The 576,716-nt window shown below is 43.4% G+C and overlaps 3 protein-coding genes across 6 annotated transcripts; 2 read left to right on the top strand and 1 right to left on the bottom strand.

The window, feature by feature from the left end:
- Nucleotides 1–119,698: 119,698 nt before the first annotated feature.
- LOC141110759 (prolactin-like) lies at nt 119,699–155,471 on the top strand. Its single transcript, XM_073602351.1, has 5 exons — nt 119,699–119,769; nt 122,366–122,547; nt 137,346–137,453; nt 150,575–150,736; nt 154,666–155,471. The coding sequence occupies exons 1-5, from the start codon at nt 119,739–119,741 to the stop codon at nt 154,849–154,851; spliced, it is 669 nt and encodes a 222-aa protein (XP_073458452.1). The 5' UTR covers nt 119,699–119,738; the 3' UTR covers nt 154,852–155,471.
- Nucleotides 155,472–189,203: 33,732 nt separating this feature from the next.
- On the bottom strand, nt 189,204–244,669 carry PIH1D1 (PIH1 domain containing 1). 3 transcript variants are annotated; one of them, XM_073602350.1, is made up of 11 exons: nt 244,379–244,669; nt 238,101–238,207; nt 230,039–230,105; nt 228,914–229,099; nt 224,935–224,996; nt 215,008–215,089; nt 210,771–210,867; nt 206,900–206,947; nt 204,493–204,583; nt 191,907–192,050; nt 189,204–189,418 (listed from the first exon to the last, which is right to left on the bottom strand). In XM_073602350.1, the coding sequence occupies exons 2-11, from the start codon at nt 238,179–238,181 to the stop codon at nt 189,383–189,385; spliced, it is 894 nt and encodes a 297-aa protein (XP_073458451.1). In that variant the 5' UTR covers nt 238,182–238,207; nt 244,379–244,669; the 3' UTR covers nt 189,204–189,382. The 3 variants fall into 3 exon arrangements, with proteins under 3 accessions (XP_073458451.1, XP_073458450.1, XP_073458449.1); XM_073602349.1 differs by having other exon boundaries at nt 238,101–238,188; XM_073602348.1 differs by having other exon boundaries at nt 238,101–238,188; nt 244,598–244,641.
- Nucleotides 244,670–244,675: 6 nt separating this feature from the next.
- On the top strand, nt 244,676–528,977 carry ALDH16A1 (aldehyde dehydrogenase 16 family member A1). Of its 2 annotated transcripts, none has more exons than XM_073602345.1 (17): nt 244,676–244,839; nt 262,162–262,264; nt 276,944–277,070; nt 292,910–293,088; nt 293,178–293,255; nt 305,582–305,766; nt 329,738–329,890; nt 334,264–334,461; nt 338,903–339,001; nt 340,721–340,857; nt 357,512–357,617; nt 363,913–364,082; nt 401,438–401,605; nt 416,881–417,085; nt 433,596–433,781; nt 447,294–447,419; nt 528,630–528,977. In XM_073602345.1, the coding sequence occupies exons 1-17, from the start codon at nt 244,744–244,746 to the stop codon at nt 528,801–528,803; spliced, it is 2,490 nt and encodes an 829-aa protein (XP_073458446.1). In that variant the 5' UTR covers nt 244,676–244,743; the 3' UTR covers nt 528,804–528,977. The 2 variants fall into 2 exon arrangements, with proteins under 2 accessions (XP_073458446.1, XP_073458447.1); XM_073602346.1 differs by lacking the exon at nt 528,630–528,977 and adding an exon at nt 466,568–466,707.
- The last annotated feature ends 47,739 nt before the right edge of the window (nt 528,978–576,716 follow it).

Here is a 576,716-nt window from a genome sequence, read left to right as displayed (position 1 = left end):
TCTCCTCCAGCTCTTCCCCCTTCATGGTCACATGACCTGTCACCTGACCTGTTCATTTTTTCCGTTCCAAGTTTAAAAGGAGACTGACCAGACGGCCACGGAGAACGGCACCGTCACAAGGAGCAGCTCAGCTGCAGAGTGGGGACCCGGGACTCTGGCAGGAAGAAATGTGGCCGTCTCCGTAGAGTCGGCCGTGGAGGTGGCCACAGAGAGGCCGGGCGGCGCCGGATGAGCAGGGCCGGCCCAAGCAGCTGAGAGTCGGGACGGGAGACGTGACATGCTGCCCGGCAGCCCCCGGCCCATCGGGCACATGCCCGGTGTGCTCTAAGGCCAGTCCGGGCCTACAGCAAGCTATTGTTCACTGACATGCTGGTTGTATAAGGCCTCATTCACATGGCCGTAATGCACCTATGAAAATTTTACTGATCAATAAGGCAAGGAACAAACGTTCCTGTTTAATGATCAGTAAATAGATACATTTTTTAATGCATACAAATTGTCATGTTCTTTTTCTCAATGGTATATGTGTATACGCATGTCCTCAGATGCAGATTTTTGGTTATGGATCTCAATGCAATGCATGTTTACCCACCTGTGTGAATGTCTCCATTGAAAATAATGCAGCTGTATTTAGATCTTTAAATAAAAAATGGTTGTAACTGTGTTTTTCATGGCAGTGTGAATGAGGCAGAATGCTTGTAAATTACCACTTAACAGAAAAGATCACAGACCCCGGATTATATATTTGCTGTATGCACAGCACCATCTAGTGGCTGATGGGTAGTCACACACACTATTCAAACTGGATCATCAACAACAGAAGAAGGGCTTCAGATTTACATATCTTTGGATATAGGATTCTTTGTATAGATGTTTGTTATTTATTTTATATTTTATATTGGTTAAACTAGATAGACGTGTGTCTTTTCAGCCTGACTATGTAACTATGTACGATAACTATAAATAAACAGACTTTCAGACAGCACTTACACTCAACACAAATAAGAAAAATGTATCAAATAAATTCTGTAATAAACAATGTAATCTATGTTGGCAACAGTTATAAAGAGAAACAAACACAATCACTCACACAGAGCACACAGTGTTGCACAGAACGGTTGGCACCTGAGGGGCAGTGAATGTGGATAGGAATGATGAAGAAAGGAAACAAAGGTGCTAGGTAACATCAGGGTCCCGGGCTATGTACACCACAATGGGTCCTGGTATACACAGCTAGAACTGCCAGAGAAAAAACATAAAGAGCTCTTCTCCTTATATGCAGCCTAATTCTGACATGTTTTGATTGGCAGATGCCAATCTTTATTAGGGATGGGCTGGTTCACAGCAGAACTCCCGAAAAGGGGAAATGTTCTAACCCGAACGGCAAACAACATTGAAGTCTACCAGAGCCAAACAGGAAAAATCAAAAGTGCCCATTTTGAAGGCTTATATGCAAGTACTTGGCCATAAAAGGGGTATAGGGGTCTGGGAACTGCCCCGGGGGGACATGTATCAATAATTTTTTCTTTTTTCTTTAAAATCATTTTTTTCAGGAGCAGTGATTTTAACCACTTCCCCCTTGGGCACTTAAACCCTCTTCCTAACCACACCAATTTTTGGCTTTCAGTGCTCTCACACTTTTGAATGACAATTACTCAGTCATGCAACACTGTACCCATATGACATTTTTGTCCTTTTTTTCACACAAATAGAGCCTTCTTTTGGTGGTATTTATTCACCGCTGGGTTTTTCTTTTTTGCACTATAAATGAAAAAATACTGAAAAATACATTTTTTTTCGTTTCTGTTATAAAATTTTGCAAATTAGTAATTTTTCTTCATACATTTTGGGCAAAATTTATACTGCTACATATCTTTGGTAAAAATAATCCAAATCAGTGTATATTATTTGGTCTGTGTGAAAGTTATAGAGTCCACAAGCTATGGTGCCAATCACTGAAAATTGATCACACCTGAAGTACTGATGGCCTATCTCTTTTCTTGAGACCCTAAGGCTCGGTTCACATAGGGGCGACTTGTCAGGCGACCTAGTCGCCTGACAAGTCGCCTCCCGTTCTGTGCTACGGAACCGTTCTAATAGGAGCGACGCAAGTCGCTCCGACTTAGAAAAAGGTTCCTGTACTACTTTGGGGGCGACTTGGGGCGACTTGCATAGACTTCTATACAGAAGTCGTTTTGCAAGTCGCCTCAGAAGTCGTTTGCAGGTCGCCTCGCTGAGGCGACCTGCAAGTCGTGCCGCCCCTGTGTGAACCGGCACTAAGCCTCGGTTCACACTGGGACGACTTGTCAGGCGACCTAGGTCGCCTGACAAGTAGCGTCCCGTTCAGTACAATGGAACCGTTCTAATCGGAGCGACGCAAGGTTCCTGTACGACTTTGGGGGCGACTTGGGGCGACTTGCATAGACTTCTATACAGAAGTCGTTTTGCAAGTCGCTCCGGCAGTCGTGCGCAGGTCGCCTCGGTGAGGCGACCTGCAAGTCGTGCCGCCTCTGGTGTGAACCGAGGCTAACAAGCAAGGACAAAATGACCCCTTTTTGGAAAGTAGAAATTCCAAGGTATTTAGTAAGAGGCATGGTGAGTTTTTTGAAGTTGTAATTTTCCCCACAATTCTTTGCAAAATCAAGTTTTTTTTTCAGTTTTTTTTTCCACAAAATTGTCATATTAGCAGGTAATTTCTCACACACAGCATATGCATACCACAAATTACACCCCAAAATACATTCTACTACTCCTCCTGAGTATGGCCATACCACATGTATGAGACTTTTACACAGCCTGGCCACATACAGAGGCCCAACATGCAGGAAGCACCGTCAGGCGTTCTAGGAGCATATTTTACACATATAATTTCTTGACTACCTCTTGCAAATTTGAAAGCCCTGGAGTGCCAGAATGTTGGAAATGCCCAAAAAATGACCCCATTTTGGAAAGAAAACACCAACGTATAATCTATGAGGCATAATGAGTCTTTTAAACATGTCATTTTTTTCTACAAATTTTGGAAAATGTGGAAAGAGAATTAAAACGCATTTTCTTTTACACAAAGTTGTCCATTTATACAATATTTTTAACACATAGCATGTACATAGCAAAAATTACACCCCAAAATAGATTCTCCTACTCCTCCTGACTGAGTATGGCGATATCACATGTGAGACTTTTACACAGCCTGTCCACATACAGAGGCCCAACATACAGGGAGCACCATCAGCCATTCTAGGGCCTAGAGGCATACATTTCAAATCAAATTTGACTACCTATTACACTTTGAGGCACTGTAGTGGCACTGATAGGCTGGTTGAGCCATGAATGTGGATAGCTGAGTATGGCTGGGTATGGCTGAGTATGGATAGGTTGGCTGAGTATGGCTGGGTGGGTATGGCTGGGTATGGATGGGATGGCTGGGTATGGCTGAGTATGGCTGGCTGAGTATGGCTGGGTGGATATGGCTGGGTATGGCTGAGTAGGGATGGGTGGGCATGGCTGAGTATGGCTGGTTATGGCTGAGTATGCCTGGGTATGGCTGAATATGGCTGAGTATGGCTGAGTATGCCTGAATATGGCTGAGTATGGCTGAGTATGGCTGAGTATGGCTGGGGATGGCTGAGTGTGGATGGGATAGCCGGGTATGGCTGAGTATGGCTGGGTATGGATGGGGTGGCTGGATATGGCTAAGTATGGCTGGGTGGGTATGGCTGGGTATGGTTCAGTAGGGCTGAGTATGGCTGAGTGTGGATGGGATGGCTGGGTATGGCTGGGTATGGCTGAGTGTGGGTGGGATGGCTGGGTATGGCTGGGTATGGTTGAGTATGGCTGAGTATGGCTGGGTATAGCTGAGTATAGCTGGGTATGGCTGGGTATGGCTGAGTATAGATGGGTATGGCTGAGTATAGCTGGATATGGCTGAGTATGGCTGAATATGGCTGGGTGTGGTTGAGTATTGCTGAGTATGGCTGGGTATAGCTGGGTATGGCTGGGTATGGCTGAGTATGTATGAGTATGTATGAGTATGGATGAATGAGTATTGCTGAGCATGGATGGCTGAGTATGGATGGATGGATGAGTATTGCTGAGCATGGATGGATGGATGAGTATTGCTGAGCATGGATGGATGGATGAGTATTGCTGAGCATGGATGAGTATGGATGGAATAGTTGGGTGTAGATGGATGGATAAGTGCTGGAATGGGCACAGTTCAGCGCTGTAGGCACTACACATCCAGCCCACAGCACTGCTGCACCCAATCACTCCCCTCTCCCCTCGCACTGTACAGATCGGTACGGGGAGGGGAGAGATGAACTGGACATGATGCATCATCCATCATTTAACGGTGCGATCACGTAGTAAACGGCCGCTGTCAGCAACCATTTACCATGACCTGTGATGCGCCGGGTTCTCTGATATTCCCAGGCGCGCGCCCCCAGGGGATGCCCTCCCAGAATAAGCCAACCGCACTGCAGCCGTCTTTCAGCTATGGCCCGGTCGGCAAGTGGTTAATTATGCTTAAAAGGAATGGATACTGCACACCGAGGTGGTGATGAATCTCTTTATTGTAAAATCCGTAACATGAATAACACCACAGGACAGGCAAACAGGTACAGGTAGACATGTTTCACATGCACGTTTTTGTTGAGTTCCAGTCCATTTTTGCTGCGTTTATGATGCAGTCCAGTGCATTTTTATCCCCCTCTTTTTTTCTTAACCTTAAGTAAGGACATGTGTGTTTCAGTGCGTTTGTGGTGCATTTAGGTCTGTTCTTGTGCGTTCCAGTGCATTACATTGCATTTTTGATGCGTTTGACAGCGTTACTGTACAGTCCAGTGCAGGAAAAATGCAGCATGCTCTACTTTTTTTTCTGGAACTGAAACGCACTGGAACTGCAAGCACTGCAAGCACTTGTTTTCAATGCCATTGAAAACAATATAACCTACTTTCCATGTGTTTTTGATGCAGAAAAAAATGCACTGGACTGCATGTGGTGTGAACTGGCTCTTAAATTAAATGTTTTACATTTTTTTCCTCTATTAGTTGAGTGTTTTTTCAGCCTCACTATGAATATCAGAGGGGTAGTAAAAACAGGCAATTTGATCAGCATTTTTCCACCCCGGGACTGCCCAGAGCAAGTTAAAGTGATTGTAAAATCTCCAGGTTTTTCACCTTAATGCATTCTATGGCCTAATAGTATACAAAAAAAATAGGTAACCATAATAAGAATGAAATACGTGTGTCAGATGTAAGGATATTATACTACATAATGGTGACTGGTTGCATATATTATCCAGTTGGAATTAACTGTAGTGTGGTTTGAGCTGGCTTCCTGAGACATGCTAGGTTGGCTAATTATGTTTCTATGAGGTGATATGGTGGTTATGTTTTCCATGTGACAGGAATCAGAGGGTAAAGATGACTTATGGTTAGAGGTGACCCCCCCCTCCAGAGGTGACCCCCCTCCCTTTTTCTTACATGAGCCCGATTCGATCCAGCGATGTGCACAAGCCCAGCAGCTCCAGCCGCTATGTCTATCCTCATTGGACAGATTGATAGTAGCAGGAGCTATTGGCTCCCTGCTGCTGTCAATCAAATCTTGAGACACTGGAGCGGAGGGCGGGGCCGAGTCAATGGACGCAGCAGCAGGACTCGAGAGCGAGCCCGCATGGGTGCCCCCATGTAAAGAAGCTTTCCGCAGGGGCACCCGATGAAGGGGAGGAGCCAGGGCTGCTCTGTGCAAAACCCTTGCACAGAGCAAGTAAGTATAACATGTTTGTTATTTTTATTAAAAAAAAAAACCTTTACAAACACTTTAACATTGCTGGTGGACATGTCTGTTCATATTGCCATGGGTGAATTTTATACATAAATCCTCATCCTCATGCTACATACTTGTGGGCGGGGCTTAGCGTTCAATATGGGGGCCCTTCGTGAACACACTTGCTAATGCCCTAGAAAAATGGGCTCAGTGCCGCAGTTAAGCTAAGGTGGCATCTCAACTCAGAAGCAAGCCATTCACCCTGCACAGTTCACCTGTAGAGCTTGGCTATTCAACATTTTCAGCCCTCTTTCCATGATACTGTACACTTCTACACCGAATGCAACAGTTAATGAGGGGGTGTGTCCCGCTCACCAGCACAGATGTTGTTTCCCACCATCCAGTGACAATAGGAGCTCCCATCAGCTTCTAAGTGCAAAACTCTGGGGAGAAATGTATACCTGAGAAGGAGTGCGACAATGACCATTCAGGGCACCATCCCTTAGGGATATATTGCAGCCAATCATGTGATAATGGAACTCTAATTTGTGCCTCAAAATGGTGAACCACACCGTTAAAAAGTTAACAAAGCTATATTCCATCATTAAAAACACCATCAATGTGGTGATCATTTAAAACCAATATACAACACTTATCATTGCAGAGGTAATTACATCAAACAATTATCTTGTAACAAGCATAGAAGCAAGTTGATGTCAAGGTCAACGCATTTAGCGGAATTCCCCACTTTTTCAGGACCAAAGTGACCTCAATTGATCAAGATTCACATCGAGCAACTATAAATGCAAAAGCATAGTTTAAATATATATATCTAAACCATAAATAAATATATATTATCCATATAAATTACCTCTGATTTTAAGCTAAAAACTCCTCCAGCACGTGGGGAGGGAAAATCCAAACCATCAAGGAACAAGCAAAGGGACCTCACTAGGTGTAGGATAGTAAGCTGTATGTTAAACAATAACAATGATTTTTTTTATATAAAATACTGTCCTTTTAGGGGCAGTTGAGTCAATAGCCCAAAAATAAAGATAATGATCTTAGCCACAGCTTAAAAAAGTCTAACGCATCAGAATGCGGTCTTAAGGTCAAAAAAGAAAATATACAAATAAAGACCAAAAGAAAATCTATGCCAGTATAGAAAGATCTACACAATCTATAAATTAAAAATTTTTTGAATTGTTTGTAATTTTAAAAGCCGTGAAGGTTCTGAACTGTAAATGTTGAAATGTTACATGATAGTTAATGAATGATATTTTATAGTATTTATGTAGATTGTAAGCTATCTTGGAGACAGTAAGTAGGAATTCATGGAGGGACAGTGATATCTATTCATTTGATTGAATTTTGATTATAAAATATAATATAATACTTCCCCCCCTTTTTTTATATAAATTTATTATATTTTATTTTTATTATTTTTATTTTATTTTATTTTATTGGGGGTGGTTGGGCGATCTGTCCTGCAGTGTTTCCGTCAAAGTGTACTTCATGGTGGAGCGCATCTGGAACTTCCGGGATGGCTTCATGGTGACGTATACTTGTGTCACTTCCAGTCCGCCGTCAGGTCGATAGGTGGGGTGAGCGAGCCTGGTGGCATGGCCCAGCAGTTTCCTGGCCGCAGCGTCCCATGGACATTGGGGGGGGGGGGGGGGGCATAATAGGAGAGGGGGAGGAATCCCCCCACATACCCCAGGCCATATATGGACTGGATGTCTGGGTTTTGTCCATGACATGCGGATGGACTCAGGGAGGAGTGGCTGATACATCCCAAGGAGGGTATATATAGGGAGGCCAAATCGTAGACTATGTTTTTGCATCTATAGTTGCTCAATATGAATTTTGCTAAATTGAGGTCACTTCGGTCTTGAGAAAGGGAGAAATCCCACGAAATGCATCGACTTTGCCATCAACTTGCTTCTGTGCTCATTAATTATTTGATGTAATAACCTTTGCAATGCTAAGTGTTATATATTGCTTTTAAATGACCACCACATTGATAGTGTTTTTAGGGGGCTACAGTTCATTGAGGGAACCATGAATGCCAACATGTACTGTGACATTCTGAAGCAGAGCATGAGCCCATCCCTTCAGAAACTGGGTCGCAGGGCAGTAGTCCAACATGATAACAACCCCAGACACACCTCCAAGACGACCACTGTCTTGCTAAAGAAGCTGAGGGTAAAGGTGATGGACTGGCCAAGCATGTCTCCAGACCTAAACCCTATTGAGCATCTGTGGGGCACTTTTGTGAGATACTTTATATAGTATATAGTCTTTCAGGCACAGATACCAAATCCAGTGAGGTAGTGACAAGCAGTGCAGTGTCTATTTGTGATATGTACAGGTGCTGTACAGGGTTCCAGAAAAACAAATAGGAACAAAAATAGCCAAACAAAAACCTAGCCGTGTCTCGGCACTAACTATACAATATTTACAGGTCCTAACTAGGGATGAGCTTTATGTTCGGGTCGAACGTAAGTTCGACTCGAACATTGGCTGTTCGAGCGTTCGTTGAAATACGAACATTATGGGGCGTTCGCACCAAATTCAAGCGGCGCGTCACGCCCCATAATGCACTGCGACATCGCAGTGCATTGCTGTCTGATGATTGGCCAAGCACGCACTATGACCCGCATGCTTTGGCCAATCACAGCGCCGTCAGCAAAGAGAGCCATAAGTGGCCAAAGGCAGGGTGCCTTTGGCCAATTATGGCTCAGGGGGTTAAGTCCATGCCCCACACTATATAAGGCCGCCTGCACGTCGGCCCTGTGTAGTGTGTTGCTGATGTTGACCGAGAGAGTGTCATTTCATTTAGATTGAGCAGGCAGGCGATTCAGTTAGCTGCAGTGTATTTAATATAAATATACAGTCAGTCTCGTATATATATATATATATATATATATATATATATATATATATATATATATATATATATCCACTGTATCCAGTTTAGCTAGATCTGACTACAGTCCAGTATTTAATATATATATATATATATATATATATATATATATATATATAGTATATATATCCACTGTATCCAGTTTAGCTAGATCTGACTGCAGTCCATTCCTGTTGTACTGTTTCTAATATACTTCAGGCAGGCAGGTGATTCAGCTAGCTGCAGTGCATTTAATATATATATATAAATATATATATATATATATACAGTCTTGTGTGTGTATATATACATACACACATCCACTGTATCCAGTGTAGCTAGATCTGACTGCTGGCTGTTCCTGGTGTACTTTTTCTAATATACTGTCAGGCAGGCAGGTGATTCAGTGAGCTGCAGTGCATAAAATATATATACAGTCTCCTACATATATATATTCACTGCATTCCAGTCTAGCCAAGCCTATATCTGACTGCAGGCCATTCCTGGTGTATGTTTTCAAATATACTTTCAGGCAGGCAGGTGATTCAGTGAGCTGCAGTGCATAAAATATATATATATATATACAGTCTCCCACATATATATATCCACTGCATTCCAGTCTAGCCAAGCCTATATCTGACTGCAGGCCATTCCTGGTGTACGTTTTCAAATACACTTTCAGGCAGGCAGGTGATTCAGTGATCTGCAGTGCATTAAATATATATACAGTCTCCTACATATATATATCCACTGAATTCTAGTCTAGCCAAGCCAATATCTGACTGCAGGCCATTCCTGGTGTACGTTTTCAAATACACTTTCAGGCAGGCAGGCAGGTGATTCAGTGATCTGCAGTGCATTAAATATATATATACAGTCTCCTACATATATATATCCACTGCATTCTAGTCTAGCCAAGCCTATATCTGACTGCAGGCCATTCCTGGTGTACATTTTCTAGTAAACTTCAGGCGTTGTTTTGCTAATAAAATTTTACAGCATGTCTGGAAGGCCACCAAGGAGAGGCAGACGCTCACAGGCCACTAAAAGAGGGCAAGCAGGCTCTGTGTCTACAGCCAACAGTGCTGGTCGTGGACATGGTGCATCCTCAGCACGTGGCCGTGGGGCACACTTGTCCTTTTTTTCGGCAGCTGGCTGTGTTGATCCACAACATGCAGAAGAGTTGGTAGAGTGGATAACTAAGCGTCCCTCATCCTCCTCATCCTCTATCACCCAGGCTCAGAGTAGTTTGCCTGCCAATGCAGCTGCCAAAGTGGCCTATTCAATCGGCTCAATGTCATCAGTCACTCCTTCCCTAGCCCCACCATCATGCATGGAGGAGTCCCCCGAACTGTTCAAACACAGTGTCGGGTACATGCTGCAGGAGGATGCGCAGCGTTTTGAAGGCTCCGATGATGGTACCCAGGTTGAGGAAGGCAGTAACGTGATCCCAGAGAGAGGGGGTGCCCAAGAAGGACAAGAAACTGGCAGTCATGTTCCCCCAGCTGCAGCATACTGCCAGGTTTGCTCCAGTGACGAGGAGGGAGGGGATGATGAGGTCACTGACTCTATGTGGGTGCCTGATAGAAGAGAGGTGGAGGAGGAGGCACATCACCAACGAGGCAGGATGCCCTCCAGGGGCCAGCTTAAGGGCAGCCACCCGACTGCATCACACCGCAGATCTCCGCATGTGCAGGGCGCTGCTGACTCCCTGCGTATTTTGAAAAGTTCTTTGGTGTGGGCCTTTTTTGATACGTGTGCAGCAGATCGCACCGTTGCTGTCTGCAACATATGTCTGAAGCGTATCAAGCGTGGCCAAAACAGCAGCCGCTTGGGCACCACATGCTTGACCAGACAAATGTCGACCTCCTGTGCAGTCCGTTGGCAACAGTACTTAAAAGACCCAAACCAAAGAACAAGGCGGACCTCTCCTTGCTCCTCATCAGCTGGGATCCCCAACCCCACTATACCGTCAGTCCTCTCAGAAACCTGCACTGAGAGGAATGAAGGTGTAGAATTAGGTGTGCCAAGTACTTGCGGGCAATCTGCTATTGCTACACCAACATGTGATTGTAGCAGGCAAATTTCCCTACCCCAGTTGCTAGACCGTGGAAATTCAGTCCCAGCCATCCACATGCTCAGCGGCTGAATGCTAGCTTGGCTAAATTTCTAGCACTCCAACTGCTGCCTTTTCAGTTGGTAGGCTCTGCACCCTTTCGTGAATTTGTGGAATGTGCGGTACCTCAGTGGCAGGTTCCCAAACGCCATTTCTTTTCACTCTCTACCAGCATGTGGAAGGCAATGTCTTGGCCTTGTTGGACAGGGTGGTCAGTTATAAGGTGCATATTACCACTTACTCATGGTCCAGCAGGCAGGCATGGACAGGGACGTTACCTTTCTTTTCACAGTGCACTGTGTAACTCTGCTGGCAGCTGGGACGGATGCAGGACAGGATGCAGTACTGTTTTAGCTTGTTCTGCCACCATGCCTCCAAAATGCTAGTAGTGGTGATTCTGCCACACCTCTCTCCTCCACCCCCTTCTCTTCTTCTTCCTCTATGGCCTCTTCCTCTGCAGATTTCTCCTCTCAACCAGCGGTGCTCCGTAGGCATTCAAGGGGCTACGCAAGCACTCAGGCAAAAAGATGCCATGCGGTGCTTGAGTTGGTCTGCTTAGGGGACAGGAGCCACGCTGGGGCAGAGATTCTGTCAGATCTGCAGGGGCAGACTCAGAGGTGGTTGACGCCACGCCAGTTTCATCCAGAAATGGTGGTTTGTGACAATGGCACCAACCTCCTCTCCACCCTCCGACAGAGACACTTGACCCATGTTCCCTGTTTGGCTCACGTCCTTAATTTGGTGGTGCATTGGTTCTTGTGCAGGTACCCGGGCTTATAGGATCTCCTGAGGCAGGCCAGAAAAGTCTGTGGGCATTTCCGTCGGTCATATAATGCCAGTGCTCGGCTGGCTGACCTTCAAAAGGAATGCAACCTGTCTAAGAACCGCCTCATTTATGACATGCCCACCAGGTGGAACTCAACGTTGGCAATGCTGCAGCGGCTGCACACGCAGCAGAGGGCCATCAATGAGTACCTGTGTGAGAGTATGGCACCAGGACAGGGTCAGGGAAGCTTGGCTTTTTTTTGCCATGCCAGTGGCTACTGATCAAGGATGCATGCACTGTCCTGTCACCATTTGAGGAGGCCACGAAGATGGTGAGCAGTGACAGTGCATGCATCAGTGATACTGTCCGTCTTGTCTTCCTGTTGGAGCACACGCTTCGTGGAATAATGGACAGGGGCACTTGAAGCGGAACAGAGAGAGGAAGAGGAGGACTTCCTTAGCTCTCAAGGCCCCCTTTATCCAGACAGTATTCCTGCGGGCCTGCCGATCACACAGGAAGAGGAGGAGGAGGATGAGGATTGTGTTAGTATGGAGGTGGAGCCTAGCACTCAGCATCAGCAGCAGTCTTCAAGGGATCGTTTTCAGTTCCCAGAAACCCATGGACTTGTACGTGGTTGGGAGGAGGTGGCTGTGGATCATGTCATCCTTAGTGACCCGGATCGAATGCCTCAGCAAATCTTCACTGCATGGCCTCCCTGATCCTGCAAAGCCTGCGAAATGACCCTCGGATTCGTGGTATCAAGGAGAGGGATCATTAATGGCTGGCAACCCTTCTTGATCCATGTTACAAGGGTACAGTTGCGGAATTTATCCAGCCTTCTGAGCAGAGGATGAAACATCTTTGGGAGGCCTTGCAGAAAGGTTTGTGTATTGTGTTTCCAGAGCGGTTACAAGTTCCTGGTCCTCCTGGACAACATGTTGCTGAGACTTCGGTCAGTCACAGAAGGAGCGGTGGAGAAGGTTGCCGTCTGACCAATGCGTTCAGACAATTCTTTAGTCCGCAGCCCCTGATCGTTTCCAGCAACCATCGCCAGAGTCAACCGAAAATCCACTGGGTTACTGGGTCTTAAGGATGGATCACTGGCCAGAGCTTGCACAATATGCAATTGAGCTACTGGCCTGTCCTGCATCCAGCGTTCTTTCTGAACGCACATTCACTGCTGCTGGAGGCTTTGTAAACGATCACAGAGTGCACCTGTCCACAGACTCAGTTGATCGGCTTACCTTCATAAAAATGAATCAGTCTTGGATCACCAGCTACCAAGCACCTGACGCTGATGTAACCGATTCATTTTTCTATGAATGTGAGATCCCTTGAAGACTGCCTATGCTGAGTGACTATCCTGTTATGCTGAGTGACTATCCTATTTCTGCTCAATGTTCATGTTCATAGATTCTAAGAACATTTTTGTTTCAGGGCACCACCACTAGGGATGAGCCGAACACCCCCCAGTTCGGTTCGCACCAGAACCTGCGAACGGACCGAACATTTGCACGAACGTTAGAAACCCATTAACATCTATGGGACTCGAACGTTCGAAATCAAAAGTGCTCATTTTAAAGGTTAATTTGCATGGTATTGTCCTAAAAAGGGTTTGGGGACCTGGGTCCTGCCCCGGGGGGACATGTATTAATGCAAAAAAAAACGTTTAAAAACGGCCGTTTTTTCGGGAGCAGTGATTTTAATGATGCTTAAAGTAAAAAAAAAGTGAAATATTCCTTTAAATATCATACCTGGGGGGTGTCTATAGTATGCCTGTAAAGTGGCTCGTGTTTCCGTGCTTAGAACAGTCCCTGCACAAAATATCATTTTTAAACGAAAAAAAGTAATTTAAACCTGCTTGTGGCTTTAATGTAATGTCGGGTCCTGGCAATATGGATGAAAATCAGTGAGACAAATGGCATGGGTTACCCCCCAGTCCATTACCAGGCCCTTTGGGTCTTGTATGGATATTAAGGGGAACCCTGCACCCAAATTAAAAAAGGAAAGGTGTGGGGCCCCCAGGCCCTATATACTCTGAACAGCAGTATACAGGCGGTGCAAACAAGACAGGGACTGTAGGTTTGTTGTTAAGTAGAATATGTTTGTAATTTTGAACTTGTACATTTTTAACGTGTTTAGCTCCAGCCAAAAAATCTATTTTAAGCTTTTTGGAAAACATAGGGAAGGGTTATAACCCCTGTGACATTTGTTTTGCTGTCTGTGCTCCTCTTCAGAAGATTTCACCTCATTTTTTGTCCCAATGACAAATGTTTTTTGAAAATTTGGGTTTTTTTGTGAAACAAGGATTGGTGATAAAACATCAGTGGAAAGAAGAAAAGTTTTTCCCATATTAACTCTTACCGGAGAGAATTTCCCTTCCTAGGGGTAGATTTAATCTCACTTCCTGTTGTTTCCTTCCGTTTGCAAGTAGGAGTCATTTGTAAGTTGGATGTTTGAAAGTAGGGGCCTGCCCTATATACTCAGGAGAAATTTGGGCCTTAGGTGTTGTTGTGGCCACAACACTGTAAGCCCTCACAGGGCCCTGCTGTGAAATATTAGATCAAGAATTGTAATTACATGCCCCTGTTGAACAGGGGCAGAAAAACTGGGCCTTTGGTGGTGGTGGTGGTGCTGGTGCCAAAACACTGTAAGTCCTCACAGATACTCTTGGTGGGCGCAGAAATGGGCCCTGCTGTGAAATATTAGATCAAGAATTCTAATTACATGTCCCTGTTGAACAGGGGCTAAAAAAATTGGGCCTTAGGCACTGGTGCTGGTGCCACAACACTGGAACCCCTCACAGATACTCTAGTTGGAGCGCAGGAACTAGCCCTGCTGCAAAGAATTGCATCAAAAAATGTAATTACATGGCCCTGTTAAACAGGGGCTGCAAAATTGGGCCTTAGGCACTGGTGCTGGTGCCACAACACTGCAACCCCTCACAGATACTCTAGTTGGAGCACAGGAACTAGCCCTGCTGCAAAGAATTGCATCAAAAATTGTAATTACACACCCCTGTTAAACAGGGCTGCAAAATTGGGCCTTAGGCACTGGTGCTGGTGCCACAACACTGCAACCCCTCACAGGTACTCTAGTTGGAGCACAGGAACTAGCCCTGCTGCAAAGAATTGCATCAAAAATTGTAATTACATGGCCCTGTTAAACAGGGGCTGAAAAATTGGGTCTTAAGCACTGGTGCTGGTGCCACAACACTGCAGCCCCTCACAGATACTCTAGTTGGAGCGCAGGAACTAGCCCTGCTGCAAAGAATTGCATCAAAAATTGTAATTACACGCCCCTGTTAAACAGGGGCTAAAAAATTGGGACTTAGGCACTGGTGCTGGTGCCACAACACTGCAACCCCTCACAGATACTCTAGTTGGAGTGCAGGAACTAGCCCTGCTCCAAAGAATTGCATCAAAAATTGTAATTGCATGCCCCTGTTAAACAGGGGCTGAAAAATTGGGCCTTAGGCACTGGTGCTGGTGCCGCAACACTGCAACCCCTCACAGATACTCTAGCTGGAGTGCAGGAACTAGCCCTGCTGCAAAGAATTGCATCAAAAATTGTAATTACACGCTCCTGTTAAACAGGGGCTGAAAAATTGGGCCTTAGGCACTGGTGCTGGTGCCACAACACTGCAACCCCTCACAGATACTCTAGTTGGAGCGCAGGAACTAGCCCTGCTGCAAAGAATTGCATGAAAAATTGTAATTACATTCCTCTGTTAAACAGGGGCTGAAAAATTGGGCCTTAGGCACTGGTGGCGGGACTGCGGCTCCCAGAACCAAAAATGTTCTTACAAGCTATCATCATGTTCATTGAGGAGGAAGAGGATAATTACTCAGTATAACAGGATAGTCACGCAGCATCAGCATAGGCAGTCTTTGAAGGGATCTGACATTTCAAAAAAATGTATTCGGTTACATCAGCATCAGGTGCTTGGTAGCTGGTGGTGATCCAAGACTGATTCATTTTTATGAAGGTCAGTCGATCGACCGAGTCGGTGGACAGACGCACCCTGTGATCGGTTACAAAGCCTCCAGCAGCACTGAATGTGCATTCCGAAAGAACGCTAGATGCAGGACAGGCCAGTAGCTCAATTGCATACTGTGCAAGCTCTGGCCAGTGATCCATCCTCAAGACCCAGTAACCCAGAGGATTTTCGGTGGGAAAGGTGTCCAAGTCAGATCTTGCCCCTAGGTATTCCTGCACCATGTAAAACAGACACTGGCAATGGTTGCTGGAACTGATCATACCTTAGGGCTGCGGACTAAAAAATTGTCTGAACGCATCGGTCAGACGGCCTCCTTCTCCACCGCTCCTTCTTTGACTGACCGAAGCCTCAGCAACACGTTGTCCAAAAACAGGCGTTTGTAACCTCCCAGTCTCTTGGAGCGCATTGCACAGACCTTTCTGCAAGGCCTCCCGAAGATGTTTCATCCTCTGCTCCCTCTGCGATGGCAAGATAAGGTCCGCAACCTTACCCTTGTAACGTGGATCAAGGAGGGTTGCGAGCCAGTATTGGTCCTTCTCCTTGATACCATGAATACGAGGATCCTTCTGCAGGCTTTGCAGGATTAGGGAGGCCATGCAGCGTAGGTTTGCTGAGGCATTCGGTCCGGAGTCCTCTGGGTCACTAAGGATGACATGATCCGCAGCCACCTCCTCCCAGCCACTTACAAGTCCATGTGTTTTTTGGGACTGTAAATTATCCCTTAAAGACTGCTGCTGATGCTGAGTGCCAGGCTCCACCTCCATACTGACACAATCCTCCTCCTCCTCTTCCTGTGTGATTGGCGGGCACGTAGGAACACTGTCTGGATAAAGGGGGCCTTGAGAGCTAAGGAAGTCCTCCTCCTTCCTGCCACTGTTCTGCCTCAAGTGCCCTGTCCATTATTCCACACAGCGTGTTCTCCAACAGGTGGACAAGGGGGACAGTGTCACTGATGCATGCATTGTTACTGCTCACCATCCTCGTGGCCTCCTCAAATGGTGACAGGACAGTGCATGCATCCCTGATCATGGCCCACTGGTGTGGGAACAAGCTCCCCTGACCCTGTCCTGGTACCATAGTCGCACAGGTACTCATTGATGGCCCTCTGCTGCGTGTGTAGCCACTGCAGCATGGCCAACGTTGAGTTCCACCTGGTGGGCATGTCACAGATTAGGCGGTTCTTGGGCAGGTTAAATTCCTTTTGGAGGTCTGCCAGTCGAGCACTGGCATTATATGACCGGCGGAAATGCACACAGACTTTCCTGGCCTGCCTCAGGACATCCTGTAAGCCCAAGAACCGCTGCACCACCAAGTTAAGGACGTGAACCAAACAGGGCACATGGGTCATTTGTCCCTGTCGGAGGGCAGAGAGGAGGTTGGTGCCATTGTCGCAAACCACCATTCCTGCCTTAAATTGGCATGGTGTCAACCACCTCTGAACCTGCTCCTGCAGAGCTGACAGAACCTCTGCCCCAGTGTGGCTCCTGTCCCCCAAGCACACCAGCTCAAGCACCGCATGGCATCTTTTGGCCTGCATACTTGAGTAGCCCCTTGAACGCCTATGGAGCACCGCTGGTTCCGAGGACAAAGCACAGGAAGATGCCATGAAGGAAGAGGAGGGGGTGGAGGAGAGAGGTGTGTCAGAATCATTAGTAGTGGCATTTTGGAGGCATGGTGGCGGAACAACCTCCAACACTACTGCACCTTGTCCTGCATCCTTCCCAGCTGCCAGCAGAGTCACCCAATGCGCCGTGAAACTTAGGTAATGTCCCTGTCCATGCCTGCTGGACCATGAGTCAGCGGTAATATGCACCTTACCGCTGACCGCCCTGTCCAGCGAGGCATGGACATTGCCTTCCACATGCCGGTAGAGAGCCGGAATCGCCTTCCGTGACAAAAAGTGGCATTTGGGTACCTGCCACTGAGGAACCGCACATTCCACAAACTCGCGGAAGGGGGCAGAGTCTACCAACTGAAAAGGTAGCAGTTGAAGTGCTAGCAATTTTGCCAAGCTAGCATTCAACCGCTGGGCATGTGGATGGCCGGGAGCGATCTTCTTTCGGCGGTGCAGCAGATGGGGCAGGGAAATTTGCCTGGTACAATCTGACGTCAGTGTACCGAAAGCAGATTGTCCACAAGTACTTGGCTGTGACACACCTAATTCTACACCTTCATTCCTCTCAGTACAGGTCTCAGAGAGGACTGAAGGTATAGTGGGGTTGGAGATCTCAGCTGATGAGGAGCAAGGAGAGGTCCTCTTTGTTCTTTGGTGTGGGTCTTGTAGATATGCTTGCCAACGAACTGCATGGCAGGTCAACATATGTCTGGTCAAGCATGTGGTGCCCAAGCGGGAGATGTTTTGGCCACGCGAGATACGCTTGAGACATATGTTGCAAATAGCAGCGGTGCGATCTGATGCACTCGTCTCAAAAAAGGCCCACACCAAAGAACTTTTGGAATAAAGCGCAGAGACAGCAGCGCCCTGCACATGCGGAGCTTTGGGGTGTTATGCAGTCAGTGTGCTGCCCTTAGGCTGGCCCCTGGAGGGCATCCTGCCTCGTTGGTGATGTGCCTCCTCCTCTCTCCTATCAGGCACCCACGTTAAGTCAGTGACCTCATCATCCCCTCCCTCCTCATCACTGGAGCAAACCTGGCAGTATGCTGCAGCAGGGGGAGCATGACTGCCAGATTGCTGTCCTTCTTGGGCACTCCCTCTGTCCGTGCTCACGTTATTGCCTTCATCTAGCTCAGTATCATCATCAGAGCTTTCTAAATGCTGGGCATCCTCCTGGAGTATGTACCCAACACTGTGGTGAAACAGTTCGAGGGACTCTTCAGGAGGACATGGTGGGGCTAGGGAAGGAGTCACTGATGCCATTGAGCCGAGGGAATAGGCCCCGTTGGCAGCTGCTTTGCCAGACAAAGTACCCTGAGCATGGGTGAGAGAGGATGAGGAGTATGAGGACGGCTTGGTCATCCACTCGACCAAGTCTTCCACATGTTGCGGCTCAACATGACCAGCTGCCGAAAAAAAGGCCAAGCGTGTCCCACGCCCACGTGCTGATGAGGACGCACCGTCTCCACGACCAGCACTGTTGCCTCTAGACACAGAGCCTGCTTGCTCTCTTTTATTGGCTTGTGACTGTCTGCCTCTCCTTGTTGGCCTTCCAGACATACTAAGGGCCTGCAGTGAGATGTAGCTGCACTAAGCTGGGATATATATATATATATATATATATATATATATATATATATATATTTATACTGATACTGCAGCTAGCAAAATCAACTGCCTGCCTGTAGTATGAGAACACCAACAATCTTCTACAGGTAGCTTTAGATGAACACTGTGCAGAGTTCGCACTACACTAACTTGTAGCTTTAGCTGAACACTGTGCAGAGGACGCACTACACCAAAGTTAAAATAATGTGGGGGCGTGGCTGAGCTGGCGGCCTGAACGGACGTGTGTGAGAGGAGCTCCGCTCCCACCTGCCTAAAATATCCGTACATTAATCGTCTATCTGACCAACAGACACTGGAAGATACTAGGGCATGAGAAGAAGTAAATCGGGCCCGGGTAGGAAGGCTACACAAGCTCCTAAAACATCCCAGCAGCTGCAACCACGGCCCGCCATAGACTGTGCGCACGTGGCATCTCAAACCAACATGGCGGACTCAGCGACGGCAGAAGAGGATCGCTTCCAGGCCTTAATGCAGGCGATCGCTGGATGCCAGACGACCCTAACAGCGAAAATCGATACCCTCCAGACTGAGTTCGGGCTGTTACGGAGAGACATGGATAAGATGAGGGGACGAATGGGAGAAGCTGAACGTAGGGTTGGTGAGACGGAAGACTCCATCCGGGATCAGAGGGCCTCCATTCATACCCTGCAGGTTAAGGTGAAGGCCTTGGAGTCTAGGGCGGAAGATAGCGAGAATAGGAGCCGACGGAACAATTTGAGGATCGTGGGACTGCCAGAAGGTGCTGAGGGCCAGGATCCCACGGCCTTCACAGAGCACCTGCTCCGCACCCTGCTTCCGCAAGCCCAGTTCTCCCCGCACTTCGTTATAGAGAGAGCTCATAGAATGCCTCCTGTGCGAGGCCCTCCGGGATCCCCTCCGCGTACCTTCATATTTAGACTCTTGAATTTTCGGGACCGAGACCTGGCACTACGCGAAACCCGCAAGGTTGCCGAACTACGCTTTGACAACACGAGGCTAATGCTATTTCCGGACTATTCTATTGATACGCAAAGACTAAGAAGAACTTTTGACCAAGTTAAAGCACAGCTCCGTACAAAAGGGCTCAAGTATAGCATGCTTTTCCCGGCCCGCCTTCGGGTTATTGACGGCGAAACTACTCGCTACTTCACCTCCTCAGAAGATGCCTCTCAGTGGCTGGACGGCCTCCCTCGGGCCCGGTAATGTATGTGCACTTTACTACCAACCCAGTATAGACGGGCTTCTTTCTCTGTCCCCCCCTCCTCGGACATCCTCCATTTTCCCAGATCTTATTGCACGGGAGGGAGAGGGAGCACTTTGACCGCAGTCTTTGCCTGTTGGCAACTTCTCCTTCTACATGCTGACCAATCTTCCCCTTCTGTTTCGGATCAGATGACAATAACTTAAGTTTATCAGCATGTTGAGGGACTGCGACCGTGGTTTATATCCTACTCTCTGCTCTTATATTAATGAGGAGACATTTATATACAGGAATGTACTTGGAAGCGAGGACTCAATTAACCCCCTCCCTAATATATTGTGAAAGGCAGCTGTGTGGAAACCTCCTACCTAAGGTAATGCTGTGAGAATAATACTGCTCTTCTCATATCTGGAACAGAGGGGCTGCTTGATTCCTACGGGAGCGATTCCGGATCACACTAGCTGCTCCTGTTTTTCTTTTTTATTATGATTTTCTCTCCCTCAAAAAAACCCTTTTTTTTTTTTTCTTCTTTTCCCCTTTTTTTTCTACTTGAAAGTCTGTGTCATACCCCATGCTCAATGATGCTGGCTGACTGGAACTGACATTGACTTCCTGTCCCTGGTGATACCTCCAGCATGAGGAAAAACTCATGAGCGGGACAGTAATATACTTTGCTATGCTGCAGCAGTTAACCCCATCCGTATTACATTACTCTAAAGCAGCTATGTGGAAAACCCATACCTACAGGGGTGATATGTGGAAACGCTGCTCCTCTCCTATCTGGAACAGATAAGCTGCTTAATACCAATGAGAGCGATTCCGATCACACCAGCTGCTCTTATCCTGGGTTTCCTCTCTTATTATAACTTATGCTTTACCCAAAGATCCATGATGCTGGAGGATTGTGCTTGATATTGACTTCCTATTCCTGGTTGATGTTTCCAGCATGAGGGGGGGAGGAGGGAGGAACTTCATAAGTGGGAACAGATCTGCTGGGTCACTACAAGGCAGATCTGAGGGAATTACATACCCGTGCCACTGTTAGGAGGTTAAATTGTTTCCTCATGTCTGAGAAGGTTAAATTGGTTAGATGACTAAGTATGTGCCCCTAGTTCATACTAGGTGTTTTTTTATTCTTACTAACAACTTTGCCTTGCAGATTATGCATTAGACAGGTTTAAACGTAAAATACTACTCTGCGAGAGTTTGTTTCCTTGTTTTTTCTTTTTAATTTTTCCATTTTTATATTGATATGCTGTAGGCGTGGGAGCGGAGATCTCCAATCTCGTGGGAGGAAGTGACATCTGAGTAAGGGAAGGCCGCCTGCCTCACCATTACTCTCACAGGAGACTTTCCTACATTCTAATGGGATCAGTTTGGGGTACAGGCACTCCGAGTTCCCCTTTTGTTTTTCCTCTTTGTTTTCCCTTTTGTTTTCCTTTTTGTTCTGGTTCTATTCAGAGTGATATGATTTTAAGCAGTGGTATACATAAGTCACCTTTTTTGGCCCTTGGCTTAACCTGGGGCCTGCTGACCAAGAGGTTACAAATGAATTCCTGTATTTTGGGGGGTGTGCGCCCTACTCCGGATCAGTCCTTTCGATACTTCCATCCTAAAGTATTGATATTTCTACGGTTATGGCGCCTATGAGACTTATATCGTGGAACGTTAGGGGATTAAATGACAAAATAAAAAGAACCCTATTTATGACATATCTGAAAAAATATAGCCCACACATCTGTATACTCCAAGAGACCCACCTGGTGGGCAGAAAAGTCCTAGGTCTTAAAAAACCATGGATAGGGCACTACTACCACTCATCATATTCAGGTTATGCCAGAGGGGTTAGCATGTTAATACACAAATCCCTGTCTTTTACCCTGCTTGCCGTTAGGACTGATCCGGAGGGCAGATTTGTCCTATTGCATGCTGTGATAGATACTGTTGAGATGCTAATTGTGGGCTTGTACGTACCTCCTCCGGCCACCATATCTCTCCTTAAATATCTGACCCCTATACTTGCTTCCTACTCCACGGATAACCTCATTATAGCTGGGGATTTTAATATGGCTCCGAACCCATCCGTGGATAGGTTAACTCCAGGGGTGGGCTCTGATTCTCCCCTCAACAAATGGGCTACTCTATATGGCTTGATTGATGTATGGAGGTGGAAACTTCCACATGACAGGGTGTTTACTTGCCAATCTGCTTCATACCGTACATTATCTAGGGTTGACCTGATTTACACCAGTGGAGGGTTGCTCTCTCGTGTGATGGAGGTGAAAATGCTCCCTAGGGGTATTTCAGATCACGCCCCCATGCTTCTCACTTTTCAAACACAGACCCCTCCCTCAGAGAGACTATGGAGGTTGTCCCGTTACTGGGTTTCAGAGGAAAATGTTGCGACAAAGATAGATACTGCAACCACAGACTTTTGGGCATATAACGCTAGCTCCTCGGTGATGCCTATTAGGTGGGACGCCTTTAAGGCATACACCCGGGGAATCTATCAGACCGCGATCTCCCTTGCCAAACACGACGCCAGGGTTACCATTGAGGAGGCTGAGAGTAGGGCACAAGACCTTGAATCCCAATACATCCAGACTCAAAACCCAATTACCCTGTCTGACATGCAGGCTGCAAATCGCGAGCTGACGCTCCTCCGAGTAGAGGGGGCTAAAAAACAACAACTAACACAGACACAACGTATATTTGAACAAGGGGAGAAAACGGGACACCTGCTGGCATGGCTGGCGAGGGAACAGCAGCCCACGTCCACCATTGCCCATATTAGAACTGAAGATGGGAATCTAGTGACTGACCCAGTTGCTATTAACGCCTGTTTTGTCACATACTACAAATCTCTATACTCATCTAAGGCGGGTTACTCTGAGGGGGAGCTGGACTCCTTCCTTAACCAGCTCGACTTCCCTACACTTACTGTAGAGACTCGAAACTGTCTAGACGCACCCATTTCGTTGGCGGAGGTGAAACAGGCCATAGGTGAACTCCAGACGGGGAAGACTCCGGGTTCGGATAGCCTTCCCCCTGAATTTTATAAACAACACGGGGAACAACTGATACCCAAAGTGCACGAGATGATCAAGGGAACCCTGAAAGACTCTATACTTCCGCCATCCATATCAGAGGCAATAATAGTGGTCATACCTAAGCCAGGTAAAGATCCTGAGCTTTGCACCTCCTACCGCCCCATATCCCTACTTAACACGGACGCCAAGATACTTGCCAAGATCCTAGCAAAAAGACTTAATGGAGTTATACATAATTTGATTCATGAAGACCAAACTGGCTTTATGCCGGGTAAGGGGATAGACATTAACCTTCGCAGATTATATACGGTTATAGGTGCCAAGGAACATCTGACAGAATTCGACGCAATGGCCTCCCTGGATGCTGAGAAAGCATTCGACTCAGTAGAGTGGTGTTATCTATGGGAGGTCCTGCGTCGATTCGGCCTTGGTCCTAAATTCATATCCTGGGTGCAAAACCTTTATAAATCCCCACAGGCCAGGGTACGTAGGGGGGTGACACTGTCGCCACCCTTCTACCTACATAGAGGTACCAGGCAGGGCTGCCCATTGTCCCCTGCCCTATTCGTCCTAGCCATAGAACCGATGGCAATCCTCCTTCGATCCTCTCCTTTAGTCACTGGTATCATGATTGGCACGGTCCATGAAAAGATATCCCTATATGAAGATGACACTCTATTGTACCTTAGGAATGACAGTGACTCTTTAGGAGCTGCCTTATCACTTATTGATATCTTTGGTGGATTCTCTTGCGTCTGTGTTAACTGGAGCAAATCGGTAATTTTTGCGTTGCACCCGGGGGAAGCCTCGATACCAGCAAACACTCCCCTGAAAAAGGTCTCCCAATTTAGATAATTAGGAGTAGGAATACACAGAGACTTTGCACAGTTTATCCCTCTTAACTTGTCTCCTATAATGTCTACTCTGACACAGAAATGCACCATTTGGAAAACGTTGCCCTTGACCCTAGTAGGTAGGGTCAACCTGATAAAAATGTCCATGCTGCCTAAATTTCTTTATATCTTTAGACAGACCCCTGTTCACATACCAAATGTCTTCTTTAAAAAACTTGACACCATAATTACTGCGTTTGTATGGAACGGTAGCATACCTAGAATCTCTAAATCTACTCTGCAACTACCTCTTTCACTAGGGGGCCTTGCTTAACCGTGTTTCCAAAAGTATTACTGGGCGGCGGTGTTGGTTACCCTCCGTTGGTGGATGTCAGAGGAACCAGCGAATCCTGCTTCCACTTTGGAGGCGGCTTTGCTGGGCTCCTACTCAGAATTGAGAAATCTGATGCACAGAGGGCCCAGATCTAACCCTAACATTACTACCTCTATGAAAACCACCCTGAGGGTCTGGGAGACTGTTAGAGACAAAACTAGGGGAGTGGACAGCTGGTCCCCCCGCACACCCCTTTGGGGGAATCCGCGGCTACCGCACTTCCAAACCATCCCGGACCCAGTGATATGGGCCCGCTACGGAATAACCACCGTGGCGGACATAGTCTCATGTGAAGGCCTAATTCCCTTTGACATCCTAAAACAACAAAAAAGACTACCCAATAATATGTTCTTCAGATACCTACAGCTCAGACACGCGTATCACTCCCAGTTTCCCACACCCCCGGAACTTATAACTACTGGACTTGAGCGGCTGTTGGGCGGGGAGGGTGAGGGGAAAGTCCTATCTAATCTATACACGGCTCTAGCGGGATTGGACACTTCTAAGGTCTCACAGTTGTTTTCGGTCTGGCAGAAAGATATACCGTCACTGGCTGATGACGATTGGGAAGAGGGTATTCAGCAATATTTGCCCCTGATGGTCTCTGCCAGGGACAGATTCATCCAGCTAAAATTTTTACACAGGGCCTACTTTTCTCCTCAGCGTCTAGCCAAAATATACCCCGCTAATAACCCGGTGTTACCAAATGCGCAGCAGAAGAGGGTTCCTTCTTCCATGTGGTTTGGTCTTGCCGATATATACAGACGTTCTGGAGGGGAGTGGTCAGCACGATAAATCGTGTTGGCAAATTAAAGGTTCCATGCGACCCAATACCCTTACTGCTTGGAATAGTTGATACATTAGAGGCTTCCCGAGCTAAAAGACTCTTTATATTTTACGCAGCTTTCTATGCCAGAAAGGCGATTTTGTTGCACTGGAAGGGATCTGTTCCCCCAGCGATAAGTCTTTGGAAAAAACTCATTAATAAAGCACTACCGATATATAAATTAACGTATCTTGGCCGTAACTGCCCAAAAAAATTTGGGAAAATTTGGGATCCTTGGATATGTGCGGAACACCTAGACTTAGAATAGGGAATTAACCCACAGGTGTGGCATCCTTTCTTATACGCAATGGGACTGTCGAATCAGACTTATGCAAGCCAAAAACCATGCAACGTGTACAATACCCATTACAGTAAGAAACTCCAATGTGTGGGGAAATTTTTCCTTTCCCACCTCTCCCCCCTCCCACTTACATTATGATCCTACTGGAGTGATGAGTCATGCTATTCTACTTTGTGTGCTCCAGGATGAGTCATCTGTGAATTAATGAATCTCCCTATATCTCTAGAGTACCTAGCTATACAGGGTATGAAGAAGTAGCCATTAGCCTACTATTAAAGATTTGAGGTTGAGGTTCTAGAAGGGTTGTAACTACAGTATTCCTTGTTCATATATCCCTCCCCCCCATCAATGTCCCCCTAGATCTAACCCTGTTGATTATATATAAGTGACTTAAGGATGAGTTATGCAACATCTACTATAATGTATCTGCGTAACGTATAACGTAACCACTGCACATTGTTTTAACTGTATACTCTTTATGTTTTTGTTTCCCCTTTTTTCTTCAATAAATAAAAAACTTTATGTTAAAAAAAAAAAAAAAAGTTAAAATAATGTAGCTGCCTGCGGTAGTGATAGGATCAGGAAAACACCACCAACCTTCTACAGGTAGCTTTAGCTGAACACTGTGAGGAGGACGCACTACACTAACGTTAAAATAATGTAGCTGCCTGCAGTAGTGATAGGATCAGGAAAACACCACCAACCTACAGATAGCTTTAGCTGAACACTGTGCAGAGGACGCACTACACTAACGTTAAAATAATGTAGCTGCCTGCGGTAGTGATAGGATCAGGAAAACACCACCAACCTTCTACAGGTAGCTTTAGCTGAACACTGTGCAGAGGTTGCACTACACTAAAGTGTAAATAATGTAGCTGCCTGCGGTAGTGATAGGATCAGGAAAACACCCCCAACCTTCTACAGATAGCTTTAGCTGAACACTGTGCAGAGGACGCACTACACTAAGGTTAAAATAATGTAGCTGCCTGCGGTAGTGATAGGATCAGGAAAACACCACCAACCTTCTACAGGTAGCTTTAGCTGAACACTGTGCAGAGGTCGCACTACAATAACGTGTAAATAATGTAGCTGCCTGCGGTAGTGATAGGGTCAGGAAAACACCATCAACCTTCTACAGGTAGCTTTAGCTGAACACTGTGCAGAGGTCGCACTACACTAACGTGTAAATAATGTAGCTGCCTGCGGTAGTGATAGGATCAGGAAAACACCACCAACCTTCTACAGGTAGCTTTAGCTGAACACTGTGCAGAGGACGCACTGCACTAGCGTTATAATATTGTAGCTGCCTGCGGTAGTGATAGGATCAGGAAAACACCACCAACCTTCTACAGGTAGCTTTAGCTGAACACTGTGCAGAGGTCGCACTACACTAACGTGTAAATAATGTAGCTGCCTGCAGTAGTGATAGGATCAGGAAAACACCACCAACCTTCTACAGTAGCTTTAGCTGAACACTGTGCAGAGGTTGCACTACACTAACGTGTAAATAATGTAGCTGCCTGCGGTAGTGATAGGATCAGAAAAACACCACCAACCTTCTACAGGCAGCTTTAGTTGAACACTGTACAGAGGTCGCGCTACACTAACGTGTAAATAATGTAGCTGCCTGCGGTAGTGATGGGATCAGGAAAACACCACCAACCTTCTACAGGTAGCTTTAGCTGAACACTGTGAAGAGGACGCACTACACTAATGTTAAAATAATGTAGCTGCCTGCGGTAGTGATAGGATCAGGAAAACACCACCAACCTTCTACAGGTAGCTTTAGCTGAACACTGTGCAAAGGACGCACTACACTAACGTGTAAATAATGTAGCTGCCTGCAGTAGTGATAGGATCAGGAAAACACCACCAACCTTCTACAGGTAGCTTTAGCTGAACACTGTGCAGAGGTCGCACTACACTAACGTGTAAATAATGTAGCTGCCTGTGGTAGTGATACGATCAGGAAAGCACCACCAACCTTCTACAGGTAGCTTTAGCTGAACACTGTGAAGAGGACGCACTACACTAATGTTAAAATAATGTAGCTGCCTGCAGTAGTGATAGGATCAGGAAAACACCACCAACTTTCTACAGGTAGCTTTAGCTGAACGCTGTGCAGAGAACACACTACACTAACGTGTAAATAATGTAGCTGCCTGCGATAGTGATAGGATCAGGAAAACACCACCAACCTTCTACAGGTAGCTTTAGCTGAACACTGTGCAGAGGTCGCACTACACTAACTTGTACCTTTAGCTGAACACTGTTCAGAGGACGCACTACACTAACTTGTAGCTTTAGCTGAACACTGTTTAGAGGACGCGCTACACTAACTTGTAGCTTTAGCTGAGCACTGTGAGGAGGACGCACTACACTAACTTGTAACTTTAGCTGAACACTGTGCACTACACTAACTTGTAGCTTTAGCTGAACACTGTGAGGAGGACGCACTACACTAACTTGTAACTTTAGATGAACACTGTGCACTACACTAACTTGTAGCTTTAGCTGAACACTGTTCAGAGGACGCACTACACTAACTTGTAGCTTTAGCTGAACACTGTGCAGAGGTCACACTAAACTAACTTGTAGCTTTGGCTGAACACTGTGAGGAGGACGCACTACACTAACTTGTCGCTTTAGCTGAACACTGTGCACTACACTTACTTGTAGCTTTAGCTGAACACTGTTCAGAGGACGCACTACACTACAGCTAACTGACTGACTGTCCTGCCTAATCTATCTAACTTAAATCAAATGACACTGTCTCTCTGTCTCTCAATGCCAGAACACACTACACAGGGCTGCCGTGCAGGCGGCCTTATATAGTGTGGGGTGTGTACTAAACCCCCTTAGCCATAATTGGCCAAAGCCACCCTGGCTTTGGCCAATTACAGCTCTCTCTACAGACGGCGCTGTGATTGGCCAAGCATGTGGGTCATAGTGCATGCTTGGCCAATCATCAGCCAGCAATGCACTGCGATGCCACAGTGAATTATGGGCCGTGACGCTCCACACGAATTTGGCGCGAATGGCCCATATCGTTCGCAATTCGGCAAACGGGCGAACATGGGTTCGACTCGAACACGAAGCTCATCCCTAACCACCACCAGTGCCTAAGGCCCAATTTTTCTGCCCGTTTAACCGGGGCATATAAGTATAATTTTTGCTGTAATATTTTGCAGCAGGGCTCATTCTTGCGCTCAACTAGAGTATCTGTGAGGGGTTGCAGTGTTGTGGCACCACCACCAGTGCCTAAGGCCCAATTTTTCTGCCCCTGTTTAACAGGGGTGTATAAGTATAATTTTTGCTGTAATATTTCACAGCAGGGCTCATTCTTGCGCTCAACTAGAGTATCTGTGAGGGGTTGCAGTGTTGTGGCACCACCACCAGTGCCTAAGGCCCAATTTTTCTGCCCCTGTTTAACAGGGATGTATAAGTATAATTTTTGCTGTAATATTTCACAGTAGGGCTCATTCTTGCACTCAACTAGAGTATCTGTGTTGTGGCACCACCACCAGTGCCTAAGGCCCAATTTTTCTGCCCCTGTTTAATAGGGGTGTATAAGTATAATTTTTGCTGTAATATTTCACAGCAGGGCTCGTTCTTGCACTCAACTAGAGTATCTGTGAGGGGTTGCAGTGTTGTGGCACCACCACCAGTGCCTAAGGCCCAATTTTTCTGCCCCTGTTTAACAGGGTCCTGTAATTACAATATTTGCTCTAATATTTCACAGCAGGGCCCATTCCTGCACTCCACAAGAGTAACTGTGAGGCTTTACAGTGTTGTGCCACCACCACCATCACTGCCTAAGGCCCAATTTTTCTGCCCCTGTTTAACAGGGACATGTAATTACAATAGTTGCTCCAATATTTCATAGCAGGGCTCGTTCCTGTGTTTAACAGAATCTGTAAGGGGTTACAGTGTTGTGCCACCACCACCACCACCACCTAAGGCCCAATGTTTCTGCCTCTGTTAAACAGGGGCGTATAATTACAATTTTTTCTGTAATATTTCACAGCAGGACTTGTTCCTGCGCTCAACTAGAGTATCTGTGAGGGGTTGCAGTGTTGTGGCACCACCACCAGTGCCTAAGGCCTAATTTTTCTGCCCCTGTTCAACAGGGGCATGTAATTACAATTTTTTCTGTAATATTTCACAGCAGGGCCCGTTCCTGCTCCCACCAAGAGTAACTGTGAGGGCTTACAGTGTTGTGGTACCACCACCAAAGGCCCAATTTTTCTGCCCCTGTTCAACAGGGGCATGTAATTACAATTCTTGATATAATATTTCACAGCAGGGCCTGTTCCAGCGCCCAAGAGTAAATTTGAGGGCTTACAGTGTTCCAGTACCTCCAACACCTAAGGTCCAATTTTCTGCAGAGCATATAGGGCAGGCCATATAGTATATACTAGGGATGCACCGAAATTTCAGCCGCCGAAATATATCGGATGAAAATGGCCTGTTCAGCAATTTGCCGAAAGAGAAAAAAGGCCGATAATGGAGGCAAAAATGGGGCGGGGGCCTGGGCGTGGCTGGGCCCTGCCCCCCGCCCCTGGTGTCGCCCATTACGGGGGTGTCGTATAGCGCAAAAGATACAGGAGAGCTGCCCCCTGGTTGATTAGAGCGCCGGGAACATCACAGCTTTCATTTCAATAGCTGTGTGTTCCCCACCGTGCGCCGTCACATACAGCCCCCCCGTCCAGGCTTTTTGATAGACAGATCACCCGTTCAATCTTGGGATGGGTGATCTGTCTATCAAAGTTCCCCGAATAAGGGGGAGGGGCTGTATGTGACGGCGCGTGGCGGGGAACACACAGCTATTGAAATGAAAGCTGTGATGTTCCTGGCACTCTAATCAACCTGGCGGCGGCTCTCCTCTCTCTTCCCCTGCACAGGTAGGCTGCACTGGGGACACACAGGCAAGGCTGCACTGGGGACACACAAGCAAGACTGCACTGGGGACACACAAGCAAGGCTGCATCTGACGGGCACTGGTGAGGCTACATTGATCTCTAATATCATGTCTGCAGTCTCTGACCAGCTCCTGTACCATGTCTGCAGTCTCTGAACATCTCCTGTACTATGTCTGCAGTCTCTGACCATCTCCTGTATCATGTCTACAGTCTCTCACCATCTCCTGTACTATGTCTGCAGTCTCTGGCCATCTCCTGTACTATGTCTGCAGTCTCTGACCATCTCCTGTACTATGTCTGCACTCTCTGACCATCTCCTGTACCATGTCCCCCCTCTCTGAATATGTCCTGTACCATGTCTGCAGTCTCTGACCATCTCCTGTACCATGTCCGCAGTCTCTGACCATCTCCTGTACCATGTCTGTAGTCTCTGACTATCTCCTGTATCATGTCTGCAGTCTGACTATCTCCTGTACCACGTCTGCAGTCTCTGAACATCTCCTGTACTATGTCTTCAGTCTCTGACCATCTCCTGTATCATGTCTACAGTCTCTCACCATCTCCTGTACTATGTCTGCAGTCTCTGGCCATCTCCTGTACTATGTCTGCAGTCTCTGACCATCTCCTTTACCATGTCCCCAGTCTCTGACCATCTCCTGTACCATGTCTGCAGTCTCTCACCATCTCCTGTTCATGTCTGCAGTCTCTGACAATCTCCTGTACCATGTCTGCAGTCTCTGACCATCTCCTGTACCATGTCTGCAGTCTCTGACCATCTCCTGTACCATGTCTGCAGTCTCTGACCATCTCCTGTACCATGTCTGCAGTCTCTGACCAGCTCCTGTACCACGTCTGCAGTCTCTGAACATCTCCTGTACTATGTCTGCAGTCTCTGACCATCTCCTGTATCATGTCTACAGTCTCTCACCATCTCCTGTACTATGTCTGCAGTCTCTGACCATCTCCTGTACTATGTCTGCACTCTCTGACCATCTCCTGTACCATGTCCCCCGTCTCTGAATATGTCCTGTACCATGCCTGCAGTCTCTGACCATCTCCTGTACCATGTCCGCAGTCTCTGACCATCTCCTGTACCATGTCTGTAGTCTCTGACCATCTCCTGTATCATGTCTGCAGTCTGACTATCTCCTGTACCACGTCTGCAGTCTCTGAACATCTCCTGTACTATGTCTTCAGTTTCTGACCATCTCCTGTATCATGTCTACAGTCTCTCACCATCTCCTGTACTATGTCTGCAGTCTCTGGCCATCTCCTGTACTATGTCTGCAGTCTCTGACCATCTCCTTTACCATGTCCCCAGTCTCTGACCATCTCCTGTACCATGTCTGCAGTCTCTGACCATCTCCTGTACCATGTCTGCAGTCTCTGCCCATCTCCTGTACCATGTCTGCAGTCTCTGACCATCTCTTGTACCATGTCCGCAGTCTCTGACCATCTCCTGTACCATGTCTCCGGTCTCTGACCATCTCCCGTATAAAAATATTTTTTAAAAACAGTCATTTTCGGTATCGGTCATTTTCGGTATCGGTTTTGGTTTTCGATCTAGTGTATTTTTTATTTTCGGTATCGGTTTTGGCACCAAAAAACCCATTCGATGCACCCCTAGTATATACAGGCGGTCCCTACTTTCAAACATCCGACTTACAAACGGCTCCTACTTACAAACGGAGGGAGACAACAAGTGAGAGGAAATCTACCCCTAGGAAGGGAAATTCTCTGCTGTAAGAGCTAATATGGGAAAAAGGTGTCTCCACTGCTGCTTTATCACCAATCCTTGTTTCCCTAATAACCCCAAATTTTCAAAATCTAATTGTCATTGGGACAGAAAGTAAGGTGAAACCTTCTGAAACAGGGGCACAGACAGCAAAACAAATGTTACAGGGGTGATAACCCTTCCCTATGTTTTCCAAAAAGTTTAAATATTTATTTTTTTGGCTGGAGCTACACTTACAAAATGTACCTGTTCCAAGTTACAAACAGATTCAACTTAAGAACAGACCTACAGTCCCTGTCTTGTTTGGACTGCATGTATACTGCTGTTCTGAGTATATAGGGCCTGGGGGCCCCACACCTTTTCTTTTTTTAATTTGGGTGCGGGGTTCCCCTTAATATCCATACAAGACCCAAAGGGCCTGGTAGTGGGCTGGTGGTGGTGGGGGGGGGGTACCCATGCCATTTTTCTCAATAATTTTCATCCATATTGCCGGGACCCAACATTACTATACAGCCACAAGCAGTTTTAAATTACTTTTATTCCTTTAGAAATGTAATTTTGTGCAGGGACTGTTCTAAACACAGGAAACAGGCGCCACTTTACAGGCATACTATAGTCACCCCCCAGGTACGATATTTAAAGGAATGTTTCACTTTTATTTTTTCACTTTAAGCATTATTAAAATCACTGCTCCTGAAAAAAACGTCCTTTTTTTGCATTGATACATGTCCCCTGGGGCAGGACCCGGGGTCCCCAAACACTTTTTAGGGCAATAACTTGCATATTAGCGTTTAAAACTTTTGATTTTTCACGTTCGGATCCCATAGACTTTAACGGTGTTCTCGCAAACTTTCGGTCCGTTCGCATGATCTGCTGCAAACCAAACCGGGGGGGTGTTCGGCTCATCCCTAGTCCTAACTACCAGACCGAGCAAGCCTACAGCTTGTCAGATTCCACATACACAGCTTAATAGCTTTTACCAAACTTTTGCACTCTTAAAGGCCCGTACACACGATCTGACGTTTTGACAACAAACATGCAAATTAGCTGTTTTGGAGCAACATCCGACCGTGTGTACGCTCCATCGGACAAACTTTTTCTGTTTCCATCGGACTTTTGCTGGCTGTGTGAACGGACAAACTTTCCGGCAACAAAAGTCCGATGGAGCAAAGTCCGATTGTGTGTACCCAAAAGCATCGGACTTTTGTACAAACTACAGTACGCGGCCGTTAAAATGTTTGCAGCGCGAAACCATCGCACTGGTTCTCGGCGACAGGGTACTGTACATCTCTCGCTGGCTACAATAGGAAAAACACATTTTCCTATTGTGGCAAGCGTGAGAGGGAATTCCCCTCTGGGGACATACCGGGCCCTTAGGTCTGGTATGGGTTTTAAGGGGAACCCCCTACGCCAAAAAAACGGCATGGGGGTCCCCCAAAATCCATACCAGACCCTTATCCGAGCACGCAGCCCGGCCGCTCAGGAAAGGGGGTGGGGACGAGCAAGCGCCCCCCCTCCTGAGCCATACCAGGCCGCATGCCCTCAATATGGGGGGTGGGTGCTTTGGGGGAGGAGGCGCCCTGCGGCCCCGCAGCCCAAAGCACCTTGTCTCCATGTTAATGAGGACAAGGGCCTCTTCCCGACAACCCTGGCCGTTGGTTGTCGGGGTCTGCAGGGGGGGCTTATCGGAATCCGGGAGCCCCCTTTAATAAGGGGGCCCCCAGATCCCGGCCCCCCACCCAATGTGAATGAGTATGGGGTACATGGTACCCCTACCCATTCACCTGGGGAAAAAAAGTGTCAATAAAAAAAACACACTACACAGGTTTTAAAAGTAATTTATTAGGCAGCTCCAGGGGTCTTCTTCCGACTTCGGGGGTCTTCTGCCGACTTTGGGGGTCTCTCAGGCCTCTTCTCCCTCTCTCTGGTGTCGTCTCTGTGCTCTCTCGTTCTTCTCCGGTGCCTTCTTCCTTCTGCCGGACTCCTCCGCTATCTTCTGCTCTTTTGCCGCTCTTTTGCTAGTGGAGGAGCCCGGTCTTTTCAGACGTCCTCTTCCCTCTTCTCTTACAGAGATGTTGACATGACGCTCTCTCTGGCTGTAATGCTGTCTGTGCGCTCTGCTATGACTTATATAGGCGGTGACCCCGCCCCCATGACATCACAGTCCTGGGGCATGCTGGGACTGTGAGGTCATAAGGGGGCGTGGTCATAAGATGGCATGACCATGCCCACTTATGACCTCACAGTCCCAGCATGCCCCGGGACTGTGATGTCATAGGGAGGCAGGGTCACTGCATATATAAGTCATAGCAGAGCGCAAAGACAGCATTACAGCCAGAGAGAGCGTCGTGTCAACATCTCTGGAAGAGAAAAGGGAAGAAGACGATCCAGATGTCCGGGCCACCGCTAGCAAAAAAGCGGCAGAAGATAGCGGAGGAGCCGGAAGAGATCCCAGAAGATCCTGACACCGGGAGAAGACGCCGGAGAGACCCCCGTTTTTTCAGCGTAGGGGGTTCCCCTTACAATCCATAGCAGATCTAAGGGCCTGGTATGCCCCTGGAGGGGAACCAATGCCGGTTTTTTACTTAAAATTTGGCGTGGAGTTCCCCCTCAAGATTCATACCAAACACAGTGCCTGGCATTGGCGGGGATCCAAGTTGGATCCCCGCACCAGTGTGAACCCGGCTCGCAAGGTGTCAATCTCGCCAATAAAAGCGGCGAGAATAACACAATATCAGACAATACAGAAGTTGACCAAAGGGTGGTGGTAAAGAGCTGAAAAACCACGTGATTTGGTGAAAGTTGGCTGGAAAAGTCCTGCCGTCTGTATGCAATACAAAATTATGGCCAACTCCCTTTGTACAAAAATCCAAGGGAAAGTTTGTACAAAGTCCTATCGTGTGTATGGGGCTTTAGACAGAAGTTGTCTGAGGTTCCCAGGCCAAGAGCACTGGTTGTCTGTCTCAGGTGAGTTTAAATTGGCCTGGGGGGAGAGGACCAAGATCCGAACCGGACCATGGATCAGAAATCCCTGAATGTGTATGAGAGGAGCCTGGGAGACGTATAAACCCCGAACAGGACTTTTCCTGGATTTCTCTGGGGCTCTCTGCTACAATATATATATATATATATATATATATATATATATATTGGCCCAAAGTGTCAATATTTTGTGTGGCCACCATTATTTTCCAGCACTGCCTTGGAGTTCACCAGAGCTTCACAGGTTGCCACTGGAGTCCATTTCCACTCCTCCATGACAACATCACGATGCTGGTGGATGTTGGAGACCTTGAACTCCTCCACCTTCCATTTGAGGATGCCCCACATATGCTCAATAGGGTTTAGGTCTGGAGACATGCTTGGCCAGTCCATCACCTTTACCCTCAGCTTCTTTAGCCAGGCAGTGGTCATCTTGGAGGTGTGTTTGGGGTCATTATCATGTTGGAATACTGCCCTGCGACCCTGTCTCCGAATGGAGGGGATCATGCCCTGCTTCAGTATGTCATAGTACATGTTGGCATTCATGGTTCCCTCAATGAACCGTAGCTCCCCAGTGCCAGCAGCACTCATGCAGCCCCAGACCAAGACACTCCCATCACCATGCTTGACTGTAGGCAAGACACACTTGTCTTTGTACTCCTCACCTGGTTGCCGCCACACGCTTGCCAACATCTGAACCAAATAAATTTATCTTGGTCTCATCAGACCACATGACATAGTTCCAGTAACCCATGTCCTTAGCCTGCTTGTCTTCAGCAAACTGCGGGCTTTTTTGTACACCATCTTTAGAAGAGGCTTCCTTCTGGGATGACAGCCATGCAGATCAATTTGATGCAGTGTGCGGCGTATGGTCTGAGCACTGACAGGCCGACCCCCCACCCCTTTAACCTCTGCAGCAATGCTGGCAGCACTCATATGTCTATTTTGCAAAGACAACCTCTGGATATGATGCTGAGCACATGCACTCAACTTCCTTGATTGACCATGATGAGGCCAGCTCTGAGTGGAACCTGTCCTGTTAAACCACTGTATGTTCTTGGCCACCATGCTGCACCTCAGTTTCGGGGTCTTGGCAATCTTCTTATAGCCTAAGCCATCTTTATGTGGAGCAAAAATTATTTTTTTCAGATCCTCAGTGAGTTCTTTGCCATGAGGTGTCATGTTGAACTTCCAGTGACCAGTATGAGAGAGTGAGAGTGATAACACCAAATTTAACACACTTGTTCCCCATTCACACATGAGACCTTGTAACACTAGCGAGTCACATGACACCGGGAAGGGAAAATGGTTAATTGGGCCCAATTTGGACATTTTCACTTAGGGATGTACTCACTTTTGTTGCCAGTGGTTTAGACATTAATGGTTGAGTTATTTTGAGGGGACAGCAAATTGACACTGTTATACAAGCTGTACACTCCCTACTTTACATTGTAGCAAAGTGTCATTTCTTCAGTGTTGTCACATGAAAAGATATAATAAAATATTTACAAAAATGTTTTGTGAGATACTGTATATATATAGATATATATATATAGAGATCTATATATATAGATATATATATATATCTCTATATATATATATCTATATATATAGATATATATATATATATACTGTACTGTATTTAAGGTATCAAATACGCACTCCCAGTAGCGATGCAGTTTAGGACATTGACACATCATATGCATAAGTGTACCTGTATTAGTAGTACACCTTGGACAGTTTGGTGTATCTGCTTTACCCCAAGAGTAATTTTAAAGGTGTGTAGTGGGCTCTGTGAATGATGAACAACTGAGTGAAACATTGTGAGGAGGATAAGGATACCTCAAATAAATTCTTCAAGGCTTGTTCCCATTCCTCATTACTAAGTGTGTCTAATGCCCCGATGGAAAATGTGTGATAGGACTTTGTTGTCAGAAATTCCGACCGTTTGTAGGCTCCATCACACATTTTCCATCGGATTTTCCGACACACAAAGTTTGAGAGCAGGATATAAAATTTTCCGACAACAAAATCCGTTGTTGGAAATTACGATCGTGTGTACACAAATCCGACGGACAAAGTGCCACGCATGCTCAGAATAAATAAAGAGATGAAAGCTATTGGCCACTGCCCCGTTTATAGTCCCGACGTACGTGTTTTACGTCACCGCGTTCAGAACGATCGGATTTTCTGACAACTTTGTGTGACCGTGTGTGTGCAAGACAAGTTTGAGCCAACATCCGTCAGAAAAAATCCTAGGATTTTGTTGTCGGATGGTCCGAACAAAGTCCGACCGTGTGTACGGGGCATAAGTCTTTGCGCCATTGCCCAAAACTAGCCTCTTGTAGATTGTTTCCAACTAATATTTGTAAAGAAGAATATATATTCCCTATAAGTCCCTGTTTAGAGCATTTTACAGTCACTGCCGAGGCTAAAATTGGTGAAGGATTATATTTTAATAGGAAAGTCTTTGCTTGACTCTGCAAAGCATGCCGTATCTGTAAGTATTGAGAAAAAAAATTTTTAAGACAAAAATGTGTTTTTAGACAAATGGTATTTCTCTGTCAACTTATCAAATGGATACAAAGTCTCATTATCAAAACGTTGACAAAGAAACTAAATGCCAGCTCTCTTCCATATGTCAAAATCTTCAAGCCTTCCCAGCTCAGGTAATTGCAGGTTATTCCATATGAGTGTATATTGACTATACCACTCATGTTGAGTATCTTGTTGAATAGTGATCCAGATTTTATGTATTAAATTAAAAGTTGGATACGTTTACTATAGAAATGTTAGGCTACTATTTACTGCACTGGTGGTTCCATAGGCAGTTGAGAATATATTATTTGCTGTATAGGATCCTCATGAACTATAGCATTCCATCTATTTAATTGCTGCAATTGGGATGTCAGATAATACAATCTGGCATTAGGAACAGCCAGGCTTCCTTCATCTTTAGGCAATTGCAAAATTTCCAGTAAGTTCCATAATCCGAGGATTTTTATGTTTCTAAATAAGGTCTCTAACCAAAGTATCTACCGTATTTATCGGTGTGACGGACCTGGCCGGGACAGAGGCTGTTGGAGAGGACTGGGTGCGGGCCTGTTGCCTTTTGATTATGGGCCCTAGCATTTGGGGGAATGGTGCTCTCTATGAGCTGTATGCCTGGGGACCCTGGGGTTGGTGTTACTTTGGATTCAGCTCCATGTCCCCCCAAAAACACACAGACTCTGGGAACCCTTTATATGCCATATTAGAATGTTGACTGATTTATACCGTTGGGACTCGTACTGTTAAATGCTAATGTCATCAATTCTGCTATAATGGGTTTATTGTAAATAAGTCTAGTGTGGCTCTAAGAGTCTTTTCACCCATTGTTGTTTGTGTTAATTAACTGTGTGAAGCTCGGTGACCACAAGTCTGGGCGAAAGGTCATGTCTCAGTCACCTAGGCTGTATAAAGGATTAGATAATTAGCTCATGTTAATTAAGTTACAGTTGTATTGTTAGAGGAGGTTCCAACGGCATATAAAGTCTTGTAACTTTGATTCATGAAAAACAGTCCATGTTAACAGTGAAGCAAGTGTCGCCTTGTTTTCTGCTCAGAGAGGTTGGAATATCTGATATCTGTATACAGACTGGGAGGAAGTGGTATATGACGGAAGCACTCAAGCGGAGAGTGGGACGTTCCGTGACATTGGTGGCAAGCAGTGGGAAAGCTTCCCGAAGTCTGGGACATCCAAACCTCCAACTGGATCCAAGATCAGCATAGCAGACTTCAGTCACCCCAGCGGAGATATGGACCTGGCATCAGAGTTCCCGGGGCTGCTGCGAATCATCCTTTCAACATACACCAGGACTGTGTCTGAGGATGAACACCTGGAGCTTAGGCAGCAAATTCGGGTGGAGCTCTGGATTGCAGCCCTCCGTCTCGCTGGTATAAAACAGGGCAAGTGCTTTCCAACCCAAGAGCAACGGGCCAGTGACCAACGGGCATTGCGGATGGCATTCCTGGGAGAGCGGCCCCAGGAGCAATGGGTGACTGAGTTGGACAGGTTGGTCCAGCAGGAGATAGAGCTGGACAATCATTATCGGGCTCTGCAATGGCACGCAGAGGAGGGATATTTAGGGGAGACAACAGAATGCTCTCCGGAGGGATATGACTTTGGCGGCCCTGGATTGCTGTGGGAGAACCTTACAGATCTTTTTATGTTTGGCGATGAAGGGGAACCTGACCTTGAGGACCTGAGAGACTATAGAGAGTCTATGCTCGGTCTTGCAGGGGTCTCAGAGCTCAAACCTGATCTGGACCATTTGCTAAGGAAGGAACAGCATCTGGAAAGGGCATACAGGAAACTGCTAGAACAAGTTCAGCAGCATGCCAGAGAATCGGCAGTGGAAAATCCGGAGATTGCCGTCCCCAAACCTGAAGTGCTGACAACAGGGCAGAGCTCTGCTAACCTCTTCCCAGAAAGGATAGCATCTTCTGGGTTCCATGGACAGGAGATGATGAACCTCTATCCCCAGACATCAGTTGCAGAGACATGGGATTTGATAGACTTTTCTGCTGAGGAAGAACAACCTGATGAGCCTCCAGCAGAAGAGCTGCTATCAGGGCCAAAGTTCACTGTGTTCTGCCCAGCACCAACAGTGGCTTCGGCCTTCTTGAGAGAAGAGGTAGTCGGCCTTTCTCCCACAACACTGACAGGGACATGTGATTTTCTGCCAGCAGCATCTATGGAGTTAAAACAAACTTCTCCAGCTGAAGATCTGGTAACTGAACAGAGGGTCCAAGACCTCTGTCCCACACTTTTACCAATTACAGAGACTGGGGATTTAATAGACGTTTCTGTAGAGGAGGAACCACCTGGCAAACCCCCAGCAGAAGTGCTGCCAACTGGACAGAGGGTCCAAGACCTCTGCCCCATACCTGCAGCAATTGTGGAGGCTCAGGGTGAGAAGATGGCAATCACTTCCCAGCAGCAGATACAGGGGGAGAAGGGAGAGGAGGTGTGTGTTGTCCCTCCCAAACAGTTGGCCAGGGTGGAGGAAGCGGGCTTTCCTCCCCAGCAAAGATCCATGCACCTGGGAGACAGTACCATCGACATGTCGTCCCAGCAGCCAGATGAGGGAATGGAAAAGGAAGCAGCCGGCTCACCTCCCCAATGGCAGCTACACAGTTTGGGAGTGGAGGAAGCCAGCCTCCTGCCCCAACGGTTAGCCGGAGCGGAGGATGCGGAGTCCCCAGCAGAATTGCTGGCAACAGGGCAGAGTGCTACCAACCTCTGCCCAGCACCGGCAACAACTACAGAGTTCCAGGGAGGCGGGGCATTCGGCCTCCCTCTCCAACAGTTAGCCGGAACAAATGGTGTGGGGTTTCCAGCAGAAGGGCTGGCAACAGGGCCGAGGACTGCTGGACTCTGCCCTCAACTAACAGAGGATGGATTTCCTGTGAAGGTGGATGGGACTTCAGTCTCCACCTGTATACCCCAGGGATGCTGGGCAGTGGGCCCAGATCCCCAACAGCATGACAGAGTGAGCCCAGACACCCTGTCTTCTCTCCAGCGGCAGAAAGGATTCCAGGGAGAAGGGCCAGTCCAGGCCTCTCCCCAGCGGCAGATATGTTCTCTGAGAGAGGCAGAGGTTGGCTGGGTGAGTAATACTCTGTTTGGAATAATTTATTTGGGGTACTGTGTGGGTACAGGCAGTAGAGGACTGGAACTATGGACTAACTTCAGAGTCAACCCGTCTGGGGTCTTCTCCTGTGTTAGTCTCCTGCCGAAAGGGGAGAAATGTGACGGACCTGGCCGGGACAGAGGCTGTTGGAGAGGACTGGGTGCGGGCCTGTTGCCTTTTGATTATGGGCCCTAGCATTTGGGGGAATGGTGCTCTCTATGAGCTGTATGCCTGGGGTTGGTGTTACTTTGGATTCAGCTCCATGTCCCCCCAAAAACACACAGACTCTGGGAACCCTTTATATGCCATATTAGAATGGTGACTGATTTATACCATTGGGACTCGTACTGTTAAATGCTAATGTCATCAATTCTGCTATAATGGGTTTATTGTAAATAAGTCTAGTGTGGCTCTAAGAGTCTTTTCACCCATTGTTGTTTGTGTTAATTAACTGTGTGAAGCTCGGTGACCACAAGTCTGGGCGAAAGGTCATGTCTCAGTCACCTAGGCTGTATAAAGGATTAGATAATTAGCTCATGTTAATTAAGTTACAGTTGTATTGTTAGAGGAGGTTCCAACGGCATATAAAGTCTTGTAACTTTGATTCATGAAAAACAGTCCATGTTAACAGTGAAGCAAGTGTCGCCTTGTTTTCTGCTCAGAGAGGTTGGAATATCTGATATCTGTACACAGACTGGGAGGAAGTGGTATATGACGGAAGCACTCAAGCGGAGTGTGGGACGTTCCGTGACAATCGGCGTATAACACGCGCCGGCGTATAACACGCACCCCAAGTTTAGGAGGGAATTTTAAGGAAAAAAACTTTTAGGAGTAAAGTTTAAGGAAAAAAAACTTACATTAAAATGCCCATCAATGCAGCGTTATCTGTCCATCTGCAGCCTTTTCAGTGTCAGTGCAGCCTTGCCTCAGTGTCCATTGCAGCCATGTCAGTGCAGCTTTGCCCCAGTGCAGCCTTGTCAGTGCAGCTTTGCCCCATTGCACCCATGTCAGTGCAGCTTTGCCCCAGTGCAGCCTTGTCAGTGCAGCTTTGCCCCATTGCAGCCATGTCAGTGCAGCCTTAACAGTGCTGCTTTGCCCCAGTGCAGCCTTGTTAGTGCAGGTTTGTGTGATCTGTGTGATCGCCGCGATCGCCGCCGACATACACAGCCGTGTGTAGATTCAAATATGGCGAGGAGACTGCAGAGATTAGGCGGAGCCGAGATACACATAGCCGAGTGTTCTCGGCTATTTTCGGCTATTCTCAGCTATTCTCGGCGCCGCTCACTGTCACGCCCAGTCCCGCCCTATGATAGACATAACACAGGTCCAATGGCGGGACTGGGCGTGACTGTGAGTGGCGGCGAGAATAGCCGAGAACACTCGGCTATGTGTATCTCGGCTCCGCCGAGTCCCTTCAGTCTCGGCGCCATATTTGAATCTACACACGGCTGTGTATGTCGGCGGTGATCGCGGCGATTGCCGCGAGCGCCGCCGATCAAACAAAATTGGCGGGGATCGGCGTATAACATGCACCCACGATTTTCCCCTGATTTTAAGGGGAAAAAAGTGCGTGTTATACGCCGATAAATACGGTATTTGTTTAAAAAATTTCCGAGGGAGCCATATAGGGCAATTATGCAACAAATATAATTGTGGCATCCATATCATCTTTATTACATTAGCTCTACCTATTATCGTTAAAGGTGTTTTACTCCAAATTTTCCCCACTTGCTTAAATCGTTTAAATAGTGACGTTAAATTCCACTCCACATATGTATTCACCTGTGTTGTAACTTGTACGCCCAAGTATTTACATTTAGAAGCTACAACTATTTGGGAAGCAGATATTGTCAGGTTGGTCGCCAGGGGGCCCACAGGTAGAAGAACTGATTTATCCCAATTGATTTTAACCACTTGCCACTTTAACCACTTGTGGCAGATCGGCACGTCGTTCCCTTTACATGGCATAGCAGGCGCACGCGTGCCGCCACACAGCGGGGGTAGCTTCTAAATTTAAATACTTGGGCGTACAAGTGGTCGTGATGATCGCCGGCCACAAGCGATCGCGGGCACGAGAGGCAGAACAGGGACATGTGTATGTAAACAAATCCCTGTTCTGTGAGCTGAGGAGAGAGAGATTGTGAGTTCCTACGAGCTGGGAACCACGAACTCTCATCTCCTTTATCCCACCTTCCATGCCAGCCAGCGGGACAGCCAAGATAGCGCCGGCGGCCACTACCTCCTCCATGCGGTCTCCACCACGGCCAGGCTCCCAAACCCCAGTCCTCCAGTGGAGCTCACCCGCCTGGATGGGAACCGGGCCATCACCTCCACCATTGGTCGCAGTGAGTGATTCCACAAATTTTACCTCCCAGGGGGAGGCCTCCTATGGACCTCAGCCTGTCCCACTAGGCCTCACTGAGGCCTCATACACACAATGTACAGACGTCTACCCACGCTTGCTGCACATGGCCTCGGATCCCGGCCTGTCCACAGGGGGTCCCAGCTCACCAGCTCCCTCGGAGGAGGCAGAGGACTTCCCCCCCTACCTGATCCCACTCACATACGGGACGCTGAGCACCTCCATACAGGGCACCAGAACAGAGCCACACCACAGCAGGCCTGCCCTCCACTCCCTGCTCCCCCAAAGCACAGAGACAATCCCGCTACAGGGATCCCGGCATCACCAACTGGGAGGCAAGTCAGGCCACTTATGCCCAGGCAGTTAGCTCCTCAACGTAGTCAGTGGGATTCCCCGGCTTCAGGACTCGGACCTCCTTTTCCTCAACGCACCTATTACAGATGAGGAACCATAGGTGTGCGCAGCCTATTGCATTAGGGTGTGCACCCTTAGGCTCAAACACACATACGTGTGCGGGTGTCCACATATATATGACCCCAGCACATTGATCTCCCTGCCGGAACAGTGAAAGAAAAGAGCATAAACACTTCTCTTATGGCAGAGCCGGTAAGAGGGAGATCTTTCCCCTGTTTCTGCTGCTACACAGAGCAATAACACTAATGTGCACAGGGTGATTAGGGTGTGCCTGGGCACACCCGGCACACCCTGTGCGCACGCCTATGTGAGGAACTTACATCCACCATTAAAACCTTTCCATCACGTAAATCCCCGGGTCCAGATGGCCTCCCCTATGAATACTATAAATCCTTCCTCCCTGTCCTCCTACCACATATGTGTAAACTCTTTAACACCTTCCTCCAGCAGACCCCTATTCCCTCGGATATGCAAAGATCGTCCCTTGCACTGATCTCAAAACTGGAAAAAAGATCCCTACCTCTGTGCCAGTTATAGGCCAATAGCACTCTTGAACGCAGATCTAAAAATTTTTACCAAGCTCTTATCGATACGACTAAACACGATATTACCTTCCCTAATTCACAAGGACCAGGTGGGCTTCGTCCCACTCTGCCAAGCGGGGGATAATACAAGAAGGATCATAGACTTAATAGATGTGGCAAATAGGGATGGCCTGGAGTCACTTGTCCTAGGGCTAGATGCGGAAAAGGCCTTCGATCGCCTTAGCTGGCCTTTCCTGTTTGCCACACTGAGACACATGGGATTCCGTGGTCCCTTCCTGCGGGCCATCCAACACCTGTACACTAACCCTATCTCCCAAGTTAAGACTCCTTTCGCTCTATCTCCCTCCTTTCTGGTAGTGAATGGGACCCAACAGGGGTGTCCGCTCTCACCTCTACTGTTTGTACTGTGCGTTAAGCCCCTGGTGGCGTCCATTTGTAAAAATCCAGACATTCGAGGTATCACGGCCCGAGGAAGGGAGTTTATACTGCTGTTGTTTGCAGACGACATAATACTCACCCTCACCCAACCTAGGATCTCACTACCCAACTTGCACGCAGAACTGGATGTCTATAGGTCCCTCTCAGGCTACAAAATAAACGCAACCAAATCAGAGGCCCTCCCAATTAACATCCCAGCCGCGGAAGTCCAGCAACTTCAGCAGTGCTTCCCATATAACTGGAAAACATCAGCCCTGAAATAAGTCCAGATCACACTGTTCTTGACCTCCCTATATCAGGCAAATCCCCCCCCCTCCTTCCGCTCCATAAGAGACCTTATTCAGAAATGGAAAGTCCATCACATATCCCTCTTGGGAAGAGTGGCCTCACTAAAGATGACCATTCTTCCCAAACTCTTGTATTAATTTCAGACATTGCCTATCCCAGTGCCTTACGTGCAGCTAAGAAAGCTTCAAGCGGACCTGGTGCACTTTGTCTGGAATTACAAAAGACATAGAATAGCCCGCTCAGTCCTCCTGGCTTCCCGCTCTGATGGGGGACTAGCATTCCCCGATTTAGTGAAATACTATCAAGCGACACAACTACATGCCCTGGTTACCCCAACTGTCATATAACAAATGGACGGAAATCAAGAAAATTTGGCTAGCACTCACCCATCCAAACAGCCTACTCTGGAGTGCGAATGCAGAGGTAGAACCGGAGAGGCTTTTGGGATCTATGACGCTACTTAGATCACTTTGGCGCAAACTCTCCAGCGCCCATGGGCTCAGCTCCGAGAAGTCGCTGCTGACCTCTTTCCTATATAACCCCGAGATGCCTGCTGGTCCCCCTCGCCAGATGTCATTACCCTGGGCGACACGAAATTTGTTCCACTTCAGCCACCTGGTGGACCCTAGATCACGCAAACTACTATCATTTACCGAGCTTCAGAGAAAACATGACTTACCCCGCCAGGTGTTTTATGGATATTTGCAAATGCGCCACTATGCCCAATCTTTTACCCCTAGTCTTCAATTTTCAGCGCCATCCGCATTATATTGGAGGCCTGATCTCTGACATACTCAGTGCTTACTCCATCTCGAACCAGGGCAAGCATGCGTACAGGCTTCGCTGGGAAAAAGCATTAGGAGAAAATATTCCGGAAGCAACATGGTGGACAATCTGGTCTCAGGCGGCTAAAAGCTCCTTCTGCGCGCTCTACAAGGAGAACGCATATAAAATTCTCTACTTCTGGTACCTGACACCAGATGTCCTCCACACTATCTATCCCTCCTGCTCAGATAGGTGCTGGCGCTGTCAGAGAGAACTGCCCAAAGATTGTACCATACTGGATGGAGACACAGTCCCTGTTGTCTCGCCTCCTGGGGGTACAGGTCCCCATGTCCCCAAAACTACTCCTCCTAGGGGTTTCACCCCTACAAATTTCCAAACCATCCAAAAGATTGCTTAGACACATCCTAACAGCTGCAAGATGCCTGGTGGCCCTCCACTGGAAATGGCACTCTCCACCCTCCCAAGAAGACCTGTATGCCAGAATCAAAGATGTAGAACTTATGGAAAAAATGACAGCTAGGCTACAAGACAGACTAGAAATGCACGATAAGGTCTGGGAACAATGGCACCGACAGGAAGATCCACCCGAGTCGAGGGTTGAGCCCCTCATTCTTAACTTTCACCCCCTCCCTCTTGTCCTATCTCCTTAATCCCCTCTCCCCCCTCTCTGCAACTCTTCTCCCCTTCCCTTTCCTTCTATCTTTCTTTGGCCTAGTAAAGGCCTATGGCAGATGCTATCTACTGTTTGACAGCACACATAATGTGTCTACTGCATATACCTACAACATAATATTTTGTTCATTGCTCTTTTTTTTTTTTTTTTGTAATTCTTTATTTTAATAGAAAGTGTGTTTAACAATCAGCATAGCCAGCATAGGTATATAACATAAGTTGGACAGAAAATTCAAACAAGGTTATAGGATGAGGTCAATACATCAGATTCTCTGGCATTGCACAGTAAGTACAGTACATGAGGAAAAAACCCTGGTATAGCAATAAGATCAGTGTGCCAGGCCGTGGAAGCATCCTGACAGTTACTTGCATGACCTGGAACTGGTAATAGCACATACAAAGTTATGTAACACAACAACATTATGTATATTTTATAGTTGTTTGGGGAGCTAAGTAACCCACAGATCAGGTGGGCCTAAACATGCGACACCTGAGAAAGTAATGCGTTCATTGCTCTTATATATGCACTGGCTCTTTTCTCTTAGTGCTACCTGCACATTACTGCATTTGACTCATGTTCATTTACCTGTTGAAATGACCCATAAAAATTGTTATTTGAAAAAAATTAAAATGCCATAAATCTATCCCCTATTTTGTAGACGATATAACTTTTTTCGCAAACCAATCAATATATGCTTTTTGTGATTTTTATTACCAAAAATATGTAGAAGAATACTAAACTAAGGAAAAAATTTACTTTAAAAAAAAAATGGGGCTATTTATTACAGCAAAAAGTACAAAATATTGTGCTTTTTTCAAAATTGTCGCTCTTTTTTTGTTTATAGCGCAAAAAATAAAAATAGCAGAGATGATCAAATACCACCAAAAGAAAGCTCTATTTGTGGGAAAAAAAGGACGTCAATTTTGTTTGGGTACAGCATCGCACGACCGCACAATTGTCAGTTAAAGCGACGCAATGCCGTATCGCAAAAAATGGACTGGTCATTGAGCAGCCAATTCTTCCGAGGCTGAAGTGGTTAAAACCTGATAAATAGCCATATATATTAATTAAAGACATCACTGCCTCCAAGGAGGATGATGTATCACCAACAAAATAACAATGAATTGTCAGCATATAAAGCTATCTTATCCTCTCCTAATGATCCACGAAACCCAACAATATTAGGTGACTGACTACAGGGCCATCTTTAAGGCAGGGCAAAAGGGGCAGCTGCCCTGGGCCCTGTCATTGTTGTGGGGCCCAAAGCAGCTGCCTCATACTTTCCAACTATTCCAGTTTAAATTCTCTTGTCCCTTGAACTTTAAGTCCTGTGCTGTGTCCCGATATCTCAGCGTGAAGTGCTGGTACTAACGCTGCCCAGCTCTGCCCTATTGTTGTGTACAGATGACTCACCTGCAGACCCTGTGTTTACATGTAAATAACCGACAGTATTAAGTATATAGCTGCGGCCAGCGGCATTGATATGTAAATAAAGGCAGCATTCATATGTATATCATGCTCCCCTGCAGTGAGGAGATGATGTGCTGTAACCTCTAGCAACTAATCAGTGAGCTGTAATGTGTGCTGTAACCTCTAGCAACCAGTCAGTAAGCAGTAATGATATGCTGTAATTGCTGACAACCAATCACAATTGCTGCCTGATCTGATACAGTAAACTGATTTTAAGTCTAGCTGCTATTTATTGTATGTCTTAGAGCAGGTGGAGAGTGAAATTGCATGGGGGGGCAAGAAAATTTTTGCCCAGGGTCCAATCAATATTAAAGACGTCCCTGACTGACGACCAGGCACTTTAACAGTTGGAACTTTTACTGAAGAACTTTGAAGCAAATGCAGACATTTCAACACCATCTCTCACAGATATTTTGCAGCATAAATCTCTCCTCTCTTTAGCCCGAGGCTGCCAGTCCATAACTCTAAGCATGATAAGTTCAGTGAGTGCATAATATTCACTTTATCTTCTGTGGGACCCCACCTGGGTGCCCACAAAGGGGTGCTCTCCTTGAAAGTGTTAGCTACATAAAACTTTGGCTCAGCTTGCCTCCCCTCCCATGTGCTCCAGCCGGCCCAGAACAATGTCATTCACCTTTTTATAGTAACAGAGGGCAGAGCCCAAAAAGAGCAGGAAAACACAAGGCTGCTAAAAACACAGAGCCCATGTTAACAGTTAACCCCTTATTAACCCCCTGGTAGCCAGCTAGTTGAGCACAATATACATAACCCACAGTAATATGAGTTTAGCAATAAGCAGTGGTCTGGCAACATAATAAAAAAAAAATGTATTTGACCTCACACTGTAAGCAGCAGACTTCAAACTGCTTACATACTCTGTATCCAGGAGAAAAGACAGTCTATGTGTAAAAATGTTCCTATGCACACAAAATCTTCTGCAGCTATCCCAAGCTTGGTCCAAACAAACTATTTAAAATGACAGGAAACATAGAAATCAGCTTTAAGTAACGTATTTTTCACTTTTTAAACCTATTTAATTTACTGTCACTTATGTGTGGTTTGCAATATCTTTTCTGTAAATTATTTTCTCCACCGTTATTATTTTTTTCATTAACCACTTCAATACCAGCCACTTTCGCCCCTTCCTGCCCAGGACAATTTTGAGCTTTCAGTGCTGTTGCACCTTGAATGACAATTGCGCGGTCATACAACACTGTACCCAAACAAAATTTTTATAATTTTCTTTCCACAAATAGAGCTTTCTTTTGGTGGTATTTGATCACCTCTGTGTTTTTTATTTTTTGCTAAACAAACTAAAAAAGGTTGACATTTTTGAAAAAAAAACTTTTATTTTTTCATTTTTGTTATAAAATTTTGTTTTCTCTTTCACTGACGGGCACTGATGAGGCGGCACCGATGGGCACTGATGAGTTGGCACTGATAAGGGGGCACCGATGAGCACTGATGAGAAGGCACTGATATGTAGAATCGATGGGCATTGATATGCAGCACTGATGGGCACCGATAGGTGGCACTGATATGTAGCACTGATGGGCACTGACAGGCGGCACTGATGGGTGCTGACAGGAGGCACTGATGGGCACTGACAGGCGGTACTGATTGGCACTGACAGGTGGCATTGATGGACACTAATAGATGGCACTGATGAGCAGCACTGATTGGGCGGGTACTGACAGGTATTAATGCTGGGCACTGATTGGCACTGTGATGGACACTGATTGGCACTGTGGTGGGCTCTGATTGGCACTGTGATGGGCACTGGCAGACTTTATTATTGGGGCACTGTTGGGCACTGATTGGCAGCTGATTGGCACATCTGATGGGGCTGTGCTGATAATCAGTGTGCTGATTATAAGTACAGACCCCCCCCCTGACAAGGTGAGCCGCTGATCGGCTCTCCCTGTCAACGCGAACCAAGGAATGCCGTTTACCGGCACTTCCTTGTTCTCACGATGATCAGCTGTGATTGGTCACAGCTGATCATGTGGTAAGAAGCCTCTGACAGAGGCTTTTTATCACGATCGGAGATGCGACGTGTCAGACTGACACGCCGCACGCGCGATCGCCGCACACGCGATCGCCGCGCTGTGCGCCGGCATGTTATCCTGCTGGGCGTCATATGAACCATATGAACCACTTCCCGGCCGTCATTCTGTTATAGGCTGGGCGGGAAGTGGTTAAAATGATATTTAAAAAATCACTGAATGCTCTAACTCAGGGGTGTTGCTAAGATTGTGAAAGGCCTGGGGCACCCCTGGACGCCCTGACAAAATGTATGTGTGCCATGGCAGATGGTAGGTGTGAACTAATTGCTCCAACAATTGGAATATAGTTAAAATTAAAATTGAGCCTACTCACTGTATAAAATAATTGCAGCAATCATTGGGGAATTGGGACAGGACAGGTATCTTAAAGCCAAGAATCTATCAAAAAGCAGCTATTAACATTAAAGGCTTTTGAGAGACATGTGGCTTGCAAGTCACAGGTTGGGTATCACTCCACCAAACTTTAGCGGGATATTCTAAAGTGTATATCCATTTCCACATGGAAATTCAAATTACTCCTATTAATTGGGACAATCTTGAAGATTGTACACTTTGTGAGGAATCCCCCACATTTACTTACTTCTGCAACACATATTCACGGTTTCACACATTTCCAAGAGCCTGCCTTTTGATTTACAGAGTTGCTTAGATGAGAGAAGAAAGTCAGTACAGGAATCGCAGCTACAATGCAGCAAGGTGCTACAGTATGTAACATGTAGTCCTTAGAATTTGAATTGCTCTTAAAATGCTTATGGTATAAAATGTGAGTGCAAGCTTTGATTGTGGAACTTCTTTTAAAAATGTGACCAAATATGACATTATACATACATATAGAAATCAGACATATGTTGTCTTCAACAATATTAACATTCATTAAAAGTGACTTTGCTATTCATGAATTACTCTTCAAATTAATCTTGACATAAACCAGGATTAAATAAACTGACCAGACAGTGCACTTTGAAATATTTATGTATTCATTGTATGACTTTACTACATGGTTTATTTAATTACCAGCCAAGAATTAGTTTTGTATGAATAATGTCAGCACTGTTGGATAAGTAAAGGATGTGGCAAAACCAATAAATGAACCAACTGTTCACTTGAAGAAAAGTGGAAAACAATTGTCTGTGGTGCCTTTTGAAAAATTGATGGGTTATCTGACTGAAAAAATAACTGCATTTTTTTTAAAAGCATGGTAAATTAAAGAATTATTACAATCCCTTGCATTATCGATTTTTCTTTCCTGCCTCTTATCTTGGCTTTCTTTATTCACCCATCTTTTCAGGTTTTTGTCTCCACGCTGTATTTTTCTCTCTTTTTATTTTTGAAAACATCAATAAATCTTATTACAACTATCAGCGGAATTTTCATTAGCTAGTGTGGTACTTTTATTAGGTAAGAGCATGTAGCGCACCCCATGTAGGAGCCACAGTGAAAATGGGATCCCTCACCATACACAGCTAGGCACACTGAAATTCCACAGGCACACTAGAGTCAGGAAACAGTCCAGCAACTTTTTTTTTTTCTCGTTTTATTAGGGGTTAATAAACTTGAATTGGGATAGCGGTATTATGGGATGCTCACTTGACTTTAACAAAGAAACTCTTCGGGGACAAAAACTATTTACAATCCATATATACACTCCTCTTCTGTCTCCTGCACAAAATCTTGCTTGCAGATCTCCCTCTGGTGTCACCCTTGAAAAATGTAGTAGCAATGGCCCTTTACAGGCAACGAACGCGGGCCCCTATACTTGATAATGGTGGGGTGACACGAAAAGCACTTTCACTGCATTTCCTGTCTGGGGTCACTGAGCCCAGCACCACCTCTTCAGGCTCTGCCACACTGCCTGGCTGCAGCACCCCCTTTCTCTAGCTCTCCTGGCTGACTCTACAGCTATCCCAGACCCTCACAGACCAGTACTCTTAGGCTGCCTCTCAGTCCTCCCAGGCTGCCACTCAGGAGATCTCCTGGATGGGCTTGCTGGCTTCTGCTGTACTCACTCTGCTCCCATGCCTCTGGCCAGGACTCCCCCCATGTGTTGTAGAGGATCCCCCAAGCACCTGAGCTCCTAGGCCTGAGGGCCCCAGTCTAGGGGTCTCCCTCAAAGGCCTCCGACAGCCTCCTCAGCACCCCATCTCCACTCCTGACACCACTGCCCCTGCTGATCTGACTCTGAGTATTTAAGAGGTGCCTGTCCCCTTCCAGACTCTCTGGGGATTGGCTTGGGCCCTCATGAATACTCTCAGCAGCTCCTCCTAGTCCACACCAAGCAGCTTATGGAAAGTTCTCCAAGTTTCCAGCAAGCAGGGAGAGTCACCAGAAATGCTGCTGATGCGTCACCCAGCCTCCCTGAGTCACCCAACCCTGACCAGGATAAAACCCAGGCTTGGCTTCCAGCCAAAAAAAGAAAATAAGGGGTAGCGCTAATACTGATATGACATAATAAATAATTTACAGTGAAGAAGAATTCATATAGTGATCATAGATGAAAATAATCAATGTGCAAAAACATTTAGGTGATAATAAAAAACCATTAAATAAAACATCCATAAAGTGTCTTAAAAAGTCCAAATCACCAACAAAGTACAAAAAAAGTCCAAGTGATGATAATAAAATTCTGTGACAACAAGGGAAGGTCCACCACCAGGAATGGAAGGGGTTACTCCTTACCAGAAGGCCATGACCCCCCACCACAGAGGATCACAGCAAGCAAAAGCCTTTAAAAGCCAAGAAATGGAAACTGCCAACGGTGTCCACCAGGGGTCATCTCATCATCAGCAACTCCACCAGCCCAGGGCATAGATACAACTGCAAGCAATCTCTTATAGGAGATCACAAGTGCTTCTGGCTTATTACCTAGCCCAGGCCTCTGATTCACACTGCCAAGATTCCAGCGTTTTCACAGGAAGTATAGCTCCTATAGGTGTGCATTGCCAGATGTTTCACCCAATAAGACCATTGGTCTTTTACTATCCGATCCGTGGTACTATCCCAGATACAAGGATAACTTGCCACACATTCGTGTCAGTATTGAGGAGACAACACAAGCTCTGATTGCCTTATGCTTTAGCCTCAGCGTAATGAGGGTGGTGTAGTTATATGCATTTTCTGGCCTGGGATGCTGGTTATAAAGGCTTTACTTTAATTAAAATAACATTATTGGGTGAAACATCTGGCAATGCACACCTATAGGAGCTATACTTCCTGTGAAAACGCTGGAATCTTGGCAGTGTGAATCAGAGACCTGGGCTAGGTAATAAGCCAGAAGCACTTGTGATCTCCTATAAGAGATTGCTTGCAGTTGTATCTACGCCCTGGGCTGGTGGAGTTGCTGATGATGAGATGACCCCTGGTGGACACCATTGGCAGTTTCCATTTCTTGGCTTTTAAAGGCTTTTGCTTGCTGTGATCCTCTGTGGTGGGGGGTCATGGCCTTCTGGTAAGGAGTAACCCCTTCCATTCCTGGTGGTGGACCTTCCCTTGTTGTCACAGAATTTTATTATCATCACTTGGACTTTTTTTGTACTTTGTTGGTGATTTGGACTTTTTAAGACACTTTATGGATGTTTTATTTAATGTTTTTTTATTATCACCTAAATGTTTTTGCCCATTGATTATTTTCATCTATGATCACTATATGAATTCTTCTTCACTGTAAATTATTTATTATGTCATATCAGTATTAGCGCTACCCCTTATTTTCTTTTTATGCCTTTTACAATTGATGTTTTTGTGGGGATTGCTGCTTTTCACAATATTTGATTTTTTGGTTGCTAGCGCAGTTTTTTTCACCATTTTTCTATATTCACTTGGCTTCCAGCCAAGCCTAACAAATTACCTACACTACAAAAATACCTATGTACAACCTAGCACTCTACACTAGAGGTTGCTGCATGCATAAGGGTGCTCTAATACTGTCTGAAAAATCACCCCTTTACACTGTACTTGGAAGGACTAATCTCTGTCTAATTCCTAATGTGACTTTTTTGTTTCTGAAAAAACTAATGTGTCTGTAAAATAATCTTCTGTATCAAATACACAAGATCAAAGTCAATGCATGGCTTTGTAGTTTTAAAGTAGGACTAGGCAAAGGCAACATTTTTATTTTTTAAATTTTTTTCACCAGAAGTAGTGCCCCATTAGATGATTCCTCTCCCTCCTTAATGGGGGTAAAGGCAGCCATAAGAACCTGAGCCTACTCCCCTTATAGACAACATATAATTAGCACCCTCTACTTAAGTAGGAGCTAAAAGTCAGATTTAATGCATTGCTGTCGGGTGGAAGAACTGAGGATGGAGTGCTATGATGTCAGGGCCTTTGAGGCTGCTCCCTAGTCTGAGGGGGTGACCTTGGGTCTGGGGCTCAAGTGCAGGAAGGACCCATTCAAGAACGCATGAAGGCTCTGGACAGGAGGCACAGAGAGGAGTCAAGGAGGACAGCAGGGGCTAGTACTTCTGGGCAAGTCTTCAGCAGGGATCCACCGGTGTGTGTGAGGCCAGGAGGGCCGGGGAGTGGCAGGCACAGTCAGGAGAACTGGGGAGGCAAGCCTGAGAGGACTGGGAGTGTGCAATCTGGGGTGGGTGCAGAGCCAGCGGTAAGGATGTGATGTCACAGGCAGTGGAGTCAGACAGCTGCAGCCAGGAGGACTGGTAGGGCCTGAAGAGGGATCACTGGGAACAATTACTCCCGTTTAATGTACAAGCTAAGGTCTGTCAGAATGGACCAAAGGGTGAGTACCTGGATTGAAAACTGGCTAGTTGGCTACTGAGCTACTGGCGAGTTCAGAGGGTAGTGATAAATGGAGAGTACTCGGAATGGTCCAATGTGGTAAGTAGGGTCCCTCAGGGTTCTGTCCTGGGACCAATCCTATTTAATTTATTCATAAATGATCTGAAGGATGGGATAAACAGCTCAATCTCAGTATTTGCAGACTATACTAAGCTAAGCAGGGCAATAGCTTCTCCGCAGGATGTGGAAACCTTGCAAGAAGATCAAATCAATGGGGTGGGCAACTATATGGCAAATGAGGTTTAATGTAGAAAAATTTTAAATGATGCATTTAGGTGGCAAAACATGAATGCAATCTACTCACTAGGGGGAGAACCTCTGGGGAAATCTAGGATGGAAAAGGACAAATGACAGATGACAGGATCAGCAATGGCATGCAATGCCAAGCTGCTGCAAACAAAGCCAATAGAATACTGGCATGCATTAAAAAGGGAATAAACTCCAGAGATAAAACGATAATTCTCCCACTCTACAAGACTCTGGTCTGGCCGCACCTGGAATATGCCGTCCAGTTCTGGGTTCTAGTCCTCAGGAATGATGTGCTGGAAATGGGGAGTACAGAGAAGGGCAACAAAGCTAATAAAGGGACTGGAGGATCTTAGTTATGAGGAAAGATTACAAGCACTGAACTTATTCTCTCTGGAGAACAGACGCTTGAGAGGGGATATGATTTCAATGTACAAACACCTTACTGGTGACTAGGGATGGGCGAACGGTTTGGTCCAAGCATAAGTTTGGGCCGAACTTTCGTTGATCGGCCATTCAGCCCCCCGAACCGACCACAATGCATTGCGGCGCTGAACAGTGCATTGCAAGCCCTGATTGGCCGAAGCAGTGAAAGAACAGGGCTCTGTTCAGTGCTATTAGTTAGTGTGCTATACTGTGCTATTTTGCTTCAATTGTCAGTGTAGAATATTAGTTTAGTGTCAGTCTAGGGATAGTGTGAGTGTAGTGAGGAGGACCATCATTCAGCTTTGCATAGTGTGCAGCTAGAGTAGGTACAGCTCAGATAGTTTCAGTGTAGTGTAGTGAGACCTTGTCAGTAATCTTTACATTAGTGTATAGTTAGAGTAGGGACAGTTCAGATAGCGTCAGTGTAGTGACGGTTAAACACCGTCTATTTGATTGCATTACTGTCAGTTTAACGCCATATAGTTTTGAGTGTGTTACTGCCAGTTTAACGACATATAGTCTTTTGTGAGTTACTGCCAGTTTAGCACCATATAGTTCTGTGTGCATTACTGCCAGTTTAATGCCATTTACTTCTGTGTGCGTTACTGCCAGTTTAACGCCATATAGTTTTGTGTGCAGTAGACCCCTTTCACACCGAGGGCGTTTTGCAGGTGCTATAGCGTTAAAAATAGCGCCTGCAATCCGCCCTCAAACAGCTGCAGCATTGTCTCCAGTGTGAAAGCCCAAGGGCTTTCACACCAGAGCGCTGCGCTGGCAGGAGGGGAAAAAAAGTCCTGCCAGCAGCTTCTTTGGAGCAGTGAAGGAGCGGTGTGTTTACCGCTCCTCCACCGCTGCTCCCCATTGAAATCAATGGGGCAGCGCTGGGATACCGCCGGCAAAACGCCGCTATTGCGGCGCATTGCGGGCGATTTTAACCCTTTCTCGGCCGCTAGCGGGGGGTAAAAGCGCCCCGCTAGCGGCCAAAATGCGCCGCTAATCCGACGGTAAAACGCTGCTAAAAATAGCGGCGTTTTACCGCCGACGCCATGGGCAGCCCGGTGTGAAAGGGCTCTTACTGCCAGTTTAACGCTATATAGTTCTGTGTGCATTACTGACAGTGCAACACCATTTACTTTTGTGTGCGTTACTGCAAGTTTAATACTATATAGTTCTGTGCATCACTGTACGTTTGGCACATTATATTGCAGTATATTATAGTGTATCCGTGGAGTGTGTCTGTGTAGCGTGAGTACTCAAATTAAAGTGCACCAAACACCACTTTACATTGATTAAAGTGCATCTACGTATAGATTTCCACTTCTTCTTTACATTTGCTTATAAGCACCGCCCCCTCCCTCCCAATAATGTCTGGGAGGACAACAATGAGAGGCAGACGTTCCTTCGGCACTGTAAGGGGGCCAACAAATGTGTCCACAGCAAAGGTGGACATGGTGGTCAGCCCTCAGACAGTGCATTATTTCCTCTGTTTAGTGAGTTTGCCCGTGCTATTCAGCCACAGCATGCAGAGGAGGTGATGGAATGGCTTACTAAACCTTCCTCATTCTCCTCATCCTCTGTCACGCAAGCAGAGACAAGTGTACAGTCCCCTGCAGTTGCCAGAGTGAATAAACCTGCCTCCTTGTCCACATCTATTCCTGCCATAGCCCCAACATCAGCCATGGAGGAGTCAGCTGAGTTATTTGACCACAGTGCCAGCCACTTGCTCCTTGATGATGCCCAGCCATTACTGGATTCAGATGTTAGTTCTGAGGTTGAGGATGACAGGAACATGAGCCTAAAGAGAGGGGAGAAGACAAATTGGCATTCATGTTCCCCCAGCCGCAGAGTATTGCCAAGTTGTCTCCAGTGGTAATGATGAAGATGAAGATAGAGATGATTATGATTATGAGGTCACAGATGCGATTTGGGTGCCAGATAGAGCAGAGAAGGAAACTGATGGTGAGGCGGCACAATCCCAAGGAGGCTGACATCAAGAAAGAGTAGAGCGCAGCCACCCTATTCCATCACATTCTGCAGCTGTTATCTCCCGGCCCACTCCCCAAAGCTCAGCTGTCTGGGCCTTTTTCAGCACATCTGCAGCAGATCACACTGTTGCTATCTGCAAACTGTGTCTCAGGCACATCAAATGTGGCCAAAATCACCAGCCATTTGGGTACCACTTAACAATGCTTAACAAGGCATTTAATGTCCAAGCGCTCAGCCCATTGGCAAGAGCACCTAAAATCCACACAAAAGGGGCACAAATCAGTCACTCCTCCTCCTCCTTACCCACTTCAGTCTGCCCCTGTAATACCGAATCATTACCTCTCAGCAGCCTCCACTGACAGGGATGATGGTAAACCACAGGGTGTCCCAGGTCCTAGCAGCACATCTGCCAGCAGCACACCACCAGCTGTACACTGTGGCCGGCAAATTTCTCTGCCCCATCTGCTGCAGTGGAAAAAAAAAAACAGTCTCTGTCACCCACATGCCCAGCGTCTAAATGTAAGCTTGTCAAAGCTGTTGGCTCTCCAACTTCAGCCTTTCAGCCTGGTGGATTTTGCCCCCTTCCGTGAATTTGCACAATGTGCTGTACCACAATGGTAGGTTCCCAGTCGCTACTACTTTCACGTAAGGCCGTTCCATCTCTCTACCATCACGTGGAAGGAAATGTTCTGGCATCGCTGGGCAAGGCAGTCAGACGTAAAATCCACCATACTGCTGACACATAGTCCAGCAAGCATGGGCAGGGACAATATATTTCGTTCACAGCACACTGGGTAACGCTGCTTGCAACTCAAAGGGATGCAGGATAGGGCTTGGTGCTGTAGCTTGTTGTGCCCCCACATCTCTAAACAGCTGGTGGTTATGATGCCAGACCTGTGAGCTCTACCCCCTACTCCTCCTCCTCAGAAATGTCCTATGAACATCAAGTACCCCCTAAGCGTTCAAAGGGCTATTCCATGAGTCAGGCTAAAAGGTGCCATGCAGTGCTTCCACTGGTGTGTTTAGGGGACAGGAACCACACTGGAGCAGAGATTCTTGCAGCTCTGCAGGGACAAGCCCAGAGGTGGTTCACACCACCCCAGCTGGAGCCAGGAATGACGGTGTGCGATAATGGCTCAAACCTCCTGTCCGCCCTTAGACAGGGAAAGTTGACACATGTGCCATGCCTGACACATGTCCTCTTTTGGTAGTGCAGTGTTTCCTAAATACGTACCCAGTGTTGCAAGATGTGCTAAAGCTGGCCAGAAGAGTCTGTAGCCATTTCAGGCAGTCATACACAGCCAGTGCTCGGTTGGCTGAAATTCAGCGGGAATTCCACCTGCCCGTAAACTGCCTGATTTGTGACATGCCCACCAGGTGGAACTTGACTTTGGCAATGCTGCAGCGGCTATACATTCAGCAGAAGGCCGTCAACGAGTACCTGTGTGAGTACAGCAGGACGACAGGCTCAGGCCGCCTCTGCTTTTTTTCCCCACGCCAATGGCTGATCATTAAGGATGCATGCACTGTACTGTCACCATTTGAGGAGGCCACAAGGATGGTGACATTGCATGCATCAGTGACACAATCAATGTTGTGTTCCGACTCTGTGTGGCATTATGGACAGGACACTGGAGGCAGAGCAGCAAGAGGAAGAGGAGTTCCTTTCCTCTCAAGGCCCACTTTATCCAGACACCATCATTCCTATGTCACAGAACACACAGGAGGAGAGAAGGGAGGAGGATGAGGAGGATTCTGGAACTTTCAGAGGCTTCAAAAAAGAGGAAGACATGCGTCAATCTGTAAGCAATGGCTTTCCAACCCCAGGACTAGGGATGAGCTGAACACCCCCTGGTTCAGTTCGCACCAGAACCTGCGAACGGACCGAAAATTCGCACCAACTTTAGAACCCCATTGATGTCTATGGGACTCGAACGTTCGAAATCAAAAGTGCTCATTTTAAAGGCTAATTTGCATGGTATTGTCCTAAAAAGGGTTTGGGGACCCGGGTCCTGCCCCAGGGGACATGTATCAATGCAAAAAAAACTTTTAAAAACGGCCATTTTTTCGGGAGCAGTGATTTAAATGATACTTAAAGTAAAAAAAAAAAAAAGTGAAATATTCCTTTAAATATCATACCTGGGAGGTGTTTATAGCATGCCTGTAAAGTGGCGCGTGTTTCCCGTGCTTAGAATAGTCCCTGCACAAAATGTCATTTTTAAAGGAAAAAAAGCATTTAAAACTGCTTGCGGCTTTAATGTAATGTTGGGTCCTGGTAATATGGATGACAAATCAGTGAGGAAAACGGCATGGTTAACCCCCAGTCCATTACCAGGCCCTTTGGGTCTTGTATGGATATTAAGGGGAACAGGCTCTGTACTCTGAACAGCAGTAGGTGGTGCAAACAAGACAGAGACTGTAGGTTTGTTGTTAAGTAGAATCTGTTTGTAATTTTGAACTGGTACATTTTTAACGTGTTTAGCTCCAGCCAAAAAATCTATTTTAACCTTTTTGGAAAACATTTGTTTTGCTGTCTGTGCTCCTCTTCAGAAGATTTCACCTCACTTTTTGTCCCAATGACAAATGTTTTTTGAAAATTTGGGTTTTTTTGTGAAACAAGGATTGGTGATAAAGCATCAGTGGAAAGGAGAAATGTTTTTCCCATATTAACTCTTACAGGAGAGAATTTCCCTTCCTAGGGGTAGATTTCAACTCACTTCCTGTTGTCTCCTTCCGTTTGCAAGTAGGAGTCGTTTGTAAGTTGGATGTTTGAAAGTAGAGGCCTGCCCTATATACTCAGCAGAAATTTGGGCCTTAGGTGTTGTTGTGGCCACAACACTGTAAGCCCTCACAGGGCCCTGCTGTGAAATATTAGATCAAGAATTGTAATTACATGCCCCTGTTGAACAGGGGCTGAAAAATTGGGCCTTAGGCACTGGTGCTGGTGCCACAACACTGCAACCCCTCACAGATACTCTAGTTGGAAGGCAGGAACGAGCCCTGTTGCAAAGTATTGCATCAAAAATTGTAATTACACACCCCTGTTAAACAGGGGCTGAAAAATTGGGCCTTAGGCACTGGTGCTGGTGCCACAACACTGCAACCCCTCACAGATACTCTAGTTGGAACGCAGGAACGAGCCTTGCTGCAAAGTATTGCATCAAAAATTGTAATTACACGCCCCTGTTAAACAGGGGCTGAAAAATTGGGCCTTAGGCACTGGTGCTGGTGCCACAACACTGCAACCCCTCACAGATACTCTAGTTGGAACGCAGGAACGAGCCCTGCTGCAAAGTATTGCATCAAAAATTGTAATTACACGCCCCTGTTAAACAGGGGCAGAAAAATTGGGCCTTAGGCACTGGTGCTGGTGCCACAACACTGCAACCCCTCACAGATACTCTAGTTGGAATGCAGAAATGAGCCCTGCTGCAAAGTATTGCATCAAAAATTGTAATTACACGCCCCTGTTAACCGGTTCCCGACCGGCGCACGCTGATGTATGTCGGCAGAATGGCACAGCTGGGCAAATGGGCGTACCTGTACGTCCATTTGAATTCCCTGCCGTGCCATTGCTTGCACGCCGGCCAGGAGCTCCGTGAGTCGGGTCGCGGGTCCCGCGGACTCGATCGCCGCGGGGATACCCGCGATCGCCTCATGGAGAGGACGAACGGGGAGATGCTGATGTAAACAGCATCTCCCCGTTCTGCCTAGTGTCACTCGATCTCTGCTCCCTGTCATTGGGAGCAGAGATCAGTGACGTCACACACCAGCCCATCCCCCTGACAGTTAGTAATCACGCCCCTAGGACACACTTAACCCCTCCCCGCCCCCTAGTGGTTAACCCCTTCACTGCCAGTGTCATTTACACAGTAATCAATGCATTTTTAATCGCACTGATCGCTGTATAAATGACAATGGTCCCAAAAATGTGTAAAAAATGTTCGACATGTCCGCCATAACGTTGCAGTCACAATAAAAATCGCTGATCACCGCCATTACTTGTAAAAAAAAAATTTTTTATATAAATGCTATAAAACTATCCCCTATTTAGTAAACGCTATAACTTTTGCGCAAACCAATCAATCAACGCTTATTGCGATTTTTTTTTACCAAAACTATGTAGAAGAATACGATCGGCCTAAACTGAGGAAAAAAAAAATTTTTTTATATATTTTTGGGGGATATTTATTATAGCAAAATAAAGTAAAAAATAATGCGTTTTTTTCCAAATTGTTGCTCTTATATTGTTTATAGCGCAAAAAATAAAAATCGCAGAGGCGATCAAATACCACTAAAAAAAAGCTCTATTTGTGGGGAAAAAAGGACGTCAATTTTGTTTGGGAGCCACGTCGCACGACCGCACAATTGTCAGTTAAAGCGACGCAATGCCGAATCGCAAAAGACGCTCTGGTCAGGAAGGGGGTAAAAACTTCCGGGGTTGAAGCGTTTAAACAGGGGCTGAAAAATTAGGCCTTAGGCACTGGTGCTGGTGCCAAAACACTGCAACCCCTCACAGATACTCTAGTTGGAACGCAGGAACGAGCCCTGATGCAAAGTATTGCAGCAAAAATTGTAATTGCACGCCCCTGTTAAACAGGGGCTGAAAAATTGGGCCTTAGGCACTGGTGGCGGCACCCAGAACCAAAAATGTTCTTACAAGCTATCAGCGTGATCATTGAGGAGGAAGAGAATAATTACTCAGGATAGTCACGCAGCATCAGCATAGGCAGTCTTTGAAGGGATCTGAGATTTCAAAAAAAATTATTCAGTTACATCAGCATTAGGTGCTTGGTAGCTGGTGGTGATCCAAGACTGATTCATTTTTATGAAGGTCAGTCGATCGACCGGTGGACAGACGCACCCTGTGATCGGTTACAAAGCCTCCAGTAGCACTGAATATGCGTTCCGAAAGAACGCTGGATGCAGGACAGGCCAGTAGCTCAATTGCATATTGTGTAAGCTCTGGCCAGTGATCCATCCTCAAAACCCAGTAACCCAGAGGATTTTCGGTGGGAAAGGTGTCCAAGTCAGATCTTGCCCCTAGGTATTCCTGCACCATGTAAAACAGACGCTGCCAATGGTTGCTGGAACCGATCATACCTTGGGGCTGCGGACTAAAAAATTGTCTGAACGCATCGGTCAGACGGCCACCTTCTCCACCGCTCCTTCTTTGACTGACCGAAACCTCAGCAACACGTTGTCCAGGAACAGGAGTTTGTAACCTCCCAGTCTCTGGGAACGTGTTGCACAGACCTTTCTGCAAGGCCTCCCAAAGATGTTTCATCCTCTGCTCCCTCTGCGACGGCAAGATAAGGTCCGCAACCTTACCCTTGTAACGTGGATCAAGGAGGGTTGCCAGCCAGTATTGGTCCTTCTCCTTGATACCACGAATACGAGGATCCTTACGTAGGCTTTGCAGGATCAGGGAGGCCATGCAGCGTAGGTTTGCTGAGGCATTCGGTTCGGGGTCCTCTGGGTCACTAAGGACAACATGGTCCGCAGCCACCTCCTCCCAGCCACGTACAAGTCCATGTGTTTCTTGGGACTGATCCCTTAAAGACTGCTGCTGATGCTGAGTGCCAGGCTCCACCTCCATACTGACACAATCCTCCTCCTCCTCCGCCACCTCTTCCTGTGTGATCGGAGGGCACGCAGGAACACTGTCTGGATAAAGGGGGCCTTGAGAGCTAAGGAAGTCCTCCTCTTCCTGCCTCTGTTCTGCCTCAAGTGCCCTGTCCATTATTCCACGCAGCGTGTGCTCCAACAGGTGGACAAGGGGGACAGTGTCACTGATGCATGCACTGTCACTGCTCACCATCCTCGTGGCCTCCTCAAATGGTGACAGGACAGTGCATGCATCCCTGATCATGGCCCACTGGCGTGGGGAAAAAAAAAACAAGCTCCCCTGACCCTGTCCTGGTGCCATAGTCGCACATGTACTCATTGATGTCCCTCTGCTGCATGTGCAGCCGCTGCAGCATGGCCAACGTTGAGTTCCACCTGATGGGCATGTCACAGATTAGGCGGTTCTTGGGCAGGTTAAACTCCTTTTGGAAGTCTGCCAGCCAAGCACTGGCATTATATGACCGGCGGAAATGCACACAGACTTTCCTGGCCTGCCTCAGGACATCCTGTAAGCCCGGGTACCTGCCCAAGAACTGCTGCACCAACAAGTTAAGGACGTGAGCCAAACAGGGCACATGGCTCATTTGTCCCTGTCGGAGGGCAGAGAGGAGGTTGGTGCCATTGTCGCAAACCACCATTCCTGCCTTTAAGTTGGTGTGGCTTCAACCACCTCTGAACCTGTCCCTGCAGAGCTGACAGAACCTCTGCCCCAGTGTGGCTCCTGTCCCCGAAGCACACCAGCTCAAGCACCGCATGGCATCTTTTGGCCTGCATACTTGCGTAGCCCCTTGAAGGGCTACGGAGCACCGCTGGTTCCGAGGACAAAGCACAGGAAGAGGCCATGGAGGAAGAAGAAGAGGAGGGGGTGGAGGAGAGAGGTTTGTCACAATCATTAGTAGTGGCATTTTGGAGGCGTGGTGGCGGAACAACCTCCAACACTACTGCACCTTGTCCTGCATCCTTCCCAGCTGCCAGCAGAGTCACCCAATGCGCAGTGAAACTTAGGTAACATCCCTGTCCATGCCTGCTGGACCATGAGTCAGCGGTAAGGTACCTTACCGCTGACCGCCCTGTCCAGCGAGGCATGGACATTGCCTTCCACATGCCGGTAGAGAGCCGGAATAGCCTTCCGTGAGAAAAAGTGGCATTTGGGTACCTGCCACTGAGGAATCGCACGTTCCACAAACTCACGGAAGGGGGCAGAGTTTACCAACTGAAAATGCAGCAGTTGAAGTGCTAGCAATTTTGCCAAGCTAACATTCAACCGGTGGGCATGTGGATGGCTGGGAGCGAACTTCTTTCGGCGGTGCAGCAGCTGGGGCAGGGAAATTTGCCTTGTACAATCTGACGTCGGTGTACCGAAAGCAGATTGCCCACAAGTACTTGGCTGTGACACACCTAATTCTACACCTTCATTCCTCTCAGTGCAGGTCTCAGAGAGGACTGAAGGTATAGTGGGGTTGGAGATCTCAGCTGATGAGGAGCAAGGAGAGGTCCTCTTTGTTCTTTGGTGTGGGTCTTTTAGATACGCTTGCCAGTGAACTGCATGGCAGGTCAACATATGTCTGGTCAAGCATGTGGTGCCCAAGCAGGAGATGTTTTGGCCACGTGAGATACACTTGAGACATATGTTTCAAATAGCAGTGGTGCGATCTGATGCACTCGTCTCAAAAAAGGCCCCACACCAAAGAACTTTTGGAATAATGCGCAGAGACAGCAGCACCCTGCAAATGCGGAGCTTTGGGGTGTGATGCAGTCAGTGTGCTGCCCTTAGGCTGGGCCCTGGAGGGCATCCTGCCTCGTTGGTGATGTGCCTCCTCCTCCTCCCCCTCTCTCCTATCAGGCACCCACGTTGAGTCAGTGACCTCATCATCCCTTCCCTCCTCATCACTGGAGCAAACCTGGCAGTATGCTGCAGTAGGGGGAGCATGACTGCCAGATTACTGTCCTTCTTGGGCATCCCCTCTGTCCATGCTCACGTTACTGCCTTCATCTAGCTCAGTATCATCATCAGATGATAAATGCTGGGCATCCTCCTGGAGCATGTACCCAACACTGTGGTCAAACAGTTCGAGGGACTCCTCAGGAGGACATGGTGGGGCTGGGGAAGGAGTCACTGATGCCATTGAGCTGCTTTGCCAGACAAAGTACCCTGAGCATATGTGAGAGAGGATGAGGAGGATGAGGACGGCTTGGTCATCCACTCGACCAAGTCTTCCGCATGTTGCGGCTCAACACGGCCAGCTGCCGAAAAAAAGGCCAAGCGTGTCCCACGGCCACGTGCTGATGAGGATGCACCATCTCCACAACCAGCACTGTTGCCTCTAGACACAGAGCCTGCTTGCCCTCTTTTATTGGCTTGTGACTGTCTGCCTCTCCTTGTTGGCCTTCCAGACGTACTAATGGCCTGTAGCTGCACTAAGCTGGGATATATATATATATATATATATATATATATATATATATATATATATATATATACTGATACTGCAGCTAGCAAAATCAACTGCCTGCCTGTAGTATGAGAACACCACCAACCTTCTACAGGTAGCTTTAGCTGAACACTGTGCAGAGCTCGCAAAAAAATAACTTGTAGCTTATTTAGCTGCCTGCGGTAGTGATAGGATCAGGAAAACACCACCAACCTTCTACAGGTAGCTTTAGGTGAACACTGTGCAGAGCTCGCAAAAAACTAACTTGTAGCTTATTTAGCTGCCTGCGGTAGTGATAGGATCAGGAAAACACCACCAACCTTCTACAGGTAGCTTTAGCTGAACACTGTGCAGAGCTCGCACTACACTAACTTGTAGCTTTAGCTGAACACTGTGCAGAGGTCGCACTACACTAACTTGTAGTTTTAGCTGAACACTGTGAGGAGGACGCACTACACTAACTTGTAGCTTTAGCTGAACACTGTGCAGAGGTCGCACTACACTAACTTGTAGTTTTAGCTGAACACTGTGAGGAGGACGCACTACACTAACTTGTAGCTTTAGCTGAACACTGTGCAGAGGTCGCACTACACTAACTTGTAGTTTTAGCTGAACACTGTGAGGAGGACGCACTACACTAACTTGTAGCTTTAGCTGAACACTGTGCAGAGATCGCACTACACTAACTTGTAGTTTTAGCTGAACACTGTGAGGAGGACGCACTACACTAACTTGTAGCTTTAGCTGAACACTGTGAGGAGGACGCACTACTCTAACTTGTAGCTTTAGCTGAACACTGTGCAGAGGTCACACTAAACTAACTTGTAGCTTTAGCTGAACACTGTGAGGAGGACGCAGTACACTAACTTGTAGTTTTAGCTGAACACTGTGCAGAGATCACACTAAACTAACTTGTAGCTTTAACTGAACACTGTGAGGAGGACGCACTACACTAACTGTAAATAGGCGATCTGCCTGACTGTGGTACTAATAGGATCAAAAGAACACCAGCAATTTTCTTCAGGTAGCTGTAAATACTGTAACAAGACAAGCCTGCCTGTCAGTAGGAAGATAACAGGAACAGATCTAGCTAAACTGAATACAGTGTATAAATATATATATATATATATATATATATATATATATATATATATACACACAAAACCTGGGATGCATATATATATATATATATATATATATATATATATATATATATATATATATATATATATATATATATATATATATATACACAATACACTGTAAGTGCAGCTAACTCACTGACTGTCCTGCCTAATCTATCTAACTTAAATCAAATGACACTGTCTCTCTGTCTATCTATCTATCTATCTCAACGCCGGAACACACACTACACAGGCCGCCGTGCAGGGGGCCTTATATAGTGTGGGGCGTGTACTAAATCCCCTGAGCCATAATTGGCCAAAGCCTCTTTGGCTTTGGCCAATTATGGCTCTCTGTTAAGACGGCGCTGTGATTGGCCAAGCACGCGGGTCATAGTGCATGCTTGGCCAATCATCAGCCAGCAATGCACTGCGATGCCGCAGTGAATTATGGGCCGTGACGCGCCACAGGAATTTGGCGTGAACGGCCCATATCGTTCGCAATTCGACGAACGGCCGAACAGAGGATGTTCGAGTCGAACATGGGTTCGACTCGAACAAGAAGCTCATCCCTACCCAGGACCCTTGGGAGTAGTACGTGGCTGGGAGGAGGAAGTTCCAGATGCTGTCATCCTGAGTGACCCAGAGGAGTCTGCTTCTCAAGCCTCGGCAAATTTGAGGCGCATAGGAAACCTCATGCTTCAAAGCCTGCTAGGAATATGTGGCATAAAGGAGAAGGATGATTACTGGTTGGCAAACCTTCTTGACCACTGCTATAAGGGGAAGGTCTCAGAACTCATCCCATCCCCACCAGAGAGTGCAGAAGATAAAATCTCTTGAGGACACATTAAAGAGGATTTTATTGAACGTTTTTCCTGACTCCGGTAGGTTACAGTGTCGTAGAAAACATCGTTTTGAGTCTTATGTTGGCCAAGAGAGGAGCGTTGGAGAAGGAATCCACCTAAGTGAGGCATTTCAGAATTTTTTTTTTATGCCGCCCAGGGCTGTCAGCTTCCACATCCCATCAGCAGCGTCTGCATCACATGGTGGTTGGTGGACGATTACCTCGGGGCCAAAATAGAGATGGAGAGCTTTCCAGCTGACGATCCACTGACTTACTTTATCATGAGAACAGACTACTGGCCAGAACTTGCCCAGTATGCTATTGAGTTGTTGGGCTGCCCTGTGTCATGGTTATGCAATAGAGTTTGTCGATCAGCATACCTGTCTCCATGTGTTCATCTCTAGAGACCAGCTGACCCTCACCTGACTGCTTTTGTAACCTCTCCTCTAAGCATGGCCCCACCCCAGGCCCTATCAGGGAACCCTATATTAACCTGTGCACTGCAAGCCAGCAGTGCTGATCAACCATTGTGTGTTAGCCTCTGTGTGTACTTGCTGTGTTTCCTACATCTGATTCCTGTTACCGACTTTGGCCTGTTCTTAACTATTCCTGTCTGCTCGTGACCCTGACCTTTGGCATGTTCTCGACCATCCCTGTTTGCCTGTGACCCTGAACCTTGGCGTGTACTCTGTTGTCCTTGTCTGCTTGTGGCCCCGACCTTGGCTTGTCCCTTACTTTCCTTGTTGTTCCAGCCTGCTGCCTCCTTCCTCTTCTCCTGTAGTCTACCGTGAGCGTGAGCTGTGAGACCCTGGGGGCCGCGACCTGGAGCCAGACTGCAGCGCAGTCCATCCTTACCATTAAAGGTGAACACCTGCTGGCTCTTATACTCCGCGCGCCCGGGGAATCTATGCTCTAGCTCCCAGTGGGATCTGTGTCAGTGATCCAGTAGACCTGCTTCCTGAACCTCCCAGGGATCAATCCGCAGCAGTCAGCCGTAGGGTCCACTACCTTGCGGTGCACTCCTGATCCCAATGGTTTGCATCTGTCACCCAGCCTCTAGGTGACCTGACACCCTGCACCCAGCGTGCTTTCAGAACGGGCATTCAGTGCTACAGGAGGTTTTGTTACTGATTATAGAACGCGTCTGTCCACAGACTCCATGGACCGTTTGACTTTTATAAAAATTAATCACTCCTGGATTACCAGCTATGAAGCCTCTGATGCCGACGTCACTAAAGTCTTTTTGGGATGTGGAATCTCTGCAGGACTTCAAGGCTGCCTAGCTTTGAGGGTGTTCAATCATTTCATCTGGAAGAATGTATTTGGTATAGGTTTCATGGGCACAATTAACACCCAAAGACCAATTTTTCTGCACCTGTTTGACAGGTGCATATCATTGCATTTATTTTGCTTTCATCTAGAGCACCTCTATAGGGTTACAGTGGGAAGGTGCCCCCGACACCCAAAGAGTAATTTTTCTGCACCTGTTTGACAGGTGCATATCATTGCATTTTTTTACAGCAAGGCCAATTCTTGCTTTCATCAAGAGTACCTCTATAGGGTTATGGTGGGAAGGCGCCACCGACACCCAAAGAACACATTTTCTGCACCTGTTTGACAGGTGCATATCATTGCAATTTTTTACAGCAAGGCCAATTCTTGCATTCCCCAAGAGTACCTCTATAGGGTTATGGTGGGAAGGGACCACCGACACCCAAAAACCAATTTTTCTGCACCGGTTTGACAGGTGCCTATCATTGCAATATTTTACAGCACGGCCAATTCTTTCTTTAATCAAGAGTACCTCTATAGGGTTATGGTGGGAGGGTGCCACCGACACCCAAAGACCAATTTTTCTGCACCTGTTTGACAGGTGCATATCATTGCAATTTTTAACAGCATGGCCAATTCTTGCTTTCATCAAGAGTACCTCTATAGGGTTAGGGTGGGAAGGCACCACCTACACCCAAAGACCAAAGTCAATCCAAAGTCAAAGTGATACCAGAATGTATCCAAAAAATCTCTAATCTTGTTCCCAGTGCACTACATTGTGGCCTCATCATACACACTGGCTCTCCAGCTATTGCTGAGCAAAATAAAAGCAGCTTGCAGGGAAAATGTCATTTATTTTTGCTTTATAAATGCAATTATTGCTGCAGCAGATTCTAGACATGGTACAGATCTGCCCCTTTACAGGTAGACTAAGGGACCCCCCAGGCACTATATTGGAAGGATTTTTTCATTTTTATGCTTTCACTTTAAAAACAAAAAAATCACTGCTCATTTAACCACTTCAGCCCCGGAGGATTTGGCTGCTCAATGACTGGAGCACTTTTTACAATTTGGCACTGTGCTGCTTTAACTGGTAATTGCGCGGTCATGTAATGTTGTACCCAAATGAAATTTGCGTCCTTTTTTTCTCACAAATGGAGCTTTCTTTTGATGGCATTTGATTGCCTCTGCGATTTTTATTTTTTGAGATATAAACGGAAAAAGACAGAAAATTTTGAAAAAAAATGATATTTTCTACTTTTTGTTATAAAAAAAAATTAATAAACTCAATTTTAGTCATACATTTAAGCCAAAATGTATCCAGCCACATGTTTTTAGTAAAAAATATGTCAATAAGCGTATATTTATTGGTTTGCGCAAAAGTTATAGCATCTACAAACTAGGGTACATTTTCTGGAATTTACGCAGCTTTTAGTTTATGCCACAAGTTTCGAGAAAATTGGTATCCCGTACACAGGAGAAGCAGCAGAATGTATTTTGGGGTTTTAGGGTGTAATTCCACATATAACCTTGCCATGTTTGAGCAATATATCATTTAGTGACAGCTTTGTGTAAAAAAAAAAAATGTGTAATTTTCCTGAAACTTGTGGCAAAATATCAAATATTCTATTGACATAACATGCCTCTCAGCAAAAAGCTTGAAGTGTCTTCTTTCTAAAATGGGGTCATTTGTTGGGGTTTTGTGCTATCTTGACATTTCAGGGCCTCTGAAACTGTGATAGGTAGTGAGGAAGTGAAATCACGATTTTACGCCCTTAGAAAGCCTGAAAATGGTGATTTGTTTTCGGGGTCCCGTACACGGCTAAGCTCCAAAAAAGTCTCACACATGTGGTATTCTCGTACTCAGGAGAAGTAGCAGAATGTATTTTGAGGTGTCATTTCACATATGCCCATGGCATAGTTACATAGTAGGTGAGGTTGAAAAAAGACACAAGTCCATCAAGTCCAACCTATATATGTGATTATATGTCAGTATTACATTGTATATCCCTGTATGTTGCGGTCATTCAGGTGCTTATCTAATAGCTTCTTGAAACTATTAATGCCCCCCGCTGAGACCACCTGTGGAAGGGAATTCCACTTTCTTGCCGCTCTTACAGTAAAGAACCCTCTATGTAGTTTAAGGGTTAACCTCTTTTCTTCTAATTTTAATGAGTGGTCTTGTCAAACTCTCTTCTGTGAAAAAGTTTTATTCCTATTGTGGGGTCACCAGTACGGTATTTGTATATTGAAATCATATCCCCTCTCAAGCGTCTCTTCTCCAGAGAGAATAAGTTCAGTGCTCGCAACCTTTCCTCATAACTAATATCCTCCAGACCCTTTATTAGCTTTGTTGCCCGTCTTTGTACTCGCTCCATTTCCAGTACATCCTTCCTGAGGCCCAGAACTGGACAGCATACTCTAGGTGCGGCCGGACCAGAGTCTTGTCGAGCGGGAGAATTATCATTTTATCTCTGGAGTTGATCCCCTTTTTAATGCATGCCAATATTCTGTTTGCTTTGTTAACAGCAGCTTGGCATTGCATGCCATTGCTGAGCCTATCATCTACTAGGACCCCAGGTCCTTTTCCATCCTAGATTCCCCCAGAGATTCTCCCCCCAGTGTATAGATTGCATCCATATTTTTGCCACCCAAATGCATTATTTTACATTTTTCTACATTGAACCTCATTTGCCATGTAGTTGCCCACCCCATTAAATTGTTCAAATCTTTTTGTAAGGATTCCACATCCTGCGGAGAAGTTATGGCCCTGCTTAGCTTAGTATCGTCTGCAAATACAGAGATTGAACTGTTTACCTCATCCTCCAGGTCGTTTATTAACAAATTAAATAGGATTGGTCCCAGCACAGAATCCTGGGGGACCCCACTACCTACCCTTGACCATTCCAAGTACTCCCCATTTATCACCACCCTCTGGTGATGTGCAATAGATGTGCATGTTTGAGCAATAAAAACAAGGAAAGGGGCGCCACTGAGTATGTATCATAAAAACAATCTATTAAACAACAATATCCACTCACATGGAGGAAAGGAGAGTTGCATTTAGGTTCGTTTGCTGGGCTGAAGAGATGGGATGGAACTGCAGGTCACAGCAGATCCTGTAAAGCTGGCACCACATCAGATCCAGGCAGGAAAGGGTGGGATGGATCACAGCATGGTCACCTTCAGCAATCAAGACTAGTTATATCACAGTCAGATGGAGTCAAACAGGGTCCATCGGACAAGGATGAAGGTTCCAAAGGTAATTAATGGTGGAGGACAGACGCCAGTGCTGCTGGCTAGCCGCACCGCGGCTCCACGATGTTCCGTCGGCCTCAGTAGTGTGGAGAAAGACAGGGCCGTGTGATCAGGATCAGAACGAGGCTTGGGGAGGGCGGGGCTAGAGCATACATAGGAAAAAAGTCAGCAATTTTAAAAGGAAATGAGCGTTAAAAGACACATCAAAAGACACAATGCCGGAGAATAAAACACACTATAAAAAAATTAATTAATGAATGATACAGAAGAAATTCATGCAAAAATAGTTATAATAAATCAATCAGTTAAAGACGATGAAACTGAATAATAAGAAAAAAATAGCAAATTAAAAAACACCATGCATTTAAAGAGAATAATGGGATGTAGGTTAATACCATTATAAAATAAGTCAGATTAATATCTAAGACATACTAATGAATTTCAAATTAAATAATACATGATAGATAAGGGAAATTCATATTAAAAAATGATGAATAACTATAATAGATCAATCAATTAGATCATAAAGCTAAATAGTAAAAATAGAAAATAGGTCAAATACTGTAAATATCTCAAATCGTAGTAACGGGTCTCAAATTAAATTGATCAAATTCATATTAGATCCAATTAATGCTACGTATATAGATTATCAATGAATAAGTATCTATGTTAAATCAATAGATCCAACATAATAAATCTCAAATGGGGTATGGGAGGAGAGGGGGGGGGAGAGAGGGTAGAAGGCGGGGGGAGGAAATGGGGGAAGAGTGGGGGAAGAGGAGGAGGGGGACTATGAAGTGCAAAGGAACCAGACTAAAAACTGGGAATGACATAATGCTGGAAATATGTGAAAATGTCCTTCGTGCTAATCTGAGTAGATAAAAATTGTGTCAAATAACAAAGGTGTGTAATTATAATGTGCAAGACCTGCAGCAAAACCTCAAAGTGTTCACAATACACAAAGATATAAATGGATAATAAAGTGATCTTGCGCGGTCCTATAAAATCACCCATAAACAATCTAAACCACAAACAATTCCTCAATGTGTGAATACATAAAGTGCAAATAAAAACACAATGTGAAGTGTACAATATACAGGCATAATAAATCAAAAATAAAGTGCAAAGTGGAATATCTCCAAGAGGATATGCACCCTTATAAGAAAGTCACTACAACTGTTAGGGTGAACTGCAAAGAGATTAAATCAAAGGGCAATGAATGGGGACAATGAAAAATAGTCCTTCCAGGAGAATAAAGTTAAAAAAAGGAGGGTGTATAAAAGGTGGCTACGTGCAGAGATGGTAAAAAAAGAAAAGTTCATGGGCAACTCTGCAGGTGGTCTCCTAATGGCAGTGGTCTCACAAAACTCTCACCTCATATATATGAAGAAATCAGCATCAATAGATATCTCCTAGCAAGTTGGTCTTTCTACAGCATCCAGTCCAATGGAGACATGAGGACAGTAACATGGAGAAAAACAGAGATTGAGGAGAAGTCGCTAGAGTCATGGTTAATGTATGAGAATCTGACTGGGTTCTATCTGGATGCTGTAGAAAGACCAACTTACCGGGAGATATCTATTGGGTTGTGTTGATCAATTCGGAGTTTGCTCGGGGCGATTTTATATTTAATACTGGGGGGTTTGCGGTAGGTGATTCTAGGTACAGGTGGGAGAATTGTTTTAAGGAGGGGGTCCTGTTGTAAAATATTCTAGTGTCTATTCAGTATCTTTTCCATTTTTTTGTACTGGAAATTGAAAGCAGTAATAAATCTCGTGGAATGGTCTATTTTTTCTTTTTCTTTTTTGGCCGGTTTGCCTTTTGAGTAGTAGTCGCATGCTTGATCTACCAATTCTTTTGGATATTTCTTATCAGCAAATTTCTTTTTTAATGATGTACTTAATGTATTGTAATCAGAGTCTAGGGAGCAGTTTTGTCGTAAGCGACAAAACTGACCTTTAGGTATGTTTTGTGTCCATTTTGGGTAATGATAACTCTTATGCCCCATACACACGGTCGGATTTTCTGATGGAAAATGTCCGATCGGAGCGTGTTGTCGGAAATTACGACCGTGTGTGGGCTCCATCGGACATTTACCATCGGATTTTCCAACACACAAAGTTTGAGAGCAGGCTATAAAATTTTCCTACAACAAAATCCGATCGCGTCAATTCCGACCGTGTGTGGCCTGTTCCGACGCACAAAGTGCCACGCATGCTCAGAAGAAATTCCAACACGGAACAGCTCGGTCTGGTAAACTTAGCGTTCGCAATGGATACAGCACTTTCGTCACGGTGCAATGTAAAAAATGGTTTAATACAGCGCACTCTCTTCTTCTTTATAATGTGAGAAGAATTAAGTAGTTTTGCTGCTCATATTCACACACACTTCTCACAAACATATTTCTTTATTATTTATCAGGATTCCCTTAATATATTTTGATTTGTCACATCTGACAAAAATATGTTTGTGTTGTTTTTTTTTTTTTTTTTTTTTTAAAGGCAGATTTATTTTTTATTTTAGGTTTGTATTTTTTCAAAGGCTGATCTTTGTTTTATTTTATTTTTAGTTTAGGGCTCTTTCTCACGGGGCGGATCAGTGATGATCCGCCCCGTGAACACCCGCTTGCTCAGCGGGGATCGCTCCGCCGATCCCCGCTGAGCAGGAAGATGACAGGTCCATTGCTGCACGCTGTGCAGCTACGGACCTGTCAGAGCGCCGCTCTCCCCTATGGGGGGATCGGATGATGACGGACCGTAGTGTCCGTCGTCACCCGATCCGATCCGAAAACGGATGGAAAAGTAGGTTTTTCCTCCGTTACACTTTTCGGATCGGAGCGGGGTCGGATGTCAGCGGACATGTCACTGCTGACATCCGACGCTCCATAGGGATGAATGTATGTCCGTTTTTCATCCGAAAACGGAAGGATGAAAAACGGACATACGGATCCCTCGTGTGAAAGAGGCCTAACTCCAGAATATTTTTGTGTGTGTTTTGTGTGTCAAGTTACCACAACACTATTATTATCTTGTATTATTTAATCTCAAGGAGATTGTTTGGTGTTGGTGTCCCTTGTTAATTTCACATTGTATTTTTGAAATGTACCTGAATCCTCACAAACAAACTGTCCTTTTAGAAGGAAAACACACATAGGCAAGTATAATTGAAACCAAAAATCCTTTATTAAGGGATCACAACCACACAAAGAGGGAGGCAACGCTGGATAAACAGGAGAAATTAGCGAAGCCTTGGACCCCCAGGGCAGACATCAATTCTTGAACATCAAAATTGGTGGCCTGAGGAGTCCATATGTAAGGGAGTGCAGTCTGGTCCAGAAGTCCCAGAGATCCGGAAAGCAGCAGATGACATCTGTGTCCCCAGGCTGTGGTACCACAAGAGGCTGCATCTTTTGGCCAACCAGACTGAACCCATGGCCATCACTTTCTGGTCTTCCTTCCACGCTTCCTTCCTGGCTGTGGCTCTGCTGTTGGAGATGTGGCAGGAGGAGGAGTAGGACCTGGAGGAGGAGGAGGAGGACTAGTAGGACCTGGAGGAGAAGGAGGAGGAGAAGGAGGAGGAGGAGAAGGAGGAGGAGGAGGAGGAGGAGGAGGAGGAGAAGGAGGAGGAGGAGGAGAAGGAGGAGGAGGAGAAGGAGGAGGAGGACCTGGAGGAGGAGGACCATGTGTGAGGTCACAAAGGTGGGTATCAGATGTTATTTGGGCCCTCAACCCCTTATTGAGAGCCTCCAAAATTAATGACTCACACATGAGTTGTTGGCCCTCCTCCATCCGCTGCATTTTACAGGTAATTATGCCAGCAAAGTCCTCCTCCACAGTGTGTGGTGCTCCCAGGGCCTCTGTAGCCTTCCAAAAGAGGCCTATGGCAGCCTCCTCTAGGGTACTCCTCTTCCTGCCACTTTCTCTTTGCGGGTGTAGGGGAGGGACCTGCATATCAGACAGCCTGCTCGGCCCGGCCACCTCCTGGCTGAGACTTCCCTGTGTATGAAAAAGGGACATGGTTTAATGTTTTGCATCATCAATCACAATCATAAATTAGTACTCCAAACTAACATCTAGTTAACATCATTGATTGGACAACCTGAAATATTTAGAGGAATGCTATACCTGGCAAAATCTGGGCTCCTCCACATGTTGTTGCCTGGAAGGCCCAGGTTGGGTGTCAGAAGCCTCAGCTGGGGGGGAAGGAAGCGTGGAAGGAAGACTGGAGAGTGATGGCCTGGGTTCAGTCTGACCTGCCAGAAAATGCAGCCTGTCATAGTACCACATCCTGGGGACATAAATATCATCTGCTGCTCCGGATCTCTGTGAATCCTGGACTTTCTGGCACTCCCTTACATATGTGCTCCTCAGGCCACCAATTAGGATCTTCAAATATGTGATGTCTGCCTTGGGGATCACCTGCTTCACAATTTCCAACAATTGATCCAGCGCTGCCTTCCTCTTTGTTTGGTTCCTATAATGTGGGTGGTTGATCTCCCACAGGCAAGGCAGCTCCCTGAACATGTCAATGAATATTGCCATGAAGTCTGTACAATTCAAGATATCCATTTTAACTGCAAGACACAACACAAGACAAACCCTAATGTCAGGCAAAACTCTCCTAATCTTGTTACAATATATGCCTCAATCTAGAAGCAGTATAGGCCCAAGTTTGTCTCTTACCTTCGTTATTACGATCGGCGCCTCCAATGCTCCTTCCCTGCTCACAGATCGTATGTAATACGCACGTGTGTTACGCTTTATACACACTGCGCATGCGTGTAACTCCACCCGCCCCTGACGTTCTTTCTAGTCTATTCCCCGCCCCTTTTCGTTCGGCGCAGTGGGTGAAGAGCACATGGCAGAGTCAGAGCAGATGCGTGCTAATTATAGCAACGAGGAGGAGGAAAGCCCGGATCCGGAAACGTTCCGATCCAGAAGGAGACGATTTAAGGCCACAAATATGTCCTTTGGTGAGATGTTGGAGATGGTGGACATCCTGAAGAAGGCTGACTATGACGGGAAGTATGGACCTTACCCCAACCCCAGAAAGGCCAAGATCATGGCGAAAGTGGTCAAAAGTCTGCACCGGAATTTCGGGATACGACGATCGAAAGATCAGCTCAGGAAGCGGTGGTCGGACCTGAAATTAAGAGAGCCCGAGCAGTACAGAAAGATCCGGAGAGTGCTGCAAAAAAGTAAGTAGTTGTGCTGTGTTCCTATTCTTTTTGTCTTTATTACGTTTGTGCTGCCCCATATGCTTTTCTTAAGTGTTGTACAGTTTAAAATGGCAAATTTAATGTTCATGGGCCCATTATTTGTTCGTATCAAACATTTTTCTTTCGGCCTATAAAACACCATTGTTTAGGCCATATGCATTTGCCAACATTTTTTAGGGCCTACTTGTATGAAAAATATTTGGTTGTGTAGATGGGTTTGTTACTAGAATGAAATGCAAACTAGATTCTGTGTAAGGAGAGGACACTCAGCAGCTGTTTAGACATCTGGACGCTGGAGCACTAGTGTGGGACACCAGAAAACACCCTTTTTATTAGGGGGCCCACACAGGTGCTCCAGTGTATACTATAGGGGTGTCTCCATCTGTGAAGCTTGTACAAGACAGGTAAAGTATTGAAGCTTGACAAAGGACAATAAAAATGCTACATCTTGGAACTCTGCCCAAATAGACAATTGTACCCCACTTCCAAGCAATGTTTCATCTTTAGATTTCGGCCATCAAATATCTGTGTGCTAATTATACCATTTTTGTTTTACATAGGGGAGAAAAGACTCGGAGGACACCCCTCATCCGAGGAGACCACAGACCCCCCACCTCTGGAAGAAGGGGAAATACCCCCAACCCAAGCTGAGCAGGAGGAGGAAGAAGACGTGGTGGAAATTGACACCACAACAGGTGAGTGTCTGCGACCACAGACTCAGGTAAGAGATGGATGCTGGCAGATTTTTGATACCTGTTTTTGTTTGGTTTCTCTCTTTTTAGGTGATCGTGATGTTGTGGATCGAGATCCTTTCACATCAGAAAGTGCCCAGATCCTGATCGGGGAGATCATGGGGTGTAATTTAGAATTGGAAAACCTCAAGAAAAAAATCAATGATGTTATTCAATAAAATAATAACATCATTGATGTTTTGGGGCGAATTTAAAACCCCACAAAATCACTTTGTTTTTTTGTGTGCTACAATCTTAAAAATGTTTTAGCGATGTTTAGAAAAGCCAAGGATTGTTGTCGAGGTTTGTCTGGCGTGGCAAAAAGCCACGAATAGCTCACTCAGTTTTGATTAGGGGGAAAAATAAAGGAGGCCTGGCTTTTCCAGACCTAAATAGATATTACACTGCAGTAGTATTGTCACGGGTGGTTGAATGGACAAAGGAGGTTTCAGATAGGAGGTGGGTGAATATAGAACATAGTTTAAGTCGCACTGATCTGGGTCATGTAATTTGGAACCCGTTGAAATTTAGGACACTTAGTATTTATACAGCATCACTTACACGAAACACGCTTAAATTATGGGACCAGGTACATAAACGTAATAATTGGAGTTATAACTCACCTTTGATTTATATCAAAGATAATAATTTTTTTGAACCAGGGACGCGGGAGGTGGAAGGGAATTGGATTAAGAAAAATGGTGCACAATTGAAAGATATTATTAAAGAGGGGAAGTTGCACCCCTATTTGGAATTGAAAGCAGAGACAGACCTGATGGTGGTCAATGCTTGGAGGTATGTGCAGTTGTCGCTCTTCATTGAGAAACTACCAAAACCAATCAGAGGAGAAGACGAATACAGGCCATTGGAGCTGTTATGTGTGAGTGGCAGATCCGACAATGTTATTTCGCGCCTTTACAAGGTTCTCTCTGCGGAGGGAGAACTGGACGTGCCTCCATATATTAAAAAATGGGAAAGGGAGTTGGGGACACATTGTAGCCCATTCACAATGGAAAGGATTTTGAAAATGGTACACGGCTCTGCGGCCGATATTATGCGGTCGGAGACCAATTTTAAATGTTTAGCACGATGGTATGCCATGCCAGACAGACTCAGTAAACTATATCCAGAGGCTCTGGACAGATGTTGGAGGGGGTGCTCAAATTTGAGAACAATGGCACACATATGGTGGGAATGCCCGGTTATTAAAGGATACTGGAAGAAAATTATATTATTAATTAATAAAATAACTAAACAATCGTTAGTAGAAGATCCGTGGATTTGTTTATTCCACGGAATTAATAAACCGATTAAGCAGTATCAATCATCACTTGTTCCAATACTATTAGATGTAGCAAAGAAACAGATAACAAGATCATGGTTGCAGCCGGAGTGCCCAAGCCCACGGGATTGGCTATTCCGTATTAATGAAATATATAAGGAGAGAGGAGGAGATATGGAACCTGGTCAGTTCAGTTGTAATCACCTGCAGGTGGGGGGGGGGGGGAGGCGGTAGGGTAATAAAAATGTCGGGAGATTTTTGTATTTATCCTTATGATAATGTTTTGTAATTCATGGGTTGGTAATAATTTTTGTATTACTTTTTTTTGTATGGAAAAAAATTTATAAATAAAGAATTAAAAAAAAAAAGAAAAGCCAAATTTGGAGGATGCACACAGTGTGCCAACATGTGCTATCTGCCATCATGGGAGATCAATGGACGCGTTTTGGGGGTGCAACCCCTTCCTCAATAATAAAGTAGCTGTGAGGAAGGGGTTGCTCCCCCAAAACACGTCCCTTGATCTCCCGTGATGGCAGCTAGCACACGTTGACATTCGTAAATTGGTGTGCATCTTCCAAATTTGGCTTTTCAAGGGGTGACTTCACCCCATCTGAACGCAATATCAAACACAGTTCCTAAATACTCATGTCTGATATTGCCTTCAAGTTTTACCATATGTGAACTTTGTAAGTTCAAGATTTTTGTCTTTCTTGTTGGTTTTACACAGGCCTGTTTTATCATAAATGGACATTTCTATTTTTGATAATGCCACCTCAAAAATTGTTATACAATAAACATGTTGGTTTGTTTTAAAAACCTTTTCTAAATGCACATGTGATTGTGCAGGTATTAAAAAGATTGTTAATCAAGAATGTGTGGATTATTGTTTCAAAGCTACAACACTTTTGTGGTGATGTAATTGCTGTTTTCTGTGAAAATGGGGGTTATTTCCTAAGGGCAAATCCTCTTTGCACTACAAGTGCATTTTCAGTGCAGTTTCAAGTGCACTTGTAGTGCAAAGTGTCTACGCCTTTAGTAAATAACACCCAACAGTGCTTTGTATAAGGTTACACAATCACGCCATTTTCAGGACTCCCCACATTGCTGTCAGGGTCAGCTAAAACAAACACAAGCAGTAAATGTCACCAAAGATTAGCTTTTTTTTTTATTTGATAAAGGCTTCACAAATTGTCTGGCATATTGATGGCCCCCCTACCCGCAAAGAACTCAAGGTATCTTAACCGGACATCACGGGCACTCAGGGAGGGCAAGCCAGGACGGCCACTTTCAAGCGCCGTCAGGGTTGTTTCATGTAGAATTCCGGCCTCAGGCCCAACTGAGCCTGCATAGTTGGCAGAATGTTGGCATAAAAAGTTATGTAGAACACTGCACGCCAGGATTATATGATTACGTTTATACTCCGCCATAAGGATGGGTGTCAGAAATAGGCGGAACCGGCTGGCCATGATTCCAAATGTGTTCTCCACCACTCTTCTGGCTCTGGCCAGCCGGTAATTAAAAACCCTCTGTTCTGGGGTGAGGGTCCTCATCGGGAATGGCCGCATAAGATGGTCCCCCAGCGCAAATGCTTCATCCGCAACGAAGACGAATGGGAGTCCTTCCACATTGTCTTCTGGAGGTGGCAAGTCCAAGCTGCCATTCTGGAGACGCCTGTAAAACTCCATCTGGGCGATGACTCCACCATCGGACATCCGGCCATTCTTCCCCACGTCCACATACAAGAAGTCGTAATTAGCCGACACCACCGCCAACATCACAATACTATTGAACCCCTTGTAATTATAATAGTACGACCCCGAGTTGGGTGGTGGGATGATGTGGACATGTTTCCCATCAATTGCCCTTCCGCAGTTAGGAAAGTCCCACCGCTGGGCAAAGTGGGAGGCCACAGTCTGCCATTCCTGTGGCGTGGAAGGAAACTGTTGAGGAAAACAAAAAAAATTAGTATTTTTGCACATAAACGTGGCAAGCAGATTAGACACAAACATTCTTGGCCAACCTCCAGATGACATTTATTAAGGGGAATTTTACAACACCAAAGTATAAGGTACACCTATCATATCCCCCCCCCTCATGGGCCGATTCTAACATTATAGGGGGGATCTTGGACAGGTAACCCTCTCCACTTCATTGAGAGATGAATGCCTAAATACAGGGTATTACTTGTAACAGCCCCTCCTTAGTTACACTATTGGCAGCCCACTGGACAGGTAAGAAGTGTCATAATACAAAGATATAAATACACACTGTACACATTTGAGCACATTTGGACATTCTGCTATTACCTATCAAGATAATAATAGGATACAAAAACTTTCAACAGTACCATTTGAAAGTATACAGGGAGGCCCTTGCACTACATGCTTTGGGTAATTCGTCCATACATCTGACCACAAAAGAGATGGGTATAGTGTGTATGGGTTTGGCAAAGTCAGCAGATAGATGATTGAGGATAGATAGAGAATTGGGATCAGCTGACTTAGCAGTTGGGGGAGGGTTGGTTAATAAAAATGATTTGGGGACACCACAAAAAAAATGCCTCTGGCACTCTGCCTGAATTTAAAGCACAAATCACATTTCAAAACATTTTAGGGGGTGTTTGGGGTAAAGCACTACTATGAAGCTGACAAAATACATTGTTAAGTGACTACATGAGGTGAATATAGGGCAGGAGAGCATGCTGGGGAGGTTAGTGAAGGCAAATATGTATGAAGGACAAAAAAAATAATTACATAAAAATCCAGCATGCATGAAAACAAAGGGGACATTCACAGCATATTACAATCATGGTAATTAGGGAATGAGGAGAGAAATACAAGATATTAGCAAACATTATATACAATAAAATGTGATATTAAAGGATAAAAATCTTACCTTCATATACTCCTTCTGCAAGACCTGGATGATGGCAGAACAGGTCTGTGGGATAATGATTCCCAGAGCCTGGGGGGAGATGCCTGTCGAGAACTTCAAGTCCTGCAGGCTTCTCCCTGTCGCCAAGTACCGCAGGGTAGCGACGAGCCTCTGCTCCGCAGTGATGGCTTGCCTCATGCAGGTATCCTGCCTGCTGATATAGGGGGTCAGCAAAGCCAGCAGACGGTGAAATACGGGGTCCGTCATCCGGAGAAAGTTCCTGAAATCATCAGGATTATTCTCACGGATCTCACGGAGCAAAGGCATATGAGAGAACTGGTCACGCTGAAGCAACCAATTCTTGGTCCATGAACTTCTCCCCACCCTATTCATGGACTGGACTTGTGTCAAGGTCAGGACCCCAACACCAAGCCCCCACACAGCACGAACTCTACGAGGAGTATGTATATGCAACATGGCTAGAAAACGGTCGGCTGCTCAGAACGAAGTAACAGAACGCACTGAAGAACAGCAAGGCCTGTGAAGAGCGACCTGAAAAACAGTAACGAACGAACAAGAACACAATGACTAAGTCACGCGGAACTTGCTTGCACGCACTGAAGAGCAGATACAAACCCACAAGCACAAACTGAACCGCAGAAAACGATCTGAAAGCCACGTGTCTGAAAAAGCGCAAATCGTCTCTCACCAAACTTTTACTAACACGAGATTAGCAAAAGGAGCCCAAAGGGTGCCGCGCTTGGTTCTGAACCGGCCTTTTCTAGTCTCGGCGTACGTGGTTGATGTCACCGCGTTGTTGGCGATCGGAAATTCCGACAACTTTGTGCGACCGTGTGTACGCAAAACAAGTTTGAGCCAACATCCGTCGAAAAAAATCCTAGGATTTTGTTGTCGGAATGTCCGATCAATGTCCGACCGTGTGTACGGGGCATTATAGTGCAGGAAAGAGTTGCCAGCTGTAGTTTTGGTGTAATTCTTGGTGACAATGGTCTCACCTACGTGGCCTAGTTCTACATCTAGAAAGGCCAGGCTGGTGGAATCAGAGGCATGAGTAAAAGATAAGCCATAAGGATTATTGTTAAAATGATCCACAAATGAAGGGATCAAGTCAGGGGAACCATCCCAGATGACAATTAGGTTGTCCATATAGCGACCAAAAAATACAATGTTGGCAGAGTGGGGATTGTTTTGCGAGATATAAGCCCATGGCTAAATTGGCATAAGATGGGGCAAAGTTAAGTCATCGAGCAAATTCCTAAATCGTTGACAGAGGCCGAACGTTTTAAGAAATTAAGCACCAGAGAGACATTCTGGATTTATTGTCTTGATGTTCTCTCGCCTGGTGGCCTCAACGAAGGGATAGAGATAGCTACCGTATTATAGTGATTTATGCTAGACAGTATATTCAACATTTTTATTAATGACATGATTTTTTATGGTATTACTTTTTTATTCATCTAAATTTATATATATTTTTGTCATTTTTTTTACTGCAGGTCTCTTTATATTTTATCTCTCTCTTTTTTATATATGGGGTGGCGGGTTTGTTCGCTTTATTCAGTAAGTATTGGTAATTTCAGAGGTAGCATTATGTCATTCCCAGTTTTTAGTCTGGTTCCTTTGCTCTTCATAGTCCGTCCCCCCCCCCCTTTTCCCCCCTCGCCCCCCTCCCCTCTCCTACCATACCCCATTTAAGATTTATTATGTTGGATCTATTGATTTAATATAGATATTTATTCATTGATAATCTATATACGTAGCATTAATTAACTAATTAATTAATTGATTAATATGAATTTGATCAATTTCATTTGAGACCCATTAGTATGATTTGAGACATATATTTGACCTATTTTCTATTTTTATTATTTAGCTTTATTATCTAATTGATTGATCTATTATAGTTATTCATCATTTTTTACTATGAATTTCCCTTATCTTTCATGTATTATTTAATTTGAAATTCATTAGTATGTCTTAGATATTAATCTGACTTATTTTATAATGGTATTAACTTATATCCCATTATTCTCTTTAAATGCATGGTGTTTTTTATTTGCTAATTTTTTCTTATCATTCAGTTTCATCGTATTTAACTGATTGATTTATTATAACTATTTTCATATGAATTTGTTCTGTATCATTCATTAATTAATTTTTTATAAATAGTGTGTTTTATTCTCCGGCATTGTGTCTTTTGATGTGTCTTTTAACGCTCATTTCCTTTTAATATTGCTGACTTTCTCCCTATGTATGCTCTGGCCCCGCCCCCTGTCAGACTATAAAAGTTTCCCCTTGTGTCCATACACCTTATGCTATTCCTCCACCAATCGCATGCTAGTTCTGAAACACGTTGAATACCTGTGACGTCATTGCCGGGTGCCGCGCTGTGTTTGCTCCCCAAGCCTCGTTCTGATCCTGATCACACGACCGTGTCTTTCTCCACACTACTGAGGCCGAATGAACATCATGGAGCCGCGGCGCGGCTAGTCAGCAGCACTGGCGTCTGTCCTCCACCATTAATTACTTTTGGAACCTTTATCCTTGTCCGATGGACCCTGTTTGACTCCATCTGACTGTGATATGAACTAGTCTGGATTACTGAAGGTGACCGCGCTGTGCTCAGCCATCCCACCCTTTCCTGCCTGGATCTGATATGGTGCCAGCTTTACAGGATCTGCTGTGACCTGTAGTCCAATCTCATCTCTTCAGCCCAGCAAACGGACCTGAATGCAACTATGCAACTCTCCTTTCCTCCATGTGAGTGGATATTGTTGTTTAATAAATTGTTTTTATGATACATACTGAGAGGCGCCCCTTTCCTTGTTTTTATTCTAGCCTATTGGAACCCGCTTCTGGCTTTCTTGGTGGCCGCGCTGACTGACTCACTGCCATATATATTTACGTGTGTATATATGTTTACATACACACACCCTTCTATCTCTGCCCTTGGACTATTGGGTACTACTATTTGAGGTATCTGTGCATTGCACATGTTTGAGCAATAGATCATTTAGTAACAACTTTGTGCAAATTTTTTTTTTTTTTTAATTTTCCCGCAACTTGTGGCAAAATATAAAATATTCCATGGACTCCACATGCCTCTCATCAAATAGCTTGGGGTGTCTACTTTCCAAAATGGGATCATTTAGGGGGGGGGGGGTTGTGCTATCTTGTCATTTTATGGCCTTCAAAACTGTGATAGGTAGTGAGGAGTGAAATCAAAAATTTACACCCTTAGAAATCCTGAAGGTGGTGCTTGGTTTTCGGGGTCAGGTACGCGGCTAGGCTCCCAAAAAGTCTCACACATGAGGTATCCCTGTACTCAGGAGAAGCAGCAGAATGTATTTTGGGGTGTAATTCCACATATAACCATGCCATGTTTGAACAATATATCATTTAGTAACAACTTTGTGCAAAAAAAAAAAAGTGTAATTTTCCCGAAACTTGTGGCAAAATATAAAATATTCCATGGACTCAACATACCTATCAGCAAATAGTTTGGGGTGTCTACTTTCCAAGAATGGGCCATTTGGGGGGGGGGGGGTTGAACTATCCTAGCATTTTATGCACAACATTTAGAAGCTTATGTCACACATCACCCACTCTTCTAACCACTTGAAGACAAAGCCCTTTCTGACACTTTTTGTTTAGATGAAGAAATATTTTTTTGCATTATATATTTTTTTATTATTTTTAAAAAAATTACTTTGAACCCCCAAACATTATATTTTTTTTTACCGCAAAGGCCCAACAGATTAAAATGGTGGGTGTTGCAATTTTTTTTCACACGGTATTTACGCAGCGATTTTTCAAACGCAATTTTTTTGGAAAAAAAACACTTTTTTTATTTTAATGCACTAAAACACACTATATTGCTCAAATGTTTGATGAAATAAAAAAGATGATCTTATGCTGAGTACATATATACCAAACACGACATGCTTTAAAATTGCGCACAAACGTGCAGCACCGACAAACTACATACATTTTTAAAAGCCTTTAAAAGCCTTTACAGGTTACCATTTTAGATTTACAGAGAAGGTCTACTGCTAAAATTACTGCTCTCAATTGCTGTTTACATAGGACACCAGACCAACGCTTATGTTCGCCTTTCTGCATGAGCAAGGGGGGACAGGGGTGTTTTTTTTTTTTCAATTATTTATTTTGCTTTTTTATTATATTTTTAAACTGTTCCTTTCATTTTTTTTTGTTAACATTTTTATTGTTATCTCAGGGAATGTAAATATCCCCTATGATAGCAATAGGTAGTGACAGGTACTCTTTTTTGAAAAAATTGGGGTCTATTAGACCCTAGATCTCTCCTCTGCCTTCAAAGCATCTGACCACACCAAGATCGATGTGATAAAATGCTTTGCCAATTTCCCAATGGCGCTGTTTATATCCGGCGAAACCTAAGTCATGGAAGGCTCGTAGCTTCTGGTTTCTTATGCCATAGAGATGATTGGAGCCATTCTGGTCTCTGATCAGCTCTATGGCCAGCTGGCGGAACCACCGGCTGCATTCTCGGGTTCCCTGTTGGGACAGGAGAGCCCGAGAAAACCATGGAAGACGGTGGAAGGGGGGAGGGATGTTCCCTCCGACTGCTTATTAAAGCAGTCTACAGGCTATTTAGCTGCTAGGATTGCTTTTACATGAAAGCTGACCGCTGGCTGAAAAGAATGATACCAAGATGATAACTAAACCTGCAGGCATCATTCTGGTATAACCACTCAAAGTCCAGCAACATACCAGTATGTTGCTGGTCCTTGTTGGGCATACATTGTAATGTTATTTTTTTCATGCAGCCTATGGGCTACATGAAAAAAAGAGATTGATCGGTGAGTATGCGCACCATTAGAATACTGCCCTTCATCCACCCACTTCTAATGATGAGCATACATGCACCAATTGTTTTTTAACTGTGGTGGTGAAATCACCTCCTACAGCGCTGGAGTCGCTGATTTACGTATCGTGGAAGCAAACGCTGTTGCTGTCAAGATAAATAAATCAGTGCTGCAGCTGAACCTGCTAAGCAAATGATGGTTAACAATAAAACAAAGTAGCATTACAGTATAACAGTAATGCCGCGTACACACGGTCGGACTTTTCGTCTACAAAAGTCCGACAGCCTGTCCGACAGACTTCCGACGTACTTTCGGCGGACTTGCGGCAGACTTTCTTACGAACGGACTTGCACACACACGACCACACAAAAGTACGACAGCCTAGTACGCGGTGACGTACACCAAGTCCGACGAGACTATAAAACGGAAGTTCAATAGCCCGTACGACACCCTTTGGGCTCCTTCTGCTAATCTCGTGTTTATCTCGTGTTAGTAGAAGTTTGGTGAGAGACGATTCGCGCTTGTGAGACTCGTATTTTTCAGTTCGTTTTAACTGTTGTTCAGTCTGTGCTTGTGAGGTTTGTATCTGCTTTTCAGTGCGTTTGGTCAGTTGGCATTGAGAAATCTTTGTTTTATTGGCCGCTCGTTCCTGATTTTCAGGTCGTTCTTCACAGGCCTTGCTGTTCTTCAGTGCGTTCTGTTTAGTGCGTTCTGACCAGCCGACCGTTTTGAAGCCATGTTACCTGTACGTACTCGTCGTAGAGCTCGTGCATTGTATGTGCTTGGTGCTGTAGTTTATTCTTCAGCCCAAGACCAGTCCATGAACAGGGCGAGGAGGAGTTCATGGACCAAGAATTGGTTGCTTCAGCGTGACCAGTTCTGTCACATGCCTTTGCTCCGTGAGATCCGTGAGAATAATCCTGAGGATTTCAGGAACTTTCTCCGGATGACGGACCCCGTTTTTGACCGTTTGTTGGCTTTGCTGACCCCCCTATATCAGCAGGCAGGATACCTGCATGAGGCAAGCCATCACTCCGGAGCAGAGGCTGGTCGCTACCTTGCGGTATTTGGCCACAGGGAGAAGCCTGCAGGACCTTAAGTTCTCGACAGGCATCTCCCCCCAGGCTCTGGGGATCATTATCCCAGAGACCTGTTCTGCCATCATACAGGTCCTGCAGAAGGACTATATTAAGGTAAGATATTTTTCTTTTATTAGCATCACATGTTCTTTTATGTAATCTTTGATAATGTGATGTATTTCTTGCTTCAAACACTACTTACCATCATTGCAATATAGTGTGAATGTCCCCTTTTTATCCTCACACATGCTGGAATTTTTTACTGTTATTTTTTGTCATGCATGTATATTTTCCTTCAATAACCTTCCCAGCATGAAGTGATGGGAACATATCCACCTAGTCTACTCATTTGGAATGTATTTTGTTTGAGTGTATTTAGTGTGCTGCTAATGAGCAATTATCTAGATTTCACAACCCCCCCACCCCCCCCCCCCACCACCTAAACTCACTCCAAATAGTGTGCTGCTAATGAGCAATTATCTAGATTTCACAACCCCCCCCACCCCCCCCCCCCCCCCCACCACCTAAACTCACTCCAAATAGTGTGCTGCTACATACAAGTGCATTTGTTCCAGTGCTTTAGTAAATGAGCAGAAGCTCTGCTGATTTCCATCATCAAATCATATGCAAGCCTCAAAGTGTTTTCATTAATTGCCCTTGCATGTGATTGTGTACTCCTTGCAACATGAATGCCTTTTTACATTACCTCATTTACTGTAAGCTGGTTAGCAACTGCACCTGCAGAGTGCGACAACTGCAGTCTTGTAGCCTTTTTAGTCCCTAAATTCCTGCGTGTCCTAAAAGTAATTTTTTTTAGGGATTTCACAACCCCCTAAAATGTAATCAATGTTCCATCAGAGGGGGTGAGCAATCTGATAAGTGTGCCTTTCCATATTAGTTATTCCAGAACAATTAAATTATTGAATGTTATACTGATGCTGGGGAATAATGTTTTTAATTGTCTAATTTTCTTGCAATGTTAGCTTCAAAATTAATTGATTTTGGTTTTCTTGTTTGATTTCCCAGTTTCCTTCAACGCCACAGGAATGGCAGACTGTGGCATCCCATTTTGCCAGCCGTTGGGACTTTCCCAATTGTGGAGGGGCTATAGATGGGAAACATGTCCACATTGTGCCACCACCCCATTCGGGGTCATATTATTTTAATTATAAGGGGTTCCACAGTATTGTTTTAATGGCGGTGGTGTCGGCACACTATGATTTTTTATATGTGGACGTGGGGAAGAATGGCCGGATGTCGGATGGAGGAGTATTTGCCCAGACGGAGTTCTGCCAGCGTCTCCAGAGTGGTGGCCTGGGATTGCCACCTGATGAGGATAACGTGGAAGGACTCCCCTTTGTCTTCATTGCCGATGAAGCCTTCGCTCTCAGCAAGCACCTCATGAGGCCATTCCCCCAAAGAACCCTCACCCCGGAGAGGAGGGTTTTTAATTACCGGCTGGCCAGAGCTAGAAGAGTGGTTGAGAATGCGTTTGGAATTCTGGCCAGCCGGTTCCGCCTGTTTCAAACAGCCATTAATTTGGCGGAATACAAACTTAATTTTATCGTTTTATCGTGCTGCATTCTGCACAACTTTTTAAATAAGCATTCTACAAATTATATAGGCACAGTTGGGCCTGAGGCCGGACAAATAGAAGCCAACCTTACAGGCCTGGATACTGTCCGTACTGGCTTGGCCCCCCAAAGTGCCCGTCAAGTTAGACAGCAATATGTTAATTATTTTATGGGTAGGGGGGCCATTGCAATGGGCCAGGATATATAATTTTTGACAATAAAAAAATTATTGATGAAATCTTGCATTATATTTATTGCTTGCCTTTCTTTTGGGCTGTCTCCTAGGTTATGGTCGAGCAGTTGTAGTGCCAACTGTATTGTAATTTTAAATGTCTAAATAAGCTCCATTGCCACTGTAAACAACTTTTTTACAATTATAACTAAAATGATACTGAGCCTTGAAATAACAAACCACACATTTATTTAATTCCTATAAGGAGATGTTTTTATTAATGGTTGTTATGCATTCCGTTCTGCATTTAGTATAAAATGTTCATAGACAAAAATAGAATGATATCTTAATAATGTAGCAAAATATAATTATATCTAAATATTTATACCTAATCCACAAAAAAATATTTTTGGCTTTTTGATTTTCACAAACAGGCTTTTTTTTTTGTTTTGGGAAAATCAAGTTTTGTTTTTTTTGTTTTTTTTTTTAAAGCAATTTTTTTGTTTATGTTTTTTTTTTTATCAAGTTATTTTTGTTTTTATTATTTTTTTTTAATAAAGTTTGTATATTAATTTTTTTTGCTTTTTTAAAATCAAGTTTTTTATTTTTTTGGGTTTTTTAAAATCAAGTTTTTTATTTTTTTTGGTTTTTTAAAATCAAGTTTTTTATTTTTTTTGGTTTTTTAAAATCAAGTTTTTTATTTTTTTTGGTTTTTTAAAATCAAGTTTTTTATTTTTTTTGGTTTTTGAAAATCAAGTTTTTTATTTTTTTTGGTTTTTTAAAATCAAGTTTTTTTTTTTTTTTTTGGTTTTTGAAAATCAAGTTTTTTATTTTTTTTGGTTTTTTAAAATCAAGTTTTTTATTTTTTTTTGGTTTTTTAAAATCAAGTTTTTTATTTTTTTTGGTTTTTTAAAATCAAGTTTTTTTTTTTTTTTTTTGTGTTTTTTTGAAAATCAATTTTTATTTTTTTGTGGATTTTTGAGGTATTTACGAGAAACAGCCCTCCTTTTTTACATTAGGTTAAACAGCCATTTATGTTCTGCCAAAAAAAAAAAAGAGAAGGCCCAGAATGGGGTCAGCAAAACAGGAAATGAAGGACATGATTGATGTTTTGGGGTTTAAAAAAGGGCATTTAGATTCGACCCAAAACATCAATCATGTCCTTCATTTCCTGCTGCATACGATCCAGCCGATTCCGCATTTGATCGATCTCCCCATTCCAGGCCATGATTTGAGCAATTAGCCGTTGGGCACTGTCTGTGGTGAAATAGTCACTTGGACCTAAAGTGGAATGAAAAAAAAAATATGTTTAGAAATATGCACACATAAGTTTACCTTACCATAAAGCTGGTGTCTCAAACACTGACCTGGTGGGGTGCCCATGTCGCATACTTCATGAACATCCTCGGGGGTGGCGCTGTTGCTTGACTCAAGCACAACCAGATCACCTAAAATAGAGTAGAAAAATTACATAAAATAAAAGGCAGCCATGCATAGATTACCGTAAGCTGGTGTGTCAGACACTCACCTGGTGGGGTGCCCATGTCGCCCGCCTCTCCTTCCTCCACATCCTCAATGGGACTTGGGCTTATTTCCCAATCATGTTTTGCTTGGGGTGGACTGTCTTCTGGTTGTTGGCTGAGTGATTTTTCCCCTATGTGAAACAAAAAATTAATAATCTAATTAGCACACAGATATTTTAGTACATAGTAATTTTCCAACATTTGTAATGAAGTGGTTTGTGTAGAGTTCCTATTTTACCTCAATATTTAAAATTAGAAAGACATATCGGATAGATAGATATCAATATCTCAAAATATAGTTAATAATCTTTTGATCTCTCTCTATATCTGGAACAAAATCTCTAAATATCTAACTAAATGTAAAGCCAAAAAATTAAGATAACTTCAAATCTTCAAAAAGAATGTTTTACATTTCTATATCTATCTATCTACCTATCTCTATATTTCTCTCTCTCTCTATATATTTCTCTCTCTCTCTCTCTCTCTCTCTCTCTATATCTCTATATCTATATCTATCTCTCAATATATATATATATATCTATATATATATATATATCTCTCTATAGTTATATATATATATATATATATATATATATATATATATATATATATATATATATATATATATATATATAGTTATATATATATATATATTTATATATATATAGTTATATATATATATATTTATATATATATATATATAGTTATATATATATATAGTTATATATATATATATAGTTATATATATATAGTTATATATATATATATAGTTATATATATATGTATATATATATATATGTATGTATATGTATATATATATATGTATGTATATATATGTGTATATGTATATATAGATATATATCTATAGATATGTAACGAGGTTTCTTAAAAGATCGTTTAAAACGATGAACAAAAAATCGGATAGGAAGGAAAAGCACATGGAGCAGTATACAAGGTAATAAACACAAGAGAAAAACACGACAAGTACTTACTTTTTTTAAGAACTTTCCGGATACGTCGGTATTGATCCGGCTCCCTGAGTTTCAGGTCAGACCATCTTTTTCGCAGTTGATCTTTGGAGCGCTGGACCCCAAAAGATGCCTGCAAAGTCTCCACGACCTTCGCCATGATTTTGGCCTTGCGCAAATTTGGCCGTGCGTACGGCCCATAATTGCCATCATAGTCGTCTTTGTGAAGAATGGCCACCATCTCCACCATCTCTTTAAAACTCATATTAGAGGCCTTAAATCTAGGCCTCATAGATTTTGCAGACGTTCCAGCCTCCGGGCTGTCTCCACTACCTGAGGTCGTCAACATTTCAGGTGTCTCCGCCATTCTTTAACTCCACTACGCGCCGTAACAAAAAATGGGCGGAGAACATGAGTTAAAATCGAACGTCAGGGGCGGGCGACGCAGGCGGAGTTTCACACATGCGTAGTGTATAAAGAGGGGCCTTGCGCACGTGTCGTACGTACGTTCTGTGCGTCGAATTAGGGGGCGGAGAACATGAGTTAATTTCGAACGTCAGGGGCGGGCGACGCAGGCGGAGTTTCACACATGCGTAGTGTATGAAGAGGGCCCTTGCGCACGTGTCGTACGAACGTTCTGTGCGTAGGTGATAGTGGACCAGGACGTTACAAAACGAAGGTAATTTTAAATATATTTTTTTGGGGTTTTATGGTCATGACTTTGTAGCAAGCGGCCTATATGGCTTGATAGATTGATGAGGCCTACATAGGGAGAAGATGATGAGGGGTTAGCCGAAACCTATAATAAAAGTGTTTTTTGTCTTGTGACTTCATCTTTTCCAGATATAATGAATCCCCTATTTAAGGATCCAGAGTTCCTTACATCTTTTATTTCCAAATATCGAGAGATGAGGAATTTGTGGGAGGTGAAACACCCTCAGTATTATGCTAAGCATGTGAGGAAGTCAACGCTGGAGAGACTTCTGGCCTTTGTCCAGGCGACCATCCCGGAAGCAACAATGGAGACATTGCTCAAGAAAATTGGGGGCTTGAGGAACATGTATAAGAGGGAGCATAAGAAGATCCAGGAATCAAGGAGATCAGGAGCATCAGCAGATGATGTTTATGTACCCAGGCTGTGGTACTATAATCAACTACGTTTTCTGGATGACCAGAATGAAGCCAGGCCATCACTTTCAACCCTTCCCTCCACCCTTCCCTCCACCCCAGCAGAGGCTGATGAGGAGCAAGCTGGGTCTTCCATCCTGGATGAACCAGATATGACCATCTGGAGTCAGGTAAATTATTTTAACAAATATTTACTGTACTAATATTAATGATGTTAACTGGATGTTATAATTGTCTAAAATAATTTGGCACTCAAAATTGGGTATACATATCAATTGACAGTAGTGGCTAAATATGTTTGGCACCTGCTTGAAATAATTAGGGTGTCTGATTAGACTCTTTTATTAAAGAGAAGTATTCACATTGAATTTGCTATTCATGAGAAGCAAACTGTGTGTCATTGATGAACCCAAAAAAATATACTCAAACTATTGTCCTTTTTTTATACACAGGATGAGTCCATCCAGGAGGAATGTGGGGAAAGTGGCAGGCAGGAGGAGACCAGGCCCATGGACAGCCTGGAGGAGGCCGGATTCACCATCATCCTGGAGGAGGCTGGGCCCAGTGTCAGGCAGGAGGTGGCTGCTCCCAGTGAGGTGGCTGCTCCCAGTGAGGTGGCTGCTCCCAGTGAGGTGGCTGGGCCAAGTGAGGTGGCTGGGCCCAGTAGGAGCCTGACCGAATCCCAAGTGCCTCCCCTCCACCTTCCCAAAAAAAGGGCCAGGAAGGGGATGGTCACACAGGACGCATCCCTGCGCCTCATGCAAGAGGCCACCCGTTTTTTAAGGAGCCCCCCCGAAGCGGAAGAATCCTATGGCTGCTACTTAGCCAGCAGGCTTCTTCAGATGAATAGGGAGCAGCGCCTCATTTGTGAGCGCCTATTTGGGGAAACAATCCATAAGGGGCTGCAGGGCACGCTAACACAAAACACCCAACTACATGAGGCAGCCCCCCCTCCTCCTCCTCCTCCTCCTGCCACAACTGAAACACCAGAGCCACAGCCTCAAAAGAAGGCTACAGGGAAGGCTGCAGGGCAGCGTGGAGGAAAGGCTGCAGGGAAGAGAAGAAAATGATGACCTGGGTTCAGTCTGGTCTGACAGAAGACGCAGGCTGTTGTAGGACCACAGTCTGGGGACATCTAGATCATCTGCTGGTGCTGTTGATCTCTGGGATTCTTGGACCAGATTGTGCTCCCTCTTATATGGACTCCGCAAGATCCCAATTTTCTGGTACACCGACTTTTTCCAGCGTTGACTTCCTCTTTATTTTATTTTGACCATGAATAAATGGATCATTTTTTGAGTTTAGCAAAAGACTTTTTATGTTTTTTCTTTGAAATCATTGATTTTACACACAATGTTAAATTAACAAGGGACAACAATCTCATTGAGTTAGAAAAAAAACACACCAAAAATACATTACTAATGTTAATAATGTTCAAGTGGTAAGTCTTGAAAATCCAAAAATTTACGTAACCAAAAACGGTGCTTTGGGTTAACTTTATCTAAAAACTAAAAAATAATCACTATAAAAAAAAAAAAAACAGAATAATGGGTTCTTTGTGGTAACTTTACAAACCTAAAAAAAAAAAAGGGGAAAAAGTATTATTAGTATGGAAACATTGTTTTTAAAATGCATACTATATCATTCATGAGATCAAAGAGAAAAAGAATCCAGAAATCAGTTTGGGAGAACTCTGATTATGAACAGCAAAACACCTTCGTTCTTTATAGAGCCTTCGTAAAGAAGAAATAAAATGCGCTGCATTCAACGATCACAGATTTTGCAGCGTGATGAATGTGCTACCTACAATACGAACACTAGTTTTACTAGACCGAGTGCTTCCGTTTAGTTTTTGCTTATGAGCATGCGTCGTTTTTTTGTCCGTCGGACTAGCATACAGACGAGCGGACTTCGGGGTCCGTCGTACTTACGACGTAAAGATTTGAAGCATGCTTCAAATCTAAAGTCCGTCGGATTTGAGGCTAAAAAAGTCCGTTGAAAGTCCGGAGAAGCCCACACACGATCGGATTACCAGCCAGCTTTAGTCCGTCAGCGTCCGTTGGACTTTTGTAGACGAAAAGTCCGACCGTGTGTACGCGGCATAAGACTTACCATACCTGCAAAGCAAATACAATAAAACATAGTAAAAATAAAACATTGCAATCTGTGCCTAAAAAATATATGCCGAAGCATGGGGGCAATCTGCCCCTAATGTTAGGAGCATATCGCTCCTCCACCCCTGCCCCCATGCTTCGGCATATATGCTCTTTTTTATAACTGTGGTGGTGAAATCACCTCCGACAGTGCTGGAGTCACGGCTTTACGTATCTTGGGAGCAAACGCTGTTGCTGTCAAGATAAATAAACCCGTGCTGCAGCTGAATGGCGTACCTGCTAAGCAAATGATGGTTAACCATAAAACAAAGTAACATTACAGTATAACAGTAATGCCGCGTACACACGGTCGGACTTTTCAGCTACAAAAGTCCGACAGCCCGTCCGACAGACTTTCGACGGACTTTTGGCTGACTTTCAATGGACTTTCTAACGACCGGACTTGCCTACACATGATCACACCAAAGTCTGACGGATTTGTACATGATGACGTACACCGGACTAAAATAAGGAAGTTGATAGCCAGTAGCCAATAGCTGCCCTAGCATTGGTTTTTGTCCGTCAGACTAGCATACAGACGAGCGGATTTCTGGGTCCGGCAGAGTTACGACATAAAAATTTGAAGCATGTTCCAAATCTAAAGTCCGGCAGATTTGCGACTGGAAAAGTCAGCTGAAGGTCCGGTGAAGCCCACACACGATCGGATTGTTTGCCGGATTTGGTCCGTCGGCGTCCGTCAGACAAGTCCGGTCGAAAAGTCCGACCATGTGTACGCGGCATAAGACTTACCATACCTGCAAAGCAAATACAATAAAACATAGTAAAAATAAAACATTGCAATCTGTGCCTAAAAAAATATATGCCGAAGCATGGGGGCAATCTGCCCCTAATGTTAGGAGCAAATCGCTCCTCCACCCCTGCCCCAATGCTTCGGCGTATATGCTCTTTTTTTTTTAACTGTGGTGGTGAAATCACCTCTGACAGTGCTGAAGTCACGGCTTTATGTATCGTGGGAGCAAACGCTGTTGCTGTCAGAATAAATAAACCCATGCTGCAGCTGAATGGCATACCTGCTAAGCAAATGATGGTTAACAATAAAACAAACATTACAATATAACATACCATACCTGCAAAGCAAATACAATAAAACATAATAAAAATAAAACAGAGAGAACAATAGATATAGAACAATAGTGAGCGAACAGTAGAGCGGACAGTAGAGAGCGAACATAAGAGAGAGAACAATAGAGAGAGAGAAGAAAAATACAATCACAACTATTATTGGATTTTTTATTTTATATTTTTTTGTGTTTTTGTGTGTGTGTGTTTTTTTTTCACTTTTTTCACTTTTATAAAAACTGTAACAAAAACTGTAAACTGAACGTTGCAGATTAGGGTCTCTTAAAATATGATGGCATTCACACCTTCGATACCCTGTGTACGTGTGCCTAGGACTGTGTGGTGCTGTACCCTACACTAATACTCAATTAGTGTGTGGTAGCGTTTGAAACAGTCACCGATGCAGAGACCAGGTTGGTCTGGACACTAAGGACAAAAAAAGCAGTTGTCACGCCTAAATCTACGTTTTCTGCAGACACGACTTCTTCTTTGGGGTGTTCTTTACCAGGGAGGACATATGGAAAATGCCTCTCATGCAGCTGGCTCACTGCATTTGCACTGGGAAGGTGGGACAAAGAACCGTCTGGAAGCAGAAGGGCTGTGACGATCTCTTCCTGGAATTTAAGGAAGGATCCTGTCCGTCCTAAAGCTTTGTATAGCACAAAAGTGTTCAGCAGAGCCAATTGAAATATACAGACACTTTTTTGTATCAGTGTCTTGCCTTACGGGCAATTAGGTATGGCGCCAACAAGTGGTCGTTGTGGTCCACCCCTCCCATATTAAGAGTGTATTCTTGGACACAGAGGGGTTTCTCCACAACACCAGTCGCCGTAGGAATTTGTACCGCCGTGTCTGCGTGAAGCAAGTACAGAATGAAAACATTCCGTGAATCCCTCCACTTCACTGCTAAGAAATGATTACACTTCAAGCAGGCTCTCTCCCCCCCGTCAGTCGGGATTCTACAAGCCGTTGGGGGCAAATCAAGTGACGTAAAATCAACTGTTTCCACCTGAATTCTGGGTTGGCCAGGGAATGGGGGAAGTACGGGTGCTGCAGAAGTGGTGGGTTCCCAATTAGGATTGGTGAATGCAGCAGGAAGGGCACTATGGATTAGACGGGCCTGTGTTTGTCTTCTTCTTTGTGGCAGTGGAACACTACTCGTGCTAGCTACCTCATCAGCTTGAACTGCACTTATGTGACTCACCACATCACCAAGTGTTACTGCAGTGCTGGATGTATGACCAGGATGTACTAGGCCGCTGGTGCTTGCCAGTTCACCAGAAGGATGAGCGGCGCTAGTACTGGCTGTCTGCTCTATACAAGAGCCCCGTGGTTCTTGCACCTCAACGACAGCAGAAGAACCGGGTCTGGTACACCTGACCTTGGCAGGGACCACAACTCTATCGTCAGAGCTATCTGTCAGGGTGCCACTGCTGTCTACAGGTTCGTATTCTGAGTCTGAATCTGACAGATGAGTGACTTCCTCTTCACTATCTGTCATGCTCAGAAATGCGTAGGCCTCTTCACTAGTGTACCTTCGATTTGACATTTTGGTCTCTAAATTTACTAGTACACTAGTGAGACTTACAAGAAAAAAAGCACCTGACTGTCAGCGACTGCTTCAAACACTGCAAAAAAACCTGTTAGCGTTCGCAGGGATCAGGCCTGACTCTGCGAACGCTGCACTTTATGTGTTTTGTGTTTTTGTAAGTGACAGTGATCGATTGATACTGCACTTGGGTGGGCTGGGCTGGGCGGAAGGTCTAAACGCAGGTGCTAGCAGGTATCTGGGCTGATCCCGCTAACACTGCGTTTTTGGGAACCCTAAACTGCTGGGGACGCTAGTATAGATCTGATCAGATCAGTTATCAATCCGTTCAGACACTATACTACTAAGGGAGGTGTATGATGCATGTGTGGGTGTTAGCGCTACTGGCACTAATCTGACGCTGCCTGGGGCGACGCAGACCCTATCTGACACTAAAACCTAACTTTGATCACCCACCGGGTGATCAGGGGCTTAAACATTTACTTAGGTAAAATACGGCGGGTGCCCTGACGCTATAAAAAATAAACTAGCTAACCTGCATCACCCGTGACACTTATACGGTGATCACTGGTGACAGGGGGTGATCAAGGTGTTAAACCTTTACTAGGGCGGGTTAGGGGGGTCCCTAGACTTATCTGGGCCTAATACTAATTACCCCAACGCTGATTTTTGTCATTAATGACACCAGTACAGCGATCAAAAAAAAAACTGAATGCTGCACTGGGTGACACAATGACAGGGGGTGAAGGGGTTAACTGGGGGGGTGATTGGGGAGTGATTGGATGTTGGCAAGTGTACCTACGTGGACTGGTGTCAGTGTAGTGTTGGTGCACTTACTAATAAAGGACAGACATGAGGAGAGATTATATCACTTCCCCTGTCAGTGTTTACAGTTACAAACACAGGGGAAGGATCTCATTCGCCAGGACCAATCACCAGGTCCAGGCCAGATTTCATTGGCCTGGGCCTGGAGATTGATCGGTTCTGGATCGAATCCGATCGTCGAATCCGGCTGGGGGGCGCACGCGTATGCCCCCCTGCCGGCCGCACGAGCGACATATAGCTACGATGCTTTACGCAGCCGGACCAACCTGCCGCAGTATAACTGCGGCGGCTGGTCCGGAACCAGTTAAAAATTACGTTTTTCACAAACTTTTTTTTTATTGATACATGTCCCCCAAAAAAGAACTCACAGCCATTCACTAAAATCAGAGGAAAAGCAATTTAACCAGAAACTGCGTAGAGGATTCTTTACGGTAAGAGCAGTAAGAATGTGGAATTCTCTTTCAGCAGGAAGCATAGATAACTTCAAAAAACTAATAGATAGGCACCTAAACGACCACAACATACAGGGGTATACAATGTAATATTGACATAAAAGCGTGCACACACACACAGGTTGGACTTGATGGAATCTTTTTTTCAACCTTACCAACTATGTAACTATGTAAGTAGTCCATCATAGGACAGCTAGCACCAAAGACTTTCAATTCTATTTTTTGCTACACTGAAAGGGACCCACGGTCCCTGCCTGCAAATTGCAATTTCTAAGGCATAGACACAGATAGGGTATATAGCCCAGCATTACAGATGGTGCTACGGCACTGGCAGCACCCCCCCCCGCACGCTCACGGCACCACTGACATCACACCCCTCACTCGCTCACGGCACTGACAGCAAAAATACCACTAGCTTTGACAGCATCCCCCCCTTGTGGCACTGACAGCAAAAAAAATTACCAGACTGTGAAGAGGATCCTCCTGTCACTGTGTCTCCACTCTCCTCCATTCCTCCACAGTGCGGGCAGCAATGGCGGCAGAGATGTCCGCTCCTCATGCTTCTTCCGCTTGCCAAAGCGTCGCTAGGCACCCAATAGGATTGTCTGGCACTTTGGCCAATTGGGAAACAGGTCTCACTGACCTGCCTCCTGATTTGTGGGGAGGCACTGTAGTGTGAAAATACTGAAAATTCATTTGCTATGGTCACACAATTGGGTGGGATCAGGGCACACTCTCTGCCTCTGGCTCTAATCAGGTGCTATAATATAGCTCAGTGCAGAGTATATAGTTCAGTGCAGTCTGAATAACAGTGTAGTGCAGTTTATATAGTATAGTGTGAATAACAGTGTTGTGGAGCAACTGAAGCGTTGGTGTGTACAACACTTCTGTGTCACCACTGATCACATTTTTTTTTTTTGCAGTATCTGCAGTAATGTTGCTGCATTATTAGTACTCCCCCTTATGTATTGCAGGTGTTATTCCTTCTGTGTCAGCACAGCAGTGGTATACTTTTTTTATTTTTTTCAGTCCCCCCTTCTGTGAAGCAGTTGTTTCTCTTTCTGCGTCCGCAGTGGTTCCCTTTTTTTTTGGGGGGGGGGCGTTTTGAACTCATTTTTTTTTTCCGGAAGCAGCAAAAAAAAACATGTCTCCATAATTGCTGTTCCTTATTCTGAGTCACAGGTGGTCTTCCTTCTGCATCACCACTGTTCGTTTTTTTGGCCTTTTTTATTTTTTTTTTTTACATTTATTTTTGTTTTTTTGTAGCAGCAATGGAAACAAATTCTCCACAATTGCTGCGACCTTATTTTCTTTATTAAAAAAACTATAATAATACAGTTTGTAATGCACCAAGCACAAAAGTATTGCACCCAAGCACCACCTTCCCTCGCTCTATAATAAAGAGTTACAAAAATCCCCCCAAAAATCCCCATTAGTCCGAAAGGCCAACAAGGAGAGGTGGATGCTCACAGGCCACTAAAAGAGGGAAAGCAGCCTCTGTGTCTACAGTGAAATGTGGTGGTTGCGGAAATAGTGCATCCTCTGCAGGCGGGCATGCGTGTCATTTTTTACCGCTTCTGGCCATGTTATTGAGCCACAACATGCCGCAGAGTTGGTGGAGTGGATAACTACGTTTTTCTCATCCTCCTCATCCTCTGTCGCCAAGGCTCATACTAGCTTGCCTTCCACCGCAGCTGCCAAAGCAGTCTATTCCACCGACTCTTTATCCACAACTACTGCTTCCGTAGCCCCACCATCATGCATGGAGGAGTCACCTGAATTATAGTGTCGGTTACATGCTGCTGGAAGATGCGCAGCAATTTGAATGCTGCGATGTTGGTTCCCTGGTTGAAGAAGGGAGTAATGTGAGCCTAGAGAGAAGGGTGCCACAGAAGGACAAGATAAAATGGGTATGCTTTAAGAGCATATTAAATAAGGGTAATAGCTAGTGCATCCCAATGGGAAATAAATTTAAAAGAGCTAATAAAAGTCCTGGGTGGCTTAACTCTAAAGTAAAAATGCATATAAAAGCAAAGGAGAAGGCCTTCAAAAAATGCAAGGCTGAGGGATCATCGTCAACATTACAACTTTACAAAGAATGCAACAAGAAATGTAAGGGTGCAATCAGGGCGGCTAAGATAGAACACGAAAGGCACATAGCGGAGGAGAGTAAAACATTTCCCAAGAAATTCTTAAAGTACATAAGTAGTAAGAAAGGGAGGAGGGAGGTCAGATCATATTGGTCCCATAAAGAATGATGAAGGGAATATGGTTACTAAGGATGGAGATATGGCGAAGGTATTGAATTTATTCTTCTCCTCGGTCTTCACGAGGGAATCGGGGGGCTTCAGTAACCAAAACTGCAATGTTTATCCTCATGACACGTCACAGGAAGCACCCTCATGGCTTACAGAGAACAGAATTAGAAATAGACTTGAAAAACGTAACATTAATAAGTCACCGGGACCAGATTGCTTGCACCCGAGGGTCCTTAAGGAACCTCAAGTAATTGCCAGACCATTGTTTCTAATTTATACGAACAGTCTACCGGCTGGAAAGCCAATATAGCACCGATATTTAAAAAAGGGTCAAGATACATTTGTTGGAATTACAGACCAGTTAGCCTAACATCAATAGTATGCAAGCTATTGGAGGGGATGATAAGGGACTATATACAATATTTTAGCAATGACAATGGTATCATTAGCAGTAATCAACATGGATTCATAAAAAATTGTTCTTGCCAAACCAATCTATTAATCTTCTATGAGGAGGTGAGCTACCATCTAGATAAAGGAAGGCCCATAGACATGGTGTATCTGGATTTTGCAAAAGCATTTGATACAGTTCCCCATAAATGTTTACTGTACAAAGTAAGATCTGTTGGCATGGACCATAGGGTGAGTACATAGATTGAAAACTGGGAACAGGGGCGAGTTCAGAGGGTAGTGATAAATGGGGAGTGGAAAGTGGGGTCCCCCATGGTTCTGTCCTGGGACCAATCTTATTTAATTTATTCATAAACAACCCGAAGGATGGAATAAACAGCTCAATCTCAGTATTTGCGGACGATACTAAGCTAAGCAGGATGTGAAAACCTTGCATAAAGATCTGAACAAATTAATGGGGTGGGCAACTACATGGCAAATGAGGTTTAATGTAGAAAAATATAAAATAATGCATTTGGGTGGCAAAAATATGAATGCAATCTACTCACTAGGGGGAGAACCTCAGGGGGAATCTAGGATGGAAAAGGACCTGGGGGTCCTAGTAGTTATGAGGAAAGGTTACGAGCACTAAACTTGTTCTCTCTGGAGAAGAGACACTTGAGAGGGGATAGGATTTCAATGTACAAATACCGTACTGGTGACCCCTTAATAGAGATAAAACTTTTCCACAAAAGAGAATTTAATAGTACACATGGCCATCTATTTAAATTAGAAGAAAAACGGTTTAACCTTAAATTGCGTAGAGGGTCCCTACTGTAAGAGCGGGATAGATGTGGAATTCTCTTCCACAGGCAGTGGTTTCAGCAGGGAGTATCGATATTTTCAAAAAACTATTAGATAAGCACCTGAACGACCACAACATACAGGGATATACAATGTAATACTAACATAAAAGCACACACTGTCAGAAACCATGAATCAGACTGAGACAGAAGCACAGTTAAATCACACTTGTTTAATAATAATAAAAAAAGGTAAACAGAGTAAACGTAGTCAACACATACACAGAGTTCAGGAACTGGAATGTATAGTCAGACAAGCCAAAATGCCAGGCAGCCAGAGATGAGCGTAGAACAGCAAGCAGGATCTGGAGCCAGAAGGAATGTCAGCCAAGCAAGTCATTAACAGGAACACAGTAGAGCGTCTCAAGGTGAAGGCAGAGATCATCTGGGCTTAAGTAGGCAGGACTGACGAGCAGGATATCATCAACAGGTGAGTCACTGTGGAGAAATAGGAGCTGGCAATTAGCCGACAGCTGAGCGGCAAGCTTAGAGAAGGACAGTACCCCCTCCTTAATATACCCCTCCCCTTCAGAGGACCACTGGGCTTGAGGGGAAAGCGTCTATGGAAGGAGGAGGACAGGGGCATGTACGTCGGAGGATGAGACCCAAGAGTGTTGCTCCGGACCGTACCCTTTCCTATGCACCAGGTACTGTATGCGCCCGTGGAACCTACGGGAGTCAACAATGGACTGTACTTCATACAGCTCATGGTTCTTAACCTGTACAGGGTAAGGACGAGGCACCGAGGTGGTAAAGCGGTTGCAGACCAAAGGTTTTAATAAGGAGACATGAAATACATTCGAGATACGCATATTAGAAGGAAGGTCTAATGCATAAGCCGCTGGGTTAATCCTGCGAAGAATACGGAAAGGCCCAATAAACCCAGGTGCGAACTTTAGAGAGAGAACACGAAGTCGGAGGTTGTGAGATGACATCTAGACCCTGTCCCCAACCTGGTAGGAAGGCGCAGGCAGGCGTCTACATGCAGGCAGCATGTAGACTAGGGCACCAGAATTGTTGGAAAATGGCCCAAAAGAGTTGATTCTTCCCAGGGTGGCCAGCAGCCTCGGTAAGTCTGAAGCATGGCAGTACGGAGACTCTCTGGGACAAAGCAGCGGTCACAAGGTTTCTCAGGAGGAGCATGGACCTGAGCAGCAAGAATTTTGTCACCCAAAGGAGAATGTATTTGAAACTAGACAAGAAAAGAGCCCATCGCGCCCTTCTGGGAGAGAGGTGTTTAGCCTCAGACAAGAATGTGAGATTCTTATGGTCAGTAAGAATGAGAACCAACACAGTGGTACCTTTGAGGAGATGTCTCCATTCTTTCAGGGCTAAAATGATCGCTAACAGCTCTCTGTCACCAATCTCATAATTGCACTCCGGAGGTGACAATTTCTTGGAAAAGTAGCCACAAGAATGCATAGTGCTCTCAAAGGTAGGACGTTGAGACAGAAGGGCGCCAACTCCAGTCTCAGAAGCTTTAACCTCAAGGATAAAAGGTAACGTAGGATAAGGATGTGCTAACACAGGATCAGAAACAAAGGCAGCCTTGAGACTCTCAAAGCCTTAATGGACTCTGGATACCAACTCTGTGGGTTACCGTCCTTTCTGGTCATATCAGTCAGGGGCTTGACCAGAGATGAGACGTTACGAATAAACTTCGGATAATAGTTGGCAAAGCCAAGAAAACGCTGCAGAGGATGTAAACCCATGGGTCGGGCCACTGTAGGACTGCTGAAAGTTTCTCTGGGTCCATCGAAAAACCAGCAGTGGAAATGACATAACCCAGGAATTTAACCTGTTCACGATGGAATTTGCACTTCTCCAATTTACAATAGAGATTGTTCTCTCTTACTTTCTGAAGCACACGACAAACATCTGTGTGGTGGCTCTCCAGGGACTTGGAAAATATGAGGATATTGTCGAGATAAACCACCACACATAACTGCAACAAATCTCAGAGGACATCGTTAATAAATTCCTGGAAAACTGCCGAGGCATTACAAAGGCCAAAAGGCATTACGAGGTACTCATAATGGCCTGTTCTGGTTTTAAAAGCAATTTTCCACTCGTCGCCCTCCTTAATCCCCATGAGATTGTATGCCCCTCTCAAATCAACCTTCGTGAAAACCGTTGTTCCCTTGAGGTAGTCAAATAACTCCGTAATCAACGGAATCGGATAGGCATTCTTAATCGTGAAACGATTGAGACCCCTATAATCAATACAAGGTCTCAGTTCACCACTCTTCTTCACAAAGAAGAAACCAGCACCAGCAAGAGATGAGGATTTGCGGATGAAACCTTGAGAAAGTGTGTCTGCAACATACTCCTCCATGGCCTTATCCTCTAAGACGGACAAAGGGTAAACCTAGCCATGAGGGGGTATGGCACCAGGTTGAAGGTCAATTGCGCTATCATACGACTGGTGTGGAGGCAAACTACCGGCTTGACCTTTGTCAAAGACATTGCTAAAATCGCGGTACTCCTCCAGCAGGGAGGAGAGTGAAGAGGTGCACAGGACCTTGGCTACCTTCTGGAGGCATGCCTTACTGCATTGTGGTGACCAGGAAAGAACCTCAGCACGGAGCCAATCAAAAGAGGGGTTGTGCCTCTGTAACCAAGGATAACCAATAACCAGTGGAAATTTAGGTGAGAAAATAACTTGGAATTGGATTATCTCATGGTGAAGAGCCCCTATGGCCATGGACAACAGAACAGTCTCATGAGTCACATGAAACAAAGAGAAGCACACTGCTCCAGACAAAATCAGGTGCAGGATGGATCACAGATGCAGACCTTGGCTCACCACCGTGGAAGTCCAACAAGACAAGGGATTGGTCGCACACTGGAACTCCAAATTATCTCAATGTCATCTTTATTGTCAAAAGGGTCAGACAAATACAGGCAATGGTAAAAGCCATTGGCTGTATCTGTCTGACCCTTTTGACAATAAAGATGACAACGAGAAGAGCCCCGTCAAGAGCCTCAATGGCAAGTAGAGTGTCACGCAGCTGCAGCGGAATCGAGTGCTTTGATACGAAGGCAGCATCAATGAAAAGGCCTGCAGCCCCAGAGTCGATTAGAGACTGTATCTCGACGGACGACTCAGCCCAAGAAAGGGTAACCAAAACCAGGAGCTTATCCTTCTGGATAACTGGGAAAGAAACAATGCCATCTAAGGTCTGTCTGTGATAGGACCTCAAGGTTTGAGCATTCCATGGACAGGTAGGACAAGAGTTCAAAAAGTGACCTGCCTGGCCACAATAAAGGCACAATCTCTCCATCCTCCTAAGGGTTCTCTCATCTGCAGAAAGATACGTGAAGCCCAAGTGCATGGGTTCATCTTCACAGACTGACTTTGTACCAGGAGGCATGGGAGGTGAGGGAGACAAGGGTGGGACTGCAAAGTTCGGAGACAAATGTACAAGAATCTTTTGCAAGCGCTCCTTAAAAGGAGTCTCTGAGTCTAGAGTCAATTAGGATGGCAAACGTGACTTCTCCAGCTCAATGGATATATCTCGGGCTGCTATCTCATCCTTGATGGTATCCGCAAGACCATGAGAAAAAGCAGCCATGAGGGCCTCATTGTTCCAAGCAACCTCTGCTGCCAGAGTACAGAATTCAATAGCGTAGTTGGCAACAGTTCTCGTACTCTGTTTGATGGACATGAGGCACTTGGCAGCAGAAGCGGAGCGTGCGGGAATGTCAAATACCCTTTTAAAGGAGACCACAAACTCAGGGTAACTCAAGACAACAGGTTTTTGCGTCTCCCATAGTGGGTTTTCCCAGGCCAAGGCTCTCTCAGAAAGCAAAGATATCACGAGACCTACTTTGCTTCTGTCCGTGGGAAATGCCTGGGGCAGCATCTCAAAGCATATCTCAACCTGGTTGAGAAACCCTCTGCATTTACCTAGATCGCCCCCAAATCACTGGGGAAGCGGAGCGGAACCAGACATACCTCTTATAGAGGTAATACTCGAGGTGGGTGCCTGCACAGAGACTGGCGCAGCAGCAGAGACGGCCTGCAACTCAGGTTGTACTGGAGCAGCCACAGTGGGAGATTCCAGGTGAGCCGTGTGACTCAGGAGCATTTGTAATGCCATGGCAAACTGATCCATGCGGTGATCTTGCTCATCCAATCTGGAAAAAATATTACCAACAAGTGGATTGACTGTATCTTCTGAATTCATGGCCTTCGCCTACTGTCAGAAACCATGAAATCAGACCGAGAAAGAAGTACAGTTAAATCACACTTGTTTAATAATAAAAGTAAATAGAACAAACGTAGTCAAAACATAGCCAGAGTTCAGGAACCGGAACGGATAGTCAGACAAGCCAAACGTCCGGGAGCTGGAGATGAGCGTAGTAAAACAGCAAGCAGGATCTGGAGCCAGAAGGGATTTCAGCCAAGCAAGTCTTTTAACAGGAATGCAGAAGAGCATCTATGTGATGTTGACTAAGGCGAAGGCAGAGATAGTCTGGGCTGGATGGCTTAAGTAGGCAGGAAAGACGAGCAGAATATCATCAACAGCTGAGTAACTGTGGAGAGATAGGAGCTGGCAATTAGCCAACAGCTGAGCAGCCAGCTCAGAGAAGGAAGGGCTGAGCCCAGCCCTGACAGCAGCACAGTGGCTAAGTGGTTAGCACTTCCACCCAGCAGCACTAGGGTCGCTGGTTCAAATCCCAGCCATGACACTACTTGCCTAGAGTTTGCAGTTCACTTGCACTTGCACTTCAAAGACATACTGGTAGGTTGATTGGATCCTGTCTAAATTGACCCTAGCTCCTTGAAGGCAGGGGCTGATTTGAATGTACAATATATATATGTGCAAAGCAATGTGTAAATTGATGGCACTATATAAGAACCAGTAATAAATAAAAATAAATAAATCCAATTGGTCAAGTTGCTGCAGACTTGATTGGTGAAAACGCAACAAAGTGTAGTTTATAAATGCTGCTAATCGGTTGATCAGTGTCAAATGATAAGACCATGTGGATAAGTCTGAAGGGTCCCAGAACAATGTTTTGTGGATGGATGAGACTAAAATAAAATGAATAACATTATGTTTGGTGAAAAACAAACACTGCATTCTAGCATAAGAAACTTATTCCATCTATGAAATGTGGTACTACCATGCTTTGGGCCTGTTTTTCTCCCTATCATGGATGGTTTGCTATCGCTGACGAAACTATGAATTCTGAAAATGCAGCAAATTATCCAGGAAAATGTCAGGGTATTCATCTGAGAACGGAAGCACAAAAAAGAGTGGGTCATACAGCAAGGCAATGACCCTAATCACACATAAATAGTTAAAGCAAAAGAAAATGTGTTTAAATGTGTTTAAGTGTATAAAAAGGCATTTTTATTCTGCATTAATTGCCCTCTGTGTCCTCGCTGGGAAGATTCCCCCTCTCTTTTTTTCTCCTGGTAACTATTGACACTGAGACAGACTGTGATGGGAAATCCAAAATTTTAGAATTGTGATCAAAGCAAGAAGTGAGGGAAAATTCAACAATTGGGACACCTGCTTCTTTTGACCACTCTCTAAAAATTCTTTTACTTTAGAGAGATTTCTTCTTATTTCCTTTTGCATCTCTAGACCAGGAAGTGAAGTGAAATCTCCCCATCCGGAAATAGGAAACAAAAAACAACCATTCCCTACTCTAGCCAAAACAAAAAAACAATTATTAAATAAAAAAGGTTTTGGTTTGCATACACTTCAATTTAGCTCTCATTAGCTAGTTTTACAGTCGGACTGTAAAAAACATATTCCAGGTCCTATTTGCGGAAATATTGAAAACTCAAAATGGTTCACAAACTTTAAAGCGCCACTGTACATACAAAAGAAACCAACAATGTACACAATTTCACTTTTTCAAAAAAGAAGTATTTTCCATTATAAAACAATTGTGTAACATTAAAATAATAAGAAGTTCATGAGTTCACAGTGTATACAGTATAACCCATCAGATAATTTAAGCATAAATCAGCTGTATTTGTTACTATTCATAAACTGTTCCTTTTGCAAAAGTAGAAAGAGTAATAATGAATCCAACGTTCAGTTTTCTGAGCTGGTCACATACGGCAGACACTGCAGGTCAAATACGAATATTCATATGTGTAGCATTCTGCTCTTATACCAAGCTCTCTTCCTCATTACTAGCCAGCATTTGAATTTGTATTAATAATGAGGAGTCTGAATATATAACAACTTGTAATGCCAATTTGCAATAAACTTGTTTTCATCTAAAGCACAAACTGTCACAGGTAATCCTAAAGCCAAATGCATTATTTAGCTAGAGAACATTTCTTCACTGCATGGAAAAGCTGAGAATGCTGCTCATTAGTGTTTAAATGGCTAAAGTGTAACAGTGACATGTTTTAAAGTGTGTCACTGCCAAGTGTCTCTGAATTTCGGGTCAGCTGTAGCTTTTGGAGATTTGCACCTAGTGATGGACCGAAACATCTGCAGGCCTTGATGCAAGTATAACTTTGAGACTCCTTCAAAAAAATTGTCTGTGTTTTTAAAAACAACCCTAGGAAATAAGTTACAGCTAAAGAAAAAAAGAGTAAATAAATGAAGAATGATAATAAATGTGTGTGACTATGCTGTGCACATTGGATAATAAGCTTCACTGGTGGAGAAACTGATGTACATAGTTCAGTATTCTCTGTACTGTGAAATATGTCAGAGCTATATAGATTAACAATAACAGATCTATATAAATGTATAATATTAATAATACTCAGCGCTGGCCCAAGACACTGTGCTGCCTGGGTACAAGAATGAAATGCTGCCCCCACCCTCCATAAAACAATAAATAAATAAAAAATCACGCCCACCAAAAGACCCCACATACATTATTTTATATCATGATAATTCAAACTAAAATTAAATTTATCAGAAAGTCAAGTTTACATGCAACAGCACCTTATCTATATGCAAAATTATGACATACCATTATGTTCAGTTCCAAGGGACAGACTAGGGTAGTATAGGGGAAGGCTAGGGTAGTATAGGGGCAGGCTAGCGTAGTATATGGACAGGCTAGGGCAGTATATGGACGGCTAGGCTAGTGTAGCGGCAGGCTAGGATAGTATATAGACAGGCTAGGGTAGTATATGGACAGGCTAGGGTAGTATATGGACAGGCTAGGATAGTATATGGACAGGCTAGGATAGTATATGGACAGGCTATGATAATATAGGGACAGGCTAGGATAGTATATGGAACTATGTAACTATGTAACAGGCTAGAGTAATATATGGATAAGCTAGGGCAGTGTAGGGGCAGGCTAGGGTAGTATAGTATATAGACCGGCTAGGGTAGTATATTGCCAGGCTAGGGTAGTACAGGGGCAGGGTAGCGTAGTATAATGACAAGCTAGGGCTGTAAAGTGATTTTTGAGCATGACAGGTTATGCAACATTTGGCCATCCAGCAGATCAGCAGCCACTACTAGAAAAAAATTATGGACACCCTTTGTGTCCTGTCACACCGAACTAATTTATATTACCTCTCTCTTGCTCCCTCTCAGTGCTCCCACAGTCTTTTGTGCCTAGCTTCACGCATGCACCAGAGCAGAAGAAGGCGGGCCAGGTGCAAGGCCGGCCGCACCCCTTCCTCCAGTTCCACCCACTAGAAATGCAAGCCTCGCAAGCTGCGCCCGAAAATCTGCTACTGGTGGAGCCAGTGGGGAAGGGATCTTTCATTGCTCTCTGTCTCCTGTGGGTACCCTGCCCACGGCAGCACACACACCTGAGCTCACTTTTCTATGACCAACAGGGGACCAGTGGACAGATCCCCTGCTGATCAAACGGAGACTACCCCATGTGAAAGGGGCCTTAGCTTCCCTGCTGTGTGAGCAGAGCAGGATCTGTGTGAAATTAACACCCCCCCCTCCTCTCGGCAATGGACTTGAGCCAATTGGAGTGCAGGAGCATTTGAGCCAATGGGAGCTTCAGAGAGGGGACTTGCTGTGCAACAGTGGATCATGGGATATTTAGTCCTAAAAGGGGCACTGCTCCATACAAGTGAATAGAGACTAATGGTTGCAGAACTACTGGAACATAATTCCCTGCATACAGAAGAGGAGAGATACAGTGTTTTTACCAGGCAAAATTAGCTGAGCTTGGAAAGACTAGTGTGGAGAGTGAACAGAGGCAGACTTGTGCTGGGGATTGTGTCTAGCATCTGTGGAGACCGAGCCTGCCAGGGCAAGAGAGAGAATAAACCACAGAGAGAGTTGCTGTGCCTTGAAACCCAGGCTGGGGAGACCTTTTCCCACCACCCCACAGAGGATTGCTTGTGAGGATCTAACCATGAGGGGCTGATCATGTGGACTGAGACTTCTGGGACAACTGATCACTAAGCAGACTAGACATGATCTGTTGCATACTGTGAGTGGTGAGCGTGGCTATCAAAACTAACTCCTTATGGCCCCCAGTTAATGCCCACTGAGACTGACTCTATTTAAAGCCCATCAACAATTCTTTGCGTACAGTCTTAAAGGGACAGCTTCATATGCACTGCTGACAGAAGGGCCCCAACAAAAGATGGCCAACATTGACAACTGGATGCCAGATATATTACAGTCACCTCCGGGGGTAGCCCTTTGCCAGTAACATATACACCCATCCACTGTTGAGGCTGTATGTATAAAGTGCACTCAGGGACACATTTTGGGTAGCTAATGCTGAGATTTTCAGGGAGATTTTTCTTCCATTTATGCTTTCATGGTTGATACTGGTATTGCTGATGTTCTGTGGAATACTGTAATGGGGTTTAGCCTTACTGTGGCCGTAGGTGAGGGTAACCTGCCTGTCAGTCAATCTAACATTCTTTTTCCTGTTTATTTGTTCTATGCATTGCATTTGCTCACTCTTCAGTAATACACTCACTAATTACTTCCTAAGTTGCTTGTAGACCATATTTTCTGGGCGCTACCATAGAGTGATAGGATATTAACAATTCAGCTACATAGTTGTGTTGGTGGGGACTGAGCAGGTAAAGAGTTGTGGCAGTGAACAGAGGGCCCATCATTAGAAGCAGCTCCTGTGGGGGTAGAGCTACAGAGGGAAATCTTTTTAGGATGCTTCAGAGCAGGAAAGCGAGAAGGTAGAACAAAGCCCTAGTGGGAGGAAGAAATCACCTTGGGCAGAAAAGCAGCCCTGGGATTCAAAACAACCTTTTTTCTTGTGAAGAACAAGAAAGGGTTCTTTACAGTTTAAGGCTCAGAGACCCACCTCCCAGAAGTGATGGCATTAACTGCTTGCCGACCAGACGCCGCAGTTGTACTGCGGCAGGTTGGCCCGGTTGCGCGAATTGCCGTCATTGTACGACAGGTGTGTACACGCCAATCGGTGGGCGCGCGCATACCCATACGCTAGTGGGGGAGCCAACCAGTGGGTTCGGCAGACTCAATGTCTGCCAGCCACCTGCAATCGCTCCAGAGAGAGGCAGAACAGGGATCTGTCAGTGTAAATAAACAGATCCCCGTTCTGTCAGGGGAGTAGAGTGAGATCCACTGTTCCTAGTAATTAGGAACAGCGATCTCCCTCCTCCTCCAGTCAGCCCACCCCCTATACAGTTAGAAACACCTCCCAGGGAACACATTTAACCCCTTGATCACCACTGTTAACCCCTTCCCTGCCAGTGTCATTTATACAGTAATCAGTACATTTTTATCGCTGTATAAATGTCACTGGTCCCAAAAGAGTGTCAAACGTGTCCGATCTGTCCGCCGCAATGTCGCAGTCCTGCTAAAAATCGCAGGTCACCACCATTACTAGTAAAAAAAAAAAATAATAGTTTAATAATAATAATTTTAATAATAACTGTAACAGTATATAGTCAAGTGATCAACAACTGAGATTTAAGAGCATTAGAGCTCTCAATCCTATATTCAAGCTGCTTTCAGGGGATTCCAAACCTGAGAATGTCCCCAAGAAGAGACAGAGGCACACTTTAATAGTAAATAAAGCACAATATGGCACTTCAAATTAAGATTGGTTACCTCTACTCAGATTGGCTCTATGAGTCCAGGCAGGAGGAGAGCAGAGGAATGACTCCCTTTGTGTCAGACCTCTCTCTACTGTCCCCTGACACCACAGGCCCAACTTTACACACCTATTCAAGTCAGCAAGTAATGGCTTAACTTTATAGATGAACTGTCCCACACACTCAATACATATGCAGAGCCCTGAATATGTGTGTGCAGATCCGCATGGCCCTGACAGCTTCAGTCCTTTTTGAAGAAAAGATAAGCTTTGGTGTCTTCAGCTAGCCACTTTTTGTTGGTGCATTTTAACTCCTGGGTAGCAGGGCAAACAATATAACTGGCCCAGATTATCAAGTGAAAGAGACAGGATTTTGTTCAACAAGGTGAGAGGACAATAGTGTCTGCATACAATGTCCCAGAAATGGATAACCTTATCCTTTATCTCTGTATTACTACAAGTGTCAGCAAGATGACTACCGGCAATGATGTTTGTATACAGTGTTCAAATAACTCTTCCTGTAGTGCAGCGTCTCTGTTCCCTGCAGATGGGCAGAAATGCCCTCTCACTAAATCCTGTGATCAAGGCCCAAGCGAACGTCCTGGAACAGGCAGGCTTTCATGGCGACCCAACCAGTCGCCCCGAACTGGAACGGTTCACGCGGATATGCACCTCAATATTCACCTGGGATCCCCCTCTCTCAGGCTGGACGTCTCGATTGGCAGCTCAGAGGCCTGAATCACGCAGGGAGATCATCTGAGAGACAGCACCCCTCTCTCAGGTCTGGTCTTTTTACTCCCTAATGGCTGACTGAACTACCTCAGTACACAAAATGGAGTAATTTACTTTCCTGTCAGCAAAGCCTGCTGGGATTTGTATTTCTCCCTGAATACCAGTCTATGGGGCCGTTTTGTGTGGGAACTGCATGTCCCAGAATCCATTGCAGCTCTCCCTGCAGTTCAGTACAATCTCTTCAATTGGCTGTTGTAACTGTGCCCTTAATTGGTTTTCCTCTTCTGGCCAATAGGAGCATAAGAGAGGCCACTGAATGCAGGGCTCTGTGTGTGTCAGCTCATATTACATTAACTCAGTCAGTGAAAACAGAAAGAAGGAGGGGGATGAAAAATCCCCCTTACAACTGCTAGCAGGCAGCTCTCCCTAACTCAAGCTGGAAAGCCTGTATACATCATTCCGCCCAGCTTGGTGGCATTGCGAGTTATAGAGTGAGACACCCGCTACAGTGGTTAATAAAGGCAAACTTGCAAGGGAAAATAAAGGAAAATCCATAGGAGGTTTTTGAAGAACCAACAGGATAAGGTTTCCATGTAGACACTGGGGAACTCATATGTGAGGGACACCCTGTACAAAGGCCTTCACTAATGAGTGAGAGGAAAGCGTTCTCTAAAAAAATAACTGTTAAGATCAAGATATGACCCTTAAGGGTACTTAAGGCCAAACATTGATCCAGACCAAGCTGAAGAAAAGGCAGGATCCAGCCAACATAAAACTGCCTGGGATAGAAATAGAACACAAGAAAACGCATCCCTCAGGATCTGGGATTTTTAAGGTGCCAATAACCCAGTTTCATAGACACATAATAAAATTCATAATCTTTTATTTTGTTTGTTTAAAAATGTAGACAGGGCGGGGAAACTGGGGCACAGACGTGGCTTACAAATAACAGCACAAGACCTGTTGAGGATCTGTCCTCCACCTAAATTAAATCAATCCAGTGTATCTATAGGGGACTGAGGATCCCTCAGTTGAAGCCTAAAAATATTCTGGCAGTGGCAACGGATCTGCTTGTCCTGAGGCCAGCACAAGAATGCCCCAACCCACATCCACTTGGTGTGTGCTTTTCTTTATGTTTGCTGAAAATTCAAACATAGATCTTTTGGACATTACTTCTTTTAGATAAGTACACCTATCAATGGTGAACAGCGGTGTGATCATTAATATCCCTTGAAGAATCCAAATTTATTGGCAAAACATGTCGGGATTAGCACCACACTTTTACTACTAACCGATAATATTTGTCAACTTCTGCAACAACTTGATCCAGTAACTTTATGCATCCTCATGTATATATGTGTATACAGTGGGGTTTATTTATTATAGCACAAATTTGCAAATGCGCAAATAAATGGTCGCAAAATGGCTAAAACCAAGCAAATTAGTGCAAAAATTAATTCACTTTAGTGCTCGGGAAAAAAATCATCACAATCAAATTCATTATAAGTCACAGACAATAGAGACCGTCTAAATCAGTAGTCGTGATTGAAACACAGGAATTGCACATGGAAATAATGTTTAGAGCATGATATGATAGCCTAAATGGTTCTTAAATATGTGGTATATTGTTTAAAGATAATCTGCTTTTAAAATGCTGAAAAAAAATTGATGTATAAACTGAAATATCATTGAAAGTCTGAGAGAAGATAAATTCCCCCTCTTTCAGTGTTGCCAACCATCAGTATTTTTACAGCCAGCCAGTAAAAAACAGGCAATTTTCTCCTGCCAGTAAATGCCAGTAAAAGAAAAGGTTGCCAGTAAAAAATATGGCTGTGGCGCTCGGCCCGGAGCCAGCCAAGACCATACGAGTGCCTGTTACAGTGTGTTCGGGCAGCTCTGGTGGAGGCGGTGCCTGAGCATGTCCTGGGATGTCATGGTGCAAGGGAGCCAAGCAGAGCGGCCAGAGCCTTGTGTATGGGTCTGCGCAATGGGAGCAAGGCAGGCCAGGAGCGGGACCATCAGTGCTGTTTGGACTGGAGGGACCACCTGCCTTAGAGAGAGACCGTCACTGTGACTCAGAAGGGGACGTGTCCAGTCGGTAATCTGTAGTGCTACACACTGCTGTCAGTATCACTGTGAGAGTAAATTTCATGTGTGTGTCGCCCATTCTAATTTCTTGCCCTCCTGAGTCCTGTCCCTGAGCTACTTACTATATCAAAAATAAAATAAGAAATATGTTTTTTACCTTATTATCTACCTTAAATCACACTGCTAATCACATATTGTACTTGTTTGTAGCCTAAATAGTGAAATTTGTACTTAAAACTGTAATTTTGTAACTTTTTTAAATGTCAGTAAAAACTTGGCTGTGCCAGTAAATTTTGGGTGTCGTGTCAGTAAATTTCAATCTGTTAGGTTGGCAACACTGCCCTCTTTCTACAACTATGTACCAGCACAAGTGCGCATGATTAGACATGCAAAAACAGTCACAATTTAACTCCCATTCATTTTTTACAGAGCGCTATAGTAATTTTGTGGGTGGCTAAAAAGCATTTGTGAATGTAAAAATGTGCGTTATATAGCCAAATGCAAGTTTCAACCATTGATTATAATTGTACAATTGTTACTTCCACAAAAAATACATTTTAATTTTGAGGTGAACTGTTTATTTCTCTAAAATAAATTGTCCTTGCTGGGTTTTTATGTTGCTTCTTCTTCATATTTTTTTTTTTTAAGAATGCTAAAATGCTCAAATAGATTTTTCTCTGTTTCTCTCACTTGTTGCTCTCCATCTCACAAAAATCGAATCCGAAAATCCTACAGGTGTCTTCACAAACCACAAACAATACCATTGCTGATGCAAATTTTAAACAAGTCACAATTTTGCGTGTTTAGTATTTCCAAATGATCAGAATTTGACCCCAAAAAATGTGATATGTGTACCAACACCAGAAATCAAAATGTCATTCCCAAAATTCAGAGGGTAACATAACTATTTTACACTCACACGCCAAGAACCACCAAATATCACAGAATAAATGAAGAAGCATTACTCCTGACTAATGTCATTCCATCACTTATAGGTATATGTCCAAATAAATGCAGTATTTATGTGTAGAAGGGTTCCACCACCATTGTAAATCATGTCATATGTTTTCCATGGGCAAGGACAATAATCAGCCTTCAGATTTCCCCACCAGCACTAATTGCAGCCTCTTACCAAGCAAAAAGCAACACAATTTGAGATGGTTTAGCATGCTGACAGTAATCAGCCATACCCAGCCTTCAAAACAGATGGTATATGCCAGAAACAGGTGTTTCAATGGTTCTCCGGCCTTCCACAGTACATCTGCATTGATTTATTTATTGCACCCTTGGGACTTAGGACTGTTGGACACCACAGAGATGCAGCCTCCATCCATATGGCAGCACAGTGGCTAATGGGTTAGGACTTTTACTTAGCAGCGCTGGGGTTGTTTGTTCAAATCCCAAAAATGCCACTTCATGTAGAGAAGTTGTCTGTTCTCCCTATTTTGTTGTCATGTCCTTACAAAAATGTAGTATTTATGTGTAGGAGGGTTCCACCACCATTGCAAATTGTGCCATATGTTTTCCATGGGCAAGGACAATAATCAGCCTTAAAGGGGTTTTTTCATCTTAATGCATCCTATGCATTAAGGTGAAAAAACTTCTGGCAGCGACCGGCCCCCCAGCCCCCCGTTTTACTTACCTGAGCCCCGTATTTGCCTCGGTGTAGATGTGCTGTCCCTCTCTTCACGGGGTCCCAGCTCTTGATTGGCTATATTGATAGCGAGCTGCACAGTGGAGGTAAGTATGACATGTTTGTTATTTAAAAAAAAAACAAGCCTTTACAATCACTTTAAGAATTCCCCACCAGCACTAAGTGTAGCCTCTTACCAAGCAAAAAGCAACAAAATTAGAGATGGTTATCTAGCAGCATGCTGACAGTAATCAGCCATACCCAGCCTTCAAAACAGATGGCATATCGCGGAAACAGGTTGTTCAATGGCTCTCCAGCCTTCCATAGTACATCTGCATTGATTAACTTATTACACCCCTGGGACTTAGAACTGTTTGACACCACGGAGATGCAGACTCCACCCATGTGGCAGCACAGTGGCTAACTGGTTAGCACTTTTGCTTAGCAGCACTGTGGTTGTTGGTTCGAATTCCAAATATGCTGCTACCTGGCTAGAGGTTTGTATGTTCTTCCTCTGTTGTGGTGTTAAAGTTTATTTTTCACCAGTGATTACATTTTTGATGGGTTTCACATAATGGAAACCCAAGAAATGTCATTATAGATCAAGCGAGCGTGGGTTTGCACCAAATCTATAACTGTGTGTTTTGGGCCAAATATGGATGTATAAGTCTGGTGCGATCCTGCACACATATTTTAATGTTGTATGCTGATGATGAATGACAAATGCACTTTATCAACAATTTGTGTGAAGCAGCCCTCACAAAGTTGTAATTTCCTGTTTTGTACCTGCCAGGTGCCTAACAGCGTACGAGTTTCATTTTTAGATTTTTGGTATCCCTGATTATGGCCAGAGCCTTGGACATTTGTTATTTTTAGGTTTGCCCTGCACAGATATATATATATGCTGTTGCATTCTTTCATTTGTAAAGAGTGTGTGTTCCTGATGAATAAGTGTGAGCACTCGAGGCATACATGAGGAGACAGAATCAATTACACTGGTGGGTGTGTCCTTTACTGGGTGAGTTTAGGTAATGCTAGCAATCCTAGCTAGATTATATAAAGGCCTGCAGTTGTGGCGATTGTTTGGCCTGAGAAGAGGCCAGAATCTTTGTTTGCAGTGCTTTTATTGGTTTACAAATAGGTTTCCAAATTGTGTCTTTGTCCAGTCTGACCATGGGCTCATTGTTTGTGAGCCTCAGCAGACCTCTATCTTGTTCTAGTTACTTCTAAATCTCACATATTAGACTTACAACTGCTACTGTTAATCTAGTCTATGTGTTTAGATGAAAAGGAAGTTTCCTGCTAATTCAAAACATAAGTGTGTGTGTCGATTTTCTTTGTGCACTGCCTTTTTGGATTTTGTATTCATTTTGTCTGTTTTTGCTAACGATAATCCTGCAATTTAACTTTTTAGGGGTTTGGGGCGAGGAGTTCTGATCACCAAAAAGGTTTGTCATGGTTATTAGCGTGATTTGTTTCCCTGCTTTTCTAATGTGATTTTTAACGTGTCTAATTTTTTGTGTCCTACCCTTCTATCTCTTTTGAGTGCAAACTATTCATACCCCTTCAAATCCATATTACATCTAGTTGCATACAAAAGTATTTGGTTATGCACACATGCAAGTCCTTGAGTAGAAAGTGTAAAGGGGGGAAGGGAAAAAAAATCCCTTCTCAAATGCTGAATTTCAGGGCTCTGTTAATTCTTTTGTGGACTAGGTAAACCATGAAATATGTCAACTAAATGTAAATTCTCTCTAAGCACCAAATAAAATAGAAAACAACATTTAAAAAAAAAAATTGGCGTCTGGCCCTTTGGGTCTGGCATAGATTTGAAGAGGAACTCCACAGCAAAATTAAAAAAAAAAAAATGACGTGGCCCCTTTTCCCCGAAATCCATACCAGGCCCCTTGGGTCTGGCATAGATTTTAAGGGGAACTCCACGCCAAAAAAAAAAAGGGGGGCCCCCCCAAAAATCTATACCAGACCCTTATCCGAGCATGCAGCCCGGAAGGTCAGGATGGGAGGAGCAAGAGCCCCTCCTCCTCTCCTGAATTGTACCAGGCCACATGCAGTCAACATGGGGGGGGTGGGTGCTTTGGGGCAGGGGGGCTCTGCGCTACAGCAGCTGCAGATGGAAAAGGAAAGATCATTTTAATAACATTAAATTACAATATGGCTTGTGTAGTAATTGTATATGCTAGATTCTGTATTTGTTTTATATATGTTTTGCTCCTAATTGTAATTTGGCCCTTCTACCTAAGAGTATACATGATATATTAATGATAAAATGTTGGGTAATTAAAGTCATTAAGTTTTACAAATCCCTTAAGCTTAGGAGAAAATTAATTAAAACACAGTTGATCCAGTGTGGTGAAGCTCCTTAATATGAATGTAGGGAAGACAAAGGTTCCATGTTTCTGATTAGCACAGTGATTATTACATCAAATAACCTATAAGGGAGGAGGAGCCAGTCAAATGTATATAAACTACATCTGTCAAAATGCTGATAATAGGCTGATAATTCCAAATTAGATAGAAAGTCAACACAACCATGATTACCTCAAGAAAAACTTCATTTACAGGTATGAGCATGTTTTAGAGTTATTCCTCTGTTACTGCAAGTTTTTTTGTCATAAAAAAACAAACAGCATTGTTTTCTTTTAAAACCCAAATCCCTACTTACATCAGTTTCACAATGAAATGTATTTATTGGGTTTCATAGAACAGAGGTCTACAGATAAAAGTGACACTAGCAATGCCACATGTCACTCAAATCTGGTAACCAGTAAATACCATGTTAAATATGGTCACACATCAGTTTTAGGTAAAAAAAGGTTAGGCCCAGGTGTCTTCACAGATGTACATGTGAGACACAATGAAAATAGCTTAGAATAACTTATTTAACTTAAATAGAATAAATTAAAGTATATTTAAAGTTTTTAACCTTATTTTTAGTTTAGGAAAGAGTAGGAAAGGGTTAGAACACCTTTCATGTATTGATTGCGGTAGGTGTCCCCAATGGGAAGATTTTCCTTGTTTGCCCTATGACTATGGTCAATACATAAATTGAGGGAAAATCCAGAACTGTCAAAGTTGAAACTACTCCTCGTGCTTGTGTTTCGGATTTCCTGTCCAACAGGGAACAAGAAAGCAATCTGACAGCAGTCCTAGCCCCTACGACTGTATCATGATTTGTTTTATCTTAGCTGTAGATTTACTTTAAACTATCCAGATGTTTCTCAAGGATTCTGCTGGTGAGATTGCTCTTCTTTGCTGCAATAGCTATGTGGGAATCCCACTCTGCGTGTTAGATTGTTACATTAGAATAGTTACTGCTATGTCATGAAGAAGGCATCAGAAGAAATGGTGACATCTGGGATCACCCAACTGTCTTAGGAATAAGAATTCAAGCTGAAAGAAGACACAGCCAGGAACTATAATGGGATCTCCCCAGGGCCAGTGCAAAGATGTTTGTCTACTTAGGCAAAGGTGCAAGATGAGGTTGTACTGAGTAAATCGATACCCATGTCAAACCCTAAAATTTGCGTGTGCCCGCAACATTTTAAAAGCCTCTACAGGTCATCAGTTTAGCGTTACGAAGGAGCACTAGTGTTAAACATATTCCTCTCACTCTGGTGTGCATGCTGATATAACATGTGTAGGACAATCGTTGTTTTCAAACTGTATTTATGTGCCCCAATTCATAGATTTTTTTTGTAAGTGTGGGTGTGTAGAGGGGGCTCAAATTTTTATACATTTAAAAAAAAATGTATCTCTCCTTATATACTTAAAACATTTTTGGTTTATTATTTATTTGTACATAACTTTTATTGATATCACATGGGGGGCCAATAGCTCCCTATGTGAAAGCATATAGGTGACAGGTTCCCTTTATGGAGACACCCAGGGTATATTAGACCCTGGATGTCCCTTCTCTAATCCACTGCAGCTGATAGAACACAGACCGTGCTCCATCAGCTACGTCCCCCAGTACTGATCCCGGAGAATTACAGCTCCGGTCCAGAAAGTGACGTTATACACGTCACTTCCCGGTCTGTGTACAGGAGCGAAGCTGAGCAGATGGAGATCTGCTAAGCTCCTGCTGCCCTTTCCAGCGACACCTGCCATGACAACACTGTGCCCGCAGGTGGGACAGCGGAGCCTGGTGAACATGGCAGGGGGTCGCACAGATGAAAACGGCAGCATATCGCAGCAGTGGTGGAAGTGATAGGTGGCTTCACAGCTGCTTGTATCACTTCCACATGAAACCCGACAGTCAGCTTTACTAAAGTACACACACTCCCAGCCGTTATAGGGGCTGGGAGTGTGTAAAAAAACATGGGAGTGTGTAAAAAAAAAAATTAGAATCCCCAGCACGTGGCTGGGGAACCAGATTTTACCCCCTCCCTATCCTTACGCCCTAAGGTGGCTGCTTAAGCTTCTTATGGTAGCACTGGCCCTGGACCTCCCCCATGGAATTCCCAAACGATATAAGAGGTAGAGGGTATCCAGGCCTACCCGATTTCCTTCTGTAACCAAAATATTACTTTTGAATGGACTGCTCTTTCTGATTTGTAACAATAACAATACTTGTACAGAAAGACTAGTAAATATCATACAGTATTTACCTTCACTTTGCAGCTTCTTGTTCTGTGTTGTCATATATCATAAAGGAGGCTTACAAGTAGCAGTTGGCATTATTCTGCCATGGCAATATAGGTTAGGAAGGCATTTGTGTATTTGGGAGGAAAACATTTCCTCCCAAATTACCACATTATTTTATATTATATATATATATTATAATATTTTATATTATAATTTGATAAAATGTTTAATGATATAGGTTCCTCCATAGAAAATGGTTGATGGTTTTATATTTAAAGTAGTTTTCCTCTTTCAAAAAGTAAGTTGGGAACCATCCATAGTGAGTTTTCAACTAAGAAGCTTTGTCTTTCTCTAATGCAATAGCGAGGTAACAGGGGCCACAGCAGTTGCATCTGCTAATGGGTTCCTGCTCGAGAGGAGTCTTCCCTCTACGACCCTCAAACTAACATTTACTGTATAATACAGTCAAACACAAAAATCTTACATCAAAGTACAGATTATAGATTGAAAATTACTGTGGTTCAGTACTATGAATATATTAATAATGATAGTTATGTTTTGTTTTTGCTATAGGAAAGTTGTTCTTTGCACTTCTAGTCTCTAATTTGGTTTTGGTGAGAAAACTGGTCTTGTCCAACCCAATCTGCACCCCGGGAAGCCTCCAATGCCAGGTCCTACTCAGTGATCTTTTTGACAGGGCAATCAGAATCTCACATTATATCCATTTACTCTCCACTGAAATCTTTGAAGACTTTGTAAGTATTTAGAAGATGTAAAAGTTGTAAATGTTTATATACTTATATGCGTTTTCTTTGCTGCGCGAGCTCGCGGGGATGGGGGCGCTTTAAATTTTTTTTTTTTTTTTCTTATTTATTTTATTTATTTTTAAATTCATAAATTGTGTTTAAAAAAAAAATGTTTTGATGACTTTTATTGCTGTCACAAGGAAACATCCCTTGTGACAGTAATAGGTGGTGACAGGTACTCTTTATGGAGAGATCAGGGGGTCTAAAAGACCCCCCATCCCTCCTTTACACTTCAAAGTATTCAGATCGCCGAAAACGGCGATTCTGAATACTGTGTACTTTTTAAAAACCGGCGCCATTAGCAGCCGAGTAAACGGGGAGTGACGTCATGACGTCGCTTCCGCGTTTACAATTTGAAGGCTGGAACGAAGCCGCCCACAGCTTCGTTCCAGCCCGCCCCCAGCCGCCGGAGGCATCGGATTGGTCACCGAGCCTCTGGATTGACCGGGAGGCTAAGTAAGAGCGGCGGGAGGGGGGGGAGTCCCCTCCCGTTGCTCCGGTATAACAGCCGAGCGGCTTTTAGCCGCATCGGTTGTTATACACGGGTAGCCAATCGCCAGCTCTAAACAATGGTACCGGGATGATGCCTGCAGCTGCGGGGTAAGGGGTTAAGTGTAACACATGCAAATATTTATTACCTCTCACAGAGATCACAGGACTCCCTTTGATAATACCTTCATCTACTTTTTTCATCAGAAGGATGGCAACATCTTTATTCAGGCATTACCTAGGGTCAGTACCTACTTCATGGACTGAGATTCTGACTCAGAGCTGTGTCCTATACTGTATATCTCCCAGTACTCGGGAAGTTCACAAATGTCTGACACAGATCAGCACTTGCTGAAGCCTTTCAATTTGTGACTTTCTACACAATTTTAGGGTCTCGTCACACATGTGTTGTGGTAAACTTCATCGGTTCATAGCTCTATAAATATTGCAGTGCCATTAATTGTGTTGCACATACCATGTGTTATGACAGGCTGTGGTGCATCAGAAAAAATGGCACATCTCCAATAATTTGACCATTGAGGTATGTTGCAATGCACCATAGAAATGTGATTAGGCCCTCAGCAGTGATGTATTGTGGGTTCTAAACGCCCAGGCAAGGCAAGTAATTTGCGCCCCCTAACCTGTGGACTTTTAGATACCCCCACCCTGATCAAACTCTTAGATAACCCCCCCCCTACTCTGATCAAACCTTCTAGCTACCCCACCCTGATCATACCCCCTAGCTACCCCCACCCCCCAACTTTGATCACACACCACCAGATAATCTACAAAATTCCTCCACTCTGATCATACCCCCAGATCCCCCCCCCCCCCCCCCATTCCTCCACTCTGATCACACCCCAAAATTTCTTCCACTCTGATCACGGTGTCCGTTTATGAAGCAGTGATCAGCGGTGATCCCAAGGATCACCGCTGATCACAGTCCATAAACAGTTTATGAAACAGAGATAATCGGGGAGGGGAGAAGTGTTTGAACATGTTCTCCCGACGATGATCTCCGCACACCGAGAATCCTCATTGAATGACACAGTAATGGGCAGTTTATGAAGCTGCGATCTCAGCGATTCACTGGTGATCTGAGTCAGAATTCACACTCCCCGATTCACCAGCTCAGAGGTGGAGAATCAGGGAGTGAAGAGGGAATCTCAGGGGATCTGAGGGGGAAGGAGGAAGATTTTTAACTTCCTTATGCCTTGTTCAGACCCCCCCAACATTGTAAGCATGTCCCACTGTCATATTTATGTATATATATATATATATATATATATATATATATAATGTGTGTATATATGCATGTATATATAATATGTGTGTGTGTATATGTGTATATATATATATATATATATATATATATATATATATATATATATATATAATGTGTATATATATATATATATATATATATATATATATATATATATATATATATATATATATATATAATGTAGGGGGACTCCTTATTTTATTAACATTAACCATGCCATCTGTCAGTGTATTGAGCGGTGATAATTTATCACTGCTTAATAAACTGACATTTCTGTGTTTTAGTGAATTTCTGGTACTGTAATCTCGTAAATTCTCACGAGATTCCAGTATTAGGGGGCGTCAGAAGCATGTTTGAAGCGTTTGTAGATCGCTTCACTCCTCCAAAGGTGAAGCGATCTACTCCGCTTCATAAACTGGCACACAGAGGAGAACGATCTCCACTGTGAATGCCTGAGAATGAAGCAGTGAATAGATTTCACTGCTTCATAAAAGGACACCCACATCCACAGATTCCCTCCACTCTGATCACACCCCCAGATCCCCCCCATCCCTCCACTGTAATCGTACCTCCAGATCCCCCCCATCCCTCCACCCCGATCACGCCCCCAGATACCCCACCAGATCCCTCTACTCTGATCACACCCCCAGATACTCCCCCAGATTCCTCCACTCTGATCACAGCCCAAGATTTCCTCCACTCAGATCCCCCACCAGATCCCTCCACTCTGATCACACCTCCAGATCCCCCCATCCTTTCACTGTGATCGTACCTCCAGATCCCCCCATCCCTTCACTCTGATCACCCTTTCCCAATTCCTCCACTCTGATCACACCCCAAGATTTCCTCCACTCAGATCCCCTACCAGATCCCTCCACTCTGATCACACCTCCAGATCCCCCCCATCCCTCCACTGTGATCGTACCTCCAGATCCCCCCCATCCCTCCACTCTGATCACACCTCCAGATACCCCACCAGATCCCTCTACTCTGATCACATCCCCAGATCCCCCACCAGATTCCTCCACTCTGAACACACCCCCTTATCCCCTCTCATCCCTCCACTGTGACCGTACCTTCAGATCCCCCCCATCCCTCCACTCTGATCACACCTCCAGATACAGCACCAGATCCCTCCATTGTGATCACACCCCCAGATCCCTCCACTGTGATCACACCCCCCAGATATCCCCATCCCCATTACACGTACAATCCCCCCACATCTCACCAGTCCTGCAGCACCAGAGACAGGAGAGTTGGCTTTATCCTGCCCAGGAAGGAGAATATGTCCAGCAGGGCTTCCAGTGGCTGCGGCAGCAACCACCGGGGAGCCTCTTCCACCCTGGCCCCCCCCCCCGCTGGCACCCTCAGCCTGACCCCCCTTGCACAGAGTGGCGCTCACTGCCTGCACGCACTCAGGATCCCCCCACCGCTCCGCCCTCCTCTGCATGCCCTGACCTGTTCTCCCTGTTTTCTCAGTGACAGCAGATAAGCAGCAGGTAAAGTAAAATCTGCGCCCTTTCTCCTACTGGGAATTAAATGTTGTGCCCGGGGCGCCCCTTCATGCTACGCCACTGTCCCTCAGTGTTGCAGCATGATCAATGGTTGGAGAGGAGAGTCAAAAAATGCTTCTTAGCTTAGTTAGTGTCAGTTGACAGAAGCTCAATGACTGTTAATGATAAAACATACAGCCTTTTAGAAAGCATTTTACTGTTTCTGTATATTGTGACACATCAGAAATGTGTTCAACCAGACTTGTAAAGTTAATGAAAGGTCTGCTTAAAAATAATTAATATAGAGGAATATTAAATATGCTTTGGTGTCCCCTGCTTGGAGACATCAAGTCTTGACTGACTAATATAGCAGCACAATTACCTTGACACACCATGACTTTGCTGTGATCACATGCCACATACTTAAAGCGGTTGTATACCCTCAGGAAAATAAAATGTTAAAAAAAACCCCAAAAAAACCCTGTAAGGCAAAGGCATAATGAGCTAGTATGCACCGCATACTAGCTCATTATGAAATACTTACCTTAGAATGAGGAACCCATATTGCAGGCACAGCGGGGGAGCTGACATTTTGCCCTCTGTGTGTCTTCCCAATCCATAGACTTACCTGTAGGTAAAAATTTAAAAAGTGGGTATACAACCACTTTAACTTAATAAGGCACTGCTGCTGAGCTGGAGTTCCTAACGTCATTGTCAATTTTAAATATAAAATTTTGATTAGTGATTTGAAGAACAGAATTTCTTACACAAGTAGGGCACGTAGCCAGGAAAATAATCACAAACTAAGACTTAGGGCTCTTTCTCATGGGGCGGATCAGTGATGATCCGCCCAGTGAACATCCGCTTGCTCAGCCAGGAAAATTACAATGACAGGTCCGTCGCTGCACACTGTGCAGTGACGGACCTGTCAGAGCGCCGCTCTCCCCTATGGGGGATCGGTGATGACGGACCGTAGAGTCCGTCGTCACCCGATCCGATCCGAAAACGGATGGAAAAGTAGGTTTTTCCTCCATTACACTTTTTCGGATTGGAGCGGGTCGGATGTCAGCGGACATGTCACCGCTGACATCCGACGCTCTATAGACCTCCATGGAGTGTCCGTTCAGGTCTGCCTAAAAAACTGACAGGCGGACCTGAACGGACAGTCTGTGTGAAAGAGGCCTTAGAGGGACATGTCTTAAAAACCAGCACCCTTATAGTTTCTTCCCTCAGATGAGGGTTAATGAGTCTTCACAGGCTCCTAGCTGTTTCTGTCAGCTGCAAGGTAATGGGTCCGGTCAGCATCCCCCGGTTGGATTGGTCCTCAGCAAAACTTAGCTGGTCCAACAAATGATTCACTTCATTAACATGTAGCAGCTGTGAGCACTGTATAAACTATATGTAGCCACAGCTACACATACAGTATACAGTGCAGTGTTCCAGCAGTGGGATAGAAACTTCACACCCTGCTCCCGAAACAAAATATAATCAGACTGAGCACTGCTCAGTCATTCACAGGGAGCTTTGTATTCTATGTTTATGTGACGTCACAGCCTCAGCCAATCATAGAAAGCTTTGTTTTCATTATTAGAATACAAGCTCCCTGTGAATGGTTAAATAGCACTCTGTCAAACTTGATTTTGTTCCAGGAGCAGGACAAAAAGTTCACATTTCACTCCCAGAAAGAAGTGCTGTATACTGTATGTAGTTGAGGCTACATACAGTTTATACAGCACTTGCAACTGCTGCATCTGTTAGTGAAGTAAATAGTTCTGTGCAAACAAACTATGTAACGTTTCCTAAAACCTGGAGATCAGTTTTAAACCCCATCAGCCTATGCTTGTGAGAGCTCCCCGGCAGGAAGGGCTAAAAGCCCTATTGGGCCATTTTTGCTGTCTCTATCCCGTTAGGGAGCGTCACCTTCACTTCCTGTCCTGGAGATGCAACAGGAAATCTACTAAAGTAAGGAAAATCCTCATCCTAAACAGTTGTCACCGTAAACTGTGTCCTCATTGGAATTTACTCCCTTTTCCTGATGACCACTCCAAATATGTTACTCACTCTTTGTCCACTAGCAATGGTCACCAGAACAAAAAAGAGAGATTAAGTCTACTCAGCAAGGACCTACTCCATCCAAAACTAAGATAAAAGGTTTTGCCTTTACTTTATAAACCTTCAATAAATGTCAGGGGTGGCATATGTGGCTTAATTCTAAACAGGTTGGCAACCTGGCTGTTATGTTAATTCTCAGGTTTCAACACATTTTGAGTTACTGAACTGAAACAGGGTTGCAGATGAGCAAAACTTGAGAAAAGCTTTAGCACTTTTAGATGGAGAAGTCAGTGATGGCACCCTCCATTGGTCTGTTATGATGGTTTCATTTTATATCACATAATATAAGCGGACCACAAATTCTGTTCATCTATATTCTCCATATGTGTACCAAAGTGGAATGGCTATTGTTTTAAACTTTGGTCAATAAACAATTGTCACCTGTATTATAAAGGGTATAAAAGAGTGAGTGTTTCTCAACTAAACTATAGCTGTATCATTACTAGCTGTTACTGTACAGGACCTGATACAAAATCTTAGTACATCCCTTAGCATACCCTTTACATTGGCTGGAGATTGCCCTTAAAAAAATGTCAGCATTTAATTAGTACACTGGCATTTTTCAAAATGGGCATACAACTTATATCAGCAAACACATTGTGTGCAATTTATTAAAGGAGAAGTATGGGTTTCGGGTTTTTTCCCCATCATACTTAGCTAGGTGGATGCAGCATCGGTCTGAAGCTGCATCTGTCCCCAGCGTCTCTGCACTGAGAATCAAGCCATCGAATAGCTCGGTTCTCTAGGCTCCCTGAGTAGAGAGCTGCCGACTGTCAATCAGCAGCTCTCCTACTCTGCTACACTCACTGGAGCACTGAACTGTGGACGGGCAGGGAGCAGGTGTCTCAGTGGCTCACTGAGAGGCTGAGACAGCCATCAGTCCAGGCACCTGGTGGATCCAGACTTCCAGCGTCAGGATGACACAGTGCCTGGAATGATTCCAGTGATGTCAGCAGACGGGTCACAGGAGTGCAAAACAAACTGCACTCCTGTGACCCATAGGAGAAGCCCAGCCGAATGAGCTCAGGCTGGACTTTTCCTTTAAACCTGGAGCACTTGTGCATAGCAACCAACCAGCTTAATTTTTAGCTTGTTCAGTTAAGCTTTGAAAAAAAGATAGAAGCTGACTGGTTGCCATGCAGAACTGTTGTAGCTGCTATCTCCTCCAGTTTTGATGAATCCCCTTTTCTGTCTGTTTGTTATGGCACTATGCTGTCCATGTCACAGGCTTATGACCCTAGAGAGCATATTTTGTCAAAAGTCTGCCCTGGTTGTACAGTTAATACAGAGTTCCTTTGTATACCACCTGTAGTAATTAGGTAGGTAGACAATCAGTGGTATGTATACATCTCATTCTTGCATTTCATGAACTACCATAAAGTATAACTAAAGCCAAAACTTTTTTTTAGTTTTGGATAGAGCGAGGGCAGAGTTTGAACCACTGTCAAGCTTTTTGTTGTCTCTGTTCCTGTTAGGGGGATTAGCGCTCACTAATTGTTCTGATCACCAGTGTCATTGGGAATGAAAGTGAGGGTGAATTCAAAGTTTTGAGTTGCCACCAAAACAGGAATAGAGGGGAACACTTCCAACTGGACCACTTTGTTCTGTATAAAAGCGGATATTCCTAACATTGGAAAGGTATCCTCTCACTTCCTGTTGGGTCTAAGGACAGGAAATCTAGCTGAGACAGATATGGCTAACTATATAAACACAGCCGTTTTAACTTTCCCGGCTCCATCCAAATTGAAAAACAAACAGTTTTGGCCTTAGATATACTTTAAAGGAAAACTCGACTTTTACCAAAAGTATACAACACGTGCTACCACACTTGCTTTGTAATGTCATATTATTATTATCTACTTTTCTACTATTTCTACTTCCATTTGCAGCTTGTGGGAGTTTTTAGAACTATTAAACAAGTCCAATGTCACAGCATGGGGCCTTCTGTAAATTACAATAATACAGAACTCCTTCACATGTTATTTCCTGCGTGAGTGATTTGCTTTCTTCTTTTACTAGAATTTTTCAAAGGGTTCATTTATAGGAATTTCTGTGGACTAGGTGTCTTATTTTGGGCTAGATATTGTTTAGGACCCATCCACACATAACCTCTAATTCTGGGCTTTCTAACAAGCAGTGGTGACCCATCCATTAGGGGCGCAGCGGCGCCACACCCACTAACCATTGCGCCGACCCCTAATCTCCATGCAGGGCACTGGACGCATGGATTTCAATGTGTTTTTTTTTTTTTTTAAGCACGTGATTAGAGACGGAGGCTCTAATTGGCTTTAAAATGGGTGGGCTCGGGGCACAGAGCACTGTGCCCCAAGCCCACCCACTTGAATGACATTAGAGAATTAATATTCACTAATGTCTTCCTGCATCTCCTCCCAGCCAATCAGGAAGGGGGTCCAGAGACCTGATTGGCTGGGAGTCTTAGAACTCCCAGTCAATCGGGTCTCAGGACCCATCTCCTGTTTAGCCGGAAGGAGAAGCAATGGCCCCTGCGGCAGCGACAGGCTCTTCCAGGAGCCCAGATTCAGCAGTGCACCACCACGTCATCCTCCTCCCCACACCTCTACCGGAGTATAAGGTAAGGCCACGGATCACATGCGCGCGGGGGTGTGTGTTTTGGAGGTAGTGCGATTGAGTCGGCGCGAGTGGATTGAGAGCCATGGGAGGGGTGGCAGTAGTGCAAGTGGATCGCCATGAGTGGATCGAGAGCCTCCCCAAAATATTGATCACCAGCCACCACTGCTAACAAGATATCTCCAATCCCAGCAACACTAACTCACTTATGAATTGTCTATCGCTACTCCATTTACTACTCTATGGGACAGGGAGGGTTTGTCTCTCTCTTCTTACACATTAGGCAGTATGTGTTTTCAGAATGGAGCTGGAAATAACTGATCAAATTGCATACTCTTTAAACCAAATAGGCAAATTTACAGAAAAAATGTAATCAGCAGACTGCTGGCTGAACATATTCAATTTCATATTTACCGGAAAAAATAAATAAAAATAAAAAAAATAAATAAAAATAATTATTATATATAATAATACAAAATAATTGTAAATGGTTAATCTAGAGCAGTGTTTCTCAACCTTTTAGTCAATGCACCCTTTAAAAAACAGAGTTAGGTACCTGGTAACTCTTTTTCTAAGAAGTCTTCCAGGGCAGCATCCGAGAGATAGGCTCCTCCTCCCTAAAACAGGAAACACATTAGTCCACCATTATAAATTTCACACTCTTACCTGTGTGCCTCAGTTATGTTAAAGCACCGAAGGAATTCCCTGTAAGCTGCAAGCTCCCCCTCTGTACCTGGTTTTTGTTGTTTCAAGGGTGGGAACTAGTGCTGCCCTGGAAGACTTCTTAGAAAAAGAGTTACCAGGTACCTAACTCTGTTTTCTCGAATCGTCTTCCAGGGCAGCATCCGAGAGGATATATCAAGCAATACTTACTAGGGTGGGGTTAGAGACTGGAGCACTTTACGACCAAATGCTTGGTCTTGGTCAGACAGCTGGTCTATGCGGTAGTGCTTAGCGAAAGTACTGAAGCTCGACCATGTCGCTGCCCTGCAGATCTGCTCCGGAGTTGCCCCTGCTTTCTCTGCGGCCGAGGTTGCCCAGGCTCTAGTTGAGTGCGCTCTGATTTCACTAGGTGGAGTGAGATTCTGTGCCTTATAGGTAATCTGTATGGCCATCCTTATCCATCTGCTGATGGTGCTTTTTGAAGCTTGTTTCCCTCTGTTGATTCCTGCATAGAGGATGAAGAGGGAGGTCGTTCTACGCCATTCTTTTGTTCTTTCGAGATACGCTATGAGCGTGTTCCTTACATCAAGTTTGCTGTAAATGTTTCTTTTCCTACTATCCATGGTTGTTGGAAGTGAGGGTATGACGATGTTTTGGGTTCTGTGAAATGTAGAAGAGACCTTGGGTAGAAAGGCCGGATCTGGAGAGAGAATTATCTTGTCCAGATGTATTAGACAGTATGGTTCTATTGAAGATAGAGCTTGGATCTCACTCACTCTTCTGGCGGATACTAAGGCCAGAAGGAGCGCAGTTTTTAACGTGAGGTTTTTGTCTGAGCTGTCCTCGATAGGTTCAAACGGAGGGGAAAGAAAGCCCTTAATTACTGTGCCCATGTCCCAGGTGGGAGTTTTGTACAATTTGGCTGGTTTGGATCTTTTAAGAGCTATGAGGAATCGTCTTATCAGCGGGTCTTCCGCTAGTCTAGTATCCATGACCGAGGAAAGTGCTGCAACCTGTACTTTCAGGGTACTTGGTGATATGTTTTTGTCTGCACCATCTTGTAGGAAGTCCAAAACTATTGGAATTATCCCACCGTTGGAGATTGGTCTGTCTTCGTACCAAGAAGCAAATTTTTTCCTTATTTTCTCATAGATGGCTCTCGTTACCGGCTTTCTGCTGTTTAAGATGGTGTTGATTACTCTGTCTGACAGGCCTTTGTTCTGGAGTTTTACCCTCTCAGTAACCAAGCCGAGAGCTTCAAGATTTTGTGGTTCGGATGGTTGACTGGGCCTTGTGACAGTAGATCCGGGCGGTCCGTCAGTGTCAGCTGAGGTTGTATGCTGAGATTTTTTAAATGACTGAACCATGCTCTCTGGGGCCAGTGTGGTGCTATTAGTATCACTGTTTTCTCTGCCTTGATTTTTTTGGATTACTTTTGGAATTATGGCAGTTGGAGGGAATGCATAGCACAGATGCCATTTCCAGTTTTGGTTGAAGGCATCCACCCCGCTGTTGCCATCTGTAGGGTCCAGGGAGAAAAATATCGGAGATTTTGCGTTCGCCCTGGAAGCAAATAGGTCTACTTCGGGTATTCCCCACTTCTGGGTGATTTGAGTGAAGGTTGTTTGGTTTAGCGACCATTCCGTGTGTTTTATCGTTTTCCGGCTCAGCAAATCTGCCACTGTATTGTCTGTTCCTTTTAGATGAATACCGGATATCGATCTTATGTTCACTTCTGTCCACAGTAGGATAGATTGTGTCAGTCTCATCAGTTTTTGGGATTTTGTGCCCCCTTGTCTGTTTAGGTATGCGACTGTCGCTGCGTTGTCTGATTGTATCTTTACATCCTTCCCCTGTAATGCTGGCTTGAAGGTTTTTAGCGCTTCCCCCACAGCTTTCAGCTCTCTCAAGTTTGAGGAGGCTTGTGCCCATTTGGGTGTCCATTTCCCTTGCGAGAACCGCCCTTCCATGTGGGCTCCCCATCCTAGGGCGCTTGCATCGGTGGTGATGCTGACTGGATTGACTTGAGCCCATCTGCGCCCCTCGATGACCCGAAGTGGGTTGAGCCACCAGTAGAGTGTTTGTTTGACTGTGGCGGGGACGGGAATGGATTTTTCTAGGGATGCTTGCCTGCCATCCCTTTGGGACAGAATGTAGTTCTGTAAGGGTCGCATGTGAATTTGTGCCCAGGTGATGGCTGGAATGGAAGACGTCATCAGTCCTAGTACGGACATTCCGTGCCTGATCGTTGTGGAATGGTTCCTTAGCAGGGACGTAATTGCTTGTGTCATTTTTACGTCTTTTTCCTTTGTTAGGAAAATTTTTGACAGTCTGGAGTCCAGCACGTATCCCAGGTACACTACTCTCTGGCTTGGGATCATTTGCGATTTCTCTGCGTTTATTAACCATCCCAGGTTTTGCAGATAGATCATACTCTTGCGCAGGTTGTTTTCTAGGATTGCTGCTGAGTCCGCAAAGAACAGGAGGTCGTCTAAGTATGGTATTATTCCAATACCCTCCTGTCTTAGACCTTTTAGCGCTTCCGCCATTATTTTTGAGAATATTCTTGGAGCTGAGGAGATTCCGAAGGGGAGAGCTGTGTACTGTAGGTGCAGCGTAGCTGCTGGCCCCTGGATTGCGAACCTTGGAAACTTTTGGTGATCCTTTCTTATGGGGACATGTAGGTAGGCATCCTGTAAATCTAGTGTTGCCATGAATGTCTCCTGCGGTAGGATGTTCCTAATTGAATAGATAGATTCCATTCTGAATCTCTTGTATCTTATTCCTCGGTTGAGTGGTTTGAGGTTTAGTATCAGCCTTAGTTTGCCTGATGGTTTTCTTTTTGCGAAGATGTGTGAGTAGAAGCCCTTTTGTTCCTCCTCTTGGGGAACGTGACAAATCACCTTCTGATCTAATAGTTTCTGTAGGGATTCTAGAAACACCTTTGCTTGATTGCTGTCCTTGGGTAGCATGGTCGCTAAGTATTTGGTTGGGGGGCGGTTGGAGAATTCTATTGCGTAACCGTCCGCTATGGTGCGCAGTATGAATTTGTTTTCTGTTATCTCCTCCCATTGGTGGGAGAAAGCCGCCAATCTGCCCCCCACCTGAAGGCAGTCATTGTTTTTTGTTCTTTTGGGTATTAGGCTTGAGGATGAATTCACCTTTGCCTTTCTTGTTTTGTTGACCCCAGTGCTTTTTTGCCCCTGGCTTATTGAATTTCTTGAAATGCCGAAAGGGCGCCTTCCCTTGTCTCTTCTTGGTTTGAGGGAACCCCTTATTTTTTGCTGCAGTCCTATCCAGGACTGTTTCTAGTTCGGGACCAAACAGTAGGTCTCCAGTGAATGGTATGCCACATAAACGGTTCTTGGAAGGTGCATCCCCCCCCCCAGGATTTTAACCACAGGGCTCTGCGGGCCGAGTTTAGTAGTGCCGTGGTCCTAGAGGATATTCTGACAGTTTCTGCTGAAGCATCTGCCAAGAAAGCTGCCGCTCTAGTTAGTGTGGGGATGGTTTTAATTAGTTCCTCCCTGGGTGTGTCGTTCTCCAATAGATCTTGCAGCTGGGTTAGCCAGATTAGCAAGGTTCGGGCTGTGCAGGTGGAAGCAATAGCCGGATTTAGGTTTGCCGCCCCTGCTTCCCATGCCCTTCCTCCTTTGAGTCTGAACAGATACCGTCTTCTGATTCAGATTGTTCAGATTCATCTGAATCCACCTCTTGTTCTGCCTGTACCTTGTTCTCCCTCTGGTAGATGGGATACTGGCCTGAGCGACACTTGCTGGCGTTTCTAATTTCTCTATAGCTGAGCGTAGTGGTGCCATGGTGCTCTGAATTTCTTTCTTAAAAGAATTGAGCAGGTCTTTCAAAAATCCCTGTGATTCTTTTGCCACCATTTTGTCTAAGCATTTCTGACACAGGGGCTTTTTCCAATCTGGGGAAAGCCTGTGGCTGCATGAGGCACATGTTTTGCCTTTAGCCTTCCTTTCCTCAGGGGTCTTTGCCTGCAAGCGAGCATAGAGAACAAAAAAACCCCGTGAGTTTAGGTGGTCAAAGGAACTGCCTGTAGATAGGCAGTAAAGAGGTTAAGACAGAGATAATTCAAGAATATTCTGGCTTACCTTGGAGCTGTCCTGATTTGCAGGATCTGCAGGGCAGGGTGGGGAAGCGTCAGACATGATCAGCCACCAGGATCCTCTGCTTAGAGGCCTTTTTATCTGCTTCCTGCATAAGCTCCGGCCCCGCCCCCGGCTGACCCCGTGCAGGTTGGTGGACACACCTGCACATGCCGCTGTATTGTAGAGTAACTGTGCTGGTAGTGAAGGGTAGCATTGAACAAATTTGCTATTTGTATTCTGTTTTCTTTCTCTTTTTTTTTTTTTTTTTTTTAAACTTCCCGCCCCTAGGTGTCCCTGCTCTATCTCCGCAGTAGATAGACTACGGGAAAATGGCCGCCAACCCGGAAGCGGAACTTCCTCGGCGCCATCTTGGTACACCCCCGACTCCCTGTAGCGGCCTGTGGCGGTGAGGACGCTGCTGCGCCGCCCGGAGAGCGGTGGATTCGTTTGGGGGGACAGCCGCAGCCACCAGGGACCTAATTTAGAAGGTGCAAAACCCTCCCTGCTAGAACCTCTGCTGCTGAGGTTTTCGGCAGCGGTCGGCGGCGGTGGCGGCGGCGGGGGGGGCGCCCATCTATGCATGTATCCATCCCCCCTGGCGGGCTCCAGATTCTGCGGAAAGCCAGAGGGGGGTGCTTGCGGAAGCATACACAGGCCTAACAGCGGCATGGGGTGGGGATGACAGAGTCCTCCTGCAGCCTGGGGGGATGATTGCAGACCCCTCAGTAGGGGCGAAATCTCAGGCTTTGAGCAATGTTGCCCAGTGCTGCGCCTGCTCGCCCTCCCAAAGCCCCTTGGGCTGTATGGGATGCTGGCAGGGGGTCTCCTGCAACAAGCACAGAGACAGGTGAAAATAAAATAACAAACGTTCTTGCAGCTCCTGTGGGTCCGGAGGAAACACAAACAACTGAGGCACACAGGTAAGAGTGTGAAATTTATAATGGTGGACTAATGTGTTTCCTGTTTTAGGGAGGAGGAGCCTATCTCTCGGATGCTGCCCTGGAAGACGATTCGAGAAAGTTATGTACAACATCAAGGCACTCCATTCTAAAATGTAAACAACAAAACTATTAGTTTTATATAATGCATTCATACACATAGAACACCCAACGTTAGAGGTGTTTTATTCGCAAATACAGCAGGGGAGGGGGCAAACAAGGATGTTGTGCATGTGCCTGATGTCCTCCTTATCAACTGATGAAATCATTGGTTATTTGAACACTGGCAGCTAGAAGATTGTAATGGTGCACAACAGTGGCGGACCTTCCATAGGGGGTGCATGGGCACCGCCTCCCCTATCCATGCGTCCCAACCCCTGATCTACATATCAGTGGCGCCGGACCATGGATTCCAATGTGGGGTGGGTGTTTTTTTGAAGCATCTGATTAGAGCCAGAGGCTCTAATAGGCTTCAAAAAAGGGAGCACTCGGAGCATTGCGCTCCGAACCCACCCAGTTGTGTGACCATAGCAAATTAATTTTCGCTATTATCACGCTAAAGTTCCTCCCTGCCAATCAGGAGGCAGGTCTGTGAGACCTGTTTCCCAATGGGCCAAAGCATCAGGGTATCCTATTGGATGCCTAGCTCTTTGGCGGAAGGGGAGACACACAGCTGGAGGAGTGGACACCAAAGCTGCCACGGCCACTTCCTGCACTCCAGGAGAGGACACCACAGCCCTGGCACATAAGCGGGTAAGTGCCGGACCACCCGCGGGGGGGGTTATGTTTTAGTGCCAAGCCACCGGAAGGGGGGGTGTTGTTTGTTTGCCGCCCCCCGAAAGAAGAACCCACCAGCAGCCACTGGTGCACAATGAAAACCTGTGGCTTTGTGTAACTAAAAGGGAGGCTTGATCCACCTGCTGACTTGTATACAACTTTTAGGCATTTTTTAGGCATTTTGCCAAGGTACATAACATACAGTACAAAACACTGCACATTTGCTTTAAAACTAGGGTTTCTTCAATGTATAAATTGGATAAGAAATATTTGTTTTACTCTATTACAGGACCAACAGTATTCTCAGGGAAGGCATTTACTGGGAAATGTTTTGAACAACTGTCACACTTCCACTCTTAATACCCCAGAAGACAAGGAACAGGCATTACAGTTGCAAGTAAGTTGATGCAGTCAAAAAGATCTGTACCCACTAGACTATATTATTTTTTAGTCTTTCTTTATCCAATATTCACTTTATTTCCTATAAAATAACACTCATTTAGATCAGAATGAATACCAGAAAACAATGGGGGATCATCTAAAGACTTTAAAGGCTAAAGCAGGCCATAGATGATGCAATTTTCTTTCCTGCAATCACGGGTTGCAGGAAAGGAAATTCCTCGATTTAGTGATTGTTGATGGGGGTATCCCTTCTGGGGAGCTATTGCGTTCTCACGGAGGGGGGAGCCATCACTGCTGGGAGGATACGCAGTGATTTTTGTCTTTTTTTGTTTTTTATTAAAGGTAACTTTATTGTACATAAAGAGATAAGTGCAAGTGTAACATAATAGTCACACAAAAAAAATCCAATTGAGGATGCCCCACAGATGCTCAACAGGGTTTAGGTCTAAGGACATGCTTGGTGAGTCCATCACCTTTACCCTCAGCTTCTTTAGCAAGGCAGTGGTCATCTTGGAGGTGTGTTTGGGGTCCTTATCATGTTGGAATACTGCCCTCCGGCCCAGTCTCTGAGGGGAGGGGATCCTGCTCTTCTTCAGTATGTCACAGTACATGTTGGCATTCATGGTTCACTCAATCAACTGTAGCTCCCCAGTGCCAGCAGCACTCATGCAGCCCTAGATCATGACACTCCCACCACCATGCTTGACTGTAGGCAAGACACATTTGTTTTTGTACTCCTCACCTGGTTGCCACCACACACGCTTGACACCATCTGAACCAAATAAGTTTATCTTCGTCTCATCAGACAACAGGACATGGTTCCAGTAATCCATGTCCTTAGTCTGCTTGTTTTCAGCAAACTGTTTGCGGGCTCTTGTGCATCATCTTCCTTGTGGGACGACAGCCATGCAAACCAATTTGATGCAGTATGCAGCGTATGGTCTGAGCACTGACAGGCTGACCCCCCACCCCTTCAACTTCTGCAGCAATGTTGGCAGCACTCATATGTCTATTTCCCAAATTCAACCTCTGGATATGATTCTGAGCACATGCACTCAACTTTTAGTCGACCATGGCGAGGCCAGTTCTGAGTGGAACCTGTCCTGGTAAACCACTGTATGGTCTTGGCCACCGTGCTGCAGCTCAATTTCAGGGTCTTGGCACTCTTCTTTTAGTCTAGGCCATCTTTATGTAGAGCAACAATTCTTTTTTTTCAGATCCTCAGAGAGTTCTTTGCCAAGAGGTACCATGTTGAACTTCCAGTGACCAGTATGAGAGAGTGAGAGCGATAATTCAACACACCTGCTCCCCATTCACACCTGAGACCTTTTAACACTAATGAGTCACATGACACCGGGGAGGGAAAATGGCTAATTGGGCCCAATTTGAAAATTTTCAGTTAGGGGTGTACTCACTTTTGTTGCCATCAGTTTAGACATTAATGGCTGTGTGTTGAGTTATTTTGAGGGGACAGCAAATTTACACTGTTATACAAGCTGTACACTCACTCAAAAATTTACAAAAATGTGAGGGGTGTACTCACTTTTGTGAGATACTGTATATAGAAACATGAGCCTGGATGAAATGTCAGCACCACATCATTATGTAACTGCAAGAAACCAAAATATAGAAAGGTGTGACTTTACAGGTGCTGAAAAACCTCCTCTCAGAATAAATATCAAACATATATCAAGATAAAAACGATTTTATTACAAAATAGGATATAAATAGACAAAGTAGGGGATGTTATGCCATTAAAAACATGAATTGTCTCCACATATTATGCGCCAACCAATACACCCCTGAAGATAGAGGTCCTTCACTATCTGTATACCATACTTATATATATATAATTATAGCGTATATATCATATTATTGTGAAAATACACATATCAGAATACGAGGGGATGACTCAAACTGATGTGTTTCGCCTGGGCGGCTTCTTCAAGGGCTCAGGGGAGTGCATGGTTAGAAAAACTAGAAACATGAAAAGAGAAAAAAAAAAATTATATATATATATATATATATATATATTATACAGCCGATACAAAATAGTCAATTACATTTTATGTGACATGATCTTGCTTAGAGTTCTTTCAACTGACTTACGATCAGTGTGAAAACAGGTTATCTCAGGAGACCAACCCCAGATATGGGCAGTAGACGGAGATGAGTGATTGGTTGCTACGTTTATCAAAACTGTAAGAAAAAGGTGGGTTGGTCTCAGCCCTGGGGTGGGGCTCTCTGGCCCATCTGTCCATCCGTCTCTGTACGCCATCAGTTTGTCTGGCTGTGTTGGTGGGGAATATATGTGCATCTTGTAAAGAATACCCAATCAGGTGCAAGGAGAAAAAAAAAACAGCATTTTTTCTTGCACATGATTGGATGATGGAAATCAGCAGAGCTTTAACCCATTCTCTAAGCCCCAGGGAAAATGAGTGCAACTGCACTTGCAAAGTGCACAGTCTATTTGCTTTTAGTAAATCCACCCCATTGTCTACAATAATAGACAGGGGTCAGTACACATGTGAGTGTGTCAGTAAGAGATGTAAGTGTAGCTTACAGTATACATTTTCTGCAATGTTCAAGACTCTGTCGAGCTTTAGCTGTCTGTAAAATAAATTCCACACCCAGGTCTGCAGTCTAAGTGAATCATTCCTCCAATAGTGTGGGTGACTGGTAGTCTTTTGCATCTAGTACCATGTGGACTGAGGCCCAGGTGGGCTTGTCTAGTCAAAGCCTGTTACATACAGTGCCTTGAAAAAGTATTCATACCCCTTGCAGTATTCCACATTTTGTCATGTTACAACCAAAAACGTTAATGTATTTTACTGGGATTTTATGTGATAGACCAACACAAAGTGGCACATAACATTTTTTACAAATAATTATCTGAAAATTGTGGTGTGCATTTGTATTCAGCCCCCTTTACTCTGATACCCCTAATTAAAATCTAGTGGAATCAATTGCCTTCAGAAGTCACCTAATTAGTAAATAGAAAAGGGATGGTGAACCCGCGCAGTGGAAGTAAAGGCTTATTTGGTGAAGTTTGGAACTGCTGCCTCCCAACAAGCAGTCACCCTAAATGGGGACAGCTAAGATATATTGAAAATAATAGAAGGGTTTGGCGCTGTTCCTTTTGGTTGGGTAGTTCCCTACCTTCATATAGGTTACTAAATGCAAATTAAAAATATATTAAAAATATAAATTCCTAGGTGCACCGTGCATCTGTCAAATAAATATTCTACTGCAGTATTGTACAATCATAAGTGATACATAGACATTGGATATATAACTTAAATATATGTGGTATTGAATAAGGGGGGGGGGGGAGGGGGAAAGGGGGGGGGGGAGAAGGAAGGTGGATGGAGGGTGAAAGTGAGGGGAGGGGGAGGTGTAGGAGATCTGCTCCTGAGGAAAAAATTGGCAATATCAGAAACGCGTAGGGCGTGGCCTAATCTGTGCTTCCCAAACATCACCTCCGGTACCAGCGCTGAAGGACATTTGTGACGTTTTTGACGTTTTTTACCATTACGCTTGATTTTCATTGTAAAAGTGTGAGTACCCTTCTATTTTGTGTAATAAAACTTTTTAAAGCAATTTTACGCTATGGGCACTCCCTCTCTCTTTACATATGATATACCACGATCCTGAGCCCGCCAGCGATCGCTGTACAGTGGCGCAAAAACTGTAACTGCCTACTACCCCCGCAGGGGTGAAGTGATCTGGTGAGTGGCTGCACTTTCAGAGCAAGGATATATTATAAGTGAAGGATTATCACCGTAACAGCACAAGAAATTGCATAAGAGACATACTAAAGAATTTGACAACAAATGTATCACATATAAGGAATTTTTTTGAATTTCACTAGCACGTTTGCACTTTATTCTGATATTGCCAATTTTTTCCTCAGGAGCAGATCTCCTACACCTCCCCCTCCCCTCACTTTCACCCTCCATCCACCTTCCTTCTCCCCCCCCCTTTCCCCCTCCCCCCCCCCCCCCTTCTTCAATACCACATATATTTAAGTTATATATCCAATGTCTATGTATCACTTATGATTGTACAATACTGCAGTAGAATATTTATTTGACAGATGCACGGTGCACCTAGGAATTTATATTTTTAATATATTTTTAATTTGCATTTAGTAACCTATATGAAGGTAGGGAACTACCCAACCAAAAGGAACAGCGCCAAACCCTTCTATTATTTTCAATTAGTAAATAGAGTCCACCTGTGTGTAATTTAATCTCAGTATAAATACAGCTGTTCTGTGAAGCCCCCAGAGGTTTGTTAGAGAACCTTAGTGAACAAACAGCATCATGAAGACCAAGGCACAGACAGGTCATGGATACAGTTGTGAAGAAGTTTAAAGCAGGGTTAGGTTATAAAAAAAATCCTGAGCTTTGAACCTCTCACGGTGCATGGTTCAATCCATCATCTGAAAATGGAAAGAGTATGGCACAACTGCAAACCTACCAAGACATGGCCGTCCACCTCAACTGACAGTCCGGACAAGGAGAGCATTAATCAGAGAAGCAGCCAAGAGGCCCATGGTAACTCTGGAGGAGCTGCAGAGATCCAAAGCTCAGGTGGAAGAATCTGTCCACAGGACAAATATTAGTCGTGCACACTGGTGAAGCTAGACATTCTTTCACCCGGGGCAAAGACTCCGTTTGGCGCCCCCTAGTTCTGGGACAAGAGGTCACTCAGTGCCCAGGGTAAAGATTCCAAACTGCATCCCCCACCAACCGGTGGAGCTCCTGGTAAAGACTAATGTGCAACCCAACTACAACCCTCCACCCCCCCCCCACCCAACATTCCTTTTTTTTCGTTTATCAACTATTTTTATTAAATTATTATACAGATATAAAACCTTACATGTCATTCCAAAAACATATATACAAATCATTCAAAAACACAAAAAACACAAGAATGGATCTCTCCTAGAATATATCATCCTCAAAAATGTCAAAGTTCTTAGAAAAAGTACAAATTTGAAAAAAGGGCCCATATTCCATTAACTCACTCCGTTTACGTCCCCTCCCCCATCTCCCCCCTCAGCCCCCCCTACAACCCCCCCCCCCCCCATTTCCTATTACATAATGTGGAAAAAAATAAATATATTTTTTCCACTGTTGTGTACAGTAGGTCGTTCCCCTTATTCCTTCCAACCAAATTTTCTATTCCCAATCTCCCTTACTAAACCGTGAATTACAGTGTATATCAAAAATGTGATTATAGTTTAATGTTTTATATATATATATATATATATATATATATATATATATATATATATATATATATTGTAATAGTCCCTGTCACTGGGAAAAGGGATGGGATCTCTAACCCTGTGTCCATGTCTTATGGAGAGCCAGCAGGTTGTGTGCCCAGGTGCACACAGCCCATATAACGAGGGGCTAGTGAGAGCAGAGGGTGGAGGAAGGTGGAGTGTGTTTAGCTTGTTGCTACTGCTGTGTGAAGACAGACCTGTGTCTGGAGAGTGGTCTGCCCTGTGGGAGTCTGCAGCCTATGTAAAGGGGATTCTTTGCCCAGGGACTGGGAAAGGCTGGCCAGCCTTGAGAGTCGGGGAGACTGAGGAAGCCAGTGAGTCCAGGGGGCTGTAAAGAATTGGCAAATCTTTTGAGAGCAAGCAGAGGAACTGCTGACAAGAGAGCCAGGTGGCTTGGTATGTTTTCCTTATTTTTGGAGTGCTTAATGAAGTTAAACCCCTGCGTGGGAATCCTGAATGGACCTTTTTGCTTTTGTTTTTCGGTTTAATAAACGTGGGCTACCAGGCCCTTAACTATAATGCCTGTCTGATGTGGACTCACTGCACTAAAACGCATTTATCGCTTGAGCTAAATACCCCAAACATTACAAGTGGTGTTCGAATGCGGGCACACAGACGGTGAAGTCCGGGTCTCTGCGCCAGTAGTGAGTCATTTCAGGAATTGCTGCTAGCGGTGTGTGGCAGCCAGGCAAACTGCATTGCGCAGAAGTTAAATTGATGAACTGTGTTTGTGTGCATGAGACAGCACAATCTGTGTGTGCACTGTGCAGGTGAGGAAAGCTTGCATGAAGTGAAAAGCAACTTGCTTTAAAGTAACAGTGCTTCATTTTTTGCTGGAAAGCGCAAAAGTGTGGTGGAGTGACTGCAGAGATGAAGCAAGAGTTTGAGCCTGCCGGAGAATATTGCAGACTGTTTTTTGCTACACTTAAAGGGGAAGTGCATGCTGTTGCCCCTGGCAACGCTGGTGCAAGCAGGCCAGCTATTAAGGTGCAAAGTCCCAAGCTTACAAGAGGATGCAATTTGGGAAGCCCTGTCAAGGCTCTGAAGCAAGAGCGCTGTTTTCGGTGCAGAGAGTGGGGGCATGTTATCTCCAAGTGCCCTTTGTCTCAGTCTCCAATACAAGGCGACACGGCCAGACAGAGGTCTGCAACAATGTTTAGAAAGCCTGATTTAAGTCCCAGGAGTGTCCAAAAGGCTTATCAGAAGTTTGACAAGTATGTGGTTGCCCGTAGCAACGGCAGTGATGTCAAGTCTGTGGTCTACGCGAGAAACGTATTGCCGACAGAGGATCGTGGCATGTTTAAAGCAACAATGCTTCAAGGAGCGCAAAGTCGCTGCTTTTGGGAGAGTCAGCAAAGTACAGCTGGAAGAGTGCCATCTCCCTTAGCAACAAGGGATCGGGTGTTAACCGGAAGGAGGAGATACAGTGGAGATGTGGAGCGGCATCCCATTAAAGATATGTGTAAAAATGTACCATGCCTGGAATGTGGTCAACTGGGGCATGAAATTTTTTCTTGTCCCAGGTTATGGAACATGCCTGGAGATGTGGTTACTGGGCAGAAGTCTTTGTCTGCAAGCCCAGATTTTTGTGCAAACCTATTTTCAGTCACCTCTGGCAACAGTGAGGAAGTACCTGTTGTGCCTGCAGGGGGTGCTAAGGAGTCAGAAGTGGCTGCTGCAGTTTCATCCCATGGCCACCAGGGAGAGTTAGTCAGTAAAAGTGCGATAAAGGATAGACAACGTACTCAAATGAAGCCAGAGTTACCTGCTACAGATTATGGTAAGACTGTTGCAGTTTGCGGGACTGATCCCAGTGAAGTGGGAGTATATCCGGCTGGGAGATCAGCAGAAGTGGTAAAAATGGACTTGCTGCAGTTTGCTACCCCAAGTAGTGGGGAGACACAGGTTGAAGCTCAACCTGCAGCAAGGTTAAGAACTCAAAAAGACTGGACTCTGTATGTACCTGGTGTAATCCACCAGAGTGCTGGAAGTGGTAACCTAGGGGTGACCAATACCGTTTGTGTGCCAGGTTCCCTAGTGACAGGTGCTACAGAGATGCCCAGGGAAACCTCCCAGGAGCCCGCAGTGGTGAGGCACATGGTTTCCCAGGACAACTGTGGAGCCGCCCTAGTGGGCAAAAGAATGCCTTTGGAGAGGAAGGGTGGTGTGCTGAGCGTTACACGGGGTGCTGTGTGTTCTGACCAAAAACAGCCTGTTAAAGCTTATAACACTGCTATGTCTATGGCTGATGATACATGTACTTATTGTGATGTATTCAAAAGTAATGATGATGTTGAAAAGTGTATTACTGACAATGTTGATGGTTTGGTGTCTCCCATGGTAACCACAGGTAGTGCAGCAGAGTTGTCCCAGGAAATCTCAGGAGGACTCCCAGTGTTGGAGCCGGCGGGGCTCCAGGACAGCTCTGATACTGCTCAGGTGGAAAACAATGGGAAAATAGCTCAAATGAGGGAGTATGTATTATCACAATCTGATGTGGTTGACAGTGACTGGTGCAGATTGTCTGCTGCTAAACCACTCTGTCCACCTGTGTCTCCATGGGCAGAGGGAGCAGTACTACAGAGTGCTGATGACTGGAGCACAGATAGGATAGACTGGGATAGTCTCGCCATTAAGGTGATAGCGTGGTGGAAAGAAATTTCTGAAGGTAATAGTAAGCTGGACACTATTGCTGCTGTGACAAATGGAGAGGCTGCAAAGCCAGTAGACACAGGTGCGTTGGCTGTTGCAGAACTTAACCCCCTCCAGGCGGAAGGATCGGAAAAGGGCGCATATATAGCAGAAGTTTTGTCCACAGCAAAAGAGATGAGTCATGTTGAGTGTCAGGATGATGGGATAATGGATAGGGACATGGAAGAGCTCAGTGTTGCTGAAAATGAGAGGATGAGTGTGACACATGCGATTTGCAGTGCTCATGGGGAGCCGCAAGTTTTGTCAGTGGCCTCTGAGGTGGAGGTCTCTTTGAGTGTCTCAGCCTCTCAAGCCTTAGCAAATGAGCCCCTCCACGTCGTTAGTAAGGGAAAAGTCCCTAGAGTTCTGTGTTTAGATGTGGCATGTCTAGAAATAACTGAGATGTTGTTGGAATTGGTGAAAATCTTTCCGCTGTATACCTGCATGTATCCACCGCAGATGGGCGACCTGGTACTGCGTAGTACCAATCAGTGGAGACACGTGGTACAGGCGATGTTAAGCAATGTTGATAAAAATTGGTTACTGCAATGTTGGTTACTTTTGCAGAAAGTGGTCTTGCAGTTCTCTGCGAGAATGCTTCCAGCGACAGTTATGTGCGGAAGGCGTTCAGGGGAACTGCTAAAGGAATCAGAAATGATAGACATAGTAGAAGTCTCTCCGTATGCTGGTGCGATCCGAGGTGCAGCTGAGCAGTGGTTGGTACATGGCGCGTGTGCTGTCTCACCCGCTAGACCTCGTGAAAGGGAAGGGCCCGGAAAAGACGCAGCAGTAGTGGGAATTCAATCCATCACTCGCAGGGAGGTGCAGTTTGAGGTACCCGGAGACACTTTGACAGGAAATGGCAGTGTTGGTAACTGTAATGAAAAAGTGTATGAGAAGCACTGTAGAGCACTGTCGGACAACTCAGAGGTATTGGTTGAGGTACCAATGGACACAGAAATGGTTAAAGAGATTGGTGTGGAAAAATGTGGCGCAAAATGTGTGTTGGTAGGACAGTCGCTATTGGAGTGTTGGACAACCGGGAGCGATGTGAAACTGTGGGAATGTCCCATAGGGAGTAACTGCTTGCCTGTAGATGGTCCCTCCCTAGACCCTGTCCTAGCAAACCAGGTGACAAGAGGTCTTGATGATGATGATAATATTGAATTAAATAACCCCTTGTGGAACATTGCTATCGAGGTTAAACAGAATGATTTGGTTGCCAAGGGTAACCACACAGGGGTTAGTGAACCTGATAAACAGATGTTGTTGGTTAGTGTTGCGTCAGGTAGTGAGAGGGGTCAGTCCCTGACAGATTTCATGGAAATGGGTCCCCAACAGTCCCAGGAGAGTAGGTCTGTGGGAGGGAAAAGGAGGATCCCGTGGCCAGAAGGTGGAAGGGATAGAGAGATTAGTGGGAGCCCATGGTTCAAGGTGAAGTGCTGGTGGAAACATACCCGGAAAAAGAAATGGGCCTACGCAGCGAATGGCTGGCACAGAGGTGTCCCATTCTTAGTGACTGGTTTATGTGTTCCTCCCTCCGGTGCGAAACAAGGGGGGAGTATAGGGAAATATAGGACCCTGTTAAGATCCAGGGTGGGACGTACCTGGAAGCGCACCCGAAAAAAAGGTTGGGCCTACGTGGCTGACAGCCAGCACAGAGGTGTCCCAACCATGATGGGTGCTGGTGTTCCTCCCTCCGGATCGAAACAAAGGGGGGGGATATGTAATAGTCCCTGTCACTGGGAAAAGGGATGGGATCTCTAACCCTGTGTCCATGTCTTATGGAGAGCCAGCAGGTTGTGTGCCCAGGTGCACACAGCCCATATAACGAGGGGCTAGTGAGAGCAGAGGGTGGAGGAAGGTGGAGTGTGTTTAGCTTGTTGCTACTGCTGTGTGAAGACAGACCTGTGTCTGGAGAGTGGTCTGCCCTGTGGGAGTCTGCAGCCTATGTAAAGGGGATTCTTTGCCCAGGGACTGGGAAAGGCTGGCCAGCCTTGAGAGTCGGGGAGACTGAGGAAGCCAGTGAGTCCAGGGGGCTGTAAAGAATTGGCAAATCTTTTGAGAGCAAGCAGAGGAACTGCTGACAAGAGAGCCAGGTGGCTTGGTATGTTTTCCTTATTTTTGGAGTGCTTAATGAAGTTAAACCCCTGCGTGGGAATCCTGAATGGACCTTTTTGCTTTTGTTTTTCGGTTTAATAAACGTGGGCTACCAGGCCCTTAACTATAATGCCTGTCTGATGTGGACTCACTGCACTAAAACGCATTTATCGCTTGAGCTAAATACCCCAAACATTACAATATATAAATAAAACTATCCTCCCCCTAGATTCCATCCAAAGAAAAAAAAGGGGGGGATGAGGGGGGATAGGGGAGGAGGGGGAAACAGAGGGAAGGACTCTAAGTAATGCCCTCACTACCCATGTAACTCAAGCAAATCAAGGTGTGTTGGAATTACAACCAACTCTTCCAGGTCCTATAGAATCTTACTTCAGAGTAATTTTGTAAGTATATTAATTCCATTAACTTCCATTAGCCTAGTTTTATCTACTTCCCTAAACCAATCCTTTGTCGTTGGTATTTTCTTTGATTTCAATTTCTTTGGGATTAATGCCTTCGCTGCATTTAACAGAAATGGGGTGATTGCTGCTCTATAATTTTTCCTTGAGTCAACCATCACATGGAACAAACATTGCCAAGGGTCTTGCCCAATTTCAGCTCTGCCGATCTTCTTAATTAAGTATAATACTTCCTCCCAATATGGCCCAATATGGCTGGATCAAAGGGCATTGCCACCATATATGAGCATGGGATTCCACCACCCCGCATCCCTCCAACACAGAGGCGAAATATCAGGATTGATTTTATGCAATTTTGATGGAACATAATACCACTTAGTTATTAATTTATAATTCATTTATTTTGTGCTTGTGTCCATTGAAGTGGAATGTATGCAATCAATAACTTTATGTTTCAGTGTTTCTGGCAACGGCTGATTCAATTCCATTTTCCAACTCTCCAAAAGACACATGGACTCAGAATCTGGGGGGTCTGTCAACATATTATATATACTAGAAATCCCCTGTCTATTTATTCCCCCTTGGTCAACAAGTCTTTCCCATGGGCTTAAACTGCTGACCGGGCAGATGGGTTTTGGGAGAGACTCCATAAAATGTTGGAGTTGTCTTTATCTCCAAACATCCCATGGTGTTGTGCCATATCTTTCTCGCAATTACAGTAATGAACAAAGAACATTTCCTTTCAGAACATCTTTTAGTCTCAGACAGTCCAAAAGGGTCCATTTTAAGTACAGCTTGCTCTCTTTCCCTGGAGGGAAGTAGTTCGTATTTGAGAGGCATCAAAGTACTGTTATGTTGCCATGATATACTTTTTATACTTATACTTTAGCTTATCCCATAATCTTAAAGTTTCTATTGTAATTGGTGCCATTTCTCTAGAGCCCTCTATATTGCCTTGGGATCCAGATAATCTGGCCCAAAACTAATTTACTTATATTTTCCTCCAGTGACACCATTTTTTTTTATCGGAGGTGCTATGAACCCAGTCCATTATTCTCCGCAGTACTGCTGCCCCATGGTACTTCTCAAAGTCTGCCCTATGAGACTTGTTCTTTTATTTCAAAATGAAGAAATCTCGCTATTACGTCCCTCACAATGTCTGTTGGTGACTTAGTTATTTTTTGTATTCTATGGACTCTTTCGAAGTGCATAGGAGATGATACTTCTTTTTTCAATATTTTATTGAACACCTCTTGGACCGTATTTTCTAGGTCGCTATCTTTAAACGGACTCTGGTAGTCCGCGAGTCCTTAAGTTATTCCATCTGTTTCGATTATCCTGATCTTCAAGCCTATATCTAACCAGTCCAGTTCAGCCCTCTCTCGCAGTTCCATAATGGCCTTTTTACGTTCATCTAAATGTTCTTCAGATTCTTCTACTCATAATACATTCTGTATGTCCATTCTGGTAGCGTTCAATTCACCTATAATCATGCATTCTAGATGGGACAGCATCTCTGCCATATCTTGCTTTGTACGGAGTGCTTGTAGAGTAGGCTAAGCTGGCTGGCAGCCAAGTGCCAACCTGACAGTCATCTGATCAATTTGTCTCCCAGGAGTGCGTGGCGCCCACCCAAAGTTGGTGCCCAGGGCACATGTCCCCCTGCCCCCACCCCTTGTTTCAGGCTTTGGCCGTGTACTCCACAAATCTAGCCTTTATGGAAGCTTGGCAAGAAGAAAGCCATTGTAGAAAGGAAGCCAGAAGAAGTCCTGTTTTGCAGTTTGCGAGAAGCCATGTGGGGGACTCAGCAAACGTGAAAGAAGGTGCCCTGGTCAGATCAGACCAAAATTGAACTTTTTGGCTTAAAAGCAAAACACTATGTGCGGCGGAAAACTAACACTGCATATTACCCTGAACACACCATTCCCACTGTGAAACATGGTGGTGGCAGCATCATGTTGTGGGGATGTTTTTCTTCAGCAGGGACAGACAAAAGACTTGCGACTGTGGCAGAGGTTCGCCTTTCAGCAGGACAACGACCCTAAACATACAGCCAGAGCTACAATGGAATGGTTTAGATCAAAGCATATTCATGTGTTAGAATGGCCCAGTCAAAGTCCAGACCTGAATTCAATTGAGAATCTGTGGCAAGACTTGAAAATTGCTGTTCACAGATGGTCTCCATCCAATCTGATAGAGCTTGAGCTATTTTGTAAAGAAGAATGGGCAAAAATGTCACTCTCTAGATGTGCAAAGCTGGTAGAGACTTCCCTAAAAAGACTTGCAGCTATAATTGCAGTGAAAGGTGGTTCTACAAAGTATTGACTCAGGGGGCTGAATACAAATGCACCCCACACTTTTCACATATTTATTTGGAAACAATTTTGAAAAACATTTAGCATTTTCCTTTCACTTCACAATTATGTGCCACTTTGTGTTGGTCTAGCACATAAAAATACATTTACGTTTTTTGGTTGTAACATGACAAAATGTGGAAAATTTCAATGGCTATAAATACTTTTTCAAGGCACTGTAAGTAACATTATTTTCTAGGTATTTGTAAACACACCTTTTTATATGTTTACTAGATTTCTTGCATTTTTACCACAGCACAATGACTTGCTAAGCCTTGTACACCAGTTACTACGATCATGGAACCAACCACTACAGCACTTGACTACAGGGGCTCCAGATCACATGATCAAGAAGTTAAAAGAGGCTGAGGAACATACACAAGTGCTGCAAGGCGGAATAGACAGAATCTCTGGAAGGGTAAGTAGCTGTATTACTATACCGTAATAGGGAAAACTACACTACAAAAATAGCAGGCAGAAATTATTTTGATGTACTTTTATGAAGCTAGACATCTAACAAACTTCCATAATGTATGTACGATACTTTACATAGGTTGAAAAAAAAAAGACACATGTCTAATTCAACTATTGTGTTGCAGAATTGTAACTACTATCCTGAATAGTCTTAAGCCTCGTACACACGATCAGATTTTCAGATGGGAATTGTGTGATGACAGGCTGTTGGCGTAAAATCCCACCGTTTGTACGTTCCATCGGACAAATGTTGTCGGCTTTGCCGCGGAAAAAATGTTGGATGGCAGGCTTTAAAATTTTCTGCGGACAAATGTCTGTTGTCAGATTTTCCGAGCGTGTATACACAAGTCCGTCAGACAAAAGTCCAAAGTACAAACAGGCATGCTTGGAAGCAAGGACGAGCCAGAAGCGGTCGGTCTTGTAAACTAGCATTCGTAATGGAGAATTCACTTTCGAGAAGCGGCAAATTATGAAATTTCGAAATTCAGCGAATACTCTTCTTTAATGGGATAATAATGAAGCTGCTTTGCTGGTGATACTGATGGAATTATTGCAAACAAATTTTCAAAAGCTTTTTTTTTCTAGTGATATCAAGGATAATATTATTATGCTTATGTGCAAGTTACCACAAAATAAAAGAAACCAAAGTAGATATGGTGCTGTTCTAATATCAGATGTTTTTGTTTGGAGGGTTAATTAAGACCACTGCCTTTACCAATTAGTGGAGTAAGTTAATAATAGGGAGAAAAAAAGGTAGATTACAATTAGTGCTACTCTACTGAGTACCTGCTGGTACGTGCTGCTAGTTAAACCCCAAATAAGGGTAAGCAAAAGTGCCTGCTTAAAGACAGCTTAATCTCCCAATTTATCCTGCAAACGTGAAAATTACATAAACTGAAAATAAAACTAAAAACTAAAATAAATGGAATCGATATGGTAATTCTAATAAGTTAATTGAAAATCTAAGTGTATATAATACAAATCCATGAACTGAAAAAGTGGTATCTATGCGTGTTTAGATACTTTGTGTACTGTGAACACAATTCACCTTACCCTGTTTACCTTAAATAAAATGAAAATAATAATATATAATAAGAAATAAGATAACAATAAAACCAATCTAAAACAAATGATTATGTAAAAAACGTATACAAAGCTGAAAAATCCCCCTGCCTATAAACTTTCAGATTGCCAATAATGGCTAAAATAACACAATAGTGCAAATTTATATAAACTCAATAAAGTGCTATGTGCTGCTGAAAACCAACTATACTGATATTAATTATTAAAAACCAATAGTCCAAAATCATTTATAATCAATAAAGTGCTCTTTTGCCAGTGAAAAAATCCACATTTGATCTAATTCACTTCCCCATGGGTGATCACACCATGCGTGCCTTATTCGTGCTCCTATTATGGCTGCACTCACCAGACACTTCTCCCCCTCCTGGGGTCTAATGCCCTGTACACACGGTCGGATTTTCCGACGGAAAATGTGTGACAGGACCTTGTTGTCGGAAATTCCGACCGTGTGTGGGCTCCATCACACATTTTCCATCGGATATTCCGACACACAAAGTTTGAGAGCAGGCTATAAAATTTTCCGACAACAAAATCCGTTGTCGGAATTTCCGATCGTGTGTACACAAATCCGACGCACAAAGTGCCACGCATGCTCAGAATAAATAAAGAAATGAAAGCTATTGGCTACTGCCCCGTTTATAGTCCCGTCGTACGAGTTTTACGTCACCGCGTTCAGAATGATCAGATTTTCCGACAACTTTGTGTGACCGTGTGTATGCAAGACAAGTTTGAGCCAACATCCGTCGGAAAAAATCCTAGGATTTTGTTGTCGGAATGTCCGATCAATGTCCAACCGTGTACGGGGCATTAGGCATCCACAGTATATGCCACTGTGTAGCAATTTAGGGTATATCTCGTCCTTCTTGTTGGTTACGAAGCGATCCCATCATATACCAATCATAATAAAAAGAGAGAGGGAGCCCAATAGCGTAATACTGTAGCAAACTGTTTATTGTACAAATAGTGAAAAGGTGCTCACATTCAATTGGAATAAAACAAGCATATATTGCTGACATCAGCGCCTGTAGCCGGAAATGATGCAAGGACACATGCCAACTCCGCCCCACGCGTCTTGTCACTCTGACGTCATCATGAGCAGGTCCCCACACAGTAAATCTTCAGCCTCAAGAGATACCCACCAGGGTAGCGTGTGCCCTGGTGGGTATCTCTTGAGGCTGAAGATTTACTGTTGGGGACCTGCTCATGATGACGTTAGAGTGACGAGACGCGTGGGGCAGAGTTGCACTAATTGTAATACACTTTTTTTCTCCATATTATTAATTTACTCCACTAATTGGTAACGGCAGTGGTCTTAATTAACCCTCCAAACAAAAACATCTGATATTAGAACAGCGCCATATCTACTTTGGTTTCTTTTATTTTCTCATTTACTCCACCTAGTGGTAGTAATTTGGTAGAGGCAGCAGTTCCATTAAATAGTTCCAACACTTGAGCTGGTACTTATTCCTTTGTGCGGATACATTTCTTTTTCATTGAAAGTTACCACAACACCATTATTCCATAGTTCTTAAGATCAAAGATACAACTATGTTGGTGTCCCAACATAGTTGTATTTTTTAAAATGTAACTGCCTACTCCCCTACTCCCAAACTGTCATTTGAAGTAAAACACATAGCCAAGTATTATTCTACACAATTTTTTATTGTGCATTAAAAAAAGAAAAACAAATAAAATTAGACATGTTATCTGCCAAAAGAACTTAACTAAAAAGTGCATTCTATGCATCCAAAAATATAGAAAATATACCAAATCAAATCATTATTCAACCAAAAAATAAAATAAAAGCCTCATGCAACTGTCCTGCTTCTTAATATAGGGGTTCAACAATGCCAAGAGTTGGTGAAAGCAGGGGTCCATCATCCGGAGATAATTTCAAAAATCATCTGGATAATTCTTCTGGAGCTCCAGCAGCAAAGGCATATGACATAATTGTTTAATAAAACAACCAATTTTTGGTCCAAGAAATCCTCCTCCTCCTGTTCCTGGACTGGACATGGGTCAAAGCAATAACTCCAAGGCCAATAATAAATAACACATTATCTCCTCCGATTCCGCAACATGGCTGGTTGACGAACAGCCATTCAGAAACGAATTGAAAGGTGCAACATGAAAAGCACAAAATGAAAAGCGCAAATCAACACTCACTTAACTTCTACTAACACAAAATTAGCAGATGAGCTAAAAAACCACGTAGTACGTCACTACGTTTGTGCTTGTTGGCCGACAATTCCTTGCCGATATACCCTCCTCCGATTCGTGAACCCACTCGGTGTCTCCCCACCCGCTAAGGGCACCTCCCTCTTCCTGCATTTCCCAGCACAGGGGCGTAGCCAAACTTACTCCACCACTCGGCCAGCACTATTCAGTGAAGTGCAGGGGGGGTTCTCTTACCTGCATCTCAAATGCCTGTATGTCTGACTTCCTATCCAGTTTTTGCTGGGATGAAGGAATGACTGGTTCTGTTTGATATGACCATGAGAAAACTCAGACACAAAACTATGCATAGCCTCCTAGACCACTGACATGATTTTATAACCATAAAATTCTCAATCTCTAGTAAATTTGTAAAAATACAATTTTGAAACCATTTTACCAGGAAGTCAGATTTGTCCACATGCCTTTTTTATAGTAGCATCTTGAGCCAGAATAACCTTTGTAATGAGAATGTGAGTAATGATCTTGAAAAGGGAATGTCATTAACTGAAAGCTGAAGTATAAGGCAATTTAGAGTTCCACAAGGTTAAAGAAAAACCATTTCTTCCATTACAGATGCTGACTGATCTGGATGACTTTTACCCACCATGGTTTGGTCCCATAGATGCTGCAGTGCCACTGAGAGAGTCTCAGATGTTTGCTATCTATCATTTGCTGCACTGTTTCCGTAGAGACTCTCACAAGATTGACAACTATCTGAAAATCCTGAGATGTCGCATGATACATGCCAACAACTGCTAGGGAAAGTACTATGCCTCTTATAGCTGAACCCTGGGATGAAACACAAAAATACCCTTGCAGTGGGACTTTTGCACTGCAAAAGTTAAATGTACATTATTTTTAGGAGGTAGTGGAAGATGATCTATTATGTACCCTATTCCCCATTCCAGCAGGCCCCAGCGCTGTCCTCTCCCGGAAGCTCCCTGTGGAAGCCTGCTGGAGGGCAGAATAAGGTAAGTACTTCAGCTTTTTCCAGCACCTCTAGACATAAGGAACAGTGTGGGGGTGGGGGGGAATACCACAGCAAGGGTTATTTTTTTTCCACTTGGAGTTAAGCTTTAAGTTTTATGTGTCTGCTATTATCTCAACTATAGCTCAATTTACCATTATGCCATGCTAGGAAAGAAAACAGCATGGGGCTCATAGTAACCTTGCTGTATAATAATGTGCTAAATCTCACAATAATGAGTCAGCAGGCTTATTCTTTTTTTTTAAAGCAGATCATTTTTATTGAAAAAGAATTTTCTTTTTACTACAAACTTAACTTAATGTTGGGAAGACACAAGCTTATACATTGGTATAACCAGCCAGTTCCAGTACAAAACAATATTCCATGTAAAATAAAGAAACATATTATAAACATGTACCTGAGTCTATGTTTTTGTGCTACAACATAGGTTGAGTGTCCTCATTTATATCCTATCCTCTCGCTCCGCTCTCCAGAGCCTGGCAGGCCTACAGAGTGGGACAGGAGTTCCATGCACCCCTAAAAAACGGAGTGAGTGTCACAGTATTCATAGATATACCCTTCGAATGAAAAAGAAAACACAAATAATACTTAAAAAACAAAAATCTAACACAGTTAACCTCTGCAAGTCAAGGTACCATATTAAATACATTGCTTCAGACTGAACTGTAAATTGAGCTCCAGTATCTACTGAGACGATAATGTCCTGCCACCCAGAATTCTGTTCTGAACCAACTGTAAAGGAGCTAAACCTAGATCCTCCAACCAAGCATCCCATATATTTTCTAATTTTGTTAGGTTACCTTTATGTTTATATGTTAATTGTTCCCTTAAGAGGGTCTCATATATTCCAGTGACCCACTCCACATATGTAGGAGGTAAGGCAGAGAGGCATTTCCTGGCTATAAGTTTTCCAGCAATAAACAGGACTCTAAGAATAGCGGTATGGGGTGTATACAGCTCCTCATCTAACCAGCCAAGTAGGCAAAGTTTCGCACCTACTGCAAGCGTGAGGTTCCAAATTCTGTTAATAGAGCCTATCACTACTAACCAATATCTCATCAACTTGGGACATTTCCAGAGCATGTGTATAAGTGTACCATTGTTCACCTCGCATTGGGGACATAACGGACTGTCTCTTCTATGCCATTTAAGTAATTTATATGGGATATGATAAGTGCAGTGGATAATAAACAATTGGGTAAGTTTTTGGGAAGAGAGTGATACCCTAAGTACATTATCCAGTATAGTGGACCATTCCTCATCTGAAATTTGACCTATATCCTCCTCCCAGCCAGCTCTACAGTTGAGTGACATAGCCTTGGATATCTAACACATTAATGAACCATATAGTGAAGAAATCTGCCCCTTCCGAGATGATGGCTATACTATGCGTAAGCCCGGTAGGAGTAGTTAATACCAAATTAGTTATGGTAGACTGCGCTGAAATGGCGTGCCTAAGTTGCAGGTATTGGAAAAATAGGTTATTTGGCAAACCATATTCCATTTGCAGAAACTGAAATTTTTTTAAGAGGTTTCCTTGGTATAACTGAGGGATATACAATAGACCATGCTCAGACCAAGCGGAGAAGCCCTGCAGCTTTTCCAGCTCGGAGTAGTTCCCATTGTTCTAAATACGGGAACAGTTAGTATATCCCGTATAATGGAAGTGCTGCTTGGTCTTACCCCATATTCTGTCTAAGTACTAATGTGGCTCAGGGTTTAGCCGTCCCGTTAAATGCTGCAATTGTGCTGCTAAGTAGTAATAATATGGGTTTGATACTGCCAGTCCACCCAAGTCATTAGTTGCCAGCAAGGTATCCAACTTGATACGAGGGACCTGTTTCCTCCATATCAGCGTGGGGAATATGGTGGTGAACTTTTTGAATACATGAATAGGGACCCAGACGGGTGCATTGTGGAACGCATATAAGAGCTGCGGATTCCAGATCATTTTTATCAGATTGCAGCACTCTACTACTGATAAAGGTAATTTGATCCCGCTAGCAGTTTTTTCTTGAAATTTTTGGAGCAATGGATTAATATTAAGTTGAACATACAAGTCTAAATTGGGACAAATGACTATGCCCAGATACCGAAAGGTATCAACTATTTTAATCTGCCTTGCTAGCTAGGGTACGGGTGCAGTGAGAGGATCCAATGGCAATAATGTGGATTTATCCCAATTTATTTTGAAGCTAGGAAAAGCTCCAAACCTTTGTATTAACGCCATGAGATACGCCAGAGAGTCAGAGGTGTCCCCCAGAAATAGGGTGCATCATTGGCATATAATGCCAATGTGTCCTCCAGCTCTCCCTGTTTAAATTCACAAATGTTAGGTTCTCCTCTGATTGTAGCAGCCAGGGGTTCTATGGCCAAGGCAAATAGCAGTGGGGAAAGTGGGCATCCCTGTCTCGTACCCTTATGCTAATCAAAGGGGGAAGACAAAGTATTGTTTATCCTAATGCAAGCCTTCTGGGCCTTATAAAGCAGTTTAATCCATGAAATAATGGTTTTCCCCAGGTTGAATTTCTCCAACACCTGCCATAGATAGTGCCACTCCACACTATCAAACGCCTTAGCGGCATCGAGAGAGAGAATAGCTCTGCTTCCCTCATTATCTGTTAGAACTTGCATATTCAAGTACAACCGACGAAGATTATTTGCCGTGGATCAGTTAGGTATGAATCCGGATTGGTCTGGCTGGACAATTTTAGTTACCACTTTCGAGAGTCTTATGGCTGTGACCTTAGTGAGCAAATTCAGGTCACCATTCAGGAGGGAAATGGGTCAATAGGACTCAGGGAGATCAGGATCCTTCACTGGCTTCAATAAGACCACAACCACCACTTCATACATGGATCCTGACAAAGTATCCTGATCATGTGCATCTATAATTGTATGGAGTAACTCCGGTAAGAGAATTTCGCTAAATTTTTTATACAACTCTATTGGTAAGCCATCATTATTCGGGGCCTTAGAATTGGGAAATATGGCTAGTGCAGTTTGTAACTCCTCTAGGGAAATGGGCGCATTCAAAAGTGCTTTGTCTTCTCCCTTGAGCTTTGGGAGTTGGACCCCATCTAGGAAATCAGTCAATTCCGTGGTAGGATAGGAAACCCTCGAGGAATAAACAGCCATAAAAAAAAATGCAAAACCCTTTCATAACTGAGGGAGTGTCCGTGACAACCTGATTGGGGGAAACATTCAACGTATAACCCGAGGGTAGCTGCTGTGACTTAGCTATCATATGGCCAGTTTTCTCTCCTTCTTCAAAGTACGTTTGGGAGGTAAATAATAATTTGTTATCTGCCTGCTGGTGTTGTATAGTGCGATAAAACTTTTGTGCATCTATCCATACCTAGTGTGCACAGAATGGTACTGTATTGGACATTTTGAGTAACGCAATAAATTGGTGGTGTTATTAGTGAGACGAGTCTCCTGTAAACAGAAAGAGAAATGTAAAAATGGCAGTTCTCTTTTTAGGGTCATGAAGGCCTCTCACATTCCTGGAGAGGATTGAATCTGTATGACTACTCATTTAATTGTATGGTTATTAACCACTTCTGGACTGCCGTACGCCGATATACGTCCTTACTTTGAAGGGGGATATCGTTATGGCAGCAGCTAGCTGCCATAACCTCAGTATCTTCTTGTTCGGCCGGCGGTCCGCTTCAAGATAAAGGTGGTCCCTGTGGCGGAATTGCCGCAAGATCACTTTTATCGGCAGTGGGAGAGGGGCCCCACTCCCGCTGCGCTGCCCTCTGCCGCTTACCGGAGCAGTCGGCGGCGAACGGATGCTGTCACTAGCTGGGCATGGAGACGAGTGAGGGAAAGGATGGCCCCAACCTGTTTCCATGACATTGCAGGGTGGAAGCGATGTCAAAAAGTCACTTCCGCCCATAGCTCTTAAAGGACCATTTTTTTTTTTAATTCTTTTTTTAAATGACAATTTTTTTTTTATTGCATTTTAGTGTAAATATGAGATCTGAGGTCTTTTTGACCCCAGATCTCATATTTAAGAGGTCCTGTCATGTTTTTTTTCTATTACAAGGGATGTTTACATTCTTTGTAATAGGAATAAAAGTGACACTATTTTTCTTTAAAAAGTGTAAAAATAAAAAGTAAAACAAATAAGAAATTTTTTTTTATTTTTAACCACTTGCCGCCCGCCATATAGCAGAATGACGGCGGCAAAGTGGTTTCAATACCCTGACTGGGCGTCATATGACGTCCACAGGATATTGAGCCGCTGCGCGCCCCCGGGGCGCGCATTGCGGCGTTCGTTGTTGTGGGGTGACCGCAACACCGATCTAGGTAAAGAGTCTCTGACGGAGACTCTTTACCACATGATCAGCCGTATCCAATCACGGCTGATCACGATGTAAATAGGAAGAGCCGGTGATCGGCTTTTCCTCACTCGCGTCTGACAGACGTGAGTAGAGGAGAGCTGATCGGCTGCTCTCCTGACAGGGGGGGTCTGTGCTGATTGTTTATCAGCACAGCCCCCCTCGGATCCTACCCAGGACCACCAGGGAAGCCGCCCAGGACCACCAGGGAAACCAGCCACACTGGACCACCAGGTATGCCCCCTAGACCCCCAGGGAAATACTAATCAGTGCAAAGGCAGCTGCCAATCAATGCCCAGGCAGCTGCCAATCAGTGCCCACTCCAATGCCTACCACTGCCACCAGGGATGCCTATCAGTGCCGCGTATCAGTGCCCATCAGTGCCACGTATCAGTGCCCATCAGTGCCGCCTATCAGTGCCACCCATAAGAACCCATCTTTGCAGCCTTTCAGTGCCCATCAGTGTTGCCTATCAGTGCCCACCTGTGCCACCCAGTGCCACCCATGAGTGCCCATCAGTGCCGCCTATCAATGCCCATCAGTGCTGCATATCAGTGCCGCCTACCAGTGCCCATCAGTGCCGCATATCAGTGCCCATCGTCAGTGCCTGCTCATTGGTGCCACCTCATCGCTGCTGCCTTATCAGTGCCCATCAGTGAAAGAGAAAACTTACTTATTTACAAAATTTTTAAACAGAAACAGAAACAAAAGCAAAACGTTTATTTTTTTCAAAATTTTCGGTCTTTTTTTATTTGTTTCGCAAAAAATAAAAACCGCAGAGGTGATCAAATACCCCCAAAAGAAAGCTCTATTTGTGGGAACAAAATGATAAAAATGTAGTTTGGGTACAGTGTTGTATGACCGCGCAATTGTCATTCAAACTGCGACAGCACTGAAAGCTGAAAATTGGTCTAGGCAGGAAGGTGTCTAAGTGCCCTGTGTTGAAGTGGTTAAAAGTACAGAAGCGAACGCATACGCGAGTAGCGCCCGCATATGAAAACAGTGTTCAAACCACACATGTGAGGTACTGCCGCCATTGGTAGAGTGAGAGCAATAATTCTAGCCCTAGACCTCCTCGGTAACTCAAAACATGCAACCTGTAGAATTTTTTAAACGTCTCCTATGAAGATTTTTAAGGGTAAAAGTCTGTCGCCATTCCACAAGCAGGTGCAATTTTTAAGCGTGACATGTTGGGTATCAATTTACTCAGCGTAACATTATCTTTCACAGTATAAAAAAAATTGGCCTAACTTTACTGCTGTCTTATTTTTTAATTCAAAAAAGTGTATTTTTTCCAAAAAAAGTGTGCTTGTAAGACTGCTGCGCAAATATGGTGTGACAGAAAGTATTGCAACGACCGCCATTTTATTCTCTAGGGTGTTAGGAAAAAAAATGTATAATGTTTGGGGGTTCTAAGTAATTTTCTAGCAAGAAAACCTGTATTTAACTTGTAAACAACACATCTAAAAAAGAGGCTCGGTCCTTAAGTGGTTAAAGTATTAATCCAGTATTGGGTCATCAGGTAGCAGTTCATCCAGCTGGCCGAGATAGTTAGCTCACCATGTCAGTCCAGGCACCAGAAGTAATCAGTGTAGCTTGTGTAATTTATCCAATTCCGATTAGTAGTAATGTGTGGTAGTTTGTGACAACTTGGTGACTTGCAGAGGTAGTGCCCCACCAACCACGGCTTGAAAACCAAAAGAAAAATAAGAAGTCTTGTAACCATGGAAAGCCTTCCAGTCATACCCCACAGGGCTAAATGAGGGGGGGGGTATAGTTGAACATCAAATCCAAATGTGTTCCTCTCCAAGCTCCATTATTTATAAAGGTGAGCAATTAACAGTAGAAAACAACAGGGTCATGTAAGTTTAGACCGGTTCAACATCTCAAGCAGCCACCCTCAGGGGCCTTTCTTGGCGATCCAGTTAGTAGCCATAACTGGATTTTTGAAAAAGTGCACAGAGCCATCCGCTACAACGCATAGTTTGACAGGATAAATCTTGCAGTAAACAACTGGTATAGCACGCAGTCGTTTTTTAACTTCTGTGAATTTTGCCTAGCCAAGCAAAGGATAATATCTCTATCCTTATAATGTAAAGAGCTTCAGCAAGAATGGTCTGCATTGCCCCCTGGTGGAGGTGCCCGGGGAGGCACTCTATGAGCTCGTTCCACAGAAAGAAAATGGAGTAAGATTATGTCTGCCAAAGGTATCTGTTAACCATGTTTCAACAAGTTCTACTGGGTTTTTCCCTTCAGACTTTTTAGGCATGCCAACAATGCATATGTTACTATGACGTAGCCTATTCTCCATATCCTCGACTCTAGCCACAGCGTCAGATGCTGTAGCTGATGTCATTTGAACATCCTGGATAGGTGGTGTTAATTCATCTTTCAGGGAGCTCACCCTACCCTCCAGTGCAGTAGCCCTTTCTCAGATTGTTTTCATGTCATGTCTGATGTGCAGTATACCTTCCTTTATACCTTTAACTTCAGCTGAAAGTTCTGTAAGAGAGGATCCATAGGTATGGACCACATTAAGGATTTCCTGCAAAGTGGGTTCTTTGTTCTCCATATCATAGGGAACTGCACTGTCATGTGGAGGGAGAAGGATTACCCACTGTGAGGCTAGCAGCCGTGGACGCCATATTCCTCTCAGATCGAGCCATGTGTTGAGACTGCACACAGGAGATATCCTGTGTTGCCAGCTTTAGAGAGGAGGTACAGGGCTTCTGTGCTGAGCCGTGGCCGCCCGGTTCATGGGCAAATCTCCCCAGCTTATATCCCACGGAGCTTTGGCAGTCTTTTTCGGCAGGCTGTTGCAGTGGGGATCCCCCATGTTGAATCGCCCACTCGGCGGGTATGTTCTCCCCTGTTCGTTTTGTCATCTTTGCCCTGGAAGTTTGGTATCCGGCGATAGCAGCTCCACACTGAGAGCAGAGAGTCTGGTCTATTTTGGAGGAGGTTGAAGTTCACAGCAGGACAAATATGATCAGGATGTAGGAGCCGATGTGAGGCACGTCTTCTCACATGAATGGCCAAGCCACACCCCCCCAGCAGGCATCCTGATTAGTTACTGAACTGACTGCTCTTTAACTTACTGAATGAGGGAATAAATGTTTCATTGTTAAAAGCACTTTATTGCAATGCATCTATGTAATGATTTTTACTTTTTGTAAGTGATTTACAGTATATTGACACTGGCAAGTATTATATAGCTGCTATGCAATAAACTGCATATATATTAATTCAATATTTTAACTTTGAATTTACTCAACTATTAAGCAGTAGTATAATATGTAAATATGACAACTGTCTTAATTATGAGGGCTTGAACAAGATTAAAGCAAAACATTATCCAAAAATTTTAAATGATTTTTGATACAAATAAAACATTTTTCAACAACTTGGGATGCATGGTCCATGAAACAAGACTTTTGAATGGATATGCAGACAGATTACACTCACAAGGTTCCTAAAATTCAACTGACCTCAACACTATAGTGGCTAGTGTGACAGGTAGATCTGAAGTAAAAGTGCTAAACTATGGATCAGTCATCATAGCTGAAAGCAATGTTTCCATGGTGTGAGCAAAATAGCAGAATGTAATCATGATTAGCTGCACGCAGTGATGGCTGCTATCTATTTTGCTGTTCACTAAAGGAAACCACACTTGATATCAAACTTTTGTTGTTTACCCTGGGATTACAATATTAATTTCCATTATGCAGATAGTGTGACTACAGACACTCATACAGCACATATTTTTTTCCCCTACAGTGATATGTAACCATTTTGTCTCACAACCAATGGGTTATCATCCATGTGTGCAATGTGTGCAGTGCACATGGGCCCTGAGGGGGGTAGGGTCCAGTGTGCTCCACCACATCTTACACACATGGAGGAGCTGCCACCATTGCACCTGTGCTCCAAAATCCATCCCCTTTGCTATGTGCCCCCCTTCCCCCAGAACTGCCCCCCTGCAGCTGTCAGCTTCTCCTCTCTCCTCCTGCCGGCTTCCAGTGCTGCAGGGGAGGCACAGGGGCTCAAAGTCCAAAAACAGCTCCCCCCCACTTCTTTGACCCACCCACTTCTGCTCCTCCACCCCACTGATCCCCTGTGTCCCCCTCCCTGCAGCACTGCTGGTCTGCTTCCCCCCACCCTCCTGCCAGCTGCAGCTGGGGAGGGAGATCGGTACAATTTTTAGAATGGATAGCGAGGGAAGGGGGATGTCTAAAAAGAAAAAAAAAAAGACATCAGGTGACTGTTTAGACCCCTGATGTTTCAACAAAGTCCCCCCCCCCCAAAACAATCCAAATTAAAATAATTATTAGCCCACAAACACAACATAAAACTTACAAACTCCCTGTTAAACTACTACTAAGACCTCATTCACATGGAGGAAACTAAAGTGTATGCCCGTTTGAGGGCTGGTTTTATGTGCAAGAGTATGCACAGGTGTTACATGCATTCCTGTGTAGGCATATCTATTGGGAGCAACTACTGTGTCTGTGCAGCCACTGTGTCCCAATTGACATGAATGAGACTGCTGGCACGGGATGCATGGAACATCTGTGCATCCCCATGCGCATAAACACGACCCTCACACAAGCGTGCACTTTAGTACACCCCATGTGAATGAGGCCTTAGTAGGAATTTAACAGGAATTTTGTAAGTTATGTTGTGCTTATGTGTGCTAATAAACAATGATTTGATAAACATTTGCGCAACTATTGCTTGGATTGTATTAGGGACAGATTGACCTGTTGGGGAGAATATACTGGGGGGGGGGGTGTGGACCTGGGGGGGGATTATACTAAGGAACAGTCTGACTTGAGGGGAAGTATACTGGGGACAGAGTAACCCGGGGGGATGGATTGTACTGGGGACAGGCTAATCTGGGGGAAATGGATTATACTGGGGGTTTAGAATGACTTGTGGGGATTGTATTGGAGGACAGACTGACCTAGGAGATAAAGTAACATGGGGGGAAGGACTGTACTGGGGGACCTTGATGGACACCCAGAGGAGTTTGATAAAGTTTTGAAAGGATTGTCACAACAGCTCGTATAGTCCTTTAAAAGATTTTATTTTGCAACAGCCTATGCTTTTCACGGTTTCAGAGGTTCAGCACTCCCCCTTCATCATAGCTAAAAACTAGACAAGAGAAAAAAAAAATCTTTAAGATGTGTTAAAAGCTATATACAGTGGGGACAGAAAGTATTCAGACCCCTTAAATGTTTCACTCTTTTTCCTCATTATTGTTCACACAGCACCCCACATTGGTCTACACAATCTTTTTATTTGAGAATTTCTTGTACAAAAGGTTTTTATTGAAAATATATATCAACAAAAAAAGAATACAAAACAGTGATGGATACATCATGAATTAACTGGTATTCTGGCGTAACGGTATGATATCAGTACGTAATAATATGATTGCAAACATACATGGATAACTAAAAGTTACAATGCGAAATGTTGTTGCAATACATAACTTTAGATGAAGAAATATATATATATATATATATATATACATACATACATATACATATATACACATACCTACATATACATACATACGCATACATACACACACACATACATACACACACATACACATACATACACATATACATACATACACACACATAAAAAAAGGCAAAATAAAAATTTATAAAAAAACAGTATTAAATTCAGATTAAATGGAATAACCTGAGAGAGGATGAAATACCTCTGAATGCAATAAAATTGTTTGTTATGGTAATTTTCTGATCATTGTAGAATTAAGCCCGAGGGCCTGAATAAAGAGAAGGAGAAGGAAATTGAAAGTAGAAAAGGAGGGGGGAAGAAAGAAGAGAAGGGAAGGGAAGGAAGGACCCTGGGGTGGAGGGAACGAAGGCTTATTATAAGGAGAGGAGCGTTAGGTCAAATCTTGATGGGCGACTGTAAGTCACCCAGGGTTGCCATATCCTGACGAACTTATCGTGTTTGTCCAGCAATATGGCCGTAAGTTTCTCATTTACCATGATATCATTCACGGTATTTTTAACTGCTTCAAAACTAAGGTTCGGGGTTTTCCAGGCTCTTGCTATGGTAAGTTTAGTTGCAGTGAAGATCTGTGCTGCTAGCTGACGTTCAGGACGAAGAAGTTCTGCAATTGGTTTCCATAAAAGGGCTTCAAAAGGATCCCGCTTTATGTTAGTATTAAAAAGATTACGTAATAGTGCATATACTCTAACCCATAGTCTGCAGACCCTGGGACAGGTCCACCAAATATGCGCCATCGTGCCCTCCTGTGAGCACCCGCGAAAACATAGGGGGGAGTAAGATGGGATGAAACTTGCTAATTTAACCGGAGTATAATACCATCTGTAGAAGACTTTATACGCATTCTCTAAAAAGAGAACATTCTTGGAACACTTAGATAGCGCAGTAGTCATACTATGCCAGTCCTCCGGGTCTAATTGTTTCCCAAACTCAGCCTCCCATTGGAGTTGGTAAGGTCTCAATGATGTTGTCTTAGAATTAATTATTGCGGTATATATTAGAGAAATCAAACCCGAGGTTTGGGGGCGTGATCTACACAGGCTTTCAAATAGTGTCATGACAAAGGGGGTAGAATGGGATATTGTAAATTGTCTGAGAAAATGTCTAATTTGCAAATAACTGTAATGTTCCCTAAGGGGGATATCATGTGAAGAACGTAAGGCCGCGAAAGAGATAATCTTGGTTGGGGTAAAAAATGAATGGATATCTATGAAGCCATTATCCGACCACCACTTAAATTGCAGCGGATTATCACAACCTGGTTGAAATAAAGTACAGTGGAGGAGACGGAGTAACGGGAGATGAGGAGAAATTAGGCCTGCTGAGTATTTAACCCCATCCCATAATTTGAGAGAATGAGCCAAACAGGGACCTATGGTAGGGGGGCGATGAGCTTTAGGAAGCCATGGAAGAGAAGCTAAAGGTGTTGGGTGTGCGTTGACCAGATCAATGGTGGCCCATAGTGGCATTTGTTGCTTTGCATGAAGGTGAGATAATGGGGCAATGCCCGCTGCTATATAGTATGCTTGCAAGTTAGGAACTGAAAGGCCACCATTGACTCTGCGCGCGTAAAGGATTTGTCTCTTAATCCTGGGCCTTTTGTGGCCCCAAATAAATTGCATAATTTTACGTTGGTGTATTCGAATAATGTGGGGAGGCACTTGAACTGGCAAAACTCTAAAATAATAGAGCAATTTAGGGAGGTATGTCATGCGTACCGACGCTATTCTGCCGAACCACGAAATCGGGAGTGTGGACCAAGAGGCCAGCATAGCATCCAGCTTTCGGAAAAGCAGAGGAAAATTCGCCTGATATAATCCCGAATATTTTGGGGTAAGTTTAATACCCAAATAGGGTAAAGAGGATAACCACTGAAACGAAAATGCCGACTGCAAGGCTTCTACTACCGGGGGCCGCAGATTAATAGACATTGCTTTAGATTTAGCAGGATTAACTGAAAGGCCCGAAAACGAGGCGAAAGTGTCTAAGAGAGAGAATAAATTGGGGAGGGAGATTCTGGGTTGAGTAATGGTTAATAAAATGTCGTCCGCAAACATGGACAACTTGTGTGCAGTGCCTGCTATTTCTACTCCTGAGATATCTGGGTGAGAACGTATGGCCTCCGCCAGGGGTTCAAGTGCTAGTATAAATAGGAGAGGGGAGAGTGGGCACCCTTGCCGTGTTCCCCTTTTAATCGGGAAAGTAGGCGACTCATAACCATAATACCGCACTTTAGCCTGAGGGGATTGATATATTGCTGAGACTCAACCCAAAAAAGAGGTGCCAAAACCATAATGTGTAAGGACCTGTGTCAAGTAGGGCCAGGATAAGGTGTCGAAAGCTTTGTTAACATCTAATGAGAGAAACATTGTACCCAGGGACCTTTCATGCACTATGTGTTGGATCTGGAGAAGTCGTCGAATGGCGTCACTTGCCTGTCTACGGGGAACAAATCCCACCTGATCTTTTTTTATTAGGCGCGGTAGGAAGGAATTCAAACGATTGGCCAGAATTTTCGTCAATATCTTCATATCAATGTTGATTAAAGAGATTGGCCGAACAGCACCCCACATTGACAGAAAAACACAGAATTGTTGACATTTTTGCAGATTTATTAAAAAAAAGAAAAACTGAAATATCACATGGTCCTAAGTATTCAGACCCTTTGCTGTGACACTCATATATTTAACTCAGGTGCTGTGCATTTCTTCTGATCATCCTTGAGATGGTTCTACACCTTCATTTGAGTCCAGCTGTGTTTGATTATACTGATTGGACTTGATTAGGAAAGCCACACACCTGTCTATATAAGACCTTACAGCGCACAGTGCATGTCAGAGCAAATGAGAATCATGAGGTCAAAGGAACTGCCTGAAGAGTTCCGAGACAGAATTGTGGCAAGGCACAGATCTGACCAAGGTTACAAAAAAATTTCTGCTGCACTTAAGGTTCCTAAGAGCACAGTGGCCTCCATAATCCTTAAATGGAAGACGTTTGGGATGACCAGAACCCTTCCTAGAGCTGGCCGTCTGGCCAAACTGAGCTATCGGGGGAGAAGAGCCTTGGTGAGAGAGGTAAAGAAGAACCCAAAGATCACTGTGGCTGAGCTCCAGAAATGCAGTCGGCAGATGGGAGAAAGTTGTAGAAAGTCAACCATCACTGCAGCCCTCCACCAGTCGGGGCTGTATGGCAGAGTGGCCCGATGGAAGCCTCTCCTCAGTGCAAGACACATGAAAGCCCACATGGAGTTTGCTAAAAAAAACACCTGAAGGACTCCAAGATGGTGAGAAACAAGATTATTTGGTCTGATGAGACCAAGATAGAACTTTTTGGCCTTAATTCTAAGCGGTATGTGTGGAGAAAACCAGGCACTGCTCATCACCTGTCCAATACAGTCCCAACAGTGAAGTATTGCGGGTGGCAGCATCATGCTGTGGGGGTGTTTTTCAGCTGCAGGGACAGGACGACTAGTTGCAATCGAGGGAAAGATTAATGCGGCCAAGTTACAGGGATATCCTGGACGAAAACCTTCTCCAGAGTGCTCAGGACCTCAGACTGGGCCGAAGGTTTACCTTCCAACAAGACAATGACCCTAAGCACACAGCTAAAATAACGAAGGAGTGGCTTCACAACAACTCTGTGACTGTTCTTGAATGGCCCAGCCAGAGCCCTGACTTAAACCGAATTGAGCATCTCTGGAGAGACCTAAAAATGGCTGTCCACCAACGTTTACCATCCAACCTGACAGAACTGGAGAGGATCTGCTAGGAGGAATGGCAGAGGATCCCCAAATCCAGGTGTGAAAAACTTGTTGCATCTTTCCCAAAAAGACTCATGGCTGTATTAGATCAAAAGGGTGCTTCTACCAAATACTGAGCAAAGGGTCTGAATACTTAGGAGCATGTGATTTTTCAGTTTTTCTTTTTTAAGAAATCTGCAAAAATGTCAACAATTCTGTGTTTTTCTGTCAATATGGGGTGCTGTGTGTACATTAATGAGGAAAAAAATTAACTTAAATGATTTTAGCAAATGGCTGCAATATAACAAAGAGTGAAAAATTTAAGGGGGTCTGAATACTTTCCATCCCCACTGCATACACACACACACACACATATATATATTATATAGTTACATGGTTAGTCAGGTTGAAAAAAAGTCCATCCAGTTCAACCTTAACCAATTCAATACCAGGCACTTAGACACCTTCCCGCCCAGGCCAATTTTCAGCTTTCAGCGCTGTCGCAATTTGAATGACAATTGCACGGTCATGCTACACTGTACCCAAACAAATTTTTTATCATTTTGTTCCCACAAATAGAGCTTTCTTTTGGTGGTATTTAATCACCTCTGCGGTTTTTATTTTTTGCGCAACAAATAAAAAAAGACCGAAAATTTCGAAAAAAAAACAAGTTTTTCTTTGTTTGTTAAAATTTTTTGTAAATAAGTACGTTTTCTACTTCAATGACGGGCACTGACACGGCGGCACTGATGGGCACCGATGAGGTGGCACTGATGATGGGCACTGATAGGTTGCACTGGTATGCGGCACTGATGGGCACTCATAGGCGGCACTGATGGGCACTCGTACACGGCATTGATTGGTACATATGGGTGGCACTGATGGGTACTTATGGGTGGCACTGACAGGTGGCACCGATGGGCAATGACAGGTGGCACTGAACACACTGATTGGTGGCACTGATAAAACTTATTGGTGGCATTGCTGGGCAGAACTGAAACATAATGGTGCCAATCAGTGCCCATTTGTGGGCACTGATTGGCACAGTTTGGGGACATTGGGCACATGTGGATGGCCATGGGGTACATACCTGGCCATCCACATGTTGCCCCTTCCCTGGTGGTCCTAGTGGCAATCCCTGGTGGTCCAGTGTGGTGATCTGAGGGGGGGCTGCGCTGATTGTCAGCGATCAACGGCTCTTCCTATTGACATCGTGATTGGACACGGCTGATCACGTGGTAAAGAGCCTCCGCCGGAGGCTCTTTACCAAGATCGGTGGAGCGGTGTGTTAGGCTGACACACCGCTCCACTGATCGCCGCGATGCGCGCCCCCGCGGGCACGCGGCGGCATGTTATCCTGCAGGACGTCATATGAAGCCCAGTCAGGATAACTGAACCACCGCCCGGCCGTCATCTGCTATGGGCCGGGCGGGAAGTGGTTAAAAACAATAAATAAATAAAATAAAAAATATGGTACAATCCAATATACCCAATTTTATACCCTCAGTTGATCCAGAGGAAGGCAAAAAAACCCCAGCAGAGCATGCTCCAATTTGCTACAGCAGGGGAAAAAATTCCTTCCTGATCCCCCAAGAGGCAATCGGATTTTCCCTGGATCAACTTTACCTATAAATGTTAGTACCCAGTTATATTATGTACATTGAGGAAAGTATCCAGGCCTTTCTTAAAGCAATCTACTGAGCTGGCCAGAACCACCTCTGGCGGGAGTCTATTCCACATTTTCACAGCTCTTACTGTGAAGAAACCTTTGCGTATATGGAGATGAAATCTCTTTTCCTCTAGACGTAAAGAGTGCCCTCGTGTCCTCCGGGTTGACTGTAAAGAGAATAACTCAACACCAAGTTCACTATATGGACCCCTTATATATTTGAACATGTTGATCATATCCCCCCTTATTCTCCTCTTCTCAAGAGTGAATAAATTCAGTTCCTCTAATCTCTCCTCATAGCTGAGCTCCTCCATGCCTCTTATCAGTTTGGTTGCCCTTCTCTGCACTTTCTCCAGTTCCCCGATATCCTTTTTGAGAACTGGTGCCCAAAACTGAACTGCATATTCCAGATGAGGTCTTACTAATGATTTGAACAGGGGCAAAATTATATCTCTCTCTCTGGAGTCCATACCTCTCTTAATACAAGAAAGGACTTTGCTCGCTTTGAAAACCGCAGCTTGGCATTGCATGCTATTATTGAGCTTATGATCTACCAAAACCCCAAGATCCTTCTCCACCATGGATTCCCCCAGTTGTACTCCCCCTAGCATGTATGATGCATGCATATTCTTAGCCCCCAAGTGCACAACTTTACATTCCTCAACATTAAACCTCATCTGCCACATAGCTGCCCAATTAGACAATGCATTGAGGTCGGCTTGTAAATTGGAGACATCCTGTAAGGACGTTATTCCACTGCATAGCTTGGTGTCATCTGCAAAGACAGAAATGTTACTTTCGATCCCAGACCCAATATTATTTATAAAGGTATTAAAAAGTAAGGGTCCCAGCACTGAACCTTGTGGTACACCACTGATAACCTTAGGCCATTCAGAGTAAGAATCATTAACCACTACTCTCTGAATTCTGTCTTTTATCCAGTTTTTTATACATTTACAAACTGATATTTCCAAGCCTGTAGACTTTACCTTACACATGAGTCGCATGTGGGGAACTGTGTCGAACGCTTTTGCAAAATCCAAGTATACCACGTCCACAGCCTACCCTCTGTCCAGGGTTTTACTTACCTCTTCATAAAAAGAAATCAGGTTTGTCTGACAACTTCTGTCTTTCATGAATCCATGCTGTCTGTTGCTTAAAATGTTTTTTTCCAGCAAGAACTCGTCTATGTGGTCTTTAATTAAACGCTCCAGTATCTTCCCGACTATAGAAGTTAAACTAACAGGTCTATAGTTACTTGGTAAAGACTTTGATCCCTTTTTAAATATAGGCACCACGTTCGCCCTGCGCCAATCCAGTGGTACTATTCCCATCATTAATGAGTCTCTAAAAATTAGATACAATGGCTTTGAAATTACAGAGCTCAATTCTTTTAGGATCCATGGGTGGATGCCATCAGGTCCAGGTGCTTTATCGACCTTTATTCTGTCTAAATATTTCTGGACCATATCACTTTTGAGCCATTGTGGATTATTCGGGGCTGTGTCACTACCACCCCCATTATGGACATGAGCTCCCCCCTGCTCTTTTGTATACACAGAGCTGAAGAAAGTATTTAAAAAATGTGCCTTCTCTTTGTCCCCAGTCACCCACGCTAGATTATTTTGTAAAGGGCCTACATGCTCAGACCTGGCCTTTTTACTATTAATATATTTAAAGAACTTTTTGGGGTTTGTCCTACTATCTTTTGCAATCTGTCGTACATTTTGAATTTATGCATCCTTGATTTCCTTTTTACATATTCAGTTAAATTCTTTGTAACATTTAAACGACACTAGTGTTCCTTCATTTTTATATTTTTTAAAAGCTCTTTTCTTATTGTTTATAGCTTCTTTAACTTTGGCCTTGAGCCACATAGGTTTTGTTTTTAGCCTTTTAAACTTATTGCCCATGGGAATATACTTTGCAGTGAGGTCCCAAACAGTCTTTTTGAAGAATTCCCATTTCTCTTCTGTGTTTATCAATGCAAATATTCCCTCCCAGTCTAAATCCTGGAGAGCAGCCCTTTGGAAAACTTGCTCTCTTGAAGTTAAGTGTTATTATCTTTCTCGTATGTATTTCTTGTTTACAGCTAACATCAAATGAAATCATGTTATGATCACTGCTACCCAGGTGTTCCTTTATCTGGACATTAGTAATAAGCTCTGCATGGTTTGAGATTACCAGGTCCAACAGAGCTTCATTCCTAGTTGGGGCCTCAATAAACTGTACCATAAAATTGTCCTGTAATAGGTTTATACATTTTTGCCCTTTAACTGTTCCAGCAGTGCCATTACTCCAGTCAATTTCTGAGTAGTTAAAATCCCCCATTATTATCACTTTCCTAGCCCTTTCCATCTGTGCAAGGAGTTGAGTCTCCACCTCCTCATTAACATTGGGTGGTCTATAACAAACTCCAATGATTAACTTTGAACTACGCCCATCTATGTGCAGTTCCACCCATAATGCTTCAGACTCATCACACTCTCCATCAAGCAGGTCCTCTTTCACACTTTCTTTGAGATCACTTCTCACATAGAGACAGACCCCGCCACCTTTCCTTTTTACCCTGTCTATCCGAAAGAGTGCATAGCCAGGAATATTAATAGCCCAGTCATGTGAGGATTGAAGCCAGTCAAGATTGAAGTTCTGGCATTGGTATACATACACTTTAATGCATTATTACATTTTGTTCTGGTGTTTTTCATATAATTTGTAGTAGTACAAATGGCACTATAGTTTCCAATGGCTGTTTGCAACATGGGAAATTTCTTGTCACCTGCCATAACCCCTCCCCCCATCTATCCCCATTCCACCCCTCCATGTCTGACCCCTAACTGACCTGTCTGCCGATGTAATTCTAGTTCACCCTCCCCCCTCAATCCTAGTTTAAATACTCCTCCAGCCTTCACATAAACCTCTCCCCCAGCACAGCAGACCCCCTTCCATTCAAGTGCAAACCGTCTTTAGCATATAAAAAAGTCAGCCCAGTGCTCTAAAAACCCAAATCCCTCCTCCCTACACCAGGTCTTTAGCCATGCATTCAGCTCTCTAATCACCCCATGTCTTTCCTGTGTTGCGCATGGCACAGGCAATATTTCAGAGAATATTGTTGTAATATGTTCGCCAATTTATGTGGGATACTATATTATTATATATATGTACACATACAGTACAATACTGACCTAGCAGAAACTCCCTCCCAGGGTACTAATATATCAAAGGGGACTTGTTGATGTTAATATGTAAGAATACAGATTAGGAATGTAGGTATTGCAAGACTCAAAAGGGTGTTCAGGTGATATCTGTTAATCTAATCTAATTACACATATCAAAGGGGACTTGTTGATGTTGATATGCGGGAGTGCAGATTGGGGCGGTTTATGACTGCGGCTGTTCACGGTTGGGGATTGTTGTCTGTCTGAAAGACTAAAAGCATATCAAAGACCTAAATGGAAACGGCCAATCAAATTGCTCAGCCATTCAGTGTCTAGTGAATATAACATGGCGTTCAGTCTATAGTTTAGTATAGTCCTGTCTGTGTATCACTATGAAGGCGCAAATCTAGGAAAAATGGGACTCTAAATTATATTTTCTCTGTCGGATTTTTGTCATCTGTGGACTTTGGACCTTGTTCTGTGTTGGAAGTCAATAAAGTGCATCTCTCTGGAAGAATTGGGTTGCTGTGGAAAAGTACTTACATCATCTTTATAATAACTACTAATTAATTATCTACACCACTACATAATATCACTACATTGGTGCCGTTCAAGTGACCAGAAGAGCATTTTTGGATTTAGTAACAGAAGTCGGTGGTGACAACAATCCTGTGAGGTGGACAGAAGTCTGATGAAGAACCAAGAGCTGTGCTGTGACTCTAATGTCTGGTTGTGACATAAGAGAGTCTTATCTACAAAATTAAACAAGTTGGGAACCCCAGAATTATTCTCTGGAGACTGGAAACAACAAAAAAAGGACTGTGTCGTGTACCAGAAGACCTGAACTGGAAGCTGAAGGAGTAATTAATGCGGAGAGTAAAATATTTCCTTTTCTTTTAATTATTAGTAATATAGTCAAAATGCTTACTCAGTGTGAAGCTAGTGTCAGTTCTGATAAAGTAAACAGATGGGTATTAAAATGTATTAAGCGGTCCTTATGAAATTCCAGAAAAATGTAAGCAGACGTGGACTATGATGAAGGAATTTTTAGAGAAAAATGTTTTTGATAGCAAAATTTCAGAAAGTAAAAGAAAAGGTTGTATTAGGCAGGGCTTGTTCTCTTGTGGTTTAACAATGGAAAGTTCTTTGAATGGTAAGGTTGAGGAAATTAGCCAGTTATAGAAGGCAGTTTATAATAGCAACAGTGTTTGTGAGAGGTTACAAAACCATCAGACACTGAGACAGTAAATTTAAAATTGCATGCAGTTACCATTGGGGGAGTTTTGCTTGAGAAATCGAAATGTTGTGATGAATTATCAGAGGAAAATGAGAGATTAAAATTAAGAATTATGGAATTAGAGAAGAGATCTCAAGAATGCAGATATGCATCAAATCTTGGATTCAGCAATCTGCAGCAAAATACAGACACAAACTTTCTATCAAATGAAACAGAACCTCATATTAAATCTGATAATTCATTGCCAGCCGCACCCACTGTGACCACCACAGTTTATAACAATAATAATAATACAGGTGAAGTTCAGCTTGTAATGAAGCCTTTGAAACCAAAAGAATTAGACACAATTCTTAAAGAAATAGGAATGATTCCCTGCCATGATTTAAACAGATTTTTAAAATGGTTTTGTGATGTGCAGCAGGTCAGAGATATGTACAATCTCAACCCATCTGACTTAGAAAGAGTTTTGCAACATTCTATAGGAAGTGGTGTTTGGATGAGAATTAAACAGATCTGTATTCAGCCTCTGAGGACAAGGGACATATTACTGGAATTATTATGTGTTTTGTATGGTGTACGTTCTGATGTTACTATCCATGGGAGGATCCAAAAAAATGCAAAATGAATCTCCCTATGAATTGTCACACAGGATAGCAACTATTATGGAATTATTGGTCGGTAATAATCTTGCATTTGAGCGTGGGGGCTTGATACATATGAGTATGTTTTTAGATGCGTTGCATGAAGATATCAAACAAAATATTTTATTAGTTACCCCAAATCCTCATGATTTAAAAGACATATTGTTGAGAGCAGACCATTTATGGGGAAAGTCAAATGAGCAGGCTGTCAAAATTGATTTAGCCACATTGTTTAGGACAAATACTGAACCTAAAGATCAAAAGATAATATCTTATGATAACACCCAGAGAGGAGACACTGGGTCAAATATAGGTGATATTAATATGAAAAACAGAGCTGACCAAAATATAATAAGAAAAGGTCCAAAACCTGGATACCGTTTTCTCAGTTAAAACAGAAATATGACCACCTGAAGATTGAGTATGACAAGATGAAAGCGGAACGTGATAAATTATTAGAGCAGTTGAAGGGGGTACAAGATGTACATTCTCCAGATCTGTTTTTGAATGCAAATGACACTTCTCTAGCAGTGGGGGCGAATTAGCTTCAAACTGTAAACATGTAAATAGTGCTTTGTTTTAACTTCAAACAACGTTTAAGGACCTTGCTAATGAGTTTTTGTTGGAGAGTTTTTGTCTTTCAGATATTTGTCTGGAGATGCTCGATTGCATGTGAATAGCAGAAGCACTAGAAGTATCTGACATTGCTGGCTAGTGGGGGAGAAACGCTGAATAGACAATATATCACTATTCAAGAAATCATAAAGAATTCATAGACTCTCTCAATATTCATCAAGCAATGGACCCTTTTTTTTTGAACATTCAAAAAAAAAAATTTTTTCTCATTTTTTTATTTTCTTTTTGCTCTTAATTTTTTATTTTCTTTATGTTTTATTTCTTGAACTTTATCTTAAAACCAAAGAGAATCATTTAAACCTAAAATAATTTTCATAACATCTGTACATATTACATAATACGTATTCATCAATATATTTGACATCTAAGGTGAGATGCAGCACAATGGCTTGGCATAGCGTAAATTATAGTATGTTGGGTGGTTTTCCTAAATTTATAAGAGGGGTGAGTGAAATTCATCACTTCAGTCATGATTTGAAACTTTGTTGAATCAGTTGTTTATAATATGCTAAAGGCTATGACATATGGATGAAAAAGACCTTTCTACCTTTCATGGTGAGGATACTGGCAAAAATTTCCACTGCCGCTTTGTCTGGATAGAAGATCTGATAAACACTGATGTCAAGCTGATTCTATCTGAACCATCGTGTGGGGGTATATGTATATGTTGGTATACCATTCAGGTGTAATTATGGACTGAATGATCCAAGTAACTGCTCTATTGAAGGCAACGAGGGGTCGGCCTACAGCAAATTACAAAAGCAAATTGTGGCTGGCAATCAACAAATTCTGGTACTTGACAGGTACACAACCGGTCATCATTGTTCAAATAGGAAATGGAAAGAAGCAGATGTGAATTGTAAAATGCTTGCAAGATGGACTCATGAATGTCAAATGCAAGGAAATAGTTTGCAGTACAGTTTTTACTGCCGTATCCAAACCTTTTGACCTTGAAAGTGAGTGCTGGTACATTGATGTTCTTCTTACTATAAAGATGAAAGTAGAATGTTTGTGTAAAAGCATCTTTAAAAATGAAAAGCTTGAGCCTGGAGATGAGAGAATCCTGGACTTATGTGGATTGGAGCTCCCAGAGCATACCAAGTTTACTTTTAGTGAGATGGTGAGAGATATGATGAAGTCAGACCGAAGAATGAACTGTGTCATCAGCTCGTCTTTGCGCAATATTTAAGATCTTGATGTGATATAATAAGGCCTAACAGCTATTAAGGACCAAGACAGCTGGGTCATGCCCAGCCCCTCCCAGTAATTTATCCACCCGGTCCACCACATGCTGAACCCTAGCACCAGGGAGACAGCAAACCATTCGGTTGAGGCGATCCTGGTGACAAATTATTCTATCAGTCCTTCTGATTATAGAATCCCCTATAACCACCAACTATCTAGGCCTACCTGAACTCTCCTCATCACTTCTACTAGATGGGCTGCTCTCCCGGCTGTTAGGGGTAGCAGTGACATCTAGGATTATATATTACACACACACACACACACACACACACACACACACACACACACACATGAATACACCCCTCACATTTTTGTAAAGATTTTATTATATCTTTTCATGTGACAACACTGAAGAAATGACACTTTGCTACAATGTAAAGTAGTGAGTGTACAGCTTGTATAACAATGTAAATTTGCTGTCCCCTCAAAACAACTCAATACACAGCCATTAATGGCTAAGCCGCCAGCAACAAAAGTGAGTACACCCCTAAATGAAAATGTCAAAATTGGGCCCAATCAGCCATTTTCCCTCCCCGGTGTCACCATATAAGCATGGTCCAGAAGCCTTACGGCCAGAGGATTCCAGAGAGGTTCCCAACAATAATGGGCCATCCCCTGGGCCCTACCATATCCATATAGTGGAATATTATACATCCTATATAGGTTCAAAGAAGGAAGGACCAATTAGAAACTAAGGGGTAGTTGGGTAGGGGGTTGCGCACCCATCAGGTGAAGAAGTAAAGAAAAGCCAGAGTAGACTAGGGGAGAAGGGAGGCCAGGTGAATAGGAAATAAGAGGTCTGGAGCATTGAAGCCGCCCGTCATAAGCGACCTAGGCTGGCTGGGCAGAGTCGGGAAGGCATATGGCAGCCACAGTTCCCAGATCTTGGGGAAGTTAGCATGGAAGCGTGCTGCTCCCATACTTTCAAAACTTTAGAATCTACTTCCTGGAATGCTTAGGAGCATGAGAATCAGTCCATACTAATTACTGCGTATGCAGCCTGACTGCAATACAAATATAAAAAAGGGGTTCAAATGGACTTTAATGATATAGATTTTAGATTTGATTTAATGCTACTACTTTGTGAATTTTAACGTCAGCAATATACAGGAACGATGAACAATTCAGCGCTGTCATACTTTGGATGACAATTAGTCATGTAACACTATATCTGATTTTTTTTTTTTTTAAGACAGATTTCTTTTGGAGGCATTTGATCATCATTGGGTTTTTTATTTGTTGCTATATAAATGATTAATATGATAAAAATTATGGAAATTTTGAAAAAACATGTTTTTCTTGCAAATAATCTTTCTTCATACATTTAGGCCAAAATGCATTCTGCTACATTTCTTTGTTAAAAAATAATCCAAATCAGTGTATATTATTTGGCTTGTGTGAAAGTTAGAGGCTACAAACTATGGTATATATATTTGAAAAGTGATCAATCCTGATGTAATATAAAATATAAATACCCTGCGTCATCAAAAAACACAATATATAAACACAAACTATCACCCTATGGAACCATAGGGCAGCTCACACCTCTGTGGTATCACAGAAACACAGCAAAGTATTGTGAAAATAAATCATTTGTGCATACAGTATAATAAATATCAATAAACTTTTCAAAATAATACCAAAAATCGTATGCATATATCATGTGACATATGTGAATATAAATAATGATCCAGGTAAAATGCATTAAATTGGGACTTTGTTTCCAATAGCTTTATTGGCAGATTTCAGGTAATGCATACTGTATCAAACAGATACAAATGTTTAATAGAGTTATTATCCATCTAATGCCGTGTACACACGGGCGGACTTTTCGACTAGTCTGGTCAGACGGAACTAATCCGTCGGACAATCCGACCGTGTGTGGGCTTCATTGGACCTGCAGCGGACTTTTTCGGTCGAAAAGCAGACGGACTTTAGATTTGGAACATGTTTCAAATCTTTCCGATGGACTCGCGTCTGGTCGAAAAATCCGCTCGTCTGTATGCTAGTCCGACGGACGAATACCGACGCTAGGGCAGCTATGGGCTACTGACTATCAACTTCCTTATTTTAGTCCGGTCGTACGTCATCACGTACAAATCCATCTGACTTTGTTGTGATCGCGAGTAGGCAAGTCTGTTCGTAAGTCCATCAAAAGTCCGTCGGACCTATGATCCCGAAAAGTCCGCCCGTGTGTACACGGCATAAGTCTAACAAGGATAACATACAAAACAGGAGGAGGCCTGGAAATAGGTCTTTACATTTACCCCCCCTTAATGCGGAGTTCCACCCAAAAATGGAACTTCCGCTTATCCGGTCCCCCTCCGGTGTCACATTTGGCACCTTTCAGGGGGGAGAGGGAAGCAGATACCAGTCTCCACCCGGAGGGATGGGTCAGCTTCAGGTGAGGACATCGCGGGCACCCTGGACAGGCAAGTGTCCTTATTTTAAACGTATTTGTTGCTGCTGACTTTTATTTTTTTTTTTGCAGGCGGAACTGCGCTTTAAGTAGAATTCCTAGACTCCCGATAAATAGTCTGTTTATCATGATCAGGGATGGGCTATGTCCGGGGGACACGCTGTCCCCGATTGCCATGCTGTGCTCTCCTGCGGGTGCGCGCTAGCGGGTTATCCCGAAAGACGAAATGTGACGTCTAGTGGGGCTAAAGGAAACCCCGCCGGGCCATCATTCTGCTATAGGCCGGACGGGAAGTGGTTAAGTGGCAACTTTCTGTAAAAAGAAAACAAGAATAATATTTAACCCTTTCATGACTAAGCCCATTTTTGAAATGTGGTGTTTACAAGTTAAAATCTGTATTTTTTGCTAGAAAATTACTTTAGAACCCCCAAACAGTATATATATATATTTTTTTTAGCAGAGAATCTAGAGAATAAAATGGAGATTGTTACAATATTTTATATCACACGGTATTTGTGCAGCGGTGTTTTAAAACGCAAATTTTTGGGAAAAGGGACACTTTCATGAATTTTAAAAAATCCAAACAGTAAAGTTACCCAATTTTTTTGTATAATGTGAAAGATGATGTTACGCCGAGTAAATAGATACCAAACATGTCACGCTTTATAATTGCACGCACTCGTGGAATGGCGACAAACTACGGTACCTAAGAATTTCCATAGGCGACGCTTTAAATTTTTTTTACGGTTACCAGGTTAGAGTTACAGAGTAGATCTAGTGCTAGAATTATTGCTCTTGCTCTGATGATTGCGGCGATACCTCACATGTGTGATTTGAACACCGTTTACATATGCGGGCGCGACTTCTGTATGCGTTTTCTTTGCTGCGCGAGCTCGCGGGGACGGGGGCGCTTTAAAAAAAAAATATTTTTTTCCTTATTTATTTTATTTAATTATATATTTAAAAAAAAAACATTTTGATGACTTTTATTGCTGTCACAAGGAATGTAAACATCCCTTGTGACAGTAATGACCCTTTTTTGGAAAGTAGACACCCCATGGTATATGCTTAGAGGCATGTTGAGTCCATGGAATATTTTATGTTTTGCCACAAGTGTCTGGAAAATTTAATCCCTTCCCGCCACGCGTACGCAGAAGGGTCATTTGGGAGGTGTTTGAACTGTCCTCGCATTTTATGCCCAAACATTAGAAGCTTATGCCACACATTACCGACTTATCTAATCACATGAAAGCCAAGACTTTTCTGAAACCTACATGAAAAAATAAATTTTTTTCTAGAAAATTACTTTGAACCCCCAAACATTATATATATTTTTAAAGCACAGGCCCTACAGAATAAAATGGTGGATGCAATTTTTTTTGTCACATAGCGTTTGGAAAATCGCTGTGCAAAAAATGCTATTTTTTTTTTTTTTTTAAATACACTTTTTTAGAATGTGAATGCACAAAAACATAATATATTGCTCAATTGTTTGGTAAAATATAGAGTACACAGATACCAAACACGACATGCTTTCATATTGCGCACACCCGTGCAGCGGCAACAAACTATGTACATATTTAAAAGTCTTTAAAAACCTTTACAGGTTACCACTTTAGAATTACAGAGGAGATTTAGTGGTAGAATAACTGCCCTCGATCATGCATGGTGCAATTGCTGTTTACATACGACACAAGACAGATGCTTGCGTCCGCCTTTGCGCGAGTACAGGGATGGGGGGGGGTGTTAATTTATTTTTTAATTAATTATTTTGCTTTTTTAATTTTATTTTATTTTTACACTGTCCCTATGATAGCAATAGGTAGTGACAGGTACTTTTTTTTGGGGGTCTATTAGACACTAGATCTCTCCTCTGCCCTTAAAGCATCTGACCACAACAAGATCGGTGTGATAAGATGCTTTCCCAAGTTAAAAATGGCGCTGTTTATATCCGGCAAACCTGAAGTAATGAAATGCTCGTAGCTTCCGGTTTCTTAGGCCATAGAGATGATTGGAACTGTTCCAGGCCCTAATCAGCTCTATGGTCAGCTGGCGGAATCACCCCAGTGGGAAAGCAGAGCATGAGAAAACCGTGTAAGGCGGCGGGGGTCGTTGAGAATGCCCCCTTTCACCGCTTGTAAAAGCAGCCTAGGGGCTAAGCCCCTAGGCTTGCTTTTACATGAAAGCTGATTTCCGGCTGAAAAAAATGATACCAAGATGATGCCTACACCTGCAGGCATCATCCCGGTATAACCACTCAAAGTCCAGTGACGTACCAGTACGTTGCTGGTCCTTGTTGGGCTTATATTGTAATGTTCTTTTTTTTCATGCAGTCTGTGGGCTGAACAAAAAAAGAGAATCTAACAGATTTCCCCATTCACATCGATGTGGATGAAGAAATCTCTGCCAGAAAAAAAAAAAAGTGTAAAGTGTGTGGTATGCCCACTATTAGAATATACCACCCTGCATCCACCAACGTCTAATGATGAGCATACATTGGGCTGAGCGAAAAAAAAAAAAAAAAAAGAACAGATTTCTTCATTCACATTGATCAATATGGATGAAGAAAGCTCTGCCAAGAAAGTGAAAAAAAACATATGCCAAAGCTTTTTTTCCTGTTGCTTTCCCCCAGTATCCTGTTTCCCCCCCCCCTTTTTTTTTCTCTTTCTCTTCTGGTTTTTCCCTCTCTCCCCCCCCCCCCTTCTCCCCCCCCCTTTTCCTCCACCATCCTCTACCCTGACCTCATGCACCTGGGTGGTTCCCTTATTCAAAGAACCCAGAGTTTACAATTTTTTATACCTTATTTTCTATTTTTTTCACAATAGTATCACCTTAAGTGCCCCCCTGGCCTGCCCCTGGGGGAACGCCTGTTGTGGGCGTCTCACGGTGTCGCTCTAGCCCCTTGTGGGCATAGGTTGGTGAGTACAACTTCAAACAGAGATTATCCTCTCCAATATTAATATTGTGTTTATATACATATATGTTTTTTTCATTCTAGGTATGTTTTGTAATGTTGATATTATACTTTTCTCATTTTGTAGAATATGTACTAAGACGCCTCCTGAAGAAGCGGCTTGACCGCGAAACTGTAGAGGTCACGTCTGCAAGTACCATATAACCTGCCTTCATTTTTCTGTGTGGGCATTATCAATATAATTCGCTTGTCAACATTGCTGTAAACAATTATTTTGTGATTGTGTTATTATGTTACGGTTTATATTGTGTCCTTTGCTGGACTTTTTAATATCTTATCTCTGAATAAACTAAATAACTTTTATAATACCCTTGTCTATATACCTTTGGTACCGCAATAGTCCTAACACTTCTGAAAGAGGCAGGACCCAAATTGGAGAGGTCCTTGCTATTCCCAAAGCTTAGGGGCGATCCACCCACTGTCCACCCCAGCCCCCAAGGCTTTGGCATATACATTTTTTTTTTTTTTAACAGCAGTGGTGAAATCACCTCCTACAGCGCTGCAATCAGTTATTAATCAGTTAATGAGTTATGTATTCTGAAAGCAAACCCTGTCGCTGTCAGAATAAAACAGATCAGTGTTGCAGCTGAATGGCGTACCTGCAGAGCAAACAATGGTTAACAATAAAACACAGCAACAATAAAACATTACAGTATAGCATACAGTACAGTAAAACCATAACAACAGAACATTAACTCAATAAAACGACAACTATTTTGGGCTTTATTTTACTTTTTTATGTTTTATTTTAACTTTTATTTACACTTTTTTTGTAACTGTAAAACAGCTTTAAACGTTCCAAGCTAGGCTCTAAAAATGTGATCCAGTTTCCTATCTAACATCTTTCGAGACCCTGTGTGAATGCGTGCCCTAGACTGTGCCGTGCTGTACCCTATGCTAATACTCCACTAGTGTGTGGTAGCGAGGGAAACCGTCTTGGATGCAGAGACCAGGTTGGCTAGGACAGGAAGGACAAAAATAGTGGGTGTCACACCTATATCCGCACTTACTACAGACACATCTTTTTTAGGGTGCTTTTTGGGTAGGAGTATCAGGAAGGACATCCAGAAAAGGCCTCTCATGCAGCCGGCTCATTGCATCTGGATTGGGAAATTGGGCCATAGCACCTTCTGGAAACAAAAGAGCTGTAATGATCTCTTCCTGAAATTTTAGGAAGCATCCACTTCTTCCTGGGGCTTTGTATAGTACATAAGCATTGAACACGGCCAATTGGAATAAATATACAGACACTTACCAGCGTCTGGCCTTTACGGGAAATTAAGCAAGGCCCCATTATCTGGTCATTGAAGTCCACACCTCCCATGTTAAGGTTGTTGTCGTGGACAGAGAGGAGTGTCTCAACAACACCAGTCACCGTTGCAATTTGGACTGTTGTATCTGCGTGAATGGAAGATCGGACAAAAACATCCAGTTTGTCCTTTCACTTCACTGCAAGCAATTCATTGTTTCTCCCCCCTCCCCACCCCCCTGTCTAAGTGGGGCATTTACAATCAGTTGGGGGAAGCCCCGGCGATTAGGTCCTTGGTGCCACATGCGGCAATTCCAAATTCAAAAAGGTGTCTAAAAAGTGGCACGCTTGTGTAATAATTGTCCACGTACAAGTCATACCCCTTTCAGAATAAGGGTGACACCAAGTCCCAAACAATCTTGCCACTGCTTTCTGTTGTCACAGCCCCTACCGTGACATGCAGACGGCCAGGCGTGGTCACACCCCAAGTGGCTCAAAGAGGTATTGAACCTATGACTGCCCGTTTAGTGCTCCTGTTACTTTGCCTCTGAGCCACACCTCAGTTCCTTTCAGCCTGCTTTCCAGCTTTGCCTAGTTCTGCATGAAATACTAGGGTCATTCTCTGGATCTTGTTGCAATTAGTACCTGTCACTCCTGGTTCAGCTGAGGCAGTTTATCCAATCAGCTGGGTCACTGCCTCATTCTGAGGGCTTGATCAGTTCATTGTTTCCTGTTTTGCCAAAGGTTCCAGTGTTCCAGTATTCCTGTGTTATAGTTAGTGTTCCAAGCCTGACTCCGGCTTCTGACCCTGCTTATCGTTTATTCTGACTTCTGGAATCCCTGACTACAGCTTTACCTCAACTATCCTTTGGCAAATTCCTGTCAAGCCCCCGTGCACAGATTCACAGCCCAGGTAGCTTATTACCTTGTTACCGTGAGCTGTGTGTATTTGCAAGGGTGAGCATACATCTCTGCACCATGGACTCCAACTTAGGTAAGCCCTTACACCTGTGTAGTTTGGGCAGTCACGCTGCTATCTTTTCCCTCGAATATCAGGAAAGTCCATGTATAGCCTGTTGCCCTCTCACAGAGCTTATACATTTTGACCCCATATCTGGCACGCTTCCTGGGGAGAAACCGTTTGAAAGCAGGGCAGCCAGAAAACGTAATGAGGGACTCATCTACGCAAACAGCTTGTTGGGGAGTATACAAGTCTGCAAATTTTTTGTTCAAGCGATTTACGAGGGGCCGAATTTTGTGGAGCTGACCATTTGCAGGGTCACCCCGAGGACTACAGTGTTCATTGTCATTGAAGTACATAAACCACATGATATGCTCGTATCTACTCCTGGTCATGGCAGCAGAGAACACGGGCATATGATGAATTGGGTCTGTGGACCAATATGACCGCAACTCATTGTTTTTAGTAATGACCATGTTGAGGGTTAGGCCCAAAAACGTCCTAAATTCGGAAACCGTGATACTGTATGTTTCCATGCAAATTGTCTGGCAAGGATCGAATTTGGGTTTGCGGTGATAAATTGATTGGCATATGAATTGCTTTGGTCCACAATAGATCTGTAAAGTTCTGTGAAAAACAGTAAATGGGGGGCGGGGGGAGTACGGGAGCTGCAGAATCTGTGGGCTTCCAATCAGGACGTGCAAGCACAGCGGGAAGGGCACTATGGGCTCTATGGGCCTGTTTGAATTCTTGATGGCTGCGAGACACTATTTGTGCTAGCCTCCGCACCAGCTTGAACTGCACTTATGGGATTTGCCATGTCGCCAAGTGTTACTGCAGTGCTGGTTTGTCTACGACCAGGATGTACTAGGCCGCTGGTGTTCGCCGGTTCACCAGAAGTTAGAGTGGCACTAGTACTGGCACTCTACAGCATACAGGAATTATCATGCAATTGTAGAACCTGAGCAACTGGGGAACAAGGTCGGGTATGCCTGATCTTATCAGGGACATCTTCTCCATCGTCTGAGCTATCTGTCAAGGTGCCACTGCTCTCTACAGGATCGTATACTGAGCCTAATTCCTAATTCAGTGAGTATTCCCCATCACTCATCTGTCATGCCCAGTATCTTGTAGGCCTCTTCACTAGTGTACCTTTCGTTTCACATTTTGGGCACAAAAACGAACAGCAATGGCCCCAGTGTGAAAGGGGTCTTACTGGTGTTTGGGGTTGTTGTCTTCTTGAAAACACCCATTTCAAGGGCATTTCCTCTTTGGCATAAGGCAACATCACCTCTAAGTATTTTGATATATTCAAACTGATCCATAATTCCTGGTATGTGATAAATAGGCCCAACACCATAGTATGAGAAACGTCCCCATACCATGATGCTTGCACCACCATGCTTTGCTGTCTTCACAGCGTACTGTGGCTTGAATTCACTGTTTGGGGGTCATCTGACAAACTGTCTGTGGCCCCAGACCCAAAAAGAACAATCTTGCTTTCATCGGTCCACAAAATGTTGCATCTATTCTCTTTAGGCCAGGCAATGTGTTCTTTGGCAAATTGTAACCTCTTCAGCACATTTTTTCAACAATGGGACTTTGTGAGGGCTTCTTGCTGATGGCTTGGCTTTACATAGGCGTCTTCTACTGTAATTGTTACAGTACTCACAGGTAACTATAGACCTTCTTCGATCACCCTGGAGCTGATCATTGGCATTTTGGCCATTCTTTGATCCATTCAAATGGTAGTTTTCTGTTTTCTTCTGTTTGGCTGTACGTCTCTTGTGGATCACAGTGTGAAGTCATTAGTGTAGTTCGTTCTGCACTCATGTGACCCGTTTTTCAGCAGACAGAGGGCTGAAGTCTGCTGATGTCACAGAGGCGGTCCAGGCTCGGACAAGATCGCGACAATGGAGTTGGGATCCACTCACATGTCTGGACCAACACCTGGCTCAGCCTCTCAGCGAGCTGCTGAGAGCCTGAGCATGCCGCTCCCGCCCTCTCCACAGCCCAGCTCTCCAGTGAGCATTGGGGGGCAGAGCTCCATCAGAATTCTGCTCAGGGGTGTTCGATCGCTCAGTTCTCAGTGTTGAAGGTGCCAGGTGACCAATGCTGCATCCACCTAAGTATGAATCTGAAACCCCCCCCTCCAAAAAAAAAAAAAAATACATACATCTCTTTTAAAGCATTTGAGATCATTTTAGCTGAGCAGATCAGTTTCTGCACTTCTTTATATGTTTTCCCCTCTCCAATCAACTTTTTAATCAAAGTACGCTGTTCTTCTGAACAATGTCTGTAACAATCCATTTTACTCAGATTTTCAGAGAAATGCACTATATCCAGCATGCACAACATTTGTTGCCTTCCTCCTTAAATAAGGGCCACCTGTTTGACACCTGTTTTTTCACAGACTGAATAACCTCACTAATTTAATTCCACACCTCTATATTACGTTGAACACGCCCCTTTCAATTAATGATTCAATTACACAGAATCAGCAGCATGCATGTCATGACTGTTGGGTCTGTTGGTTTTCTATTACTCTACTACACCTACTAGTAAATTATTTGCAATGTAGAAATATAATAAAATTATAATATTATAATAAAATTTATACCAAAAAAATATTATTATTTTATTATTTACTATTATTTTGAACACAACAACTATAGTTGCCCAAGTAAATAGCACATTGAGGTTGGCTTGTAAGTTGGAGTCATCCTGTAAAGGATGTTTTTCCACTGCACAGTTTGGTGTCATCTGCAAAGACTGAAATGGTACTTTTAATCCCTGACTCTATATCATTTATATTAAAAAGTAATGGTCCCAACACTGAACTTTGGGGTACACCACTAATAATCTTAGATCATTCAAAGTATGAATCATTAACCTCTACTCTCTGAACACAATCTTTTAGCCAGTTTTCTATTTACAAACTGATTTTTCCAAGCCTTTAGATTTTACCTTACACATTAGCTGTATGTGAAACGGTGTCAAATGCTTTTGCAAATATCCAAGTACACTTATCCACAGCCACTCCTTTGTCTAACTATTTGCTTACCTTCTCATGAAAAGAAATCAGATTTGTTTGACAACATACCAATATGTTCTCCCAGAACTAGACAACATCCGCCTCACCGTTTAACTTCATTGGCTGGGCTGAAAGTGGTTAAGAAAGATATACTTCCAGTGACAAAGAGCAATGTGTTTTGTGAACTAAGCCACCTTCATCAGTGATGTTCCGTGTAGAATCGCTCTGCAGTTCCAAAAAGAGAACAAAAATAGTCTAGCTCTCTTGAATGGGTACACTGGGAGCGGTTATGCTGTCTCTAGGTTGCTGTCAGACTGTATCCATCCAGAAGAGCTACACGGTTTTCTCTTCCAATAAAGACTATTCCTGAATACCACCTCTATCCTGGACCACAGTCCATAGCAGTCATTGGGCTTGACTAGCTGGTGAAATTAAGTGGATTAGTGGAAGTGTACCTTTAGTGCATCATTCTTGTGGTGCTATCATCCCTTCTATGTACACATATATACACAGATAATACCTGAAGTTCTGCTTTCTGACTGATACCTCTAGACCAGCCTTTTTCAACCAGGGTTCCCAGTCACCATGGGGTGCCTCGAGGTTTCTTCAGTGGGGCCTTGGCAAAATGCCTAAAAATTGTATACAAGCCGGCGTGTGGATGAAGGCTGCCTTTAGATTTACACTAAGTGAAAGGATTTTTTGTGCACCATTACAACCTTCTAGCTGCTGACGTCCTAAAGACCAATGGCATCATCAGTTAATAAGGAGGATGTCAGTCACCTGCACAGCATCCTTGTTTGACCCTCCCTTGCCCTTCTCCATCAGCACTGAGATCACATTAGCTGAATGTTAGAGAAAAACCTGAGGTAGAAGAGAAACATTCTAGTCGGTACAAGTTTGCAAAAGTTGCAAAAGTGTATTTGCTTTAAAAGTATAAACTACCTCTAACGCTGGGTGTCCTACTTGGACTTGTGGATGCTGCTGCATTATGTAAAACTATTAGAATAGCTTTTACATTTTAGAATGGTGTGTCTCGAGCCTGTCCATGATTTTTAAAGGGTGTCCCGAGATTGTCCATAATTTTTAAAGGGTGCCTTGACTGAAAAAAGGTTGAGAAACACTGATCTAGACCATGACCTGCCTACCTACATCCATTTGGGAGGGGAATCCTTAAATACACACATAACAATACTGTGTTTTTGTTCAGCGTAAGACACCTATGTTTTAAAAAAATAAGGATATATTTATGATGACAAGTTACTGAGAGGTTTGCGGTAAATAACATTTATTTACAATATTGCTGATGCATTTAACTTTAGGTCCAAACTGACTCAAAGCTGAAGAACATTTTGCAAAATAGGGATGTAGAGTCCAAAATCTCCAATTTGGATCCACTGGATCAATAATAGAGACTGATTTTAAGAGCTAAGTCTTCCACCGCTTCTTGCTATGCTGATTGAACTGGCATCGTAATTGTCAGCACCTGAAATACAGCCACAAACAGTTTTTCAGTAATCAGCTATATAGCATGGCACTTTAAAAGTTCATCTTGAGAAATATGTATTAACAGCAGGTGTGTGCTGTCATGTTGATTTACTTGTTAAATATAATTAACAGTCAAATAACAACAGTCAAAAATAACACTTGTCAATAGCAGATGTAATTGTGAAAAAGCAGACGGTAGATAACATACTTATCTTTTGCAGAGTTTAAATCTTTATTGCATTTAAAGCATGACCCTACAGTTCTACTTAAAGTGTATATATAGGCAAAACTTTAACTTTGTTTTGCAAATAGTACAGAAAATGAGAGGAATTCTCACTAAAGTGAGGTGAATTGGCATCTTAGATGGTTGTCACTGTAATATTTGTGCTCGTTAGACGAATTATCACCAGCTCTTGCCCTGGTGACAGCCCTAAAATTTTGAAGATCCCATCACTTTCTGTTTTAGTGACGAACAATCACCAGAACACAGTTTGAATTAAAACCTGAAAAAAGGTCTGACCCTTGCCTCTCAAATCGAAAAATAAAAATTGCTTTTACATAAACTTTAATCTTAGCTCCTATCCTGTATACTTGCTACCATGGCCATACTAGGAGGATAGCTTATGACATGTGTTAGGCATAGTTCCTGCATAATCATATGCATAAAAGATTAAAGAGGATAGTATTGGTGTGTGACGTATCCACCCAAAACTATGATATTATTATTTGGTAGATATGAAGAGTTAAGCCATCTGGACACTTCCTAATATCTCTCAGGTACTTGGGCGTGAAAATGTGCAAAGTGTTATCCAAGTCTTAGATCAGCATTATCAGGGTTAGTATGCCTGGAGGCAACTATTAAGCTTACCAGAATCTCAAATTCATGGATAGAGGCAGACACTGCATGTGTAACAAGCCCAGGGATAGATGAGTCTCTACTTCTGTTTGTCAATAACACTGCAGCTTGAATCAGAACAGCTCTTGTTCCAGTGGTCCTTCAATAGAATCCTTGTCTTGCTGGTTATGTGCCAATCGGTAACGTAATACCCAAATAAGGCAAAGAGAGTCCTCTCATAGTGTAGTACTAAAAAGCTTTATCAAAAAGTATATACTGTACATACAACACCAAATCAAACAGCTAAAAAACACTTACAAGCCACCACTACCTGGCTAAACAGCAGCATGTCTCATCAGTAAGCTGCATTGTCTGCCTCCATCCATGAGGTAGAGCAAGGATATGCAATTAGCGGACATCCAGCTGTTGCAAAACTACAAGTCCCATCATGCCTCTGCCTCTGGGTGTCATGCTTGTGGTTGTCAGAGTCTTGCTTTGCCTCATGGGACTTGTGGTTCTGCAACAGCTGGAGGTCCCCTAATTGCATATTCCCGAGGTAGAGGTTCTGGTTAAACTGAATACTTACCTCAAGGTGTTCGGCATGTGATCCCCGATAACTACAGATCTAAGACTTGGATGTCACATTGTCTATTTGTCTGGGGGATAACACTTTGCACTTTATTTATTAACGCTTTGATGGACACGCTTTCTGTTTGCGCATGGGATTATTCATTTATCCGATGGTGGATGTTATATGATTATTTCAGGTGCTGCATTTATGTGTTTTATGTTTCTGTTGATTCATTTGCACCTTATTTTTAGTGCTATCTATGCATATAGAATTTCTTTGACACACTGAAATCTGGATTTCGAGTTTTGGCGACACAGTTTTTTCACAGATCCAAGACATATAATAAACCCGTTCAGCCCACCAGGTTCCACCTGTAAACAGCATTTCACTTATGGGTGGACAGATCTTTTATTTAACTTCCAAAGCATCAACAGCAGTGTCTATCATCCTGACCAACCTACTTTACTGTGCAGAGAGCGCTTTAAGAAAAAAATTGATAGATGCATTTAGAGAGTTATATTTAGACACATGAAGGTGGACTCAAGTGCAACCTCTGATAGCAGCATATTATATTCAGTGGACTGCAGATATGCAACATTAGTTGGTCAAAGACAAAAGACGTGTTACAAGAGATGGTCAGACAGCAGACTTGGTGCAAGAGATAAGAGATTATAGAACTTGTTGGAGACTGAGGACATGCTACAGGAGACAATCTTAGATTGAAGACACATTACATAAAACTCATAGGGAACACAGCTATTGCCTTTAGCTAATTAAATGCTTCCACATTTTTGCTTCCTACAGTGCCATTAAAATCATTGCAATGATTAAGCACAGCAGTGTGAAACGTGTCTGCTGACTTTCCATGAGCTGTACGTGTATTTCTTTCCCTCGATTTTAATGGATTTTCAATAAAGATATACATTTTTTTTTTATGCTTGGAGTGCTGCCACCTTTCCTTCCTTTGCACTAGAGAGTTGGTTGCAGACAAAGGCAGGCACCCCACTTCCACATAGCAGCACAGGATCTCACGGGTCACCTGGAGCAGTGCACCCCTTCTGTCATTTCTTGCTCGCTCACCTTTGTTTCTTTGTTAAACTGAGCACCGCTTTCCTCCTGGATAATATTGTAGGGAATGAAGATATCCATAAGATACAAGTCAGGACGTCCCAATAATACAATCCGATCTTCACCAAGGTCTAGTACAAGAGATCGGATAGAAGACTGCAAAGAGAAAATCAGCATTTATAGGACTCCTTTTGGAGAAAGGAGCACATGGCTTTAGTAACATAAAATTACAGTACAGTAGTCATCATGGAGGTTACTTGTCACCTTTTTTCCATTTTTATTTTTGATATGATCTTGATAAGGTGTTGATACCATTGTTTTAGGGAGCTCATACCTCATTAGGAGGGGACTTCAATGTTCCCCTGCAAACTCTCATGGATTTCTCGATGGGTACTTACACACTGCCCTATCGGGCCCTACGTGAGATTAATGTACAGTTTCAGAATCTCAGATTGCATGACACTGGCGCATATTAAATCCTAAAGATAAAGACTATACTTTATTCTCGGTGTCCCAGTTCGGCTATAATAGAGCTCATGGTTCTCTCAGATCATCATCCCATAACGCTCACTTTGCACTCTCCCAAATTGATTTCTAGAAGTAAAATCTGTAGACGTAAACCCTCCCTCTCTAAAGACAAGGCCAATGTGGATAAACTTTGGGCCATCCTGCAAGAATTCTTTGTCATCAATGACACCCCCGATGTTAACTCCCTGTGGGAGGCTCAGAAATGCGATATCAGGGCAGAATTTTTATCGCTGTCCGCCACTGCCAAAAAGACACAACAGGCTTTAGTGCACTCTCTACTCACATGCATTTGTTCTTTGGAAACAATACAGAAATGCACCAATGCTGTGGCTGCCTTTCAGGATCAAATGGCGGCAACTCCTGGAGGAATTAGGCAAAAGAACTAGGTGACAGTACGTATTGAATCAAAAAGTGTTTTATGAGCAAGGCAATAAAAGCGGCCAGTAATTAGCTAAGGCAGTTGAAGCTAAAAGGGCAAATCATCAGTTCAATGTATTAGAGACACCCTGGGAGATAAACATAGCCATAGCTAAGCAATTTGAAGAGTTCTATAGATCCTTATACAACCTCTCGGATTCACCTCTGCCTTTCTTGGCTATTTCTCTGGATTCCTTTTCCATTTCTCTGGCAACAAAACACAATGAAGATTTCCTATGAAAATACAGTACTGCTCCCATCTACTGTGAAGAGGATCTGAAACTTGAGGTCTGCATCATCGGAGATGAACTGGACAAAGCCTTGAAAGAAATGAAGCCAGGCAAAAGTCCTGGCCCAGATGGCCTGACTCTTCAATACTACAAGACCTTCCTGGATATTTCAAAGCCGTGATTTTGGGCCTTTTGCTCCTTGACATCCTTCCCTCCCCGTACTCCCCACCTCTTGGAGGCACACATTGCTGTGCTACCTAAAGATGGGAAGGATGACACCCTTGTTGCTAATTATCTTCCTATTTCACTTTTGAATGTGGACATTTGGCTTTATGTGAAAATCCTGGCTGTCTGCTGCCCTTTCTACCTTCTCTGATTTCTCGGGATTTGGGATCTAGTAGGATCTGTACCAGGACTAGAAGCCCGCAACAACACTATAAAGGCCCTGATTCTCCATCACTGGTTGACCTCACAGAAAAGGCGTGGCTTCGTTCTCTCACTCGACGCTGAGGAGGCCTTCGACAGGGTTAAGATTATCTAGCAGCAACCCTTAACGCTATTGGCCTATTACCTAAGATGCTTGGCAATATTCAGGTGCTTTACTCTATTCTGTCAGAGTATGTGTGAATGGTCACCTTTCAGATATTTTCTCTTTGAGAAATGACATGAGGCAGGGCTGCCCTTTCTCCTCTTTTATATGTCCTCTCCCTTGAGCCATTCTTGAATAGAGTGCGGTCCAACCCCACAATTCATGGAAATATACAGCAACATGTATAAAGTAGCCGCCTTTGCGGATGAGATGTTGCTCTTTTTGTCAGAACCTGTCAGGGCTGGGCTCAGCCCTTCCTTCTCTGAGCTGGCCGCTCAGCTGTCGGCTAATTGCCAGCTCCTAGCTCCACAGTTACTCAGCTGTTGATGATATCCTTCTAGTCAGTTCTGCCTACTTAAGCCATCCAGCCCATCTCTGCCTTAGTCAACATCAGTGACTATCTCCTGTATTCCTGTTAAAAAAGACTTGCTTGGCTGACATCCCTTCTGGCTCCAGATCCTGCTTACTGTTTTACTACGCTCATCTCCGGCTCCCTGACGTTTGGCTTGTCTGACTATCCATTCCGGTTCCTGAACCCTGGCTATGTTTTGACTAAATTTGTTCTATTTATTTTTATTATTAAACAAGTGTGATTTAACTGTACTTCGACAACAGAAAAATGGGGTTCCCCTGAGTTGATTTTCCCGGCACTTGCACAAAAATTGTATACAGTAAGAGTGTAAACTCATATAAAGAATAAAAAAGTATTTTTATTTAATGAGGAAATTCATTCTTTAAAAACATTGTGGGCGTCATGAATAACAAACAGATTACATAATAAACATGATTGGTATCAATCCGTTAACAATGATATAGTGTACAGAAAAAAATCTCTTTTCAAACCCTATGCGTTTCGGGATACAAATATATCAGTCCTTCTTCAGGGGCATAATTGAAAGGAGGGATTCATCTGAATGAATTGAAAAGCATATACGTGATAAGTCAGTTAATTAATGTAAAGAGTTATCAATAGAAATCTGTTTATCGGTAAAATGATCAATTGATCACTTACCTGAACATGTTATCATTGGTTACTCTGAGAGGGAATTTTTTAAAAACCACATGAAAAAGCGAGGCATATTGAGGGATGGTAGCCAAGTATATAAATGTAGATACAGGTGCTGTTCCTTAAATAAAGTAAATTCAATTGAATGTTGATAGACCATAAGTCTCCACAAGAAGGCACCCGGTTTTACCTATCCCTGTCCCTCCCGGACGCGTGCAGGCCAGAGCTATATGCTGGGGCCAAAGAGGCAACCCTGTAGACAAAGAATTAAATAAGTATCGGGTGTATAGGAGTATTATGAAAATATTGGGGCAATTAGGGGGGCAAGCTGGTATGAAAAATGTGTCAAATACATATTAAAATTTATATAACATAATACAATTAGCCTGCATTATATAATAGATTTATAGTTTTATTTTATATATATTTTTAAAATAAAATATATATAGGGATATACAAAATATATATATGATGTATACAGGTAGTGTAAAACTTTCACAATTTATATGTTATTAATGATACAATAATATGTATAGGGAGATACCAAATATATATGATGTGTACAGGTAGTGTAAAACTTACACAATTTATATATTATTAATGATGCAATAATCTTCACTGCTTCACAAGAATAGATCTAGTGCTATGATTGTGTATTCACGACCTCAATTATAAGAGGGACTAAGTCAAGGGAAAAAAAGCAATGGAACAAGTTGTATATTCCCAAATGAAACTTGCCAAAGGGGAAAGAAGAGCACAGCCATGTCCCAAATTATTGTAACAAAAGAAGTAAATAAATACCTTGATTTAATAGTGTATAAATGTAGCTGACCCCGCGCATCCAAGCGTACGGCAGGTAAAGCACCTTAGCTAGGAATGAGTGGGGCTGATCTATATAGTGGACGAGCTCCAATCAGCTGACGCTAGCAATCGCGCACAGCTGTGTAGTGGAGCCCGTCAGCTGGGAAGCCTAAGTAACAGCCCCCTGAGACGGGGATGCGCGGCGCCGCCCCTGCCGCGCATGCGAGCGCAATGACGTTGGGGCGACGTCGCGCACACCCATCCCACCGGCACGGACATGCCTATCCGGCGGACTGAGCATGTCCACCGGAGTGGCAATATGGAGGCAAGGGGCGTGGATGTTCGGTCGCCCTGGAAACCTCCTGTAATGCCGCCCAGGTAAGAACGCTGGGCGGCTTTCCGTGCCGGGCAATCGCTCGGGCCACACGCACCCGGGGGGGGGGCAAAACGAGAGGCAACCAGGGTGGAATAGTGGTTATATTGGGACATAGTACACGAGCTGGATGGCAATGTTTGTGGATAGTACCATATTTAAAGATACTGTTGAGTTGTATTGCTCAGTACTAAAACGGTCAATATGGAACAGCAAAAGGAAAACCTGGATATTCAATACAGTTATATACTTGACAGTGCTTGTTATAAATGATCGACTTGTGAAAAGGTAAAAACAGGTTTACAGTATAAAGGAAGGGCTAAAAAGTAGCATACATGGTCACAATAATTGAATATGGTATACAGTTCGTTGATGTATCAAAAAAGGTTTTTTACATTGAACTTATTTTAATCTAATACAAAGACTATGTTTATCAATATTTTCGATGTAATCCATGAATGTAATGATTGTTATGCCTCTTTGTATTAGATTAAAGTAAGTTCAATGTAAAAAACCTTTTTTGATACATCAACGAACTGTATACCATATTCAATTATTGTGACCATGTATGCTACTTCTTAGCCCTTCCTTTATACTGTAAACCTGTTTTTGCCTTTTCACAAGTCGATCATTTATAACAAGCACTGTCAAGTATATAACTGTATTGAATATCCAGGTTTTCCTTTTGCTGTTCCATATTGACCTTTTTAGTACTGAGCAATACAACTCAACAGTTTCTTTAAATATGGTACTATCCACAAACATTGCCATCCAGCTCGTGTACTATGTCCCAATATAACCACTATTCCACCCTGGTTGCCTCTCCCCCCCCCGTTTCATTTGGGAATAAACAACTTGTTCCATTGCTTTTTTTTTTCCCTTGAGACTTTAACATTAGTCCCTCTTATAATTGAGGTCGTGAATACACAATCATAGCACTAGATCTATTCTTGTGAAGCAGTGCTAACAAAGCAGTGAAGATTATTGCATCATTAATAATATATAAATTGTGTAAGTTTTACACTACCTGTACACATCATATATATTTGGTATCTCCCTATACATATTATTGTATCATTAATAACATATAAATTGTGTAAGTTTTACACTACCTGTATACATCATATATATATTTTGTATCTCCCTATATATATTTTATTTTAAAAATATATATAAAATAAAACTATAAATCTATTATATAATGCAGGCTAATTGTATTATGTTATATAAATTTTAATATGTATTTGACAAATTTTTCATACCAGCTTGCCCCCCTAATTGCCCCAATATTTTCATAATACTCCTATACACCCGATACTTATTTAATTCTTTGTCTACAGGGTTGCCTCTTTGGCCCCAGCATATAGCTCTGGCCTGCACGCGTCCGGGAGGGACAGGGATAGGTAAAACCGGGTGCCTTCTTGTGGAGACTTATGGTCTATCAACATTCAATTGAATTTACTTTATTTAAGGAACAGCACCTGTATCTACATTTATATACTTGGCTACCATCCCTCTTAATATGCCTCGCTTTTTCATGTGGTTTTTAAAAAATTCCCTCTCAGAGTAACCAATGATAACATGTTCAGGTAAGTGATCAATTGATCATTTTACCGATAAACAGATTTCTATTGATAACTCTTTATATTAATTAACTGACTTATCACGTATATGCTTTTCAATTCATTCAGATGAATCCCTCCTTTCAATTATGCCTCTGAAGGACTGATATATTTGTATCCCGAAACGCATAGGGTTTGAAAAGAGATTTTTTTCTGTACACTATATCATTGTTAACGGATTGATACCAATCATGTTTATTATGTAATCTGTTTGTTATTCATGACGCCCACAATGTTTTTAAAGAATGAATTTCCTCATTAAATAAAAATACTTTCTTATTCTTTATATGAGTTTACACTCTATTACTGTATACAATTTTTGTGCAAGTGCCGGGAAAATCCACTCAGGGGAACCCCATTTTTCTGTTGTCTATGTTTATTGGATGTGGCACGGCCCCCCTTTTTCTCTTCCTAGGAGAGTTGGTCGCTTTTTTCCTATGATTTAACTGTACTTCTGTCTCGGCCCGATTTCATGGTTTCTGACAGAACTTCACTTATCCCTACCAAATTTGCTTTGGGATTTGGAACAGTTCAGATCTCTTTCCAATCTCAAGAGCAATCATGTTAAATTGCTTTGAACATCAGGAGGCAGAGTGCAGCTAGTCTAATTTTCCTTTCTCCTGGTGGTCTGGGGCCTTGACGTACTTGGGCATCCAAATACCCTGTCTCCTCTTGGAGCTCTTCTGCCACCACTAAGCATTCCACCAAGGATATGTGAGCCTGGAAACCCCTAATGTGTCCTGGTTTGGTAGGGCGGCGCTGGTGAAAAATGTCTCTCTTTTCTTGCATTTTATAGATTATGCAAATAGTTCAGCTAATGGCCCCTCACACATTCTTCTCCACTTATAAGAGAGTGCACCTCTTCATCTGGTGTCACAGACATCAGAGGATTAAATATACCTGTCTGACCAGGTTAAAACATAAGGGTGGCATAGGTTTGCCAGATCTCCACAGCTACTACAGGGCATGCTTATTATCCCATCTGGTGGACTGGAATGTTCACGTTCCTTTTAAGGACTGGGTCTCTCTTGAGTGCTCTCTGATTTTGATCTACCATTGCATCTTTTGCCATGGTTGCATCCGACCCAGATTCCTAATGAGGCCAAAGAGCACCTACTGATTGGTCCGTCTCTTCAAATCTTCTATCGAACCTTCCTACCTACAGCCCATGTTGGCCCTATGACCCCGCTATGCTTTAATCCTTCCTTCCCACCTGGCATGTCCACTTTCTTTCTACGACGGCAGGGGGCACATTTGCAACTGGGGCTCTTTCTAAAAGTGGGGCTATTTCTATAAGTGGGAGCACTTGCATGCATATATATCACCCTCACTTCTGTCCTCTCCTTATTACTGCACCCACCAACTCCTGCTAATTCTAAATCCACACACACTAAAAATCTCCAAGACCCTGGGGCATGTCCCTTCATTTAAATCCCACTCCCATATTACCTCCCTCACCCTCCTGCTTCCCCTAACCTCTGGGGATATATCCCCAAACCCTGGGCCTCCATCATTTAACTGTACCCCATGCACCCATCACCTTGCACCCTCTTGCAGCAGCCGCAATCAACACAATTTAGTTCCCATTTCTATTCTTCCCAAGACCAGACTCCCTTTCTCTTTGGCCCTTTGGAACTCCTGCTCTGTCTGCAACAAACTCACCTCTCTCCATGAGCTCTTTATCGCCAACTCATTTAACCTACTAGCCATTACCAAAACCTGGCTCCACAAATCCGACACTGCATCTTCTGCTGCCCTATCCCATGGTGGTCTTCTCTGGACTCACTCCCCCAGATCCAGTGGATGTAAGGGAGGAGGGTGTCAGAATCCTTCTAGCTCCACATAGCACCTTTCAGGTACTTCTATACATCCCTAATACTAACACTTCTGCCACTTCCAAACTTCTCAGCCTAACCTCCTCCTTTGACCTGAAGCAGTGGATACATGCTCCTACTCACTCCAAAGGCAATACCCTTGACCTAGTTTTCTCTCACCTTTGCACTCCATGCAACCTCTCTAACTATCCATTCCCTCTCTCTGATCACCACCTTATTACTTTCACTCACTCCCTCTCCTCCACCTCCCCTCCCTCCAACCGCCTAAAAGTTACCCGCAGAAACCTACGTCATCTCAACCCTTCTCTTCTCCACTCTGCTATCAACAACCTCTACAACAAAATTTCACCCCTATCCTGCACCAACCTAGCAACTTCTGTCTACAACGCTTCACTTCTAGCCTCACTGGACTCACTGGCCCCCCTCACTACACACAGAATCAGGCCCCGACCCTTTCAACCTTGGCAAACAGATGATACTAGAAGTCTGAAAAAACGTGCTCATGAGTGCCTGTGGCGTAAGACTAATGCCGGCCATACACGGTTCGAATTTCGTAAGAATTTTCTTTCGAAAATCGTATGAAAGAATTTTCGTATGAATTTCGCACCATTAGTGGGCTGCAACAACAGCCGATTTTCGTGTGGCAATCAAATTTGAGGAATCGGACATGTTGGAAATTTTTAGAAAAACGAACGATTTTCTAATCAATGATGGGAGAATCGTGCGAGAAATGTAATAAGAAAAGAAAATTTACGGAGAGAAAAGAAAAGAAGATTCCCGGCCAAGAAAATTCTTTTCTGTAGCAACATGCGGTGAAATTGAAGGCTTGGTCGGCCGAATTTCGAAAATCAATGGTGGCATCATCAGATCACAAAAAAAAAAAAAAACGAACTTTCTGATTTTGAAAGAAAATTCGTTCGAAATTCGACCATGTATGGCCTGCTTAAGTCTCAGAGATTTCAACCAATATAAATCTGCCCTCGAAAAATACAATTCCAGCCTCCTCTCTGCCAAGCAGACCTATTTTATCAGTCTCATTAGCAACTTATCATCCTCTTCTCTATCTTCAACTCTCTACTTCGTCCTCCACCGCCTCCACCCGCCAACTTACACACTGCCCAGGAGATCGCCAAACTTCAAACAGAAGATTGATACAATTCGTGAGGAGATCTCTACTGTTCCGATACCCTCCAAGCTTTACATTTCATGCCTATAGGCACAATCATTACTTCCCTCTTTCAACCCCAACACTATAGACGAGGTTGATAAACTACTTGCTAATGTCCACCTTACCACCTGCAATCTGGATCCTGTTCCCTCACAAATGCTACGTTCACCCTCTGGCTCTATGCTACACTCTCTAACCCACATCTTCAATCTCTCCCTCTCTTCTGGCATCTTCCCCAACTCTCTAAAACATGTACTTGTCAGACCCATACTTAAAAAGCCCTCACTGGACCCATCCAATCTTAACCTATGCCCCATCTCCTTGCTCCCCTTCTTATCCAAACTCCCCGAACGTCTGGTCTACAACCAACTGAGCGTCCACCTCGCTGATAATAGCCCTCTTGATCCCCTTCAGTCTGGATTACATCCTAAACACTCCACAGAAACTGCTCTCCTAAAACAAACTATCTACTAACGGCCAAAACCAATGGACACTATTCTGTACTCCTACTCCTGGACTTCTCTGCTGCTTTTGATACGGTTGACCACCCCCACCTCCTCAAAAAACTCCACGCCTTTGGTCTCCGTGACTGTACTCTTCACTGGTTCTCTTCCTACTTATCCAACCGCACCTTCAGCGTTTCTTACAACTCTACTTCCTCCTCTCCCTTTCTCAGTTGGGGTCCCCCAAGGTTCTGTTCTTGGACCTTTCCTATTTTCAATCTACACCTTCCTGGGTCAGCTGATAGCCTCCATGGCTTCAAACACCACCTCTACGCTTACAACACCCAAATCTATTTCTTTACCCCTCAGCTCACTCCCTCCGTCTCCTCACGTATCACTAATTTACTATCAGATATATCAGTCTAGATACAAAGAAAGTGGAAAATGGGGTGAATGGCGCTCCCTAGTTAAAAATGAGGTGAACTAAATGTGTAACAAAAGTGCAAAAAATCCACTGTAATAACATACACTTTAGGTAATAACCCTAATAAAATGTTAATAAAAACTCAGTGATATGAACAATAGTGTATCAATCTGTACCAAATGTGCATCATATCAAGTCCAGTATAGTGAATATATATATATATATATATATATATATATATATATATATATATATATAAAAAACGTAAAATTAGACACCAAAAAAAATCCAAAAAATTATGAGCACTGAAATGTTGCAAAATGGTGTCACGCCCACCTTGATGTCTCCCTAAAGGAACGCCTTTGGCCGGACTTACCCCCAAAGAAAAACCAACCCCCCCCCCTTTTTTTGGATATGGTGGTAGAGGCTGTGATGTGTGACTGATCGATCTGGACGTCCTGCTTGAGTGGAGACACAGACCATTGGCACAGGTACCACAGGAGACTATCCACGAAAACAAACTCTGATGTTCCTTAATGCCTGTTACCCCTGCGGGGGTATTTTTTTTTGCAACACCGTTTTGCAACATTTCAGTGCTTATAATTTTTTTCGGTGTCTAATTTTACACACACACACACACACACACACACATACATATATATATATATATATATATATATATATATATATATATATATATATATATATATATATATATATATATATTCACTATACTGGACTTGATATGATGCACATTTGGTACAGATTGATACACTATTGTTCATATCACTGCGTTCTATATGACATTTTATTAGGGTTATTACCTAAAGTGCATATTATTACAGTGGATTTTTTGTACTTTTGTTACACATTTAGTTCACCTCATTTTTAACTAGGGAGCGCCATTCACCCTGATTTACACTTTCTTTATATCTATTAGCCCTCTTGGGGGTTTATTAGGGGAGGCTGCATACCTTCTTTTCTTTCCTAAGCGCGGAGATTTTGTATTGTTTTATATCAGTCTGGATGTCACACCACTTCCTCAAACTCAAACTATCCAAAAACAAACTTATAATTTTTCCTCCCCCATATGCCCCTTCCCCTGATCTCTGTCAAAATTGATGGCACAACTATAAGCCCATCCCCACATGCCAAGGTTCTAGGTGTAGTCCTGGACTCTGAACTCTCTTTTAAGCAACACGTCCAATCACTGTCCAAATCCTGCCGCCTCAACCTCCGCAACATCTCCAAAATACGCCCCTTTCTAACCAATGACACAACAAAGCTCTTAATTCACTCGCTGGTCATCTCTTGCCTCGACTACTGCAACTCACTTCTCATTGGCTTGCCTCTACATAGTCTATCACCTCTTCAATCCATCATGAATGCTGCTGCCAGACTCATCCACCTTACCAATCGCTCTATGTCTGCTACTCCTCTCTGTCAATCCCTCCACTGGCTTCCGCTCGGCCAAAGAATTCAATTCAAAATACTAACAACTACGTACAAAGCCATCCACAATTTAGCCCCCAGCTACATCACTAGCCTAGTCTCCAAACACCAACCTACTCGTTCTCTTCGTTCCTCTCAAGACCTTCTGCTCTCTAGCTCCCTCGTCACCTCCTCCCATGCTCGCCTCCAGGACTTTTCCAAAGCCTCTCCAATCCTATGGAATGCCTTACCTCAATCTGTCCGCTTATCTCCTACTTAGCTTTTAGACAATCCCTGAAAACCCTTCTCTTAAGAGAAGCCTACCCTATCCACACCTAACTGTTTTTTCATTTTCTCCATCAGCTCACTTCCCACAGTTATTACCTTTTTGTTTCGACTTGACCCTCCCTTCTAGATTGTAAGCTCTAACGAGCAGGGCCCTCTGATCCCTCCTGTATTGATTTGTATTGTAAGTGTACTGTCTGCCCTCATGTTAAGCACTGCGCAAACTGTTGGCACTATATAAATCCTGTATAAAAATAATAATAATAATAATAATAAGACAGAGTTGGCCACACAAGGATGTTCTCAATGCTAAGATGGCACCATTGAGCTCTCGGTGTTCCCATTTCCAAAATTATCATTTTCTGACCACTCGGGCTCCAACTTGGACATTTCTCTCTTTGAAGAAGCCTGCGAGACCATTTGCACATGCATCCACAAGGGCTTGTTGAATGTGTCCATACAGGAAAATGGGTATCCTTCAGTTTCCTGTTTGCGATGTGGGGAGGCTGTTGGTTCAATGCGCCACATATGGTGGACATGCACCCGTTTACAGCCATTCTGGATTCAGGTCCACAACATTATTACTAAAGTTACATCTTTGAAGTTGGACTTTGTCCGACACAAGTTAATGCGGCTAAATTATGTATACCTTGTCTTTGGTGTTCTACCACTGTCCCCACAATGAGGGAATGGTTCCGCAGGATCAATAGCATGGAGCTATTGATATATATTGCACAAGATAGGATATCTAGGTTTACCACCACCTGGGCTTGTTGGCTGGGTTTTAAGACGTCTGCCGAATTCAATTCCTAATTGTAGAATTTTTATAGCTACCTCTACTACCAGTTAGCAATTTTTTGTACTTGTTTTTTTTTTTTTCTTTAACCTTACTGGATCTCGGGAGTCTAGTGAAAACTCTCTCTCACCCCTCCTCAAATTTGGGAGATGGGGGGCAGGAGAAGCTTGAGGACGGCTTATGCTGGATTTGGACCCCCCCTTTCCTTCTACCACCATCCCCCCCAAATAGTTTTTTCCTTTCTCCTCACTGCCTCTCCTCTTGGTCCTACTGTATCTGTTTCTACTTCTTTTTTGCTGTTCTTGATCCCTATTCGACAAACCAGAGCCTGCTTTAAATGGGAGCAACTAACAAAGGGAATGACAAACATGCTCTCCTATTGTTATTATTGCTTTAGATTTCATGGGTCCACTGGTGTATTGTTTTCTTAAGACTATCGGTATAGGCATGTCCCCTGACCTATTATTATGGTCCTATCTGTATGCTCCATGCAGGTTTCTTCTTTTGATTTTCAATTTTTTACAGCTGTCTTTAATATTGTATGTTGTGCAACTTTAAGAAAAAGTTTATGAAACAAAAAAAATAAATAAAAATTAAGGCCTATAGGGACCTTCAGAATCTGTAGTATAGCTAAAACAAAAATCACTCACCACTTTAGGCAAAGATATTTCAGCCACAAGAAAAGTTGGGTGCCCTTCCAAAGGCTCTGCAATTATTGTATATTCTGGTACCTCTGGTGAGCTGAGAATTAAATCATATAGCAATAAATTTATAAATACAGATCCATTTAACATAAGCTAACAAAATCTGGTCTTGTGCTGGTGATACACATGACATTTTTCTTAGTTTGGAATAAAATTGGAAGAGTTAGAACCACTGGGGAGATTTATTTTTATTATTTGTCTCACTGAGACTCTTGTAACAGCAGGACAAGATGTAGGGAAATAAGCGTTATAGGGGGATATATATATATATATACACATACACACACATATATACACACACACACACACACACACACACACAACAGTACATGTAAACATACACTATAAACAGCGCTAATGTTGAGCAAAAGATATATATATATATCATGCGGCCAACTTCACACGAAAGTCTTTAAAAAAGTAGTGCAGAGTCTGAGGTGATTAGGAAAATGTTCATAAGTGATAATACAGCTGGATCAGTGTGCACCTTCCACCGGTCAGTTGGGCTTCACCCTGTGTTTATATATATATATATATATATATACACACACGGGTTATAATATAACTCTCCTTTATTCGATCCAAAATGAAAAAAAAAAGTTCTGTCTTATCTTAAATTGATAGTAAAGTTTCCTTTAAAAAAAATAAAAATAACAAACACGTCATACTTCCCTGCTCTATTGCAGTGGATTTGCACAGAGCAGCCTAGATCCTCCTCTTCGCTGCTCCTGGCCTCTCCCTCCTGTCGAGTGCCCCCACAGCAAGCAGCTTGCTATGGGGGCACCCGAGCCGAGCTGCAGCTCCATGTGTCCATTCAGACACAGAGCTGCCATTCTGCCCCGCCCCCTCTCTCTCTCCTGATTGGCTAACTGACTTTTAGTGACAGCTGTGGGAGCCAATCAGGAGGGAGAGTCTCGGACAACTGAGGGACTTGCGGACATCGCTGGACAGAGATGGGGCTCAGGTAAATATTAGGGGATGCTGGGAGGCTTCTGCACATAGAAGACTTTTTACCTTAATGCATTAAGATAAAAAACTTTCTGCCTTTACAGCTCATTTAAACATTACAAAGCAGGAGAGCATGCAAGGATTTTTAAGCAAGTACACAGCATACAGTATTTATTAGTTACCTGTTTAGAGGAGAAGTATAGCCAAAGCTATTTTTACTATACCTCTTCTATGAATCACAGGAGTGCAGTTATTTCTGCACTACTGTGACCCTTTTTAAAGTGGTTGTAAACCCTTACAGACCACTTTGACCTACAGGTAAGCCTAGATTACGGCTTACCTGTAGGTCCAAGAAATAGCTCCTAAACCTACACGGTTTAGGAGATATTTGCAAAAAGACAGGCACTGCTGTCTACGGCGCATGCGATATGCCATTAGTGGCGGCTCCCGTGCGCATGCGCGGGAGTGACGTCATCGCGGCTCCGGCCAATCACAGCGCCGGAGCCACGATATCCGGAAAGAAGATGGACGCTCCGTAGCATAGCATAGGGGACAGCAGTGACATTGCAGGCTCCTGTGTCAGGTAAGTGACACATTATGCTTTACCTTTGCAGGGAAACAAAGAGGAAGTAAACCCATCGGGGTTTACTTCCTCTTTAAGCCTACAGCAGGCTGAAAAAGAGCAGAGAGCTGGAAACTGACAGTCCCTGGCTCGTAGAATGCTGAGAACTGTGCGATCAGCAGTGTTTGATTGCTCAGTTCTTGGTGCAGAGCCTGCGGGGAACAGATTCAGCATTGGATCAATGCCGCACTTCTCTTAAAGCGGAGTTCCACACAAAAAAGGAACTTCTGCTTTTCGGAACCCTCCCCCCCTCCGGTGTCACATTTGGCACCTTTCAGGGGGGAGGGGGGTGCAGATACCTGTCCAAGACAGGTATTTGCACCCACTTCCGGCATAGATGGGAGTCTATGCCTCTTCCTGTCCCTCCGCGCTGTCTCCTGGGAAACACATAGCTCCCAGGAGATAGCGGGGACCAGTTACGATGCACAGCGCGAATTGCGCATGCGCAGTAGGGAACCGGGAAGTGAAGCCGCAATGCTTCACTTCCTGATTCCCTCACCCAGGATGGCGGCGGCAGCTGCCGAGAACCGAGCGGGTTCTCGGCGTCGCCTGCCGACATCGCTGGACCCTGGGACAGGTAAGTGGCCATTTATTAAAAGTCAGCAGCTGCAGTATTTGTAGCTGCTGGCTTTTAATATTTTTTATTTTTTTTTGGTGATTTAGGTGGACCCCCGCTTTAAGTTATGTTATGTTAATAGGAACATGTACCAAATATAAAATAGGGGTCATCTCAATTTGGCTACAAAAAGTGGAAATACACTTTAAGGATGTTAAAAAACAAACCTTGTGACTTCAGAAATAAGAGTTTTGCTTGCAACTGGTTGCGAGGACCTACAGATAAGAAACAAGGGAATTATTGCTATGCCCAAAATGTTATATGTTTTACTAAAATTAAACTGGTTTGTAAGAGAGTCATTTGCCAGATATTTTATGTGGTAAAGCGGCTTCCGCTTTCTCAGAAAAACAGTTTAAACCCTAACTAAAAACTAAGAATGTAAAACTATAACAAAAACTAGAAAAGGTACAATTTCTGGGGAAATTGTGAAAGTGTTCTTGCCTCTACAACTGGAGTGGGCGGAGTAACTGGGTGGGGTGGAGTGGCTTGAGTAACTGTGAAAAGTGTTAAAAAGCTTAATATTTTAAAAAGTATAAATAGTAGTAAAAAAGTTCCATCATTCGCTGAAAGAGCTGAACATTTTTTTCAAAAGTAATTTTTTTTTTTCAAAAATGAATTTTTTTATTTCAAAAATAATTTTTTTTTCGAAATTATTATTTTTTTTAAAGTATTTTTTTTTTCAAAAATAATTTTTTTTTTTCAAAAATATTTTTTTTTTTCAAATATATTTTTTTTTCCAAAATAATTTTTTTTTAAAAGAAATTTTTTTTTCAAAAATATTTTTTTTTTTCAAAAATATTATTTTTTTTCAAAAATATTATTTTTTTTTTCAAAAATGATTTTTTTACTTTTTTCAAAAATAATTTTTTTTTTCAAAAATATTTTTTTTTTTACATGGGGCGGTCATAATGTTTTGGGTGATCATGGGGTGGTCATAATGTTTTGGCTGATCATGGGGTTGTCAGCTTTTGTCACTTCCCACTCTAGTTTTGAACATTTCGCCATTCATTCCTATGGGACCAATTTCGCCGCAAAAACGTCATTTCGTGGACCATTCGGCAAAACATTCCACAAAGTAATAACACACCAATCGGGAACAATCCGCTCGTTTCGGTATATTATTTGTCTCTGTAGTGTAAAAACTGTGGGAGGAGTCTACAAGCATTATCAAGTCTAGCAGATGAAGTCACATGCATTTGGAGTGTCTCAGCATCTTGTGTTTACAACCACTGTTTCCTAGCAACGCTCATGCCCTGTTTATGCTTCCCAAATACTGCTTCATCAAAACTGCCCCATCAGAATTACCCCATCAAAACTGCCCCATCATATTCCTCTATTATAAATCAGTACATGGTGTGTCTGTCCCCTCCCCCGGGCTCTGTAATCAGCTGAGATGCTCCAGCCACCTCCCCCCTGTGTATAACAGAAGCTTTGGTAACCATGGCAACAAAACAAACACTAACAGTACACTCTGATTAATGGCTAAAATTTCCTGAAATGACCTCTAAACAAATGGCCGTATTTTAAAAACTATACATCCTACAGCGAAGATCTTTATATTGTGAGAATCACAAGACCCAGACCTAGATTTTGATGTATAGTATGTCTCTGAAATATTAAAAATGGAGGCACAGTCGCAGTTTAGAAATTGCCCTTCAAATTTGGAGGGGGCTAGAGGGTAGTTTTAATGAATGTCAATGGACGGTGTGAGTTGCAAACAAATGGTCATATTGTGAAAACTATCAGGACTATGGCTTAGCCGTGGACATGTTTAGTGGCAGCAGGGATAGCTGAACGTTTTGATATAAGATTTGTGTAGGTGGGCTTGAAAATGAGGGAGTGGCGGCAGTTTAGAAATCATGTTCTGATTTTCCAGCTTTTGTCACCTCCCACTCTAGTTTCCCCATTCATTCCTATGGGACCAATTTCGCCGCAAAAACGACGATATTTCGTGAACCATTCGGCGAAACGTTCCACAAAGTAATAGCACACCATTCGGGAACAATCTGCACGTTTCGGTATATTACTTGTCTATGTAGTGTAAAAACTGTGGGAGGAGTTAGGGTGGTAAATTTGGCTATAATAATAAGAATAATATATATGTGCGATAACAGTAAGTGGTCTTGCTATGCAAGAACACTTAATAAGCACACATTTGTACCACACTAAAATCCACATTAAAACATTTTAAATAAGAACCATTCTACTAACTTAAAGTATCGGGGGGGGGGTGAGCAATGAGACGGCAGCGCAGCAAATGTGTTCACCTGACAGGAAGGGATTGGACTGTCAGTTTCACATACACAATCCCCATTGCTGCAGCCACCACAATTATGGGTGGACCCTTGTACGGATATGGCAGCGGAAGGATTAATCCAACAGCAGTATGGACACAGCTGAGGAATTGCAAAGCACAAAGTGATCCAACCACAGTATGCAGTTTTCCATTACATATTTCATTCAGAAGTTGCCAAAGGGTCAATAAGCATTTAGTTGCAATTCAAATGAGTATCCAAGCCAGGAGATACAGCCACAGTAAGCCATGCATAGAAAGCATTTATTCTCTGCAAAACCAGAACATTATAAGTCAGTGGATTCCATTCACAGCACTTAGGCTCCTTTCACACTGAGGCGCTTTGCAGGCGCTAAAGTGCTAAAAATAGCGCCTGCAAAGCGCCCCGAAAGAGCTGCTCAATGCACTCCAGTGTGAAAGCCCCGAGGGCTTTCACACTGGAGCGGTGCGTTTGCAGGGCGGTCATAAAAGTCCTGCAAGTCGCATCTTTGGAGCGCATTAGGGGCGGTGTAATTACCGCTCCTAAAGCGCCCCTTCCCATTGAAAACAATGGGGCAGCGCTGCAAACCCGCCCGCAAAGCGCTGCTGCAGCGGCGCTTTGCGGGCGGTTTTAACCCTTTTTCGGCTGCTCCATAAACAAGTTTATGGAGCACCTTCTCTAAACACAAAAAAAAGCTAGTCCGAGGAAGATAAGGCTACTTTCACACTGAGGCGTGTGGGCACCAGCGGTACAGCGGCGCTAAATATAGCGCCGCTTTACCGTCGTTTTAGCAGTGCTAGCGGGGCAGTTTTACCCCCCCCGCTAGAACGACGGTAAAGCGGCGCTATATTTAGCACCGCTGGTGCCCACACGCCTCAGTGTGAAAGTAGCCTTATAAGCATTCCTCGGACTAGCTTTTTTTTTGTGTTTAGAGAAGGTGCTCCATAAACTTGTTTGGTAGAGAACACTGGCATTTACATATATATCTTATCAGCACTTCCACCACACAAATCATTAGCTATATTCACGCTGTCCAGTGCTGATGGCTTCTGAAGCAGAGTTATCTGTTGTTCTCCTGTTATCTGTTTTACATTTCTCTCTTTTAAACTGATATGACAGGGGCTGCCTGTGTAATACCATGAGGGGCTTTCCACAGCATGGGAAAAGATGGAAACAGGAGGATCACAAGACTACTTCCACATGAACAAGCTCTGCTCATTCCCCTGCTCTGGGGGTGGGACATATTACTGCAGGGTGTGAGCAGGGGAAGGAAGAGAAGAAGTGCTATGAATCATGGGACACAGGAAGTCCAGTGAAAGGAGACTGTTAAATGTACTGCCTGAGGAGGTACATATACAGTAGAGAATGTTTTGCAGCTCTTAAATTATAGAAAACCGGAACTAGCATCTTTTGCAGGAACCAAAGTATATGAAAGAATATGGACATTTTTTTTAAAGGTGAACTAACCCTTTAAGTTATTGGGTACATTACATTAATACAGTATTTTCTCTCTAATCTTTAACATAAAGTTTTCATTTCTTTGAGTTGATTTTTTTTTAATCTTTTGTAAACAATTTTACAATTGTAATTTTCTTTCAAGATCTAATCAATATTATTTTGATCAGTTGTCGCAGGGCCCTTACACGATGTGAGGACCATAGGTCAGTACCTACTATGCCTATTTGGGAATTCGACATTAATTGCTTCTATGAATTGTAACCCTTAACATGCAGTATCAATTAATATAAGCATTTTAGGAGCCTACTTTGGATCCATCTCTTGAATCATAGGTTTGGAAGTTGTTCTTATATTTTGATCGAATATGGATCCCATGAACTTTCGATTTTTCAGCATTCGCCATTCTGTAAGAGACAGGGGAAGGTTTTTATTTATTTTTATATTTTAATAGAACACATCACAGGAATCAATAGATCACTTGGTAGCATTACCGAACAACATTATTACTTTGAAGAAAAAGAAACGTTGCTTTCCTGAGGAAAAAATGAAACAATATAAATGGCAAGCTATACAGAGAAACATAGGTTTTAAAACTCATACTAATATCCACGTAACGCTATAGATCTTCTTTCAGAAGCCTCAAATGTGTATCATTCATTCAACTTGCTCATGTGAATATATTACATTTCTGCTTTGGTCTCACATTCTTTGATGACACAATGAAAACTTACTAAAACTTGAGTGCAAAAATCTGGTGTACAGTGCCTTAAAAAGGTATTCATGCCCCTTGAACTTTTCCACATTTTTTTTAGCCCATTCTTCTTTGCAAAATGGCTCAAACTCTGTCAGATTGGATAGAGAGCGTCTGAACAGCAATTTTCAAGTCTTGCCACAGATTCTCCGCCCCAGTCTCAAGTCTTTTACAGACTCTAATAGGTTTTCTTCTAAGATTGCCCTGTATTTAGCTCCATCCACCTTCCCATCAACTCTGACCAGCTTCCCTGTCCCTGCTGAAGAAAAGCATCCCCACAACATGATGCTGCCACCACCATGTTTCACAGTGGGGATGGTGTGTTCAGGGTGATGTGCAGTGTTAGTTTTCCGTCACACATACCGTTTTGCTTTTAGGCCAAAATGTTCAATTTTGGTCTCATCTGACCAGAGCACCTTCTTCCACATGTTTGCTGTGTCCCGCACATGGCTTCTCGCAAACTTCAAACGGGACTTATTATGGCTTTCTTTCAACAATGGCTTTCTTCTTGCCACTTCCATAAAGGCCAGATTTGTGGAGTGCACGACTAATAGTTGTCTTGTGGACAGATTCTCCCACCTGAGCTGTGGATCTCTGCAGCTTCTCCAGAGTTACCATGGGCCTCTTGGCTGCTTCTCTGAATAATGCTCTCCTTGCCCGGCCTGTCCGTTCAGGTGGATGGCCATGTCTTGGTAGTTTTGCAGCTGTGCCATACTCTTTCCACTTTCGGATGATGGATTGAACAGTGCTCCATGAGATGTTCAAAGCTTAGGATATATTTTTATAACCTAATCCTGCTTTAAACATCTCCACAACTTTATCCCTGACCTGTCTGGTGTGTTCCTCGGCTTTCATGATCCTGTTTATTCACTAAGGTTCTCTAACAAATCTGAGGACTTCACAGAACAGCTGTATTTATACTGAGATTAAATTACACATAGGTAGACTCTATTTACTAATTGGGTGACTTCTGAAGGCAATTGGTGACACTAGATTTTAGTTTTAGGGGTATCAGAGTAAAGGGGGCTGAATACAAATGTATGTCACACTTTTCAGGTATTTATTTGTAAAACATTTTGAAAAATATTTACTATTTTCCTTCCACTTCACAATTATGTTGGTCTATCACATAAAATACATTTATGTTTTTGGTTGTAACATGACAAAATGTGCAAAAGTTTCAAGGGGTGTGAATACTTTTTCAAGGCACTGCAACTCTGCATAGACACTAATCAGCTTCCAGGTTTTATTGCCAAAGCCCAATTGAACAAGCTGAACTTAGAAGCTGACTGGCAACCATACACAGCTTAGTAAATCTACCCCCAGTGTCTGTCCTCCATTGTCATAGCAATAAGTGAGACGAAAGCAACATTGTTGGTTTCAATGGTATTATTTCTAGTTCAGACATCCTGGTTATGACTGCATGACACATCTTTCTTGCTAGAGAATGATCACTATCATATTTTTGTTCTGGTACTGTCTGATTAGGACACTGTCATACCTCTGTATATTTTACAGTGCTATCCCACAGTGATATTCCAACATTAGCCATTGCTCCCAATTTGACAAGCGTCTGGGTCCCCAAACTCACACTGTCTGCATTCAGGGACATGGGGCTCAATTCACTAAAAAAATATTGCATGCAATATTTGGATCACATGACTCATTTGATCCAAATATTGCATGCCATATTGAAAAAGTGAATTTACCTGTGAACACATGTGCATCCTATACGGGCAAACACAGCACTTCTGAACAGATGTATACTTACGCATTTGTGTGAATGAGGTCTTACTCTCACACCGCTGTCAGTATGAGCCCCTATGTCCTGTATGCACTCTTCCCCTTCCTACTTTTGGAGTGTGGAGGGTAAGGAAGTAATTTGTTTTTGTGTAAAGTTTTTATCTAGCTTGTTTTTTTGTGTCTATTATTTGCTACATAGAAAACTGGAGTAGACTTTATTTCCAATATTCTTCCAGGACAGGACACGAGAGACAAAGGCTACCCCCCTACAGTACAGTAAACATGTTGCAAAAAATTTAAAAAAGGAAGTTCTTTTGCAGTACTGGTCAGTAAAAAATGAGAACTGAAAGACGTATATCAAGAAAATGGGTGAAGGAGGCAAAGCAAGATGCCATGGCCTTTAGGGTGAAGGTACAGTTTACACAAAACATGAGCATCCTCCACAACAACTGACCAGTGCACAAGAAAAGACTATTTTTGTTTGACTGTGTTCTTACACTGTTTACTCTCAGAAGATTTATACAATTTCAACCCACAAATTAATTTGAGTTTAAGTGTTACTAAACCCAGGATCCTGCATTCACTATATATGGTCTCCCACAGTACACAGAACATGGAAATGCAATTATTTTAGTAAATATGAACTGCTAAATACCTTTTCTGCTCAGCAGTTACAGCAGTCTTGTGACTTCTAACAGGTTCTGGTTAAAGCCTGTAGGAGGAGTTTTCATTCTCTACTGATTGACCTATGAGGCTGCAGGACCCCTGACCCTCTGTCTGGACAGTGCTGATTGGCCCTGTGCTGATCACATGCACTCTCCCAAAAAACAAAACAAAAAAAACTCTCTAGTAATATACACCAAACTGAGAATGTGCAGCTTGCCACCAATGCTCTGTTCTATCAGAAGATGGTTTGGGGAGTATCGCAGAAGACAGGATCAAACAGCCTTTTACACAATGCTGAGGATTAACCCCTTAGGTTCCACAGTGAGTAAACCAAGCATGCTTTACTGCATACACAGACTGATTTTACTGTTGTGGGTTTAGTAACTCCACTAGTAAGGCCAACTCCACCCTTCTGAGCACGTTTCATGTTACACCGATTTTTAAGGGCATCTCATTTTCTTGGGCATCTCATTTAAGAATTTCTACTGAAAAGAGGAATAGGAGTGTTGCAGGTACTTGCTGCTTAAAGCAAATAGCCCTTGGCTGTTACTACTGCATTAGCAAAAAGGGTCAATCACAGACTTAGAAACCAAAGCGGTCAAGAAATTATGAGGAAGGACACTGCTTTTCCAATATAAGAAGCCCGTGGTGATGATCCGAACATACACAAACATTGCCAGGGAAGCTCCAGCTCAAGATAAAATTCAACATGCAGCATACTCTACTGCTGACTTAAAAAAGAAAAAGTCTAATTTTTCCTTAAAATCCTTCAGGTAGAAGTAACGACTGGAATAGGGAGATCAGCTTCCCCATAATGCTGCTCCTTTAAATTCTTTAAGCCCTTTTCACACTGGAGCGGTTTTCAGGCGGTATTGCGCTAAAAATACCGCCTGAAAACCGCCCCTAAACAGCCTCCGCTGTTTGTTCAGTGTGAAAGCCCGAGGGCTTTCACACTGAAGCAGTGCGCTCGCAGGACGGTAAAAAAAGTCCTGCGAGCCGCTTCTTTGGAGCGGGGAAGGAGCGGTGTATTCACCGCTCCTAAACCGCTCCTGCCCATTGAAATCAATGGGACAGCGCGGCTATACCGCGGTAATACCGCGGCTATAGCCACGCTGTACGAGCGGATTTAACCCTTTTTCGGCCGCCAGCGGGGGTTAAAACCGAACCGCTAGCGGCCGAATACCGCTGCAAGAACGACGGTACAGCAGCGCTAAAAATAGCGATGTTGTACCGCCGACGCCCCCACCGCCCCAGTGTGAAAGGGGCCTTACTTGTACCAAAAATATTGCTAATTTTGAGCTTGTTCTATTTTTATTAAACTATTATGTATCATAAATAAAGATGAGGTAGATTACATAAGAAAGACAAGAGTTCAGTTTATTACCTCTAGAAAGTTCCAGTGCATATTTGTTTTCTAAACCTTCCATTGCCACTGTGATGAAGAATTCCCTGAAAAGTTCATTATTCTGAAAAAAAAAGAAGAAATGCAGATAATCAAATTCCAAAAAAGGTCACATGGACTTTTAAGGTGCCCCAAAAATTAACACACAAAAGAATACATAATTAAACACTGCGAGGAGAATAACTCATATTACACTTTATTAATACCACTGATTAACCGCTTGCCAACCAGCTGCCGTCATTATGCTGCGGCGGGTCAGCGCGAGCCGTCATAACTATACGTCAGCTTGCGGGATTGGGATAGCATGCATGCGCGTGCCCATGCTCGTGGCCATTGGTCGCAATGACCGGCGGGCACGAGAGGCAGAACAGGGCCATGTGAGTATGTAAACACACTAATCCCTGTTCTGTGAGGAGTGACAGATTGCGAGTTCCTAATAGCTAGGAACCACGATCTGTCATTTCCTCTAGGTCAGTCCCCTCCCCCTACAGTTAGAAACACACACAGGGAACACAGGTAACCCCTTGATCGCCCCCTAGTGTTAACCCCTTCCCTGCCAGTGACATTTTTACAGTAATCAGTGCATTTTTATAGCACTGATCGCTGTATAAATGCCAATGTTCCCAAAAATGTGTCAAAAGTGTCCGACATAATGTCGCAGTCCCAAAAAAAAAAAAAAAAAAAAATAATAATATATCGCAGATCGCCGCCATTACTAGTAAAAAACAAAAATAATAAAAATGCTATAAATCTATCCCCTATTTTGTAGACGCTATCACTTTTGTGCAAACCAATCAATATACGCTTATTGCGATATTTTTTTAACCCAAAATTATGTAGCAGAATACATATCAGCCTAAACTGAGAAAAAAAAAAAGTGTTTTTTTTTTTTTAAAAAAAAAGGGGGATATTTATTATAGCAAAAAAGTACAAAATATTGTGTTGTTTTCAAAATTGTCGCTCTTTTTTTGTTTATAGCGCAAAAAATAAAAACCACAGAGGCGATCAAATACCACCAAAAGAAAGCTCTATTTGTGGGGGAAAAAAAGGACGTCAATTTTATTGGGGTATAATGTTGCACGACCGTGCAATTGTCAGTTAAAAAATGGCCCAGCCATTTTGCAGCCAAATCTTCCAGGGCTGAAGTGGTTAAAAACTAGACACAGTCCACCTAAAATACATAAAGAAATTTGTTATGTGGCAAGGCCCACTGTGTGGCACATTACTTATAATTAGAGATGGGCCGAACACCCCTCGGATCGGTTCGCACCAGAACTCCCAAACATAGCAAAAGTTCGGACCCGAACATCGAACCCTATTGAAGTCTATGGGACCTGAACGTGAAAAATTAAAAGTTCCCATTGTGAAGGCTTATATGCAAGTTATTGGCCATACAAAAGGGTATGGGGGCCCAGGTACTACCCTGGGGGACATATACCAATGCAAAAAAAAAAACTTTAAAAAAAAAAAAAAAAAAGATTAAAACGTTTTTAAAGGAGCAGTGATTTTAATGCTGCTTAAAGTGAAACAATAAAAATGAAAAACTCCTTCAAATATAGTGCCTGGGGAATCCCCTTAGTCTGCCTGTAAAGTGGCACATCTGTACCATGTGTACAACTTACTGCAGCAAAACTGACATTTATAAAGAAAAAAAAATTACATTTAAAATTACCGGCAGTAGAAAAATCTGAAAAAACAAAAAAAAAACAAACAAAACGGCGTGGGGTCCCCCCCTAATCCACACAAGGTCCTTCAGGTCTGGTATGGATTTTTTTTGTTTTTTGTTTTCAAACGGTTTTTATTTTAGAACAAAAGTAAAACAAATATAAATCCAAGACAGTCAGAGCAATGAGTACAAAAAGTGGAGGGATCAAAAAAATTGTTTGCAAAGACTAAGTATATAAATATACTGCTGAGTTACATATATCTATTAAAACAATCAACAGAGTCTGAAAGTCTAAACTTAGCCAAGTGAATAATACATGGCTAGATACAAATTCGAAGAGAAAATAAAGCAGCTAAACAGGAGGATAAAAGATACAAAATGTAAACTAAAAGGAGAAAAGAAATGTAAATCGGTCAGGTTTGGAGCCTAAATAAAAACCAAGGATTCCAGATAGCATCATACTGAGAGATAGTGTCGTGTAGGGTGTGATAAATCTTGTCGGCCAACATCATGTGATCCATTCTTGCAATAACTTGTGTATATGGAACTGAAGATGACTTCCAATGCAGAGCAATCACCCAATGCATAGCTACACAGATAGAATGAATCAGTTTAACCAATGGTTTAGGGGAGTCTGGAGGAGATTGAAACAACAGGCAATGTTGGAAGGAAATGTTAAGGGGTTTGCCTGACAATTTGTCTATTACTTTCAGGATCTCATTCCAGGTGGGACGTAATTTCTCGCATTCCCAAAAGGTATGGAGAAATGAGCCTTGTTGTATGCAACCTCTAAAGCAGAGATGGGAGGATTGTGGGTAGATCTTGTGAATACGCATTGGGGTGTAGTACCAGCGTGTCATCAGTTTGATGGCCGTTTCACGAACCATAATGGATTTGGTACACTTGCATAAATTTTGCCAGCCCTTCACCCAGTCTATATCAATGTCCTCCAAATCTAATTCTAATTCCCATTGAGATCTATATTTTAGGGTTGGGACCTCAGTGCTAGCCTCTTAATCGATGTAGACTAGTGAAATTAGGCCTTTTTGGCGAGGTGAAACATGGCAAATGTCCTCAAACAGAGTCGTGGAGGTCGAGAAAGGGCCCGAATAATGCTTTTGAAAGAAGTGTCGTATTTGTAAAAAATGATAAAATTAATTGGTTTGCAACTGAGAAAACAAAATGAATTTTGAATTTAGGAGGAATTTATCTAATGTAGTCAATTTTAAATCAATCCAGAGTTGGAAGGAAGAGGGTCTATCAAAGGCCAAGGGGAATCTAGAATCTCCTAGGAATGAGGCACCCAGAGGTACAGCAGAAACGAGATTGTATGTTTTTTTATATGCGTTCCAGAGTTGAAGGCCTGCCTGCGTGATCAAATTTTTAGAACCCATTTCTGATCTAGCCAGATTGTTTGACCACATAAGGCCTGGGAGAAATAAAGGGGCGATGGACTCGCATTCAAACTGCACCCAAGGGACTCTGGAGTTATGAATGTTCCACTGTGCCTGTTGAGTGTATCTACTGGCTAGGTAATAAAACCATATTTGAGGAACCCCTAGACCACCCCTCTTAGAGGAGCGGTACAAGACCTCCTTGGCGAAGCGTGGAGGTTTGTCCTTCCAAATGAATTTATTAAAAAACACCTGAATAGTGTGTAGGTAGGTTTTAGATATTTTAAGTGGCAGGGATCTAAAAAGGTAGAGAAGTTTGGGGAGAATTGTCATCTTAAATGCAGTGATTCTACCAAGAAATGAAATGTGTAAGTGTGACCACTGTTTAAGGATACCTTTCAGTTTAGAAACCATGGGTGGGAAATTTGCTTCAAAGAGTCTACAGAAATCTTTAGTCAGGTTAATACCTAGGTAAGGGAGGTGAGAGTCTGCCCAAATAAAAGTATAGACTGATTGAAGATGATGTAGTTCTCCAGGAGTGTAGCCTATTGGGAGGGCGCTCGATTTTGCCATGTTTATGGATAGGCCTGAAATAAGTTCGGCAGAGAAACAAGGGGATTGGTGAGAAACATCAATACGTCATCAGCATACATCCCAAATTTGTATGTCGAGTGGCCCTTCAGATAACCAGAGATATTAGGGTTTTGGAGTATAGCAATGGCTAGAGGTTCGAGAGCTAATGCAAAAATTAAAAGGTGACAACGGGCAACCTTGTCTTGTACCTCTGCCCAGGCTAAAAAACATAGAATTACAGCCAGGGAGCCTGATCCTAGTTTTCGGGTTACGATAGAGGGCCAAGAATGCTTGTAGGAATGCTCCCTGGAAACCCATACGTTGTAGGAGTGTAGTGATGTATGCCCATGAGACACTATCAAATGCCTTCTGTATGTCTAGGCTAAGCATGAGGAGTTTACGTGAAAACAGGTTGGCATCTTGTATTATATTTGTCGCAAGGCGAATGTTATCAGTAATAAGTCTATGGGGTATAAAACCAGACTGATAAGGGGAAATGAGAGAGGGGATAACCACTGCTAGTCTGTCCGCCATGATCCTGCTAAAGACTTTCAAATCATTATTAATGACCGAGATAGGTCTATAGTTTTGGGGTAGGGTATGGTTTTTGTGAGGTTTCGGGATCAGGGACATATAGGCTAATAACATCTCTTCGGGGAAACTACCCCCTTGTAATACCCAGTTAAATAAATGAACCAATCTAGTGGTAAGGAGGGAGGAAAATTTCTTATAGTATAGAGAGGAAAATCCGTCAGGGCCTGGGGCTGAGCCTGATTTCAAAGATTTAATCACATTCAAAACCTCTGCAGGTGTGATCGGGGCGTTCAGTTTATCTAGTTGTGTAGGGGTGAGATTTGGTAGAGGGATATTCTGAAACCAGGCTTCGTCAGATGGAGAGGGCTTTAGTTGGGAGGGGGCTAGCAGAGAAGAGTAAAATTGTTCAAAGATGTGAAGGACCTCTTGGGGATGGGAAGTGACGTGCCCTGAGGGGGTCATTAATCTATAGACGTGGGGTGGGCGGGAAGAGTGGTTTAGTTTTCTGGCGAAAAGGGTAGAAGCGGAACTCTCATGAAGGAGAAATTTGGCTTTAGACCAACGCAGAGCCTTTTCCACCCTTTTCGACAAGATGCCATCCAACTCCAATCTCTTTTGATCAATTAGTTGTCTGGTGGATTCTAAGTGTAGGAGATTAGTGTTCTTGTAAAGACTATCTAGGTCTTTAGTGAGGGTTAAGATGTTTTGTTTGTCGGTTTTGTTCTGGGCAGATGCTAAACTAATCAGTTTAACTCTCAGGACTGCCTTATGTGCCGACCAAACAGTGGAAGGAGGGGTTTCTGGAATAGCGTTGAGATTAAAACATTCTTCAATGGCTTGTGCTACCTCTACCTCCACGACTGCATCCGAGAGGAGAGCCTCATTTAGCCGCCATGAGTAAGAAGTAGGTGCAAGCCTAATGTATGTAGTGGTGAAGGCAGTGGCATGATGGTCTGACCAAGTGCAAGGGTGGATGCTAGCATCTGTGGTATTAGCAAGGATAATGGGGGTAGTATAGATATAATCTAATCTTGCATAACTTTTGTGGGGATGGGAGTAGAACGTGTACTCCTTAGCACCGATGTTAAGTGCTCTCCAGGAGTCTACCAGCTGATGGTCTAGCAGTCCACTGGAGTTTACTGGAACAGGTTGGGACTTTAAATGAGACATGAGTCTCCATCCCTATGTATACTAGAAACGGGAGAAGTGGGACTTTGAGTGAGGTGTGCAAAAAAGGCCAAAGGATCAGTCACTGTATAACAAACCATTTATTGATGGACAATAGTCAGGTGGCACAGTGTAGTTCCAAAATGTACATAAAACCATCATAGGTGCTTGCATATATACATGGTAAAAATAAATAACAAAACCCCAATGATGCAGGACAAGAAATGGTTAAAAGGTTGACAACATCCATAAAATGCACAGGGTAACAATATTGCTATATAACACTCAATGAAAGATATGGTGCATGTAGTAAGCCAGACGCGTTTCGTGTATCAAACACTCTTCAGGGGCAATAAAGCACCAACATCTAAAGGCAAGAAAAAACAAGAAATCCAAATAGTAAAAAAAGCAGTCCACTGGAGAGGGAGCGAGGAAAAGATTTGGAGGAGGGGGACAGGGAGGATCTATCAAGGTTAGGGTTAGCAACCATATTGAAGTCCCCTCCTATTATCATGTGGGGTGATTGAAAATGAGAAAGGCGGTCAAAGAAGGAATGAAAGAAAGAGGCAGGAGCATCATTTGGGGCATAAATACTGGCGATAGTTAGTTCTCTGCTGTGAATCAGACCTCTGATTATAACATATCTGCTATCTTTGTCTTTAAAAACCTGTTTGACTTCCATTGGGAAGGAACTGTGCAAGAGTATGGCGGCACCTCTGCTTTTTGTCTGGTGCAAAGAGCAAAAAGTCTGAGGAAAGCTTCTGTGGAGAAATTTGGAGTGTGCAAAATGTGTCTCCTGCAAGAGGAGGATTTGAGCTCCAAGTTGTTTATAGAAGGCAAAAGCCTTCCTCCTTTTAAGTGGGGAATAAAATCCCTTGACATTGTGTGATATACACCTAATTACCATGGTGGTGGTTATAGTAAACTATAGTCTGGGGACAAATAGCATCCAAGAGGGATCTAAGACAAGCACTTTGCATTTCAAGGACCAAAAAGAGGGCCGACATACTCGAGCACTGGCTGGCAGTAGAGTGAAACATATCAAAAATGTAAGCCATAAAGGCTAACTGAAGCATGTAACCCATACAATATTTTTTCAATAGAGATTTGATGCAAAAGTAGTATGATGGCTGACCAAAACCTAAAAAAAAAAAAAAAGGAGAAAAAAAGATGGAGAAAAAAAAAAATGAAAAGAAAACATAAGTCTGATAATAATGCAAGTGTCATCATAACTAGTAACTGGATCAGGTAACGGTAATAGACCTGATAAGAGAAATCACAACTCACGAGACTACAAGGTCTCAAACCCAGCCGGGAATATGTTCTGTACTATGCTGATCTAGTAGGAAGGAATATAAAAAAAAAAAAAACAAAAAGAACGTGCCTGCAGTAATGACACAACCAAAAATAAAAAAGAAGTCAGAATCTGCAAGGCTGCGGCTGGGTGGGGTAAACATGTCGCGGCTCCAAGGGACCGACGTCCGGGTCACTGTAAACTGGAACGGGGTGCATGTTGCTGGGTTGTCATGTAGGTGTCATCTGTGCTGGGAAGATCAACGAAAGGAGTCCTCCAATCTATCGCCGACGTCGTATCTGATTCTGCATCTGTCTCTCCTGGTTGGAGGCGTCTGCCAGATGGGTGAAGGTCTTGGGGTAGAAGGGGGCCGACGAATGACATCAGGATCCAGAAGGCCCAATTTAACCAACACCTCTTGACCTTCCAGGAGTGACGTGGCAGAATATGTGGTACCATTATGGGGGATTACAAGCTTAAAAGGGAAGCCCCATCTATAGCGAATGCGAGCAGCTTGAAGGGCAGAAGTAACCTCTTTCATGCCACGTCTCCTGTCTAGGGTGGCGGGGGAAATATCAGGATATATTTGAATGGTACAGTCGTCCAGGGTGATGCGTTGCTGATTGCGAGCAGCTCTGAGAATCTCCTCTTTGATTAAAAAGTCCTTCATGCAAAGAACAACGTCCCTGGGGGGGTTTATCATCCGGAGGTTTAGGTCTGAGGGCTCTATGAATGCGGTCACAGGTGAAAGAACCAGCATCCATGTCTGGGAGCAGAGATTTGAACAGGCGAATCATAGTGGGAATGAGATCCGTAAAGGATTCTGGGATACCTCTTATGGGCAAATTGTTGCGTCTATTGCAGTTATCGAGGTCTTCCATTTGGGACTGCATCAAAGAAAAGGCCGTGGCTAGAGATTCATGTTCTCTAGAGAGGTCACTGTAAGCAAGCGCCAGCTCGCCATGTTTAGTTTCCAGTCTTTCAGTCCTGGAGCCTAAGGCTGCAATCTCCTGGGAGAGTGTGTGAGAGGTTTTGTGCAGCTCAGTCTGGAACTTAGTAGCCAGCCTAGTATACATGGCCTCCAGGCTGCTCTCTAGGTCTGTCTTGGTAAGGGAGGCTGTGTACTCACGGCTAGGATCCAGGGCGGATGTTTGGTTGTGGAGAAATCCTGGTGATGAGGCCGGAGACGGAGGCTTGCTTCTCCCTGCAGTGCCATTTTGAGACATGCTGCCGAGCGCACGAGTGCGGAGGAGATAGTGGGTTAGGGTGTGCTGAGACGAACCTCTGGGTTTCTTCTTTCTCCCAGGCATGCACCACGTCTAAGGGGCTCGAGGGGTGATAGAATCGCCGAGTTAAGTGCTGATAATAGCCCTGCAAAAGCCGTTATCTTCCCGGGCTGGACGGAGCTACTCTATCAGGCATCCATCACGCTCGGCGCCGCGCATGTGCCCCCTGGTATGGATTTTAAGGGGTATACCAGACCCTTATCTGAGCATGCAGCCTGGCAGGCCAGGAGAGGGGGGGTGGGGGACGAGCATGCGCCCCCCCGAACCATACCAGGCCACATGCCTTAAACATGGGAGTGGGACTCTGCCCTCCACCTTAAAGCACCTTGTCCCCATGTTGGGGACAAGGACCGCTTCCCGAAAGCCCTGGGCTGTGGTTGTGGGAATGAGTACACAATACCCTTACACATTCACCAAAAAAGTGTCACAGGTCGGTGACGTCACAAGAGGGCGGTGCCACCAGGTGGCTCCGCCCCTTACCTATATAAGAACGGTCAAACGCGGTCAGCCTTCGATAACGGCAGAGCGTGTTTTTTTTTTCTTTCTTTTTTCGGGCCAGCGGCGGCATCTGTGTCGTGACTGACGATGGATCCACATAATTTTTTTAATAAAGGAATTGTCAAAAACTCTTGTACTGTCTTTATTCCCTTTTACGCTTTTTTGGTGAATGGGTAGGGGCATACTCAGTCTCATACTCATTCACATGAGGGGGGGGGGGAATCTGGGAGCCCCCCTTGTTAAAGGAGGCTTCCAGTTTCTGATAAGCCCCCCACCCGCAGACCCTCACAACTACCGCCCAGGATTGTCGGGAAGACCCCCTGTCCCCATCAACATGGGGACAAGGTGCTTTGGGGTGGAAGGTAGAGCAAAGCAAAGCACCCCCCCCCCCCCCCATGTTGAGGGCATGTGGCCTGGTTTGGTTCAGGAAGGTTGGGGGCATTTGCTCGCTCCCCCTCCCTTTCCTGGCTCGCTGCATGCTCACATAAGGGTCTGGTATGGATTTCAAGGGGGGAGACCCCACACCATATTTTTTTTTAATTTTTGGAGTGGGGCTCCCCTTAAAATCCATACCAGACCAGAGTGGCCTAGTATGGCTTGAGGAGGTGAGCTCCACGCCGTTTTCGTTTTCACTTTTTCATTCAGCTGTCAGCGGGAAAGCCCATTGACAGCTGATGACTTAAAGATGCCCCGATCCTTAACTAGCTTTTACTGTGCCCTGACTGGGCAGAATGCACTCTGCAGCGCACCGCAAATTCGGGTGTTTGCCGAACTCTTGCTTGGCCCAAACCATTCGCCCAACACTACTTATAAACATACATGATATCATTCCTTATGCCGTGTACACACGATCGGAATTTCGGCCTGCAAAAGATCGATGAGAGTTTTTCGTCGGAAAATGCGACCGTGTGTATGCTCCATCGGACTTTTGCTGGCCGAATTCCAGCCAGCAAAAGATTGAGAGCATGTTCTCTATTTTTTGGTCGGAAAAAGTTCCTATCCGAAAATGCGATCGTCTGTGGCAATTCCGACGCGCAAAATTCTTAAGCATGCTCGGAAACAATTCGACGCATGCTCGGAAGCATTGAACTTCATTTTCTCGGCTCGTCATAGTGTTGTACGTCACCGTGTTCTTGACGGTCGTAAGTTCAGTGAACTTTTGCGTGACTGTGTGTATGCAAATTTGAGCGGAATCCCGTCGGAAAAGAGATCATATCTTTTTTCGACGAGAAGTCCGATCGTGTGTATGCGGCATTCGTTTACAGGAGCATTTCAAGGATGACTGTTATTCCTCAACATGTTTTGTAGGAATGCCTCTTCAGGACAGTATCCGCTACCAAGGAAAAAGTATATATACACACACACAAGACAATTTGATATACATAAAAGCACAAATGTAATATATGCAGGGATAGGAACTAATGCATACAATCATAACTTTTAAATATAAACTATTGATGATCAGAGAAGGTTACAAATACTGATGTTATAGAATACCTTAATCTTGTCAAAGAAAGAACTGTTTATCACGATGTCATAGGCTGTGCAACCACTTCCACCTATATAAAAAAAAACAAAGCATATTTCAGGTGCTTTTAATTACAGCTTCTTCATAGCCAAGGGTCCTTTCACACGGGAGATCTGCCCGACTGACTGCGCTTTGCTCAGCGGGGGATCGCACCGCCTCCGTCTCAGCTTACTGTGCAGACCTATCAGAACCCGTTCTCTATGGGGAGATCGGATGAAAAAAAGGACCAACTGTCCGTTTTCATCCGATCCCATCCGCCAGATGGAAGGAAAATAGGGTCTCCATCTGTCTGGATTTTATGGACAGGATCGGATCGCGGCGGGTGTCAGCGGACATGTCCCCGCTGACATCCGCTGCTCTACAGGGGTGAGTGGAGTGTCCGATCAGCTCTGCCTGAAAAACTGACAGGCGGACCTAATTGGAATGCCCATGTGAAAGGGGCCTTACTCAACTTTAATTTAAACAGCTTTCCACGCTGCAGTGCATTATAGTTCTTATAAGTTCACATGTAATAGTTAAACAAGAAGAGCTTCCAAGTTTTATATATGCTGTCTAATTAATCTTACAGATGCTCCTCCAAAAGCCCCCCAAGTAATGTGTGTGTGTTATATATATATATATATATATATATATATATATATATATATATATATATATATATATATATATATATATATATATATATATATTTATTATTTAACACACACAATCTTTGTTTTCCACATAAACATTTAATTGATGCCACAGGTTTCCCAGAGCACTACATGTTATCAATGAGAACTGGATAGTAGTAGTTGGCTCCTATCAGGGAAGAGGTCTTCTGACTGGGACATCAGATAGAAAGAGGGAGGGAGTTAGGAGGAGTCACAGTTCAGTCACCTGCAGTTTTAACCTTCAGCCTGAACTATTAAAATGGACTCAAAAAACAGGGATTTGCTATGTTAAAGGAAACATTTACAAATGTTACTTAAAGTGGTTCTAAAGGGTGAAGCTTTTTTACCTCCATGAATTAGGTAAAAAAACCTTCTGAGTGCAGCTCCCCCCAACCCCCCTTATCCTTAACCAAGCCTGATCTCGATCCAGAAATGTGCATGGCAGCTCTCTTGGCTCGCTCTCTCCTTATTTGCTCAGACTCAGCAGCAGAAGCCATTGGCGCTGATGTCAATCACAGCCAGTGAGGAGGGAGCGGGGCTGAGCCCCCTGTGTGTCGATGGACACACAGAGCAGAACTCGGGAATGAGCACACGCAAGTGCCCCCATAGCAAGGGGCTATGCTCCTGCAGAGCTCCTTATAACAAAAATAAATGCACATTTTTTACCTGCAAAAAAAAATGTATTTATATATTTTTTTTTTTCAAAAGGTGAACTTATTCTTTAACCGCTTCAATACCGGGCCAATTCTGACACTTTGCTCCTACATGTAAAAATTATCATTTTTTTGCTAGAAAATTACATAGAACCCCCAAACATTATATATGTTTTTTTAGCAAAGACCCTAGAGAATACAATGGCGGTTGTTGCAACTTCTTATCTCACACAGTATTTGCGCAGGAATTTTTCGAACGCGTTTTTTTGGGGAAAAAAAACTGTTTTGTGTTTAAAAAAAAAACAAAACAGTAAAGTTAGCCCAATGTTTTTGCATTTTGTGAAAGATGAAGTTACGCCGAGTAAATAGATACCCAACATGTCACGCTTCAAAATTGCACACGCTCGTGGAATGGCGCCAATGTTTGGTACTTAAAAATCCCCATAGGCGACGCTTGAAATTTTTTTACTGGTTACATGTTTTGAGTTACAGAGGAGGTCTAGGGCCAAAATTATTGCTCTCGCTCCAACGTTCACGGCGATACCTCACATGTATGGTTTGAACACCGTTTTCATATGTGGGCGGGACTTACGTATGCATTCGCTTCTGCATGCGAGCACACGGGGACAGCGGCGCTTTAAAAATTTTTTTTTTTTTTTTTTATTGTTAATTATATTTTATTTTTTTTATTTTGACACTTTTTCGAAAAAAAAAAAAAAAATTGATCACTTTTATTCCCATTACAAGGAATGTAAACATCCCTTGTAATAGCAATATGACATGTCAGGTGCTCTTAATAGTGAGATATGGGGTCAATAAGACCCCATATCTCACCACTAGGCTGGGAAGCCTGAAATAAAAAAAATAAAAGAAAAACGATCGCCGCTTCCCAGCCGAAGCGGCGCCGTTTTTTTGAATGGAGAGGTCGGGCGTGACGTCATAACATCGCGCCCGGCCTCCGACGATCATAGAGACTCCGGGGACCATCTGGTTCGCCAGAAATCTCTATGATCTACATCCGGCGCCGGCGGATCTACTCTCCGCCTCACCGATCGTAACGGTGAGTCGGAGCAAGCACCGGAGGGCGGCGGGAGGGGGGGACGTCCCCTCTCGCCTCCCATAGGAACGATCAAGCGGCGGAACGGCCGCTATGATCGTTCCTATGGTGTAGAGATTCGCCGGCTGAAACCGTCAATATCTGAATGATGTCTGTAACTACAGGCATCATTCAGATATACCTGCTCAAAGCCCAGGACGTCATATAACGTCCATGGGATTGAAGTGGTTAATAAACCTGATTTACTGTACCTTTAGTTATAGCAAATATGACATTTACATAAGTCTGCATATGTCTCATTTTGGTGGCCCAAATTAATTTTGAACAGAACATATATGACCAAACATCTGTGTTGCCAATTACCCATTTACAAATAAAACATCATTCCTTAATTTGAACCAATGCTGGGCACTTCAATCCTGATGCTGCCTGCTAAGGCCCTAACCATACAAACTTCTAAAGCACCAATTCAAACACAGCTGTTTGCTGTGGGGGCACTCGACAGGAGGGAGGGGCCAGGAGCACAGAAGAGGAACCCGAGAATAGAAGGATCCAGGTTGCCCTGTGTAAGTTCACTGCAACAGAGCAAGTAAGTATAACATGTTTGTTATTTTTATTGAAAAAAACAAAAACGAGACTTTACAATCACTTTAAATTCCCGTTTAATGGGGATTCCTTTTGCTATATATCAATTCAAACTAATGACCCGTGTCCTCACGGCAACCAAACAATTCATAACACAAGCTTGGCTATCTGACTCCCTCTCAATAACAGCAGTAAAGATAGGCCCCTATAAGACCTTTAATAATGAAAAACCAACAGAGAGATTGACGGAAAAAATGTCCAAATTCCACTGGGTTTGGGACCCCTGGGTCACACACTTTATGACAGCAGATTTAGACAATGAGCTAGTTCCTTGGAGACTTACACAAGATGTGGGTTGTCCCCTTCCCCATTTCCTCTCCTTCCCAACACCTGCCTCTCTTTCTTTCTCCTCCTTTGAATTCATTCTTCAGTATCGAGATATATATTAGAATTGATAACTGATAATCAAACTGTGCGTTTATCATTTCAAGTATATCAGCGACTCTGGATCTCCTCTGCACAGCAAGCCGTTCCTATTAGACATGGTCAACTCCAATTTGAATTGCAATCACACGGCACCCGATTCCATCTGTTGTATCCTCTCCGTATTATGCTTCAATAAAAATTATTGAAGAAAAAAAAAAAAAAAAAAAAAAGGGAGAACAGACTTGCTTCTGCCCCTGTGTGTAATAATACGGAAAGCTACCTTTCCCAGACTGCAAGTGCAATTAAACTGGGCCCTCATCTTATTAGTGCTTACAACGCTTTGCAGGACCAAGTCAAAACAATGAATCACAACAGAACTCAGTTTTCTATTGTTTGCCGCATTTCTTATACCTGGAAAGGTAGCACAGGTAAAACGCAAAATTACAGCTTAAGGACTCAGTGGCACAAAGACAGTAATAGTAATAGTAGGATCCCTCAGTATAAAAAAATCAATGTTTTAGGTAAGTGCATGACAAATTATAATGAACAAGGTCTCCATAATAAAATATCTTACTATTGTCTACTTCAACATGGGGTTCTCCAATGCTCATAGGGACACGATATCCAGAGGGATCATCTGATTCTAAGATCGTGACAAGCTCCTGCTCACTGAGGTCTGGGGCTGCAGGGATCTGACTGGACTTACAGATGTTAATAAAGATCTTTTCTTTTTTTGAGGTGTGAGTCTTTATGCAAAAACCTGATTAGGAGGAAAGAAAAAAATAACACATGGAGGAAATCAAATATTTACATACAACAGTATAATTAGGAGCAACAAATGGGTTTTGAACAAAGTTCAAAGGGGAGTTTATTAAAGCAATTTGTTTCTCAATCACTGAAGAAAGACATTATGTCAGGGCTTGACAAATCCCAGGCACCAGGTTGCCATGGCGACTAGAAACTGCTTCCTGGCGCCTGGGCTTTTGTTAGGCCATTCACTGTTGCCAAGATGCACAATTTATATTGCCCGACGCAAGGGACATGCAGTTCCAGGCACGGGGCAGGTATTTTTTTTCTAGATTTAGCCATGCTGCAAGCAAGCAGTTTGGCTCACTTCTTAGCTGGAAGCATTTGGGCGGCTCCGCTGCTATCCCATTACTTCCACACTCGTGTATATAGAGCCCCTCTCCATGTATCCCAAGTGCTGCTTGCCCAGTTGCGGGCCTGTGACCGGCATAGCAGGCACCACAGGGTAGAAGGGAGGGAGGAGAGCGGACACACATCTGCTTTCCTCTCCATCTTGTTCCTGACCCAGAAGCGTTGTGTATGATGTCACTTCAGGGTCCCTGTTGACAGTTTCCCCGGAAAGAATGTAATGCAGTGTGATCTGCACTGCATTACATTCAGTGGAGTACAAAGGAGACATGCGGGGTCTTTTAGACCCTGCATGCCTCATTAAAGAGAATCTGTCACCAAAATATCATCACATAGGGGACTTTTTGCATGAAAACCTTGATTGCAATTTATATGTTACATATCGCCGAGCACAAACTGGCTCCTAATTATTTCAGCTGGCTCCTAGATTCAAAGAAAATTTGTCAAGCCCTGCATTATGTAAATTATGTTCTGATGTGCTATAGTAGCTGTGGCTGAATATGTGCATTTTATAACTACCCTGATACCTAAGAATAACACTTACCAGGCTGGGGTCGGATTTGTTTTGATCCCTGTGGGATTGGTAGCCTATTTTGTATTTCTTGCTTTGCCTGCAATGAGATAAAATACATTTTAATTTTTCACTATACCTTAACAAGTATGTGCACAGCAATGCAGTTCAGGGGCTTTCTCCCACATATTAGGATACCAAAAACCAAACATGAACTGTATAGGATCATTTTGACATTTCCTTTCTTCTTTGCAATCCTCCTGTTGACCAAAGCTGGTTACAGACATTTTAGTCAGCCATGGTTATAGGGGTCCAGGTTCTGCCCTGGGAGACACGTATCAATAAAAAAAAAAAAAAAAGTTTGTGAAAAACGTCATTTTTAAATGTGCAATGATTTTTGATTTTTAAAGTGAAAGCATAAAAATGAAAAATTCCTTCCAATATAGTGCCTGGGGGTCCCCTTAGTCCACCTGTAAAGTGGCAGATCTGTACCATGTCTAGAATCTGCTGCAGCAATAATTGCATTATTATAAAGCCCAAAAAAAAAAAAAAAACATTCTCCCTGCAAGCTGCCTTTATTTTGCTCAGCAACAGCTGGGGAGCCAGTGTGTATAATGAGGCCACAATGTAGTGCACTGGGAACAAGATTAGGAGATTTTTGGATACATTCTGGTGTCACTTTGACATTGGATAGAAGTAACAGGTGCAGAAAAATGACTCTTTGGGTGTCGGGGGCGCTTTCCCACTGTAACCCTATAGAGGTACTCTTGATGAAAGCAAGAATTGGCCTTGCTGTAAAAAATTACAATGATATGCACCTGTCAAACAGGTGCTGAAAAATTGGTCCTTGGGTGTTAATTGTGCCCATGAAACCTATACCAAAAACATTCTTCCAGATGAAATGATTGAACACCTTCAAAGCTAGGCAGCCTTGAAGACCTGCAGAGAATCCACATCCCAAAAAGACTTAATCAGTGCCATCAGCATCAGGGGCTTCATAGCTGGTAATCCAGGACTGATTCATTTTTATAAAAGTCAAACAGTCCACGGAGTCTGTGGACAGATGCGTTCTATGATCAGTAACAAAACCTTCTGCAGCACTGAATGCCCATTCTGAAAGCACATTGGATGCAGGGCAGCCCAACAACTCAATAGCATACTGGGTAAGTTCTGGCCAGTGGTCTGGCCTCAAAAAATCCACTCGCCTGCTTGCATTTTGCGAGTGGATTTTGAGGGCTGGCGAGCTATATGGCTGCCTGGGAGCGAGCACTGTATATGACGTTGAGCAGCGGGAACACGGCAACTGAAATGAAAGCTGTTATCGCTGTGTTCCCTACAATGCGCTCTGATCACCTGGGCAGCTCTCCTGTTCCTCTCCTCCCCTGCACAGGTAAGCTGCATAGTGGACACAGACTGAATGGTGGGCACACGGCTGCACTGGTGGGCACACGGCTGCATTGGTGGACATAGGCTGCCTGCATTGGTGGGCACGGATAAAGTTGTTAATATTTATTTTTATAACTTAATTCTGCATAAAAAAATGTAAGTGTCATTTCATGAGAATTTATGAGGGAATGTTTAGGGGCAGAATTAGGGGTGGGGTGAGCTGGGGCAACTGGTGGCGAGTAATCCTTGAGGCCTGGCTAGTAGCTCAGGACTTGAAATTTTGAGCCTTATATTCTCATGACCCAGTAAGTCAGTGGATTGTCAGCTGGAAAGCTCTCCATCTCTGTTTTGGCCCCAAGGTAATCGTCCACCATGTGATACAGACTTTGCCGATGGGATGTGGAAGCTGACAGCCCTGGGCTGCGAGGACTAAAAAAATTCGAAATGCCTCACTTAGGCGGACGCCTTCAACGCTTCTCTCTTGACCAACAGAAGACTCAAAAGTACGTTTTCCATGACACTAACCTACTTGAGTCAGGAAAAACGTTCAATAAAATCCTCTTTAATGTGTCCTCAAGAGATTTTATCTTCGGCACTCTTTGTGGGGACAGGATGAGTTCTGAGACCTTCACGATGTAACGGTGGTCAAGGAGGGTTGCCAACCAGTAATCATCCTTCTCCTTTATGCCACGTATTCTTGGGTCCTTTCGCAGGCTTTGAAGCATGAGGTTGCCTATGCGCCTCAAATTTACTGAGGCTTGAGAAGCAGACTCCTCAGGATGACAGCATCTGGAACTTCCTCCTCCCAGCCACGTACTACTCCCAAGGGTCCTGGCGTTGAAAAACTATCGCTTACAGATTGACGCATGTCTTCCTCTTCTTCGAAGCCTATGAAAGTGTCAGAATCCTCCTCCTCCCCTCTCTCCTCCTGTGTGTTGTGTGACATAGGAATGATAGGAATGATGGTATCTGCATAAAGTGGGCCTTGAGAGGAAAGGAAGTCCTCCTGCTGCTCTGGCTCCAGTGCCCTGTCCATAATGCCATGCAGAGTCTGCTCCAGCAGAACACAACAGCGATTGTGTCACTGATGCATGCACTGTCACTGCTCACCATCCTTGTGGCCTCCTCAAATGGTGACAATACAGTACATGCAGTCTTAAGGATTAGCCATTGGCGTGGGGAAAAAAGCCAAGGTGGCCTGAGCCTGTCATCATGCCGTAATGGCACAGGTACTCGTTGATGGCCCTCTGCTGCATGTATAGCCCCTGCAGCATTCCCAAAGTTGAGTTCCGCCTGGTGGACTTGTCAAAGACTCTTCTGGCCTGCTTTAGTACATCTTGCAACCCTGGGTACGTACTTAGGAAACGCTGCACCACCAAATTGAGCACATGTGCAGGCATGGCACATGTGTCATCTTTCCCTGTCTAAGGGCGGTCAGGAGGTTTGAGCCATTATTGGACACCAGCATTCCTGGCTCAGCTGGCGTGGTGTGAACCACCTCTAGGCCTGTCCCTACAGAGCTGCAAGAATCTCTGCTCCGGTGTGGTTCCTGTCCCCTAAACACACCAGCTGAAGCACTGCATGGCACCTTTTAGCCTGACTCTGGGAATAGCCCTTTGAATGCTTAGGGGGGTACCCGATGTTCATAGGACAATTCTGCAGAGGAGGGCATGGAGGTGGCGGAGGAGGAAGAGGAGGGGGTAGAGCTCACAGGTCTGGCATCTTTACCACCAGCTGTATGGAGACATGCAGGCACAACAAGCTGCAGCACCGAGCCCTGTCCTGTATCCTTTCGAGTTGCAAGCCGAGTTACCCAGTGTGCTGTGAACGAAATATATCGTCCTTGAACATGCTTGCTGGACCACATGTCAGCAGTAAGGTGGATTTTCCGCCGACTGTCTTGCCCAACGATGCCAGAACATCCCCTTCCACTTGATGGTAGTGAGATGAAACGGCCTTACGTGAAAAGTAGTAGCAACTGGGAACCTGCCATTATGGTACAGCACATTGTGCGAATTCACAGAAGGGGCAGAATCCACCAGGCTGAAAGGCAGAAGTTAGAGAGCCAACAGCTTTGACAAGCTTGCATTTAGACGCTGGGCATGTGGGTGGCAGGGACTGTATTTTTGGGGCAGGGAAATTTGCCAGCTACAGTCTACAGCTGGTGGTGTGCTCCTGGCATATGTGCTGCTGGGACCCCCTGTGCTATACCATCATCAATGTCAGTGGAGGCTGCTAAAAGGTAATGACTCGGTATCGCAGGGGCAGACTGAAGTGGGTAAGGGGGAGGAGGAGGAGCGACAGATTTGTGCCCCTTTTGTGTGGCTTTTAGGTGCTCTTGCCAAGGGGCTGAGTGGCTGGACGTTAAATGCCTTGTTAGGCATGTAGTACCCAAATGGCTGGTGTTTTTTGCCACGTTTGATGTGCCTGAGACACAGTTTGCAGATAGCAACAGTGCAATCTGCTGCAGATGTGCTGAAAAAGGCCCAGACAGCTGAGCTTTGGGGAGTAGGCCGGGAGATAACAGCTGCAGAATGTGATGGAATAGGGTGGCTGCTCTCTACTCTTTCTTGATGTCGGCCTCCTTGGGGTTGTGCTGCCTCAACTTCAATTTCCTCCTCTGCTCTGACACCCAAGTCACATCAGTGACATCATCATCATCATCATCATCTCCATCTCCATCTCGTCCATCTTCATCATTACCACTGCAGACAACTTGGCAATACGCTGCGGCTTGGGGAATATGAATGCCAATTTGTTTACCAGTGTTCCTCCCGCTCTCTAGGCTCATGTTACGGTCATCCTCAACCTCAGAACCAATATCTGAATCCAGTAATGGCTGGGCATTATCAAGGCGCAAGTGGCTGACGCTGTGGGCAAATAACTCAGCTGACTCCTTAATGGCTGATGTTGGGGCTATGGCAGGAATAGATGTGGACAAGAAGGCAGGTTTATCCACTCTGGCAACTGCAGAGGACTGCACACTTGTCTCTGCTTGCATGACAGAGGATGAGGAAGATTTAGCAAGCCAGTCCACCACCTCCTCTACATGCTGTAGCTGGATAGCACGGGCAAACTCACTAAACAGAGGAAGTATGCCCTGCCTTTCCACCTTTGCCTGTGGACACATTTGTTGCTGGCCCCTTTACAGGGCCAAGGGAACGTCTGCCTCTCCTTGTTGTCCTCCCACACATTATTGGGAGGGAGGGGGCGGTGCTTATAAGCAAATGTAAAGAAGAAGTTGAAATCTGTATGTAGATGCACTTTAATCAATGCAAAGAGGTATTTGGTGCACTTTAATTTGAGTACTCACACTACACAGACACACTCCACGGATACACTATAATATACTGCAATATAATGCGCCAAGTGTACAGTGACGCACAGAACTATATGGCGTTAAACTGGTAGTAACGCACGCAAAACTATATGGCGATAAACTAGCAGTAAGGCACACAGAAGTAAATGGTGTTAAACTGGCAATCAAATAGACGGTGTTCAACTGTCACTACACTGACGCTATCTGAACTGTTCCTACTCTAGCTATACACCAATGTAAAGATTACTGACACGGTCTCACTACACTACACTGAAACTATCTGAGCTGTCCCTACTCTACACTAACGTATTTATGAATGACACGGTCTCATTACACTACAGTAAAACTATCTGAGCTGTCCCTACTCTAGCTGCACACTATGCAAAGCTGAATGATGGTCCTCCTCACTACACTCACACTAGCCCTAGACTGACACTAAGCTAATATTCTATGCTGACAATTGAAGCAAAATAGCACAGTATAGCACACTAACTAATAGCACTGAACAGAGCCCTGTTCTATCTCTCTCCATGCCGAAATCACACTGAAAATGGCTGCCATTGACAGAATACTTTTATACTGTGGGGCGGGAATGAGCCATGATTGGATAAAGTCATGATGACAGTGTCCAATCATGACTCTGAAAGTGCTCTGTGCCCTGATTGGCTGAAGCTTTCACTGCTTCAGCCGATTAGGGCTTGCAATGCACTGTTCAGCACCACAATGCACTGTGGTCGGTTCGAGGGGCCGAACAACCCATTTGCTCAGCTGTTTGCAGAACGACCGAGCAACGAAAGTTCGGCCTGAACTTATGCTCGGCCGAACCGTTCCCTCATCCCTAGCTGTGACTGCCCATAGACAGGGGATTGGCATCTGTTTTGCTCCAAATGTTCAAAGTTGAGTAACAATCATCTTGTTTCTAATCTAATCTGCACCTTTATATAGAACAGACTATCTAAAGCCTTTTATTTTTCAATATTGGATGCAATGGCGAGTTAGAACTCCAGAGAGATAGATAGAGAGATAGAGAGATAGAGAGATAGAGAGATAGAGAGATAGAGAGATAGAGAGATAGAGCAGAGCGTCCCAGAGAGACAGGAAAAGTCCTGTTCGGGGTTTATACATCTCCCAGGCTCCTCTCATATACATTCTGGGATCTCTGATCTATGGTACAGTTTGGGTCTTGGTCCTCTCCCCCATTCTAATTTAAGCTCACCTGAGCAGACAGCCTTTGCGCTTGGCCTGGGAACCTTAGACAACTTCTGTCTAGGAGAGCAAAAGGTTGGTAAAAGCTATGAATGTGGAAGCTGACAAGCTATAGGCTTGCTCAGCCTGGTAGTCAGGCTCTGTAAATATTGTATAGTTAGTGCCGAGACACGGCTAGGTTTTAGTTTGGCTGTTTTTGGAACACTGTACAGCACCTGTATATAGACTTGTATATATCACAAATAAACACTGCACTGTTTGTCACTACCTCACTGGATTTGGTATCTGTGCCTGAAAGACTGCTAATCCCAGGGAGCTTTGTACCTGCTACCTGTCCCCCAGGTGTGTGTGTGTATGTAAAATAAATATATATATATATATACACACACACACACACACACACACACACACACACACACACACACACTATGGTGACAACTGTTAAAGGCTTGGTTCACATATGAGCCGCATGCGGCTCACAGCAGGGGTCTGGTGTGTGCTGGTTCACAGTTTCAGGTCCGATTTGAGATGGGCTGAATTCGGACCTGAAATGAACCAAAAGACGCACAGTCTTTTTGTGCAAAATGAACCGGACCCTCTGTGGAGATATGTGAACCGACTCCATAGAGAGTCGGTCAAAATCTCCTGCTTTTGCCTGAGAGGAATTCTTCGATTTTGTAGAGAGTTTCTCTCACTTTCTGTTGCATCTTTGAGACAGGAAGTGAATGGAAATTTCCCCAATAGGAAACAGTTTATTTTTTTGCTCTCTAACAGGGTTTTTAATCTGTCCCTACAATATTCAAAACGGAATATGCATTGGCCGTTACACTTTAACAGGTGTCAAAAGAATGTCCACCTTCACAAAGTCTTGAGCTGGTTATACACACAGCAATTTAGAGTCAACCACTCTCATCCAGCTAGTGATTGAAAACAAAAAAAAAAAACAGACAGCTGGCTAATGTTCTTATGTCATCCCAAGCAGAGAGGTGCACCTATCCTATGTCATTCCCCATATTGTTTACAAAAACAGCAGCAGAGCAACATAAATCTGGGTGAACATGTTCTTAAGCTGCTAGCTCAAAGTCCTCATGTACATCATGACTAGAAGGCATGGACAGGAACAAGAGGATATTATCAGGGGAAATCATGAAGGGTGATTGGCATTGGCGTGCAGCACTGAAAGTGTTGGTGCTTGCACCCAATTCGTGTACCTGTCTGTGTCCCTGTTTGCACACTCCTTCCCAAGTCACTGCCCCATCACACTGACATGCATATAACTGAGGTTTTTTTTTTTTAGACTAGTGGTGGGTGGAGCCTATTGGGGAACTAAGACTATTTCCCCATCAGGTTTGCTACATTTTTCTGTGACAGCGCTCAAGAGTGGGCAAATCAGTGGTTGATATGCATTCCAATAGTGGCTTTTGAATTCATCTATTGCTGAGCACTGTCACACAAAAGTGGAGTGTACCTGATGGAGAACTAGTCACTCAGTTTCCCAGCAGGCTCCACCAAGCCAGTGAAAGATCACTGACCATATTTGGGTAATGACATCAGCTCTATCCCTGGCCCTTTTGTTTACATTTTGCTTTCAGCCTGGGGAACCTCCTGACCCTCAGCTAAATGAGGCAGGGGATGCAGCCCTGTGCATGAAGCTGTCACATACATTATAGCATCCCAGCACAAGCACAGCCCACTCTGCATACTGGAGTACTTCTGTAAGCCAATTTAAAGTTGGTCTTAATTACTACCAGTTTCCTATATGCCCATCTCCCAAATTTCTTTCTTTCCCATGCAGTGGGGCTGTGCCCGCACTGCATGGGTTAACTACTTGGTTTTGTCTAGGGGTGAACACAATGCCTATACTGCATGCTTGCCTCAATTAGGAGCAGGTAGTTCTTAAAAGAACTACCGCCAAAAAAAAAATCTGTTGTCCATTGTGGACAATAGGGTCCGACTTGTCATGCGATTTGAATCTATCAAATCGCATGACAGGTCGCATCGGTGTGACTGGGGACTTATAGTTTAATATTTAGAGACTAAAAATGTATCCTTTTTGCCTTCTTTATAGTTGAAGTCGCCATAAACAAATCACAACAATCAGTGGCAAAATATACCAAATAGGACATTATGCTGCAGAATACACACACCGCAGGTGATTGTACTGTACTATGCAGAAAGACATACCTGCAGCAGCATCTGTTCATAGAGAGCTTCCTCCATCTCTGCATTTAGTTCTGCAGACAGCAGGGATTTGTCCAGTTCCATCCTTGACCTGTGTAACCAAAATTCAGCTACATGAATGTGAAATAAAAGCATAAATCCATATGAGGGCTTTGGATAACTGTTTACTAGGCAGTTAGATAAAAATTCTACAACTTCATCCTGGAATCATCTCAACAAACATTAACTGTATTGTTCATCTGTTACATGCCAAATACAATCCTTCCTCTCTTACGGCTAGTTAAATGCTTTTCTCTGTGAAAACACTACCAACAACCTTGGTGCATTTGCTTTTAAAGGTGCACAAGTCTACTGCTCTTTTATTTTCATAAAAACAATTCAAGGTTTTACAGGTTTTTGCCCTGATATTGAAAATAGGATAATTTTATAATAGTGACACAGGGTTGTCGCATTAGGAACCACAAATGCTCCACAAGTATACAGACAAGGAATTCAGACTTTTCTTGATTCATTTTCTGCATTCCAGGTTCACAGACTCCGACTTTGTGAGTGGTCAAAACCACAATGACGTTGCTCCCGCGCATGTGCTGCCATTTACGGAACAGGGCTCTGAAGGAACGGTCGTGGTGGCCGTTCCTTCAGAGTGCATGCGCCAGTGACGTCACTGGCTGCCTGTACAGTAAATATCTCCTAAACTATGCACGTTTAGGAGATATTTACAGTACCTTTAGGTAAGCCTTATTATAGGCAAAATTCATGTATTGAAGTTTACTCCCACTTTAACCCATTGTGTGCTGGTGTGAGGATAGGCCAGGAAAGGAAAATTATGGTAACTGATAACAATTTTTAGTTTTTTCCTGCCGGGAGCAAAGGTGTCCAGGAGAAGAAAAAACACTGTGTGCATGAGGCCTAAAAATAAACAAATAATATGTCCATTTAGGGGATAAAAAAAAAAAAAATCTTCTAATGAACCATCATTACCTCAACCCCCCCCCCCCCCCTCTAGTTTTTTTATACCCTCTGTTTAATTCCTTGTTCTTACTGTGACAGCAGGTAGGTAAAATCGCCTGGTTGCATCCAGGATGGCAGGTATGTGTATCCTAGATTCACACTCTATACAGATTTATTCCACTAGGGGGAAGTGCTGAGAGTCCTGTAGTGGTGAGGTAATGAGCCCAGGTGAAGTAAGTTGGCTCATTAGGGCCTCTACAAAATTCCCAGCATGCTTAGATTGTGTCTCCCATCCTGGAATCAGTTTTGTGCCTGGGTAGACTGGGGAGACAAAGCCTGTGTGGCAAACCTCTAAAACAGGGAGATAGGGAATGGGGACAGCAGAAGGCTGTACCTAGTTGATAGCCAGGGAACCTGTCTGTGTAGTAAGTCGAAAAGGGTTTAATTTCATGTTTATTTTTACTTTGCTGCTACGTTTTTACCTTGTGTGTAAATAAACCACACCTTTGTCTTTTTCACCTGCAATGCTGTTTGCTGTGCCTAATTTTGTGTAGTAAACTTATCCAGGGAGTCACACACACCCGCTGCTGAGCTAACCCCCTCACATTACATAAAAAGAAAAAAGGAGTGGGCGGCTCCATACCTCTCTTTAACCACTTAAGGACCAAGCCTCTTTTTGAGATGTGTTGTTTAAAAGTTAAAAACTGTTTTTTTTGCTAGAAAACCGGAATTAGACTTACCGGTAACTCCATTTCCAGTAGTCTTCCAGGACAGCCCTTGAGAGATGGAGTCCCTCCCATCGCCACAGGAAACACATTGTCACAGTTCAAAAGGCAATCCCTCAGGTCCCTGGTCAGTCGTTTACCAAGAACTGAAGGATGGGACTGAAAAGCAATCATAACAGGTAATAACATAAATTCACCAACATAATTCAAGGGTGGGATCGTGCTATCCTGGAAGACTACTGGAAATGGAGTTACCGGTAAGTCTAACTCCAGTTTTTCCCAGTCGTTTTGCAGGACAGCTCTAGAGATGATCCTCAAGTGCTCACCAGCTCAGGGGGGGGGACCACAGCTTGGAGGACTTTTCTCCCAAAAGCCTGGTCCTGACTGGACAGTAAGTCTAGTCGATAATGTCTTGTAAAGGTGGAGAAGCTTGACCATGTGGCTGCTTTACAGATTTGCTCTGGGGTGGCACTAGCTCTTTCTGCCCAGAATGCCAAGGAGTGCCCTTGTGGAGTGGGCTTTTACACCCCCAGGAGGATCTCTATTTCTTGTTCTATACCCTTCTGCAATAGCTAGCTTGATCCACCTAGCTATAGTGACTTTAGAAGCTTTTTGTCCCTTACGTTGTCCAGAAAAAAGGACAAAAAGTGAATCTAATTATGTTTAAAACAAATTCGTTTGAGGTTATCTTTTCCCACTGCGGGATAACATTTTTTAGTCTTCCCCCCACAGGGACCCTGATGTCACTGTGGTTTGGGATTTTGACTGGGGCGGTTAAAAAGTATACCCCCTCTTCCTTTCCCTTTTTGCCCTGTCCAGTGCTTTTTGGGTTTGAACTCCTTCTCTGTTTTTGAGGGTTCTTTTAAAGGATGAAAAAACTTTCTTTAAAAGTTTTTCTTTTTAGTGGGGAAAGTTTTTTTTCTTTTTATTCGCCGTTCTAAGGTGGTATCTAATTCAGGGCCGAAGACTAAATCTCTAGTAAAGGGGACACTGCACAGGCGCGACTTGGAAGCCGTGTCTCCCCCCAAGTTTTCATCCAGACTGACGTTCTGGCTGCGACTGAAAGTGCTGCAGTCTTAGCCCCAAACTTAATAGAATCAGATGAAGAGTCAGAAATAAAACTTGTCGCCTTGAGAAGCATAGGGAAAGTTTTCAAGTGCTCTCCTCTAGGAGTGCCTGCCTCTAGGTGTTCTTGTAGTTGTGACAACCAGAACTCAAGATTTCTAGCTACACAAGAAGTGGCTAGGGCTGGCTTCAGGCCTGCCATTGACACATCCCAGGCCCTTTTCAAGACTACGTCCGTTTTCCTGTCCATTGGGTCCTTTAAAATGTCCCATATCCTCGAAGGCAAGGTCAGACTGCTTTGACACTTTGGACAGTGGGGCGTCTAGTTTTGGATTTTTATTCAAGACCGCCTCTGGGTTCTCGTCAAAGGGGAACCTTCTTTTAAGAGAATTTGGAAAGAAAGCTTTCTTATCCGGCTCGGCCCACCCCTTACGGACGAGGTCAGAAAGTACTCTATGTATTGGGAATACTTTTGCCTTTTTTCCCAGGGCCTCATACATTTTATCATGCCTGGACAACTGAACTTCTTCCTCATCAATTTCCAGAGTGTCATAAATAGCGCTCAACAGTTTGTCCACTTCCTCTAGGGACAGTTTGTATTTTGCAGCTTTGTTAGCTACAGCCTGATCCTCATCCTTATCTGAAGCAGAAAATTCAGGCTAACTTACTCGGGGCTATGCTCCCTGACTCTACGGGGCTCCTCGGAGCTGGATGTTGTAGGGTCTGGTGAAGAGGGAATTGCAGCTGCACTACTTTTGGAAGCAGACATGTTTACATCTGCGATTAACTCTCTGAGAGATTTAAAGGTTGACGCCATCTCATCCTTAAAGGAGCTAAGGAATTTAGCCAAAGGAGAGTCTGCCTCCGATTTTAGTAAGCCTGCAATACACTCCCTGCATAAAGCGTTGTTAGAGCCTGAGGATAACTTGTTCCCACAGTTAGGGCACTTTTTGTGGCCTGACTTGTCTTCCCTTGGAGCTTCCTTAGCCTGTAACATAAAAACAGATGAACTTAGCATCCAACTTCAACCCTCTTTAAGCACCCGTGCTGCAACCACCATTACTGCACATTCCCGGGACAGTGAGGTATCCACCACCATGGAGCATACTAGTCCCAGCCCCACAACTACCAACATGAAAAAAAAACCACAGTACAGGGCTTGCCCAGCAGCCTACCTGGGTTTGGCTGGTGCCTGTATCCGCTGGAGTGTCCTGGGGATTCGCCTCTATGGTCCCTCCTTTCTGCTCCGGATACTGCTGCTAGTCCGGATTACTAGGCCCAGCCTGGGTTTTTCCCCTCCTCCTTGCGCCCTGGAGACCCGGAACCAGAAGTCTCGGCGCACAGTGATGACGCGGTTCCGCCGGAAATTACGCAAATGGCGTCTCTGGCCCCCACTGCGATCGCAGCATAGAGCTGAGATGGACGAATCCACCTGTACAGCTCCCGGTAGAACCTGCATCACCCTGCCACTGGCACACCTCGACAATGGAAGGAGGTAACGAGCTTGCTCCTGTTTTGCTGGACGGTACCCGAGCCCCAAGAAAAGACGGTAAGAACTTCACTGGAGCCAACAGATAGGACCCAGTCCCCCTGTGCGGTCTCCACTCCCTTCATGCAGCCCCTGAGAGATGAAACCCCTCTCCTGGTACCTCAGCAACATGTTCCTCTGACGGAGGAAACACAAATGACTGACCAGGAACCTGAGGGACCGCCTTTTGAACTGTGGCAATGTGTTTCCTGTGACGATGGAAGGCACTCTATCTCTTAAGGGCTGTCCTGGAAGACGGCCGGGGAAAATTACTTAGAACCCCCAAACATTATACATTTTTTTTCTAACACCCTAGAGAATAAAATGGCGGTCACTGCAATACTTTCTGTCACACCGTATTTGTGCAGCGGTCTTACAAGCGCACTTTTTTTGGAAAAAATACACTTTTTTTGAATTAAAAAATAAGACAACAGTAAAGTTAGCCCAATTATTTTATATTGTGAAAGATAATGTTATGCCGAATAAATTGATACCAAACATGTCATGCTTCAAAATTGCGCCCGCTTGTGGAATAGCGACAAACGTTTACCCTTAAAAATCTCCATAGGCGACGTTTGTATATTAAAACATGCAACCTGTAGAATTTTTTTTAGAGGAGGTCTAGGGCTAGAATTATTACTCGCGTATGCGTTCGCTTCTGCACACGGGACGCGTTTAAATTTTTTTTTTATTTTACCTTTTATTTTTACACAAAAAAAAGTGTCACTTTTATTCCTATTACAAGGAATATAAACATCCCTTGTAATAGAAAAAAAAAGCATGACAGGACTTCTTAAATATGAGATCTCATATTTACACTTAAAATGCAATAGAGAAAAAAAAAAAAGGCCCTTTAAGAGCTATGTTTTGACGTTCCTTCCTCCCTGCATTGTTATGGGGATGGGTGGAGGCCATCTTTCCCTCACTCGTCTCCATGCCCAGCAAGGGTGAAGATCTAATCTCCTCCGCCGCTGCTGACGGCTCTGGTAAGTGGCGGCAGGGCCCTCTCCCGCCGCCGATAAAAGTGCCATAACGATATCAACGATATCCCCCTTCAAAGTAAGGATGTATATCAGCGTGCGGCGGTCCAAAAGTGGTTAAACTGAATGGGTTGTTTTACATTGTGATACAAGGTAAACGATTACAATCACAAAAGCTGTATAGTGTGTATGGGGTCTAAAGCCTTATACACACGACCGGATTGTTGGCCAACAGAGCGTCAGAGTTTTGTCCACAGGGCGTGTGCCAGGATCTTGTCTTGCATACAAACGGTACACAATTGTCGGCCAACAAACACGAACGTAGTGACGTACTACATGGAATTTCAGCTCTTGAGCGCCACCCTTTGGGCACCTTCTTCTAATGTCGTGTTTGGTGAGCATCGTTTCCGAGCATGTGTGTTTGTACTTTGGACTTTTGTGTGACGGACCTGTGTACACACGATATGAAAATCTGACAACAGACCGTTGTCCGTCGGAAATTTACTAGCCTGACATCCAACATTCGTTGGCGGAAAGTTGGACAACAATTGTCTGATGGAGCGTACCAATGGTCGGCCAACAGTCTGTCATCACACAATTCCCTGCCAAAAATCCGATCGCGTGTACGACGCTTTAGAGTCTATTCACATAACTTCCATAGGAACCTGCAGGTCACCCAAACCTGTATGAGGAGGATATCTTTCCAATGCTCTGTAGTGATGGGAATGACCACACTGCCTTCTTGTGAAGATGCTATCTGTCTGGGTGAGGACACTCGGACTTCAATACTCGGAGTCTCTGACCTGACACAAGAATAACGGTAACAAAAGTGTGATCGTTATATGAGTTCCATGTCAGAGACTCAGAACACTGAAGCAATTCTATCAATATGTCAGCCAGGCAAATGGCAATATCACAAGAAGTCAGCAATAACAGCTTCCAGTGTTCTCTCATGACATGTTACCAGCAGAGCACATCGCAGAAAGCTGTATGGAATGGACCTCTAGTATTAGCCAACAATGGGATCCTCACCTCTGACTCGCCGCCTCACACGCCGCACATCACTCGTTTCCCTTAGAAAGCCCAGCAGCCAGTACAGAGGCACACTGACCACTTCCGGGTGTGGACACTTCTCTCTGCCCCACTTCTGCTCCCGGATTGGTCACGTTTCCAAGCAAAAAAAAATCGTTTAATGAATGATTGCTATCCATGTATTACATACTTAAGTACTTGAAAGAAAAAAATACGAACATTTCAGTGCAGTTATTAGTTAAATCTGGTGTATAACCCGACCTTCTTCCGGCGGAAATGATAGTCCTTTATATGTGCTAGAGCTCCACCTAGTGGCTGGCTGAGCTGCGACTGGCTGTCACTTGTACCTGGAAGAAGTGGAAGGCATGGCTGCTTCTACTGGAGCTGATAAACCTACAGTGAGGGAGATCTTCACCTCCATGCAGTATGGACCTGCTCCTGAGGCTGCCAACATCGCACAGGTAAGGAGGACAGGCTGGGGCCCGATGGAGATTGTGAAAGTTCTGATGGAGAAGTGTTGTGATGTTGGGGGGTGTCCTGATGGATGGGGAGTCCTAATGGAGAGTGAGAATCCTGATGGGTGGGATGGGGTGTCCTGATGGGTGGGATGGGGTGTCCTGATGGATGGTGTCCTGATGGATGGGATGGGGTGTCCTGATGGATGTTGTCCTGATGGGTGGGATGCTGTGCCCTGATTTGATGAGATCTCCCGATGGAGAGTGAGAATCCTGATGGGATGGGGTGTCCTGATCTGATGAATGTTGTCCTGATGGGTGGGATGGGGTGTCCTGATGGGATGGGGTGTCCTGATCTGATGAATGTTGTCCTGATGGGTGGGATGGGGTGTCCTGATGGATGGGATGGGGTGTCCTGATGAATGTTGTCCTGATGGGTGGGATGGGGTGTCCTGATGGGTGGGATGGGGTGTCCTGATGGGTGGGATGGGGTGTCCTGATGGATGTTGTCCTGATGGGTGGGATGCTGTGCCCTGATGGGTGGGATGGGGTGCCCTGATGGAGAGTGAGAATCCTGGTGGATGGGATGGGGTGCCCTAACGGATGGGATGGGGTGCCCTGATTTGATGAGATCTCCCGATGGAGAGTGAGAATCCTGATGGATGGGATGGGGTGTCCTGATGGATGTTGCCCTGATGGGTGGGATGGGGTGCCCTGATGGAGAGTGAGAATCCTGGTGGATGGGATGGGGTGCCCTGATGGATGGGATGGGGTGCCCTGATGGAGAGTGATAATTCTGATAAATGGGGTGTCCTGATGGGTGGGGTACTGCCAGAATGTAATTAGGTGGGAATGATGGGAGTGGCAGTGGAGCCTTTTTCCTCTTGGCTCTCCCTAAGTTCTATGCCTCTATAATGAGGATGGGGCTGCACTGGTCTGGCTGTGGGCCAGGTATGAAAGAAGCCTGTGGTGTATGTGCCCCTGGTGTGACAGGCCAGGGGTGCCGTACTCTCCCTGTGATGCGGGTCACTTTGAGTTATGGCACCAAGGTCACTGCACTTCGGACACTTTTTTTCAGCCCCTGCCTCTAGAGCTGAGCCTTTTGGCTAGGACCAGATTAATTTTTTATTCCTGGCCGAAGGGTCGGCCATTGTGTCACACAATGGCACTTTTCACTTCCCCTCTCCACTTTATTTATGTGTCTATGTTTTGTCATTTTCTCCTTTTTTGTTGATATACACTTTTGCATGTTAGACTGGTAGGTCCTCGGGCCTGCCCTTAACGTCTTGTGAGGGGGTGGACATGGCCTACTGGCTTGGTTTGCTCTCTCTCTCATAGGGTCTCCCTTCAGGGGAGCCCCACCTAGTCTGTCCTGGTTTCAGCCAGATGGACCAAGTGAAGTACCTCAGTCCCCGTCTGGAGCCTAAGGCCCGGGTGGGGGGGAGGGGGGTAATGGGGATCAGGGTCAAGATCCTTCTCCTTTGGAGGACCATGTGTACGCCCTGTGCACGTTTTGTGTGCACTTTTTTTTGGTGGAGTTTTTGGAGTGTATTCACACACCACGGGCTTTAAAAAAAAAAAAAATTCTAGTGCGTTTTTTGCTGCCTTCCGGTACAGTTCAATGCAGCGTGGTGTTTTTTTTTTTTTTTTTAACGCACTGGAACAGACCTCACTATTGTGAATTATGCCATTGGAAACCATATAATCTACTATTCATGTGTTTCTGATGCAGAAAAAAAAAAAAAAACGCACTCGACTGCATGTGGTTTGAACCAGCCGTTATATGGTGTATGCCTGCCAGGAGCTTACCACTTTGAGGGACACTTTGCTATTTGATATGAATGGCACAAAGTGGACAGTACACAACAAATTCTGCACACCACTTTATCTTTCCAGTGTTCTGTATCTCTGTGCTCAGAAAGTCCGTTTTGCACAGGTAGTCATACGTCGGTATAGAGTTATGCTGTAATGATAAGGAATATGAACTTTCTGAGATAAATGTCAGTAAGGACTGAACAGCTTCTTCGTCCTGTACAGCTGATAAATAGACTCTGAATTGGAAATGGTAAATCGGGGACTATTCCTGGATCAGTTCTATGGACGGTGAATGTACCAACTTATAAAAGATGGAGCACTGACTATCTGGAGAGTTCTGAGATAATTATGCGGGTAATTGGTGAGACAATTGAGTATTTTATATCTGAAAGGAGTCATGTGATGGGCAGTTGGTGTCCTCTTCTTTTTCAGCGTGACAGTTATTATTGCATTTTCCTGACTTCCTGTAACAGTTACTCACACAGCATGTGAGGATAATGTTGGTAGATTTATGAAACTAAGCTTAGACTGTATGTAAAGAGAGACAGATTAATTGCATTCAGCTACCTAGAGCTCCCCCTGCTGACTAGTCTGCAAATCTCTATATAAAATATGTAAAAGCAAGCCTTTGCAATGTAAATGTTCTTTTAAAAATGGCATTTAGACCCCTTTCTCACTGGGGCATTTTTCAGGCGCTTTAGCGTTAAAAAAGCGCCTGTAAAGCGCCTGAAAGAAGCCTCATCTGCAATCCCAATGTGAAAGCCCGAGTGCTTTCACACTGAGGCGCTGCGCTGGCAGGGCATCAAAAAAAGTCCCGCAAGCAGCTTCTTTGCAGCGCTTTAGGAGCGGTGAATACACCGCTCCTAAAGCGCCCCTTCCCATTGAAATCAGTGGGAAGCGCCTGCAAAGCGCCTTGGCAGCTGCGCTTTGTGAGTGCTTTTAACCCTTTATTTGGGCACTAGCGGGGGTTAAAAGCGCCCCGATATCGCTCGAAAAACGCTGGTAAAGCGACGTTAGTTTAAGCGGCGCTTTACCAGAGTTTTTCGGGTGCTGGCAGTGTGAAAGGGCTCTTAGGTGGAACTAAGCCTATTTTAATCAATGTAAGCGTTTTCTAAAACAGCTGCAATCAAGGCATGTTGGGAATGATGACTGTCACATTTGCTTGTGCTCCCAACTGAATTGTCAAGCCATCAAAATGAACAGTGTCCTAACTGTTCACATGTGCAGCACCATGGCAATTGCAGAGCAAATGGAGGCCAAGATGGCAGCTTCCTTGGTTTCTAAAGAATAGGAGAGTGTAGATACACTTCATAGTCGAACTTTAACCATGAGGGGCAGTTCTGTTTTTGTCCCCCAACCCCCCCCCCCCCCCCAACTCTTGGACAGAATTTCCATAGTGAAGATGGCGGGGCTGGGAACCTGAAGACTGCTGAAGAACCAGTTCAGGTGAGGATGACCCCGGATCCCTGGACAGGTAAGGCCCCTTTCACACTGGGGCGGTTTGCAGGTGGTATTGCGCTAAATATACCGCCTGCAAACCGCCCCTAAACAGCCTCCGCTGTTTGTTCAGTGTGAAAGCCCGAGGGCTTTCACACTGAAGCAGTGCACTGGCAGGACGGTAAAAAAAGTCCTGCCAACCGCTTCTTTGGAGCGGTGAAGGAGCGGTGTATTCACCGCTCCTGCCCATTGAAATCAATGGGACAGCGCGGCTATACCGCGGTAATACCGCGGCTATAGCTGCGCTGTACGAGCGGATTTAACCCTTTTTCGGCCGCCAGCGGGGGTTAAAACAGCACCACTAGCGGCCGAATACAGCCGCAAAAACGACGGTAAAACGGCGCTAAAAATAGTGCTGTTTTACCGCCGACGCCCCCACCGACCCAGTGTGAAAGGGGCCTAAGTGTCCTTATATTAAAAGTCAGCAGCTACAGTATTTGTAGCTATTGACTTTTAGGCTCCATGCACACTGGACGTTAAAATAACGTTATAAAAACATTGCAGTGAGTCTTTCAATGTTTAACGTTTTTGCAATAATGTTTATCAGCGTTTTTTAGCGTATTTCCACGTTAGCATTTTTTTTTTTTTTTCATAAACGTTAAATGCTGCTGAAACAAATTTTGATCGTTCATCGGCGTTTATCAATGTTTATCAGCATTTGACGTTTTTTGTGGTCAGAAAAATGACTCCTGAAAGCGATTTTATGGCGTTCAGAAAACAGCCCATAAACTCTACTGCTGATAAACATCCAAAAACGTCCATCTGTGCATGGACACATAGGATAACATAGAGGGGAGTTTATGGGCTGTTAAAAAAAAAAAATGCCCAAACTCCCAAAAACTTCAGTTTTTTGAGCTTCAGTGTGCATGGAGCCTTCATTGGTTTATTTGGGACCATTGGAGATCCCCTTTTAAATTAAAGTGGAAGAAAAGCATAACATTAGGCTTAAAGTTTCCTCCCTGTTTAAAAAAAGATCTGTGTACTTGACTATTGTTAATCTGGTCTGGTCACGTGAGAGCCTGAAGCTCCGGCTCCTCCGGTGAGCAGCTGCTGCAAGGGAGAAGGAGCGATGGCTTGGCTATGGGAGCCTGTGGGTGACGTCAGGGCTCCAGGAATTCCCAGCTCCAGTGCTGCATGACATAGGGAAGTCATAGCTAAACTAAAGTGAATTAAAAATAGGTAAACACATCCCCTTTTTTTTTTTTTTTTTAAATGTGACGTGTCCTCTGGCCTGTTAAAAATGCATCTCGGATTGCAGTGCTGCACTTTGCCTCCCACAGTATCTCTTCTCTTCCAAGACACTCAGCATATCTTATTCCGGTCATCTAAGGAGATCCTGTGAGAGCAGAGCACCATGGTCCCACCCCCGAGGGGACATAATCAGGTGCCCTTTATTAGCAGTGTACTTATACAGTGAGTGTTGAGGTCATAAAAGACCGGCTTCTTCTGAAACAAGCAATAAATGCAGCCTCCTGCTCTATTTGAATGCAAAAGGCAGGGCTGAACAACAGTATTCATCTGCATTTTAGGGGGTGGTAAAAGCAAGCTGCTGTTTTACCACCCGCCTAAACGCAGAAATGCAGCCGGTCAGGCATATTGCATTCGGTGAATGTGGCTGCACTATAACCGTCCTGCAACCACTTGCAATGCATGTGGTTGCAGTGCGGTGGATTGGAATTTTGAGGATTGGGGGCTAATTCATATGGGCGCTGAGACCCATCCTTAGTGCTGAGCCGCTTTTTGTTGAGTATGTAACCACCTCGGAACTGCATGCAGGTACCTTTTATAGAAGTGAGTGCAGACACTGTTTGGATCCATGCACCCTCCCCTGCCCGCATGTCAGATTTTGGCATGCAATTGTATCCATATCTATGGCTAGGTTTACATTATTGAGGGCTGCGTGCGTATCCAACCCACAGCCAAACACACTGTTCTTTGGCAGATGTGCCGGGCTGCTATTCATTTTTAACAGTTGGCAAATGCGGCAGGGTTTCACATTCGCAAAACTGCATGCTGCTGTGTGGTTTGATGCAGCATGATATATAAAAAAAAAAAAAAAAAAAAAGGGTCAGACTTCTTTCCCTGCGTTTCTTCAGGTAGCCAGCCCATTTAAATAAATAGGCTTCCTATACACAGAATGCAGGCCGCACAAGTGTGACCCTAGCGTATAGACTGCCTATAAGCCGCTCTAAGGTGGATGGACACATGGCAAAAAGTAGCTCCAGTGGGTCTCAATGCCCATCTGAATGAGTGCTAAAATATGCGGTGAAGAGGTGACATATCGCCTCCTCACTGCCTGTTGAAGGCCCTCTGAAAAGTGATCCACCACAAATCTCTTTTCAGAGAGGAGATAATAACAACCACACGTGCCAATCAGCTTTTACATAGATAAGCTCTACATTCTGCCTATTGACAGTGTGGCTTGGAAAGGGGCAGGTTCTTATTCATCACACATAAGAGCTCATCACACAGACAAATTATGTTATCCAGGAAAGAGTTAAACTAGTTCGGACAGGCTTATATAATGCAACCATAGTCTATTGAGTTTGTAGTAGAGGTATTTTGGGGTTCAGTTCATCATCATGCTCATGTCCTCAGTGCAATCATTCTGTACATTGAAACTGCAGAGAGAATGACACTTCAGTTTGGCTCTGATTGGCTGAGAGGTGCAGGCAGGGACACCACCTCCTCGATGTACACAGACATCAGGACAAAGGTTTCCGTGTTGTTTGCCAACCACTGGTACATTTTAACAGGATCCTCATAGATCCGAGGAGGGTGATTGTAACCTTTTCTTCATCTGAAGAAATCACAGCCTGTACAGGACAAAATGACATCTATACAGTATGAGCCAGTGATCTATTCCTCCTGTTCTTTGACATATGGATTCTGCTCTTGGATAGTTAAGTACATTTCATATAATGTGAAAATACAAAAATGATCCACCGTTCTCTTATTTAGGGCTCGTTTACTCCACAATCTCTGCATTGGCTTCTTTCAGACTTGCGGTACTGCTTATCGTCCTCTAAAAAGAGATCAGTTTGGGATCACTTTTTAGAGAGCAGTATAGCAGTGGCTGACAGGCGTTCAGGAGGCACTTCGATTTTTTTGCATTGCATTTACAGTGCCTTCATGTGCATTCACCTGCAAAATAATGCAGCATGCTGTACTTTTTATAAACTTGCATGAAAACAGTGCAGTGGTGTAAACAAAGACAAGGGGACACTCTTTACGCCTAGAGGAAAAGACATTTAATCTCCAAATACGGAAAGGTTTCTTCACAGTAAGAGCTGTGAAAATGTGGAATAGGCTCCCTCCAGAGGTGGTTCTGGCCAGCTCAGTAGATTGCTTTAGGAAAGGCCTGGATTCTTCCTAAATGTACATAATATAACTGGGTACTAACATTTATAGGTAAAGTTGATCCAGGGGAAATTGCCTCTTGGGTGTCAGGAAGGAATTTTTTCCCCTGCTGTAGCACATTGGATCATGCTTTGCTGGGGTGTTTCGCCTTCCTCTGGATTTTATGGTTGAACTAGATGGACTTGTGTCTTTTTTCAACCTGACTCACTATGTAAAGTAAACTCACTAAAATACAGTATCTCACAAAAGTGAGTACACCCCTCACATTTTTGTAAATATTTTATTATATCTTTTCATGTGACAACACTGAAGAAATGACACTTTGCTACAATGTAAAGTAGTGAGTGTACAGCTTGTATAACAGTGTAAATTTGCTGTCCCCTCAAAATAACTCCACACACAGCCATTAAGGTCTAAACCACTGGCAAAAAAAAGTGAGTACACCCCTAAGTGAAAATGTCCAAATTGGGCCCTATTAGCCATTTTCCCTCCCCGGTGTCATGTGACTGATAGTGCTACAATTTCTCAGGTATGAATGGGGAGCAGGTGTGTTAAATTTGGTGGTTAGCGCTCTCACTTTCCCATACTGGTCACTGGAAGTTCAACATGGCACCTCATGGCAAAGAACTATCTGAGGATCTAAAAAAAAAAAATTTTTGCTCTACATAAAGATGGCCTAGGCCAGTGATGGCGAACCTTGGCACCCCAGATGTTTTGGAACTACATTTCCCATGATGCTCATGCACTCTGCAGTGTAGTTGAGCATCATGGCAAATGTAGTTCCAAAACATCTGGGGTGCCAAGGTTCACCATCACTGGCCTAGGCTATAAGAAGATTACCAAGACCCTGAAACCGAGCTGCAGCACGTTGGCCAAGACCAAACAGCGGTTTAACAGTACAGGTTCCACTCAGAACAGGCCTCACCATGGTCAACCAACGAAGTTGAGTGCACGTGCGCAGCGTCATATCCAGAGGTTGTCTTTGGGAAATAGACGTATGAGTGCTGCCAGCATTGCTGCAGAGGTTGAAGGGGTGGGGGGTCAGCCTGTCAGTGCTCAGACCATATGCTACACACTTCATCAAATTGGTCTGCATGGCTGTCGTCCCAGAAGGAAGCCTCTTCTAAAGATGATGCACAAGAAAGCCTGCAAACAGTTTGCTGAAGACAAGCAGATTAAGGACATGGATTACTGGAACCATGTCCTGTGGTCTAAGACCAAGATAAACTTATTTGGTTAGATGGTGTCAAGCGTGTGTGGCAGCAACCAGGTGAGAAGTACAAAGACAAGTGTGTCTTGCCTACAGTCAAGCATGGTAGTGGGAGTGTCTGGGGCTGCATGAGTGCTGCCAGTACTGGGGAGCTACAGTTCATTGAGGGAACCATGAATGCCAACATGTACTGTGACATACTGAAGCAGAGCATGATCCCCCTTCCTTCGGAGACTGGGCCGCCATGATTACTACCCCAAATACACCTCTAAGATGACCACTGCCTTGCTAAAGAATCTGAGGGTAAAGGTGATGGACTGGCCAAGCATGTCTCCAGATCTAAACCCTATTGAGCATCTGTGGGGCATCCTCAAACGGAAGATAGAGGAGCCCAAGGTCTCTAACATCCACCAGCTCCATGACGTCATCATGGAAGAGTGGAAGAGGACTCCAGTGATAACCCGTGAAGCTCTGGTGAACTCCATGTCCAAGGGGTTAAGGCAGCACTGGAAATTAATGGCGACCACATAAAATATTGACACTTTGGGCCCAATTTGGACATTTTCACTTGGGGTGTACTCAATTTTGTTGCCAGTGGTTTAGACATTAATGGCTGTGTGTTGAGTTATTTTGAGGGGACAGCAAATTTACACTGTTATACAAGCTGTACACTTACTACTATATTGTAGCAAAGTGTCATTTCTTCAGTGTTGTCACATGAAAAGATTTAATAAAATATTTACAAAAATGTGAGGGGTGTACTCACTTTTGTGAGATACTGTACATGAATTTTTCTTGCTAATGCAGTTGTACTGCATTTAAAAATGTCTGGTGTAAATAAGCCCTTAGGCTTTGTGCACAGATTTGCAGGTATAACAAAGTGCTGTGCGCTTTTGCGTGTTTCCAGCGGCACATTTGTTTCAATGGGCTGTCCTACACCCAAAAAATGTACTAAAGAAGTGCATGACCCTTTTGAAAAATCACGCTGCATTAAAATGTATGGCTACGCATTTGACTGCATCTGATGTAAACAGGCCCTTAGGCTCCGCTCAAAACTTTGCAGGTGCGGTGGAATACGTGTATGCTTTTGCACGTTCCCAGCAGCCCATTCAATTCAGAAGGCAGTCCTGCGAACAAAAAAAACACGCTAAAGAATAGCATGATCTAAAATTGCACTGCACCAAAAAGCATGCTACTTTGTTACCATGTGTTTTGGCACACCCACACATTGGCTAAGCTGCTTATTATTTTTTTTCTCCTCATGGTGCAGCGTAGTGCATTTTTGACCCCCATAGACTTCAATGGGAGCACATAAAAAACGAATGTACATGCATTTTTGGCAGGGCTTTCTGTTTGACAACCAGTCCCCTCCTATAAAAACCTGCATGAAAGCACATAAAAAAACTACGCTTGCCACTTGTGTCTTTGTCTTTTCTGGAAAGTTTTATTTTTGTGTTGTGCTTACATGCATCTGCTCCTGGATGCCACAGACTTCTATTTTTTTTTTCTCAGCGCAGCTAAACTAAACACGTGTAACCCAGTCCATACGGTTCAAGACAAAGTGCAGAGACAGACAAGCACACACACTCTAACTGACTGACATACTCACACTCTCACACATTCACACTCTGACATACACGCATACAGAAACACACACACACTCACTGACATGCACACGCGCAGGCAGAGGCCCACGTGCGCAGGCAGACAGACAGACATGAGCACACAGACACACGCAGACTGATGCGTGCGTGCGCGCGCGCACACACACCGGTTTGGGAGCATGCCTCATGGATGCCCCCTCAGCACATGATGAACACCATTGGGGGCTCAAGAAGAGGTAAGCAGATGATCTGTGCAATAAATCCCATTGCACAGAGCAGGTAAGTATAACGTTTGGGTTTTATTTTTTTTTTTTAAAGGTATCCAGATGACAAGGTCACTGAATTTATGACAGGATCAGCATGTGCATATATTTTTATTTTTTTTGCCAAACAGATACATCAAAACACTTTAAGTGGTATGTTAAAATTGGGGTTGTGACCTGTCCACTTATTTTTGTATATATGCACCAGCATGCCTCCATCCCATATTGTGCAAAAAAATTGGAGATAGAAAGCAGGACTTTGTGTGAGGCATGTTGGTGAATGGGTCCACATGACAAGAAATGTTGGGAGGGAATATCTGAGGTAGATCCTATATTGAGTGATGATACCCACAACATATATTACAAGAAAAAATGATATATATTTTAATAAAAACAAATGAAAGACCAATTACAATGTAAAAAGAGTACATTTGAACTACAATGAGGCATGTTAGCGTACGTCAGTTTACAGACATAATTGGAATAGTAATTGTACATATACATGTCACAATGAGATGGTATATAATACAGTAGATAAAAGTATGCATCAATAGATGTTAACTCTACGCGTTTCTTGGCTTGGAACCAATCGTCAGGAGTCTGATGCAGTATAGCTACATTGAAGAAATGACTGTGTGTCAATAAAAGTGTGGAAAAATGGACACCAAAAAATGCAAATATGTTTTGATATACTCACAAAAAATGCATGGGTGGATGATGTCCCATACATTGTGGTGCAATGTTGGCCCGGGTACACTGACTCTCCCCCGGGGTTGAGGCAGAGAGCACGCTCCATAAGACCATCGGCCCCGACCGACAAAATGGCCGGAGCACCTACAAGGGCCACCAAGAGGGAAGGTGACGAGGCCCAGGGAATGGGAAACACACTGGGAATGAAAAAGGGGATAATTCAGTGTCAGTGGCATAAGTGAGAGGTGAGTAGTGAAGGTAGAAAGAAGGACAGGGGATAGGACCCAAAGTGTGCATGGATATGGAAATGTGAGAAACCCAAGACCAGGGGGAGGGGTGTGTGGGGCAGAAAGTGAATGTGCAAAGTGGGAAGCAACTGTAGGTGTCAGTGGAGGATTGTGAGAGTGTACAGGGGGAGTTACCTGTAGTGAGACTGCCGGGCCAGGTGACGTGCCCCAAGGAGACATGATGAGCGCTTGAGGTGCCCGGCCAGTGACGGCCGTTTTAAAGCCGAGGGCTAGGGGCGCGCTCACGCCAACGTCATGAGCAGGCGTGATGACGTGAGGGGGGCGGGAAGCCAGAGACATCGTACGGCCAGCCTCCCAACCCCGCAACGTCAAAGCCATGGATGGTGATTCACCAAAGAGGCTCCGCCTCTGGCAGCCAGAGGCGGGACCTGGGAGTCATGACGCCGATGCGTCGAGGCCAGGGCCCGCCCCCGTCAAGGTAGGACGGGTAGCGGGTTACTTTCTCTGCCCACAAAAGGGGAGATTACTTGCCTTTATAAGGCTTGCTCATTTTGCATACTTCGGTTTTTCTTTTTACTGTATTATTATTATTTATTTTTCTTTTTTTTTTTCTCATAATATATACATTTTTATTCTCCTCACTCATGCATATTATGTTTTCACTACCCCTTGGTGTAGTTGGTCCCGGGACCTATCTGGTCCTCTTCCGGGGTTGCGTTGCGTCCAGCCCACGACCCGCTACCCGTCCTACCTTGACGGGGGCGGGCCCTGGCCTCGACGCATCGGCGTCATGACTCCCAGGTCCCGCCTCTGGCTGCCAGAGGCGGAGCCTCTTTGGTGAATCACCATCCATGGCTTTGACGTTGCGGGGTTGGGAGGCTGGCCGTACGATGTCTCTGGCTTCCCGCCCCCCTCACGTCATCACGCCTGCTCATGACGTTGGCGTGAGCGCGCCCCTAGCCCTCGGCTTTAAAACGGCCGTCACTGGCCGGGCACCTCAAGCGCTCATCATGTCTCCTTGGGGCACGTCACCTGGCCCGGCAGTCTCACTACAGGTAACTCCCCCTGTACACTCTCACAATCCTCCACTGACACCTACAGTGGCTTCCCACTTTGCACATTCACTTTCTGCCCCACACACCCCTCCCCCTGGTCTTGGGTTTCTCACATTTCCATATCCATGCACACTTTGGGTCCTATCCCCTGTCCTTCTTTCTACCTTCACTACTCACCTCTCACTTATGCCACTGACACTGAATTATCCCCTTTTTCATTCCCAGTGTGTTTCCCATTCCCTGGGCCTCGTCACCTTCCCTCTTGGTGGCCCTTGTAGGTGCTCCGGCCATTTTGTCGGTCGGGGCCGATGGTCTTATGGAGCGTGCTCTCTGCCTCAACCCCGGGGGAGAGTCAGTGTACCCGGGCCAACATTGCACCACAATGTATGGGACATCATCCACCCATGCATTTTTTGTGAGTATATCAAAACATATTTGCATTTTTTGGTGTCCATTTTTCCACACTTTTATTGACACACAGTCATTTCTTCAATGTAGCTATACTGCATCAGACTCCTGACGATTGGTTCCAAGCCAAGAAACGCGTAGAGTTAACATCTATTGATGCATACTTTTATCTACTGTATTATATACCATCTCATTGTGACATGTATATGTACAATTACTATTCCAATTATGTCTGTAAACTGACGTACGCTAACATGCCTCATTGTAGTTCAAATGTACTCTTTTTACATTGTAATTTGTCTTTCATTTGTTTTTATTAAAATATATATCATTTTTTCTTGTAATATATGTTGTGGGTATCATCACTCAATATAGGATCTACCTCAGATATTCCCTCCCAACATTTCTTGTCATGTGGACCCATTCACCAACATGCCTCACACAAAGTCCTGCTTTCTATCTCCAATTTTTTTGCACAATATGGGATGGAGGCATGCTGGTGCATATATACAAAAATAAGTGGACAGGTCACAACCCCAATTTTAACACACAATTACCAGGGTGGTAGACACCCGTTCTCTGTGACCTGATAATCCACCTGTTCAGTTTAAGCCTTATAACCCTATTTATTTCTCTTGCCTCACTCACCCAATTTCCATTCTACCCATCCTCTACTCCCCTTCATCACTCATCCTTATTATTGTTTTGTCTTTGTTGTCTTCCTCTTCTCCTTGGTATCCTTCTTGTTATAGAGACCGATGGTCCCCCTCTCGCCTACTGATTTATTTCAGTGCCAGAGTTATATCAACACTATTATCGATACCGCCAGTATACCCCCCCCTTTTTTAGCTAAAATAATACTGATTTAATTCAGGGCTAAAATTTATGTTGCTATTGTTCCCCCTTTAGTTAGGTAATTACTGATTCAATTCAGGGCTAAAGTGGTTCTTTCTTGCTTTTTGTTTTTTGTTTTTTGTTTTTTGTTTTTTCTTTTTGTTTTTTGTTTTTTGTTTTTTCTTCCTTTAGTCAGACAATATAAACTGATTTAATTCAGGGCTAAAGTTGCCTTTTGTGTTTTGTTTGTTTGTTTGTTGCTTTTTTGTTCGCGTTTATTTATGTTTTTATCTTTATATACCCGCTTCCCAATTGTTCCTTATTTTTACCCTTTATTTCGGTTTTCCCCTCAGTCATATCCTACGATTATTCAGAGCTATAGCTAATTCTGTCCACACTCTCTTGCTCAATGATTTTCTTCATTGCAAGATTTTGTGGCTCTTATGTTACTTTCTCTGCCCACAAAAGGGGAGATTACTTGCCTTTATAAGGCTTGCTCATTTTGCATACTTCGGTTTTTCTTTTTACTGTATTATTATTATTTATTTTTCTTTTTTTTTTTCTCATAATATATACATTTTTATTCTCCTCACTCATGCATATTATGTTTTCACTACCCCTTGGTGTAGTTGGTCCCGGGACCTATCTGGTCCTCTTCCGGGGTTGCGTTGCGTCCAGCCCACGACCCGCTACCCGTCCTACCTTGACGGGGGCGGGCCCTGGCCTCGACGCATCGGCGTCATGACTCCCAGGTCCCGCCTCTGGCTGCCAGAGGCGGAGCCTCTTTGGTGAATCACCATCCATGGCTTTGACGTTGCGGGGTTGGGAGGCTGGCCGTACGATGTCTCTGGCTTCCCGCCCCCCTCACGTCATCACGCCTGCTCATGACGTTGGCGTGAGCGCGCCCCTAGCCCTCGGCTTTAAAACGGCCGTCACTGGCCGGGCACCTCAAGCGCTCATCATGTCTCCTTGGGGCACGTCACCTGGCCCGGCAGTCTCACTACAGGTAACTCCCCCTGTACACTCTCACAATCCTCCACTGACACCTACAGTGGCTTCCCACTTTGCACATTCACTTTCTGCCCCACACACCCCTCCCCCTGGTCTTGGGTTTCTCACATTTCCATATCCATGCACACTTTGGGTCCTATCCCCTGTCCTTCTTTCTACCTTCACTACTCACCTCTCACTTATGCCACTGACACTGAATTATCCCCTTTTTCATTCCCAGTGTGTTTCCCATTCCCTGGGCCTCGTCACCTTCCCTCTTGGTGGCCCTTGTAGGTGCTCCGGCCATTTTGTCGGTCGGGGCCGATGGTCTTATGGAGCGTGCTCTCTGCCTCAACCCCGGGGGAGAGTCAGTGTACCCGGGCCAACATTGCACCACAATGTATGGGACATCATCCACCCATGCATTTTTTGTGAGTATATCAAAACATATTTGCATTTTTTGGTGTCCATTTTTCCACACTTTTATTGACACACAGTCATTTCTTCAATGTAGCTATACTGCATCAGACTCCTGACGATTGGTTCCAAGCCAAGAAACGCGTAGAGTTAACATCTATTGATGCATACTTTTATCTACTGTATTATATACCATCTCATTGTGACATGTATATGTACAATTACTATTCCAATTATGTCTGTAAACTGACGTACGCTAACATGCCTCATTGTAGTTCAAATGTACTCTTTTTACATTGTAATTGGTCTTTCATTTGTTTTTATTAAAATATATATCATTTTTTCTTGTAATATATGATGTGGGTATCATCACTCAATATAGGATCTACCTCAGATATTCCCTCCCAACATTTCTTGTCATGTGGACCCATTCACCAACATGCCTCACACAAAGTCCTGCTTTCTATCTCCAATTTTTTTGCACAATATGGGATGGAGGCATGCTGGTGCATATATACAAAAATAAGTGGACAGGTCACAACCCCAATTTTAACACACAATTACCAGGGTGGTAGACACCCGTTCTCTGTGACCTGATAATCCACCTGTTCAGTTTAAGCCTTATAACCCTATTTATTTCTCTTGCCTCACTCACCCAATTTCCATTCTACCCATCCTCTACTCCCCTTCATCACTCATCCTTATTATTGTTTTGTCTTTGTTGTCTTCCTCTTCTCCTTGGTATCCTTCTTGTTATAGAGACCGATGGTCCCCCTCTCGCCTACTGATTTATTTCAGTGCCAGAGTTATATCAACACTATTATCGATACCGCCAGTATACCCCCCCCTTTTTTAGCTAAAATAATACTGATTTAATTCAGGGCTAAAATTTATGTTGCTATTGTTCCCCCTTTAGTTAGGTAATTACTGATTCAATTCAGGGCTAAAGTGGTTCTTTCTTGCTTTTTGTTTTTTGTTTTTTGTTTTTTGTTTTTTCTTTTTGTTTTTTGTTTTTTGTTTTTTCTTCCTTTAGTCAGACAATATAAACTGATTTAATTCAGGGCTAAAGTTGCCTTTTGTGTTTTGTTTGTTTGTTTGTTGCTTTTTTGTTCGCGTTTATTTATGTTTTTATCTTTATATACCCGCTTCCCAATTGTTCCTTATTTTTACCCTTTATTTCGGTTTTCCCCTCAGTCATATCCTACGATTATTCAGAGCTATAGCTAATTCTGTCCACACTCTCTTGCTCAATGATTTTCTTCATTGCAAGATTTTGTGGCTCTTATGTTACTTTCTCTGCCCACAAAAGGGGAGATTACTTGCCTTTATAAGGCTTGCTCATTTTGCATACTTCGGTTTTTCTTTTTACTGTATTATTATTATTTATTTTTCTTTTTTTTTTTTCTCATAATATATACATTTTTATTCTCCTCACTCATGCATATTATGTTTTCACTACCCCTTGGTGTAGTTGGTCCCGGGACCTATCTGGTCCTCTTCCGGGGTTGCGTTGCGTCCAGCCCACGACCCGCTACCCGTCCTACCTTGACGGGGGCGGGCCCTGGCCTCGACGCATCGGCGTCATGACTCCCAGGTCCCGCCTCTGGCTGCCAGAGGCGGAGCCTCTTTGGTGAATCACCATCCATGGCTTTGACGTTGCGGGGTTGGGAGGCTGGCCGTACGATGTCTCTGGCTTCCCGCCCCCCTCACGTCATCACGCCTGCTCATGACGTTGGCGTGAGCGCGCCCCTAGCCCTCGGCTTTAAAACGGCCGTCACTGGCCGGGCACCTCAAGCGCTCATCATGTCTCCTTGGGGCACGTCACCTGGCCCGGCAGTCTCACTACAGGTAACTCCCCCTGTACACTCTCACAATCCTCCACTGACACCTACAGTGGCTTCCCACTTTGCACATTCACTTTCTGCCCCACACACCCCTCCCCCTGGTCTTGGGTTTCTCACATTTCCATATCCATGCACACTTTGGGTCCTATCCCCTGTCCTTCTTTCTACCTTCACTACTCACCTCTCACTTATGCCACTGACACTGAATTATCCCCTTTTTCATTCCCAGTGTGTTTCCCATTCCCTGGGCCTCGTCACCTTCCCTCTTGGTGGCCCTTGTAGGTGCTCCGGCCATTTTGTCGGTCGGGGCCGATGGTCTTATGGAGCGTGCTCTCTGCCTCAACCCCGGGGGAGAGTCAGTGTACCCGGGCCAACATTGCACCACAATGTATGGGACATCATCCACCCATGCATTTTTTGTGAGTATATCAAAACATATTTGCATTTTTTGGTGTCCATTTTTCCACACTTTTATTGACACACAGTCATTTCTTCAATGTAGCTATACTGCATCAGACTCCTGACGATTGGTTCCAAGCCAAGAAACGCGTAGAGTTAACATCTATTGATGCATACTTTTATCTACTGTATTATATACCATCTCATTGTGACATGTATATGTACAATTACTATTCCAATTATGTCTGTAAACTGACGTACGCTAACATGCCTCATTGTAGTTCAAATGTACTCTTTTTACATTGTAATTTGTCTTTCATTTGTTTTTATTAAAATATATATCATTTTTTCTTGTAATATATGTTGTGGGTATCATCACTCAATATAGGATCTACCTCAGATATTCCCTCCCAACATTTCTTGTCATGTGGACCCATTCACCAACATGCCTCACACAAAGTCCTGCTTTCTATCTCCAATTTTTTTTACTTTAAGTGGTATATTTACCAGACCAAAAGGGGTTTTTATACACTTTTAATAACAAATGGAAGGGGAGGAGTAACTGTTGTGTCTCCCACTATTTATGAAGTAGATATTAATAGTTAAGTCAACAATGTGGTATTACCAGTTTTAAATGCCCCTCACTGTAAAACAAATGTTTTGCATTTCAATTCATTTTTTTTTTCTCTTTAAGGCCTGGCTGGACTCTCATGAAAGGAGCTTCGGCCATTTTGTGGGTGGCAAGTGGATAACACCAGATGGTAGACAGACATATGCTACCAAGAACCCAGCAACAAGTTAGTAGTTGTTACAAGTACTCATGTTATATTTGACTTCTACATTTTTCCTCAATTTGTTAAAGAGGACCTTCCTCCCCCTCCTGAAAATAAATAGCAATCAATTAATCATCTTCTTTTTTTTTTTTTTTTTCCTGGGGGGGGGGGGTTCAGATCTTTCAAACTTAAAGGCATCATTTACACTTTTATGGGGGATGTACAGTAAAAACATGTGACAACAGAGTGGGGCCATGAGGCTTTGCAATGCAGCGCAGCAAAAATGATCCCCATTCAACTGAATAGAACGCAATGCACGCAGTTGTGGTGTGGTAGTTTACTCATTAGTACAGCAAGCTCCTCCTAAGCTCCCTATTTTATTTTTCTCTAGTCATCTTCCAGGACGGCATAACCTGAGAGATGACTGGTCCACCTGACAGGAAACACAATTAACATACAAGGTTAAAAGGCCCCTCCCTTCCCCCTGCACCTCAGTTCTTGATTGTGTTTCCCGGCAGCGAAACGTTTGTTGTCTTTTCTCAGACCTGAAGCTAGGAGCGGATGGTCCCCCCCCGAGGGCTGGACGCCAAAGCCGGGGAGGGTGGCGGGTCCAGCCATGGCCCTGTCCTTCTCAGGGGGTCACACCAATGGCCGGGGAGAGAGTCTTCCCCGGCATGGAGCCTCCCGGGTACAGAGGGGTAGCCCGGATCTCCTGTGAGCACATACCTCATGCTTTTTCCTTCCACCCAGTCAGGTATGGAGGTGATGAAGGAACTGGAGCTCAGGCTGGTGTCTAGGCCACAGAGGGGGTAGAGGACGCCAGCCAGGTCGGTACCTTGGTGCCTTGTAGGGCTGGTGGAGGTCCTGGACTTCATAGGGAATGCTGAAGCTCCTGTGTATGGAGCAGGCTTCCCAGGGTGGAGTAATATGGCGGCGTTTCCGGTTCCGGGCGCTGTAACTTCTATGCCAAAATGGCGGATTCGGACACTAGAGGCCAAAATCCTCCCTCAGACAGCGGCTCTCCAACAAAATGGCGCCGATCATCGGTGTATAGGAGAAGACACTCAGCGGTCCAAGGAAATGCAGGAGGCCTCACGATACTCCTCTTGAGGTCGGAAAACCTCACAAAGCAGCAGATATGGATGGAGAGGAGGTAACAGCTGCAACCTTAGCCCAGGAAGAGGCCAGTGGTGGTGAATCCTCTTCCGTTTTTGTAGTGAAGTAAGAGGGGTCTTACCTACACCATAGGGGGGGGGAGTGAGAGAGAGACACAGACCGAAAGTCTTAGGAAACTGGTTAAAGTTTGGACTTTGTCTTTTTTGTCTCCCTAGATCCTGGCGGCTCTGCTCAAGGGGCTCACAAGATGAAGGGCAAAAATCCCCCTCCTCCCAGGTCAAAAAGATGTGGGAATTGTAATGATAAGCTCCCACAGGACCATGGGAAACCTTTTTGCTATAGGTGCATACAAAAACTGTCTAGTAAGGAAACCTCACAGGTTATGAGGGACTTCCTTGCGGTACAGTCGGAGATGCTTTCTACCCTCCAGTCTATTAAGACTGCTATAGCACCTAAAGCGGAGGAAATCCTGTCCTCTAGAGAAGGCACTTCCTCTCAGGAAGGTTTTTCAGACAGGGGTCAGAAAACCTTGCAAGGACCCCCTTCCTCTGTCACTTCGGGAGTTGAGGAGTTTGAGGACCCAGAGGAGTCAGAGGAGGACTCATTAGAGGAAGGTGTAGACACAGATGCTGACAGCCAGGATAGTGACAGTCCTAGAGCTAGTAGCCACCTCTTTCCCGTGGAAGACATGGGGCAGTTACTTAGGGCGATCTATGCCTCTGAGGATATCCCAGAACCTCCGGTTCAGGCGTCGGCCCGGGACAAGATGTACAGGGGTTTGGGAAAGCCTCAGTCCAGGGTGTTCCCAGTTCATCAGGCCCTAAAGGAGGTGATTTTGAGAGAGTGGAAAGACCCGGAAAGAAAGGTTCTTTGACTCAAAACTTGAAAGAGAAAGTTTCCTTTTGGGGAGGAAGAAGAGCAGAAATTCTTTAAAACCCCTAAGTTAGACGCAGCCCTGTCGCAGGTTTCTAAAAAATCTGACTTGTCTTTTGAGGATTCAGGGGACCGAAAAGACCAAATGGACAGAAGGGCGGAGGCGCTTTTGCGCAGAGCATTGGATTCCAATGCGGCTGCCATGGCTCCTTCTTTGGCATCAGCATGCGTGGCAAGAAACGTGGACCCATGGTTAGGCAGACTTTCTAACCATGTTTCTAAAGGCAGTGATTCCAAAGAAATCACAGACTCGTTAGAAATAATAGGTAAGGCTGTGGCATATTTGGCAGATGCGGCTGTGGAGTCTGTCAGGAACACAGCCAAATCTGCGGCCCTCCTTAACTCCGCAAGAAGGGCAGTCTGGGTCAAATCATGGGAAGGGGACCATATGTCTAGAGCAAGGCTATGTGGTTTGCCCTTTGAAGGTTCACAACTCTTTGGACCTGGCCTGGATCAGGTGCTGTCAAGGTCAGCAGAAAAGGAAAAAAAGTTCCCGGTCAAAGCTAAAAGAGCAAGGGGCAGGAAGTTTTTTCGTCCCTCCGTTAACCAGGGTCAATTCAAAGGAAAAAAGGATGCGAATAGGAGGTGGGGAAAGGGAAAGAACGCACAAAAAGGTAGTCTGCTCTTTTCTGGACCTAAAGACGCCACCAAGCAGTCTAAGTGACGCCAGCATCAGGGTAGGGGGGGAGATTATCCCACTTTGTCCCTCAGTGGAAGAGAATCTCCGAAAGCCCCTATATCTTGCAGATTGTAACAGAGGGATATCGTTTGGAGCTTCTCTCCCCTCCCCCTCAAAACTTTTTTCTGACCTGTCTCCCCAAGGAAACTTCAAAAGCTGCAGGGCTGTTGGACAGCTTGCAGGGAATGGTGTTCCAGGAAGTGATCATCCCCGTTCCACCGGAAGAGCTTTACCAAGGGTTTTACTCCCATGTATTTGTCGTTCAAAAATCGTCAGGGAAATTTCGCCTGATATTAAATCTCAGGAAGTTGAACAGGTTTTTGCGACAAAAGAGCTTCCGGATGGAGAGTATATACACGGTGCGCAGGCATCTATTAAGGGGTGCTTTCTTAGCCATGATAGATCTAAGGGATGCTTACCTTCATATCCCGATCACCAGGGAACACCAGTCCCTGCTAAGATCGCAGTCCTTACGAGCGAAGGGATTCAGCATTGGCAATTCCGAGCTCTTCCCTTTGGATTAGCTGCAAGCCCAAGGATCTTCACAAAGGTCCTGGCAGAGGTTGTAGCTTACCTACACCTACAGGGGGTGTCCCTTATACCCTACCTAGACGACCTTTTGGTATACGGCAATCCCTAGAGCAGGTGGAGATAGACGTAGGCAGAGTGATTATCACTCTGGAGTCCTTGGGCTGGATGGTAAACAGAGAGAAATCTTCTCTGGCACCTTCCCAAATAAAAGTGTTCCTGGGATATCTGGTGGATACTGAGGTTCAGAAACTGTTTCTTCCAGAGGAAAAACGAATAAAGGTGGTTACAGCAGTATCCTCTTTAAAAGAAACCAGGGAGTGCTCTCGCAGGCATATCATGAGGGTCCTAGGTCTAATGACCTCGTGTATTCCAGCGGTTCCTTGGGCTCAGCTCCACTCCAGGGAGCTGCAGTTCTTCCTTTTGTCCTCCTGGGACAAAAGGAGAGAGTCATTGGATGCAAGGGTGTCTATTCCAACAAGAGTAAGGACCTCCCTAAATTGGTGGCTGGATCAGGACAAGCTCAGGGTGGGCCTACCCTGGGACCAGTGGAATCCCACAAGAATCACTACCGATGCAAGCGCTTGGGGTTGGGGCGCTCACCTGGGGGACATCCAGGCACAGGGGGCATGGACGCCTTCTCAGGCAGGGGAATCCTCCAACCACAGAGAACTCTTGGCGGTGGGCCAGGCATTAGTATCCTTTGGAGACAGGATTCAGGGCTTAGAGATCCAAGTCCTGTCAGACAATATGACAACGGTCTCTTACCTGAATTGTCAGGGGGGCACCAGATCCAGGAAACTACTGAGTCTAGTCCTGAACATCCTAAACTGGGCCGAAAAGAATCTTCAGTCCATATCGGCGGTTCACATAAGAGGAACCGCTAATGTGGTGGCAGACTTCTTAAGCCGGCAACCCATCCTTCAAGGGGAATGGGAGTTAAATCAGGAGGTCTTTCTCCAGATAAGTCAGATGTTCGGGACTCCGGATATAGATCTTTTTGCCCACAGAGGGAACAAAAAAGTGGATCTTTTTTCTCTCTCAACAGAGAAGGGGGATCCCAGGAAGTGGACGCTCTCTCAGGACTGGGACTTCCATCTAGCATACGCTTTTCCCCCACTAGTCTTAATACCACGGGTCTTACAAAAATTGGCCCGCTCAGATTGTGGACTGATCCTTATAGCCCCATGGTGGCCAAAAAGGACCTGGTTTGCCACTCTGAAAAAGTGGTCAATTTCTCCTCCGCTTCGTCTTCCAATCAGACGAGATCTTCTCCTACAGGGGCCAGTCCTCCACCCCGACCCGGGATTCCTCAAACTGACGGCATGGTTCTTGAGGAGGAGATCCTTAGGGGTAAGGGGTGCTCTGATAGGGTAATTGAGACCCTCTTGGGCAGCAGGAAGCTGGTCACCAGGAGGATCTACTCCAAGGTGTGGAATTGCTTCTCACAGTGGTGCCGTGATAAGGAGGTGTCTTACCCTTCAGTACCAGTGGTGCTGGAATTTTTGCAAGCAGGGGTGGATCAGGGGATTTCCCCGAACACCTTGAGAGTACAGATAGCAGCGTTATCTGTATTTTTGGATCAGAGGCTCGCACTAGAACCTCTGATTAAGAGATTTCTTCTGGCAAGGGAGAGGGTAACCCCTGTCAGAATGAATGTATTTCCTCCATGGAATTTATCTCTGGTTTTGGAGGCGCTGACGAAAGCGCCCTTCGAACCAGCGCAAGAGATTTCAGTTAAGTTTTTGACTCTTAAGTTAGCGTTTCTGTTGGCCATGACCATGGCCAGAAGGGTGAGCGACCTACAGGCCCTGTCAGTTAAGGAGCCTTTTCTGTTGATTTTGGAAGATAGAGTGGTTCTTAGACAGGACCCACTATATCTTCCCAAGGTCCCATCTAAGTTTAATAGATCTCAGGAGATCACTTTACCCTCCTTCTGTGATAATCCTAAAAATGAGAAGGAGAGGAAATTTAATTTATTAGATGTCAGGAAATGTTTATTGACATATCTAGATAGAGTAAAGGACTACAGAAAGTCGAATCATCTTTTAGTTTTATTTAGCGGCCCTAGAAAGGGAGGGCAGGCGTCTAAATCTACTGTGGCTAGGTGGATTAGGCAGACAATAACATTGGCCTATGAGCAGACAGGTTCCCCAGTACCAGGGAACCTTAAGGCCCACTCAACAAGATCCTTGGCGGCCTCTTGGGCAGAGAGAGCTGGGGCCTCGATAGAGCAGGTCTGTCGCACAGCCACTTGGGAGAAGCAGGATACCTTTTTGAAACACTATAGAGTGGAACTGCTGTCGCCCCAGGATCTGACATTTGGAAGGAAGGTGCTATAAGCGGTGGTCCCGCCCTGAGGTAGGCCTTGAACTCCTTGTCCATCCTCTCAGGTTATGACGTCCTGGAAGATGACTAGAGAAAATTCACAGTTATTTACCGGTAACTGTTTTTCTAGGATATCTTCCAGGACGGCAGGCCTACTTCCCACCCATGTTTTAATATAAGTACTACGGGAAGAGTTTCTCTCTGTCACCCGGATAACCTATTACTTTGGGAGAACTGAGGTGCAGGGGGAAGGGAGGGGCCTTTTAACCTTTTGTATGTTGATTGTGTTTCCTGTCAGGTGGACCAGTCATCTCTCAGGTTATGCCGTCCTGGAAGATATCCTAGAAAAACAGTTATCGGTAAGTAACTGTCAATTTTTTTATTTATTTATTTTTTCCTTCAGCCCGCTGGGTTGAACTAAAAAAAACTTACTGTGTGAACCAGGCTTTAGATCTCATTCATATGTTCTAAATGGCCATGGAATGGCAAGTATACCATGAATACCTACAGCCAGGATCCCAGATGTTCCAATTTTTGTCAGCTGCTTAGCCTGTTCACCTGAGTGATGGGCTGAAAAGAGCCACTGCTGTTAACATGTATCTGCACATCCAGTAGTCCCCATGTTTAAGCTCCGGGGGACAAAGCAAAACACATTGGGGTGTGGCCTGGAGGGAACCCTCTGATTGCTTCTACTGTGTTGAGGCTTAACAGCAGGGACACTGTCTGGGCATTTTGCCAGGATGCTCTGGGGGAGGGTGGTTTGAATACCCTTGACCCCCCCCCCCCCTTATCTATGCCCCTGATAACCAAGTACACTTAACCTATGTCCATGCTGCCTTTTTTGTGATTCCCCTTTTAGGCTGCCACAATTGCATTTTGATACATATTCTTTCCTGTGAGCATATACACCTAGTGATAATAGTGCAAATAAAACCTAAATAATTAGTCCATTCGATGTGACTATGCCAAGTCCATCTGTGACAATAGTGAATCCTTCATTTACTAGATGGATAGTCTTCAAAGCGACATATACTCTCCACCAGTTAACTTATGCGCTCACCTCCCCATATTTGGGTCTAGTTATGCCTTCCCCTCAGGGGTACAATCCTTCTGGATGACAGCTACTCAGGTGCTTCTTAGACTCTCACACATCTCAGACCATGAGAGTAATGCCGCGTACACACGATCAGAAATTCCATCAGAAAAAACTTGGGCGGTTTTTCTGACGGAATTCCGCTCAAGCTTGCCTTGCATACACACGGTCACACAAAAGTTCTCTGAACTTTCGACCGTCAAGAACGCGGTGGCGTACAACACTACGATGAGCCGAGAAAATTAAGTTCAATGCTTCCGAGCATGCGTCGAATTGTTTCCGAGCATGCATGATTTTTTGCGCGTCCGAATTGCATACTGACGAATGCATTTTCAGATAGGAACTTTTTCCGACCGAAAAATAGAGAACCTGCTCTCAATCTTTTGCTGGTTGGAATTCTTCCAGCAAAAGTCTGATGGAGCATACACACGATCGGAATTTCTGACCAAAAGCTCACATCCGACTTTTGCTGGCAGAATTTCTGATCGTGTGTATGGGGCATAAGAGCTGTGATGAATGTGGAATAGGCTCCCTCCAGAGGTGGTTCTGGCCAGCTCAGTAGATTGCTTTAAGAAAGGCCTGGATTATTTCTTAAATGTACATATAACTGGGTACTAACATTTATAGGTAAAGTTGATCCGGGAAAAATCTGATTGCCTCTCTGGGATCAGGAAGGAATTTTTTCCCCTGCTGTAGCAAATTGGATCATGCTTTGCTGGGGTTTTTTGCCTTCCTCTGGATCAACTGTGGGTATAGGATTGTGTATATGGGATTGTATGATATTATTTTTTATTTATTTTTATGGTTGAACTAGATGGACTTGTGTCTTTTTTCATACTGATTAACTATGATCCTGATTAGCACATGTGGACGGAAGGAACTTGTTTAGTGCTTACCGTTTTAAAACTTACTGTTTATTAAAAAGAAATTACAACACTCACATTTACGTGTGCACGACCTCCGGTGCACTCAGGCAATGTGCTTAGTACATCAGGGGTGCAGGAACCTCATACGACCACTTAGATGTCTGTATATCCTCTGCTACAAACCACCTTCAGGTCCCAGTTTCCTTCCTGGTGGTGTGAGGTGATGTCACAGGCTTCTTCCCACACATTTCGTCATTAATCAATTGGATTGAGGTCTGGACTTTGACTGGGCCATACATGAATATGCTTTTATCTAAACCATTCCATTGTAGCCCTGGCTGTATGTTTAGGGTTGTTGTCCTGCTGGAAGGTGAACCTCTCCTCTAGTCTGAAGTCTTTTGCAGACTGGCTTTCTTCTCAGATTGCCCTGTATTTGGCTCCATCCATATTCCCATCAACTCTGACCAGCTCCCCTGTCCCTGCTGAGGAAAAGCACCCGCCCAACATGATGCTGCCACCACCATGTTTTACGGTGGGAATGGTGTTGTGCAGTGTTCGTTTTCTGCCACACATAGCATTTTGCTTTTAGTTCAAAAAGTTCAATTTTGGTCTCATCTGACCATAGCACCTTCTTCCACATATTTGCTGTGTCCCCCATATGGCTTTTTGCAAACTGCAAACTAGACTTCTTATGGCTTGCTTTCAACAATGGCTTTCTTCTTGCCACTCTTCCATAAAGGCCAGATTTGTGGAGTGCCCCACTAATAGTTGTCCTGTGAATAGATTCTTCCACTTGAGCTGTGGATCTCTGCAGCTCCTCCAGAGTTACCATGGGCCTCTTGGCTGCTTCTCTGATTATTATTTCCTCTATCGTAGGTCGAGTTGGAATCCTTGCAGTCATATATCAATGAAAATCTTGAAAAATAATTCATCCGCCCTTCCTCTTCTCCAGCTGGAGCTAGTATATTTTTAGTTGAGAAAAAGGATGGCACCCTAAGACCTTGTGTGGACTATAGAGAACTCCATAAGATTACCATAAAAAAAAAAGGTTACCCGCTCCATCTCATCCCTAAACGGTTTAAAAAATTCTGTCCAGATCTTACATAGTTACATAGTAGGTGAGGTTGAAAAAAGACACACGTCCATCAAGTCCAACCTATGTGTGTGATTATGTTAACTAAGTTAGATCTGCGGGGAGCCTATCATCTCGTTTGGATCCACGAGGGAGATGAATGTAAAATGGAATTTAGAACATGGTTTGGTCATTTTGAGTACCTCCTTGTCATGCCATTCGGATTATGCAACGCTCCAGCTACTTTCCAACACCTGGTAAACAACATCTTCCGAGAGTTTCTTGACAACTTTTGTAATCGTTTATCTTGATGACATCCCCTCTTTTTTTTTTTTTTTTCTGCCACACTCCATGGAACCCATGTAAAGAAGGTGCTTGCAACTCTCAGAGCTTGGACTTTACGTCAAGGTGGAAAAATGTGATTTTTGAGAAGACCGCTATTCAGTTCCTGGAACTTGTTATCTCCACTGAGGGAATCGCAATGGACCCACAAAAAGTAAAGGCAATTTTGGAATGGCCAGCCCCTTCAGACAAGAAAGGTGTCCAGCGATTTGTGGGCTTTGCCAATTTTTATCGGAGGTTTGTGAAGCGGTTTTCCACAATCCTTTCACCCATTACCCAGTTGACTCTCCAGCAGGTCCCATTCCAGTGGCCCCAAGAAGCTCAAATAGCCTTCGATAAACTAAAAAATCTGTTTATTTCTGCACCAGAACTACAACACCCAGATCCGGTCTTACCTCATGTGTTGGAAGTAGATGCCTCAGAGGTAGCTACGGGAACAATTTTGTCCCAACGTCAAGGGCCTAAGGCTCTCCTCCACATGTAGCCTTTGCCTCTCAGAAGATGAGTCCACCAGAGAGGAATTATGGCGTGGGCAATCGAGAATTATTGGCCATCAAATTTGCCCTGGAAGAATGGAGACACTTGTTGGAGGGGGCTGCCAATCCCATTATGATCTTCACAGATCATAAGAACCTGGAGTACCTCAGAACAGCAAAGCATCTAAGACCCCGACAAGCTTGATGGTCATTGTTCTTCTCCAAGTTCAACTTCCACATTTCGTATCGACCAGGCTCTAAGAATGGAAAAGCTGATGCTCCTTTCCCGAATGTTTCCAGATGCTCCTGAAACCACTAAACCTGGTACCCTCCTATCTGCGCAGAAGTTTGTTGCTCAATCAACCTGACCTGAAAACAGCAATTAGACAAGCTTCCAGCCAGTGTACAGAACCAGAGGTGTCTTCTTTGAGGGATTACTGTGGTTTCAGGATAAAATTTGATCTTATTTTTGGGCCAATTATGAATTTCATCCTTCTTTCTTACCCAATTCCATACCAGAAGCATCAGTCCCTGCAGCCCAGGATCGGATAAACTTTATCCAGACCAATTAACAACAACCCTGGGAAGCCATGCAGGAGGCTCAAGATAACTACAAGAAATACCATGACAAAGGAAGAAGAGACAATCCTGTTTTCAAAGTAGGAGACATGGTATGGTTGTCTGCTGTAAATCTCAGACTCATGTCCGTCACGGAAGTTGGGACCAAAATTTATTGGCCCTTTCGAGATGAAGAGAATGATAAATCCGGTAGCCTTTGAATTGGCACTACTTAACTCCTACAAGATTCACCCATTTTTCCATGTCTCGCTGCTTAAGCCAGTGGTTCCCTTTCCCGGGAGAGAGAAATTGCCACCACCTCCAGTCTCGGTGGAGTTCAAAACTCAGTTTGAATTGGAGGCCATTATAGTCTGCAGAAAGAGAGGGAGACAAGTTCAGTACCTCATCAAATGTACCCCCCAGAAGATAATTCCTGGGAGCCCTCAAGCAATGTGCATTCCCCAACGACTGGTGCAAGCCTTCCACAACAGACACCCAGAAAAACTGGCTTGTTTGGGCATCTGGAGGCTGCCCCTTGGGAGGGGGGGGACTGTCAGAGAAATGGCAATGAAAACACTGGCAGGAGTGCTAATAACAGGCGCTATCGGCACATCCCAGTGCACATGCGCGGAAGAATGGCAGATCGGCACATGCGGGTGCGAGATTGCATGCGCGCAATGCTTAATGGCATGCGCATAGCATGACAGATGGGATCCCTTGCTGGCCTATAAAAGGCTGCTAATGTTCTCTCCAAATTGCTGGATCGTCTTCAACTTTCCCCGTGTTCCTGAACCTGTATCTCGCTTCCTTCGATTTCCTGTTGTGACCCGGCTTATTCTCTGACCTGCTCTGATCTCTTCTCCTGTCATCGATCCCTGGCTTGTCCTATTGACCTTCGATTTGCTTGTTCTCTTGTCTTACGGACTGTACTACTGCCAAACCTGCCTGATCACCAGTGTGTGATCTCAGCTTGCCTCAGACTCTCCAGCCTGATCATCTGTGTGTGACCCATGGCTGGGCCTTTTACTGAGCGTCCTGTATGCACAGACTGCCATACACCGCTACAGCCCATAAAGGACTTTTGCTTCTATACCCTCGCTGCAACTGCAAGCTGTCTCCAAGTTTTCATCTGCTCAAGCCATTCACACCCTGCTGGCAACCCGTGCTTCTTTGAGCACTATACCTCTTGTACCACCTTCAGGGGTATACTGCGCTTAGCTGCAAGGGTAGCCTCTCTCAGTATCTTGGCCTCGGATCAGGTTGTCTTTGGGAAATAGACGTATTAGGGCTGCCAGCATTGCTGCGGAGGTTGAAGTGGTGGGGGTCAGCCTGTCAGTTCTCAGACCAATGCGTTGCACACTGCATCAAATTGGTCTGCATGGCTGTTATCCCAGAAGGAAGCCTCTTCTAAAGATGATGCACAAGAAAACCCGCAAACAGTTTGAAGACAAGCAGACTAAGGACATGGATTACTGGAACCATGTCCTGTGGTCTGATGAGACCAAGATAAACATATTTGGTTCAGATGGTGTCAAGTGTGTGTGGTGACAACCAGATAAGGCATACAAAGACAAGTGTGTCTTGCCTACAGTCAAGCATGGTGGTGGGCCTGTCATGGTCTGGGGCTGCATGAGGGCTGCCGGCACTGGGGAGCTACATTTCATTGAGGGAACCATGAATGTCAACATGTACTGTGACATACCGAAGCAGAGCATGATCCCCTCATGTCGGAGACTGGGCCGCAGGGCAGTATTCCAACATAACGACCCCAAACACACCTCCAAGGCGACCACTGCCTTGCTAAAGAAGCTAAGGGTAAAGGTGATGGACTGGCCAGGCATGTCTCCAGACCTAAACCCTATAGAGCATCTGTGGGGAATCCTCAAATGGAAGGTAGAGGAGCGCAAGGTCTCGAACATCCACCAGCTCCGCTATGTCGTCATGGAGGTGTGGAAGAGGACTACAGTGGCAACCTGTGAAGCTCTGGCGAACTCCATGCCCAAGCCAGTGCTGGAAAATATTTCTTTAGCTAAGGAAATGTACTGATTCAATTCAGGGCTAAAGCTTCTTTTATATTTATATTTAGTTTTTTCATATTCAATTTCATTTATATTTGAATTTTTTTTTTCTTTTTTCATTTTTTTACTTTTGTTGTTGTCCATTCCTTTAGCTAAGTAAACCACTGATTTAATTCAGGGCTAAAGTTTTTTATTCTTCTATCTTTGTCCAATCCCCCTTCCTTCCTTCTTACAATTTTATTATTTTTTTCTTTTTCTTTAGCCAGTCTAATACTGATTCAATTCAGGGCTAAAGCTCATTATTTCTTATACTTCCTTGCACAGAGAATAGATTCCTGTACAAGGATTACTAATATATGATGTTCTATACTCCCTTGCACAGAGAAAGATTCCTGCGCTGGGATTAATAATATATACAAATATACATATATCATTGTGCTCTTTGCTATATTGTCATGGCGAAGACACGTTGGTTTTTGTCATTGTCTCTGTACTTTACATTGTGCCGCTCTGGCTGCCCTTCTTTTCCCCTTTTCATATACATTGTCATCCTTTTGACACATCTGTGATGCTGGGATCCGTTCGGTCTACTCCCCGGGGTTGCGACGCGCCCAGCCCAGGACCCACCACCCCCCCTGTCACTGACGTGGGTGGGCCCTGGCCTCGGCGCGTCGACGTCATGCCCCCTACACCCCGCCTGCGGCTTCTTGGCCGCCGCAGACGAGATGTCTAGAGTCTTTCCTTCTCCGGGCTCAAGCGCTGTGGGGTCGGTTAGGAGGCCGCATCCATCGGCCTCCCCTCCCCCTACCGCGTCATCACGCCCGCGCGTGACGTTGGCGTGAGCGCGCCGCTTGTTTGCGGCTATTTGAGGCTCCATCTGGCCGGGCATCCCACATTTCCGCCATGCACACCGGACGTCTGGCTCGGCCGGGCACCCACCACTTAGGTAATTCCTTCACATTCTGTTACCTCCCTTCACCCTCTCCAGCTACTTTGGCTTTCTCACCTACACCTTATCTTTCCCATCACCTTCACTCCCTCTAGTGCTTTAGCTCCTTTCTACACACTCAGGGGCACGTCACACTGCTCCCACCTCACTCATTTTCCAACACCACCATCCTTTATCCCACACATTTTTCCCACCTTCATTTTTCATGTTTTTTTTTCCCCAGTTCCTCTACACTCCCTGTCCTTGTCGGACGTCCCTGCCTGCCGGTCCTGTGGGTGCCTGTGTTACTTGGGCTACTGTGGCCGACATCATTGGGGTGCGCTCTCTGCCTCAACCCCGGGGGAGACTCCATGGACCTAGACTAACATCACATTGCAACACATAGGTTATCACAAACTAACCACTGCACAATCTGTGAGTATGCAGAAGATCATATTTTCAGCATATGTTCTCTATAAATACCTATCCATACAATAACAGATACTCTATTGTTTCTGTTATAGTTTAACCGCATCGGACTCCTGACGATTGGTTTAAAGCCAAGAAACGCGTAGAGTTTAGATCTGTTGATGCTTTTTTTATCTGTACTATGCATATGTGTTCTTGTCAATGCACTACCGAGTTATGTTCCTCGCTTGTCCATACATTGTGTACTATGCATATGTGTTTTTGTCAAAGCACTACCTAGTTATGTTCCTCGCTTGTCCATACATTGCTGGTAATTTGTTTTAGAGTCTAGATCCATTCATGTATACACTAACTGTATAATGTATATATGCCCTTGCAACTGTATTACTATTTATGAACCCTGCTGGTCCATACATTGTTGCGAATATGGTTTATTTTGGTTTTATATGTGTCCTTTCTCCCATTGACTGTATTTGATTCGAATATCCATGCCAATAAACTTCTTTACTATCATTACCTTTCATTATTATCTATGTTGACCCTATTCATCTTACTCTCACTCCATTCATAATTGTCAACTTATATGTTTTGTTCTTTTTTTTCATACCCCACCCTCATAATTGGCCCAACATATTCACCCACATGCCTCATATAAAGTCCCGTTTCTGTCCCCCCATTTTGTTACATATATTTGGGATGGAGGCATTTGGGTGTTTCTTTACCAAAATGGTGTGGATTGGTCACAACCCCTTTTGATGCTGGAAAATAATGGTGGCCACATAAAATATTGACACTTTGAGCCCAATTTGGACATTTTCAATTAGGGGTATACTCAGTTTTGTTGCCAGCGGTTTAGACATGAATGGTTGTGTGTTGAGTTATTTTGAGGGGGCAGCAAATTTACACTGTAACCCGAGCTGTACACTCACTACTTTACATTGTAGCAAAGTGTCATTTCTTCAGTGTTGTCACATGGAAAGATATAATAAAATATTTACAAAAATGTGAGGGGTGTACTCCCTTTTGTGAGATGTATATATGTAAATTGACAGCGCTATAGAAGTACCTGTAATATATAAATTTAAAGGCATTATAAACCTTCCTACCTACGTTTTTCACCTGCAAAAGATGTGCGTTGATCATGTTTTATGGTGTCATTTGTTGGCCTATACGCACAACCTATAGTAAAGTAAAATTTCAGATTCACGTTTGCAGTTCAGTTCCACTTTAATTCAGTTCAACTAAGATCACAGCTATGGGGAATGTTATTTGTCTGTACCATCTCCTTGACATCATTACCTTGCATTCAGGAACCTTTTACTCTGTTTGAACCTCAGGAGAGACATTGGCAACTACCATCCAGGGAAATGAGGAAGATGTGGAGTTTGCAGTAAGCACAGCACGGAAAGCTTTTGAGAGTTGGAGCAAGCTACCCTGCCATGTCCGAGCACGATACCTGTACAGGTCAGATTTTAACATGAATTGGTATTATACAAGGGAATACAGGAACATGCACTCCAGGGATCTCTAATCAGAACACGTTAACCACTTCCCATCTTTTCCATTGCACATAAATGGCTGGATGGGAGTTTCTTCAATACAGGGTCAATGATACTTGTTATGCACCATGTGATTGCTGTGATAATTACAGCTATTACACTTGCAAACAATGTCTGCCATTGGATTGTGGTTGTAAACAAAGGCTGCTATGAGAGGAAACTGAGTGCTTACTACAGTGACTGGGGACCGTAGTAAGCACTCAGGGTGTAAACCCCCCCCCCACTATGGTGATATTGCACTGTTGTGTCTATTGATTAGAGACACTGATGACAGCAGCAGCCAGTGTCTCTGATCAATAATGGCCACAGCAGTACAATGTCACTATAGTGACCCTGCACTGTTCTGGTGAGAGTATGTTAAAAAAAAAAAAAATGCATCGCTAAACAGGTTAGCATTTGGGAAGCAGTAAAATTGCAGCTCAGCCATGAGGCTTGACCATCCCCCAACCTCAAATGTTAACAAGCTCTAATAGTGCAGCCAGTGACCGTGTCTCTGATCACCACTACACCAATCTGTGTCCCCAGACCAGTGTAGATGGAAACAGTGTTCCTGATCACCACCTCACCTGTTCCAGTATCACCAGACCGGTGTAAGCCAGCAACAGTGTTCCTGTTTGCTGCCACAATGGTCCTAGTGTTGCCAGACCAGTGTAAACCTGCAAAAGTGCTCTTAATTGCTAGCCACACCAGTCCTAGTGTCATCCAGCAACATTCTGATCATTCTGCCATTATTCTGATCACTGCCACACCAGTCTGTGTTGCAAGACCAGTGTAAGCCTGCCACAATGTTCTTGATCGCTGCCACACCAGTGGCAATGTCACCATACCAGTGCAGCCAACAAAATTCCTGATCACTATCTGCATCAGTGCCAGTGTCATCAAAGCCAGTGCAGCCTTCAACAGTGGCCAGTGTTGACACCAGATCAGTACAGTGCCACCAGACCCAGTGAAGCAACAGTGTTCCTGATCACCACCATACAGTGCCAGTACAGTGTTGGCTCTGCCTGCCACCTGTACTGACCCTGGTCTGTATATTGACCAGGCTTCTGCCTGCAACCATTACAGTACAATGTTTTTAGTAAAACTGGTTGATTTTTGTGATACACGAAATACAATGTACGGTACCTAATCAATCCAAACATTGAAAAATCTCACAAATGTGGTATCGCCATACTCTGGAGGAGTAGCAGAATGTGTTTTGGGGTGGAATTCTAAGTATGTCTATGCTCTGTATTAGAAATATCTTATTATATGATAACGTTGTATACATTTTTTTTTTTCATTTTCATTCCGCATTTTCCAAAAACTTGTGACAAAAAAATGAAGTCTTCAAAAGACTCGCAATACATTTTCACATTGTTTTTAAAATAATGTAATTTAGTGTTTGAAATCAGAAGAAGGGAATGGAGAAGGGAGATTTAGGACTATACAGTACCAAATAGTACAGGAGCTAATAAGTATATAGAAAATATTACAAATCTTAAGTTTTAAACCATTAAAATTGGTTATATAGAACAAGTTACATAACCTCTTTATATTCTGTAGTGTGCAATGTATAACAAAAACCACTGTTTAAGTACATCAAAATTAGAAACTCTAACGCATTTCAACTTGTGTGTCTTCCTCAGGGGGTTACATATTCTCAAAATTGGTTTTCTGCAAAAAATACATGCATCCATATATTTCATATTACACTGAAAAAAGTCATTTATACAGCTTCCTATATTGAAGAGTACATAACTGAACATTAATGTACCTTAATCCAGTGTTAAACATATACACAAAGTCTTAAATAAGACTGGATGTCTCCAGAAGGGCACTCCTCCAGAGGTCCACAAAAAGCACAAGGGATGACAGGACCTTTAAGTTGAGCCCACACAGATGGCTTTCCTGAGCTTGGCTCGCTGGACTACATGTAAAAAGTATCACAGTGGACTGCCTGATTTATATGTTACTCCAAAAAGAGCTTGTTCCAAACTTTAAAGTAATTCATCTGGGGATTAAAAACAAAAATATATGACCACCAATGACAAAATTTGGTCATTTATTCCAGGCACAAAACTGGTAGTAAAACTGCTCAAACAAAAGCAGCTACATACTGTATCATTGTCAATCTTACTCGGTATCGGTAGCCCAAAGCATTCAGGCAATCATCTTGAAAGACCCATTGTGATAACTAAGGATGAGCTCCAGCTTGTTCACACACTCCATGTGCAGAGCCCGCCAGGAAGTCGGCACGGCGCTGCGCTAATCGCAGGCAGTGAGACATTTTCCCGATGTGCGGCTGCAAAGATCGGGAAATGTCTCACAGCCTGTTATTAGCGCAGCACCGTGCCGACTTCCTGGTGGGCTCTGCACGTGGCGTGTGTGAACACACTGGAGCTCATCCTTAGTGATAACCAGCCTGCACTGTCCACAGCCAAGAGGAAAGGGACGGGGCAAAACCCGCTTTATACTGTGGGTATGGAAAAGAATCACCTCCCCTTTAAAATCACATTTTGTTGCTTTGCAGCATGAAATGAAGACAGACAATTTTTTTTCTTTTCTTTTCTCTTCCCCTTTTTTTTTTTTTTTTTTTTTTTTTTTTTTATCCAGCTGTATTTCAGTGCAACTTATAACATCTAAGTAAACGATATAACCTCAACATGTCATAAAAAATTTCAAAAACAGAATCACTGAGTTGGAAAAAGGATCACCCTCTCCTAAAAAATAACTCAATCAGGTGTAGCTAATCGCCTTCTCAATGGCACACAAAGCCATTTGACTTTGAACTTTGATCAACTGTGGTAGTTTTGATTAGCTCAGCATGAAAAAAAGATTTCCTGGAGCATTTCAGTCCCTGGTAGTGCCACTGAAGCGAACTATGGGTGGTAAGGCACTTGTCAGAAAATGAAAACAAAAAACCTTCAAAGCCTTTATCAATGCCTAGAAGCACAGCAAAGGATATTGTCAAGAAGTGGAAGATAGAAGTACAACACAGACCCTCCCTGGATTAGGACGTCGCTCCAAACTGAATGAAAGAGCCAGGAGGAAACTGGTGAGAGGCTACCAAGAGGCCTACAGCAACTCTGAAGCAGTTGCAGTAATTTACGACAGTGGTCATTGTGTGCACGTGACAACATTCAATACTCCATATTCCCATTGCACACGTTTCTGGATAAAGCTCAAACGGATGTGGGTGCCGCAGCAACGGCCAGCTGGAAACTGGTTCAAAAAGTCACAATGCAGATATTTGCCAGCACACTAGGAATCAACAAGATAGCGTCCAAGCTGATTTTTTTTCATTGTATGATCAAATCACAAAGTAATGCAGTGTTACGGAGCCACGCAGTGCCCCTTCATCAGGCATGTGTTCGTCAGCACATGCCTCGCGAAGGGGCACTGCATGGCTCCAAAACATTGCACTACTTTGTGATGTGATCATGCAATAAAAAATCAGTTTGCACACTATCTTGTTGATCCATGGTGTGCTGGCAAATATCTGCATGTGACAACAATATCACAAATTCTCCACAAATATGGCTTGTATGGGAGTGTGGCAAGAAAAAAGCCAATCCTCAAAGGTCACATGCAGTCACGACTGAGCTTTGCCAAAACACACCTTAACATTTCTGAGGCCACATGGACTAAGATGTTATGGTCAGATGAGACCAAAATTTAATTATTTGGCCTCAACACCAAACGATATGTCTAGCGGAAATCCAAAACAGCTCACCATCCAAATAACACCATTCCTACAGTAAAGCATGGAGGTGGTAATATCCTGTTATGGGGGTGTTTCTCTGCAGCAGGGACTGGAGCACTTGTCAGAATAGAAGGAAAAATGGATGTTGCAAAATGCCATCAAATTCTTGAGGAAAATGTCCTGCCCTCTGCACCACATTGATTAGTAACTGTGACCTGAAGATGCTATGGAGACTGTGGTTCTGTTGAGCTTTTACAGAATTGTCTTAAGTTTATGAACACCAACCCATACAATCTACAATTCGCCATATCTTATGACCAACATAAGATCACATTTCTCTTTCGTTCATTGACGGACACAGCGCTCCATTATTCAGAACCATAGGGTTATATCGCCCCCTCAGGGGAAGGACACTAGGCAGAAAAAAGACTTGGCTACGCATATGGGCAGTCCTAGGCGATATACACCCCCTCTCTGCTATAGGCCTTCAGTTTTTTTTTCTTTCTGCCTTGTCAGGCGTAAGGACCTAGTTCCCTGCTGTGATCTCTGGTCCTGGCAATTTTTTGTTTTTGTTTTTTAAACTACTTTTTTTACTCTTGGATTTTTCTAATCCAAGAGTAAAGATCCAGTGATCTCCTCAGTCTGGCCAGCAAAAGCGTGCAGACCACAGCTACGCGCTAGGTCGGCCGCGACATAGCCCCTGTGGACGGGGGCTGGCCCTGTGAGTTAAACGTCTCGTGAGGTCGCATATGACTGGGTCTCGGCCTGAGTCGCAGCGTTCCTCATGCCCGACAGCCCCCCCCCACTTTGGTGTCGAGGAGGACCTGTCTGGGAGGGTTACCCGCGCACTCGCTGGAGCGGTAAGTAAGGGCCCCCCTCCTCTCCTTCCTTGGAATGGTGTGGGGCACGGGTACACCCTGGGGTGCCCGGTCCCCCCCCCCCCCCCCCCCCCCCCGTGTTCTCCACATCCCCCTATTTCCCCAGGTGAGGCCCAGGCCTCTGGCTTAGGTGCTTCGGACACTCTGTCCACCCCTCCTCCCCTCCAGGATTGTCACTGTGGGGGGGTACACCTTGGCACCTGCTAGATGGTTGGGTGGGTGACCAGGCATCCGCAGATCCGCCCGCCCTGTAGCGGCCCTCCACTAATTTGGGCCGCGGCTTTGCAGCCTACTGGGCACTAGCGGTGGGGGGACGAAAATTTCAGCCATAGCTTTTGCAACCTTCCGCGAGGGAGACTTGTCGGGAAGTTGTCCTAGTTGTGCCTATCTGCTCTTCCCATCTGGTAAGCGCATTTGACTGTTGGTGGAGGTTCACTTTGCAGGGTGTACTTGTGTTCCATATTTCACTGGGATCTTACGGAGAAACATCAAGGGACTCTCTTTGCTTTTTATTATACTTATGAATTCTGGCATTTGTTTAAAAACACTGATTTGATATCACATTGCATTTTCCAATTTTTTTGCATCTATATATTTAGTGCATCTTAGTAATTGAATTTTATTTTATTATCAATTTAAAATACTGATTTGATATTAATGTCATTTATGTGTTATCTATTGCATTCAATATTTTTTCTCACATTTATATAGCACAGTTTTTTTGGGTATTTTTCTGTTTATTGTGAATATTTCACGGTTGAACTGCTGCTTAGCTTGGGGGTTTCTCTATGGTAGCGCGGTGGTTTTTCTGTTTGTTTTGTCTAAATACACCATTGCACACTGGTCAGTGGCGGCTGGGGCTCCAAATTTTTCCCTATAAGAGCCGTCTTAACTGTTCCAACTTGTGTCGGTCCGACTTTAGAAAAGGTTCTTGCACTACTGTGTGGCAAAAACACATTTTCCTATTGCAGCGAGCACGAGAAAGAGGCGACAATGACGTCTGGTATGGATTTTAAGGGGAACCCCCTACGCTGAAAAAACGGTGTAGGGGTCCCCCCAAAATCCATACCAGACCCTTATCCGAGCACGCAGCCCGGCCGGCCAGGAAAGGGGGTGGGGATGAGCGAGCGCCCCCCCCCCCCCCCCCCCTGAACCGTACCAGGCCGCATGCACTCAACATGGGGGTGTGGGTGCTTTGGGGATGGGGGGCACCCTGCGCCCTCCCCACCCCAAAGCACCTTGTCCCCATGTTGATGAGGACAAGCGCCTCTTCCCGACAACCCTGGCCGTTGGTTGTCGGGGTCTGCGGGCGGGGGGCTTATCGGAATCCGGGAGCCCCCTTTAATAAGGGGGCCCACAGATCCTGCCCCCCGCCCTATGTGAATGAGTATGGGGTACATTGTACCCCTACCCATTCACCTGGGGAAAAAAAAAAACACACTACACAGATTTTTAAGGTAGTTTATTAGGCAGCTCCAGGGGTCTTCTTCCGAATTTGGGGGGTCTTTTCCGACTTCTCCGCTCTCTCTGGCCTCTTCTCCTGGTGTCTGGTTCTTTTTCCGCTCTCCGGTTCTTCTCCCGCTCTCCGGTTCTTCTGCCGGGCTCCTCCGCTATCTTCTGCTCTTTTGCTGATCTCTTGCTAGCGGTGGCCTGGTCTTCTCCGCCATCTTTTTCCCTCTTCTCCTCTTCCGATGTTGACACGACGCTCTCTCCCGCTGTAATGCTGTGTTCGAGGTGCGTAATGACTTATATAGGCATGGGGCGTGGTGACCCCCCCCCTTATGACGGCACAGTCCCAGCATGCCCCGACTGTGACGTCATAAGGGGCGGGGTCACGGGTGACATCACTCGGTGACCACGTCCCATGCCTATATAAGTCATTACGCACCGCTCACAGCATTACAGCGGGAGAGAGCGTCGTGTCAACAACGGAAGAAGAGAAGAGGGAACAAGACGATGGAGAAGACCGGGCAACCGCTAAGAAGAACCGGAGAGTGGAGAAGAGGCTGGAGAAGAACCGGACACCGGAAGAAGAGGCCGGAGAGCAGGAGAAGAATCGGAGAAAGCGAAGAAGTTGGAAGAAGGCCCCCGGAGCTGCCTAATAAATTACTTTAAAAACCTGTGTAGTGTGTTTGTTTTTTTTTTTTTTTTTTTTTTTTTTTATTGACACTTTTTTTCCCCCAGGTGAATGGGTAGGGGTACGATGTACCCCATACTCATTCACATGGGGGGGCCGGGATCTGGGGGCTCCCGGATTCCGATAAGCCTGCAGACCCCGACAACCAACGGGCAGGGTTGTTGGGAAGAGGCCCTTGTCCTCATTAACGTGGAAACAAGGTGCTTTGGGGTTAGGGGGGGCGCAAGACGCCCCCCTTTCCCAAAGCACCCACCCCCACATGTTGAGGGCATGCGACCTGCTACGGTTCAGGAGAGGGGGGCCCGCTCGCTCATCTTTCCTGATCGGCCGGGCTGCGTGCTCGGATAAGGGTCTGGTATGGATTTCGGGGGGACCCCCACACCGTTTTTTTTTCGGCGTAGGGGGTTTCCCTTAAAATCCATACCAGACCTAAGGGCCTGGTATGCCCTGCGACGGGGCACGCAAGGTGTCAATCTCGACGATTAAAAGCAGCAAGATTGACTTCCTTTTCTAGTCCTGTCGTACCTCATCACGTTCAAAATGAATGGACTTTAGTCCGTGTGTGGGCAAGTCCATTCATTCGTAAGTCCGCCGTAACTCCGTCGGAAGTCCATCAGGAAGACTGGTGGACCTAGTCTGCCGGAAAGTCTGGTCGTGTGTAGGCAAGTCCGTTCGTTCGGAAAGTCCGTCGTAAGTCCGCCGGAAGTCCATCAGGAAGACCGTCGGACCTAGTCTGCCAGAAAGTCCAGTCGTGTTTACGCGGCAAAAGAGGTAATCAATCCAAAACTAAAAAAATGCAAAAATGGGGTGGCTATGATTTCTTTCTTTCCTTTTTAATTACTACTTTTTTCTTTCTTTTCTAAACCCATCATGCTTTCAAAAAACAGTTGCATTTAAACAGTAACTCCATTTTTGTGGGAAAAAATAGCAAATAAAAAAAAAAAAAATAGACTGTAAACAATTGCTACACAATTTCCTTTTCAATCTTTAGTCGCTGTAATTTTCTGTAAAATGCAATGACAGCCTGGAGGCATTCTGTACACAGATGATGTAAAGATGCCTCCCAGAAATGTAACTTCCTGCTTATGTGATTGACTTATTGATTTTTCCAGAAGTCTGCACTAAGATACCAGTCAGATTTTGAGCATTCCCTGCAACAAAAATGTCATTTTTTTTATGAGATACTCCAAAAGAGAAATCGGGTGACAGTCAGGAAGAGTAGAGGGAGAAATGCCAGGAAGGCCGATCCAGGGCTGGAGCATCCCAATAAGTACGCTCCATTGAGTGACATTGGTGAAACCAGTCAGGGACCAGCACTGCTGGAGCTGAGGGACTCTTCTAGCTGCCGGAGGAAGAACTCCTCCAGTGAGAGTGGGGGGGAAGCGAAGGGAAAGGAAAAAGATTCTAGTGGTAGGGGACTCAATTCTTAGGACAGAGAGGGCAATCTGTAACAAAGACCTGAAGTGCCGAACTGTATGTTGTGTACCGGGCACTCGGGTTCGGCACATCTTGGATCTGGTGGACAGATTACTGGGAGGGGCTGGGGAAGACCCAGCTGTCATTGTGCACGTTGGCACCAATGACAAAGTCAGAGGCAGATGGAGTGTCCTAAAGAACGATTTTAGGGACGTGGGAGCTAAATTGAGGAAAAGAACCTCCAAGGTAGTATTCTCAGGAATACTACTGGTACATCGAGCCACACCAGAAAGGCAGAGGGAGATTAGGGAAGTAAACAAGTGGCTGAAGAGCTGGTATAGTAAGGAGGGCTTTGGGTTCCTGGAGGACTGGGCCGACTTCTCAGTCGATAACCAGTACTATAGAATGGATGGACTGCACCTAAATGAGGAGGGTGCAGATCAGCTTGGAATGAAGATGAATAGTTATAGGGGTTTTTAAAGTAGGCGATGGGGGGGTCCAGATGTAGAGATAGTCAGCGTGGAACATATTCCAGAGGGTAGTATTGGGGGCATTAGTGGTAGGTTAACCAAAGCACATAAACCCAAGGTAAGTATAGTAGCGAGTCCTAGTTGCAATCTCGAAACACCCAATAAGAGGATAATATGCGACCGATTTAAACTACGTGGCATGTTCACCAATGCCAGGCGCCTGGCGGACAAGATGGGGGAACTAGAGATACTGTTGTACGAGGAGGATTTGGATTTTGTGGGAATTTCAGAGACCTGGTTCAACACCTCTCATGATTGGCTAGCAACCTTTTAAGGGTATACCCTTTATCGCAAGAATAGAGAGGGTAAAAAAGGGGGAGGGGTATGCCTATATATCAAGAATAATGTACAAGTGAATGTGAGAAATGACATCACTAAGGGAGCTAGGGAGGAGGTGGAATCCTTATGGGTAGAGCTCCAAAGGGATGAAGCTAAGGGGAAAATTAATACTGGGAGTATGCTATAGGCCCCCTAACCTGAGGGAGGAAGGGGAGACAGATCTCCTATCACAATTTGGATTAGCAGCAAGGATGGGAAGTGTTATTATAATGGGGGATTTTAATTATTCAGCCATAGACTGGGCGGAGGGAACCACGCATTAATCTAAGGCTCGTCAGTTCCTAAACGTCTTGCAGGACAATTTTATGGGTCAGATGGTAGATGCACCAACTAGAAATAAAGCGTTACTGGATCTACTGATTACCAACAATTCAGACCTGATCATGGATGTGGAAATACGGGGCAATTTAGGTAACAGTGATCACAGGTCATTTGGCTTCAGTATAAATCACACAAATAGGAAACATAAGGGGAATACAAAAACACTGAATTTCAAAAGAGCCAACTTCCCTAAACTACAAACCTTGCTAGAGGGCATAAATTGGGATAAAATCTTAGGAACAAAGAATGCGGAGGATAGATTAGCCAATGCATTCCATTGGGTAATAAATTTAAAAGAGCGTACAAAAGTCCTGGATGGCTTAACTCCAATGTAAAAATGCATATAAAAGCAAAGGAGAAGGCCTTCAAAAAAATACAAGGTTGAGGGATCATCAGCATTCAGGACTTTATAAAGAACGCAACAAGAAATGTAAGGGTGCAATAAGGACGGCTAAGATACAACACGAAAGGACACTTAGCAGTGTTGTATCTTAGTGCTGTAAACAGTAAAAAAGGGAGGACAGAAAATATTGGCCCCATAAAGAATGAGGAAGGACATCTGGTTACAAAGGATGGGGAGATGGTGAAGGTATTGAATTTATTCTTCTCCTCAGTCTTCACGAGGGAATCAAGGGGGGACTTCAGTAACCAAAACTGCAGTGTTTATCCTCATGACACATCACAGGAAGAATCTCCATGGTTAACAGAGGACAGAATTAAAATTAGACTTGGGAAACTTAACATTAATAAATCTCCGGGACCAGATGGCTTGCACCTGAGGGTACTTGGGGAACTCAGTCAAGTAATTGCCATACCATTGTTTCTAATTTTTACTGACAGTCTACTGACTGGAATAGTACCAGCTGATTGGAGAAAAGCCAATGTAGCACCAATATTTAAAAGGGATCCAAAATACATCCCTGTGAATTACAGACCAGTTAGCCTAACATCAATAGTATGTAAACTCTTGGAGGTGATGATAAGGGACTATATACAAGGTTTTAGTAATGAGAACGGTATCATTAGCAGTAATCAACATGGATTCATGAAGAATCCTTCTTGCCAAACCATCTATTAACCTTCTATGAGGAGGTGAGTTGCCATCTAGATAAAGGAAGGCCCGTAGACGTGGTGTATCTGGATTTTGCAAAAGCATTTGACACAGTTCCCCCATAAACATTTACTGTACAAAATAAGGTCCGTTGGCATGGACCATAGGGTGAGTACATGGGTTGGAAACTGGCTACAAGGCCGAGTTAAGAGGGTGGTGATAAATGGGGAGTACTCAGAATGGTCAGGGGTGGGTAGTGGGGGTCCCCCAGGGTTCTGTGCTGGGACCAATTCTGTTTAATTTGTTCATAAATGACCTGGAGGATGGAGTTAACAGTTCAATCTCTGTATTTGCGGACGATACGAAGCTAAGCAGGGCAATAACTTCTCCGCAGGATGTGGAAACCTTGCAAAAAGATCTAAACAAATTAATTGGGATGGGCAACTACATGGCAAATGAGGTTCAATGTAGGAAAATGTAAAATAATGCATTTGGGTAGCAAAAATATGAATGCAATCTATACACTGGGGGGAGAACCTTTGGGGGAATCTAGGATGGAAAAGGACCTGGGGGTCCTAGTAGATGATAGCAATGGCAGGTAATGCCAAGCTGCTGCTAACATAGCAAACAGAATATTGGCATGCGATAATTCTCCCGCTCTACAAGGCTCTGGTCCAGCCGCACCTGGAGTATGCTGTCCAGTTCAGGGCACCAGTCCTCAGGAAGGATGTACTGGAAATGGAGCGAGTACAAAGAAGGGCAACAAAGCTAATAAAGGGTCAGGAGAATATTGGTTATGAGGAAAGGTTGCGAGCACTGAACTTATTCTCTTTGGAGAAGAGACGCTTGAGAGGGGATATGTTTTCAATATATAAATGCCATACTGGTGACCCCACAAAAAGGATAAAACTTTTTTGCCAAAGGGAGTTTAACAAGACTTGTGGCCACTCATTAAAATTAGAAGAAAAGAGGTTTAACCTTAAACTACGTAGAGGGTTCTTTACTGTAAGAGCGGCAAGGATGTGGAATTCCCTTCCACAGGCGGTGGTCTCAGTGGGGTGCATCGATTCTTTCAAAATACTATTAGATAAGCACATGAACGACCGCAACTTACAGGGATATACAATGTAATACTGACATATAATCACACACATAGGGTGGACTTGATGGACTTGTGTCTTTTTTTGACCTCACCTACTATGTAACTATGCATCTAAATGGATGCAGCAAAAGTGGGGTTTACTCTTTAACCGCTTCAGCCCCGGAAGATTATACCCCCTTCCTGACCAGAGCACTTTTTGCGATTCGGCACTGCATCACTTTAACTGACAATCGCGCGGCCGTGCGAAGTTACACCAGAACAAAATTAACGTCTTTTTTTTTTTTTTTTTTTTTTTTACACAAATGGAGCTTTCTTTTGGTGGTATTTGATCACCTCCTGTGGTTTTTATCTTTTGGGCTATAAACAAAAAAAAGCGACAATTTTGAAAGAAAAAAAAAATTTTTTTACTTTTTGCTATAATAAATATCCCCCAAAAATATATAAAAAAAAAGCTATTTTTTTCCTCAGTTTAGGCAGATATATGTATTGTGTATATATCTTTGGTAAAAAAAAATCGCAGTAAGCGTATATTGATTGGGTTGCGCAAAAGTTATAGTTAGGTGGCATTTTTATTATTTAATTTCTTTTTTTTTTTTAATTAGTAATGGTGGTGATCTGCGATGTGTGTTTTTTTTTTTTTTTTTTTTTTTTTTTAAATCGTGACTGCGACATTATGGCGGACACATCGGACACTTTTGACAGTATTTTGGGACCATTGTCATTTATACAGCGATCAGTGCTATAAAAATGCACTGATTACTGTATAAATGACACTGGCAGGGAAGGGGTTAAACACTAGGGGGGCAATCAAGGGGTTAAGTGTGTCCTAGGGAGGTGTTCTAACTGTAGGGGCGATGGGCTACCACTAACATGACCGCTATTACTGCTCCCGATGACAGGGAGCAGTAGATCCCTGTCATGTCACTAGGCAGAACAGGGAAATGCCTTGTTTACATAGTCGTCTCCCCGTTTTGCGGCTCCGTGACACAATCGCGGGACGCCGACGGACAACGAGTCTGCGGTCACGGTTACGCTGTACGCGGCGGGTGCGCCCGCTAGCCCCACCGATTGAAGGGGACATACATTTGCCCACCGCTGCCATTGTGCCGACGTATATCAGCGTGCAGCGGTCGGCAAGTGGTTGAGGCTTGGCGGGAATGCGACTGTCACATTTGCTTGTGCTCTAAACGAAACTTTCTAACCATCAAATGGCTGGTGTCATAACTGATCACATGTGTAGCATCATGGCAGTTGCTAATCAAACATGGACTAAGGTGGTAGCTTCCTTGGCTAAAAAGGACAGGTGCTTTTTAGTTCCGCCTTAACATTGACAGGGGTGCTTAAAGTTTTTTTTGTCTGTGCAGGAATCTGCTATGTGTATAAAACTCACTTAAACGTGCATGTAAACTCGTTTCTCTGCAAGTGAAATCTGCGCATCAATTTCCATCAGTTTTTCTGCATGTACGGTGTAAATGAGGCCTTAAAAATTGTTAGCTGCTGCTTGGCTTTAAAGTGCTAGGCTTCGTGTACACAGGATGTTGTTTAACCTCTCCTGAACGATTTCACTAGACAGCTAGAAACCGGCATCTAAAATTGTCAGTTTAGCCGTGTTTACAATGCCACGTTTAGCCTCGTTTTGCGTCTAGAAGCCTTTTTTTGTTAAAATTAAAAACGTCTGTAAACAAACGCGAGTTAACCGCATTTAGTAGCGTTTACAGGCTGTTTACAGGCATTTGGCTTTTCGAATGCCTCTGAACATCTGTCTTGAATGCATTTTTTTGCGTTCCAAAAAAAACCTCTCAACTCGACTGCCTAGAAACAACTATAAACGACCCTGTGTACATGTACTGATAAGATAACATAGAGGAGAGTTCAGGGGCAGCTAAAAAAAATGCCCAACTGCTCCTAAATGTCTGTTTTACCAGCAGCAGTGTACATGAAGCCTTAGTGAAATCCATCTAAATCTGCTAGTGCATTTAATACTACCCTCTTCCTAGATTGACAATGTTGCTTTCAAAAGATGTAGTTGTTGCGCCTCCATTCAGAGTGAAAACACCCTAAGACCCCTTTTACACTGGCGCAGTGCGGGCGTTAGAGGTAAAGCGCCGCTAGTTTAGGCGGCACTTTACCACTGTTATAGCCTTTAGCGGGCTGCTTTTAACCCCGCAGAAGGGGTTAAAAAGGGGTTAAAAGCGTCGGCTCAGCGCTGCTTTCAAAGTGCTTTTAAGGCGCTTTAAAAGTAGTGCTCATTAATTTCAATGGGCAGGGGTGGTATAGGAGCAGTGTATACAGTGCTTTCCCACTGCCCCAAAGATGCAGCTTGCAGGACTTTTTTACCTGTCCTGCAAGCGCACCGCCCCAGTGTGAAAGCACTCGGGCTTTCACACTGGGGCTGCAGAAGAGGCAGTATATAGGCGCTTTACAGGTGCCATTTATAGCGCAAAAATGCCTGTAAAGCTCCTCGGTGTGAAAGGGGTCTAAGACAGGACGTATGTGCCTACTCGCCAGGTGAAAAGAAAAAAACTAAAAATAGAAAACTAATGCAGTCACCACATCAGATTAGTACGCTGTAATAGATTACATTTTTGTTTTGTGGTTTGATACCACTTTAAGCACTTCCTGCTCAGGACAATTTTCAGCTTTCAGCGCTGTAGCATGACCGCGCAATTGCCATTTAAAGTGTAACACTGTACTCAAACTAAATTTTTATCATTTTGCTCAGACAACTAGAGCTTTCTATTGGTGGTATTTAATGACCACTGGGTTTTTAATTGTTTGCTAAATAAATGAAAAAAAGACAAAAAGACAAAATTTTGAAAAATAACATGTTATTCTTCATTTCAGTTATGAAATTTTGCAAATAATTGTTCTTCATAAATTTAGCCCAAAATGTATTCTGCTACATTTCTGTACATAAACTATGGTCTATCATTTCTTGAGGCCCTAAAATGCCAGAACAGTATAGATGTCCCCCAAATTACCCTTTTTTGGAAAGTAGACAGTCAAACATATTTTGTAAGAGGCATGGCGGGTTTTTTGAAGTTGTAGTTTTTTGTCATAATTTTTTTTGAGAATGAAATAAAAAGAAAAAAAAAGTTTAATATATATATATTTTTTTTTTTACATACTGTCACCAATGCAGTACAGCGTCATCATATAACTGGTGTGGCGGTGATCAGGGACACTGGTGACAGTACGAACATTTTTTTTTTTTTTAATTACTTTTCCTTTTTTTTTTTTTTTTTTAATTTTAACACACTGTGACCAAAGCAATATAATGTTCCCCAGAGTAGTACATGTCACTTACCACTATGGTAAGTGACATGAAACTGATTCATTCAGTTTGCTTTGTTGTGATTAGCGGTGATTGGTCAAAGCTAATCACATGGTACAGATGGGCTGTGAGTGGGCATGTCTGGACCATGTGATCAAATTGACCAATCGCAGCTAGCAACACAATTGTACACAATAGATTACGATAGATTTGATGGTGCTCCTAGGGATCATCAAAGATTTGTATATTTTTTTTTTTATAACCTAACCCTGACTTGTACTTCTCAACAACATTGTCCCTTACTTGTTTGGAGAGTTCCTTGGTCTTCATGGCAGTGTTTGATTAGTTGGAAAATAAAGAAATGGCTGCAAATCCAGGGCTCCCGATATCCTTGTGAATAATAAAAGGCAAACACAAAATACACCAACATATGGTCACGTAAACACGTTCCACACATACATATTGTGCTTAATCATTACCAAAGTGTTTGGTTAGTGGTGCCTCTCGCTTAGGTGTTGCAGCCTCTGGGGCCTTTCAAAAAGGTGTGTATATGTAATGACAGATCATAAGACACTTAGATTGCACACAGGTGGACATCATTTCACTAATTATGTGACTTCTGAAGGTAATTGGTTGCACCAGAGCTTTTTATGTGCTTCATAACAAAGGGGGTGAATACATACGCTCATGCCAATTATCAGTTTTTTATTTCTGAAAAATAGTTTTATATATATATTTTTCTAATTTTACTTCCCCAACTTAAACTATTGTGTTCTGATCCATCACATATAATTCAGATTAAAAAAACTTTGAACTAAAGGCTGTAATGTAATGACATAGGTAAAAAACCAAGGGGGGTTATCACTTTTGCAAGGCACTGTATTTGTGCAACCAGCTTAGTGTGCCTTGCTTTATTTGTTAATTCACAAGTTCTTTTACACTTTATAATGGACTTTGTCTAAAGTGGATATGAACCTAAATGTGACCTTCAAATTACTGTATATTCACCAGCATTGCTCGAACTGTACAGAAACATCAGAGGTTACTCAGTGTTGTGGAGAGCATGGATAATGGCAAGCCTATTCGTGAGTCACGTGACTGTGATGTTCCTCTTGTGGTTCGCCACTTTTATCACCATGCTGGTTGGGCACAGCTCAGGGACAACGAAATGAATGGTTGGAAACCTTTGGGTAAGTAAAAACTTTATTGGTGGATTTTAGTAAATTTTGAATTATGAATTTGTATATAAACACATGTAAATTTTACATTTTATCTGTAGGTGTTGTTGCTGCTATTGTTCCCTGGAATTTTCCTCTGATGCTACTCACCTGGAAAATATGTCCTGCTTTAGCTATGGGTGAGTTTGCTAAATGCCAACATTTTAAACTACTGATCGCAATAATATACAGTAGACCTGAGTAGCAGTGGCAGTCGAATTTACCTGAATTTCTTTTACCTAAAAAATTGTTGCTATTTTTTATGCTTTTCCCCACTGTATATTTAATTATGATATTCCATATATACAGTTGTGTGAAAAAGTATTTGCCCCCTTCCTGATTTTTTTTTTTTCTTTTTTTTTGCATATTTCTCACACTTAAATGAATCAGATCATCAAACACATTTTAATATTACACATGATAACCCAAATAAATCCAAGTTTCAGTTTTTAAATTATTATTTTGTTTATTAAGGGGAAAAAAAAGCTGTTTAAACCTGTCTGGTCCTATGTGAAAAAGTAATTATTGCCCCCCCTCCCCCATGCTGAATCATGAATGAACTGTGATTAACCACAATTTTTTGGAAAGCTGAGTTAAATTTCACTTGCCACACCCAGGCCTGATTACTGCCAGACCTGTTGAATCAAGAAATCACATAAATAAAAGCTGTCTGACAAAGTGAAGCACGCTAACAGATCACAAAAAGCCCCACATCATGCCACAATCTAAAAAAAATCAAGAACAGATTAGAAACAAGGTAATGTACATGTATCGGTCCAGGAAGGGTTTTAAAGGCTTTGGAACTCCAGTGAACCACAGGGAGAGCCATTATCCACAAATGGAGATAACTTGGAACAGTGGTGAACCTTCCCAGGAGTGGCCGGCCTACAAAAATTACTCCCCAAGAGCATGACGATGGCTCATCCAGGTCGTAAAAGAACCCAGCAAATAACGGTTAAAAAAAGTGGGGTGATTGGTGCTACCCTGTCAAACCAAATAAGTATAAGGAAAAGTGGTAGGTGAGTACCCTGTCTGTAAGTAGAAGAGGGGGTACCTATCCTGTAGGGACTGGATATGTGTATATGTAACCGTCAGTGGTGTGCTTAATCAAATAGTCAATGCTAATGTGACAAATAAAGGAAAAAAATGTATAGGTCAGGGATATGCAATTAGCGGACCTCCAGCTGTTGCAGAACTACAACTCCCATGAGGCATAGCAAGACTCTGACAGCCACAAGCATGACACCCAGAGGCAGAGGCATGATGGGACTTGTAGTTTTGCAATGGCTGGAGGTCCGCTATTTACATATCTCTGGTATAGGTGATCAAACAAGATTTGTTATAAACATAATTTGTATAAGGTGTAGGAAAATATATATATATATATATATATATATATATATATAGTGTGTGTGTGTGTGTGTGTGTGTGTGTGTGTGTGTGTGTATATATATATATATATCCATATCAGGCCAAGGCTGAAACCAAAAGACCATACATCTATAGTAAAAATGTTACATAATTTGTAACTACCGACAATGGCCAACCATATAATTAAAAGAAAAACAATTTCTAGGTTGTAAAGTCCCATCCAAATGTGTATAAGAAGGTATAAAAATAAAAGTAAAGTCCCACACAAATGTGTATAAAAATACAAAAATAAAAAAATAAAAATGAAAAGTCAGAGTATAAGTCCCAAAATGTATTAATGTATGAATGTAATTCCAAAAAGTAGACAGTTATAATTCTTTCAGGTGACTTCGGTGCTCAGCAAATCAGGTGACTCATAGTGCTCCCCCCGTTGGGTCCCCACTCACCAAATGTTGTTACCCCTGCAGGGGTAATAGGCATATGTGGGTAACCGTGGAAGGACCTCCTCCTCAGCTCTCTCAATGTCCTGTCTGTTGGTCAATCGGGCTCCCGCAGCTGTCTCCACAAAATCAGGGGTTATACACGCCGGTCAGCATCTGCCCAAAGATCGCTCCACAGTTTCTAAAAGCTGGGTCCTCATAGGAAGGAAAAAGGGGGCTCCGATAGTGTAGTAAATAAAAATAAGTTTATTAAAAATAAATAAAATCAAAAGCTTCCCACCAACAGGTGTGGAAAAGCTGAAAAAACTACACTGTTAATATGTAGGAAGAGCCGGTCCGCAGCGTGTGTTCCACCTGCGTTCCAGGCTCACTACTTCCGTACCAGAAATGACGTAAAAGCGTAGCCCCGTCTTGCACGTTTCGTCATTGGACGTTCTCAAAGCCCCTTTTTTCCTTCCTATGAGGACCTAGCTTTTAGAAACTGTATTAATGTACATTAATATGTTTTGGGACTTATACTCTGACTTTTTATTTTTGTATTTTTATACACATTTGTGTGGGACTTTACTTTTATTTTTATTATTTTTATACCTTCTTATACACATTTGGATGGGACTTTACAACCTAGAAATTGTTTTTCTTTTTATTACACTTGCTCTTAATTATATGGTTGGCCATTGTTGGTATTTACAATTATGTAACATTTTTACTACATATGTATGGTCTTTTGGTTTCACCCTTGGCCTTATAGATACATATATATTTGCCTACACCTTATGCAAATTATGTTTATGACAAATCTTGTTTGATCACCTATACATTTTTTCCTTTATTCGTCACATTAGGATTGACTATTTGATTAAGCACACTTTTGCTATATTACACTTATATTCACCACTGATGGTTACATATACGCATATCCAGTCCCTATAGGATAGGTACCTCCTCTTCTACTTACAGACAGGCTACTTACCTACCACTTTTCCTTATACTTATTTGGTTTGACAGGGTAGCGCCAATCACCCCACTTTTTTTACCGTTATTTGCTGTAAGTTTCCTCGGGAACCCAATAGGGGAGGCTGCAACCCTCTATTATCCTGAGCGCGGAGCATACCACAAATTTGATAAAAGAACCCAGAACATCTAAAGAACTGCGGGCCTCGCTTGCCTCAGGTAAGATCAGTGTTCATGATTCAACAATAAGAAAGAGACTGGGCAAAAATGACATCCATGGAAGAGTTCAAAGGCCAAAGCCACTGCTGACCAAAAAAGAACACAAAGGCTCGTCTCACATTTTCCAAAAAACATCTTGCTTATCCCCAAGACTTTAATGGCAAATGTTCTGTGGACTGATGAGACAAAAATGTACCTTTTTGGGAGGTGTGCGTCCCGTTAAATCTGGCATAAAACGAATACAGCATTTCGTAACAAGAACATCATACCAGCAGTCAGATATGGTGGTGGTAACGTGCTGGTCTGGGGCTGCTTTGCAGCTTCAGGACCTGGACAACATACCATAATTGATTGAACCATGAATTCTGAGCTCTACCAGAAAATCCTAAAGGAGAATATTGGCCATCAGTTTGTGACCTCAAGCTCAAGTGCACTTGGGTTATGCAGCAGGACAATGATCCGAAACACAACAACAAGTCCTCCTCCAAATGGTTCAAACAAAGCAAAATTTAGGTTTTGGAGTGGCCTAGTCAAAGCCCGCACTTAAATCTAATTAAGATGCTGTATCATGACCTTACACAGGCCGTTCATGCTGGAAAACACTCCAATGTGGCTAAATTAAAACAATTCTGCAAAGAGTGGGCCAAAAATACTCCACAGCAATATGAAAGACTCCTTGCCAGTTATCACAAACGCTTGATTGCAGTTGTTGCCGCCAAGGGTGGCACAACCAGGTTAGGGGGCAATTACTTTTTCACATAAAGCCAGGCAGGTTTGGACAGCTTTTTTGCCTTAATAAATGAAACCATCATTTAAAAACTACATTTTACATTAACTCGGGATATCTTTGTGTAATAATATTTTTTGATTATGTGAGTCATTTAAGTGTGAAAATATGAAAAAAAAAAAAAATCAGAAAGGGGGCAAATATTTTTTCACACAACTGTATCTAGTTACATAGTCAGGTCCAGGTCTAGTTCAACCAAAAAAAAAAAAAAATTACAATCCCATTTACACAATCCTATACCCACAGTTGATCCAGAGGAAGGTGAAAAACCCCAGCAAAGCATGCTCCAATTTGCCACAGCAGGGGAAAAAATTCCTTCCTTATCCCCTGAGAGGCAATCTGATTTTCCCTGGATCAACTTTTTACCTATAAATGTCAGTACCCAGTTATATTATGTACATTTAGGAAAGAATGCAGGCCTTTTTAAAACAATCTACTGAGCTGACCAGAACCACCTCTGGAGGGAGTCTATTCCACATTTTCACAGCTCTAATGCCCCGTACACACGGTCTGATTTTCCGACGGAAAATGTGTGATAGGACCTTGTTGTCGGAAATTCTGTGTAGGCTCCATCACACATTTTCCATGGGATTTTCCGACACACAAAGTTTGAGAGCTTGCTATAAATTTTTTCTGACAACAAAATCTGTTGTCGGAATTTCCTATCGTGTGTACACAAATCCGATGCACAAAGTGCCACGCATGCTCAGAATAAATAAAGAGATGAAAGCTATTGGCTACTGCCCCATTTATAGTCCAGACGTACGTGTTTTACATGACCGCGTTCAAAATGATCGGATTTTCCGACAACTTTGTGTGACCGTGTGTATGCAAGGCAAGTTTGAGCCAACATCCGTCGGAAAAAATCCTAGGATTTTGTTGTCGGAATATCCGAACAATGTCCGACCGTGTGTACGGGGCATTACTGTGAAGAAACCTTTCCTATTTTGAGTGCCCCCTTGTCCTCTGTGATGAACCTTAAAGTTCACTATATGGACCACTTATGTATTTGTACATGTTGATCATATCCTCCTTAATCTCCTCTTCTCAAGAGAATAAATTCAGTTCCTCTAATTTATCCTCATAGCTGAGCTCCCTCATTCCTCTTATCAGTTTGGTTGCCCTTCTCTGCACTTTCTCCAGTTCCCCAATATCCTTTTTGTGAACTGATGCCCAAAACTGAACTGCATATTCCAGATGAGGTCTTTAATAATTTGTACAGGGGAAAAATGATATCTCGCTCTCTGGAGTCCATACCTCTCAATACAAGAAAGGACTTTGCTCGCTTAGTATATATTATGCATGCATATTCTTAGTTCCCAAGTGCATAACTTTACATTTATCAACATTAAACCTCATTTGCCACTTAGTTGCCCGACAGTGCATTGAGGTTGGCTTGTAATTTGGAGACATCCTGTGAGGATGTTATTCCACTGCATAGATTGGTGTCATCTGCAGAAATGGTATTTTTAATCCCAGACCCTATATAATTTATAAAGGTATTAAAAAGTAATGGTCCCAACACTGAACCTTGAGGGACATCACTGCCGCACACAGATGTACGTCGGCAGAATAGCACAGGCAGGGAAATGGGCGTACCTGTACATCCCTTTAAATTTGCTGCCTGTCGGGCGCGCGCATGTGGGTGGCGGGAGCTCTATGTTTGCAGCGGCCCGCGATTGTGGTGTTGAGAGGTAGAATGGGGAGATGCCTATGTAAACCAGGCATTTTTCCCGTTCTGGCTTGTGACATGACAGAGATCACTGCCCCCTGTCAGCTGGAGCAGTGATCGTTGTCATGTCAGTGGTAGCCCATCCCCCCCACAGTTAGAATCACTCCCTAGGACACACTTAACCCCTTGATCGCCCCCTAATGTTTGACCCCTTCCCTGCCAGTGTTATTTACACAGTAATCAGTGAATTTTTATAGCACTTATCACTGTATAAATGACAATGGTCCCAAAATTGTGTCAAAAGTGTCCGATGTATCCGCCATAATGTTGCAGTCATGATAAAAATCGCAAATTGCTGCCATTACTAATAAAAAAAAAATAATAAAAATGTCATAAAACTTTCCCCTATTTTGTAGACGCTATAACTTTTGCGCAAACCAATCAATATACGCTTATTGCAATTTTTTTACCGAAAATATGTAGAATACATATTGGCCTAAACTGAGGAAAATTTTTTTTTTTATATATTTTTGGGGGACATTTATTATAGCAAAAAGTAAAAATTTGCTTTTTTTTTTTTTAAATTGTCGCTCTTTTTTTGTTTATAGGGCAAACAATAAAAACCACAGAGGTGATCAAATACCACCAAAAGAAAGCTCTATTTGTGGGAAAAAAAGGACGTCAATTTTGTTTGGGTACAACTTCGCACGAACGCGCAATTGTCAGCTAAAGCGACGCAGTGCCGAATCGCAAAAAATGCTCTGGTCAGAAAGGGGGTAAAATCTTCCGGGGCTGAAGTGGTTAACCACTACTCTCTGAATTCTGTTTTTTAGCCAGTTTTCTATCCATTTACAAATTGATCTTTCCAAGCCTGTAGACTTTACCTTACACTTTAGCCGTGGGTGGGGAACTGTGTCAAACGCTTTTGCAGAATCCAAGTATACCACGCCCACAGCCACCCCTCTGTCCAAGGTTTTACTTACCTCCTCATATAAAAAGAAATCAGGTTTGTTTGACAACTTCTGTTTCGTATGAATCCATGCTGTCTGTTGCTTAAAATATTTTTTTTCCAGCAAGAACTCGTCTATGTGGTCTTTTTATTACGCTCTCCAGTATCTTCCCGACTATAGAAGTTAAACTAAGAGGTCTATAGTTACTTGATAGTTGGATTGCCCCTCCCAGTAATCTGCCACCAGATCCGTTAAGTGTTTTTATCTTTCCTGTATGTGTTTGTTGCTTACAGCTAACATGAAATGAAATCATGTTATGGTCACTGCTACCCAGGTGTTCTTTAATATGAATATTGGTAATAAGCTCTGCAAGGTTTGAGATTACCAGGGGTAATAGATGTCCCTATAGTGTTTTTATATAGATTATATTTCAGACTCTGCAACACACATCCTCGTCAACCATTTCTCACCTGCAAACTGATTAATAATGTGTTAAAACATTGTACAGTGCCTTGATCGAGTATTCATACCCCTTGAAATTGTCCACATTTTGTCATGTTACAATCAAAAACGTAAATGTATTTTATTGGGATTTTTTGTGATAGACCATCACAAAGTGGCACATAATTGTGAAGTGGAAGGGAAACGATAAATGGTTTTCAAATTTTTTTTACATATAAATATGTGAAAAGTATGGCGTGCATTTGTATTCAGCCCCTCGAGTCAATATTTTGTAGAACCACCTTTCACTGCAATTACAGCTGCAAGTCTTTTTGGGGATGTCTCTACCTGCTTTGCACATCTAGAGAGTACAATTTTTTCCCCTTTCTCCTTTGCAAAATGGCTCAAGCCCTGTCAGATTGGATGGAGACCATCTGTGAACAGCAATTTTCAAGTCTTGCACGGATTTTCAATTGGATTTAGGTCTGGACTTTGGGGCATTGTAACACATATATTCTTTGATCTAAACCATTGTAGCTCTGGCTGTATGTTTAGGGTCGTTGTCCTGCTGGAAGGTGAACCTCCGCCCCAGTCTCAAGTCTTTTGCAGACTCCAACAGGTTTTCTCGAATGCCCTGTACACACGACCGGTTTTACCATAGGAATTAACTCTGAAGGTACTTCAGAGCTTGCGTCATTTTTGGTACGTCCGAACACCATACAGACCAGCGGTTTTCCCGATAGGGATTTGTTCAGTCGGAAAAATATAGAACATGGTCTCTATCTAAGTCCATCTGAATTTTCGACGTAAAAAGTCTAAAGAGGTATACACATGGTCGGAATATACGATGAAAAGCTCCCATCAGACTTTTTCTGTTTGAAATTCCGACCGTGTGTACAGGGCATTTGATTGCCCTGTATTTGGCTCTATCCATCTTCCCACCAACTCTGACCAGCCTCCCTGTCCCTGCTGAAGAAAAGCATCCCCACAACATGCTGCCACCACCATGTTTCACGGTGGGGATGGTGTGTTCAGGGTGATGTGCAGTGTTAGTTTTCCGCCACACATAGCGATTTGCTTTTAGGCCAAAAAGTTCAATTTTGGTCTCATCTGACCAGAACACCTTCTTCCACATGTTGGCTGTGTCCCCCACATGGCTTCTCGCAAACTGCAAATGGCTTTCTTCTTGTCACTCTTCCATAAAGGCCAGATTTGTGGAGTGCACGACTAATAGTTTTCCTGTGGACAGATTCTCCCACCTGAGCTGTGGATCTCTGCAGCTCCTCCAGAGTTACCATGAGCCTCTTGGCTACTTCTCTGATTAATGCTCTCCTTGCCCGGCCTGTCAGTTTAGGTGGATGGCCATGTCTTGATAGGTTTGCAATTGTGCCATACTCTTTCCATTTTTGGATGATGGATTGAACAGTGCACAGTGAGATGTTCAAAGCTTGGGATATTTTTTAATAACCTAACCCTGCTTTAAACTTCTCCACAACTTTATCCCTGACCTGTCTGTTGTGTTCCTTGGCCTTCATGATGCGGTTTGTTCACTAAGGTTCTCTAACAAACCTCTGAGGGGTTCACAGGACAGCTGTATTTATACTGAGATTAACCGCTTCAGCCCCAGAAGATTTTACCCCCTTCCTGACCAGAACATTTTTTGCGATTCGGCACTGCGTCGTTTTAACTGACAATTGCGCAGCTGTGCGGCATTATACCAAAACAAAATTGACATCCTTTATTCCCCACAAATAGAGTTTTCTTTTGGTGGTATTTGATCACCTCTGTGGTTTTTATTGTTTGCACTATAAACAAAAAAAGAGCGCCAATTTTGAAAATAAAAAGCAATATTTTCTACTTTTTGCTATAATAAATATCCCCAAAAAATATATAAAAAATCAAATTTTTTCCTCAGTTTAGGCCCATATGTATTGTTCTACATAATTTTGGTAAAAAAAAATTGCAATAAGCGTATATTGGGACCATTGTCATTTATACAGGGATCAGTGCTATAAAAATGCACTGATTACTGTGTAAATGACACTGGCAGGGAAGGAGTTAAACACTAGGGGGCAATCGAGGGGTTAAGTGTGTCCTAGGGAGTGATTCTAACTGTGAGGGGGATGGGCTACCACTGACATGACAGTGATCACTGCTCCCGATGACAGGGAGCAGTAGATCCCTGTCATGTCACTAGGCAGAACAGTGAAATACCTTGTTTACATAAGCATCTTCCTGTTCTGCCACTCCGTGACACGATCGTGGGATGCCGGCGGACATCGAGTCCGCGGGACCCGTAGGCACGGTCACGCTGTACGCAGCGTGCCCATTAGCCCCGCAAATTAAATGGGACGTACAGGTACGCCCATTTGCCCACCGCTGCCATTGTGCCGACGTATATCAGCGTGTGGCGGTCGGCAAGTGGTTAAATTACATACAGGTGGACTCTATTTACTAATTAAGTGACTTCTGAATGCAATTGGTTCCACTAGATTTTAGTTAGGGGTATCAAAGGAAAGGGGGACTGAAGACAAATGCACGTCACACTTTTCAGATATTTATTTGTAAAAAAAAATTAAAAAACATTTATCATTTTCCTTCCACTGCACAATTATGTGCCACTTTGTGTTGGTCTATCACATAAAATCCCAAGAAAATACAGTTACATTTTTGGTTGTAGCATGACAAAATGTGGAAAATGTCAAGGGGTATGAATACTTTTTCAAAGCACTGTATTACCTTGCTAGCTGCTATCTAATAGTGTTAAACCCAAAATACCAATAAGAATATTATGAAATGTGTTATGTGAAACCAAAACAAAAAGACAGGAAAAAAGCTGCCCACGCCCTTCACATTTTCATATAAATATACATAGTTACAATAAATATAAAAATATGCTGCCACGCTTTGATCACAAAAGCTTTTTACACAATGTATCAAATTGAATAGACCAAAATCCATAAAAGACTATAAAATCCAATGTGATAACTCTTTATCGCATACAGGTACATCTCAAAACATTAGAATATCGTGTTTTTATATATATATATATATATATATATATATACACACACACACACACACACACACACACACACACACACACACACACACACACACACACACACACACACACACACACACACACACACACACACACACACATACATACATACAAACATTCACACACAGGGTTATTTACTAAAGGCAAATCCACTTTGCACTACAAGTTGGAAGTCGCTGTAGATCTGAGGGGAGGCATGCAAAGAAAATAAAAAACAGCATTTTTGCTTGTACGTGATTGGATGATAAAATCAGCAGAGCTTCCCCTCATTTCAGATCTTCCCCTCAGATCTAAAGCTACTGCACTTCCAAGTGCAGCAAAGTGGATTTGCCTTTAGTAAATCAACCCCATGGTGATGCATTTCTTTTTTTTTAATTTTGACAATTATGGCTTGCAGCTAATGAAAACCCAAAATTCAGTATCTCGGAATATTAGGATATTACATAAGACCAATAAAAAAAAAGGATTTTTAATACATAAAAATGGCTTATTGAAAAGTATGTCCATGTACAGCAGGGATCCTCAAACTATGGCCCTCAAGCTATTGCAGAACTACACATCCCATGAGGCATTGTAAAACTCTAACATTCACAAACATTACTAGGCATGATGGGAATTGTAGTTCCTGAACAACTGGAGGGCTGTAGTTTGAAGACCCCTGATGTACAGTATAGTATGCATTGTACCAATACTTGGTCTGGGCTAATTTTGCATGAATTACTGCATCAATATGGCATGGAGGCGATCAGCCTGTGGCACTGCTGAGGTGTTATGGAAGCCCAGGTTGCTTTGATAGCGGCCTTCAGGTCATCTACACTGTTTGGGTCTGGCGCCTCTCATCTTCCTCTTGACAATGCCCCACAGATTCTCTATGGGGTTTAGGTCAAGCGAGTTTGCTGGCCAATCAAGCAGAGTGATACCATGATTGTTAAACCAGGTATTGGTACTTTTGGCTGTGTGGGCAGGTACCAAGTTCTGCTGCAAAATTAAATCAGCATCTCCATAAAGCTGGTCAGCAGAGGGAAGCATGAAGTGGTCTAGAATTTCCTGTTAGAGGGCTGCGCTGACTAAAATACAGTGGACTAACACCAGAAGATGACACGGCTCCCCAAATCACCACTGACTGTGAAAACTTCACACTGGACCTCATGCAACTTGGATTCTGTGCCTCTTCACTCTTCCTCCAGATTCTGGGACCTTGATTTCCAAATGAAATGCAACATTTTCAACAGTCCATGATAATTTGGGGAACCATGTCATCTGCTGGTGTCGGTCCACTGTATTTTATCAAGTCCAAAGTCAGCGCAGCCCTCTACCAGGAAATTCTAGAGCACTTCATGCTTCCCTCTGCTGACCAGCTTCATGGAGATGCTGATTTTATTTTCCAGCAGGACTTGGCACCTGACCTCACCGCCAAAAATAACAATACCTGGTTTAATGATCATGGTATCACTTGTGCTTGACTGGCCAGCAAACTTGCCTGACCTAAACCCCATAGAGAATCTGTGGGGTATTGTCAAGAGGAAGATGAGACACCAGACCCAACAATGTAGACAAGCTGAAGGGTGCTATTCAAGCCACCTGGGCTTCCACAACACCTCAGCAGTGCCACAGGCTGATTGCCTCCATGCCACGTCTCATTGATGCAGTAATTCATGCAAAATGAGCCCTGACCAAGTATTAGTATAGTGCATATTATACAGTACATAGACATACTTTTCAGTAAGCCAACATTTCTGTATTAAAAATCCTTTTTTTTTTTTTTTTTTTTTTTTATAGGCCATTTATAATCTAATTTTCTGAGATTCTGAATTTTGGGTTTTCACTAGCTGTAAGCCATAATGCTCAAAATTAAAAAAAAAAAATGCTTGAAATATATCACTCTGTGTGTAACGCATCTATATAAAGTGAGTTTCACTTTTTAAATTGAATTACTGAAATTAACTTTTTTTTTTCTAAATTTTTGAGATACACCTGTATATCACAATATCTTCAATCCTTTAAACTTCTCAATGCCACACAAACACCTCTGCTCTTCACATACATTCAGTAATAATCTATCACTGTCTCTTTAAAACCTCCACCATCACTAATTGTGCTCTTACCCGGAGCCCATGACCAAACAATCTCTTGTAAGGTCAAAAAGCACTTGTGTCCCTCTTATGTGGACTGTATATTATGCCAACTGAATGGATCATAGTATGATGGCTCTTTGATGGACTTCCTTAGACACCTCCTGCTTTCTTCTCTGCTCAGCAACATAAAGCAAACATAGTGCTTTATCCTTAAAATACTTTATTCACTACATCAACATGATAAAAACACACTCTCTTGATTCTGGTGCCCCAAACCACACCAGGTATAGCCAGCATTAAATTACATGCACAATCAGTATCCTAATGCAATGTTCTTCCAGTTTTGCCAGTCTTGTGCACACTGCATGCGTCATGATGTCATTCAGCCCCTCCCCTCCTGCCTGAAAACTCCTTTTGAGTTGAAATGATAAAATAATGTTTTGTGTTGCTGTTTTTGAGCCAGCTTCAGCCAATATATTATGTTTCATTCCAGGTAATACTGTAGTATTAAAGCCTGCAACATATACACGTTTGACGGCTCTTCTCCTGGCAGAGATTTGTGCTGAAGCAGGACTTCCACCTGGAGTCTTCAATGTGGTCACCGGTAATGGTGCTTTTGGTGAAAAGCTGGCTGTCCATCCTGATGTGGATAAAGTAGCATTTACAGGCTCTACAGAGGTAAAAGTAGATTTCCAGAATCTTATGTAAATTTCAGTAACCCATAGATAAATAGTTTTATTGTAGTGTGATCCGTGAAAGAGTCAATCTGATTTCTGTAGGTAACAGGTAATTGTTTGCCTTAATAAAAAGGTCAGTATGAAGAAACTGCAAGTGTCTGGACAAAATATTAATAAAAACGCTTTGTATTATGTTTACATACTGGTTTATTTACAGAAAAATATCTGTTGACTTCTCAGTAATCCAGTTTGCTCCTACCTTTCTGTTCAGGGTGATAAAACATTGCTTCTGCTACACTCAAATCGCAAGCAATGTTGTCAGCTCTGCTCAGTTATCTTTGATGGATTGTGGATCACCCCACCCCCCTTCATAACATATGGGTTAAGGTTCTGTAGTCCTGAAAGTCCTGTAGGCCTTTAGTTTGGTACTTTTAACCTTTTCGCTGCCAGGCCCTGTGCTCCATAATTTAAACTCAGCTGGCTAGACCATTTTTGCAATTTTTTCCCTTACAGCTTTCAGAGTTTTTTAAAGACCCCCCAAACCATATATTTTATAAAAGCACATGACCAGTAGAATACAAATAAAATGCTACTGATTTTTAGGGCACAATGATATTTGCGCAGATGTTTATCAAACAATATTTTAGCTAAGATCACACTAAAATCAATATTTGCAAATAAAAACATAGCACGTTATACAAAATTCCTACTAAATATTAAAGCTAACCTGTATTAACTTAATAAACACTATTTGTAAATTTTAGATTACGCTCTTTTTGCGACATGGTGAAAATCAAACATAAATGTTAAAATGTAAATATCCAAATTTCTCAAAAAATCTAGTGGTTTTCATTGTTCCCTTATAGCTTTCAGTTTGTTAAAGACCCCCCAAACCATATATTTCCTGAAGGCACGTGACCTGTAGAATAAAAGGAAGGTGCTCCTGATTTTAACGCCCTGCGATATTTGTGCAAATGTTTATCAAAACAATATGTTCGCTAAAAATTCTCAAAACCTTTTTTCAGATATAAACACAGCAAATTTTACTAAATTCCTGCTAAATATAAACGCTTAACCTGTATTGAGTTAATAAATAACCAAATATTTGTAATTTTTAAATTGTGCCTTTTTTGCAAAAATGTGAAAACTGAATGTATGCAAAAATGTAACCACATTTCTCTAAAAATCTGAAGGTTTACAGTTGCAGAGTTTGTTAAAGACAAACCATATATTTTCTGAAAGCATAGGACCAGTAGAATAAAAAAGAAGGTGCTACTGATTTTTAAAGCCCCATGATATTTGCGCAAATGTTTATCAAGACAATTGATTTACTAAAAATTCTCTAAAATCGTTTTTAGCAGATATAAACGCAGCAAATTTTACAAAATCCCTGCTAAATTCCTACTAAATATAAAAGTTTAACCTGTATTGAGTTAATAAATAACAAATATTTGTAAATTTTAAAATGCGCCTTTTTAAGAAATAGTGAAAATCGGACGTACGCAAAAATTTCTCAAATCTGGAGGTTTTTCCTTTTTCACTTACAGCTTTCAGAGTTTGTAAAAGACCCCCCAAACCATATATTTTCTGAAAGCACATGGCCAGTAGAATTTAAAAAAAGATTTTTAAGACACCGCATTATTTGCGCAAATGTTTATAAAAACAATATTTTCGCTAAAAATACACTAAAATCATTAATAGTAGATTCATACATGGCAAAATTTACAAAGTTCCTGCTAAATTCCTAGTAAATATATAAGTTAAATCTGTATTGAGTTAATAAATAACAAATATTTGTTCACTTTAAACTGCACCTTTTTGTGAAATGGTGAAAACTGAAGGTAAACAAAACTGTAAATAAAAACAATTTACTCTAAAAAACGGAGGTTACCATTTCTCACTTACAGCTTTCAGAATTTGAAAAGACACCTCAAACTAGATATTTCCTGGAAGCACATGACCTGTAGAATAAAAAAAAAGTTCTATTGATTTTTTTGGACATCATAACGCTGTTTTCAATAAAAATACACTAAAATCATTAATAGTACATATAAACACAACATAACTTACAAAATTCCTGCTAAATTGCTACTAAAGCATCATTCACATATGGTATACTAAGGTGTATGCCCATGGAGGGCCATGTTTATCCGCACGGGGATGCACAGGTGTTCCTTGTTCCCCGTACAGGAAGTCCCATTCATGTCAATTGGGATGCAATGGCTGCACAGGCATTGCTGCTGTTCCCAATCTGACATCCGTGAGTGTACATGACCCCAAACGCAGACAGTGTGAGCTCAGGGACATGCATACAGACCTACATGGATGTAAAATTGGGAGCAACGGCTCTGTTTGTGCAGTTGCTTCATCCCAAATGACATCAATGGGACTGCCTGCGCAGAGATGCACGAAACACCTGTGCATCCCTGTAAAGGTACGTTGTGTATGCCTTGTGTGAACAAGGCCTTAGGCCCCTTTCACAAGCAGATCGATCGGGTCAGTCGGTGGGCGTCACCGTGGATAGGCTGAGTGCGGGCATGGGGGGGGGGTTGTTTGGCACCGCCCCCCCCCCCCCCCAAAAAAAAAAAAGGTTCATCACCAGTCACCGCTGTGTTTTACTATGTTTTTTTTTTTTTTTTCTTGCACAATTATTTATTTATTTATTTTTGGTGTGTCTTTGGTGAGATCTAAACAGACCCCCATATCTCTTTTTTTGAGACAAAGAAAGGGACTGAAGATAGTGCCTTTCTCTGCAGCACTTTACATTCATGAATGAATAAGAAATCTGTATAGATTCCTCAGTCATTCATAAAATGACAGTCTGATAGTAACACTCACGGTTTAATATGATCAGCTGTCAGTGGGACATATAGGTGCGATCTGTAGTGCGCCAACTGTACTACACATGTTACATGTTTACCAAGCCATCCACACTATCCCCTCCACTCGCCCCCCCCCCTTCCCCGTACTCTCAGCATATCAGATTGGCGGAGCTCAGTGCGGCCAGCAGCCGCAGGCTGTGGGAGGGGACGGAGGGATGCCGCCTGAGTAGGAATGGATCAGGGGTGCGGGGGCCGATACGGGGGTGATCTGACTGGCAGGGGGGGACACATCTGGATCCCCTCCAAGCCCCATACAAAACCTGAAGCCGGCGGGAGCAGCAGAGGAGGGATGCTGGCTTCTAAAGGTAGCTGCAGGAGATCTGGTTTGCGAGGGGGTTGGAACGGGTGTGGGGGGAGGAAATCAGGGGGGGAGAGTGGGGGCCAACTCTAGGTGAAAGGAAGCGGCGGTAGGTGGAGAGGAGGGAGGGGGGCGGCTGCATTGATGGTGGGGGTGGCACTTTTAAGGTTAATAACTCTGATTGGAGGCTTGTAATCTGCTGATCAGAGTTATAGAATTGTTATAGTTATAGAATTGTTCAGCAGAGTCTACTGAACAATTCTGCTATAAGTTTATGGTCATTGAGGCGACCATGAGCTTTATAGCAGAGGGATAGAAGAGGTTTGTACGGCGTACTGGCCGTACAGCATACGGACCTGGCAGTGAATGGGTTAACCTCAGCACAAATTTTGTTATTATCCCTGTTTTATTTTGTAAGTATTCCATCACAGCAGTTAGGTTGAGTGATACGCTTCTAAATGTAAACGCTGCAAAATGGACGCCTTAAACGTGGGTTACTATCCGTCAAGTTAAATTGTTCAGGAGAGGTTGTAAAAGCATCCCGTACATGAAGCCTTAATAGTGTCCTTTTTTTTTTCTAATAATGATATGACCCTTTGGGTTGCTTCTAGTTCTAGGACTGAGCAGACCATCATTAAAGGAGTAGTGTGGTCACAGCATACACTTTCATTTCATAACATCAACATTATAATCCCAATGCAAACAATAGTTTGACAACCCAATATGAACTTATTTGAAAAATCTCCTTGTAAGTGCTTCCCGTCTGCTGGCCATCTCTTTCCTGGATTCACTGCATGCTTTGCAGCTCTGTTTACTTTCAATGTCTTAAGGATTACATATCCCATGGTACCTTGCCTGCAGGCAGTGATTCCTGTATTGACTCCTGAAGCTCCTCCTCTCGCCACCTCTGTAGTTCAGAAGGCAGGCACTGTGCATTGTGACACAGCAGTGCCTACTCGCAGGGCCTAGTGAATACGTGTCACAGAATTCAAAGAGTTAATTGTTTGGGATTCTTCACAAGGAAAGGCCAAGTTAACTTTTTTTTTTAGCTAAATTCCAGCTCCCCTATGCACCAATATAGCAATCATGTACTTCTTTGATATTTTTGCAAAAAAAAAAACAAAAAAAAAACTTTCCATAAAATCTACAGACACGTACCTTACTGTCCTCCATCCATGATTCCAAACGTAACTATTGCTTCTGTCTTACGTCCTTACAGACTGTAGGTCATGACACAGGAAGGAGTTGACAGCTGACCTCTTTAGCACACACCCTGCATCATCCACACTCCCATTCCCAGGTGCATGTTTTTAAATTAAATGCATCAATCAGTGATCACCCTTCTCACTAAATACACAATCAGATTGCATAGTGTATGGCCATCTTTATACAAGTACATAGAAGGGAGTGGACAGAAACACTCAGCTGTCAACCCCCGTTCACGTCTCTGCATAGCAGGAACTTGTGTGTTTTTTTTTTTTTTTTTTTTTCTTTAGCGAGGGGGGGGAGGCGTTTTGGAGTGTTTTCACTCATCACACATAGGGAAGCCCATCCACCTGAATGTGCTGCCCTACACACAGCAATCGCCCCAAAGAAGCTTCAGAACTTTTTTTTAGAGCAGAGCTTGGTGCGTTTTTTACGGCGACTTTTGGTGCATCGCATTTCTGAAATGCAAGGAAACGCACAGATGTGAATGAAGCCTCATTGTTGTGTTATTGCACCAATTTCACTTTCAGGGCCCATTCATATCTAGCATAGTGGGAGCGCACATTTTGTCTCCTTTTCCTGTGACACACATAGGGCAACCTGCTGATTTATATGGGCTGTGCTATATGTGGTTTATGGAACATGTTGGTGTTTTGTGGGTTGCGTGTTTTTTACTGTGCATTTTGCAGCATTTGCCACTTATTTTTTCACATGGCAAAATGTGCGTTTGGACCTGTGTTTGGGGTGCCGTTACCAATTAATGGCACTGAAAGCGCAACTAATAATTTTAGGTGTATAAAGGTGGCCATACACTATACAATCTGATCGTACAATCTCCTTTAGATTTACCAAATTTATATAATAGGAGTTAACACCTATCTAGCCAATCACTCTATATCCAATCAGGCAGGCCCTTGCAATACATAATTGATGGCAGATCTAAAGGTGTGTCACAGGATAAACGAGACACAAAATGTGCGCTCCCACTATACTAGATGTGAATGGGGCCTGAAAGTGAAATTGGTCGATAACACAAGAACAATGAAGCTTCATTCACATCTGTGCGTTTCCTTGCATTTCAGAAATGCACTGCACCAAAAATCGCAGTAAAAAAACGGTCTAAAAAAGTTCTGAAGCTTCTTTGGGGCGATTGCTGTGTGTAGGGCAGCACATTCAGGTGGATGGGCTGCCCTATGTGTGATGAGTGAAAATGCTCCAAACCGCTTCCCCACCTCGCTAAAAAAATGCATGTGGGAATTCGAGTTCCTGCTATGCAGAGATGTGAACGGGGCTTGACAGCTGAGTGTTTCTGTTCACTCCTTTCATAAAGATGACCATACACTATGCAATCTGATTGTGTATTTAGTGAGAAGGGCAATCACTGATTGCATCTCATTTAAAAAACGTGCAGCTGGGAGTGGGAGGGTGGATGATGCAGGGTGTGTGCTAATGAGGTCAGCTGGTCAACTGCTTCCTGTCTCATGACCTACAGTCTGTAAGGACGCAAGACAGAAGCAATCGATACGTTTTAAATCATGGATGGAGGACAGTAAGTTACGTGTCTGTAGATTTTATGGAAAGCTTTGATATTTTTGAAAAAAAAGTACATGAATGCTATATTGGTGCATAGGGGAGCTGGAATTTAGAAAAAAAATGTGAACTTAGCCTTTAAAGTATTGTATGTCACAAAAGCATAAACTCTGTACTCTATCACAGGGATACAGAAGTCCAACTACACAATTTTTTAGAAAATACACCAAAGAAAACATTCATGTATTTGTGTATAACAAATGCTATAACCTAGAAGGGAATAAGGAAAGCTGACTTTAAACATGTATGTGTAACGTTATGAGAATAGAGTTAACCTCAAAATTAATAATTTCACATCATAATAACCAATAATTAGCTAACTGTGATGTATAAAAAAACTTGCGTACACTATATTACCAAAAGTACTGGGACGCCTGCCTTTACACGCACATGAACTTTAATGATGTCTTAGTCCGTAGAGCTCAATATTGAGTTGGCCCACCCTTTGCAGCTATAACAGCTTCAACTTTTCTGGGAAGGCTGTTCACCGGGTTTAGGAGTGTGTATATGGAAATGTTTGACCATTCTTACAGAGGCACATTTGTGAGGTCAGGCATTGATGTGGATGAGAAGTCCTAGCTTGCAGTCACCACGCTAATTCATCCCAAAAGTGTTCTATCGGGTTGAGATCAGGACTCCGTGCAGGCCAGTCAAGTTCCTCCACCCCAAACTCGCTCATCCATGTTCCCTATGGACCTTGCTTTGTGCACTGGTGCTCAGTCATGTTGGAACTGGAAGGGGCCATCCCCAAACTGTTCCCACAAAGTTGGGAGCATGAAATTGTCCAAGATGTCTTGGTATGCTGACACCTTGAGAGTTCCTTTCACTGGAACTAAGGGGCCAAGCCCAACCCCAGAAAAACAACCCCACACCATAATCCACCTCCACCAAATGATTTGGACCAGTGCACAAAGCAAGGTCCATAAAGACATGGATGAGGGAGTTTGGGGTGGATTAACTTGACTGGCCGGCACAGTGTCCTAAACTCGACCCGATAAAACACCTTTGGAATGAAATAGAGCAGAGACTGCAAGCCAGGCCTTCTCGTCCAACATTAGTGCCTGACCTCACTAATGCACTTTGAAGAATGGTCAAACATTCCCATAGACACACTCCTAAACAGCCTTCCCAGAAGAGTTGAAGCTGTTATAGCTGTAACGGTTGGGACAACTCGATATTGAACCCTACGGATTAAGTCTGGGATGCCATTAAAGTTCATGTGTGTGTAAAGGGAGGCATCCCAATACTTCTAGTAATGTAGTGTATGTGTTTTTTTTTTTAATACATTGTTTAGTAAACTATTGGTTATTATGATGTGAAGTTATTTAATTGTTAGGTTACCTCTGTATTCTCATAACGTTACACATACATGTTTGATGTCAGCTTTCCTTATTCCTTTCTAGGTTTTATAGCATTTGTTATACACAAATGAATGGATGGTTTCTTTGGTGTATTGTCTAAAAAAATTGTGTAGTTGGACTTCTGTATCCCTGTGATAGAGTACAGAGTTTATGTATTTTCTGACATACAATACCTTTGTGGGACTCCATAATGTGATTTTGTGTGTAGACTGCAAGCAAGACCTTCTCGTTCAAAATCCAGTGCCTGACCTTACAAATGCGCTTCTGGAAGAATGGTCAAACATTCCTATAGACACGCTCCTAAACCTTGTTGACAGCCTTCCCAGAAGAATTGAAGCTGTTATAGCTGCAAAAGATAACAGCTATATTAAACACTATGAACTAAGACGCCGTTAAAGTTTATGTGCGTGTAAGGGCAGGTGTCCCAATACTTTTGGTAATATGGTGTGTAACCAAAAACCTTCATTTATTTAATTTTTTTTGGGCCCCACAAAACAATCTCCGTTCATGTAAAGGTAAGTATAGATTGGGGGTTGGTAACCTGTTGATCACAATCTACCTATCGATCGTAGGCAGGTGACTGGTAGATTGTATCCCTTCCTTGCCAACCCCTCGAACCTGGACAGGTGTCCTAATCAAGGGATCAGGCTCAAAGACCTGTTGCTATAGCAGTTGCAGGACTTCCCCTGACCAGCATGATAGGTACACAGGCAGTCACCCTGGCAGATGACACAGGCTCACCTTAGGTGCGGAGTCTAAGTACTAACCAGTGTTCACCAGAGCTCCTGATGGTGGAGATTTTGCTGCGTGTTAGTACCAGGTTGCGGTCCTCAGAATCGCCCCACCAGGAGGTGAGCAAGCCGGGGTCCAGTAGTGGATAAGCAGGTAAGAATCAAACAGCAGTGTGGTCAGTAAACAAGCCAAAAGGTCGGTAACAAGTAGTTGCAGGTTGGCATCAGGAAGAAGCATAGTCGAGGAACAAGCCAAGGGTCGAAAATGAGTGGTAGCAATTATGGACGTCAGCAGGGAAGATGGGAGTGAGATACTGGCTGGAGATTGCACTTCCTGTTAGCCAGAATATTGTGCCGAGACGTGGCTTAAATCAGGAAGTTTGTGGAAGGAGCAAAGAGTTCAAGGTTCAGCAGGAATCAAGGCACAAGGCAGGGTTGACCAAAGGATCTGACAAGGCACTGTCCAGCATCTCGGGTAGCTCAGTGAGAAGATTCACTGCCAGACACATTCACTGAAACCAATCCCCTGTGTTTTCCTCCTGCCGCAGCTGAAAGCTGGCTTCTCCTCTTCTTACTCTTACTGGCTTTCAGCTACTGCAGAAAGAAAACACAGGGGATCAGTTCTAGTAAATGTCGCCCCTCCTGTCCAGGTTCCCCTTCAGTCTGCTGCCCAGGCCCCCCTGTGTGCCCCCCTGGCTTTCCCTCCTCTTTTCCCTCCGGCTGCTGCAAGGGATCATTTCACCATAAAGAGCTTTGGAAGGGACCGATAAATATCTAATTTACCGGCCCCTTCCTTTTCTGAATGAACACAGTGAGTAATCACTTACTGTGTTTATTCATAAGCTGAAACATGGCAAACAGTTTACTGTACTTAAGTTATGACTGAACAGGAAGACTTTGCAGAGCTCTTCCTGTTCTTTCAATATGTGCAGCTGAGGCTTCAGAGATTAGTCCTCAGTCTCTATGTCCTCCATCTCTTTTCTCTGTCTCAAGAATGAGACATCAAGGGTCTGTTTAGATCTCTGATATTTCATCAAAGCCCCCCAACAGGGCTGCTAAAAAATAGAATTGTAAAAAATATGAATAAAAATAAAACACTACTGACACTGTCCACTGCCCTGTTGACACTGTCCACTGCCCTGTTGACACTGTCCACTGCCCTGTTGACACTGTCCACTGCCCTGTTGACACTGTCCACTGCCCTGTTGACACTGTCCACTGCCCTGTTGACACTGTCCACTGCCCTGTTGACACTGTCCACTGCCCTGTTGACACTGTCCACTGCCCTGTTGACACTGTCCACTGCCCTGTTGACACTGTCCACTGCCCTGTTGACACTGTCCACTGCCCTGTTGACACTGTCCACTGCTCTGTTGACACTGTCCACTGCTCTGTTGACACTGTCCACTGCTCTGTTGACACTGTCCACTGCTCTGTTGACACTGTCCACTGCTCTGTTGACACTGTCCACTGCTCTGTTGACACCGTCCACTGCCCCGTTGACACTGTCCACTGCTTCACTGTCTGACTCTGTCCAGTTCTAAGGTAGACTCAGTTTTATATTTTTACAGTGACATTTGTTTTACTATATTTTCCATATATTTTCCTTAATATTTAGTTAGGTCTTGCTAGTTAATTTCTTAAAAAAAGAGGGGGTGCCAAACCCGGTAATCTTTAATTTTTCATGTTGTTCAGGTAGATCTTCACCTTTCAAAGGTTGCCTACCCCACGTAGAGATGTATACCAGGCTTCCCTACAGATACCAACACAATCCATCCTTCTCATAAATCTCCACAAGGTGGCACCATATAGCTTTCTTTGGTGCATTTTAATAGCTGAGCCCTCAAGAAAGAATCTTGAAATTGAAAGTTTCTCATTCACAGTAAAATTATTTGATAAAACAATATACAAAGACGAGGACATACTTCCTTAGAGGATAGAAGAATGTGAAAACATTTCCTAAACTTTTATATACGTGTAAACATATATTTGAAATACAGTAAGTGTGTATGTAGTGAGAGTTCCTTAAAGCCCAACTCTAGGGATTAGAAAAAATCTAGTCTTGCAGTGCCTCCATCCTGTACTGTAAAGGTTAAATGCTCGTTATTATGTCTAGGGGGTACAGTAACAGACATTGGGGGTTATTTACGAAAGGCAAATCCACTTTGCACTGCAAGTGCACTTGCTTCAAATTTAAGGGGTAGATCTGAAATGAGTGGAAGCTCTGCTGATTTTATCATCCAATCATGTAAAAGCTAAAATGCTGTTTTTTATTTTCCTTGCATGTACCCCCGCAGATCTACAGCGACTTTACTTCCAAGTGCACTTTCAGTGCAAAGTGGATTTTCCTTTAGTAAATAACCCCCAATGTTACTTACCTTACACCCCTGCTTTGACTATATCCTTCTCTCCATGAAGCTCTAGCCTGTGGGTAGTCCCCCCCCCCCCACCTCCTTGCGGTGTCCTGTACAAATCAGGGCTTTTAAACCCTGTATTGTACATTTTTGAGGAACTTTTGGAGTATTGCATCCATCATGCGATCTGTCCCACCGTTGGGGGGACTGTGCTGAAGCATGAAGTATTTCTCTTTATTTTGACACCCCTAGACATAATGAGCATTTACCTCTTGCAGTGCAGGGTGCCATACTATAAGGGTAAATCATTTTCTAATTCTTTAAGTTGGACAAAAAAAACAACAAATAACAAAACTTTAGGGTGCTGCTGAATGTTAATCGAAAACTGTGTGTCTCTTTTTTGCAATAGTTTATTGTGTTTATCACATAAAGCTAGTGTGTGCTAAAACAAATTTCAAAAGTGTAAGTAGGGGCTGTTGTAGCTTTGGAGAAAAATTATGAAAGTTACACATCTTTTAATCCCATAAAAAAAAATGAGCCGTCTTGGGGATTTGTTCCAATGTACTATTTAGATAAAATATAAATAGGAGGGACTGTTCTGCCTTCAAACATTTAATTACTTCATGAGAACTAATCTATAAATTTTGTTTTTTACTTTTTTTTGTGGCTGACAAATGATTAAATAGTATTTTAATCTCAAAATACATCCCAGCATAGCTTATTTGCATATCTGTCTGATAATGATATGTGTGCTGTTGCAATTGTATCAGAGCAACTGTTCCCTGTTAAATTGTGAGATTTCCATCTATATACAGTAGATTAAATTCTCATGTTTCTACAACCATCTGGTCAAAGAATATTTTGATCACTAGACATGAAATAGTGAGGTTCTCTCATAGTTACATAGTTAATCAGGTTGAAAAACACAGTCCATTCAGTTCAACCAACAGAAAAAACAAACACACAACTAGAAAACCTCTATATACAATAAATAATTCCCACAGTTGTCCAGAGGACAAAAACCCCCAATAAAGCATGATCCTGTTTGCTCCAGTGGAGAAAAAAAACCTTACTGATGCCCTCAAAAGGCAATCATATTTTCCCTGGATCAACTTTATCTATAAATATTAGCATCCAGTTAGTCCGGTCCATAAATATTGGGACATCAACACAATTCTAATCTTTTTGGCTCTATACACCACCACAATGGATTTGAAATGAAACAAACAAGATGTGCTTTAACTGCAAACTTTCAGCTTTAATTTGAGGGCATTTACATCCAAATCAGGTGAACGGTGTAGGAATTACAACAGTTTGTATATGTGCCTCCCACTTTTTAAGGGACCAAAAGTAATGGGACACTTGGCTGCTCAGCTGTTCCATGGCCAGGTGTGTGTTATTATGCTAACAGACAATAGGTGAGTTAATTAGCATTACAATCCGTGATCTCCCCCCCTCCTCAGACTAGTAGGCAACAGAAGACCCAGGGGTTTCCAGATCTCATTAATCAGCTTTCTTTTCACATACATCTGTTTACTGAGTTTCAGGTTGGCAGAGACCATCATGGCTTCCTTGATTGTTAAGGGGGTTGTAAACCTTTGTGTTTTTTCACCTTAATGCATCCTATGCATTAAGGTGAAAAAACACCTGGCAGTGACCGCTGTAGCTCTGCCCAGGGTTCTCGGCTCTTGATTGGATAGATTGATAGCAGTGCAGCCATTGGCTACCGCTGCTGTCAATCAAATCCTATGACACGGGTGGTGGGTTGGGCGGGGCCGAGTCATACATTTGGTGGCTATGGACGCCGAATGCTGGACTCGGGAGCGCGACTGCAAGGTAACCCCCTCGGGAGAGCGCTTCTCCTAGGGCAGGGATATGCAATTAGTGGACCTCCAGCTGTTGCAGAACTAAAAGTCCCATGAGGCATAGCAAGACTCTGACAGCCACAAGCATGACACCGAGAGGCAGAGGCATGATGGGACTTGTAGTTTTGCAACATCTGGAGGTCCGCTAATTGCATATCCCTGTCCTAGGGGGTTATCTGATGTGGGGAGGAGCCGCGAGAGCTGCCGGGGACCCCCAGAAGAGGATGTTCGGGGCCACTCTGTGCAAAACAAGCTGCACAGTGGAGGTAAGTATGATATGTTTCTTATTTAAAAATAAAAAAAATTAAAAAAGAACCCTTACAATCACTTTAAATGTAACAATGTCCTTTTGCATTATATAACAGAACATCTTCCTAAATGCTCCTTCAAATGCCAGAACCCATAGTCGGTAGGCAAGAGGCTAGCCATCAGTCCCCTCCAAAAACCTCTCTCTCGGGTGAGTCTGTCACACTTCTCCCCTTTCGGCAGCAGACTAACACAGAAGGAGACCCCCAAATGGGTTGACTTCGAAGTTATTCCCTTGTTCCAGTCCCCCCAATGCCCGTACCCACACAGTACCCCAAACAAATTGTCCCCAACAGAGCATTACTCAAGTGCAGACTGGCCCTTCTCCCTGGAGTCCTTTCAGCTGCTGAAGAGAAGACAGAGTGGCTGGGCTCACTCTGTCATACTGTTGGGGATCTGGGCCGACTGCCCAGCATCCCTAAGGTATAAAGGTGGAGACCATAGTCCCATTCACTACCACAGGAAATCCATGTTTTGTTAGTTGAGGGCAGAGGCCAGCAGCACTCTGTCCTGTTGCCAGCCCTTCTGCTGGGTTGCTTTCAGTGGAGACTGCAGACCCATCCACTGACCCCAGCTCAAGCTGCAGTTGTGAGGTGCCAATTGACTTCTCTCCCTGGAGCTCCCGCGGAGTTGATTGTTGTGTGCAGAGGCCAGTAGCGTTCTGTCCTGTTAGCGCTTCAGCTAAGGACCCCACATCATCCACTCTGGCTAACTGTTGGGGAAGGAGGCCGGGTATATTGTTGGCGAGGATATAAAGTAGTGGGACCGATGACCCACATTTGGTGGGACTGCCCAAAAATAAATTATTGGAAAGGTTTTTAAATTAATAAAAGAAATGACCAATATAGAAATACAAGAAGAGCCTTGTACGTGCTTATTCCATGGAGTAAAAAGTCCAATAAAATAATACAAGGAATCAGTGATACCTCACATGAACGCAGCCAAAAGTCTGATACCAAGACACTGGCAAGAAATGGAATGCCCTACAATAAGGGAGTGGATTATACAAGTAGAAGATACATATAACATGGAATACTTGAGATATAGTGGGGAAGAGGAAATGGAAGGATTTTCAAATAAATGGAAAGATTGGATACAATTTAAGAAGACAAGGAGATATATGGAAGTAGTGAGAGGGTAGGAGAGGAGGAACCAGGAGAAATGGGAGAAGATAGGTAACTAAAAAGGATAAAGAGAGAGTGGGATGTTGAGGGGGGAAATTAAATGTATTAATTAATGTAATTGTTTTCGATCTTTGAAAAAGTTTGTATTTTAATATAATAAAAATAAATAATAATTAAAAAAAAAAAGTAATAATGTCCTTTTGCATTATATAACAGAACATCTTCCTAAATGCTTGTAGCTCCCTCAAATGCCAGGGCCCATAGTTGGTAGGCAAGAGGCTAGCCTTCTGTCCCCTCCAAAAGCCTCTGTCCTGGGTGAGTCTATCACATTAACCCCTTCCCTGACAGTGTCATTAGTACAGTGACAGTGTATATTTTTAGCACTGATCACTGTATTGGTGTCACTGTTCCTCAAAAAGTGTCACTTAGTGTACGATTTGTCTGCCGCAATGTCGCAGCCCCACTATAAGTCGCTGATTGTCGTCATTACTAGTAAAAAAATAAATAATAAAAATTCCATAAAAATATCCCATATTTTGTAGAAGCTATAACTTTTGCGCAAACTAATCAATATACACTTATTGGGATTTTTTCACCAAAAATATATAGTGAAATAGATATTGGCCTAAACTGATGAAGAAATTTGAATTTTTTATATCTTCTTATTGGGTGTGTTTTATAGCAAAAAAAAAAAAGTAATTTTTTTTTTCAAAATTGTCGGTCTTTTTCTGTTTATAGCTCAAAAAAATAAAAACCGCAGATGTGATTAAATACCACGAAAAGAAAGCCCTATTTGTGGGGGGAAAAAACACATCAATTTTATTTGGGTATAGCGTTGCACGACTGCGCAATTGTCAGTTAAAGTAACGCAGTGCCCGATCGCAAAAAATGGCCTGGTCATGAAGGGGGTAAACCTTCAGGAGCTGAAGTGGTTAAAGAAGTCCAAAATATGGCTAATTACAGAGTTCAAATGATCATACTGTGTAAAAAATTTTTCAGGCTGAGTTCACACCTCCGTGTGGAGCGGCTCACAACAAGAGTCCAGTGCATCTCTGTTCAGTTTTTTTATTTTTTTTATTGGATGTTTTATAACAGGTAGGGAAAAAAAATTATAATAAAAAAAAATATATATATATATATATATATATATATATATAATATATATATATATATATATATATATATATATATAATTAGCGTGTGTGTGTATATATATTTATATTATTTTTTTATTTTTGGTCTTTTTTTTGTTTTATATAATAAAAAATAAAAAACACAGTGGTTATCAAATACCACCAACAAACGAAAGCTCTAATTTTGTGAAAAAAAAATGTATAACAGTATTTGGGTACAGTGTTACATTACTGAGCAACTGCCAGTTGAAATAGAACAGTGCTGAATAGCAAAAACTGCTCTGTCATGAAGAAAGTAAAAGTTATTAAATGGCAAAAAATGTGTAATTCTGTTCAGCCTGTTATTGTGTGATTCATGCAGCTCTATAGATCATATATTACCAGCACACCAAAGTTTTCAATGTTTGAGATGCACGCAGGATCGCTTTTATGGGGCAGACAGTGACAACTACACGTTATAATCCTTCAATAACACTTACTGTGTGATAGATAACCACCCCTAAATTATGACATAATTTTGCCACCAACTTCTACTAAACAAAAATCTGCATGTAAAATGTAGATATTTTACACAAAATTCCTTGTCATTGGTTGCTAATGAGCACGTTGAGCACCCACACAGCATCCTTGGTTTCCCCTCACCACCTCGTTCCCAGAGCCAGGGTACACCATCTGCGTGAGGGGGAGAAAGTGAGGAAGAAAGGCTGGATAAGGGCTACGCATGTTGAACTCTTGCTGAGCACTGCATAGCTGCATTGAAGCTGTCCAGAACTGTGACCTCTGAACTCTGCATTACATACTGCTGACCACTGAACTCTGCGTTGCGTACTGTTGGCCTCTGAACTCTGCGTTGTGTACTGTTGACCGCTGAGCGTTTTTTTTCTGCTGTTCCCCGAGATGGTGCCTTGACTATAAAAAAAAAAAAAGGTTGAGAAATACTGTTCTGGGGGGCGTGGCCGGCAGCCGAGGAGATGGCAGCTTGAGGAGAGGGCTCTGGGAGAATCCAGTGCAATCCAGCGACCAGAAGTGGCGCCAGACGGCACGGTGAGGTGATATCAGTTACCCTATTACCCAGCTACCTCAGGCTATCAACATGAGCAAAAGAAAAACCGAGCGGGGCCCCACAAAGCTGACCGATTCCTTCGATAAGGCCAGCACACGGAGGCCTCATCGGAAGGAGGAAGCTGCGGTACCCGAAGGCTTTATAATCTAATATGTATAGCAGAGAATCATAGGTCTCCCACTGTGGTTCTGACGCTCAATGCTGAAAAAGCGTTTGATAGAGTATACTGGGGGTACTTGAGTGTGACTCTTAAAAAAAAAAAAAAAAAAAATTGGCCTTACAGGCTTTATCTATACAGCAATAATGGCCCTTTACACTAAGCCCCCAGCCAAAGTGTTCACATCCAATGTCCTATCAGATAAATTCCATATTCAAATGGCACTTGCCAGGGTTGTCCTCTATCGCCTTTAATATTCTCTGTAAAAATGGAACCCCTGGCGGAGGCCATTAGAGCATGCGACTCTATTTTGGGAATTGATGTAGGCGGATATTCCCATAAAATGGGATTATTCGCAGATGACGTGGTGTTAATATTTACCAATCCAGCTTCTTCACTGGAACAGGTACAAAGGCTTTTAGATAACTTTGGGTTTGCTTCCTACTACAAACTGAACTCTAACAAATCATCTATCATGCCCATAGGCTTGACAAGGTGCCTGAAAGACCAACATAAAGCAAAATTTCCATTTCAACGGGTAACTAACAACCTACCATATTTAGGGGTAACTTTATCGTCCCCATCTGCCTCCACGTATAATTCAAACATTTCTACATTGCTCGAAATAATCAGAAAAGATCTGCAGCATATAGCAAACTTTAAATTAACATGGTGTCAGAATGTTTATACTGAAATAATAAAATAGTATTGTAATCATGAAAATATGCAAATCTTTGATTTGGGAGATTTACAATTTTCTACCAATACCAACAAGAAATTCAAGTTCGTTTATCCGTGCTATTTTGAAGACAAGTGATACAAATGATGTTGCTTAAAAATATATATTTATTAACTAAAAATACAGTGCAAAATAATATCAGGTATATTTCGTGATAAAACAAATAAATGGATATACTTCTACATATCAAAGATAAATGATGGTTCAGATAATATTCACAGTTCTCTTATTCAATTTCTTATAACACAATACCACATTTCAATACTTAAATGATACTTGTACATTTTAAACCTGGTAACTTGTGAATAGCCTTCCGTGACTTCACGGACTTGTGTAAACAAATATTGTTTACCTTAATACTATGATGTGATCTCTTCTCAAAACCAACAGACCTTCTTATTACACTCTTAAATGCACAAACAAAATTGTTATATTGTGCACAGCTTGATCATTTAATCAAAGCTTATATTTTAGATTTAGAATGAATCAATGGTTTAACACATACTATAACCAATCCAATTCTAAAACTTTGAAGTCAGTATTGTGAGATATAACAATATATATCTCTTGGTTTAGAAGCAAAACAAATTCATGCTGCAGTTAGAATTCACTTCACTCCAAAGCAGAACTAACAATGGATTGGGTTAGTCAAGAATATGCTCAACCAAACTTCAATTACCTAAAAAGGTATACATTGGAAACATTAATACTTTACCAGGTCTTTAAGAATTCTGTCAGTTTGAGAAGCAAGTCCCAAAAGAGACTTCTTTCCACCTTAGAGATAGACCTGTACAGTCATCCTCAGAGCTCCTCCAGATCTTCCCATAGCTCTCTTCCCATAGCTCTCCCAGATCTTCCCATAGCTCCCCCTTTTTATCTCACCCCAAAAGTGGGTGTGGGTCTCATTACTATGCAATGGATGATGTCATATGACGATGGAGTTACCTATGTTACCTTGACAACCAAGACCAACGCCATTTTGAATAATTACCAATTTCAGCCTCTTAGGGGCGATGTTGGATCAGAAATTACTTTAAATGTGATTGACATGACCTTCTGACCTTGGCTTAGCAAAACACCACTAATTGTCTAATGGTTGACAATCAAGTGTCAATATCCCCAGCCATCCTGGCGCTTCTTAAAATATATGTGTATGAGAAAATATACCCCACACAATTAACTGGGGCTGTAAATGCCATGAAAGTGAAGTCAGGATTCTTACGATAAGCCTAACAGTTGTTCATGAATGGTTTCCTAAATAAGATACCATATTTGCAACCTTATAATAATATAGATGTAGTAAACAGGTTTATATAATGTTACCTAATAAAGATACATTGTAAAGATGTATAAAAGAAACATCATTATTTAAAATATATCATTTGTGGATAAGCCCTTTTTGTTATGTGGTTTGTTCTTGAAAATACTATTTAGTTTTGCAGGCTGTGTAAGTTTGTACCAACTTCCCTTATCTATAAGTGTCAAAGACAAAAGATATATAACCTGGGATACTGGTACTTTTACACAGTCTCAAGACATAAAGCAACTTTTGCAACAATGCTTATTCATGGGCTATGAACTCTGATTCAACTTTAGAGCCAAAATGGCTCCTCTCATGTTCATTTGAAAAATATACAATATAAAGGCCTATATATATATATATATATATATATATATATATATATATATATATATATATATATATATATGAATATAAATTCTTTTAACCCCAAATGTTCTGACAATGGTTAGGGAAGATCGCTGCTATGAAAATGACTTTACTACCGAAAATTATATATTACTTTAGAATTATACCAATATTAATACCAGAAAGCTTTTTTAATGTTGTGGATAAACTGTTTAGACAATTTATATGGGGGAAAAAGATGGCCAAAATTTCATTCCCCTTACTACTGAAACATAAACTGTCAGGAGGTGTAAATTTTCCCAATCTTAAACATTACTACTATGCGGCCCTTCTAGACCAAACCAAAGCTTGGTTCAACCCACACTCAGATAAACTATGGCTCCAAATTGAAAGACACCTGGTAGGTAATAGACATTTACCATCCCTGTTACTTGCGCATCTGACAAATGTAAAATTAAATTATAAACCATTTCCGTCTATAGACGCCACATTACAGGCATGGAGTAAACTACACACCATAGTACCCCAGGATACATTGGATAAACGCACTGACATGCCACTGCAAATTTATGAGTATGTAATGCCCAACATCAAAATCCAATCCTGGCTACACAAACAGATTATGACATACAAAGAATTACTATCCAAGCAACCTAGTCCAGATTCATTCTCATGTACAAATTACCCACTTTCACAAGTGCAACCCCAATATACACTGTAAAGTACGTAGCAAAACTTGGACATACCTATTGTCTAACCGGGATGGTCCAAAAGGTCTATCGTGGTTCTACAACCTACTTCATTGTGAAGGAGTTTTTCGCAAGTCTTCCAATATGCTGAAATGAGAAAGGGAATTAGAATCCACGTACACACAGGGAAAGCGGCAAAGAGCGATTCAATCTCACTTTCACTACTCTCACTGCGTAAACTACTGGGAATTGATGTTAAAAATAATGTATAAAGAACCTACCTAACGCCAGTTAGACTGGCCCTGCTTGTTGGAGGGAATGCGGGGAAAAAGGAGGTATATTGCACATATTGTGGAGGTCTAAAGGAGTACGAAGCTTCTGGAAAGAAGTATTTTCTCTTCTAACGAAAAAACCACAGGTGTTATCATCCCCCAAACACCACAGATGGCTTTACTCAACATGGGCATTCACTCTACTCTCACACAGTTCAGACCCCTAATTACGCATATTTTTATTGCAGCAAAATTAACTATTACGTCCAAATGGAAATCCACAAAAGCCCCCAACATTTCTGAGGTGATACAAAGAGTACAAACTCAACACACCTACGAAAAACATTTCGCTATGGAATCACACAATCTGCCTAAATTTAACCTAGCATGGAACTCATGTGTAGCACGCTACCCAGTTGCTGATTGAAAGATCCCTGAAGGAAAAAATGTAACATCAAAATTCTGATCATAGTTACATAGTAGATGAGGTTGACAAAAGACACAAGTCCATCAAGTCCAACTTATGTGTGTGATTATATGTCAGCATTACATTGTAGATCCCTGTATGTTGCGGTCGTTCGGGTGCTTATCTAATAGTTCTTTAAAACTATCAATGCCCCCTGCTGAGACCACCGTCTGTGGAAGAGAATTCCACATCCTTGTCGCTCTTACAGTAAAGAACCCTCTACGTAGTTTAAGGTTAAACCTCTTTTCTTCTGATTTTAATGAGTGGCCACGAGTCTTATTAAACTTCCTTCTGCGAAAAAGTTTTATCCCTATTGTGGGGTCACCAGTATGGTATTTGTAAATTGAAATCATATTCCCTCTCAAGCGTCTCTTCTCCAAAGAGAATAAGTTCAGTGCTCGCTACCTTTCTTCATAACTAATATCCTCCAGACTCTTTATTAGCTTTGTTGCCCTTCTTTGTACTCGCTCCATTTCCAGTACATCCTTCCTGAGGACTGGTGCCCAGAACTAGACAGCGTACTCTAGGTGCGGCTGGACCAGAGTCTTGTAGAGCGGGAGAATTATCGTTTTATCCCTGGAATTAATCCACTTTCACTAATATTACATTATGGTACATGCTATTACAGTTTCTTTTTATTTTTTATTCTCTTTTTCTATTTCTGCTATGTTTACTAGCTTTATTGTTCAGCTATCTCACAGAATTAACAATATTTGAGCAGTATTATTGCTAATCTTATTAAGAGTCATGGGTACATGCCTAAATGACATGGGAAGGGGAGCTGGCCTACTTCCCAGTGCACAGTTAAGCTGGCCATACACTATACAATTTTCCTGTTCAACTTTCCTTTAGATTTACCAAAACCATATAATATGAGGTCAAACCTAAACCCTTTCAATTTGTATGCAATCAGACAGGCCCTTGCACTACATAGTTGAAGGTAAATCTAAAGGAAATTGAATCAGAAAATTGTATAGTGTATGGCCAGCCTTAGTTCCCAATGGGGGTGCTAGGGAAACTGGGGCAGCACCTTTCCCTGGAAGAAACCTATGACTCAAACGATTACTAGAACAGATAAACGAATATATACACCATGATATATAACTGCTTAACCATGATAGCTTTCTACTCATAAGTGTTCTTCATTGTTTATTATGTTTATGCTATGAAACATTTTTTGTTATGTTAAACCAAATAAAAATATTTGAAACGAGAAATACTGTTCTAATTTTGTACACCACACATCTCTTTTTTGATCTGCAGTTGCTTCCCCTTGATTACAATGGCCATGACGTTGTTCAGCAGCTGGTGATGGCCTCGGGGATTGTTACGTTCAATAAAATTTTTTTAACAATTTCCTTGTTGACATTAGAATTGATAAAAAGACATCTGCTCATCTGTAAAAGTAAATCCCACCCAAATGTTCTCATTTTTGATGGAATGTCCAGAGATGGCACACCAGTTAGGATTGCTTGGATCCAATTAATACAGTCATGGCCAAAATTGTTGGCACCCCAGAAATTTTTCCAGAAAATCATGTATTTCTCACAGGAAAGTATTGCAGTAACAAGTACAACAATGCACATCTCTTCTGATATTATTGGCATTTAAGGGTGCCAATAATTTTGACCAGCCCATTTTTGGAGTTTTGTGTGACATTATGTCCAGTTGGCTTTTTTTTCCTCCCTTTTTTTTGTTTTGTTCCAATACACACAAAGGTAATAAACATGTATAGCAAAACATGTTACTGCAATACTTTTCTGTGAGAAATACTTGATTTTCTGAAAAAAATTTCTGGGGTGCCAACAATTTCGGCCATGACTGTATATAAAGTATCAAATAGTTATTTACTAATAAACAAACACCAAATATGGCAGATGCAGCCTATTGTTTACAATGTACCTGCAATGTAGTTGCGTAAACAAACGCTGTGTATTCATGAGTAAAAAAAAAAAATTAAAAATCTGTGTTCCCGGTCAGTATTTTGTACCAGTATATGAAAATAAATGCATACACGAGTCTGTGCATGAATACAACAATCTGGGAGCTAGAACACGAGAATAAGATCACACGTATTACGTGCTGTATTTATGGAAAATAATATTAGAAGAGATGTGCATTGTTGTATAAAATCAACATAAGTTGGAGTAGAGCTTAGAGAAATCTGCGTGAGGGCAGAATTTCGGTAAAATTATATATTGACTTTTAATTTAAATATCCATGTGAATGCGCAATATATATTTTGATTTTAGATCTCTAACCAGGAAGCAGTATTTGCCTCAATATAGGGTGTCAAATTCTCTTTGGGTTCTTTCAGACATGCGGTTCCCTCTGAAGAGCAATATGCATTCTGATCACTTTTCAGGGGACATTTGATGGGCGGTGAAGGAGCATTCTAACAACAAAATCAAGTAGGGCTGAATGCTGCTCAGCGATTCATAGGTAGCTTTGTATACTATAAATAAATACAAAATGAATACAAAGCTTTCTCTGATTGCCTGCAGTGGAGAGGCAGGTGGATGGTGTCACAATCTGCCTCAACTAAACAGATGAAGCTTTGCATGCTTTCAAAGAATACAGAGCTCCCTAGAAATGGCTGAGCAGCGCTCAGCCCGGCTCGATTTTATTCCAAGGTGCAGGACAGGAAATTCCCATCCCGCTTCCAGAACACAACGCTGTATACTGTATGTAGCTGAGACTATACAGCGTTTATACAATGCTCCCAGCCGCTGCATCTGTCAGTGAAGGTAATAGTTAATTTTAACCAGCCTGTTCCAAACAAACTTTTGAGGCTGCTTTCACAGTGATCAATTTGTCTTATTGAGCATTAAATCTCATGGGACTCTGCAGGTCTGTTGCGTTTTTCAATGTCCTGCTTGTTGCATCTTTGGTGCATGTTTGGTGCGGTAAAAAAAGCACCACCCTATTGAAATGAATGGAAAATGCACCCGCAGTTGTGTTTTTTGGTGCGGTTTTTGAATTGCATGTCCTTCACAGGTGCAAAACTCACTGGAAACATTGCAAAACGCAGTAAAAATGCATCAAAATTCATTAGAAATGAGGGAAAAAACGCATAGGCGATTGGCCTTAAACTCCACTAAAAAATTGGCGATGTAGGACCCTTTCACACTAATCAATTTTTGATCAGTTTTCAGTAGGAAAAAAAAGCAGAAAATTATGAATTTTTATGGTGCAGTGTAAAAGCAGCCAAAAACTCAACTGAATTGCAACTGACTGGTGTATAGAGTTCTTCTTTTTTTTTTTTTCTTTTTTTTTCCATTTTTCCATTTTTCATGCATTTTTCTTCTGCTTTTTTTTTTTTTAACTAAAAAACTGATCAGTGTGAAAGAGTCTTAAACCTTTTATCCTTTTGTTTCTGTAACTGCTTAAAAAGCTGGAGTTCAGCCTTAGGGCCAATTTACACTGACTTACGCTAAAATGTATGGAAAATGCATATGCATTTCCATCCATATTAGACGTGTTTTAACGAGCACTGATGTCCGTTGATATACATATTGAAGTCTGTTGATATGTACAGTATGTGCAGCGTTCTAGTGTGAATAGGACACATTGGAAATCTTTTGTTTTTCAGATGTCCTCCCGTTGATCTGCGTTTTACAGCCGCGCTAAAATGCAGATCAACGCACTGGTGTGAAGTGCCCATTAATTTGTTAATCACTTGGGTAAAATCATCTAAACCTACCAGATAATCTAATGCTACCCTCTACAATGCTGCTGTCCAAGGGTGGCTACTTTGCTCCTCCAAAGATACAGTTGGGGAGTGAGTGTAGCTACCACTGACAGTTGCAAAGTAAAAATAAAGAAAAAAAGCCTAAAAAAGAAAACAAACAAATGCAGCCACCACATCTAAGTATTGTTAAAATGCGATATATTTCATTTTTGTGTTTGGGATTAGATATGTTTGAAAAAGTCAACACACACACAAACACTCTTTCATACCCCTTTTCTATATTATTTATATATATATATATATATATATATATATATATATATATATATATATAAAATAATATATATATATAAAATAATATTTTATTTTATTTTTTAACGTTCCTTTTATATTGTAGGTGGGGCGCATTCTGCGTAGAGCAACAGCTGGCAGTGGAAAAAAGTTGTCCCTGGAGTTGGGTGGCAAGTCGCCCTTCATTGTGTTTGATACCGCAGATCTAGACAGCGCTGTGGAAGGAGTTGTAGATGCCATATGGTTTAATCAGGGTCAGGTAAGCATATATACTGTATTTACACATACACAATAATGTTTACCTACCGGACAGAAAAAAAACGGGTGGCCAAAATCTGAAACACAGAACTACCTCCCCCAAAAGTTGAGTAAGAAAAGGGATAAGAAAGCCCATCAGCAGAGTTGCCCCTAGTCATTTGTCTTAAGGAAGGGTCAGAGTCATCTGGTTTGATGAACATCAGATTGCTTTATGCACAAAGCAATTCAATGTTCATTAAAACCGGATGACTCTGCCGATCGGATCACTGACTGGCTTTTTTAAAACCTTTTCTTACTCATCCACTTCAACACCTGCCTGAGAACCCCAAAGAGGTTCCAGGATTGGAACCCCTGTAGCATTGAGAGAGACCCATTTTATCCTGCATGGGGACAAGGTTTTCTCCATCTGTGCCTATGGAAGCTTGTGTGTCCCAACCCCATAGGGTGACTGCAGCCTCAACAGATTATTTTATTTTTACAAATTGATTAAGAGAAGTAAGAGAATTGGACTTTTAAATTTTTGCATGTTTTAACTCTATTTTCTAAATAAACTCCGTCAGTTGGTGATCTGTATGTGAAAACGTGCAGTCAGTATCCTCCTGAGATCAAATTAATTACATGATCACCTTCGCAGGGAGTGTGTTTTTGTTTGACCAATAAGCAGTAATATCGGGCAAATGCAGCTTGTTTTTAGGTGCATTCCACTTGCAATTCATTCTATGCAGGCCATACATGGGTCGAATCCCAATTGATTCGTAGAGATTTCCTGCGTTTTGTAATCTGATGGTGCCAAAATTGCTTTCGAAATTCGACCAACCAAGCCTTCAATTTCACCTCATGTTACAGAAAAGAACATTCATGGCTGGGGATCTTATTTTCTTACCAGGTCACATCTCATGAGCATTTCTTTTTCGATTTTTATTTCTCACACGATTCTCCCATCATTGATTAGAAATTGCTTTGTTTTTAAAAAAAATCCAACCTGCCGATCACTTAAATATGATGGCCGCTCGCAAATTTGCCGTTGCTACGGCCCCACTAATGGTCGAAAATCAAACTAGTATTCTAAGGTGCGATTTTCAAATGAAAAATCATTCAGCATTCGACACGTGTATGGCCGGCCTCAGTTTGAGACACTACTGGGATTGTTTGCAGGTAATTACCAGCTAGTTTAGTTGCTTAAGCCTAGGTTCACACTGAATGTGGGTTTGAGATTGTGCGAGTTCTACTGAACTCGCACCATTTCAAACCGGCATTTCAGTCCGACTTTGGGGTTGGGGGGTTAGAGAGACATCTGTGCGGGTTCATGCACAGAAGTCTATTGACATCGCCTCTGAAGTCGCCAAAAGTAGTGCAGGAACTACTTTTGGGAATCAGACGGTGCCGTTGCCGGCAATAGGCTCCGATTTGACATGTCAAATTGCATGTCAAGTTGGCCCAATGTGAACGTGGGCTGGGAGAGAATTGATTCATTCCTATTGGCTTGCATTGGGAGAGATCTCCAAAGCATCTCTGATGTCAAATACAACCTGAAAGCAAGCTGCATTTGCTCATAAACACAAGCACAACACCTGTTGACACAGGCCCTTACTGTGCTACATTTGCAAGTGTATGTAGTAACCAAATATGACTGCAGATAAGGCCGGCCATACTTGGGTCAAATTCAGAAAGAATTTTCTTTCGAAAATGTTATCTAAGAATTTTCTTTCAAATTTGGCACCATTAGTGGGCCGCAGCTATGTCCGATTTTCGTGCGGCCATTGAATTTGAGTGATCGGGCATGTTGGAAATTTTGGAAGAATTGTATGAGAAATACTGTATACTGTCATTGAAAAAGAAATGAGCATGAGCGCAAGAAAAAAAAAATCCCAGAAAGAAAAGAAGATTCCTGGCCACAAAAATTATTTTCTGTAGCAACATGAAGTGAAATTGAAGGCTTGGTTGGTCGAATCTCGAAATCAATGGGGGTGATCACAAAACGCACGTAAATTTCTGGCGAAGAAAATTTGTTCGGCATTCGACCCATGTATGGCCTGCATAAGGATAAGGCATCAAAACCAGATTTTTAAACCATTAAAGCTGATGTTTAATGTGCCTATATTTTGCCTTCCCTGGTTCTTTTCATTACCTATCCTATTAGGCCCCATGTACACGGGACGCTGAGGCAAAGTCCTTTGAACGATTTTTTTTTTTTTGACACCTTGAAACCAGTGTTTCAAACACCCATTTAGCCGTGTTTGCATGCCGTGTTTAGCTGCGTTTTACCGCGTTTGCATCTAGAAGCGTTTAGTTAAGATAACATCAGAAGACCCTCCCCAAGCTCAAAAAACTGTATTATTTACCTATTTCAGCCATTTTGTGAGACCAGAGTGAGTAGCAGCAGCTGAGAGAGCAGCAGTAAACTTGTATTTAGCGTGTCATTTGCCACGTCTCCTGCCACACGTTACGGATTGTCTACTTGCCATGTCACCTGCCACAAGTTGCGGATTGTCACCTGCCACGTCACCTGCCACAAGTTGTGGCATGTCCACTTGCCACGTCACCTGCCACAAGTTGTGGCTTGTCCACTTGCCACGTCACCTGCCACAAGTTGTGGCTTGTCCACTTGCCATGTCACCTGCCACAAGTTGTGGATTACAAAATATATTACAGCGCACACATTCAAGAATGACATTTCCTGCAGGGCTAGTTAAAAACACCTGAACATATTCAAAAAATACGGGGGTTTGGTCACACTATATGGTCATATAGTGCTAAGCCCACTTACCGCGACAAAGTACCCTGAATTAGTGGGTCCTACACTAGTAATAGAATGGAAGATCCTTTGTCTCAACCAAGGGAGCTGAACTCCTCTATGTGGGAGAACTGAAGGGGATACATCCTATGCACTGGTGGCCACTAAATAAAAGGTAATGAGGAGGGGGTGGGGTGCTCCAGCCCAAAAAAACCTGGTCAAGGTCTATTACAATATACAAAAACATATTTGGGGGGCACACCCTACAATGCGTTTAAATTCAAGATGGTGCTGCTATAAGACCTACAAACAGTACAAAATATTTTACAGCGCACACATTCAAAAATAACATTTCCTGCAAGGCTAGTTAAAAACACCTGAACATATTCAAAAAATACGGGGGTTTGGTCACACTATATGGTCATATAGTGCTAAGCCCACTTACTGCGACAAAGTACAAGTTGTGGTTTGTCATTTGCCACGTCACCTGCCACAAGTTGTGGATTGTCCACTTGCCACGTCACCTGCCACAAGTTGTGGATTGTCCACTGTTAAACGCAACTGCCTAAAAATGACTGTAAATGAAACTGTGTACATGGTCACATAGGATAACTTTGAATAAGTTCAGGGGCAGTTGAAAAAAACGTCCAACTGCCTCTGAACGTCCATTTAATAGCCTCAGTGTACATGGGGCCTTATCAATTGGCAAATTAAATGTTAAAAAATAAAATTTCAGTTGTCATTTCATACTTTGTTTTAGACCCAGTGATGTCATCACTAAGTCTCTGTACATCTCTCTAAAAACACCAAACCAATCTAGTTAACAGCCACATTTGATGCGGAGTCTACATAATTGAAAAAACTGAAAACCAATAAAATTGAAATGGTGGCCCAGATTGCCTGGGAAAGAATGTTCTAGATGATGCTTGACGTCCTCAAGACAGGAAATAAAGTGAGCTCTGTCTGACTTGCGGCAGCTACAAATCCACACTGTGAGAAGCTCACAACTTTCAATGAAATTAGGCATTTTCAGTACAGGAGCGGAGCACGTAACGCGAGATGGAAAGGCTGATAGTAAAGCTAGATGTCCGCTTTAACAGACATTGTTACGGCTCATTCACATGTGTGGCAGCCCTTGCCACCCTTCTGAAAAGCAATTTGCAGTGGGGATTGCTTTTCAGAGGCATTTGACGGGTGATGAGGAGACAATATGTTTCCTCCTCACCACCTGATTTAATCCAGTAAATGCTGCACCTTTTGCCCTGCAATCGTGGTTGCAGGACGGTTGCGGCGCAGCTCCATAGAATTGCATGGGCTGCATTTGCCAGCAGTAAAGCCCATCAAGTGCAACATGGTGTTTTATATTTGCAACATCATGTATTATCCAGAGTGGGGAGGGAAGGTGAAACTGCCGTTCTACCACCCCCCTCTCCCGGCAGTATGTGTGAACAACCCCTTCAATTTATTTACATGGAACTGATCACGCTCATATGTATTCCATTCTATAAATAAAGGGTATATAGACTACCTTTAAGCTTTGCTTTGAGCCCTGTGGGTTATGTATGTAGTTGCAGTATTTTCTGCTAGCAGTACCTTTGCTAAATCTATTGTCTTTGTCACAATAACTTGTCTGTTTGCAGGTTTGCAGTGCAGGATCTCGACTTCTCGTGCAAGAATCGGTCGCTGAAGATCTGATCCGAAGACTCAAGCAGAGGATGACCCATCTGAGAGTTGGTGACAGCCTGGACAAAACCATTGACATGGGAGCCTTGGTGGATGAGAGTCAGATGAAGACAATCACTGAGTTTGTGGAAGAAGCTCGATCAGAGGGGGCAGAGGTCAGATTTATTGGAAATGGGAGTGTTTTGTCATTATTGTTATTTTGAAACAAAAATAGGTTTACAGAGTCAAAATTCACCTGTATAATTGGTCATCTGAACCCTGATTTTGTATTGGAAATCCTAAATAAGTGAAGCTAGTAAGATCAGATCACTGTTTTATTCAAACTGCAGTTTGTTGCAAATGTGTTTTCTGACATTCTTTACAAAAATATTCCCTTGAAGCTAAATCAAGTTTGTCTTCCCTTCATGAGGGTGTTTTTATACAGCACCAGCATGCTCTACAACACATTGTAAACTTCCTAACCCATGTGTTTTTTTTTTTGTTTTGGCTAGTTTGATCATTTACCAGCATGAAAACACAGAGAACATACATATTCCATATGCACTCCAAACACAGTAATTATATGCTGTCTGCACATCCCTTTCCTTTCATGATCTTTCGCTTCTTTGTTACTTTCTGCATAGACTAAGCAAAACGCTGACTTTTTCAGAATGGGCATTTGCGTACTCCCCACATGACACTGTAACAGAATAAATTCACTTTTCTAAGAAAAATAAATGCACATATTTTTGCAGGTAACAAAAAAAAATGCATTCTATTAATTTATTTTAGAAGCCTGTAAAGCATCAGCAGATTGTGGGTGCAATCTTAGGTTCCTGCATACTGTCTGTATAGCTGTCCGTCTGTACGGTTGCCACCTCATCCCTTTACAACCAATCACATATTAATTACACAGGTTCTGAGGCTAATTTAATGCAGATAAGGCACTAAAGTGAGTGTAATTTACCAACTTAATCAGCCACACTCATTTAATATATGTTCGGTTTTAAAGGGATGGGTTGGCAACCCTAATGGGCAGGCAGTTACTGGATCACCGGAAGGCTCAATGAACCTTTAGCGTAGTATATCTGCTGTAGTGCAAAATATCCTCATGTGGGGATGACTTATTAACCGTCCAGTATTACAAGAACGGACTTGAAATGTCACAACTGATTGAGATTAATTAATGGAAACCTTGTTTGGAGGACAATAAGGGAAGCCCATAAAAATGCATAAGCCATCCAGTCTCACCTCTAATCAGTTAAACACATTAAATAAGCTGTTAAAGTTACACCTTGATGTCTGCACTCCGCTGTGATTTCAAGTCAAAGATCGCCTTATATACACATATCGCTACATGACTCTACCGTGAGGTCTGACTGCTTGGATACATCCACTTTGATTGATGTGTCTATTTAGACACTGGAGTGGTCAATTTGGCAGAATTAATGCTGTGTTTCTCTGCAGGGGCTTGCTCTCCCAATTATGAATAATTAATGTTTTGTTTTTAAAATGTAAAGAGCTCAGTGGCTCTAGGAGAGAACCTCTGTGTTTGAGAAATTAGATTAAGTTGCAATATTAGTCTGCTATTAACATGCGAGTCCAGACTTTGGTTCTTTTAAGTGTATGACAATGTTGTCATTTTTATATATTGTGTGATGGGTGGTGGCAATAATATGGAATTTGTGTTTGATACTTATTGATGTCCTTAATAAAGTACATTTCTTTATCGTACATCATGGGACACAGAGCCATAGTTATTAACTATTGGGTATATAGGCACCTTCAGGTGATGGACATTGGCATACCCAATACAGGAAGTTCACTCCCTATATAACCCCTCCTCCTACCAGGAGTACCTCAGTTTTTTCACCAGTGTCTAAGGTGTTGGTCACGAGTGAAGATGCGCTCTGAGGAGCTCCGCTGGAGGGATCCTTGCTGGATTTAAACAGCCTCCATAGACTGGCTCTATCCAAAGTGCCACTGAGGCCAAGGTGGATGGTACCTGGGCCTCGAATAAGAACAAGGTTTTGCCTGTAACTCCTCTCCTTGCAGGGCTGGACCCCGGGACCTAGGGCTTTAGTCATGCTTACATTACCTAGTTTTTCCTAGTGGGGTTCTAATACAGGTCCATGGGAGCGGAACCCCAATAAAAAGGGACCTGGTCCTTGAAGGTTTGCTAAACGCAGCCTGCCGTGATGGTTGAAGGTTGGATCTGTCTGTTAAATCAGCAGAATCCTGTGGCGAGGATAAGGTAAGGTAAGGGAAGAAGCCTAGGAACTGTAAAAGTCTACGGTTTTTCTTCCTTAGAGAAAAATGTTGTTATGCCTTAAATCTCCACTAGAGGGAGTATATGCACATACCTTAATCTGTTGTCTCCACTTCAGCTCAGTGTCAGTCTGTGTGTGGCAGCAGCAGCTTGCACAGCGGGGATTCCTCTTGTAGGTAAGAGATCTGCCATCCTGCATTTCTCCCCCCTGGAGGGACCAAGAGGGTTAGGGAAATAAACTATTGTTGCTGCTCCCCTTGCAATACACCCTCCCCCTGCGTGGGGGGTGCAGAGGTCCCGGTTTTCGGCTCCAGAAGTTTTTTCCCCCAGCTCGGCGTCATTAGGCTCTGCTTCTCCTCTCCCCCCTGGTGATGGGTCTGCGGGACCCGAAGCACGCGCGTGCGCAGGAACGTTTTGAATTTTCAAGCGGGGAGGGGGCCAGGTTGTACGTAGGGGGCGGGGCCTAGGCGCTGCGCCATATGTGGGACGTAGCGTCCACAAGAACGCACAGCGCAAGCGCAGGGTGGAGACATTAATTGGAGCAGTTTCTCCTCGGCTGTATAGTGAGGAGAAGTAAGCTGGCTGCACTCGGGACACAGGAGCGGTGGGGCACGTGAGGGCTGCAAATGGGCATTCCTAATATGGAAAGGACATTTTTCCCAGCACTAGGCTGAACTTTTTATTAGTGGCATTATACTGTCAGACGAAAGCAAGCAGGCAAGATGCAATAAAAACATAAAAAACAGTACTATAGGCTGCACTTAATAATTTTAAAGAAAATGGTTGAAATGGAATACAACCGCTTTAAGGGGATATGGGAAATTATCTTTTCCCATATCCTACACAGGTTGAACAGGATGGACTGTTGTCTTTATTCAACCTTACCAACTATGTTACTGGGTTTTACACTGGAAATCAACTGCATGCATTTAAACAGAAAGTTCACACCTTAAAATATAACTAAACTTTTTTTCTGGATAGAATGGAAATATGGATTAGAATGGTTGTCAGTTTTTATTGCCGTCTGTGTCCTAGTTAGGGAGATTCACCCCCTCCTGTCCTGTTTACCATATCATTGAAAGTAAAAGAAAATCCCAAATTTTGGGTTGTCCCCAGAAAAGTAATAGAGAGGAAATCTTCCAATGGGGGTACTAGTTCTAGTGGCCTGGGGGCCCCAAAGGATTTGCTTAACCACCTCCGAACCAGCCGCCGCAGGTTTTCTCGGCAGGGCAAATCGACGTTACCTTACGTCGCTTTGCCTTTTGGCCACTAGGGGCGTGCACTCGGAGCCGATGTGATTGCCCGGTGGGTGCGATGACCGCCGGACCCCCATGATCGCTCGTGACAGAGCATGAACCAGGATCTATGTGTGTAAACACACAGATCACGGTTCTCTCAGGGGAGAGGAGACAGATCGTGTGTTCATACTAAGTATGAACACCGAAACTTCTCTTCCCCTAGTCAGTCCCATCCCCCCTACAGTTAGAATACACCTAGGGAAAACAGTTAATGCCTTGATTGCCCCCTAGTGTTAACCCCTTCTTTGCCAGTGACATTTATACAGTAATCTGTGCATTTTTTTTTAGCACTGATCGCTGTATAATTTTCAGTGGTCCCAAAAATGTGTCAAAAGTGTCCAATTTGTCCGCTGCAATAAATAATAATTTTTTTTTTTTTTTTTTTTTTTACTAAAAATATGTAGAAGACTACATATCAGCCTAAACTGAGGAAAAAATGTGTTTTCTTCAGAAAAAAATGAGGGATATTTATTATAGCAAAAAGTAAGATATTATTATTTTTTTTTTTTTTTTCAAAATTGACGCTCTTCTTTTGTTTATAGCACAACAAATAAAAAACGCAGAGGTGAACAAATACCACCAAAAGAAAGCTCTATTTGTGGGGAAAAAAGGATTTCAATTTTGTTTGGGTACAGCGTTGCACGACCGCGCAATAGTCAGTTAAAGTGACGCAGTGCTGTATCGCAAAAAATGGCCTGATCATTGAGCAGCCAAATTTTCCGGGGCTGAAGTGGTTAATTTGCAGGGATTTCCTTTCATATCCTGTTTGGCTATGGGACAGGAAGTGAAGGGAAATTGCCACGGGACATAGAAAAAAAAAATCTGACAGAAGTTATAACATTCCCTTACTCCAAAAATGGAAAAAAAAAAAAGTTTTGCCTGTAGTTCTACTTTTCTAATTTTACTTCTCTAATTTTTCCTTTCCTGCATTTTATTGTTTATATTTTGGAAACAAGTAGTGAAAATTATATCTTCACTTAAAACAGCGTCTTTATATTCCATTCAAATTTTTTTCCAGTTCATGTGCGTTTTGTTCTGTATGTCCAACAGGTTTTTCAGGCTCCTGGACCTCTTCCTAAAAAAGGATTATTCTACCCACCAACCTTGATCACTGGTGTGGACACCACATCTCGCTGTGTCAGAGAAGAGGTATCTATCTACCGTTTGTATTCTTTGTTGATTGCAGTGGTACGAGGACTTCTGGTCCCTTTCCTGGAACAAGGCTGAGTTGGGCTGAGCACTGCTCGGCCATTCACGGCACGCATTTGTTTTTATGAATGAATACAAGACGACATCCACCTGCCTCTCCACCTCAGCCGATCAGAGGAAGCCTTGTATTCATCCATAAACTACAAGGGTTTACACCAGGTGATGTACTAGAGAGTTTTCTACATGTAAGGTACAGTTCAAGAAACACAATCAAAAATTGTAAAGGCAAACTTTAGGTGATGCATAGCCTACATGTTAAGTGGTTTAGTTTATCATCCATAATTGCTGTACTGCACCAGTATAATCTGGTAATCCTAAACATCTTATTATCACTTTCCTATGTGGTGTTTTCTTGGTAATAAATAATGTAAAATTGGCGGTCAGTGGGTAATTGTATGTTGCAAACAAACTGCAACTGCCCCCACCTGTAACTGGCCTTAACAGCAAGGAGCACATGGAAGGGTGATGCATGTCAAACAACAACAAAGAAAACTTCCCAGCTCAACTTGCCAGCTTGCAGCAAACCGAATTATCCTGTCTAATGCCCCTACACACGGTCGGATTTTCCGATGGAAAATGTCCGATCGGAGCGTGTTGTCGGAAATTCCGACCGTGTGTGGGCTCCATCGGACATTTTCCATCGGATTTTCCGACACACAAAGTTGCAGAGCAGGAGATAAAATTTTCCGACAACAAAACCCGTTGTCGGAAATTCCGATCGCGTGTACACAAATCCGACGGACAAAGTGCCATGCATGCTCAGAATAAATAAAGAGATGAAAGCTATTGGCCACTACCCCGTTTATAGTCCCGACGTACATGTTTTACGTCACCGCGTTTGAAACGATCGGATTTTCCGACAGCTTTGTGTGGCCGTGTGTATGCAAGACAAGTTTGAGCCAACATCCGTCGGAAAAAATCCTGGGATTTTGTTGTCGGAATGTCCGAACAAAGTCCGACCGTGTGTACGCCCTATATCAGTTTACATTAAGAACAGGGTTTTAATTTGCACACATTTGCAAATACATGCATAAGCTGCAGAGGCCATGTCATGGCACCCCAGTATTATCTTCAGTCTTAACTCTATACATTTTGAGAGCCTCCATAGTAAGAGCACATATATAATAATGGATAGATTGTGAGCAGGTATGCCTGGAAGGCGCCCACCCCTCCTTAAAGGCACAGGGGTGCACTGGACACCTAGCAAATAGCACAGTGGCAGCAAAGGTGTCCAGTGCGCCCTCTCACCAAATAACCAATTGTATGAAGCTAGCAGGACACTGGAGAAGTATATCGGCTATAATTTTCCTTCATTCATTCCTCTCTACCTCGCTAAATACTTCTTGGTTGTAGCGGTGAGGACAGGCAGTATGGAGTCACTGATGGCTATGCACTTGCCCAGGTCTAAATGATAGCAATGGCTAATATATTGGTTTGTTATGCTGTAATGCGACAATGTCGCTGGCATCTTTTTTTTTTTTTTCATATCTTTGCAATTACAAATTTGTTCACTTGGTTCAGGCAGCAGTACAGGGACTCCCAGTCCTGTTTCTCGAACAAAAATTAGTGTGTGGCCAACAAACTGGTTTCTTTGTTGCCTTTTAAATTTCTATGCCACGTGTTAATTTATGTTTTGTTTTGATGGAATTTATTGAACAGATTTTTGGTCCTGTCCTGGTTGCAATGACATTCCGAACTGCTAAAGAAGCGATTGCGCTTGGAAATAATACACCCTATGGATTGGCAGCTAGTGTCTGGACAGAAAATCTATCTTTGGCTTTGGAGGGAGCATTGAGGTAAAAAAAATGAATATCCTGAAGCATTTGACATATATAACAGATTAAGCAGACAATGGAAGGGGTGCTGCCAGAAAACATAATGTATAAAGGAAAGGGAGTGGAGATTCCGTGAATGCTGTGCAGACAGAGTGAAAACAGTTCTGACAGAAGCCAGTATAAACACTTGGTGAGAGTTGAAACATAGGAAGAGTGTCGTACAATGTGGACACTGATGATAAAAGGTTGCGATTACTACTGAGTGTGTGGCGGATCTGTTGGATTTTCAGGACTAAACTGTGAAAAGGGTCAGGCATGTGCTACATGTACAACAGGAAAAACACAAGGTGGCGCTGAGGTTAACTAGAAATAAAACATTAGCTAATGGTTCTATAGTGACAAATGGTTCAATAGTGACAAAGATAATAAAAATTACAGTCACACTGGCAGGGAATGGTGACACTAAATATAAGAAGATGTAAAAACAATTCTGCAAGTCATTATAAAAAGTCCATATCAAAGAGTTCATGATTACACAGCACTAGGAGGTAGCACCCTGGAGCGAAGCAATTAACTCTGTGGGTGAAGATAAGACACAAAAGGAGCTCCAGACTAAATGCAGCGTATGGAGTAAGTTTCAACTCAAGGGTCTTCGTCTGGAGGTTCTCAAGAGCAACAGATTGAACAACTGTTACATATGGCAGAAAACACATGCATGCAAGAGTACCAGGATCCCCACAAAGCCTCCACAAGTAGAAAACAATTCAAAGGACATAACTTTAAATTTCACATTTGTGTGCTTGTAGTCACAGCATAGAATGGGGAGATGAATCAAGAGCACATGGCCATGTCCTCACAACCTCCCTGGTAAAGTTGTTGATGCTTATCCCAGATGTGGTATTGTATTGTATCAACTTGTAGAGTAGCCAAAAGATAATCTGAGGAATGTCTATAATACCAAGGAGTAGAAAACAAGTGAAGGGTTCAGCAATCGCTGTTACATGTACAACCAGCTAATTAATTCCTGGTTGCCAAGTCCTCTAGCAGTGCAAGAAAAATGAGAATTTATAACTAGGGATAAGCTAAGGTTCAGTCCGAACTCAGGCTTAAACCCACGGGAAACTGACACATCATAGCAGGCTGTCAGCCTAATCAGCTGTGTTTGTGGAATTCCCCACCCGACAGCCACACGTACCAAATGGGGCAGGGATGCTGGTGTCATCATTGACCTAATATGACCACATGGCCATATGTGAACGATAGTGTCCTATTTGGCCATATTGGGTCACTGATGTCACCAACACCTTCTTACCTTTTTCTCACATGCGACCGTCAGGTGGGGAATCCAACACCTGCAGCTGAGTGGGCTATTGGCATGCTATCATGAGACAGTTTTCCATGGATTCAGCCTGAACCTTAGCTCATCTTTATTTATAACAAAGGTGTATGAATTAAACTTGCCTATCCTTTTGAGCAGCTGGACATAGTTTAACTGCTTCCAGACCAGCCGCCGCAGTTTTACTGCGGCAGGTTGGCTCCCCTGCGCGAAATCCCGTTACTCTTGTGAGGTCTGGTTAGCAGGCACACACGCCCGCTGCACAGCGGGGGTGCTGATGCTCGTGGCCGACGGTCGCGATGACCGCCGGCCACGAGCGATCGTGACCAGGAGACACAGAACAGGGACGAGTGTGTGTAAACACACACTTCCCTGTTCTGTTCTGACAGGAGTGACAGATCGTGTGTTTCTATTAGCTAGGAACCACGATCTGTCACTTCCTGTAGTTAGTTCCTCCCCCTTCAGTTAGAATCACCTCCCAGGGAACATAGTTAACTCCTTCACCGCCCCCTAGTGTTAACCTCTTCATGTTTACAGTAATCCATGCATTTTTAATCGCACTGATCGCTGTATTAATGCCAATGGTTCCAAAAATGTGTCAAAATTGTCCGATGTGTCCGCCATAATGTCACAGTCACGATAAAAATTGCAGATCGCCGTCACTACTAGTAAAAAAAAATAATAATTAAAAAAAATGCTATAAATCTATCCCCTATTTTGTAGACGCTATAACTTTTGCGCAAACCAATCAATATACGCTTATTGCAATTTTTTTGAAAGAATATGTAGAAGAATACATATTGACCTAAACTGAGGAAAAAAATTGTTTTTTTAATATATTTTTGGAGATATTTATTATAGCAAAAAGTAAAAAATAATGCGTTGTTTTTTTTTTTTTTTTTTATCAAAATTGTCGCTCTTATTTGTTTATAGTGCAAAAAATAAAAAACGCAGAGGCGATCAAATACCACCAAAAGAAAGCTCTATTTGTGGGGAAAAAAAAGGAATTCAATTTTGTTTGGGTACAATGTCCCATGCCCGCGCAATTGTCAGTTAAAGCGACGCAGTGCCGATTCACAAAAAGTGCTCTGGTCAGGAAGGGGGTAAATTCTTCCGGGGCTGAAGCGGTTAATATCTTCCCATAAATCTCTTATGTTGAATTACAGTTAAGTTAAAATATTTTCCGTATTGTTCATTGAGGAACACAACAATATAGTAATTAGATATCTGGGTTATACTGCAACCCACAGGAGGTTGGGATGCTGGCAAACAAAAAAAAGTTATGCCAGCCCTTTGCCTCCATCCATCATGCCTCAGTTTTTTGTTAGTGTTCTAGGAGGTTTGATGATTTTTCTCAGCTCAGCTGAGAAAAACTCTTAACTATGTCTTTTTACTAGCCTTTCTATTTTTTATATATATTTTTTTTATTTTATATTATCTTCACTCATAACTTTGAAAATGCTGTTTTAGCTAGTCTGTAGTCAGCAGCTATTTAGATCAGTGTATCCTCAGCAACATCTTTGGAGACCGTCTATACCCAAACTCCACTGGACTCTAAAATTTCAGGGCTAACCTGGAATGTGACCTTCAGATACTAGGTTCTGTGTTGTGGTGCTTCCCTGACCACTGCGTACTATATTAGCTGCAAAGTGCTGTCCAGGCCAACAGCTTTGGTACAGTCTCTGGTGTGAACCAGTTTGTCGAGGCTCACGCAGGATGTAAGCTCCTGGATGGGTGTGGCTAGCCTGAAACATGACCTTCAGCCACTGGGCTTCGTTTTGTGGTGCTTTTTTCCAGACCTTGGTATACTATATTAGCCCCAGAGTGCTCCCCATTTCAAGAGCCATGGCACAGCCTCTGGTGGGACCTAGTCTCTGCTGACTCACTAAGTGAGTAAGGCCTATTGGGCTGAAGCACTCCCAGCTATTTCACAGTTGGTACCATTAAGTGCCATGTAAAAGTTCCTGCCACCGCCATCTAACAGTGAGAATGGTTATTCCTGAAGGAACTGAGTGCTGACATCATCTCCTAGGTGGAGTTTTTTCCATTTTGCAGTACGACATGCCTTAGAAGACACACAAAGAGGACCGTCCTGCTGCAGGGGTTGACTTCAACCCTTACAGATCATTGTTGCTGAGGACAGTTTCTCTGTATCCCAAGAAGGGATTGATGCCTATAGCTTAGATCCTGTCATCTCTAATACTATAGGGTCATTCTCTTAATATTTTTGTGTAGCTTCACAGCATGAGGCTGAAACCTCCAATATGTTCACAAGACCTCTAATATCCACGTATTATTTTTATTTTTTTTAAACACTTTTTATTACGTATTTTCTTACATTTAAGATACAAAAATGCAGTATCTCAGTTTCATTAATTACAAATACAATTACAGTTCTCATACATCTTCTTAAAATTCCATTCTTCTTTCTACTTCTTCACACACATTTACCTCCCATCTCAACTCTACTTTCAGACACAGTAGCTACTACCTCTTCCTTCTACGTACCATGCTTTCTAACCTCATTTCAAATTGTACTCATTTCTACCCCTCCTTTGTATCCAGAGACAAGTAAGAATTATTCAATTTCCCCCATATTTTGTGGTATTTCTGCTAATTTCCTCTGTTCATACAGTACATTATTCTTTCATATGATAAAATCTGGTTTACGACTTTAACCCATTGGCTAACTAATGGAGATGTAGGTTGAATCCATATTTCAACTATTTGTTTCCTTGCCATAAATAATACTTTTTGCAAGAATATCTTGGTATATCTGGGCCAGTGCTAATCTTCTAATAGCCCCAACATACCTCTGTCGTATCTGGGACTTGTCTTTTTAGAATTTTTGACAATTTATCTACAAAGATATTATTACAGTACCACATCACATGTTGAAAATCCGCCCCCTCTCGATGGCACCTCACACAGCTTGGTGTTGACATCCTTCCCATTTTATTCAATCTAGTTGGACTAAGGTATGTTTGATGTATAATTAACTGAATCATTTTATTGTTAACTGCTGGGGATGCTGTCAAGTATGAGGAACAAATCCCCTCCCAGTCACGGTCCGCAATCTGTGGGGTGGCTACTTCCCATTTATCCCTCACTCTCAAAAGGTACACAACATATTTTACTCTGCAGTAAATGTGAGTACAATTTAGATAGTAATTCCTTTTGGTCCTTGTGATCTCCGTATCTCAATAAGGGGGAACTTTGATATATTGGGCTTCTCCCTGCTAAACTGCACTTACAATACATGTTGAAGTTGCAAATATTTGTAAATTTTTTTATTTGGAATTTTATATTGTTCGCATAGATGTTCAAATGATCGCAATATATTGTGATCATAGACTTGTTCTAACGAAGTTACTTTTTTTTTGTCTCCAATTACTATCTACAAATATTTTTAGATGGTCTAGGGTTGGATTATTCCACATAGAGATCTCTGAGGGGGTATCGTTAAAGCCAGTTAACTTTTTAGCCTCCTTTCATACTGATCTTGCCTATGTGCACAGGGGGATTTTAACTCTAGGTAGTTTTGATAGATCTACTTCTAGTCCTACTAACATTTCATCTACCTGTAAAAAATGTAATAGATTTTTCCCTGCCCCTATTTCCTGTTTCTGCATTACCCATGTTCTTAAATGTTTTAATTGGCCCACCAGGTTATATAAATATAAATTAGGTAATGCCATTCCTGCTGCCATTTTAGGTCATTGTAATGTTGTACGCTTTATTTTGCATCTACCTTTAGCCCATATGAACTTTGAGAATTGGGAATTCTGCTTTTTTAAATATCTGCTTAGGTATTCACACCAGTGAATGCGAGGCGAAATAAAAGCATTTAGGTAAAATAATAATAATTGTTTTGATTAAATTTTAATTTCCCCACTACTGACTTCATTCCAAACTCTCAGCTTGCTTTTAACATAATCTGTCATTGTGTATACATTAGCTTCCAGAGCATCCACTGGTTCTAAAGTGATATTTATGCCCAAGTGTTTTAAATGAGTTCACTACTCCTAATAGGACTTGGGACCATTCCCCTGTCTCTTGACTCATTGGCATCAATACAGATTTATCCCAATTAATCTTAAAGTGTAAGTTCTCCTTTACAGAAAAATCTGTGTAAAGGTGAACATACCCTTTAAGGGCTTAGAATGTCTCAAATGCATCTATTATTTTAATGGCTTCTGTCAACGATGTTTGTGTGTCTTTCATTAATAATATGATGTCATCCACATATAGACCTATATGTTCAGTTCTTTCCCCTATCCTAATTCCTTTAACCGTTTCGTAGTTACATAGTAGACGAAGTTGAAAAAAGACACAAGTCCATCAAGTCCAACCTATGTGTGTGATTTTATGTCGGTATTACATTGTATATCCCTGTATGTTGTGGTCGTTCAGGTGCCTATCTAATAGTTTTTTAAAAGTATCTATGCTCCCAGCTGAAACCACTGCCTATAGAAGAGAATTCCGCATCCTAACCGCTTTTACAGTAAAGAACCCTCTACGCAGTTTAAGGTTACACCCCTTTTCTTCTAATTTTAGTGAATGGCCCGCGTGTCTTATTAAATTCCTTTCGCGGAAAAGCTTTATCCCTACAGTATGGTATTTGTACATTAAAATCATATCCCCTCTCAAGCGTTTCTTCTCCAGAGACAATAAGTTCAGTGCTCGTAAACTTTTCTCATAACTAAGGTCCTCCAGTCCCTTTATTAGTTTTGTTGCCCTTCTCTGGACTCTCTCCAGTTTCAGCACATCCTTCCTGAGGACTGGTGCCCAGAACTGGACAGCATACTCCAGGTGCGGCTGGACCAGAGTCTTGTAGAATGGGAGAATTATTTCATCTCTGGAGTTAATCCCCTTTTTAATGCCTGCCAATAATCTGTTTGCTTTGCTTGCAGTAGCTTGGCATTGCATTCCATTGCTGAGCCTGTCATCTACTAGGACCCCCAGGTCCTTTTTCCATCCTAGATTCCCCCAGAAGATCTCCCCCTAGTGAGTAGATTGCATTCATAATTTTGCCACCCAAATGCATTATTTTACATTTTCTACATTACACCTCATTTGCCATGTAGTGCCCACCCCATAATTTTTTCAGACCTTCTTGCAAAGTTTCCACATGCTGCGGAGAAGTTATTGCCCTACCTGGCTTAGTATTGTCCGCAAATACAGAGATTGAGCTGTTTATCCCATCCTCCAGGTCGTTTAGGAATAAATTAAATAGGATTGGTCCCAGGACAGAACCCTGTGGGACCCCACTTTCCACCCTGACCATTCTGAGTACTTCCCATTCATCACTACCCTCTGAACTCTCCCCTGTAGCCAATTTTCAATCTATGTACTCACCCTATGGTCCATGCCAACAGACCTTACTTTGTACAGTAAACGTTTATGGAGGAACTGTATCAAATGCTTTTGCAAAATCCAGATACAACACGTCTGCGGCCCTTCCTTTATCTAGATGGCAGCTCACCTTCTCATAGAAGGTTAAAAGATTGATTTGACAAGACCGATTCTTCATGAATGCATGCTGATTACTGCTAATTATACCATTCTCATTACTAAAATCTTGTGTTTATAGTCCCTTATCATCCCCTCCAAGAGCTTGCGTACAATTGATGTTAGGCTAATTGGTCTGTAATTCCCAGGAATGTGTAGTGGCCCTTTTTTAAATATTGGTGCTTCATTGGCTTTTCTCCAATCATCTGGTACCATTCCAGTCAGTAGACTGTTCGTAAAAATTAGATACAATGGTCTGGCAATTACTTGACTGAGTTCCTTAAGGACCCTCGGGTGCAAGCCATCTGGACCCGATGACTTATTAATGTTATGTTTTTGAAGTCTATTTCTAATTCTGTCTTCTGTTAGCCATGAGGGTGCTTCCTGTGACATGTCGTGAGGATAAACGTTGCAGTTTTGGTTACTGAAGCCCCCCGATTCCCTCGTAAAGACTGAGGAAAGGAATAAATTCAATACCTTCGCCATCTCTCCATCCTTAGTAACCAGGTTCCCTTCATCATTCTTTATGGGACCAATATGATCCGACCTCCCTTTCTTACTATTTATGTACTTAAAGAATTTCTTGGGATTTTTTTTTACTCAAAGCGCTACGTAAACTGTTGGCGCTATATAAATACTGTATAATAATAATAATAATAATAATAATACTCTCCTCCGCTATGTGCCATGTTTCAGACTGTCTAAACCGTATAGCCAATGTTTCTATTGCAATTGCAAACAATTAAGGGGATAGTGGACACCCCTGTCTTGTTCCCCTGTATAATCTTATTGTAGGGGATAATAATCTATTTACCAATAGGTTTGAACATGGTGATTTATATAGCATCCTTGCCCATTTCCTTAATTTATCCCCCAATCCAACTCATCTCAGAGTTACTTGAAGAAACTCCCACTCTATGGAGTTGAATGCCTTGGCAGTGTCCAGTGCTGCCAAGGCACTCATCTCTGGGATAAAATTCCCCAATTGTGCTACTAATTGTGTCTCCTTATTAGCCAATGTAGATTTTCCTGGCTTTATGTTTTGTCACTATTTATAATAGATGGGATTACCCTATTTAACCTCTTGACCAAGATTTTGTAATCTATTGGTCCGTAGGACTCACATTCACAGTCCTTATCTGTCTTTGGTGTTAACACTACTGTCACCTCATACATTGAAGGTGGCACCCCCCCCCCCCAAAAAAAAAAAAAAAAAACAACTCTTTCTACATCCTAGTCAAAACTGGTACAATAATATCTATATAACATACTTATGGATGGGATGCTGTCTGGCCCCAGGGACTTTCCATTTTCCAATAAATGAATAGCCTGCTGCACCTCCTTCTTCTCTATTTCATTTTCCGTCATCAGTACCTGTTCTGTAAGCTTTAAAAACTCCAAATCCTCCAAATACTTCTCTATCTCTTCCGCTGCACATATCAACGTAGAAGTATACATAGAGATATATTATTTGGTGAAACCGTTGAGTATCTCTTCTGTTGTATTTACCAGGTCCCCTTGCTCATTTTTGAACTTTGAAATCATAAAAGATGATGTTTGTTTAGTTATAAAGGCCAGCATCTTACTAGATTGGTTTCCTTGCTCAAATGTTCGTTGATTTGAGAAAAACTTTTTGCGCTTGGCATTAGCTGACGATTGGTTCCTATATTGGCGCATTAACCCTTCCCACCCTATCTGTTTATTATTTAAGGGACTAGCTATAAAATCTGCCTCTGCTTAGGCACAAAATACAGCCAATTCCTTTTTCTCCTGCCTATTGGCCCATTTTATATAAGAAATTATTGATTTTTTTTTTTAAAGAGGGGGGTGTAGTACTGACTCTAAACAGGCCCATGTCAGCTCACCTGTAACCGTTGCCTTCATTATGAGCACCATTAATACAAGGAAATCCTCCAGATCTTGCAGGACCTTGACTGATTCTGGTATGCATAGTTTTTTCACTAGCGGCAAGAAGATATCCTCCACAACCTCCCGATCCAACATGGAACAAAATTCCCCTTTTTAATGCATGCCAATAATCTGTTTGCTTTGTTAGCAGCAGCTTGGTGAGCATTGCTGAGCCTATCATCTACTAGGACCCCCAGGTCTTTTTCCATCCTAGATTCCCCCAGAGGTTCTCCCCCGAGTGTATAGATTGCGTTCATATTTTTACCACTCAAATGCATTATTTTACATTTTTCTACATTGATCCTCATTTGCCCACCCCATTAATTTGTTCAGATCTTTTTGCAAGGTTTCCACATCCTGCGGAGAAGTTATTGCCCTGCTTAGCTTAGTATCGTTCGCAAATACAGAGATTGAACTGTTTATCCCATCTTCCTGGTCATTTATGAACAAATTAAATCGGATTGGTCCCAGCCCAGAACCCTGGGGGACCCCACTACCCACCCCTGACCATTCCGAGTACTCCCCATTTATCACCACCCTCTGAACTCGCCCTTGTAGCCAGTTTTTAATCCATGTACTCACCCTATGGTCCATGCCAACAGACCTTATTTTATACAGTAAACGTTTATGGGGAACTGTGTCAAATACTTTTGCAAAATCCAGATACACCATGTCTACGGGCCTTCCTTTATCTAGATGGCAACTCACCTCCTCCTATAAGGTTAATAGATTGGTTTGGCAAGAACGATTGGTGCTACTTTGACTTTTCTCCAATCAGCTGGTACCATTCCAGTCAGTAGACTGTCAGTAAAAATTAGGAACAATGGTCTGGCAATTACTTGACTGAGTTCCCTAAGTACCCTCGGGTGCAAGCCATCTGGTCCCGGTGATTTATTAATGTTTAGTTTCCCAAGTCTAATTTTAATTCTGTCCTCTGTTAACCATGGAGGTGCTTCCTGTCATGTGTCATGAGGATAAACACTGCAGTTTTGGTTACTGAAGCCCCCCGATTCCCTCGTGAAGACTGAGGAGAAGAATAAATTCAATACCTTCGCCATATCCCCATCCTTTTGTAACCAGATGTCCTTCCTCATTCTTTATGGGGTCAATATGGTCTGTCCTCCCTTTTTTACTGTTTACATACTTAAAGAATTTCTTGGGATTTTTTTTGTGTCTTTCATGTTCTATATTAGCCGTCCTTATTGCACCCTTACATTTCTTGTTGTTTTCTTTATAAAGTCTGAATGCTGATGATCCATCAACCTTGTATCTTTTGAAGGCCTTCTCCTTTGCTTTTATATGCATTTTTACATTGGAGTTAAACCATCCATTTTGTTCGCTCTTTTAAATGTATTACCCAATGGGATGCATTGGCTAATGCCCTTATTTAATATGCTCTTAAAGTAAACCCATCTCTCCTCCGTGTTCTTTGTTCCTAAGATTTTATCCCAATTTATGCCTTCTAGCAAGGCTCTCCATTCCAGATTGGTTACAAACTCTACCTGGCAGGTCTTCAAGGTTGACACCTTCTCAGGCCCACATGAGACTTTCCCCCAGGGCATCTCACTCCAGAAGAGGCATCTGCTTTTCGACAATATCTTCTCAACCTGAGTCGTGACTGACTTGCGCCTTTTTAGCGAATCTACATTCTCCTGTTTCCAAACCTACTAACATTGTTTTTTATTAGTCTAACAAAACCATTCCAGAACTTCTAGTTAATTTGTTTACTTATGCTGCCTTTCCAACTTTAGTACTTCTGCTAATATCTGAGTTTTTTTTTTTTTTTCAAGGTCCTGTATTATGAGGATATCAGGCTATAATCCTAATACCCAGACTCATTATCTCTCAGGATCTATTGTGTGATCTTCTGAACCTCTGCGGCCAATAATATTGGTCTTTTCTAGACTTATGAAACCTATTTTTGAATTTATTAGATACACTTTATTCTAAATTCATACTACCAATGACCTTTTAGTTGAAGGAAGTTTCTACATTTGACAACTACTGATTACTAGTTAATAATTTTGCTCAATTCCTTCTTCTTTCTTTTTTTTTTTTCCTCTCTCCTGATTTTGTTCACAATATCCTACAACTACAGAAAACGTATATGATTTGCAGTTCTATTTGTTGTACACATTTTGCACACAGAACACACCCAGACTCTCATTTTTGTTACATCATTATTTCTGAACTTGGTCGGAGATAACATTGGGTGCGGGATTTATTCAATAAATAATTAGGATTCTTTAATCTTGGCTTTATCTAAGGTTAATACTTTTTTTTAAATTATTTTAGCTTTGGATTCTGCTTGCAACACGACTGTTTAACTACTTAAGGACCAAGCCTCTTTTTGAGATTTGTTGTTTACAAGTTAAAATCATTATTTTTTTTTTTTGCTAAAAAATTACTTAGAACCCCCAAACATTATATATATATTTGTTTCTAACATCCTAGAGAATAAAATGGTGGTTGTTACAATACTTTATGTCACACCGTATTTGCACAGCGGTCTTACAAGCGCAATTTTTTTTGAAAAAATACACTTTTTTGAATTAAAATAAGACAACAGTAAAGTTAGCCCAATTTTTTTCTATATTGTGAAAGATAACAATCGTGGTGATACTGCACATGTGTTGTTTGAACACTGTTTTTATATGCGGGCGTGGCTTACGTGTGCTTCTGCGCGTGTGAGCTCGGTGGGTCGGGGCGCTTTAAATTTTTTTAAATTTATTTTACTTTTTATTTTTTATTTTTACACTGTCCTTTAAAAACAAAATTGGGTCACTTTTATTCCTTTTACAAGGAATGTAAACATTCCTTGTAATAGGAAAAAAGCATGACTAGACCTCTTAACTGTGAGTTCTGGGGTCAAAAAGACCTCAGATCTCATATTTACACTAAAATGCAGTAAAAATAAATTTTTTTTTTTTTTTTTTTACAAAAAAATAAATAAAAATCCCCCTTTTAAGAGCATTGGGCAGAAGTGACATTTGACGTTGCTTCCACCCTCCAATGCTATGGAGCCGAGTGGGGGCCTTTTTTCCCTCACTCGGCATCCAGGCTATGAGGGGAGCAGACGCGATCATCTCCGTCGCTACCGGTAAGCGACGAAGAAGACCGGAGCACGGCGGGAGGGGGGCCTCTCCCGCCCCCGATAAAAGTGATCTTGTAGCGAATCCTCCTCTAGGACCACTTTTATCTATAAGAGGACCACCAACCCTTTTTAAAAATACCGGGGTTATGGCTGCCATAACAATGGTATTTAGCGTCAAAGTACTGACGTATAACGACGGCGGCTAGTCCTTAAGTGGTTAATGTCTTACAGTTCCATTATTCAGGTTTTACATATTAAAAAATAACCTAAAAGACATAGATATTAATATAATGGGCAACCATAGAAAATATGGATTTTAAAGATGGAAAGTGATTATAGGTAGGAAGTTATGATAACCACTTGCCGACCAGCTCACGTACATTTACTGCGGCAAAGTGGCAGCGCTGCACGAATCGACGCAGCAGTACGTCACTCCTGCCCGGGGAGATCAGATTAGTTTCAGAACCGATCAGTCTACAGGTCCAGGCCAATGATTTCTGGTCTGGACCTGCTGATCGGTTCTGGCGAATGAAATGCCTCCTCTGCCTGTGAAATGTAAACACAGGCAGAGGAAGTGATGTCACCTCCCCTTTTCGGTTCCAGAGCGAGAGGAGAGGACATCTACTTTGAGTACACCAAGCACTACACTAACACCAGTACACATAGGCACACTTTTCACCCCCTGATCGCCCCCCCCAGTTAACCCCTTTACTCCCTGTCACTGTCACCAGATTTTTCACTGATCACTGTACTGGTGTCACTTGTGACACTAAACAGCATTAGGGCAGTTAGTAGTAAGACCAGGTAGGTCTAGGGTACCTAATAAAAGTTTAGCCCTTTGATCACCCCCCAGTTAACCCTTTCCCCCCTGTCACCAGTGTCACTAGTATAGTGTACAGATCTATTTTCTGATCGCCGTATTAGTGTCACGGGTGACGCTAGTTTCACCATTAGCCTTTTATAGCCTCAGGGTACCCCATATATTACCCAATAAAGGTTTTAGCCCCTGATCGCCCCCTAGTTAACTCTTTCACCCCCTGTCACCAGTGATCACCATATTATTGTCACGGGTGATGCTAGTTAGTATTTTATAGTGTCGGGGTACCCGCCGTATATTACCTAAAAAAAAAAAAAAAAGGTTTAACCCCCTGATCGCCCGGCGGGTGACATCAGGTTTTAGCATCGGTTAGGGACAGCATCAATCCCAGGCAGCGTCAGATTAGTGCCAGTAACGCTAACACCCACGCACACACCATACACCTCCCTTACTTATAGTGTCTGAACGGATCAATATCTTTGATCTGATCAGAACTATATTAGCGTCCCCAATAGGTTAGTGTTCCCAAAAATGCGGCGTTAGCATGATCTGCCCAGACACCTGATAGCACCTGTGTTTTGCCCCTCCGCCCAGCCCAGCCCAGCCCACACAAGTGCAGTATCAATAGATCACTGTCACTTACAAAACACAACTGCAGCGTTTGCAGAGTCACGCCTGATCCCTGTGAACGCTAACAGTTTTTTGGTAGCGATTCAAGCAGGCTCTGACTATCAGGTGCTCTTTTGCCTGTGAGTCACATTAGCTGTACCTATAAACTTAGAGGCCAAAATGTCCAAACAGATGTACACTAGTGAAGCGGCCTACACATTGCTGAGCATGACAGATGAGAACGAAGGGGAAGCCTCACTGTCAGATTCAGGCTCAGTATATGAACCAGTAGAGAGCAGCGGCACCCTGACAAATAGCTCTGACGACGGAGTAATGGTACCTGCTAAGGATGTCACCACTGAGATGGCTGACTTCTTCCCCCGGTATTCCTTTCGGGTTCATGGCCTCCGGCTACATGAGTGGCGGGGGCGTGATGTCACTCCCGCACGTGGGTGCGGGAGCTGCCTTTTCGCCATGGGCTCTGAAGGTCCGGTACTGTAAGCCGAACCTTCAGAGCGCATGCGCCAATGATTTCATCGGCTGCATGCACTCACTGTGCAAGTTTAGAAGACATTCACAGTACCTACAGGTAAGCCTTCTTATAGGCTTACCTGTAGGTACAAGTGGTAGTACAGAGTTTACTACCATTTTAAGGGCACTCAATCAGCTCCCCAAAAGTTCCATGTGTTGCTAAGGAGAAAAAAGTGGCGCACATAGCGTAATCCCGTATAAAACCATTTTATTACAACCAAACATAAAAACACTCACAGAGTTGGCTTTATATATTGCCCATCAAAATAGTAAGTCATTGGATACTCCCATATTAGTATAACCAGCAAAGTGTTCTCCTCACCAAACAACCTGCGCATGGTGTATGGTGTCACTTCCGGTCTGGTGTCTGACGTACTTTCCGGTTGCCATACAGACCTGCCCTTAAACATTTTGTCACTTCTGACTTAGTCTATCCTTGACACTGGAGGTTGATGACCAGAGGATATCGTGGGGTAGAAAGAAGAATGCCCATTCTTCATTTTCTACTGCAGTAGTATCTTGTAGATGATCACAGTTTACCTCCCACTGAAGTTGCAGATGTCAAGGCTTGAAGTCCCCGATCCCAGCTGCTCACCCAAGGCTTGAAATTCCCTATTCCATCTGCTCACCCCTCTGCATGAAGGTGTACCTTTTTTTTTTTTTTTTTTTTTTTCAAGGTGGGTTCTGTTCCCGCTGGGTTTTTTGGTGGTTTACCTCCTTTCTGTTTAAAATCTCAGGCTTCTCCTTGTAGCTTCAACTCTAGACCCTTAAATCAGACACTTTTATATATTTGCCATTTCTGGTATTACTGCACACTATTGTGCTTTTTCCCAGGGTCATTTGGGTTTCCCATCACCCAGATTCCTACATTGTAACACCACACCAGTGCACATGTGTGTGCACTATAAAGCCGCGTACACACAAGCGTAATATCCGACAGAAAAAGTCAGACGGAAGCTTTTCATCGTCTATTCCGACCATGTATATTCATGACCGTGTGTAGGCAAGACCGGTGGAATGGAATTCCATCGGAGTTCTGTCGGAGAAACCTTCGGAGTTTATTCCGATGGCAAAACCGGTCGTGTGCACACGGCATAAGACATGCCTGCTGTTGTAAATGGTCCTAGTGAATTTGTCCGGCAGTTGTAAGAGGCAAAAGAATCTCCACTTGCAAAAGTGAATGTGTTGTGTCTTTCCTGATGCATCTGTGCACCAAAAACAGTCCTTTAGGTCAATGGTCATGAATTCCCCTCTGAGTTCAAGTCAGGAAGAAGCAAGGAGCTACATGCTGCCAACGCTTTATTGAATACCTTACAGCATGGATAATCCTGCAGTTATGCCTGATAATGTGTAAAATGGAACACTCCCTGTTCATTCCTTTTCTTGGTTTTTCAACAGAAAAAATGTCTTATGCCCTGTACACACGAGTGGACTTTTTGACTGGACTGGTCCGATGGACCCAATCCGGCGGACAATCCAACCGTGTGTGGGCTTTATCGGACCTTCAGTGGACTGTTTCTGTCGAAAATCTGACGGACTTTAGATTTGGAACATGTTTCAAATCTTTACGTGGGAACTCCGCCGGACCCAGTTCCTATTGAAAAATCTGCTCGTCTCTATGCTAGTCTGAAGGATGAAAACCAACGATAGGGCAACTATTGGCTACTGGCTATGAACTTCCTTAATTTAGTCCGGTCGTACGTCATCACGTACTAATCCATCAGACTTTGGTGTGACCGTGTGTAGGAAAGTCCGTCGGAAGTCCGTTGAAAGTCCGTCGAAAGACTGTCAGACCTTTGTTGCCGAAAAGTCTGCCCGTGTGTACAGGGCATTACAATTACTTTATCCCTGTGTCCCTCAATGAACAAAAATCTTATTAGAATTACCAACATTTAATGTTTTGGTTATAAATGTAATTTTATTATTATTATTATTATTATTTTGTAAAATATTTCTAAAAAGAATTCCAGAGGTTCACTAGCAAATAGTTTTAACACTGTCCTCATATACTGTAAGGTGGGATATGAAGCGATTTTTAGATCCCTAAATTTATTTACATCCAAGGGGAGGGCTAATGGCTGTGTAAAGTCTACTTGTTGAACTAGATGAAAATGGTATAACTCTGACCACAAGTGAAATGTGGATATGGACATTTATAAAGGGACTAACCTACAGCATGCTATCATCACAATGTATCATTTATTTACAGTTATAAGAATACAATACATACTGTACTGCAGTCACTTTAGATTCTAGAGCATGTTAAAACTAGATGCTCAATTATCTCTCTATTATCTTTATCGTGCAATGTGAGACCTGGAACACCCCTCTTATTACTGTACACTTTTTATGCATTCTTTTATACATTCTTTACTTTACTATACATTTTTTCAGAGAATACATACAGAAAAAACACATCCAATAATCAGAACAAAATGGTACACTATAATGACTCGCATAAGAAGTGACAGTAGTCAATATTTCGGGATTAGCCAAGTATAATCAATAATAATAGAATAATCAAGTGAATAACTTCAGTCTACACAATGTTAACATGGAAAAGAATTGTGGAAAATAGAATAGTACCTCGAATAATTAAGGCAGTGAGAAACTAAGATGGATGGTGATATATTCTGCACCAGTCAAAAACGTCTGGGAAGGCTGGGAGAGAAAAGAAGGAAAAGAGGGAGAGAGGGAGAGTTTGACTACTTGTCTGAGCTTAGGTAGTGTCTTTTTTCTGGAGAACCCTTTTAAACACTGTAAACTAAAAATATATAATAGTGGTGCAGACATATCTGGCAACTGTTCTATCAGCAGGCCATCCCCCCTGGTGTGTATGTTACTGACTGATCCCCTCTTCTGTCTTCAGCATAAAGGCTGGCACAGTGTGGATAAATGGACACAACATGTTTGATGCAGCTGCTGGGTTTGGTGGATATAAAGAAAGTGGATTTGGACGGGATGGAGGAAAAGAGGTGAGAAGAATTGTACTTTGTACCCCACTTTTGTAAAAAAAGAAAAAGGTACTGCATATATAATTACTGCACAAGCAATTTCGTAAATTAATGTTTAAAAGAATACCTTTGTGTTTGTGTCTGCAGCCGTGTAGGATTTTTACTCCTCCTTGATGATAATGACTGTTGATGACCCTTTAAGCGAACTTTAATGCCAAGAGGTGGAGTGGCTTCCGAATCACATGACTGTTTTGATTGGTTCTCATAGTTACATGATCAGGAGCCTGATCTGCTGACTCCCGTTTAGAGCTCGTCAAAAATAGCTTGGTCATTGCGCTTAACGTGTGCAGTGAGCATGCTCTCAGCACACAACCTCGGACCTCCGTGGACACATATGTGAACACCTAGGCATTACAGCCTCCTTTTCCTGCCGCTGCATATACACAATATACACAACAAAATATACACAAACAATACACCACATGTTTAAAAGGCAAAGTCAGCAGGCCAAATCCGGCCCACCAGGCCATTTCATGTGGCCCTCCCACCCAGTGCTTTTTTTCAGCCTCCATTCCACCAACTCCAGCTCTCGCCCTCCGCTCCCTGCTCAGACAGTGAAATGGGCTTAAAAGGACATGGTTGAATAGATTCTGAACCTAGGCAATGTATAACCTGCAAGTATATGCTACAGTCCTATTACCCAAAAAATATGTTTTAATTGCTGTGCCACCAGCAGGAGTCTCACAGACACACATAACTTTAGCACAAGCATTGTTTAAAATCAAACGCTAGCATTACCATGTGCTTTTCTGTACACAGACAACAAACATTGAGCTAACCCTTTGCAGAGCCTACCTTTTAGAAGAACTCAATTTGAAAAGCACAGAGCGTCTTGGCAAGCAGCATCTAAGACAATAAATACTTTGGTCTACAGTATGTAATTTACAATATAACATATAATGAGTAAATGTGCAGCGCTAAGTGAGAACGGTCACTGTAATTGAGGCCGTATATAATAAAGTGAAAAAATGAAAATTATTGTTTTACAATTACAATGAATAAACTGAATAAAGTCCACAACGTGATAAAAAAATAAAGTCCACAGATGACAACTGGGATGCAATGTTAATCCAGGTAAGTGAATGACCGCCTTAGGACATCAGTGGAAGGACAGGTGTGAAGAGTGGATAATGGAGAAAGCCACCAATATAAGGAAGGCTTACTAGAGCTATTGGACTCAACAAGGCATATGCTCAATGAGTCGTCAAGGCTTGTGGTGAAGGCACCGGTAGACAGGGATAGCCACGTCTGCAAATACTGGCACAAGTGAATGGTGATCACACTGTCCTTCAGATGATTCCTAATAGAGAAGGAAAGCTCAGAGGGAGGTTGGACGAATCTTTCTCATGTGCTCACAAGATGCAACCAAAAATGAAACAAAGTTCCACATAGTGTAAATCCCAGGTGATGTCTCTTTAGACGAAACATGTCTAGACAAGCCTTGCTGATGCCATTGGGTTAACCTACAGTCTATTTTACAAGCACTTTTTATCTGCTCAAAATGTGAGCGTTCCTAAAGAGCACATGGGAAAGATTTGTCCAACCTCCCTCTGAGCTTTCCTTCTCTATTGGGAATCATCTGAAGGACAGTGTAATCACCATTCACTCGTGCCAGTATTTGCAGACATGGATGTCCCTGTCTACCGGTGTGTCTTCACCACAAGCTTTGACGACTCATTGGGCATATGCCTTCTTGAGTCCAATAGCTCTGGTAAGTCTTCCTTATGTTGGTGGTGGCTTTCTCCCATTATGCACTCTTCACACCTGTCCTTCCATTGATGTCCTAAGGTTGTCATTTACTTACCTGGATTAACATTGTATCTCAGTTGTCATCTGTGGACTTTATTTCTTATCACGTTGTAGACTTTATTCAGTTTATTCACTTATGTGTTTGCACATGTGTCACTATGAGTGTAAAACAATAATGTTAATTTTTTCACTTTATTTTATATGGCCTCATTTACAGTGACCATCCTCATTTAGCGCTGCACATTTATTTGTTATTTTTACTTGCATTTGTCTCTTGCTGTGCTGGCTGCTGTCTTATGTTTAAGGTGACAGCACGGTATTGTCCACTTTCACAATATAACATTAGAGAGCCGATGTCAGAAGTGTGTAATGTACACCGTGCAGGGGTCAGGCATATGTTGTGTATTAAAGGAAGGGGTCAGGAGTATGTATAGTGCAGAGAGAAAGTGTCAGACTTTCCACTTACCAGACCGGTGAGTCCGCTTGGGCAGAGGGTAGGCTCCCTTACGTATCCGGCTCGCGGCCCCTGGAAGAGTAGACAGGAGGCAGGAGAGTGCGGAGTGGTATGAGAGCCTGGTGCAGTAGTCCAAGTGCCGGTAGGAAAGGTGATCTTCAAGCGGCAGGTAGTAGTCAGGAGCACAGGCAACAGATGCTGAGCAGGAGCAAGGCAGGCAGGTTACAACACAGGCAGGGTTCGGCAACAGGCAGGCAGCAGAGGTACAAAGGAGCAGGCAGAAGCGGGGTCAATCAAGCCGGGGTCAGGTGCAGGCAGAAGTCATGAGAATCCAATAGGCAAGCCGGGTTGTCAGGTGATCAATACACAGGAGCACAGGAACACGGAAAATGCAACGGGAACTATGGCACAGGAGCTGTTGATCAGGCAGCACCGAGCAGAGAATGCAGCAGGCCTAAGTAGGCTGATTGGTGCCAAATGCCACGCATGTGCGCACATGCACGCACGCCCCCGGACACTGGCGCGCACACCAGCACCCCCAGGAGAATGCAGACCAGTGCCCACAGGTGGACACGCGCATCCCGGCACCACCGTGCACACCAGGGTCAGCCAGACCATGCACATCAGCGCCCACAGAAGCGCGCACACCGGCGCCCAACCAGGTTACCTCTCTGACAGAAAGGGTCAGAAGTATGTAGGTACAGAGTGCAGGGGACGGGAGTTTGTAAGGTGCGGAATGCATGGGTTATGCATATATAAAGGGAAGAGGGCAGGGGGTCATGATTATGTAAGGTGTGGAGTTAAGGGTTTTGGAAAATGTAAAGTATGGCATGAAGGGTTCAGGAGTGCATAGTGAACGAATTGCAGGGGCCATGAGTGTGTTCAGTGCAGAATGGGGGGGGGGGGGGGGGTTTCAGATGCATATTAGATGTGTAGAGTTCAGGAGTATATAAGTCATGTGTTGAAGGTTCAGGAGTATGTAAGGTACACAGTGCAAGGGTCAGGAGTAAAGAGTGTGCAGGTTAGGAGTATGTAAAATAGGAGTGCAGTGGTCAGGAGTATATATAAATTACAGAGTGCAGGGTTATGTAAGCTACAAAGTTCTGGACTCATTGGGGTCACAGGCGTCGGACTGACCACTCAGCTGCATTATTTCTCCAGCCATCATATGCTGATGGGTTTAAGGGTGTCACCTGCCCCCCCTGGTGTGAGAACGGGTAACACAGTCACCTAATACTCATCCCTATTTTGCCAAGCTCCATGCGATTTTCCTCTATCTGACATGAATGATTTTCATTCTACGTAAATTCATAGGTGACATAAAAGTATTCACCACAGGTGTCTTCAGTGGTTTTGGTGTGTGGGGGGGAGGACGCCCTTTGTGTCCTGTTGTTGGGCTGCTTGCCTACACTGTGTCCTTGGAATTGGCTTTGGTCCATGGGTCCGTCTCCCGCCAGTGGGCCAATGTACCTACTACTTCCCTTTTAAAGTTGGATGCTTTCTAGTACAGTTTCAAAAATTATGTGATAACCACTTATCTCATCATCTGGCCCTGAAGAAGAGGTTCCAATCCAATTAAAACCTCAAAACGCGCCGGGCTCTTTACATGCGCAGACTTTAGCCGCATAAGTCGGTGTGGTGTTTTTTGTGTTTATCATTGTACTGTAAATCATGTCATTATTGTATAAGAAGAGGGGGAAATATGGGGATTATAGCGGTGCCAAAAACAACAACCATATTTAGATAAAAAACATGTATTTTTATTAACAAAATATTAAAAAAACAATTTATAAAGATTACAAAAGTAAGGTGTGCATCAAAATATAGAACATTTAAAACCATTTGTAGCGAATTTTAACGAGATTCGGCCTGAGGATGTGACGGCCAGTCCCGTGAATAGGTATTTGAGAGTCCTACATGTTTCGCCAGAGGTGGCTTCCTCAGGGACAGATGGTTATACCTATAACGCTACTATATAATCTAGGAAAAGAAATTGACAATCAGAAACTGTGTATGCAACATTACAAATACAGTAACATGAAAAGTGCATTGAAAACGATTAATAAGATAGTTATACTATGTTTGCGAACCGTCATACATGAACCTAACCACCATTAACCCAGAAGTGTAGCCAGAGATGTCACATTGCACACTCGTTGCCCAGCCCACCCCTCCCCTCACCCATCCGCCCGAGCCAGGCCACCCACCAGAAGGAAAAATTGTGACTACCTTAAGGTCACCGGGGACAGGCACGGAGAGCCTCAGAAGCCACACCGCGAGCACCAGGTACAGTAAGCGGCTGCAGGGGGCAAAGAAAAGTGAACCTGGCAGAGAAATATCTGTAAATAATGTATATAGGATGGGTACAACGAGTTAAGTAGAACCCAAAACGTAATAGGGTCCACAGCTCTACACATAGAAAATTGGACTAACATAGTCTCTTGCTCATACTTACAATATTTATATAGGAGGCTTATGTACAGGACACCGGATTATACTCAATCATTGGCATTAGGCCGGCCACATATAAAGTGGTGAAATCTGGATATATAGTATCTAGAGTAATAGATGGTAAAGAAAGGGGAGGGGGGGATATATGAAAAACAAGGTAAGTATAAGTATATGGCAACCTTGTGTCTTTTTCAGCACACTGGATTGTATATCACAATCAACTGTGTCTCCCATACCAGCCACTTAATCAGTCTATTATACTATCTCTATGGTAAGTCTAGCATATTCTGTTTCTTGGTCTATGTTCTGACCATACTTCAGGACACTTATAAGTATGTTTTTACATTTTTTAAAATTTACCTACTTATACTCGTTGTACCCATCCTATATACATTATTTACAGATATTTCTCTGCCATGTTCACTTTTCTTTACCCCCTGCAGCCGCTTACTGTACCTGGTGCTCGCGTTGTGGCTTCTGAGGCTCTCCGTGCCTGTCCCCGGTGACCTTAAGGTAGTCACAATTTTTCCTTCTGGTGGGTAGCCTGGCTCGGGCGGATGGGTGAGGGGAGGGGTGGGCTGGGCAATGAGTGTGCAATGTGACATCTCTGGCTACACTTCTGGGTTGATGGTGGTTAGGTTCATGTATGACGGTTCGCAAACATAGTATAACTATCTTATTAATCGTTTTCAATGCACTTTTCATGTTACTGTATTTGTAATGTTGCATACACAGTTTCTGATTGTCAATTTCTTTTCAGAGATTATATAGTAGCGGTATAGGTATAACCATCTGTCCCTGAGGAAGCCACCTCTGGCGAAACATGTTGGACTCTCAAATACCTATTCACGGGACTGGCCGTCAACATCCTCAGGCCGAATCTCATTAAAATTCGCTGCAAATGGTTTTAAATGTTCTATATTTTGATGCACACCTTACTTTTGTAATCTTTATAAATTGTTTTTTAATATTTTGTTAATAAAAATACATGTTTTTTTATCTAAATATGGTTGTTGTTTTTGGCACCGCTATAATCTCCATATTTCCCCCTCTTCTTATACGATTTTTGTAAATCTTGGGATGAGGTGTCGTATATTATTGAGGACTACCCAACTACTTCCTTGCTTTTGATGTCATTATTGTGATCATTATGTGTACTGTCAGGCATCCTTCTCTTTTTTACTAAAGTTTTTTCACGTTTTTTCTGTCATGATTTTAAATATTTTGATAATAAAATTATATATGTGATTTTGATATACGTTTTGAAGACTCTTTCCTTATAAAGTCCCACTTAGAGGAAAACAACGTTTCTAGTATATAAACTAAACTAATAGGACATGAGGCAAGTAGCCCAGCTCAGCGTGAACCATATGGTGTGAATGGGCCCTAAGTGTCATCTGTAATCTTATCTAAAATTACCATTATTACTGGGTTTACAGCCCATGTTAACTGACCACAGATGTGAAGGTTTAATTCATCTGATTTTGGCCAGCGAAAATAAAAATAATCTACTGGCTGTGGGCAACAGAATACACCATTGGTAAATGGTTTTTGAAGCTCCAGTGGACATGTCATAAACCTTGTCTTGCTTTTCTTCTGTAGGGGCTGTTTGAGTATGTAAGGCCGTCCTGGGAAAGCAGACCACGACCAAATCCAGGGGATGTAAATTATAAAACATTTGCTGTTACCTATGGTGCCGACCTTCCTCCTATTCCAGGTCAAAAACAGGTCAATCTTTCTGTAATTCAGATACAGGACTCAGAAATTCCCAGGTATTTTTCATTTCTTTAATGCTTTAGTTCGTATACTAGTTTTCAACTCCAGGGTTTGTCACTAGAAGTTTTTAACGCATTACTGCTTGCCGTACCTTACCCCAAGTCCTCCTCACACTAACCCTACCTAATTGAAACTCTCCTTGTAACCCCCCAACCCTTTCACCAACCCTCTTGTAACCCACCAACCCCTACATTAAACCTCCCTGTCAACCCATATATAATAGGACACAGTCTCAGAAGAGGAATGGCAGAAAAAAAAGAAGTGGGCCAATATTTTCTTAATAGAATATAAAGGTTGGGACCAGACTTGGGATTGAACACCAAGACCTATCAGAGTTGCTATTCCTCTACTGCCCTTTCCAATACTAAATTTTTATTTGATTGCCAGTGATTTTATTTGCCTTTTTTTAAACTTTTTTTTTCGTTTTTGTGGTTTAAAGCATTTGGTTAGATTGTATAACCTGGAAGTTTATAGTAGTGTGTTATGGTATAGTACATAGTACTGGAGTTTATCACCATATGTAAAACAGATTAACACTTAGCTTAGTTGTGGCGTATCAAGGCAGAATAATATATTTTATTGTCCACTCACAAGTATGACAAAGATGAGGTTAGAATATATTTATCATTTATATGTATAAAGCAGTCAACCTGCTGTTCACCAAACATTCACTGCAGGTTAACCTTCCAAGTGCTTGTGCTTTAAATGACATGGACTGATTTACCACCAGTTAATGTTTGGTGAACGTCACATTTAGGGCTGCAACTAACGTTTCTTTTCATAATCGATTAGTTGGTGCGATTATTGTTTTGATTAATCAGATAAAAGACAAAAAAAGTTTGGTGTATAATTTAGTTAATAATAAAAATTTTAAAACGATAATTTATTCTTGAAAATCTATATACAGTATGCATGGTAAATATAAATAACCAGCTATATGGTTAGGTAACAAGATATCTAAGAATAACAGACAGAAAATATATATATATACTATTAGAGGTTGAATCTGGTACACATCAAACTCGGAGATCAAATTTTTTATTCAAAGAAAAAAAACAAAAAAACACCTCAATCGGCTGTTTTGCAGATTTTCAGACATATTCTCCTTAGAAAATGTTTGTTCTAAGAACGTTCGCTTGATTTTCGAATCGTTAGTAGGGTCAAATCGACGTTCGTTTTCGACCACAGTGATGGGAAAATTCAAAGGAGCCGAAAAAAAAACATTTTAATTCGTTCATTGACGGACACAGCACACCATTATTCAGAACCATAGGGTTATATCGCCCCCCACAGGAGTAGTACACTTGGCAGAAAAAGACTTAGCTACCTCTATGGGCAGTCCTAGGTGATATACCCCCTCCCCCCTTCTGCTATAGGCCTTCAGTTTTTTTCTGCCTAGTCAGGAGTAAGGACCTAGTTCCCTGCTGGTATCTCCTTGCAATTTTTTGTTTTTGCTCTTTAAGCTACTACTTTTCTCTTGTATTTTTTTTCCTGTGACATCTACAATCAACTGCCGGACTGGGCGACGGGCTGGACACTAAGATCCAGTGGTCTCCCCAGTCTGGCCAGCGCGTGTTGGCCGCGACATAGCCCCACTGGACGGGGGGCTGGCCCTGCGAGTCAAACATCTTGCGAGGTCGCATACGACCGGGTCTCGGCCTGTGTCACAGCGTTCCTCATGGTCAACAGCCCCTCCACTTCGGTGGCGAAGAGGATCCGTCTGGGAGCGTTACCCGCGCACTCACTGGAGCGGTAAGTAAGGGGCCCCTCCTCTCCTTCCCTGGAGTGGTGTGGGGTGCAGGTACTCCCTGGGGTGGTTGGTCCCTCTGACATACCTGAAGGGGGAGCGGATTCCCTCTGCTTTTGCTGAGTTGGTGGACCAGTTGGTCTGGAGGCTGCAGTTTGTATGCAATTCCTCTTGGATGCAGTTCCCTTGGTTCTGCAGTGGTGCTTGGACATGTATTGGGGCTTAAGTGTTTGGTCTGCGGGCTGGGCTTCTAAAAAAAAGTTCTGACTGGGTAACCGTTTCAAGGCAGTTGTCTGTTTGGGGCTACCCTGGATGACATTGTTACGAGTCTCACAGGAGGGAAGTGTAAATGTCTTCCACAGTCTGAAATGGGGAAAAGGGCCTTGTAGCGGTCCTTCTTCTTGGCACACAATGGACCTGGTCTGGCGAGCCGAGAGTGGGGCTCCCTAGACCCACGGACAAGGCCCCTTCAGCATGAAGGCGCGCCCTCACCTATGTCCTAGTGCATCAGACTGTTGGCAGTTCTCCTTGGGGCTCTGCAATCCCTGTTGCTTCAGGGTGTGCTTGTCCCAGTTCCAGTGGGTACAGAATGGAGTCCATCCGCACAGTAGTGGTGTCCCTTCATCATGGGGACTTTCAGGCTTCTGTCGACATCATGGATGCTTATTTACGCACTCCAATATGTGCCATGAGCTATGATTAAGCACCACCACATGGTGTGAAATGTGTTAGCTGCTTCTCCCTGTTTCTTTTGGATATGAAGTGACTGTATTGGATTTTATTATATCAATAAAGATGCCCTCAGTGGTGTGCGGCCATCCAGGACTTTTTTTCTCTTCTGTTGTGCAAAGCCAGCACCTGCAAGTTCATAATAGGGCGGGTGTTTCTAAAGGTCTGGAGCTTTTGGAGCGGCAATCTTTTTCTATATTGCCCAACACCAACACTTCCTCCATTTTACTGTGGGGAAAGAGCATTTTCAGCTCGCAGTGTTGACTTTTGCTCTCGCCTCCACCCCTCGCATACTCAAAGGTGTTGCCTCGGGGGGATTGTGGCCCTGGGCTTCATGGACGATCATACAGACCTCGGTTTTCAGTTGGCTTCTATACTACCTGAAGTTTGCTCCGGCTCCTTCCAGAAAACTGTATTGTCTGGGCCTGACTCTGGTCTCATCTCTGGCCAGAGTGTTTCTTCCTCTGGAGAAACTCCAGAAGTTGCATGCTGCGTTTCAACTACTGTTGTCTCAGAGGTGGGCCTCCCTGCGGTCCTGCAGGTGGGTGTTGGGCCTGATGGTATCTACCTTTTTTGAGGCAGTTCCATTTGCGCAGTTCCATACAAGATCCTTTCGCTGACATCCCTTGGCGACTGCCTCTCAGGGGGAGGTTCTACTGTCCCAAGGGCCGATCTTCCATCTTGCTTCAGTCACTGGTTTTTGAAGGCCTGGCTGTTCTGAGCCAGGTGCTGAAGTTACGATGCTGCTGAAGGCTAGGAAGCCTTCCTCTAGGAAGATTTACCACTGGACATGGATAGCATACATATCCTGGTGTGAGGCGCTTGCCATTTACCCTCGTTCGTTTCTTCTGTGTCCCCTGGTCTCGCACTGCCTGGTGCATACTCTTAATCAAGGGGTTCAACAGCTACCTCCACCGGTGCGGTCGCTTCTACCTCTGTGCGATCTACTCTCGGTGCTTTCGGTTCTACAGGAGCCTCCCTTAGAGAATATTCAGGAGGTTCTGTTGCTTTCTCTGTCCCAGAAGGTGGCTTCTTTGGTTATCACCTCTGCTTGCAGAGTGTCAGAACTGTAGGCGTTACCATGTCATACTCCTTACCTGGTGATCCACAAAGATGAAGTGGTTATTTGCCCTTGTCCGTGGTTCCCTCCTCTGATTCATTTTGATTAAGGACGTTGTACTGCCTTCCCTGTGTCCCAGGTCAAAATGTCCTAAGGGATTTACCTTGCATGCCCTGGATGTGTTCGGCCATTCGGTGGGGATTTGGCAGTCCACAGGGCCTTTTTCGAGATCAGACTCACTGTTTGTGATCACGGAGCTGCAAAAAAGGGGGCTGTCTGCTTCTTCTGCGACCTTTCTAGATGGCTCAGACAGACGATGACTCTGGTCTATTCTATCAGGGGTTGGGTTCCTCTTTTCCCTGTTATGGCGCATTCTACTTGGCTGCTTATTGCTTCTTGGGCCATCCATGATCAGGTGTCAGCTGCGCTGGTTTGCAAGGTGGCCACTTGGTCATCGGTGTACACTTTCACAAAACTCTACAACGTGGCTGTGCTGGCATCTGTGGATGCTTCTTTTCGCCACAAGGTGTTGCAGGCAGCTGTTAAGAGGGTCTATTCCCTCTTGAAGGGGTATTGTTCAGGTTGGGCTCCAGTTTGTTTCTGTGTTGAGCTCCTGTTGGCCTTGGGATTTTTGTTGTCCCACCCCTCATGTTTGGCACTGCTGAATAATGGAGCACTGTGTCTGTCAATTAACGAAAGAGAAAATGGGATTTTTGACTTACCGTAAAATCAGTTTCTCTGAGTTAATTGACAGACACAGCACCCACCCCTCTAAGGAGTTTTTAATGCTTCTGACACTGCTTGTTACTAAACTGAAGGCCTATAGCACAGAGGGGGGTGTATATCACCTAGGACTGCCCATAGTAGTAACCAAGTCTTTTTTTCCGCCTAGTGCCTTACTCTTGTAGGGGGCGATATAACTATGGTTCTGAATAATGGAGCGCTGTGTCTATCAGTGAACTCAGAGAAACGGATTTTACAGTAAGTCAAAAATCATATTTTTCCCAGTCAAACTAATTTTTGGACAACATATGTGTTTTTTCACTTCCTTCTTCTACTAAGGACTACATGTCCTACGAGGCATTGCTCCTCACACATTCACAAGTTTTCAGGCACTTACTGACATGTATGTACGGTTTACTGAGCTGTGTGTGTATTGCACTGTATTTTCTGATATGTAAACAAATAATGCATTCCCTGTGCAGGGCAACTAATCAGCTAACCAACTAATCGATTATGAAAATAAAGCTGGAAGGGGAAGGGAGGAGCATAACAAGGGCTACTCCAAACAGACCCTACCTCCCCATACAGAAATATATGGACTGTTGCGGTACTCAATGGATACAAAAACTATAAATAAAATAATTTTATTGGATTACAAACAGTAAAAATGTATCTACAACAATTTACGGCAAGACAATTTGTGAATTGTTGCAACATAAACATACATTAAAATGACAGTATGTAAAGCCCACATGTGTAGATGAAGGCACATTGATGTACTAAAGGACGTATAGCCTAGATTATGAAAATAGTTGACAACTAACAATAGTTTTTCAAGTGCAATTTTTTGGGGAAAAATGCACTTTAATGAATGTTATTGCACACAAACACATTATAATACTCAATCTTTTGGTAAGATGAAGTTACGCCTAGTAAATAGACACCAAACACGTCACACTTTAAAATTGTGTATGCCCATGGAAAGGTGCCAAACTACAGAACCTAAAAAATCTCCGTAGGCCACACTAATAATTTTTGCAGCTTACTGGTTTAGAGTTAGAGGAGATCTAGTGCTAGAATTATTGCTCTTGTGTAAAAATTGCACAAAACATCCAGCGCTCCTCTATACTATGTAATGTAATTAGTCCATGGATAAATACACAGAGTCTGTGGTATAGCAGCAATTATTGCAATAGTACATGAATGATAGAGGGGTGGATGAATGATGGATGGAATGTGGTTTAGCTCTGCAGCTCCAGTGAGATCTGGGCAGGATCACCTCATTAAGCAGGAGATAGCAAAACTCAGGGTGCTGAGGTTAATACCAATCAAAAAACACCTTTATTGAAAGCAGCAAACTTACTTGTCAAAAATCACCAATCCGCCAGTGGATAGTTACACAGCAGGTAGAGACACCAGAGCTGATCAGCTGAAGGTACACAGAGGCAATTCATGGAGACCCAAGTTCATTTACAGAAGGGCCCCTAATATTAAAAACAAAATTGCCCCCAGTAAAGTACCATTTACCAAGAAACCAACATCTCATTCTTTACTAATATTTTATAATATTGTGGGCATGTACCAGTGCAAAAACTGTAAGGAGTATACCTCATTCGCTCATTTTTCTCTTGCTCTGCCGACTATGTAATTTATTGCCTCTCCTGTCCCTGCAACCTTTTCTACAGGGCCGATCTTACCCGGGGTGCGCAGGGTGCTTTGCACCCGGGCGCCTGCAGAGGTGGGGGCGCCGAAGAGCCAGAGTTCTCCCGTCTCTCCTTGTGAGTGTCCGTCCAGAACACCAGTGTGAGCATAGTGCAGCCCGTCCAGCTTGGCAGTGCTGGGGGGGAGGGGCGCTCCTCTTCCTGACACGAGGATTCTAGTCAGTGGCTGCTGAGTGCTGATGTGCGGGAATGAATTCCTCACACAGGGATCCCGCACTGTCTCTACCCATCTCTATCTCGGGCTGCAAGGAGAGAGAACCGAGGTGAGTCAGTGTGCAGTGTGTAGGAATGGCATCCCCAGCACACCTTTAGATGTGCTCTGGGCTGCCCCTGCTAGGAGATGTTTTATGGCATGATAGATTACATAGGATACACAGCCTCTGTCCCTTCCTGCACCTCAGTAGTCCATCTACAGATGTGATGTATAATGAGATGTACTAAGAGCCCTTTCACACTGACAGTGCGGGGGCGTTGGCGGTAATGCGCCGCTACTTTTAGTGGCGCTTTACAGTCGTTTTAGAGGTACATTTAACCCCCACTGAAAGGTTCAAAGGCGCAACTGCGGAAGCGCTTTTGCAGGCACTGCCCATTGATTTTAATGGGCAAGGGCGCTTTAGGAGCGGTGTATACACCGCTCCTAAAGCGCCTCAAAGAAGCTACTTGCAGGAATTTTTTGGACATCGTGCCAGTGCTCTGCTCCAGTGTGAAAGCATTCGGGCTCTCACACTGGGATTGCAGATAAGGCTTTTTCCTGGCGCTATTTTTGTGTAAGCAAACCAAGCTTGAGCGGAATTCTGTCGGAAAAACCATCCAAGATTTTTCCAACAGAAATTCCGCTTGTGTGTATGGGGCAGGACATTAGTGTTTTGGCTTCTTGAGCAGGCCCCCCCCCCCCCCCCCCCATAACTCTGCGGCAGAGAGGTTCCATACTCTCTGCCTTGGGGGGGAAACCTTTTGATATACCATCTTGCACCTTATCACCAGGGGGTCTGAATGAGGAGTTGGTGATGTGGATCATTCTGTAGTTTTCAGTATTGTTTTTTGTATGACTTTTCATAAATAGTTAAAACCATTTTTAAACTTTTATTTTACTTTTACTGCTACCCATGGTTTTTTGTTGTTGTAGCGATCATTTTTTCTTGCTACACTATAAATAGTCTTTGCACTTAAAAGGTCCCCCTGTACGCTTTTAGTTGCTTACTATAGCACGGTTTTAATATTTTTATATTTTTTTACAATATATGTAATTTTATCTGTGTGTTTTTATGTTTGCTGGTGTAGCACTTTCTAGTATAGTAGTTTAAAAATTGTACTATTTTCATGCATACTTTTCTGTGTACACTTTGTGGATTGCTTACCATAATGTGCCTGTGTATTGTAGTACAGTGCCATTGCCAAGAATGCAGTAGCTCTCTGTGCCTTCTCCTCCCCCTTGCCCACCCCACTGGCTATTTTAAACCATTAGCCTTTCTGGGTTTCCCTATGCATTTGAAAAAAAGGGCAGTCCCTTGAAACATGTTATGCTTGTCCCCTCCTGACATCACATAGGATTCTGACGGCTGAAATCTTCACAGTGTGGCTGGAGATGCTGCCGGCCCTTTCTCTCCATACTACGTGCTGGTGCTTTGGAGCCTATGTCCACAAAAACTATGTCCACCAAAATCCTTTTAATGTTGGCTAAGTGCTCACCAGTCCAAGTCCCCAATGCACATGTGGTCCTCCCCACATGTTGGAGGCCACACGAGCAACGAAGGAGATAAACCACCCCTTTGGTCTTAAATGGTGAACTGCTAAGAAGTGACACTTTTGGAGAAAGTAGATGTTCTAATGGTTTTGGAATTGTGACATACAGTATATTAACCCCTCGCTGACCAGCCACCGTCATTATACTGCGGCAGGTTGGCACGTTCCCACGAGCCGTCGTAGCTATAAGTCGGCACCTTTAAGCGGGATAGCAGGCACGTGCCCGCTGCACTCCGGGGGTGCCGATGCTCGTGGCCAACGGTCGCGATGACCGCCGGCCACAAGCAATCGCGAGCACGAGAGGCAGGACAGAGATGTGTGTGTGTGTGTGTAAACACATAAATCCCTGTTCTGTTCTAAGAGGAGATGCAGATTGCGAGTTCCTAATAGCTAGGAACCACGATCTGTCATTTGCTATAGTCAGTCCTTTCCCCATACAGTTAGAACACAGTCGGGGAACACAGTTAACCCCTTGATCGCCACCTAGTGTTAACCCCTTCCCTGCCAGTGACATTTTTACAGTAATCAGTACATTTTTATAGCACTGATCGCTGTATAATTGTCAATAGTCCCAAAAATGTGTCAAAAGTGTCTGATGTGTCCGCCATAATGTCACAGTCACGATAAAAATCGCAGATCGTCGCCATTACTAGTAAAAAAATAAATAATAATAAAAATGCCATAAATCTATCCCCTATTTTTTAGATGTTATAACTTTTGCGCAAACCAATCAATATACGCTTATTGCAATTTTTTTTATTACCAAAAATATGTAGAAGACTACATATCGGCCTAAACTGAGAAAAAAAATTAGCTTTTTTTAAAAAAAATTGGGGATATTTATTATAGCAAAAAGTACAAAATATTGAGGGTTTTTTTTTTCAAAATTGTGGCTCTTTTTTTGTTTATAGCGCAAAAAATAAAAAACGCAGAGATGATCAAATACCACCAAAAGAAAGCTTCACTAATTAGGTAACTTCTGAAGGCAATTGGTTCCCCTAGATTTTAGTTAGGGGTGTCAGAGTAAAGGGGGCTGAATACAAATGCACGCCACACTTTTCACATATTTATTTGTAAAAAAAATTGAAAACCAATTATAATTTTCCTTCCACTTCACAATTATGTGCCACTTTGTGTTGGTCTATCACATAAAAACCCAATCAAATATATTTATATATTTTTTATTTTTTGGTTGAAATTTCAAGGGGTATGCATACTTTTTCAAGGCACTGTGTGTGTGTGTTATTATTTCTTAAACAAAGCCTTCTGTGAAACTCCAATGCAGCTTTACCTCTGTGTCTTTATCTCACCTCCAGAATTCTTCCTCCCTCTCCTCCAAATGGGTGTCAGAAGCTCCCAAAAAGGAAGTATAAGCACATAGTGTAATACTGCAAATAGCTTAAACACCACAAGTTATAATCCATGCTACTCACAAAAGTGCGTTTAGATACAGTTCCTTGAAAAAGTATTCACACCCCTTGAAATTGTCCACATTTTGTCATGTTACAACCAAAAACGTAAATATGTTTTATTGGGATTGTATGTGACCAACACAAAGTGGCACTTAATTGTGAAGTGGAAGGAAAATGATAAATGGTTTTCAAACTTTTTTACAAATAAATACCATATATACTCGAGTATAAGTCGATCCGAGTATAAGTCGAGGCCCTAATTTACCACAAAAAAAAAAATGGGAAAAACGTATTGCCCCGAGTATAAGACGAGGGTGAGAAATGCAGCATCTACTGTAAGTGGAAAAAGAGGGTCAACAATGCCCATCTGCAGCTGTATACCTCCCTGTGTCCTGTGCATGTGTCATGTGTACTGTGCATATGTGCATGTGTCCTATGTGCATGTGTCATGTACCTGTGTATATGTGCATGTGTCATGTGTATATGTGCATGTATCCTGTACCTGTGTCCGGTGTATATGTGCATGTGTCATGTACCTGTTTCCTGTGGTATATGTGCATGTGTATATGTGCATGTGTCCTGTACCTGTGTCCTGTGTATATGTGCATGTGTCCTGTACCTGTGTCCTGTGTATATGTGCATGTGTCCTGTACCTGTGTCCTGTGTATATGTGCATGTGTATATGTACCTGTGTATGTGTCATGTGTATATGTACCTGTGTATGTGTCCTGTGTATGTGTGCATGTGTCTGTGTGCATCCTACCTGTGTCCTGTGCATGCCTCCGTGTGCCGCTCTGCACCGATCAGCGTGTGCTATTACTATTCGGCGGCCATTCACTGTTCAAAAGCCGCGCCTCCTCCTCGTCCATGATAGGTAGAAAACTCCATTTCCCAGCAGTCAGCCTATCACAGACATTCTCTCATCCTCATACCATGGACGAGGATGAGAGAATGTCCATGATAGGCTGTACACTGACTGCCTATCACAGGCGAGGAGGAGGGGCGGCTTTGGAACAGTGAGAGGCTGCCGAGTGGTATGTAGCACACGCTGGCCGCTGTCTGCCTGCATGACACGCTGATCATGTAGGCAGATGGCGGTGACTCGAGTATAAGTCGAGGGGGGCACTTTCAGCCCCAAAAAAGGGGCTGAAAATTTCGACTTATACTCGAGTATATACGGTATGTGAAAAGTGTGGCATGCATTTGTATTCAGCCCCCCCCTGAGTCAATACTTTGTAGAACCACCTTTCACTGCAATTACAGCTGCAAGTCTTTTTGGGGATGTCTCTACCAGTTTTGCACATCTAGAGAGTGAAATTTTGCCCATTCTTTGCAAAATAGCTCAAGCTCAGTCAGATTCAATAGAGAGCATTTGTGAACAGCAATTTTCAAATCTTGCCACAGATTCTCAATTGGATTTAGGTCTGGACTTTGACTGGCCCATATTAACACATGAATATGCTTTGATCTAAACCATTTCATTGCAACTCTGGCTGTATGTTTAGGGTTGTTGTCCTGCTGGAAGGTGAACTTCCACTCCAGTCTCAAATCTTTTGCAGACTCTAACAGGTTTTCTTCTAATGCTGTGTATGCACGGGCGAACTTTTCAGCATCGAGCGTCCGACGGACTTTCAAAGGAGTTACGACGGACTTGCGAATGACCGGACTTGCGCACACACGAACGGACTAAAGTCTAGAATAAGGAAGTTCATAGCCAGTAGCTGCCCGTGCGTCCTATTTTGTCCGTCGAATTAGCACACAGACGAACGGATTTTTCGACCGGACTCGAGTCCGTCGGAAAGATTTGAAACATGTTCTAAATATAAAGTATAAATGCAGCTGTTCCGTCTGATTTTCGACAGAAAAAGTCAGCTGGAAGTCCGATGAAGCCCACACACGATCGGATTGTCCGACGGATTTGTTCCGTCAGACCAGTCTGGTCGAAAGGTCCGCCTGTGTGTACACGGCATAAGATTGTCCTGTATTTCGCTCCATCCATCTTACCATCAACTCTGACCAGCTTCCCTGTCCCTGCTGAAGAAAAGCATTCCCACAACATGATGCTGCCACCACCATTTCACTGTGGGGATGGTGTGTTCAGGGTGATGTGCAGTGTTAGTTTTATGCCACACATAGCGTTTTGCTTTTAGGCCAAAAAGTTAAATTTTGGTCTCATCTGACCAGAGCACCTTTTTTCACGTTTGCTGTGTCTCCCACATGGCTTCTCGCAATCTGCAAATGGGAGTTATGGCTTTCTTTCAACAATGGCTTTCTTCTTGCTGCTCTTCCATAAAGGCCAGATTTGTGGAGTGCATGACTAAAAGTTGTTCTGTGGACAGATTCTCTCACCTGAGCTGTGTATCTCTGCAGCTCCTCTGGAGTTACCATGGACCTCTTGGCTGCGTCTCTGATTAATGCTCTCCTTGCCCGGCCTGTCAGTTTAGGTGGACAGCCATGTCTTGGTAGGTTTGCAGTTGTGCCATACTCTTTCCATTTTCAGATGATGGATTGAACAGTGCTCTGTGAGATATTCAAAGCTTGGGATATTTTTTATACCCTTACCCTGCTTTAAACTTCACAACTTTATCCCTGAGCTGTCTGGTGTGTCTCTTGGCCTTCATGATGCTGTTTGTTCACTAAGGTTCTCTAACAAACCTCTGAGGACTTCACAGAACAGCTGCATTTATACTGAGAATAAATTACACACAGGTGGACTCTATTTACCAATTACGCGACTTCTGAAGGCAATTGGTTCCACTAGATTTTAGTTAGGGGTATCAGAGTAAAGGGAGCTGAATATAAATTCACGCCACACTTTTCAGATATTTATTTGTAAATCATTTTGAAAACAATTTATCATTTTCCTTCCACGTCACAATTATGTGCCACTTTGTGTTGGTCTATCACATTAAATCCTAATAAAATACATTTATGTTTTTGGTTGTAACATGACAAAATGCGGAAAATTTCAAGGGGTATGAATACTTTTTCAAGCACTATATGTGTATATCCCCTTAAGCCCAGTACTGACTCCACTTGCCAAATGTAAGCTTATCATTGCGCCATCAATCAATCCTCTCTGAGGAGATTCCTCCCTCTTGTATCCAGAATAATGCATGAAAGCCTACAAAAAGTAAGGTTAAAATATGTAGTAGAATACCACTTTAAATTATAAACTGTGCAGTAGTGTCCTACCACTCACATTAAAACGCATAATTGAGTTGCAAAAACCATTGTGAAACCGTGTCTCCAACTAACTTATCACCTTGTGGTCACACCATACACCTTACCAAAATGCTGTTTAGTAAGCGCTCCTTTCATAAGTAAAGTTGTAACGTCTCCCGGTCCTCCATTCCTCAATACTAGGACTCTCTCATGTAAGACATTTAAAAAAGGGCCCATATTGCAGCAGTGTGGCTAAAATCCAATATTTATTGTACAAAATCCACTTACAAACAAATGCTTGGTATGAACACCTGTAAACCTTAGTTAAAATGGCTGCCACGGCACTTCCCGGTGCTTGATGACCACTTCTGATGAATTTTGTCCAATGAACTTCTTCCCATTGTTTAGCTGTGGTGGTATAGTCCACAAAACATCTACAGGCCAAAAAAACATTCTGCTGTCCCCCCAAGACTGAAAGATGGACCCTGGAGCATTGGAGAGGTAGAGGAGACAAGCTGTGCTGCCTCTGAGGCTTCCAACAGATCTGGCAGCACAGACTACTGAGTGGAGGTTATATCCTCGGGTTTATAGCAGCGAGGGTCCACAAGGGTCTCATCGGTCCGATCATCCCCACTGTCGGGCTTGGCTGCGAACAGCTCCTATGTCTGAGAAGGACAGTTGCCATCTGCTGAGGGGTGGAGAGTTGCAGCTTCCTGCTTCTGCTTAGGCATCATGGCTGGATTTAGGGGGCTGCTGGGGTGGGCTGTGCCCCCCCAAAGTCCAGATGGAGTAGACGTCTAATTTGCAAGCTCTGCTGCCTCTCAACAAAGAAACAGCCTCTGCCATCTCCTTGTCAGATAATTGCTGCTGTTCTGCTCAGGGATCCTCTCCTTCTCACAGCTGTATGCTCTCCGGCAAAAAAGTAGTAAGTATGTCCTGCTCACGCAATCTTCTGAGCTGCCGGCACATCTCCTGGCCTGGGGACTGCCTCGCTACTGCTTCTGGGACACCTCCTGCTCTGTCCAGAGCCGAACAGTAGGTGAAGAACTATCAATGTCACTCCTTACATAGGCTGTCAACCCACCACTCCGTGCAAAGGTATGCCACACCATGTGTACCTCTCCCTCATCTTTTACTTCCAAAACTACTGCTACTTCTCCTGGCACATGGGGTTCCTCCAGGATCAAAGGCTAAATTCACCTTTTTATAGAAAAAATAATAAATGCACAATATTTTTTCAGGAAAAAAAGTGCATTTATTTATTTTTCCTGCAGGAGCCTCAAATGCATTGCACCCACGTTCAGTGGATCGTGGGTACAACGTGGTATCCTGCAGACTTGTCCTCCAGTTTTCAGCCTGTAGCTCTTTACTGGCTTTCTGTTTGAAAGCCAGAGGATATGTCAGTGGACTACGAGAGCACTAATCAGCACCCCCTACAAATCCGTCTGCTGTGGTGAAAGATGGTACTTTCAGTAGTTCATTTATTCACAGGAATCTGTCAATGAATGATGTGTCTGTGTGGGTGAACTTATGCTTTAGGCAGTGGGAGAAAAACCCCAGGCCAACCCTGAATTATTATGTTTGTGATCTCTCCAGCTCTTCCCCACTTACATTTGTAGACGGAGAGTATTAATGCAGCACGTGTAGCATGCCGCGGTAAACAGTGGGTGTAACCAACAGTGGGAGGGGCTTAAAGGGACATGGTTAAATAAGAAGCATTCTTGTACCCATAAAATATGCTTGGATTAATAAAACAAATGTCACTGTAACAATATGAACTTATGCCGCGTATACACAATCCACCAAAGTCCGTCGAATTCGTACGTGATGACGTACGACCGGACTAAAACAAGGAAGTTCATAGCCAGTAGCCAATAGCTGCCCTAGCGTGGCTTTTTGTCCGTCGAACTAGCATACAGACGGCTGACTTTTTGACCGGACTCGATTTCGACGGATTCATTTAAAACATGTTTCAAATCTAAGTCCGTCCAACTTTTGAGAAAACAAAGTCCGCTGGAGCCCACACACGATCGAATTGTCCGACCAAATCCCGTCAACCGGGCAAAGTCTTCCGTAAAGTCCGCTCGTGTGTACGCGGCATTAGACTACATTAAGAGTGGACAGTGACAGTCAGTAGTACAGTGGGTGGTGTGTGTACAGTGTCAGTAGGACAGTGTGAGTAAGGCAGTGCATGGTGTTAGTCAGTAGACCACTGGATGTGTCCATAATGCAGAGGTTGATGTCAGTAGTTTATTTTAGTTTTAGTTTTACAGTATTACTTTTTTTACAATTTTTTTTAGGAGCTTCATTGGGGGGCTTTGATGAAATATCCCTGATGTCTCACTTTTGAGACAGAGAAAGCGACAGAGGACTGAAATTCCCCTGTCTCTTTCTCTGCAGCCTCAGCTTCTCTGGACAGTGAATGAATGGGAAGTGCTCTATGCTGAGCGACTTCCTGTTAATTTTAAAACCAAAGCATAGTAAACGTAGTTCACTATGCTTCAGTTATAAATGAACACAGTGAGTGATCGGTACTGATCGCTCACTATGTTCATTCAGAAAAGGAAAGGGCAGTAAATGACATTTACCAACTCCTTTCCCCGCTCTCCATCCTAAAACATTCCCTGCAGCAGCTGGCATGAGAGGAGGGAAGCCAGCACCACAGCAGTGGGGGTGGGGGTTCAGCAGGAGGAAGGGGAACATGGACAAGAGAGGCAGCAGGGGTGGCATTCACTAGAATGGATCAGTGTTATTTTCCTCCTGCAGCTGCTGAATGCTGGCGGGAGGGAGAAGAGGAGAAGCTGGCTTTCAGCTGCTGCAGGTTTATTCAATGCCACTCCTGCCACCACTCTTGTCCAGGTGTGATAGGGAGGCCGCACAGGACCCCTGGACCATGGGGATGGCGGTGCCCCTCTCAGTGTGGCGCCTGAGGAACATGCCCCCCCACTACCCCTAGTTCCGGCCCTCCCCCACCTATTATCAGTGTTCCTTTATATCAGGGCCCCCAGGATACCCCACTGAGTGGAGCCCAGTGCCGAACTTGCTCTGGCACTGGCTCCAACCATCAGACAGATTTACCTGAAATCCCAGGACGGTAGGAAGTTATGTGTCAGAGTTTCAGATGGACTAAAACCCGGACACATGATTCAAAACCAGGGCTGTCCAGGTGAATCCCAGACAGGTGGTAACCCTATAGGTGTCTCATGTGAAAGAAATAAAAAAAGATTGGGTTGCATGTATATGACTACTTCATTCTACGGAAGCATTTTTGTTCACTCTGTAAGCTGTAACATCTAATAATAAGATATTGTAAAGGGTGGTCACAGATGCCATGGGGGGGGATAATTAAAACTTCCTAACCTTTATGCCGCGTACACACAGTCGGACTTTTCGGCTACAAAAGTCAGACGGACAATCCGATCGTGTGTGGGCTTCCCCGGACTTTCAGCGGACTTTTCCAGCCACAAATCTGATGGACTTTAGATTTGGAACATGCTTCAAATCTTTACGTCGTAACTCCACCGGACCCAGAAATCCGCTCGTCTGTATGCTAGTCCGACGGACAAAAACCGACGCTTGGGCAGCTATTGGCTACTGGCTATCAACTTCCTTATTTTAGACTGGTGTGCGTCATCACGTACGAATCCGTCTGACTTTTGTGTGATCGTGTGTAGGCAAGTCTGGTCGTTAGAAAGTCTGTTGAAAGTCCGCCAAAAGTCAGTCGAAAGTCTGTCGGACAGGGTGTTGGACTTTTGTAGCTGAAAAGTCCGACCGTGTGTACGCAGCATAATAATGGTACAGGAAACTGCCACAAGTGGCATGTGCCACATTAACAAAGCAAATTTACTTATTTCATGTGAAATAGGTGTGGAACCAGGGCCAGTTTCTAATTAAAAGAGATTGCGGCTGTTTTTTTAATAAATCATGTAATTTTTATTGCACAAGTTTTTTTTATTTAACAACAAAAACGTATACAGAAAGAACACTTCCACACGATCAGTTGAAGCATCATAAAGACATTCACAATAAAATAGAATACAGAGTTCAAGTTTAACATACAACCTCATGATCATGTCATAACAGATATGTGAGACCTTCAATGACCGCGATAAATATACAACAAAAAGCACTACTTCTTCAAACGTCAATAAATCCCAATAACAAAGCACACCATGCATCTATATCATACATAGGCACATTCAACTACCTTAAACCATTGGCAGAGCAGTTTCATATACAGTGCCTTGCAAAAGTATTCACCCCCCCTTGGAATTTTTTGTGTTTTGTTGCCTCACAACCTGGAATTAACATAGGTTGTTTGAGGATTTCATCATTTGACAGAACATGCCCACAATTGTGTGTCGTTAGTATGCAACACAAGATCCAGGCACACGTCCTTCGGAGAAAAGTCTGACGCTCTGTCTGCCAACAATCCGATCATGTGTACTAAGGCTATATTCTCTGAAAAATGGCCAAGAAATCATAAATTCTGCCAGGGTATGTAAACTTATGAGCACAACTCTATGAGCATAGCTCCCAACTGTCCCTGATTTTGAGGGACTGTCCCTCCATTCCTCCTCATTTGTCCCTCGTTTTGGTCCGATCTATATAGTTGTATATAAAATGCACTGATCTACAGTATTCTCAGGTCATCTCCCAAGGATAAGGTGGAATGGGTAGACAGATTAGAATCTAGCCACTAGGATCAAGTTTTTTGAATTTTTTTTGGGCAGCCCCTATGCTTATAGGTCAACTCCTCCTTCAGTAAATTGATATTAATTACATCTGCCCATTGAGTTCTTGTTGGTGGAGTGCGCAATATCCATTTCTGTAGTATGAGTTTACAGGCTATATACAGGGATCTTGTCCACGTTAAATGTGCATCAGATGCAAAAATATTTTCTGGAATAACCACTTATGCCGCATACACGCGATCGGAATTTTGGTCGAAAAAAGCTATGCTGGTTTTTCCGACGAGATTTCGCTCAAGCTTGTCTTTCATACACATGGTCATACCAAATTCCAACCGCCAAGAACGCAGTTACGTACGACGGGACTATAAAAGGAAGGTTCAATATCAAGTGCGCCACCCTTTGGGCTCCTTCTGCTAATCTCGTGTTAGTAGAAGTTTGGTGAGAGACGATTCGCATTTTTCAGACTTGTGCTTTTCAGATCATTTTACTGCTGTTAATTTTGTGCTTCTGGGTTTGTATCTGTTTTTCAGTACGTGTAGTCAGTTCGTATCTGTTTTTCAGTGCGTTCTTGTCCGCTCGTTTCTGATTTTCAGCTCGCTCTTCACAGGCCTTGCTGTTCTTCAGTGCATTCTGTTAGTTCATTCTGACCAGCCGACCGTTTTGAAGCCATGTTGCGGGTATGTACTCGTTGTAGAGTTCATGCTGTGCATGGGCTTGGTGTTGGGCTTCTTGCTTTGACCCAAGCCTAGTCCATGAACAGGGCGGGGAGGAGTTCATGGACAAAGAATTGGTTGCTCCAGAGTGACCAATTCTCTCACATGCCTTTGTTGCGGGAGATCCAGGAGAATAACCCTGATGATTTCAGGAATTATCTCTGGATGACGGACCCCGTTTTTCACCGTCTGTTAGCTTTGCTGTCCTCTTATATTAGCAGGCAGGACAATTGCATGTGGCAAGCCATCACTCCCGAGCAGAGGCTAGTCGCCATGTTGTGGTACTTAGCGACTGGGAGAAGTCTGCAGGACCTCAAGTTCTCGACAGGCATCTCCCCCCAGGCTCTGGGGATCATTATTCTAGAGACCTGTTCTGCCATCTTTCAGGTCCTGCAGAAGGACTATATTAGGGTAAGTTTTCTCCTTTACCATCACATTCTATGTATTTAATGTATTGTATTTCTTTCATCATTCCCTAATTACCATGATTGTAATATGCTGTGAATGTCCTCTTTGTCCTCATGCATGCTGGATTTTTTTAATGCTCCTTTTTTGGCCTTCATGCATATTCGCCTTCACTAACCTCCTCAGCATGCTATCCTGGGCCCATATACACCTAGCTTAGTCACTTAACAATGCATTTTGTCAGCTCCATTGCAGCGCTTTACCCTAAACACCCCCTAAAATGTGTACAAATGTTATTTTTGTGCTTAAATTCATGCATAGTGCCAGAGGCTTTTTTTGGGGATCCCAAAATAATTTGGAACCCTCCCTCCCCCTAACCGGTAAGTCAGCCGATACCAATCCTCTATCTGCTGACTTTGCCAAACCCATACACACTTTACCTACCTCTTTTGTGGTCATATTTATGGATGAATTCACCAAAGCATGTAGTGCAAGGGCCTGCCAGAATACTTTCAAATGGTACTGTTTAAAGTTTTGTTCTGCTATTCTTATCTTGATAGGTAATTGGCGAATGTAAAAATGTGCTTTAATTTGTACAGTGTGTATTCATATTTTTGTATTATGACACTTCTTACCTGTCCAATGGGCTGCCAATAGTGTAAGTAAGGAGGGGCTGGCCAAAGTAACACACATTATTTATGCATTCAGTTCTCAATGAAGTGGAGAGGGTTACCTGTCCAAAACATAACCCCCCCCTAAATTTTTTACAATGGGCCATCAGAGGGGGTGAGGAATCTGATATGTGGACCCTATATTTTTGTCTTTAAATACTCCTTAAAATAAATGTTATACTGATGTTGGCCAAGAATGTTTGTGTCTAATCTGCTTGCAATGTTATGTGCAAAATGACAAATTTTCATAATATTTTAACTATAAGGGGCTTCATAGTATCATGTTGATGGTGGTGGTGTCGGCGACATATGAGTTCCTCTATGTGGACGTGGGGAAGAATGGGCAGATGTCGGATGGTGGAGTCTTTGCCCAGACGGAGTTTTACCGACTGCTCCAGAGTGTTGGCTTGGGATTGCCACCTGCGGAAGAGAATGTCGATGGACTCCCGTTTGTTTTTATTGCTGATGAAGCATTTGGTCTGGGCGATCACCTGATGAGACCATTCCCCCAGAGGACCCTCACCCCAGAGAAGAGGGTTTTTAATTACCGGCTGGCTAGAGCCCGAAGAGTCGTGGAGAATACCTTTGGGATAATAGCAAGCCGGTTCTGCCTATTTCTAACGGCTATAAATATGGCAGAGTATAAACTGAACCACATTGTATTATCCTGATGCATACTGCACAACTTTTTAAAAAGAAATGCACCAAGTTATGTAGCCTCATTTCGACCTGAGGCCGGACTTCAAGAAAATGCAATGACGGCCCTGGAAGCTGGCCGTCCTGGCTTGCACCCCCCCCCCCCCCCCAAAGCGCCCGTGAAGTGCAGGAAAAATATGTTGAATATTTTACGGGTAGGGGGGCCATTGCTATGCCAGAAAATTTTTAAATATTAAAAAAAAAAAAAAATGATCTGATAAAATCTTGATTTTGATTTACTGCTTGTGTTTTAAGCTGTCTCCTAGGTTCTCCTAGTGCACTTGTAGTGCCAAGTGTATTTTCCATTATTAAATAACACCCATTGTCACTGTAAACACCAGCTTAATACAAAAAGTGGTATTGAGCATTGAAAGAAGAAGCCACACATTGAGTATAAAACCTTTTACTCCATGCACATGTGCGTTATAAAACCTTTTGTGTTTAAAAAAAAAAAAACACATCTTGTTTAACCACTTCCCGCCTGGCCCATAGCAGATGACGGCCGGGCAGTGGTTCAGTTATCCTGACTGGGCATCGCGGCAATCGGTGGAGCGGTGTGTCAGTCTGACACACCGCCCCCATGATCTTGGTAAAGAGCCGCCGGTGGAGGCTCTTTACCACGTGATCAGCCGTGTCTAATCACGGCTGATCACAATGTCAATAGGAAGAGCTGTTGATCGGCTTTTCCTCACTCGCGTCTGACAGACGCGAGTAGAGGAGAGCAGATTGGCGGCTCTCCTGACGGGGGGGTCTGCGCTGATTGTTTATCAGCGCAGCCCGCCCCTCAGATGACCACACTGGACCACTAGGGATCGCCACTAGGACCACCAGGGAAGGGGGCAACATGTGGATGGCCATCCACATGTTCCCAATGTGCCCAGTCAGTGCCCAATCTGTGCCAACAGTGCCCACAAATGGGCACTGATTGGCACCATTATATTGCAGTGATGCCCAGCAATGCCACCCTTAGGGGCATCAATGCCACCAGTGTGTTCAGTGCCACCAATCGGTGTCCATCGGTGCCACCTATCAGTGCCACCTATCCGTGCCACCCATAAGTACCCATCAGTGCCACCTATGAGTGCCCATCAGTGCCACCTATGAGTGCCGCATTCCAGTGCCACCTATCAGTGCCCATCAGTGCCACCTATGAGTGCCGCATTCCAGTGCCACCTATCAGTGCCCATCAGTGCCACCTATGAGTGCCGCATTCCAGTGCCACCTATCAGTGCCCATCAGTGCCACATTGTGAGTGGCTGCAATCCGGAGTAGCGGTCCCAGCACAGTATGATCCCTTTAGGGGTGTCGGGGTGCTCCCCGGGACGTCTGGAACCAGACATTGCAAGGCACGTATATCGTGAGACATCGTCTAACCAGCCCCAGAATTCTCACACTGAATGTTATTTATATGCTTTTCATAGATGTGAGTTTGCCCATTCCAAGCCTATAGGAGGTATTTGAAGTTAAGCTGCATTGTATCTTGCTATGGATGTATAACATGTATCTGATTCTTCTGAAAATAATAAAAACCTTTGAAAAAAAAAAAACGGGGGATTTCCTCTCTGATCCCATACCTAATGTCAACATGTGCTATCTCCCATCATGGGGGATCAATGGACGTGTTTTGGGGGTGCAACCACTTCCTCTCACCTACTAGAGTTGCGAGGAAGAGGTTGCACCCACAAAACGCGTGCATTGATCCCCCATGATGGCAGATACCACATGTTGACACACTGTGTGCATCTTCCAAATTTGGCTTTTAAAATGTGTCAAAAAAAAATTTAAAACTTGGTCCCCAAAAATATAAACTGGTGTCATTTGGTAGTTATTTAGATTCTTCCTAGTACATCAATCATGTTCTTCAGTTTTTGTTCAACCTCATTTGTCTTTTGCTTTATGATGTCTAAATCCTGATTACAAAACATTATGTCCTGGATTAGCCTTTGTGCACTGTCACTGGGGAAATGAGGAGATTGGTGTTCCACAACATGCACATCACCTAAAAGAAAAAATCCACACCATGTATTACAAATATGCAGGCATCCATCTATTACCTGAATCTGTGGTGTCAGACACCTGTTGTGACAATTTCAACCACCTCTCCTTCCTCCACATCCTGAGGTTGTGGTGTCCTCTGTTCCCCTTCTTCAGGAATGGGGGGTCCCTGGTGTCCTCAGATGTCCCGAGTTTTTTCTCCCCTATGAGAATGAAACAAAAGGTATACTTAGCACACAGATATTTGTGGCCAGAAATATGAGTGTGAAACATTGCTGGGAAGTGTGGTACAATTGTCTGTTTTGGCAGAGTTCCAAGACATGATTTATTCCTTTAACAAAGCTGGAATTGATCAGAATCCCAAAACTATACCTTTCACACGTGTACAGATAGAGATAGCGGCGCTAATATAAATTGTGTAAAATAATGGTCAGAGCAGCATAATGCCTATGACCCTCTACTTATACATAAAAATAATAATAGTGTCATGAGAAAAATTATTTTTATCATGAAAAAAAAAATTTCTTTAACACCCGGTGAAAAGTGTCACTGTAAATAATAAATTGCAAGAAATGAATGATCAAGCTCAACAGTTGTTTTTCAATCTTTTTTATACAGCTTTGCACTTTTCTTTGGCGCAGTGGAGTAAGAGAGATTTATGCCGCGTACACACGGTCAGACTTTCCGGCATACTTGGTCGGCGCCGGTGGACTTTTCCGGCGGACTTTTTCCCAAAAGCCCGCCGGACCTAGATTTGAAGAAAGTTTTAAAACTTTCCGCCGGACTCAGTTTCGGGCGGAAAGTCCGCTCGTGTGTGTGCTGGTCCGACGGAAAGCCCGCTCGTGTGTATGCTGGTCCGACGGACCAGATACGACACGAGGGCAGGGTATTGCATCTCGCGCTCGCTGCAATAGGATAAACAAATTTTCCTATTGCGGCGAGCGCGGGGCATACCAGGCCCTTAGGTCTGGTATGGATTATAAAGGGAACCCCCTACGCCGAAAAAACGGCGTGGGGTCCCCCCTAAGATCCATACCAGACCCCGATCCGAGCACGCAGCCTGGCCGGTCAGGAAAGGGGGTGGGGACGAGCGAGCGCCCCCCCCCCCCCTCCTGAACCGTACCAGGCCACATGCCCTCAACATGGGGGGTGGGTGCTTTGGGGGAGGGGGGCCGCCCTGCGGGCCCCCCCCACCCCAAAGCACCTTGTCCCCATGTTGATGAGGACAAGGGCCTCTTCCCGACTACCCTGGCCGTTGGTTGTCGGGGTCTGCGGGCGGGGGCTTATCGGAATCTGGGAGCCCCCTTTAATAAGGGGGCCCCCAGATCCCGGCCCCCCACCCTATGTGAATGAGTATGGGGTACATGGTACCCCTACCCATTCACCTAGGGAAAAAGTGTAAGTAATAAAACACACTACACAGGTTTTTAAAATATTTTATTAAACAGCTCCGGGGGGGATCTTCCTCCGGCTTCGGGGGTCTTCTTCCGGCTTCGGGGGTCCCTCCGCTTCATCTTCTCCCGGCGTCCGGTTGGTTCTTCTCCGCTCTCTTCTCTCCAGTTCTTCGGCCGGCTCCTCTGCTGTCTTCAGGTAGCTCTCTTGCCAGCAGAGGTCCGGACTTCTTGTCTTCTTCTCTTCTCTAGATGTTGACACGACGCTCTCTCCGGCTGGACTGCTCCCCGAGGGCTGCGTTGTGACTTATATAGGCGGAGACCCCGCCCCCTTTTGATGTCACAGTCCCTGGGCATGCTGGGACTGTGACGTTTTAGGGGGCGTGGTCAACATCACCCAGTGACCACGCCCCCTAAAACGTCACAGTCCCAGCATGCCCAGGGACTGTGACATCAAAAGGGGGCGGGGTCTCCGCCTATATAAGTCACAACGCAGCCCTCGGGGAGCAGTCCAGCCGGAGAGAGCGTCGTGTCAACATCTGGAGAAGAGAAGAAGACAAGAAGTCCGGACCTCTGCTGGCAAGAGAGCTACCTGAAGACAGCAGAGGAGCCGGCCGAAGAACTGGAGAGAAGAGAGCGGAGAAGAACCAACCGGACGCCGGGAGAAGATGAAGCGGAGGGACCCCCGAAGCCGGAAGAAGACCCCCGAAGCCGGAGGAAGATCCCCCCCGGAGCTGTTTAATAAAATATTTTAAAAACCTGTGTAGTGTGTTTTATTACTTACACTTTTTCCCTAGGTGAATGGGTAGGGGTACCATGTACCCCATACTCATTCACATAGGGTGGGGGGCCGGGATCTGGGGGCCCCCTTATTAAAGGGGGCTCCCAGATTCCGATAAGCCCCCGCCCGCAGACCCCGACAACCAACGGCCAGGGTTGTCGGGAAGAGGCCCTTGTCCTCATCAACATGGGGACAAGGTGCTTTGGGGTGGGGGGGGCCCGCAGGGCGGCCCCCCTCCCCCAAAGCACCCACCCCCCATGTTGAGGGCATGTGGCCTGGTACGGTTCAGGAGGGGGGGGGGCGCTCGCTCGTCCCCACCCCCTTTCCTGACCGGCCAGGCTGCGTGCTCGGATCGGGGTCTGGTATGGATTTTAGGGGGGACCCCACGCCGTTTTTTCGGCGTAGGGGGTTCCCTTTATAATCCATACCAGACCTAAGGGCCTGGTATGCCCCGCGACGGGGCTCGCAAGGTGTCAATCTCGCCGATAAAAGCGGCAAGATTGACATCCTTTTTCTAGTCCCATCGCACCTGAGTCACGTTCAAAATGAACGGACTTGTCCGTGTGTGGGCAAGTCCGTTCATTCTGAAAGTCCGCCGGAACTCCGGCGAAAGTCCGTCGGAAAGACGGGCGGACTTAGCCCGCCGGAAATTCCGGGCGTGTGTGGGCAAGTCCGTCCGTTTTAAAGTCCGGCGCACCTGGCGGACAAAGTCCGTCGGAAAGTGTGCCGGACCAAGTAGGATAGAAAGTCCGACCGTGTGTACGCGGCATTAGGGGCGGTTTATTTGTATATCTCTTGCTACAAACCATTGTCTATTTATTTACCACCTGCAGCCATGGATGCCATTAATTGTCTGTCTAACAGACGGATAATCCCGGAAGACATCTTCTCCGCTAATCAGATAATCACTGATGGCGAGGAAGATGTCTCGGGATCTCTAAAGAATTTGGAAAATCTTTTGGAGAAACAAGTTAAAACTTGGTGGGATGTTTTCACGTTTGTTGGGATATGCCATATGTCATATATGGTAATGCTGGATGCAGCATTCTAACTACACACTGTAAAAATGTTTGTGATCCACTAATTTATTCAGTCTTTGTACCTGTGCTTCACGGTCAGGGGGACACGAAGTGTGAGCATGTGCAGAGCAGGAGGTCACATGACTGATGATGATCACATGACTGATCATAGATAGTATATAAGGATTGATGAACCGTCCATGTAGCCAGTCCCATTTGAAGAAGTCTTTTCGACGAAACATGTCTTGGGCATGGTTACACGGCATTCCATCATACTGACATTAGATGCCGCTGTCTGAGGAGGACTATACCGATCGGATGGCTGGGCCTTAGAAGATTGGGTGAGAGATACACCAGTTTACACTTCAGGTCCGCTGTGACCGCGGTGCACCGTTGGATCACTGATCCTGTTGCTTGCTGTGGATTTTTTTTAAAGGCTTTTATGTTTGTTTAAAAGTGAGTGTAACCATTGAAGTGTGTTTGAAGTGATTTTAATAAATCTGTCAAAATGGTATCGCGCTATGTGGAGCACTTTATTCATTTTTTCACATATGGAGCTGGCTTGATTGGATTCACGGTTCATCACATGCAATCCAGGTGTGGTTCAATTGCTGTTTTGCCGAACACGAGAGCGGGAGGCTATACAATCTGGTGACTGCGCTCTTCAGAGGGAGTGGTGTCACTCTCACGGTGGTGTGGTGGAAGAGTAGAAGATTTTTCACACAAGAAGATTGAAAAACAACTGTTGAGCTTGATCATTCATTTCTTGAAATTTATTATTTATAGTGACACTTTTCACTGGGTGTTAAATTATTTTTATCATGAAAAATAAATTTCTTTTTTTTCATGACACTATTATTATTTTTATGTATAAGTAGAGGGTCATAGGCATTATGCTGCTCTGACCCATTATTTTACACAATTTATATTAGCGCCGCTATCTCTATCTGTACACGTGTGAGAGGTATAGTTTTGGGATTCTGATCAATTTACGTATTTATTTAAGTGGCAGCTTTTTTCACTGTACACACACACACACATTTTGTATTCATTTACACATCTTTTATACAGCTTTGCACTTTTCTTTGGCGCAGTGGAGTAAGAGAGATTCAGGGGCGGTTTATTTGTATATCTCTTGCTACAAAACAAAGCTGGAATACTTACCTTTTTTTGACAAGTTTCACACCTGGAGACATCCCAAGTATCCACTGGAGTACCTGTGTGTGACACCCTAAAAAGATTGTTCTGGTGTCCCACACTAGTGCTCCTGAGTCCAGATGTGTAAACAGCTGCTGAGTGTCCTCTCCTTACATTACACTGAATCAAGTTTCATTCTAGTTACAAACACATCTAGACAACAATGTCCTAAACTTCTTTTAATACAAATTAGCATGACCAAATGTAATTAACTCTGTATCTGCCAAAAACATTGTATTTAGTTGACAAACGAACGATGTTTCCTACGACCGATTACTGTGCCCACGAACATGAAAGTCGCCATTTTAAAGTGTACAACAGTAAAGAAAAGCACATGGGAGCAGCATGCTAATAATAATAATAATAATAATAATAATAATAATAATAATAATAATAGGGACATGCGACAACTACTTACTTTTTAGAAGCACTCTCTTGATCCTTCTGTACTGATCCTGCTCCCTCAGTTTCAGGTCTGAGCAGTGTTTCCTCAATTGCTCCTTGGATCGTTGTACCCCAAAATTCCTGTGCAGACTCTTCACAACTTTAGTCATTATCTTGGCCTTTCTCACATTTGGGTTTAGGTACGGTCCATACTTCCCATCATAGTCGGCCCTCTTCAAGATGTCCACCATCTCTACAAAAGACTTATTTGAGTCCTTAAGTCTTCTCCTCCGGGATCGTGACATTTCTGGATCCGTGCTTTCCTCCTCGTTACTGCTATTACGCACCTGCTGTGTCCCTGCTATGTCATCTCCCACTGCGCCGAAAGAGAATGGGCAGGGGATATTCTAGAAAGAACGTCTGTAGCGGGCAGAGTTTTACGCATGCGCAGTGTATATAAAGTTAACACACGTGTGTCATACGTACGTTCTGTGTGCGGAGGAAGGAGGACCGGAAGCGACTAACATTATAACGAAGGTAACATTTTAACTTGGGACATCAGTGGCCTATACTGATTATAGATTGAGACCTATATTGGTATAAGATTAGGAGAGTTTAGCCTGATATTTAGTGTTTTTGTCTTGTGTTTGGTCTTTCAGCAAAGATGAAACACTTCAAAGACCCTGAATTTATGGGCCAGTTCATTGACAAATACAGGGATATGCGTAATTTGTAGGAGGTTAAAAACCCCTTATATCGCAACAAACCAGCAAGGAAGACGTCGCTGTAGAAACTGCTGCAATTTGTGAAGACACAGGTCCCCGAGGCAGGCATCGAGTTTGTGGAGGAGAAAATTGGTAGCTTGAGAAGCACATATAGGAAGGAGCTTAATAAGATCCAGGCTTCCATGAGGTCAGGAGCAGCAGCAGAAGACGTGTATGTACCCAGTCTGTGGTACAACAGGATGCGGTTTCTGGAAGACCAGATAGAAGCCAGGGAATCACTTTCCACACTTCCATCCAGCCTTCCCTCCACCCTTCCATCCACCCTTCCGTCAACCCCAGCTGAGGCTTCAGAGGCCCAACCTGGGCCTTCCATCCTGGAAGAAGTTGAGGAGCCCAGCTGGAGCCAGGTATAGTATTTTTTAACATATTTATTGTCCGAAAAATATTGTTGTTAACTAGATGTTATTATTGCTAACAAATGAATGATTTACCAAAAAGTGTTTGATATATCAATAGATAGTAGGGGCCAAAAATGATTGGGACAAGAATGAAAAATGCTGGGCTCAGAATGATAGTCTTTTCTATTTTTATTGACATTCAATTTGCAACAGTCACGAGCTGAAAATTGTGTGTGATTGATGAACCAAAAACTAAAACTATGTCCATTTTTCATACACAGGAAGACCTCAGCCAGGAGGAGGCTCTGGCAAGTGGCAGCCAGGAGGAGGCAGGGGTAAATGTCAGGCAGGAGGTGGGCGATCCCAGTAGGAGCCTCACGCAATCCCAGGTGCCTCCCCTCCGCCTTACAACCAAAAGGGCCAGGGAGGGGAGTAACGTGGAGGAGGCAGCACTGGGCCTCATTAATAAGGCTAACGCAGCCCTGAAAACACCCCCCGACGCTGAAAAGGCCTATGGCTACTTATATAGCTTCCAAATTGCTGCAAATGGAGGAGGGCCAAAAATTTTGAGGCCAATCACAAAGGGTTGAGGGGCCAGATGACTGATGATGTACACTTATGTGTGCTCGCCCGTCCTCCTCCTCCTCCTCCTCCTCCTGCCACAAGTTCACGTCCAGAGCCACAGCCTCCAAGGAAGGCTGCAGGGAAGCGTGAAGGGAAGACTGCATAGAAGACAAAGTGATGGCCTGGGTTCAGTCTGGTCTGACAGAAGATGCAGCCTGTTGTAGTACCACAGCCTGGGGACATATATGTCAGCTGCTGCTGTTCATGATCTCTGGGAGTCCTGGACCAGATTATGCTCCCTATTATATGGACTTCTCAAGCTAACAATTTTTATTTCCAAATAGTTGATGCCTGTCCTGGGGGCCAAAGGCTTCGCAAATTCAAGCAGTTTCTCCAGCTTTGCCTTCCTCTTTTTATTTTGTTATTGTTATTTAGAGATTTATTTTTTTTAGGAAAATACTTGGCTAGGCGTTTTTTTTCAAATAGGATAGTTTGTTTGTGAGTAGGCAGATACATTTGTAAAATAAAATGTCAAATTAACAAGGGACACCAACCTTCTTGAGGTTTAAAAATACAAGATAATAATAATGTTGTGTGAACTTGACACGCACAAAAAAAAATAAAAAAATAAAAATGATGGAGATCACTAGAAACTAATTTAAAAAGAATGCAAAAAAAAAAAAAAGAGTTCTTGATTTAAAAAAAATGACAATAAAAAATAATTCAAAATAATTATTTTGGAGATCTGGCTTTAAAAACAAAAAATATTATTCAGGAGATCACGAGAAATAATAGAAAAATCAGTTTGTGAGAAGTCTGTGAATATGAGCAGCAAAACAACTTCATTCTTCTAGCATTATAAAGAAGAAGAGAATGCGCTGCATTAAACTATTCAAAAAATTTCAGCGTAACAAATGTGCTATCTCCATTCCGAACGGTAATTTTACCAGACTGAACGCTTCCGTCTCGTACTTGAATTTTTTGCGCGTCGGAATTGCATACACACAAACGTATTTTCAGATAGGAACTTTTTCCGACTGAAAAATAGAGAGCCTGCTCCCAATCGTTTGCTGGCCGAAATGCCGTCAGCAAAAGTCCGATGAAGCATACACACGGACGCATTTTCCGACCAAAAGCTCACATCGGTCTTTTGCTGGTGGAATTTCCGATCGTGTGTACGCGGCATGAAGAAGCTACCTTTGGATCAGTGTGGAACATAGGGTATTTAGGGTGGTTACAATGAACTCCCAAAAGCAGTGTAGCTTAGAGTAGCGCCATAGCATGTGAATAAGGGTACCCGTAGCCCATATGGGACATTGTGGGGAGTTCGCCCTCCCCCAGCAATGCAGTTTCTGTGGAGTATAGTGAACTCCTATGAATAATGAACAATTGGGTCAGGCGCTGTGAAGAGGATAAGGAGACCTGGGTTAACGTTTTTTATGCTTGATCACATTCTTCATAACTGAGAGACTCAAGATCTTGGTGCCACTGTCTAATACTACAGACCTGTACCGAGCCCTGGCAGCCATTTGGAGTGATGAGTAAATGTCTCCAATAAATGTCTCCAATAAGGCCCTGTTTGGAACAATATGTGGAACCCTCCATAGTTAAGGAGGAATTTTACTTTAATGGAAAAGATGCTGCTTGGCTCTGTTAAATTAAACTCATTAAAGTGGTGTTCCGACCGAAATTATACTTTTTAAATAAAAATACCCCTATAATACGCAAGCTTAATGTATTCTAGTAAAGTTAGTCTGTAAACTAAGGTCTGTTTTGCTAGTTTATAGCAGTAGTTTGTTATTTTATAAACTTACAGCAGGCCGTGGCCATCTTAAGTCTGGGCATCTGAAGCCAGACTGTATTTCTTCCTGGATCTCATCCTTGCAGATCTCACACATGCTCAGTGCAGCACAAGCAGTGTAATAGGTTTCAGGTCAGGTTTCCATAGCAACAGCAGTGTCAGAGGAAGTTGCCGCCCCTTCCCAGAAGGCATTGCAAACAGGAAATGATGCGATGGGCCGCGGCCAGGAAGGAAGAAGTGAAAAATGAATACAGCAGATACACAGTAAGTGCTCAGAAAATTTTTTTTAAAATATCCAATTCGTTTACAGTGCACAGTTTAGTGAGGGATGCTGAAGAGTTGTAAAAGTGGGTGGAACTCCACTTTAACCACTTCACCTCCGGAAGATTTACCCCCCTTCCTAACCAGGCCCTTTTTTGCGATAAAGCACTGCGTTACTTTAACTGACAATTGGACGGTTGTGCGACACTGTTCCCTAATAAAATGTATGTCCTTTTTTCCCACAAATATAACTTTCTTTTGATGGTATTTGATCACCTTGCAGTTTTTATTTTTTGCGCTATAAACAAAAAACAACCCACAATTTTGAAAAGGAAAAAAAAAATACTTTTTACTTTCTGCTCTAAAACACATCCAATAAAAAGAATTAAATCAAAATTTCTTCATCAATTTAAGCCAATAAGTATTCTACTACATTTTTTTGGTTAAAAAAAATCCCAATATAGCGTATATTGATTGGGTTGCGCAAAAGTTATAGTGTCCACAAACTATGAGATTTATTTATGGAATTTTTTTTAATTTTACTAGTAATGCCGATGATCAGTGACTTATAGCGGGACCGCGATATTGCAACAGACAAATAACTGACACTTTTGACACTTTTGTGGGGACCATTTATATTATTACAGTGATTAGTGCTAAAAATATGCACTGTCCGTGTACTAATGATACTGGCTGGGAAGGGGTTAACAGGGGCATTCAAAGGGTTAGCTGGTGATTCAGTGTAGTGGGGGAAGTGCTTTTACTAGTGGAAGGGATGGATCAGTGTTCCTGCTATACAGGAACACAGGATCCATGCCTTCTGTACTGACCGAATGGAAATCTGCCTTGTTTACATAGGCAGACTGCTGTTCTGCCTGTTCACCAAACGATCAGCGGGTACCGGCGGACATCGGGTCCGCGGGCAGCCGCTAATGAGCTTGAGCTGTGTAAAATCACAGTTGGAGCGAGCCACCGCCGGCGCCCGATACCCGAAAGTGCAGGGTCGCATATATGTGATCCTGTGCAGCACGGCTGCCCTATAGCAGTAAATATGCTATAGGGCAGTCAGCAAGTGGTGGTTAAATAACTGATAACTCTACCAATTTGTTAAAAGGAAGCAGAAAATCATTATTAAACAACTGGTGGTGAAACATAATATCAGTTCTTTTCCAGGAGTCAAAACATTCAAGTTTTGGCAACCGTAGGTTATCCCAAATGGGCAAGTATTGGATATATCCCTCAGGGCAAGTAAGTATCTCAACTGAATCCCAGATTGCAGCAGTTTAGTAGAAAGTTGCCACAGATCCCCGCCAGTTTGGACCTGCTATATGGGATGTAAACTGTCTGCCAGTAAACTGGCAAATAGCTCACAGTCCTCTCTCTGCTGATTCAATGAACTCGCTACACAGGCAGAGCCTGCATATATAAGCAGGGAAAGCAGAGAGTGATATTTGATAATGTCTGTGCTGCTCACTATTTTCCTTCCTGGAGGTTCTATCGAGAAGTCTGCCTCCATATAGAGACACAGTGCCAAACAAGGCAAGGTAAGTCGGTCGTAGAGGAAAGATGAGCTGCAGGGTGACCATGGGCCCATACTGATGACTAGCCCTTTGCCTCTGGTATTTTAGGCACAGTTTTCGGAGTTTAGCTCTTCTTTTTAAGGTGATTTGTGTAAGCTGCCTACTGTATATTTATCCCCATTTACAACCAGAGGCAAAGGTGTTCACTGTTTGTATTTATTCCATTTCCTTCCAGTTTTCTATTTAAACCAGATGAATTTCTGACTTCTATTCCTTGCGTCACTTTCATTGATCATGAATGCTTGAGGTGATTGTAGCCGTATGACAAACCATTGAGTACTGTCTGTGATACTTTTTTTAATTGCACCAACATACAATTTTTTAGGACTAGCTTTTGGGGTGTACCCCCTTCTTCAAGGTCCAAGCAGAACTAATACACAAAGTTTTAGCAGAATGTTAACCACTTAAGGCCTGGAAAAATTTCCCCCCTTAATGACTAGGCCATTTTTTGCGATACGGCACTGTGTCGCTTTAACTGACAATTGCGCGGTCGTGCGATGCTGTACCCAAACAAAATTCATTTTTTTCCCACAAATAGAGCTTTTTTTGGTGGTATTTGATCACCTCCTGCGGTTTTTATTTTTTGCGCTATAAACAAAAAAAGAGCGACAAATTAGAAAAAAAAAATATATTTTTTACTTTTTGTTATAATAAATAGCCCCCAAAAAATGGGGATCTTCATGTTTACATACACAGATCCCCATTCTGGCTCTCGTGCCTGCAGGTGGCCAGCTGACACCACGGCCGCGCGCTTCGGGTTCCCCGCACGCGCCTGCTATGGCTCTTAAAGCCAAAAAAAGTGTAGCTGCTGACTTTTAATAATCGGACACTCACCTGTCCCATGGTCCAGCGATGCAGGCGTATGAAGCCCTGCTCCTCTCCCCCTCCTCTCTGCAGCGCCAGCATTGTAACGGTGGGCGCCTGGCTGTGGTTTCACACCGGGCACACACTGCGCACGCGCGAGCCGCGCTGTGAATGGCCAGGCAATCTTCTGGGACCTGTGACGTGTCCCAGAAGATTGGAGGGAGGGGGGAGAGGTGAACTTCCTTCCGGCGACACGGAGCCCTGAGAGGAAGTGGGAGCTGGGTGTCTAAAAAGAGAGTATCCGCTCCGCCACCTCCCCAAAAAAAAAAAAAATGACATGCCAAATGTGGCATGTCGGGGGAGGGGGGGTTCACCATTACTTAAAGCGGAAATTCTGGTTTTGGGTGGAACTCCGCTTTAAAGAAGCCGACGTACAGGTACAGCGATTCGCGGGAAAAAGCCGACTTGCCATATAATGACGACGGCTGGTCGACAAGTGGTTACCATATAGAGATGCTTACTTTAACATTCTGCTAAAACTTTGTGTATTAGTACTGCTTGGTCAATACAGAAGGGGGTACACCCCGAAAACTTGTCCTGAAAAATTGCATGTTAGTGCAAATTAAAAAAAAAGTATCATGGACAGTACTTAATTGTTTCCATTGATCATGAATGTAATAAATAGTATGTTCATTTGTTGCACAAACTATTGAGGGAGTTAGAGACTGTTTCAAGGCTAGTCTCTTGCTCCTCCAGTAACGTTTCCTGTGTGTTGCAGTTTAGTGGTATTTAAATGTCACCACAAGTTTTTAATTTCCTACACAATTGTCCGTTTTAATCTTCCACCCACGTCAGTTTATGACTTGTGGAAAATATTAGCATTTTTCTGTGGTGCTGAATGGGTGGGTGTTTTACACAGTACTAATGCTTGTGGTCAGCTATAGGTGGTAAGCTTTACCTAGGAGAAAATTACTATTGTTCACCATTTAAACCTCCAATCTATTCTATAGTGCATGATTTAACCCCTTCAGAAGTAGCTAAATGTTTTTTCTCTTCAGCACCTAAAGTATAACATGCAGAGTACCGAACATAATTCAATGAAGTGTAACCATTCCTTATAATACTTAGTTTCTATGCATTTATCTGTCAATCCTGCCAGTGGTCCTGCTTCGACCCTGCTATGGCCCTGTTTCCTGTGTTAGGCCAGAAACACCACGATACTACTGCTGAATTTGAAACAGTGTCAGCCCTCTGATCTCTGTCTCTATTCAGCTAGGCACTAACTTCATTACATTGCTGTGTCCACCATCACAAAGGTCTTGTCAGAAGCTCTGAGAAGTGCAGATACGTAACGTCGGAAGATGTAGTCTGACGCAGTAGATCGGTGATGTGAAAGCATCAATAGACCCCATGCTCTGCCACAACAGAAAGACCAAGAAACATATGGATGGTCATGTGACTAATGGATTACAATGCAGTGATGTAACCCTTTTTTAATATATATTTTTTTAAACCATGGTTATGTAGAAGTAAAGAGGAGTTTTATGCTACATTGGTTATTGCAGACTTTTCCTCAACTTTAGTAGTTTGTCGCATATAGAGCAGAACTCTAATATGTAAGTGCTTTTATAGGGCGATTGGGGAAAAAAATTGCTAAAAATGGTAAACATGCAACAATTTGTAATTTATATCCATGCTAATATTTACAAAGCTTTTGTAGCCAAAATAAAATGATTAAATATTTAGCAATTTGCACTCCTTGTAGAAAAGCAAAATCTAACTATATAAGGCTTATATATTTATACCGCATCGTAAACACACATTAAGCAAATATCTGTGTTCTGGCTTTAAAATGTAGCACTGCAACTTTTTGACAAGCACTTTTGACTTTTTTTCATGCACACTAGAAAGCTAAAAACTGCTTTAAAAACCCTGGACAAAAAACGCTAATGTTTTAGCAATTTTTGCTGGTGTTTAGCAGTTTAGCCTAGTGTGTAATCTATATTTAGTAGCTTTAGCGTTAAGGAGAGGGGCCCCCTCCATCCTTAACGAGCGGGCCGGGAAGCCGGTCTCTACGTCCTTAACAACGTATGAGTTATCTGTCATTTCTAGCAATAAAAAATTACGAAAAAAGGCGTGTGTAGTGATATAGTAATAATGGGTAGAGGATGATAATTATTTAGTTGTTATTATAATGTGAGTAATTTCCAGAAGCAACCCGATTCTTCCAGAGAGATGCATTTATTAAAACTTCAGATGGAACAAAGTCTGTAAGATACTTGCAACAGATGACAAAATCCAACAGAGTAAATATGACAACAAACAGTAGTCTTCAGAGTCCCATTTGTCATAGACTATATCTAGACCTGTAAAAGAAACAGGGAGGGGGGGCTCTCTATGTGTAGTATTAAAACAGTATCATTTATTGCACAAGATTAAAAACACTTACAAGATATAAGTGGGAGTCATGCTCGTCATAAGTATGTAGTCCTAGCAGTTCTACTGCGTCCCACAGGCTCCTCGCACGATCCGGGTAGCTGGGAAAGGTTCTGGTGTGATGTTGTGCTGAATAGCTGTACATTCAGGAAAACCAGGAAGTAGTCAGCTCCATGCTGTCCAGCTTGAACCGGAAGAGGAAATGGCACCAGCAGGGGGCGGGAGAAAGGGGTCAGGACTGTCTCTGTGGAATGAAAAGCTACGCGCTCGGAGCTCACAGCTCCTTCTATTGGCCTGTTCTCTGGAGGAGAGCATCATTAAATACACCCTCCTGGGCATGACGTCCGCAGTCTTAGAACTACAACGGTCAGCAGACCAAAGGCGATGGGATGAAGGAGTTTTGGAAAAATAGTAGATTATAAATAGTTGGGCTTACCAAGGTTGACAGCTGATGAAAAACAGAGCACTTATTGAGCTAAAAAAGGCCAAATATCAAACTAAGGCTCGGCTTCCACTAGTGCGACTTATCATGCGACTTGGGACTGCAAAGTCGCACGACAAGTCGTTCCCCATGACTTCCAATGAGCACCGTTCACATCTGTGCGACTTCAAGTTGCAGCGACTTCAAAGCAGTCCCTGCACTAGGGACTTTGACATTTGTGTTGTGTTTTTTACTTTTTCCATTTTTTTTTTTTTTTTGTTTGTTGAATGAATAAGGGTACCCCCTACTCATTCACATAGGAGGGGCTGGGATCTGGGAGCCCCCTTGTTAACAGGGGCTTCCACATTCCGATAAGCCCCCCACCCGCAGACCTCCACAAACACCGGCCAGGGTTGTGGGGAAGAGGTCCTTCTCCCTATCAACATGGGAACAAGGTGCTTTGGGGGCAACCCCCCCATGTTGAGGGCATGTGGCCTGGTATGGTTCAGGGGGTGGACCCCACACCATTTAAGAAAAAAATGTTTTAATTTCATATGGTTTTTTTCACATTTTTGTTATTGCCGCCAATGTTTTTTTACATTCAGCTGTGAGCCGGGAACCCCGCTGACAACCAATGACTCATCCGATGTTAAGGACATCGCTCCTAATCAATCAGCTAATCACTATTTGCTAAGGACGCTGGCTGCCTTCAGAAAGAAAAAACTCTGCTAAACGCTGAATGGTGACATTTAGCTGAGTTTAGTAAAGTTTAGGAGTTGTCCTCGTTTTTTGTGCCAAAACGATGCTGCTCCAGAATGTGCTGGCAAAGGGTTTTTCTTTTCTCTGCCACTAAACTCTCCTGCCAAAAAAAGCTGATAAAAGTCTGTGTGCAAGACACATAGGATAACATGCAGGGGAGTTTAGAGGCAGTTAAAAACATCTGATGTCCAAAAACAGCAGCTGTAAAAACTCCCAGTGTGCATAAAACCAAAGTGTTCACAAGTATATATTTTTCTTTTAGGGCAAAACCTATTTCTAAAATCTTGCACTTGTACATTCCAAAACGACACAACACCAGTATATTCAACAAAAAAAAAAAACAGTAAATCTGAAATTCACTAAATATTAATTGCAGATTAGGTCTTCTGGTTCAAGTATTTTTAAATGACAGTGATGGGCTCACTACCAGCAAAAGTTTGGTTAAAATTTTTTACACTGCTTTAAAAATATGCCACCTACTAAAGCCCCATGCTACAGTTAGGTCCAATCATAAATTGAAATAAAAATAGTAAATTATACGCTGCGCTTTAGAATATTACACAATAAATGCGTGCTGAAGATTAAAACAAACACGTAGTGTTAATGTGACGTAAGTGACATATGTGACATAGATGTGATATGACAAAAATATAAACAATAAATATGTCAATTAAAACATTAATATTAAAGTGCTTATGTGCATCCAAGTGCTTTGTAACACATATATAAGTGTCCAGTGGTATATAGGGAACAAAACTAGTCCCACTTTAAATAGCAAAAAGTGCTATTGTGCAAAACCAAGTCTTTTTATAAAACAACGCTGTGACAGTCCTGTTGAAAAAAGTGCATATGCGTGGTATCCAGTAGTAGCACATCTGACATGCTTATAAATCCATGCGTCTAAAAATGATTGACGGGTGTTGCAGATCATGCATTGGTGCTCTTATTCCAGTGACCTGGAATTACAGTGGCTGGTTTTGGAATGGTGTATGCTTCCTCCTAGGCAGATAGACTGCCTGTCGTACCGTCCTGGCCCCTCCCCTACATGTGTTCGATACAGGGTAATCGTATCTTCATAAGGGGGAAATTCTAGAGAATATAATAATATAGTATGCAATATAATAAATGTTTGCTTTTGGGTTTAATACCACTTTAAATATTTAAGTGCAGGTAAGCATCAAATGTTTGCTAAAACTCTTCAAATGTGTATAGTGAACCCAGAACAAGAAAATGTTTGTTTCAGAATACAACTGGAGCCTTTGCTCCAACAAGTAAAGTAGTGTTTCACTGAAAATGCTTAATTGTATTTGTTCTGTATTTAGTTTTATTAAACTGAGCTTTTCCATTTCCTCTTAGTGTTGACAGGACCTTCAAGCTTTATTATGGTGGGGCCCAAAAGCGTCCTGATGGCATGTATTCTCGCCCCATCTATAACTTTGATGGTGCTGTGGTAGCATATGTTTCGGACAGTAACCGAAAGGATGTGCGCAACGCAGTGGAGGCAGCCCATAAAGCAGCTCCTGGGTAAGTGCATGGCTATAGTTTTTGCATTTTTCATTTATGTAAGTATGCATTTAACCACTTGCCTACCAGGCCAATTCTGACATTTCTCTTCTACGTGTAAAAATCATATTTTTTTTTTGCTAGAAAATTACATAGAACCCCCAAACATTACATATGTTTTTTTAGCAGAGACCCTAGAGCAGGGATATGCAATTAGCGGACCTCCAGCTGTTGCAGAACTACAAGTCCTATGAGGCATAGCAAGACTGACAGCCACAAGCATGACACCCAGAGGCAGAGGCATGATAGGACTTAGTTTTGCAACAGCTGGAGGTTCGCTAATTGCATATCCCTGCCCTTGAGAATAAAATGGCAGTTGTTGCAATTTTGGAAAAAAACAGTTTCATGCTTTAAAACAAAACAGTAAAGTTAGCCCAATTTTTTTGCATAATGTGAAAGATTATGTTACGCCGAGTAAATAGATACCTAACATGTCACGCTTCAAAATTACACACGCTGGTGGAATGGCGCCAAACTTCGGTACTTAAAAATCCCCATAGGCAACGCTTTAAAAATTTTTATTGGTTACATGTTTTGAGTTACAGAGGAGGTCTAAGGCTAGAATTATTGCTCTTGCTCTTACGTTAACAGTGATGCCTCACATGTGTGATTTGAACACTATTTACATATGTGGGTGCGCCTTACGTATGGGTCCGCTTCTACTTGTGAGCACACGTGGACAGGGGCACTTAAATTTTTTTTTTTATTGTTAATTTTACCTTTATTTTTTTAGTTTGACACTTTTTTTTTAAATTTATTTTATTTGATCACTTTTATTCCTATTACAAGGAATATAAACATCCCATGTAATAGGAATAAGCATGACAGGTCCCCTTTACAGTGAGATATGGGGTCAATAAGTCCCTACATCTCACCGCTAGGCTGGGAAACCTGAAACCCCCAAAAAAAAACAAAAAATGATCTCAGCTTCCCAGCTGAGGCAGCGCCATTTTTTCGAATGCAGAGGCCGGGCGTGACGTCACAACATCGCGCCCGGCCTCCGAACGATCATAGAGACGCAGGGAACCGTCTGGTCTGAAGGAAATCTCAATGGTTAGCATCTGGGGCTGGCGGATCCCTTCTCTGTTTTGAAAATGACACCGGCGAGCCCTGAGAAGCACCAGAGGGCAGTGGGGGGTGTTCCCTTTCTCCACTGGTAGGAATGATCAAGCGGCTGAACAGCCGCTATGATCATTCTTATGGTGTAGGGACTCACTGGCTGAAAAAGAAGATATCTGAATGATGTCTGTAACTGCAGGCATCATTCAGATATCACTGCTCAAAGTCAAGGATGTCATATGATGGCCAGCGGACAGGAAGCGGTTAAAGTCCAAATAAAGTTTCAGTTGAAATCCACCAAATACATTACAGGTGCATCAAATCAAATGGATCTCCTTCACGCGGTTGCCGTGGGGGTGTGGGGGACAGTAAAAACAGGTGGCTGAGCTGTGGTTTTACAGCTCCCCAGCCACCAATTCGAATCCTAACAACACAGCTGAACAGGGATGTACACCTTAATTTTTTTGGCCTACTGAGTTTAACAGGTGACACTGCCTGTCAAACTTGCCCATTGAGTTCAAAGGAGCCGCTGAGCAACTATGGGCACCAAATATATGGCTTGTGGTTGCTACGCAGTTCTGCAATGTAGAATTGCCATTGAGCAATAAAAAAAGAAAAGTAAACAAAAAAAGAGGCAGGCAGTAGCATCTCTTGAACACCTGTCACCCGCTGCTATGCTGTCTTCTAAAAAACAATCCACCTTGGATCACTTTTCAAAAGGGCAGTAAGCATTACTGCTAATGTGAAAGAGACCTTATAGTTTGCTAACCTTCTAAAGCAAATTAGAAAAGCCTGTTCCCTGCCAGATGGTGCAGAGTGGAACCCTTGTTTTTGTAAAGCAGTGGTCTTCCCGCAGAGGTCCAACACTGCTTCCCCACAGAGATTATGGGCTTTTCTACTCAGGCTGTGGCTGATTTTTAAGAATAAGAAAAGTTATTGTCATTTTACAATAACAATCATAAAATGAAACTCTGTTATGGCTCCCTCACATAAAAAAAAAAGAAAAGGAATTCCACACCCAAAAAACACTTAACCAAAAATGGCACGTATGCCATAATAAATACAAAACTCCCCTTTTTATTTTTTGCAAATTCTTTAAGAGTACAGTATCCGAAAAATAATGCCAGACAAAAGAAAAAACATATACAGTACAACATCAAGGCCACAGGTACAAAAAAACGGCATATGCAGGAAGGTACATTAAACAAATACGATATACATTACTATCATAAAGGGCAAAACTGAGGACAAGAAGGGTACCCATAAAAAGGAGCAGCCTACAATCTGATTAAAAAGTGATAATAATCCTTTCTGTAAAGCATCCTGTTTTTCAGATCGCTCTATAGACCTAAACTGCCTTAAGGCGTGGTTGTGGCCATGACACGAGTAGGACACCACTTTTTCTATTTAAAAGGGGGGTTTGAGTGAAAGTGAAGGGATCAGAAGGGGTGGGGGATAGATAGAACGGGTGAGAGATAGGGAGATAAAGGGAAAATACAATGCTTCAAAAATACCTTTTGCCATCATCTGAGTAAAGAAACATATTCCAGTGAAGCCATAATTTAGAATAAAGTTCATGTCTATTCTGGGCAGAGAATACTAGGTCCTCCACCCTATTAATCCATAACAAAATAGAGGGGGATCGTGGGTCTTTTCATCGTAGAGAGATGCAGGACTTGGCTGGGTTAAAAACATGGCATAAGATAGATTTCTTGTGCTTACAGCAAGTCTTGGTTGGGATATCCGAGAGGTCCAGGAGAAAGAATGCAGAGTCCTCTGGGACAGAATAGTTAGTGATTTTATGTCTTATTCTACGCACCCCTTTCCAGAAGTGCTCTAACTTCAGACAGGACCAATATATATGTAGCAACGTCCCCCACTCCTCCTGACATCTCCAGTAACGCCACGTGGCCTCAGGGAACCCATGGTGTACGATACCATCTTGTTAAAGTTGGTTTCTTGTATCCGTGAACAGATAGAACTCCCAATTATTTGAATCCACAGCAAAGCATTATTTATTACCCTCTGCAAAGCATTTCTGTCTTGGACTGTATCCTTGCCACAGAGAAATGTGATACATTAGCACATTTTCAATTGCAGTGTTATAGAAGCTAAAGGGGACCCGCTCTGAAATACCTGCCCTCCAAAGCTTCCTCAAAGTACAGTCTCTGATGAGTCTTGGCCACCAGTTGGGGGAAATATGCCCCATCCAGGACAGGTCCTCCCTATTGTTCCTAGGAGGCAGAACTCCTCAACTCTTTCAAACTCCAGCCCATTATTCACCACCAGCTCATAGCTAACCTCCTGTACTTTTCTAAAATCAATAACAATCTCCTTTGTCTTTGCTACATTTAACTGTAAGTTCTCTCTGCACCAACCAACTAGATTTTCAATATCTTGGCGATATGCAGACTTGTTGCCATCCCTTATTTTCCCCACTACCATGGTGTCATCTGCAAATTTTAACCACTTCACCCCCGGAAGGATTTACTCCTTTTCTAACCAGGCTATTGTTTGCGATACGGCACTGCGTCGCTTTAGCTGACAATTAAGCGGTCGCTGTACCCAAACAATTTATGCCCTTTTTTCCCCACAAATAGAGCTTTCTTTTGGTGGTATTTGATCACCTCTGCGGTTTTTAGTTTTTGCGCTGTAAACAAAAAAAGAGCGACAATTTTGAAAAAAACTAAATATTTTTTACTTTCTGTTATAATAAATATCCCCCCCCCCAAAAAAAAAAAATTGAAAAAAAAGTCTTCATCAGTTTAGGCCGATATGTATTCTTCTACATATTTTTGGTAAAAAAAAAAATCGCAATAAGTGTATATTGATTGGTTTTTGCAAAAGTTATAGCATCTATAAAATAGGGGATGGATTTATGGCATTTTAATTTTTTTTACTAGTAATGGCGGTGATCAGCGATTTTTAGCGGGATTGCGGTGCACACTCGACACTTTTTACACTTTTTTGGGACCATTGACATGTATACAGTGATCAGAGCTAAAAATAGCCACTGATTATTGTATAAATGTCACTGACAGGAAAGGAGTTGACACTAGGGGGTGATCAAGGGGTTAAATGTGTGTCCTAGGGAGTGTTTCTAACTGTGGGGGGATGGGACTGCCTGGAGGAGGAGATTGATCGTTGTTCCTAATTAGTAAGAACAACAGATCTGTCTCGTCTCTCCTGACAGAAGGGAGATCTGTCTGTTTACATTGACAGATCTCTGTTCTGTCTCGCTCAGGACCGATCGTGGTTGCCCAGCGGACATCGCAGCCGCCGGGCACGTGCACCAGCTCCTACGTCACGCGGTGGGCGCACACCCCCTATAACCCTTAACTACTTGCCGACCAGCCGCCATCATTATACTTTGGCAGGTTGGCACGATCCCGCGAACCATCGTAGTTGTACGCCGGTCCCTTTAAATGGGATAGCAGGCACAGCGGGGGTGCCGATGCTCGTGACCGTCGGCCGCGATGACTGCCACACACATCTCAGTTCTGTGAGGAGAGAGAGATTGTGAGTTCCTACGAGCTGGGAACCACGATCTCTCATCTCCTATAGTCAGTCCCATCCCCCACAGTTAGAATACACACATAGGGAACACAGTTAACCCCTTGATCGCCCCCTAGTGTTAACCCCTTCCCTGCTAGTGACATTTACACAGTAATCAATGCATTTTTATAGCACTGATCGCTGTATAAATGCCAATGGTCCCAAAAATGTGTCAAAAGTGTCCGATATGTCCGCCATAATGTCGCAGTCCCAAAAAAAATAATCGCAGATCGCCGCCATTACTAATAAAAATAATAATAATAATAAAATTACCATAAATCTATCCTCTATTTTGTAGACGCTATAACTTTTGTGCAAACCAATCAATATATGCTTTTTGCGATTTTTATTACCAAAAATATGTAGAAGAATACATATCAGCTTAAACTGAGAAAAAATTAGCTTTTTTAAAAACAAAATGGGGATATTTATTACAGCAAAAAGTACAAAATATTGTGGTTTTTTTTTCCAAAATTGTCGCTCTTTTTTTGTTTATAACGCAAAACATAAAAACCGCAGAGATGATCAAATAGCACCAAAAGAAAGCTCTATTTGTGGGAAAAATGGACGTCAATTTTGTTTGGGTACAGCGTCGCACGACCGCGCAATTGTCAGTTAAAGCAACGCAGTGCCGTATCACAAAAAATGGTCTGGTCATTGAGCAGCCAGTTCTTCCAGGGCTGAAGTGGTTAAAGCGCCCGCCGTACAGCTACGCCAATTTGCACAGGGGAGCCAACCTGCCGGCGTATTATGATGGTTGCTGGTTGGCAAGTAGTTAACAGAGTACAAAAAAGGTAAACAAAAAAGGGCTTAGCACACATCCTTGTAGCACCCCTGTGCTAAGGGACAGCGTTGATGAGTAACCATTAAGGACAAGCTCCGGGGTGTTCGCATGCTGCACGTGCCGAGCCCACCAGGAACTCGGCACTGCACAGCACTAATCACAAGCAGTGAGACATTTCCTGCAGAGATCGGGAAATGTCTCACTGCCTGTGATTAGCGCAGCGCATTGCCGACTTCCTGGCGAGCTTGGCACGTGCAGCACGTGAACACGCCGGAGCTCATCCTTAGTAACGATTACCAACTTTTACCGTCTGCTGCCTAGCAGCTGGGAAATCCAAAATTCAGTTATGCCGCGTACACATGATCGCACATTCCGACAACAAAATCCATGTTTTATTTCCGACGGATGTTGGCTCAAACTTGTCTTGCATACACACGGTCACACAAGTGTTGTCGGAAATTCCGACGGAAAATGTCCGATGGAGCCTACACACGGTCGGAATTTCCGACAACAATATCCCATCGAACATTTCCCGTCGTAATATCCGACCGTGTGTACGCGGCATTAGCGTGTTGGGCTCCGAAAGAGTTCAGCTTAGCAGCAAGTTTCATTGCCAAAATTGTATTAAATGCTGAACTAAAATGAATAAAACGCATGCAGGCCTAACTATTCTTATTTTCCAAATGAGACAACACAGAATGCAAGGCCAATGCAATGGCATTCTCTGTAGATCTCTTTTCTTTAAAAGCAAACTGGTCTGGTCTTCTAATTTTAATGAGTGGCCACGTGTCCCCCCCCCCCCCCCCCCCCCCCCCCCGCCCCAGTGAATAGATTGCATTCATGTTTTTGGCATCCAAATGCATTATTTAAAATTTTTCCACATTAAACCTCATTTGCCATGTAGTTGCCCATCCCAATTAATTTGTTTAGATCTTTTTGCAAGGTTTCCACATCCTGCGGAGAAGTTATTGCCCTGCTTAGCTTCGTATCGTCCGCAAATACAGAGATTGAACTGTTAATGCCATCCTCCAGGTCGTTTATGAACAAATTAAATAGGATTGGTCCTAACACAGAACCCTGGCGGACCTCACTTTCCACCCCTGACCATTCCGAGTATTCCATTTTATCACCACCCTCTGAATTCACCCTTGTAGCCAGTTTTTAATCCATGCACTCGCACGATGGTCCATGCCAACGGACCTTACTTTGTACAATAAACGTTTATGGGAAACTGTGTCAAATGCTTTTGCAAAATCCAGATACACCACGTCTACGGGCCTCCCTTTATCTAGATGGCAGCTCACCTCCTCATAGAAGGGTAATAGATTGGTTTGGCAAGAACGATTCTTCATGAATCCATGCTGATTACTGCTAATTATACTGTTTACATTACTAAAATCTTGTATAGTCCCTTATCATCCCCTCTAAGAGCTTGCACACTATTGGTGTTAGGCTAACTGGTCTGTAATTCCCAGGGATGTATTTTGGCCCTTTTTTAAATATTGATGATACATTGGCTTTTCTCCAATCAGCTGGTACTGTTCCAGTCAGTAGACTGTCACCAAAAATTAGGAACAATGTTCTGGCAATTACTTGACTGAGTTCCCTAAGGACCCTTGGGTGCAAGCCATCTGGTCCCGGTGACTTATTAATGTTTAGTTTCCCAAGTCTAATTTTAAATCTGTCCTCTGTTAACCATGGAGGTGCTTCCTGTCATGTGTCATGAGGATAAACACAGTTTTGGTTACTGAAGCCGCCCCCCCCCCCGGTTCCCTCGTCAAGACTGAGGAGAAGAAAAAATTCAATACCTTCGCCACCTCCCCATCCTTTGTAACCAGATTTCCTTCCTAATTCTTTATCAGGCCAATGTGGTCTGTCCTCCCTTTTTTACTGTTTATATACTTAAAGAATTTCTTGGGATTTTTTCTGCTCTCCTCCGCTATGTGTCTTTCGTGTTCGTTTCGTGTTGATCTTAGCCGCCCTAATTGCACCCTTACATTTCTTGTTGCATTCTTTGTAAAGTCTGAATGCTGATAATGATCCCTCAGCCTTGTATTTTTTGAAGGCCTTCTCCTTTGCTTTTATATGCCTTTTTACATTGGAGTTAAGCCATCCAGGACTTTTGTTCGCTCTTTTAAATTTTTATTTCCCAATGGGGTGCACTGACTGACTAATGCTTTTATTTAATATGCTCTTAAAGCAAACCCATCTCTCCTCCGTGTTCTTTGTTCCTAAGATTTTATCCCAATTTATATCTTCTAGCAAGGTTTGTAGTTTAGGGAAGTTGGCTCTTTGAAATTCAGTGTCTTTGTATTCCCCTCATGTTTCCTATTTGTGTGCTTAATACTGAAGCTAATTGACCTGTGATTGTCAATAAATTGCCCCTTATTTCCACATCCATGATCAGGTCTGTATTGTTGGTAATCAGTATAGTCTAGTCTAGTAAAGCTTTGTTTCTAGTTGGTGCATCTACCATCTGACCCATGAAATTGTCCTGCAAGACATTTAGAAACTGGCGAGCCTTAGATGAAGGTGCTGTTCCTTCCGCCCAGTCTGTCTGGATAATTAAAATCCCCCATTATGACACTTCCCATCCTTGCTGCTAATCCCAAATTGTGATTGGAGGTTCTTCTCCACCTCCTCCCTCAGGTTTGGGGGCCTATAGTATACTCCCAGTATTATTTTCCCCTTCGTTTCATCCCTTTGGAGCTCTACTCATAAGGATTCTACCTCCCCCCTAGCTCCCTTAGTGATGTCATCTCTCACATTCAATTGTACATTATTCTTGATATACAGGCATACCCTCCCCCTTTTTTTACCCTCTTTATCCCTGCGAGAATACCCTTGAATGGTTGCCAGCCATACATGAGAGCTGTTGAACCAAGTCTCTGAAATTCCCACAAAATCTAAATTCTCCTTGTACAACAGTATCTCTAGTTCACCCATCTTGTCCACCAGGCTCCTGCCATTGGTGAACATGCCACGTAGTTTAGACCGGTTGCATATTGTCCTCTTATTGGGTGTTCCGAGGTTGCAAATAGGACTTGTTACTATACTTACCAGGGGTTTATGTGCTTGAGTCAACCTACCACCAATGCCCCCAATACTACCCTCTGGAATATATTCCGCACTCACTATCTCTACCTTTGGACCCCCCCATCGCCTAGTTTAAAAGCCCCTCTAACTTTTCGGGCCATCTTCACTCCCAGCAGATCTGCATCCTCCTCATTTAGGCTGAGTTTCTTCGTTGTTATGGCAGCAGCTAGCTGGCAGCTAGCTGCCATAACCCCGGTATCCCCGTTTTCGTACGGCGGTCGGCTTTCAGATAAAAGTGGTCACTGCGGCGGATTAGCCGCAAGATCACTTTTATCTCCCGCCGTGATCCGGTGCCCTCTGCCGCTTACCGGAGCCGTCGGTAGCGGCGGAGGCAATCGCGTCCGTCTCCCTTCTGTGCCTGGAAACGAGTGAAGCTAAGATGGTGACCATTCGTCTCTATGACACTGCTGGGCGGAAGCAACTTTTTTTTTTTTATTGCATTTTAGTGTAAATATGAGATCTGAGGTCTTTTTGACCCCAGATCTCATATTTAAGAGGTCCTGTCATGCTTTTTTCTATTACAAGGGATGTTTACATTCCTTGGAATAGGAATAAAAGTGACACATGTTTTTTTTTTTTTTTTTTTTAAAACAGTGTAAAAATAAATAAAATAATGTAAAATAAATAATAAAAACAAAAAAAGAATGTTTAAAAACCCCCTATCCCGACGAGCTTGCGCGCAGAAGCGAACGCATACGTGAGTAGCGCCCGCATATGAAAACGGTGGTCAGACCACACGTGAGGTATCGCCGCGACCGGTAGAGCGAGAGCAATAATTCTAGCCCTAGACCTCCTCTGTAATGCAAAACATGCAACCTGTAGAATTTTTAAACGTCGCCTATGAAGATTTTTGAGGGTAAAAGTTTGACGCCATTCCACGAGCGGGCGCAATTTTGAAGCGTGACATGTTGGGTATCAATTTACTTGGCGTAACATTATATTTCTCAATATAAAAAAAATTGGGCTAACTTTACTGTTTTATTTTTTTATTCAAAAAAGTGAATTTTTTCCAAAAAAAGTGCGCTTATAAGACCGCTGCGCAAATATGGTGCAAAAAAAAGTATTGCATTGACTGTACATATACTGATCAGATAACATAGAGGAGATTTCAGGGGCAGCTGAAACTGCTCCTAAACGTCCATTTACCAGCAGCAGTGTACATGAAGCCTAAGGCATTTTTTAAACCTCTCCTGAATGATATAACTTGAAAGATAGTAACGGATGTTTAAAACATCCGTTTTGCCGCATTTACGTGCCGCGTTTTGCCACGTTTGCATTTTTAGAAGCATTTTTAAAATAGATATTTTTTTTTTAACCACTTCAGCCCCGGAAGGATTTACCCCCTTCCTGACCAGACCACTTTTTACAATTTGGCACTGCGTCGCTTTAACTGCTAATTGCGCGGTCATGCAATGCTGTACCCAAACGAAATTTGCGTCCTTTTCTTCCTACAAATAGAGCTTTCTTTTGATGTTATTTGATCACCTCTGCGGTTTTTATTTTTTGCGCTATAAATGGAAAAAGACCGAAAATTTTGAAAAAAAATGACATTTTCTACGTTTTGTTATAAAAAAAATCCAATTTTATTTTTTGTTATAAAAAAAATCAATTTTAGTCATACATTTAGGCCAAAATGTATTCGGCCACATGTCTTTGGTAAAAAAAATGTCAATAAGCGTATATTTATTGGTTTGCGCAAAAGTTATAGCGTCTACAAACTAGGGTACATTTTCTGTAATTTACACAGCTTTTAGCTTATGACTGCCTATGTCATTTCTTGAGGTGCTAAAATGGAAGGGCAGTACAAACCCCCCCCAAATGACCCCATTTTGGAAAGTAGACATCCCAAGGAAATTGCTAAGAGGCATGTTGAGCCCATTGAATATTAATTTTTTTTGTCCCAAGTGATTGAATAATGACAAAAAAAAAAAAAAAATTACAAAAAGTTGTCACTAAATGATATATTACTCACACAGGCCATGGGCATATGTGGAATTGCACCCCAAAATACATTCAGCCGCTTCTCCTGAGTACGGGGATACCACATGTGTGGGACTTTTTTTGGGAGCCTAGCCGTGTACGGGGCCCCGAAAACCAATCACCGCCTTCAGGATTTCTAAGGGCGTAAATTTTTTATTTCACTCCTCACTACCTATCACAGTTTTGAAGGCCATAAAATGCCCAGATGGCACAACCCCCCCCCCCCCCCCCCCCAATGACCCCATTTTGGAAAGTAGACACCCTAAGTATTTTGCAGCTCTCATTTGTTTTTGAAAATGAAGAAAGACAAGAAAAAATTTTTTTTTTTTTTTCAATTTTCAAAACTTTGTGACAAAAAGTGAGGTCTGCAAAATACTCACTATACCTCTCAGCAAATAGCTTGGGGTGTCTACTTTCCAAAATTGGGTCATTTGGGGGTGGGGTTTGAACTGTCCCGGCATTTTATGCACAACATTTAGAAGCTTATGTCACACATCACCCACTCTTCTAACCACTTGAAGACAAAGCCCTTTCTGACACTTTTTGATTACATGAAAAAATTATTTTTTTTTGCAAGAAAATTACTTTGAACCCCCACACATTATATATTTTTTTAAAGCAAATGCCCTACAGATTAAAATGGTGGGTGTTTCATTTTTTTTTTTCACACAGTATTTGCTCAGCGATTTTTCAAACGCATTTTTTGGGGAAAAAACACACTTTTTAAAATTTTAATGCACTAAAACACACTATATTGTCCAAATGTTTGATTAAATAAAAAAGATGATCTTAGGCCGAGTACATGGATACCAAACATGACATGCTTTAAAGTTGCGCACAAACATGCAGTGGCAACAAAATAAATACATTTTTAAAAGCCTTTAAAAGCCTTTACAGGTTACCACTTTATATTTACAGTGGAGGTCTATTGCTAAAATTACTGCCCTCGATCTGACCTTTGCGGTGATACCTCACATGCATGGTGCAATTGCTGTTTACATTTGACGCCAGACCGACGCTTGCGTTCGCCTTAGCGCGAGAGCAGGGGGGGACAGGGGTGCTTTTTTTTTATTTTTTTTTCCTTTATTATTTTTTTGCTTTTTTATCTTATTTTTAAACTGTTCCTTTCATTTTTTTTTTTTTTATCATTTTTATTGTTATCCCAGGGAATGTAAATATCCCCTATGATAGCAATAGGTAGTGACAGGTACTCTTTTTTTTAAAAATTGGGCTCTATTAGATCCTAGATCTCTCCTCTGCCCTCAAAGCATCTGACCACACCAAGATCGGTGTGATAAAATGCTTTCCAAATTTCCCAATGGCGCTGTTTACATCTGGCGAAATCTAAGTCATGAAATGCTCGTAGCTTCCGGTTTCTTAGGCCATAGAGATGTTTGGAGCCACTCTGGTCTCTGATCAGCTCTATGGTTAGCTGGCTGAATCACCGGCTGCATTCTCAAGTTCCCTGTTGAGACAGGAGAGCCAGAGAAAAACACGTAAGACTGTGGGGGGGGGGGGGGCATTCCCTCCCACTGCTCGTAAAAGCAGTCTAGAGGCTAATTAGCCGCTAGGATTGCTTTTACATGAAAGCCGACCGCTGGCTGAAAAGAATGATACCAAGATGATACCTAAACCTGCAGGCATCATTCTGGTATACCCAATCAAATTCGTGAATTGCGTCCCTGAAGACAAAAAAATGGTTAACAATAAAACACAGTAAACGGTAAAGTATAAAAAATTGCATACCTGAAAAGCAAACATGATAAAACATAATAACAATAAAACATTGCAGAATAGAATACAGTAAAAAATAGCAGAACAATAAAACGACAACTATTTTTTTTTATTTTATATATTTTTTTGTTTTTTGGTTTTCTTTTGGTTTTTTTTTTACACTTTTTTTGTAACTGTAACTTTTATAACTGTAACCGGTTCCAGGTTCGGCTCTCTCAAAATGCGATGGCATCTTGGGAGACCCTGTGAAAGTGTGTCCTAGTCTGTGCAATTCTGTACCCTACGCTAATACTCAACTAGTGCATGGTAGCGTTCAAAACATTCACCAATGCAAAGACCAGGATTGTCAGGACAGAAGGGACAATAATAGGGGGTGTCACGCCTATATCTGCGCTTGCTGCAGACATGACATCTTTTTGGGGGGGTTCATTGGGTAGGGGTACTCGGGAGGACATAAAAATGCCTCTCATGCAGCCGACTGCATTTGGTTGGGGATGTGAATGGGGGAAGTACGAGTGCTGCAGAAGCAGTGGGTTCCCAATTATTAGGATTGGCGAATGCAGCAGGAAGGGCATTATGGGCACGACGGGCCTGTTTGTCTTCTTCTTGGTGGCAGCGGGACACTACTTGTGCTTGCCACCTCACCAGCTTGAACTGCACTTATGGGACTTGCCACGTCACCAAGTGTTACTGCAGTGCTGGTTTGACTACGACCGGGGTGTACTAGGCCGCTGGTGCTTGCCAGTTCACCAAAACGCTACCAAAAAAACTGTTAGCGATCGCAGGGATCAGGCCTGACTCTGCGAACGCTGCAGTTATGTATTTAGTGTTTTGTAAGTGTCAGTGATCGATCGATACTGCACTTGGGTGGGCTGAGCTGGGCTGGGCGGAGGGGCAAAACGCAGGTGCTAGCAGGTTTCTGGGCTGATCCCGCTAACACTGCGTTTTTGGGAACCCTAAACTGCTGGGGACGCTAGTATAGATCTGATCGGATCAGATATTGATCCGTTCAGATACTATACCACTAAGGGAGGTGTACGGTGCGTGCGTGGGTGCTAGCGCTACTGGTGCTAACCTGACGCTGCTTGGGGTTGGTGCTTACCAGTTCACCAAAATGCTACCAAAAAAACTGTTAGCGATAGCAGGGATCAGGCCTGACTCTGCAAACGCTGCAGTTATGCGTTTAGTGTTTTGTAAGTGACAGTGATCGATCGATACTGCACTTGGGTGGGATGGGCCGGGCGGAGGGGCAAAACGCAGGTGCTAGCAGGTATCTGGGCTGATCCCGCTAACACTGCGTTTTTGGGAACCCTAAACTGCTGGGGACGCTAGTATAGATCTGATCGGATCAGATATTGATCCGTTCAGACACTATACCACTAAGGGAGGCGTATGCTGCATGTGTGGGTGTTAGCGGTACTGGCGCTAATCTGACGCTGCCTGGGGCGACGCATATCACTGCCGGGTGATCAGGGGGCTAAACCTTTATTCGGTAATAAACGCGGGTGCCCTGACACTATAAAAAATATACAAACTAACCAGCGTCACCCGTAACGGTTATACAGTGATCAGTGGTGAAAGGGTTAACTAGGGGGCAATCAAGGGGTTAAAACATTTATTAGATAGTCAATGGGGGTCCCTGATGCTATAAAACGCTGACGGCGAACCTAAATATTTACCTCCCTAACTAGCGTCACCAGTGACACTAATACAGCGATCAGAAAAATGATCGCTTAGCGACACTGGTGACGGGGGGTGATCAAGGGGTTAAAACTTTATTAGGGGGGGTTAGGGGGGTACCCTAGACCTAAAGGGGCTAACACTAACTGCCCTACCACACTAACTGTCACAAACTGACACCATGCAGTAATCAGAAAAAAAAAAAACTGCTTGGTGTCAGTGTGACAGGGGGTGGGAGGGGTGATCGGGGGTGTTTTGTGTGCCTGGCATGTTCTACTGAGTGTGTAGTGTTGTGCACTCACATTGATGTCTTCTCTCCTCTGCGCCGGAACGGAAAATACCGAGCCGAGGAGAGATGACATCATTTCCTTTGCTGCTGTTTAGCATACAGCAGCAGAGGAAGAAGCTGATTGGCTGGGAGCGATTGCGAGGGGGGGGGCCACGAATGGATGGTCTCCCCCTCACCTCTCATCACTCCCAGTCACAAGCCAACCGCCTCGGGCACCGGGGGGGTCCGATCGGACCCCCCCGCCCACGGGAGGCAGATCACGTACAGGTACGTGATTCTGCCTGCCCGTGCCATTCTGCCGCAGTATATCTGCGTGAGGCGGTCGGCAAGTGGTTAAATGAAAAACGCCTCTAAACGAAACATGGCTAAACGCGAGTTACCGCACTTACAAGCTGTTGCAGGCATTTGACATTTCAAATGCCTCTGAACATCTGTCCTGAACGCATTTTTTTGCGTTCCAAAAAATGCTTCTAAACTCAGCTGCCTATAAACGACCCTGTGTACATGTACTCATAATATAACAGAGGAGAGTTCAAGGGCAGCTGAAAAAAACACCCAAATGCTCCTAAACGTTTACCAGCAGCAGTGTACATGAGGCCAGGTCTTAATTGAAGGAAACCTGTGTTGAGAGAAATATAGGGACACCGCTTTAATGAATGCCTTTATAGAAATCTAGCCATTGTTCTCCAGACGTTTTGGGTTTCACCAACAGAGCTGTAAACTCTAGAGACAGTTGAGAGTGAAAATTCCATAAGGTTAGCAGTTTATAAGATATGCTTGAAAAATTATGTTTGGCACAAGCAATGTGTATGTGCTCAAAGTCCCTAGTTGGAATTTATATTTATTAGGCTGTAAAATTGAACCTTTTCACCATGTTTGCGTATTTTATGTATTAGATTGCAACCTTATGATTCATTGATGAGGAATTTAAATTATAAAACAGACTGCTTAATACAGTGGCTACTGAGAGCACAAGAGAGCAATTGATATTGAGTTTGCTATGATTCACAAATGTAAAACAAAAAGAAAAATCACTTTTTCTGTTTCATAACATTCCAGTTGGGGCAAGAGGGCTTCTCATAACAGAGCACAGATTGTCTATTACATGGCGGAAAACCTAGAGCTGAGGAGGAATGAAGTAGCCCAAAGGTTGAGCACACTGACTGGACAATCAATTGAGAAGTCCCAGCAAGAAGTGGATTTCAGCATACAGCGCCTTTTTTACTGGGGTGCATACTGTGACAAATACGGGGGCAATGTGCAGGTAAGATATTTTTTTTTTGTTACTATCAGACTTGGTCATGCAACACATTTTAAAATGTATATCAGACTTTGTCATGCAGTTTTACAGTGCTTTGAAAAAGTATTCACACCCCTTGAAATTTTCCACATTTTGTCACGTTGCAACCAAAAACGTAAATTTATTTTATTGGGATTTTATGTGATAGACCAACACAAAGTGGCACATAATTGTGAAGTGGAAAGAAAATGATAAATGGTTTTCCAAATATTTTACAAATAAATATCTGAAAAGTGTGGCGTGCATTTGCATTCAGCCCCCTTTACTCTGGTACCCCTAACTAAAAGTGGAACCAATTGCCTTCAGCAGTCACCTAATTAGTAAATAGAGTTTACCTGTGTGTAATTTAATCTTAGTATAAATACAGCTGATCTGTGAAGCCCACAGAGGTTTGTTAAAGAACGTTCGGGCCAAGGAACACATCAGGCAGGTCAGGGATAAAGTTGTGGCAAAGTTTATAGCAGAGTTAGGTATAAAAAGAATATCCCAAACTTTGAACATCTCACAGAGTACTGTTCAATCCATCCTCCGAAAATGGGAAAGAGTATGGCACAACTGCAAACCTACCAAGACATGGCCGTCCACCTAAACTGACAGGGCAAGGAGAGCATTAATCATAAAAGCAGCCTAGCGGCTCATGGTAACTCTGGAGCAGCTGCAGAGATCCACAGCTCAGTTGGGATATTCTGTCCACAGGACAACTATTAGTTGTGCACTCCACAAATCTGGCCTTTATAAAAGAGTGGCAAGAAGAAAGCCAATGTTTAACCACCTAAAGACCGCCCACTGCATATATACTGTGGCGGCTCTATTGTGCCAAACAGCGTACCTGTACATTGTTTCCTGCAATAGATACTGTGGGTGCGTACACTTTACAGGGAAGGAGCCAATGCGTGTGTCCGGCAGACACGTTGTCCGCCGACCCCCCACGATCATGATACAGAGAGGCAGATCCCCATTCTGACAAGGGATAACATTGGAGATCTGCTGTTCCTAGTGACCCCCACACAGTAAGAAAACACACTGAGGGAACACATTTAACCCTTTTGTAGCGCAGGGGTTTTGCTACCCAAGTTATCATGCTAAATAATGTATTGTTCCTTAAGTAAGAGTTTGGCTCCCACTAGTGTCCTTTTAATGCTATTAAGACTTTTGTTTTAGTTTCTGTGAGACAGCGTTACAAAGAATTGTGGGTGATGTAGTTTAAGAGGAAGTGACTCTTGTGCTTAACTTAGTTTTGGTACTACTAAACCCACAATGCCAAGCCACAAACCCACAAGGCCAATCTTCTGCGCTGCATGCTGGGAGCAGAAATAAAAAGGTCAGTGAGAAGGCTCTTAAGGTAAGTTTTGAGGATATTGAGCGTTTGTCCTATTGTGCGCCTGTCTGCATATACATCTCTATAGTGAGTATTGAATCTACGGTTTCATATATACATTGACTGTTGTCCGTTGTCATTAATTACCTTCAAATTATCACGCTGTTCCCTGTGTTAAATTTCAATATCCGTAAACATCCTGAATGAATAATTTGATATTTTGTGTGAGTCTCTATCTATTATTGCAGCTGGTGAAGTGACGTGTCCCAAGGTTACGGTAAATATACTGTATAGTATACCATTACTGTGTTTCTCTTTACTGCTGGGTCCCACACTAATATTACCATACTGGTGTGCCAGAGGGGTCGAGACTGTTCTTGGGGTTGAGAGGCAGGGTGCAGAATTTAACATTTATCAGCAGCTCCTTCGGGGGTAGTGCTACGTCGGGGATTACGCTGCTTCTCTGCAATGAAACCCCCCCCCCCCCCCAGACAACACCCCCATTAGCACCAGAATGGATCCCGCCACTGTGATTCAGTGGTGTAAAGAGGAAGGCGCCCGCTCAGAAGCGAGCGTGGCAATTGAGCTCCCTGGAGAGGTCTGGGAGGAAGAACAAGTCAGTCAAGTTGTGAGGGCACTGCCCCCAGATAGAAAGGCATGGGTGATTGCCGTTAGACCAGATCGGGGGACCTCTCGCACTCATGCACTGTTGGAGTGGAGAAAAGGGGTACCTGAAAATTTCAAAGGTACAAGTGTGCAACTGGCTAACAAGACCAAGTTTTGCATAACACACCCAAAGGTTCCAGACCAGGGCCCTACCAGCTCCAGGCAAGCGGAGTCAGCCACAGAGAAAGTTCGCTCCCAGTCAGCTCTGACCATGGGGGGTGCTAGAATTAACGAAGTCACAGAGGGACAATGCTAAAGCACGAAGCACCTGCAAGAAAGATCCACAACTGAAGCAACAATATCACAATATGCAGGAGAAGTTCCAGGAAACCTCTAGAATGATTGAAGAGCAGATCAGAAAGCTAAGTACAAAATGCAAGGACTCAAGTGACAGTCATCCAAAGCAAGAACCTGTTTCAGTTACTTGGAGACTTCCCCGTAGTAAATTGCCAGAGGTGACGATCAGGAAGGACTTTAAGATTACAGGTCAGATAGGTGAAAAGGAACAGAAAGACAAGCTGTCCTATACAAACGTCATGCCCCAGATCGATATGGGACTACAAAAGGGGTATCCTGAGTCCGAGATTGTGGAAGCTGTGGTAAAAGCCATCAGTCCCGACCTAAGTCTCAGAGGTGTGCTGGAAATGAAGAATGGACTGACCCTAGTACAGCTTAAGAGAATACTAAAAAGCCATTACAGGGAGAAAAATGCTTCTGAACTGTACCAACAACTGATAAACATTGCACAGAACAGTAAGGAAACTCCCCAGAATTTCCTGTTCAGAGCTATTGGGTTGAAAGACTGTCTATTGTTTGTATCACAAGGAGAAGGTTCGGATGAACACTTCGGGACTGAGCTGATACAAAAGAAATTCCTAAGGTCAGTGGGTACAGGACTGAAAAGTGACATCAAGTTCCAATTAAAGCAGTATCTGGACGATCCTTCCATTTCAGATGAAGTGCTCATAGAGGAAACTAATGAAGCCAACAACATGGAGATGGAAAGGGAAAAGAAGCAAAAAAGTCCAGCCCAACAACTTGCGCAAAGGAGAAGAATGTCAGTCCAATGTCTTACCATGTTTTCAGGAACCCAGTGTTCTGACAGCGACACAATATCTTGGTCCCCACCCATCCAACAATTGTCCAGGAGCAACTCTGAACCGGAAAAGCTGATGCTCCAGATGCAAAAAGAGATGTTAGAAATGATAGCCCTGGTGACCGCCAAACTTATTGCTCTACCGAGTGATGGAGTTTCAGTACCCAAGAAGCCGTCAAGCTCAACGGTTGCTGGGGTGGAGAAAACGGCAACCCAAGGGATCTGTTTCAACTGCGGAGGAGTTGGACATTATCACCAAGTGTGCCCAAGCCCAGTAAAGCCTGAGACACAGTGCCAAAAGCCGACGGGAAACTCCAGAGGGCCCCAGTGAAGGAGTCAATTGGGTGCCCTGTTACATCAGCTAGCTCCCAAAAACCCAATGACATAAAGAAACCGCAGCGGGATTCCAAGCCCCCACAAAGGGTTCCCATTGTTGCCTCTGAGCGGCTTAGTATCGGAGGGTCAATGCATATGAGACTCCCAGAGCTCAAAAGAGGCTCAAGCTGGATCAGAACCTCCATAAGAAAGGAGTGCAGATACGAACCACCAAACAGGCCCAGCCTGCTACTTCTCACAAATTCCCCCCCCCCAAGTTAGTGGGACCTTCTCCAGTTGTCTCCATCCAGGTAGAGGGAATCTACACCAAGGCCCTCTTGGATACTGGAGCTCAAGTGACTCTCCTCTACAGAGATTTTTATGACAAGCACCTCAAACACTTGCCACTACAGAAGTTAGAAGAGCTGGAGATATGGGGGGTTGGGACTCAGAACCTCCCCTATGATGGCTATCTACCAATCAAGCTGACCTTTGACCCCTCTGTAGCTGGGAAGGCAGAGACCTTCGATACTTTGGTGGTCTGTCCTCGTCCACCAGGGGCTAGTAAAAGTTCCCTCATCATAGGGACTAATACTGATCTAGTGAGAAGGCTACTAACACCTCTTGTTCAAGAGCAGAGCACTTCAACCCCAAGTGTGCACCTGCTGTTGAGACAAGCCTATCAGCATCTAGTGCAAGAAGAGAAGGCCCCAGCTGATGGAGTGGGAAGGGTCTGGCGCTTGGACTGGAGTGAGAAGGTGTTACAGCGCGGTGAGGTGGTTTGTCTGAAGGCATCCATCAAGCTGAATTGGAAACAACCAGGCCTTTTCATTGTGCTTCAAGCGGATGGTCAAAAGGAAGACCGGGGGTGGGAAATAGTTCCCAAAGTGGTCCCAACTAAGCCTTTACAGAGAAGTCATGGGAAGATCTCAGTTAGTGTTCCCAACACAACAGCCTCACCTGTGAAGATGCCAGCTCGGATGTTGTTGGGGAAAGTAAACCCAGCCACCCTGGTCTCACCGTGTGGTTTGAAAGGAGGAGGAAAAGATTAAATCCCTGTGGAAGAGTTTTACCCAAAGAATACTCCCCTCTCACCTGCCTGGATGGAAAGGGCCAAGACCCAGCTCCTAAGATGGCGAGCCGCATTCTCGAAGAGCGAGTTTGATGTTAGACGTGCCAAAAGTGCCCAACACCGGATCCATCTTCAAGAAGACAAGCCTTTCCGAGAGAGTCAGACGGATTCCTTTAGGGGACTTGGAGGACCTGCGAGAACAGCTGGCAGAGTTGAATAGAGCAGGTATAATCCGAGAGTCTCGGAGTTCATACACTTCCCCAATAGTGGTGGTGAGAAAGAAGAATGGGTCGCTGCGGTTGTGTATTGACTACAGCACACTAAACCAAAGGACCATTCCTGATCAGTATACCACCCCAAGGATAGAAGACGCCCTACAGAGCCCGTCAGGGGCAAAATGGTTCAGCGTGCTAGATTTGAAGAGTGGGTACTATCAAATCCCCATGCACCTCAGGAGAAGACCGCTTTCATTACCCCAGTGGGATTTTTCTAATTCAATTACCTGGGCCATATCCTTTTCTGCTGAAGGAGTAGCCACAGACCCTCAGAAGCTGGAAGCCCTCGCCTCTTGGCCGAGACCCACTAATGTGACCGAGCTTAGGTCATTTCTGGGATTCTGCTCGGATTACAGGAGATTCGTCGAGGGGTTTGCTAAAATAGCTCGCCCACTCAATGAACTATTGAAAAGTGAAGAGGGAGACGATGATCCAGATTCAGTTAAGCCTATAAAACCAGCAAGCCCAAAGAGTCCATCCAGGAACAGTGGACCGCCCAGTGTGAAGAGGCTTTCAGGCAGCTGAAGTGGAGCCTTACAATTGAACCAGTCTTGGCCTATGCAGATCCAGCCAAGCTGTACAAGCTGCATGTAGATGCCAGCCGAGATGGGTTAGGCGGGGTGCTGTATCAAGAACATGATGGGCACTTAGGGCCTGTTGCCTATGTGAGTCGGAGTTTGGCACCCGCTGAGAAGAACTACCCCACACACAAGCTTGAGTTCCTGGCCTTGAAGTGGGCAGTAGTGGATAAACTGAGGGATTACCTATATGGAGCAGAGTTTGTAATAAAGACTGACAATAATCCTCTCACATACCTACTCACTACCGCCAAGTTGGATGCCACAAGCCACCAATGTTTGGCTGCCTTATCAGGTTTTACCTTCAGCCTGAAGTACCGGCCAGGGAGCGGGAACAAGGATGCAGATGCTTTGTCGAGAAGACCCCACTGTTCCTGTGATCCCTCGGAAGAGTGGACTCAGCTGACCCCTGAGGGGGTGAGAGCTCTTTGTCAAGGAGCGGAACAGCAAGCAAGAGGTGGAGCCAGGGCTGAGGAAGTTGGAGTGTCTGCCTCTGGGTTGCCCCGGTGCAATTGCAACGTCACCCAAGTCGGGGATGAAGGTCTGCCAAAGCTTTCAAAAAAAGACCTGCGTAGGGACCAGTTGGAAGATTCTCTCTGTAGTTTGGCATTGAAGGCCTTGGAGAGCCGACGCCCTGACTTGCTCCTTACTGCCTCTCTGAAGGAGGGCCGTTTACTGCACCGAGAGTGGGATCGATTGCAGCTGCAACAAGGGGTGGTCTACCGAAGGGGCCCCTCTGAAGATTCTGAAGAGAAATGGCAGTTGTTCCTACCAGAGAAACATCGGGAGCCAGTGATAATTGCTCTGCATGACCATCATGGCCATCTAGGGTCCAAGGGACCGATTCTATTGGCCCCGCATGCGGACTGAAGTCAAAGGCTACTGCCACTCTTGTCTTAGATGTATTCAAAGGAAGACTTTGCCCCAACGAGCCGCCCCAGTGGGCCACCTTCAGAGCCAAGGACCATTGGAGCTGGTGTGCATTGACTTTCTTTGCTTGGAGTCCAATATGAGTGGGCAGGGAAATATCCTGGTGATAACCGATCATTTCACCCGTTATGCCCCGGCGTTTCCCACAAAGGATCGGCAGGCATACACAGTGGCCAAAATCCTAGTAGAAAAATTCTTTGTACATTATGGCCTGCCCCAGCATATCCATTCAGACCAAGGGAGAGAATTGAGAGCAACCTCATTAAGAAACTTTTAAATTTGCTGGGGATCCAGAAATCTAGAACCACCCCGTACCATCCTTCCAAGGAGATCCTCAACCAGAGAGATTCAACAGAACTCTTTTGAATATGCTCGTAACTCTGACTTCAGAGCAAAAGCAGCACTGGAGCAAGCACATAGCGGCTATCCTGCATGCTTAAAACGGCGCTGCAAGTGATGCCACAGGATAGTCCGTTTATCGCTTGATGCTTGGGCGAGAGGCTCGGCTACCAGTAGATCTAGCTTTCGGCATATCCCCGGACCATACCTCAGCAACTTCCCACAGAGGGTATGTGGACCGCCTGTGGGGAAGCCAGAAAACCGCTTATAATAAGGCCCAAGTCACTTCAGATGCCCGAGAACAGAGGAACGAGAAATTTCGACCTCAGGGTGCGAGTACAGGACTTACAACCAGGTGATAGAGTGCTGTTGAGAAATCTAGGTATACCTGGGAAACACAAATTGGCTGAATGCTGGAAGTCACAGCCCTATGTTGTTTGCAAACAACTCCCAGGACTGCCAGTGTACCAGATTCGGCCAGAGGGATGCACAGGTCCACTAAAAACCTTGCATCGCAATCATCTTTTGCCTTTGTCGGAGGCAGTTCATGTACCACCGCAGCAAGACTCACCGTCCACATCCACCATCCCTCAGAGATCCCGAGCAGAGACTAGATCTCAGTCTGTGCCTCTTGCTGAAGAAGATGACAACTCGGATGAAGAGATGGGAATAGACTGGTTGTGGCCATCTCACACACCGGAGATTGCTGTCACCCCTTTTTCTCATACCACGGTGACAGATAGTGGAACCCTTCGACCAGAGGCCCCTGAGTTTGTGCCTCAAGATAGATCTCCAGGAGATCTGGAAGACCTTCAAACTTCCTTGATGGAGACAGCATCTGGGGGTTCTTCTTCATTCATTGAATCCGAAATGCAGGAAGCTGAAGTGGATGATGAGGAGAAAGAAGAAGTGGTCGTGGTTAAAGACGATACCAGTTTGCCTGAGACACCAGTTCCTAAAGAACAGAGCGCAAAGAGAATCATTAATCTATCAATGGGTCCGCGCTTCAGACTTCTGAAACACTGTTGCCCCCCTATGTGAAAGGGGAACACCTCAGTGATACTCCAAGGAGGTTAAAGTCAGAATATAGGGGATGGCGCTGTGTAAAAAACAGAAAATGTGAGTGTTTTTTTAAAGTGACAGGTGCTTTAGTGCGTGATACAATCCTTCATAGATGGAAAAAATAAATTATAAAAATCAAAAATGTGAATTGACCACAAATTAATAAATATAATAAAATGACAGATCCTTATTTGAATTGCCAACAATTATAATCCCATACATTAAACAAACTTAATCCTTTAATCCTTATATTATCTAAATTATAGAGCATGTGTTGGTAAAATCCACTGAAAAATGTAAAGTGACAAGTGCCAAATCTAAAATAGCTTTGGTTGGCAAACCACAGTGCAATACACTCAGTGCAATTCTGTGCAAAAACCGTTGAAAATTAAGACCAATCTATTAAATATAAAAAAAGTGCATCAAAAAATATGTATATAGTCCCATATGCTATTTGTAAAAAAGTTCATAATAGTGATGCAATATGCAGTGCAATAAATCTTATAGCGTATTTCCCAGAAAATTCTTCTTTGTTAAATAGAGATCCATACAATAACTCTTAGCAATTTCCCCCAATCTGATTGCACTCACCGGAGCTCCCTGCCCCTGCAGGGGTATGAGTGTGTGATGGTGATCCTCAGGAACCACGATACACGGAAGTGACGTTGTGCGTGCCAAGATAGTCCCGCCTTACGCGTTTTGTCATACGGACGTCATCGGAGGCGCTGCCATCTTGGCACTTCCAACGTCTTATATTCAGGGTGTAGTCGTCGCTGCGGCCAATCACCTCCCGGATATTCCAATCACAATCCAGCGGTATGAATTAGCACCTCTGTTGCTAGGTAGAATTAAAACTAAACCAAATAGGTGAAAAGGGCACAACATCGCAAGGACATGTCGAATCCCTATAAGGGCCCTCTAGTGGTATAAGACAAGAAGCATTTTTTTGCAGCAGCAACGACGACAAACTCCCTAATAATGTAACAACAATTAATATCATACAATATCATTCGATTGCAATAAAATAACTGTAAAAAACCTTCCATATGAACACTGTATATTCTAGTAGTCCCAAGAGAAATGGAATTAATGTATATGCAAATAAATTAAATTAAAAATAAGAAAAATAGAAAGAATATTAAAAAAAAAATAAAAAATATAAAAAACATCAAATAAAAAAACTTTTAATTTCATTAAATACAAAAATAAAATTAAAATAAAAAATAAAAATTATCATGAAGTAGGTGGTTACTAATGGGCAATAGAAATTAAATAAAAGAAAATATATAAAAATAAAAATAAATTGGCCTTAGGCTGAAGGGAATGTGTGAATAAAGTGACCATGGGTCACTAATATGTAAATGGAATACTAGAATATATAAACTGAAAGTAAATAAATATAGGACATAATTTTAGCACCTAAAAATCATGTATAATGTATTGAAAACATTAATAAAATTTTATAAAAACCAAAAAAACATAATTTTAGTATCTAAAAATCCTATGTAGTGTATTGAGGATATAACTGAGGAATATTAAAATTCTATTTATTATATAGAAACCAGTAAAGATGTAACTGAGGAATATTAAAATTCTATTTCTTATATAGAAACCAATATACTAAACAAAATTAATAAATAAGAGAAGAGGAATATATATGAACGTGTATTAGGACATTACTGAGGATTATTAAAATCTTTTTATTATATAGAAGCCGGTATATTAAGTAAACTGGACAAATAAGAGAAAGAGGATATATATGGAGAGCATGAGATTCTTTGACGTGTAAACAATCTACATGAGGCCAGAAAGGGCTTGAGAAAATGCCTGATTCACTAATGGTGATACTTATCACTCATTTTTTGAAAAATCGGATTATCACAAATCAGACCTGATTATCACTCATTTTTAAAAATTAGACAAGAAACAATTGAGATCTATATCCACATTCAGCCCTTTCGTGACCAAGCTATCTAGGCGATATATCCACCTAGTTTCGTTCTGGGACACTTTTATTCTTTTATTGCCCTCCCTCCAATAATCTTTAATCAAATCAATACCATAAAAGATCAGTCCCGTGGGGTCCCTATTATGAAATTCATCAAAGTGTCTCGAAAGATTGTGTTTTGGGAATCCTTTTTTAATATTGTTAATATGTTCTCTAACCCTAACATACAGAGGCCTAGTGGTTCTTCCCACATACTGTAATCGGCAGGGACATTCGATCACATATGTTACGTGAGTGCTGTCACAAGTGATCAGTTCCCTAATCTGGTACTCCTTCCCAGATCTAGATTTAAAAGATAGTTTCCCAAAACACAATCTTTCGAGACACTTTGATGAATTTCATAATAGGGACCCCACGGGACTGATCTTTTATGGTATTGATTTGATTAAAGATTATTGGAGGGGGGCAATAAAAGAATAAAAGTGTCCCAGAACGAAACTAGGTGGATATATCGCCTAGATAGCTTGGTCACGAAAGGGCTGAATGTGGATATAGATCTCAATTGTTTCTTGTCTAATTTTTAAAAATGATTGATAATCAGGTCTGATTTGTGATAATCGGATTTTTCAAAAAATGAGTGATAAGTATCACCATTAGTGAATCAGGCATTTTCTCAAGCCCTTTCTGGCCTCATGTAGATTGTTTACACGTCAAAGAATCTCATGCCCTCCATATATATCCTCTTCCTCTTATTCGTCTAGTTTACTTAATATACCGGCTTCTATATAATAAAAAGATTTTAATAATCCTCAGTAATGTCCTAATACACGTTCATATATATTCCTCTTCTCTTATTCATTAATTTTGTTTAGTATACTGGTTTCTATATAAGAAATAGAATTTTAATATTCCTCAGTTACATCTTTACTGGTTTCTATATAATAAATAGAATTTTAATATTCCTCAGTTATATCCTCAATACACTACATAGGATTTTTAGATACTAAAATTATGTTTTTTTGGTTTTTATAAAATTTTATTAATGTTTTCAATACATTATACATGATTTTTAGGTGCTAAAATTATGTCCTATATTTATTTACTTTCAGTTTATATATTCTAGTATTCCATTTACATATTAGTGACCCATGGTCACTTTATTCACACATTCCCTTCAGCCTAAGGCCAATTTATTTTTATTTTTATATATTTTATTTTATTTAATTTCTATTGCCCATTAGTAACCACCTACTTCATGATAATTTTTATTTTAATTTTATTTTTGTATTTAATGAAATTAAAAAATTTTTAATATTCTTTCTATTTTTCTTATTTTTAATTTAATTTATTTGCATATACATTTATTCCATTTCTCTTGGGACTACTAGAATATACAGTGTTCATATGGAAGGTTTTTTACAGTTATTTTATTGCAATCAAATGAGATTGTATGATATTAATTGTTGTTACATTATTAGGGAGTTTGTCGTCGTTGCTGCTGCAAAAAAACGCTTCTTGTCTTATACCACTAGAGGGCCCTTATAGGGATTCGACATGTCCTTGCGATGTTGTCCCCTTTTCACCTATTTGGTTTAGTTTTAATTCTACCTAGCAACAGAGGTGCTAATTCATACCGCTGGATTGTGATTGGAACATCCGGGAGGTGATTGGCCGCAGCGACGACTACACCCTGAATATAAGACGTTGGGAGTGCCAAGATGGCAGCGCCTCCGATGACGTCCGTATGATGAAACGCGTAAGACGGGAATATCTTGGCACGCACAACGTCACTTCCGTGTATCGTGGTTCCGGGAACCAGACCGGTGGAACGCAAGCGGTATTTTTCCAGCAGCGCTGCGTCCCCGGGCTGTGTGGAGAGACAGTGAGCCTTTGAGCTCCCTCTCTATTTTTTTAAAGCTGTTCTATATACTTTTTGAGTGGATTCAGTCGTGGTGTTGGACTGTATTACATAAATAAAACATGAATTATAAACAAAGTTACGCTATGGAGGAATTTTTGTTTTTTATCTAAACGCATGAAAGTGGATGTCTGGCTGGGATCTGTGCAAGGGGCAGTGAGTCCCCCTCCCCTCCTCAACGAGTGATTCATCCAGATTGGGCCTAGTGGAAGGATACATCGAAGCAATTAAAGGCTGAGGATCACCATCACACGCTCATACCCCTGCAGGGGCAGGGAGCTCCGGTGAGTGCAATCAGATTGGGGGAAATTGCTAAGAGTTATTGTATGGATCTCTATTTAACAAAGAAGAATCTTCTGGGAAATACGCTATAAGATTTATTGCACTGCATATTGCATCACTATTATGAACTTTTTTACAAATAGCATATGGGACTATATACATATTTTTGATGCACTTTTTTTATATTTAATAGATTGGTCTTTTTTTAGATTTAATAGATTGGTCTTAATTTTCAACGGTTTTTGCACAAAATTGCACTGAGTGTATTGCACTGTGGTTTGCCAACCAAACCTCTTTTAGATTTGGCACTTGTCACTTTACATTTTTCAGTGGATTTTACCAACACATGCTCTATAATTTAGACAATATAAGGATTAAAGGATTAAGTTTGTTTAATGTATGGGATTATAATTGTTGGCAATTCAAATAATGATCTGTCACTTTATTATATTTATTAATTTGTGGTCAATTCACATTTTTGATTTTTATAATTTATTTTTTCCATCTATGAAGGATTGTATCACGCACTAAAGCACCTGTCACTTTAAAAACACTCACATTTTTAGTTTTTTACACAGCGCCATCCCCTATATTCTGACTTTAAAGAGAATCATTCACCCACCTAGCAGACTAACCTATGACACCCTGGGTGAATGCTCAGGGCTAGGCAACGGACTGGCTACTTAGATCCAGTGGGTCACCCCAGTCTGGCCAGCGAGCGCATGCAGACCTTAGCTACTCAATATATCGGCTGCGACATGGCCTCTCACGAGTTAAACGTCTCGCGAGGTCGCATACGACTGGGTCTCGGCCTTGTTTCACAGCGTCCCTCATGGCCAACAGCCCCCCACAAACATACAGCCAGAGCTACAATGGAATGGTTTAGATCAAAGCATATTCATGTGTTAAAATGGCCCAGTCAAAGTCCAGACCTAAATTCAATTGATAATCTGTGGCAAGACTTGAATATTGCTGTTCACAGATGCTCTCCATCCAATCTGACAAAGCTTGAGCTACTTTGCAAAGAAGAATAAGCAAAAATGTCACTGTCTAGATGTGCAAAGCAGGTAGAGACATCCCCAAAAGACTTGCAGAAAAAAGTGGTTCTACAAAGTATTGATTTGGGGGGCTGAATACAAATGCACGCCACACTTTTCACATATTTATTTGTAAAACATTTTGAAAACCATTTATCGTTTTCCTTTCCACTTCATAATTATGTGCCACTTTGTTGGTCTATCACATAAAATCTCAATAAAATACATTTACTTTTTGGTTGTAACATGACAAAATGTGCAATATTTCAAGGGGTATGAATACTTTTTCAAGGCACTGTATTTAAAGTATATCAACAGATACATAGTTACATAGTAGGTGAGGTTGAAAAAAAGACACAAGTCCATCAAGTCCAACCTATGTGTGTGATTATATGTCAGTATTACATTGTATATCCCTGTATGTTGTGGTCGTTCAGGTGCTTATCTAATAGTTTTTTTAACCACCTCAATACAGTGCATTTTCGCCCCCTTCCTGCCCAAGCCATTTTTCTTCTATGTAGTTTAAGGTTAAACCTCTTTAACCACGTGTCTTGTTAAACTCCCTTCTGTGAAAAAGTGTTATCCCTATTTTGGGGTCACCAGTACGGTATTCATGAATTGAAATCATATCCCCTCTCAAGCGTCTCTACTCCAGAGAGAATAAGTTCAGTGCTCGCAACCATTCCTCATAACTAATATCCTCCAGACCCTTTATTAACTTAGTTGCCCTTCTTTGTACTCGCTCCATTTCCAGTACATCCTTCCTGAGGACTGGTGCCCAGGACTGGACAGCAAACTCTAGGTGCGGCCGGACCAGAGTCTTGTAGAGCGGGAGAATTATCATTTTTATCTCTGGAGTTGATTCCCTTTTTAATGCATGACAATATTTTTTTTGCTTTGTTAGCAGCAGCTTGGCATTGCATGCCATTGCTGAGCCTATCATCTACTAGGGCCCCCAGGTCCTTATCCATCCTAGATTCCCCCAGAGGTTCTCCCCCCGGTGTATAGATTGCATTCATATTTTTGCCACCCAAATGCATCATTTTACATTTTTCTACATTAAATCTCATTTGCCATGTAGTTGCCTACCCCATTAATTTGTTCAGATCTTTTTGCAAGGTTTCCACATCCTGCGGAGAAGTTATTGCCCTGCTTAGCTTAGTATCGTCCGCAAATACAGAGTTGCTCAACATAAAGATGGCCTAGACCAGGAGTAGGCAACCTCGGCCCTCCAGCTGTGGTGAAACTACAAATCCCATGAGGCATTGCAAGACCCTGACAATCACAGGCATGACTCCTAGAGGCAGAGGCATGATGGGATTTGTAGTTTCACCACAGCTGGAATACTGAGGTTGCCTACCCCTGGCCTAGACTATAAGAAGATTGCCAAGACCCTGAAACTGAGCTGCAGCACGTTAGCCAAGATCAGACAGCGGTTTAACAGGACAGGTTCCACTCAGAACAGGCCTTGCCATGGTCAACCAAAGAAGTTGAATGCACGTGCTCAGCGTCATATCCAGAGGTTGTCTTTGAGAACTAGACCTATGAATGCTGCCAGCATTGCTGCAGAGGTTGAAGGGGTAGGGAGTCAGCCTGTCAGTGCTCAGACCATACGCCGCACACTGCATCAAATTGGTCTGCAAGGCTGTCGTCCCAGAAGGATGCCTCTTCTAAAGATGATGAAAAAGAAAGCCAAGCAGACTAAAGAAAAGGGATTCCTGGAACCATGTGGTCTGATGAGACCGAGATTAACTTATTTGGTTCAGATGGTGTCAAGCATGTGTGGTGGCTTCCAGGTGAGGAGTACAAAGACAAGTGTGTCTTGCCCACAGTCAAGCATGGTGGTGGGAGTGTCATGGTCTGGGGCTGCATGAGTGCTGCCAGCACTGGGGAGCTACAGTTCATTTAGGGAACCATAAATGCCAACATGTACTGTGACATACTGAAGCAGAGCATGATCCCCTCACTTCGGACATTGGGCCGCAGGGCAGTATTTCAACATAATAATGACCCCAAACACACCTCCAGGATGACCACTGCCTTGCTAAAGAAGCTGAGGGTAAAGGTGATGGACTGGCCAAGCATGCCTCCAGACCTAAACCCTTTTGAGCATCTGTGGGGCATCTTCAAACGGAAGGTGGGCGAGTGCAAGGTCTCTAACATTCACCAGCTCCGTGATGTCGACATGGAATTATGGAAGAGGACTCCAGTGGCAACCTGTGAAGCTCTGGTGAACTCCATGCCCAAGAGGGTTAAGGCAGTGCTGAAAAATAATGGTGGCCACACAAAATATTGACACTTTGGGCCCAATTTGGACATTTTCACTTAGGGGTGTACTCACATGTGTTGCCAGCGGTTTAGACATTAATGGCTGTGTGTTGAGTTATTTTGAGGGGACAGCACATTTTACACTGTTATATAAGCTGTACACTCACTACTTTACATTGTAGCAAAGTGTCATTTCTTCAGTCTTGTCACATGAAAAGATATAATAAAATATTTACAACAATGTGAGGGATGTACTCACTTTTGTGAGATACTATATCTAGATAGATAGATAGATAGATAGATAGATAGATAGATAGATAGATAGATAGATAGATAGATAGATAGATAGATAGCTATAGATATAGATATTAGATGTATATAGATATATATTCTGGTTTCCTCCCACACTCCAAAAACATGCTCTTAGGTTAATTGACTCCTGATTCAATTGGCCCTAGTATGTGTATGTATGCATGTGAGTTAGGGACCTTAGATTGTAAGCTCCTTGATGTCAGGGACTGATGTGAATGTACAATATTTATGTAAAGGGTACATATACAGGGGGGGCACACTCCGGCCCCCCTAAGGTCTAAAGGGCAGTAAACTGCCCCTTCTGTTTAGAAAGTTTGGAGACCCCTAGTATAGAAGAAGGAAACCATCATAGCGCTAAACAATATTTATTAAAAACTCCATAAAAAAGTATAAAATTCACATACAATGAATGCTCATTCAGTTCATCTCAGGCTGTGGCAGGTGTGTGCAGATACTTATAGGTGCCTACACTTCATACCTTAAGCGGGTTGCTCCCTTCTTACTTTGTCAGAGTCTTTTTTTTTTTTTTTTAATTTGTTGACATTTATTTTACCATAACATTATCATTATGGATATGTTTTAAAATCCAACTCCAGACGAAACCTTTACATTTTTGGTTTTGGCCAATAGGGAAAATTGATTGTCCCCAGTTGAGAAATTTCCTCCCATATTCTGCATGGTCACATTGGGGTGATTCCCCTCTTGTTTAGCTGCTAGTACTGAAAGCGAGTGGACATCTAATTAAAAAAATTATACTTTTCATAAATCATATACAGTATAAATGATATAATATATAAAAATATATAAATTACATTCTAACCCTTCTCCACACTACGGAAAAACATTTGTTTTCCGCTTAAAAAAAATATTTTTATTTTTTTCGTAATTTGAAAACATACAGTAGATGTTCAGTTTGCAAATGCCATATTTGCTTATTACATGTGTTTGCCATTACTCCTGCAGAGTAATACAGCACCTGGACTGATTTTACTGTTCTATTAACAGAGTTCCCTTGAAGGTAGATGCACAAACTTTCCCTTTTAATTCTTTTCTTTCAGGAAACGTTGCTATATGGAGCTACTGTATTGGTTCGAGAACCCGTGGGAGTTGTGGGCATTGCTTGCCCAGATGAAAGCCCACTTCTTAGTTTTGTCAGCCTCTTTGCCCCAGCAATTGTGCGTGGAAATGTTGTGGTAGTAATTCCAAGTGAAAAGTTTCCTCTCCCAGCTTTGGACTTTTACCAGGTAAGGCCTTTTCTCAGCAGTGAAAAAGCTATTCAGTGTTTTATTTATTTAGGTTTTTTTTACATCTTTTTAATGAAATTTTAAGAGCAATACAAAGGGGAACCCACATGGGGTCAATGCTTGGCAGGCCACCAGCAACTGGCTCACTTCCCCCAGAACACAAGGAAAAACACAATAGAAAAAAAAATGTATTTACTGACTCAAAGCCCAATCCCAGGATTTATTCAACCCCCCCTCCAAATGCTGCAGCTCCGTGTGTCTATTCAGACACGGAGCTGTGGTTCTTCCCCGTCCCATCTTTCTCCTGATTGACTAACGGACTTTGACAGTAGCGGGAGCCAATGGCGCCGCTGCTGTGTCTCAGAAGGCTTTTTATCTTAATGCATAGAAGGCATTAAGATAAAAAAACCTTCTGACTTTACATCCACTTTAAGGGACAGAGGGGTCTCTGAGACTGTCATTCCTACCTAGTTTAAAGGTAGAAAAGGCCTGGATATCATTTGCCTAGTGTGAACACAGGCTCTTCCATCCCAGAGATTACCCCGTGCCTTACATTCTGGCCTTTCTACAATCAGGACTTGACCAAAACCTGCCCTTAAAGGGATTGTAAACGATCACCTTATAAAACAACCCATTCAGTTTAAAATAGAAATGAAAGGCAAAACATTTTTGTACAGATATATAAAAAAAAAAACAAATACATTTTTTCCTGTTTTTATAAATGATCACATTCCCTCTGTTCTCAGCTGCATAAGAGCTGGGGGAAGGAGAAGCAGCAGCACACTGAGCTTGCCAATGAAAGGCTGTGCATGTGAGGACAAGCCTGATCATTGGAGGAGAGTACACATAGCATAGCTAGAGAACAATGTGCTCTCCTGCTTAGTGTGGTCAGTTTTTAATAGGAAAGTAGAGGGACTGGCAGGAACACCAGACATAAAGGAAGCAATACAAAGAGAACAGGATACTTTCTCATACAAGTACTTGGTATAGCAGGCACATATCAGGAATATTAACCGTTGGGGTAACAAACACGTTAAGCACGCTAAAAGTACAGGTTTTGGCCTTGTTTATTTTTTCAAAAACCTCTGGCCTCGCTCTCCCTTGTCAAAACCTTTATTTAAAATGTATCTTGGATCAGACCCTCCTTACAGCTCCTTGTGTTTCAATGGGACCTTAACTTGATTTTCTCTGCTCTGCAGAAACCACCTTTTGAACCTATCAGGGATATCCCCTCTAGGTGACCTTTCTGCAAAGTGGCCTTTTCAGTTGCTATCACATCCATCAGACGTGTCTGAGCTAATGACTCTCTCTTGTAAGGAGCCATTCCTCATTCTTCACAACAACAAGGTAGTCTAAAGCTCTGTACACACGATCAGACTTTCCAACAACAAAACTGTGGAATTTTGTTCGAAGGGTATTTGCTCAAACTTGTCTTGCATACACATGGTCACCATTTACGAACGTAGTGATGTACTAGACGTACTACGTCGTTTTTCAGCTCTTTAGCGCCACCCTTTGGGCTCCTTCATGTTAGTAGAAGTTTGGTGAGTGTTGATTCGCGCTTTTCCTTTTTGTGTTTTTCATTTCGTGCTTTTCAGTTCATTTCTGAACGGCCTTTCGTCAACCAGACATGTTGCGGAATCGGAGGAGATAACGTGTTATTTATTATTGGCCTTGGAGTTATTGCTTTGACATCATTTTTTTGGTTGAATAATGATTTGATTTGGTATATTTTCTATATTTTGGGATGCATAGAATGCACTTTTTGGTTACGTTCTATTGGCAAATAGCATGTCTAATTTTTTTTTTTTTTTTAATGCACAATAAAAAAATTGTGGAGAATAATACTTGGCTATGTGTTTTACTTCAAATGACAGTTTGGTAGTAGGCAGTTACATTTTGTAATTTGACAAGGGACACCAACATAGTTGTATCTTTGTTCTTAAAAACTATGGGATAATGGTGTTGTGGTAACTTGCACAAATAAAAAAAAAACAATAATAATCTTCTTGATATCACTAGAAAAAAAAGCCTTTGAAAATGTGTTTGCAATAACTCCATCAATAACACCAGCAAAGCAGCTTCATAATTATCCCATTAAAGAAGAAGAGAATTGTGCGCTGCATTTGGAGATTTCATAATTTGCCACTTCACGAATGTTCTCCATTACAAGCACTAGTTTACAAGACCGACCACTTCTGCTTCCGAGCATGCGTGTTTGTACTTTGAACTTTTGTCCGACAGACTTGTATACACACAATCGGAAAGTCAGACAACACATATTTGTTGGGGGAAAATTTGAGAACACGCTAGCCAACATTTGTTGGCGGAAAGTCCGACAACAATTGTCCGATGGAGCATACACACGGTCAGACTTTCCACCAACAAGCTCACATCCAACATTTCCCATCGGAAAGTCGGATCGTGTATACGGGGCATTACACTCAATACGATTTTCCACCTTAATGAAGACCTACTCCCTTCATCTTTGTGCCCTCCTCCCGAGTACACAAAGGGAATTTACTATTTATTGCCTGGACGTAGTCGGAGGCATCATAGTCTACCGCAAAGCAGCAGCTTCTGCCAGGAAGATGAAATCCCTGCTCTTCCTACCATCAGGATCTTGCAAGAGACATCCTGTTTCGTGTGATGGATAAGAAAACTCATCGCTAGAGCTTACACGCTAGAGTAAAAAGAAAACCCTCCTGTGCTTTTACATGCCCAATCCACCAGGTTGGTGGGTGAGTTCTGGACATTCTGAAACCACGCTTCTGTTACTCAGATTGTAAGGTCACCACCTGGCATTCTATTCATACTTTTTCAAAGTTCTACCAGATAGACACCCTATCTTTTGCAGATGCATTTTTTGGCTGTGAGGTTCTTGCTCTGGCACTATGCACTTGGGTCTGTTGAGCCTGTTGGCACAGTTCTGTTTGTCTAGCTGTAGCCCCTCCATCTCATTTATTGCTTGGGGATGTGAATTCTCTGCCTGTTTCCTATTCTGTATAATTAAAATAACAGGAATTTTTTATTTACGTGTAAATTCCATATCTTGGAGTAAAGTACAGTTACAGGCCACCTTTCCTTCAATTCCTGGGTTACTCTGCATTGCCTGCTTCAAAACTGAGGACTCACAGAGTGGGATAGGGTTATAGGGGAGGTGCCCAGTGGGCACTTCCGCAAAAGCTTTGCCAGTGTCAAATCACATAAAGGTACAAGCCTATAACTAGGGTGTACGAATACTCAGCCTGTGTCCTGTACTGTACTTCAAGATGTGGATTTTTTAGGCAAGTCAAAATTCCTAATTTTCAGGTGTTTTTCAGGTGCTCCAATGGATGTCTAATGAAGTAAAAAATGCTCCATTCTGCGTCAAAAGTAGCTCATGTACCTTTTTGAGCTACAGGCATCTGTACTCGTATGTGAACAGGCACAATTTAAAATAATGCCATTTTAGTTGTTGAGGGTTATGGAGGTTTTAGCTTTAAGCTCCCAAAACTCTCAGGTGTGAATTAAAGCATATGTCATCCTGAGGATTACAGGGGAAACGCACACATATAGGAGCTGTCTAGCGCTATCTGCAAAGATACTGAGCAACATTCTTTAAAAAATCCTTCACTAAACACCTTTTATGTGTTTATTGGCAGTCACATTACCACAAACCCTCTGTGGGCAGCGAGCAGAGACTAAGCTAAACACAATTCTTGGAACTGATGCTCAATAGCTAAAGTAAAGTAGGGAGAAAGAAAGGAGCTGCAGGGACAGGTCTAGAGTGTGCACTGTTGGTGCTTCTTTCCTAGAGAATTACAAGGCATGTACATCGGTGGAAGCTTCAGACATGCCCAGTCACAATTATGAATACATAGCTGGAAGAACTTCTGGGTACGACAATGCTGAAGCATTATGTAATTGAATGGAAGCAAGAGAGTGCTGTTGGCTTATCACCAGTATTCACTGCATACAAAGGGAACTGGCAGGATAAACCTTTATTTACTGGGTTTAGCAAAGGCTATGACTTATAAACCCAACATGAAAGTATACAGAGACTTAATACCTGCTTCAGTTTTTCCTTAGGTGCACATGTGTTCTTTGTGACACATATTTTGGTGCACTAAAGGGCAGATGTGTTTTTTTTTTTTTTTTTTTCTCATACTGTACATTTGTGTTGGAGTGCCGTTTAGTATAATTTTCCTCACACACACATATACCTTGCATTGACTCGCATACATACAGTATGTGTGAATATACACTGCTCAAAAAAATTAAAGGAACACTTTGAAAACACATCTCTCAATGGGTTAAAATACCATGCAGCATATCTATACTGATATGGACTGGATAATGTGTTATGAAACTAAAGGATGCCACGTCGTTTGATGGAAATGAAAATTATCAACCTATAGAGGGCTGAATTCAAAGGCCTCCCGAAAATCAAAGTGAAAAAATGATGCAGCAGGCTAGAGTCCATTCTGCTGAAATTTCATTGCAGCAACTCAAAATGGTACTCAGTAGTTTGCTTGGCCTCCACATGCTTGTATGCATGCCTGACAACGTTGGGGCATGCTCCTAATGAGATGACGGATGGTGTCCTGCCATATTTCCTCCCAGATCTTGACCAGGGCATCAATGAGCTCCTAAAGAGACTGAGGTGCAACCTGGCAGCGTCAGATGGACCGAAACATAATGTCCCAGAGGTGCTCTTTCGAATTTAGGTCAGGCAAGCGGGGGGGGGATTCAGTGGTATCAATTCCTTCATCCTCAAGGAACTGGCTGCATGCTCTCACCACATGAGGCCGGGCATTGTGCACCAGGAGGAACCCAGGACCCACTACACCAGCGTAGGTTCTGACAATGGGTCCAAGGATTTCATCCCGATACCTAATGGCAGTAAGGGTGCCATTGTCTAGCCTGTAGAGGTCTGTGTGTCCCTCCATGGATATGCCTCCCCAGACCATCACTGACCCACCATCAAACTGGACATGATGACCGATGAGCCATCCTGCAGGAGTTGGACTGCCTGTGCAACCTCTATAGAGTCCAGGTATCCCCTCATGCTACCAGTAGTGACACCCTAGCCAAATGCAAAACTAGTGAAAAAGAGTCAAAAGTTGAGTAGGGAAAAAAATGTTAGTGGCCTCCACCTGTAAAACCATTTCTGTTTTGGAGGTTTTCTCGTTGTTGCCCATCTAGTGCTGATTAAACTGATTAACAGCCTCCTCTGCTACTTAACTGACCAGATCAATATCCCAGGAGATTAATTGACTTGATGCTATATACTCTGATTAAAAAGTGTTCCTTTAATTTTTTTGAGCAGTGTATAATGTATATTTGCTAACTTTAAATCCCACTTAAAGGTAAAGAATAGTGGTTTTCCCTCCCTCCTCTCTCCCTGTTTTTTTTCTCTCTCCCTCTATTTGTTACTTTTCTCCCTTTTCCCTCTATTTCTTCCATCCCCCCTTACTTTCTTTCTCTGTTTTCTTCCTGTGGCCGTAAAAAAAAGACCTAAAATATCCGTTAAAATGTATTAAAGTAAAAAGAATGTACTCAAAACGATTTTATATCATTTTAGGCAATGTAGAAATGGATCATATGTAGGACCATTATAACAAGCATCATAAGAGGTGTGAAGATGCATGGTACCTTTCAGGACATCTCTGCTTAAAGTGATTGTAAACGCTATTTTTCCCAGTACATTTTCCAGGATGGCTTACAGAGAGAGAGAGACTCCTCCCACCTAGCACAGGAAATACAAAATCCACATTATAAGAAGAAAAACATAGCAACCAGACCCTCAGTGTGTGTGTTCATCCAGCCAGGACAGGTGCACAGAAATCTGTTTATTTTGACCTGTCAGGCCTGCATACTAGGTGGCAGGGGCCTGCCGGCTACAGCATTCCAGAACAGGGCAGTGAACTTGGCGAGGCATGTAGCTCAGGCTCTCTCGGGTTGCCCAGGAATGGAGTGTGGAATTCTTTTACTCCAGGGGACCCCCTCTCTCCATAGGAGTGTGGTTGGCAGCGTGCCTGTTTAGGGTCAGGTACACTGGCAGTGTGGGATTTTGACCCATGAGTCTCATGGGGGACAGTGCAGACTTACGGTGTTCTGGTGCTTGCAGTGTGGTCATTTCCACTATGGGCACTACGAGTGGTGGCTTATGTCACTTCCGGCGCGATTGGCAGGAAGTGAGGTCGGGAGTAGAGGAATTTGCTCGGCGGCCATGTTTTTGGTATGAAATACCGGCCTGGTGGCCGGTGCTGGCAAGCTCTATGCACTGTTCCAGGGGAGGCACCGGATCCACAGTGCCAGCCAGGGATCCTCACTGACTTTTCAGGGCTACAGAGAAGATGTTGGAAGCCAGTTTGTCCATCCCCTCTGCTGGTAAGTCACCAGGAGGGAGACTGTAAGTGGGGAAGCAGGTCTGGGGCACCTGCAGACTCTGGCCCTAAGGTAAAAATGAGGCAAATGGGGGTTCCTCTTTTCTCACTCCCTGGTGGAGGGGGCACCGGGGGTTTTGGTTTGATTCCCTGTACTATCCACAGACCAGCTTAGCTGGTCTGGGAAATCTGGCTGTGTGTGTATCCCTTTTGCCCTACTGGTGGCGGGGCTTTATTTGGGTCTTCCTAGGTGGCTGACGTGCTGGTCAAAGGGTGATTGTCTGCACCCTGTCTCTCCTTGTAAAAGGCTCTTACCACCTTGTGACCTCTCCCTGTAGGACAAAGGATGGGAACAAAAAGAGATCAAAAGGGGAAAAGCCAAAGGAAAAGATGCGCAGCCTGCAAGTACAGGTTATCTACTATGAGTTCCAGTGCTGCAACACTCTTTAAAGGGTTTCTAGACAGCATGAAAAGGGAAATGACAAACTTTTTCTTGGTTTTCCCGAAGTTTCCTTCTCAGCCGGAGGAAAAGCAGCTATCATCGTGGAGCCCTCCCTTATTAACATTTAGTCAAGCAGGTCTGCTGAGGCAGGTGATCTATGGTGTGTAGTAGGCCAGGACAGAATGCAGCCTGCAATGTTGCAGGTCCCCCTGAATGGAAAACAATATGTGGGCTTGTGAGTATACCCTGGTGCCATCATCCACAGACACCAGGGAGGGAGCAGAAATGGGTGGGGGGATGAAGCAGTAGGCAGACCTGGATCTTCCCAGCAGTATTACAGCAGACTTCATCTGGTCGGCAAAAACTACACCATGCAGTCTGGTTCCGTCATGACACCTACTATAAAATTTGGCAGATGGCTCCAAGGAAGGGTGTTTGGAGTTTTTTTCCTATAGCTCTCCTTCCTACCATACCCGTACTGTGGGGAGGCACAGTGTGGGTTTACCCTTGGAGGATGTTCTCTCTTTGGTTGTTGCTATGCCTCCTACAAGCACAGGGTGAATGTGCTTTGTGTTCCTGTCCACCATTAGTGTGGTAAATTGGAGGCAGAGGCCCCAACACCTGTCAATCTGCAGAGCTGGTGCTGGCAAACTCACAGATCAGCAGAAGCTGCAACCTGTTAACTCCTTCCTACATTTAGGTCACTTTTGTGCATGTGCAGGGCTCCCAGGGGTCTGTCTACTCCATATTTACCATCAATTAGGTTACTTTCACACTGAGGCGCTACAGCGCTAAAAATAGCGCCTGCATAGCCCCTGTAAAGAGCCTCTCCTGTCTCTCCAGTGTGAAAGCCTGAGTGCTTTCACACTGGAGCGGTGCGCTTGCAGGATGGAATAGACCGCTCCTAAAGCTCCCCTGCCCATTGAAATCTGGTAGGTAGGTTTTAACCCTTTTTCGCCCGCTAGCGCCTCTAAAACGCCGATAAAAATAGCGGCACTTTACCGCCAATGCCTCAGTGTGAATGTAGCCTTACACTCTCCTTTTTTTTAGCAAGGGGAGGTGACAACCTAGTGAGGTCTGCTGTGATTTATTTAGGTGAATAAAAGATGCAGCGCTAAAATCATAGGAAATTGATAAAAGTGAGAAGTATTAGTGAAAAAACACTTATCAGGGAAAAACTAAGGCGGATGCCGCACATAAATCAATTGTGAAGTAAAAAATCAAGGTGAAAAAACACACATAAAAAAAAAAAAAAAAAAAAAAAACTAAGGCGGATCCCAATAATAATAATAATTAAAAAAGTATAGATAAATCAACTAATGCATAAGGATAATAATGAAAAATCCCATCTAGCAAGAAATATTTAATAAATTACCACATAAAAATTATTAATATACTAAGTGATACACCATAATAAGTGAGTTAATCTCAGATATAACGTTGATAACGAATAGATGGTTGGGCTGTAAACAGGAAGTAACAGAGACAGAGCTCCCAATCCCTAAATAATGAGAAACAAATAAAAAGAGAGAGAGAACACTCTCTCTGGGATGGTGGGATTTTTAAGGGAGATGATGTATCTGTAGTGGTAAGCCAGTACCGTACAAATTAGTAAAATTCTATTTTTTATTACAAAAATATTAAAAATGTATATGCATTACAGACATACAAAAACATCAAAATTTACCATATAGTGATTGGTTCAAAGAATCATTCGTGATTAGTCAGCCGACATGTTTCGCGAGAACTTTCGCTTCATCAGGGCATGAACGACATCACAGATTTATTCTACACTATATAGAGAACAGGTAATGATTACATAATGGCCATCCATGAATACAAATCAAGAAACATCATATAGATAATCTGGTAAGAGATTAATACTGGTAATGCTCACCTACTGGTATAAATCTATAGAACAGATCAGCCACCACCATTGCCGAACGCCACCTAGTACCCCAGCTGAAGCATAATATCGATGGGTGCCAGATCCCAAGGTATAACGCCGACAAGGAAACTGGACCGCACATAAAGCAAGGCAAAGATCTGGTAGAAGAAACGTAGCAAAGGAAGTTTCCTTAGTACCTCCTATGGGTAGCAGGTATAAGTGCAAACATAATACTATAGAGATGTCCCTCATTATAGTTGGGCATAGGTCCAAAATAAAGTAAGTTTGTAAGGAGGGGCTGAGAGAAGGGATCTTTTGTATAATAATGTACTGTATATGGTATACATATACATAAATAGCCAAATTTTGTAGAAAAGCATAGATACTTTCTGATCAGGCGATAATAGATATATAGCAATCTAAATCAGTGTATCAAAAAGAGGCTTTAAGGGGTATATTAGTAAGCCCGGCAACATAAGTAAGATTTATAGCTGGCAAAATTCCCTACAGTGTGGCATAAAGGTCATATTCTTCATAACATGGGGAATCAAATGTGTCTATATGTGTAGGATCCAACCCATGTAGCATAGCATAAACGGGCCAGAGTAATCCAATAATAAGACAAAACGGCAATATAGCAGTATGGATAGATACTCCCATATAGATGATAACATGACTCTATAAATCCCAGGTCAGCCAAAAAGTAAACATTGGGTATGGGAACATAAATGTCACAAGTATATAGGCATAAAGCTTACCTAAAGAGGGGGTGTCGTGCTGTTAAACTCCAATGGAGGAAGACAAGTGCCTGCCAATAACAGATGGGTAGTCGCCGGGTTCGTCTAACAGACAGCACACCTGCGCTCCCCATCTTAAAAATGTTTTTAAGATGTTATGAAGAATATGATCTTTATGCCACACTGTAGGGAATTTTGCCAGCTATAAATCTTACTTATGTTGCTGGGCTTACTAAGTCTTTTTGACACACTGATTTAGATTGCTATATATCTATTATCGCCTGATCAGAAAGTACCTATGCTTTTCTACAAAATGTGGCTATTTATGTATATGTATACCATATACAGTACATTATTATACAAAAGATCCCTTCTCTCAGCCCCGCCTTACAAACTTACTTTATTTTGGACCTATGCCCAACTATAATGAGGGACATCCCTATAGTATTATGTTTGCACTTATACCTGCTACCCATAGGGGGTACTAAGGAAACTTCCTTTGCTACGTTTCTTCTACCAGATCTTTGCCTTGCTTTATGTGCGGTCCGGTTTCCTTGTCGGCGTTATCCCTTGGGATCTGGCACCCATGGATATTATGCTTTAGCTGGGGTACTAGGTGGCGTTTGGCAATGGTGGTGGCTGATCTGTTCTATAGATCTATACCAGTAGGTGAGCATTACCAGTATTAATCTCTTACCAGATTATCTATATGATGTTTCTTGATTTGTATTCATGGATGGCCATTATGTAATCATTACCTGTTCTCTATACAGTGTAGAATAAATCTGTGATGTCGTTCATGCCCTGATGAAGCGAAACTTCTTGCGAAACATGTCGGCTGACTAATCACGAATGATTCTTTTAACCAATCACTATATGGTCAATTTTGATGTTTTTGTATGTCTGTAATGCATATACATTTTTAATATTTTTGTAATAAAAAATAGAATTTTACTAATTTGTACGGTACTGGCTTACCACTACAGATACATCATCTCCCTTAAAAATCCCACCATCCCAGAGAGAGTGTTCTCTCTCTCTCTATTTTAATCTCAGATATAAAAATCAATCAATAAAAAATATTTCAAACAAATCATAAACACCAGAAATTATTAGAAGCAAAAAAATAATTGAAAAACGCACATAAAGTCCCATTTCAAAGAATATCAGTGCAATGAATATTAAAACAAAATTTATAAGTCCATGAAGGGTTTAAAGGTAATGATCCAAGAGAAGATATATGAGACCAGATCCAATAGCCAAGATGGTAACACATCCAAGTGAGTATAGAGGCTCCTTACCAACTACAGATGACCACCAAAAGTGATCTCACCAGGTACAGGGAATGTTAAGGTCTCCCAGGAACCTATAAACTGCATCTGTAAAAGCAGCTAGGTCCGTGGCACTTGATCAATTATGAAGCAATAGCTGCTGCTTTCTCCATGTCCTTTCCACTCTGAATCCTGATTGGCTATTGGATCTATTCTCATATATCTTCTCTTGGATCATTACCTTTACACCCTTCATGGACTTATAAATTTTGTTTATTCCTCCAGTGGAGGGCTTAACATTGTAGTTGAATATGTAAAGCTATATCAATTGCAACACTGGGCCCTTTATATGGGGTTGTGGGCACTATAATCTTTTCCTAGAGTTTAGAATTTATACAGTAATACAAGCTTGTATGATTGATGGTACAACAGGCCATTTGCTGCAGATAATGGACAGGAATATGGCCTGTAGATGTGGTATCATGACTTGCTATCACTACAACCCTTATACCTGACTGGGTATGTTTACATTCAGTACTACTGTATATGTTAAAAAAACATCAGTACATCTCATTTACATAGCCATCTTAACAGAACAGGTATAGCCAAGTCAATATGAACGTTCCGTTACTGCTACAGGCTCAGTCTCCTGAAGTAGTGATCTGCATAATTTAACACGCACCAGTATCACAATGGGCCATATGGTGCTGGAGTGGAGTCCGACTTCTAATATTGGGCAGAGCACCTGTCATTCATAAAATAGTCAGGTTAAGTTTTTGCCCAGTTCCTTTCCAAACGCTCACTTAGCTGCCGTACCAGCACTCAGAGGGAGAAAGGTCATAGGTATGGGCATTTTGGGTATGTATGGCATTGGGGCAGAAATCTCCTAGATAAATAGAAAAGCCTATTATCTAGATGTCCATAGGTATCTCTTGTATGAAGATTATTATGTAGGGTGTGAGTTATCATTATATCATTGTCCTTGCATATCGCTCATATGCCTAGTTTTTGTAATTCTTTCTCTAGACCCAGCTTTCTTTCACATAGTGGCATCAGGTTTTTCATTTAACTAAGGAAATCGTGATTAAGTCTTTTTGCAGAGATACTAATGAAGCTGAATTTAATACATTTGTTTTAAGGAGTTGTCTGATAGCCTATATTGAGAGATCTAAAGATTGGAGATCCACTTCTAGTTTGTTCTGGGGTCCAAACAAAGGCAAGAGGGCATCAAAATATTACTATCGCAAGGTGATTGACACCTGTAATGATGGAAACTTACCAGGTTTTATCGCTGGTTCCTCCGAAAAACATGAAAGCTCATTCTGACAGAACAGTGGCCACTTCTTGGGCTGAAAGGGTCAGAGCTTCTCCTCCCCAGATCTGCAAAACAGCAACCGGTCCAGCTTCCAAACCTTCTTGAAACATTACCGACCAGACCTGTTCTCAAGTCAGGAACAGGCCATCAGGAGCAAGGTGCTTCAAGCTGTGGTCCCACCCTAATAATGAAGTTTTATTTGGTCCTCTCTGTAAGCCATCCTGGAAGATGACTTGGGAAAACCGACTTGTTTCTGGTTTCCAGGAATCTTCCAGGACAGCATCAGTTCCTGCCCTATTATTGTTATTGTTTTAAAAGATATGTTTTTATTGTTGCCATGCCTACGGTTATTTGTTATGACTGAGGGTCTGGTTGCTAGGCTTGTCTTTTTAAGCAAGTCTTTTTATAATGTAGATCATGTGTTTCCTGTGCTAGGTTGGAGGAGCCCCTCTCTCTGTAAGCCATCTTGGAAGACTCCTGAAAAGTGAGTTAACAGGTAACAACTCTGTTTTTTTATATTTATTTATTTATTTTTTAATACTTGCCTCCTCTGTGCAATAGATTTGCACAGAGCAGCCCCGATCCTCATTTTCCCGGGCCCTCTACTGGCACTCTTGACTCCTCCTCTTCTTGGTGTGCCACCAAAGGAAGCTGTTTCATATTATAGCACATCTGTAGGCTCGCTGATGGGTACAGCCCTGGATCGAATGAGGGCTCATGTAAGTATAAGGGGGGTGAAGGGCCAAACTGCTACCTAAACATTTTTACCTTAATGCAAGGAATGCATTAAGATAAATGTTTCTAACAAGTGTCTAAGTGCAAAAAAAGCATATGCCAAGTGCTTACAATAGGTGCTAATTAGCAGATGAATATGTCCATGAAAGTGGCAGTAAATGTGTGGTGGATCTAATGGTCAATAATGACCATTGTCAGAATCACAGAAAAAAGAACCCAGGGAGAACAGCAGGAATGATGATTCGCAGCTCCAGGTGTAATGGATCTGAGGGGAATCTGTGATGTTTGCAAAACAAAGAAGCCACCGGGGAGCTGAATCAGTAAATGTAGCAATGATTTAATTGGAATAAAAATGTAGCAACTTAAATGACAGTCGGCGGTAAACATCTTACAAATAGGATGTGGATACTCAGAAGCAAGGACACAGCGGGATGGTGAAAGCCTGTTTTTCAGCTGCAAAAAGTTATACTGCAGGCGGACTGGGCTTTCACCATCCCAGCTCTGTGTTCGTTTTTCTGAGAATCCACTTCCTATGCCTAAGCTGTTTACCTACACATTTTTATCATTGCTACATTTACTGTTCAGCACCCTGGTGGCTTCTTTGTTTTGTAAAAAATGCTTAGGTTTTAGAACCACTTTAATTTTCATCTTCACCCTCTGCCCTGATCATAGCAGATTATTATATAAAGCTCACAGCATTTCTTATATAGGGTGTGTTATCTTTGGTATTAATTATTTTTATTTTTGATAAAGGTATTTGACACCTCGGACCTTCCAGGGGGAGTTGTGAATATTCTTACTGGTGGCCGTGACCATTTGACCAGATACCTAGTGGAGCATCAAGATATACAAGCCATGTGGTACTTTGGATCTGAACAGGTAAAATAATGACATCCATGTTAATGTGTTCATGTAATGTCCATGTAGTTTGTCTTCATTTGGAATTCCACTTTGCACAATGAAGATTTCATAGAAAAAAAACTTGTCCTTGCTTAACCCCTGTTTAACACCCATGCTATTGGGTACAAGAAGCCATACAGTATATATAAAAAAATGCATAACATGGACCTATTTGGAATTCAGATTTCATTCTCCCTCTTGCATTCGTTTTAACAGTCTGTGATGTTACCATACTATTCTGATCTAGATGTCCCCTTCTGTCCTCCCCATAAGCAACCGAAGTTCATTTTAGAAAAGGCAATATTATACAGTTTGAAGAAAACAATCTTCGCAAGACACTTATACAGATAATAAAAAAAGAAAATGCCATAGCAGGCATTTTGAAAAGTCATTCGGATGCACACTATGGCCTAAATATCAGTAGTAAATTCTGGTGCATATTGTCCTGCCCCATTATGTCCCTGGCTCATTCTGCGTGCCTACATGCCATATAGGACAGACAGAGGGGAGAGGATATGCGCATATGCAGACATCTATCTGATCATTCTCAGGTTGAGAAATCCAGCCTGAGGATCAATGAAAGGGCATAATGAACTTCTGACAAAGTAGCTCCAGGATGTGTAACACAAGTCACATGACTGGAGGTGGGTGCAAATTATCCTTCTGTAAAACAGAGGAAAAATGTGTTTTCATTCCTTTGGTAAATAATCTGAACTAGTTGCCCATTATGTGGATTTTTTTATTTTATTTTGGATAGGTTAAAATAAGTTTGGACATAAACGTAAACAATCAGACTTCTCTAGATGACTGCAGCACCAATCCCAGCTGCATCTGTCCCCTGCTGCCTCTAAAATCGTGAACTGAGCAATCAAACATCGCTGATCATTCCATTCTTGGTATTCAGTCTGCAAAGAGCCAGTAACTGTCAGTCACTCTCTGCTGTGCCCCTCCGGCACTCACTGGAGCACCAGGCTGTGCAGGAGCAGCTGGCTCATGCTCTCAGCAGTGTGCTAAGAGGCTGAGTAATCTGCTGGTCCTGGCTTCTGGGTGGATCCCGACTGTAAAGCAGAATCTATCCAGAGCCTTGACCAGCTAAGTGACATCAGAAAGAAATGTACTTCTGTGATCTATAGAAGTAGGGCCAAAAGAGCTTCCCAGAGATACAAGCAGAAATGAGATAGTGACAGGCGATCCTAGACCGTTTTACCAGCACAATTGTACGTATTGGAAGATAATGGTACATAGTACTAAATCTCCCCAATATTACTACGAACTGCTAAAAAAAAAAAACCTGACAGGAGTTCTAACTGCCCCCGTAATCTATAGATCTAGATTTGTCAGAAAACCTTTTATTTTCCTTTGAGAATCAACATTTTCTATGGGAAACTATACTACAAAATAATCCTACAAATGCGGGCCATTGTTTGCAACCAAGATTTAATTTGCACACACAAAAAAGTATTTTTCTTAACAAATTCATTTAAGACCATGTTGCAAAAATGAATACACCCCAATGAAAGTCTTAGGAGCAAAGCTAAATTTTAGACAACAAAATCCTAACCAATTAAGAAGAATCGTTCTTGCCAAACCAATCTATTAACCTTCTATGAGGAGGTGAGTTGCCATTTAGATAAAGGAAGGCCCGTAGATGTGGTGTATCTGGATTTTAGCAGTTGACACAGTTCCCCATAAACGTTTACTGTACAAAGTAAGGTCCGTTGGCATGGACCTTAGGGTGAGTACATGGATTGAAAACTGGCACAAGGGCAAGTTCAGAGGGTGGTGATTGGGAGTACTCGGAATGGTCAGAGGTGGGTAGTGGGGTCCCCCGGGGTTCTGTGCTGGGACCAATCCTATTTATTTTGTTCATAAACGACCTGGAGGATGGGGTAAACAGCTCAATCTCTGTACTTGCGGACGATACTAGGCTAAGCAGGGCAATAACTTCAGGACAGGATGTGGAAACCATGCAAAAAGATCTGAAGAAATGAATGGGGTGGGCAACTACAAGGCAAATGATGTTTTATGTAGAAAAATGTAAAATAATCTAGGGGTCCTAGTAGATGATAGGCTCAGCAATGGCATGCAATGCCAAGCTGCTGCTAACAAAGCAGACAGAATACTACCATGCATTAAAAAGTGGATTAATTCGGGGCATTGCTAGCCGCGGACTGAGATGGCCGCTTGATCCCTCAGCTCCGCTCAGCCATAGGACAGACAGCAACCCACCGCACAAGACACCAGCTCTTCCCCCCCCTCTCTGCTCCACTGGAGAGAAGCGGAACCATCGGGCACCCGATCGGTATGTCCCGGAACGGACATACCGGCCCCCATCAGCCCCGCCGCCTCACGTACTACTTCAGAACAACCGACATGCTGATGACACAAGATGGTGCCGGCGTGCTGCTGCACAGCTCACTGACTGAAGCAGGGAGCTCTCTTTCTCACGACACCGCCGAGATGGACAGCTCATCCCCAGCAGAGGAAACCTCTCATCCCTCACCAACAGAGAGGTAAGAGAGCTGCACAATCCCCAGCCCTCTCACCCACCAAAGCTCCACTGCTCAAGAAGCAGCACTGGGACACCCCAGCCATTGCAAGCCCTCCTCATGACTCACTAGCTGCACTCCCTGCATCTGACCAGCCAGCCTCTGAGCACGCACTCAAGCTCATGCTGCTATCATTACAAAATGACATCCGTAATAAACTGAGATCATCAATTTCCACACTTAACTCCACAATCGATCATGTAGAAGATCGTGCGGAGGATATTGAAAAACCGCTAACTGAACATACTGCGGCCTGTAATGAAATGGCCGAAGTCCATGACCACCACACTGAGGAAATATGATATCTGCAAGCCAAAGTCGCAGATTTAGAAGATCGTTCGAGGAGAAATAACATTAAATTTAGAGGAGTACCAGAATCGGTTAAACCCCCAGAACTGATCCCCTATATGCAACAACTATTCCTCGTGCTTATTCCTCAACTATGCCAAAGTGACATGATCATTGACCGCGCACACCGACTCATCAAACCTAACCACTTCCCTGCATCCGTCCCTAGGGATGTCCTCGCAGGAATTCATTTTTTCCAAGTGAAGGAAAAGATCATGGCGCCTGCCATATCCACCTCTCTATCCCGCTTCCTGATCCTTACTCCTCTGTGTCCCTATACGATGACATCTCTGCTGCCACTGCTCAAAAAAGAAGAGTTCTCGCAGACCACCGCAACCCTCAGAAATAACAACATCCCATACAAATGGGGCTTCACTATCAAGCTGGTAGTCACGTACCACAACCAGAGCACCACTATTTTCACCCCCCAAAGAAGGCATCAAACGCCTGCTCAACTGGGGCCTAATCACCACCATGCCACCTGAACCTACGCTTCAGCATCCCACACCATCATCATCTGCTCCAGGCCCCAGACGCCACACTCCTGCTTCCGCCCGCAGGTAAAGACTACCTACTCTACATCAGCAAGTGCCCCCTGGAAAGTATCCGTGACCTCGCACCCGCAGTACTTAGCATCAAATCTGTCCCTGATGAGCGTACTAACAAGTACACTCCGTACTCTTTTCCCCCAGAGAAAGAAAAGTGCCAAGCACTTGGAAGACACTTTGCTGAATTTTTTTTTTTCTTCTCCATTTTTACTTTTTGTGCTGTCAGTTTTACTTTCTTTTGTGTACAGCACTAAGTTTGTAACTTACCACTGTTTTCTTATAGGTTTTACCTACTGTTCCATAGGTATTTTTGACCATCGTTAAGGTATATCCTCGGATTATCTATTGTACCTCTTTATTACAGGTTTACCCCCTTATAACCCCCCCGTACATACCCGTCAACAGGGAGCAACACACACCTTCCCTCACCCCCGCTGGATATCCACTTACCGATATGTCTCTCACCATCACCTCCATTAACGCAAAGGGCCTAAACTCCCCCTACAAAAGAAGCTTATTATGGAAAGAAGCTTTATCGCACACCTGTGACATATTATGTGTGCAGGAAACCCATTTTGCATCCATCAACCCTCCTTCCTGTTCCCACAAACAATACCCTGACTGCTATTTTGCCAACGCCGCCAAGAAAAAAGCAGGTGTTATGCTTGCAGTACGTTCCACGGTCTCATTCCAACCACTCCACACAGACATAGATCCAGATGGCAGATTCATAATCCTGAATGCCACCATCAATAACCACACGATCACCATTGCTAATATATACTCAATACAAATCAGCACCGCTTTTACAAATCACTATTGAAAAAGCTGGAACCCTTCAAACATGGACCCCTGATCATTTGCAGAGACTTCAACCAAATTGTTGATGCCTCACTAGACACCTCCAACCCCTCACGCAAACGCTCCACTTCTCTCGCCTCCTTCCTCCACTCGGAAGACCTTTATGACCCCTAGAGGTGCCACCATGGCACCGAAAGAGATTACACCTTTTTCTCTCACACGCAACAAACATATTCTCGGATAGATCTCTTTTTGACTGACAAGCATACTTTGCAATTAGTCCATGATACCAAAATTGGACTCCCAAACAGCACTCCCAAACAAAAAAAATACCATTTGGAGGCTTAACACCTCTATCATTACACGCCAGCTCTACCAAAAACAGATTCTATCCAAGTTACAACACTTTTTCACCACTAATGAAGGGTCGGTGGATAGCTCCACCGTGCTCTGGAATGCTCACAAGGCCTACATTAGAGGCCTCCTAATCAAGATAGGCGCCCACAAGAAGAAACAACATAACTCCACCACTAACAAACTTTTATGCCGCGTACACATTGTCGGACTTTTCGGCTACAAAAGTCCGACAGCCCATCCGACAGCCCGTCCGACAGACTTTTGACAGACTTGCGGCGGACTTTCTAACGAACGGACTTAACTACATACGATCACACAAAAGTTCGACAGATTCGTACGTGATGACGTACACCGGACTAAAATAAGGAAGTTGATAGCCAGTAGCCAATAGCTGCCCCAGCGTCGGTTTTTGACTGGAAAAGTCTGCTAAAAGTCCGGTGGAGCCCACACACGATCGGATTATGCGCCGGATTTGGTCCATCGCCGTCCATCGGACCAGTCCGGTTGAAAAGTCCGACCGTGTGTACGCGGCATTAGATCAAATAAGTACTCTCGAACAACCGAATAAGACCCAACCATCCCCTCTGCTCACCTCTGAACTACAAACAGCTAGACAAACCCTCAGTACTCACCTCCACACCAACTTCGACTACCACCTCAAGCGCCTTCGCCTACAAACCTACTCACATCACAACAAACTTGGGGCCTACCTAGCTAAGCAACTCAAACGCAAAATATCACAATCTAAAATCCCATTCCTTACTGACCGCCACGGTACAAAACATGTCAACCCCAAAGATATTGCGGACCAATTTAGCTCTTATTACGCCAACCTATACAATCTCACCAGCACTGACCAAGCTTTACCTCCTTCACCCTCTGATATCGAAAATTTCCTTGCCAACCTTCACCTCCCCACACTCTCAAAAGAACAAATTTTCCAACTTTCCTCTCCGTTTTCTCCAATGGAAGTTGCAGCGGCCATCAAAGCCCTACCACTGCATAAAGCCCCGGGTCCTGATGGGTTTAATAATGAATACCATAAAGTATTCTCTGATCACCTTATCCCCTACCTATGCCACTCTTTCAATTCTATCACAAACACAGGCTTCATCCTACCAGATTCCCTCCAAGCTACCATTGTTACCAGCCTTAAACCGGGTAAACCGACTGACCAGCCTGCCAGCTACAGACCCATCTCCCTACTAAACACTGATACCAAACTATTTGCAAACTCCTGGCCACGCGATTATCTGCTATTATACCACAACTAAATCATATTGATCAGGTGGGGTTTGTGGCTGGCAGGCAAACCTCGGACGGCACCCGCAGGTTCATTGACCTGATAAAGTGGGTGGAACACCACCAAACGCCTTCTCTGCTCATCTCCCTTGACGCAGAGAAGGCGTTTGACAGGGTGGATAGGTCCTACCTCACTGCTGTCCTCCATAAATTTGGCTTTACTGGGACCATCCTACAAGCAATACTCGCCCTCTATTCCTCCCCCAGCGCCAGAGTACTAACCTCTGGGCTGCTCTCTGACCCCTTTCATATTTCCAATGGGACACGTCAGGGGTGCCCACTTTCACCCCTGATATTTGCCCTTGTCATGGAACCCCTTGCCCAATCAATCAGAGACAACCCGCGTATCAGGAATAGCAGTAGCAAGAGACACACACAAAATTGGACAATACGCAGACGATGTCATCATATCCCTAACTGACCCTGTCACCTCTTTGCCCTCATTGCACGACACCCCGGATATATTTATAAAAGTTTCTCTCTACAAAATCAACTTTTCCAAATCCAGCATGTTGAGCATAGGACTGGACCAACATGTCAAACAAGCTGTTACCCACTGCACATCCTTCTCATGGGCGCCTAACTCCACCCTTACATACCTGGGCATACAACTCACCACACCCTCATCAAACCTACGTGCTCTCAACCTTAATAACCTCACTACCAAGCTACAAAAAGCCGTGCAAGACCTCAAACACACAACTGCCTTATGGGCAGGCAGAATCGCCCTAGCTAAAATGTTTCTTCTACCCTATGTCCTATACTTATTCCGGACCCTTCCCATACCCTTACTCAAACAACAAATAGTGCAATTGCAAACTATACTCAACACATTCATATGGGGCGGCAAATGCTCTCGACTTAAAAGCAACACTCTCTGCAAACCAGCCACTGCTGGTGGGATGGGAGCACCAGATCTAGCGGCCTACTATAAAGCGACTATACTGGACCAGGCCAAAACCTGGTGAAACAATGCTCACCATACCACATGGCTGCAAATAGAACAAGCAGCACTTCCCCTCCCATCCCAAACTGATCCTCTGTGCCCTCCTATTGCAACATCACGAGCCCCACTCCTTCCTCGATACAGTTAATGCTACCATACGGGTATGGAAAGCCATCATACCAACCTCTAAAGGCATCCCACTAAACCTGCTCCAACATATACCATTGGAAGCTCTTCACACCCTCACCCCTGACATTGATTTCTCTGCTTGGACAGCCAAGGGCATCTCCAATATCGGAATCCTCCATGAAGGTTCCAACCTCAAATCGTTCCACGCTCTTCAAACCACCTTTCACATAGATCATAAGGACTTCTTCAAATACCCTAGAACACGATCGATCCTCTCCAAAACACATCAAGCGAGGAATCTCGTTTTACTACAAACTCCTCACCGATACATGCCCAACACTTAAATCCCCCACAATGCTAAAATGGGAACACTTGCTACAACGCACTTACACACCCCAACAATGGTACTGCTCACTTCAAACACCCCTGAAATTCTCCAAATGTCTACTTCATTGGGAAACGGTCCAAAAAATATACCACAACTGGTGCCTTACACCAACCAAACTTGCCCATATTTATCCAACTACAAGCAATCTGTGTTGGAGAAATTGTGGATCCCCGGGCACCCCGCTCTACATATGGTGGGACTGCCCGGTCCTAACCACGCTATTGTCTATGCTCTCCAAACTCCTCCTCTCCATATTATCGGTCCCTGTACCCCTGACTCTACAAATGGTACTACTGGGCCTTGAATTAGAACCTTGGCCTAAACCCTCGCGGATTATTATCTCCCACGCTCTTATTGCTACACGCCTAGCCATTGCCAAAAACTGGAAATCCCCTCTACCCCCCTCCAGCGGGGAAATAATAACACATTTCTAAATAACCACTGCCTGATGGAATTCATGCACGCCAAAGCCCACCTCCAACTTCCTAGCTTCCAAACCAACTGGCTCCTTTGGCTTAAACACCCTAAATGCAACCCCCCTATGAACGAACCCCCCCACAACTGACATCCCTATCCCATTTGCATCTGAATGAACTACCCTGTTTACCTGCTCCTCTCAGTCACTACGATGTTTACTATTGTTATTAACTGCTACGACTCTTAGCTATACTTTTATATGTTGCGCTACACCAATAGCAAAAGTTTATCTTTTTTCTTTTTGTTTCCTAGTTAACACCCTTAAACAGACACATTTATGAGATAGAGCTTCAGAGACCCTATACTGGGTCAAGAGCAGGCCGTTTGCTAACGCTCCACCAAGAACCTGCTCACAGTTAGTACCCAGATGGGGTGATGGGTTCTGCCTCCTATTGGGTTCACTTACTACTATCACCTGAGTAGCCTGCATATTTGTAGCACTGTTTAATCCAGGAGCTTCTATCCTTTGTTACTACTCTGTATATCTACCATGATGTATTCACTGTAATCTACCGTGTACTGTACATTGTGAAAATCAATAAAAAACTATGGTTAAAAAAAAAAAAGAAAAAAAAAGTGGATTAATTCCAGAGATAAAATAATTCTCCCGCTCTACAAGACTCTGGTCCAGCCGCACCTAGAGTATGCTGTGCAGTTCTGGGCACCAGTCCTCAGGAAGAATGTACTGGAAATGGAGCGAGTACAAAGAAGGGCAACTAAGCTAATAAAGAGTCTGGAGGATATTAGCTATGAGGAAATGTTGCGAACACTGAACTTATTCTCTCTGGAGAAGAGACGCTTGAGAGGGGATATGATTTCAATTTATAAATACCGTACTGGTGACACCACAATAGGGATAACGTTTTTTGCGGAATGGAGTTTAACAAGACACGTGGCCACTCATTAAAATTAGAAGAAAAGAGATTTAACCTTAAACTACGTAGAGGGTTCTTTACTGTAAGAGCGGCAAGGATGTGGAATTAATTTCAGGCGGTGGTCTCAGCGGGGGGCATCGATAGTTTCAAAAAACTATTGGATAAAAGCACCTGAACGACCGCAACATACAGGGATATACAATGTAATACTGACATATAATCGCACACATAGGTTGGACTTGATGGACTTGTGTCTTTTTTCAACCTCGCCTACTATGTATGTAACAGCAAATTAATCTACAGGTGAGTCCAATTATTCATTAAACAAGTGTCCAGCAGACAGTTGATTATAAAAGGATGTTACTTAACAAAGAAAACCCCTTCCCTTTTCATGCTGTCATCAATGGCACCACATGGAAGAGAAATGTCACAAGGCCTGAGAAAGAAAATCATTTCTTTACACAAGAAAGGTGAAGGCTACAAGAAGATCAGCAAAGCTTTACTTTTCAGTCAGAATACTGTAGCAAAAGGGATACAAAGATCGAACTGCAACCATCTCACAGAGACGTCCAGGCCGTCTACGGAAGTTAACACCTCGACAAGAGCGTCTCTTGATGAGAAGGGTTGAAGAAAATTAGTATGCAAGTTCACTGCAGTTGGCTAAAGAAGTAGAAAGCCAAACTGGGGTGATTGTTTCCGTGACACAATACGGCGTACACTGCAGAGAAATGGCATGCATGGGTGTCGTCCACGAAGGAAGCCTCTCCTAAAGCCCATGCACAAAAAAGCCCACCTAGAATTTGCCAGGGCCAATGCTGCAAAAGGAGTGCTGAGACTCTGTACTGTGGAGTGATGGACCAAGATAAATGTTTTTGCAACTGATAGCTTCAAAACTATATGGCGTTGCAAAGGTGAGGAGTACAAAGAAAAAAGCATGGTGCCTACAGTGAAACATGGTGGCAGTGTCCTTCTGTGGGGTTGCTTGAGTGCTGCTGGTGTCGGGGAGCTGCATTTCATTGATGGTATCATGAATTCACAGATGTACTACTCTATATTGAAAGATAAGATGCTACCATCACTCCGTGCCCTTGGTCGTTGTGCACTTTTCCAACATGATACTGATCCAAAACACACATCTAAGGCCACTGTTACATTTCTGAAGAACAGGGTGAAAATTATTCACTGGCTAAGTATGTCTCCTGATCTGAACCCAATCGAACACCTATGGGGAATTCTGAAGAGACAAGTTGAGCCTCACTCTCCATCCAACATCCAGGCTCTAAAAGAGGAATGGAAAAAGATGTTGCAATATGTCGCCAACTTGTTCATTCCATGCGTAGAAGACTTGGTGCCATACTTACAAATCATGGAAGTCATATAAAATACTAGATGTAGTAGTTTTTGTTGTGGGATGTATTCATTTTTGCATTTTTTCAGTAAAACTGAAGATTTTGTAAATCTAAGTTATATTAACTGATTGCCGCCCGCCCACCGTCAAATGACATAGTTACATAGTAGGTGAGGTTGAAAAAAGACACAAGTCCATCAAGTCCAACCTATGTGTGTGATTATGTGTCAGTATTACATTACATATCCCTGTGTATTGCGGTCATTCAGGTGATTATCTAATAGTTTCTTGAAGCTATCAATGCTCCCCGCTGAGACCACCGCCTGTGGAAGGGAATTCCACATCCTTGCCGCTCTTACAGTAAAGAACCCTCTACGTAGTTTAAGGTTAAACCTCTTTTCTTCTAATTGTAATGAGTGGCCACGAGTCTTATTAAACTCTCTTCTGCGAAAAAGTTTTATCCCTATTGTGGGGTCACCAGTACAGTATTTGTAAATTGAAATCATATCCCCTCTCAAGCGTCTCTTCTCCAGAGAGAATAAGTTCAGTGCTCGCAACCTTTCCTCATAACTAAGATCCTCCAGACCCTTTATTAGCTTTGTTGCCCTTCTTTGTACTCGCTCCATTTCCAGTATGTCCCTCCTGAGGACTGGTGCCCAGAACTGGACAGCATACTCCAGGTGCGGCCGGACCAGAGTCTTGTAGAGCGGGTGAATTATCGTTTTATCTCTGCATTTGATCCCTCTTTTAATGCATGCCAATATTCTGTTTGCTTTATTAGCAGCAGCTTGGCATTGCATGCCATTGCTGAGCCTATCATCTACTAGGACTGTGACGGAAGGGCGTTGCGGCTCTTTCTGGGACGACGTCATATGACGTCGTCCCAGAATGTCCGCTCTCATGCGCCCGCGCCCTGTTGCTAGGACACTATCTCTGTACAGAGCCGTGGCTCTTTAACCATGTGATCGGCTGTGTCCAATCACAGCCAGTCACATGTAAAGACGTAAATGCCGGTCATCGCCTCAATGACAGAGCGTATGGCGAGGAGAGCCGATCAGTGACATCCAGACATGTAATCAGGGCACTGATCATCAGTGCCCTGATTACAATACAGTGCCAGCAATCAGTGCCACCAATCAGTGCCCTCATCAGCGCACATCAGTGAAGGAAATAAATCACTCGTTTACAAAATTTACTGACAGAAACTAAGAAAAACTTTTTTTTTCTCAATTCTCATCTTTTTTTTTTGTAAAAAATAAAAGACCCAGTGATTAAATACCACCAAAAGAAAACTCTATTTGTGTTTAGAAAATTGTAAAAATTATAAAAATTTCACATGGTTACCGTGTAGCATGACCGCACAATTGTCATTCAAAGTGTGACAGCGCTGAAAGCTGAAAATTGGCCTGTGCAGGAAGGGGGTGAAAGTCCCCTATAGGCAAGTGGATTAACCTTACTTTCATGTAATGAGATAAACAAATGTTCTTTAAAACTCAGTTTTAATTTTGGAAATTGTTCTTGTGTTCATTGAGATATTGATTAAAATCTTACTTTTCAAAAGGGGTGTACTCATTTATGCTGAGCACTGTATGTTCTTTGTCTACAGTATAGTGGCCAGATAAGGCAAAATATAAATTCACGGGCTAGAAGATTATTCAGGCTTATGGAAAAAAAAAAAAAATTAACTTATTATCTACACGAGAGATGGATAGAGGAATCCTCCCCACTGTGCTATTGTATTCTGCCTCTGCTGTCAAAGTACACTACTCAAGCAGCTGCAGCCTGCTCAACAGAAGTCGATCGTTAGATGGGTTTCTGTCAAGTGGGCACAGCCGTAGCTTGAAATTCGTCCAATCCCTGCTGAACCAGCTGAATTTTACTCCATCTATGGCCAGCTTAAGGCACAGCCCTACCAGTGTGCGCAACAATATTTTAGTCCCAGTAAGTATATCTGTAGCATGCTAAAGGGGGAGTTGGGCGACTCATCCTAGTTTAGTTCTCAGTCGGTATATAGTGACCCCAGACAGTATGCTATCAAAAAGAGATTATGTTCATTGGACTCAAAATTTGATTACAACAGCAAATATAAATGATAAACCTCCACCTGACACCGTTGTTATTCAAACATTAAAAATGTAGCACATACAAAGCCCATGGGCATAAACTCAGGGGAATGGGTAAACAAATACTCTGTCTAAAATGTGTGTGCAAAATCAGTCAAACGATTTGCTCAATTGAGCAATATCAATATCAATCCCTAATGCAGGGATAGTGGATCCGATTGCATCACACATAGACAGTGAGTGACCCGCTCAAGAAAATGTGAACACGGGCAGATTAGTATCAATAAGATCGTCTAGTGTGTGTTGGCATATAACAAACCAATCCCCCTTGTTTAGAAAAAAAAAATCTAAACAAAGGGGATTGTTATGTTATATATCCCTATGTCTTACCCTTACCCTTCCACACACAATTTTTCAAGAAACTCTAATGCCAATCGCTGAACAGTCTCCACTAACATTTATATGTGTTTATTGTTATATTTTTAATCTATGTTAAACGTTGAAATTAGCTTTTTGCATCCCTCTATTTGGGCACCTAAGGGGTTAATTTTTGAGGATTCGTGTTTCACAATATTGCCAGCAGTGGCCGCTGATAATTAAATCAAGGAGTTCCCTTCAAATAGACCAGTTAGATGCCCTTCCTTTGTTCTGAAGAAACGTGCCAAAAACCTGGGAATGCGAAACCTATAAACCTAAACCTAAAGTGATGCACTACCCCAGCCCTTGAAGCATAATATCTGACGACATTAAAGTGAAGTGAAGGCTAAGCATTAGCTCTAGGAACATGATACAAATAGCTGGCTCTGTGCTGACAAGCAGAGTATGCAACTGGGAAGCCTGCACATGAATGGTCAACATTTCCCGTCAATATGAAGGCATTCTACGAACTGCACGATGGCTATATGCCAACAATTCACTGCTGACAGCTGTCTCTGTTTTAACAACAGATTCATCAAAATACTGCATGGCTATTGACTGAGATGATCGAGGCAGGAGATACCTTCTCATACAGGATTACACTCCCACTTGAGCATTCCCAGCCATAGTTTGATCTGTTTTTCCAGCTTAATAACTTTGTTACCATTTACTACATTCCTGGAGCTTTTGCCACACTTCAAAGCACGTTCAGAGGAGAACGAGCCTTCATCTATAAAAAATGTTTTCTAAACAAGGAGGCTTGGTTTGCTATATACCAGCACACGCTAGACGATCTTATTGATACTAATCTGCCCCTGTGTTCACATTTTTTTGAGCGGGTCACTCACTGTCTGTGTGATGCAATCTGATCCATTATCCCTGCATTAGGGATTGATATTGCTCAATTGAGCAAATTGTTTGATTTTGCACACACATTTTAGACAGAGGATATGTTTACCTGCTCCCCTGAGTTTATGCCCATGGGCTTTGTACATAGTAGGTGAGGTTGAAAAAAAGACACAAGTCCATCAAGTTAAACCTATGTGTGTGATTTTATGTCCGTATTACATTGTATAACCCTGTATGATGTTGTTCAGGTGATTTTATGTCCGTATTACATTGCATAACCCTGTATGATGTTGTTCAGGTGATTTTATGTCAGTATTACATTGTATAACCCTGTATGATGTTGTTCAGGTGATTTTATGTCAGTATTACATTGTATAACCCTGTATGTTGTTGTTCAGGTGCTTATCTAATAGTTTTTTGACACTATCGATGCTCCCCGCTGAAACCACCACCTGTGGAAAGGAATTTCACATTCTTGCCGCTCTTACAGTAAAGAACCCTCTACGCAGTTTAAACCTCTTTTCTTCTAATTTTAATGAGTGGCCACATGTCTTATTAAACTCCCTTCCGCGGAAAAGTTTTATCCCTATTGCAGGGTCACCAGTATGGTATTTGTAAATTGAAATCCTATCCCCTCTCAAGCGTCTCTTCTCCAGAGAGAATAAGTATAGTGTTCCTTTGCGTGTAACCTTTCCTCATAACAAATGTCCTCTAATCTCTTTATTAGTTTTGTTGCCCTTCTCTGTACTCACTCCATTTCCAGCACATCCTTCCTGAGGACTGGTGCCCAGAACTGGACAGCATACTCCAGGTGAGGCCGAGCCAGTGTCTTGTATGTGCTACATTTTTAATGTTTGAATAACAACGTTGTTATTGCAGTGTCAGGTGGAGGTTTATCATTTATATTTGCTGTTGTAATCAAATTTTGAGTCCAATAAACACTCTTTTTTGATAGCATACTGTCTGTGGGTCACTATATACCGACTGTCTGGGAACTTTTCCCAATTTTCTTTGCACATTTTTGTTCTTCGGTATGGTGATTAACACACTCGTATTTGTGGAATGACAGATGCAATATGAGTCATCTGGGGATTCCCCTAAACTAGGGTCTGTCACCCAACTCCTCCTTCAGCCAGATTGTTTTTTTTTTTTTTTTTTTTTAACCCCTTCTCTTTAGTCTTTAGACCAATCAACTGCAAAGACCTCCACCCCTAACCATTATAATTTGTTTGTTTATATACGTTGTATTACTGGAGACTGTATAAATATGGCATTTCAACTAGGTGAAGACATAGAGGCAGAGATAAAAACAGCCTTTACTAATGAAAATGATCACCCTGCTAGTGAAACTATTGATCTGATTAGGGAAAAATTAAAAAATCATAAACGTATAATTAAAAACTCCACTCTCAAATGGGACATATCATCGCTAGAGTCCTATATACAACACCAAATGATACCGATGGGACTTATGCCGCATACACACGGGCGGACTTTTTGACCGGACTGGTCCGGCAGACTTTCGACGGACTTTTTAACGAACGGACTTGCCTACACACGATCACACCAAAGTCCGACGAATTCGTACGTGATGACATACACTGGACTAAAATAAGGAAGTTGATAGCCAGTAGCCAATAGCTGCCCTAGCGTCGGTTTTTGTCCGTCGAACTAGCATACAGACGAGCGGATTTCTGGGTCCGGCGGAGTTACGACGTAAAGATTTGAAGCATGTTCCAAATCTAACGTCCATCAGATTTGGGATTGGAAAAGTCCGCTGAAGGTCCAGTGAAGCCCACACACGATCGGATTGTCCGCCGGATTTGGTCCGTCGGCCCAGTCCGGTCGAAAAGTCCGACCGTGTGTACGCTGCATTAGGGAAAAGGTGGTTCCCTCTGAACATTTCCAGACAGAAAGATTTGTGGAAAAGTGAAAAGCGGCATGCCTCCAAAGTGGACTGGAAATGATGCAACTTATCATTGAAGAAGAAAAGGCACAAATACTAGAAATCAACAAACTTCTGGAGGACAGCACCAATCAACTAGACCCCCTCAAAGAGAAACCTGAATTTATATGTCTTAATGACTTATTAACCACTTCAGCCCCGGAAGGATTTACCCCCTTCCTGACCAGAGCACTTTTTACAATTTGGCATTGCATCGCTTTAACTGCTAATTGCGCGGTCATGCAATGCTGTACCCAAACGAAATTTGCGTCCTTTTCTTCCCACAAATAGAGCTTTCTTTTGATGGTATTTGATCACCTCTGCGTGTTTTGTTTTTGCGCTATAAACGGAAAAAGACCAAAAATTTTGAAAAAAAATGTTATTTTCTACTTTTTGTTATAAAAAAAATCCAATAAACTCAATTTCAGTCATACATTTAGGTCAAAATGTATTCGGCCACATGTTTTTGGTAAAAAAAAATGTCAATAAGCGTATATTTATTGGTTTGCGCAAAAGTTATAGCGTCTACAAGCTAGGGTACATTTTCTGGAATTTACACAGCTTTTAGTTTATGACTGCCTATGTCATTTCTTGAGGTGCTAAATTGGCAGGGCAGTACAAACCCCCCCCAAATGACCCCATTTTGGAAAGTAGACACCCCAAGGAAATTGCTGAGAGGCATGTTGAGCCCATTGAATATTAATTTTTTTTGTCCCAAGTAATTGAATAATGACAAAAAAAAAAAAAAAATTACAAAAAGTTGTCACTAAATAATATATTGCTCACACAGGCCATGGGCATATGTGGAATTGCACCCCAAAATACATTCAGCTGCTTCTCCTTAGTACGGGGATACCACATGTGTGGGACTTTTTGGGAGCCTAGCTGCGTACGGGGCCCCGAAAACCAATCAACGCCTTCAGGATTTCTAAGGGCGTAAATTTTTGATTTCACTCCTCACTACCTATCACAGTTTTGAAGGCCATAAAATGCCCAGTTGGCACAAAACCCCCCCAAATGACCCCGTTTTGGAAAGTAGACACCCCAAGCTATTGCTGAGAGGCATGTTGAGTCCATGGAATATTTTATATTTTGACACAAGTTGCGGGAAAGTGACAAATGTATTTATTTTTTTGCACAAAGTTGTCACTAAATGATATATTGCTCACACAGGCCATGGGCATATGTGGAATTGCACCCCAAAATACATTTAGCTGCTTCTCCTGAGTATGGGGATACCACATGTGTTGGACTTTTTGGGAGCCTAGCCGCATAAAACCTAGGCCCCGAAAACCAATCATCGTCTTCAGGATTTCTAAGGATGTAAATTTTTGATTTCACTCTTCACTGCCTATCACAGTTTCGGAGGCCATGGAATGCCCAGGTGGCACAAACCCCCCCCCAAATGACCCCATTTTGGAAAGTAGACACCCCAAGCTAGTTGCTGAGAGGCATGGTGAGTATTTTGCAGCTCTCATTTGTTTTTGAAAATGAAGAAAGACAAGAAAAAACTTTTTTTTTTTTCTTTTTTCAATTTTCAAAACTTTGTGACAAAAAGTGAGGTCTGCAAAATACTTACTATACCTCTCCGCAAATAGCTTGGGGTGTCTACTTTCCAAAATGGAGTCATTTGGGGGGGTTTTGTGCCACCTGGGCATTCTATGGCCTCCGAAACTGTGATAGGCAGTGAAGAGTGAAATCAAACATTTACGCCCTTAGAAAGCCAGAAGGCAGTGCTTGGTTTTCGGGATCCCGTACGCGGCTAGGCTCCCAAAAAGTCTCACACATGTGGTATCCCCGTACTCAGGAGAAGCAACAGAATGTATTTTGGGGTGTAATTTCACATATTCCCATGGCATGTTTGAGCAATATATCATTTAGTGACAACTTTGTGCAAAAAAAAAAAACTGTCTCTTTCCCGCAACTTGTCACAATATAAAATATTCCATGGACTCGACATGCCTCTCAGCAAATAGCTTGGGGTGTCTACTTTCCGAAATGGGGTCATTTGGGGGGGGGGGGGGTTTGAACTGTCCTGGCATTTTATGCACAACATTTAGAAGCTTATGTCACACATCACCCACTCTTCTAACCACTTGAAGACAAAGCCCTTTCTGACACTTTTTGTTTACATGAAAAAAATTATTTTTTTTGCAAGAAAATTATTTTGAACCCCCAAACATTATATATTTTTTTAATGCAAATGCCCTACAGATTAAAATGGTGGGTGTTTCATTTTTTTTTTATTTCACACAGTATTTGCACAGCGATTTTTCAAACGCATTTTTTGGGGAAAAAACACACTTTTTTAAATTTTAATGCACTAAAACACACTATAATCCCCAAATGTTTGATGGAATAAAAAAAGATGATCTTAGGCCGAGTACATGGATACCAAACATGACATGCTTTACAGTTGCGCACAAACGTGCAGTGGCAACAAAATAAATACATTTTTAAAAGCCTTTACAGGTTACCACTTTAGATTTACAGAGGAGGTCTACTGCTAAAATTACTACCCTCGATCTGACCTTCGCGGTGATACCTCACATGCATGGTGCAATTGCTGTTTACATTTGACAGACCGACGCTTGCGTTGGCCTTAGCGCGAGAGCAGGGGGCGACGGGTGCTTTTTTCTTTTTTTTTTTTCTTTATTATTTTTTTGCTTTTTTATCTTATTTTTAAACTGTTCCTTTCATTTTTTTTTTTAATCATTTTTATTGTTATCTCAGGGAATTATGTAAATATCCCCTATGATAGCAATAGGTAGTGACAGGTACTCTTTTTTTTTAAAAAAAAAATTGGGGGCTATTAGACCCTAGATCTCTCCTCTGCCCTCAAAGCATCTGACCACACCAAGATCGGTGTGATAAAATGCTTTCCCAATTTCCCAATGGCGCTGTTTACATCCGGCGAAATCTAAGTCATGAAATGCTCGTAGCTTCCGGTTTCTTAGGCCATAGAGATGTTTGGAGCCACTCTGGTCTCTGATCAGCTCTATGGTCAGCTGGCTGAATCACGGCTGCATTCTCAGGTTCCCTGTTGAGACAGGAGAGCCAGAGAAAAACACGGAAGATGGTGGGGGGGGGGAACATTCCCTCCCACTGCTTGTAAAAGCAGTCTAGAAGCTAATTAGCTGCTAGGATTGCTTTTACATGAAAGCCGACCGCTGGCTGAAAAGAATGATACCAAGATGATACCTAAACCTGCAGGCATCATTCTGGTATAACCACTCAAAGTCGTGAATGGCGTACCTGAAGACAAAAAAATGGTTAACAATAAAACACAGTAAATGGTAAAGTATAAAAAATTGCATACCTGAAAAGCAAACATGATAAAACATAATAACAATAAAACATTGCAGAATAGAATACAGTAAAAAAGAGCAGAACATTAGAGAGAGAGAGAACAATAAAACAACTATTTTTTTTATTATATATATATATATATATATATATATATATATATATATATATATATATAATTTTTTTTTTTTTTTTTTTTTTTTTTTTTTTTTTTTACACTTTTTTTTGTAACTAACTTTTATAACTGTAACTGCGATGGCATCTTGGGAGACCCTGTGAAAGTGTGTCCTAGTCTGTGTAATGCTGTACCCTACGCTAATACTCAACTAGTGAATGGTAGTTCCTGTTGACACAAAGGGGTTTGAATGGTTATTGAAGGTAACCCTCATCACCTCTGATCTGTTTGCTTGTAATTAGTGTGTGTATAAAAGGTCAGAGAGTTTCTGGTCTCCTGACAGACCCTTGTATCTTTCATCCAGTGCTGCAATGACGTTTCTGGATTCTGAGTCATGGGGAAAGCAAAAGAATTGTCAAAGGATTTGCGGGAAAAGGTAGTTGAACTGTATAAAACAGGAAAGTGATATGAAAAGATATCCAAGGAATTGAGAATGCCAATCAGCAGTGTTCAAACTCTAATCAAGAAGTGGAAAGTGAGGGGTTCTGTTGAAAATAAAATTTCAGCCACAACTGCCAGGAAAATTGGGATGCAAGGAAAAACCCACAAATAACTTCATGTGAAATACAGGACTCTGAAAACATGTGGTGTGGCTGTTTCAAGATGCACAATAAGGAGGCACTTGAAGAAAGATGGGCTGCATGGTCGAGTCGCCAGAAGAAAGTCATTACTATGCTAATGCCACAAAGTATCCCGCTTAGAGACAAGCCTCAAACCTTCTGTCACAAAGTCATTTAGAGTGATGAGACCAAAATTAATTTGGCCACAACCATAAACTCTTCATTTGGAGAGGAGTTAACAAGGCCTATGATAAAAGGTACACCATTCCTACTGTGAAACACGGAGGGGGGGTCGCTGTTTTGGGGATGTGTGAGCTACAATACCTGGACATTCCAACATGACAATGATTTAAAACACAAGGCCAAGTCGACCTGTCATTGGCTACAGCAGAATAAAGTAAAGGTTCTGGAGTGGCCATCTCAGTCTCCTGACCTCAATCAGAGATCTCAAACGTGCAGTTCATGCAAGACAGCCCAAGAATTTACAGGAACCGGAGGCTTTTTGCTAAGAGGAATGGGCAGCTTTACCATCTGAGAAGATAAAGAGCCTCATAGATAAATGCCACAAAATACTTCAAGCTGTCATTGATGTTAAAGGGGGCAATACACAGTATTGAGAACTGGGGTATGTAAACTTTTAAACAGGGTCATTTTGGTAGTTTCTGTTGTGATTATGATTTAAAAAGAGTAAACACAATCGATTGATAATAAATGGCTTCAGCCAAACGCTAACCATGAGTAAAAGAAAAGTATTTGTGTTTATTCAGATTCTCTGAAAAATGGCCAAGAAATCATTAATTCTGCCAGGGTATGTAAACTTATGAGCACAACTGTAGGAAATGGCAAACTTTAGATAAATGTGCGGATCTTTCCACCCAGTCTGCCTGGATAATTAAAATCCCCCATTATAATGACACTTCCCATCCTTGCCGCTAATCCGAATTGTGATAGGAGGTCCACCTCCCCCTCCTCCCTCTGTTTAGGGGGCCTATAGCATACGCCCAGTATTACTTTCCCTTTAGTTTCCTCCCTTTGCAGCTCCTACCCATAAGGATCCACCTCCTCCCTTCCTCCATTAGTGATGTTGTCTCTCACATTCACTTGTACATCATTTTTATATACAGGCATACCCCTCCCCCCTTTTTATCCTCTCTATTCCAGCTGTTGATCCTAACCTAGCCTAACATCAATAGTATGCAAGCTCTTGGAGGTGATGATGAGGGACTATATACATTTTAGTAATGAAAACAGTATAATTAGCAGTAATCGGCATGGATTCATGAAGAATTGTTCTTTCCAAACCAATCTATTAACCTTCTATGAGGAGGTGAGCTGCCATCTAGATAAAGGGAGGCCCGTAGACGTGGTGTATCTGCATTTTGCAAAAGCATTTGACAGAGTTCCCCATAAACATTTACTGTGCAAAGTAAGGTCCATGGATTGAAAACTGGCTACAAGGGCGAGTTCAGAGGGTACTGATAAAAGGGGAGTACTCGGAATGGTCAGGGGTCAAAAGTAGGGTCCCACAAGGTTCTGTCCTGGGACCAATTTTATTTAATTTGTTCATAAACGACCTGGAGGATGGGGTAAACAGCTCAATCTCTGTATTTGCGAACGATACTAAGCTAAGCAGAGCAATAACTTCTCCACAGGATGTGGAAACCTTGCAAGCAGATCTGAACAAATTAATGGGGTGGGCAACTACATGGCAAATGAGGTTTAATGTGGAAAAATATAAAATAATGCATTTGGGTGGTGCATGGACCATAGGGCAAGTACATGGATTGAAAACTGGCTACAGGGGCGAGTTAAGAGGATGGTGATAAATGGGGAGTACTCGGAATGGTCCGGTGTGGAAAGTGGTGTCCCCCAGGGTTCTGTCTTGGGACCAATCCTATTTAATTTATTCATAAACAACCTGGAGGATGGGATAAACAACTCAATCTCAGTATTTGCAGACGATACTAAGCTAAGCAGGGCAATAATTTCTCCGCAGGATGTGGAAACCTTGCAAGAAGAGTCATTAAACCTCATGGCAAATGAGATTTAATGTAGAAAAATTTAAAATAATGCATATGGGTGGCTAATATGAATGCAATCTACTCACTAGGGGGAGAACCTCTGGGGAATCTAGGATGAAAAAGGACTTTGGGGTCCTAGTAGATGACAGGCTCAGCAATGGCATGCAATGCCAAGCTGCTGCAAGCAAAGCAAACAGAATATTGGCATGCATTAAAAAGGGGATTACCTCCAGAGATAAAGCAATAATTTTCCCACTCTACAAGACTCTGGTGGGACCGCACCTGGATTATGCTGTCCAGTTCTGGGCACCAGTCCTCAGGGAGGATGTCAGGGCAGGAGGAGGACTCTAGGACCCAGCACCTGTCAGGGAAGGAGAAGGGCTCTAGGACCCAGCCTCTCCGCCAGCACATTACATGGGCCTTTATAAGGAAGCCAGCCCTTGGCTGAAGTGCTGTTTGATCATCAGCTTGTTACCTGTGTTCCCTTGCTCCTGTGATCCTTAGTTACTGACCCGGCTTGTTCCTGACCTGTCCCTCTGCCTGCTTCTGTGTTTGATCTCGGCTATCCACCTGACTTTGTCTGCTCTGTTATTCACCTGGCTCCTGATCCTGGCTTGTACCAACTATTCTTCTGTCACTGTGATTCTGCAGACCTGCCACACCTCACAGGCGCCATCTGCCTGCAGCCTCTGCTCAATACATCTGCAGTATCCCTGAATCCATCTGCAAGCAACTCCGCAGGCGACCTGTGCTACTTTGTGCCTGACTCCTCCTGTCTCACCTCTCCAGGGGAGTCCTGAACTTAGCTGCAAGGGAAGCCCTCTCTCCATTGACCTCCAGCACCCGGTACGTGATAAAGGATGTGCTGGAAATGGAGCGAGTCCAGAGAAGGGCAACAAAACTAATAAAGGGACTGGAGGATATTAGTTATGAAGAAAGGTTACGAGCACTGCACTTATTAGGGATAGGGATAAAACTTTTTCATGGAAGGGAGTTTTTTTTTTTTTTTTATCACGGAAGGGAGTTTAATAAGACATGTGGCCACTCATTAAAAGAAGAAAAGAGGTTTAACCTTAAACTGCGTAGAGGGTTCTTTCCTGTAAGAGAGCCAAGGATGTGGAATTCCCTTCCACAGGCGGTGGTTTCAGCAGGGAGCATCGATAGTTTTAAACAACTATCAGATAAGCACCTGAACGACCATACAGGGATATATAATGTAATACTGACATATAAGCACACACATAGGTTGGACTTGATAGACTTGTGTCTTTTTTCAACCTCACCTACTATGTAACTTTGTAACCAAGTCTCTGAAATTCCTAAAAATCTAAATTGTACAAAAGTAGCTCTAGTTCTCCCATCAGACTCCTGGCATTGGTGAACATGCCATGTAGTTTAGACCGGACGCATACTATCTCCTTATTAGGTGTTCTGATGTTGCAAATAGGATTTGTTACTGTACGTAATTCGGGTTTCGGTGCTTTAGTCAACCTACCACTAATTCCCCCAATACTACCTGTGACGGGAGGGCCCGTGGAACTCAGAATACATCTTATGTCTAAGTCACCCTGTGCTATCCTGGCACAGGGTGAGTGAGAAAATATATCTTGGACTACTTAAAATGGGACAGTAATATTTCTCCACAATATCTCCCAGGATGTATGTAGAGACTATTATTGGTTTGGTTGATTCTGAACTCAACCTGTTAATTGAGTGAGCTGATCACATTAGCCTCCAGGACTGGCTAGGAGACGAACTGTTGATGACTAGGCTGAGGAGGGGGGAGATTGTTGTTTGTATTGTTAATTGTAATTAGCTCCAGCTATTGTGTTTATACTACTGTGTGAAGCTCGGTGCCCACAAGTCTGTCATCTGGTCTGGGCAAAAGGTCATGTCTCAGTCACCTAGGCTGTATAGAGGATAAGTTAATTAGCTCATGTTAATTAGGTTACAGTTGTATTGTTAGAGGAGGTTCCAACGGCATATAAAGTCTTGTAATTTTGATTCTAAATAAAGTGAGTTCCTGTTAGCAACAAGCAAGTGTCGCCTTGTTTTGTGCTCAGAGAGGTTGGAATATCTGATATCTGTATACAGACTGGGAGGAAGTGGTATATGACGGAAGCACTCAAGCGGAGTGTGGGATGTTTCGTGACATTGGTGGGAAGCAGCGGGAAAGCTTCCTGCAGTCTGGGAAATCTAAACCACCTGGATCCAAGATCAGGATAGCAGACTTCAGTCACCCCAGCGGAGATATGGACCTGGCATCAGAGTTCCCGGGGCTGCTGCGGATCATCCTTTCAACATACACCAGGACTGTGTCTGAGGATGAATACCTGGAGCTTAGGCAGCAAATTCGGGTGGAGCTCTGGACTGGAGCCCTCCAGCTCGCTGGTATAAAACAGGGCAAGTGCTTTCCAACCCAAGAGCAATGGGCCAGTGACCAACGGGCATTGCGGATGGCATTCCTGGAGGGCGGTCCCAGGAGCAATGGGTGACTGAGTTGGACAGGCTGGTCTAGCAGGAGATAGAGCTGGACAATCATTATTGGGCTCTGCAATGGCACGCAGAGGAGGGATATTTAGGGGAGACAACAGAATGCTCTCCGGAGGGATATGACTTTGGAGGCCCTGGATTGCTGTGGGAGAGCCTTACAGATAATTTTATGTTTGGCGATGAAGGGGAGCCTGACCTTGAGGACCTGCGAGAATATAGAGAGGCTATGCTCGGTCTTGCAGGGGTCTCAGGGCTCAAACCTGATCTGGACTATTTGCTAAGGAAGGAACAGCATCTGAAAAGGGCATACAGGAAACTGCTAGAACACGTTCAGCACCATGCCAGAGAATCGGCAGTGGAAAATCTGAAGATTGCCGTCCCCAAACCTGAAGTGCTGACAACAGGGCAGAGCTCTGCTAACCTCTGTCCAGCACTGATAACATCTTCTGGGTTCCATGGACAGGAGATGGTGAACCTCTATCCCCAGACACCAGTTATAGAAATAGGGGATTTAATAGACTTTTCTGCTGAGGAAGAACAACCTGATGAGCCTCCAGCAGAAGAGCTGGTATTAGGGCCAAACTTCACTGTGCTCTGTCCAGCACCAACAGCAGTATCTGTGGAGTTACAACAAACTTCTCCAGCTGAAGATCTGGCAACCGGACAGAGGGTCCAAGACCTCTGCCCCACACCTGTGGCAGTTTCGGAGGCCCAGGGTGAGAAGGTGGCAATCACTTCCCAGCAGCAGATACAGGGGGAGAAGGGAGAGGAGGTGTGTGTTGTCCCTCCCCAACAGTTGGCCAGGGTGGAGGAAGCAGCCTTCCCTCCCCAGCAAAGATCAGTGCACCTGGGAGACAGTACCATAGACATGTCGTCCGAAGAAACCGGATGAGGGAATGGAAAAGGAAGCAGCCGGCTCACCTCCCCAATGGCAGCTACACAGTTTGGGAGTGGAGGAAGCCAGCCTCCTGCCCTAACGGTTAGCTGGAGCGGAGGATGCAGAGTCCCCAGCAGAAGTGCTGGCAACAGGGCAGAGTGTTACCAACCTCTGCCGAGCACCGGCAACAACTACAGAGTTCCAGGGAGGCGGGGCAGTCGGCCTCCCTCCCCAACAGTTAGCCAAAACAGATGGTGTGGGGTTTCCAGCAGAAGGGCTGGCAACAGGGCCGAGGACTGCTGGACTCTGCCCTCAACTAACAGAGGATGGATTTCCTGTGAAGGTGAATGGGACTTCAGTCTCCACCTGTTTACCCCAGGGATGCTGGGCAGTGGGCCCAGATCCCCAACATCATGACAGAGTGAGCCCAGTCACCCTGTCTTCTCAGAAAGGACTCCAGGGAGAAGGGCCAGTCCAGGCCTCTCCCCAGCGGCAGATATGTTCTCTGAGAGAGGCAGAGGTTGGCTGGGTGAGTAATGCTTTGTTTGGAACAATTTATTTGGGGTACTGTGTGGGTACAGGCATTAGAGGACTGGAGCTACTTACTAACTTCGGAGTCAACCCGTCTGGGGTCTCCTCCTGTGTTAGTCTTCTGCCGAAAGGGGAGAGATGTGACGGGAGGGCCCGTGGAACTCAGAATACATCTTATGTCTAAGTCACCCTGTGCTATCCTGGCACAGGGTGAGTGAGAAAATATATCTTGGACTACTTAAAATGGGACAGTAATATTTGTCCACAATATCTCCCAGGATGTATGTAGAGACTATTATTGGTTTGGTCGATTCTGAACTCAACCTGTTAATTGAGTGAGCTGATCACATTAGCCTCCAGGACTGGCTAGGAGACGAACTGTTGATGACTAGGCTGAGGAGGGGGGGAGATTGTTGTTTGTATTGTTAAGTGTAATTATCTCCAGCTATTGTGTTTATACTACTGTGTGAAGCTCGGTGCCCACAAGTCTGTCATCTGGTCTGGGCAAAAGGTCATGTCTCAGTCACCTAGGCTGTATAGAGGATAAGTTAATTAGCTCATGTTAATTAGGTTACAGTTGTATTGTTAGAGGAGGTTCCAACGGCATATAAAGTCTTGTAATTTTGATTCTAAATAAAGTGAGTTCCTGTTAGCAACAAGCAAGTGTCGCCTTGTTTTGTGCTCAGAGAGGTTGGAATATCTGATATCTGTATACAGACTGGGAGGAAGTGGTATATGACGGAAGCACTCAAGCGGAGTGTGGGACGTTCCGTGACACTACCCTCTGGAATTTGTTCCACACTGACTATCTCTACATCTGGACCCCCCCCCTCCCGGTGGTTGCCTAGTTTAAAAGCCCCTCTAACCAGCCGATCTGCACCTTCCCCATTTAGATGCAGTCCATCCCTGCTAAAGGGCTGGTAACCAATCGAGCAGTCGGCCCAGTTCTCCAGGAACCCAAACCCCTCCTTTCTACACCAGCTCTTCGGCCACTACTTTACTTCCCTAATCATCCCTCTGCCTTTCTGGTGTGATTCGAGGTACCAGTAGTATTTCTGAGAATACTACCTTGGAGGTCCTTTTCCTCAATTTAGCGCCTAAGTCCCTAAAATTGTTTTTTAGGAAACTCCATCTTCCTCTGACTTTGTCATTGGTGCCAACGTGCAGCATGACAGCCAGGCCTTCCCCAGCCCCTCCTAAGTAATCTGTCCACCAGATCCGTGATGTGCCCAAGCGCTCGATAGACAACATACAGTTCGGCGCTTCGGGTCTTTGTAAAAGATTGCGCTCTCTGTTCTTCTAAGAATTGAGTCCCCTACCACCAGAATCTGTCTTTCCCTTGCCTTTACTCCCACCCTCACTGGAGGAGTTATTTCCCTGGCAGCTAGGGGCATCACTCTGCTCCAGCAATGCTGGTCCCTGACTGGTTTCACCAATGTCACGCAACGGGCGTACTTATTACGATGTTCCAGCCCAGGATCTGCCTCCCTGTCACTTTCCCCTCTACCCTTCCTGACTGTCATCACTCTGCTCTGGTGCCTGCCCCTCTTTATCTCCACCCACCTCTGTGCTGGCCTATGCTGGCACCTGCCTGGTCAGAAACCATGAATCAGACTGAGACAGAAGTACAGTTAAATCACACTTGTTTAATAATAATAATAATAAAAAAAAGTAAACCGAGTAAACGTAGTCAAAACATAGCCAGAGTTCAGGAACCGGAACGGATAGTCAAACAAGCAAAACGTCAGGGAGCCAGAGATGAGCGTAGTAGAACAGAAAGCAGGATCTTGAGCCAGAAGAAATGGCAGCCAAGCAAGTCTTTAACAGGAACTCAGGAGAGCGTCTCCAGAGATGTGACCAAGGTGAAGGCAGAGATCATCTGGACTGAACGGCCTAAGTAGGCAGGACTGAGGAGCAGGATATCATGAACAGGCGAGTCACTGTGGAGAGATAGGAGCTGGAAATTAGCCGAAAGCTGAGCGGCCAGCTTTGAGAAGCAAGGGCTGAGCCCAGTCCTGACAGTACCCCCTCAATGACCCCTCTCCATCGGAGGACAACCAGGCTTGAGGGGAAAATGTTTATGGAAATAACGGAGGAGGACAGGGGCATGTACGTCCAAGGATGAGACCCAAGAGCTTTTCTCCGGACCGTACCCTTTCCAATGCACCAGGTACTGTATGCACCCACGGAACCTACGGGAGTCAACAATGGACTGTACTTCATACTCCTCATGGTTCTCAGCCTGTACAGGGTAAGGACGAGGCACTGAGGTGGTAAAGCGGTTGCAGACCAAAGGTTTTAATAAGGAGACATGAAATACATTTGAGATACGCATATTAGAAGGAAGGTCTAATGCATAAGCCACTGGGTCAATCCTGCGAAGAATAGGGAAAGGCCCAATAAACCAAGGTGCGAACTTCAGAGAGGGAACATGAAGTCGGAGGTTGCGAGATGACAGCCAGAGCCTGTCCCCAACCTGGTAGGAAGGCACAGGCAGGCGTCTGCGGTCAGCATGGAGTCTGTACCTATCATTAGCATGTCGCAAAGCCTCCTGGACTTGTGCCCAAGTGGAACGAAGACCACGGAGATGCTCCTCTAATGCAAAAATACTCCCCTTTGGAACAAATGAGTCAGGCAACATGGAGGGTTGGAAACCATAGTTCGCCATAAATGGGGACAATCGGGAAGCAGAATTCAAGACACTATTGTGAGCAAACTCTGCCCATGATAAGAGGTCTGACCAGTTGTTATGATGGTCAGAAAGATAGCAACATAGGAATTGCTCCAAGGACTGATTGACTCGTTCTGTGGCCCCATTAGACTGCAGGTGATAAGCAGAGGGGAAAGCAAGCTGAATTCCCAACTGTGCACAAAAGGCCCGCCAGAACCGGGACACAAACTGACCACCCCTGTCTGAGACAATCACCTTGGGTAGTCCATGTTAGCGAAAGATCTCCCGAGCAAAAATCGAAGCCAGTTCCTTAGAAGTGGGCAGCTTCTTAAGTGGAATACAATGGGACATTTTCGAGAACCGGTCAACCACCATAAGGATAACTGTGTTGTCCTGGGAGTTGGGTAACTCCACAATGAAATCCATAGACAGATGAGTCCAGGGCCTCTCTCCATTGGGTATGGGTTGTATGAGGCCCACTGGAAGGTGTCGTGGAGTCTTACTCTGAGCACACACGGAACAGGCAACTACGAAGGCTGTTACATCAGCATGTAGACTAGGCCACCAGAATTGTTGGGAAATTGCCCAAAAGAATTGATTCTTCCCAGGGTGGCCAGCAGCCTTGGGAGAATGGTAAGTCTGGAGCACGGCAGTACGGAGACTCTCTGGGACAAAGCTGCGGTCACAAGGTTTCTCAGGAGGAGCATGGACCTGAGCAGCAAGAATTTTGTCACCCAAAAGAGAAATGAGACTGGTGCAAACCATAGCCAGAATATGATCAGGAGGAATCACAGGAACCGGAACCGACTCCATCTTGGAAGTGGAGGAAAATTGTTGTGACAATGCGTCAGCCCTTACATTCTTAGTATCGGGTAAGAATGAGACAATGTAATTGAAACTACACAAGAAAAGAGCCCATCATGCCCTTCTGGGAGAGAGGCGTTTAGCCTCAGACAAGAATGTGAGATTCTTGTGGTCACTAATGGGAACCTGCACAGTGGTACCTTCGAGGAGATGTCTCCATTCTTTCAGGACTAAAATGATCGCTAACAGCTCTCTGTCACCAATCTCGTAATTGCACTTCGCAGGTGTCAATTTTTTGGAAAAGTAGCCACAAGGATGCATAGCGCTCTGAGGTAGCACGTTGAGACAGAAGGGCGCCAACTGCAGTCTCAGAAGCATCAACCTCAAGGATAAAAGGTAACGTAGGATCAGGACGTGCCAACACAGGAGCAGAAACAAAGGCAGCCTTGAGACTCTCAAAGGCATTAATAGACTCCAGAGACCAACTCTGTGGGTTACCGCCCTTTCTGGTCATATCAGTCAGGTGCTTGACCAGAGACGAGAAGTTACGAATAAACTTCCGATAATAGTTGGCAGCTAAGAAAACGCCACAGAGGACGTAAACCCACAGATCAGGCCCACTGTAGGACTGCTGAAAGTTTCTCTGGGTCCATCGAAAAACCAGCAGTGGAAATGACATAACCCAGGAATTTAACCTGTTCACGATGGAATTTGCACTTTCCAATTTACAATAGAGATTGTTCTCTCTTAGTTTCTAAAGCACACGACAGACATCTGAGTGGTGGCTCTCCAGGGACTTGGAAAATATGAGGTTATCGTCGAGATAAACCACTACACATAACTGCAACAAATCTCGGAGGACATCGTTAATAAATTCCTGGAAAACTGCTGGGGCGTTACAAAGGCCAAAAGGCATTACAAGATATTCATAATGGCCTGCTCTGGTATTAAACGCAGTTTTCCACTCGTCGCCCTCCTTAATCCTCATGAGATTGTATGCCCCTCTCAAATCAAGCTTTGTGAAAATCGTTGCTCCCTTGAGGCGGTCAAGTAACTCCATAATCAACAGAATCGGATAGGCATTCTTAATCGTGAAACGATTGAGACCCCTATTATCAATACAAGGTGTCAGTTCACCACTCTTCTTCTTCACAAAGAAGAAACCAGCACCAGCAGGAGACGAGGATTTGCGGATGAAACCTCAAGAAAGTACGTCTGCAACATACTCCTCCATGACTGACAAAGGGTAAACCCCGCCACGAGGGGGTATGGCACCAAGTTGAAGGTCAAATGCCCAATCATACGACCAGTGTGGAGTCAAACTACCGGCTTGACTTTTGTCAAAGACATCGCTAAAATCGTGGTACTCCTCCGGCAGGGAGGAGAGTGAAGAGGTACACAGGACCTTGGCTACCCTCTGGAAGCATGTCTTACTGCATTGTGGCGACCAGGAGAGAACCTCAGCACGGAGCCAATCAAATAGGGGTTGTGCCTCTGTAACCAAGGATAGCCAATAACCAGCAGAAACTTGGGTGAGGAAATAACTTGGAATTGGATTATCTCATGGTGAAGAGCCCCTACGGCCATTGACAATGGAACAGTCTCATGAGTCACATGGGCATGCTGTAGAGGTCTCCCGTCAAGAGCCTCAATGGCAAGTGGAGTGTCATGCAGCTGCAGCGGAATCAAGTGCTTCGATACAAAGGCAGCATCAATGAACTGGCCTGCAGCCCCAGTGTCGATTAGAGCCTGTATCTCGACAGACGACTCAGCCCAAGAAAGGGTAACCGAAACCAGGGGCTTTTCCTTCTGGATAAATGGGGACGAAACAACGCCACCTAAGGTCTGTCCATGACAGGACCTCAAGGTTCGAGCGTTCCCTGGACGGGTAGGACAAGACTTAAAAAGTGACCTGCCTGGCCACAATCTCTCCCTTCTAAGGGTTCTCTCCGCAGAGAGACACGTGAAGCCCAAGTGCATGGGTTCATCTTCACAGACCGACTCTCTTTCAGGAGGCATGGGAGGTGAGGGAGGCAAGGGTGGGACTGCAAAGTTCCGAGACAAATGTACAGGAGGCTCCTGCAAGCGCTCCTTAACCACTTCTGCCCCGGACCATTTGGCTGCCTAAAGACCAGAGGACTTTTTCCAATTTGGCACTGCGTCACTTTAACTGCTAATTGTGCGCTCATGCAATGCTGTACCCAAACAAAATTTGCGTCCTTTTCTTCCCACAAATAGAGCTTTCTTTTGATGGTATTTGATCACCTCCGCGGCTTTTATTTTTTGCACTATAAATGGAAAAAGACCGAAAATTTTGAAAAAAATGATATTTTCTACTTTTTGTTAAAAAAATCCAATAAACACAATTTTAGTCATACATTTAGGCCAAAATGTATTCGGCCACATGTCTTTGGTAAAAAAAATGTCAATAAGCGTATATTTATTGGTTTGCGCAAAAGTTATAGCGTCTACAAGCTAGGGATACATTTTCTGGAATTCACACAGCTTTTAGTTTATGACTGCCTATGTCATTTTTTGAGGTGCTAAAATGGCAGGGCAGTACAACCCCCCCCCCCCAATGACCCCATTTTGGAAAGTAGACACCCCAAGGAAATTCCTGAGAGGCATGTTGAGCCCATTGAATAATATTTTTTTTTTGTCCCAAGTGATTGAATAATGACAAAAAAAAAAAAAAATTACAAAAAGTTGTCACTAAATGATATATTGCTCACACAGGCCATGGGCATATGTGGAATTGCACCCCAAAATACATTTAGCTGCTTCTCCTGAGTATGGGGATACCACATGTGTGGGACTTTTTGGGAGCCTAGCCGCGTACAGGGCCCCGAAAACCAATCACCGCCTTTAGGATTTCTAAGGGTGTAAATTTTTGATTTCACTCTTCAGTGCCTATCACAGTTTCGGAGGCCATGGAATGCCCAGGTGGCACAAAACCCCCCCAAATGACCCAATTTTGGAAAGTAGACACCCCAAGCTATTTGCTGAGAGGCATGGTGAGTATTTTGCAGCTCTCATTTGTTTTTGAAAATGAAGAAAGACAAGAAAAAACTTTTTTTTTTTCTTTTTTCAATTTTTAAAACTTTGTGACAAAAAGTGAGGTCTGCAAAATACTCACTATACCTCTCAGCAAATAGCTTGGGGTGTCTACTTTCCAAAATGGGGTCATTTGGGGGGGTTCTGTGCCACCTGGGCATTCCATGGCCTCCGAAACTGTGATAGGCAGTGAAGAGCGAAATCAAAAATTTACGCCCTTAGAAAGCCTGAAGGCAGTGCTTGGTTTTCGGGGTCCCGTACGCGGCTAGGCTCCCAAAAAGTCTCACACATGTGGTATCCCCGTACTCAGGAGAAGCAACAGAATGTATTTTGGGGTGTAACTTAACATATTCCCATGGCATGTTTGAGCAATATATCATTTAGTGACAACTTTGTGCAAAAAAAAAAAAAAAAAAAACGTGTCTCTTTCCCGCAACTTGTGTCACAATATAAAATATTCCATGGACTCGACATGCCTCTCAGCAAATAGCTTGGGGTGTCTACTTTCCAAAATGGGGTCATTTGGGGGGGTTTTGAACTGTCCTGGCATTTTATGCACAACATTTAGAAGCTTATGTCACACATCACCCACTCTTCTAACCACTTGAAGACAAAGCCCTTTCGGACACTATTTGTTTACATGAAAAAATTATTTTTTTTGCAAGAAAATTACTTTGAACCCCCAAACATTATATATTTTTTTAAAGCAAATGCCCTACAGATTAAAATGGTGGGTGTTTCATTTTTTTTTTTACACAGTATTTGCACAGCGATTTTTCAAATGCATTTTTGGGGGAAAAAACACACTTTTTTAAATTTTAATGCACTAAAACGCACTATATTGCCCAAATGTTTGATGAAATAAAAAAGATGATCTTAGGCTGAGTACATGGATACCAAACATGACATGCTTTACAATTGTGCACAAACGTGCAGTGGCAACAAAATAAATACATTTTTAAAAGCCTTTAAAAGCCTTTACAGGTTACCACTTTAGATTTACAGAGGAGGTCTACTGCTAAAATTACTGCCCTCAATCTGACCTTTGCGGTGATATCTCACATGAATGGTGCAATTGCTGTTACATTTGACGACGGACCGCCACTTGCATTCGCCTTAGCACGAGAGCAGGGGGCGACGGGGGTGCTTTTTTTTTTTTTTTCTTCTTTATTATTTTTTTTGCTTTTTTATCTTATTTTTAAACTGTTCCTTTCATATTTTTTTTTTTTTTTTTTTTTTATAATTTTTATTGTTATCTCAGGGAATGTAAATATCCCCTATGATAGCAATAGGTAGTGACAGGTACTCTTTTTTTGAAAAAATTGGAGTCTATTAGACTCTAGATCTCTCCTCTGCCCTCAAAGCATCTGACCACACCAAGATCGGTGTGATAAAATGCTTTTCCAATTTCCCAATGGCGCTGTTTACATCCGGTGAAATCTAAGTCATGAAATGCTCGTAGCTTCCGGTTTCTTAGGCCATAGAGATGTTTGGAGCCACTCTGGTCTCTGATCAGCTCTATGGTCAGCTGGCTGAATCACCGGCTGCATTCTCAGGTTCCCTGTTGAGACAGGAGAGCCAGAGAAAAACACGGAAGACGGTGGGGTGGGGCATTCCCTCCCACTGCTTGTAAAAGCAGTCTAGAGGCTAATTAGCTGCTAGGATTGCTTTTACATGAAAGCCGACCGCTGGCTGAAAAGAATGATACCAAGATGATACCTAAACCTGCAGGCATCATTCTGGTATAACCACTCAAAGTCGTGAATGGCGTACCTGAAGACAAAAAAATGGTTAACAATAAAACACAGTAAACGGTAAAGTATAAAAAATTGCATACCTGAAAAGCAAACATGATAAAACATAATAACAATAAAACATTGCAGAATAGAATACAGTAAAAAAGAGCAGAACAATAGAGAGAGAATAGAGAGAGCAATAAAACAACAACTTTTTTTTTTTAATTTTATATATTTATTTTTTTTTTTTTTACACTTTTTTTGTAACTAACTTTTATAACTGTAACCGGTTCCAGGTTCGGGTCTCTCACAATGCGATGGCATCTTGGGAGACCCTGTGAAAGTGTGCCTAGTCTGTGCAATGCTGTACCCTACGCTAATAACTAGTGCATGGTAGCGTTCAAAACATTTACCAATGCAAAGACCAGGATTGTCAGGACAGGAGGGACAATAATAGCGGGTGTCACGCCTATATCCGCGCTTGCTGCAGACACAACATCTTTTTTGGGGGGGTTCTTTGGGTAGGGGTACTCGGGAGGACATAAAGAATATGCCTCTCATGCAGCCGACTGCATTTGGTTGGGGATGTGAATGGGGGAAGTACGGGCGCTGCAGAAGTGGTGGGTTCCCAATTAGGATTGGCGAATGCAGCAGGAAGGGCATTATGGGCACGACAGGCCTGTTTGTCTTCTTCTTGGTGACAGTGGGACACTACTTGTGCTTGCCACCTCACCAGCTTGAACTGCACTTATGGGACTCGCCACGTCACCAAGTGTTACTGCAGTGCTGGTTTGACTACGACCGGGGTGTACTATGCCGCTGGTGCTTGCCAGTTCACCAAAACGCTACCAAAAAAACTGTTAGCGATCGCAGGGATCAGGCCTGACTCTGTGAACGCTGCAGTTATGTGTTTAGTGTTTTGTAAGTGACAGTGATCGATCGATACTGCACTTGGGTGGGCTGGGCTGGGCTGGGTGGAGGGGCAAAATGCAGGTGCTAGCAGGTATCTGGGTTGATTCTGCTAACGCTGCATTTTTGGAAACCCTAAACTGCTGGGGACGCTAGTATAGATCTGATCAGATCAGATATTGATCCGATCAGATACTATACCACTAAGGGAGGTGTACGGTGCGTGCGTGGGTGTTAGCGGTACTGGCGCTAATCTGACGCTGCCTGGGGCGACGCATATCACCGCCGGGCGATCAGGGGGCTAAACCTTTATTCGGTAATAAACGGCGGGTGCCCTGACACTATAAAAAATAAACGAACTAACCAGCGTCACCCGTAACGTTATACGGTGATCACTGGTGAAAGGGTTAACTAGGGGGCAATCAAGGGGTTAAAACCTTTATTCGGTAGTATAAATGTATATAAATGATCGCTTAGCGACACTGGCGACGGGGGGTGATCAAGGGGTTAAAACTTTATTGGGGGGTGTTAGGGGGGTACCCTAGACCTAAAGGGGGCTAATACTAACTGCCCTACCACACTAACTGTCACAAACTGACACCATGCAGTAATCAGAAAAAAAAAAAAACTGCTTGGTGTCAGTGTGACGGGGGGTAAAGGGGGGTGTAATGTGTGCCTGGCATGTTCTACTGTGATGTGTTGTGTTGGTGCACTCACATTGCAGTCTTCTCTCCTCGGCGCCGGAACGGAAAATGCCGAGCCGAGGAGAGAGGACATCACATCCCCTGCCTCTGTGTACTACACAGAGGCAGGGGAAGATTCTCATTGGCTGGGAGCGATCGCGAGGGGGGGGGGCCATTAATGGATGGCCTCCCCCTGTCTCTGAACGCTCCCAGACCAAAGCCGGCCGCCTCGGGCACCGGGAGGGGTCCGATCGGACCCCCCGCCCGCGGGAAGGCAATCGCGTACCAGGTACGTGATTTTGCCTGCCCGTGCCATTCTGCTGACGTATATCAGCGTGAAGCGGTCGTCAAGTGGTTAAAAGAGAGTCTTTCTCTGAGTCTGGAGTCAATGAGGATGGCAAACGTGATCAACTTCTCCAGCTCAGTGGGTATATCTCGAGCTGCTATCTCATCCTTGATGGTATCCGAGAGACCATGAGAAAAAGCAGCCACGAGGGCCTCATTGTTCCAAGTAACCTCTGCTGCCAGAGTACGGATTTCAGTGGCGTAATCTGCAACAGTTCTCATACTCTAATGTACATGACTTGGCAGCAGAAGAGTGCTGGAACGTCAAATAGCCTTTTAAAAGAAGCCACAAACTCAGGGTAACTCAAGACAACAGGTTTTTGCGTCTCCCTTAGAGGGTTTGCCCAGGCCAAGGCTCTCTCAGAAAGCAAAAGATATCACGAAACCTACTTTGCTTCTGTTAGTGGGAAACGCCTGGGGCAGTATCTCAAAGTATATCTCAACCTGGTTGAGAAACCCTCTGCATTAGACTGGATCGCCCCCAGATTGCTGGGGAAGAGGAGCGGAACCAGACATACCTCTTATAGAGGTAATACTTGAGGCGGATGCCTGCACAGAGACTGGAGCAGCAGCAGGGACGGCCTGCAACACAGGTTGTACCGGAGCAGCCACAGTGGGAGATTCCAGGTGAGCCGTGCGACTCAGGAGCGTTTGTAACGCCATGGCAAACTGATCCATGCGGTGATCCTGCTCATTCATTCTGGAAAAAATATTACCAACAAGTGGATTGACTGCATCTTCTGAATTCATGGCCTTCGCCTACTGACAGAAACCATGAATCAGACTGAGACAGAAGTACAGTTAAATCACACTTGTTTAATAATAATAATAAAAAAAGGTAAACAGAGTAAACATAGTCAAAACATAGCCAGAGTTCAGGAACCGGAACGGACAGTCAGACTAACAAAAACGTCAGGGAGCCAGAGATGAGCGTAGTAGAACAGCAAGCAGGATCTGGAGCCAGAAGGAATGTCAGCCAAGCAAGTCTTTAACAGGAACACAGGAGAGCGTCTCTAGAGATGTGACCAAGGCGAAGACAGAGATCATCTGGACTGGACGGCTTAAGTAGGCAGGACTGACTAGCAGGATATCATCAACAGGTGAGTCACTGTGGAGAGATGGGAGCTGGCAATTAGCCGACAGCTGAGCGGCCAGCTTTGAGAAGGAAAGGCTGAGCCCAGCCCTGACAGATCCCAACTCTCCTTTAGTATGGAGAGTCTTCTCAGTGTTGACAGTTGTTTGCCTAGATTCAGAACCTCGGCTTCCAGGGAAACAACGTGCTTACATTTTGCACAGAAGTATTCACCCTCGATCAGATGATCAAGGAACGCCTACATGCCGCAAGATGTACACTGAGTCGCATCTCCACACCCGCTGGGCATCGTACCCACTAATTTAATGGGGATTGGTGATTATAAATACTTAGAAAGCTACAAAAAAAATCTATCCCAGAGGGGGCTTTGTTAGTATGTGTGTAGATGTGAAAACGCTCTACACCTCAATACCTCATGAATGGGGCCTGAAATCAGTCTCCTACTGTCTGGATAAGCATCACCCCCTTATGGGCACACAGAATGAATTGTTGAACTGCTGGAGTTTATCCTAAAGGACTATTATTTCCAGTTTTATGGGAAGTTTTATCAGCAAAAGAGAGGGACATCTATGGGGCCCCGTTGGCACCGGCATATGCCTTCCTTCACCTAGGACTCTGGGAGGAAGAGCTAGTATATTCATCGGCCCTGTTCCAATATATTACGATCTATTGATGATCTGGAAAGGGTCCATTAAAGAACTACATGAGTTTATGAGGGAACTCAGTAGGAACGAAAAAAAATGTCTGCCTCACTTACAACTACCATCTGAACATCAGTTTTAAAAATGGATCTCTAGTTACATCTACGTTTAGGAAGGAAACTGCAGCAAATAAACTCCTTTATACAACCAGTCACCGTCCTCTAGTACAAGGAATCCCAATTGGCCAATTCCTAAGGATTAGGAGAAACTGCTCTGAACTAGAACAGTTTAACTCTTCGGCTCCACTGCCGCCTGATTGCTCTCACACACCCCCGGTACCGGCGCTCCCCTTCCCACCGGTGGGCCCGAGATCTCCATGGTGGGTTTTGGTGGGTAGAGGGGAAAGAGTAGAGCAGACACACGTCCGCTCTCCTTCCCTTATTCCTGTGACCCGGAAAGCGACGCCACTTCCAGGTTAAGCTCTCGGTGTCCCCAGGTTGCTTTGCCGAGAAAAACTGTTTTTGCAATGCGATCTGCATTGCAAAACATTCAGTGGAGTACGGGGGATATCTCAAAAAGAGAATCTGTCACCTAAAAATCATCACATAAAAATTGTTTTATTCTTTTTTTGCAAAACCATAACGTTGCACCAAAGCACATAAACCCCCCCAAAAAATGTTTGAGGCCCCCCACCCCCACATATACACATGTACGAACTCCGGCTGATAGACAATCGAAAATAACTGGAATGTACCCATGCGGGCACTGTGGCATCTTTCCCTTTGTAGAAAAAACTAAAGAATTTAGAAATGCAGAAGCAACTAAATCTTATAAAATCAAAAGCTTTATCAATTGTTTTACGGATAAAGTTATCTACATGCTTGAATGTCCATGACACAGAGCATATATTGGGAAGACTAAGAGACCCCTAAGAGTGCGCATTAGGGAGCAGCATATCTGTGCTATCAGAAAGGAAAATCAACCCAATGGTTTAACATTTTAAAGTTCATAATGGAAAAACAGAAGGCCTAAAAGCGAAAGGCATAATAGCCTTGAGGCTCCCACAAAAAAGAGGGGACTTTGATAAAAAATTCTTCAGCAGACTGAAAAACGATGGATTTTTAAATAAACGGAATGAATCATGAATTAAATTTCGGAGTCTTCCTGGAGGAATAAGACTTTGAAATACCAATAATAAATTGGATATTTAACCTGAGACCTTTGAGAGCATGGATTCATTATATGTTTTTAGAAGTATGTTATATATCCCTATGTCTTACACTTACCCTTCCACACAAAATTTACACTAAAATTTAATGCCAATCACTGAACACTCCAGTAACATTTATGTCTTTATAGTTATATTTTTAATCTATATTAAAAGTTGAATTGTGCTTTTTGCATCCCTCTATTTTGGCACCTAAGGGGATCATTTTTAAGGACTCTTGTTTCACAATATTGCCCGCAGTGGCTGCTGATAATTAAATCAAGGAGTTCCCTTCAAATAGACCAGCGTTAGATGCCCTTCCTTTGTTCTGAAGAAGCGTACCAAAAACCTGGGCATGCGAAACATATTGACCTAAACCTAAAGGGATACACTACCCTCAGCCCTTGAAGCATAATATCTGATGGCAGAGAAGTGAAGGGAAGGCTAAGCATTAGCTCTAGGAACGTGATTCAACGAATGCAGAAAAGGAACACCCGCCCGGAAACACACGATTCATGAGAGCCGCAATGATCTTGGAAATTGGCTAGCGCCGTGCTGACAAACAGAGTATACAACTTGGAAGCCTGCACATGAATGGTCAACATTTCTCATCAATACGAAGGCATTCTATGAACTGTAAGTTGATTATGCCAACAATTCACTGCTGACAGCTGTCTCTGTTTTAATAACGGATTCATCAAAACACTGCATGGCTATTGACTGAGATGATCGAGGCAAGAGATACCTTCTCATACAGGATTACACTCCCACTTGAGCATTCCCAGTCATAGTTTGATCTGTTTTTTCAGCTCAATAACTTTGCTACCATTTACATTCCTGGAGCTTTTGCCATACTTCAAGGCACGTTCAGAGGAGAACGAGCCTTCATCTATAAAAAAAAAATCTAAACAAGGGGGATTGGTTTGTTATATACCAGCACACACTAGACAATCGTATTGATACTAATCTGCCCCTGTGTTCATATTTTCTTGAGCGGGTCACTATCTGTGTGATGCAATCTGATCCATTATCCCTGCATTAGGAATTGATATTGCTCAATTGAGCAAATCGATTGATTTTGCACACACATTTTAGACAGAGGATATGTTTACCAGCTCCCCTGAGTTTATTCCCATGGGCTTTGTATGTGCTACATTTTTAATGTTTGAATAACAACGTTGTTATCGCAGTGTCAGGTAGAGGTTTATCATTTATATTTGCTGTTGTAATCAAATTTTGGGTCCAATAAACAATCTCTTTTTTGATGGCATACTGTTTGGGGTCACTATATACCGACTGTCTGGGAACTTTTCCCAATTTTCTTTGCATATCTGTAGCATGCATAATTGTATATCTATTAACATACACATCCTTGGTTGTAAATACAGTTGCAATAAGAGACCTTTATCAAATGGCAATTTGCCTGTTAAGCAATTGTAACCACACCCAACAGGGAGCTTTCGATGTGCTGGGCCTGCAGTGAGGAATCTCAGCAGGTAATATGTAGATCTTGCTTAGTCACTGTATAATTATTTACATTGCTAGTAGGACAAAGTTTTTCTTAGGTTTGGACATCTTAGATAAACAGTTCAGTGTTTCTGATTGTCAGTTTGGTTATTCATTACAACCAACAATTTGCGTTCATACCCACTAGTGTGGTGCAGTTTTTATTATTAGCTGCTAATGTGTTCATTTTTTCCATACTAATTAAATGTATGCTTTCCTTGCATCTACTCAGCTGGCCAGAACCAGCTTTTTTCATTTCCACATTTTCACAGCTCTTAAGCCCAGTTCACACATGTGCGGTGCAAATTGAAGCTCTGGTTTCCCTGCTAAGAGAAAAATCAGTTGTTCAGCGATTCATGTCAGTTTTTGATCAGGTCAGGATTGCATCAGTGTCAGGTCAGGTTTACATCAGGATTTTATCCTGTTCACAACGGAATGCATCTGCGAATCAGATGCCTTGCCATAGAAGATAATGTGCTTGCAATTCGCACCGCAATGCCCAGAAAACACACACGTTTTTTGGGCAATGCGGAGTGCAGATGCAACGCAGGTATGTGAACCAGCCTCATTCAAATGAACGTATTTTAAAATGTCATGCAAATTGGATGCAGTGTAAGCCGCATCTAATTCGCATAGGTGTAAACTGGGCCTTACTGTGAAAAAGCCTTTCCGTATTGGGAGATTAAAGCGGTTCTAAAGGCTGAAGTTTTTTTACCTTTATGCATTCTGTGCATGAAGGTTAACAAAAAACTTCTGTATCCAGCTCCCCCAAAACCTCCCCTATACTTACCTGAGCCTCACTTACCTGAGCCCCATCGCAATCCAGCGCTGTGCATAAAAGCAGCAGCTCTCTCCGCTCTGTCCCTTCTTACAGGGCAGATCCACAGCAGCGAAGCCATTGGCTCCCACTGCTGTCAATTAAACTCTGTGACAAGGGAGCTGGGGGCGGGGCCCTGCCCCGCTGTCTGTGTCTATAGAGGCAGCTAGGATCGGGCCCACGTGAGTGCAGCAGCTTCCTAGGGGGGCACTGAATGAAAAGAGCCAGGAGCGCTGGCATGGAAACTGAGAATAGGAGGATCGAGGTTGCACAGAGCAGGTACTGTAAGTATGGCATACCTTTAGAGACATGTTACAACTCTTTTTTCCTCCTGACGTAAAGCGTACCCCCTTGTCCTTTGTGATGACCTTAAAGTGAATAACTCAACACCATGTTCATCATATCCGCCCTTAACCCCTTCCCGCCGACCGAACGCACATATGCGTCCTCGGCTTTCCGGGGTTATACCGGGATGATGCCCGCAGCTGCAGGCATCATCCCGGTACCGTTGTTTTCAGCGGGCGATCGGCTACCCGAATATAACAACTGATGCGGCTAAAAGCTGCTCGGCTGTTATACCGGAGGAGCGGGAGGGGACATCCCCCCCCTCCCGCCGCCTCCCGCCGCTGTTACCGGGCCTCCCGTGCGATCGGGAGGCCCGGTGTACATTCGGGAATCTCCGGCGGCTGGGGGCGGGCTGGAACGAAGCTGTGAGCGGCTTCGTTCCAGCCTTCTAATTGTAAACGCGGAAGCGACGTCATGACGTCACTTCCCGTTTACTCGGCTGCCAATGGCGCCGAATTTAAAAAAGTACACAGTATTCAGAATCGCCGTTTTCGGCGATCTGAATACTTTGAAGTGTAAAGGAGGGATGGGGGGTCTTTTAGACCCCCCATCCCTCCATAAAGAGTACCTGTCACCACATATTACTGTCACAAGGGATGTTTACATTGCTTGTGACAGCAATAAAAGTAAAAAAAAAAAAAAAATTTTTAAACACAATTAATAAAAGTACAAAAATAAATAAAATAAATAAAAAAAAAAAAAAAAAAAATTTTTAAAGCGCCCCCGTCCCCGCGAGCTCGCGCAGCGAAGAAAACGCATACGGAAGTCGCGCCCGCATATGTAAACGGTGTTCAAACCACACATGTGAGGTATCGCCGCGATCGTCAGAGCGAGAGCAATAATTCTAGCCCTAGACCTCCTCTGTAGCTCAAACCTGGTAACCGTAAAAAATTTTTAAAGCGTCACCTATGGAAATTCATAGGTACCGTAGTTCGTCGCCATTCCACGAGTGCGTGCAATTATAAAGGGTGACATGTTTGGTATCTATTTACTCGGCGTAACATCATCTTTCACATTATACAAAAAAATTGGGGTAACTTTACTGTTTGGATTTTTTAAAATTCATGAAAGTGTCACTTTTCCAAAAATTTGCGTTTAAAACACCGCTGCACAAATACCGTGTGATAAAAAATATTGCAACAATCGCCATTTTATTCTTTAGACTCTCTTCTAAAAAAATATATATAATGTTTGGGGGTTCTAAGTAATTTTCTAGCAAAAAATACGGATTTTAACTTGTAAACACCAAATTTCAAAAATAGGCTTAGTCATGAAAGGGTTAATCTCCTCTTATACCATTTTAAGAAAAAAGAAACAAGGTCATTTTGAAATTGATGACAGCAACACATCTCCAAAAAGTTGGGACAGGGTCATGTTTACCATAGTGTAGCATCCCCTCTTGTTTTAACAACACTCTATAAACATCTGGGAACTGAGGAGACCAGTTGATGGAGGGTTTTTTTTTTTTCAAATATTTTATTTAATCCGGAAAGAAAGTTTCCATGTCAACACAACAGCAGTGGCGGCTGGTGCTAGTCCCCCAGTCTGTCAGTTACCCACAAACACCCCAGGCAGCGCTTCCTCTGCATCACGGCGGTGTTCTCGCCCTGCATCTCCTCCCTCGGGCCAATAGGGTAGCTTCTCGTTTGTGCCAGTTGAGAAACGGGTCTCAGGACCCACCTCCTGATTGGCCAAGAGGCAGAATCAGTGGGATAATAGTGAATATTCATTTACTATTGTCACACAACTGGGTGGACTTCAGGCGCAGTGCTCTGTGCCCGAGCCCATCTTTTTTTGAAGCCTATTAGAGCCTCTGGGGGCCGGACGCATGGATAGGGGGGACTGGGCCCGTGCACCCCTAATGGACAGGCCACCACTGTACAACAGTGTACGAATTGGATTATACATCATAACACAGTATGCAAGAGCCATATACAATGAGAAATCAACTGAAGGTAGAGATTGTTACTGTAATAAGAAATTTGCATGTTTCAAGCAAGTGATTGCAAACATTGTAGGTTCAAAACCAAGAGAAAAAAGAAAGGCAAACCGCCAATCTGTTTGCTTTTTTTGGGAAGGAAGAGGAAGAAGAAGAAAGATAAGCAAGGGGGAAGAGGAGGGGGGAAAAAAAGGCGGGGGCTCACTGTTTCCTAGTGGGGTTTGCTATGAAGTTTTGTTTAGTCAGTGATCTAAGTGGCAAAAAGGGCTGTCCCCACATCAGAGTAGACAAACGTGTTCCACAATGTCCAGGTTTTGGAATACCTTTCCCATTTATGCTGAGCTGTAAGCATGAGGTCTTCCATTTTATTTATGTCTTCTACCCTGTTAAGCCAGAGGCCAGTCGTCCGTGGCTGTGGGCTCGTCCATGTGAGAGGGATACAGGACTTGGCGGCGTTGAGAAGGTGGCGTATAATCGTTTAGAAATATTTGCTGGGATGTTGGCCATCCCAGATCTATCGGAATCTCATGATCTGTACATTTTTGGACAATCTTCCTGACCTCCTCCCAGAAGCGATCCAGTTTGGGACAGGACCAAAAAATGTGTAGTATCGTTCTCCTCTCCTGTAGGCCCCGCCAGCACAGATCCTTGGTGTGCGGGAATAATTTATGCAAGAGAGTTGACATCTAGGCAGAATTTTAAAATTGGTTCCCTGTATTTTTGTGCAAATTGAAGATTTGAGTGTAAATCTAATAATGTTGCTTTGCTGATCTGGGGAGAATGTACATCCCAAGTCGGCCTCCCATTTTGTTATGCATGGTAGTCAGTAATCCTCTGGGGGTATAATCAATAGGCTATAGGTTTTGGAGAGTACATGGGGTAAAACCCCTTGATCAGAGCAATATTTTTTGAGGGTGATGAGGTGATGGTTAAAAGTATGTGGGGGTGGCAAGGAATGGAGGAAGTGGTGTAACTAAAGAGCCCTCCAAAAATCTAGATGAAAAGTGCTTCCTAAGGAAGAAACTTACCCGTTGATAGGAAATGAGAGCATGTATGTGTTGTGGGTCCTATTAAGGCATGTGTTTTCAAAGACCGAGGTAACGCTTCATAGCACTACGGTGCTCTAAATAATGGTATGGTGCTCTGGGCCTGCTCGAGTTGGGACCAGAGTTTGGTGTCCTGGTGGCGACACCAATCAATGAGTCTGCTCAGATAAGTTGCTTGGTGATATTTACAAACATCTGGGACTGCTAAGCCTCCATATTGCTTGGGGAACGTTAAGGCTGGGTCCATGTTAGTGCGCTGTGCGACATCGCATTTGATTCGCACCGCACTGCTGTGCAAATCACATGCAATGTGAATTCAGCCATACAGATTGTATGGCTGAATTCACATTGCATGTGATTTGCACAGCAGTGCCTGAATTTGCATCGCATTCGGACCAAAGTCGTGTAGGACCCTTTTTTTGGTCCCCACCAGAATCGGATCACATGGGTGTTCACACCCATGCAATCCGATTCATATCCGATTTGACAGTTCACACTGTGATAAGCAAACCGATCTGGGGTTGTCATTAACTTTGTATTGACGCTCCCTGCGGTTCGCATATGGCAGTGTGAACTGTCTGAGTCGGGTGTGTTGCGACAACCCACAATGGATTTGCAGGGTTCTCTCATCTCACCAGTGTGAACCGAGCCTAACTGGTGCCGATAGTCAGTGGTGTTGTGGGCCCAAATGAAGTCAGTAAACAAAGAATGTACCTGTCTAAAATAGTGAAGGGGGGATCAAATGGAAGAGCCTGGAAGAGGTATGAAAATTTTGGTAATGTGCTCATTTAATGATGTTACAGCGCCTGAAACAGAAATGAAGCCCTCTCTGCCACTTCTTTAGTAAGGTATGTGTTGTCAGAATGTTTATACTGAAATAATAAAATAGTATTGTAATCATGAAAATATGCAAATCTTGGATTTGGGAGATTTACAATTTTCTACCAATACCAACAAGAAATTCAAGTTCGTTTATCCGTGCTATTTTGAAGACAAGTGATACAAATGATGTTGTTCAAAAATATATATTTATTAACTAAAAATACAATGCAAATTAAATATCAGGTATATTTCGTGATAAAACAAATAAATGGATATACTTCTACATATCAAAGATAAATGATGGTTCAGATAATATTCACAGTTCTCTTATTCAATTTCTTATAACAAAATACCACATTTCAATACTTAAATGATACTTGTACATTTTAAACCTGGTAACTTGTGAATAGCCTTCCGTGACTTCACGGACTTGTGTAAACAAATATTGTTTACCTTAATACTATGATGTGATCTCAAAACCAACAGACCTTCTTATTACACTCTTAAATGCACAAACAAAATTGTTATATTGTGCACAGCTTGATAATTTAATCAAAGCTTATATTTTAGATTTAGAATGAATCAATGGTTTAACACATACTATAACCAATCCAATTCTAAAACTTTGAAGTCAGTATTGTGAGATATAACAATATATATCTCTTGGTTTAGAAGCAAAACAAATTCATGCTGCAGTTAGAATTCACTTCACTCCAAAGCAGAACTAACAATGGATTGGGTTAGTCAAGAATATGCTCAACCAAACTTCAATTACCTAAAAAGGTATACATTGGAAACATTAATACTTTACCAGGTCTTTAAGAATTCTGTCAGTTTGAGAAGCAAGTCCCAAAAGAGACTTCTTTCCACCTTAGAGATAGACCTGTCCAGTCATCCTCAGAGCTCCTCCAGATCTTCCCATAGCTCTCCCAGATCTCCCCATAGCTCCCCCTTTCCGGCTATCTGTCTCTCCTTTATATCTCACCCCAAAAGTGGGTGTAGGTCTCATTACTATGTAAAGGATGATGTCATATGACGATGGAGTTACCTATGTTACCTTGACAACCAAGACCAACGCCATTTTGAATAATTACCAATTTCAGCCTCTTAGGGGCGATGTTGGATCAGAAATTACTTTAAATGTGATTGACATGACCTTCTGACCTTGGCTTAGCAAAACACCACTAATTGTCTAATGGTTGACAATCAAGTGTCAATATCCCCAGCCATCCTGGCGCTTCTTAAAATATATGTGTATGAGAAAATATACCCCACACAATTAACTGGGGCTGTAAATGCCATGAAAGTGAAGTCAGGATTCTTACGATAAGCCTAACAGTTGTTCATGAATGGTTTCCTAAATAAGATACCATATTTGCAACCTTATAATAATATAGATGTAGTAAACAGGTTTATATAATGTTACCTAATAAAGATACATTGTAAAGATGTATAAAAGAAACATCATTATTTAAAATATATCATTTGTGGATAAGCCCTTTTTGTTATGTGGTTTGTTCTTGAAAATACTATTTAGTTTTGCAGGCTGTGTAAGTTTGTACCAACTTCCCTTATCTATAAGTGTCAAAGACAAAAGATATATAACCTGGGATACTGGTACTTTTACACAGTCTCAAGACATAAAGCAACTTTTGCAACAATGCCTATTCATGGGCTATGAACTCTGATTCAACTTTAGAGCCAAAATGGCTCCTCTCATGTTCATTTGAAAAATATACAATATAAAGGCCTATATATATATATATGAATATAAATTCTTTTAACCCCAAATGTTCTGACAGTGTTTTACTCATCAATGGTGGAAAGTTCCATTCAAAGGTACGGGACAATTGAGATGGGACATACATGCCTAGGTTTTTCAGTGCATAGTCTGTCCATTTGAACTTGAAATTAACCCACAAGTTCTGAAGAAGAGTTTGTGGAATTCCCATCACCTCTGATTTTGAGAAGTTTATTTTCAGAATAGAGAGATCAAATTCACGAAGAATGTTAGGAAACAACACCGACGGGTTTGTCAAAGAAAAATAGCATGTTGTCAGCGTAAGCCGATACTTTATGCTGAACCCCTCCTACTCCGAGGCCTGTGATATTGGGATTTAGACGGATCTTACAAAGAAAGGGTTTGAGCAACAGGGCGAAGAGGAGTGTAGATGGGAGCACCCCTGTCTCATCCTATTAGTAATGGAGAAAGGATCGGAGAGGACTCCATTTGCCTTAATCTGCGCTGTCTGTTGAGAATATATTTTAGAGATCCAGCTAAGCATGGTGTTCCGAAGACCTATATGTCGTAAAACCGAAAACTTGAAGCACCAAGTCACCCTATCAAACGCCTTCTCGACGTCTGTACTGAGGAATACACATGGGATATGATTCTGGTTGGCCATATGGAGCAAGTTGAGGACCTTAACTGTATTATCCCTGGCTTCGCGTGTCATGACAAAACTGACTTTGTCTAGGTGGACCAATTATGGTAAATGTTGCAGTCTAGAGGCCAGTATTTTAGTAAACAGCTTCAGGTCGACATTCAATAACGAGATCGGTCTGTAGCTGCCACAAGCCGTAGGGTCCTTACCATCCTTAAAGATCACCGCGATATTTTAAAGTTTCTGGTTTGAGGGGTGTCTCCTCCCCTAGAGCATTAAACATTTTAGTCATATAAGGGCCGAGGGAGGGTAAAAAGTTTATAATATTGTATTATAAGACCATCAAGGCCCAGAGACTTACCCAGTGTAGCAGCTTTCACCGCACATTGGAGTTCCTCCAACGTGATGGGCACTTCTAGTTCTTCCTGTATCGTGGAAGACAGTGTAGGTAAACTGGAGGAAGCCAAGTATTCATCCATTTGGTTTTGGGATGGAGATGCGACCGGTAAATTGTAAAGGGACATGTAGAAAGCTCCAAATTCTCTTGTGACTTTCTAGCCATTGGGCAAAATAATTTGAGGAATGTATGTTGCTAATTTTTGTTCTCAAATAGATTTGGCCAATAGGCGGCCACACTTGTCACCAAATTTGTAGGATATTTTGACAGGTTTGTATAGCTGCTTTAGTTTTGAAACGCTTTAAATCCGTAACATATTTGCGTAGAGCCAATAGTTCCTTCTGCAAAGTCCGAGACAGGGCATGTTTATAGCAAGATTCAAGAGTGTGTATGTCCGTCAAGAGAGAATGTAATGTCTCCTCCCGCCTTGTGCGCTTCCCATATAATCCCAGGATTACACTCAAGGGTGTCATTATTTTGAAAATAAAGGCTGATCTCCTTGAGCACATCTGCCAGGATAGCTGGGCCTTGAAGAAAGCTCTCATTTAATTCCAAGATCTTGTGTTAGAGGGAGGAGTTGCAGATAAAGCATAGGTCAAGATTATGGGTGCATGGCCTGACCATGTAATTGTGCTGATAAATCTAGGACAGCATGTAATTGGCAATGTAATGACCAAAAAGTAGTCTGTACGTGTGTACAGTTTATGGGGGGGAGAGTAAAAGGTGTAATCTCTTTCCCCGGAATGAAGCAAGTGCCACACATCAATCAACTGTTCTTTGTATGGCTCTAGATATTAGTTTGAGGGATCCATGAGGAACCGAGAAAGACCCTGAGGAGGTATCAATAGAGGGGTTTAGAGGAACATTAAAATCCCCTCCCAGTATCAGATGGCCAAGACTAAGACTGAGAAAAGGTCTTGGTGAGTGCATATAGGGTAGCTAAAATCACTTGAACGTCGCCAATCATGCCCTTAACAAATAGAAAACTAGGGTGTTCAGACATGTTCATGTTACCCAACATCGAGTCCAATCGAGACTCCTTTCGACCTGGCAATTTTATTAGTGGAATGGTATGTCATGGGGTAGAACCTGTTTTTAGGCAGGGGGGGTTTTCATCTCTGAAGTGGGTATAAATGCAACATCCGCATGAAAAAATTTCAGGTCATGAAGCAACATCTCTTTTCAGGGACGTTAAGTCTTTTAGCATTAATAAATACAGCATGGATAGTATCCATTGCAGCCGAACGACAGTGACAGCGTGATCCAAAAAAAAGGTGGGGGGGGGGCTTGGTCTGAAATGTGAAGAAAAGAGGGCAAGAGGCGAGGAAGAAGAATATGAAGAGAAGGAAAAGACGAGAAAGAAGAGAGAGGAAAAGGGAGAGTTACAGCAAGAGAAGAAAGGTGAGTAAAGAAAAGTAGTAAAGGTCAAGAGATGGCTAACGTATTAATGTTTAGCGCAGACTCCCGAGTCCATATTAGCAAAAAGGAAGTTGCAAAAACGCTCACTGACACATGTGTGAGTGTTGGCCTAATTGGGGGAATGGTTAGAGACTCCCAGCTAACTCCAGCCACCCTGACTCTCCGAGATCGAAAAAAATTATAAGCGGCAGAGATGGTGTTGCATATAGCACCATCCCTATCGGTAACCAAAAGGCGCTCACCAACAAATAACATTAAACAGTCATGAATATAGAACATTTCTCCATCACGATCGTATCTACAGTAACTTGTTCATCAACATCAAGAGGAATCCCCATTCGGATTCAGAGGAACCCATAAGTCGAGTATACGGAGGGGGGGCACACCCAACGTCACACTGTTAAGCATAACAGGGATGGTTGTCCCCCTCGGCATCCCCACCTCAGCTACCCACCTCCAGAGACCAGCCAGATGCGGGCAATGTAATGAAATAGAGGGACCAAACCTTTTGCGGCTACTGACCTACCTACGTCCTGACTAAGGGAAAACTGCCTCTCGATGTTGGGAATCCCCTCAAACGAGGCAGCACTGACCTTTCTAGTAAGTGGGAGTGTCCCAGGGTGGTCTATAAAAGAGGGGTCAACTAATTATACATAGTACAAGATTAAATCAGGTATGATATGAAATCAGCAACTAATCAAGTGCAGAACGCAAAGCAGTATAACTGTACCCCAACGGACGTAAGGGGAGGCTTAACAGCATAAGATGGACACCCTCTCCAGGGGGCATACACGTAACTAGAGCATGTATAAAACAGAACATATAAACCAGTAAGGTACTCTAATCTCCCAGGAAGGAGAATATAGCTAGTGCAAATGGAAAACGGAGGACCCTGTAAAAATAAAAATGAGTGGATAAAGCAAATAACAAGTTCGTGGAGAAGGTATAAATAAAAGGTGGTACTCTTGCGCTGTCAGCTGGAACCAAATTAACTAAATAGATAGACCGCCTACTGCAGCAGGCAACTGTTCGGCTGAACCGTAGCAGATAAATAGAAATGGTAAAAAATGATGGTGCTGCGCTGTGAGATGTTTGATAGGTGGTGAAAAATATCTACAGTTAAAGCGCAAGTGCAAATGATATGAATATGCAACAAAAAATATTAAAGAATAAAGAAAATCAGGAACACGATAGGCACATATTGATAAAAACAAACAATGATTGATTGAATAAGTGCAATGCGAAAGACGTCCAGTAAGCCGGCCTAGGCTCAAATAGCAATCAAGCAGTGAAGATGAATAAAAGTCCAAAGCGTGGGCCTATGCGTATACAACAAACCAAAAGTGAAAATACATAAAGCAATCAAAAATTGATGAATGAGTGATGTTCCCTTCACCATGAACAGTGAATAAACGGCTGATGCCTAGCCAATCCAATGAGATAACACCTTAATGTGCACTAGCCTATCACCTTACTGCTGCAAGCTTACAGCATATATCTGGATCAAGTGCTCTAGGCAGCCTCAGGGGGTCCTCTAGGGATCCCTCTCCAAAGCGTCTAGCAGTGATTTCTTAAGATGGATACAGCCTCCTGCAAGGTTATCTCAGTCCCAGTGATGGAGGTGGAAGAAAGATCTCAGATAGTATAATAATGTTTTGACACGGATTTATTAAAACACATAAAGCTGATACACTCACTTTTTGCGTCACTTCCGACTTTGCCTATCGCTCAATCCCGACGCATATCGTCGCGCACAGGGAACTTCATCAGGGGATAGCAACAGACAAGGGTTGGTATTGTTAAATAGTATAGTGAAATTGCATTGTGGCCATTTTCTCGTAGTGCGCTATTGAACTGTATTGCGGAGACCATTTTGCAATGGCCTCTCATAGGGATGACACTATAGCAGCCATTTTAATGTAGTCTCAAATTCACTTTACATGGAATGGACATACAGTGGGGAGAACAAGTATTTGATACATAGTTAGTCAGGTTGAAAAAAGACACAAGTAATAAATAAAAAATAATATCAAACAGTCCCATATACCCAATCCTATACCCACAGTTGATCCAGAGGAAGGTGAAAAACCCCAGCAAAGCATGATCCAATTTGCTACAGCAGGGGAAAAAATTCCTTCCTGACCCACAAGAGGAAATCAGATTTTCCCTTGATCAACTTTACCTCTAAATGTTAGTACCCGGTTATATTGCGTGCATTTAGGAAAGAATCCAGGCCTTTCTTAAAGCAATCTACTGAGCTGGCCAGAACCACCTCTGGAGGGAGTCTTTTCCACATTTTCACAGCTCTTACTGTGAAGAAACCTTTCCGTATTTGGAGATGAAATCTCTTTTCCTCTAGGCGTAAAGAGTGCCCCCTTGTCCTCTGTGTTGACTGTAAAGTGAATAACTCAATACCAAGTTCACTATATGGACCCCTTATATATTTGTACATGTTGATCATATCCCCCCTTAATCTCCTCTTCTCAAGAGAGAATAAATTCAGTTCCTCTAATCTTTCCTCATAGCTGAGCTCCTCCATGCCTCTTATAAGTTTGGTTGCCCTTCTCTGCACTTTCTCCAGTTTCCCTGCCGATACACTGCCGATTTTGCAGGTTTTCCTACTTGCAAAGCATGTAGAGGTCTACAGTTTTTATCATAAGTACTCTTCAACTGTGAGAGACTAATTCTAAAACAAAAATCCAGAAAATCACTTTGTATGATTTTTAAATAATTCATTTAAATTTTATTGCAAGACACAAATATTTGATCACCTACCAACCAGTAAGAATTCTGGCTCTCACAAACCTGTTATTTTTTCTTTAAGAAGCTTTCCTGTTCTCCACTCATTACCTGTATTAACTGCACCTGTTTGAACTCGTTACCTGTAAAAAAGACACCTGTCCACACACTCAATCAAACAGACTCCAACCTCTCCACAATGGCCAAGACCAGAGAGCTGTGTATCAGGGATACAATTGTAGACCTGCACAAGGCTGGGATGGGCTACAGGACAATAGGCAAGCAGCTTGGTGAGAAGGCAACAACTGTTGGCACAATTATTAGAAAATGGAAGAAGTTCAAAATGGCGGTCAATCCCCCTCGGTCTGGGGCTCCATGCAAGATCTTACCTCGTGGGGCATCAGTGATCATGAGGAAGGTGAGGGATCAGCCCAGAACTACACGGCAGGAACTGGTCAATGACCTGAAGAGAGCTGGGACCACAGTCTCAAAGAAAACCATGCATCATAAAATGACCATCTGGAGGAGGAATGGGAGAAGGTCATGTGGTCTGATGAGACAAAAATATAACTTTTTGGTCTAAACTCCACTAGCGTGTTTGGAGGAAGAAGGATGAGTACAACCCCAAGAACACTGTCCCAACCGTGAAGCATGGAGGTGGAAACATAATTGTTTGGGGCTGTTTTTCTGCAAAGGGGACAGGACGACTGCACCGTATTGAGGGGAGGATGGATGGGGCCATGTATCGCGAGATCTTGGCCAACAACCTCCTTCCCTCAGTAAGAGCATTGAAGATGGGTTGTGACTGGGTCTTCCAGCGTGACAATGACCCGAAACACACAGCCAGGGCAACTAAAGAGTGGCTCCGTAAGAAGCATCTCGAGGTCCTGGAGTGGCCTAGCCAGTCTCCAGACCTGAACCCAATAGAAAATCTTTGGAGGGAGCTGATAGTCCGTATTGCCGTACAGCCCCGAAACCTGAAGGATCTGGAGAAGGTCTGTATGGAGGAGTGGGCCAAAATTCCTGCTGCAGTGTGTGCAAACCTCCTCAAGAACTACAGGAAACATATGAACTCTGTAATTGCAAACAAAGGTTTCTTTACCAAATATTAAGTTCTGCTTTTCTAATGTATCAAATACTTATGTCATGCAAAAAAATGCAAATTAATTACTTAAAAATCATACAATGTGATTTTCTGGATTTTTGTTTTGGATTCCGTCTCTCACAGTTGAAGAGTACCTATGATAAAAATTACAGACCTCTACATGCTTTGTAAGTAGGAAAACCTGCAAAATCGGCTGTGTATCAAATACTTGTTCTCCCCACTGTAACAACTACAAATCAGAGATCAGATAATGCGGTAGACTGATGATGGGATGCAGAAAATGTATTAAAAATTGATTAAAAATGGATTAAAAAGCTGTACATCTATTAATTAAAAACAAATTGTAACAACAAAATAGGGATAAACCAGTGATGCCAGCTAAAACCTAGATAGAGCCCAGGGATACTGGAGATAATGCAGGATTACAAAAGGGAAGCTGTATGTAGGTAAGTGAACAATAGAAGATATACAGAGTAAATGGCATTTAGCAGAAGAGCAACAAGCCTACTAAAAATTCTCATTAACATAGATGGAAATCTAATTAAAGGTGGAGGCGAACAATTTAAAAAAAAATACATACAATATATATATATATATATATATATATATATATATATATATATTAATATGTAAAAAAAATTTGAAAATGTTATAATTGAGTGACAAGGGTATGTGAGATGGTAAAAACAAATAAAATGCTGCACTATATTAAGATTACCAATTTGATGTGACACATATAAAATGCATGAAAACCGTGCATACCATATATTATATAAAATGTCCATTGTGCTGGCAAATTAAACAATGAAAAGTGGGGGGCGTGGCTTAGCAGTGGCTGGGTGAGGACGTCTTTTAGATGAGCTCCTGGCTTTCCCTGTCCTACCTCAACATTTAGGCATGTTATCCAGCAAATGTTCTTGAACAAACCCACCACCCCGCAGGAACCGTCCGCTGACTCTTCGGAGTGGTATCCAGAGATTTCTCCGAGACACGCAACAGGCCACATCCAGCGCCATTACAGAGACCCCTTGTGTTCCCAGACTAGAGAGCGGCGCGCCCATCCTGCTCGCTGACCCCTCATCACCAGCCGCATTAAATATGTCTCAGGGGACTCCAGCAGCCTTCCGTACAGATATGGCCGGCTCACCCCAGCATTCGAGCGGCATACCTGAGGACCTCCACTCCATCTTACAGGCTCTCCCCACCAAAGAGGATATCGAGGCCCTGGAGTGCCGCATTGAGGAAGCCCATAGTCGGGACATGCAGGAGGTAAGGGCTGAGGTGCACTCGCTCACTGAATGCGTGGTGACCAATGAAGCTGCTGTTACCTCCATTGAGCTCCGGATGTCTGCTCTGGAGAATACCCAGGCAGCGCATGCCATCATGGCCATAGACCTGCAGCTGCACTTAGAGGACATGGAGGACCGCAGCCGCCGCAATAATCTGCGGCTGCGGGAACTACCAGAGGCCACGGGTGCAGAAGACCTAGCAGCAACGGTAATAGCCATTTTTTGGGACTTACTAGGGGTGACGTCCCCATCCCTGGAACTTGACCGAGTTCACAGGACTCTCGGTCCCAAAACCTTGGATCCGGACCGCCCCCGCGATGTGCTTTGCCGACTGCACCGTTTTACACATAAGGAATTGATCCTGCGTAAGATCTGGGATCATGGTGATGTAAATTTTGATGGAGCTACCATCAAGATACTCCCGGACCTCTCCAGGGCCACTCTACAACGAAGAGCCCTACTGAGACCCGTGTTGGCCAGACTAAAGGGATGCACCTACCACTGGGGATACCCTCTAGCGGTTACCTTCCGCAAAACAAAGTCATCCTTTACTCTGCCCACACCTGGGGACCTTATAGCTCTCTTCACCTTCTTGGAATTGGAGCCGGTTGAGGTTCCTGGACTGGCTAGCCATCATCCCCCGCTAGTTGAACCGACCCAATCCCACGATCCACCAGAACAGCCAATTTCCCTGCCCACAGAGACCCAACAGGAGATTGCGGGCGCCATCAACGGACGAGACACGTGAGTCTTAACTAATAGCAGCCGACATACTTCTTGCCCAGACCGCTCGGGTCACTGGTTCTCCTCCTCAGTTTTTTCTTACCCCAGTTGCTCTCCCTTAATGAGCTACCAACATCCGTGACATTCTCTTTGCTCTTTTGCAGCGGTATGCTCCTGGCCTCGCCACCCACATCTTTTCACCCACAGACTCACGCAGTCCACATTCAGAACACTTCCGGAAGCTTGTAGGCATCTCGGAGGGCTTCCCACTGTGCCCGCAGCTGTCATTACTGCTGTCTCCCCTTGCTTGTGATTGAGTCTATACTAACACCACTAGTCCATCTGATAGCTGATATGGGGGTAACCCTGGAACAGGTGACAATTATGCTTTGTAATGGAGACTATGGTTTGCCCCCCCTCCCTACTCGTGTCAGTAAGGAAGCATGTTACCATCACACTCCCAGCATCCACCCTGGATGGAGATTCTATCCACACCGTCACTGGACACTGCCATGGGAATGGACAAGCGGGGTTTCGCTCTAAGGTGACTTTGCAGTTGGGCATGAGTGTGGGAGGGACTCTTAAGTGGGGATGTGCCTCTGTCTGCCCAAGGGTCGTTTTGGGTAGTGCCTCAGGGGGGCGCTGGGGGGGTCAGGTGTTATGGCGCTCCCCAGGGCTCCGGGGGTGCCTTATGAGGATGTTCCCGGAGAACACGGGCTCCCTTAGAGTCAGAGCTTGAGCATACCTGGTTTCCACACAAAGCAGCAGAACTAACTAAGTGAGGGCTGGGTGACGCCGGGGCACTAGATGCTCCTTTTGCCCACAGGGGATCAACCCCTCCACACATCACAGAATGTGAGATATGTTTTAACATGGCTCCCCCCCGAGGTAAATGAGGGTTACATTACATATCCGCACCACATCAGAGCCAGGAAGGTACTCGTGGAGACGGATGGGCCACCTATATCCCAGTCCTCCGTTATCATAAGTACTGACCACATTTGAGGGAGGGGTGGCACTGTCTACCTAGCCCGCAGATACAGGACAAAGATGACACTTAAATACACATATGGTAAGCAATTAAGATAAGGCGTATACCCATTTTTCCAATTATGTTTATACCAGTGATCCCTGGGTTAGGCGTTTACTATGCTGTTCATTGTATTTTATGTTTAAATATAACTTTAAAATTTACATGCAAGATGTTGTTATAAGCCGTCAGTATATCTATGTTGTTTAATTTTACGCCATGTCGAGGTGGTCGGGGAAGGCCAGTGAGCCACATGCTGGCCGTTCCTTCCCATTCTCCCACATAGGACGGCGCTTGATTACCAGCTTTTGTTCTGGTGAGCGCTTCAGCACTTTTGTGCCTAAACCTTTAGCTAACTTCCCTACATCCTTAGCAAGGTAGTCTATTCTACTCTTATCTTCCTGAGCGGTACCCTACAGTTCAAAGAGTACCCTCTACTCACCACCTCTACCCCCCTCCCCCTCTCTTGGTTTCCTTCCTCACCCACCACCCCTGTCTACCCCCCTCTAATCTTTAGTATTCTTCTTAAGACAGGGCAATGGAATCCATAAAAATTGTGTCATTAAAATGCACAAGGCTTGAACATTCCTGACAAGAGACGCATGCTATTGAACGATCTGAAGAGCTCACATGCTGATGTGGCCTTTATTCAGGAAACACACTTTAAACACGACAAACTACCCATCCTTAAAAGTAGATTTTTCCCCTTGACATACCACTCCACTAATCCCACAACTAAATCCAAAGAGTTATCAATACCGCTGTACAGCAAACTACCATGGAAATGTCAGGCGGAAGTCAGAGACCCAGGGGGACGTTATGTATTCCTGAAGGGTCTCGTAGGCGAAACACAACTCACCTTCGCAACACTATACGCCCCAAGCGACCACCAAGCCATATTCATCGCCCAGACTTTAGACAACCTACAGAGTTCACTGAGGGCCAGTTAATTCTGGAGGGAGATTTCAATGTCCCCTTAATCCCATCTTCGGATACTTTGTTGGGTCGGTCTGTGATATCTCCCTCTCAGAGGAAAGAGATAATCAACTCCCTACACAAAGCCCAGTTGATCCATATATGGAGGTTACAACATTCGGGAGAACGTGACTACACGTTTTACTCATCACTACACAAACTATACTCTAGAATTGACTTCTTTTTGATTCCTCATAATTACACGCCGTGTCCGGCTCTTCGATCGGCCATATTACTTGGTCGGACCATGCCCCCATCTCCCTTTCATACACCCTCAACGGGGGACCCATAACTAGGCCCAGATTCTGGCGGCTGAATGAGACCCTCCTTCAGACCCCAGAGGTCCTGACGGAGGTGACAAAAGCATTGACCTGTACTTCCAGGAAAATGACACCCAAAACTGCGATCCCGGATCCCTCTGGGAGGCCCATAAAACAGTCCTCAGAGGGATACTCATCAAACACAGCGCCCGAATCAAGAGAGAGCGCAATGCACAATTAGCCAAACTATTAGCCACACTCACCTTACCAGAATCCCGACACAAACATACCCCCACGCAGGAATTGGAGAGAGAATTGGGGACTCTACGCAATCAAATTACAGACTTACTACAATACAAGGCTGAGGCAGCACTGCAAATTTGCAGAAAGATGAACTATGAGTCTGGAAATAAATGCCAGAGGTTACTGGCCAGGTCGATCAGAGAACAAAAAGCAGCGGCCTACATCCCCCACATTACACGTCCAGAAGGAAGTAAGGCTACACTACCGCAGCAAATAACAAATTAATTCAGGGACTTTTACTACTCACTATAGAATTTACCGAACAGAGACCCCCCCTCAAGCGGACATAGGCGCATAAATTACATCCTCCCAAATGCCCTCCCTGCCCATGGAAGTCCTAGAGGACCTGGATTCCCCTGATCACCCTAGAAGAGCTCCAGCTGGCAATTGGCACCACAAACCAGGCAAAGCCCCAGGACCAGACGGCTACACCGTCCAATATTATAAAACCCTTCTCCCAATCATTGGTCCACGGATGGTGACATTTTTTAACTCAGTGGGCACAGGGACTACACTTCCCAGATGAAAGCCCATATTTCACTAATCCATAAAGAAGGAAAAGACCCAAGCTCCTGCAGGAGCTATAGACCAATCTCCCTTTAAACACAGACCTGAAGCTGTTTACCAAAATTTTAGCTACCCACCTGGCACAACACCTTTAGTCTCTGATCCATCTAGACCAGGTGGGCTTTATTCCCACTAGAGAGGCGAGAGACAACACCATTTAGGTGCTGAACCTCGTCCACATAGCAAACACCAACGATAGCCCGTGTGTCTTCGTCAGTACAAAACAGATATGTTTTTGTATTTGGTCTTCGTCAGTACATATGCCGAGAAGGCATTTGACCGGGTGAACTGGAACTTTATGTTCTCCATTCTCCGTCATATCGGCATGGGAGAGAGGATGCTTAATTGGATAGGAAAGATTTATTCTAACCCAACAGCACAGGTGAAAGTGAACGGACTGTTATCTGAACCTTTCCATATTGGAAATGGCACGAGACAGGGGTGCCCTTTGTCTCCCCTTCTTTTTGCCCTTTCTCTGGAACCGTTCATTTGCAAAATAAGATTACACCCCAACATACAAGAGCTCCAGGCTGGAGATTCCCAGTGTAAAGTCTCTGCCTACGCGGATGATCTACTTTTCTCCCTGACGAACCCTACGATCTCTCTACCTAACCTCATGAAGGAATTCGACACATACTGAGCCATTTCAAACTTAAAAATAAACTTCTACAAATCGGAGGCTATGGGAGTCTCTGTCCCCCCGCATTCCATTCTAACCCGTCAATCAAACTTTCCTTTTAAATGGACAGACTCAGCCCTTAAATACTTGGGGAAACTTATCCCATCTGACATATCACGCACATATGCCCTTAACTTCCCACCTTTACTACCCAAAACCTGCTCCCTCTTAGACAACTGGCATAAAGGCTTACATTCTTGGTTTGGCAGATGCAACTTAATAAAAATGTGTATACTCTCCAAATACCTCTACCTGTTCCAAGCCCTCCCCATACAGATACCTACACCTTTCCTTAAGCATGTTCAAGCCCTCTTTACCAGTTTTATCTGGGCGCAGAAAAAAAAACCCAGATTAAGTCGAACCCAAATGACACTTCCAAAACAGTACGGGGGACTCGCGGTACCAGACATTAGACGATACTATCAATCCACTCACTTTAGCAGGGTTTTAGACTGGAGACTGAACGGACCATAAAAACTTTGTACACAAATAGAACAATCCCATTCCCCCACCCCCCTGAAAGGCGCGCTATGGTGCTACAGCTCCTTACCCCCCAGGTTGAAATCCCACTCATTGATAGGGACCACATTGAGGCACAGTACACATGTAGCCAAGCAATCACTTTTGACGTCAAAGACTTCACCACTTCTCCGAATCCTCGGAAATCTGAATTTCACACCAGGTCTACAACAAGCAGAGTACACCAACCTGAGAGACCTAGGTTGGAAAGAGGCCTCCAGCTATGTGAAGTCAGGGTGCTGGATCTCCCTCGCGGAACTGACTGACACATTGGGCAACTACCACCTTCCCTTTTGCAACTGCACCACTTTCTACATTCCATCCCTGAGCCTCAAGCCTTCTCTCGCCCACTGACGACGTTTGAAGACTACTGCTTGGAGCTCGGGCCGACCTCTCAAACACACGCCAGAATGTACTCCCTGTTGAATTCACCCCCTAAACAACCCCACCTCGTATGTTTAGAGAGGTAGGAGGCTGACCTTGATAGGAAATTCTCTGAAACACAAAAACAATGCATCATTACTTTTGCCATCAAATCATATGCAAGAGACAAATTTTTAAATCTTCTCCAGATGGTATCTCACACCCACTAGGCTACACAAATGCTTCCCGACTTCCTCAGATCGCTGCTGGCGATGCGGAAAGGACGAGGGCTCACTGATGCACATTTTTTGGTCCTGTCCAAAATTACGGATCTTCTGGGACGATGTACGTTGTATAACACAGAAAAACACAGAATATAAAATTCCAGAAGATGCATATTTCTTCCTACTACATTTGTCAGGGATCCCAATCAATTTCTACAAAAAATCATTACTACGGCATTTATTGAACGCTGCTAAGGCATGTATACCCCTTTACTAGAAACAACAGTGCCCGACTACTGGGTGTTGGCTGAAAAAAGTGGAAGATATAAGAAAAAATGGAGGATCTGATCCTCACTGAGCAACACAAACACGAGAGATACACAGAGACCTGGAGTCTATGGAATCTCTTTATCCACTCCAATAAGGGGAAAACCCTCTTAGGGACATAATGTCACGACATCCCGAAATGGAAACGACCTTCCTCGCCCTCGCCCTGTCTTTCTTTTCTTTTTTTTCCTCTCTCTCGTTCCTTCTTTCTTTCTCTCTACTTCTCCCTTCCATCTTCCTCTCTTCCCCCTTTTCCATTTTACTTACTGTTCTACTGTCTATTATCCTAATCTTTCTTTAAGGAAAAAGACACGGGGAGGATCCCGTCACTGTCTGAAATCCCTTATCAGTTGTCTAATATGAGCATACAGCATTTGCTTAGATGTCATCAGGTCACATGTATGTGACAGTCTAACAAGAAGTTGATAAGTCATATGTAAAGCTACCAAACTCATTGTATTTAACGTTTATTGACAACCACACTAATGTTGTAATGATGGGCTTTCTCCCTCTCTGCGTACTCAATAAAATTTATATTTGAAAAAAAAAAACAGATGAAAAGTGCCACACTATATTAAAGTAACCAGTGTGATATGACACATATACATAAAGTGCATGAATGACCTAGTGCAAAACAAAAATATCAAACATATTAATAAAATAAAAATCCATTGTGCTGGCAAAGCAAAATCCTGTGATGGTGCTCCAAAGTTGCCAAGGTGACAACAAACTTGTGCTCCCCCCGTGTGAATCTGCTCACCTCAGGACGTTTGACCACACACCTAAGTTTGGTCAAATGCCTGTGAACCACCCCTGGTTTCTATGTGAATGAAGCTCTTAGGGATCCTGAGATGTCCAGCAATAAGTTCCTCCATCCATATATAAAAATAAAGTCTAAATGGTGTTTTATCATTTAAAAGCGTATTTTATTTATAAAACATCAATCTGGGTACTCACATTTTCCAGGTGCTAAAGCGCCCCACTCTATAGCAGATAAAAGAAAAAAACGATGAGATAGCTTGTCCATTAGCAGCATTCAAACCTGCTGCCTACTACACCGCCCTGTCCCCTCCCCTACACATGTTCAACACAGGGATCAGTCACATGTCTTCCTCAGGGGGATTGTGTATTGTTTTAATTTGCCAGCATAATGGACATTTTTCATTTTATAATTTAATAAGTCATTCAAGCACTTTATATGTGTCATATCACACTGGTTACATCAATATAGTGCGGCACTTTTCATCTGTTATTGTTTAATTTGCCAGCACAATGGACCTTTTATATAATATGTTATGTTTAATATCATGCAAGGTTTGCACTAAGATATTCATGCATTTTATGTGTCATATCACATTGGTAATCTTAATATAGCGCGGCATTTTATATGTTTTTATATATTTATGCACTTATGAGATTGTGATCAGTGCCAGCAGCTGTATCAATTAAGAAGGTCCTGAGTCATTCGTTTGGTTTGCTCGCAAGCTTATTCAGTTTATCGCCTGATATGTGAGATGGTGGCAGGGGAGTTAGTAAAATGTTGAAGTGATTGATAATAAAGACCCAGCAACAACACCCCTTATAATACATGGAGAAGACCCCCCACATTAGGAACAGACTCCCCAACAGGGACGGACGAATTCACATTATTGGAAGAATAACAGGAGACCAATATAACAATATTTGGAATAGACCAAATAACGGATCAAGAGATACAAGAGGCCCACCCCACAAGCCCCTATAGACAATATGAGAAGAGTCCAGCTTACAACAGATCTAATCATGGTCCCAGAGATACAAGGGGAGCACCATATGAAGCTCACAGACAGTATGAGAGGAGTCCTGCACCCACTCATTACTATGGACAAAAAGAAGGGAGAGGCCCACCATATAAATCATACGAACCGTATGATAGGAGTCCAATCTCCACGTACAATTATTATGCTCCCCTTAGAGACTACAGGGAAGAAGACAAGAGAGGCACCAGTATGGAAGTTATGTGGAACCAGGCCACAATAGGCTGTATCAATTTTAAGGAATCACTGCTAGACCCTTTGGAGAGGGACCCCTAGAGGACCCCCGGAGGCTGCCCGGAGCACTGGATCCAGATATATGCTGTAACCTTACAGCAATAAGGTAAGAGGCTAGTTCACACTGAAGTGTCATCTCATTGGATTGGCTAGGCATCAGCCGTTTATTCACTATCCATGGTGAAGGGAACCATCACTCATTCATCAATTCTTGATTGCTTTATGTATTTTCACTTTTGGTTTGTTGTGTATATATAGGCCCACACTTTGGTTATTCATCTTCACTGCTTGATTGCTATTTCAGCCTAGGCCGGCTCACTGGATGTTTTTTTGCATTGCACCTATGCAATCAATCATTGTTTGTTTTTATCAATGTGTGCCCATCATGTTCATGATTTTCTTTATTATTTAATATTTTTTGTTGCACATTCATATCATTTGCACTTGCACTTTAACTGTAGATATTTTTCACCACCTCAGACATCTCACAGCACAGCACCATCATTATTTACAATTTCTAGTGGAGAAGCTAATGCAGGAGTCCACCTAGAAAACCTAAGAAACTAAGCCCTTCCACGGCAACGTGACACAGTCTGCATAGTGTCTCTGTGTAATTGTAGGGGAAGTGAAGATACAAGTGCCTGTGCCGGAGCTATGCACATAAGCAGGGTTTGAGGCACTCGAGCTGATCAGGGTCAGTCCGTGGATTGGCAAGTTCAGGGTAGTTATAGCCAAGGCCCAGAGAACAAAAAAGAAAAAAATTGGCCTATGCCCAAATGGAGCCTGGACAGCCAGTCAGAGCAGGAGGTTTAAGACTCACATGTTCCCTCCGGTGTTTGAGCTCTGGATCTCCTTGTTGTTTGTGGACGAGGGGGGGAAAATCCCCAGTTGGTAGATCCATTCTGGCGGCGGGCTGGTCATTATAGAAGCTACAGCCAATTTGGGACCATGACAGGATCTGTTTCCATGAATGCGAACAATTCAGGCAGGTCTGTGGGGGGGTTCTTGGCTGAAGGAACATGACTGAGAGGGGGTATCCCCACCGATAGGTGAAGACAAGCTTGGGGTGCTTTGTCCAGGACAGGTCGGAGCATTGCTTGACATTGCAGGGTTGCCCTTGAGAGATCAGGGAAAATTCTGATGGTAGCTACATCAAAGTCTACAGGTCTGGTCTCCCAGGCTTTAATGCAGAATTATCTCCTTTTGAGTATATCGGCGACTTAGGACATCGCAGGGCCGATTTGGGTCAGAAGATCTGGGACCTAAAGTTCTATGCACCCGGTAAAACTCTAAGGTGGCAGGGGGTGATAAATCCATTACCTCATGCAGTATGGCTCTGATCGTGTCTGGCAGTTTTTTTATTGCCCGTAGCCTCGAGACCTCGGAGCCGGAGATTGATGCGGCAGCTCTGGTCTTCCAAATCCTCCATATGCAATTGTAACTCCACAGCAGTGTCCATATACGAGATTTGAGCACCGTCTAGGGCTGACATTTGCTGTTCCAACGCTGTCAGGGAAGACTCCCTGGAGGTGAGGCGCTCAGAGATAGACTGTACTTCAGTCTGGAGGAATGCCCACACTGTGAGGGGAATCCTGGATGCCAGAGTGCAAGGCTGCTGGTGTCTCTGAATATGGGCCTGAGGCAGTAGAAAGGGTAGGCGATGCGGGAGGTTCTTGTGTGGGCTTAGCACCCCAAGCAGGGCCTTGTGGTCCCGCCATCTTGGTGTGAGGGAAAGGACATTGGGATTCTGGGAAGAAATGCTGCATTTCCTCTCCGGTTTTAGAGCCACAAGTTGTCCTGGCAGTAGATTTCCCCCTGCTCCTCTTTGCTGAGAGCATGCCACTGAGAAAAGAGGTAAAATCAGCCGGGAGCTCACAAGGCGCACGTCTCTACTCTGCCATGTCCAGACCACGCCCCCAGTTGGAGTTTTGGGGGAGGAATGTTGACCCATTCTTGCCTGATATAGGAATCTACCCCCTCAACAGGCCTGGGTCATCTTTGTTGTATTTTCCTCCCAACATGCGGCAAATATTTTAAATTAGTGAAATATCTGGACTGTGGGCAGGCCGGTTAAGCACTCAGACTCCTTTACTATAAAGTCATGCAGTATGCAGTTTAGCATTGTCCTGCTGAAATTTGCTAGGCCTTCTCTGAAAAAGATGTCTGTATGAGTACATACTATATGCTACTCCTAAAACCCCAATATATATTTCAGCATTGATGGTGCCTTTCTAGATGTGCAAGCTGCCCATTTCATATACATTATAGGACCCCTATACCATCAGAGATACAGGTTTTTGAACTGAGCACTGATAACCAGCTGGAAGGTTTGCCTTTCTTCTTTAGTCTGGAGGACGTGGCTTCCCTGCTTGCCAAAAAGATTGTCTAAATTTCTTTTCGTCTGACCTCAGAACCATTTCAAGTGAATTTTGGCCCAAAGAGGATGGCAACATTGCTGGACCATGTTCAGATATGACTATTTCTTTGCATGATAGAGCTTTAACTTGCATTTATGAATGGCACGGTGAACTGTGTTTACAGACAGTGATTTTTGGAAGTATTCCTGAGCCCATGCAGCGATGTCCATCATCCAGCCTGTTTTTAATGCAGTGCCACCTGGTCTTGTCCCTTGCACACACAGATTTGTCCAGATTCTTGAAATCTCTTGATTATATTATGTACTGTAGATGATGGTATATTTAAAGTCTGCAATTTTAGGTTGAGGAACATTATTCTGAAATTGTTCCACAATTTTTTAAATTATGTTTTTCACAGATTGGTGAACCTCTGTCCATCTTTACTTCTGAGACACTGTAATTGTAAGATGCTTTTTTTTTTTTTTTTACTTTTTTTTACCCGGTAATGTTACTCACATGTTGCCAATTAACTTAAAGCGTTTGTTACCCTAAAAAAAAAAAAAGGATCCTGTTCCCTTAAAGCATGTTATACAGCACAGTGCCTTGGCCCCCTATTTAACCTAAAATACCTGGCTGATCCTGCCTGGTCCTGCCCTTCCACCCACCTGTAAACTGACCTCGGTTTATCATGGCTACTGAGCCCTAACACCATGGTCAGTTTACATGCCTCCATCATCCGCAGCTCTCTTTTGTCCTCCCCTGTCTCCCCCCCCCACCCCGCCTGTCAGTTCCTGACAGTGCCCGCCCCTTCCCCTCATGCTGCAATAATAACTATGTTATATTCATACATCCCCTTTGTTAAATAACGATATGTGTCCCAGTGTCTGTGCTGTATAAAAACTATGCCGATCTTTACTGTATATCAGAGAGTTTCCCGCCGCTCATGTGACTGCTCGTCTCTCTCCTCCAGGCTGACGTCAGTGGGAGTTCCTCCCGCTGTAGCTGTCAGCCTGGGAGAGGAGAGGGGCGAGGAATCACATGAGCACCTGCAGACGCTCTGATATAAGGTAGAAATTGGAATCTTTTTTATATAGCACAGACACTGGGACACATATCGTTATTTAACAGATGGGATAGTATGAATATACTACACCCTGTTCCAAATTATTATGCCAATGATATTTTTCTCATTTACCTAAATACTTGATGTAAACAACAGTCAGCACAATTCTCATGTTATCAACTATTAAGAGTACAATTCAAATTTTATGGAACAAACCTCCTAATGATAACAGTTTTTATTTTTCAAAATAAAAAACTTACAATGCACTGTTCCAAATTATTATGCACAGTAAGTTTCAAAACACTTTATAGGTTGTAAAGAACTTAAAATTGTCATTTGGTGTGTTTACAGCATATTTACTGAAATCAAAAGCTATTTCAATCAAACTTTGAACAACATTTTAACTTTTTAAACATTTTAACAGGTCACGTTACTTTTTAACATAAGGACCCTTTATTTGATAGCAGCTTCACAAGTATTACATCCATTAAGCTTGTGAGTTTTTTGGACAGTTTCTGCTTGAATTTGTTTGCAAGATGTCAGGATAGCCTACCAGAGCTGCTGTTTGGATGTAAACTGCCTCCCACCCTCATAGATCTTTTGCTTGAGGATGCTCCAAAGGTTCTCAATAGGATTGAGGCCAGGGGAGGATGGAGACCACACCATGACTTTCTCTCCTTTTATCCCCATAGCAGCTGACTTGGTTAAATTGATGATAGGCAACTCCTATCCTCATATTGATTAGTGGTTCCAAATTAATAATAACTACTGCAGTAGGGAACAGACACAAAAGATACGCTCAGCATCTTTCCAAATAACTGTTCTGCTTTATTATGACGCAATTGAAGGTTTTTATGCACATAATTACGTAGGTATCACATTAATATTACAATTGTATGTTTATGGTAACAAGGGGCGTTACATAGGCAGGCTAATTCTAATCAGGACTCGAAAGAATGTAAACATTTACTGAAAACATTATTAGTTCTGTGTGCACAGTGAGGGCAGGGTTTAATACATACAAAATACAATACAATTATATACAGAACGTACAAATTTCCATTACAGTCTCCCCTCTTTTGATCAATATTTTGATCACTAACCATAGCTGCTATCACCTTTAACCTGGAACCTCCACACGCTTAGGTGGAGGTAGTCCTGGCCAAAGAGGCAAAAAATTCCATTGTGGAGAAAATAATAGCTGAGCAACTTTTTCATTACCAAATGACTTTTCATTGTGAAAAACAACTGATTGATAAGACATATTTACAGAGTACTGGCTGTACACTCCTGTGGCCAGAATCACCTTCTAGCTAAATTGTGGGCATGCTGACTTATCAGCATATGTAAACACAGACAATTCTACAGAAAATGGAAGACATACAAAAGACAAATATGACTTCAACATGGCTAAACTACTTTTCAAATATATATATCCCTTACAATTAAAGTAATTGAATCAAAAAGTACCCTAGACTGTGATTACCAGAGGAAAACAAATCAAATACAGAGATTTCTTTAATTTAGTTATTTTTGCAGTGTCTGGTGTGGATCCAGGTGACTTTTCCTTCAAGTTTTGCAAAAACTGTACATGAAATAGATGCTGTATTGAGTCTCCAAACATTTCCTTATATATAAATGTCTCTTAACAATCCAAAAGTCACCTGGCTTTAGTTTTAGATCCCTCCAAACTTTTAGGATCTGGAATTGGGGAGAAAACACATAAATTAGTCTTTTTTTTCCAAATGTATTCTTTATTTATCAAAAACATTTTCAACAACACATTATAAAAACACATACACATCCAAATCACAAAATTATTCCATTAATCTCATCTTTATCAAAGCAGTATTCAAATTTCTCTTTCCTTTTGATTATTTATACTATTAAATCAAGAATATGAAACCCAAACTTTAAACCTACCTACCCATCCCTATCCCCTCATTCATACTTATTCATACCTACAGACAAACAAGACAAAAAAAAAAAAAAACTTAGGTCCCTTCCTGTTATGTTCCTTGTTGCTTCTATATTATCCTTAGAAGTCTCGATGAGGCTCTGAACTCCTCCCATTTAGCCCACATATTTAATATTTGTTCCTTCGACCCCTCTTCTATCATCATTCTTTCCTCCAGGGCACGCATCTCCGTCATCTCACATTCCCATTCAACAACGGACGGCGCAAGTGTGTTTTTCCATTTTCTTGCTATAACCGTTCGTGCAGCCGTCAAGAAATATTTCAAAATTCCTTTTTTTATGTTTTTTAATGATCCTGGAATCATAGATAATACTGCTATCTGCATCTCTGGATACAACTCGATCCCGGTCAATGCCCTAAAGATCTCGAATACTTTTTGCCAGAATGGTTGGATTTCTGAGCAATAGTACCAAATATGTGACATTGTACCCTGAGTTACATGGCACCTCCAACATATGTCCGTATTATCCAGATTCATTTTATGTAAGTCTACGGGGCATCTATACCATCTGGCTAAGATTTTATAGTTTCTTTCTTGGTGTTTAGCCGAGATTGAAAGTTTATGGGTCGCTATAATTGCCTTTTCCCATGTTTCCCTGGGAAATTCTATTCCAATCTCTAGCTCCCATTTTTTAATATATGGTAGCTCTTGTCCTTTATTTTCTGAAATTAAATATTTATAAATCTTAGATAAGACATGTGTGGGCCTGTGTTCTTGCAAGAGAATTTTTTCTAAGTTTGTCAATGGCCTATCTATTACGGATTCCTTTGTTAAAGATTCAATGTACCGCTGGAGCAGACCATACTGCATCCATTTATTTTTATGTTCTGCCCCCAACGCTTCCAATGGAAGAAGTTTATTGCCTTCCATCGTTTCTACTATTCTAGTATCCCCGCTTCTTTTCCATTTAAGAAATGTTTTAGATTCAAGTGTCAGTGGGAACTCTGGGTTACTGAACAACGGGGTCATGGGACCTCTATAAGAAGATCCTCTCCCTCTCCTTATCATAGCATCCCAGGCCTTTAATGTTGATACCACTAGAGAGGGCATCTCACTCTCTGGCGGTCTTTGCACTCTTTTAATCCAGGGTAGGGATTTTAATTTAAGGGCCGTAATCTCTTCCTCAAGTTTTACCCACTGTTTATTATCTCTATTATGGAACCAGTCCACTATTCTAGTTATCAATATTGCTTTGAGATACATATCTATATCTGGAAGGGCAAGGCCCCCATCTTCTTTAGTTTTATTTAACACTGTTCTTTTAATTCTGGGCGTCTTGCCTCCCCAGATAAATTTTCCTATTAGTCTATGCAATTTTTCTAGCGTTTTTGTTGAAGGGAAAATGGGTATTGCTTGAAGAATATATAATATTTTGGGCAGTATATCCATCTTTACTATACTTATTCTACCAAACCAGGAGAACATTCCCTTTTCATAATGTTATAGCGCTCTTATGGTTTTTTGTACCATTGGGACATAATTATATTCCCCTAATTTATCCAGATCAGTGGGGATATAGGTACCTAGATATTTGATTGCATTCTCTTGCCATTTAAAAGAAAAAAATTTTTTAAGGAGTTCCACTATCGTGCTTGGTAGGTTAATATTTAGAGCTTCAGATTTACTATAATTTACTTTGAAGTTACTAAGTGCGCCAAATCCATTAAATTCAGATATCAGGTTTGGTAATGATATCAATGGGTTTGTAATATATAACAGAATGTCATCTGCATATACTGACATCTTATACTCCACATCTCCTACTTTAATTCCTTGTATGTCTTTATTTTTTCAAATCGCTATTAATAGGTGCTCCATCACCAGTATATATAATATTGGAGATAGCGGGCAACCCTGTCGGGTTTCATTTGTTATAGGTAGTCACCGTTTGCCCGTATCTTAGCTGTTGGGTTCTTATATAAGGCAGTTATTTTATCCATAAGTATAGGACCCAATCCCCACTGCACCAAAGTCTCTCTAAGGAAGCTCCATCCCACCCTGTCGAATGCTTTCTCAGCATCAATCGCCAATAGGCAGGATGGGATGGAGCCTCTCTGTGTGTGTTCCATCAGTGTGAGTGTTTTTAGAGTATTATCTCTTGCTTCTCTTCCTTGTCTATTGGCAATTATTTTAGCATATAGTCTCAGGTCGATATTTGTTAGAGAGATAGGTCTATAATTTCCACATAAAGTATGATCCTTCTCTGGTTTAGGTATAAGTGAAATATAGGCCTGCATACTTTGTGGAACAAAAGGCACTGATGTGGATATTGCATTAAATGTCTGCTTCATAATGGGAATAAGTTCTTCTTTAAATATTTTATAGAATCTTGGGGTAAAGCCATCAGGGCCTAGACTTTTCCCCGGTACTAATGCATCAATTACGTTATGTATTTCGCTCTCGAAAACACATAAATTAGTTTGTCAAAAACCTTAAAATATCAGCAACATTCTCTGTGAGATCTGAATGGAGGACTTCAGCTGCTGAGACAAAATATAAGCCAGTGAGTAACACACTCCCAAACCAAATCTCATAGGGAGAGAGTCCAACATCCCCCTTAGAGGCTTCATAAAATATAAGAAAAACATTCAGGAAAAAGTTTTCTAGTTTCTTACTCTACTTTGTCCACTACATTGTAGGGGGTGTAAAAATAAAACCTCAAAACTTCTAGTAAGGACTCTCCTATAAAAAATGATTTCCTCTGTTACTCTCTGTACTTTCTGCACTCTGTATTTACAAACTACTTCTGATAACACTTTTACTGTGGCCTTTGCAGTACCATTTGCCACTGGACATCCAAAAAACATGTCCATACAGACAAAATGCATACTCGTAAGATCCTAACTTGGGCATCTGGATATATCTTTTTGTAATCTCTGGAAGGGATGTTCAGCTTTTGGTAACACCTTTGGTAACAGGTAAAACAAGAAGTGGTATGTTATAAAAACAACTGTGGTGAACCCTGGCTCTATCCCATGCTCATTTACTAAGGCAGCCATAACTGCTTGTGACTGATGACACGGTCCATGTGTCAAGCTGGAGGGAAAAGAGTGGCTGGCAGACATAAATGATCACCTTTTCCAAAGTCCTGTTTCATAAGACGTTGCCCCCTTTGGACCACTTGTTCTTCTCGTTCTGGGGTCCTTAAAGTTGAATTATTAATCCCAGCTATACTGGGCCAGAACTAGGGTGGAATCTGTGAGTTGCACAGACCCATCAAGTGTCCGGGGCTGTAATGCAGCATCCTTAGTCACTTGGTCTGCTTCCATGTGTGAAAGTTAATATGGCTTCCTCAGCAAGAACCTGGAAGGCTGAAAACAGCCAATCAAATTAACTTGGCATGCTTTATTGGTTTACCTGCCTAAGTAAAAACAAACTTCTGGCCCTTCAAATGGAACCAAAAGCTCTCGATATCTCGACTATCTATATAAATATACACTCTTTTTATAGCTCACAGGCTTTGCTAAAACATGGAGCTCTGCTTCTTGAGCTGGGGAAAAAGGATCCAATGACTTTGAATACAGAGTAGCCTTCTGGGTGATAAACTGCATACTCAAATCTACAAAAAATTAAATATCTGGGTCTTCAGGGCATGTGTCCTGCACTGGGCTCACAGCAGCTGATTCCCACACCATCTTTGTCTCCAGCCTCCTCCAATAGAGGCAATAAGGTGGCTGGATTCAAATGTACGCATTTTTCATTGTTAGATTTGTACATAAACAAACTCATATTTTAAACCTTTCATTAGACAAACATAGTTAGCTGTATATTTGCTGCACAGAATGTCGGACCATTCAAAATTAAATGTTTGACCAAAACAATATCTAACTTTGTCTAATAGCACCTTTGCATAAAGCTACAGCTCTGATATATCGGTATGAACCCTTCATTACTGGGTCCAACGTGCATAAACATATTACAATGGCTTGTTTTCTATCATGCTGTTTGTGTAAGAACTCCAGTTTCATGTTTCAAAAGACAACTTTTTCCTGCCAACATTATAATAAATGATAACAATACCCTGCGGTCATGGAGAGATGTCCATAAATCCAAAATATTCTTCTGCATATACCACTGTACTTACAAGGAAAAGGGGCACATCATTTCACAATCCACACATTCTGCTTTGGATTTCAAAAATAAAAATAAATAAAAACAAAAGGACCAATCTGTATGATGGACCAGAAAGCATCAAAAACTATAAAACAACTGGCTGCAGGTGGCATCTATCCTAACAGGGTGTGTGGACTTGATGTGATGGGTCTGTTATATTTAAATTTTATTTATTATAACTCTCACATCATGGACCGCACATCAAGTTATTATCAAAAACCTTAAAATTTCATTTTTGTAGAAAAACTTCTTATGTATCCCATCCATCTTGACTTTGTTAAATATTATGGCAGCTTTATTCCAAATAACAACCTCATCTTAATCTTTTTTTTTCTCTCAATAAGGGCTTATTGAATAAATGTAAAATTACAAAATTGTTATCTTAATCTAAACTAATCCCATTTTTACAAATTTCCCCAATAACCTGGATTTCATTTCCAACCAAAGGTTGTCTAAACCAGTTTCAATATATCTATATTATTAATAAAATTGTTAAACTCATATTAGAGATGAATACTCATTATTACTTAATTTTACTTAATTTCCCCTTTTCAATTTGTGTAATACACGGTTAAATGTAACCTTCATTTTACCATGTCTGGAAAACAGATTCAAAAAATAATTGTGATCACATTGTTTACCATTAGATTCGTTAACCCGGCACATTTTGTTATAAATGTTTTGTCTAAAAAACAGAAATTGGCATGGTGTCCTTCCAGCTTATCACTAACCTCTCATCCCAGCCACATTTCTTTCATGAGAGCGCAAAGGAGGGGGTCACATCTGCGTACATGACACACACAAGCAATAGAACTAAAGGTCCCAGCATTCGCACACACATACACCAATATCTCTCTAAAATCGCTTACATTTTTCCCATTTGTACACAACACATGCATATCATTCTCTCACTTTCTTTTAACTCTCATTAATATTTCCCTGCCTAAATTCTGCTTTCCTTATTTTGTTCAGATATCTTTTATATCTAGCTTCTATGATTCTATGATCAGATGGGCAGCCACAGTGCTCATCCCATCTTCCCTCTCTGACAACATATAAAGTATTCTGTTTTACCTCTCATTTCTCTGTTTCTGACTCTAATAGTTGTAGTGCCTGTCCCCAAATTCATCCCACAACTTAACATGAAAATGTCCCTTTCTGTCTAGTGTTAATGTCACCCTTGATCCATCCTGCTCACATAGATAGCTGTTTCTCTAGCTATTTACTATGCATGATTCTTAGTCCATGTGGACCTCGGTAACCCAGTTACCCATTGTGGATCCCTGTCCACTTTAACCATTAATCTAGGGGCTCAGTATAGGCGGAACCGCACCTTCGGTTCATATATAGCGCGCCTTGCTGACGTCGCAGCCTTGTTGGAACAGGGTGGCCGTCCACCAACCATCCACTACTCCATCCATCTGGACCATCCAGGGTTGCACAGCACTCATCAGTGAACAGGACTGTTTGAAAATTAGTCTTCATTTATTTTTCTGCCCAATGTAGCCGTTTCTGCTTGTGAGCATTGGTTAGTGGTGGCCGAATGGAAGGTTTATGCGCAGTTGCAAGACTCGGGAGGACTCTACACCCGTGGGACTTCAGAAGCACCAGCAACTTCAAATATCTGTTTGCTGCTATGTAATGGTGTTTTAGCAGCTGCTCTCTTGATCCGATGCATGGATCTGGCAGAAATCTTCCTCAATATGCCTTTCTTTATCTGCACGAAACCCGTCTGTGCTCTGAATCAGACACAAATCTCTTAATAGTGCGATGATCATGCTTAAGTTTTCGTGAAATATCTAATGTTTTCATACCTCATCCAAGGCATTGAACTATTTCACTCTTTTCGGCAACAGAGAGATCCTTTTTCTTCCCCATATTGCTTGAAAATGGTGCTCTGCTTAATAATGTGGAACACCCTCCTTTAGTAGTTTTTCCTTTTAATTGGGCTCACCTGGCAATCTAATTATCACAGGTGTCCGAGATTGTTTTCAGTGATCAAAAGAGCCCTGAGACACAATGCCATCCATGAGTTAAACTAAAAAACAAAATATTTAATCTTTGTGACACTGAAATAGAATTTGCATAATAATTTGGAACAGGGTGTATAGTGGCTTTACAACTTTTTAATTAGTATAGTAAATAGTTGCAAAATGCTCTTTTAGCTCTTCCTTATTAGTAAAACTTTGTCAGCTTTTTGTCGGCCTGTCCCAACTTATTTGAGACGTGTTGCTGCCATCAATTTCAAAATTACCTTATTTTTTTCTTAAAATGGTAAATTTTCTCAGTTTAAACATTTTGATATGTTGTCTATTTTCTATATGAGATTTGCAAAACATTGCATTTTGTTTTGATGTAGATTTTAAACTGCACCCCAACATTTTTGGAATTGGGGTTGTAGTTTCAATGGTATGTAGTGGAGAAATGTTCATATATGGATTTTAAATAGACCGCTAGGCGTGGGCATTTGACGACACTTACCGGACAATTGGTTTTTGAAAAGACCAGTAGACTTTGGCCATAGATAACGGTTAACAAATTGCCTCACGAGCCCGCAAAAGAATTTATAGACTTGTCGGCTGCAAAACCCAGCAGGAGGGAAGAGTCTCATTTTGCTAGGAGGGATTAGGTTTCATCTCTAATGGAATTCAACATAATATTCACATTCCTTGTGAATATTAAACAAATTTCTTGTAACTCAAACTATGAACAACGTGCAGATATAAAATTGCATGTCCTGGTTGTACAGAACCAACGTAATAGTTATATTGGATTCGCCTGCAGCAGCCATGTGCTGTATAGCTTGGTTGCAATCCGGCTGATGCTCCCCACATCCTTACCTTAATAAAGTGAGCAGCCTGTTTAATCTGGTGCCATGACTGCAGCCCCAAATTTCCTGTTTCAGGGTGGCTCCTTTCTCCTGTGCATCCTATGGAGCCACCCTTGCATGCTGGGACTAGAGTTGAGTCTCCATACACTGTGTACAATAGAAACACTAAGCCTTGCCTAGGAAGGCAAGGCACTACCCTGCTCCCCCCCTTCCCTTCTCCGACGGACTGACTCAAGACTGCACTGTCCACTGATGACTTTTTCCTGTGGTGATTAAAGTTCAGAGAAGCAGCACTGAGAGAGCAGGAGCCAGCAGCATTGAAATTTGTAAATTGCAAATAGTTTACTGGGGAATTTTTTTTTTTGTGCTCAGTTTGTTAAGCTAAATGGATATATGGTTTTACATTTTGACCATAAATACACTTTAAAGTAGTACTAAACTCAAAATGACAGAAAGAGAGCACAAACGTCCAGTCCATTACTTTTAAAACGTTTTTTAAAAAACAAAGTGCAAAAACATACACAAACGGCCATAAGGCAAGGCTAACAGCGTTAAATATAGCAGAACCCAAGTGCTGACAATAAGGCCAAGATATAGGGGTCTTGTACAGGGACCTAGGCATCACTCACACCCAGTTGAGTGATGCCTAGGTCTCTGCACAAGACCCCTACATCTTGGCTTATGTAGTCGGAAAACGAGAGCATTTGTGAAGCATTACTAATTTTTAAAGTCAAATCACACAAAAGTAGAGTGCATGTAGTGCACAACAAACCCCTCATGGACTATAAGGCAGACTCAAAATGTGAACTAAAATATATATATATATCTCATTTTTTTATTTTTTTTTTTACATCAATATCATTAAAATTCGAGGATATAATGGACATGTGCATACAACATTGACCAAGCATAAGTGTGATACATATGAATACCCTAGACCAGCCTTCAAAGTTTCCACTCGCCTGCTCACATTTGGAGAATGGAAAAAGCTTGAGGGCCAGTGTGGGGCTGCCTCGGAGGAGGAGGGGGGGGGGGGCAAGCGTCGCCGGCAGGCTGGGTTGAATTGGCCAGGTGACCAGAGGAAGAGAAGAGCCAGCCAGATAATCACAGAGCGGGGATCGCTGGCGGTGACGGCTTGGATTTGATTTGCCGGGGGGCTCGCAGTCACACACAATCCCGCCTCCTGGACCAGCTCCTTTGATAGACAGAACACCGGTCCCATGCCAGGATGTGTGATAGGTATGATAGGAGCCGATCCAGGATGCGGGACTGTGTGATTGCGAGCTTCCGACAATTCAAATCCAAGCTGTCCCAGCCAGTGATCCCACTCTGTGTGATGATCCGGCAGGCCCTTCTCTTCCTCTCCTCTCTCTAATCCCCGGCAGTGGTCATGCTGCATTGAAGAGCACAGGTGAGGCTGCATTAATAAGCACAGGTGAGGCTGCATTGATGAACAAAAAAGAAAAGAATGGCGCACGAAAATTGTCCGTGACAGTCCGGGATCACATGATAAAAACAAAAGTCTTGTAATAGAGACTAAGCAAACATAAAAATCAAAGTCCTTTGTTAAAAGTTCATAAAGTCTTTGGGGTTGAATAAACTACACTTGTGGCAGCTTCCCTGTGAGTGAAGCCATTTCTCTGGAACGGACAAACAAAGGAAGAGCAAGGTGCGCCAAATTATGTGTAGAAGTTATGCCATATGGAAATTTATTAAGCAGACAGCCAAATGGGTACATACATAACATGGGAGATAAACGAGCATGTAAGCAACAGTCCTAAGTCACTGTAGAAGCCCTGTGGTGTATCGCTCCAATAGTGATGTAGCAGATTATGTGGACTAAACTATATATCCCCGATGGTCACTTTAATTTTGGGCTGTTACTTCTCCCCGTGATGTCCCGGCCCGCCTCTCGGGCCAGTCTATATAAGATTGACACGTCCCGCAGCTACTCAGGTCTGAGGAAAAACCAGATTCTTTGAAACGCGTCACCTGATTTGCTCCCACGTCCCGACGTCACATCCGGTGTAACTCTGAGTGCGATCCATGCTGGTTTCATCCAACGCGAGGCAGAGACCTGGCCAGTCATTACATTGATCCTGCCAATGCCGAATCTCTAGCGATACTCCACAGGGCTCCTACAGTGACTTAGGACTGTTGTTTACATGCTTGCTTATCTCCCATGTTATGTAAGTACCCATTTGGCTGTCTGCTTAATACATTTCCATATGGCATAACTCCTACATTTAGTTTGGCGTACCCAAAGGTGAGGCTGCATTGATGGGCATTGGTGAGGCTGCGCTGATGGAAACTGTTGAGGCTGCATTGATGGGCACTGGTGAGGCGGCACTGATAAGCACTGATAGGCTGAATTGATGGGCACTGGTGAGGCTGCACTGATGGGCACTGATAAAGTTGTTAATATTTTATTTTTGTAACTTAATTCTGCATAAAACATTTAAAAGTGTAATTTCATTAGATAATTTATGAGGGCGTGTTTAGGGGCAGGGTAGGGGTTGGGTAGGGCAACTGGTGGCGAATAACTCTTAAGGCCTGGCTAGAAGCTCAGGAATTTTTGAGCCCTGCCCTAGACACAACAAAATATGGCATCCAAAGGGCTATACGTCTTCAAGTCAAGGTTAGCTCCTAAGACAAGAGGGGGGCTTCCATCATAACAAATATAGAGTGTGGTGGTCCCATCCCTTACATAGTAAATCATAGAAAAAAGAATCCCCCTTGGATTGGGACTTTGACAGACCACCAAACCCGTTCAAGTAAAAAAATGTATTTTATTGATATGCTTTAAAAAAGAAGATGTGAGAGCGTCTATGTCGTACAAATTAAAAAATGAAAAAATCATTCCATACAGAATAGAAACAAAATCAGAAACAGAGAAAATATACAAGGTGACGATAGTCAATGTACTCTCATGGGGATAGTGTGCCCCAATACCCGACACGTTTCCGGTATTCTGGTACCTTCATCAGGGGTTTGAGAGTTGTGAGTATTACGTACATGTATGGATTCCCTAGGAATGACTCCGTGTTCAAGTAGCACCCATGGCACCTCAGATCAAATATTGTATTTTCATTAGTGCCAGACCAAGACAATATAAGAATAGTACGTGTATTGAATTACCGGTATCAAAACGAGTAATAAGTGAGCCAACTGGGGGAGAAACGTTCATAGGAACCTGTAACATGCCGGCTGCATGCCGGAAAGCTAAATATCCAGGGACAGTCCCGTGGTGGTTGGCTCCTAAGTAAATCCTTCAAATATGCGGGTCCAGTGGGTGGTGCCTACCCCTATCAATGCTAGCATGCAGCCGGCATGTTACAGGTTCCTATGAACGTTTCTCCCCCAGTTGGCTCACTTATTACTCATTTTGATACCGGTAATTCAATACACTTACTATTCTTATATAGTCTTGGTCTGGCACAAATGAAAATACAATATTTGATCTGAGGGGCCATGGGTGCTACTTGAACACAGAGTCATTGCTAGGGAATCCATACATGTACATAATACTCACAACTCTCAAACCCCTGATGAAGGTACCAGAATACCAAAAACGCTTCGGGTATCGGGGCACACTACCCCCATGAGAGTACATTGACTATCGTCACCTTGTATATATTCTCTGTTTCTGATTTTGTTTCTATTCTGTATGGAATTATTTTTTTAATTTGTACGCCATAGACGCTCTCATATCATCTTTTTTTTAAAGTATATCAATAAAATACATTTTTTTACTTGAAAGGGTTTGGTGACCTGTCAAAGTCTCAATCCAAGGGGGATTCTTTTTTCTAAGGTTAGCTTCTAAGAACAGTTGTGGTAGAACCCAACATGTTTCGGACTACAGTGAGGGGAAAAATGTATTTGATCCCCTGCTGATTTTGTAAGTTTGCCCACTGAAAAGAAATGATCAGTCTATAATTTTAATGGTAAGTTTATTTTAACAGTGAGAGACAGAATGACAACAAAACAAATCCAGAAAAACACATTTCAAAAAAGTTATAAATTGATTTGTATTTTAATGAGTGAAATCATTATTTGACCCTTTTCCAAAACATGACTTAGTACTTGGTGGCAAAACCCTTGTTGGCAATCAGAGGTCAGACGTTATTTGTAGTTGGCCACCAGGTTTGCACACGTCTCAGGAGGGATTTTGTCTCACTCCTCTTTGCGGATCCTCTCCAATTCATTAAGGTTTCGAGGCTGACGTTTGGTAACTCGAACCTTCAGCTCCCTCCACATATTTTCTAGGGGATTAGGGTCTGGAGACTGGCTAGGCCACTCCAGGACCTTAATGTTCTTCTTCTTGAGCCACTCCTTTGTTGCCTTGCCTGTGTGTTTTGGGATATTGTCATGCTGCAATACCCATCCATGACCCATTTTCAATGCCCTGGCTGAGGGAAGGAGGTTCTCACCCAAGATTTAATGGTGCATTTCCCTGTCCATCGTCCGTTTGATGCGGTGAAGTTGTCTTGTCCCCTTAGCAGAAAAACACCCCCAAAGCATAATGTTTCCACCTCCATGTTTGACGGTGGCGAGGGTGTCCTTGGGGTCATAGGCAACATTCCTCCCTCAAACACGGCGAGTTGAGTTGATGCCAAAGAGCTTGATTTTGGTCTCATCTGACCACAACACTTTTACCCAGTTCTCCTCTGAATCATTCAGATTTTCATTAGCAAACTTCAGAGGGGCCTGTACATGTGCTTTCTTGAGCAGGGGGACCTAGTGGGCGCTGCAGGATTTCAGTCATTCGCGGCGTAGTGACTTACCAATTGTTTTCTTCGTGACTGTGGTCCCAACTGCCTTGAGATCATTGACAAGATTCTCCCGTGTAGCTCTGGGCTAATTCCTCACTGTTCTCATGATCATTGAATCTCCACAAGGTGAGATTTTGCATGGTGCCCCAGACTGGGGGAGATTGACAGTTATTTTGTGTTTCTTCCATTTGCGAATAATCGCACCAACTGTTGTCATCCACTCACCAAGCTGGACGTGGCTGCTGTACAGATGAGCCTCACGATAAGTGGACAAAAAAGCACTGACCAGATCAAATTCACATACACAAGGACCCCAATTGGGGCGAAAGGCTCCTGGTGGCATCAACCACTCAGATTAGTAATCTGTAGAGCAAGAGGTTCACATAGCCGTCCGCGTGGATCATTGTCCACTTATCGTGAGGCTCATCTGTACAACTGCCACATCCAGCAGAAGCTAATGTGCTTCATACATGTTCTATGCTCTCTTTTTAAAAAACAATACCCAGTCTAGAACCCCTGAGGAAGGACTCTAGTTCAAAACATGTTGGTTCTACCACAACTGTGGTTAGGAGCTAACTTGAATTGAAAACGGAAAGGTCAGACGGAAGACGGAATTGAAGACGGAAAGCCCATTGGATGTGTCTAGGGTTTTCATATTTTACCACACTTATGTTTTGTCAAAGTTGTATGTACCTGTGCATTTTTCCACATTTTATCTTCCAGTTTTAATGATATTGATGTCAAATTAAAAATATATATTTTTTTACTTCACATTATGATTCTGTCATATAGTCCATGAGGGGTTTGTTGTACACTACATGCACTCTATTTTTGTATGATTTCTTATAGTGGATTTTGGCAGACCATCTCCATTACACCCCATCTCCCCTGAATTCTTATATTAATTTTCAAAGTAAGGGGCTGTTATGATGATGGTTCAGATCTTTACATCAAGGCAGTGTTTGCTTTCTGCAATACCTTAGCCTGTTGTGTCAACATCTTGAACCGTACTAAAAAAAAAAAAAACTTGCTGTAGTGCTCTTCAAATAACATACCTGCACAGTGAACCCAGCATAGTCCCACTGCATTCTGCTACTCGGGTGCCACACAGCGGGTACTGCACCATCATCTAGCTCCTCTTCAGCTGACTTCCTCTTCCAGGTGTAGCTCCGATTATGATTTATAGAGAATAAGGTTATGGCTTAGTTGTTTTGGACCGAACAGAACCGCTCGGTACTCTTGTTTCTGTCTCCCTGGCCAAATTAACCTTCGATGTAAAAATGTGCACATTCAACCGCAAATCACGGACACGTTCAGTAAGTTTGGTACTTCTGTTGTTTACTTCCTGGGCTCAAGATGATATACCGAGAGCCGGATATTTCGTTACCAAATCAAATATCAAATAAGACAAGCGTGTACAAACCACAAATTATACATATTCATTATTGTGACGAAATGTAAGCTTTGCTGGGTTATATCTGTATAAGGAGATAGCAGACTATCATAGCTAATTATGGTGTCTTATTTTCAGTTCCTGTTTCTCTTGAGTGTAGTCTCATAGGCCTGAAAATAGGTGCAATCTTCTTCTCAGCTTTGTTCTTTAACTCTTGCAGTTCTGTTTCACATGAAGGGAGAAGCTGGCAGACATCTAATTTGAGCATGATTAAGGCTAATAGCTGGTTATAAGAAAATAAGCACTTATATCTATGCGATTATATTAGAAATAGGCATTTCACAATAACACTCATAATCACATTCCATTACATTAGTGTCACTTTAATTCTTCTGACCTTACAAACATGATTTTTTTTTTTTATAGGGTTCCAAATTTGTGGAGTGGTCTTCTGCTGAGAACTGTAAACAAACCTGGGTCAACTATGGCTTTACCAGAGAGTGGGAGGACACCCAACAAGGAGCTGGAGAAGAGTTCCTGTATCGTGCCACACAGTGTAAAAACATATGGATTCCTATGGGGGAGATTTTTGCCAATTAACAGCATTTATTGTACTTTTGTTTTTGTACATTCCTATGCAATAACGTTTCTCTGTAATGGAGGTGCATTTCACATTCAATCAATACCTCAGAATTTTGCAAGACATTTGTTAAAGTATAACATAGAATGAAATATAAGCTTTTAATAAACTTATATGATTAACAATGACAACAATTCATGTTTTAAAATGTATAAGAAGTACTCTTACCATGGCAAATATTACCAGTAAACACAGTACAGGTGATACCAGACAATGTATACTTCAATCTGTTTTGTTTAATGTGTACTATAAGTAAAACTGTGACCCTTTCTAGGTATTGTTAACAGAAAATATTACCCTCTGATGGAATTTTTACATTCTTTTTATTGAAGAAAAAAATTATAAACAAAAACTGAAAGATCACATGCCCCATGGCAATTACACGCCACCTTCACCTTACATGGGATGAATTGAACCAGAATCTTGCAATGTTGCTGTATACTGACCCAATGACTTCCCTTTTTGTCAACTCTGCATTCTCTGCAGCTGTGGGACAATCTTACCCTACCAGACATGCCACCAGCACGTTTTTTTGCAATTATGAAAAAAGAAATGTACTAAACCCTCTTGATTAAACAGAAAAATAGTTAAACTACTGGCGACCTACCGGGAACACAAGGAATGGCAAATATTAACCTTATTCTCTCTCATAACTTGTCTCTAGCTTGCACGGCACAAGAAGAGACCTTTAAAATTCTAAGCTGTCAGTACAGTTGCCTTGGCACCACACACACCTATTTCCCCATGCTTCCAGACAAGTTACATAGTTGGTGAGGTTGAAAAAAGACATCAGGCCATCCAGTTCAACCTATGATGTGTGTGTGTGTTTATCTTAATAGTACATCGTATAACCATGTATGCTGTGGTCATTAAGGTGCCCATTTAATAGTTTTTTTTTTTTTTTTATAATCAACAATTTTTATTAAGTTTCAGTGTGAACAATACAATTGTTTAAAACAACATTGTGGGAGAAAAAAAGTAATGAAAAGGTAGTAATAGTAACAAACAGCTCTGGAAAGGGCATAGTGGTCTACATATAATTGGATCAACATAAAGTACACAGGAGCAATTAGGTAAAGTACTGTTCTATAAAACGAGAAGACCGAGCACTGGGGCGATCACAATACAAGCCCTTCTGTCAACTAGACCAACAGCGGATTTCGTAAAGTAGAATTGCTTGGTCCATTTTTCCAGAGGGGGGGGAGAAAGAGAAAAGAAAGAAGGGAGTGGGAAGAAGGTGAGCAGGGTGGAGGGGGTCTCATTGAATCATAGGGGGTCCATTTGCTGGTGCCACGGCTCCCATGTCGCTGTATGTCTCTCTATTTGGTCTGTTAGTCTGACCGTCATGGACTCCATAACCTCTACATCCTTAATTCTGGTGTAAAGATCAGATAATGATGGGGGGTTTTGTTTCTAGTGGAGGGATACTAAACAGCTGGCTGCCGTTAATATTTGTGTGGCCAGCTTTTTGGCTAGTCCGAAGAGTGTGGGGGGAGGGAGGCCCAGTAAAAAGAACTTAGGGGAGAGAGGGATATCTACTTCAAATAGCCGGAGGAGGTCCCGGACCGTGCGCTAGTAGGGCTGGAGGTGATGGACAGCTCCAGTAGATGTGGTATAGCGTGCCCCGGTATTTGAGACACCTCCAGCAGCGATCCGAGGCCAATGGGTATATAGCATGCAGGCGTGACGGAGTTAGGTACCAGTAAAAGAGCACCTTATATGTGTTCTCTTTGTAAAGTGTGCATATAGAGCTCTTGGCCGCCCATCTCAATATAATGGCCCATTGTTCGTGGGTTAGTTCCTCTCCGAGGTGTTCCTCCCATCTACGCATGTATCTGTTTCCCCCTAGTGACCATATCATATGAGTTTAGAAGTTTATATATGTCTGAGGTCGGTCCTTTCTGTGTGGGGCCCGAAAGGACTAGACATTCAAATGGGGAGTGCATAGTGCCGTATCTGGAGGTAGCCAAAGAAGGCACTGCGGGGAAACTCGTGTTTAGCTCTGAGTTTGTCGAAGGGTAGCAAGATCCTAGACACTGGATAAACCAGGTGTCCATAGTGAAAAAGTTTCCTCTGCAGCCATGGGGAGATCATCTGAGAGATTAAGCTGTCGGGTAGTTTAGGGTTGTAAAGCAAGGCTGTTACCAGAGAGGCCTCGGACTGCAGGGGGTGCTGCGGTTTAGCTGCCTCCAGAGTTCGTAGGAAGTGCATGGTATGTAGTAGGGCGGTGGAGGGGATATCGGCGTTGGTGTTCCACAGTAGATTGTTCGGGTGGATGGGAGCCAGCCATATTTTATCTATTTGGGTCCAGCGGTTGTAGGCCGGAAGGGTGACCCAGGAAGCTGTAGCTCTCAGTTGTGCGGCATAGTAACAGCGTTGGAGGTGTGGAAAGGTTAAACCCCCATCATTTCTGGAGGCACACATTATGGAGCGGGCTATTTGATGCTGTTTGTAGTTCCATGTAAAATTTAGGAGGTCATTCTGGAGTTTTGTGAGCTGGGCCGACGGGATGGGCACTGGGAGAGTCATAAAGCAGTACAACAGTTTAGCTAGTATGTTCATCTTAACCGAGGCGATGCGTCCAAACAAAGATATTGGGTAATGTCTCCATTTGGTCAAGAGGGATCGGATGGACGCAAATAGAGGTCTAAAGTTTGCATTGTATAGGGATTCATATAGAGGAATAAGGTGTACCCCCAAATATTTAATGGCATGGGATTTCCACGCATATGGAAAGTTTTCCGACAGGCGGTGTACTTAATAGTTTATCCCTGCTGATACCACTGTTTGTGGAAGAGAATTCCACATCCTTACCACTCTGACAGTAAAGAACCCGCTATGCAGTTTATGGTTAAACCTTTTCTCTCCCAACTTTAGTGAATGCCGCGTGTCTTTTTAAATTCCCATTCACTAAATATTTTTTTCTCTATGCTAGGGTTGTCAGTATGGTCTTTGTACAACGCTATCATATCTCCTCTCCAGAGAGAATAAGTTCAATGCTTGTAGTCTTTCCCCATAGCTGAGGTTCTCTATACACTTAATGCCCTTCTCTGGACTCTCTCCAGTTCCAGCACATCTTTCCTGAGGAACTAAATGGAATATTCAGGATGCGGCCGGACCAGAGACTTGTAGAGTGGGAGAATTATTGTTTTATCTCTGGAGTGAATACCCTTTTTAATGTATGCCAATATTCTGTTGGCTTTGCTTGCAGTATGCCATTGCTGAGCCTGTCATCTACTAGGACCCCTAGGTCCTTTTCCATTCTAGATTCCCCCAGAGGTTCTCCCTAGCCAGTATATTGTGTTTGTATTATTGGAACCCAAATGCATTACCTTACATTTTTCAACATTAACCTCATTTGCCATGTAGTTGCCAACCCCATTCTTTTGTTTAGGTATTCTTGCATGGTTTCCACATCCTGCGTAGAAGTTATTGCCCTGCTTAACTTGGTATCGTCCGCAAATACTGAGATTAAGCTGTTTATCCCATCCTTTAGTTTGTTTAATTTATTCATAAACACGATTGGTCCCAGGACAGATCCTTGGGGGACCCCACTTTCCACACCAGACCATTTCGAGTACTCACCATTTATCACCACCTTTTGGACTCGCAACTGTAACCAGTTTTCAATCCAGGTACTCCCCCTATGGTCCATGCCGACAGACCTCAGTTTGTACAGTAAATGTTGTGGGGAACTGTATCAAATGCCTTTGCAAAATCCAGATACATCATATCAACAGACCTTCCTTTATTTAGATGACAGTTCACATTATCATAGAACATTAATAGCTTAATTAATAGCTTAAAGATTCTTCATAAATTCATGCTGATTACTGCTAATGATACCATTTTCATTACTAAAATCTTGTATATAGTCCCTTATCATTCCCTCCAAAAAACTTGAAGACTATTGATGTTTGGCTAACTGGCCTGTAGTTCCCAGGGATATATCTCAGCCCTTTTTTAAATATAGGTGCCAAAAATTAGGAACAATGGTCTGGCTATCACCTGGCTGAGCTCCTTAAGGACCCTTGAGTGTAAGCCATCTGGTCCTGGTGACTTATTTATGTTACGTTTTTCAAGTCTATTTCTGATACTGTCTTCTGTTAACCACAAGGGTGCTTCCTGTGACGTGTTGTAAAAATTAACATTACAGTCTTGGTTACTGTATCCCCCCGTTTCCTTTGTGAAGACTGAGGAGAAGAATATATTTAAAATCTTCACCTTCACTCTGTCCTTTGTAGCCAAATTCCCTTTGTTATCCTTAATGGGGTCAATATGTTCTGGCTTCGCTTTCTTACTATTTATGTACCAAAATAATTTCTTGAGGTTTTTTTGTACTCTCTTCTGTGCCTTTCGTGTTCTATCTTAACCGTCCTAATTGCACTCTTACATTTCTTATTGCATTCTTTGTAAAGTTGAAATGCTGACAATGACCCCTCAGCCTTGTATTTTTTAAGGCCTTTTCCTTTGCTTTTATATGCATTTTTACATTGGAATTTAGCCACCCCGGTAACCAACCTGAGCATTCAGCCCAGTTCAGCTGGTGTAGAAAGGAGGGGTTTGGGTATGCTAGTCTCCCTACCGCTAATGCCCCCAATATTACTCACTGAACCTTGTTCCACACTGACTAGCTCCACATCTGGACCCTCCCCCCATCACCTAGTTTAAAATCCCCTCTAACTTTTCCGCCATCTTCTCTTCCAGCTGAGCTGTATCCTCCCTGTTTAGGTGCAGTCCGTCCCTGCTAAAGAGCCGCTAACCAACCTGAGCATTCAGCCCAGTTCAGCTGGTGTAGAAAGGAGGGGTTTGGGTTCCTGGAGAACTGGGCTGAATGCTCAGGTTGGTTAGCGGCTCTTTAGCAGGGACGGACTGCACCTAAACAGGGAGGATACAGCTCAGCTGGAAGAGAAGATGGCGGAAAAGTTAGAGGGGATTTTAAACTAGGTGATGGGGGGAGGGTCCAGATGTGGAGCTAGTCAGTGTGGAACAAGGTTCAGTGAGTAATATTGGGGGCATTAGCGGTAGGGAGACTAGCATACCAAAACCCAAGGCAAGTAAGTTGGCAAATCCAAATCCCAGCCTTATTACAACTAACAAGAATATGGTATACATCCAGACAAAATTAAGAGGCTTGTATACCAATGCTAGAAGTCTGGCTAACAAGATGGGAGAACTGGAGCAGCTAATGTACGAAGAAGATCTCGATTTTGTGGGAATTTCAGAGACTTGGTTTGAAAGCTCTCATTAATGGCTGGCAACCATTTAGGGGTATTCTCTATATCACAGAGATAGGGAGGGTAAAAAAGGGGGAGGGGTATGCCTGTATATCAGAAATGAAGTGCAAGTGAATATGAGGGACGGTATTACTAATGGAGCTAGGGAGGCAATGGAATCCTTGTGGGTGGAGCTCCAAAGGGTGGAAACTAAGGGGAAAATTAAACTGGGTGTATGCTATAGGCCCTCTAACCAGAGGGAGGAGGGGGTGGCAGCTAGGGGCGTCGCTCTGCTCCAGCAATGCCGTTCCTTGACTGGTTTCTCCAACATCACGCAACAAGGTGTACTTATTGGGATGTTCCAGCTCAAGACCAGCATCCCTGGCACTTTCCCCTCTACCCCGCCTAACTGTGACCCAACTACTCTGCTCTGGTGCCTGCACCCTTGTATCTCCGCCCGCCTCTGTGCTGGCCCCTGCCAGGTACGTTCTCAACTCTTTTAGTATGGAGATTCTTCTCAGTGTTACCAGTTGCTTCCTTAGATTCAGGACCTGGGCTTCCAGGGAAGCAACTTACATTTTGTGCAGCAGTATTCGCCTTCGATCGGATGATTGAGGAACTCATACATGCCACATGATTTGCACCAAGCCGCATTTCCACACCCACGGGCATCATACCCACTCATTTGAATAGGTATTAGGAATTCAGATTAAATGTTAACTAGCTTGCTGACTCTTACTCCCAGTCACTCAGCAGTAGTTAGTTCCTCTCAGGTTCTCCATTACTCAGCAGAACACAGTTACTCTCAGGTACTCAGCAGTACTCTCTTACTCTCTGGTACAGCAGTACTCAGTTACTCTCAGGTACTCAGCCACCTAGCAGTACTCAGTTACTCTCAGCCACCTAGCAGTACTCGGTTACTCTCAGGTACTCGGTCACCTATCAGTACTCAGTTACTCTCAGGTACTCAGCCGTATTCAGTCACATAGCAGTACTCAGTTATACATACTTAGTCACCCAGCAGTATTCAGTCACTCTTGGGTACAGCAGTACTCAGTTACTCTCAGGTACTCAGTCACCCAGCAGTACCCAGTAGTACTCAGTTACTCTCAGGCACTTAGCAGTACTCAGTTACTCTCAGGTACTTGGCCACCTAGAAGTAATCACTCTTGGGTACGGCAGTACTCAGTCACCCAGCAGTACCCAGTTACTATCAGGTATTTAGCAGTACTCAGTTAATTTCAGGTACTCTGCGATACTCGCAGGTACTCTGCGATACTCGCAGGTACTCAGCCACCTAGCAGTACTCAGCTACTGAGACACTTAGTAGTACTCAGATACTCTCAGGTACTTAGTCACCCAGCAGTACCCAGTTACTCTCAGGTAATCATCAGTACTCTGTTACTCTCAGGAACTCAGCCACTTAGCAGCACTCAGATACTCTCAGTCACCTGTCACAGTCTCCTGAAAGGCTTGACAGCACCTTTACTCTCCCCTGGTCAGCCTGCCTCTCTGCTCCCGCCTCTTCACCGTCTGCCTGTCACACACACACCCCCCTCTGGTCTGCAGTTTCAGCCTGTCACTCCTGGTCTCTGGTCTTGCTGATTTATTGCCCGCCTCTCCTGTCAGCCTCTGTGGCTAACAGAACATCTCCCGCTCCACCTTGCCAATGTTCTGCGCCTGCCGCCGCTCTCGGACCCGGTTTTCCCGCCGCCTCTCGGTCCCAGTAGGGGGTGTCACGTCCGCAGCTCCCACACTCCAGACACACACCACACTGCTACAGCATCTCAATGCCCTGCACTTCCACGCCTCTCCAAACGAATGCAACAGCACCACCTGTTGGAACACACAAGTGTTGGCCACGTATCACGCAAAAAATGGAATATGACACACATTTGGTGGGATTATACCCTGATCAAACAACTTTGGGATTTGTCCTTGAATACCTTAGTATGACAATCCCTAACACTCATTAAAAAACTCTGATTCTTGGATCAATCTATTCTATTAAGAAAGACATCCTATATTATTTTTTAACTGTAGAGTGAACAGTAATACCCCACCACTGGACCAGTTCAACTGACCAGCCTCCTGAGGGTATAGGTGGCCTCCTGTGGCATCACTGACATCAACATGTTTCGTCAATGGGTGTATTTTCCCCAGCTTGTCAGGACACTAACACCAACAGGTCCTGACGAAGCTGAGGAAAATACGCTCATGTTGACATCACTACGTCAGTGATGTCACATTGGCCAGGAGGAGAAGTAGCAAGACGATAGCGAATATTAATTTCCTATTGTCACACAAGTGGGTGGGCCACCCTTTTTTGAAGCCAATTAGAGCCTCAGGCTCTAATCACACGCTTCAAAGATTCTTAAAAACCCATTGAAATCCATGCGTCTGGCACCCTGCATGTAGATTAGGGGCCAGGCACATGGATTAGGAGAGAGACGCCCCTGCGCCCAGTATAGAGGGGCCACCACTGGCCACATTACAACAAAGATGGCTATCCCAACACCCGCACTCACTAGACCAAGCTGATATGGATGGATGTTGAGTCTGCAGGGATCCTCGCTAACATCCTCAGCTGAGTCCCGTAACAACTCCCAAGTGGGTTGATCCCTGCTGCCAATAATAGCATCTTACACTACATCTTTTATTACCATTTTATATACCTCCCAATCTCAGATACTGTACTGTCATCTATCTGCATATCGAGCAGCATTATCTAGAAAAGCACAGTACTGTACTCTGAATGGACATTAGGACTGTCTTACTGAAGATATACTAACTCTCAGGTAAGAATTGCAACAATATATCTTTTTTTTTATCTTCCTGCAAGGTAAAGTCATAATGCGCGCAGGAGCTGCCGTTCACGGCACAGGGCTTAGAAGGAACGGCACTGGTGGCCATTCCGGCAGAGCGCATGTGCCAGTGATGTCACTGGCTGCATATAATGTAAATGTCTCCTAAATGGTACACGTTTAGGAGATATTTACACTACCTATAGGTAAGCCTTATTATAGGCTTACCTATGGGTAAACAACAGCAGAGGAGGTTTACTTCCACTTTAAAGAGTTACATGTAGCTGGGTTCACACCTATGCGAAACTCGCATCCAATTCGCATTGTAGGAGATTGTGACCGGCTTTCTATGGAGCCAGTTCACATATCTCCGGTGCAAATTTGCAAAGGGGTCCTGTGCGTTTTTTGGTCTGTTTCAGGTCCAAAGTCAGCCCAAAAATTAGGGCTGAAATCGGACCTGAAACGGTAAACGAGGACACACCAGACCCCTGCGGTGAGCCGCATGCGGCAATAGTGTGAACCCACCCTAAATGTGCTCTGACAGGAAAGGATTGCAAAAACTATACGATCAAGAGAAGCAGTGATTACAACTAAACTGATCCCATTTAAAATATCATCTTGATAGATTGGTTATTGGCACTACAAGCACTGATCTTCATTTATACATATTTAGAAGTGGTTTTAGGAGGACTGACATGTATAGCGAATACACTCGCATCGTGATCAGTCCGTCCTACAAGTGGACACTTGTGAAAGTTTTTATCTTGTATGTTGGTCTAGACAAAGTTGTCTCTGGGATGGTGATGGTTGTTATTTTGATTTTTTTTTTTGAATTGTCAATTTTTCATTTTGTGATTAGCATTCTTTTTTAATGATAATATTGCTTGAATAAACTTTATAACCATTTCACTTAGTCGGGATATATGCCCAAATAGTCCCAGGAAATAACCACTTTTCTAGGGTGAAGCCTTTTCCTTCTTCCCCTAATTTCCTTAAGCCTACATGGAATTACCGTAAGCATATTTCCAGACAGTGTACAACTATTAGGCAGCGCTTGATCTAACATGTGAGAAATCATATTTGTGTGTTAATAAATCACAAATAACATACTAGTGAAATATGAATCTAAACACATATACTTCAAATACGTGTCAAAAGTGACATAGTACCAAAAAAAAGTATTTTTAAACTGTGCAATCTTGAGTGCTGTTTGGTGCCTAATTCCCAGGGTATCCCCTGTAGTGATTGTTCCGGGAACAGCCGCTTAACATGTTTCGACATCAGTTCGCAACATCGTCTTGGGAAAAACATCAGGAGTACCACAAGGAGGAGTAAGGATCTGCACTATCAGGAACACCGGGACAGGTCTCCCTTAAGGACCTACCAGCCCATGGCTTCCCTTATTGTATAGTAAGGGGTTCATCGACATCTGGTGAGTGCGGTGTGTAAACATTCCGCGCGAGGTGGAACAGTCACTACAAGGGATACCCTGGGATTAAGGGAACAGAAAAGCACTCAAGACTGCATAGTTTAAAAAGAATCTTTAATGTTACTTTAATATTTTGACACGTATGTGAGATATATGTGTTTAGATTCATATTTCACTAGTATGTTATTTGTGATTTATTAAGACACAAATTTGATTTCTCACATGTTATAGCAAGTGCTGCCTAAGAATAGTTGTACATTGAATATTCCCTTGTTGGAAACATTAGACAGTAGCTGCAATTTATTATAAGCATTGTCTAACTAGGCATGGTGGCTTTTCTGTTTGTTTCCAGGAAGGATGGAAAGACATCAGTAGGCACTTGGTTAGGGTGTAGCGTCACATATGGCGACCCATCACATTTCGCTACCCGCTGGAATGCGCATGCGCAAAGCCGCCATATGCGTTCCAACACTTTTACGACAAAACTCCACACTCCTCGTGGGCTCGCTTCGCTCGCCACGCTTCGGGCACGGCTTTGCTTCACTCGGCATAATTATAATCTAACTCTATGTCCACTTGGATGGTGGGGCTTGAACCTGGACTTTCGGGTTGAGTTTTGTTGTAAAAGTGTTGGAATGCATATGGCGGCGTCGTGCATGCACACTCCAGCAGGTAGCGAAATGTGATGAGTCCCCATATGTGACACTACAAGGGCGTTGGAATTGAGGCTTTCGTATGTCAATCAAAAACTTTTTTTTTTGTTAGCATAGGGACGGATTAAAACCTGTCAAGTTTGTTTTTGCTGTCTGTATCTGTAACGAGCCCCTTTGCTCGCTCGGTTCCACTCTCCCGACACTCCTCTGCAGCTATTGAATCAGATTGCAACGTCTGATGGTTCGGTCATCCAATGCTCCGGGATTAGAACTACAGCTCTGTGCCGTTCTAACCCAGTTGTGATAGCTCAGAACAAACACCAGGCAGGCTGTATGTAAGTTCAAACAGGACTCCTTTATTGCAAAATACAGGCTTTTATACACTCAAAGTGGAGGTGCAGACCTCCTGCTCATATTACTCTAACAATACAGCTGTAACCTAATTAACCTAATTAACATGAGCTAATTAACTAATCCCTTTAGACAGCCTAGATGACTCAGACATGACCGTTAGGCCAGACTGGCCGTCTTGTAGTTCAGAAAATCCAATCAACATTATCACAATCAACATAGACTCTTCTTCACACAATAGCAGAGTTAATTAACACAAATAACAATGGGGATCTAATGACTCTTAGATCCCATAGTAGACTTATTTACAATACACATTTTAGCAGACAATAGACAGACAGGTGTTGGAATTTACATCAGCATCTCCTAACAGTATCTGTCCCAGCATTATGAATCAGCCACTATTCCAATATGGCAAATCCAGGGTCCCCAGAGTCTGTGTGTCCTGGGGGACCAGGACCCGAATCCACAGTAATACCACCTCAAGGGTCCCCAGGCATACAGCTCACAAAGAGCACCGTTCCCCCAAATGCAAGGGCCCCCAATCGATCGACAAGAGGCTAGCATACAGTCCCCTCCAAAAGTCTCTTTCCCAGCTAGGTCTGTCACAGTATCCAGCTGGGGTGATTTCCCTTCAATTTTCTTACATAGTGATGAAATCGGAAATTAGAAAAAATCTCTCCAAAGTGAGCTAAATTTCATCCTAGAGAGCTGTCACAGAACCAAGCATCTCAATGGAAGATTTTCCCTCATTTACTGCTCTGAAGACAATTTACATTTTTGGATTTCCCCTCACTTTTTTTCTCAGTGACAATGATTACTAGTACAAACGGAAGGTTGAATCTTCCACAGACCGCAATAAAAACTAGACAAGCCTAACACCGCCTTAATTTATTCCTAATCCCTTCCCACCACCTGTACAAATATGCAGCCTCACCAAAGTGGGTCTTATATGCGGGCCTGTGTTTATTCTCAGAGCTCGCTGCACAGCGTGCTCCAAGCACAGCCCGCGGCTCTCACTTTATAGCCCACCCTGTGTCTTTTCTTCTCTGAATGCAGAAAAATATACAGTTATATCTTGCTAGAGGAGAAAAACAAAATGGGCGGCTGACCCATCTTCAAAGCAAAACTGCTGTAAACTGCCTTTTGATGGGAAAGTGTTTTTTTGGCCAAAAACTGGAGATAGTTATCTCCAGGGTTACAGGTGGAAGATCAGGGCTTCTGCCTCATGATCGGAGGTCCAGACGCCAAAGAGGGTGACCAATAGGGAACACCCCCGGTTCGGTTCGCACCAGAACTTGCGAACGGGCAAAAAAATTTGTATGAACACCATTAAAGTCTATGAGACACGAACATGAAAAATCAAAAGTGCTCATTTTAAAGGCTTATATGCAAGTTATTGCCATAAAAAGTGTTTGGGGACCCCGGGTCCTGCCCCAGGGCACATGTATCAATGCAAAAAAAAGTTTTAAAAATGGACGTTTTTTCAGGAGCAGTGATTTTTTTATAATGCTTAAAGTGAAAGAATACAAATTAAATATTCCTTTAAATATCGTACCTGGGGGGTGTCCTTAGTATGCCTGTAAAGTAGCGCATCTTTCCCATGTTTAGAACAGTACCTCAGCAAAGTTAGATTTCTAAAGGAAAAAATGTAATTTAAAACTACTCGCGGTTGTAATGTATTGTTGGGATCTCGGTAATATGGATAAAAATCATTGAAAAAAAGGCATGGGTTCCCCCCCAGTCCATTACCAGGGCCTTTGGGTCTGGTATGGATATTAAGGGGAATCCTGCACCAAAAATAAAAAATAATGGTGTAGGGGTCCCCCCAAAATCCATACCAGGCCTTTCAGGTCTGGTATGGATTTTAAGAGGAACCCTGAGCCAAAATTTAAAAAAAGATGACGTATGGGTCCCCCACAAAATCCATACCAGACCCTTATCCGAGCATGCAACCTGGTAGGCCGCAGGAAAACGGGGGGACTAGAGAGTACCCCCCTCCTGAACCGTACCAGGCCACATGCCCTCAACATGTGGAAGATGCTTTGGGATCCCCCCAAAACACCTTGTCCCCATGTTGATGGGGACAAGGGCCTCATCCCCACAACCCTTGCCCGGTGGTTTGGGGTCTGCGGGCAGGGGGCTTATCGGAATCTGGAAGCCCCCTTTAGCAAGGGGACTCCCAGATCCCAGCCCCCCCATGTGAATGGGTATCGGGTACATTGTACCCCTACACATTCACCAAAAATGTCACGTAACGAGGCGAGGTCACCCGTTTACATCACTGGGTGGCCCCGCCCTGAGCTATATAACAGCTGTCAATGCAGAAAGCCTGCAGTCAGTGGGAGCCTCCCATGGAGGAGGAGTTTTTTTTCGTTTTTGTTTTTTTTCTCGGTCTGTCGGACGCTGTGATTGAAGATGAATGGACATTGCAGGACAGTTTTTTTTTTTTTTTTAATAAAGAATTTGTCCCAAATTGTCTACTGTCATTTTTACCATTGTGACACTTTTTTGGTGAATGTGTAGGGTACAATGTACCGATACCCATTCAAATGGGGGGGGGAATCTGGGGGTCCCCTTCTTAAAGGGGGCTTCCAGATTCTGATACGCCCCCTGCCTGCAGACCCCCACAACCACCGGGCAAGGGTTGTGGGGATGAAGCCCTTTCCCCATCAACATGGGGTCAAGGTGCGCGGGAAAGATGCGCTACTTTACAGGCATACTAAGGACACCCCCAGGTACAATATTTAAAAGAATATTCAATTTTTATTTCACTTTAAGCATTATTAAAATCACTGCTCCTGAAAAAACAGCTGTTTTTAAAACTTTTTTTTTTGCATTGATACATCTCGCCTGGGGCAAGACCCGGGTCCCCAAACACTTTTTTATGGCAATAACTTGCATATAAGCCTTTACAATGAGCACTTTTGGTTTTTCATGTTAGTGTCCAATAGAAAAAGGAAGGGGGTTTATCAGATCAAGTCAAAAGACCAGTGTATTGAATAACATCATTATTCAGTACATTTGCAACATAGGGATACCGGCTCACCTTGTGTGGGTGGCGCCTTTTCCTTTTGTCCTGAACTTGGTAAATTGCATTAGCATTACCTGTATTTTCATCTATATGTGTGTATATACATATACACATATATCTATACAGCTCCTTTTGTACTATAATGCTTGCTTGGTGCCTGTGTGTGTGTGTGTGGCAGAGACACATGGGATAAATTGTCCCCCCTCCCCCCACACACACACCTATTACCATTTATTTATTATTTATTATTTTTTATTTTTGTTTATATATCCCCTTCATCTCATAAATCACTTTATTTATTATCTTAGTATATATTTAGGCACTCATTCCATATTTTGCTGGAGTATTTATCATTATACAGCATAATTTTACATTTTACATTTTCCTTTTTCCTTATGATACTTATATTTAAATTATCCATTGTTCATATACATTATGTGTTAATTAGGTTATCACCACCAACCATTCATCGCGATACTACACTACATATTCATTGCTCATACTTCTTTGCTGACACTTCTAGCCACACATTACTTTCTTTTCATTCTGGCATTATTATTGCGGCCACTCCCCCAGCTTGTTTGTCTATCAGCTGCGCCCAGACCAATCACAGTATTTCTTGCCTTTAGCCAATCCCCCTACATCTGATTCTTATGGCCCTTAGCCCCACATCTGATTCTTATGGCCCTTAGCCTCATCCATCTACAGCTTGATGAAGGGGCGCGGCTGTCACGTCACCGCAGCCCGTACGGCCAGGAAACGCATCGCTTGCCAGTGACGTCATTTCTCCTCGCCCGCTATCCACCTGCACTCCGAGCCTCGTTCTGGTTTCTTGTTGTCACCGTGGCCGGCTCCAACATCACAGCGGTGCTTCTCCACACACAGGCAGAGCAGCAAGCAGGCAGGAGTCCCTTGACCGACCTGATGACACCCATCATGATGGATATCCCACACTTTCATGCTTTTTGATGACCTTCCAAATGTGAGTCTGATTGACACAAGTTTTATGTACGAATAAATTGTTTTAAGTCTACACCCAGAGGCGCCACTATTTCTTTGTGCTTCTCCTTAGGATTATAGGGTGTCCATTGGAGGTTAAAGATCTTTTCCGGATTGATGGAGGTGGTGGTCCTGCGAGCTGGGAGAAGTCTCAATATGACTGTAGTGAATCGCACTACATGTGTAGGGGGTAGGAACTTCATTTGATACCTGTGGGAGCCTCGGAAAGTATGAGGCTACTGTCAGAATGTCCGTGATTGACGGCTTGAGCTCTGCTTCCTTGGGACCACCACGAGCTTGGTGAGCCTCGAGAGGTGTGAGGCTATCTCTGGAATGTCCGCGATTCGCGGCTCAATCACAAGTTCCTGGTGATCTTGTTCAGCATGAGGAGCCTCGCGGAGTGCGAGGCTACCATCGGAATGTCCACAAAATTTAAAGTCAGCTCCGGTCCCCACTAAGTCTGGGGGGGGAGTCTGGCATGAGTGCAGAATACTTATACAGCAGGTGTTAAGTTCAGTTTGGGAAGTCCTTCAGTGGTCTACACTGTATCCAGAGGGGTAAAGGGGGGCCCTGAGGGGTACCAGAAGGATATGTGGCAGATGTCTGAGGGTGTCCTGTGGCTATTAAACCGATGCATTTTGTTCACTGGATTTGTGACCTTCTTCAGGGTAGCAATTCCCCCATGCTTTGTGGTAATTTATACCCCTTTTCCAATGATTCCAAAGAGGAAACTGGGCATGTGCTGGGGGGCAGAGCTAGTCCTTGGGGTTGAATAGTTTAACCCTTGCGCTAGCTGGTTGAAGGCAGTGCATTGGATAATAGTTTGTCACCATCTTGTGGCTATTTTAGAGAGTACGCACATATCCAGTATCAATTCAAAGGGGATGTTGCTGAGTCTTGCTAGCAAGTCAGATATAAAAAATTGTGTCTCATTTTTCAACAGTTTACATTGAAAGATTTGGCAATATCAATGATGCTTATAAATTGACAGCTTCACCAGTCTATAGATCCATAAATGTATAGGTCTATAGTCCAGTCGGCCATAGATACACACATGTATAGATACACACATGTTCACATATATAGGGAATGCAATCATGTATAGAGAAATGGTTCATGGTTGCTCAAGGGACAAATAGACTAGTCAAGATAGTCAAGGGTTCACAAAAACTTGTAAATTTAATTTGTTGTTTAACCATTTTGGGGGCCAAAGTCCCTAGGCGAAAGATCCATTCTTTTTCACGCTGAACTAGGACTGTGTCAAAGTCTCCTCTTTTACTTGATAGTTTCGAGGCATAAAACCCTTTGACCCGTAGGCCATTGGTTTTACCTCCATGGTGATCGAGGAAGGAGGATTGGCTTTTCATCATCCTTTCCTCTGATGCTTGATAGATGTTCGCCAATTCGTACCTTCAATGGACGTTTTGTCTTGCCTATGTAAAGCTTGCGGCACGGGCATTCCAGCATATACAAAACTTTTTCAGTGTTGCAATTAATAAATTACTTGATTTTATATATCTTATGTCCATCAGCATCAGTGAAGGTGTTTGTTCTTTCTACCAGGCTACAAATACTGCATTTACCACATGGGTACATTCCTTTGAGGGCCTTTGAGCCAACACCGTGGTGTAGTCTTTATAAATTTTGAGTTGACGAGTTCATCCGCCAGATTTCTGTCTCTTTTGGCTACCATAAGAGGTCTGGGGCCAACGATGCCAGATAGTGCTGATGATTGAGTCAGCAAGTGCCAGTGTTTTGTAAGCACATTCCTGATAGCATCCCATTGTAGTCCATATGGGGTTAGGATTCTGACATGATCCGTCTGTTTATTTACAGGGTCGTCTTTTTTGGTCTTCAACTGAAGTAGATCTATCCGTGACTTCTTCGATGCCTTACATTTTGCCTGGCTCAGCGTCCTATGGGAGTATTTTCTTTCTCTAAAGCATTCGTAGAGTTCTGTTGCTTCAGTTCTGTAGTCATGCTCTTCACTACATCCTGCATAGCCGCAGAAATTGCCCAGTTGGAATGCCAGATTTTGGATGGTGGCTGGTTGCTTCAAGCAGCATATTTGCTGCCGTTTCCTTTCTATAGGTACTCATAGTTAGTGTCCCATGCTCCACTTTGATAAGGAGATCAAGAAAGGAAATCTTTTGGGGATCCCAATTAAAGGTGACCCTTATTTTCCTAGTGTTTTGGTTTAGTTCCTTAATGAAGGTCCCAAGACTCTCGGAGGTACCCCGCCAGACCAGCAGCACATCGTCGATATATCTTAGCCAAAGCAATGCATGGCCAAGATATAATTCCGAACAATATACAACTTTCTCTTCCCACCATCCCAGATGTAAATAGGCATATGTCGGCGCCCATTGATGTACCACAAATTTGTTTGTAATTTGTCCCTGCAAATTGAAAGAAATTTTCAGAAAGGACGAACTGGAGTAACTCCAGGAGGAACTCATTCTGTGCCCCCATTGTAAAGTAATTCTGGTCTAGAAAATGTGCTGTCGTGGCCAGACCCTATGAGTGGGGAATTGATGTGTATAGGGACTCCACATCAATGCTAACCAAAACTGCATCAGGTGCTATGTATATTTTGTCAATGTGCATTAATACATGTCTGGTATCTTGCACAAATGAGGGTAATTTTGTAACCATTTCTTTTAGTATGGCATCCAGATATTGTCCAGTTTTTTTCTAATGGTCCTTAGATTCGTTATTAAGTTGCCTTTTAATTTCGCTTTCATACTTTGTTTTTGAGAGGATTGAGGGCATCAGGGTAAACAGTGAGATGAGGGTATCCAGAACTATTAGTTCCCGAGGGTCGCTTTGTTCAGGTGGCAGTTCTTCAATTTCTGGTCTCTGATGTATTTGTCTCAAGTATACTTTTCTTAGGAATAAAACAATATCTTTATAGACCTCAAAGTTGCTCATTAGATTAGTCGGTGAAAAAGAGAGACCCCTTTTGAGGAGCATAGTATGTCTTTCTTGGAGGTCGAAGTCCCAAAGGTTGATGACTGTGTTATCTACTGATTTAATCCTTTCCTTCATTTCCAAATTAACAGGTGTCTTCATAGACGAGGTTAGTCCTTTTGTTGACTGCGAGTCCCTGTCCGTGTTAGACCTCGCCTGGAGTTTCTCGTTAGTTCTTCCCTTTTTGTTTCCTGAGTTTCTTCCTGTGTGTTTTAGGAATCCTTTGGGTGGAGCAGTCGTATCTTGTGATGACTGCTCCTTCCCTAAAAAAAAAACACATTTTGTTCATCTTCCTCATTGTCAATTCCCGTGGCTTCAGAATGATTTTTTGAGAATGATCTCAGCCCTTTTCTAGGTTTTCTAGACCTACTTCGACCCCTTTGATTAGTTAGGTCAAAGATTTCGCCTTTTCCCAGTCCTCGATATCTCTTTGGAGTTTTATTAATTTAAGTTTTTTTTGGACTTTAGATACCTCCTTCTTCAGGAGATCGTTATATTTGTCAAATTCCTGTTTCCCGTTGAAGGGTTCTAATTCCTTTAGACTCTCATCGATCTGAGTTTCCAGTTCCAGTAATTGGATTTTTTCTTCTTCCACTATAAGTTTCATTATTTCAATACCATGATCAATGCAGGTCTGTTTCCATTTGTTCAGGAATCGTTCATTATGTAGATGTTCAGCAGGTATCACTCTTTCACGTAGTCCACGTGGAATTTTTCTTTCAATATATTTTTCTAATGACAAGATGTCCCATTTCCAATTCAGTTGCTTAATAGTTAGCTTCTGATGTTGCTTAAAAAGTATTTTAATAGCACCATCTTCAGTTACTAACTGGTCATGTGGATTTCCTGTAAAGGTCAATCTCATTTCTTCTTCAATTTCTTTCCCAATGACGTAAGCCATGTGTGTACCTATTGCTGGTTGTTGGCCGACTGGTGTCCCATACACTTTAATGGCGATCCGCGGCTTGCGAACGTGCCGCGAACACCGCATATTGTTTGCTGTTCGGCGAACGGGCGAACACCCGATGTTCGAGTCGAACTTACATTTGACTCAAACCTCAGGCTCATGCCTAGTGACCAACCAGAGGGGTGCCAAACAGATATTGGGATTTCGGGAGTTTTTGCCCATTCAAGGACTCCAGAAGTAGTTGGAGGGGTACACAGTCAACCTTCCTAGGGTCGCAGAGATCTAAGGGCCCTGCAGCTTCCTCAGGTACCCAGAAACCTTTTTGACACCATGCCCGTCCAGTAGGAGGCGGTTGGAGCCAGGCTGCTCAGATTTGCTCAGTTCTGGCAGGAGTAATAAGGAGAGCCTGCAAAACTGTAATCCTTGAAGTGTAATTTTTTGGTACAACAGAGTGACAATAAAACAATAAAGCTTTATTGTTTTATTGTCACTCTGTTGTACCAATAAATGACACTTCAAGGATTACAGTTTTGCTGGCTCTCCTTATTACTGTTGCATTGGAGTGTGTTGGGACACATCGAGCCTCGGCACCTGTGAGAGGACTTGGTGTATGGATTGAGTTGTCCCTGCAGAGAGCGCTGTTACCTTTCTTCTTTTCCATATCAGATCTGGCAGGATCATTGCCAAGATTGGGGGGTTCAGTCCACAGTGACGCAAGGCCATTATTGGCTTTTCAAACTGCAGCCCCCAGAATACTCCTTTACCCCCACCAAGACAACCCAGTCGGCTCTGAAGTTAGACGCTCTTTAGGAGTACATCAGCATCTTGTTGCGTCAGGAGCTGATCATACCAGTTCCGGCCTGTCAAAGGTGTACAGGCTTCTATTCGCCACTTTTTCTGGTCCAGAAAAAGATGGGGGGCTTCAGACCAGTGATCGACCTCAAGAAGCTGAATCAATTTGTTCGGCTAGAGAGATTCAAGATGAAGTCTCTCCATACCACAATCCAGGTAATTCAACCGGGGGGCTGGATGATTTTGGTGGACTTGCAGGATGCCTACCTGCATGTCCCCATCCTTTAGTCATATCAGAAATTCCTCAGATTTGCATTGGGGGACAGACATTACCAATTTGTCTGCCTTCCCTTTGACCTATCCACTTCTCCTCAAACCAAGGTTCTGATTGCAATTCTGGCCCCACTGAGGGAGAAAGGGCTCAGAATCCATAATTTCTTGGATGATATCATCCTCATGGCCCAGGGCCAAGACCTCTTGCGAAGACAGAGGTCTCCTGATGTCCAGCTTACAGACATTCGGCTGGATAGTGAATTATCAAAAGAGCAAGCTGGAGCCTACACAAAGTATGGTCTATCTAGGGGCTCAGTTCAATACTCAGGAGGCCACAATCTTCTTTCCTCTTCAGAAACTCCCCAAAATCAGGGAGAAATTCCAACAAGTATTGGCTGCACCAGTGATGTCAGCATCTCAGTGGGACAATGCCTCAGGCTCACTGGAAACTCATGTTTTCCAACAAGGCTTCTTGATGCAGTGGAAGTAGGTTTGCCTAGCCCAGCCAATCAGGATCATCAGCCGGATGTACCAGAGTTTCTGGTGGTGGACACGACAAGAAACGTTAGTGCAGCATCGTCCTTTAGAGCAACCACCATGGATCATTGTTACCACAGACGCCAGCGCAGCAGGGGGGGTGCCACCTGCAAACCACACAAGATCCAGGGCAGATGGGATTTTCCCACTTAGGGGCTAGTTTCCAACATTTTGAAACTTTGAGCAGGGTCACCCAGTGCTACTATGTTTGGTCAAAAGGGCGGCAGTGTCCTACATACAGTGACAAGGCGGGACGCACAGCCAATCCCTTCTGAGAGCGGTAGAACTGATCATGAGATTGGCAAAGCAATATCTTACAGATTTGAGGGCCATAGATCTTCCAGGCCATCAGAACTTAGAAGCGGATCGCCTGTCCAGACAATCCCAAGTTCCCAACCATTGGTCTCTTCACCCCAAGCTATTCAAACAGATTATCCACGAGTGGACCTTTTTGCCTCATCAACCAACTGCAAGATGAGCCGATTCCTCTCATGCTATCCACATCCATTGGCAGAGGGAATGGACGCCTTGACCCATCCTTGGGGGTTTGCGCAACTGGCCTATGCCTTCCCTCCAATTTCTCATTTTGAAATTCCTGAAGAGATTGTTGGCAGAGAATCTGACAGTCATTGCAGTGTTACCCTACTGGCCTCGCAGACCATGGTTCTCTCTTGCAATGGATCTCAGTATATGTCCACCGATCACCCTGCCTGTGACTCCTCATATCCTGTCACAGAGATCCTGCATTTGCAGCCATCACGACTGGCCTTAGCGGCCCGGATTGAAAGACAGAGGTGCTACAAGAGTTAGGATGTTCTCCAGAAGTAATTAGAAGCTCTAGAAAGGGGTCAACCAATTCCATCTATTCCAGAATATGGGATAGGTTCACAAGCTTTGCAGACAGATGTCAGTTTGACCCCAGTGACCCGAATGTGTCTCAAGTCCTGTCCTTTCTGCAATCCATAATGGATTTGGGGCTCAGCCTGAGTTCACTTAAGGTGCAAGTTTCAGCCATCTCGGCTTTTACCCAAAAGAAATGGGCAGCAAGTCTTCTGGTGGAGAGTTTCATAAGAGCGGTGCTTGGACTATGCCCTACCAAGAAAAATAGGTTCCCTCAGTGGGACCTGGCAAACCCTCCTTGTGCCCTTATGGAAAACTGTTCATTAATGGATATCACCTTAAAAGCTTTCCTAATAGCCATAACTTCAGAGGGAAGAGTGCCGGAACTCCAAGCACTGGGGGGCAGCTGAACCTTGTATCATGTTCCTTCCAGACAGGGTTGCGCTGAGACCATTGGATCACTACTATTTGTAATCTCTCTAGTGAAAGGATGCTTCCAGCCTTCCCAGCAGAATCCAGTTATGACCTGCATGAGTTGGACATTCCAAAAGTCCTCAAATCCTATCTCCAGACTACTGCTACACTCAGACGTTCTGATAGACTTTTCATCCTACCTTCCAGAAAATTTAAAGGGAAAGAGGCTTCAGCCAGAACCATCTCGGCCCGGAGAGTAGAAACTATTCATTGACCATATAGATCGGCCGGGAAGGATCCTGCGGAGGTGGTTAGAGTTTGCTCAACCAGGGCTATGTCTTCTTCTTAGGCAGCACGTGTGGGAGTGTTTTTGGAGACAAAATGCAGAGCAGCTAGCTGGTCATCACATCATACGTTCTTAAGATACTGCAGGGTGGATCCAGCAGCTCTAACTACAGTAGAGTTTAAGAGGAAAACTATTCAAGCTTCTATGTCTATTGTCAAATAAAGACTAAGTTTGCAGCATTAAACCCCCCTTTCATTATTTATCATATGCATGCTGCCATGTTGGAGTCAGGAAAATGGAGAATTGTATCAAATACTTACCATAATTTTCCTTTTCTGATACCAATACATAGCAGCATACAAACCCTCCCTTGTGCTTTTTTTAAGGAGAATGGGGAGGTTGCTCTCAGTCAGACTTTTATAGAGTTAAACAGGTCCTGTGTGTGGATATAGGAGCAGAGCTACAGTATATCATATGTATTCTGCCATGTATTGGCATCAGGAAAGGAAAATTATTGTATTTGATACAATTTTCCATTTTAAGGCTGTCAGCCGATCGACCTCTACAAATTTGTCAGTGCCTAAAAGTGCCTAAAAATAGAGCAACTGAGCATGTGCAGAGCAGGGTGAGACAGTGTATTACTGGATTTTAATCAGTACATACACTTATTTTTAATGTTTTACATTAAAAAGGGCCAGCCTGATGTGATCTAGCGGGACTTAAAGAGGAACTGCAGCCTTTTCATTCCCCCCTATTTATTTTGCTGCTTACCTTTGACATTCCTTCACACAATAAGCATACTCCCCCAGCCAGCAGGTTCAGCATTTAGCCGCTGGGATCCTCCTCTCTGCAGTGGCTGCATGGGTCCAGCACTGCAATGTTGTCGGATCAGCTGCCGGCTCTTCTGGGGGTAAGCACTTGGACCACCCTCCTCCTCTTTGCTGAATGGGACTACACACTACTACACACGGTCGCACAAAGTTGTCGGAATTTCCGATCGCCAACAACGTGGTGACGTACACCACGTACGACGAGACCCTTTGGGCTCCTTTTGCTAATCTCGTGTTAGTAAAAGTTTGGTGAGAGACGATTCGCGCTTTTTCAGACTCGTGGCTTTCAGATCGTTTTCTGCCGTTCAGTTTGTGCTTGTGGGTTTGTATCTGCTCTTCAGTGCGTGCAGTCAGTTCGTATCGGAGTTTTCTGTGCGATCTTGCTCGCTCGTTGCTGTTTTTCAGGTCGCTCTTCACAGGCCTTGCTGTTCTTCAGTGCGTTCTGTTACTTCGTTCTGAGCAGCCGACCGTTTTCTAGCCATGTTTCGTATGCGTACTCCTCGTAGAGTTCGTGCTGTGTGGGGGCTTGGTGTTGGGGTCCTGACCTTGACACAAGTCCAGTCCATGAACAGGGTGAGGAGGAGTTCATGGACCAAGAATTGGTTGCTTCAGCGTGACCAGTTCTCTCATATGCCTTTGCTCCATGAGATCCGTGAGAATAATCCTGATGATTTCAGGAACTTTCTCAGGATGACGGACCCCGTATTTCACCGTTTGTTGGCTTCGCTGACCCCCTATATCAGCAGGCAGGATACCTGTATGAGGCAAGCCATCACTCCGGAGCAGAGGTTGGTCGCTACCTTGCGGTATTTGGCCACAGGGAGAAGCCTGCAGGACCTCAAGTTCTCGACAGGCATCTCCCCCCAGGCTCTTCTTTGTGGACATTTACTGCTTGTGTTTGTTTTAGCTGACCCTGACAGAAATGTGTGGAGTGCAGAAAATGTCGTGATTGTGTAACCTTATACAAAGCACTGTTGGCTGTTATTTACTAAATGCAAAGACACTTTTCACTACAAGTGCACTTGCAACTGCACTGAAACTGCACTTGTAGTGCAAAGTGGATTTGCCCTTAGGAAATAACCCCCATTTTCTCATCAAACAACAATTACATCACCCCAAAAGTGTTGTAGCGTTGAGACAATAATTCACACATTCTTGATGAGCAATCTTTTTAATACCTGCACAATCACATGTGCATTTACCAAAGGTTTTTCTGACAAACCGACATGTTTGTTGTATAACAATTTTTGTGGTGTCATTATCCAAAATCAAAATGTGCATTTTATAGAAAACAGGCCTGTGTAAAACCCACAAGAAAGACACAAATCTTGATCTTACAAAGTTCACATTTGGTAGAACTTGAAGGCAATATCAGACATGAGTATTTAGGAACTGTGTTTGATTTTGCGTTCAGATGGGGGGAAATCACCCCAGGAAAAGCCAAATTTGGAAGATGCACACAAATTTCACAATGTCAACATGTGCTATCTGCCATCACAGGGGATGAAGGGACGTGTTTTGGGGGAGAAAGCCCTTCCTCACCGCTACTTTATTATTGAGGAAGGGGTTGCACCCCCAAAACGCGTCCATTGATCTCCCATGATGGCAGATAGCACATGTTGACACACTGTGTGCATCCCCCAAATTTGGCTTCGGGAAAAATCACAAAAACATTTCGCACATTGTAGCACACAAAAGAAGAAAGTGATTTGGAGGGGCTTTAAACTCGCCCCAAAACATCAATGATGTTTTTATATTTTGGAATAACATCATTGATGTTTTGCTTGATGATTTCCAATTGTAATTTACATCCCATGATCTCCCCGATCACGATCTGGGCACTTTCTGATGTGAAAGGATCTTCATCCACAACCTCACGATCACCTAAAAAGAGAGGAAACCCAAAATAAATTAGGTATAAAAAAAATGCCGCCATCCATCTCTTATCGGAGCCTGTGGTTGCAGACACTCACCTGTTGTGGTGACTAGTTCCACCACGTCTTCTTCCTCCTGCTCTTCTTGTGTTGGGTGGATTTCCCCTTCTTCCAGAGGGGGGGGGCTCTGGTCTCCTCGGATGAGGGGTGTCCTCCGAGTCTTTTCTCCCCTATGTAAAACAAAAATGATATAATTAGCACACAGATATTTGGCAGAACTATAAAGATGAAACATTGCTTGGAAGTGGGGTACAATTATCTATTTTAGCCGAGTTCCAAGATGTAGCTTTTTTAGTGTCCTTTGTCAAGCTGCAATACTTTACCTGTTTAGTACAAGCTTCACCGATGTATCCCCCCCCTATAGTATACACTGGAGCACCTGTGCGGCCCCCCTAATAAAAAGGGTGTTCTGGGGTCCCACACTAGTGCTCCAGTGTCCAGATGTGAAAACAGCTGCTGAGTGTCCTCTCCTTACACACAATCTAGTTTGCATTTCATTCTAGTAAAAAAGCCATCTACACAACCCAATTCTTTGAAGACAAGTATAGGGCCTCAAAATGCTGGCCAAATGCATATGGCCTAATCAATGGTATTTTATCGTCCGAAATAAAAATGTGTGATCCGAACAAATAATGTGCCCATGAACATGAAAGTTGCCATTTTAAACTGTACAACAGTTCCTAAAAGCACATGGAGCAGCACGAACGTAATAAACACAAAAAGAATAGGAACACAGCACAACTACTTACTTTTTTGCAGCACTCTCCGGATCTTTCTGTACTGCTCATGTTCTCGTAATTTCAGGTCCGACCACCGCTTCCTGAGCTGATCTTTCGATCGTCGTACCCCGAATTTCCGGTGCAGACTCCTGACCACTTTCGCCATGATCTTGGCCTTTCGTATATTGGGGTTGGGGTAAGGCCCATACTTTCCATCATAGTCGGCCTTCTTCAGGATGTCCACCATCTCCAACATCTCCCCAAAGGACATATTTGAGTCCTTTAATCTCCTTCTGGATTGGGACGTTTCAGGCTCCGGCCTTTCCTCCTCCTCCTCCTCCTCCTCGTTGCTGTAATTAGCACGATCCTGCTGTCTATCCGCCATGTGCTCTTCCTCCTCTGCGCCGAACGAAAAGGGGCGGGGAATAGAATAGAAAGAACGTCAGGGGCGGGCGGAGTTATACGCATGCGCAGTGTGTATAAATCGTAACGCGCGCGTCTTACGTACGATCTGTGAGCGGAGGAAGGAGCATCGGAGACGCCGATCGTGCTAACGAAGGTAGGATCTAAACTTGGGCCTATACTGCTTCGAAATTGAAGCCTATATTGTAACAAGATTAGGGGAGTTTGGCCTGACATTAGGGTTTGTCTTGTGTTGTGTCTTGCAGAGAAAATGGATGGGTTCAACGACCACAATTTCCTGCCCCTGTTCATTGACAAGTACAGGGAGCTGCCCTGTCTGTGGCAAGTGAGACACCCCCACTATAACCACAAACAAAAGAGGTAGGCAGCGCTGGAGAAACTGCTGGAGTTGGTGAAGCCGGTGGTCCCCATAGCAACCATCCCCTATTTAAAAGCTAAAATTGGTGGCCTGAGGAGCACATATCTGAGGGAGCGCAAGAAGGTCACGGATTCCCAGAGGTCCGGAGCTGCAGCAGATGATGTTTATGTCCCCAGGCTGCGGTACTATGAGAGACTGCGATTTCTGTCAGACCACACTGAAGTCAGGGAATCCCTCTCTACTCTTCCTTCCACGCTTCCTTCCACCCCAGCTGAGGCTTCCGATGTCCAACCTGGGCCTTCCAGCCAGGAAGAAGTGGAGGAGTCCAGCTGGAGTCAGGTATAGCATTCTTCTACAGATTTCTGGGCAATAAATAAATGATGTTTACTAGATGTTATTATTGATCATTAATTGCTGATTAAAAAAAGTGTTTTACATATCAATAGACAGTAGTGGGCACCCAAAATTGGGACAAGAATGCAAAATGCTGGGCTCAGAAGGATAGTCTGTTATATTTGTTAACATTGAATTTGCAGCAGTCAGGAGGTGAAAATTGTGTGTGATTGATGTAAAAAAAACTAAAACTATGTCCCTTTTTCATACACAGGAAGACCTCAGCCAGGAGGAGGCTGTGGAATGTGGCAGTCAGGAGGAGGCGGGGATTAGTGTCAGCCAGGAGGAGGCGGGGATTAGTGGCAGCCAGGAGGAGGCGGGGCTAAGTGTCAGCCAAGAGAAGCCTGGGACAAGTCGCAGCCTGACTGAGTCTCAGGTTCCTCCCCTCCACCTGCCATACAAAAGGGCCAGGAAGGCCACTCCCAGTCCTGTGCAGGATTCAGCATACAGGCTGATCCAGGAGGCTTCTGCGTCCCTCAGAGCCTTCCCCAGTCCTGAAGAGGCCTTTGCCTGCATGGCTGCCACCAAATTGCAGGGCATGCAGGAGGGCCAACGCAAGATCTCTGAGGACCTGATTTATAAAGTCCTACGTAAGGGGTTGAGTGGGGAACTGACACCCAAGACGGATGTCATTGAGATCGACGATCCTCCTCCTCCTCCTCCTCCTGCTGCCACAACTCCACCACCACAGCCAAAGACTGGAAGGAGGCGTGGAAGGAAGACCAAAGAGTGATGACCCTGGGTTCAGTCTGGTCTGACAGAAGATGCAGTCTCTCGTATGACCACAGCCTGGGAACACAGATGTCATCTGCTGCTTTCCGGATCTCTGAGACTTCTGGACCACACTGCCCTCCCTTAGATATGGACTCCTCAGGCTACCAATTTTGCTTTTAAATAATTGATGTGTGCCCTGGGGGTCCAAGGCTTCGCCCACTTCTGCAGTTTCTCCAGCGTTGCCTCCCTCTTTGTTTATAGTTGTGACCCCTTAATAAAATTTTTTAGGTAAATTATACTCTCCTGTGTGTGTTTTCATCCAAAAAGGACAGTTTGTTGGTGAGGATTCAGGTACATTTCTAAAAACATAAAATGTGAAATTAACAAGGGACAACAACACCAAACAATCTCCTACAGATTAAATAGAACAACATATCAATGGTGTTGTGGGAACTTGTCACAAAAAACACACAAACATTTTCGGGAGTACAAATCAAAATCCCCCAAAAAAAAATTAAAAAAGAGAAACACAAAAAAAGATTCTACATTAAAGTCAAAAAAAAAAAATATGTTGTCAGATGTGAGAAATCAAAATATATTGAGGGAATCCCGATAAATAGTAACGAAAGAAGTTTGTGTGAAGTGTGTGTGAATATGAGCAGCAAAACGACTTAATTCTTGTCACATTATAAAGAAGAAGAGAGTGCGCTGTATTAAACCATTTTGAACATTGCAGCATGACGAAAGTGCTGTATCCATTACGAACACTAAGTTTACCAGAACGAGCTGTCCCGTGTCGGAATTTCTTCTGAGCATGCGTGGCACTTTGTGCGTCGGAACAGGCCACACACGGTCGGAATTGACGCGATCGGATTTTGTTGTCGGAAAATTTTATCTCCTGCTGTCCAACTTTGTATGTCGGAAAATCCGATGGAAAATGTCCGATGGAGCCCACACACGGTCGGAATTTCCGACAACACGCTCCGATCGCACAATGTAAATCGGAAAATCCGACCGTGTGTACGGGGCATAAGTGTATCAAAATCTATATAGTGACTCTATGATACTAACGTGTTAATTATAAAGCATAAGACACGTGGTAAAACAACATGTGATCAATACCATGTGCAAAATAATCATAGATAAATATGATAACAGTAACTGACTATGAAATATATATATATATATATATATATTGTGCAGCCAGGCACACAGCAAACAAGCATAAACTTAAGGTGACTGCAAATAAACAAAATATGAGTGACAACTTGACTGGAACAATGTGATGATAGGCAAACAAAGTCCACAAATAAACGTGCATAAAAAGTGATCCACTTAGGGCTAATAAAAGTGACTGAAGTCAATGGTGATGTTTTCTTTCTTCATGCAACACAGCACGCAATGGTGGGCAGTGGCCCCTTACCTGCAGGTAATGGGGTAATCGCATTAACCAATTTTAGCCATGGCGGCTCTCAAATGGCGGAATCCCAACATCAACCAGTAGTGGGGGCGACAATATTTAGGTCCTATCCTGGCTTATCTCATCTGGGGACATACGTCTCTCCAAGTAGTGTACCGGGGTCACCAAGATGAAAAAACAGCAAAGGAAGATCCCACAATGGTGTAATATAGTTTGGCAATAAGCTGGGTTTTTTTTAAGCAGATAAAAGTACTCACATTAAAAACAGTAGTACAGAGTAGAGATCCGACGAGCGGCGAGCTCGTATCACTAATCCACATAGAGTGCCTGTCCCGTCCCTACGCGTGACGTCACGACCCACGTGACTTCATCAGGGGATACAGGGAGGCACTGTGACTGTCCTTAAATAGCTCTCTGGCCATTTTCTAGAAGTCGGGAGGAAGTACTGCAGCGGCCATATTGCCGGAGGCGGATGGGCGCGGCCATATTCCAGGTTACCAACAGAGCGGTCAGGGGCGGGTGTTGATCCACGATGGCCATGGTAAACTAGCCAATCAGTAACAACACCGGCAACAACTGTCAGCAGAGGGGGAGAGCGGCTTAATCGGCAAAGTGGCATAGTTAATGTACTGTGTGTCCGAGCAAAAGGCACATCAGCACACAGACAGGTGAGGGTAAAAGACAGATTAAAAGACGTTTTGAATTTAATTTAAAATAGTAAAAATAATTTAAAAGGCCAGCTAAATATCCAAAATTGAACATAATTAAAAATAGTTAAAAACGGTGAAAAATGGTGGGCAAACGATAAAACGGTAAAGAAAAAACCCGATAGGTCAGGGAGAGGCATCTATATTGACCGGGATCGGGAGAGCACAAATACAAGGTATAGCAATCAGGGAACCAAGCAGGGCCGGTACAAGGGGTGGGCGGAAGGGGCGGGTGCCCTGGGAGGAGCAATTTATTGTAGGAAGGGGGCGCAGCGCTGGCAGGCAGTATGATATTAAACTTTCTGGGCAAGTGACTATCATCGGCTGCCCCTATAACATTGCAGAGCTGTGCCTGCAGAGGCGTACTAAGTGCGGGGCTGGCCGTCCCAAGTACCATACAACATACTGGGAGGGGTGTCAGGCTGCCCCCCCTCCATGATTGAAGTGGTGGCAGTGCCATGGGTTTAGGCAGCGGCGCAGTGACAGGCAGGGAGAAGCGATCTACATTGTGATGCGAGGGGAGGGTGTGCGGGGGTGCAGGGTGACACTGCTACACCTACCGTCCCCTCCTCTCGCTGCCGTGGGCTGTGTGTCTGTGCGATCCCGGACGTCACACAGGCACAGCCAAGCAGACTGAAGCCGCCTCCCCCTCCTCTCTGTTTATGGATAAACAGGGGGAGGGGATCTGCTGAGCATGTGCCGCTGCGCTGATCTGAGGTACTGAATGGGGGGAGTCTGCACACTGCACTGAACGGGGGGCTACACTGAAGTGGGGCTACACTAAATGGGGGCATCTGCACTGAACGGGGGCTACAGGGGGCGTCTGCACTGAACAGGGGCTACACTGAACGGGGGGTCTGCACTGAAGGGGGGTCTGCATTGAACAGGGGGCTATACTGAATGGGGGGTCTGCACTGAACGGGGGGTCTGCACTGAACAGGGGGCTACACTGAAGGGGGGGTCGGCACTGAATGGGGGGCTACACTGAAGGGGGGGTCTGCACTGAACAGCGTGTCTATACTGAAGGGGGCGTCTGCACTGAAGGGGGGTCTGTGTAACATGCAGGGTGCTGTGTAATGTAAAGGGGCCCAGAGGCGCAGGGGGATGTGTAATGTAAAGGGGTGCAGGGGGCTGTGTAATGTAAAGTAGTGCAGGGGGCTGTGTAATGTAAAGGGGTTAGTGCGGGGGATCGCTGGACTCCAGGTTAGCAGGACTGGGAGGGATGGGGAGGGGGTCCAATGTAAGTTCACCTTACAGATTTTCTGTAAAGTGAACTTACAATTTAACCATTTGCCGACCCGCCGCAGTACATATACTGCGACGGGGCTGCAGCTACAGTATTGTATTGCTGTATTGTTTTAAGAGTTTTCTGGTTTTGAAAGGACACTGACTCTTTCTTTATACCCGGGGGGGCGCAGTTTGCCATCTTCGCCCTGGGCACCAGATGGCATTGTTCCAGCACTGGAACCAAGTGCCCAAAGTGCCAGTGCATACTACACATACATTACCATAATCAAATACCACAAAATCATCAGAAGATATATCTATATACATAATCAATCAGGTGATAGATGCTACATACACAACCTAAAGATACAAATAAAAATAAAAATAGGCATCGTGTGTCAGGAAACTATATATCTATCGCATGATATTGGAAAAAGATTTGTAATTGGTACTGGTTATAGAGAGTGGTGCAATTGTGAATAAAGTATAAATACTGGGAGGCAGATAAGCAGACTCAACCTCGACCGTAGGAGTATGGGCATGTATAGCCTCACGAAACTCTTACAGAGGTATTAAAAAATAAAAAGAATAAAAGTATTAAAAATATTGAAAATATTAAAATTACTGAGGAAACAGTTCAAATCAAATTCAATGTTCAGGCCTCTTGGCGAGAAAGTATCTAGGGTAAAAATCCATTTGGATTCCAACTGGCTGAGGGTCCTGACCTTATGTCCCCCCCGCCAGTGTCTAATATATGGTTCGATACCCCAGAACTTCAGGTGGGAGGGGTCTTTGTTGTGACACAGCAGGAAGTGTTTGGATACGCTATGTTTATCTTATCCGTTTATAATGATTTTCACATGCTCTTTAATTCGCACCTCCAACTTGTCATGCCTGCAGAGGAGGTTTCTGATAGAATGCCTGGACTTCAGCTTAAAAAATAATTACTTCTGGTACAAGAATACGTATTACCATCAGCAAACTGGAGTAGCCATGGGAGCCAAATTTGCCCCCAGCACAGCTGGGCTTTTCATGGCCCAATGGGAGGAAGAGTATGTTTTAATAACCAACCAGAAGAACTGCTTATTTATAAAAGATACATCGACGACATTTTTATATTATGGGAAGGCGATGTAAATCAGTTGACTAATTTTCTTGAGGAACTTAAAATAAATGAGAGGAATATCCGACTCTCATGGGACGTGAGTGAGAACAAAGTAACTTTCCTAGATCTGGAAATTTTACAAGAAGATTCAACATTTAGCACACTAACACACTTTAAAAACGTTGACAGAAATAGTTATCTTCCAATAGAGAGCTGTCACCACAAAAACTGGCTCTTCAATGTCCCTAAAGGCCAACTGATGCGACTGAGGAGAAATTGCACCCAACTTGAAGTTTTTCTAGAGCAGGCAGGAAAAATGGGAGCCAGATTCACCGCAAAAGGGTATGATCAAGGCTATATAGATAAGAAAATAGCAGCAGTATCAGAAATGGATCGGAAAGCATTAATTGAGGATAAAGCGATACAAAAACGCCCAATGGAAGGACCAGCACGTATCCTCGATTATAGTGTGCAACACCTAGAAAATAGAAAAGATCATCAGACGTCACTGGCATATTTTGCTGGCAGACACCCAACTACAGGGGAGTCTACTGAAAAACCCCAAATTTATCTACAGAAGAGCACCGTCGATTCGGGATAAATTGGTGAAAAACGTGATAGATCCACCAAAGAAGACCTTCACGTTTTTTACGGGTAAGGGATTCTTCCCATGTAAAAGATGTTTCGCATGCGCAAGAACTAAATGTCCCAATGAAAAAGTGTTTCACTTTTCATCTACAACCACGGGGGACACTTACGAAGTTCAAAATTTCATCTGCTGCAATACGGAGGGGGCAGTATATGCCCTACAATGCAGCTGCGGTCTGCAATATATTGGCCGGACAAAAAGACCTTTAAAGGTGCGAATTAAAGAGCATGTGAAAAACATTATAAACGGATACGATAAACATAGCGTATCCAAACACTTCCTGCTGTGTCACAACAAAGACCCCTCCCACCTGAAGTTCTGGGGTATCGAACCATATATTAGACACTGGCGGGGGGGACATAAGGTCAGGACCCTCAGCCAGTTGGAATCCAAATGGATTTTTACCCTAGATACTTTCTCGCCAAGAGGCCTGAACATTGAATTTGATTGGAACTGTTTCCTCAGTGATTTTTAATATTTTTAATATTGTTATTACTTTTATTCTTTTTATTTTTTAATACCTCTGTAAGAGTTTCGTGAGGCTATACATGCCCATACTCCTACGGTCGAGGTTGAGTCTGCTTATCTGCCTCCCAGTATTTATACTTTATTCACAATTGCACCACTGTCATGAAAGGCGTCCTGTTAGCACAGCCGTCGGCGGAAGATCGGTTAACAGAACCACTGTTGATAGAGCCAGAGGACGCGTGCGGAGGCGCGTTGGCGCGAACGGACGCATGCGGGTGCGCGCTAGTACGAACGGGTGTACGCGGGTGCATGATGGTACGAACGGGCACGTACGATCGGTGCACGGGCGCGCACGAGTGCGCGTGGATGCGCACAGACATGCAGTGTGACAGTGTTTGGCCCCAGTTAGGCCTATTTAAAGGAGCCTGTCAGCATGCTTTCTTGCTGTCCGGTCTACAGCGTTCCCTGTGACCCTAAGCTACCTGAATACCTGCCTACCTGCTTCCTGTTTACCCGGCCTGCTCCTGACTACTCCTGTTTGCTGCCAGTCCCTGACCCCGGCTCGTTTGACTATTCTCCTGCCTCTTCCTACGGTTATTCGCTACCTGCCTGTTGCCAACCCCGGACTGTATCTTGACTACTCTTCTGCCTCCGTTTGGTACCTGCTTGCCCACCAGTATTGACCCGGTCTGTCTGATTCTGCTCGTGCTCCAGCTGAACTACAGAACACCTCCCTGCTGCCTGCTGCTCCGGAGTTCCTGCCTGCTACAGTGCTTCTTCTCACAGCCAGTGGTTCTGGTGTTCCTGCCAGAGTTCCAGCGCACCCTCTTACAGCCTGCTGTTCCAGTGCTCCAGCTGAATTACAGAACACCTCCCTGCTGCCTGCTGTTCCAGAGTTCCTGCCTGCTACAGTGCTTCTTCTCACAGCCAGTGGTTCCAGTGTTCCTGACAGTGATCCGGTGGATCTTCTTACAGTCCGCTGTTCCAGTGCTCCAGTTGAACTACAGAGACACCTGCCACCTGCCAGGCACTTGTGGCCCCCTGCTCTCTCGAGTCCCTGTTTCCTCTATCAGGGGTTCTTGAGCCGGAGGCACACGAGAGGCCACTCCCTGCACTCTGGGCTCTGCCACCAGGTATGTGACAGTACCGGACAGCCTTGTCCGAGCCCACACAGGGAGCCTCTCCTATGGACGAGCTCTGCCGCCATCTTGCTGGACTTACCCAAGCAGTAAAAAGCTTACAAGAGGGCTATACTCAACTGGAAGGCCGAATCCAAGCCTTAGCAGCAATCCTCACCCCCTGCTTCCGGGACTCCTGCTGCGCCCTCAGTGGTGATGATGCCGCCAGAACCCAGGGTCCACACGCCTGAAAGATTTTCGGGCAACCGGAGTAAATTCAGGACTTTTCGTAATTCATGTGAACTCTTTTTTGCCCTTCAGCCAAGGACTTTCTCCCTGGAGGCTACTAAAGTGGGGTTCGTGATCTCGCTGTTGTCAGGCAAGCCCCAGTCCTTGGCCCATCGTCTTCTAGAGAAGAAGGATGTTTCACTTGACACCTTAAACGACTTCTTTCAGGCCATGTCATTGCTATATGAGGATCCTCAATTAACTGCCACTGCAGAGGCAGCCTTGCATGCTCTACAACAAGGCCGCAGGCCTGTGGGGGACTATGTGTCGGAATTCAGACGTTGGAGTTCCGACACGAACTGGAATAATGCTGCCTTACGGTACCAGTTCCGTATGGGCCTTTCAGAATCTCTAAAAGACGAACTGGCCAGAGTGGGCATTCCAGAGACTCTAGAGGGTCTCATAGACCTCTCTATCCAGATAGACAGACGCCTGAGGGAACGGCATACGGAGCGATCCTCTGGTCCTTCTCGTCCTGTCTGGATGTTGCCCCATGTGCCTAGTTCTTCCCACTCTGCTTCTCCAGCTTCAACCACTGTTGCCTCAGATACTCCAGAACCGATGCAGTTGGGCCTCTTACGCCCTTCACTTACTCCTGAAGAGCGTCAACGCCGTTGGGCTGGTAACCTGTGCATGTACTGCGGGGAATCTGGACATTTTGTATGGACATGCCCGGCAAAGCTTCGTAAGTGCTTTTCTATTTCCCCTGCTCTTACCCCTGCTGTACTGAATGACGTTTCTCATCTGGCTGTTCCGATTCTCTTACAGCTCCCAGGAGGGAATTTACCAACCAGCGCTATCATTGATTCCGCGGCCTGCAGCGGTTTCATAGACTTGTCCTTCGCTTCCAGACATCACATTCCCCTTCGGCCCAGAGTGAAAGGACTTTCTGTATATTTGGCCGATGGCTCTACCCTCAGATCAGGGCCAGTAACTCAGGAGACTGTACAACTGCATACCACCATTGCCGGCACTCATCACAAGCTACTTTGTCTAGATGTCATTGAGTCTCCTCTATTTCCCATCATACTAGGCATGCAGTGGCTAAAGGTACATAATCCGCAAATTGATTGGACCTCGGGGAAGATTGAGTTCGTATCCTCTTACTGCCAGCAACACTGTCTACCAGAGTCACCGATGCCCCTTCTTCCCTACTATGCATGGAAACTGACACAGAAACCTGCCAAATTGTACCTGAAGCCTACCACGGCTTCTTGGACGTTTTCAGTCAAAAGGGGGCTGAGATCCTTCCTCCCCACCGGCCATACGATTGCCCAATTGAACTTCTTCCAGGGGCAGAGATTCCTTTTGGGAGGATTTTCCCTTTGTCAGAACTAGAACTAGGGGCATTAAAGACTTATATTGATGACAATCTGGAGAAAGGGTTCATCCGACCCTCCACGTCCCCGGCAGGAGCAGGAATCTTCTTTGTGGAGAAGAAAGACCATTCTCTACGCCCTTGTGTGGATTATTGGGCACTTAATAAAATGACAATTAAGAACCGATACCCTTTGCCCTTGGTCCCAGAACTTTTTCAAAGATTAGGGTCTGCAGTAGTGTTCTCCAAGCTGGATCTTCGTGGTGCCTACAACCTTGCTTGCATTCGTAGAGGAGACGAATGGAAGACGGCTTTCCGTACCCGGTTTGGGCACTTTGAATATTTAGTCATGCCCTTTGGACTGTGCAATGCCCCTGCTACATTTCAACACTTTGTGAATAACATCTTCAGAGAATATCTTGACCTGTTTGTTATTATCTACTTAGATGATATCCTGATTTTTTCTTCTTCTTTAGCTGAGCATCGTGAACATGTCGTGAACATGTCAGAAATGTCTTGACCTGACTTCGGCTACATGGCCTCTACACCAAACCTGAGAAATGTGTCTTTGAACAAGAGAGTATCCAGTTCCTTGGTCTAATTATCTCTGTAGAGGGTATTAAGATGGACCCTCAGAAGGTCTCTGCTATTCTGGACTGGCCCACTCCCACCGACAAGAAGGGAATCCAACGTTTTGTAGGATTTGCGAATTTCTACAGGAAATTCATCAAAGGATTCTCAACTATCATTTCTCCCATTACAAAGTTAACCAAGCAGGGCCTTAAGTTCCATTGGTCTACTGAAGCTCAGGCGGCCTTCACAACACTAAAGGATTTGTTTGTTTCAGCCCCAGTCTTAAAGCACCCTGATTCCATATTACCATACATTTTGGAGGTGGACGCCTCTGAAATAGTGGTTGGTGCAGTGCTTTCTCAGAGACAGGGGCCTAGGGCTCTTTTGCACCCAGTCGCTTTCTTTTCTCGCAAATTATCCGAAGCAGAGAGAAACTATGATGTGGGCGATCGAGAATTGTTGGCGATTAAAGCCGCACTTGAGGAGTGGCGATATCTCCTGGAGGGAGCAGCTCATCCAATTCTTGTTTATACAGATCACAAGAATCTGGAATATTTAAAGACTGCCAAGAGATTAAGACCTTGACAGGCCAGGTGGGCACTTTTCTTTACCAGATTTTCATTCCACATAACCTATCGCCCCGGATCAAAGAACACCAAGCCTGACGCACTGTCACGAATGTACAACGGACCTGAAGCATCTCCATCTCCAGACACCATCTTGTGCTCAGGAAACATTCTGCTGCTCCAAGGGGATCTACTCTCACAGATCAAGCAAGCTTCTAGGGACGCCTCTGCTCCACCTGATTCAGTCCAGAGATGAGCTTCTTTGGTTCAAAGATAAGATCTTCGTACCACAGGAGTTGAGAGCGGCAGTTCTTAGTTCCTGTCATGACCACATGTTGGCCGGCCATTTCAGTGTGCACAAGACATCTGAACTCCTCCAACGCACATTTTGGTGGCCGCAGTTAAGGAAAGATTGCAGGGACTATGTGGAAGCATGTGCCACTTGCATTCAAAACAATGGCAGCAAATGTAAGGCTTGGGGTCTGTTGAAGCCACTACCCATCCCGGAGAAGCCATGGAGGATGATCTCCATGGATTTTATTGTCGAGCTGCCACCTTCTGAAGGCTAAACTACAATCTTTGTAGTGGTGGATAGACTATCAAAAATGGCTCATTTCTTACCAATGAAGGGCACACCTACTGCTGCTGAGACTGCAAGGACATTTATCAGGGAAGTGGTGAGGCTTCATGGCATTCCTGCAAATATTACTTCAGATCGGGGGGTACAATTTACTTCCAAGTTTTGGAGGGCGCTTTGTGGATCTTTGAAAATTGAGCTTTCTTTCTCCTCTGCCTATCACCCCCAAACAAATGGCCAGACGGAAAGAACAAATCAGACGCTGGAGCAGTATCTGCGCTGCTTTTTTTCTTTCTCCCAGGACGATTGGGCTCCGCTTCTACCTCTTGCCGAATTTGCTTATAACAATTCTGTCTATTCTGCCCCGAAGCAATCACTGTTTTTTGCAAATTATGGTTTCCATCCCCTGTTCCTGTCCAGTAACATCCCGGAGTGCCCAGTACCAGCTGTCCAGGAGAATCTAAACTTCTTTGAGTCAAATAATAAACTTATGCAGGAGACTATAGCAAGGACTCAGAGCTACAACAAAGAGGTGTTTGACAAGAAGAGAAGGGGGGAGCTTGACCTCAAGCCCGGGGATCAGGTCTGGCTGAATTTAAAATTGGCATGTCCTTCCAAGAAATTGGGCCCTAAATTTGTGGGTCCCTTCCCAGTTCTAAGGAAGATTAATAATGTGGCCTATGAACTGAAGTTACCGGAGTCATTCCGGATCCACCTGGTCTTTCACGTGGCTCTACTCAAACCCACGGTTCCTGATCCTTTTGTCAACCGGAGGGTCGATCCCCCTGAACCTGTAATCATTGACGGAGAAACCGAATATGAGGTCGAGTCCATTCTGGATTGCAGGAAGAGACGTAACCAAGTCCAGTTTTTGGTAAAGTGGAAGGGGTACGGGCCTGAGGAGAACTCCTGGGAGCCAGAGTCCAACATCCATGCGAGGAGGCTGATTCTTGCCTTTAAAAGGTCTCATCCAAGTAAGATGGCACAATTGGGCATCCAGAGGCTGCCCCTTGGGGGGGGCAATGTCATGAAAGGCGTCCTGTTAGCACAGCCATCGGCGGAAGATCGGTTAACAGTTGATAGAGCTAGAGGACGCGTGCGGAGGCGCGCTAGTACGAACGGGAGTACGCGGGTGCACGATGGTATGAACGGGCACATACGATCGGTGCACGGGCGTGCACGAGTGCGCGCGGATGCGCGCAGACGTGCAGTGTGACAGTGTTTGGCGCCATTAGGCCTATTTAAAGGAGCCTGTCAGCATGCTTTCTTGCTGTCCGGTCTACAGCATTCCCTGTGACCCTAAGCTACCTGAATATCTGCCTACCTGCTTTGCCTGTTTCTGACTACTCCTGTTTGCTACCAGTCCCTGACCCCGGCTCGTTTGACTATTTTCCTGCCTCTTCCTACGGTTATGCGCTACCTGCCTGTTGCCAACCCGGACTGTATCCTGACTACTCTTCTGCCTCCATTTGGTACCTGCTTGCCCGCCAGTGTTGACCCAGCCTGTCTGATTCTGCTCGTGCTCCAGATGAACTACAGAACACCTCCCTGCTGCCTGATGCTCCGGAGTTCCTGCCTGCTACAGTGCTTCTTCTCACAGCCAGTGGTTCCGGTGTTCTTGCCAGAGTTCCAGCGCACCCTCTTACAGCCTGCTGTTCCAGTGCTCCAGCTGAACTACAGAACACCTCCCTGCTTTCTGCTGTTCCGGAGTGCCTGCCTGCTACAGTGCTTCTTCTCACGGCCAGTGGTTCCAGTGTTCCTGCCAGAGTTCCAGCGCACCCTCTTACAGCCTGCTGTTCCAGTGCTCCAGCTGAACTACAGAACACCTCCCTGCTGCCTGCTGTTCCGGAGTTCCTGCCTGCTACAGTGCTTCTCCTCACAGCCAGTGGTTCCAGTGTTCCTGACAGTGACCCGGTGCATCTTCTTACAGTCCGCTGTTCCAGTGCTCCAGTTGAACTACAGAGACACCTGCCACCTGCCAGGCACTTGTGGCCCCCTGCGCTCTCTAGTCCGTTTCCTCTATCAGGGGTTCTTGAGCCAGAGGCACACGAGAGGCCACTCCCTGCACTCTGGGCTCCGCCACCAGGTACGTGACAACCACTCTCTATAACCAGTACCAATTACAATTCTTTTTCCAATATCATGCGATAGATATATAGTTTCCTGACACACGATGCCTATTTTTATTGTTATTTGTATCTTTAGGTTGTGTATGTAGCATCTATCACCTGATTGATTATGTATATAGATATATCTTCTGAGTTTTTTTCTTTACCGTTTTATCGTTTGGCCACCATTTTTCACCGTTTTTAACTATTTTTAATTATGTTCAATTTTGGATATTTAGCTGGCCTTTTAAATTATTTTTATTATTTTAAATTAAATTCAAAATGTCTTTTAATCTGTCTTTTACCCTCACCTGTCTGTGTGCTGATGTGCCTTTTGCTCGGACACACAGTACATTAACTATGCCACTTTGCCAATTAAGCCGCTCTCCCCCTCTGCTGACAGTTGTTGCCGGTGTTGTTACTGATTGGCTAGTTTACCATGGCCAATCAGTAACAACACCGGCAACACCCGCCCCTGACCGCTCTGTTGGTAACCTGGAATATGGCCGCGCCCATCTGCCTCCGGCAATATGGCCGCTGCAGTACTTCCTCCCGACTTCTAGAAAATGGCCGCCCATTATAGCCTATGGGAGAGCTATTTAAGGACAGTCACAGTGCCTCCCTGTATCCCCTGATGAAGTCATGTGGGTCGTGACGTCACACGTAGGGACGGGACAGGCACTCTATGTGGATTAGTGATATGAGCTCGCCGCTTGTCGGATCTCTACTCTGTACTACTGTTTTTAATGTGAGTACTTTTATCTGCTTAAAAAAAAAACAGCTTATTGCCAAACTATATTACACCATTGTGGGATCTTCCTTTGCTGATTTTTCATCTTGGTGACCCTGGTACACTACTTGGAGAGACGTATGTCCCCAGATGAGATAAGCCAGGATAGGACCTAAATATTGTCGCCCCCACTACTGCTTGATGTTGGGATTCCACCATTTAAGGGCCGCCATGCCTAAAATTGGTTAATGCGATTACCCCATTACCTGCAGGTAAGGGGCCACTGCCCACCATTGCGTGCTGTGTTGCATGAAGAAAGAAAACTTCACCATTGACTTCAGTCACTTTTATTAGCCCTAAGTGGATCACTTTTTATGCACGTTTATTTGTGGACTCTTTAATTAGTCCTAAGTGGATCACTTTTTATGCACGTTTATTTGTGGACTTTGTTTGCCTATTATCACATTGTTCCAGTCAAGTTGTCACTCATATTTTGTTTATTTGCACCAGTCACCTTAAGTTTATGCTTGTTTGCTGTGTGCCTGGCTGCACAGTATATATAAATATTCCATAGTCAGTTACTGTTATCATATTTATCTATGAATTTTTTGCACATGGTATTAATCACATGTTGTTTTACCACGTGTCTTATGCTTTATAATTAACACGTTAGTATCATAGAGTCACTATATAGATTTTGATACACTTACACTGATATTTTATTTTCACATACTCACGTACCATATGTTTTCAAAAGGATTTGCGCAGCACCACACTTTCACTGATTTATCTTACTTATAGGGGCAGGATGTACCCCATCTGGTGTAGGCGGCTTTTCCCAGTTTCATACTCTCTTTATTTTCCTTCTTTTCTCCGTATATGGTAGCGCAGGAATAATTTTCTATCTGTTTATACATATACATTCCACCAATTCCCGCAGCAATCATTGATGTGTTCTCCTATATGGAGAAAAGGAAAGTTAACCTAGATAAAGTCTTTAGCACTACAAATGTAAACACCAACAGAAACCTAGACCTGGAGAGTCTAATGAGGAAGTTGGGACATAACATGGAAAAGAAAGTGAGCTTGTGGTGGGACATATGCACCTTTGAAACCTATTTGAAAGAAAATATAGTCCCAAGAAGATTAAGATGGGACGTTCCCCCAAATGATGGCCTGATGGATCAAGAGTCAAATGAGGAATGGTTCAAATTCTTCAATGACAAAGGCCTAGAGTTATTAACTTTCCTGCTAGAAAGGAAGCAAAGAAAGAATAAAAAAAATTGACCAGAATATCCTGGAAATAAGAGAACTGGAAGCATACAAAAAAACAACCGAATTTAAAAATTTAACCACCGAACTGAATAAAGACCTCATAAAAAAGGACAAAGAAGTCCAACAAAGGAAGAGTAAGAAACACATTAGGGATACAAATGACTTTCGGAATAACCACGTTTTTAAATGGCAAAGGCAAATAGGGAAAACGGACATATGTTCTACATACTCCACACCAGAGAAAGTGGTGATGGTATATTCACAACAGGCTAATGCACCATCTGGGCCAGATACCACACATCCAGACTATCAGGCCCAGAGAAATGAGAGTGGAGGTCTGACTCCAAGATATACAGATTATGCCGAGAGAAATACAGAATACCATCCACACACTCCATACAGAGGTGATAGGAGACCCCAATATAACAACCAGACACCACAGAATGGAGGTAGGAGACCGCAAAATTGGAAAAATAATAAGAAGCCACCATACAGGAACAACTGGTGTAGACCCCCTTATGACCAGAGGGACCAGCGCGGACCACCATATGAATATAGAGATCAGAGAAGACCCTCATATGATCACAGAGATAATAGGGCACCACCCTATGACTACTATAAACCAAGGGATAGGAACCCCATCCAGGATTATGGCCAAGGTCAAAGGAGAGGATCACAACATAATAACGAGGATCACAACATAAGAAGAGATCAAAGATTTGAAGATTAGAAAGAGAGAAGACCCGAAACACATTAAGAGTGGAATTCGTAAACTGACGAAAAGGAAGGAAATTGTGATCCGACCAGCGGACAAGGGAGGAGGTATTGTTATCTTGTCAAAAGAACAATACCATAAGTCTATGATGAATATGTTAAATGACGTGAATACCTATACGAAATTATTGAGTAATCCTATATTCAGGTGCAGGAAAGCACTCGAACAAGTAGTGTACCTAGGGACGAGGAAGAATATTTTGAGTAAAAAAGAAGCAAGATTCCTTGTACCTGACTCGTGTCGCACACCAATCATATATTCACTACCCAAAGTTCATAAAAATAAAACAGATCCACCCCCGAGACCAATAGTGAACGGGATCGACTCCCTTACGTCGAGGATAGGTCAATACATAGACTTTTTTCTACAACCTGTGGTCCAGAGCACAAAGGCGTACTTGCGAGACACTAAACAAATCTTACAAATTTTGGATGAGATCCCACAAAGAGGCAAGACGTGCATTATGGCCACCTCAGACGTCGCATCCTTATACACGATCATACCCCACCACCTGGCGTGTGAAGCTGCCAAATGGGGTTTGAGGAAATACTCCAAGTTGTCATGCCTGCAGAGGAGGTTTCTGATAAAATGCCTGGACTTCAGCTTAAAAAATAATTACTTCTGGTACAACAAAACGTATTACCATCAACAAACCGGAGTAGCCATGGGAGCCAAATTTGCCCCCAGCATAGCTGGGCTTTTCATGGCCCAATGGGAGGAAGAGTATGTTTTTAATAACCAACCAGAAGAACTGCTTATTTATAAAAGATCCATCGATGACATTTTTATATTATGGGAAGGCGATGTAAATCAGTTGACTAATTTTCTTGAGAAACTTAATACAAATGAAAGGAATATCCGACTCTCATGGGACGTGAGTGAGAAGAAAGTAACATTCCTAGATCTGGAAATTTTACAAGAAGATTCAACATTTAGCACACTAACGCACTTTAAAAACATTGACAGGAATAGTTATCTTCCAATAGAGAGCTGTCACCACAAAAACTGGCTCTTCAATGTCCCTAAAGGCCAACTGATGCGACTGAGGAGAAATTGCACCCAACTTGAAGTTTTTCTAGAGCAGGCAGAGAAAATTGGAGCCAGGTTCACCGCAAAAGGGTATGATCAAGGCTATATAGATAAGAAAATAGCAGATGTATCAGAAATGGATCCGAAAGCATTAATTGAGGATAAAGTGATACAAAAACGCCCAATGGAAGGACCAGCACTTATCCTCGATTATAGTGTGCAACACAAGAAAATAGAAAAGATCATCAGACGTCACTGGCATATTTTGCTGGCAGACACACAACTACAGGGGAGTCTACCGAAAAACCCCAAATTTATCTACAGAAGAGCACCGTCGATTCGGGATAAATTGGTGAAAACCGTGATAGATCCACCAAAGAAGACCTTCACGTTTTTTACGGGTAAGGGATTCTTCCCATGTAAAAGATGTTTCGCATGCGCAAGAACTAAACGTCCCAATGAAAAAGTGTTTCACTTTTCATCTACAACCACGGGGGACACTTACGAAGTTCAAAATTTCATCTGCTGCAATACGGAGGGGGCAGTATATGCCCTACAATGCAGCTGCGGTCTGCAATATATTGGCCGGACAAAAAGACCTTTAAAGGTGCGAATTAAAGAGCATGTGAAAAACATTATAAACGGATACGATAAACATAGCGTATCCAAACACTTCCTGCTGTGTCACAACAAAGACCCCTCCCACCTGAAGTTCTGGGGTATCGAACCATATATTAGACACTGGCGGGGGGGACTTAAGGTCAGGACCCTCAGCCAGTTGGAATCCAAATGGATTTTTACCCTAGATACTTTCTCGCCAAGAGGCCTGAACATTGAATTTGATTTGAACTGTTTCCTCAGTGATTTTTAATATTTTTAATATTTTTAATACTTTTATTCTTTTTATTTTTTAATACCTCTGTAAGAGTTTCATGAGGCTATACATGCCCATACTCCTACGGTCGAGGTTGAGTCTGCTTATCTGCCTCCCAGTATTATACTATTCACAATTGCACCACTCTCTATAACCAGTACCAATTACAATTCTTTTTCCAATATCATGCGATAGATATATAGTTTCCTGACACACGATGCTTATTTTTATTTTTATTTGTATCTTTAGGTTGTGTTTGTAGCATCTATCACCTGATTGATTATGTATATAGATATATCTTCTGATGATTTTGTGGTATTTGATTATGGTAATGTATGTGTAGTATGCACTGGCACTTTGGGCACTTGGTTCCCTGATTGCTATATCTTGTATTTGTGCTCTCCCGATCCCGGTCAATATAGATGCCTCTCCCTGACCTATCTGGTTTTTTCTTTACCGTTTTATCGTTTGGCCACCATTTTTCACCGTTTTTAACTATTTTTAATTATGTTCAATTTTGGATATTTAGCTGGCCTTTTAAATTATTTTTACTATTTTAAATTAAATTCAAAACGTCTTTTAATCTGTCTTTTACCCTCACCTGTCTGTGTGCTGATGTGCCTTTTGCTCGGACACACAGTACATTAACTATGCCACATTGCCGATTAAGCCGCTCTCCCCCTCTGCTGACAGTTGTTGATAGGTGTTGTTACTGGTTGGCCAGTTTACCATGGCCATCGTGGATCAACACCCGCCCCTGACCGCTCTGTTGGTAACCTGGAATATGGCCGCGCCCATCCGCCTCCGGCAATATGGCCACTGCAGTACTTCCTCCCGACTTCTAGAAAATGGCCGCCCATTATAGCCTATGGGAGAGCTATTTAAGGACAGTCACAGTGCCTCCCTGTATCCCCTGATGAAGTCACATGGGTCATGACATCACGCGTAGGGACGGGACAGGCACTCTATGTGGATTAGTGATACGAGCTCGCCGCTCGTCGGATCTCTACTCTGTTTTACTGTTTTTAATGTGAGTACTTTTATCTGCTTAAATAAAACCCAGCTTATTGCCAAACTATATTACACCATTGTGGGATCTTCCTTTGCTGTTTTTTCATCTTGGTGACCCCGGTACACTACTTGGAGAGACTTGTCCCCAGATGAGATAAGCCAGGATAGGACCTAAATATTGTCGCCCCACTACTGGTTGATGCTGGGATTCCGCCATTTAAGGGCCGCCATGCCTAAATTTGGTTAATGCGATTACCCCATTACTTGCAGGTAAGGGGCCACTGCCCACCATTGCGCGCTGTGTTGCACGAAAAAAGAAAACATCACCATTGACTTCGGTCACTTTTATTAGCCCTAAGTGGATCACTTTTTATGCACGTTTATTTGTGGACTCTTTAATTAGCCCTAAGTGGATCACTTTTTATGCACGTTTATTTGTGGACGTTGTTTCCCTGTTATCACATTGTTCCAGTCAAGTTGTCACTCATATTTTGTTTATTTGCACCAGTCACCTTAAGTTTATGCTTGTTTGCTGTGTGCCTGGCTACACAGTATATATATATATATATATATATATATATATATATATATATATATATATATATATATATATTCCATAGTCAGTTACTGTTATCATATTTATCTATGATTATTTTGCACATGTTATTGATCACATGTTGTTTTACCATATGTCTTATGCTTTATAATTAACAAGTTAGTAGTATCATAGAGTCACTATATAGATTTTGATACACTTACACTAATATTTTATTTTCACATACTCACGTACCATATGTTTTCAAAAGGATTAGCGCAGCACCACACTTTCACTGATTAATCTTACTTATAGGGGCAGGGTGTACCCCATCTGGTGTAGGCGGCTTTTCCCAGTTTCATACTCTCTTTATTTTCCTTCTTTTCTCTGTATATGGTAGCGCAGGAATAATTTTCTATCTGTTTATACAGCCTATCCTTACTGCTCACTGGCTTGTGCTAGAAGTTACAACACATAATTTCTGCTTACTGATTGGTTGCTAGAGGTTACTGCACATTATTAGCGCTCACCTATTGGCTGCTAGGGGTTACAGCACATCATCACCACTCACTGATTGGTTGCTAGAGATTACAGCAGATTACTACTGTTCACTGATTGGTTGCTACAGGTTAATGCACATCATTACCACTCAGTGAGCACTGGAGCAATCCCAAATAATTGAGCAAGTAAAGCGGTACATTAATACACATACTACAGGAGAGGGTAAGAGACTGCAAATATACTGCAGGAGAGCATCAGAGACTGCAGACATGCAACAGGAGACAACCAGAGACTGCAGACATGCTACAGGAGACAATCAGAGACTGTGGACATGCTACAGGTGACGATCAGAGACTGTAGACATACTACAGGAGACGATCAGAGACTGCAGACATACTACAGGAGACAATCAGAGACTGCAGACATACTACAGGAGACAATCAGAGACTGAGGACATGATACAGGAGACAATCAGAGACTGCGGATATACTACAGGTGACAATCAGAGACTGCCGACATACTACAGGTGACGATCAGAGACTGCAGACATATTACAGGTGACAATCAGAGACTGCAGACATACTACAGGTGACAATCAGAGACTGCAGACATACTACAGGTGACAATTAGAGACTGCGGACATGCTACAGGAGACAATCAGAGACTGCGGACATTATACAGGAGACAATCTGAGACTGCAGACATTATACAGGAGATGGTCAGAGAACTTTCAGCAATGCAAAGCTTTACAGTTGAATAACACAGCTCAGAGTTTCAGCAGTGAGGAATTTTATGGGTGTAAGGACATACCTGGCCATCTGAGCAAACTGCATATAGCCAGAGGTCCAGAGGTGGGGCTTCCACTCTCTGCTCTCACTACAACTGCTCCCCCCCTGAGCATACAGGCATGGGGCAGGGTTAGAGCATCAGTGGAGCTCCCGCCCCTGGACCTCTGTATTCCCCAGCCAGTATAGAGGGGGCGAGGCCGGGAGCTCCACTGACACTCCCACTCCGATCACTGCTCTCACTACAGCCGCTCTGTTCTGAGCATACAGGCTGCATGGGGCGGGGTCAGAGCATCAGTGGAGCTCCCGCCCCCTCTCTGCTGGTTAGCTTGGGAATACAGCCTCCCGTGTCCTCTGTGCGCTCTGCAAAGCCGTCATTGGGGCCCCAATTTGCGAGCTCAATGCTTTGGGCCCCCCAACAAAGATTGGGCCCAGGGCTGGTGCCCCATTTGCCCTGCATTAAAGACAGCCCTGGTCCTTCTGCTGCTCGTGCTGGAGTGTTGGGTAAAAAAACGATGCTCTGAGTCTGAAGGGATTGAGGAGTCAGATGTACTTGAACCAGATACGGCAGTCTGTAAGTTCTGTTTATTAGTAAATATTCTATTATATCTGAATTCAGGATGCAACCAGAAATATACCCGACTAGAGTTAAAATCCTCCTGGTCTTATTCAAACGTACTTCTTTTCTTATCCTCAATGGATTTGCAGAATTTATTGACCAAATCTTGTATCCTATTGCAATCTCTATTCAGCTCCTCATGTAATCAGAGTCTGCTGTGTATTTTCCACCTGTGAGATTTTAATTGCCAGAGACTCTTGTTCATTTTGTATAAATTACACAGTATTATAATGTCCAATGTGCATTTATTCAGAATTTAAGCAAAACAGGTTTTATACTCTGCATTTTGTAAAAATAATAGGGGATTCAATTTAATCCTAAATTCATGGGGAATTTGTTGCCATCAATGGTATTCAAATTGATTCTATGTAGTTCCAATGAGACTTGTTGAAGTAATTTATCCCACTGCCGTACATTTTGTACAGAGGAAGTAGTAGTAAGAAAATCACTGGATCCCGCAGCTGAAGTATGTATTTCAGAGGTATCCTTTTGTGAGTATGAAAACATCCAGTAACACTGGAATTCCCTCCAGTCGCCATTAATGGTGGTGCAAAAGTCCTGCAAGTATGATATATCAAGATGCACAAACAGGTCAGGAGGACAGCACACACCCAGCATGTAACTCGATGCTTCAGGTGCAGAGCAGGCAATGGAGATCCCCAAACTCCAATATATAGAAGACGGAAAAAAAAGTACAATCTGCAGGACCTTGTAAATTTATTAAGTAAAAAACTCATCA

Source organism: Aquarana catesbeiana, linkage group LG10 (assembly GCF_042186555.1).
Source record: "Aquarana catesbeiana isolate 2022-GZ linkage group LG10, ASM4218655v1, whole genome shotgun sequence".
NCBI classification, from domain to species: Eukaryota; Metazoa; Chordata; class Amphibia; order Anura; family Ranidae; genus Aquarana; species Aquarana catesbeiana.
Note: the sequence above shows the minus strand (reverse complement) of the source record. Positions and strands in the feature narration are given on the sequence as shown.

What these genes read in the sequence shown, in the direction of transcription:
- ALDH16A1 (XM_073602345.1), top strand. Translation starts at nt 244,744, where the DNA reads ATGGCTGCTTCTACTGGAGCTGATAAACCTACAGTGAGGGAGATCTTC. An exon ending in TACCAAGAACCCAGCAACAA is followed by an intron (nt 262,265 to 276,943) that starts GTTAGTAGTTGT and finishes TTTGAACCTCAG; the next exon opens with GAGAGACATTGGCAACTACC. An exon ending in CAGGACTCAGAAATTCCCAG is followed by an intron (nt 364,083 to 401,437) that starts GTATTTTTCATT and finishes ATTTCCTCTTAG; the next exon opens with TGTTGACAGGACCTTCAAGC.
- LOC141110759 (XM_073602351.1), top strand. Translation starts at nt 119,739, where the DNA reads ATGATTACCTCAAGAAAAACTTCATTTACAG. An exon ending in CTGAAATCTTTGAAGACTTT is followed by an intron (nt 122,548 to 137,345) that starts GTAAGTATTTAG and finishes ACTCTATTACAG; the next exon opens with GACCAACAGTATTCTCAGGG. An exon ending in AACAGGCATTACAGTTGCAA is followed by an intron (nt 137,454 to 150,574) that starts GTAAGTTGATGC and finishes TTTTTACCACAG; the next exon opens with CACAATGACTTGCTAAGCCT.
- PIH1D1 (XM_073602348.1), bottom strand. An exon ending in TGCACTGGAACTTTCTAGAG is followed by an intron (nt 210,868 to 215,007) that starts GTAATAAACTGA and finishes TGTCTCTTACAG; the next exon opens with AATGGCGAATGCTGAAAAAT. An exon ending in CTTATTTCTGAAGTCACAAG is followed by an intron (nt 204,584 to 206,899) that starts GTTTGTTTTTTA and finishes TTTAATTCTCAG; the next exon opens with CTCACCAGAGGTACCAGAAT.